The sequence below is a fragment of the Rhipicephalus microplus genome, chromosome 4, assembly GCF_043290135.1.
Source record: "Rhipicephalus microplus isolate Deutch F79 chromosome 4, USDA_Rmic, whole genome shotgun sequence".
NCBI classification, from domain to species: domain Eukaryota; kingdom Metazoa; phylum Arthropoda; class Arachnida; order Ixodida; family Ixodidae; genus Rhipicephalus; species Rhipicephalus microplus.
In genome coordinates, this window is record NC_134703.1 from 45812339 (window position 1) to 46389054 (window position 576716).

The 576716-nt window shown below is 44.5% G+C and overlaps 13 protein-coding genes and 2 long non-coding RNA genes across 26 annotated transcripts; 7 read left to right on the forward strand and 8 right to left on the reverse strand.

The window, feature by feature from the left end:
- Positions 1–4555: 4555 nt before the first annotated feature.
- Positions 4556–10318, reverse strand: LOC119172636 (endothelin-converting enzyme 1). The gene is made up of 3 exons (XM_075893048.1): positions 10298–10318; positions 5696–7381; positions 4556–5073 (listed from the first exon to the last, which is right to left on the reverse strand). The coding sequence occupies exons 1-3, from the start codon at positions 10316–10318 to the stop codon at positions 4612–4614; spliced, it is 2169 nt and encodes a 722-aa protein (XP_075749163.1). The 3' UTR covers positions 4556–4611.
- Positions 10319–22564: 12246 nt separating this feature from the next.
- On the reverse strand, positions 22565–25724 carry LOC119172637 (endothelin-converting enzyme 1). Its single transcript, XM_037423791.2, has 2 exons — positions 24030–25724; positions 22565–23023 (listed from the first exon to the last, which is right to left on the reverse strand). Exons 1-2 carry the CDS (start codon positions 25722–25724, stop codon positions 22565–22567), a joined length of 2154 nt encoding a protein of 717 aa, XP_037279688.2.
- An 18459-nt stretch (positions 25725–44183) lies between these two features.
- On the forward strand, positions 44184–52131 carry LOC119171393 (uncharacterized). The gene is made up of 5 exons (XM_075893049.1): positions 44184–44513; positions 45121–45402; positions 47033–47225; positions 47952–48340; positions 51622–52131. The coding sequence occupies exons 1-5, from the start codon at positions 44184–44186 to the stop codon at positions 51985–51987; spliced, it is 1560 nt and encodes a 519-aa protein (XP_075749164.1). The 3' UTR covers positions 51988–52131.
- Positions 52132–61556: 9425 nt separating this feature from the next.
- Positions 61557–64847, forward strand: LOC142814258 (uncharacterized). The gene is made up of 6 exons (XM_075892700.1): positions 61557–61995; positions 62117–62185; positions 63106–63326; positions 63421–63580; positions 64310–64438; positions 64723–64847. Exons 1-6 carry the CDS (start codon positions 61938–61940, stop codon positions 64770–64772), a joined length of 687 nt encoding a protein of 228 aa, XP_075748815.1. The 5' UTR covers positions 61557–61937; the 3' UTR covers positions 64773–64847.
- Positions 64848–65376: 529 nt separating this feature from the next.
- LOC119171945 (ATP-binding cassette sub-family G member 4-like) lies at positions 65377–120332 on the reverse strand. Of its 3 annotated transcripts, none has more exons than XM_037422854.2 (14): positions 120297–120332; positions 113028–113216; positions 93901–94161; positions 91938–92055; positions 89776–89962; positions 86518–86663; positions 86029–86152; positions 85560–85674; positions 84348–84493; positions 83561–83662; positions 82575–82743; positions 79795–79895; positions 77637–77792; positions 65377–73538 (listed from the first exon to the last, which is right to left on the reverse strand). In XM_037422854.2, the coding sequence occupies exons 2-14, from the start codon at positions 113170–113172 to the stop codon at positions 73191–73193; spliced, it is 2118 nt and encodes a 705-aa protein (XP_037278751.2). In that variant the 5' UTR covers positions 113173–113216; positions 120297–120332; the 3' UTR covers positions 65377–73190. The 3 variants fall into 3 exon arrangements, with proteins under 3 accessions (XP_037278751.2, XP_075748802.1, XP_075748801.1); XM_075892687.1 differs by lacking the exon at positions 120297–120332 and adding an exon at positions 114015–114173; XM_075892686.1 differs by lacking the exon at positions 120297–120332 and adding an exon at positions 113862–113969.
- Positions 85495–89592, forward strand: LOC142814259 (uncharacterized). The gene is made up of 2 exons (XR_012894891.1): positions 85495–85542; positions 86484–89592. It is a non-coding gene; the product is annotated as an uncharacterized LOC142814259 (long non-coding RNA).
- Positions 112186–180191, forward strand: LOC119172639 (ATP-binding cassette sub-family G member 4). The gene is made up of 14 exons (XM_075892688.1): positions 112186–112471; positions 141954–142113; positions 143956–144110; positions 146562–146679; positions 150465–150651; positions 152008–152153; positions 153119–153242; positions 155872–155995; positions 160885–161030; positions 163934–164035; positions 166209–166377; positions 168589–168689; positions 169762–169917; positions 170696–180191. The coding sequence occupies exons 1-14, from the start codon at positions 112417–112419 to the stop codon at positions 171053–171055; spliced, it is 2103 nt and encodes a 700-aa protein (XP_075748803.1). The 5' UTR covers positions 112186–112416; the 3' UTR covers positions 171056–180191.
- On the reverse strand, positions 171071–202681 carry LOC142814257 (ATP-binding cassette subfamily G member 4-like). The gene is made up of 13 exons (XM_075892690.1): positions 202096–202681; positions 198857–199081; positions 197711–197828; positions 196867–197053; positions 194837–194982; positions 189665–189788; positions 189067–189181; positions 182490–182641; positions 177789–177890; positions 176770–176938; positions 175487–175587; positions 172838–172993; positions 171071–171793 (listed from the first exon to the last, which is right to left on the reverse strand). Exons 1-13 carry the CDS (start codon positions 202118–202120, stop codon positions 171446–171448), a joined length of 1968 nt encoding a protein of 655 aa, XP_075748805.1. The 5' UTR covers positions 202121–202681; the 3' UTR covers positions 171071–171445.
- Positions 196952–292057, forward strand: LOC119171395 (uncharacterized). Of its 6 annotated transcripts, none has more exons than XM_075892694.1 (13): positions 196956–197091; positions 270272–270313; positions 270533–270562; positions 272766–272792; positions 275664–275696; positions 278001–278092; positions 278980–279003; positions 280370–280534; positions 281697–281875; positions 283389–283504; positions 286662–286779; positions 288708–289007; positions 291736–292057. In XM_075892694.1, exons 6-13 carry the CDS (start codon positions 278017–278019, stop codon positions 291886–291888), a joined length of 1131 nt encoding a protein of 376 aa, XP_075748809.1. In that variant the 5' UTR covers positions 196956–197091; positions 270272–270313; positions 270533–270562; positions 272766–272792; positions 275664–275696; positions 278001–278016; the 3' UTR covers positions 291889–292057. The 6 variants fall into 6 exon arrangements, with proteins under 6 accessions (XP_075748811.1, XP_075748812.1, XP_037278128.2 ...); XM_075892695.1 differs by having other exon boundaries at positions 278004–278092; XM_075892696.1 differs by lacking the exon at positions 270272–270313 and having other exon boundaries at positions 196952–197091.
- LOC119172640 (ATP-binding cassette sub-family G member 1) lies at positions 209822–239113 on the reverse strand. Of its 3 annotated transcripts, none has more exons than XM_075892692.1 (13): positions 238750–239112; positions 235385–235540; positions 232521–232638; positions 230496–230682; positions 228866–229011; positions 225066–225189; positions 224362–224476; positions 223234–223379; positions 218536–218637; positions 216866–217034; positions 216641–216741; positions 215476–215631; positions 209822–210234 (listed from the first exon to the last, which is right to left on the reverse strand). In XM_075892692.1, exons 2-13 carry the CDS (start codon positions 235536–235538, stop codon positions 209887–209889), a joined length of 1866 nt encoding a protein of 621 aa, XP_075748807.1. In that variant the 5' UTR covers positions 235539–235540; positions 238750–239112; the 3' UTR covers positions 209822–209886. The 3 variants fall into 3 exon arrangements, with proteins under 3 accessions (XP_075748807.1, XP_075748806.1, XP_075748808.1); XM_075892691.1 differs by having other exon boundaries at positions 235385–235558; positions 238750–239110; XM_075892693.1 differs by lacking the exon at positions 218536–218637 and having other exon boundaries at positions 235385–235558; positions 238750–239113.
- A 3753-nt stretch (positions 292058–295810) lies between the features above and the next one.
- LOC142814260 (uncharacterized) lies at positions 295811–355489 on the forward strand. The gene is made up of 12 exons (XM_075892701.1): positions 295811–295914; positions 296140–296172; positions 300394–300485; positions 302416–302439; positions 303051–303071; positions 303358–303519; positions 304099–304280; positions 306222–306428; positions 306922–307031; positions 346237–346539; positions 352920–353124; positions 354969–355489. The coding sequence occupies exons 3-12, from the start codon at positions 300410–300412 to the stop codon at positions 355458–355460; spliced, it is 1782 nt and encodes a 593-aa protein (XP_075748816.1). The 5' UTR covers positions 295811–295914; positions 296140–296172; positions 300394–300409; the 3' UTR covers positions 355461–355489.
- A 2933-nt stretch (positions 355490–358422) lies between these two features.
- Positions 358423–410689, forward strand: LOC142814261 (uncharacterized). 3 transcript variants are annotated; one of them, XM_075892702.1, is made up of 11 exons: positions 358423–358625; positions 363179–363229; positions 364637–364660; positions 366137–366228; positions 368556–368579; positions 370133–370666; positions 374937–375121; positions 379724–379848; positions 382821–382935; positions 386306–386608; positions 410508–410689. In XM_075892702.1, the coding sequence occupies exons 4-11, from the start codon at positions 366153–366155 to the stop codon at positions 410679–410681; spliced, it is 1536 nt and encodes a 511-aa protein (XP_075748817.1). In that variant the 5' UTR covers positions 358423–358625; positions 363179–363229; positions 364637–364660; positions 366137–366152; the 3' UTR covers positions 410682–410689. The 3 variants fall into 3 exon arrangements, with proteins under 3 accessions (XP_075748817.1, XP_075748820.1, XP_075748818.1); XM_075892703.1 differs by lacking the exon at positions 358423–358625 and adding an exon at positions 360454–360476; XM_075892705.1 differs by lacking the exon at positions 386306–386608.
- A 5809-nt stretch (positions 410690–416498) lies between these two features.
- Positions 416499–417819, reverse strand: LOC142813898 (uncharacterized). The gene is made up of 2 exons (XM_075891861.1): positions 417526–417819; positions 416499–416768 (listed from the first exon to the last, which is right to left on the reverse strand). The coding sequence occupies exons 1-2, from the start codon at positions 417742–417744 to the stop codon at positions 416631–416633; spliced, it is 357 nt and encodes a 118-aa protein (XP_075747976.1). The 5' UTR covers positions 417745–417819; the 3' UTR covers positions 416499–416630.
- A 40580-nt stretch (positions 417820–458399) lies between these two features.
- LOC142813899 (uncharacterized) lies at positions 458400–465367 on the reverse strand. The gene is made up of 4 exons (XM_075891862.1): positions 465165–465367; positions 464285–464400; positions 461579–461711; positions 458400–458656 (listed from the first exon to the last, which is right to left on the reverse strand). The coding sequence occupies exons 1-4, from the start codon at positions 465348–465350 to the stop codon at positions 458495–458497; spliced, it is 597 nt and encodes a 198-aa protein (XP_075747977.1). The 5' UTR covers positions 465351–465367; the 3' UTR covers positions 458400–458494.
- Positions 465368–475413: 10046 nt separating this feature from the next.
- On the reverse strand, positions 475414–477992 carry LOC142813900 (uncharacterized). Its single transcript, XR_012894722.1, has 3 exons — positions 477909–477992; positions 475562–475591; positions 475414–475444 (listed from the first exon to the last, which is right to left on the reverse strand). It is a non-coding gene; the product is annotated as an uncharacterized LOC142813900 (long non-coding RNA).
- Between the last annotated feature and the right edge of the window lie 98724 nt (positions 477993–576716).

Genomic DNA, 576716 nt, shown 5'->3' on the forward strand with positions numbered 1-576716 from the left:
CCTCGAACCATCCTCCGAGAGCTGTTTTCGCGAATATTTAATGCTATGCTTCATACGCGCTAGCAGCCGGCGCGGTTGTCGCGGTGCTCGGCTAGAGTCACCTTGGTCACTCTAACTTGGCTGCTGATCGGTAGAGGCCGCTTTAGGCCTCAGAAAAGTGTGAATTGGGCGCCAAAAATAGGCACGTAAGACAACGTTCTAGGCACGTAGAACAGCCAGGCAGAAACATGTTTCAGGACTCCATCGTCGTAAATATAGGCCCTTGAAAAGTTTTACAGAGATGCAAATAATTTCAACCTAAAGACGTGCGTCATATGTATCCACGACGAGAAAGCAAGATGAAAAAAAGGCGCCAACTATTTAACATAGCAGGGAAATTGTCAATTTCCTCACTTATTTTGCGTGAATTACGGTGCATTCTGCTTTCATTGACGCTACAGCATTAGAGAGTTCGTTTCGCATAAATGCTGGTGTCGTTACGGTTGGGTGGGGACAAATAATCGGCGTTTTAATTTAGGAAAAATTGAGATAGCTAAAAATAATTTAATAATAAAAATGTTTAGTGTGCTTGATAGTCGAACCCAGGCTTTCTGAGAAGTGAGGAGGTGCTCCACTACGGAGCCTTGGTGGTGCTTGGAAAATCTTCGTAAAAGAACGCTGCAAGAATGTGGTGTGGTGGAAGGAGAGTTCCGAACGTACGTTGTATCGCGTAGTACAATCGCGAAATCGCACCAGTCGACGAAACAAGCGAAAGGCTCAACGATAGGTGGTTGGAAGCTGCCAACCCGTTACGAAGTGTGCAGCTATGGGGTTGCGTGTGGTACCCGATTAGTATAACCTCCATGGCGGTACCTTGCGGACACCTATAGTCGCCATCAACCTAACGTCATCAACCTAACAAGTCGGCGTATGCACCCACTACAGGGCAAACGCTAGTACGCGCAGCGGGTGCTTCTCAAATTTGCGAAAGGAAAAATCATGACGTACGTTAAGCAACTGTAGATCCAGTATCCATACTATAGGATAGTTCGAAACTGCCAGTTGTTGTTGTTGTTGTTGTTGTTGTTTTTGTTTTTGTTGTTGTTGTTGTTGTTGTTGTTGTCGTCGTCGTCGTCGTCGTCGTCGTTGTTGTTGTTGTTGTTGTTGTTGTTGTTGTTGTTGTTGTTGTTCACCTATTGATCGCGGCGCCTACCCACTATGGGAGATTGGCCAATAATCGAGTGGTTTTTAAAATTATTATACAGATTTAGAATAATGGAGATATAATAGGAAGATTACCAATAACCTAGGAAAGTGTGGTGCTAGTTTTAATGCATATATTATTTAAATAAAGAAACGAATTTATTCTTAGAATAGAGCATTAATCTGATTTTTATACGTATATAATTTTGTAGACATGCTAGGAGAGTGAAACAGGTTAATTAGTCAACCTATTAGTTTCATCAATATAGTCTCGGATGGCCGCGCATACTGTCGCATTAGAGGACCCAGAAATGGAAGCTCCAAAAGACAAAATGACAGGCACAAATAAGTCTATACCAATACCACGCAAAGGTATTTCTAAAAGGGTTTTTCGTAATGTGTGAAACCGCCTGCAGGTCAAAAAGAAACTATCTATTGTTTCCAGTTCATCACAGAACGCGCACAGTGGCGAGGGTGCCTGATCAGACCCGTGTTTATAGAAATTTAGATTGGGTACCCGGCAAAGCAGCCTTGTGATAGCCACTTCTTGTTTACGAGTGCGGCAAAAGTCTCTTCTCCTGGGATATATTAAATGGCGATATTCTGTAAACTGCCAGTGTTACGCGCACAGCTGTGACCTTCCTCGCGGCGCGATTAAAGGCGGGGAGCACGGGGGACGATTGCACCACCGCGGCTACTGTTGCAGGTAAAGCTCAAGCGTGCAAGTTTTCCGAGGAGATTCACGAGTCCACAATCAAATTAACACACTCCTGGATCGCTTCTTTAAGGCATGGCTGATTAAAGCAGCGCAGGACCAACTAGCTAGCTAGAGCGCTAAAATGCCAGAAGAGAAGGATTCCTCGTTTTTGCCTAGTGTAACCACGTGGAGTTAATTTCTCGCCTGTCGGTGAACACGTCAAGATGTAGATTACAAGAAAATGAAAGCCACATGCACATCAGATTTCTCTTAATTTTGCTCTTCCATCTCCTTTCCGCTAGCTGCTTTCCAATGTTTCGCATTCGCCAACCGCTCGCACCATGTGAGAGCATCGGCGCTTAATGGACGGTGCGTCCCGTCGTTTCGGTCCTGCTATAGCTGCTGTTTTAGGAAGTTGATTGTACTAGATGACAAGGTTGAATCCTATAGAGTTGCAAACAGTAAGTTATGCCCGGTAACATGAATATTGTTCTCAAACGGCGCTCGAAAGCAAAAATCGATCTTATATAGGGCTCGTACAGGTACTGCTTCTAAAAGAAAACAAAACAAAACAAAACGGAACATATGGGCATTTATAAGGATTTAGGCACTGACGCCAAAAAAGTAGGCATTTATAGGCACTATACAAACACTACAGTGGCCCATTTTGACCTCTAATTCATTCTCATATGTCGAAATGGGGCAATAGAAATGCAAAAAAAAAAAGCATTGGCCTATAATCCGGGCTCTAGCAACTGATTAGCATAGGCGTGTTCAGGATTCCCTTTTATGTGGGGTGAAAGTTCATCGCAGTGCAGCCTCCTCCTTATTAAAGCCAACGTACGGAAAAGAGATTGCGCTTCCCCTCTCCCCTCTTAGGCGACCAAGGGGGTGACCACCCCCCTTGTCAGCCATATCACTCCTTCCCCATCCGCCTCTGTGCGCGCGCCTATGCTGATCAGAAAGCGTCCAGTCCAATCTCGGCCGCGGTGGTCGCATAACGAAGGGAACAAAATGCAGGGCTTTCACCGAAATGCGAAATTTTCGGGGCTCACTACTGCGGCGTATCATAACTTCCACGTACGTTCGCGTGGTAAGTGAATCCTGTGTGGGCGCCGAACGCGGCCAGCGAACTCAAGCTACAGCCAGCACATAGCCTCCGAGATAGCGGGCACGTGGCGCGCCCGCGCCCACCATCTCGGAAACCATGGCCAGCACCACAGCGTTTCCTGAATATACGCTAGAGGGAACACTGGCGCTAGTGTCTATGGGAGCTGCAACGCATGGCGCTTCAGCGAGCATGATAACTATGTGTATGACATAGATTTGCCTTGTCTTCGTACTTTACGTTCGCTCTGGCGTCGCGGGGCTTGAAGCTGCTTTGTCGCGAAACAACAATCGGCAAATGTTCGGCAGTTCGCTTCACCACCTTAATCTTTTAGGCTTATCACTTCAAATAGAGTCACGAGGTGAAAGCCTGTTTTTTCCTTCAAATCAAAAAATACCGCTATAAACGAAGCCGCAAGTGCAGTTCGCCGCCCGCAAGCACGAAGACTAGGCAAATCTATGTCATACCCATGATTCCCATGGTCACTGAACAATCGTAGCACCTGAGCCCCCTCTAGTTATTTGAATTAGGTAACTCTATGGCCGGCACACTTCTGACCTTGGCCGATCATGTCTGTTCAGCCGCAAAGTACGTGCCTTCTAGCAGTCTGCCCCAGTTTCGTCAGTCATTGTAAAGCATCCTCCAGCTTTCTCAATCCTGTTTCATTCCTCTCTACTGAGATCATGCTTGCTCGGGGAGAAAGCCCCACCGTGGTTGTCTAGTGGCTAAGGTACTCGGCTGCTGACCCGCAGGCTGCGGGATTAAATCCAGGCTGTGGCGGCTGCCTTTTCGATAGAGGCGAAAATGCTGTAGGCTCGTGTGCTCAGATTTGGGTGCACGTTAAAGAACCCAGGTGGTCAAAATTTTCGGAGTCTTCCACTACGGCGTCTCTCTTAATCATATGGTGGTTTTGGGGCAATAAACCTCGCATATCAATCAATCAATGCTTGGGTAGAAAATTCATTCCCGTGCTTTGCGTGGAGGACGAAATAAAGAAGCCACGCAGTCAGTCTCGGCATATAGAGCATTTTGAAGCCACATTCCTAGCACTTGTCCTCTCTGGCTGTATCAGCCTTACACGCGACATCCGGGATGCAGCGTGTTGACCAAGTATAATAGTTGCGCTGCGCTTACGCAACTTTGCCTGCATTTCATCTTGGTGTGGTAATCACATCATGGGTCCACCTTTTCAACACACCAGTCTATAAGCACTTTGGACCTTTGCCTTAATAGGCAAAGGTCCAACGATAGGACTTCTGGTATATGGCACCAGCGCCAGGTTTACCCAGAGTTCTTGGGCTCGCAGCGCCTTGGGTCAGCCACAAGCAGCGTGCGGTAGCACCAGATCAAGGTGTCCTTGATTTCCTTCTTGGACTGTTCGTCCACATACTTCTGGTAGTATGCAACATGATGGCGCGAACTTTCGTAGAAATTTCCACATCTTCGACAGTGACAGAGAAGCTGTAAGTATTCGCTACAGAAGCACTCTTCGAGTCTTAGATATCTACCCTGTCACCAAACCGCTGCTCAGGAGCCATCATCCATCTAAGTGAGGCGAAGTACAACTATTATTTATTAGATCAAAGCCGACAGTCAGAGTTTGTAAAGACGCGGCGAAGGTGAGCTAGTAAAATACGCTGCACTTCAGTCGGGGATTCATGGGCGCACCGCCCGGGCAACGGAAGGCACCCGGAAAGTGTCGGCTATGCCTCAGAGGCTCGTTGCACGTGAGTTCGGCCACTCCACTCTGGTATCCGGCACACAGCGGAAAGCAGGAGGCAATGAAAAACAATTGCTGCTCGGTGAAGGATGCGAGGCCGTGCAGGCGCCAATTATAGTCACGTCGTCGCAGTGGAGACCGAAACGCGTACCACAGAAAGGACTGAGCGATGGCGCGGTTGAAAGCTGCACGCTTGACAGGATCTCCGTGAAGACCGCGCAGTGTTCCAGCGGTTTCATAGCAGTGACTGCGCTGGTCCAGGAGGGAGTGGAAGCCGCTCTGCTCAGGCAAATGGTCCACGAAGAACTGAAACGTGGCCTCAGCGATCAGCGAGCCAAGACCGCCGTACTTGACGCTGTCCACCACCTGCGAAACAGTTTTGTTAAGACGATTGCCTCAGGTGCCCCATGAAACCACAAAAATTGACCATAGGAGTCAGGCGCGTAGCCAGAATAATTTTGGGAAAGGGGGGGGAGCTCTTTGATTTTTGCAAGGGCGCGCTTTCGCTCTCCATGTCATGGCGAAAAACATTGGGGGGGGGGGGGGGGCACGAGTTTGATGTGCCATCCCTTAGCTACACCCCTGGTCGGCGTCAACACCAGTAATGCAAAAAGTCATCATCACGTGATGATGCCACCGTATGACGTCATATGATGACTTGATCACATGACATTGCCGCTTGGTCAAATGTGTGCCGATCTTGGAGGCAGTGCAAAACCAGGTGACATGCAGTAAGTTTGCATCATCTAAGATCCTGGAGGCATGTAGTACAAGCTACGTTAGGCACCTAAAGTTCTCGAAAAAGTTTTTCTCTTTTTTGTGCGTTGGGGGGGGGGATACTAACACATGGATTGAGGAAAAAAAGAGCTGCTTGCACCTTCGAGTTATCTTGAGCGATTTCATATGGTACCCTGTTAGCTTTTTTTTATCTCAAGAAAGCAAAAGGTTCGTTGAACGCGCAAGGTGCTGCAAAATGTTAGATACTTACATTCGAATCGTACAGTGGCAGCAGGGTCAAGTAGGGTGCGAGTCCAAGCTCTCCCTTGCTGCCAGCCTTGTGGTTCGAGTAACCATTGGCTCCCCCCACGATGCTCGACAGGTACCAAGAGCTGATGGCTCTGCGCACGTCGGAGTTCATCCGACGCAGTCCCCTCTGTAGCTCCAGCCAATTGCGGGCGAATGAGCTGCGAGCCATAGACGGCACGTCGGTGAACAGCCTATCAAGTCGGTCCTTGTTGTCTAGAAACTCGAGCCTCGGAAGAAGCGTGCGCTCTAGCTGCCGCAAGTTAATCGACGTGTCGCGCATGTCCAGCTCCGGAATCACCTGAAGGTTGCTCAGAAGCGCCGAGTACACCACATTCACTATTTCGTGCAACTCAACCCGTATGTCTTGTCTGAAGTTCTCGGCTGCGTACCTCTGGTACATTACCACACCCACAGTTGTCTCTGTCAGTCGCAAGCAGTGAAGGGACGACTGGTACCGCGCTGACTTCTTGCTTCCGTAGCTGAGTACGGCCAGGCCGTAAGACATGAAGCGAGCCAAAGCCTGGACGACGGTCCAGCCATAGTAGAAGTGGAGCCGCTGCTCGCCGATAGCAAGTAATAGGTCATCCAAAGCGTGTAGGTATTGCACATCCCACACTGTTATCTGTTGAGAACATGGCAGGGACGCGAACGATAGGTTTTCCGATTTATTGAGTGGCGCGAACATCATTTGACCGAACAAGTCGGCCCAGCGTTTTGGCGATATAGACGGAGACACGTGATTTAATTTGCCGACATCATTGAATACAGTTTTCACAGCCGCTTTTCGTCCAGTGAGGTAGTGGAAAGCGATGTTTTCAATTTGGAGGAAATACTCCCAACGCGTCGACGTGCTGCCAGAGGTAGCCGCGTTTAGCAAAGAGCCACCCATTGACGCATTCCCATCATACCCTTCAAACACTTGGACAAAAGAGTCGTAGTAAACCTCATACTTGTCGTGGGATTCAAGTTCTTGGCGACGTCGCTTCAGGTGCTCCAGGACGTCCCCCTTCCATATCTGAATAAAGCACGTTCCCCTGTCATATTCGGCCACGAAAAAGGCGAGGGTGTAAACGTTCAAGGTGACGGCCATCTTGAGCATTGATGCCATGATGTTTGGTCTTTTGGAAACTTGTGGCCAGAGGATTCCGGCGTCAGTCATGATCGCTCGAAACTGGTCGAACTGGCTCACCCCCTCGGCGACAACAGCGACGCATGACTGGTAGAAGACGGCTGCCTTTTCGAAGGCGCTCTGAGCCGACTCCGGCGCGACGGCTGTGCGCAGAGAGCGTGCCACGAGGTTCGTGAAGGTGTCCATGTGGTCCCGGAACACCGAGCGTGACGAGTTGGCGTAGCCTTCGCAGACGAAGCGGTAGAAGTTGTGGCACGGGTTGACCGATCCCGACGTGCTTTGCGCCACCATGCGGGCGTACGAGGTGCACGCCGTGGTCTCGCACAGGCCGACGAGCTGGGCGGCGCGTCGGACGCGCCGTGCGATTGGGACAGCGACGGCGGACACGACGCAGACTGCGACTGCGAGTGCGAGAAGAGCGGCTACCGCAGCAGCCCTGCTGTCTCGTTTCAGACGCTCGGGAAGCGAAGGAGGGCTTAGCTTGATGCGGTTTGCAGGCTGGTACAGCCAGTCAACCTTCTACGAAAAACACAGAGAACGTTTTTAGAGAACTTTATGTTACGGCTATTTCAAAGACCCGTCAAATTGTTGTACACCACTGTTCGTGCGTTTGTATATTTACACTTCGTGGCATGACAAAGTTCAGAGAAATTTATGCTTCTAGTAACTGCTGTCTGACACGTGGCTATATGTACACAGTAAACATTCATGAAAGGGAACATGCAAGTGCGTGGCCTGCGTGCTCAAGCGGATGCTTGCCGCGCGTTCAAGCGAGAACGAGAGCAACCACAGTGAGGAGCCTACATGACCACAGTGGTCATGCAGGCTCCCTAAACCGCAAGCCTCCTCCCGCGTCATGCAGAGGCGAGAAAAACAGTCATTTGCGATTTGAAACTGGCGGCAAGATTGCAACAATTTCCTTCTTTCAGGTGATTGTGCAAGAGGCCAGGCCCGCACTATTGCGGGTATTGGGTCTAGCATAATCGTAGATGACGCGAAAAGAGGCTGTGGTTGCCCCGTTCTCGTTTGAACGTGCTGAAAGCAGCTGCGAGAGCGCGCAGGCCAGGTGCTCGCGTGTTCCCTTTCGTAAAAAGTGATAGTGTACGTACATATTTTGAATCACAGCTTATCAATAGGCACATGCTGAGACTACAGCGTAGACAAACCTAATGCCACATGAAATAATAATGATAATCTAAATTGTTCCTAATGGGTCATGAGACTCATGACTCTACAAGCCATTAAACCCCGTATGCGTATACAAATTCACGTGAACTGTTGAAAATGTCTAAAACAGTTCTTTCAACCATAGTTTTCTATAAGTACTCCAGAGGGAACTGTGGCGCTATAGAGTCTATGAGAGTAAAGCCCCTGTACCTTCGGGAAAGTACAGCATTCTCTTGATCTACGCCGCTTCCTCCTCTCTACGCCTCTGATAGGGCGGCTGCGGTCACATGGTAGCGCGCTCCCCATTTCTCTGTATTTTGTTTCCTTCGCCTCTCGGCGCCATGTTGAAGGTTCCAACGTGCCATTTGCTGTGTATTTGCCCGATGTGAAGTGCACGAATTGTGAAGCGCATGTGTGCGTCTCGCTCATTTTGTCGCGATGCCGGGTTGCTGTGCGTTTGGCTGCCATAACCGTGACACCCAAGGGAAAAAGTTTTTTGCCATTCCGCGCGGAAAAGAGAATGCCGGTCGTCGCTAAGTCAGGCTCCACAGAATAGGTCGAGTAAACTTCGAGCCGAGATCGGCGCAGCTTTGTGAGGTAAAGTGCTCGTGCGTTTTTACTCTTGACAGGTGCCTTGCTTTGCCGTGTGACATATGTGGTGTATTACTTATTCAGTGTCACGGAAAAGTTTGTGGAATTTGTCATGCACCAAGACAGTCACTTGCTCGAGCAAGGAATTGTCTTGAACACCAGATGGTCGAAATTTCCGGAGCCCCCCACTATGGCGTGCCTCATAATCATATCGCGGTTTTGGCCCGCATATTATTAACTCTGAAAGAACGAGTGTCATGCACTGCAACACTAGGTTGTGTTTCACACATTCTACCAACCTTTCACTGTGATATGCGGATGGAAGAGCGAATACAGAGCAAGTGTCAGAATGAAAATGCGATAGCAAAAAAAAAAAAAAACTGCGCGCAGAGTTCATCGAAGGCCGTGTATTTACGAGCAGCTCCTCCATCATACTTTGTAATTTCGCGAACCACTTCTGAGCGACAGTCAGAATTTTCTGCAAATTCATGGAATGTTTCATTCATGAACTGTTTCCCTGACTGCCACAACATTGAAGACAAGTTATTGAGGGTATTTTTTCGAACGAGAGTTCACATTTTTTTCCGCAAGAAGAATCAACTGAGTGCTGAAAATATCACTACAAAGTGTGGCAGTCGCAGCCTTGGCAAGCAAGCTGCTACTACTAATGTAAAATAATTCCAGGTAGAACGTGCTTAGGGAGAGGGCACATTCACTTTGTTGATGAACTGTGCTGGTCGTTATATGCGGCCTCAACTTAGCGGAATGAAAGTTTTATCATACTTTTGCTTCATCTGTTTTCACAGCATCACCAAAGTTAATCCTTCTTATATGACAGTGTCTAGCACCTAGTTTTTCTCGTGCATGTGCTTACATCAATATTTTGTGATATGTGGAGGCAATGTGGGAACATACGCATTTGCTTTTCCTTGCAATAACCGTCTGGTGCTTTCGCTGTCTAAAGCACAAATGTTCAGTGCAGGCTACCACTGTTTTATTGTCTGCCATTTCACCAAGTTCTTACTGCAAAAGAATGTCAGCCCACCGCATTTTATAACTCTGTGATATTCATTGTTAGTCCATGTTGCATATTTGATTTTTTGCTCTGTCTTTTTCTTTGTTGTTTCTGTTTCGCGGGGTAATTTTTAAGAATATGAAACTTTTGCGTAATTTTTTGTTTCATTTTTTTGTGTAATAAGCCTAACTGACATATATCACCTGTGCTGCACTTTTGCAAAACATTTCGTATTGCATAAAAGTACGGAAATAAAAAACATGTTTCAGAAAGGTATGCTCGTTAAGTGGAATTTTTATTCGAGCTGCAGCCGCTGAAGATGTCCGTTTGAAATTCGGCACTTCAATAGAACGAGGTGGTTAATGTCGTTGCTTTCAGCATATTGGTTTTAAATCTTTCTTGCCTCTTACTATTGGCAGAAAACATATGGTTTAATAACTTCATTTATTGTCAGTTAACATATAAGCGTTATGCATACGACAATGGGTGCAAGCTGTTCCGCACAGGCCAAACATCCCAGAACGGCGCATGCGCGCCATTGGGCAGGCAGGCAAATGAGTTAATACTGATATATTTTGTTTCACGAGTCCGCGATATGATTATGAGGCGCGCCGTAGTGTAGGGCTCTTTTGACCATCTGGTGTTTTTAAACGTGCACTGACATCGCACAGGGCCTTCAGCATTTCACCTCTATTGAATTGCCGGGACCGAACACGCGACCTTCGGGTCAACAGGCGAGCGCCGCTACATCACCGCAGCGGGCAGGAGAAATAACATATGTGAAACGTCATGAAGTTTTGATGAAACACATTCGTGGGAATCGCAGACATTGCTGCAGTTATATATGATAGAGATAGTTTACACGCACGGGAACTTCCCAAACGGCGTGGCTTGACATCACAGCTGCCACGTAAATATTTCTTACCGATGCAATAAATAGCGCGTCGTGTTTACAGTATTTTATCTCAACCTTTTTAAGTAAACCCAGTTACCCATATCCACGGCAGATATACAGGAAGACGCTATGCTTCGAAAAGGACCGTGAACGGCGTGCAGTTTGCTACAAATTGTACATCGTTTGCAGCTCTCCTGGCGCACTATAAGGGAGTTAGACGGTGCGCACACCCACACCAACTGCGAAAATGAACGCAGAAATAAAAAAATTGCCCGCAGCTTCCCTCGGGGGAACACTGAGGAGGATGCGGACCATATAATTGGTTAACGGGGTGTTAAAGTGCGACTTACTTGGGTCGATGGCTAAATTGGTTAACGTGGTTGTGAAATGGGGTGTTAAATTGCGACTTACTTGGGTCGATGGCTAAATTGGTTAACGTGGTTGTAGGAGGGGGTGTTAAATGAGTGAACACGTACACACGTATGCGAAAGGGCGGCGCTGGTCGAAGGGACGTCGATCATTGTGTTTGTGGATTCGTTGGAATTCATTTCACCGCGACCTTGGACGTCGACGCGCCGTACAAACCAACCGACGAGCGGCAACTGAGCGAGCGAGCGCCGACCTTGAGTATATATACAGCACGACGGCGCATGCACTGTCAGCTGCTGAATGTTCTCGAAGCGCGACGCCACATGCGCGTCCACTGGAGAATAAAGAGAATTGTAGATGTCGAACGCGGTGTGTAGAGGAGGAAGGGTGCACAGATGGTGGAGGAGTGAAGCGCGCGCGGTGTGTAGAGGAGGAAGGGATGCACAGATGGTGGAAGAGTGGGCGACGGCGCGACGGCGCATGCGCGCGCGTCAGCTGTCGAATGTTCGAGAAGCGGTGCGGACGGCGCGGACGGCGCGGACGGCGCACTACAAGGCGCGAGTATAAGATGCTCCGCATCTAAAAGATTAAATTCACGGTTCGACTGCTTCGACCGTGCGAAGCCGTGTGGGGCAGGTTTAGTAGAAGCATTTGTGTAAAACACATTGAGGCTCCAGACTAAGCATTCAACTCAGAAAGCAAGTGCTTTCCCACCCGTCAAATCACACGCTCTGGTAGTACCTAAGGACCTCTTATAAAATCTTTACGCCCTGCTTAGCATATTCAAACTAGTTTCCTTCTGCTTCGCTATTTTCCACCTTGAATACCACTTAGCCAGTGGCGCACACTTACTTCCTACTGTCATATTTAGGCGCGAATCAGCGGAAGCTCATTAATGAACGTTATTACAAAAAATCGCAGCATATCCACGGAGTGAATGATGCAGAGTGGGGCGAAGAATTCGTCCGTCCATTCGTTCTTGCTTCCGTCCGTCCATGCGTCCGCCAGTGTGACCGTCATTGCGTCCATCAGCCCGTCCGTGCGTGCGTCTGTTGGTGCGTCCGTCCCTGCGTTCGTCCATGCAGCCGCCCCTGCGTCCGTTCATGCGTCCATCCATGCATCTGTCTATGTGTCCGTTCGTCCATCTATTCAACACTCCAACTACCACCCTCTTGCATCTTTTCATCATATATTCACCATATAGAAGCACCGCCATCCAGCGGACATTCCAAGGACTAAACGAGAGGTGGCACACGCACACTTTCTTACGGCTTGCGCTTCGGGTCCACTTCCCACCTTTAACCACCTCGAGTTCATGGTATATACTATAGTTCACTGTATTCATGGCCCTGCGGCCGAACGCTCGCTAAACCTTTCGAAAACCAAGGAGGTTACGCCTAGCGAGTATCACGTAGCAAAATTTTAGGGGCGAGGCTCCTTATGGCGTGGCTTGTGCGTCCCTCGTAGTACGTAACCACCAGTGGCACATACCCGAAATAGGTATAACATTTGACCTCCATGGTGGTGCCGTTGAGAGATTTCTTCTGTGCGTTGTTTAACAATAAAAAATAGTGCTCAATGTACATGCCAATGGCTGCTAATGGGGAATGAGAGACAGGAGCATTCGGCTTTTAGTCAACGCGCATGCTGCGATCCCCATTAGCAGCCATTGGCATGTACATTGAGCACTATCGGACAAGAAAGGGTTGCTACATTATACTCGCTGGCTGTAACCTCTTTAGTTTTAGAAAGGTTTAGCGAGCGTTGAGCCGCAGGGCCATGAATACAATGAACTAGTATATACCATGAATGAATTCGAGGTGGTTAAAGGGGGGAAGCAGATACGAAGCGCAAGCCGTAAGAAATTAAAAGCTGAATCCTCCTGTCTCTCATTTCACATTAGCAGCCACTGGCATGTACATTGAGCACTATCTGACAGGAAAAGGTTGCTACGTTATACTCGCTGGGCGTAACCTCCTTGGTTTTAGAAAGGTTTAGCGAGCATTGGGCCGCAGTGCCATGAATACAGTGAACTAGTATATACCATAAACTCAAGGTGGTTGAAGATGGGAAGTAGACCCGAAGCGCAAGCCGTAAGAAAGTGTGCGTGTGCCACCTCTCGTTTAGTCCTTGGAATGTCCACTGAATGGCGGAGCTTCTATATGGGGAATATATGATAAAAAGATGCGAGATGGTGGGACTTGGAGTGTTGAATAGATGGACGAACGGACACATATATAGACAGATGCATGGATGGATGCATGAACGGACGCAGGGACGGGTGCACGAACAGACGCATGGACGGTCACACAGACGGACGCATGGACGGATGAATACTTCGCCCCACTCTCCATTATTCACTCCGTGGATATGCTGCCTTTTTTTTTTTCAGTCAGATAGTGCTCATTGTACATGCCAATGGCTGCTAATGGGAAATGAAAGGCGGAGAATTCGGCTTTTACTATCTTACGGCTTGCGCTTCGTATCTACTTCCCATTTTTAACCACCTCGAGTTTATTCATGGTATATACAAGTTCATTGTATTCATGGCACTGCGGCTCAACGCTCGCTAAACCTTTCTAAAGCTAAGGAGGTTACACCCAGCGAGTATAACGTAGCAACCCTTTCTTGTCAGATAGTGCTCAATGTACATGCCAATGGCTGCTAATGGTGATCGCAGCCTGCAGGTTAACTAAAAGCTAAATGCTCCTGTCTCTCATTCCCCATTAGCAGCCATTGACATGTACATTGAGCACTATTTTTTATTGTTCAACAACGCACAGAAGTCTCTCACCGGCACCACCTTGGAGGTCAAAATGCTATACTTGTTACATACTACGGGGGACGAACGGGTGCCGCTATAAGGAGTTTTGCCCCGAAAAGAATCATTACACACAGCCGTATGCGAGACATGGCACGCGGCCACGCCTGTGGCTTAAGCGGCAGCGCCATTGCGCAACCGGCCTGAAAGCTTCACGCATCCACATGGAGCGTTCGAGGGGGCGCAACCGTCGCTCGCGAAAGGCGCGCAGGAGAGGAGGCGGCGGAGGGGAGAGCAGTTGGCGCTACTTTTACGAAGTAGAGGGACTTTATATGAGAGCTGCAACGCACGGCGCTTCAGCCAGTATAGGAACGATAAATAGTACACACATTTGTTCAATCTTCGTACTTTCGCTGCGTTTAGATTCGCGTAGCTTGGAGCTGCTTTGTCCCGAAACGACAATTAGCAAATGTCCAGCAGTTGCATATCACCACCTTCACAATGCATGAAGTTCAAAACAGTTCGTTCTTTTATTCAAAACAAAACGAAAACGCAGCAGTAAACAAAGCTATACAAGCGTTCGAAGCCCGCAAACACAAAAGACCGGGCAAATTTGTTTATTAACAATCATTTCCATGTCGGCTGAGTGATTGCAGCACCAGACTTCCCTCTAGTTAACTTTAGGAAACTCTATGCTTTTAGCGACCAATAGGTGTTATACTAAATCACCTATCGTTGTTACTTGTGGTAACGTCAGCGGTGTTTCCAGAGCTGAATTATATGAGGACGCAGATTCCGACTCGCGGCACTCTGTAGTTCGTCCGCAACTAATGTGCCGAGTAGTGTGCTGGAAGTGACGGTATGCAGCAGGACTCTTGATGATGCACTGGGTGGTACGACAGCGTGCAACATCTAGTGAATTCGGTAACTCAATATAGTTCATGACAGACGGAGAAAGGTTCAGCACAATAGACTCACCATTGGTGGGCGAAGCCTTTTAGAGGCCTGATCTTGCTTGGCATTGCTTGGCTCCATTTCAAAGTAACCGTTTGCAGGGCCCACCAAAAAAGAACGGCAGGACGGCAAGCAGAGTATTCTTCTTCTGTTTCTTCTTCGTGCCATGTGCTGGTACCAACCCTGCCAGATGGACCGAATCTTTTAAAAAGCAAGTCCACGAAATATGGAAATGGTAGTCTGCCTAATTAAAAAACAAGTATAAACAAGTAATATTTATGCAAATGGTGAGAGAAAATACATGAAGCAGCCGAGTTGAAGTCGATTGAAAAGTATCATCAGAAAGGTACATTTATCGGGAGAACTGGTCGCAAACAATTAACGAGTGCCAGGACGGCTGATTGGCATTAACCAGGCGCTAGCCGTCTCGTGATACATTTTGAATACCTACTTCAATGGTGTAAATTTTATTAATGCGAAGTATTTCTGAAAGCACATCCGCATGATTTTGTCAAGTCTCAAAAGGCACTGTGGGGCCTATAGCTGTATACGTTATTGGATCTCGCCGAGTCTCACAAGTTCTCGCGATGTCTAAGGTTCTCAAAGAACCTTGAAAAACTTTTTTAAACATTTCCCTCTAATCAGTATACGATCCAAAACTGTAGCAGCGCGAAACTTTACTAAGCACAGATACAAAAGGGACAAGCGCGCTTATTGCAATTGAAAAGTTATTGCGAGATGCGCATACATATAGGAGGAAACAGGCCAGAAAACAAAAGAAGAAAAAAAAAACCCACGTGTCAAGCCATCTCCATGCAGCAGGATAGTGAAGTTCTTGAGTTTTTCTTTTCATTAGGTGAAATGAACGGCGCACTTATTTATTCTATGTGATTACGTTTGATTTCGGTTAATCGTTTCTTAGATAATCGTTTCTTAGGTTTATTCCGAGCAACCTCTAAAATACCTGCGTAGGTCTTCAGGGCCAGTATTCACCGAAACAACTTACGATGAAGGCTTTCGTAAGAAAACATTTCGGACAATCGTGATATGGGACGTATTAGAGAAGCCGAATGACCGATAGAAAAACGCACTCACAAAAAAGGAGTTTTGTGAATGAGACCCCTGGTTGGGCACTCAGTTATTCATCTGCACAACTTGGCAGTAAAACGGCGAACTATACCTAATTATTCTCAGCATATTTTAACATTCTCTTTATACAACAAACCTGCCTAAACACCATTTCTGGGTGCTTCTGGTTCGGTGCACCTGCTTGGTATTGGTGTCTCCAGCATTGCTTCCTTTTGCTCTATCCCCATCGTAAATTGTTCGCATATTATTATAAGGCTTCAGCACTGGTCACGCCGAAGCTTGTCATATATATGCAACTTTCTTCTTTTACGTTTGAAGCACTCTAGGGGCCGGTATGTCGAATGCTGTCGTCTTCTCTTGGTGTAACTCAGGTAAAAGCACATACAAAATAGCAATCTCTTGCATATTGAGCACGCACTCGCACCAAAGACAAGTCTGTTACCTCTTGTTCTTCGAGCGCGTTGATGATTAAACTTAGTGCGGACCCCCCCCCCCCCCCGCCCTTCCTTTTTTCCCCTTTTGGCCGTATAAGTCGCACTGTATGTATACCTGCAATAAAGCTGTACCAACTCATCGAATTTCCCATCGCCGCAAATTGGCCTTCTCCTGCGGCCACCTCAGACCGCCATTCCACGACCCGACAAACGTCTGCGCGCACTCGGGATTAAATATGACGCGATTGTACTGTAGTGACGTAACAACTTTTTACAGCGAAAGCTGTTATGAGACCACCACTCGGGTCACGCACAATTGTCCGCCGCCGCCCGTGTCCGTAATCACATCGCTCGAAACAAAAACAACAACAAAAAACATTCACCAATGGCACAGTCGGCCTCGAACCTGTGCCCGTTAAGTGCCAGCCCAGTATTCTACCGCTGAGTTACGTCGGTGCTTGTAACTTGCCTTAGTTAAGCTTGATTTAACACCAATGACACAGTGGAGTTCGAACCCGTGTCCGCTGGGTGCCAGCCCAGTATTCGACCACTGAGCTACACCGGAGCTCGTGACTTACTGTCAAACTTGCCTTAGGCAAGCTTGATGTCGGGAAAGCAATCACGTTAATACGACTTATAAAACGTTTTAAAACAGCAAAATAACAACCAGTCATCGCGCAATGCGAATAGCATAACGAGTGGGCCGTCCAATACTTTAACCAATCACAAAGGCTTGTTCTTGTTCCCCTTTTAACTGTGGCACATACCCACTTCAGCCATAATTCCTCATCATCGTCAGCCACTGCGAGAACAATTAACACAAACTTCCTTGCAAGTGTTTAGCGGAGAGCACGCTTTTCAGAAGAGTGACGAAATATAGCATAGCGAATGCTGCCATACTACCCAAATAAGTTTAATAATAATGACCTGGTGGGTATCAAGCAAGTGTGCTTGCAGTATATACCCAATGTGTACCAGGCGGGCCACCGCTTAATAAATCGGGATGATCCCACCTCACCTGGCCACCTTGAGAGAGGGCGCGCGCGCGGCGCGGCAGCCATCAATAAACAGTCCCTTGCTAGCTAGCGTCTCGTGTGGTTGTGTCTTTGCTGAGCGCGTAAAGCAGAACATGGTGTCAGAAGTGTAACAGTCGAACCCTGCGCTGAAGATGGACTGCCTACCACCACCCGAGCCACTTGTACTGACAAATACTCCGGCCGACAACTGGAAAAAGTTCCGCCAACGAATCGAACTCTACTTCAAAGCTACTGAGACCAACAAGAAACGGACGCCAGCACAGAAGGCTGCCATCTTTCTACACGTCGCGGGCCCAGAGGCAATTGAAGTGTTTAACACCCTACCTCTATCAGCAGAACAACGAGAGGACTATGACTCGATCGTCAAAGCCTTCGAAGACTACTGCACGCCTCGGTGCAACGAGACATTCGAGAGGTACGTTCTGCGCAGTCGGCAACAACAGGATGGTGAACCTTTCGAACAGTTTTTGCGCGATATTCAGTTGAAAGCACAGACTTGTAATTTTGGCGAACTTAGGGACTCGATGGTGAGGGACCAGATAGTGTGCGGTATCGTCGACAAGAAGCTACGTGCACGCCTGCTTCAGGAGAAGGACTTAACCCTAGAATCAGCTGTAGAAATCTGCAAAGCCGCGGAACTGGCAGCAACGCAGAACCGGGCTCTTGAAAGCGAAGCGAAAGTGCAGAGAGTCGAAAAAATTGCAAACGCTGCCGGACAGTCTCGTACGAGCGGACAACGTCGACGCTGTGGCTACTGTGGCAAGATTCACGGACCAAGACGCTGCCCAGCGTTTGGAAAAACGTGCACGCTGTGCAACAAAAGAAACCATTTTGCAGCTTGCTGCAGGAGTAGACGCGGCGTTCATGAGTTAGGCGTCGCTGCAACAGAAGATGCACTGGAGGAGTCCTCGGACGCTACCGATGAAGACATTCAAGTTCTCACGGTACAAATCAGAAACGTGTCCAAAAATCAGGATTGGACGGTGGCAGGGGACCTTGCCGGGCACCCGACAGAACTGAAAGTGGATACAGGAGCGCAAGCGAACATATTGCCGTACTCGTACTTTCGCAGGATGCGTTTGCCGACCATGGTGCGGCCATCGACCACAGTACTTACTAACTACGAAGGAAGCAAAATACATCATTTGGGCGTTATCAGTCTGCCACTACGTCTAGGAGAGCAGCAAGAGAATATCAGTTTTTTTGTGGTCAAGAGAGGCAAGCAAGTCCTACTCGGATTGAATGCAGCAGAACGTTTCGGGCTGATTTCCCGCGTTCACGATGTATCTTCAAGAAGTGACGTTAGCACCGACTGGGTCACCGAGTTCCCGGAGTTATTCCACGGTCTGGGCTGCATCCGTAGACCATATTCGCTGGCAATGAAGGATGATGCGCGCCCCACGATCATGCCGCCGAGGAAAGTGCCACACGCACTGCGAGCGCCACTTAAGCAGGAGTTGGCCCGGATGGTCTCGCAGGGCATCATATGCAAAATGGAAGAGCCGTCAGACTGGGTGAGTCCACTTGTTCTTATTATGAAGAAGAATGGCCGCATGCGAATATGCCTAGACCCGCGGTACATTAATCGAAGCCTTAAACGCGAGCATTATCAGCTACCCTCACGTGAAGAAATAGAAGCAGAGCTGGCAGGAGCGGTGATGTTCACCAAGCTTGATGCCAATAGCGGGTTTCACCAGATCCCCTTAGACGAAGACACTTCAAAGATCTGCACCTTTAGCACGCCGTTCGGAAGATACCGATTTTTGCGCCTGCCATTTGGTATCGCGTCCGCCCCCGAAGTATTTCAGAAGGCAATGACGGAAGTGTTTGAAAACCTGCCGGGCACACGCGTATATGTCGATGATATTTTAATTTGGGGTGCATCAAAAGAGCAGCATGATCAACGCCTGCGTGCAGCACTGATGGCAGCGAGAAAGGCTGGCCTGACACTGAACAAAGAAAAGTGTCTGTTCGCGAAGGCCGAAGTTAAATTCCTGGGAGATTGTATCAGCAAAGAAGGAATAAAACCCGATGCTAGTCTCATTGAATGCGTTGCCAACATGCAAAAGCCGTCGAGTAAACAGGAAGTTCAAAGGTTTTTAGGTATTATGAATTACTTTGGCAAATTCATACCTAATCTCTCAAAAAGAACTGACGCCCTTAGGTCATTGATAAAGAATGATGTTGAATTCATATGGGAAGTTCACCATGACAAAGAATGGAAAGATCTTATTAAGGCTTTGACATCGGCTCCAGTGATCGCAGTTTTTGACCCATTGAAGCAAACGAAACTCTCAGCTGATGCATCAAGCTTTGCAGTAGGTGCTGCTCTTCTTCAACTCCATGACCAAGATTGGCGCCCAGTGGGTTATGCTTCAAGGGTGCTCTCAAAGGCTGAAACAAAATATGCCCAAATTGAAAAGGAAGCGCTGGCCGTGACGTTTGCTTGTGAGCGTTTCCGGGAGTTCGTACTGGGGTTATCAGTGACAGTCGAAACAGACCACCGACCTTTGCTTGCTATTTCACAAAAGAACCTGAGTGAAATGCCGCCACGATTGCAGCGCTATTTCTTGAGGCTAATGCCTTTTGATATCAAATTGCAATATGTTCCTGGGAAGCATCTGCTAGTGGCGGACACACTGTCCCGAATTCCAGGAACCCAACCGAGTGACGGAGAAAGCGAACAAGACGTATGCATCCATGCGACTCGCGTGCTAGCCAGCATCGTAAGTGAGAACACGAAGACTGAACTGACCTCTGCAATCCTGGCGGACCCATACCTCAAGCAAGTGGTGGAGGCACTCCAGGAAGGACGACCAGTCTCAGGCGAACTAGCTCCATGTTTGTCAGAACTGTCATATGTTGATGGAGTGCTTTTGCGGGGCAGCAGGGTGGTAATCCCAAAGAGTCTGAGGCGATCCATGCTGCAACGTCTTCATGAAGGCCATTTGGGAATGAGCAAGTGCAAAGCCAGAGCACGCCTTCTGATGTACTGGCCTGGGATGAATGCTGACATCAAGTCACTCATTAGCAAGTGTGCCACATGTCAGCACTTTGCCTACCGGCAACCTTCAGAGCCACTGTTATCGAGGGAAATCCCAACGCGGCCGTGGCAGCGAATTGGTGTCGACCTATTTGACCATGGGGGCAAGCGTTACCTGGTTGCGTACTGTGCCTACTCCAACTACCCAGAAGTGGAACAGTTGCCTCAGTCAACAAGTCAGGTCGTAGTGGACACACTAGGGACCATGTTTGCTCGCCACGGTATACCCATTGAAGTCTGTACCGATGGAGGACCACAGTTCACATCGCGAGAGTTTAGACAGTTTGCAGTAAAATACGATTTTACTCATACCATATCCAGTCCACACTTCCCCAGGGCCAATGGTCTAGCTGAGAAAGGGGTACAGGTCGTAAAGCGCCTCTTGAAGAAAAGTGAGTACGCTGGCGAGGAGTTTTGGGTTGCACTGCTCAATTATCGAATCTCGCCCCTGATAGACGGACGCACACCAAGTCAGCTCCTTATGGGACGGATGCTTCGGGGACGACTTCCAGACTTCTCATCGGCTTCGACATCGTCAGTGCGGAAACATCCACAGGATCACGGCAAAGGCATACCTCTCACACCTCTCTCCGAAGGGGACGTCGTCAGAATAAGAAACGACAAGGGGTGGTTTCCGAAAGCCCGAGTAGAGAAACTTGCTGGCCCTAGATCTTACATAGTCTGTACAGATGAAGGCCGGCGTTATCGAAGGAATCGTCAGCATCTAAAAAGGACGCCCGAACACTTAGACCCACTGGATGACAAGGATGTCGCACCGATAATCCCGTCGCCTATACAGCATAGACAACATTCAACATCAGATACAGCGCCCGATTTGACAACAGCATCCGCATCACGAAAGGAACGACATCCGTCACAACAGGCGCCTGCATCGGATGCTCTACTGAACCAGTCGGCTGCACGTGCACCACCCATTGCAAGTCAACCATCAAGGGACCCCGACGTGGTCCCGTCCCAGCATAAGGTCACTTGCCAGGCACAAGAAGCAGCCGACTCGAGTCTCAGAAGATCAACTAGGCCACGTAGAGCACCGACGCGCTTTGCCGACTACATCACCTAAAGAAAAAGGAGGATGTACCAGGCGGGCCACCGCTTAATAAATCGGGATGATCCCACCTCACCTGGCCACCTTGAGAGAGGGCGCGCGCGCGGCGCGGCAGCCATCAATAAACAGTCCCTTGCTAGCTAGCGTCTCGTGTGGTTGTGTCTTTGCTGAGCGCGTAAAGCAGAACAGTGTTTTGAAAAGGCTCCGATAGGCCGCTCTTCTAGCTTTCGTTGGGACTGCAGTGCTGTGTTTTCCGCGCAGGCCGAAGTTTTTTTCTTACGTCTTAGACACAGTTGAAACTTTCGCGACGGATCGATCGGCCTCAACCATTGTACACGCGTAGTGGTGACAGGAGCCTCAGCGTTTATAGTCTTACTACTTAATATGCCTGGTACAGTGACAGCTCCCACATTTCGGCCGCTCTTCTATAGCAACACAAGCCTCGAGTGACAATCTACTTTCCAAGCACTTCTGATAGATCATCTTGTATTCCGAATATCCACGAAAGGTTTTTCTAAAAAAGAAAGAAATCTATTGTTCTTGTTATATTGGGTACATCGAGGCCCGTGTATACTGTGTTATGTCGGAGCGCGTCAAAGAACACCAGTTTCCCTTCACTACGGCGTCTCAATTATATCGGGGTTTTGGGATCTCAAAAAGGCCAAGAATTATTAGTAGGGCGCTTATACATTTATGAGCTTGTTTGTTAATCTGGAGTTTTCTGTCCGTGCCATATAGCATCCTTACTGACGGAAGTGTTACCTTTCAATCTGGAGGGTGTGAATTAAGATGACATAGAATGAACATACCATCGATGGTCAGCCTTCAGGACGGTCAAGTTCAAGAACTTTCAAATGTATAATTTTTTCCCGATAGGTTTTTCGGGAACAACAAAGTACTTAGTTTCATAGCAATAAGTAAAAAAATAATATCAAGTCTGCACAAAACATAAGTGCATACAAATGACCACGCGCATTTTCATGCGATAGCCAATAGAAACTATTCATCCAACATGTATTTTCTGTCCCGAGTAGTTAACGTCGAAAAATGATACAAAATTCGGTTGAACGATGCTATTGCAGAGAGTCGACGTAACAACAAAAACAAGTAATAAAGCGTCAATAGAAAACGACGGTTTCAAGAACGGCCTCAGTACGAGCAACTCGTAGATCAGAAAAAAGAACAGATACTTCGCAGCCCGAGTTGGTGGTGGAAACACATCGTCCGCGAATATACAGGAAAATACGAAGCAACGTCCGCGCAGCGTGGTGCGAGCGGACGTCAGTAGAAAGCGCTGCACTTGAGCCGCGGATTCATGGGCGCTCCTCCGGCACACTGGAAGGCGCCCGGGAAGTGTCGGCTGTGCCTGAGCGGCTCGTTGCACTGAACCTCGGCCACTGCCCTCTGGTATCCGGTGCACAGCGGGAAGCAAGTGGCCAAGAAGAAGAGCTGCTCCTCGGAGAAGGAATCGAGGCCGCGCAGCCGCCAGCGCGGGTCGTGGCGCCGCAGCGGAGACCGGAACGCCTGCCACAGGATGGACAGGGCAACTGCGCGTTCGAATGCCGCGTGCTTGGTGGGGTTCGTCTTGAGTCCGCGCAACCGACCGGTCTCGTAGCAGTTGGTGCGCTGCGCGAGCAGTGCGAGGAAGCGGCTGTGCTCGGGCAGGTGTTCTTGAAAGAACTGGAAAGTGGCCTCTGCGATCATGGAGCCCAGGCCGCCGTACTTGATGCTGTCTACCACCTGGCAAGAATGTTCCCCGACACATTAGCTGAAGCGCCGACGGTTCTGCTACATGCAGTCGTACACTTACACTGCATGCAGGCACATGTGAGATATCGACAAACCACAGGTTTGCAGCATGAAATCGCAAGGCGTTGGTCCAGGGTTAGATCAACGTAAAAGGACAATTCTTTGGGTGACAAGAAAGATATCCGGATGAATTTTCTTCTGGCTTCGTGCTACAAGCTGAACTTTCTTCTGGCTTCGTGCTACAAGCGGGTGGTCGTCAGTTTGTTGTTGCTAACCCTTCCACTACCTTGCGGGTCTTTGCAGAACCGATTTGCAGCGCCGCTAGCATACGCACCAACACAGGACCATGTACTGTGTGCACTCTCATGTGTTTTCCACGTCGGTAACTGCCTGCACTGTATGATTGCATAAAGTTTGCGAAACGTTTATCTGTATTTATCTTCGGAATATTGCTCACAAAACAGGTGTTGGGTCTTACCTGCGCGGTGCTTTTAAGGTTAAGTTATATCGACTCCTATAAACGTAAATTACATCCTTTTGTTTTTCAGTTGTCAAATCTATTATCTTGGACCTTAAGGCATATATCCGTTGTAACTTTTAGTGTGTTATTTAGGAAACTGTGCATGTTGATATACTTACATGCTACTTATATAAAAGAAACAAAAATACCAAAACCATCGTATTTGTATGTCATATTTGATAAAATCATATGAAACCTAAAGCAGTTGTGCATACTTTTATGTTCTATTTTAGCCTAGGTCCACAAGATGCACTTCTAAATTGCAGAGGTGCGTTCAGCAATTACTTTCCACTGATCTAAAAAATTCGCGCTGTTGCTTTCTTTCACCAAGTGTAGTGTTGATTCTGTACTGTTCAGCTGCACTGTACGTTCAATGCAGACGTACGCTCAAAAGTTATTTTCCACTGATCCAAAAGATCCCTGCTGTTTCTTTCTCTTTCACCAACTACTGTTTAACGTTTCGTTGTAGCGGCTCACCTGAGGGTCGTACAATGGTAGGAGCGACACATAGGGTGCTAGGCCAAGCTCCCTTCTGTCGCTTGTTCGATGAATCGAGTACCCACTGGCAGCTGCGACGGCAGATAGGTAGAACGATCGGATGGCCTTTCGTACTGCAGGGCTCATGCGCCGTAATGCCTGTTGGAGGTGCAGCCAGTTCTGAGCGAACGAGTCTTTCGCCATGGGTGGGACATCGGCGAACAGCATATCGAGCCTTCTATGGTCGTCGATTAGCTCGAACTTGGGAAGGAGCATGCTCTCGAGCTGTCGCAGATCTATCGACGTTTCGCGCACGTCCAGATCAGGGTTGGCCTGCAGCATGCGCAGAAGCGCAGCGTACACCACGTTCACCATCTCGTGCATCTCCAATCGTGTGTCTGCGTTGAAATCAGTGGCCGCGTAGCGCTGGTACACCACCAGTCCCATGGTGCTCTCGGTGAGGCGCAGGCAGTAAAGAGGCGAATCATCGCGCGCTCCTTTCACGCTTCCGTGGCTCATGACAGCGAGGCCGTAGGACATGAATCGAGCCAGTACTTGAACGACGGTCCATCCGTAGTAGAAATGAAGCCGGTGCCATCCCACTGCGAGCAGTACATCGTCTAGGGAGCGTAGATACTGCAAGTCCCAAACCGTGATCTCTTGCGAACATGGCAGGGTCAACGACGACGCATTGTCGGCACGTTCTGAGGGCATGCCCATCATTTGTCTGAAAACGTCTGCCCAGCGCCAGGCCGTGATTGATGGGGATACGCGATGCAGCCTCGCGATGTTGTCAAAGACAGCCTTCGCGGACTCTTTGCGGCCAGTCAGGTAGTGGAAGACGACGTTCTCGGTCTGCAGGAATTGCTCGAAGCTCAGTGACGTGTTTCTGGGTGCAGCCGAGGTGTCTCCACCCTCGCCTTCCTTGGGAATAGGGTCCTCATCGTCGCCACCGAAAACCCTGGAGAAAGATTCGTAGTACATATCATACTTGCCGACGGTCTCGAGTTCATGGCGACGTCGCTTCAGGTATTCCAGGACGTCTCCCTTCCAGATCTCGATGTGGCACTTCCCGTCAACCATATCGGCAGCGAAGAACACGATGGTGAAAATGTTCAAGGAAATGGCCATCTTGAGCATAGAGGCCATGAGTTCGGGTGGCTGTGCGATCCGGGGCCATTGGATACCGGCGTCTTCCATGATGACTCTGAACTGCTCGAACTGGTTTGTCCCTTCAGCGACGACAGCGACGCATGATTGGTAGAAGAGAGCGGCCTTTTCGAAGGCGCTCTGCGCCGACTTTGGTGCCACGGCTGTGCGCAGAGAGCGTGCCACGAGGTTCGTGAAGGTGTCCATGTGGTCCCGAAACACCGAGCGCGACGAGTTGGCGTAGCCTTCGCAGACGAAGCGGTAGAAGTTGTGGCACGGGTTGACCGATCCCGACGTGCTTTGCGCCACCATGCGAGCGTACGAGGTGCACGCCGTGGTCTCGCACAGGCCGACGAGCTGGGCGGCGCGTCGGAGGCGCCGTGCGATTGGGACAGCGACGACGGACACGACGCAGACTGCGACTGCGACTAGCAGCAGCGCGGCCACCACAGTCGCCTTCGTTCCCAGTTTAGGTCGCTCGGCAGGCGGTGGCGGACTCGAGATGATATGCCGCTGAGACTGGTACAGTGTACCAATCTTCTGCATCCGAAAAAAATTATTATTGACTTTGGGAAGACCGTGTCCCGTAAGGAACGTAGCTGATAATAGCAAACGTAGCTTATACAACTGAGCTGCGTTACAATAACACCCATCGTAAGCTATACTACTATCAACTGCCTTTACGAGTAACTGCTCTAAACACTGAATAAAATTTATTGTTTTGTCAAGTCGGCAGTAGCCCATCCCACTCGCGGCACAGTTTCAACTTCGCTAATCTTTCTTTGTACAAGTAATTTGTTAGATGTGTTCGTTGGCGTTATGAAATGCGTTTCTGTCGACTACGGTGCCATTAGCTGGCACGCTATCGGTGGCCGCCTCAGAGAGAAAGAATATGGAATGAACAGTGAGGAACCTGACGCTGTTCAAAATTCTGGCGACGAAGGTTCATCGCAGTCTATGTTCTACCGGCTAGACCCTCATCTGTGCGTTCATTTGCCTGTCATCCTGCAATGAGAGTCGGGGCTACAACTGCCACCTCCATTGTTAATGATGCATTAAGTAAAATACACGAAATAATAATTGGAGAGGCTATACTGCGTATTCACAATCACGCAACTATTGCGTTTCCCTTGTCCTATATTTTTTACCAGCAAACTTGAATTCTGCTACGAATTTAGTTAGCAAATTCTAAAACGCAATAACGTCACCCGGTCGCAATCAAGAATTTTTTTAAACCAACTTAAATCGCAACATTATTCCACCTCTTTTTGCAATATTGACTAGTTAGTTCAGAGAGTGGTACAAGGCCGGTCACCGAGATATCAGCTATGTAGCCAAGAAAAATATGCTTGCCAGTGGTAGCGGGCGCATAGTAGAGCTGCTCCGAAGAGATGTAAGCACCAGTTCGGGTGAACTGCGTTGAGTCTGCATCGGTAGCGGGCGCACAGTAGAGCTGCTCCGAAGAGGTGTTGACACCAGTTCGGGCGAACTGCGTTCAGTCTCCATCGAAAAAGACACGCAGAAGCGGCCGCGGACAGGAGCAGAGGCTCGTTCGTGTTCTTCTTGCTCTTCTTCTTTCTTCTTGCTCACGCATATTCTCACAGTTTTTGTCTTCTACGAATAGTGAGATGATTGAAAAGGTTGAAAAGAAGATAAAGGTGACGACAAAACACAAAGCACAATCCCACAATAATATTAATAATAATAAACTTGACTTACCAGTACAATATTTCATTTGTCTACAGGTGATCTTTTCAGCTTTTCCCCCCGAAAAGTTCCACTTCCGCACAATTCATGACCCACCACTCGTGGTGGATTGAGCCTTACCGCTAGCACTCAATCAACTAACCAAACGTGGATCGACGAAAGCTATAAAAAAACTGGAGAAGGCGAGTGAGAAGTACTGAAATTAATAATGGGAATAACAAAGCTAGCAGATGATATTCAATAAAGCTACAAGCTAATATTGCTAAAATACTGAGGGGACGAATGGAAGAAGAGGAGAACGAGGTTGGCACGAGGGTGATCTGCCAGATCCCTGGATTCTCGCATTCATCATCTCTTGTAAATAAAGGCATCTCACCGTAACAATATACTTATTATAATACTGACTTACTTTAAATTGCTTAATAACTTCAAATTAAACGAAACGGGCTGAATAACCACTATAATAAAGATGGAAATAATTCAGAACTTGAGAGAGAAATGGTACAGAAAAGAATTGAGAATGTAAAACTAACTTCACTTTTTCTTCTTTTTATTGGGAAATAATCTCACAAATGATTTCAAAATTATTCATTACTCACCATTTTGAAATTTTGAACAGATTTTTTTAGGTAGCAAGGCACCGCTCGTTTCGTGGCTGATCCCCCACTATGGGTTGCGCCAAGATAAAAGGGTAATGAATCAAACAATCAACGTCACTATGACTGAAAGAGAACTAAAGAAATAAATGGCAAGCGAAAAAAAAAATCAAAAGCGTGGACGTCAACGTAATTCACCAATACATATATTTTTTTTTCTTTTGGGAATCAAACTATAGAGTTCGCGTAAGGAACCTTGTTGGCACCCGAAAGTGTAAAGTTGATTGAAGTCAAGTCAATATCAATTTGCTTGTGTGGACTACCACACTATATATAATGATGGATGGATGTCTTTTTCTTTCGTACTGCGCAATCGAGGAATGAGTATCGTTGATTACGTCTAAACTTAGAGGGCAAGTGTACCAGGCGGGCCACCGCTTAATAAATCGGGATGATCCCACCTCACCTGGCCACCTTGAGAGAGGGCGCGCGCGCGGCGCGGCAGCCATCAATAAACAGTCCCTTGCTAGCTAGCGTCTCGTGTGGTTGTGTCATTGCTGAGCGCGTAAAGCAGAACATGGTGTCAGAAGTGTAACAGTCGAACCCTGCGCTGAAGATGGACTGCGCGGCGAAGAGAGCTGGGACCAGCATCATGCGACAATGGAGGTCTACGATGCGCAAGCGGACACATGGCTTGGCGTGTGGGAAATGCCCCTGAAAAGGAGTTGGCTCGGGTGTGCAACGTTAAGCATCCCAGTGCAAATGTTTGATGAGGAACACGAGTGGGTAGCTCCGGAAATGTGAATGCTGGTCTTGTTAACACCCTACCTCTATCAGCAGAACAACGAGAGGACTATGACTCGATCGTCAAAGCCTTCGAAGACTACTGCACGCCTCGGTGCAACGAGACATTCGAGAGGTACGTTCTGCGCAGTCGGCAACAACAGGATGGTGAACCTTTCGAACAGTTTTTGCGCGACATTCAGTTGAAAGCACAGACTTGTAATTTTGGCGAACTTAGGGACTCGATGGTGAGGGACCAGATAGTGTGCGGTATCGTCGACAAGAAGCTACGTGCACGCCTGCTTCAGGAGAAGGACTTAACCCTAGAATCAGCTGTAGAAATCTGCAAAGCCGCGGAACTGGCAGCAACGCAGAACCGGGCTCTTGAAAGCGAAGCGAAAGTGCAGAGAGTCGAAAAAATTGCAAACGCTGCCGGACAGTCTCGTACGAGCGGACAACGTCGACGCTGTGGCTACTGTGGCAAGATTCACGGACCAAGACGCTGCCCAGCGTTTGGAAAAACGTGCACGCTGTGCAACAAAAGAAACCATTTTGCAGCTTGCTGCAGGAGTAGACGCGGCGTTCATGAGTTAGGCGTCGCTGCAACAGAAGATGCACTGGAGGAGTCCTCGGACGCTACCGATGAAGACATTCAAGTTCTCACGGTACAAATCAGAAACGTGTCCAAAAATCAGGATTGGACGGTGGCAGGGGACCTTGCCGGGCACCCGACAGAACTGAAAGTGGATACAGGAGCGCAAGCGAACATATTGCCGTACTCGTACTTTCGCAGGATGCGTTTGCCGACCATGGTGCGGCCATCGACCACAGTACTTACTAACTACGAAGGAAGCAAAATACATCATTTGGGCGTTATCAGTCTGCCACTACGTCTAGGAGAGCAGCAAGAGAATATCAGTTTTTTTGTGGTCAAGAGAGGCAAGCAAGTCCTACTCGGATTGAATGCAGCAGAACGTTTCGGGCTGATTTCCCGCGTTCACGATGTATCTTCAAGAAGTGACGTTAGCACCGACTGGGTCACCGAGTTCCCGGAGTTATTCCACGGTCTGGGCTGCATCCGTAGACCATATTCGCTGGCAATGAAGGATGATGCGCGCCCCACGATCATGCCGCCGAGGAAAGTGCCACACGCACTGCGAGCGCCACTTAAGCAGGAGTTGGCCCGGATGGTCTCGCAGGGCATCATATGCAAAATGGAAGAGCCGTCAGACTGGGTGAGTCCACTTGTTCTTATTATGAAGAAGAATGGCCGCATGCGAATATGCCTAGACCCGCGGTACATTAATCGAAGCCTTAAACGCGAGCATTATCAGCTACCCTCACGTGAAGAAATAGAAGCAGAGCTGGCAGGAGCGGTGATGTTCACCAAGCTTGATGCCAATAGCGGGTTTCACCAGATCCCCTTAGACGAAGACACTTCAAAGATCTGCACCTTTAGCACGCCGTTCGGAAGATACCGATTTTTGCGCCTGCCATTTGGTATCGCGTCCGCCCCCGAAGTATTTCAGAAGGCAATGACGGAAGTGTTTGAAAACCTGCCGGGCACACGCGTATATGTCGATGATATTTTAATTTGGGGTGCATCAAAAGAGCAGCATGATCAACGCCTGCGTGCAGCACTGATGGCAGCGAGAAAGGCTGGCCTGACACTGAACAAAGAAAAGTGTCTGTTCGCGAAGGCCGAAGTTAAATTCCTGGGAGATTGTATCAGCAAAGAAGGAATAAAACCCGATGCTAGTCTCATTGAATGCGTTGCCAACATGCAAAAGCCGTCGAGTAAACAGGAAGTTCAAAGGTTTTTAGGTATTATGAATTACTTTGGCAAATTCATACCTAATCTCTCAAAAAGAACTGACGCCCTTAGGTCATTGATAAAGAATGATGTTGAATTCATATGGGAAGTTCACCATGACAAAGAATGGAAAGATCTTATTAAGGCTTTGACATCGGCTCCAGTGATCGCAGTTTTTGACCCATTGAAGCAAACGAAACTCTCAGCTGATGCATCAAGCTTTGCAGTAGGTGCTGCTCTTCTTCAACTCCATGACCAAGATTGGCGCCCAGTGGGTTATGCTTCAAGGGTGCTCTCAAAGGCTGAAACAAAATATGCCCAAATTGAAAAGGAAGCGCTGGCCGTGACGTTTGCTTGTGAGCGTTTCCGGGAGTTCGTACTGGGGTTATCAGTGACAGTCGAAACAGACCACCGACCTTTGCTTGCTATTTCACAAAAGAACCTGAGTGAAATGCCGCCACGATTGCAGCGCTATTTCTTGAGGCTAATGCCTTTTGATATCAAATTGCAATATGTTCCTGGGAAGCATCTGCTAGTGGCGGACACACTGTCCCGAATTCCAGGAACCCAACCGAGTGACGGAGAAAGCGAACAAGACGTATGCATCCATGCGACTCGCGTGCTAGCCAGCATCGTAAGTGAGAACACGAAGACTGAACTGACCTCTGCAATTCTGGCGGACCCATACCTCAAGCAAGTGGTGGAGGCACTCCAGGAAGGACGACCAGTCTCAGGCGAACTAGCTCCATGTTTGTCAGAACTGTCATATGTTGATGGAGTGCTTTTGCGGGGCAGCAGGGTGGTAATCCCAAAGAGTCTGAGGCGATCCATGCTGCAACGTCTTCATGAAGGCCATTTGGGAATGAGCAAGTGCAAAGCCAGAGCACGCCTTCTGATGTACTGGCCTGGGATGAATGCTGACATCAAGTCACTCATTAGCAAGTGTGCCACATGTCAGCACTTTGCCTACCGGCAACCTTCAGAGCCACTGTTATCGAGGGAAATCCCAACGCGGCCGTGGCAGCGAATTGGTGTCGACCTATTTGACCATGGGGGCAAGCGTTACCTGGTTGCGTACTGTGCCTACTCCAACTACCCAGAAGTGGAACAGTTGCCTCAGTCAACAAGTCAGGTCGTAGTGGACACACTAGGGACCATGTTTGCTCGCCACGGTATACCCATTGAAGTCTGTACCGATGGAGGACCACAGTTCACATCGCGAGAGTTTAGACAGTTTGCAGTAAAATACGATTTTACTCATACCATATCCAGTCCACACTTCCCCAGGGCCAATGGTCTAGCTGAGAAAGGGGTACAGGTCGTAAAGCGCCTCTTGAAGAAAAGTGAGTACGCTGGCGAGGAGTTCTGGGTTGCACTGCTCAATTATCGAATCTCGCCCCTGATAGACGGACGCACACCAAGTCAGCTCCTTATGGGACGGATGCTTCGGGGACGACTTCCAGACTTCTCATCGGCTTCGACATCGTCAGTGCGGAAACATCCACAGGATCACGGCAAAGGCATACCTCTCACACCTCTCTCCGAAGGGGACGTCGTCAGAATAAGAAACGACAAGGGGTGGTTTCCGAAAGCCCGAGTAGAGAAACTTGCTGGCCCTAGATCTTACATAGTCTGTACAGATGAAGGCCGGCGTTATCGAAGGAATCGTCAGCATCTAAAAAGGACGCCCGAACACTTAGACCCACTGGATGACAAGGATGTCGCACCGATAATCCCGTCGCCTATACAGCATAGACAACATTCAACATCAGATACAGCGCCCGATTTGACAACAGCATCCGCATCACGAAAGGAACGACATCCGTCACAACAGGCGCCTGCATCGGATGCTCTACTGAACCAGTCAGCTGCACGTGCACCACCCATTGCAAGTCAACCATCAAGGGACCCCGACGTGGTCCCGTCCCAGCATAAGGTCACTTGCCAGGCACAAGAAGCAGCCGACTCGAGTCTCAGAAGATCAACTAGGCCACGTAGAGCACCGACGCGCTTTGCCGACTACATCACCTAAAGAAAAAGGAGGATGTACCAGGCGGGCCACCGCTTAATAAATCGGGATGATCCCACCTCACCTGGCCACCTTGAGAGAGGGCGCGCGCGCGGCGCGGCAGCCATCAATAAACAGTCCCTTGCTAGCTAGCGTCTCGTGTGGTTGTGTCATTGCTGAGCGCGTAAAGCAGAACAGCAAGTAAACGTGTTCAATGCTCGATCACATTGCTAGCTTGCCGATAACCACAGGAGCTGACTAACTTTGCAGCAAAGTGAATATTTGGCCTTCTCATTCAACCACGTTTCTTCGCAAGTCTTGTGACGCAGGTTGCGAGGAATATTCTCGGGCTCTAGTTCGGCAAATTTGGCTGTAGGGGTTCGTTCGAAGGGGTTCTTTTGGTAGTCTTTTCCTCTGTATATTAAAATTTTGGCTCGTAAAAAAGAAGCGCCACAGAGATTCACTCTCATTACAGTAAAGACGTGGTTGTGGCGTATTGAGCGCCAACCACGCAACCATAATCACCATTAACGTCGTCGTGAATTTCAGAAGAAGACGAAAGTTCCATCGCCTGCCTTCGACTGAAAGCCCCGCTCAACATAATACAGCGGAAACACCTTGCCTATAGCGTACCCGCAAGAACTGCTTTTTTATAAGGTATGAAGACCAACGATGCACAGATGGGGCCTAGCGTAGAGCAGCCGGAAAAATTGGAAACGGTTGTTTCTGACTGCAAAAGTGACAATGCGGCCCGGCATCCCACGTCACCATCGTCCTCCGCCTCACAACGGGACAGGGAGTGCGTTGGGGCTAATGAAGCCAGGTCTCCTCATAGTCACAAGGATCGACAAAGCAAAGAGGTGGGAAAAGGCATCAAAACAGAACAAGAGAAAACTAAGACGCGCCAGCGCAGTACGAATATTCCGAGCAGTTCAGATGATGCTGGCCATGACCTCGTGTCACTCGCCGCAGTGCCGTCGGAACGAGGTGCGACAGGTAGGAAGAAGGCATCGGTGCTCGGCAAGTCAGGTGGTGTCGCTCAGGACGCCCAGGAGACACCTGCTGCGAGGGAGCCAGACACGTTCGAATTTTCGCCATGGACTGGACACACCGGTTCTACAGACAGCAACGAGACAAAAAAAGCCTCGCAAATAAGTCGTGCAGGCGTTGAAGGCGTCGCTGGGTTCCCCGTGTCCAACTGTGAACCCAAGCGGCCAGTCGAAACACCGCAATACGGTACGTCCTACGTACAGAACGACTCGGTGGCAGAAGTATCCCCGAACAAGCGTGAAAATTGCGGCACGGCGAAGCAAGGCAGCCCTATGAGACACTCCGCAGTGCCAGTGGCTGGTGTCAGCACTCCTACTTTGCCCAAACAAAGCGCGGTGCCATCGACGCCGCCGACTGCAACACCACGCTGGAACGCAATCCAACTCGGGAGTTATCCGACCATGAGTGAAACGGCTCCAGCCTCTCCTGAGCCGGTGCCTGAGTCGTCGGAGTCTGATAGTCGTGCTCCGTGGCGTGGACGAATTATGGAGATCATTAAGAGCGAAAGCGTCGGAGAGACCGGCACCTCCAAGAGGTGTGCTCCCGCTTCGGCCCACGTCAAGTCCAGGTACTCTGGAACGGCGGATTATCCAGGTATCGTGAACGCTGTACTTGGCGCTGCCTAAGAAATATTGCACGACGAGTACCGAGGAGTGTCCAAGAACTTGCATGTCAAGTTTCACCGTATACCGCCATAATCAGTCACGCTTACACTGGACGTTTTGCACGCCTAAACTTTGATGAAATGCAAATGTGAATTGCCCAAGTAAATAAAAAAACACATGACAGCTTACACATAGATGCCGCAATGAATGTCTCTGAAACTTGTCAATCCAATGAAAGGCTATTTGTGTATAATTTCGGAAGACAGCATGCCTCGTTTGATAAAGCTCTTGGTAACGTGGCCTTGTTAACGAGAGAAAACTATATTGACGTCCGTTTCCTGACACTACTATTTCGAAAGAGTCGACACACTCTGTTTTCCCATAATCTTGAATACAAACACGTGCGACTCCGCCATTCTCCGTAGTTTCACGTCTCCATAGTCACCACCAGATAAATGATTCCATAAGTGTGAAAGAGGGGGTCACCCATCTCGGGTTTCTTGATCCCCAACACTTGATGAATTTTGCATACACGCGAGGAAGCATATGGCTTTAAGCACTTTCTCTCACTCTCACTTCCTTTCTTTTTAAATACAGTGACGCTCAAAAGGCTCCGCATGGGCCTATTCGCCAACGAACAAGACGAACCCTCGGGTCCCAGTCGGGCGAGACGGATTCTGATCTTGGCGCCACTCGCTGTGCTCATAATCGCGCTGATATTCGTGCTCTTGGTGCGCCGGAGTCGCGTTCTCCACAAGATGAACTATGTGCCTGAGCAGGTGGGTGACCATATAACTCAAGAACTTTCATCTTCACTTGGTCTTGATATATGGTGCCTAGTAAACCAGATTGCTATGGTCTGGTAGAGAGAGAGAGAGACAGAGACAGAGACAGAGAGAGAGAGAGAGAGAGAGAGAGACAGAGAGACGTCTGATGTGATGGTAGCGGTGACGTAATATAATCACTACAAGTTCTGGGTGATTTCCTAGATCGTGTAGTGCTGTTGTGAGTGAAGTGCGCGAGTCAAGTGACTTTCAAATTTGGCGCGTAAGATGAACTACTGACAATGTGTGCAAGATGGCGTATTGCGCCAGTGCGGCGAACACTGGCGATTGGAAAAAGAAGAAAATTCAAGGAAATGGGAGAAAAATCCAGAGCCAGGGCATCGAAGAACGAGGAAGAGGAGATTCAGGCTCGTGCTTGGAAAAAGAAGGCTAGGGTGCGGCGTGCGACCTCGTCGGGTGCGAGTACCTCCTGGGCGTCAGGGCATCCACCTAGCGGGCGACTGTTTCCACGGGGCCCTGGTGACCATTCAACCGCAGCGGCTATTGGCGAATCCTTGGCAAGACCTTGGTCTGATGTTCGAGCGGAAGACAGCGCAGCAGATGACGTCTACCGAGAGCGGGAGCAAGCCGTCGGGCTACGGGCCCGAGCTTATGCACTCTCACCACGGCAGCTTCCCCAATGGACCATTGAAGGGCGTGAACCGCTGGTGAGCCGTATCCGTCTTCTTTCGCGTCCGGACTCAAACACGAGGACATTAACGAAAAGGACTGTTTAGACTCTTAGAGGTTTCCGCTCGCTAACGAAGCTGACAGTGCTAATTAGTTAACATTTTTCTGATCTTAGTATTTTCCTTTTTGTGTTTTTTTTGTGTGTTTGTGAAAGTACAATTTTTTTTTGCAAATCAAACGCTCACTTCCTTTTCTCGTGAGAGAATAACGTTTCACAGCTAGCTCGACTGGCTTTATTTACTGAACCTGTCACAAATTGGCGTCCGCTACGACAGGACGTGAGTGTTTGCCACTAAAAAGTAGATTTGAGTAAGGCTAACTAAAAAAGTAAAATGGGCTCGCGAGAGTTGATGGCGCTGGCAGAACGCATGGGGTTGGAGGGAGCAGAATTGCAGGCTTGGTTTGACGCACGAGAAGCGCGTGAGCGCGATGAACGAGCCGCGGAGAGAGACGCGAAGAAAGAACAGTTGGAGCTGGAAGGCCGCAATTTACAGCTACGTCTTGAAGTAGCAAAAACGGAGAACCAAACCCGAGAAGCAAGCCAGCGACACTTGGAAGTAGAAGAGAGGACGCTGCAACTGCGCCTGAGAGTAGCTGAGGCCGGTGTCGGTCAGCCTACGGTGGCTGACACGGGCAACCAAAGGAACGCGCCTATGGTAGTGAACCCGCATAACTTTATACCCGTTTTTAACGAGGACAGAGACGACCTTGACGCCTACCTGAAAAGGTTTGAGAGAGTGGCGACAGGTCAAGATTGGCCACGGGAAAAGTGGGCCACGGCTCTTAGTTTGTGCCTTGGCGGAGAGGCTCTGAAGGTATTTGGACGGTTGTCACCGAACGATTCCCTGTCATACGACGAAGTCAAATTGGCACTGCTCCAGCGTTTTCGCTTCACGGCTGATGGCTACCGTGAGAAATTCCGGAAAAGCAAGCCTGAAGACGGCGAAACTGGAAAACAGTATGCCACGAGACTCCAAAGTTTCTTTGACAGGTGGATAGAAATGTCTCAGACAGAGAGGAATTTCGATTCAGTCCGTGACTTGATTGTAGCCGAACAATTCATGGCGAACTGCAGTAGTCAACTGGCGCTCTTCTTACGGGAGAAGAACTGCAAGACTCTGGAAGCCATGGCAGAGGCAGCTGATATATATATAGAGGCAAAGAGATTGAAGAACTTATTAATAGTTCAGAATAAGAGTGAGGACACAACTGGGAAGGCTAAATTGATTTCAAGCCCAAGAGCAGAGATGCAATGTTTTGTTTGTGGCCGTAAGGGGCACAAGGCTTCTGACTGTCGAAGTAAACCTAAACAAGTATTTTGTACAAACTGCCGTAAGTGGGGGCATGATGTGAAGGGCTGTCAGAAAATGACTGGCACTTCGAAATCAACTACATCTTGTTTAATGCTACCCAAAGAAGAGACCGGTCCACAACAATCCATGATTGATGGCGACGACTCGGACCGAGACGACAATGTTATGGGCACGGTGAAGGCGCAAGCGCAATGTAAGAAACGTCCCATGCCAGTGTTACCAGGGGAAGTGAATGGACAAATTGTTCGAGTCCTAAGGGACACCGGAAGCAACACGTTGGTAGTACGCCGGTCATTAGTACCTGATGAAGCACTAACTGGCACTATCGCGACGTTGTGGTTGGCTGATGGCAGCACCATCGTAACCCCTGAGGCGGAGATACGTATCAGATCTCCATACTTTTCCGGCATGGCCATCGTCAAGTGTATGCCGTCGCCACTGTATGACGTCATAGTTGGGAACGTACCGGGGGCCCGTGACGCCAATAACCCCGACGTTTCGCGGAAACTTTCTCAAGATCAATTCATTAAGAAAAAAGTTCATTCTGCGGACGAAGGTAACCACCCAAATTCTCAACTGGTTGGTGCCGCACGTCTCAATAGTTCGCGAAGGGCCATCTCTGTTGGGCTCCCTGGCCAGATGTCTCGCAAAATGTTTCGCGAAGAACAAGAAAAAGACCAGACGCTTGACATCTGCAGAGCCAGAGTGGGTAAGAAGTTTGTTAGAAAGGGCTCGACATCTTTTTCTTTCGTAGCCAAGAATGGTATTCTTTACCGACAATACTTCCTGTCCCCTGGTAAGATCATCGAACAAGCCATAGTCCCGAAGTCCCTGAGAGGCCAAGTGTTACGTTTGGCTCATGAAAATGTCATGTCAGGTCATCAGGGTGTCAAAAAAACAATAGATCGAGTTCTGGACGCCTTCTACTGGCCCGGGGTACAAGAAGATATCCGCAGATATGTCCGATCATGTGACGCCTGTCAAAGGACTTTACCGAAAGGCAAGGTGGGCAAGGTGCCTCTAGGGCGTATGCCGTTGATCGACACCCCTTTTGAACGTGTGGCGGTCGACATCATTGGACCGATAACTCCAGCCTCGGCAAAAGGCCATCGGTATATTTTGACTCTTGTGGATTTCGCCACTCGCTACCCTGATGCAGTGCCTTTGACAGCAATTGACTCAGCTACAGTGGCCGAGGGACTTGTCGAGATGTTTTCTCGCATTGGTTTTCCACGAGAAGTCTTGGCTGATCAGGCATCGTGCTTTACCTCAGATCTAATGAAGGAGGTGAATGAACTACTGGCAGTCAAGCATCTTAGCTGCACTCCATACCATCCTATGTGCAACGGGATGGTAGAGAGGTTTAATGGAACACTCAAGCAAATGCTCCGCAAAATGGTTCAAGAACAGCCTAAATGTTGGGATCGCTTGCTAGCACCTCTTTTGTTTGCTTATCGTGAAGCCCCACAAGCAAGCTCCGGGTTCTCACCATTTGAACTTATTTATGGCCGACATATTCGAGGACCTCTGAGCATCCTGAAAGAGCTATGGACTCATGATCAGGAGAACGAAGAACTTAAGACGACGTACGGATATGTCCTGGATTTAAGAGAGCGAATTGAGAAGACACTGGAGCTGGTACGACAAAACCTGAGCCGAGCACAGGTGTCGCAGAAAAGGTATTACGACCGCCACAGCAAGCAACGGGACCTGAAAGCAGGTGACCGTGCATTGATCTTGCTTCCCACAAGCAACAACAAGTTATTGATGCATTGGAAAGGGCCGTTTCCAGTCGTAGAAAAGAAAAACGACTATGACTACTGGCTGGACCTTGGACACAGCAAAAAACTTTTCCACATAAACATGCTGAAAAAGTATGAAGAACGCCGTGAAGAACAGCTTCCTCAGACATCATCTTTTGTCGTTCTGGAGGAAGAGGAGTCTGAGAAACCACTACCAACTTTCAAAGTACAGGGTAGCTGCGGTGTTGACTCCATAAAGCTTGGAGATGAAATCGGGGAGCGACAGCGGGTGGAGATACGGGCCATCTTAAGTACCTACGAAGACGTATTCTCGGAGATCCCAGGTAAAACAAACCTTGTGGAGTGTCGGTTACAAACGACCAGTTCAGAACCAGTTAACACCCCACAATACCCATTGCCATTCTCTATGAAGGAAGTCGTTGAAAAGGAAGTGCAAGACATGTTGCAACTTGGCATTATAGAACCCTCAGAGTCACCATATAATTCTCCTTTGGTACTAGTCAAAAAGCCAGACAATGGCTACAGGGCCTGTATAGACTTTCGCCGTATAAACAATGTTCTGGTATCTGATGCAGAACCTATACCCAGAACTGATCACTTGTTTGCCGAAGTGGGAACAAAGAAATGGTTCTCGAAGTTTGATTTAACTAAAGGATATTGGCAGGTTCCTCTCGCAAAAGACTCGCAGCAAAAGACCGCCTTTTCAAGCCAATCAGGGCATTATCATTTCCTGTATATGCCTTTTGGCATCAAGACCGCATCCGCGGTCTTCACTCGTCTGATGAGAAAGTTATTGCTTGGAATACCCAACGTCGTTCATTACATAGACGACGTACTGGTGGCTACCACTACGTGGGAAGAACATCTAACAACTTTGAAGCAATTTTTTGCCAGGATACGACAAGCCGGACTAAGGATCAAGCCACAGAAATGTGAAGTGGCTATGAGCACAGTCACCTTTTTGGGACATCGATTGGGAGACGGCAACATACGGCCAGTCGAAAGCACGATACAGAAGATCACCTGTGCTTCTAAGCCTGAAACAAAGAAGCAACTCCGGTCATTCCTTGGACTGGCTGGCTATTACCGTGACCTGATACCTCGGTACGCCGAGAAAGCACAGCCGCTCACTGAGATGACGAGGAAGATGGAGAAAAACAAGATTACGTGGACCACGGATAGAGAAGAAGCGTTTGAATCACTCAAAAAGGCTTTGTCTTCTGGGCCAATCGTCAAAGCACCCGATCTGAAAAGAGAATTCGTGCTTCGGTCTGACGCCTCTGATTCTTGTATAGGCGCTATCCTTATGCAAGAGCATGATGGCATCCTCCACCCTGTGTCATATGCCAGTCGTCAACTTCAGCCTCGCGAAAAGAGATACTCAGCAATCGAGAGGGAATGCTTAGCGTTGGTCTGGGCGATAGAAAAGTATCATGTTTTTCTGTACGGAACGTCATTTGTCGTACAGACCGATCACCAACCACTGCAGTATCTCTTAAGGGCAAAACACCTGAACAGTAGGGTATTACGGTGGAGCCTCGCGTTACAAGAATATTCATTCCGAGTCGAGCACATTAGAGGCTCTGAAAATGTCGGCGCAGATTATATGAGCCGGTTGTGAATTTTTACGTTTTCTCGAGACAAGCGACTACTTCAAGTTGTTTGTTTGTTAAGGACATCTTGTGAATGGACGACGCGTGGTGACTTCTCGCGCACTGAACTGCAGTTTATTTTTCTTCGCAAAAGAAACTTTTCAAAGGGGGGACTCTTGTTGTGAGTGAAGTGCGCGAGTCAAGTGACTTTCAAATTTGGCGCGTAAGATGAACTACTGACAATGTGTGCAAGATGGCGTATTGCGCCAGTGCGGCGAACACTGGCGATTGGAAAAAGAAGAAAATTCAAGGAAATGGGAGAAAAATCCAGAGCCAGGGCATCGAAGAACGAGGAAGAGGAGATTCGGGCTCGTGCTTGGAAAAAGAAGGCTAGGGTGCGGCGTGCGACCTCGTCGGGTGCGAGTACCTCCTGGGCGTCAGGGCATCCACCTAGCGGGCGACTGTTTCCACGGGGCCCTGGTGACCATTCAACCGCAGCGGCTATTGGCGAATCCTTGGCAAGACCTTGGTCTGATGTTCGAGCGGAAGACAGCGCAGCAGATGACGTCTACCGAGAGCGGGAGCAAGCCGTCGGGCTACGGGCCCGAGCTTATGCACTCTCACCACGGCAGCTTCCCCAATGGACCATTGAAGGGCGTGAACCGCTGGTGAGCCGTATCCGTCTTCTTTCGCGTCCGGACTCAAACACGAGGACATTAACGAAAAGGACTGTTTAGACTCTTAGAGGTTTCCGCTCGCTAACGAAGCTGACAGTGCTAATTAGTTAACATTTTTCTGATCTTAGTATTTTCCTTTTTGTGTTTTTTTTGTGTGTTTGTGAAAGTACAATTTTTTTTTGCAAATCAAACGCTCACTTCCTTTTCTCGTGAGAGAATAACGTTTCACAGCTAGCTCGACTGGCTTTATTTACTGAACCTGTCACAAGTGCCCACAGTTGACGCATCTCACAAGCTGGTTTCAGTAGGGTGGAAGATACACGAGGTGTAAGCAAGCCGCATGCTTGCGCAGTAGAACAAATTTCTGTTTGTAATTGAATTATAATTGCCATAGTTACGACAACTGCATTCACTTGCCACGTGTTACATCACAGCGATACGTGATACACTAATTATGATTCGCAATAACATCATACGGCCTTAATTTTGTATTAGCAGCCACCAGTAATTCTGATGGCGAAGCCACATGATAGTACCAATACAGGTACGCGACCGCCCGCTTCGATCACATGTATATAACTCACACGTGGCATACTTTCGCGGGGACCGACAATAAAACCATGAAATCGGCTATCCGCGTTGGTGCTAAATCACACACTCAGGACGAGGTACGAGGTAGTATATGTTTCTTTTCTTACTATCGAAATCACCTGTATCTTTAACCACGCCTGCTAAGCCTTGTACCCGAGAACTTGAGAATGAACATTGGAAAGGTCGCAAAATAACTGAGAATACGTCACCGTCGTTGCGTCAGGATGCAGATGGAACGCAAACAAAAGCGTTGGTTTAGAATTTACTGGTCATATAGCCCACGACGACCTCTTCAGAAATTTGAGACAGAAGGAACAAGCTCCAACGTTGGCCCCCGAGCTTTTTTTTTTTGTCATTGTTGGCGCTCCTGCTGGTGTCAAGCGCAAACACCGTTGATTAATGACGTGTACTCACTCTCCGCGTCCAACGCGTGAGTCCAGACACTATGGGGACGCCGAGTAGACGACTGCGACACAGATGAATGGCCTGAACATTGCAGCGACCAGCTTGTAAGATGGAGTATAACTGTTAGGTTACATATCGTACGATTCCGCTGGAAATCCTTTGTCTGGTCCGCCAGCTTTTCGTGCTCATAGTAGCGTTTGCCAGTCGAAGTCTGATGCGTTTCTTCTACCAAAATGACGTGAAGGTCAAAGGCATACGCACTAGGGATGCAGAGAAGGTTGTCATTCCCCCCTCATTCACTTAAAAAGAGCACAAACTGAGGCCCATATAGTTACTTAGTCGGACCTGTCCTGCTATTGCTTGAAAAGCATAGTTATGCCCGCACGCAATTTAGAGGATGATGGCGGCCAAAGTCCCGTCGTGCTGAATTTCGAAACTTATTTACTTCCCATCTTTACTCCCTGAAGGTCACGGACAATAGGGCATTGTGAGAAGCAAGTCATCGTTGTAATTTCATTGTTTCGTTCATGGGGAAATATGTTTTGAACTTGACCAAGATGGGGGAGGTTTGCTCCGATGAAACTTAGCCCCCCCCCCCCACCTTCCCTACTGGCGATCCCCGCGCAATGTTATGGCTTTTGCAAGTTCCCATAATAAGAAAGAAAATGCAAAGGGGAAAGCCCCTTCCACATGTGTAATTTTGAATCTTTTAAACCCGCACCTTTGTGGATCTTTGTAATCTTACGTATGCATCTCCTTGAAGGGCTGACGAAACCAAACAAGGCTTGCACTACTAAACAAAACGAGCTTGCGTTTCAGATAGAAAATAAGAAGCCGTGATCGGCAAGGGACCACAAGATTGATATTAACGAGAGTAATGACCCTACCGTTCTCGGCTTGTGACAAAAAAGCCCATTGTAGGAAAAATGCGGCTCAGCAAAACATTTTCTTGGACTGTTCGGTTCTGATGACGTTTGAAGAAAAAACCGCAAAGCAAAACGACACCAGGACAGACAGGTATGCAGGAAGTTGCGCTAACTACGTCCTTGAAAACAGGTTTTCCTGTGGCCCATCATTTACTGAGGTTCTTGTTTGGCGTTATTAACTGTGGCCCCCGCGGCTCCTGGTGTTTCTGGTGCAGGAAGTGAGTGGCGTGTGTTCCAACGAGGAGTGTCGCCGTGTGGTAGCGTTCGCGACGGAAAACACGGACCTGGATTTCGACCCGTGCGTAGACTTCCACCGGCATGCCTGCGGACGGTGGTTCGCCGGCAGGTCTGCGCGTCGAAGCTACGTCGACGAGAACCGGTTCAACTTGAGCGCAGCTGCGCATGGAGCCTTGACCCGGTTGCTAAGCAGGGCGCAGCTAGGAGTCTTTGGCATGTGAGCCGTTCAATATGCGAACTGTAAAGAAATGATATTTTCCGCATGTTGGAACTGTACACTTCGTTGGCAGGGTGAAACACCATTGGTTTAAGTAATATAGCGTACAGAGACCAATAGATAACAATAATGAACAGTATGGGATATACGTTAGATCAGTGTACACTGTGTTGCTTCATTTGTTCTTGCTTCTGTCATTTTTTACACTAGATTAGTTAATTAGGAAACGTCTGCACTCAAAACGCGTACGCTTGCCTTTAACGACTTTCGCAAGGACGTTGCTGTCATGCATGCAGTTCGCCTGTTGCGACATCTGAGCAATGGGGCACGGACCTTGCGCAGTGTATAACTGCCGTGATACGTGGTTTAGTCGTGTCCAGTCAAAATGTACCCTATAAGGGTAGAAGGTAATTTTCACCGAAAAGAAAAGTACTTGTCTGGAAACTGCATTTTCGTAATCAATACGTGGTCGTCCCTCCCTTGAGAAGGGACACACTGATCATTGGCATAGCCGAGGGAGGTTACTCACTCCACCCAGTTTTTTTCCCCATTTTGCATGCGTATATATGCATGCACACGGGCATACAAAACCGCCTTACCCCAGTAATATTTCTGGCTACGCACCTAAAACTGACAAACCTTTCCCGCAAAACAAGTGACGCACTCTATACACCCTCCACCCTCTCCCAACATTTCTCACACGCACACTTCTAAATAATTACGTGGGCAAAACACATGGGAGCCAGCCGTAGCCTCCGTCGCAACATACATAAAAGGAGTATGTAAGCCTTCACATTTAAGTACGATAAAACGTATTGTTATGCTTACAGTATTTTAAGGGTAGCAGTATTGGAGTGTAATGCACTGTGGTAATAGCAATAGTGTAGAAAGTATACGACATGGTACACATGTTAGAACACCTGGTCGAACAGGAGCCTACATGCTGTGGTACTTGGTCTCGCTATATTCCGCGTAAACGAGGCACCATTAGAGGGAATGCCGACAATGTTACCTAGCAGGTTCAGCCTCTTCAAGATGTAATGTAAGACATAGTGAAATCAGAAGTGGTACGCTGGACGACCCGAACTAATGAGACCCGTCTGCGCTTCCGCAGACCACGCGACGTCGGAATGGCTCGCTTCTACTCCAGCTGCCTCTCTTACGCCCATAAACGTCCGAGAACCGATTCCACAGCATTGCTAGAGAGAATGGGCCTCAACAAGAGCTCGTGGACCGACTTAACGAGCATGCAACAGCTTTTAGACCACGTCGTGGCCGCCAATCTTCGCACGGGTCTCGCCGGGTTGGTTCGGGTGAGCAAGGGCGAAAGTGCGGGGCCTCTAGTCCTGGACCTAGGTGAGAGCCTTCAGTCCACTCTTGGAGACCGTGCCACGTCATTCGTCAATGTGATGCTCCGCGAGCTCGATTGGTCCAGGAATAGCTCATTGATTGCCGCTCTGCAGAGCCTGGACGCCAGAGTTGAACTGGCAAGGAACCAAGTAGACACCCTGCCGCTCAACACCACCAGCTTCGCAGTGGTATGTACCCGTGGCTGCATCAAAACGTTTCATATTGCCTCATCAGACGTAACGACTTCTCACATATGTTGATTGGAAGCATTTTACGGTGGATGTTAAAACGACCTAGTCGTTAGATTAGCATGCTCTTTATTTCCACCACTGATACTCGCTAAACGGCCTCTGGAGGCATACTGAACTACGCGTACAACGTCAATATCATGTGCAATGACACATAGCGCTTCTCAGAACGCAAGCTTGCATGAGATAACAGCATGCACGATGTACTTTTTATACTGTCGATTTAACCATACACCTGTCATTTGTGTCATGTATACGATGGTAGACCACAGGTTCGCCTGTGGTGAGATCTTACTTTTTAACCAACGGTCGTGCAAGTAATTATACTTTTTATCGCAACCTGCCGCAAGGACGGCGTCCAGACTTGTAATAAAATTACAAGTCAAACATTAAGCTATCGCACTACAATTTCTGCGACGATATCTGCAAAGTAGAATCGCATCAACTGTGACTGCATTCCTCTGCAATGTTGTGCCTTTTTGAACGGTGACTTCTGAATAGAACTTGTATATAGACTCACTCACTCCTTGAATTCTGATGAACATAGAACGCAGAGACTCCAACTCTGGACGTGTCCTGGGAGCACGTGATGGAAGACGTCCTGGAGCGTGCCTACTCCTCCTCCAATGAATCGACCGACCTAAAGAATGCGGTCGTGAGCGTCGGGGCTGTGGATGTCCTAAAACGGATGGTCGCAGCACTAACCACGACCGACCTGCGAGTCACGGGCATTTACTCACTGCTGCTGATGCTTGCGCAGGTCATGAAGTACCCTTACTTGTTGGCGACCAACTACGCTGGCTTTGAAGACATCACGTTGTGTTTACAGGTGCTAAGCCTTAATATGTAGTCCAAACTATATTTCAAGCTGAAGACGAAGTGGCCAGTGCGCTTATTAAGGCGATAGCGTTGAAGGGCTCGTTTTCGAAAATTCTGGTGTCGGCGTCTTTGGTTGTTACACAGAAAGCGGCGTTGACAATCAGTGAAAATTTGACATAGATGCTATAGTTAATAAGTAAACAATCTTGCGTTTGAGTGAGAGTCGAACCCTGACCTTCTGTGTGGCAAGCAAGTGTCGTATCATGGAGCCACGACAGTGCCTGAAAGACCGTGGTTAAACTATCTATAAGAATGCAATCTAGTTGATGATGTATCCGTATAACGCACGTTATATTGCTTGGCATAAGTGCAGAATAACACGAGGTGTAAAGTTATGTAAATTTCACAGCGGTTGGGTTGTTCAACCCATTTGTCACAAAGTGTGTGGCTATGCACGTGTGCGTGGCACACTACGAACGCGTATTGGGTATACTTCGTCAATTTGTGAACGGAAGAATTATGGCGTAGCGGGCAATTTGCTACTGTACATGCAGCAGACATTCAAGGGTATAGTTTGAAAGGTTCAATATCACGCGTACAAAAGTTCCCTTCCTTGCGGTGTGGTTGAAGGTGATGCATGCGCGTAAGGCCTGATTACGCTATCACACTCGACTCTTAAAGGTGAAAGTCGATCACACTTCCAATTTTTTTTATAGCGAAGGATAACTCGAACTCTGGAGGCTACTGAATTAAGCATTCGTGTCGGAACATTATAAACAGTTCACCTTCATGGTGCAGTGGTTTGGTGCTCTGTTCCTGATCCGAAGGTCACTGCATGATTCGCTCCTGGCCGTGGCGGTCGCATTTCGATAGCGGCGAAATGCCAGAGGCCCTTGTACTGTGCGTTATCTGTGAGGAGCACCAGATAGTAGAAATTTTCTGTGTCGTTTGTATATGGCGCGCCTCATAATCTTATCATTGTTTCACACGTAAGACCCAAGACGTTATTAGTATAACATTTTAAATACTCGAAGCAGAGCCCTTTGTTTGTGCACATCACTGTCATCCTCTCACTTCAATCATCTTCGTATGCTTCAGTGTCTAAACCGACTGTCTTGGCACGAGTATTCAGAAAGTCAGGTCTCCCGTATTTACAAAGAACGCATCTTCTGCGAAAACAAGCCTGGACGCCTGTGATTCACTTTCGTCGGTGAGGAAACGACATGCTCCTGGTGTAGTGGGGAATTCGCAAGGCAATGACTAGTGGGACCATCTCTGAGTGCGAAGCGCGAGCGTGGGCGCGAGCTGTAGAAGCTGGACTACAAGAAGGCTTGATGACTCCATGCTGTAGCACACCCAGCACCTCCACCACTTTGCAAGGGAGTTTAATAGCGACACCAGGCAGTAGGCAGACAGCCGGTACGTACACAAATGCTTGAGCAGTCCAGCGTCTACAGCTCGTGCGAACACTCGCGCTTCGCACTCAGAGATGGTTCCACTAGTCGTTGCCTCGCGAACTCCCCACTACACTGGTAACACTCGTACACATGACCATTCCACTTGCGACTTAACCTTTAAGAGCTAGAGCTGTACGTAGTGAATCTTTACTTGCTGTACGTATTTCCCTGCTCCCCCTGCAGGCCACTGGTGAGCACATGAGCGTACAGTTCGCCTCATGGCTGGCGCGTTCGCTGGAAGTAGCTGCAACACCGGCCTACCTCGGGAATATGGTGGCAGCGCTGAACCAGGGCATCAAAACGAGCACGTGGATCAAAGAAAGCTTTGCATTGAACATCGTTGATTTCCAACAGAAGATGGTGGTCAAGAGGGCAGGTAATCATCAGGTTACCTCACCGAGCAGATCATTTGTAGAAATACTATATATACATGTACGTTCAAGCATCTTAAATCAAGATACTCAAAAATATAGAAGTAGCGATGATTGTTTTCAAGATGGGGGAAGGGGGGAGGAGAGAGTACACGTTAACATGCTTTATAGTATGTTAGTTCATGAGTTTGTACGCGAGTGCGTGAAAATACGCGCGCAAAACTGAAAAAAAAAACTTCATCGCTGTCAGCAAGTTGCAACTTAAAGATCGCTAAAACATCACCCTGCTTTCATAATGGTCTAAGCTTTGAACAGATCCCGTGCACTGCAGTCCTGACGACGGTATAAAATCCTAAGTTCTTACATAAGCGCGTTGAACTGGAGCTGTTTGAAGCTTATGCGATAACGAGAAGACGTGGACGGGTATACTTGCTGATTGTGACGTGCAATATCTAGACGCAAGAGAGTGACGGCGGATTTTCTGGTGACTACAATCGAGCGGCCAATGAACTGATATCGTTATCTTTCACTGTATATGTGTCATCTTTTACTCGATAAAACTCCTTGGTGATTACGCGCACGCCCTTTTTTCTCTTATGCTATCCGTACTTCGGGCGCTGTAAGAAACTTTTTCAACGGTTAACTTCCACCAACTAGCCCAACTCTCAGCAAATTATTGTTCAGTCAGTAAAGGCACCTTATTATGATATCTGCCCTTCATCCACTATCAGGGAGCGTTATCACAGACGGCTGCGTCACCAGATCAACGGCGACCCGAAAGAAAGCGAGCTACGGTGACGATTTTGTAGCTAATATACTGCTGGCTCGCAAGACGGCTGCACCGGCTTGCGTTAGCGCCGAAGCTGCCGCTGCAGTTCACTGGCAGATAGAAGGACGCATCGAGCCCGATCTCGCCGGGGCTTTAGTGGCGCCAACAGCGTCGCTCACTCCAGACCTGCTTCACGCGGACGCCGGCGAGCCAAGTCTGGACTACTCGACGCTGGGCGTGATGCTGCTCGTAGAGTGGGCGCACACCGTCAGCGCCCGCAAGCCCGAGCTGAGAGCCCGCCTGAGCGAATATGGCCAGTGCGTGCGCACCGATGCCATGGATCTGCTTATGGTGAGTCAGCGGATACGCTGGTCGAATCTTTTCTTTTTTTTTTCGGATCGGGCTCGCCGCGTAGTTTTCCGGTCCTAAAGCGGCGAAGCGAGTGCATTTCTGAGACTTTTGCCATCCCCCCCCCCCCCCCCTCCAAAGAAAGTGTGAATGCGCCTTGAAGTACAGAAAATCGCGACTCGCTCGCTGGATTTCGTGCCGACCGGTTGTTCCCCCGCGATCTCCGACGACAGCACAGCTCTGGCCGACTGGGTCACCCTACGCCATCTCTTGACGCCGACAAGAACCCTCGCTGAGTGGTGGTCCTTTCTCAGACTCCTGCGACCGCGGCCATCTTTCGTATCTTCTTCTTATTTCCGTATGTGGGTCTCTCTGTCCCTGCCCTATCTCTATCCCTATTCCTTTAATCCTCCCTATCCCTCTTAACCCCTCCATACCCTTATCCCTCGTGAGCCACTGTCGCGGTGTCGCACTAAGACGCAGACAGTTACGGGGCTTACTTTTATCTTCTTTCCTCTCTTTTAAGAATCACTTGCACAGAAAATCACGCAAGGCTATATGGGTTAGAGAGGGCATTAGGGTTTTTTAATTGTGTTTCTTATGTTTTTGAGAGAGAGAGAAACAGAGCCAGTTCGACCACTGAGTACGACCAGGAGCGCGGGCCGTTGCTCTGCGCAGCGAAGCTCGAAAAAGATGTGTGGCAGCTTGGGCTAGTTGGTATGGCATGACGATAGTTATAGCGCGAGAACAAAACGACGACACAGAGACAACAAGGAAGAATAGCGCTCGTGTCTTTCGTGTCCTTCTTGTCTCTGTGTCGTCGTTTTGTTCTCGCGCTATAACTATCGTCGAAAAAGATGGCGCGCGCCCTTCCGTGCGAGTAATCAACACCATGCAGTTGTGAAGGATGGATGAGCTTATCACTTCGAGTGATCTGTGCCTCCTTGTCGGTTTTTACAACGCCGGCATGTGTAATGGCACGAAAAAGCCAGTTTCACATTGCATCTGCTTCTTTGAGACAGCTCGATGCTGCAACATTTTCTAAGGCAGCAGAAGTGAATAAACGACCGTTTAACCCTTACTAACGTTGCAGCTTCCGGTACCTCAAAGAAGCGAGAAGGAAAGTTGTGGTTTATCACTAACTTCTCTTCGAGCTGGCATTAAAATTACCTGCCACGGTGGTCTATAGCGGCTAAGGCACTCGGCCGCTGACCCGTAGGTCGCGGGGTCGAATCCCGGCCGCGGCAGCTGCATTTTCGATGGAGACGAAAATACTTGAGGCCCACGTGCTTAGATTTAGGTGCACGTTGAAGAACCCCAGCTGCTTGAAAATTCTGGAGCCCTCCACTATACGGTGTCTCATAAGCATATCGCGGTTTTGGGACCTTAAACCCCAAGATTTATGTTCATCAAGTTAGCGTTACGACATAGATCGCGCTTTCTTGTTAACGCATGGCACCATGCTCGATTAACTAAGCAAGTGATCATGGTAGTGTTTAGGTCAAATGCACGTGCTATCCGCACTGTTACACCGCAAGTGGCAGGACACCTGCTGCACGCAAGCGGGGGGTGAAAGAGCAAATTGGCGACATTCTTTGACCCTCCGCTTGCATGCGGCAGGTGTCCCACTACGTGCGGTGCGGTTAGCGCGTGGATGGGCCTTTATGGCCATAAAGCTATATACGAGCCTTATGTCGGATAGCTGCCTCATACATTGTTATAATATACAGGAGTCAAAACTTCGCCTTTCGAACGAAAGCGAAGTTCTTTTTAATGAAAAGCTGACCATGCCGGTATTAGAACACGGCTAAACAATTCGGGCTCAATACAATGAGTTGACGGACATGTTGTGAAACTAAAGTGACCCCCCTTTATTTAGCGCGCAACGACACAAGAAGAAAAAAAAAACGGGACAAGGCGCTTTGTAATGTCTTCTTTCTTATGGTGTATCGCACTAAAAAATAAATATAAAGATTCGCCTTATTGTCGATCACAGCCGTCAGTACTCTGCTGAAACGGTCTGTGTGCGTTCCAATAATTCCATATGCCATGCTTGAGCACGTTATGAAAATTAAGTGGCATTCACATGGATTCCGCACATTGTTCTCTAACTATACTTATTGAAATGAAGTACAATACGTTCCGATATGAAGGGCGAGCCGAGACAAGGCCGGTGGCTTGATGTGCTTTTTTCGTGGGCACACGCTATTGGAGATAGCGTTAGCCCACGATGCACAACGGACGTGCTAGAAGACATAGGCGCGTGCGCACAGCGGAGGAGGGGGGATAGCCAGTCCAGACCACTTTATCATCTAAGTGGGTGCCAGGTCTGCCGTATAACATTACTCAGCCAGACCTCTCCCGGCCGTCATGGTGTAAGGTGCAGGCTGACGGTCATTCCGGTACTGGCGATGACGTCGGCTGAGGACTAAATTAGAGTGCATTGCAAGAGCACCTCCCATGACCTGGCGACCGAATTGATTGATTGATATGTGGGGTTTAACGTCCCAAAACCACCATATGATTGTGAGAGACGCCTTAGTGGAGGGCTCCGGAAATTTCGACCTCCTGAGGTTCTTCAACGTGCACCCAAATCTGAGCACACGGGCCTACAACATTTCCGCCTCCATCGGAAATGCAGCCGCCGCAGCCGGGATTCAATCCCGCGACCTGCGGGTCAGCCGCTGAGTATCTTAGCCACTAGACCACCACGGCGGGACACCCGGCGACCAAAGGCGAGCCGTCGTGAAAAGAGCTTTGGTGTGGCGCGAAAGGACACAAGGGCACGAGAAGCTACCACATAAGCACATCACATTGTAAAAAGCACATCGTCACTTCATTTTCACGTTTGCGTCCATTGCAAGAACTTTACCAGTGCGAGGGGGCCGGGGGGGGGGAGATACCGCAGTAAAATATGGCACCCCCTCTTAATGAAGAATTCAACATGCCTAAGCTAGGTGATGCGAGTGCGTCTAGCTCCTCATGCCAGGTATAGCTGTAATATAAATGGAAACATTGATGGACGCTGACCAACATGAAAAATATGTGCTGAAGTTCTGGCTCCCACACAGGAGCCTTGTTCGCCATCTTGGACGAGGTACCTCGTAGGGGAGCCGAAATTCACCTTGGTCGGCGTTCATCGACGTTTCCCGCAATGTTCGTTCGCATCAGACGACATTCTGTCGGACCCTCTCCTTCGTAGCTGGCATCTCAGCCTTTCCTACTTTAACACGTCAAAGTTGGTCGTAACACTGCAAAATTTTCGCCGCGCGCGATGAGCGCAGGCTGACAATGTGAGCGACGCAAGCCTTCGGACAATGGTGTTCCTTCCCTGGGCCCTGGACCTGGCTCTGACCGCTGCCACTTCGCAGTGGCGCAAAGGCGACAGAAGAGAATCCAGTCAGGGCGTGCCTGTTGACGAGGATGCCGCAACCGAGAGGCTCAGGCTACAACTCTTCTTCCGGCGCTTCTGCCAAACCACTTGCGGGGATAAGGAAGCCGCCAAAGTGTGCCTTTACGGCATGTTCAGGTCGGGCCAGTTTGCCCGCACATTCCATTGCAAGTGGCCCGAGAGGGACGTGGACTGCTGCTACTCGGGAAATGGCATCCGCTTAAGAGCAGCGCCTACATTGCATGATCTTGTTGCGTAGTTTCGTTAATGAAGGGACTCGGGTCGGCGAATTTAAGCAGTTCCAAACTGTACATTTCGCAGCAATGCACACACTGTATCTGAGAGCTCTTCTGCTCACTGTTCATAATGTTTGAGCCAGTAATATATTATATTATTTACGAAAGCTTCGTTTGCCGAGTCGTATGCCGTTTGCATATAGGCGCAAAAGTATACCAAGTATATCTATCATTACAAAAAAAATAAATAAAACCTCTCCCCGCAATATCATTAAATTCTACTTCATCCTTGTCGCACAACGCAGGTCACGCATTAGTTAAGTTGCCCCGCAGTGGTGGTCTAGTGGCTAAGGTACTCGGCTGCTGACCCTCAGGTCGCGGGATCGAATCCTGGTTGTGGCGGCTGCATTTCCGATGGAGGCGGTAATGTTGTAGGCCCGTGCGCTCAGATTTGGGTGCATGTTGAAGAGCCCCTGGTGGTCTAAGTTTCCTGAGCCCTCCACTACGGCGTCTCTCATAATCATATGGTGGTTTTGGGACGTTAAACCCCACAAATCAATCAATCACTAGTTAAGTTGCTTTCCAAAGACACGATGAATGCTCATACTAGTTTGCAGGTATACAAGGAAACCTGAAAGATGCAACATTGAGTCTTTTGCGAGTGTTTTACCAGAATAGCTTCTAAAATCGATTCACTATCACGCGCGCTAGAAGATATTAACGTGACCCGTTATCATGCCTCCAGGAGACGCGTTTGACTCCCAGATACACCTCTTCGTCTTATAAAGACGATGGTCTTTCTTGGGGGCCCTTGACGCAAAAATTTTGGTCTGCCTGCCTGTACATTTCTGTTTGTCCACCCTTAACGTGAAATGGGTACATTAAGCAGCACCAGCCGATACCCCAAGCGGCCAACCTAGAGTTACTGTGTATGCTACTTTTAGGTAGCATATACAGTAACTCTAGGTAGGCCATTTATATACAGTAACATTAGGTAGGATATATAGTAACTCTAGTTACTGTATACGCTACCTAAAGGTAGCATATACAGTAACTCTAGGCTTACCTAAGGTCTCTAGATGAAACACGGAGGAAGGAAAAAGGTAAGGAGAGGGCATGCCCAGCCGGCGCAGGGCGTAAAAAATGTGTCGGAAATGACATCATGGCGGCCATATTCAGTAGGCACAATGGCGGCGTTGTTATGGTTACGTGTTGCGCAGTGAAGCTGGTCTAGCAGTGAGCGGCCGCGGCTGGCGGCGGAATGTGTGCCTCCCCAGGTCTCGTGCTGAGCCGTGGCGGACAATATCTGTGCTCTGCGCCGCGTTATTGGTTACGCAGTGTTCGTCTGGCTGTTACATTACTCCTAGCAACGTTTACAAATCTCTTTGTCCATCACGGGGTTTCAACAGTGCGTAGAACAAGTGCATATCCATGTGTCGTGCGGCGGATGACGCGGATGAAGCAGTTAGTGTTCAGTGAAATGGCGTTGGGCACCATGACGAAGCTGAATGACGACGAACGCCTTGCAGGTCAGTGACGATTGAGCAGTGCTCCTGCTTGTGACAACGGACGACGCTGTTGAGCCCAGCAAGACGCCGTGAGGACCATGTGCACATACGTAGTTTCGTGTTGTGTGTGTACAGTAACAACTTGCATGTGCGTATTAAAACACCTTTTCTGTTCCGCTTGGTACACTCTCCACCAGCATTGCATGTAATCTCAACGTAACAGCAACCACGTTCAACTGTCACTAGCACCGTGCTCAAAGTCACCACGGTCGCAGAATGCTGACGCAGGTGAGTTTCACGCGGAACACGGACACAGTGGCAGGACGCTGCGTCAGTCGCGTGGCGGAATGCAACCGTAGAAGGCGCACGACCGATCGTGTTGTCTGTACAGTTGCTGAATTAATGACGTGAAAGCACATCCGTTGTCAGTGCATCTAGCGCGCGTTCTTTCGTAGTTGCTTCGTTGTCAGCGAGCTGTTACTCTTTGTTATTACTCGGACGAAGCGATTTCGCTGAAGGTGTCCCGCTGGCTCAGAGTGATGAGCCCAGTTCCATTAGTTTTGGATCGTCACGACACACGCGCTGCGCAGCCCACGTGCTTTCCGAGCCGGAGAGGGAGTCGCGCCTTCTGCTTCGCATTCATATGTAAACAAGAGGGGAGAATTTGCCTACTCAATATGGCCGACTTCCGGCTTCATCGCGGCTTCACAACGAGTGACGCCAGGGCCTCTCCTTACCTTTTCCTTCCTCCGTGAGATGAAACAAGTTTCCAAGGTAGCGACACCCTCCCTTTTCCTCCTCGCTTATTTGCCTGAAGCGCCCCCTAGAAGGTTTAAAACGTTCACCCAAAAGCGAATGTTTGGGTTCTGTTGCTACGGCGAATAGATGTAAATGAAACAAAATGGAACGAAATAAGACGTAGAATAAACAGTTACCTTTATGAACATAAACGGCACAACACAAGAGCAAGCGGGATGTGCGTTACTCAACCGGCGACGTTGGGCAGTTCTATACTTAACACCACTAGCCATGGCGTCTCGCGTAGTACATTTTAGTTCCACGGCCGTGGTATTTCGTCCAGTTCTAACTAGTCCACTTCTCCGATTGTGTTTGTGATTGTGTTTGTGACACAGTGAACGTGCTTCTTGCTGGATCCTGTAAGTGGCCACAGGGCGTGATGTTGTGACGATTGATTACAACCGGCTTGTGCACACGCAAGAAAAAAAAAATACGACCAGACTGGTACGAACACTCGTCCAGCAGCACTGCGATGACGTTTTTTTTAATGTGCTCATTTGGACAATCGTGATGCCAAGTGATTCTGATGCGGTGCTGGGAACTTCCTGAAAAGTGAGAGTTCTACTGGTGAGGTGTCTCGAAGCAGCGCGTTTCGGCTCAAGCGGGAACTAATCAAGAGTGAAATGTTTCTGAAGGTGCGTTGATTACAACCTACAGCTGTTCTGTATACGTGCATACCCACATGTATTTGTACCAACTGGCATGCACTAGACACGCATTAGACGCGCGCCTGGCGTTTCAATAAAAACCGACAAGTGAACTCGCTTCGCAGATCCGCGTCGACATACGTTGACGGAGTTGCACGAAAGCATTCGCGTGAAATGGTTCATTGTTGCACTTCATGGTGCGCTTCATCTCGGAAAGCACGAGGTAAGTTGAAGAGAGCGAGACCATTTTCTGTTGTTTGCGGCAACGCAGCATTGCTAAAAAACGCAGATGTTGCATTGAACGAGCATGGCGAAACAATCTTGGTCGACTTAGCGCACACCGAAACGCTCCTCCTCTTCAGTTTATGTTCTGGCTACGATTTTGTCTTTGGTCACGGCGAGAATCCGGCTGGAGCCATATGCGCATGCGTACTCGTTTTGAACCTTTTGCATAATAATAAATAACACCACCAGCCATTTGCAAGATCACGTGCAAGTAATGCACCAATTACAGACGCGGATGACAGAGAAATAAGAGGAGTAATCGAAAGAGTGAGGAGGACGGCTCGAGAACAATGAGTGACGCTACCTTGTTTCATCTAGGGACCTTAGGCTTACCCCATCCACAGCGCCCACTAGTGTTGCTCAAGCTTCAGCGTTCATACTTGTTCGATTGTCAATCAAAAAACAATTATTATCAAAAAACCATAACAAGACGTATATATTCTGCATGTGCATCTTTTACTAGAAAAGGCACACATAGGTAATTCTAAGCGTTTATCGCGCTGCGCTGATTATGCAACGCTTGCACGAAAAGGCGAGCGTTTCCAACGCTTTGCTAAGACGACACGGTGGTGGCACCTACCAGTCACTTTGCGTTCTACACCTTATCACCTGTTCGTCTCAGTGCCTCGCGCTTCGTTTTCAAAAAAAAAAAAAAAACTGCCATATGGCGCTCATGTCTCACGTGTGACGTGACTTGATGCGCTCGTTCGCCTACCCTACACGCTTGAGGCACTCTAACGCAGCGCCTTCAGAATACCATTCACAGATTTTCTTGCGCAGAACATCAAATAAATGTTTTGTTCACTCACTCCACACGAAAGACTGTCGTGACGACATTTGTAGATTAACATGCAGATACGGGGCCAATTTTTTGTCCCCTACACCTTCCCACACGCAGGAGGCAAGAGCTAGGCCACTTGATGGCGACATTGCGAGCTTGTTTTGCTTCCAGCAAACTACTGCAAGAGCGTCACTTGACTCTGCTGCCTTGACTTCTCTAGGTTTAACGTGTTTGCCTCGGCCGGTTTTAAGATCAAGTATATTTTTTCACTTTCATTTCGGGGGCGTACTTTATGGCATCGAAATTTTAGACAACACGGTTACCTTCGGTTGATTGTCCTTTTGGCAAGCAGTTGTCACGTGGTTTTCACCGCGTTTTCCTTCATGTAATCTTTATGTTGTTTCGACGCATGCCTACAAAAAGGCCCGACGTTCGAAATAGTACATCAGTTGAGAGTTCAGTGATGGCTGTGTGTCCTTCATAAGAGTTCAGTCTTTTTTTTTTTGCGCTGGTAAATTTATTTTAATCGTGAACCTACTCACCCAAGCAGCAGTTTTAGAGAACCCAAAGGTAACGTTAATCCTCAAGCCCACAAAACAGGGAAGGGAGGTGACCCTGCTGAATAGCTCGGAACTAGAAGAACTAGCGAACTCCGCGCTCCAGGGCTGCCGTTGTTGGCTGCTGTGCGCCGAATTGGCTACTTTTCAACCCGTTTGGCTACGAAAATTTCCAGTTGGTGCTATGAGTATTTGCTGGCTACGTTTGAATTTCCCATATTTTACTTATTCAAATGGTATCATTTATTTATCAAGAGTAAGGACTCCATACACATCACTCTTGCTCCATTTTGCTACCCATTTGGCGGCATTATTAAATGACATGGCTACTTCGGCTACACTTCGGTTGAGTTCTGGCGCCTTTTCAATTGGCACCCAACGGCAACTATGCTTTGATCCTGCTGGCACGGGCGGTGCGGCTTCGAATAATGACGTCCCGCACTGGGGATGTCGACTATAGCCCAGCGTGGATAAGGAATATCTGGCATCGCCAATTTAAATAGAGGTTTTTCCTACTCCTCCACTATGGTGTGGCCTGAGAACAAGCAGAGAGATAGAGACGAAAAAAAAAAAAATCGCAGCATATCCACGAAACGAATGTTGAGTCGGGCAAAGCGGACAGACGCACGGAAGCATGGACGAACAGATGGACGTTTCGCCCCACTAGTCATCATTCCCTCCGTGGATATTCTGCGACGTTTTTGCAGTGCAGCCGACTACTACGGGGACTACAACGACACGGGACATGCGACCCACAGCATAAGGAGCTTCGCCCCTAAAAAAGAACTCGTTACCTAGGCGGGATTCGAACCCACGTTCCCTTTCGCCGAAGCTGAGCGTCTTAACCACACGGCAAGTTTTTTTTCTTATATCCGGTTGGACGTCACACACAAGGGGCGAAGAGAATTATGTCACACTACACGATAAACATGACACAACAAACGCTACCATGAAAGAGGAATAAACATCCGTTATTTAAATGACAAACATAGGTTTCCGTGGGTGGAGCCCATATTCCAGGGCACCACTGGCACGAGCGGCTCACTTGGCCTGGTCCAATGTTGCTGCTGCCTTCCCAGGTCCTGCCAGGTGAATCGCATCTCCCACAACCTTTCAATTTCCCTGCGTGTGATGAGGGGTGAGTTGCCCTCTGTTGGTCTTTGCCGGCAAATCCAAGTGATCTAAGCGAGTGTTGAGGTACTGCCGCACCAAGGCCGGCCGTCAGCATATAGGGATGGTCAAATTTTGCTGAGTATGTTGGAATTAGTGTTTGTCTATAATCGCCTTCAGTCTCTGGATTGCCAGCTGGTGGCACCATTGTCTGCTGGGCTCGTCTTTGGCTCCCGAGGATATCTCGTGGCAGCGTAGGTATGAAGTAATCCGCCCGGGTCGGCATGTCTGCAGCTCAGAAAATTAATGCTCGAGCCCAGACAACACTCGACGACCTGAGGTCGTCCTCATATGGTACAAACGTCCTCGGCAGTTTCAGGACGTCCTCATTTGGTCCTCTAGTCGACACTTGCAGGATTATCCCCAAAATGCCCCTTTGAGACCTTTTTAAGGACGAAGAATTGTCCTGATATCGTCTGCTCGAGGACGTTTTGAGGATATGCATGTTTCGTAGGTGCATGCAGCTTTCGCAATTCGTGTTTGGTTAATTTTCTGGCTGTTAACGAATAAGTCCACGGGATTTCGTATGCCTACTTTCGAGTCATAATAGTAAAGTACTTCTCGATCATTAAAATGAGATAGTTACACGAGGAAGCACTTCAAGCCAACACGAGAAAGACGTGTTCTTTTATTTATTATTTATTTATTTACTTTGTAAGTGATCGTAGGCCAAACTTTCTGCCTGCACGTTTTCGTTGGTCGTGATCTACCGCCGACGTGCATACGGAATTATATCGCACTGACTGTGGTCTGACCCGTTTCCCCAATGAACGCACGTGCGGCAGACCAAGTTTGGTGCGAGTATAAACGGTGTCGGCTCCAAAATGAATGCAGGCGTGAAAACTGTGAATAGCGAGCACGTTATTCTCGAGTGTCCAGTGTTGCAATGCCGCACGGTCCCATCGAGCAGACGACAACTGACCATGCTGACGACTGGGCTGGCCTAGGTTATCGTGAATAGAGCAGCATTGGAACTAGAACGCTGTGGGAAAACGAATGGGCGACTGAAGTTGTGGTGGTGCTAACAAAAAAAAAGCAGTACCTTAATGCGGTCACCATGCGCAGTCAAGGTGCTTTTAAATCTGGATGTCTACGACACTGTTTACCCATTTTAAAGTGACGCAACTATCATCATCATCATTATGGGCCTGCAGTAAGTCAAGTCGAGTCATTGGTCGAGTCAACATTCCAATACAACACTTCTCGCCATAGAGGAAGCTTCTCGCAGAAGCCCTCAAAGAATCGTAAGCATGCCAGGTGAGTGTCTTCTGTTAAATTTTCATATTGAAGTTGTAAGCCGCAAAGGTAAATAAATAAAAAAAGAGAGGACAGTTGATTTTCAGCCTCGCGCTGTATATCTTTACTGCTTATTCATGTATGTATGTACAAACCAACTGACTAGCCTAACAACGTGTTCTGGTGGTGGGTGTTCTTTGGTCTAGCCACCATTCTACTGTGCTCTGTGCTGTTCAAGATGGCTGAGAGCGCGGATCGCAAATTTCGGCGTGAAATTAATCGGCGCGTCAATGCTAGTTTTCAGCTTATTGACAGTGAGGCCGATGTCATAAATGACACGCGGTACGTTGACCGAGATTCCCGCAACGCCGAAAGAGAGAGCGACTTGCCCTCCGAGGCTTGTGCGGTCGACCTCGAAGACGGCCATCGTCGCCTTTGTGTTCATGACAGAGAACGGCCTTCGGCACACTCCTCGATCGTTCCAGAAACGGATGTGCCCCAAGGACACGTTTTGATTTCTGGCGACGCGTGCTACCCCAGCGGCTGCAGTGTTTCTGTGCCTCACGATCACACAGACTTCGAACGGCGTGCCTTCCATGACAGCAGCGCTGCGGCTTCGACTTCGGCGACCTCGCAGGTGAGGCAGAGGGATTCTTTCGAATTGGCACCGACTGGGAGTAACGAAGAGCAAGTTTGTGAACGCGGCAGTGTGGACAGCTTGCTGGCCTTTCGTGAGAGACTGCAAGCGTGGGCCTTACAATCTCGCGCATCGCACACTTCAGTTACATCGCTCTTGAGAGTACTACAGTCCCACGAATGCTTCAGCGCGCTCCCTTCAACTGCAAGGGCATTGTTACAGACGCCCAAGAAGTGCCTGGAAGTGTTGCAGCTGGCCGGCGGGAAATACCATCATTTCGGCCTCAGTGCAGGCCTACAGCGAGTGCTGCAAGATTGTGCAGAACTACCAAGAATTTTGAAGCTTAGCTTCAACATTGACGGTCTGCCGGTTTCAAAAAGTTCACGGGGCCAATTTTGGTGCATACTGGGACGCATAAGTAATTTGGAGGACAAAGCACCATTTATAGTGGGTGTTTTTTTCGGAAGCAGCAAGCCCAACAACGCGAATGATTTTTTGCGACCATTTGTTTGTGACATAAATGCTGCTATCACAACAGGGATTACCATTGGAGAAACTGCAATTCCTGTTAGCTTGTATGCCCTCATATGTGATGCACCAGCAAAGGCATTTGTATTATATGTCAGAAGCCACACAGGCTATTACAGCTGCACCAAATGTGACGTAAAAGGTGTCTACTGTGAGGGCAGGGTGTGCTTCCCAAACGTCAATGCTCGCAAGCGAACAGATGACAGCTTTCGCTTAAAAGTCCAGGAGGAGCATCACACAGGCGAAAGTATTCTTGAGGAACTTCCTTTTGACCTAGTGAAAGATATACCATTAGATTACATGCACCTTGTGTGCTTGGGTGTCATGAACAAGCTCTTGACACTGTGGGTACGTGGCCCAAAAGTGACCAGACTTGGAAGCAAAGTGCGTCTTGAGATGTCGGAAAAAAATTCTCAAATTGCACGGTGTGTTCCATGTGATTTTAGCCGAAAGCCGAGGAGCATTGCTGAACTTGATCGGTGGAAAGCGACTGAGTTTCGCTTTTTTCTTTTATATGGAGGACCCGTTGTTTTGTCATCACTGATTCCTGCACACATGTACAAGAACTTCTTAGCTTTACATGTGGGGATCTCTGTTCTTTCCACACCAGCTGCACCTGCAAGTGAGATAGAGTATGCCGGAAACATGCTCAAGTTTTTTATCCGGACATTCATAAGCATTTATGGCAAAGAGCATGTTTCACACAATGTGCATGGCCTGTGTCATTTGGCAGATGATGTTACACACCTTGGCCCCTTGGACTCATGGAGTGCCTTCCCATTTGAAAACCATATGTCCTCGTTAAAGAGAATGCTGAGAAAGCCAGACCTTCCCTTGGAGCAACTTTGCAACAGGCTTGCTGAGCAGGCACACCGTCCTCTGAGGCATAAGAAAACTGAAAGCCATGTCGTATTTGCTGCAGAGCATGCTGACGGGCCACTTGTTGCTCCATGCCGAGGCCCCGAGTTTAAAAAAGTAACATTGCCTGGCAATGTCATTCTTAGAGCTGAAAAGAGAAATGGGTGCTGTAGGCTAAGTGATGGGTCAATCGTCGTTATTGACAATTTTGCTCATCTCCCGTGCGGTGAGCCATGCATAATTGGAAGGAAGTTCCTCAAGTGTGAAGATTTTTATTCTCTGCCATGCCCTTCCTCCATACTGGGAATTTACTCAGTGTCTCAGCCTTCTAGTCTGCGGTATTGGCCTCTGAAGAACATCTCACAGAAATGCCTGAAAGTGTATTTGAAAAGGAAAAGCATTGTTTTCCCTCTTTTGCATGCTACAGTGCACATGTAATAAACTTTCACAACTGTGTCAGAATGTATACAGAATTTGAATTTGGCTTCTCTTTCTTTTGCAAGGTCAATACGTTGTCGTTCTCTTCCCAGAAGAGGATGATACATCTGGGATCATCCTCTACCTTTATATTCATTGTTTGGGGAATACAAAGTGTTTTTGCCTGTACGTTATAAAGGTTTGCAAGTGCTAAGCAACACGTTTCGTCTGATAGCTGCACCAGTGGTAAACAACATAGGGTGCTTATTTGCAATTTCGGAACAATGTACCAAATGTAGTTGCTTTATCAAGTGTAAATGCCTGTTGTCTCAGAAAAATTGAAGCTAAGGTGCCAGTAATTAAAGCTTTAATACATAAACAACTGTTATCACCTTTTTGGTGTACAGAACATGCCTCTTGATCGCAGTGGAAATGAGAAAACTGCGTGTCACTTCGATGGCAATGAGCACGCTTTTACCCCATAATCAAAAAAAAAATATTTTTTTTTCAGTAGACAGAAATGACAGTGGCATCACTTTGTAGCAAAAACAATGGCAACTGTCACTTGTAGGAACTGTCACTTACAGAGCATGCAGACAACCTTGAAAGGCAAGTGTTGCAGCAACATAACAGTAGTCAGCAAGGCCCTTCATGTAAGAATACTTTCGATGAAATGTTCAGAGCTAGTTTTTAGAAGTGCATCTTAAAACCTTCATCTATGCTTCTGTAGGGACTGCACACAATAATACCCATGGGTCTTCATTAGGCTTCCCCTCTAGCAATAGAAGCTCACCTCCTGGTAAGTAACATTAAAGCTTTCTTACCCGGGTGCCACTTCAGAGGTGAAGACAATCTTTGTATTTATTGTCTAGGGAATACAGTTTTTTTTCTCTTTAGATTAAAATCTTTGCAAGTGCTAAGCAAAACGTTTTGTCTTATAGCTGTGCCAGTCGTAAGCAGCATAATTGCTTATTTGCAATTTCGGAACAATGTACTAACTGTAGTTGCTTTATCAAGTGTAAATACCTGATGTCTCAGAAAAATTGAAGCGAAGGTGCCACAATTAATACTTTTAATTCATAAACAACTGTTGTCGCCTATTTAGTGTAGAGAACATGCCTCTTGATCACAGTGGAAATGAGGACTGTGTGTCACTTTGATGGCGATGAGCACGCTTTTACCCCATAAATGAAGAGTTATATTTTAAACATTTTTTTTTTGCTTTCGTTGGGAAAGTGATAGTGGCATCACTTTGCTGCAAAAACTATGGCAACTGTTATATGTATGGTCTGGTCACACATTGTTTCAGTGCTTAAAACATTAAAGTATCTGTTTCTGCTTATTCTATTTTTCACAAATTCACTTAATAACCTAACTTTCAACAATTTTTCTGAACTTATTCCAAGTTTTTGTTGAAAACTAGGTTGTAAATATATGGGTACACTGAATCACAGCACGCAATGAAGGTGCTTCATCTCAGTGTCAACTCTGCATGCGTATTCAGGTCCTAAAAAGGCATCACTGAGCATGCTAACAAAATAACTGAAGCCATGTAGGCACAAATTTCTAAAACCGACAATAATGTGCAGAGAAGCCATAAACAACTGTGTGCTTGTTTTGCTGTGTTTAGTAGCACTTCTCATTTTCAATGTTATCTCAGCTTTTGCCATTTTATATGTTGCAATTCAGCGCTATTACTTCATGAACACGTCTTTACAGAATACGTGCGTCAACTCATGCGAATTTCGCAAACTATCCTGATGAGGCTAGAGCAGCTGGGACGACAGGTTGATGCCATGCAGCAGCACCTTTTCAACACAACAGTGAGGCTTCAAGATGAGACAAATGATGATGTGGTTTTGACACCGGTCAAGGATATTGACCAATTTCTAAGTCTTGAGGGGAGACTTGCTGCTGATGGCAACATTAAGCTAAAGCTTGTACGTCATTCATTATATTTTTCTATAATTTTTTTTTCTAGTCACTGCATTAAGCTACTCTTCTAAAAAAAATAATGACCTCAAAACTTTACAGATACAGCAGCTTGCTGGCCTTGGTGGCTCAACTTTTGGGGCAGCAGCCAGGAGGATGCTGGAGCTTCTGCTAAGCCTTGAGGTTGCTGTGCAGTTCAGCTGGGCAGGCCAAAAAGGCAAAAGGAAGTTTGTGGATCTAGGTGTCACAGATGTCATTTGCAGTGAGTAATTTGTTTCACAACACCATGTGCTGCAAGAGCCGTGTTTGAGTACAGACATTTCTAAGTCTGTTATCCACATTATCTTTCATTTGAAGTCAATAGCAAAAGAACAATCTTTTCATGAAAGCATTAAATTTTTTAGGATGCTTGCTAATTAAAATTATGTGCTTAAACGTGGAAAATTTTTAGCATGAAATATCTGTTGTCAGTAAGAAACCCTGCAGCTTCTTCAAGCACACTAGTATACTTGCATGGCACACATACGCAAGCATTCACTACTTGCAGAAGTTATTATCAGGTAGCACTACTAGGCATTCTTAACTGTAGTGGAAATCTTATGTACAGATGAAAACTAACAGATGGAAGCTCATAGTGATCACTGAGGATCTCTAAACAGGAATAAGTACCTAAGACAAGCTGGTCAGCATTTTCATACATGGACGTATTTTCGTCAAAGGCGCCTCATCATTCTTTGCATGCTAGGTTTCAAAAAAGTTACAATGATGTCTTCTTCGTGGTGTTCTTCTTGTAATGCAACACATAGTGTCAATGTCAGTACTCTTGAAATTAACATGGGGAAGGATGGCAAGGACCTTTAATGATGATGTGCCCACCTATCAAAATGTCGATCATGCTGACTAGAGGTACTTCTTCAAACAACCTATGTAGCATTATATTAATGTATTATGTTTGTGTAATTCCTGTTTTATGAACTTTGTACTTTTTCAGAGGCCGTGAGGCGAAATTTTCCGGAAACAAAAAAAAATGACATCGAGTGTGTGATTAAAGTGTGGCTTCGGCATGCTGGGGAAAAGCTCCAGAAGCAGCGCTTAAGAACTTCTCGCACTCACCATGAGGGTGAGTTTTATTATCTGTGCTGTTGAAGCTATCATAACATATGATACTTTTGCTGTTATAGTTTAAATAATTTTCTTGCCTTACTCGAATTTTGATGTGTATGCAAGCATGAACTATATAAATCATTTTCACCATTATATAATGGCTAGTTCGTACCTGCACATTATGGTAATATAATTTTCATTTTATGCTTTCAAATCTGGCATGCTGTTATTGTCTTAATATTCTTATTGATACTCTAAATTCACTTGTGCTTCAAGATATGCTGCTTTCTATTACTACAGAATGTCTTCAAAGTGTCGCGTTGTCAAGCCCATCGGATGAAGACCTCTGAAGGCACAGGGCAAGAAGTCTCATCTAGTGAAAACTGCCAAGTTTCATTCCTGAAAATAAACATGTTTTCTGTGCATTGCTGTTTTTATTGCTATACTTGAAGAAATTGTTACTGAAACCTCACAGGCAGTGCTTTAAAGAGTGTGCATGTTCAGGCACTTTTGATTGATCAGTTGTCATTTCAGCGCTCCAAAAGAAGAATTAGAGCAACTTTTCGTAAGGTCTGATGAGTGCCTAGGTCTTGTATGCTTCGTCCTCAAAAAGTACTAGACTCATCATAATGTGCTCTTTTCTGGATGCCCTGAGGACGATCTGAGGCCGGACAAACGGACTGGTTTAGGACCACTTGAGGTTCATTTGAGGGCTTCCTCAGGTCATACTTTCGTACGGTGTAGGTCATCCTCAGGACAACCTCAGGTTGTCGGAGCGTTGTCTGGGAGCTAGGCGGTCCGCCCGTTTGTTTCCCCCTACACCTTTGTGAGCTGGGCACAATGCGATGCCGTGGTCTTCTCGGCTCCACTGTGAGACGTACGGCATGTGTGATTGTGATATTTCACTCTCTCGATGCGCGGCTTCCGGGAAATGAAGGACGCGAATTGAAACAATGCGATTCAATCCATGTTTAATGCAATGCTTCAAGTACTGATGTAAAATTGCTATAGGTACAAATACAACAGAAAATACCAGACCTATTCTCAGACAAGCTGGCTTCGTAACATACATCGCAACACATTCATTGTTACCATGGTCCAGCACAGCAACCTCCATGATCACAGCTACGAGAATGCCTACATTTATAGTAGACAAACACAATCGTAGAGAAATGAAAGACATAAAGAAAGGGCGAGTTTTGGCTATGTAGCTGTAAAATTTGACTACTTTGTGACGAAGTATTGCACCGGGATGAAATAAATTAATATCCCTCTCTGTCATGGATTCCATATGAAAAATTGTAATTTCGTTCTGCATATTTTTGATACCTTGATACGTCTGCATACTTTAAATTAATAAAATATTTAAGTTACAGAAGTAAACATTGAACATTTCAGCAGGATTAAGTGGCGATTCAGCCTGTGCATTCAGTGTGGTTCATCCAAGAAATTTGCAAACTCGTCTAGCGGCATTTCGAAAATTAAACCAAGCACTAACATCTTTGTCTAAGCAAGTCTGGTATTCCAGAAGCGTCTGGCTAGACGAAGAACAAAACACATGCTTTCACACTCGCTTGTTCAATCTCAGAGGAGTGCTAGAGCTCAATCAGCTGAATAAGTAAAATATTTATTACGCCCATGGCATCACTCCATCGTTGCAGCAAGCTGTCAAGCCCAATCCCACCTGTATGCCCTTTGCATGAAACCGTTTCAATTTTTAAATAGTATTAGTACACACACACAACACATGTGCACATTCCACATTTTTCAACTTCTCAGTATGAGAGCTGGGAACATAACATGACTGTACGGGTAGAGGCGCTGCATTTACATTACGATGGGAAAGACGTAATATTAGCCTTAGAAGGGAGAACAAACGTATGAATTACATCATGTAGCAATACATAAAAGAAAGGAGCAAGCACAGGGGTAAAACAATACCGAAAAAAAAAATGCAACGGCAATAGACAGATGTGTTGTGAAATCGAGGAGATTAAGCTTATGTACAGCACGTGGCTAACACCGTATGTTATGGCCAACAGTTTAGTGCAGGCCTGTGGGTTTATGCGGTTGTTTATATATTCATGCTAATATTACACCATTAGAAATAGCTTCTACACGTATTTAATGTCTTCAAAATGTCGAAGTATTCACACTCATAAACGAATTTCACAGCAGATAACCCACCCAAAAAGGTCGTTTCACTGCAATATAGAGTTGCTATGCCATGAAACTTAAAGTGATAAAAAAATTGCACAGCCGCGAAGCCACACCTCTCGTTTAAGTGTGCATATCAGTTGCACCTCTGCTAATAGTTCTTAAAGTTTAAAAAAGTGTTATGCACGCTTTCATGAGTCACGTAAAGCGGACTTTAATGTGTAACTTATTTCACCTTGTATATCTTGCACCCAACTACTATACAAGTCCTGTCCATTCACTTTGAAGTTCTTATACTAATTGTCACAACGTCTTCTCTTCCAACCAAGAAAGCGATATTCGCACAATCCTAGTTTAATGCTCTGCAGGACCACATGCAGTGTAGGGCTCAGGCAAAACAGTACTTCACACTTTAACAGCCTTCAACAGAAAGCCAAAGTATGTACAGTTTCTATCACATGTGCACGAAGGAAAGGCCAGAGTAAAAATGCCACTGCCCAACAAGAAAAAAAAAACATTGCAAAGTAAAGCTCAAAATCGCAAAGCTTGCCAGGCACTAAAGCAGCGCAGCTGGCCTCGGGTGTGGCGACTTAAACATCAACTGTAAATGCAGCAAATATAGTAAACGAACTGCGTCTTATTGCACTGCCACTGTGAAGATTGTACATTTTCACACAGCTGCGGCCATAAAAACATGTAAATAAAGACACAGCACCGGGATACTCATTGCCAAACATTATTGCTTCTCATCTACGAGCTGTACTACTATGTACACGTGTCCATAATGATTGTTTTTCACATGACAAAAGGCTAGGGGCCTTGCCTCAATGTGCCTCAGTTGCCTATTGTACGAAATGTGAACAACTGACTTCTGCACCATCAAATGAATTGGCTGGCAACCATTTTATGATAAAAAATAAATAAATAAATAAAAGACTTATGATCTTACTGCATCATCGTCATCATCAGCCTGACTGAGCAGGGTGAAGGCCTCTCTCATTTTCAAGCAATCAACTCAGTTCTGTGCTTGGTGCAGCCTTGTTGTACCCATGAAATTCTTTTATTCTCGTTAGCCCTTTTAACTTTGTCTTCCCATTGCGCATGATTACACGGCCTTACTGCAACACCTCGCAAATAGAGTTAACAGGTTATGGTACTCCTTTGCTTTTAGCTCTTTCAACAGTACTCTTAAGAAGATTCTGCATGTATTAACAAAGTCGGAGCTTGCAATAATCTTGTTGCCATAGGATGCGACTCTGGCACACACCGAAAATGCACAGTGAAATTACTATAAACTGGAAAGTGCAGAGTCCCTTCACTTCTCACGTGTAGCAATTACATGACACACTACCAGGACAGCCTTCTATGCATAGACAGGACAGTAGGAAGATTCAACAGCATGCTTGTTTCCATGGCAACTTAGACAGGCCAAACTATACCAGGCATTGCTGACACTTCGATAATCGTAGCTGATGCAGGCAATTGCGCTTAAGAAAACGAAAAAGCACTCGTGTTGAGTGGAAATACACTTTATGATCTGACACTTGACGCTTGAATGCTTGTGCTTCAATTACAGGCTGACGTGATATTCAAAGAACTAAGGCAAAAACACGAGCTTTAGCAAGTGTTTCATTGCGTTTTTTCAAAGTAAACTAACATCTAACAAACCATACTAACACAACAACATCAAGGGGCTTGCGCAGCAACAGCCCTTACAACTTGGCGTTGTGAAAGCAAGCCCAAATGTTCAGCACCTACACTGAGAGCAATAGCAACTGATTATTCGAAACAGGGACACGTGTGCACAGGATTCCGGCAGTAAAACCCCTGCAAAGCCAGCCAAAATGTGGAAGCCATTCAATCTGTGGCACTAAACTCCCAGGGTATAAAATCTACGGCTCTAACTTTACTGCTGCACTAGCACTTTTCGTGTAAAAATAGTGTTCATTGCTCCGAGCGGAATCAGTGCTTTGTGATGCGACAAGGGCTTACACTTACAGCTGTTGCAATGTTTTCATGCCTGCAAGTGAAAAAAACAAAAACAATTCATCTCTACTCTACTGTACAGGGAATGATTCCTAGAAATAATGGAAGGGCATTCGCTGCAGTGTTACCAGTGCCTAAATATTGACCAGTAATGTAGCTGTGTGGCTGTTTCATTTTAATAGTGAAAGTGTTGAAAAGAACAGCTTGAAAATAATACGGATAAACGAGATTGGCCTGCTAAATTGCCCCTTCAGTGTGAATTTAAAGATGAAATATTTAGAATTTACAAATGAGAGACCATAACAGACTAGAATTTGTGTTGCACATTATTCAGTACATAGCTAGTCTTAAGTATCTAGTATGCAGCTGCAGATGTACGGTTGTGGTGCCACCAGTAGAAAATGCATATAAATTAAGCTGTGGTACAAGTCCTTATTGACGACAAGGTTAAATATGGAGATGATAGTGTTAGCATTTGTAGTTGTCAAGCTCAACAGATTTATGTACTCTATGTAATGTTCCATTTATCCCAGCAATCGCTGGCTGTTCCGAATTGAGTCTGAAAAACTGCCAGGTTTGCCCCTGTACTATGAGAACAACTTTCACTCATGGAAAAAAATAGCCTTAGAGATATAGCAAGAAAGTGATAATGCCACCTAACACATGGTGGAGAAGTAGTCTGATGGTGTAGTGGATTCAGCACACATGACTCATGTAGAATTGCATCAGCTGCAGCACATTTTATGAAGAAGCAGTTTGAGTACGGGCAAAATTTATGCTGAATATTAAAGAATTCCAGTAACATTAAAAGATCAAGCTGGAAAAGATGATGTTGCGGATGAAATTTTCCTGGCAATACCGCGCTTAAACATTACTGCTTAGGAAGGCCTCCCAAATAAAACAAAATCATGAAACCATAAAACAAACTTTCAGGAATGATAAATAAAATTATGCCTGCAACTTTTTTGGCCAATTTATTTATTGCTTTGAAAAGATGCTAGCAAACTTTAGTGAATTGGAAGAACAAAGGAATACAGAAATAAAATAAATAAATTATTGATTGCAAATTTTGTTCCATTGTGCTATTTGTGATAATGAGAAATAGCTGTGGTAAGATACAAGGTTGCATTGAAAAGAGACAAAACTTTTGATGCTCCTGGTGTGGAGCTAAGATGAACTGGCATCTTGCGAGAAATTCAAGCAAACGGAGCAAGCAGATGGGGGTACCCTGTGTAGGATATTGTTTCTTTACAGACAAAGTACATAAACAGTGAAATCAGATCAAGAGAGTAAAACAAACATATGCTTGTGTATGAACAATTAGTGCAATATATTAGTATAACAAACTTAATAAAATTATCTATAGCAATTCATTTGTTACATAGATTTATCATCTCCAGTGGAGAAAAGAAGTCTCGAAGAAATCCATTTGTTGAATACAGAGCTGTACATAGCAAGCCACAAGTTTCAATGCTATACCTCAAGCCGTTCTTTGGCCTCAATAAAATGGCATCCTTGATGCATCAGTCAAGGGCCTGTCCTCTTTACTCAACAGCTCCTCAGTACTGCCACATTGCATCGAGAACTTAAGACATTAAATTAGATCAAGAGAGGTAAATCTTGACGTGGTACTGTTTTACTAAAGTTTTACGGCAGTTAGCACCTACACATACAGAAGTTGTTTTACATGACTACTGGTCAGTGAACTTCATGTGTTTCGAACAAAAAAAATGATCAAACTTGGAGATGTATACAAGTATTCATGATATCAAACTGTTTTAACGTCCCCTTTAAAATCCAACCAAAGGAGTAGCGAACTATCTGTACTGTAGTCCACAATTGATATATATAGAACACTGGCCACAAACTACAATCGCTGCTACCTTTATCACATTTTTGGTACAGCCTGTTTTCGACACATGCAAAAATGTGTATCTTCTATAAGTTATCAGGTTTCAAGGTTCTTGTTTTCTTGAAGCTTGTGAGGTCTATGTGTCCTGTTCACGAAAAATCCATCACATGAAATGTTCATGCCAAGGCCAATGAATGGAATGAGAAACTTGTTGCATTACATTACTTGTTGCATTACATGCATTCATTGTTCATGAAATAGGTGGTAAAAAAATCATTAAGGCTTCCATGTCAGCAATCATTTAGAGTGTGTACAGTGCAATGTTTAAAGCTGAGGAAAGGATCTCGGCCATTTTGTTAAAAAATGCTTCAGTCAAAACACTGCACCAAGAAACCTGATCCTAAAGCATATTCATTATCTGCTTTCAAAGTGGTATTACTAGTCCTGAAGTGAATTGACTAAGCAGCCTTAACTGTTTATATATCAATGATGTATGGTTATTGTGTTAGAGAAAACTGCATGACAATTGAGGTGCCAACACTATCTTCAGTCAGAAAAGCTAGAATGTACTGGAGCTTTTCTTTCTCATCCTCTACCAAGCTGGAAGCATTTGACACGACAGTTCGAGAAATGCTGTGATCAAATACTTCATGTTTAAGAAGCAGAACAACTCAACAACCAGGAAACTGGCTTTGCCTTGGTTTTAAATGAATGGAAGTTGGAATTATGACAAATATAATGCAATATTTACTAGTAACTATCCTGCCTAGTTGAAAATGTTGAAAAGACAAAGAGAGGAGAGTGTCCTTAGTGTTACCTTTCCCTGCAGTTCAATTGAGAAGCATCTACACAAATTCCCATGGTTTCATAAGATTTCTATAACTCACACACAAGTAATATGGATTTCCCTAGTGATACACTGTTTCCAGGACAACCGTGAATATTGGAGCTCATCCTGGACACTTCAGGAAGGATGACGGAACCAAGCATGGCATTCACTACAACTTCATGGCAACTGAGCTAAAGACTAAGAAGAAGCCGAGCTTGCCCATTGTTACTTAACAAGCACATGTTAAATTGGGGAAAGAGCCAGCTAAAATAGTGGCAGAGGAATGCAGGTACGCAGCAGGTACAGTTTGGGTACTGTGACCCAGTGTTTTCTGCACAAATGCCTCACATGACAATAAAACTGCGGCACATGTAAGAGAAGAGTGGAGTCCATTCAATGCAATGAACAACAAGAACCATGCAACAAGGCACTTCACACACAAAGCACTACATTTCTTGCAGCCCCAGTAAGACTTGCTGTTATTGCAGAGCTCAAACGAGGATGAGTCTGCACACTACACTCAAGAGAGATTAAGCCTGGTAAAATGGCTGCAAGATGAAAGCATTGGGAGATATACTGCCCTAGATATAAAAACGCATCAGAGATAGTCGCTCGCGTCATAGGGGAATGATCACTTTTGGGGATACAGTTTTGGTGTCAAGAGGCTGAATCGGACATTCTGGGAAATGCGATTTCGTATGCGCAGAAATTTGTGCTACGAGAGTTATTCACCTCCTGAATCATCAGCAGCTAGCTGCACTGAAGGAATACTGACAAAACCTATGAAATAAGGTTGAAGAAAATGTGATAAAGTATGCTAAGAAAACACGGTAAACATTACTACACTTCAGTATTGTGAAAGTGTCGCTAAGAGGAAGGTGAAAAAGAAAAGAACAAGTTAAGAAAGCTCAGTCGTGTTAATTTTAATAAAGCTGTGAAGTCTGCTCTGCATGGTATAGCACACTACTTCACAAGTATTTTTTAAATACAGAACAACAGAATTTTCCCACTGATTATATTGTGGGGCACCCCAAATCGCACCAATATTTATAGACAATTTCAGAGTCAAATAGAACATCTGCTGGACATTGAGGTTATACTATGAATATTGTATTTGAATGCTTTTGCAGTCTAAATGTGAATAGCGGCTCTCAAAGAAGCTTTGGCTTTCAACTATTCTTCCCAAATGCTTCTTCATATGATCGTTATAAGCTAAAGATATGTAGTCTAATGTCATAAACTCATGCTTAAGTTGGACTCCATAGCAGTCAGAGCATAGTGCCATTCCAGACTAATAAAGTGCCCAGAGATTGCCCTGATCAGCATATAATTTAGGATTTCATGGTACTTTCATTTTCTCCAGTGTACCGGTAGATACAGTCAACTGACGCAAATATTTGGACATTTCACACTCGTGCCACACTGTCAATCAAAAATGAGAGGCAGTACTTCAATAAACTTCAGACTAGAACGGGCTACCTTGGTGTTAATACTGTGAGCTGTCTGACGCACGTAAACACCTAATTTGTCTCATCTGTTCTTGACAGCTTGGCCGTATGAATGGTAAGACCGTACCATCAAAATTTTGCTAACACTTTTTGAGCATGAGCCACTGTAAAGTAATGCTACAAGAGAAGCACTGAGAATACTCTGCCAAAAGTGATCATTTAATACAGAGCCCACATGTAACGGCCAGTCCCTAGATGCGTCCAAATTTCCTTCTATGCACTAAGTCCAGAAAGTAATAAGTTACAATGATGCAGCTTCTGCCAAAACTGCAGAGGCAGAGAGAGATATAGCCACTGTGAAGCACAGCAGATGACGAACTGACCATGAAACAGCCTAGTCTCTCCGTGCTGAGCGCTTACAAAGAGAATGTGCTTAACGGGTAAGCCGATGAACAATGGTTACTATACGATACGATGAGTCAGCACAACCCTACTATTAGCGCTTCCTTCGCAGACGCCACTTGAGGATGAGAAAAGCGGCAAGACGGTAGAAGAGGTCCATGGCGAGGAGAATGAGGAACTTGTGGGAGATGTCGATGTTCTCAACATCTAGGTGCCTGAGAACCTCTTCGGGGTCACTGAGGAAGCAGAGCTCGTCCTCCTCGCAGTCGAGCTCCGCACGCCCACGGCCATACAAGGCTTCCAGAACTCCCTGCATGCCGTGGTATAGGTGCGAAGTCTCCATGATCCAGCGGAATGCCACTGGAATGTGCCGCGCTTGCACGAAGAAGCCCGAGAAAAGGAACGACGGTGATGCCACGGGCAGCACCAAAAACACTGCTGTCTGCAAGCAGAACGGAGAATGACAGATCAGAATGAACGTGACTGCAGCTCAATTGCGCTCAATAAAAAAACATTGTAATTAAGGGAAACACCTGTAACTTTGTTAAATGTATGTTCAACTACGCAATTACTGATTATCTTGAGCTCAGCCAAAGAACATGCAACACTATTGTGATAGTGTTAAAGACCTCGTTTTGCAGGAATCACAGTGTAGGCGTCATTGGTTGCGAGAGAAAAATCAGTGTTGACCGTCGGAGAAAAGTCAAACTAGATAAAAATTAACAATAAATATATTCAGTTCAAGAGGAACCGCAGAGTCGTGTTTGTGCCTGAAGCTGTGTCAGGAATAATGCCCTATACGAATGTCATGTAGTGTGATGAATAAATATATTCAGTTCAAGAGGAACCGCAGAGTCGTGTTTGTGCCTGAAGCTGTGTCAGGAATAATGCCCTATACGAATGTCATGTAGTGTGATGTCTCCTCAACAATAAAATTTGATAGAGCAGAAGCTTAGAATCGCAACAGGCGTCAAAACATGGGAGTTGTGCAACATGGCATAATTCAGTTTCAATGGCTGACTAATAGCAAAATGAATAAGCAAAATTAATTATCATTATCGGCAACAGCATCAGCTAAGGGAGGCAGATAAAAAGAAAGAATTGGCAGTTCTGTGTGCGAATACAACTGTTGAGCGAAGCTCCTTAAAAATGGGACGCAAGCGACGATGCGCCTGATCTCGCTCCTTGTTTTCATAAAGGCAGTGGGGAGTGGGTGGAAAGAGCGTCAGCTGCGCTCAGTGTAGGGAACAACTAAACTAGTGAGTGTGCAGCGCGTGCCATGTGCGCCATCTGCCGCAGCACTTGCACTCCTACTGCGATGGGAGCGTGCACCTGTTGTTTTGCTCGGCATGGTTGCCCAGTGCAGTGAGCTTTGCCAGTGATAGCAGTGATGGTGGGGTGTGAGCCTAGCGAACTTTGCTTCTCAAAAAAACCACTGCAGCCCTGCTCGGCCTCGCCGAGTGGGAGAGGAGTGGAAACTTTTGCACTGGCACCACTTGGCTCGCTTACTAGCCGCCACACGTTCGGCATGGCGTGTGCGATCGCTTCCTCATCGAGTGTGTTTTGAGCTTCCTGCTGGGAAAAGCAACGTCATTATCACGCTTGCTACTTCGTACTTAAATTTAAGCTTTATGGTTTTATGTTGCAAGCTTTTGTGCATGGACTTGCATTATCGTGGCGTGGACTTCTGTCATCGTTGATCTCCAGACTGCAAATTCAAATTTCATATCACGCACGCTGCTCAGATCAGTGCTTGAGTGTAATCTTTTCGATGCCTGATCTTCCATGTTGTCCTAAACAAACTTCCCGCAGCAACATATCAAATGAAAGGCTAGGACTGATGACTGATGAACTTTGTTCGTTTTTTTGTAGTGGTGACAAACCAGGAGCGTAGGCAGCAGATAAATTTTTGTGGGGGCAGGGTATCTTTTTGAAATGGTCATTTTTCGCTCTGAATGCCATGGCAGAAAAAAGTTTCCAGGGGGAGTAGGGTACGTTCCCGATGTGCCACGCCCTGCCTGTGCCACTGTCCCTAACTATCGAAGTTGTGGTTTGGTATGGAATGAACAAAACCCCTTGTGATGGCTGCATTTGATGGAGAGGGATATCCATATTTAAGGAAAACAATATGAGTGGCACGTATAACACTCAAATGGTGGTTCGGGACTCAATTACTATGTCTTGAAATTGACTGTGCATCCGCCAAATTGACGGATCGGTACCGTTCTCCACATGAAAGTTTGGTCATGCATAGTTTCTGTGAAATGCGGATAATCAAGGTGTTATGCAAGATAGTCGGCGGATTTCTGCAATGGTGCTTCCTTATGTTAGTCCCATTCTCCAGCAACCCCTCCATTGGCATTCATGTCATTGGCAACTTGGGTCTTCAGATGCTAATTTTTTAGCATTTAGAAATTTAAACGGTTCAAAATGTCGTGAATTGCATGCCTCGACTCGGACAGGTGACGCTGCATGCTCAAGATGTTTTGCCCAATGTTCTGCTCAAGAACAGCCTTTCGAAAAGGCTGTTTTTGGCTGTTTTGCTTATAGTGCGGTACCGCTTATAGTGCAGATATTTCCAACTCCCATGGCTTACGTTATAAGCAGTCTATGCTGTAATCAGGGGTGGAACAGGGTACATGGGTTTGGGAGTAGTCCTAGGAGCAGGAAAAAGTGCCTTTTGTAGCAGGCTTGGCGCAACAAAAAAGACGTCTTGGAGCACGCTTGGAGTGGCCAGAAGGGCCTTTTTAAGCAAGTTTGGAGCAGTCAGAGAGAACGCTCAGAGAAGATGTTGCCCCGTGACAAAGCGCTTGTAAAGCAAGATTTGCCCAATGCTGCCTTTTTAAAACTTTAACTAAAATGTGCGATACTTTTATTATTGAGATAGAAATCACTCTCAAGGGGTTTTCGTAGTTGCCGTCATGTCCCGTATAAAGTCCAAATTTATAACATATCCCAGTGCATTGTATGTTCTACACGCTGGGGTAAAGCACGCGAGGGGGGAAACAAGCGTGGCTGAAGCAGTGATCAAAAGAACCGGCCCTTCTCTATCACCCGGAGGGCTTGTACGGCAACACCACCTCGCTTGCGAGGCCTGCCGTCGGAGCAGAGAGGAAACACACTGCCCAGTTGAACGAGCATGAAATGAAAAGATGCGAGAGGAGGGTTAGAGGGAGGGGGTGTTGCTCGAGTAGTACATTCCAAGCTCGGGCAGCAACTGTGAACTTTGCTTTTAGTGGCGCGATTGCTGGCGAGCGTGCTAGCTCGACAGAAATCAGCGGGCAGCGCGCATACACTTTAGCATGCAGCGCTTTTATTGCGAAGAGGTTGTGCGAAGACTGTAGCTCACCTTCGAGTGGCCATGCTATTTTACACCAGCAGTTTGTACTACTCTTATGAGATTGGATCCAAAGTTCATTGCTATCAAATTTATTAGGTACTTTACTCTTGAGATTAAGCTGTAATTGTTTTAGCTATGTAAAGCTGCCCATAGTTAACTCTGACAGCATGAACATCAACCGGCTGAACAGCAGCAGAGTCAATAATCACTGCTTAACGGAGCACAGCGGCGAAATCAATGAGAATGCGCGTGTGCGCTCGACGAGCAGTCTTGTGCTTCTGTCTTCGCTATGTAGGAATCGAACTCCGCCGCCACTTCCTTTGAGCACTTTTTTTTTCTCTGAGTGCTGCCATCAAGTTATAAAAAAGCAAAGTTCCACTGCTACAGCACAGCAATGAATGCATAGCAACAAATTGTAATGTTATACAAAGTAGGACTGGCAGATAACTTTTTGGATCTGATATCGCGTAACTCTCCAAAACGCTGGTATACGATAATATGGCTGTGCCAAAGTGAGATGCTCTTTCCGTAGTATTTTCGCGTTAAGAAAGCAGCACGTCGAAGGGTCCATGAGCAATTCGTACTGATGTCTGCTGAATTAGCGTGCGAACAAGCGATCGCGACCACGCCTTCAAATCAAGGTGCACAGCTGTTGCTGCTCGAGCTATCAGTCTTGATGAAACTGAAACTGTAACAGTTTCGAAGATAACAAAAACAAAATGTTTTGGCTACGTTTTTTGGCATGGGACTTGATGGCTATTTCGTCTAGCGGCTAAATTCGGGTTCTACAGGGCAATACGGTGCAAGATGGCACAGGTGTCCAAGTTTGGCGCGCAATGGCCCAGCTATTCTACCCCTGTTGTATCACTCACGAGATGCCATTTTGATTTTTCTCCCAAGGGTAATTGTTGCTGCTGTGGTATCTTGGACTGTCTACTTCTGTTTTTAGTTTTATCATCTTTACACCTACAATTATTTTTCTTGTTGAGTAAGAAATTAAGGTGTTCAACTCTCTTCCTCTCTCAAGTAATGCATGCCCAAGCACTGCTACTCGTGCAATTCACTCATTAGTAGCAAAGTTTTCAAAGGTGCCATAATATGCTAAATCGGGATAGCTCTGTGAATAATGCCCGCAATCTGTCTTAAGCTTTTTTTGGCTAGTATGCATTACAACCTGGTATTATCGATGGTGTTCAGTACCTGTATGCTGCTCAATGCCGAGACCACAAGAGCCAGTCCCTGGGAGACAGATCCCACTTGTATGACAAACAAGATCACAGTTGCAGCACGCCACATCTCTTGTGGCTGTCCTGTTGTCCAGTACAGCAATGACATCATAGCAAGCGGGCCAAAGATCTGGAAGAAGTTAAGAAGTAAATGCTGCACTCAACGGGCAATCTGATTTCCGAGGTCATCATAGAAGTAAACTCTACTGAAGCCTTACAGCTACGTATTACAGAAACAGATTAAAAAGAAAAGTTCTTCAGAGATGTATTTCAGGAATCTGAGAACTAATGCACCAAAGAAACCCAGGGTGTTAAGTGAGCTATCAAAGAGTAGTACTAGGGTACTGTTAGCAAGCTTAGTCTCATTTGTACAGCTGTCCTAATGTGATTGGGCAGTACAGTTATCATGAGATTTTAAATGCCAGTTCATTTCTAAATGGCAGTGGGCATTCCAAATCGTCATAATATGAAAGGTTAGAGAACAAAATAATTTTTTAAAATGTAGTTTCTAATGCCCTGAATGCCCCATACTTGCACTAGTAAATGTTTGGAGACCCTCATTTAGACACACTTACTATCCTGTGGTCAAAGGTATAAACTAAGGCTTGTGTGAATAGTGATTTCAATCGAATAATTTTGAATCTAATTCGAATAGTATATATAGGGTATTAAAAAGGAATGGACATTTTGTCATGACCAAACTAACCTGCACAATACTTTTTAAAAGCTGAAATCGGGCCTGTGCAAATGCCATTATTTTTTATTTCAACGAAAGTAGCAATGCAACAAGATCTGACTTTCAGTAGAATGCAAGTGATAACCTGTAAAACATGTTACGTTTTAAAATTTACTATACTAAAAAAAAGCTTTTAAATTTTGAAAATGATGAATCGATGTGAGGGTAATATGTTCATTTGATCTTTAAGTAAGGCTATGTGGCGGAGCGGAATTCCCTTGGATAGGTGTTTTCACGGCTTAGTAATCTTCTACTGCAGTGAGACCACTTTTACAAGGATCACATGCTGACTAATGTATATTTTTATAGGTGCTTTCATGACTTAGCACACCTTCATGGCATAAAGAGAATTGTTACAGGTGAGTTACATGCCGATTATTTGCATCTATTAGATTAATTTGAATACTTCAAAATTTTCATCAATTCAAATTCGAATCGAAGTGAATTTGAATACACTACTATTCATTTTAATACTCAAGGTAATCGAATATTTGCTCAAGCCTAGTATAAATATACATTTATACATTTCATGCTGTGTAAACAAACAAACAAAGAAAAAAGCAGATAGAGGATTTGATGAAGCCGTATCATGGAAGATTTACCCTGTATTCAGGAACACTCCTTGACTTGAACGTGACTTGCCACCGCCTTCAACTCGGTGCGCTTGAAAAGCGTTCGTGCAGCCGTGGTGCCGCCTAAAGCCTTGCGTTTGAAATACTTTTGTGCAGCATTGAAGGTAATGGCTAGTCTAATTCAAGTTGAAGAAAGTTTCTAAGTACGAAGGTTAAGTTCCTTTCCCTAGTTGAAACTCTTTGACATACACACAAGACTGCATTTGCAAGTTCCCTCGTATCACATGCCCATGTACTGAATATGTGCTTGTGAATGCACTAAATCGATGAGGCACTAAAGAAATACACAAGACACTGTACTCATCGAATGACACTTTTGAGTGAAAGTGTGCAAGTTGCCAGAACGAGAATTTGGCAGGTTTGCACATTCGGCGATACTACTATAGCCAAGCTTATGTTACGTGCCATGTTGAATTGGTGGCTGTAATACCTTGCTGCTGAGCGTAAGGTGTTGGTAGAAGCCCAATTAGAATTACCATATTCCAATAGCAGTCAGAGTGCCCTAACATTCGTGTAGTTAGACTTAAAAGCACATTAAAGAACTGCAACTTTAGGCAGCTAAATGACTCCGAAGTCTCTCGCTATGTTGAGTCTCATTGACTAGGCATCGTATCTCATTGGCTAGGCATCGTAGAAGTTATTCTTATTTGTAAAATTGTCACTCAAAAACAATTTGCTTACCAGTGCAGCTCTGAATAAAATATGTGCTCTAGAAAACCGCCAGTAGACTAAAGCATATGACAGAGTGATTTCTCCCAACTTACCGTAAAAGGAAGTTCTGTAATTATCCTAGCTATGTAGTACATGAATGGGCTGTACCAACAGTTTCGGTGCTCTCTTAGCAGCACGGTTAACTCTGTGGGAACTGTGGATCAAGAAAAGAAAAGACAACAACAAAGTTTATGAAAAGGTATTATAGTATCCAAAAGTTAGAAGTGCGCTCAGAATGAGGAAAATGCGTCAAACAAAATTTCACACTTTAAACAAATGATAACGTTTACACAACTTTCTCTTACACGCTCGGCTCAAGACTATGCAGCCTCACTCTTGACTAACATTCCACCCCAAGTGGCTAGTAAAAGCCTTGCAGGGTTATAATTGTTATGGTCATATCTCGTGCAGTGCCCTTGTCTAGTCTTCATAACATGATGAAATATCAGTCTCCCTTCAACGCACACCCTTCTCAAAACTTTCTTGTTCTGCTTCAAAACTTTCATATGGTATTGTGATGTCAAAGCCACTATATCCCAAACATAACTTTTACTTTGTATTCAATCATTTCATCTCAGATGGTGGCAACCTAAGGACATTAAATAAAAACAAATCCTCGGCCTTTGCCAATAGTGTCACGATTCAATCACTGCCTTCATTTCAACATGAGGCGACAAGGCTTATGGACACTCGCTTGCCTCCTCCCACGGCATTGGCACATGAATTCACTCTTTCCTCTTAAAGATGTGCTTACTATAGGCAATATTATCACTTGAAATGCCACATAAAGTATACATCACTACTTACTGAAAGGTCGCATCGAAGCATTACATGCAGAGATTTATGTACCGGGTTTTCATAACTAAACTTTATGGCTTTCTCAAAATTCAGCTCTCGGAGGTAAGAGAAAACTAGTTTTGCAGACAAGTCTTGTACCCAAGCGGACACGAACTGAGACAATAGTTGTCGCTGTCAGCAGCCCAATTAGCTATTAAACACCGAACTCATTAGTGACTGCAGCATCCAGGCATGTTTGCACAGAAAAGTTGAATGCAGTCGTGTTCATACAGAATCCCACTTGAAAGAACTCTTCTAGTATGTCTGTGCACCGAGATACCTCACTGCAAAATTTCATTGTGGTTTGCATGGTTATGCATGCAAGGCAGTGAGGTTCAGTGTGCTGTGTCTCCCGGACGCGATAAGGAGCGATTCCTTTTTATTGGCACTTGATAATCGAGGGTAATTGTTATTAATCTTTGCCTATGCCTTCAATCCATTGCCAGATTAAATTTAGAAGGACCGACAACTTGGTGGCGCCACAAAAATGGCACTTGTGTTTCCTGGTCCTTGCTCGTGGTTTCATCTTACTTTGTGGTGCCGTTTCAGTAGCCAGATTAAATGCCACACATAACTGCCCCAGCACCGAAGGGAAGAGCTCTGTGCCAGCTCGTCACTGCCTTGCATGCGTGTATTCATCCGAACTGCAGTTCATATTTGCCGCAGGATACCTTGAAGCACAGACTGGCTTGAAGAATTCTTTCAAGTGGAACTGAGAATAAAAGCTCTGAGAAACTGAGATGAAAATTTTTTATGCAATTTTGCTTCAGATCTAATTCTTCCAAGTGGAACTGAGAATAAAAGCTCTGAGAAACTGAGATGAAAATTTTTTAATGCAATTTTGCTTCAGATCTAAAGTTTTCTTAACCAGCTTTTTATTTGACCTTTCCGCAGTGTTTCGAGTCCTCTGCAACAGTTAATCTGTGTTAATGTGGATGAAAATGCATTTCATATTTTTGACTAATGTGCTTAAACACGACTGCCAACAACTTTTCAATTCAGACATTCCCCCTAACTGCAGTCGCTAGAAAGCTCATAATTCAATCTTAGTTAGCCTGGCTGCTGATAGCAATAATTATAGCCTCATAGGCTTGTGCAAAGAGTGAATTTTAGGTTCGAAGCAAATTAAAAGCCAATAGTGATGTTGGTCGAATAATTTCGAATCCAATAGTATGTATGATATGTTATAAAGTAAAATGAACTTATTTTTCATAATCTTACCCACAAGATATATATAATTTTTAAATTTAAACAAGACCTCTACAAATGCCTTTTTATTTTGGTTCAAGGAAAATGGAAATAACTTTAAATTAAATAGTAGCAGGATTTAGCTTTTGGTAGAATGAAAATAATAACCTTAAAAATATGTTACATTTTATTATTTACTAAACTTAAGCATTTAAGCCGGAGCTTTTGAACGTCAAAAATCGTGAATCGATATAAGGGTGATATATTCATTTAGCCTTGAAGTGGGGCTTCGCGGCAGTGCAAATTTTTAATAGACAGATGTTTTCACTGCTTAGCACTTATTCACTGCAGCAAAACCACCTTTACAAAAAGTTGCATGCCGATTTGTATACATTTGAGAGAGTGTTTTCACGGTTTGGCCCACGTTTACCGTAGTGAAAACACCTTTACGGGTGTTACAACTGAATCAATATACACTTATTCATTCTTTACAAACACTTCAAAATTTTCAATAACTTAAATTCAAATTGAAGCAAATTCGAATACTGTACTATTCGTTGGAATGTTTGAAGCATTCAAATATTCGCACAAGCCTAATTGCCTCACTTTCTTGTATCCCTCGATACAAGGCTTATCTGTACAAATGGCTTTCATGTACCTCCAAGAACTGAATTTTATTAAAACTATAAAGCTTATTCTTGACGACTTCATAAAACTAGACATACACAGTTAACTACTACCTCTAGGCTCAAAGAAAGGTACTGCATTCAAAGAATTCAGCAGCGACACCAGTTGTTCAGAAACTCACAAATAAGAACTGTGGGCATGGCCGACTGGAACAGTGCCATGGTGAGGCAAAGCAGGAAAAGGGCAGAGTTGCTGATCACGCGCGTGGCACTGTTGCCCACATCGTAGAACAGCACTGTCATCATGCCCGCTATAAAAATGTATGCCACGAGGCGAAGTAGCGTGGCAACCTGCAAGGATGTCAAACATACAGAAACATGAATACAATAGGCAAGCTGCATCTTGGAATCCTCAAGTGATGTGACTATGACTTTGACTATTGCCATGAATAGCAAAAGAACATCTGGCTCATCTGAATGTACTGAAGAGACTCAAGTGCCTTGCCTCTTGCGTCTGCTTTTACAATATTGCTTTATTTTCACAAACAGTACTCCGATGCTAAGAACAAGCTTTTTTTTTTTTTACATACAGCATAGACTCCCTTTATGATAAACCTGCTTTACAACTCTTCTTTTCAATGAGAGAAACAGTGCTCTTTGCTCAAGGAATGATGCAATAGTCAAAGTATGAAGTGAACAATGTAGGGCGATTTTATTTTTCAGTTTACAGACGCCATTTGAGTTTTCCCAGCGAGAAAAAGGGCTTGTTTTTTTGGTTCCGCCGTCTCTATAAAAGGGTAGCTCTAATCTTATCTGAACCAAAGAAGCAAATACAACCTCTAAGTAAAGAGTCAAACTAATTGGACAGCGGACAGCTATCAACTGAGTAGAATGTGCGCACAAACAAGCTACGTAGTAATTCGTTAGTAATTTAGAGGGACAAATCGTTTGTGCCAGAGTCCATCAGAGATACAGATATTCGTGAGATCTATATCGTAAATATATATACACACAGAAGAGACTCTGCACCATAACTGCAATATTTCTCTGTGGATATCTCTCGGTTTGTACGAGGAAAGTGTGCCACCTGGTGTGCACGTAGGATACCATACTATTACTTCGATAATAGAAATGTGAAAGAAAAAACATGAAAAAGTGTTCATGATACCTTGTTTCTAATCACGCACAAGAAGCACCGCTTGACGAGCACGACAAATTGGTGAAAGTAGTTGACGTGCACTCGGTGCAATTCCATCTCCTCAGCTTTTTCCTGCAAGAAGAACAAAATGAGAGCTGGTTGCTACGGATAACTTCAGAAGCTTCAAGCTTACGTCAATCAACAGGCAACTGCAATGCCGCACAGTGCAGCAAGTGCAGCTTGAAACCATGAAACCATGAACCATGAAAGCACTGGCATGTTGTCAATGCAACTAATCTATCAGCACTTAACAGGCCACTGTTAAGAGGCACCCCAATGAAATGCTACTTATCAATCATGAATCTATCAATACAAAAATAGGCCAGCAATTGATCTGTTTGCTACACCTGAGTAGCCAACACTTTATATTTTGAGAATAAAAGCTCCTTTGTTTTGCTCGCTTCGGTCAGCTATCATTTTTTCGATTTCACTACAACGAAATTTTTTATGCGCCTCGTCAGTTTCGTTGTAGCGAGGTTCGACTGTACTCGGCAAAACGATGCATACAGCACCATTGTGAAAATGTGCTCTGTACACTAATAGTGACCGTGTAACCACTCTTTCGAAGTGACTTAATTAGTTCAGCAGCCACACTAAACTTCTTCAGACAATAATGTGACTGCCGTAGTTTACTGAATTAAAAAACACATTCAAACCAGTCAAGAAAGCTAGCTGCATGACTCGCCGATTTTAACATTTTTGATGCAGAAAGCTTGGCAGTGGAAGTGACAGCATCTGCAGATGAACCAATGCCTACCTTCTTGTTCATAGTCTTGCCCCCATATTCGGTAAGCACGGGATGGTCCAGCTTCTTTTCGTTGACCTCTTCTGAATAGTCTGGTGTGAAGGACTTTGCCAACTGCTTGTTTAGGTTGCCATACTCTCCAGACGCAATTTCTGTGACTGAAATACAGAACAAAAAGTTGCAGTAATGCAGACTGTTGAAAAGAGTAAAGCAAGGACAATGGCAGTTTTCAATATTATTTATCATAAAAGCCTGTAACATTGCCAGTGTGTACGGACTAGCACTTATCAAAAACATACTTTAATGTCACAGTTCCTTGACATCATTTTGCGTTTATTCTAAAAGGCAAATGCGGTAGCATTAAAGCGCTCATTTTGCGGAAATTCTAGTGGGTTGGTTGTGAGCAAAAAATTGAGAAAGACCCAGATAAAATAACTAAAAAAAATTCCGGGCGAGAGTGAGGATCGAACTTACGTTGTTCGCGTGGCAAGCAGGTGTTATACCAGACAGACATGCGTTTACTTGAAAATACTTAAAATAACTGCTTGAAAATGCAGTAAAAATAGCTTCCATGACTTACAAACACTTGCATCCTGTATATAGGCCTCGCAATACAACATGTGTAATATGGCAGCAGTACTACGTGGTACAACCGCACATTGTCGTCGAATGTCAGAGCAAGTGATTATCATAACAAGTGATTTTCACTAAGGTTGTGTCAAACAAAAAAGCGAGCCCTAAAAATTTCCTTATTTCAATTTTTCTCCCTTCGCAGTGTCTCTGACAATGACAGCAAGTCATTGTCAGAGTGTGCATGGGGAAACTTCTAGACATCGTCACTCAATGTTCATTCGTGCTCCTGCTGTTTTCACTGATTGTTATAAGTACAGCCTCTTTCCCAGAGGTATCAACGAATGGAATTTCTTGACTGAAGAAGGTGTATCATGATAATTTGTAGGTTTATTTTTGAACCACATCGCTCACATTCTCATTTATAGATAACTAAGCGTTATTTTGTGTGTATAAAATCTGGTGCATTTATTTTAACCTGGTTGCATTTTGCGAGTTCTACTTCATATTGATCCTTCTTTAGTAAGCTTCAGTTATACGTGTTAATTTAGCAGTGATTCTAGAATGATTGTTCTTGTTTTCCACTTCAGAGCTGCCAGTGTAAAGCTGTCTTTTCACTGTGAAAGGAGTCTGTCGGGTAAGAACCATACTCACTAAAGTCTGCTGGGTTGTGGTAAATGGGGCAGTGCAGGTTCTGGGTGGAGAGGAAGTTAAGCAGCTTGTCTACTGGTCCATTGTAGATGCACATACCTTCTGATATCATGTAGAGCTGTGAAGTGCAACAAGAGAGAATACAAGTTATGAGCAACGGGCGAGACACCACACACAATAACACATCTATGAAACTACCATAGGCTGAAAAATTTGTCTATATGCTGACGTTTTTTGCACTATTATATAGTCATATCCCATTTATGTAAGAGTAGTTTAAGCAGAGACATAGGATATGAAGGATGTGATAGATTTATTCACTAATAAGCTGACAGTCGGCAAAACAAGGGATGAGCGTATTTGTCTATAATTTAACATATTTGGTCAAGACAGACATCTCATCCTGTACCACAGGATTTTTTAACTGCATGCTGGGCATCAAATACTACCATGAAGTTATTTGTTTACCCACCCTATCAAAGTGTGAGAAGAGCTTTGCACTCGGGTTGTGTATAGAGCAGAGCACCGTGTGGCCAGCTGCAGCCAATGTTTTCATCACCTTCACACAGCGAAGTGCAGACATGCTGTCTAGGCCACTGAAATAAACAGATTTACACAAAAAGGTCAGTGGCCCTTGCAGTATCCAAATATAGCCAGGCTTGCTCGTTCAGTTGGCAACCATAGCGGTCAATAAACATGGCACTTAAGCTGGTTATATAGATTCGAACACGATGCAGTGTGATAACTGCATTGCGTTTGACTCGATCTAAATCCACACAATCCAGAACAATGCCATTGCTACGAGGCTAGTTGCAACCTTTATGGATGCTTTAGTGCACAGCATGTGAAGTTGCTCAGACATTCACAAAGCACAACAATTTTTTTTAGTCAAGGTTTGATGCAGTTCGACAAGCCACATTTTTTCAGTGCATGCAGAGTTGTAGTTGCCAGCAGACTCAACCTGGTGGGCTCATCAAGGAAGATGACTGGAGGGTTGCTGATCAGCTCCTGGGAGATCGCTAGCCTCTTGCGCTGACCGCCGGAGAGACAGCTGGTACGCGTGTGCTGGCATATGTCTAGACCCCATCGCGCCATTGCTTCGTCCACCTGCATTGTAAGGCAGGCTCCAGTTGTGTCAAGCCATTGAACAACTGACCAACCAAAAGTTTTGTCAGAAATGCTAACCATCTAAGTGGGACACTATGCATAAGGGAGCTAAGCTTACATGCATTTTGTGTTCCTGTACCAATGTCTCCAGTATATTTACAGTGCCTGCCAAGCTGCACTGAAGGGAGAATTGAATGAAAGACATTATTTTACTAAATGTTACTATTTTCAGTTATTGAATGCAAACAGCATTTCTTTAGCTAGCATGATGGATTCAGAATGGGTTGACAATCGAGCATTGTGTGATGCTAGCCGTGTATTCACTGCTGAAATGATACATCAGTTGAGTTGTAATCAGTAGGGCAATAAGACGCTTGCTATGTTTTCATGATGCTGATGTAGTGTTGTTGAAATGCTGTTATACTATATTCACATTGACAATCATAAAGGACGTCAGTCAATTACTGCTACAAAGGTGTGGGCACTGTTAATTTGCTGGCAGATTTTTTTAACACTTCTCATGGTTTTATAGATTTGCATGTGACAACAAAGAACAATGTAGTTAGAGTAGAATGTGACAAAAGTGGTCTGGGCTCTAGCATTAGAAGTTATAACCGTAGAAGTGCCCGCTGTTACGCTTCTCACTGCTGCTTTTTCCCAGCTGTTACGTCATTTTCTGTCAGCTCCAGCATAGCTTCACCATTGTTACTTCGTAACTGTAGAACTGTTGCCATATGATATGTGAGAAATTGTGCTCCAAGCTGTGGCCGAGTGACTACAGAGAGTGACTGTGTTGACTGTTCACACAGCTTAGCCTGGCTTGACTGTATAGGCAGCAATAGTGGTGTAAGTAACGTGGGTAACGTAGTTACGGTGGTCACATACAAAAGCATAGCTTTCAAAACTCATGCTGCAAAGATAACGTCTACGACATAATTTGTTTTAGGGTTGTGCTTAGCACTCGCAAAAGTGAAGCTTTCTAAACTGGCATTTGGTCCTACAGTCATATGTCGGCGTGGACTTATCGTCATTTACAGAGGAGTTTGCGCAGCTTGCAGTTGGACTTCTTGTGCTGGTCACGCTGTGTGGTTTTGGTTGTTTTACATTCACAACTGGTGGTGCCAGAAGAATCACACTGATTACAGTGAAACTTGGATTATACCTGCCCCGGTTTTACAACGACCCGCATTTTACGGCGAATACGTTTGGTCCCGGCAAAATCCCCATAAAAGTAATGTATTAAAACCTTGGTTATAAGGCACAGCTTTATGCCGACCCCACATCCTACGACTTTCAGATCCCGTCCGAAAGAAAAAACCACATTTACTCGAATTAAACGTGGACGAAATATTCAAGAGTAAACAATATGGACTTGCGCACCCCAAGGTTGACGACTGGAGAAGTAGAGAATGAGACGGGATGTCTTCTTAGAATAGGAAATTTATTTTCCCGGAAGTTCATGTGCTTCTACATATTCATGAATCGCGGGCTTAGGTATCCAGGGTCATTACCTAGTCAAGCTCTTTCCACACGGAGTAGCTTCAGCCGGTAATATTTTCACATTTTCGGTCCGTGGAAACTTTTCTGGTCGACATAGAGCTGCCTGCCTTTATCACACTTGCAGTCACATGCTCACACACGCGTAAAGGTGCGAGCCAGCTGTTTTCACCATGCAACAAAATTGCTTTCACTTGATGTGAATGTTGATAACAAGAGCGGGACACTTCACAAGGCAACAAATTACAACACGCACTGCTCAGGCAGTCTCGCAAACTCATGATTCGCCGGCATGACTCGATAGTGATGACACTGTGTCTGACTTTTTTGACAGGAGGCTGTTGGCAACGCGGTTTCGGTTTTCTTTTCATGCGCGGGCAATTTACAGACTCTATTTATCGGTGGAAAGACGCACGTTCAATTCTATTTTTTTTTTAAGTTCATTATGAAGATGCGCTTGCATTTTTTTCAACTGAGTAATGCCGCCATTAGCTACCACTGGCATAAATAATTTAATCTAGCTTCCTTGCAGAGGTACAATATCGTGCTGTGGGCTTATTCAGGCAGCCACTCTGTAACCGTTTTTTATCCAAGGCTGAATGTCACTGTCTATATTCCCAGTTTTTCGATTATACGCCACCCAGATTACACGATGGTATTTCGTGGTTCCCCTAAAGTCGTATAATCAGGGTTCTATCGCATATTTCTGTTTCATATGTTCAGTAGATTGTGGCTGAGAGTGCCACTGCATGCACCACTGACAAAGTTATGAGTTGGTGGAGCAGGGGTAATTTTTATCAACAATCACTATCGGGAGTCTTCTGCAACGTATTTGGCCATCGACTACGAGCTACGGTGGTCCAACATTGACAACAGCGAGATATCATAACATGGGCAGATGCCGACACATCTTTTGACAATTTCGCAAAAGTATTGCTGAAAGTGATCACCGGCCAGGAGTAGGCTATGATGGCACTAGATTTATTCAAGGAATATGATAGTGCAGATGTTCGAAAAACTTTTGGCCTAACGATCCGGTTGTGAGAACATATTATAATGCAGTACATTTGTTTCTTTGTTGAATATTATGAGAGGGTGAAATGATGCTTCACTATTCCGTTTGTCTTCACTGACGTAATCATAAGCTCACAACTAGCTTTATTATTTTATTTTGAAATTTTATTATGTGACTGACTCTGTCAGTGTGAACTTGGCTTAATAGCAGTATAGTTGCGCTACCCAAAAGAGCAGTGCAAGTTCAGTTGCTACCAAGCCAGCCATATTTCAATGAATTGAATACAAGTACATAAGAGTACATAGATCAAAGTGCATATAAAAAAATCCCAGGCGTTCAGTGTTGAGCAGTTTCATTACTGTGTCCATAGTGTCCAAAATGGCATTGTGAACATAATAAAACCGCATTTCGTCTAAAGTGTGAAACATGGCATTCCAGTATAAGAAATGTTGCTACAGATGATACGTATACAATGCTGAAGTTTGCCGTTAAACCAGTCTACCTGACAATCATCGAACAGTTTTGGCACTTAGAAAATTTGGAATTAAGGTAATCAAAAGAACAGCTAGCTGATGGAACAACATGTGCCTCTGCACCCACCAGCTGCTCGCGCTTTGAGCGGTTGAGGGACGGCATTCGCAGCTGGACACCCACAGTGAGTGCCTCACGCACTGTCAGTTCAGGTAGCAGGCAGTCGTCCTGCATGACATAGCAGCTCTGCTGGTTGAACAGCTCCGTGTCTCGTACCCAGCCGTTGACTTGCACCTCGCCTTGGTAGCCCTTGTCACTGCATAACAAAGAAGGCATGTTGGTTTTTAAGAGTGTCAAACAAACAAGATACAAGAGATAGACCACACAAACGAGTGCTCAGCACAAATGAGAGTCTCTTGTCCGTTTCGTGCTCTTAAATACCAACAAGGATTAGTAAGAACTCGCCCAGACATCTGTGTTTCTAAAGAAGGCATGACTATAGTCGATGCATTAACATCAATTGAAAGGACTGCAGATTGTAGCATGAATATGAACTAGTTCAGTAGAATGTGATTCATGAGAAAATGGCTGCTTACTGTTAAAAGATATCCTGCTCAAACATAAAATTGTTCACAAGCCTAGGTACAGGTGAATACTTTATAAGATACGCAAAGTGAGCAGTCCTTGTTTTTTAAACGAGGTGTCTCTTATAGTATGCAGGGTTCCATGTTCTCAATTTCTGATCATTCGCTATTTTTATATACCACACTGGCGTACCTTATGCCCAATTGTCTCTCTATAAAAGAGTTCAACTGTAACACATAAAGAGCATATGCCAATACAGTATATAGAATACCCCAAGAACAGTAATTCAGCTAGGTGTCCAAACAACTAGTTCTTTTGAGGTGATGACATTGGTGGCACTTGTAATGGGCGCCACCTACATAGGCCTACACTTGCAATCAGTAAGCCTGCTTTATTTCTTCAATGCTTACCCAATGTTCAATGTTGTTCAAAGCAAAAAACTGTTCATCATGAAGAGCCTTGCAGTGAATGAGTAGTCTAAGTGACAAACAGTACTCAGTTTCGGTTGCCAGACTTGTGTCGATTCTGCAGTCTGTGCACTTTCCTTACTTCTGTTATTGGTAACAAAAAACACCTGGCACCTCATAAACAATGCCCTTGCCATTGCATAAATTTAACAGCAGCTTTACAGCCACATCAGTGATTTCATAAGCCAATTAATGCCAGAAACACTTTGATTTGCTTTAGTGGTTCACTGTCATAAATGAGTTTACATTAACGTGAGCCCCCTCCCCTTGTTGCTTACACATCTGATCCTGGTGCTGTGGTGATGCCATCTCAGAGCACCAAACTAAATTTTTTAATGATGTGTCATGAAAAAAAACAAAGAATTCAGTCTTTCCTAAACATATTTACAGCATCTTGTTAGAATAGCAGATTAGGCAAGTTGGTGATTCACGATACAGTCAAACCCCTATCTATGAGAGACTGATGTAGCAACGATTGGGCATAAGAGACACAAATGAAATTAAATTAAAATAGGAGTACAATAGAAAATTCATGTGTGGTGCCCTGCTTATAAGACACACTTCATATAAAAGACAATTGCTTCCTGGTGCAAGTCTCTTGTAAAGAGGTTCAACTGTACTTAAAATACAAACACATATCTACACAGGGACACAATTTCAGGGACAAAATATTTATATATGCAATAATTTGACACAATGTCTCACTCTGAGATTAAAGCTTGCTACACATGCCGTCAAATATGACGAATGCTTAGATAAATGTAAAATGTACAATGGTGATGTTAGTATGTAAAAAAATATGTTACAGCATTTTTAAATTAGATGTGACTTCCAGTCAAGAGTGAGATTCAACTGTACGAATACATGCATGTCATTATCTGTAAGTGTCTGTTAGTTTTCTTGTTATACCATACATTAAATGTGAGTGCAATAATGATACAGTGGACTCTCAGTAAACGGAAATCTATCTGTTAAACGGAACTGTTGCTTAAATGGAACAACAGCCTCTAATATGATTGCTTTTATCTCTGCATACTACGCCCCAGTTCACCTCTCAGTAAATGAAACTTCTGTTAGGTGGAACGCATTTTCCCCGTCCCTTCAGGTTCCATTTATTGGGAGGCCACTGTATTTCGAATTTCGCGTGAAAGTCTTAATTTGTTGATTTGTGCTCTAACACATGTCCCAGCACTAAGCTAGAAATGATAAATTATGCAGAGTTAAGGAGTGTGAACTTACTAGTGGCCGGAGAGGACATTCATCAGCGTAGTCTTGCCAGCACCCGAGGGACCCATGATGGCTGTCAATGTGCCTGGTTCTGCCCGGCCGTACATGCGACTGATGAGGACTTTTTTTTCTGAGACAAAAGAACAATGTGCAGGCTAAAGTGATCCAGTTTTCATATCTTTATGACTGACTGTTGTACCATAACAGTCATCCCACTTTACGTTTCTCACAGTTCCTTGGCATTTTGAGCTCGTATCCCATATTGAAGACGTCTTGAATGCACTCCTCACAAAATACAAAGAAAAGCAACACACGAAGAAAGGGCCATGTTTGAAAGCTTTCATTTGCAATCACCAGTCAGTGTCACATGATCATTCCCGTACAATACTTGGCAGTGTGTGGTATATCTATAACATACAGAAACAAGATGAAGAATGTACAAAAAGCATAAGCACCAGCGTCTCACTTCTTTCATTATGTCAGTGTACACTGCAGATACCATAACATTATCGCCACGTTCACTTCTCTGCCACTAGAGGCAGTTTAATTTGCTCACTGCCTTTTATCTGTCACTCATGAAACATTGGTGATCAGTCCCATAAACCGTACTTACAAATTCAAAAGCCACATCCCATTTTCTAAAATAACGACCTGTACTATGCGATTGCTCGAGATAGCCACGTCATGTCGCGATCAGTCGACATGGTCTCTGAAGATAATGTTGGCTCTGATATACGTTTATAAGTTGAAATCACATTGCTGCAGCCTGAATTAAGTACAGCATAAACAAGAATATCAACATTACGTAGCTCTAAGTTGTCTCGTTTCAATTAGTGAATACTGTACAAATGCACTATGCTGCAACCTTGCAGTCCACTTCAGTGCATAGCACGTCTAAGTTGCCAGGTTTGGCTACTTTACGCCAATTCAGCAACTTTTTTGGGCCGGTGTTGGTAGAAAAAAATGTCTTAGCAACTTGGCTACTTTTTGGCTAGTTTCTTGTTTTCCCAATTTTAACCAAATTATTATTATTTTGTAATGTCTCACGCTCGTATAGGCGTTGCCAGAACATGGTGACCGAGGTTTCTTTCCAGCTCCCGAACTTGCGTTTGCGCTTGCATTACAGGAAGGAGGACTTTTGAAAATGTCACAAAGGGGATAACTGCGCTATACCCTCGTATAAACCAGACACACACACATAGGCGCAACGTGGCCGGGCCTTGGGGAAAACTATTTTATCGCGTCTCATTTCGCAGACCACTTATTTCTGAATGCGACTTCAAACGGCAACTGGAAGTGAACAGGACGAATTAAAGCGCTCTGCATCGAGGAATGTTTCCACTCAACAATAGAAAGTGGATATTTGACGAAGTGCTTGCATCGTTCATTATGATCACGTACGGGCAGCAGCAGCTGGGGAATATTGAAAGCTTGGACTTGGTCGTCACGTGAGAAACGGTAGCAGAAGTGACTGCAATTTATGGTTTTATCGCAGCGACTGTGATACTGGGCACACTTATGTAGTACTCGTTTTCATTGTTACTAGTACTTTTAGCGCTTTTCCAAAGACTCGCACAAGACGGGTGAATAATTCTTGCTACAGCACAAAGAATTTTATCATGCCAGGTGAAATGATTGCTAAAGTCAACAATTCATGCCTCAATATATTAAAAATGATAATTTTAAAGAGTTCTTACTGTACATACTTACATTTCCACAAAAATACTCTTGAAATGTCTTATTTAAACAAAAATGTTGCCAATGTTTTAATTCGCTTATGCCTGCTTTCGGCTACTTTTACTGCCCTTGGCTCAAGTAGGCTACTTTGTAGCTATTGTTTGCCTTTTCACCCTCTCAACTTTGGGTGTATTACTCATACATTTACAAAGCACAACTATTTTTTTTGTCGTGGTATTATCTGAAAAGGGAGAAATTCAGGGTTGTTTTGCTGTTTGCACGGAATGTGGCCACGCACCTTTCTTCTTGACAGGCACTGTGTATGTGATGTTCTTCCAGTCGAGGTACACGGCATTACACCGCGACTGCCGGAACACATCACTCGATCGTGCTGCACCATTTTCAATGTCAACCACAGGGCTTCCCCCGTTCTGGAAAGATACCACAAATTCTTGCGGTAACAGCTGTGACTCGTCGAGCGACTCCTTCTCCGATGCTGCCGCTGTGGTGCTCAGGGGCTTCTCGCCTTCAGACTTGTCTGAGAGGGCCAGCTTGGAGCCTGCAGGAAAGGCACAGTTGGAATGTTAAAATACCATACATGCAAATCAAAGGAAAAGTGTGACAGTCACAATTATTACATGCCAACGGATTAATAACAGTCTTGTAAAGAGACAAAAGAATACTGCAGCTCAAACTTGCACACACGTTGTTGAACTACATGGTTGTTAAGTGCCATTTATTTGCTGGTGACATCGTGAGCATATGGATACCAGCGAGACACATATAATACAAATTATTCAAGCACTTCTACGTGCTCCCATGTGGCCTCCAAAATATAGTCCAACGATCCTGTGCATAAGACGCCTTGCTTTCTCCTACCTTACAATGGGGAGAACATTTAATACATCCCCACCAAATTGTTACCTCACACGACATGACAAAAAGAAAAATGTTTAGTTGCATTGTCGTTGCTTCAAAAAAAAAAATCGCAACTGATCTTTCTTGCAACTGATATATTTGTTATTTTTGCAGTCCATAGAACTCTCAGTACTCTGCCAGCGACAAAGCTCAAAAGGATTTAGCTTTGTCCTGCATATTTTTGCAAGTTTCAAAGTTCACAAGTGTAAGTTATAAACCACTGGAAAAACCAGGGTGTTTACTCGATGAATTTTAGTTTTGAAGCTGACACCAATGTATTTCAAACTCTTTCAAAGTTTATATATTGCTTTCCTAAATATCTGTTGAGCTACCACTAGGATCCATTTTGAAATATAGGAAAACGGTGCTCTACAACAGGGGTCGACAACCTTTTGAGGCAGAGCACTAAGTTGCGTGAAGCCAATGCATCCATGGCCTGCACGGAATGTGAAATTAAGAGCAGCAAGTCTTTTGCAGGCAAAATGTAAAAATACGGATAAACTAATTTGTAAAACTGGATTAAAAGTCATGCTTATTTTCAGCATGCGTGTCACTAAGTTACAAAGAAACAACTAGGTTACAAGCGAAAATCCCATTTCGGGCCAAAACTGCCATGTCAGCCTTCATATAGGTAGTGTTAGAGGGAAAGGGGTATTCATGCTATGTCAGGGGCCACACAAATACTGCCAGGCCGGCTGCAGGTTCTCGACCACTACTCTACAACATACTATATCATTGTTTACCTGAATGCTCACAGGCTGATCACCCTGTTGTAATAAAAAAAAAATTTTTCTTCAGAATTATCTATACAGTCAAACTATACCCCAGATACTCTATTTACTTCTGAAGAAGTATAAGAATAAACATCACTTGCAGGATTGCTAAAAATTTTCAATTTAAGTCTGCAGGGATATTTATAGAAAAGCTTCATAGTCATTAAAATCAATAAAATCGTTATGTATTGCAGGTTCATTACTGTGTGTGTGAGGTGCCTGCATATTTAACTGCATTCTGTTATATATATATATATATATATATATATATATATATATATATATATATATATATATATATATATATATATATATATATATATATATATATATATATATATATATATGACAGCGGCAATTTGTACAAAAAAAAAAAACAAGTTCAGCAGACCATCACCAACATAGTTTTTTGGAGTGACATCGACGAGAGGTAGACATGATGGACTCACTTATCACGTAATTGGCAAGAGGCAAAACGTCCTATCTAGGCGTGTGCACATATAAGGCCGTTATTTACGGCTGGTAATGTCTGAACCGCGCGGCCCGCGGACGCAGCTGGCGAGAGAAAATCACCCGGTGACGCGGTTGTTGCAAGTGTCCTTAGTGCTCACCGAAGGTACGCGTTCGCAATACATATAGAACGACACACGTTTTTCTAGCACAACGCGGGCATGCACGTTAATATGACGCATTCGTGGCGGCGGTGCCAACAAAAATGATAGAGCTGTCGTCCTCCTGCCCCCATCACACATAGCAACAGCGAAAATTCCGCCGGAAGAAGGCACTGAATGTACACGGAGTCCACGATCACGACAAACGATCCGCACTGCTTCAAAGCTGCTCAACATCAGCGCATTCAGACAGGTGACGCGACGTGCGAAATCAACCCAACTGTTTTGATCACAACAATCCGAGTGCACAATTGCAAAAACCTACCTAAAACACAAAAGCGTAGCGAGCATCCCGCACTACCAAAACAAACACGTCGTAGCACAACAGGGCAAACAATGGATGACTTTCCTTAGACGTATGACGATGACTCATCGAGCACAGGCACGGGACTCGATCATTTTCGTCATCCAAAAATGAATGAAAAGCGCAGCGATGTAGCTTCACCGCACAGCTCTCTCCGTCGAAAGGTCGGGTGGCGCGCGCTCCACGACACAACGCTCCGTCACACAACCTTCGCAGGAATGCGGTGCAGAGACACGCATACACGCACACATGGCTATCTTAACAGAATACACGCACCGTCCTAAGGAAAACGAGCCACAAGCAAAACTCATTACCGTTACATCAGCTAGAGCAAGAGATTGGGCAGGTTGGTACGTGCGAATGGAACGGGTGGAGAGTTTTCGCGAGAAGCGAGCACGCCAGAGGCAAAACAAACCTTATAGTAGAGGCTCACTGCGACACAACGGAACGAAGAGGACGCTTGCGAAGTCCACGGATAACGAGCGCCGTTGCACCTGAGCGAATGTCGGGCAGCCGACATGTAAAGTCGCACGAGCCGCCCAGCAAATAAACGCACGCAAAGTGAGCAGATGCTGGCGAAGAGGAAAGGGGGAGAAGCGTTGAGGATGACGAAGGACGAAGGTAGAGTAACGAAAGGAGTCACAGAGGCGGTAAACACCAGAAACATGTGGAGAGCGCATGCGCTGTGTGCCTGCAGCGATGCGTGACGCGGGTGGAACCGTTTTTCTGTAGGACCAGTAGCGCCATCTCAAAGGCCCGCGTCAAAACCCGGGCTTCCAAGGTTGCAGGCGAAGCATCTGTTCCGGGGGTCGAAATCGAGCGAGCTTGCGAGCGCTAGTTTCAAAGCTTTCCGGTTATTGCGAACAAGGGTCCTCAATTGGATACCTTTCATATATGTATCCTTTCAGCCCAGCAGCTTTCCGACGAAAAATATGTGTCGACATTCAATTCGTGAAGACTGCAGTAGCTGGTTCCTTTATCAGAGTGATATACAGGAATCGAGAAAATTGTTAAATATTATGTTTCTTTAAAAATTGTTATCTTAATATGCATGCATCAAACTAAACATGTGGATGGACAGAAAAGATTTTAAATTGTTCGGCAAATTAATGCAGAAACATAAAAACATATGTCTTAATTGCTCTCCTTGTCCGAAACAACACAAAGTGAACGTATCGAACGCGTACACCAATGCCTGTAAGAAATAAATTTTAGTTTGAGTGCTTTCGATTCGAAATAACATTACGAATGACAGAGTGGCTTCATTATTTAGCAGCCCAGATGATCCAGCTCAGAGAGGAAAAAGAGGGGAAGGAGATCAACCAGGTGCGAAAATTCGATTTGCAACATTGCAGTCGGGTGGGAAAATGGCGAATACTGAACCAGTAATACGATCTCGGAAGAACCCAGCTGTTTCATTTCATATTTTCACAACGTCCGACTCGCCACCATACATCACCACGTCGAGGAAGACACCCAGGCTTACGACAACCGTGCAAATTTCAGGTTCGAGGCAAACACATTTGTATTTCTTAACGCCATATGTTCTCTACAGGAAAGCCAGATAATTAAATATCGTAGAGCTTTAACCGGATAGAAACGCGAGACGCCAAGCGAGGAAACAAAATATTGAGAAAGTGTCATTGAAACATTTTTACCATCGCTAATAGTAAAATTCACATGAACAGGTAATTATGCAATCATGCCATATGCTCATGATGCAGATGCAGCGAGATGACCTCTGGTAGATGACCTGTAGATGCATGGGCTTGTGTACACACCCCTAAAGTGTTTAGTTTCTAGAAAAGTTGATGAAAACATCAAACCAAGGCGTCTTAAATGTCACTGGTGCACAGTAGAAAAACGGGACGTGTTGGTACCTTGAAAACGATGCACGTACACTGAACTGTGCAGAGCAAAGTAATTCACCCCAGTTTTGCGTGAATGAATGAGTCACAATATTTGCGTTGCGGCAGTTTTGAGTTATGTTTACTGCACGGTACTATGGGCATGGATATGTTTATGTTTGCCCCAATCGCGATTGCTCAAGCCATCCACTCGACTCCATTTTTCTTTGCTTATCATGCCCGCCCGACGTTTTTTTCAAGGACGTCTGAAGAGGCGTGCGAGATATGTGACCCAACTCGAGACATCCTGTGTGACTCGTTACTTTTGTTTTGTTTGTTTGCGTATGCATGTACGTATACATGTACACAAGACCAACTTTGCGTAGTGCAATGCTCATACTAAGTATATGTTGCCTTTAGCAGCTTGGGCATCATCTCAAAAGTTTCAATATAGGGTCGAGCCAGTGCAGATTGCATCAATATATTGTGTGTTCTTTCACTGCTAAACAATCTTCATTATTAGCGAAGAAAACGGAGGTGGATAATTCAGGGCAGTCTTATCTGCAGGAGTTCATATACATGCCATATAAGCTGCACAATTTGTTAATGGATATGTGCAAAAGGTACACACGTTTATAAGTGTGTAGCATTATAAGGGGTATAAAATAAAGGCATTGCGAAGAGAGCCTGCACAGAGTAAGGTACGCCATGCTTTCACTACGCGTGGCGTACAACATTTTTCTTCATCTTCGTCACTCATTTCTTATCGAAATGGTTTACGAAATATTGGAGTTTGTTGCGATGCCACTCCCTTCTTTGTGGACCAGGTTGGAAGCGTCAAACTTGCACCGAGATATTTTACCACTGATCATAAGTTACGCAAAATACTAAGGTTGCACGGCGGGTTTGTTGGTTATTCATGTACCGTGTATGTGTTCTGTGTCTTCTTCTCTGTCCCGTCCTGGATGCGCTATACCTCGAACAGCAAAATACTGCTTGGTTCCGAAGAACAATAAAGACAGTTCATGAACTATCCGCGTCAAATGAAACCCAAATATCGGCAAGTCTTCGCGATGGTACTTCGCGCGCTGTCTCTTACCACCATGGACAGGAGGCACGCACATATGCGCAGAGCTGCCTAACAGGATGCGCGCGCCTATCAGTGGTGATAACTGGGCGGCGCGTACTATACCATCGCGAAGGCCTGCTGCTGTTCGGCTTTCATTTGACGCGGATAGTACGCCCTTTCGCACAGCCCATTATGGGCCTACAGTATCTTCCACTAAAGAAAAAGAAAGTAGCACGTGTTCTAACGGATTTATAACGGTTTTTGGAGTAGTGCGTGGCATCGTGACTTGCGCAACCGTTCAACGGCACATTCTAATGTTCTAATACTCTCAGTAGGGGCTCTCAAATCAGCTGCACCGGAACCTCGCCACTTGTGCACCGCCGCTTCATCGACCATGCACGTGTCATATCCTGTTCCCATTCCCCGCAATTCATTTTATAACGAGGCGTCGTGATCTGAACTCATCGAGTAATCTACTTAAACGATGTACCTTTTAGCAGAAGAAAACAAACAAACAAACAAACAAACAAACAAACAAAACGCCGCCACGCTGGACTGCGCGAGGGAGTAGAAAGAGTGACGTCATAGCCTCGCCAGGGAATTTTCGGGGTCCCTCGTATCTAGCATCGTCCAGAGAAAACTGTGAAGGCGCCCATGCAGTCTGTCTATAGCCAACTTGCTACATAGCCTCCAGGCTTGTCGAAGGAGGCTGAATGCCGTAGGTTCACGGGCAAACATATTTGAGATATATTGAGCAGCTGCTGGAATTACATGGTCTCTCCGGAATGCAGAGTGACGCGCACATTTTCGCAGCCGTACCTGGAAATTCGCTTTGTTTATTGTAATGTTAAGGTTTTCATATTACATTGGACAGTGCAGGCGGTGCAGGCGCTGTGCAATAAAAGGGCCACGTAATAAGAAGAATTAATGGGTGTAAAAGGAAAATTGATAGGGACAATTTCAGGACAGCTTAATAAAGTTCTTGAAACATTAGTTAAGGTCATCAAGTGGTCTCGAGCTTTGACGGGTGTAATTAAAGCAGCATGATTCATAACTGGCTTTTTCACGAGACACTCTGTATTAGAATATATGTTTTTAATTTGTTAACGGGCGTTGAATTCATCTCCGGCTGCTAAACGCTTAAAATTAGTAATCACTGCGTTAAGTGAATCCAGTAAAATAAAACAAAACGAATAACATACGGATACAGGCTAAAAGAATATCAAGTGGGATCGTAAGACAAATAAAGCAAATTATATTCATGTCTTCAGATCCAGTAATGAGTGGCATGAATGCTGTACACAATGAGGATATTCTATTAACAAGAATATCCGAGGTTATTGTCAACTTCTGAATGAGCCTCGAGAGATCACTCAAAAAAAAAAAAGATCACCAGAAAAAGCACCGGTGACTGCGTAAATAAAGTATACAACACCAGATTCTGGCGAAATAATTCTCTCAACATTTCGACTGTTGCATAAAGCATGCATTTTATTTACCTTTTTTATTCCTTTTTTTCCTTTCTGATTTTTTTATACAACGCTCAGTGGATAAATGACTCTCAAAAGACGCATAAAAAATGGCGGAATCTCCAAGTCGCGTAGTTCACAAACACGTCTTATAATCGAGTTTTAATGAAGTTCCTACAATACCCTAATTAAAAAAAACTTGCAAGGAAGTCTCAATCTAGCACAGTTTTAAATTCATTGCCTCACAGAGCCCGGCGGATGAAGTCAAAAGACATGTAACGCCATAGCAGTTCTGCATCAAAACGGCAAATAGAGTGAGGAACATACGTCAAAACATACCTAGCCTCAAATTGTTGAATAATCTAACTAGGCGCAAGCGTTCAACAAAAGACAACATTAGCGCAAAGAAAGATTGGCGGTGTTTTTTTCTGAAAGAAGTTTCGGAGCAACGCAACACCGTGTTCTGTCAAGATATAATGCGTCCGAATCCAAGTACTGGGATCCTTCAAACTGCAAGGGCCCTCAGAGAATTTCAAGTCTTTCTACAACAAAAACTGAAAGAATGATTTTTTTTTTCAAACTGTCTCATTTTGCCCACGCAGCGTCGCGTTTTGCCCCGAAGGTTGGGGCAGAATGAAACATCTGGAGCATTTTTTCTTTAACTGTAACATGATGTTTTAGATGGTGGCAACATCGAAATATTTATGTACACCACATACATTGTAGCCAAAAGACAGTTTCTGAAATACTATTTATTTGTAATGAGCGAAATAAAAATAATGATTAACTTTAAATTTTCTGTTGCATTTTACCTCTCCCTTCCCTACATTCAGGTGCACGTTGAAGAACACCCGAAGATAAAAAATTTCCGGAGCCCTCCACTACAGTGTCTTACATAATCAAATCGTGATTTTGGGACGTTAAACTCCAACAATAGTCGTCGTCGTCGTCATCGTCGTCGTCGTCATCATCATCATCATCATCATCATCAACTACAATAAGAACAACAACAACAAAACATTATTCAGCATCACCTGTGTGCCTTTGCGCTACACAGTTTCGCTGGTATTTCATCTTCAGACAGAGTGTTGTACGGATCTGTGACAAATACAATGATAAACACAGTTTCGCTGGTAATTCATCTTCAGAGAGTACGCCTCCGTGACAAATACAATGATTAACACAGTTTCACTGGTAATTAATCTTCAGAGAGTTGTATCGCTCTGTGACGAAATACAATGATAAGCCGGGACCGTTCCTTTCACCTTCGCTGGTAAACCATCTCTGAAGGGTCCTCGATTTTTCGTTTCCCGTCATTCTCCTCAACTGCTCGACAAACAGCGCAGAAACGTTATCTCTGGGGCACCAACGCTCTTCATTATTATCTCTATCTTTCTCTGTAAACTTCGACCATCCTCGCGTCACTGTTGTCTATACGGAGTCCGTCGCATGGCGCGAAAGCTATCGCGATACATAATAATGAAAAATGAAGTAGCGCCACTTACAATAAGTGGCTTCTGATAGCCAGAGATTTCCTCCAGGTGATGTTACTTTCAATGAGCCTTGGTTTTCGATAGCGACGCCTTTCGTTACGCTTTATGACACACGGTCGACAAACTACATAGTAACAATACTAGCTTTTTGCCGATCGCACTGATCACTGACGAAGTGAGGAAATAAGAAGGAATCGAGATTTTAGGCATCCATCAATAGCATATGAACATTAAACCACTCCTCCGCTGGCCACACGACAAGTACGCTCTTCTGTGTAGAAGAAAAAAAAAAGGGAGGGCGGGGGAAGCAAATGAAGGTATACGCGTTGGCCGTATACTGGTGTAGCACCTGACCTCGCAGACCTATACATTTAGAGTTACTATAGTGGAGATATAATGCGAACTGCTTCAGCGTCACTATATAAAATGCTTTCAAGGGCAGAAGTGCGCGGTGTACAGCGCTTGCGCAAGACGGAAGTGTCCGAGGCTGCCTACTATCGCGACATCTCTGGTCGCAAGGTTTTGCTGTGTTGCTTGAGCGGGGCAAACGTGAGCAGAATAAAATTGAGTGGTACTCTCAGCTGTTGCGTCATGAGAGCTATTTCAGTGTTCGTAGCCCGCCGGCATCAGTAAAAGCATCTACGAGGTCAGTGTGCAGTGTATACGGGATAATTGTTACCCTTTCGTGCTTCACTTCTGCAATTGAATGAAACGGGTTTTTCCGACTCCCGCTCGCAGTATCTGGACCACATCTTCACCGGCTGCTCGGACCTTACGGCCACGAGGTAACCGTACTCTGTCGCATTCTCACGAGTTTGGGCGTGGTCTGGGGTTTGTAGAGGATTATAACTTTAAGTGATTGTTACGAAACACGGTGTAGCTATGGCATGTGCGGGGTGGATGAGGAGGGGGTGTTGCAAGGTAGTGCTTGGAGGTGAAAAATCAATGGGCTCGGCATACGGCATACACAAACGCCTGCTCTTTCTTAATGCGGATGAGTGGAAGGGATGAATACATGTGCAGCTTCCAACTTTTGCGGCTGAGAGGATGCGACTGAGCACCTTCTGCGCCACTGCCATCTTTCGAAACTCAACAATTCGCTTGTAAAACTCGGCTAGCCCAACTAGCTTAGGAGTATGTTTTTATATGCACTAGCTCACAAAAGCACTGTCATGCTTCCTAAAGTCTAGCGGACTTTGCGGGCGCTTGTGCAGTGCATGGTTTCATATTAACTGTACATTCTTGTATTTCTTACATTCCCGTTTTATTACGTATTCTACCATTTTCTTTTCTCCATCCCCAAGTGTACGGTAGTGTTGCCAACCGCAGGGTAATTATCATATTTGTAGGGTATTTTTGGAATTTTGGGGGCAGCATGGTGTAGCAGGGCGCTAATACGATTTTTTTTATCAGATGTAGAGTAATTTTCACTCTTCGCTTGGCTATCGATGTTTGAAAAATTCAGACAATTTATGCAATATTCCTGAGGGTGACTATCCTTCAGGCTCGAAAAATAAAATTTTTGTTTGAATACAATTAGCACTTGTGCAATTGACATTTCACCACCATAGGCATGCAGAGATCAAATACAACAAGTCACATCGTCTTCACGCTCGCATTATTTTGTCACATGGTTGCAGCCCCGCCGCGGTGGTCTAGTGGCTAGGGTACTCGGCTGCTGACCCGCAGGTCGCTGGTACGAATCCCAGCTGCCGCGGCTGCATTTCCGATTGAGGCGGAAATATTGTAGGCCCGTGTGCTCAGATTTGAGTGCACGTTAAAGAACTCCAGATGGTCGAAATTTGCGGAGCCCGCCACTAAGGCGTCTCTCATAATCATATGGTGGTTTTGGGACGTTAAACTCCACATATCAATCGATTCACATGGATGTGTTTTTTTTCTCCTTTCCGTCGTCTCGGATTCAATCGTTTCATGCAGAGAAGTTTCTAAGTTTTGCGATAGAAGTCAGTTAGACTTACCGAGGCAAAAGCCTTAGATGTCTCACGAAACACGGAAACTGCTCGTCGGTGCCCAAGCGAACGATGAAAAAATCCATAGATCGTCACCTCACGACGTCATCGTGAGGTTATAGATTGCCAGGATTTCTGGCGTCATCATAAAGTGATGGAAACGTCGTTGCGAGCTCCCGTAATGTGACGTCTAATGATGACGTCACGTGACATCGTAACCTGGCCATAGATATGCTGATCCAAGAGGTGCGTAAAGTGCAGGAGGCATCCAACAACTCCGATATCGGATATCGGAGACAGAGCAAAACTTTGCTAATGTTCACATAAACGGATTATTGAGAAACAGATTTTCGTTATTATGTCTCTATCAGACTTTCATTTTTCTGAACCAAATCTAATTCTAACTTCCTTTGTAATGTTGTTTGTTCAAACTTCTACCTTTATGAACCTTTAGTTTGTTGTATAACTTAATTGCATATTGCATTCTTATGTCCGTGTTGCATCGCTATATTTACTAAGACATGCCCTTATGCGCGTTCTATGAAACATAGATTTATGCGCCACCAGACACTCCCTGCTATGGCCCCGACATGAGACTGGCAGTGCGCACGCACGCACGCACGCACGCACGCACGCACGCACGCACACACACGCACACACACACACACGCACACACACACACACACACACACACACACACACACACACACACACACACACACACACACACACACACACACACACACACACACACACACACACACACACACACACACACACACACACACACACACACACACACACACACACACACACACACACACACACACACATACACACACACACAAACAAACAAACACACACACACACACACACCAAACACGTTAGAACTACCTCTTTACTTATAATCATCAACGCTTTACTTCGTGGTTTTTCCGCCACACCGAGTTGATGAGGCATACTATAGCATCGATCAATCGGCGGAATAAGTTTTCAAGAATATACGCGGAAAGGTATACGTCCTTTGAACATGGATTTCGTGGTCCCGCTTCACGTAATTTTGCGCAAATGCTTTTTCCCCATTCCTTGATGAAGCAGGCTGCTCGCTGCAGGCATCACACATCACGAAGCACGCGATGCTTAGCGCTTGACTTACTCCAAGTACTGGTACGTATACATCCACGGGCAGGGTTCTTCTCGTGAACGGAAAAGCAGAGCAAGCACACGCGATTCTCTATATACGAGACAAAAGCAGACCACTTACTCGAGACATAAGTATTTTCCCAGAAATGCAATTGGTTTTGTGCCTAACAGCATTTTTCTATGGATAGATTGTTAGTTCTCGTAAGATGCAACTGTTTTAAATTATCAAGTTTCGTTCACTAAATTGTAGCTGTCGAGAGCATAAATTTTTACTTATAAAAGTTATCAAGCGGTGCCCGCGCTTTAGCTGCTGATTGAATACTAAGGCAAGAAATCAGCATAAAGTAAATTGAAAAATGTTCATCCCAATTTCGCATGCAACGTGCGAAATAGTGCCGTCAGCGTTCACTGTCATATTTTATAACACTTTTTTCCCGCAATCAGAAACAATTTTTTACAGTGAAGATGTACGTGACAGGGATTCAGATATTTCTCCACGTGCGTTGACAGGAAACCATTCCACGCATTGAAAGGCCGGTGTACGTCCGTTCAAGCTACGCTTAAGAATAAATTACGTAGCTCAACTCTTTCAAAGTCCTGGGAATTACAAATGAAAAAGCTGCATATCTCCGACGAAAGTATTCATTTTGGCTCAGTATTGGTTTTCCACAGAAATCAGTCATAACAGTCAAGGTATCATCTCAAAAGGAGGGACGCAGATGCCCATATATACTGTAGATATTGCTATACCTTGAAAAAGAAGGATATTCGGTCGACACATTGGTGAAATGGCAAAATAAACAGTTATTATGCTAAGATATATATATATATATATATATATATATATATATATATATATATATATATATATATATATATATATATATATATATATATATATATATATATATATATATATATATATATATATATATATACAGAGAGAGAGAGAGAGAGAGAGAGAGCTGCAACAAGCTTCCTTTTAAAGTGCGCGTAATTCACACACACACAAATAAAATAAGAGCGAAAAATTATAAGATCTCAATAATACTGTGTCAAAACACGGAAAAACGAGCCCTGAGGTATACAATTCTTCCGCATATATATATATATATATATATATATATATATATATATATATATATATATATATATATATATATATATATATATATATATATACCGTATGAAGCTAAGGGAAGGTGGTCTGTGGAGTATACAAATAGAATGCTGTGTGCGAATGACTCGAAGCGATGATGCAATGAAATTCTTGCAGTGCCTTCAAACTGTACGCAGACTGACATAACGCTATAGATAAAGGCCTCGTACTTGTAGACTTAATACGTGAGAGCGAGATAGTTTTTTTTTTTCGTATGACGTATTCATACTCACTGCATGCATCATTTCCGCAACGTTGCAGCACCACGGGAAGGTGCTGCCGTTGCGCCCGGAACTTACATCAGATTGGTGATTCATTGTTTGATATGTGGGGTTTTACGTCCCAAAACCAATATAGAGAGACGCCGTAGTGAAGGGCTTCGGAAATTTTGACCAACTGGGGTTCTCTAACGAGCACCCAAATCTGAGCACACAGGCCTACAGAATTTCCACCTCCATCTAAAATGCTGCCGCCACAGCCGGGATTCGATCCCGCGACCTGCGGGTCAGCAGCCGAGTACTTTAGCAACTAGACCACCACGGCGGGGGAAAGGAACTTACATCAGATGCAATGTCATGTTAAAAGGGATTGCAGCGCAAACACGAAAGTGCTGAAAGAAAGTCGTAACGGAAAGCAAAGAGAGACGACACGTTGCTGGCATTGCTTTTTGTTGCACCTTTCCTTCAGGCACTTTCGTGCTTGCGTTGCCATCCCTGTCAACATGCACTTCAACCAACTAGCCCGAATAGCCGTTCTTCTTGAATGAAAGGTCATCGCCAGGACGGTCGGCATTAGCATATATCGGAGGTCACGGGAAAGAAGCAATGACATACGCATAGGCGCGCGCAAACCCAGCGAACGCCCATAGACAAGTGTCAACATAAGAAAAATCAAACGCATAAGCTTGGATTTCTATCGCAATTTATTATTTAAATGGCGACTTCCGAACCAACATAGACGCGACGTTATAAGTTCGTGTAACCAGGCGCATGGCTTAGCGAAGGCTGCACTGATATTCAAGAGTGCGAAGCGTAGGGTAAGAGGCCTTCAACTCAGCATTAGTTCGACACGTACAGATATTTATCACAAGTTGCCTTGAAAAACGAACAAAAATATCTTTTAAGAGTTTGAAATTTCATAGCAAAGTGAGACAGGAACTGTTTACTTTGGGCTCAGTACCTATATATCTATAGCATGTATACACCAGCCATTATATCAGTATACAAACGTTTTCTGATTTCTTGTGGTGTGGCATCCTCTGGTGCGAGATATAGTTGTTTTTTTTTGCTAGACACACGGCTGCACATTCCGTCGTGCAATTTGTCGATGAGAAAATATTCCTGAACTACATGCATGAAGCATGCCTTTATCTCCGCGTATCGTTGTGGGGTGTGTTGCTTGAACGAACAGTAATGCATGTTTTTTGTGTGTTTTTCAAATCCGCATGGGCTGTATGAATATTGGTTATTGAGTTGCATAATAATAGCGCAATGGAACCAAGTTCTTAGAATTTACTTTGTGCATTCACGTTGGATATCGCTAAAATTGTTTTCTCAATTACCCGAATCACGCCTTATATAAATTTCCTGAAATTAGATAAGGCGAAAAGAATAATAATAAAAAAACTGCAAGAATAAAATTTTCTGACGAAAGTATTTCTAAAAAAAGATGCAAAACGAGGTATACACGGTTGATAATTTTTATATAGTGTTCTGAAGCACCGTGTTTCATTACATTTTAGTAAGTTTTACAAAATACCCCAATCTCGCACATATCAAATGCCTGAAATAAATAACAAAAAGGTTTTGTACAATGGCAATCTTATATATTCTGTAACAAAACAGCTCCGACGCGTTGAATTTGAGTACACCCAATGTTTGTCCCCTCCGCTGACACCAACTTTCGGACTGTCGTTAGTTCAGTGTCCCTGATGGTAGTGCACGTGTGTTTCGACGGCGGAAACACATTAGTGATCATGCTCATCTCGGCTCGTCGTAGTTATTTCCGATGGCGGGCTATAGTGTAAAGGATTTTACTGAAATGATTTTAACGCCAATAATTTACGCGAGGTCGACCAAGCACTCATTCATTTCTTTTCGAGAGCTTGACAATTACAGCAGCTAACGCTTCATTTGCAGTCAAACAATGTCACATCAGTGCCACCCTGATTCCTATAATAAGGTCCGTACAACGCTGACCTATAAGCATACCTGTTGGTAAACGCGTGGTTAGAGGCTTATACACAAGCTTTCACTGCTAAAGTGCTGATGCTTTAGCGAAATATACACCACCACTAGTGCAGGCAAACGCACGAGGGATAATCGCGCATTTTCGGCAGTTTGATGTAATTCCTTATGAATATTGTCACCATGAATGTAACCACGGGAAGAAGTAGATTCGATTAGGCTGTTTAAGTTCGCGTAATTACATGTATTTCTCGTTCAATGTGCTGCATGTATACATGCCATAAAAAGAAAATAAAAAAAATCGGCAGATCCCGCGCACCTGGGGATTGACATGACGATAGTTATAGCGCGAGAACAGAACGACGACACAGTGACAAGTAGGACACGAGCGCTAACTTCCAACTTCTTGTCTGTGTGTCGTCGTTCTGTTCTCGCGCTATAACTATCGTCATGTCATACCAACTAGCCCAAGCTGCCACACTTCTATGGGAATCGACGTTATGCGAAGCACGTGGAGGTAAGGTGACCGTGTTGCAATTGTATTGTGTGACACGTCATAAAATGACGTTAAATGTATGTGCAAACTTAGCACTCACAGACATATGCTGAATATTCGCAGATGTTTATATAACCAGTTATTTGCACTTGCTCAACGATGCCGACTGGAACATACGTATTAGCAACACCAGAAGCTGATATGAAGCGCTGATGCTCGTGAGGATGCTGACCCTGAACACTGCCACATAAATCAACTTGAGCACATGGCAACTAATTAACAACAATTGACGTTAACCCGACGTAACGGATATACGAAAGGAGCACATGCGTAATGTTTATAAAATTAGGTAGGCAGCACTGCGACCACTATTGACGTTTCACGAAGAATAACGTCTATTTGAAAAGTAGTTACGAGAACTGACGTAGCTCTGTGGTAAAATGCATAATTTCCACGCAGAATTCTTGGGTTTGATTCCAACTGGGAGCCTGACATTTATTCTTTGCATTCGTGGGGTCGACGCTACCAACTTCGGGCATTTCTTAACGCTCGCATGTTAAAATTGCCCGTGTGTGTTCTCGTCGTTCCCGGGTAGATCCTAAGTTTCAATCACCTGTGGCACATACCCGCATACCAGCTGCACATACCAGCCCGTGGGTATGTGCCACTGTCTGGCGGGACGTGTTCGACGACGTACTTGACGGAATTGTGACTTTATTGAGGTCTTGAGCAGCGCGTCTTATTCGTCAAACCATCTCACCCTCCCATGCTAATTTTGGCTCACGCCAAGTTAAGAGGGTGACCACGAGAGCACCCAAACGTATGCGGCTAGATAGATAGATAGATACGCTCAAAGTCGCCGAAGTTCGCTAAGAAATGCTTCGCATTTAAAATAAAGAAAATGCCGGGCACTGCATTCTTAGTTGCACTATCACATTTTACGTGTGTTGTGTATGTTAAGACTGGCGCATGAGAAAAACAGGTGCCAAGTGATGATTCAGTGTCGCTCCGCTTCTGCCTTTTTGTTTTCTTTTTCAAAAAGCTTCATGAAATTCTACCACACACACACACACACACACACACACACACACACACACACACACACACACACACACACACACACACACACACACACACACACACACACACACACACACACACACACACACACACACACACACACACACACACGCACACACACACACACACACACACACACACACACACACACGCACACACACGCACACACACACACACACACACACAGAGAGAGAGAGAGAGAGAGAGAGAGAGAGAGAGAGAGAGAGAGAAAACAGGCCGGCTCGACAACAAACAAAATGTGTGGGATGTTTGCCAAAGAGTTGTTTACGTAGCCGCAAGGCAATAGCAATTGGAACCTCACGGCGAACCCCACAGCTCTGCGACACATGCGCCCTGATTAGATATGAACGCCTCCTACGAGTTCTGTTCCAAACACTTATGTTGCGCAAAAAGTAAAAAAAAAATCATCAATGCCAATTATATTCAATATGCAAATGTCGTTAAGCCTGTGAACGTGTCGATAATGAACGAATTATTTACTGTTAATTATTTGTTATGGTCTTTACATCGAACACGCATCGCTATTAACCTTGTTAATGATGCATTCCATAAGCAATTTGTGCCGCAAGTCGTATACATACCTGGCATACAGACAATACTGAAACAAGGAAGTCGGCTATGTGAGAAAAAGTGCGCGCGTGGTGCGAACACGAGCTGCATTAAGAAATTTAATCTTTTCTGTCGATTTCACATACTCTGTGATACAATAAAAAAAATGAGTTTACATTTCGGAATTGGAGGCCTTTAGCGCAACCACACTGACAAGAAAGATGACGGTTCGAAAACACGTCTATAATAAAGAGAACCCTTATAATAAGGAGACAAGGCTTTTGTGACTATGGAGAGCTAAAAGCAAATAATTTTCACAAAAGGCACTCCAAAAATGCGATGCAACTTAAGCAAGGAAGCCGTAAATAAGCAGCAATTTAATAATTATCCACTGGTGAATGTATTTAAATATAACGAAAATGTCACACCAGTACGAAGATGACTTGACAAAATCACTTTAATTGTTTTGTACAGCGAAGGTAAGTGCAACAATGAACGAAAGTACACACATATATATATATATATATATATATATTTCAACAATTAGTCCAGGGTATAATCTCCATTCAGTTGAATGAACGTTTTTCAGTGCATGATTGTCGTTAGTTGAATTCCCCCACGTATGGTTAACGCACAACTACTCGAAGTTATCGATCGACAAAGGCACTTGAATGACATACGCCTGGTTGGTGAACGTGATGATCCTTGAAATAACTATATTCGCTCGAAAAATCCAAATGAGCCACCAAAACACCTCAAGCGACTGCAAGTTTATACAAGTGGCTCGGCGAAAAAATAATCCCAAATCCCTCAGTAAAACTTGTTGTTGCACTAGTTGGTTATTCGTCATAGCGTAAGAATTTAGCGCAACCTTGACTCTCGCAAACACTCACACAAGCACTCACACATCCACCCTAGTAACAAACATGACATGCAGCGCTCACTATCAACTGTTTATTGCTTTTATATGACCTTCTTATATACGTACAGATGAATGCGCAGAGGCAATAATTAACAAAGCTGCGCAAGTGGAAAGCCAACAGCACGTGAGGTATATAGCACCGCCACACCATAAGGAACAGGTTAAAAAAAGGTGAACACGAAAAGCAGATAAACCAGCTAGAATCACTGTATCCCTGCCTCGAGAAAAGATATTTCCTGTTGACGTAACGTCAAAGACGACTCACTGACACATATATCCTTATTTTTCTTTATAAATTGTGCTTCGAGCAGCAGACGTGCAGATATATTTACCCCCGTATTCACAAACGCTCCTCGACTCGACTTTCACCCTTCACTTGACAGAGTTGAGCACGGCGCCGCCGCTCGACTGAAAATGGCGCTGCGCTACTCAAGAATCGCAGCAGATTATCGCTGATGTGCAGTGACTTGTCGTGACTAGAGACGGCGCTCACATCGGCTGTCTCAAGTGAAGGTGAAGCGTTGAGTGAAGGGACGTTCTAGAATACGGGGGTTAGGCTTCTTCCCAGAACCTTCGTATCAGTGAATCGTGGCAACCCACATGCGGCAATATGTGACACACGATGTGCGTATTTACGTTCGTTTTCCTTGACCAAATCTGCTTATTACAAGCGGAACTGGTAACTGTGTTTCGGCTCCACGGTCGCTTTCGTATTTCACAACAACCGCAGTGGCCTAAACACCGATGAAGTTTACAGCGACGTCGGCGCTCGAAGCCCAACAGAGCACATGTCACCCAGGTAAGTGTATATGAGATGTACGGCTTACATTTTGCATTTAGGTAATATAGTTAAATTGAGTCCTAGAATTGACGCGTTGCCTTTTTATCAAAACAGGCGTGTTTCAATTGCCAACGGTCGCTTGCTTCAGATTAGCTGGTAATATTTGAACGAGCGCTCAACCGCGGAATAGATGGCCTGATATGAGTTCACCATGCAGTGCCGTGACCTTCCGGCGTATGATGCGTTGAGAAATCATCTGATCACATCTCTTCCATTTGAGCTGTGTTCGTCACACTGGCTAACGGGACAGCTTAATGCTCTCCAATAATAGAGTACATGGTACTTTAAATCATCGAACTATTATTTTTACTTCTCGTAACATTTATTTTAGGTGATTTCAGCGCAAAGAAAAACGTAGACAACCAGCGTTTGTTTGGCTACCTCCTTTCTTTTTTGTCTGTTCTGTGAGCGCTGAAAATCGTCTCGCAACGAATTGATACCAATTCAGTCTTCATAACCTTTACGGCACATTAAGTACCGTTCACGAAGTAAAGACAGAGGAAGTCGCACTCACCGACGAAGGGATCACCGGCGTCCGTCGACCTGGGCCTATGTCCACGTGCAGGCATCACCGACGGTGTAGACCTCCTCGCGTAACCGTTGAGGCCGTTGTCTGAATGAAGGAGCGGGATGGCGTTGTCTTCCCGCGTTCCCGGCATCACTGACGGCGGACGGCTGCACACGGCGTGGAGGAACGTTTTCCCTGCGGGAAGTCAACGTCGGACGACTTTGCTGGAATCACTTCTTGACCGCGCGCGCCCACGGCGACATCATAGTGGCCGGCCTCGGCGGGTAAGGGGAGCAGCGCTCTGGAACCCTCACCGAATGCAGGGCTCCTTTCTCCGTGACAAGAATGCCGATGCTATCGCATTATACACATGCAAGTAATACTTGGTACTGGAAGGTGAAGAATAGGAGAGGAAAACAAATAAACACACACAAAGAGAGAGAATAATCAGGCCTTGCAAAGTCTATTGTACACGGTCGCCGACAATTTCCACCCGGCTGGATCAGCGGTATGCAGAATTCCGTCTTTTTCTTCGAGATGCGACGGTCGTTTTCAGTAGCAGCGAAGAACCTTCGAGTGAACTTCACATTACAAACATCGGGTGCAGGTGTACTGTCGGGTAGCGACGACAAATGTCGAATACGTGACGCGCACGGGCGCGCACGTCAATCATACAGTCAGCGCGAGCTGTCATTTGATCCTTTCTAGCTCGGTTGTTCCGATCGCACCTCACTCCCGTCTTGCGAAAGCTGTCTGGAACATTTTTTTTATCGCGTTCCAGCAACAAGTTGCCGTCGCATCGGCCGCTACATGTAGCGCTCGATAACGTAAGGGACATACGTCGTCTGCCGCGTTGTTCTTGTTGCAGCGTCAGCGTCGCGTCGGGTATCAACAGCTGCTACACACAGCTCCGTCGACGTGCGCGTTCCGGACACCGGACGCGAATAAAAGTGAGGAACTCGGCTGGAAGAGGAGACCGAACTGTAAACCCACCCTTCTCTCTTTACTCCTCTCCACAAGTCCTCCTCGTTCTCGAGGCCGTCTGAGTACACGTGCACCCGCTGATGTCGTTCCCGGTGCAGGCGTACTCGAGCCGTTCCACCGAACAGCCGCAGGTCGTTCGCTTCGCGCTCCGTTTTTTTGTTACTGCTGCGCTTCACGACCCAGCGAGCAGCGCGCAGTGCGGATGGGGAGCAACTGGCTGCGCTCTCGCCGACTCACGAAGCAAGCGAGGCGGTGCTAGGGCACGCGATCGCGCCGCCACCACGGGCAGTTTTCTCCTCGCCGTCGCCGCTTGGACCACGTTCAAGCCTCAACGTGCCAGACAGCCCCCGCTGCCCTTGGAGATGGTGCGAAAAGCAACGCCAAACAAACAGATAAAGGAAACAGGGTAAAAAAAAAAGAAAAAGAAAGGTGGACAAAGGCGATGAATTTTGAAGCTGCGAGGAACTGGATCCCGCAGGCTGTCACTCGTTCTTTTGTCCGTCGTGTCTGGTTGACCATGCCGAACAGGAAGAAGGAAAGTCTCAGGTGACCTGTTGCCGATGGCAACCGCCAGTGCATTGTTCTCAACTCATTCCGGGCGGGATTCCAACGCCTCATATACCATGTGCTAGCGTTGCTGTGCGTCCGCGGAGCCTACGGAAAAGACAGCTCGCGCCCTTTGACTGAGAAGAGGAGGAGCAAAAAAAAGTCCTATTAACAATAGAAGAAAGTAAAACAATAAATAAAAGCTGTCTTGATTGCGCATCGAAGCACATGCTTCCCGTCCTACAGCTTTTAATTTCTTCAGTTAAAGCTGTAGATGTCACGGGCTCTAATGCATGAGTCAATGCACCATTGCATCATCATCAGCCTATCTTATGCGCCCTGTAGGATGAAGGCCTCTTAGAATGGTGCCCAATCCCACCTGTTTTGCATGATCTGATTTCTTATTTTTACTGCGGCAGATTTCTTAACTTGGTCGATATCTTTAAAGCTGCGCTTTCAATCTTTTGGTGTCTGTTTACTCTCTAAATGACCATCGCTTATCTGTCCGTGTCATATGAGTCATGACGTGACCTTCTAAGAAACTTTATTGTTCTTATGATCTACTAAGTATCTGCTACCTCTGCTTGTTTTTTGATGTATCTGACACGCCTATCATTCTTCGTTCATTGACGCGCTGGGTGGTCCTCAGCATATTCTCGAGTTTCTCGGTTGTTATTCTCTTCATTTCTGCCTCATATGTCAACCATGAAAAGTAAATAGGCTGCACACTCTCAACCTTAGTGACAGTGGCAAGCTGCCTGTCATTAGCTAGGGATGTCTACCGTAAGCGCAAAATCTCATTCTGATTGTTAGGTTAATTTCCTTTGAATAAGATTCTTTATATTATTCTCCCATGTTTAGTATTTGGTTTAGACAGAAATATTTTTATACCTATCCAAAAGTCCGGTTGTGAATCTCGAGCTCTAACTTCGTCACCGGACTATCTAGCATTGTTTTTGTGCTCTACGTATTTATCTTCAGCCCTACTTTGATGCTTTGTAAGTCATCAAAACTTTTTTTTAAATTCATTGCTGCCATTGCTGAAGATAACGATCTCATCTGAAAATACCTACTATCTAAGATATTATCCTTTTAAACTTATTCCCTTTTCTTCCTGCTTAGTTTTAAATAAAAAAATTCGGTAAAAATAGCTCAAAGAATGTGCGACGCCGAGCGTAGGAACAAAAACGTCTGAGTGATTTATTCTCATGCGTCAACCATTTGTCTGGGCAAGAAAAAAAACAGCTGCATAATAATTGGACCCTTTTGGTTGCAAAACGCATCGCGAGAACACATTGCGCAGGCGGCATTTTATTAAAATACCACTTCGACGCTGCCGTTACAGCCGGGTATCAAATAATCTCGACACGGGAACGTCATAACCACTTAAGCCTCAACAAAAAATCACTGACGAGTATGCTCTGCTGAATGCGCGTAAGTTTCTCTAAGTAAGACTTGATAAACTTAGCTATACAAGACGCTGTCGAAAACGTAATTCGTGCGTTTTCCAGGTGTACTAAAAAACGCTATCATTCTTCGTAATAACATATAGCAGTAATGCAAATGCGAAAAACGAACTGACGTTAAAGAACCCCAGGTGGTCGAAATTTCCGGAGCCCTCCACTACGGCGTCTTTCATAATCATATGGTGGTTTTGGGACGTTAAACCCCACAAATCCAAGAACGAACTGCTGAACTAAACTGTATACCTGATGAATGTTCGGTGGTAGTAAGAGGCTGGTTATGGGTTATCTGCTTACGCCATGTTCAAAAAGCGTGGGTTAAATAATGCGTTTGCTGTAAATTACGTATATCTCTTTATAGTTATGCATATTTTAGGAAACGGCATGGAATCCGAGTTGCTGCTTCTAAATAAATGAAACAGGCTCTCATATAACGTTTGTTCAACCTATGAGAAATATTATATGGTTCACGCCCGTGCAAATTAAATTTAATTTTGTGAAAAAAATTGACTTTTGTTAAGAAATGGAAGTGCTGAAAAACATAGCTTCGCTGGAAATTTGGTTGTTGCATTCAGCAAAACAGCTAAGGTACGCATTAAAAAAATCATTCAAATAGCACTTCTTTGCTGTTTTGAACAAGTAACGTTTATTCCTTCTCTTGTGTGTATGTATGGGCTATATGAAGAGGAATTTCATTCATTATATCCTCATGTACCCTAGGCCACTGCTTTATTATACGTTAACTTGACGGGATGACAAAAGTTGGTACAACGTGGCAGCAGAAAGCACAGGACCGAGTTTACAGGCGGAACGTGGAAGAGGATATTGTACTGGAGTGGATCAGGTAGGCTGATGACGATGTCGATGATGTTAGCTGGTGTGGTCGTGTTCGCATCTGCAACTTTGGCTCCCAGATAGGAGTGAACTTTGCATTTTCTCACAGCTTGTCCTTGACCTGAGAGAACATAATTGAAAAAATCGCCCCTCACTCATTCCTCCTCTCATCGTCGTCAAAATAGGTAATCGATCGTTCACCTCGTCAGCGGGACTGTCAAAACGTCCCCGCAGAAACCTTGTGGAAATGAGCAGTGAAAGATAGTTCCCGTGAATTCTGGCCGCATCGCTTTCGTAATCTGGGCAAGGTGAGGAATTTACTGTCAAGTATTGTGTCCAGTGCTGTACATTGATAAAAAGAGAGCTTGAATTCACTTTGCACAGAGCGGAAGGATATGTCATCTCATAAATCATTTCAAATAGGTCATCTCATCAAGGGAATCACGGATGTTAATGTAATCATTGTCGGGGTTTAACGCCATTGAAATTCTATATTATAAAGAGAGATGCTGTTGTGAAGGTCTCCGAAGTCTAAGCACACGAGCACCTAAGTCTATAAGTATTCATGCCTCAAACATTTCTGCCTTCATGTCAAGTCTAACTACACGCACATGGTCTAAGTACACGGGCCTTTTGCCTCCATTGAAAATGTGGTCTCCGCGGCCAGGATTCGATATCGCAACCTGCGAGTCAGAATTCGAGCACCGTGAGCACTGGACAACTACGGCGGGACACTCTACGGATGTTACGAAGAATATGAACAGATTATATGCACATGTCAGAAAGTTTTACTGCAGAAGAAGTATCCAGTTTGCTACCATTCACTCCGGAAACAGTTGGGAGGTAAGGAGTAGATTAAGATGAACGTTTTTCACAAATCAACCTGTTATTGCAGTTATTAATGTGTTTGACGTCCGACGCAAAACACATGCTCGCAGGCATATGACATAGTTGGCAGCTCCGAATTATTTGACGTACATTAAAGGCTTCGCATATTCGGCATGCAAATATTTTTTTCCCATACCGCATCCATTAGGATGATAAAAATTGTTGCTGAAATGCAGGTAGCATCGTTCATAATATTATACACCTTATCACCATTGGAAATGAGAGCAACAAACAACTTTGTGTTTGATGTATAGGGGTTTTAACATGGTGGCTTCACGAATATAGGAATGGTTTGATAGACTTTATTTAAGTCCAAAGTATTAACCCATAGGTTGGGGCAGGCCGACCTTACTTAGAGGGAGTAAGGTTTACCCTAACCACCGTGTCGTTCACTATCTGTACGTATGGCGTGTGCTTGATCTGAGAAAAAAAAAGTGTACCGTGAAGGACTATCAGCCACCAATCTATTTCCTTGTCACAGTCTGTGAAAGCCACAGGACGCTGCTAAAGCATACGTCCCAGTGTAATTACGTCGCCCCGCCGCGGTGGTTATGGCTAAGGTACTCGGCTGCTGACCCGCAGGCCGCGGGATCTAATCCCGACTGCGGTGGCTGCATTTCCGATGTAGGTGGGAATGTTGTAGACCCGTGTGCTCTGATTTGGGCGGCCGTTAAAGAAACCCAGGTGGTCGAAATTTCCGGAGCCCTCCTCTACGGCGTCTCTCATAATTAAATGGTGTTTTTTTTTGGGGGGGGGGGGGGGAGTGATTCTAAGTGAAAAGAAGAGAAAAGTGAGCCCCGTAACTGTCTCGCAGGGGGAGGACACGTCAACAGTAGCTCACGAGGGACGGGGGTAGAGAAGGGATGAAAAGGATAGGATTAAAAGGTAAAGAGATAAGGGGAGAGGAAGGAGAGAGCGAGGCGCAGGGACAGCGAACGACGGAAGTAAGGAGAAGACAGGAAAGATGGACACGGTTGCAGGAGTCCGAGGACGGGGCACCACTTGCGAGAGCTCTTGTCGGCGTCAGGAGATGGCGTAGGGCAAGTCCAGTAGGTCAGAGCTACGCTGTCGTCGGTGATCGGCGTCAGGAGATGACGTAGGGTGAGCCCAGTCGGCCAGAGCTACGCTGACGTCGGAGATCGCGAGGGCACAACCGGTCGGCATGAAATCCAGCGAGCGAGTCGATTGTGGTTTTGGGACGTTAAACCCCACATATCAATCAATCAGTCTAATGATGTCATTACACAAATCATAGTTAATTTGTAATTGTTTTTCTGGAAACGCCTTTCTAATATAATAATGTTTGGATTCGGGTAAGTGCTTGTCTGTAAAAAAAAAAATGGGTAGTAAGATATTTTTCTAGGCAGACGCAAAGCGGAAACGTGTTTAGCAGGGGCGTTGGCAAATTATTTTTTTTCAGGGATGAAGGGGGCTCATTTGAACTTTAATTGATTTGATTGATTGATATGTGAGGTTTAACGTCCCAAAACCACCATTTGATTATGAGAGACGCCGTAGTGGAGGGCTCCGGAAATTTTGACCACCTGGGGTTCTTTAACGTGCACCCAAATCTGAGTACACGGGCCTACAACATTTCCGCCTCCATGGGAAATGCAGCCGCCACAGCCGGGATACGAACCATTTGAACTTTAAAAACTTTACGGTATGTTGATGCGGGTGCTTGTATGCGCGTTTGCATAAACTCATGCAAAATTGAAAAATTGCAAGGGAGGGTGGAGCTGAGCGGGCATGAGCCTCCTTTTTCTTCTGACCTACGGGAACTGTGTTCACAGCATTGCGCAGGTTATGTCAACACGGAAAAGCAGAGTTGATTCAAATTAAACTTAGACATCACGTTAGTCAACCCTAATCAATCAATCAATCAATCAAGCAATCAATCAATCAATCAATCAATCAATCAATCAATCAATCAATCAATCAATCAATCAATCAATCAATCAATCAATCAATCAATCAATCAATCAATAAAAACGCGTTGCAGCACGCAAGCTCTATGCAAAGAGTTAGAGTTAGTTTAATGTAGGTGTGCAGCATAATAGCATTAAAGAAACACACAAAAATAGAATAAATACAAGAATTAAAATAACAAGAAAACAGAAAAATAATCAGAAGCACTAAGAGTCCTACGTATCGTATAAAGATTGACTACAGTTAAAAGGCATAGCCAAGTGCGGAGAGTGTGGTCACAGGATGGATGTAGAGCGCTCAGATTGTTTTGTATGCATTTACATGAATTGGGACCATGGAATATGTTTATTAATAACTCTATAAACTAAATACAACTAAAGAAAGTAATAATGACTACTATAAACAGTTCAATTAACTTCTAATCTTTAAAAGTTATCAATAGCGCTGACTGCCCGTCTTTGATTATCAGCCTATAGATATGTGTTTCTCATATTTGCTGCTTTATCTTTGCTTTCCTACCGTTATTGCTCTTCCGCTTAACCTTCCTCTCTCTTTAGCATTTGTTTACTTCGTTTTCTTTCTCATTCTCCGTGGGATGGGGAGGTGGAAGACTGATACACTGAGCACAGACCTGTTAGCCGCAAGGCCGGTGTCCTGGTAGAATGGCGACACCTGCGTAGATCACGATAAGTTAGTCGCTGCGATCGGTGGTAACCTCAGTGCCACAGCCGAAGCATTTAATGCTTTGACTTTGCATGTGGCCTTGCGTATTAGCACAACCGTTGTTTTGATGTAGTGTGGTTTTAATATACTAGAAAAGGAAAACGAAAGTGGGTGGACGTTTCACAATATGCACTCGAAATTCTTTAAAGTAGTTTAATAACGCCATTTGAATCGCTTTTATTTTTCCATCACAAGTACGTACACTTGATAACCGCAAAATGAACCCATAGCAGAAGACACGAGCGTGTCTATAAAATCACAATTTTTTCAGCTAGATGATACTAGTGATTTACCACATAGAATATAGGTACCTAAGCTATTTCAGCGTCTAGCGCAAAACACAAGACAAGGACGGAGCGACAACCAACCAATGCAGACCCTTTGTTGTGCGATACAAGCGCTGAAATAGAACACCAACACGCCCAAACTTATGTAATTTCAAGGTATCTGCTGCCAATTGAATTACTCAGGAACATTTTCAGTCAGTTAAACCCAGACACTCCTAAAATGTTCATCACAATGAATTGCGTCTCATGTATCACATATATAAAATCCACTTTCACACTCTCAGTAGACACCTATATGAATAACGTGCTTCTCTCTGTCTTCAGGTCGGTCTCGGAGCAACCATCCTTATAAACAAGAAACCTTATTTTGCGGAAGCAATCATTTGGGAAAGAATGACCAGAGGGACAATCATTCGCCCGTTTCCTTGTTTTCTTCCGGGGTATTTGACCTAATCTGAATATACGTACGTGCGTGCACTCTAGCAATGCAGCGTAACGTGATAAACGCCCACTGATAACAGCGCAACAAAGGACAAGGCATAAGAAGAACACAGACGAGCGCTGAAGTTTATTTCCGAAATGAAGCAGAAAAAAAAGAAAAAAAAAACGCACGTGGGTAAAACATCACAAACCAATATTAGCAAAAAAACCAAAAAGAGGAATCACCCTCAGTCATTCACGGCGGTCATGCACGCCGGACAAATCATGCGCTTTTTTTCCGTCAAAGCAATGAGCGGGACGCTCACGCCGTTATTCCCAAGTCTACCAATTTCTGCTGCCTGAATTATCTCGTGTTGATAATGCTAGTATTGGTTTGTAATCTTTTGTTCACGTGTCTTTTTTTTTACTTTATGTTCTGCACCTATGGTGTTGAAGCGTGATATCCTAACTACTATGGTTAGGCGAATGCCTCATAAGGTGGAATAGAGCCACCTTGAGAAGACGTTTGATGCGTTTTTTACAGCGCTGGAAGATTTAGCCTAGTAGTTTCTTGGTGAAAGTCAGTGCGTTTGCTCAACGTCGAGTCGTCATTATTCGCGTTGAGAACAATAACCAACACCAGTGAATTTCTGCCGTAATGTTTTTTTGTTAATTTATGTTATGGTTAACCTCCCGGTCTCTTCCTTTTAATTATTTCTCTTTATGTACTCCTTCCTTTCAGAAACTTTGGACAGAGATGATGTCTTACCGTGAGCCTTCGCGCCGCGTGGTCATTTTGGGAGAGTGAACGCTCGATTCCGCGCCGGCCGCGTTTTCTCGCTGGCGAGGTCCCGAGCCGAGGTGCGTTACGCTGTGACAGGAGTTGGGCCGTGGCTTTCATGCTCACCACGGTCGACACATTGCAACACGGAGCAGCGCGGCGCATTCTCAAGTGAGGTCCAAGGTTGACACGGGCGCGCACGCGGCCGGCTGCATCGTGTACGGGTTTCTGGGACAAGCGGGCCGCCTCCGAAAGCGGTTTGACGCGGTCGGGGTGTTGCGCTAGCCGCGTCATGCGTCTGTCGTGTTCTTGTTGTTCCGCACAGGGCGTTCAATTTTCGGACAAAGGAAGAGAGAGAGAGAGGCAAAGAATGAGATAGAGAGAGCTGACAACCCTTACTAAGGACGGTCAGCTACGCAGTATCTGCCTAGATGGCAATATGGAGAGAGAGAGAGAGAGAGAGAGAGAGAGAGAGAGAGAGAGAGAGAGAGAGTGAAAAGCGGCCATAGTGAGTGTACGAAAATGGTCATTCGACAATTTCATAAAACCTAAAATGTAGTTGGTATAATTAGAAGCTGGCTCCGCACACACTACTCTTACCTAAAACATACAATTTCACTTCGTACAATGTGCCATTCTTTTTTTGTCACTCAGCTCTTTACTTTTACATCGAACACCAAACCACCAGTGTCTTGACGATATCTTGGTTTGGGCGAGTTTGTCTATCATGAGACAAATTTTGAAAAGCGTGAAAAAAAGAAAAATCGAAGACGAAACATACGTGAAGCGCCAGTCCTGCTGTATGTGTTTCGTCTTCGTTTTTTGGGGCTTTTAAAATTGACTTTTGTCTTGACGACTTCCCCTTAATAAATAATGATAGTTATTAGATACTATAGTTCCTAAATAAAAAATTCAAGTAATAATGAACAGAATTGGACCATTGTTTGTAATCATAGACTGGTGAAATACTGCTGACTGACAGAATTCATATAGCAGCGCCATGAGCAGGAATGAGAGAGAGAGAGAGAGAACTCTGTTGACGAGGGCCTATTTACTGACGGTGGGATTTTAAGAAACTTGTTGCCTAGACCACCCGCCGATCAGTTGGCGCTGGTCTACCAAGTCGATCTTGGAGATAGAAGCCTCCCACACTTCAGTGACGAGGTTTTGGTCTGCATCTGTATTGGCTGTTTGTTTCGGTGGGATGCTTGCTTTGCTCTGTCGTATACTGTGTGCGAAAGTGTCTGCCGCATTGCAGTGTGGGCAGATGTAGCCACATGACGTTGTTTTCAAATGTTGCAACAAAATTACGTGAGTGAGCGTATTCCTTGAAAGTGGCCTGCAGTCCGTGCCTTGGTCTATCGTTAGTTTGGGTTCTGGAGGTTCCATCTGGTATGTAGTGTTCCAGCAGTGCATGATAATTTAAGGGTATTTATTCGGTTTCTTCTGCTGGTGTTGTGAGAACCCCCATAAGATCTCAGACCAGGGGCATTGGCGGAATTTGTTTTCCGAGGGGGTGGGGGGAGGAGGGGCACTTTCATGATCTTTAGTGGGGGCTTCTAAGGTAATGGTAATTTTGAACCCTGTATGCCACGGGGGGAAAAGTCCACGCATCCCCACAAAGTGAACCATGACGTGTGGGCGAGCTCTAGCTGGGTATCGTATGGGTGAGTAACCGTACGTTACCCGAGCGGTTCACATATAATGCAAATTTAGTTAAATAAGATGACATAACATGACATAAAGTGACCTAAATTGACATAAGGTGACGAAGAATCGAAGACAAAGGTAGGTCCCAAGATCATAGTATGTACGTTGAAGTCGCCGGCTAGTATCAAGGGCTCGTGCTTGTTCGTGTTTTATACTGTTCTGTCACAGTTATGATTGATATTAGTTTATTGTTAAACCTTTCTTTGTGTCTCACATATGTTTCAACTATACCGTAGCTTACCCGAGCGTCGCACATATAATGTGAATTGTGCGACATAAAATTACATAAAGTGATATAAGAGACATAAAGTGACATAAAGAGTGGATGACAAAACTAGGTCCCATGGCACGCGGGCCCTGTGTGCCACTCCTGGCTACGTTACTATTTTAGACTCCTTGGCTCAGACTCATTCACGGGCCATACCGTACGCCGTTTCGATTTCATCTAGAACCTCATAACCCTCCAAGTTGGAAGTCTAGGCGGGAGGATTGCCGTTACGTTTATATATACCTATATCGCTCTCGGGGAGAACCTGCCTTTCAGGTTGTTGCGTGCCACTGTTTTAGTCTATGACAGCCACCGTTGAATTCTCACTTGTTTGGGAGGCGAGTGCTGAACAGCCTCATAAGCTGTGTGCGCACGTAGTCGCCGACGCCGGTGCAGTCCCCTTGTAATCTGTTTCGATAATGGCGAAGACATTGCGCCCCGGGTAGTCAGACGAGAAGTACAGTGGTTGTTCCTGATGGCGTTTACGCCATGGGTGAGCAGTCTTTATTTATCATGTTCGGAAATGAATGTTGCGAAGATCCGCTGAACTTGCAGAAATACGCGACAGTGACGATAACAAGGGGTCCATCTTCTTTTCTTTTTTACCTGATTCTTCTAGGCTGTTCTGATAGCATTGCTCGCACGACATCGGTTGTCGAGTTCATTCTAGAGCTAACTCGAGCCTCATCGATAAAGTTGCAATTCGTGATCACTGGTTTATATACATAAAAAGAAAACGTTTTGCTGACGATCAGATTACACGACGAGCATCGACCACAATCGTTGCTATCGCTGCACTGTAAGCGCAATTATAGCGCTCCCTTGCAATGTTTTCAATTGTGTCTAACCCACAATACGATAGCTTCTAATATATGTGAAAAGCATTGTGATCAGCAATATGACCATCAGCGGGATACACGCTTTCTGAACACGTGATCGCATAGGTAAGGCGGCTGGTTAGTATGCATCTTTAAGCAAACTGCTTTGCAGACGACATCGTTTAAGAATTTTAATTACTTCTTGCCTACAGTAGGCGCTAACACGTCCATGCATGATCGCTCACTCGATATCAATAATAAAAAAAAACATGCGTGTACAGTGAGTGTGTTTCATTTTCTGAGAACAAGTTCGCCAAACAAAGAATTTCACCACGTGACAATATTGCTGTACGCACACTGTTGTGCAGCATAGGTGAGCGGATGGAACGGTGGGAAATTAGTGAATAGCCGTAGCAGATAATTACATCTCACCCTTTCTGGCTCACTTGAAGTTCACCGGCGCAAGTCTTCGACCATACGCATTGCGCTGAAGACTGCTATCGTCCACGCAGAGCAACTTTAGCCAGGTGTAGCTTAAAATTACCCATGCATGCCTTTTAACTGTTTACTGTTTCAGCATCGCTCACATTTCTAGGGCTGTACCAGCACCAAAAAAGAATATGCTCAAGGCTACTCCGCTCGTAAGATAAGGCGCAGTCATATTCCAGTTCAACAGCATTTTTTTTTTGCGCTGTTTGTCAGTGTCAAATGCATTTTCTGACTAATGCGCAGTTTTCCCTACAGTTGCACTACGCTGACATTCACTGGTGGCTGAATCTAGTGAGAGATAAGCAATCAGTTCTACCAAAAATTTCCATAATTCCTTGCCAAGGACGCCATCAGGGCATGTGGATGGCATAAGCATTGCCAAAGACAAGTTCGCTACGAGCTAGCGAAGTCCACGCTTAGCACGAAGAAAAGTGTCAAGATCGTTTCTCTTCCCAAGGTTTCAATGACCCAACTTGATGAGTGCCGTTGGATTTGCTTTGACGGGTGCGAAGCTATATAACTCAGTTTCACTGAGTTTCACTGAGTTTCACTGAGTTTCACTGAGTTTCACTGAGTTTCACAGAGCACGAAACTCGTGATGCATGTCTACTGCGAGGTTGTTTGCAGGAGCCACTTTTTGTTTCGATTGTGGGAGAACGTAAAACGTCACATATGAGTAGCTGACAACGTTGCCGGACAAGTTTTCCTCCTGCAATTTTTCGCTGTTATTTTATTTGTGTGAGTGTGTGTGTGAATTACGTGCACTTTCAAAGGAAGCTTGTTGCAGCCCTCTCTCTTCCTATATATATATATATATATATATATATATATATATATATATATATATAGGAAGAGAAAGAGAGAGAGAGAGAGAGAGAAGAGACACTACTTATAGGTTGTCTTACCTTTATTTCCGACGGTTTCGACCGGTGGACCGATCTTCGTCAGGGTTTGTGAATAAGTCTGTGAATTTAACTTATTCACAAACCATGACGTAAACTTGTCCACTGGTACAAACCGTTGGAAATAGAATTAAGACAACCGCTAAGTAGTGTCTCCTCTTTTCCTAAGTAGGTTTGGCCCTTTGGAAAAACACGAATATATATATATATATATATATATATATATATATATATATATATATATATATATATATATATATATATATATATATACAGCCGAGATGCCCGGATAGAAAGGAGGTAAGCGTAGATTGTGCGATAAGAAAAAGCAATGGCTTGGGCAGTAAATGTGCCATGAATTGGACGACTTTTCGATTCTCAAAGAGGGATAAGAAGAAAAGAACTGCTTCTTGCGCTCGGACAACTGCTTGCATATTTTTATATTTCTGATAACTCTCTATTAGAGCAAATCTTCACGGCTCGTATATTTCGCCCACCTGCTTTTCTCGATTCGTTTATCTTTTTTAACACTAGAGTGTTCTATGCTGGGCTCCACGTGACGCCAATGGATGACGAAGATATATGTGATTGGTGCAAGCATAATAATCATGAGATGCGTGTCATGTGACAACATGACTACATGCCACAGTCAAAGTGCCAATACACTTCGACGTGACGCGGTGTGCGCGCTCGCCGCCGTTCATTTCATCGCGTCACGCCGGCGTCGCCACGCCAGGTGCCGGTCCTGCCTTATACTCGCAGGCGCGCGCCGCGCTAGATTGCTTTGACGCATGAGCGTTTCAGCGCATCCGGCGTCCCTCCATCACAAAAAGAGGGATACGCAGTGTTGTCTGGGTAAAACATCAGCCCAAAATGCAGCATGTCGCATTTCACACCGGTTGCCGTCGGGCCGCGCCGATGGACGCTGGTCGCGCCTGCCGTCAGACTCTAGAGTGCTCGCGTTTTGCTAACGTAGCGGCGCTGAGCCAAGCGTGCGCGCGCGTCAACGCTACATTGGAGTGTATTGACCCTTCATGATGCGCTCGCGGCCGTTTTTCTAGCTCCACGTGTGCCAAGTTTGGTGTTACGGGACATCAATAGATGACGAAATATATGACTGGTGCAAACATGATAATCCTGACACGCGTCTTATGTAAGAACATGACAACATACCACGCTCATAGCATGCTCGAGGCCGTTTCGCTAGCTCCACATATACTAAATTTGGTATCACGTGATGTGAATAGATGACAAAGGTAAACGATACATTCAAACATGATAACCATGACACGCAAGTCATGTACGGCATCATTTACCTCGACCTGGTAAATTTGGGCTGATATTAAAGTGACATATCTACATTTCTCATTCGTGCTTCGCATATCATCGATTACCACTGTACGTGGGATCTGCCAATTGTCTTTTTACAAAGTCAATGACTGGTGTCCGTATTTTCGATGGAGGCGAAAATTACTTAATCATGCCCGTGTACTTACATTTAGGAGCATGTTTAACAACCTCAGGTGATGGAAAATTTTGTTGCCCTCAACTAGGGCGTCCCTCGCCTTATTACGATTTTATAATAATAATAATAATAATAATAATAGTAATAATAATAATAATAATAATAATAATAATAATAATAATAGTGCGGTGGTTTTAAGTACCAAAACCACGATATCATTATGAGAGACGCCGTAGTCAAGGGTTCCTGAAATTTCGACTATCTTGTGTTTTTTCCCGTGAACTGACATCGCACGGTACACGGACCTCTACAATTTAAGCTCCATCCCAATGCTACCACCACAGATGAAATCGAAGCCGTGACCTGCAGGCCAGCGGCGGTGCACCCCGTGGCCACGTTCCACCGAGGCGAACGTATCGTGACTTTGGGACATTAAACCCTTACAATTGTTAATATTAAAATTAGTGATAGTAGACACTGGGCGTAGAGCACTTTGTATCCCCTCAGATTAAACCAATAAATGAAAATGGATCGATCAAATTATAAGTTTGAGTGAAGGCTTACCTATTCTCCTGCACTGGCTGTTAAAAAGATCCCATTTGCTTGCATTCAGTGGAAGCAGCCGGGGCGAAAAACGTCTCGCCCAGATTTCTGTGCTTATCGGCGAAGCGCTTGACCCCTAGCGCATTGAGAGATATAATATTCAGCCATTTTTAATCGCTCGATTACCGTCGGTTCGTGTGCGGCAGATGTCGGTCAGAACAGCTGACAGAGACCAGTCGCCGAACAGATAAAGCGTGCACTTTTACAGCGGAAGCTGTTATGAGATCACAACTCGGGTCGCGCGTGGAGCCGTATATAGTTGTCGGCCGCCGCCATTGTTCGTAACCACTGTCACACGAAAAAGAGAACTATAGTACCAAGGGCACTGTGAGACTCGAACCCGGGTCCACTTCGTACTAGCACAGTGTTTTATCACTGAGCCACGCCGGTGCTTGAGTTGGCAAACTTGCCTTAGGCAGACTTGATATATATATATATATATATATATGAAAAATGGCGTTGTGAAATAGCAGCGTACTTCTGAGACAGGCCTAGAACGCTTCCACCTAACCACACAGTCCAGGTGCCGCTCCACTACTCTTCTTCTTCTTCCGCGCCCCGTAGGCTTGCGCATCTTCGTTTCATTTCCCCCGGCGGCAGACGAAGCTCGCCGAGCGAGTTAACCAGGCCTATGATGGTACTGCTTGAGGTGGGCTACGTGAACAATTTGCGTAGTGCGCGAACGCCGGTTATTGGCTGTGACTCGGGCGACAACGTAATTCACGTCACTGAGACGAGTGACTATCACGAATGGGCCGGAATAGTTTGCTAGAAACTTCCGGTACAATCCTTTTTTACGGACAGGAGTCCACAGCCACACGTAGTCACCAGGAGAAAACTCTACGGGGATATGCTTGGCATCGTAGCGACTCTTGCTGTGTTCTTGCGAAGACAGTGTTCGAAGGCGTGCTAGTTGACGTGCTTCTTCAGCGCGATACAACGTCTGAGCGATGGACAGATGTTCCTGATGCGAGAAAGGTAATAGAGTGTCCAGAAAACTCTGTGGATTTCGTGCGTAAAGCAGAAAGAAGGGCGAATGTCCAGTAACTTCATGCTTGGCGGTGTTATAGCGTAAGTAACAAACGGTAAGACGGCGTCCCAGTTCCTGTGGTCAGCATCAACGTATATCGATAGCATATTCGTGAGAGTTCGATTTGTTCTCTCAGTGAGACCGTTAGTTTGCGGATGGTAAGGGGTGGAGTGGCGATAAGAGGAGCCACAGAGGCGCAAAATTTCTTCAACCACATCGGCCATAAATTGTCGTCCACGGTCACTGATGACAACCCGTGGAGCACCGTGACGCAGTATGACCCGTTGTAACAGAAAAGAAGAAACAGCGGCTGCTGTGGCCGATGTCAGTGCGTCCGTTTCCGTATAACGCGTTAAGTAATCCACGCACACTATAACCTATCGGTGGCCCGATGGGGTCTTAGGAAGGGGTCCGAGCAAATCGATGCCGACTTTTTCAAAAGGGGATGTCGGTGGAGGGATGGGCTGCAAATAACCTGCCGGGGCAGTGGTGGATCGCTTGTAGCGCTGACATATAGCGCAGCTGGTTACGTACTGTTTTGTAGTCTTCCACATTTTCGGCCAGTAGAACCTCTCACGTAGTCGATGTAGCGTACGTGTGAAGCCGAGATGACCAGATGTTATGTCATCGTGCGCAGAACGAAGGACGACCTGGCGCAGGCTTTCCGGCACCACTAGAAGCAAGGGGAGGCCATCGGCTGAATAGTTTCTTTTATACAGCAAGCCATTTGAAATTTTAAAGTGCTTGTCGACGGAGTTATGTGCAGCTTCGAGCAAGGGTTTCAGGGTAGGGTCGCGCTGCTGCTCACGTTTGAAGCTGCTGGTATCTGTGAAGTCGGACTAGACAGAAACTAAATAGTCATCAATGTCATTGTCGTCAGCATTGGTGTGTACTGAAGGAAGGCGGGATAAGCAGTCGGCATCTGTGTGACACCGTCCGCTCTTATAGGTAACAGAAAAGCTGTACTCTTGGAGGCGCAACGCCCAACGAGCCAGCCGGCCAGACGGGTCACGAAGTCCCACAAGCCAGCATAGTGAGTGGTGATCGGTCACTATTGTGAACTCGCGGCCATGTAGATACGGTCGGAACTTCTGAATGGCGAAGACGACTGCTAAGCACTCGAGCTCGGTGACGGTGTAGTTCGTCTTTGCTCGGGTCAGTGTCCGACTGGCATATGCTACGACATGCTGGCGGCTGTTGCAGAGTTGGACCAGCACAGCACCAATACCTAGCCCACTAGCATCAGTATGAATTTCAGTCAAAGCATCAGGATCAAAATGCTTTAGGATGGGTCCTGAAGTCAATAAAAACTTTAGCTGTTGAAATGCAGCCTCACATTTATCATCCCACAAGTACGGTGTGTCTTTATGAAGAAGGGACGTCAGTGGTGAGGCAAGCTGTGCGAAGTTCTTAATAAATCGGCGGAAATATGAGCACAGACCCAGAAAACTTCGCAGGTCCTTCACTGTTCGTGGTGGTTCAAAGTTGCGAACCACTGCGGTCTTTTGTGGGTCTAGTCGCACGCCTTCTTTATCCACGAGAAAGCCTAATACGAGGGCTTGACGTTCTCCAAAATGACACTTCTTAGAGTTTAAAACAAGGCCAGCTTCGCGTAAGCATTCAAACATAAGCGACAAGCGGTGGTTATGCTCTTGAAAAGTCTTGCCGTAAATAATCACGTCATCTAAATAGCACATGCAAATTTCCCATTTTAGTCCACGAAGTACTGTATCCATAAATCTCTCGAATGTCGCTGGAGCATTGCACAAACCAAAGGGCATAACGTTGAACTCAAAGAGACCGTCTGGTGTTACGAAGGCCGTCTTCTCTTTATCTGCGGGATGCATAGGAATTTGCCAATACCCAGAACGCAAGTCAACAGAAGAAAAATAGGAGGCAGAATGCAGGCAGTCCACGGCGTCATCTATACGTGGCAAAGGGTAGACATCTTTTTTTGTAATGACATTTAGGCGATGATAGTCTACGCAGAATCTCCATGAATTATATTTTTCCTCACTAGAATGACAGGAGCTGCACATGGACTAAACGATTCTTGTATGACGCCCTTCTTTAGCATGTCTTCAACTTGCTCAGCGATGACTTTCCTTTCAGAAGGCGATACGCGATAGGGTTCTGGCGTATTGGTGGTGCTTGGCCTGTATAGATGCGGTGTTGAGTACGTGAAGACGGTGGCGTAACGGTAGACGTCTCGTCTTGGGCAAAGTCAAAGACTGAGGCGTAGCGTGCGATCACCTCCTGCATCAGCGAACGTTCAGTTGATGGAAGTGACTTGTTAATCATACGGTCAATGCTGGCAGAATAGTCGGGGTACGAGTTGGCGTGGGGTTTCTTTACATCCACCGACAGTTGGATTGACCGTATGGTAAGAGTACTTTGCTTTTGAAAGCTTGCCAATTTATGTCCTGCAGGCAGATATATGGGCTGCGCGGAAACGTTCACAGTCCACAAATCGGCACAACCATCGACGGTGAGCACGAGGCAACGAGGCACAATAACGTTTTTCTTAAGTGTGTTACTGAAGTTCGGCTCGGCTAAACCGTAGTAAGAACCCGCACAAGAACGCGAAGAGTTTACACGCACAAACATTGCGGTATGTGGGGCCAAGCAGAGGTCTTCAGACACGGAAAACACTTCCAAGCAGTCATCAACGGTATCTTTCGTCAATGGAGACGGCAACACGGGACGAAAAATAATCCCACCCCTACCACAATCTAGAGTTGCACCACATTCCCGCAAAAAATCTATACCTAGAATGACGTCATGGGTTGCTCGTGCAAGCACCGTTAGTTCAGCTCGAAACGTTTGATTTCCTACAGAAAGTAAAACAGAACAAACTCCAACCGGGCTCAACGTTTCTCCGCCTACGCCGCGGAACATAGCACTCCGATTCCAAGCAAACATTACTTTCGTCCCAAGGCGATTTTTAAAAGACATGCTCATTATGGAAGCGGCAGCACCGGTATCGACTAGTGCAACAGTACTCACATTGTCTACAAAAACACTCACTTTGTTCTCAACCATTACAACACAAGGGGGTCTTGTGGAAGATGATTTTGCGGCCTCGCCCCCTTCGGTCGCACCAGTTAGTTTCCCAGTGGTGGTGGCGTCCCCGAGCGGCGACGCGGAGACGGGGATCGCTGTTGGCGTGCGGGTGGTGGGGTAACGCTGCGGTCGGAGCAAGGCGAGTCAGCACGTGCTGTGTGTTGCTGTTGGAAAGAGCCCTGAAATGGTCGAGACTCGCCAGCAGGTACATAGGGCGTGTACACGTTGAATCGTGGAGCTCGCTGCTGGCGACGGTAGCAGTACCTAGCGATGTGTCCAGGTAGCCCGCAGTTGTAGCAAGTACGGGTGTCGCGTCTAGTCGTCCCCGGCGAAGTAAACCTCGTCGGTTGATAAAAGCCGGGCGATGGTGGTCGAGGAGTGAATCGCTGTGACGCAGCTTTCCTGCGTTCCTGGTTTTCGAGTGGTCGTTCACTCTGTCGTTCGAACCGATCGGTGTAATTCGGGCGAGGCTCAAAGCAGCTCTGTCACATCCGAGGTACCAGTGGTTCACGGGACCGTTGGTCGAATGCACACTGATGGCAGACACCAGCGGTGTCCATAGCTCGCAGTTGAACAAGTTCTTCCTTAACCACTCGTCTTATAAGAGAAGAGATGTCGTCCTGCGATGGAAGGTTGACACTTTCAATCGTGGGCACATTCTCAAGACGTCCAAATTTTGGTAGGATTCTCCTCCTCTTTAGCGCTTCAAACGCCCGGCAGTGTCTCCTTAGGTCGGAAGGTGTGCGTAAGTCTTCCTTAGTGATAGGGAAATTGTACACTTCTTCCGCGATTCCCTTGAGCAAATGACCTACCTTATCTTCGTCACACATGGTCGCACTCACGATTCCGCAAAGCTTCAAGACGGCCTCGACGTAGGTGGTGCATGTTTCGCCAGGTAACTGAGCTCTGCGTGAAAGTGTTTGCTCCGCCTGCTTGACCTTAGCTGTTGAGTCACCAAAACACCTCTTCAGCTCGTCCACGAAAATGTCCCATGTGGTCAATGCACTCTCATGGTTGTCGAACCAAAGAGACGCGGTGCCGACGAGAAAAAACACCACGTTCTCGAGCTGCTTAGCAGTGCTCCAGTGGTTGCTGCGACTCACTCTTTGGTAGTGCTTGAGCCAGTCGTCAATATCGTCATCCGGCTGCCCCAAAAAGGTCCTCGGCTGACGTTCCGGCATGCCGCAGCGATCTTGTCCTGGCGAGTGAGCGTGTTGCTCATCAGCAACGAGGTTGTTATGGCCTGCTCCCGCGTCCTCCATGTCTGGTAGCTGTGGTGGCAAGCCTGCCAAGCGTCTGCTCCGTCGCAAAATCGGTAGAGCTTGGTCTTCCAGATCGATGTACCCGGCACCCTCCACGAAACTGTTACGAGTGACTGTGTTTATTTACATATGAGGTGAAATGGCGTTGTGAAATAGCAGCGTACTTCTGAGACAGGCCTAGAACGCTTCCACCTAACCACACAGTCCAGGTGCCGCTCCACTACTCTTCTTCTTCTTCTTTCGCGCTCGTAGGCTTGCGCATCTTCGTTTCAATATATATATATATATATATATATATATATATATATATATATATATATATATATATATATATATATATATATATATATATATATATTGTAACAGCGAGCTGTGATAAGGTGGTTTTATTTACAGGAGGTGAAAGATGGTCGTTTGCGGCAGCACACTGCGATCGTGCCAAGACTCTTCGTCTTCCTCTGCTTCTCTTCTCTACCTTTTTCTAGTCTGTTACATTCCCCCGCAAGCAGACGAAGCCCGTAGGGCGAGTTATGATGCACAAGGAGGGTAGAAAGGTTTCAGGCGAGCAACGTGAGTTAGCTGCGTTCTGCTCGATCGTCGACCATTGGACAAAAGACGAGCTATTACGTAAGTGAGCTTACTTAGACGCTTCAAAACTACAAATGGGCCTGAATATCGTGACAGAAGCTTTTGGCACAATCCACGCTTGCGTTGCGGTGTCCAAAGTAACACCAAGTCACCTTTTTCGAATAAAACCGGTTCGTGACGGTCGTCGTATCGTTCCTTCGAACGACGTTGAGAGGCCAGAGTACGAAGACGAGCGATTCGACGGGCTTCTTCCACGAGGCACAGGGTGTTTGATACAGAGTCGTCATTGTGTAGAATAAAGGGTAAGAAAGTGTCTAGAGGGCTTAGTGGCAACCTGGCGTACAACAGATAAAATGGGCTGAAGTTCGTTGTTTCATGTTTTGCCGTGTTGTACGCATACGTGATAAAAGGCAGCACTTCATCCCAGTTCTTGTGATTGGAAGAAACGTACATGGCAAGCATGTTGGTCAGCGTTCTGTTTGTCCGTTCAACGAGGCCATTCGTCTGTGGGTGATGCGGTGTGGAATGACGGATCTGTGTCGTGCACATGCGTAGTAATTCTTCAACGGCATCGGCAGTGAACTGGCGGCCACGGTCACTGATAATAACACGCGGTGGGCCATGGCGAAAGACCACGGAGCGAAGCAAGAAGTCCGCCACGGATGCAGCGGTAGAAGAGGGAATAGCTGCGGTTTCGGCATACCGCGTAAGTAGATCTACGCAGACGATTATCCAACACTTCTTATTGTTAGATAACGGAAATGGACCCATAATGTCAATTCCTACTTGTTCAAAAGGTGTGCTGGGTGGTGTTAACGGCTGAAGGGGACCTGGTGTAGCGGTGGCCGGGCGCTTGTGACGTTGGCACTTCTCGCAGCTAGCGACGTAACGCTTCGTCGTTTCGTACATCTTGGGCCAGTAAAAGCGTTCCTGCGTGCGGTTCAGCGTTCTAATGAAGCCGAAGTGACCGGACGTCGCATCGTCATGCATGGCACGTAGAACATCGGAGCGAAGGCTCTCGGGGACAACTAGAAGAAAACGTGCTCCAGGTCTGGAGTAGTTAGTTTTATAGAGCAACTTGTCTCGGACAGTAAAGCGACCGCTGTGTTGGGAGGCACGTGTGGCGGCAAAAAGAGGATCCAACCAAGTTGAGATCGTTGCGTTGTTCTCTCTGGAAATCAGCCGCGTTGGGGAACGTGCTTGTAACAGCAGCAAAGCAGTCGTCAAAATTCTCAGCATCGCAGTCAGTAGCCACAAGAGGAATCCGGGAGAGGCAGTCTGCGTCAGCGTGACGTCGGCAACTTTTGTACGACACCGTAAAGTCGTATTCCTGAAGTCGCAGCGCCCAACGTGCGAGGCGGCCAGAGGGGTCACGCAAACCGACCAGCCAGCATAACGAATGGTGATCGGTAATTATTCTAAATGGCCTGCCGTAAAGATAACAACGAAACTTCTGTACAGCGAAAACAGCTGCCAGACATTCCTGTTCCGTAACTGTGTAATTGCGTTCTGATTTGCTCAGGCAACGGCTGGCATATGGCACGACATGCTCTGCGTCATTGTGACGTTGTACAAGCACCGCGCCTACACCGATAACACTAGCGTCCGTGTGGACCTCAGTCGGGCAAGATAGATCGAAGTGACGCAACAGTGGTGCTGACGTTAGTACAAACTTAAGTTGTGAGAATGCGGCGTCACACTCTGGTGTCCAGTTGAAGGTTGCATCCTGTCGCAAGGCGTTTGTCAGCGGATACACGATCTCCGCAAATCGTGGAACAAAACGACGAAAATATGAGCATAGGCCGACAAATGAGCGAAGTTCTCGTGCGGACTGCGGTGATTTAAAAGAGCTCACTGCTTCTATCTTGCGAGGATCGGGTCTGACGCCATCCTTGTCGACCAAGTGCCCCAGCACGAGAGTTTGACGTTCGTCAAAGCGACATTTTTTTGAATTCAGAACCAGCCCGGCTTTTTCGATGCAGTCGAGAACAAGACTGAGACGGTTGTTATGTTCCTCAAACGTACGGCCAAAGATCACAACATCGTCAAGGTAGCACATGCATATCTCCCATTTTAGACCACGTAATACTGTGTCCATAAATTTTTCAAAGGTGGCTGGAGCATTACAAAGGCCAAAAGGCATGACATTAAATTCAAATAAGCCATCCGGAGTTATGAAAGCAGTCTTTTCTTTGTCGTTGGGTTCCATAGGTATTTGCCAATAACCTGATTGCAAATCAAGCGTTGAAAAATAGGAAGCGGCATGCAAGCAATCTATCACGTCATCAATCCGTGGTAAGGGATATACATCTTTCTTCGTCACAGTGTTTAGACGCCTGTAATCTACGCAGAATCTCCAGGAACCATCCTTTTTCCTGACAAGAATTACCGGGGCTGCCTACGGGCTGGACGACTCTTGCACGACCCCTTTGTTCAGCATGTCCTTTACTTGTTCGGCGATAACTTTGCGCTCAGAGGATGACACTCGGTAGGGCTTTTGGCGGATGGGGTGTGCAGAGCCAGTGTCTATTCTGTGACGAGCGCGGGACGAGGGTAACTGAAGGGGTGCATCTCTGTGTTTGAAGTCGAAAGCAGCAACATGCCGGGAAAGGACCTTCACCAGCGCTTGCCGTTCCATCGTACTGAGAGTCTTGCTGATCATAGCGAGCACTAGATCTTCATTATGGCGAATATCACAAGCAGAGGAAGAGGTGGGGAGGTCCGTAGCTATTGCTGCTATCGAGTTGCATGAGGCTTTATCAAAGAGCCTTCATCCCGCGAGGAAGCACAACCGGCGTGGCAGAACAGTTCAGCGCCCACAATGTTGCTACTACTTTTGTCATGCACACTACAGAACAAGGCACAAGTATTTCCTTCTGAAAACAGTTCTTGCGTAGAGGCCCCACTACGAGGTCAACACAAGCGTCATCAACCGCTGTGGAAGAGACTCGAATGGGTGTCAGGCACCAAAATGGTGCTGTACGTCACTTCATCAATCCCACTAAGTGTGTTCCTGTCTTCGCCACGGTAGTCTTCTTCGGAAAGCGACGGTAGAAACAAATTGTTTAGTGATATTTCCCCACTACCACTGTCAAAGGAAGCACCGCATTGCTCCAGGAAATCGATACCAAGAATGACATCGTGCGAACAACGAGATAGAACCAGAAATTCCGATACAAATACTTTTCCAGCCAATGAAACACTGACAGCACATACACCAAGAAGATTAAGCCACTCGCCACCTATACCACGAAAGGTGATTGTATCGTCCCATGAAAACATAACTTTGCGACCTAAGCGGTTTCTGAAGGCGAGGCTCATCACAGACACAGTCGCCCCAGTGTCAACTAACGCCATCGTCGGTATTCAATCAATCAACACATTCACTTTGTTTTTGATCATAACAATAGGCAGAGGTATATCTTGAAAAGACCGTCCGGCGACCTCACCTCCATTGGCCGCGGATGCTAGTTTCCCGGCGGCGGAGAAGAACGACGCAGAGGAGACGGCGAGCGACGAGAACGGTTGGATGGTGGTGTCAAACTCCGCTCGGATGCTGGCGAATCACTGCGTCTGGTCTCGCGCGAAAAACGGTCCCTTGGAAACAAGTCGGTTGTCCGCAGGTCATATGAAGCACCGGGTCTTGGTGGCGAAGACATGGCTGGTGTCCTTCATGATTGGCGGCGTTGTTGGCGGCAATACCGAGCAATATGCCCAGTAAAACCACAGTTGTAGCACACGGGAGGGTCACGGTTTATACTATATTCAATGGAACAAATCCTCGGCCGCTGCTGTCAACGAGGGAGTTCGTTATCACGCGAAGAACGGGTTTCTGCCACTCTCTGGAATTCATTGTATTCGTCGTAAGTTACATCCTGGTAGTAGGGTTGGTAGTGTCCTTGCCGCAGCGGGACGTAGTTCGGCTGAGAGCCCCGAGTATAAGAATGTGGCTGTGCTCGTCGTGATCGTGCGTCATAGGCAGGGCCTCTATCGTATAGACGTGGCTGATACCGAGGTGTGGCATCAGAATCCTCAAAGCCCTCCGCCACTCGGTGCGAGGAGAATGAAGCAACGTTTCGCTCGAACTCTGGTGGCTGATAGGGGGAATGAGTGCTTGGCCGGTTTGCCACTTGCGCATACAGGCCGAGTTCTTCACGTACTATCTGCCGGATTGTTGTTGCAAGATCAAGCGGCTGGTTGCTGTCTATGCTCGCGATGGTCGTCACATTGGGTAGCCTGCCGAGCTTTGGCGTGATGCGCCTCGTCTTTAGTTGCTCAAAATTGCGGCAATGACGAATGACATCGGTGACAGATGTCAAGGTGTCTTTCGCGATGAGGAAACTGTAAACATCCTCGGCGATTCCTTTTAGAATGTGCCCGACTTTGTCTTCCTCAGACATTCCGGAGTCAATGGTCCTACATAGCTTTATGACTTCCTCTATGTAGGTCGTGCAAGTTTCACCTGGCACTTGAGCGCGTCATTAGCGTCTGTTCTGCTCTTTTCTTTATCGTTGTTGGGTCGCCAAAACGCTCTTTGATTTCAGAAACAAATCTGTCCCACGTCGTTAGCGTTTCCTCCCGATTCTCGTACCACAATAATGCAGTATCGGTCAGAAAGAACGCGACGTACAAAAGCTGAGAAGCGGCATCCCATTTGTTAGCGGCGCTCACCCGTTTGTAATGGATGAGCCAAGCCTCGACGTCTTCATCTGGTTTGCCGGCAAAGGGACGAGCATCTCTCAGTTGTGGAGCCGAACTGGTCGGCGCAGAAGTCGAGAGGGGTCGGTGTTCATTTGCGTTGTGGGACATGTCGAGCCCAGATGGATTCTGTGGAAGTCCAGCAATGCGACGGCTCCGTCGAAGAACTTGCGGTTCACCTTCCGTCTTCGGGTGTCGATTACCCAGCACGTCCACCACAACTGTAAGAGCGAGCTGTGATAAGATTGTTTTATTTACAGGAGGTGAACGATGGTCGTTTGTGGCAGCACACTGCGATCGTGCCACTCTTCGTCTTCCTCTGCTGCTCTTCATATATATATATATATATATATATATATATATATATATATATATATATATATATATATATATATATATATATATATATATATATATATATATATATATAATGAGTGGGCCGTCTGATGCTCCAACCCATTACAAAAGCTTGTTCTTGATCACCTATTAACTGTGGCGTATACCAACTTCCGCCATAATTCCTCGTTGTCGTCAGCCACTGCATGATCAATTGGCACAAAATTTATTGCAAGTGTTTAGCGTATACCATGCTTCTCAGAAGAATGATAAAGGATAGCATAGCGAATGCCGGCCTACAACTAAGAAATTAAGGCCGTAGTGGTTACCCAGCAAGTGTGATTGCAGCAGTAACCCAATGAGTGTTCAAAAAAGGCTCTCAAAGGCCGCTCTTCTAGCTTTTTATGTGACTGTGCTGCGCTTTCCGCACAGTCCTTGCGCTTTATTTTTACGACTGATCTATATATAGAACCATTATCCTTGGTTTCCTCTGATTATATTTATTTTTCGCCGAAAACGTGAACGGTTGTTAGTATACACATGCTTTTCGTCAGTTTAAACCCAAATAGTGCGGAGAGGCACCGCCCATGTGACCGAAGTGCGGCTGCGGATCGTTTCCGCGATTAAAGAAAGAGTCTTGCTCATGTACTCGCCAATGTTCTCGGCAAAGGAATATTAAAAAAATAAAAAAAAGAAGAAGCGTGAGTAGTGAGGGCGCTGTAGCCTCTACTTACACACACAGACAGACACAAACACACGCGGATGCACGCACGCACACACAGACACACACGCACAACATCCAATAAAAGTCTATTGAATTTCAGATGCGACGACACACTGTACTTACCGTTGTCTAGTCTTTGCGGTGCTCGACAGCTAACCATAAAGTAACGGTGTGGAATACCGGCAGTGGCGACCACATTTTATTCGACAGAGGCAAATTGCCAGGGGCCCCTGTATTTAGATTTAGGTACACGTTAAAGAACACTACTAGGTGGTCAAACTTTTCTGAGCATTCCGCTACGATTTTTCTCGTGATCATATCATGGCTCTGAGACGCAAAACCCCAACAATTAAAATATTATTCGAAGATGGTTTATTCGGGCATTGGCCTATTGTCAAGACAGGTCAACATGGTCGCGTGTGTCGCTTCTGAGCGCAGAACCGTGGATAGCGGTAAAAAACGTGTTCTATATTTTCTTTCAGTGCCGCAGCAGTTGCAATGAGCACTGTCCTCCATGCCGATATACCTAAAGCAAGAGACACCAAAGTAGCCCTCGTATTGAGAAGTGTGCCTTCACTCCAACGGGCCCGTGCTGTAACATGGAACACTATTTCGCATTGGTTCTGTGGGAGTCGCCCTTAAAAAAAAATGGCCCAAATTTATATGTTACACTGTAAATGTCGTCGAAAGACGATAGTCTTGCGTCTCGAGAGAGTGAACAAAACGTTTATTTGATGTTCTGTGCAGGAAAATCGGTGAATGGTATTCTGCGGGCGCTGCGTTAGAGTGCCTCGAGCGTGTAGCGGAGGCGAACGAGCGCATCTAGGCACGTTAGACACAAGTGCCATCTGGCAGTTATCTTCGAAAACGAAGGCGTGCAGCCCGCGGAGAAAGATGTGCGCCAGTCTCGGAGGTGATAGGGCGTAGAACGCAAAGCGACGTGCAGGTGCCACCACCATGACGTCGTCGCAAAGCGTTGGAAACCCCTTTTTGAGCATCGCGTTGCACTGTGACCGCAGCGCGATTAAACGCTACGTTCCTTAGAGTTACTTGTCTGTGCCTCTTCTAGTATAAAGGCAGACATCGAAAACATCGAAGCGTTGTCGTGGCGCCACAATCGCACAACTATGAATGCTAAACATTGAGCAATATTGGTGGGCGCTGCGGATGGTGTTGGCCGTTAGGTGCCGTTTGAGGTATCGTTAGGGCTCACAAACGGACAAATGTACAGACAGACAGACAGACAGACAGACAGACAGACAGACAGACAGACAGACAGACAGACAGACAGACAGGCAGACAGACAGACAAAATTTCTTTTGTCGAAGGTCACCAAGAAAGACTATCGTCTTTGAATAGTCAGGGACTGCACACGGGAAGTGCTGGCGGCGCGAAACGTGACACTCAGAATACAGCGAAGCAAACGAAGTAGTACTCTATATTACGCAATATACGGTCGGCTTGGTCAAGCAAGCACGGTCAAGCGACCACGTCGTAACGTCAAATATGAACGCCAGCAAGAACAAGCAGTCAGCCTTTTCGTCAGTCTGATGCGTGGCCGTGTAGCGGTTATGGTGAACGGCTGCTGAGCCGAAAGTCGCGGGTTCGATGCCGGTCGCAATGGTCGCATTTCAACGGAGGCAAAATACTGGAGGTCTTGGGTGATGTACGTAAAGAACACCAGATGCTCGAAATTTCCAGTGACTACGGCGTCGCTCATGATCATATCGTGGTTTTGAAGCGCGAAACACTAGATGTGAGCTTCTTGCGATATTTACACCACGCGTTGTCTCCGTGTGCTAAAGAATTATATGAAAAAAAAAGAGAAAACATGAGCAGGGTTGTGCGGCAAGACGCCTTTAATAGATTGTCACGTAATACTCTGGTTAAGTTTTCAAGTGTCCAAAGGGTTTCCAGATATGGTGCCTCATGTTGGAACTTGGGCAGGTGACGATTCTGTTATCGGCGGCCCCGGGGAAAAGTAGTTGAGCCAGCATGAAAGTGGGCTTGCGGGATCATCGTTTGGTGACGTTTGAACAGAGATAGCACTCGAAAACTGGAGATAAAAAAAAATGACGCACTCGTTCGTATCGATTTGCATTGTGACGCCCCTTCACGCAGGGTGGATAACTTGTGAAGAAGCTGTAGCGTTTGAAGAAGCCGCAGGTTCTGGGCTTGTGGCTGCTCCAACAACATATCAACAGAGTGGCACTGAAATAGTGAAGGCAACGCCTGGCGGGAAAAGCGGGCCACCAAACATAATGGCGGATATTTCCTTACCGTAAGTACGACGCTTGCAATCGCTTATTATCATTGTTTTTTCATGTCCATTAGACGTCACTTTACGATTACACTGGACACAAGTATGAAGGGACGTGCGCAAGTTGTAAAGAAATATGTCTACTTAAGACAGGTAGTAACCGCGGAGCCGAATCGTGAGAGTGAAATTACCAGAATAAGAAGAATGCGGCGGACCACATTTGGCAAGCATCCTAAAATTGTGAATGGTAGTCTACCACTATCCCTCAAGAGAAAGGTATCTAACAGCTACATCTTACCGGTACTTACCTATGTGGAGCAGAAACGTGGAGGCTTACAAAGAAGGTTCAGCTTAAATCGAGAATAACAAGCGAGCGATGGAAAGGAAAAAGATAGGTGAAACCTTAAGAGACAGAAAGAGAGCAGAGTTGGTCAGGGAACAAACGGGGGTAAAGAATATCATAGTTGAAATCAAGAAGAAGAAATAGAGATGGGCAGGGCACGTATATAGCATGTAGGCAGGATTACCGCTGGTCATTATAAGGGAAACTGACAGGATTCCAAGAGAAGGCCAACGCGTGAGAGGGAGGTAGGAAATTAGGCGGGGCGGATGAGATTAAGAAGTTTGCAGGTATAACGTGGCAGCAGAAAGCAAAGCACTGCGTTGATGGGGGAGAGGCCTTTGTCGTGCCGTTGGCGTACTTAGGCTGCTGCTACTCATGATGATGATGAAGGTGCACATGGCAACTTTCTAGCGTCGTCCTAGCATCTCTGTGTTATCTTTTGCTATAACGTAGTAAAGAACGAACATGTTTTCTACGCTTCTTTCGTACAATTATGTCTTTCTGGAACGTAACCACGTGCAAATTTTTTCACGGGGACGTAAATTTATGTCAAAGGTAAAATTGATACGTGAGAGACGACTCAATTTTTATGACACATCTATATACATTTCATACAATGCGATGTTCTCTGGAGTGTGTCAATATATTGACGAGTGCAATTTCTCGTTTTTATCCTGTTATATGCTTTCGTTCTGCTTAAGAGACAAGAAGAGAGCAGAGTGGATTAGGGAACAAATGGACATGGGCAGGGCATGTAGCGCGTAGACAGGATAACCGCTGGTCATTAAGGGTAACTGACTGGATTCCCACAGAAGGGAAGCGGGTTAGGGGGAGACAGAAGATTAGGTGGGCAGATGAGATTAAGAAGTTTGCGGATATAAATTGGCAGCAGCAAGCACAGGACCGGGTTAACTGGCGGAACATGGGAGAGGCCTTTGTCCTGCAGTGGACGTAGGTTGCTGCTGCTGATGATGATGATGCTTTAGTTAACCAAACGAATGATTATGTATATACACCTCGAGGTGCTACACTGACATTCAATTCATGTTTACTTGCCCAGAGGGCTACTGAAAAAAGCTGTTCTACTTTTTACGCTAATAAATGTCCAACCATCGCCAGAATTTGTGACCTCATCATAACGTCATCACGACGTCACATAGGACGGCTTCACGTCAGGACGCCATCACTCTGATTTGTGGATAAAGGATGGCGTCCTGACGTTATTTTTTTGTACAATTACCTTACAGTTACTAGCAATAACATTTCCTATCCTTGCCGTGGCGTCATTGTCTGTTATCATTAATATTGTGCCTGACAAATAAAACTAGCCCTTAAATTTACACTTCTTTCTTTCAAAAAGCGCAATGGTGTTGCACTGCCTTATGGGCAAATGAGAGATCGGGATGGCGTTCCAGTGGCACCTGCACAAAAGCTGTAGCCGAGCCACCGTAATGCTGTCCTGACTGACCAATGTTAACTAACACCAGCCAATATCCGCCATATCTTCTTTCTCTTTGCAGTTTGCAAGAAAGGGACAACCTTTACGACAAAGAGAAAATCAACTCTGCGCGCACGAAAGTGAGCGCTGCCACTGAGGCACTTATTCAAGACATAAGGTGTCCGCCTGTTACCCTCGAGTGGAAAAACATATCTTTCTTCGTGAAAAACAAAACAGGTACATGTGCATTTAATAGGCTTTAAAGGTTGTGATAATGGACATCGTTTTTTTTTCTGTTTAGTTACAAAACTTGCACCTATTTTTCAAGTTATGTGTTGTTTATTAGATGTTACAACGTGGCTACACCCTTACGCGGATAGCAGACCTTAGAAAAATCGCAGCAGTAAAAAAAAACATTACATAAAACAGCACCTATTAACAGTTCATGTCAGTGAGTCAAGCCATAAAACATCACCATGATGTCCACAAAGTAAATGATGTTAGAGGAGCTTGCGCGGATATGATCCGGCCACCCGCAAATCCTCCGTACACCTCTCCTACCAGTATATATAGACGTGACAATGTTTTTATATATACATTACACATTTTTTATTAATTTCCATTTGGATGCGCTATATATAATTTGATGAAGTGTATACATTTTATACATACAAGAGGTGATCTTTTGCAAAGTACAAAAAGGGCGTCGCTCGATGAGCTTTGGGACGCGTTTTTCTTTAAAGATGATTTCTTTATGATGTATACACTATATACATTATATATTAAGTCCAAAAACGACAAATTACAAGAAGGGCAACGCAGGGAGCATGGGTGGCTTTGGCCCCCCATGGACCCTGCGCCATAAAACCACACTAATAATCATCACGAAGAAAAAAAAAGCGTTCCTCAGTGAGCTTGAGGACTCGTTTACCTTTAAAGATTATTACTTTATGGTCACTAAAGTATGTTGCCAAGGAATCTTCAATAAGAGACACAATAGAAAGTTCGAGAAGGCAAACATCACTTCAGGTGCCCTGAGGTTAGTGGGACGTTTGCAGTCATATGATACGAATCAGAGAGCATAACGTGACATCATGTGTTGGACTAGCCGATTTCTTTGCTTGACGGCGAGCTCTGTTCACTGCTGCTTCGCTGGCCCGCAGCTCCGCGTTTGCTTGACGGCGAGCACTCTTCGCTCCGGCCTCCCAGGCTGTCATCGCAGGGTCTTCGCGGCGAGCCCGAGCTGCTGTGCATTTCGAGGTCGCTGCGCTGCTGCCTTGGCTTTTGGGTTGCTCAGCAGCCGAGCAGAAACGATGCGTGTTTTGCGTGATCTGCCGCCGAAGAGAAAGGAAGTGGACGCGTGCCGAGAGTGGTGTGCGCTGCCGCTCTCTCTAGTGAGCATTCTCGAAATTACTGGAAAACCGACGCCTTGGGTGGTGACGCGCCATCTAGTGAGCAATGTTGGAATCACCGGAGACGACGCCGTGAGCGGCGACCGTAGTAGCGTACACCGGAAACACTGGTGTGCCCACCGGTGGCCGGCCATCGCCGCCGAACAAGGCATGAGCATCAGAAATTTGCCGAGCAAAGCTCCTAAAATAACGCAGCACGAAGTCAATTCACGTATCGACACGAGTGAACACAAATTACGGTCCAGTTACATAACACCATCGTTCACATAAAATGCACTCAAACGAACACTGAGTGCGCTGAAAATAATGCTACTTATAATAACGTCCAGTCAGATAACACTAAAAGGCTCGTTAATAAACACCAGATGGTCGAAATTTTCGGGACCTCCTAATTACGGTGTTTCTCGAAATCACTTGTTGGCATGAGTCGCACGCAAATGATTTTGTGAAAGCGTTTTCCCGTTTTCTGAAGAATGAAGGACGCAGGCATGAGTGATAGCGACTTAGCTATTAAGTACGCTAAAATAATAGTACGCGATGTGCTTTTGGCGGTCTTATGATGGCCCGAATGGGTATTTTAAAATATATGTAGTTTTAAAGCGTACGCATTGATTGCCAGAGAATGGTTTGGAACCGGTAAGAGAGCGTGAATACGCGGTTACTCGGCGGATGACACGAAGGGTTAGTCATGGCCATGTAAAACCGAGATTTCCATAAACGCGTTCAATCGAATAGGGAGTGCTACAACTTGTTTAAACTTGCATTCCACGCTAGGTTGTTAAGGTGAGGTGCAGCGTTTGTGGAAACAATATATTTTTTGTTTCTTAGATGTTGGAGAAGAAACGTTGCCATAAATAAAGGTAGAAAAACGTATCAGGAAATTAAAGTTTGTCTATGGTGTTGTAATTGCTTAAAAAATGTCAGTTAAGTCAAGACGTATCAGCTTGATCGTGAAAAATAGCTTGATTCTATTCAAGATGAACGCTTTGCATAAAGTTATTTTCGAAATATGTGAACTGACGTGGACACGACGGGGCAAAACAGCGTTGCTACCAGAAGTGACTTTTGTTGCAAAGATGGAAAGTGGAAGACAGCGGTGTAGTGTCAATGTGTCGTTATCCATTGTATGTGAAAGTTGTTCTCTTTTGTTCACTCGCAAACACCTATTTAAAGCACGGTCCGACTTCGCGTTGTATTTGCTTTGCAAATGATATAGTTACACACTCTTTAATGGCACCATCGGCAATATTTCTTTTATGCTTCTACAAAACTTCAGGGAAGCGAGAGCTGCTGAGTCGGCTGTACGGAAAGGCCTCCCCCGGCACCCTCACCGCCGTAATGGGACCTTCGGGAGCTGGAAAGACCACGCTTCTCAACATACTGGCAGGTCACGTGTAAGTTATGCTGCATGGATAACAAAGAGGTTAAGTGCAGGACTGCGCTTTTTACTGTTTATTATCATTCAACTTTTAGCACATAAGAGAAAAATATATGCATGGGGGCTACGTTTCAACTGTTGATGTGATGGCGTAAAAGATTGTAGTAACCGTGCACAAAGGGGCAGTTATCTTATTGATCGTGGTGATCTGCACGTCTTCCGTGCGGTGTAGACGGGAATAATCGGGTTATCGAAATAGCTCCTTGTGAAATGGGGAGCTGGCAACGCTTGCGATCGTTACGCCGCTGTGCGTCTACAATTGTATTGCATAATTTCGACCCTAAAACAGTTTTCTTTGCGTCAGAGCGTGCGGCTTGACTTAACACTCAATACGACTGCTTGATTGTAAACAGCGGGGCTGATAAGTCGACCGTAATCGGTCCAAAGCAAAAAAAAAAAAAAGACTCTGCGTCACAATGACGTCATCGCGCGTTGTTTAGTGATTGGTTGCACAGCTGTACACGTGGTTTGCTAGGCAATACTCTGCTCCGCCACCAGTCTGCCTGCCTGGATATACTGCGCGCAGCCACTCGGTTGTGCTGCACAGACGGCTGTGCTGCACTCGCCCATGCCAATATTTCATACAACTTAGCATTACTCGGGAATACTTCGTATGATTACAACCAGGTAGGAAACGATGAGCTCTGTTGTGCCTTTTGGATTGCGCCACTAGTGCAAGCTACGCTCGGCATTTTTATTTTTATGCCAGGGTCCACCAAGACTTCAGTGGGGCATTTCCGTCATGGTAATTGGTTGGTTGGTAACAACTTTATTGGAAGTCCGGCAGAGATTTCGCCGACGGGGCCTTAGGTCTCCCACGTGGGGACGTCAAGACCTTGCTTGACCGCTGCCTCGGGGGCCTGCTGGACGGCCCAGAGTTGGTCACCGAGGCTGGGGCTGCACAAGGCAGCGGCCAACTGCGGCGGAAAGGTTCCTGATATAGCACCTTGCGGATTTCTGGCGCAGTCCCAGAGCATGTGATTTAATGTGGCAACCTCAATATGGCATATCTTGCCTTCATGAGAATGACGTCAAAAGTGTACATGATCCGATGACAAATGCGAAAAGTTGTGCCCACGAGATTTGAACCCTCGATCTCTTGGTCGGCAACAACAGATACCAACATGAAAGGCACTGTGCTACGGTCTTTTTTTAAAATCCATCTTCTTAGGCCTGTACAGCCACGAATTTTGAAAAGCTGAGGGTGCCAGCATTGATCGAAGAGTCTATAAGCGTCTGTTCCGGGCGTCCTGGTGTCCGGTTCTCGAAACAGCCTAAGGGGAGACAGCTGGGCAAGGCGGCTAATCGCAGGCATGCACGTATTCTCGTTCATTTTGCTGCTGTACTCCGTTAAACGCCGCTTATCGATCGGGCGGTCGACGCCCGCGCGTTCAGGTTAACCCATATATGCCCAGTGTCCTACATGTAGAATGGTGAAACTTTTCAGTGTAACTCGAATGTTTTTTATGTAAAAAAAGTAGAGCCACCTAAGGTGTGTTTATAATGCCCTGTCTTCATGACATGCAAGTCTAAATGATCGCTGGGCTACAAATAGCCGCGTGCTCGCAGTAACAAAATAGCTATTTCTCATGCATGTTACTGAGCGCCATACCGCGAAAAAAAGTAATATAGAGTCAAGTTGTTCTCGATGCTGCTGATATCTTTGTCAATTGTTCGTCAGTTATTGCGCGTGCTGTAACTTTCACATGACAGTAACAGGCGCTAATTTTTTTTGTTCTTGGTGTGTCAAACACAAGTGTCCTACATACAGGACGGCTCCAAAATCATTGTTTGAAAGATCTTTTAAAAAATAAAAGCTTTATTCTGTTTTTTTGAGGCCGTAGAAGCAATCACTTTGGGGAAATAAATTAATTTTGGTAATTTGACTAATTTTGGCCATATATGGGTTAAAACAGATGGGTGGCTGTACATAAAACAACAAGTACATAAAAGTAACGAGATGATGCATCTGGCAGTTTAGTGAACTGGTGAATGTGTCTGGGTTTCTGGTTTAAAGAATGTTGAAGACCAGACTACTTTGCCAATGTTAAGCAGGTAACCTCACCTGTAAGGATAGTGAGAACTACTGGCAAGAACAAGCGAAAGAAATTCAACTGAAAGTTAATAATCATCTGTCACTTGTAATCATCTGTCAGTGTCTTCGAAAGTGCTAGCAATCTGTTCTTTGCTTGAAAACTTTGGTATACAGGTGTTTAATTGCTCAAGAGCAAATATACCGAAGCTCCGTCGGGCCTTCGCAGTGTTCGTGTGGACCTCGAATTTCGAGAGATGCAGTCAAGCTAACCAGTTTAGACAAATGAAACAAGGCTAAAGTGTTCTACAACACTTTAACATGGTGGTTTGGATTTGTTTACGACTTTCCCATACGTCAAGTCGTAAACAGGTTCTTCTTTTCCGGCAACACAAGTGATTTTCTTTCTTGCGTACGGTATGCCAACTGAGACTGATACGGGCTTCCCCTGTATATGTGGTTGGTACGATGCACGTTTCCCAAGCATTGGCCTCACCCATTGCGTCTATCCGTACCAAAAATAGCTCTGCGACGGACGCCTGGCTGCCTCGCCTGGCTGTAAAGAAGAACTCGGTTGGGTAACAGGGAGAAACGAAGCGCATATCGTTTCCCTCTAGTCTGGCCGTGGAGTTCAATGTGGAATGGCGACCTTAGACAGATGGCGTTGCTTTTAGTTCAAGTGTTGTGTTCAACGTCAACATGCGCCAACATGCACAATTGTAGGCGACGTACAAACATGCAAACTCTCCCGGTTTGCGCGAGCGACTCCCGAATTTTCAGCGAGCTTACCGAAATTACGGGTACGGCCACAAGTGTCCTGAAGCGATTTCCCAGCACCACCGCAATAAGAAATCAATAAGAACAAAGAACAGTGGACCTAAAACTTTTCGCCCCTCATCTATCACGTACAAAGTGCTTGTTAAGTCACTTTCGCTGTGTAATGTCATTCAGGAAAGCGTGCAATGTTAGGAAGGGGATACTAGCTGTTGCTGGCCACAATGCATCTGGTTGATTAATTAACACATGCACACGCGTGATTTACGAGTACAAGTATGATTGTTAACAGTGATATTTACGAGTACAAGTATGCTCGTTAACATCTAGACATGTTACTCGCAATCATTCAGGGCTGTTTATGACATTGCTATGACCCAGAGAAATAATAAATGAAAATCCATGCCAGCTTTTTTCACAAAGTTTTTTTGTCACGTAGTAATTCTCCACGCTTTCTCGTTATACGAATTTTGGATCTTAGGAATATTTTTGGTGACCCCGCAAGATTCGTTACACGATCTTACTGTATATCGCATCGTTTGAAGGAGTTATCACCCATATATGTTCTTATTGTATGGAATGTAAAAAACTAAACGCAGAAAATAATTATTATTGTATTGTATTGCAACTCGTTTGGGCAAAATTTACAGTTCGCAGATGCAGTAGACACGTTGTAAGTGGAAGACGAAAAACATGTAGAAAGGGCGATATGCCCAAGCATGAATGTTTTAGTTTCACGACATGATGCTCATTTAACGGCGAAAAAGACCCATATATTCTTACGAAAACGACGCCAACAACAAGAATCATGAAAAGACAAAAAAGTGGTGGTTTCATAATGAGCTTGTATCTGGAGAAGACATTTGTTCTGTATTTTTTCTGTTATTACGAAAGTGAAACACAAGTGCTCTGATGTATTGCATTTTTTCCCCCAGCCACAAGGGTTACGAAGGTGAAGTACACGTGAATGGCTACCTCCGAAGCGTGGAACTGTTCAATATGCAGAGCTGCTACGTCATGCAAGACGACTGTTTGCTGCAAGAGCTGACTGTACGCGAAGCTATCGCCTTGAGCTTGGAGCTGAGGACCTCGACAATTCGAGGCGAGAACATTGACCTCCTCGTGAGTTCTTTATTGCGTAAGCAAACTCAAGCATACTCATTTCTACGCAAACTAAAGAAAAACAACTGTGTACGTTCGTCCGTTTCTGTGTCTTATTAGAGGAATAGTTAGGAACACATAAATGTATAAAACAGAACAAGTTTTCAGTGTGAAATACTCCGCCGACTATAGAATCAATCAATCAATCAATCAATCAATCAATCAATCAATCAATCAATCAATCAATCAATCAATCAATCAATCAATCAATCAATCAATCAATCAATCAATCAATCAATCAACCAATTTCGCCCCCGAAGTTATAAGAAACCTTCCCTGCTGATGAATTCGGAAAGTTCTAGACGAGTCGCAACGTATAAAATACAAATGTAGCAGAAAATCGAGTGACACACAAAAAAGATAAAGTACTAACGGAATTACTCATCCTGCTTTTTACGTTCAGTGCAGAACGAAAGTCTCTCCTATATACTATTCATTTAGGCAGATTGTATTTTCCCTAAAATACACACAAAAGTTATACGATGGGCTTCATTTGTTTGATGGCTAACATTGGGTCTTATTTGGCTGAGCGTGCGTACGTGATATAAATTGCGCCTGCGCTTTTGACCAGTCACACTTATCTGGCTTAGACACAGCTCTGTCACTCGATATGATCCTCTACCAAGATATATTGGTGATGGAGGACACAGATGAGGAGTCGGAGCCCCTGTGGTTGACATTGTCATTTCTTTCGAACAGATAAAAGCCTGTTTTTTTCACCTAGTGGGTCTCGCTTTTCACCTAATGGGTCTCGCTGCGTAGGAAGTACATATAACAAATTTAAGGGAACATAAGGTTTTGGTATGTTGAAGATTCTGCGCCCCACCCGTTTTGGTGCTGTAACAGACGTTTATCATCTGAACCATTAAAAAGATTATAAATACGTGGTGAGGGAAAGAGGATATTTCACTTTCCTGAAGTAGATGCGGCGGTGTTATTCTGTCAGTATTTTTCATCACATACATTAAGTATACTGTGCAAGAGTTTACCGAATGAACATCGTCTTTAAAAGACAAACTTTAATAACAGTTATACCGAGGCTACTAAAAGATTGTTCATTCATTCACATGAAAAATAAATTGTCCTTTTGTTCTGTATTGTCATCAAGGCTTCTTCTCAATCACACTTGGTTAAAAAGTGGCCTATAAGAGAGCATCAGTCACTAGTATTCGCAGCGGCTTCCTGTAAGCACCACCATCAGAGAAGGTTTTAGGGCTCATAACGTTAACAGTGAAGAAAAATTGAGTGCGCATTTACTGTGAATGATGAAGTAGATAATGAAAAAAAAAACCATTTTCTTGTTTTTCCGTGATACAGGTGACCGAAGTAATGGAGCAATGGGGCCTCGATGAATGCGCAGACACGTTGACTAGATCTCTTTCTGGCGGAGAGAGGAAGCGCCTGGCCATTTCACAAGAGCTTATCGGTAATTCACCGGTGATATTGCTCGATGAGCCGACAAGGTTAGTCGCACTCTATTTATGGTTTACGTTGTTTATAATTGGTTGAGTGGGTACCCATGGTGCAGCTGTAGTAGTTCTATCTACTTAGGCTTAGGTATCTCTGCGAAGAAGAGAATGAACTACGACATCCTGGGATACTGAGATAGCTAGAATGGTTAGAAGTAGAACGACTGGAGATAACGATAAAAATGGACTGTCTTCATGTGTTACTTTTTTCTGTGATTGGGTGCTGCCTTTTGGCACGAGTCGTATAATTACAACAATTAAGTCGACGGCGGTAAACGGACGTACTCAATAGCTGTCGTTATCTGACGTACATTTCCCCACGCGATATCTATTGCTGTTCACATAAGGAGGTGGTAAGAGTGCTATCGCTATCCTAATGTCGGTGCAGCTAGGCAGCTTCGGCTGATTCGTATGCTGAGCAATACCGTTACGGGCCTCTCAACTCTTTCCCTTCGTTATTCTCCTAGGACAGTCTCTGCGTCACCTTAGTATTAGGCACCCCGTCTGCACAAAGTAACAAAGTGGCATTCTAAATAGGGGCATCCTCTATACGCACTGTTCTGTGTGAGCCGATTCCATTTCATGCCTGCTCATTTCATCACCGTATACGTAGCGCTCTGCCGTCTTCGGATGCGTTTCCCATTCCTTTGTATTCATTTTGTCGATATCACTTACCATTGGTTGTGCGTTCGAAGTGTTACGTGTGAGTGCAATCACGTGCTCGTTTACTATTTGTCCACCTGATATCATTTATGTTTGCATAAGTACACATGTATGATATTGAAGTCTTCGTACATAACACATATTTATTTTATGTTGCTATACTTAACCATTTAATGCACGCGACCAAGTTAACGTTACCGGCGTAAAGTCAATTGAATAGATGAATGATTGATTGATTGAATGAATGAATGAATGAATACTTTTTTCTTGAAATAAGATCTCTGAAACGTTTGCAGTGGCCTTGACAGCAGCTCGGCGCTGCGCTGTGTTAAGGTGCTGAAATCACTCGCTGCGTCTGGACGCACCGTGCTGTGCTCGATACACAACCCGAGTGCCCGCCTGTTCTCTCAATTTGACAACGTGAGTAATAGTACGCTAATCCCTCCCCATATTTTGACTACTCGCATCAAAGGCTCACTACTCCTACCCTAATACATATCTATAGCGCGCAAAACCCTTTCTAATATGGAGCAGTAATGAGCTAAAGTTTAAGTGATATTTTTACGTACAGTTTTCTTTTCTCAGGGCTATTGAACTTCGGAATGCTTTGGTATGCCCGGTCCTTTGACCTAAGAAAGAAGTTGCGACTGTCACTCAGTGTGCCTTTAACCATGTTTTTACTTTTAAACATGTTTTTTATATTTTGCACGTACGGTATATTACATTATCCAAATCCTGCTATCGCCTTTTGAAGAGTTTTCGTACATGTTGATAAATAAATAAATAAATAAATAAATAAATAAATAAATAAATAAATAAATAAATAAATAAATAAAGCTAAGCCTGAGCAGACACCTATAGCTGCTAGGAATTAAGTCTGACTGGTAACCTAGGTGGCTTCGTACGCAATAAAATTACAAGTAAAATGTGCCCAAAAACTTCAATAAAATTTAAATTCAAGTATACCGTGTTTATTCATTTCAGTTGCTATGATTTATAAGAAAAAATTATAAAAAGCGATAGTGAACAGGGATATTGATCACAATTGGAGCAGGCATACCTGTGACGATCCGTATACTCTCGGTCGCAGCGAACATTCCAAGCGGCGTGTGAACGATTTGCGCATCACTGCCATGCTAAGTTCTCTTGAGAACCATCAGAATCAATTCACAAGCAAAATGTTTAATTTTATCAAGAAATGGGGCAAGATACTGATACAATACTGCAAACATACGCGTTATTGTCTCGAATAGCAATATGTAGTCATGTACGTTATGCTTACATTTCGTATATGCCAGGTATAGACACGGGTTCTTAAATTGTACAGTGTCAATTTTTATGAAAGGGAACACGGGAGCGCGTGGCCTGCGTGCTCCGGCGGCTGCTGGCAGCGCGTTCAAGCGGGAGCGAGAGCAACCACAGTCTCTTCTGGCGTCATCTCGCAGCGAGCAAAACAACCATTCGTTGCTGATATGGAACCAGAAACAAAATTGCGACCCCTCCCCCTTCAAGGCGATTACGCGAGAACTACTAATCGGCTTGAAAGGGGAGGGGTTGCAAGCTTGCCGTTCTATATCAGCAACAAATGGTTGTTTTGCTCACTGCGAGATAACGCGAAAAGAGACTCATCGCTATCGCTCCCGCTTGAACGCGCTGCCAGCAGCCGCCGGAGCGCGCAGGTGCCGTGTTCCCTTTCATAAAAATTGACACTGCACGTGCGTGAAGAACCCTTTGCATTATTTCCCCGCCATCCAACCGCCCATTGCCATAATAATTTCTATTTGTTTCAGTTTGGTGCATGTGTTTTTCTTGTTGATTTTTGTTTCTGGATAACTATATATTTTCTTTTTGCGCTGCAGATTTCATGTAAATGGAATATCGATAGCCTTTCCTAAACAAGTGACTTGCAACTGAAGATAACTTTGTTTTAACGCTGAAGCTCTTCTGTGGAATTCTCCAGGTTTTCATAAACATGCTGCTAGAGCTACACGCTAGCAGCTGCTATTGCCTAACCAAATGCAGATGACTTTATGAAGAATTGCAGCAGACCGAACGCGATGCTTACGTGCACCTTTCAGCGCGCACTGAAAACAGCGTTCAGAAACCTCCACATTTTCAACGAATGATCATCAAATAACAAAACACTTACCACCGCTTATGTTCAACACTTATTTCATACTAAATAATGCTTCCTCTTAAGAAAAAAATAAAAACAAACTGCCGGGCCTGCGTGAAACGCACACCACTGTCACAGCGAAAGCAGGAACAGCTGCCGTTCAGAGCCCCCTTTTTAGCAATATATGCGTAGCTGCTGCAAACACACTTGCAGGGTACCCACTACGCCATCAATCATTGCATAATAGGCGGGCATTGAATATGTCATCCTTCGCCATTCTTCGGAGAAGCGTGGTACCCACTGCACCCTTGCACGGAACATTGTGTGATTTGTGGGCTGTGGGAGACGACGATGAAGAAAAATGCCAGAAGCTTTTGTAATCCCCTCATTCCCCCCACAGTGGGTATGCGCCACACATAATAGGTGGACAAGATCAAGCTTTTGTTAATTGTTGGAGCATTCGATGACCTACTAGTTTCGCAATTCGCATTATGGAACACCTGGTTGTTCCTTCACTGTTCTAAAACTCTTTATTACTCACATTGACGCGATTCTTTTCCCGATATCAAGCCTGCCTAAGGCCATAAAGTTTGCAAAAGAGTTCGAAGTACCGGCGTGACTCAGTGGTAGAATACTGGGCTGGCACGCAAGGGACCCCGGTTTGAATCACATTGTGTCCTTGGTTTTTTTTATTTACTGAGGTTATTTCTCATTTCGTGCAACAGTGGTTATGTACACCGGCGGCGGCGGACAACTACGGTGCGCACGTGACCCATATTGTAATTTTATAACAGCTTTCGCTGTAAAAAAAAGTGTAGAATTACGGTACAGCTATGATGCCTTACTTTTCAGGAAATGTTTCAAAAAAATAAGCGCTCTATAATTGCAAACCGCCGAAGCTTCTGCATTTTTTTGACGATTAGGCCTTTTCAGCTCTACATGCTCTCCGAAGGGAAATGCATATACAATGGCTCAGTGGCGCAGCTGCCACCATTCTTGGAATCTTTGGAATCTCACAAGTTTCATTGCCCTGTGCACAGCAGTCCATCTGACTTGAGTAAGTGATTATTTGATTGTTTTACGACGGCGAATGCCCTGAAGTCACACAACGAGCCTGAAAGGTGCCTTGCGTGGAAATGAAGAGGGCGCTGGAATAATTTTGTTTAGCTAGGTGAGCTCATGCTGCATTGCAGGTTTGGTACGCGAAAGTGATTTGCATAGCTCAACTCTTTTCTCTCCTGTATGAGTGCATCTAAAGATGCCCTCTCCCCCACCATCATGTTTATTGTTGGCCCGAAAAGAAGAAAGAAGAACGTCTGCGCTGCGCCGAATACGGCCTCCGGTCTTGTATGGAAATGCATGTGGCAGCTACTGTTTCGTCGGAGTTCATTGTCTTCGTTTCTTTCTTTCGCCCACCTCCCTTTTAATGGTACCATACAACCATCGCTTAATGTCCATCGTAGTCACTGATAGCCTGTTTAAGTGACTTTCGTGCGTGAGAAGCCTTCGCAACGAACTCTTACCCCAACCACTATACATTTCCCATCGCATTGACCACCGTCACAAGGTTGGCATTAACTATTATCATACAAAATCTGCCACTCAGTCATTCTTGCCCCGTTCGTCCCGGGAATGGAACCACCTTCCCGCTGAAATTGCGGGTATCACCGATAACCAACTGTTCCGTGCTGCCTTAGCCAATATTGTATATTCAGAAATATCTGATGTTTAATCTGTGTTTGTGTGACCACATTGTTGCGATAATACTAATTTGTTTTGTCTTTCCTTTTCTTTTTTATGTACACAACGTTTTTTGTAACCATGCTACCTCATGTTATGCCTTTGTTCTGTACTACTCCCCTCTGTAATGCCTCTGGCCCTGAGGGTATAATAAATAAATAAATAAAAATAAATAATTCATTTAACTTATATTTCAGGGCACTCAAAGCGCTGCGCGTTAGGCGGCAATCACGTGGTATTTTTTTAAAATTTCGCGCACTTTAAACAAACCCTCGAAAAAAATTAACCAGCGTTGTTACCTTACCGTAACCCAAAAATTTGTTATTTCTGAATAAGAGCTACAAGTGTTGTATTGAATTTTTTTCTGTAGAGTCAGTATTTAAAAAGTTCATTAAGTAATCGTTGTTAATTATCGTGCTTGGAGGACCAAAAAATATTCTGACGTCCTACATACAGCTAAGGGCAATACTGCACTAGCTGGAGAGGCGTAGCACTCCTTTTTATTTTTTATTCTTTGGTGCTTTTTAGGTGAAAAACCCTCTATGTATATATGATTCTTGTTTATACGTTGAATGATGTTTTGTGTAGTATTTTTTGTACAACTCGTATCATTCGTATTTTATTTTTGTGCATGTATTTCTGTGTTATTCGTATTTTTTGTATAATCCTATATATTTGGACTACTTTTGTGGCTCTTACTCGAGTGATCACATTTACTCTACAGTTACGTTCATGCAATCTTCTAAAGTATTTTGAAATCATGTGCATGCATTATACCCTTTTATCCTGTTTGATAATACGTAATATTATCTATAATTATCAGTTTTATGCATTCCTAATCCAGTGGATCCCCGAGGCATGTACATAAATCAATAAATAAATGAAAGGAAAAAAGCGGTATACGCGTCAAGCTGCACTGCTTCATGTCATATTTGTATGTAAATAAACGGACATACTAGGTGCTTCAAGAAAATGTCAGAAATTTTCAGAAATCAGGAAATTCTGATATTTGTTCGATGCCTTCACAAATACATCTTCCATAGCCTAAGTCATCTTAAGAGAGAGAAAATAAGGATGAAAGAAAAGCAGGGAGGTTAACCATGACTGAGCCTGGTAGGCTACCTTGCACTGGGGAGGGGATAAGGGGAATAAAAGTTCTCGAGAGAGAGAGAGTGAGAGAGAGAGAGAGAAATGTCAATCATGCCGCCGACAAACTGCAAGTTATGTGCTTGACATCACAGATGGTGAGTCACATCCGTGTCCTAATCAATTGAGCACATTCGTTGCATTAACTTGTATGCGCGGTTTCATGCACCCAAAATCTTGCCGATGGAGAAGGCATGATGGTGGCGCTTGCGTTTTCAAGCAGCAGATTTCTGAAGGCTTGCGAGAACTAGAGCGATGGTGTCAAGCAGCTGCAACACGCTTTGAGCTGTCGGTGTCTGCATCTTGCTCAGCAGCACATGCACAGCACTGACCAGGGTGCTGACCATGCTGATAAGGTGTCCTTAGTCAAGTTATGAGGCACCGATGAAGTGCCCCTCACCGTCGAAGTCTGATGTCTCCCATCAGGCGCATGTATCTTAGGGAGTTCGGGCCAAGCGTCACCTGCATTGCTGGTAGAGGCATCATTTTCCTTTAAAACGGCTGCGTTCTGACTTGGTGATAAGGATGAAGCGTCAGATCCACTGCTTGCAGAAGCGCCTTTGTTCTTAGAACCGACAGCGCTTGGCCAGAGTGGGAGAGGTGGAGGTGGTTTTGGACGTGCTTCGCGAGGCGATGAGGTTTTGGTGGCTTTGGTGCAGTGCCAGTGACGGGACCGTTGTCGCGTAATGGATGCGGCTGCTTCTCGCTGTGAGATGTCATCTCTAGCCCTGTTCTTCAGTGTTGTCAACTCATTTCGCATAAAAGGACAGTCTTTCGAATAGGCATCATGTGGCCCATTGCAATTTCAGCACTTCAGAGTCGTGGCTTGGCACGTGTCCTTGTTGTGGTACCCAGGGCATCGGGAACAGACAGTAGAGTTCGTGAACACACCACTTACATGTTCTAACTTCATGCACTTTCGGCACTGAAGTGGTTTCGGTATAAAACGACAAACTACGTGTCGGAGGTGGCCCACTTTTACGTGTGATGGAAGTGATTTGCTCTTAAATGTAATTCTTACGCATCGTGATTTCCAGATACTACATATACTTGTAATAATGGCATCTTCCGAAGCCGGCTTAATCAAGACTGGTAGGTCCGAGTTGGTAATGGCTTCGACAACATCATATATCACCCCAGTAAATACTTTGCCCAGTGGTATATGAGAGCGGATTTCATCCCACTAAGTTCCGTTACTTCACGCAACCTGTTAAGTGCAGTCACTTGATTGACGTCAGTCACTAGAATGTTCTTGCTGCTATTCACTCTTACTTCCTTTACTTCATTCGGTACCAGTGCCTCCAGCTGTACAGACATGGCTTGCCGGTTAAGGCGTCTCATGTTTTAACAGCGAGAACTGGCTTGAAAAGGATGGTTAATACTTTGGTATTCTGCGACGATCGCATGGTGGGCTCACTCGAATTGGGTGACGTGCTCAGAAATCTTTCCCTCTTTCCCTTCCTTTCCCTTGTGGTTTCTCACAAGCTCGAAGTTGTCGTCCCTTGATTCATCAATGCTGGCGTAGTATAGGGTTTGGTGCCATCACTGTCAGTGCCACTCTCGGAGCTGTATTGCTTCCTGGAAGCAACACCCGCGGTCATTTCAGTGTCCGGAAGTCTTCCGCAGAGCTCTACCCCCATCGCACACAAGCAGGAGACTGCGTTGACAGGCGAAATGAAAATTATTCACCAAAAACCATGGAACTCAAACATTCGGCATTCTGCCGCACCGGCACTTTGTCGTCGTCCAAGTCATCTTATGATATCAAAAGGCATCACTGGGACAGTAATTAGCAAAGATAGACAATTGCATTTCTAGTTAGTGGAACTTATGCTCAATAGGAGAATCAAGGCTCTTCATGCTAAGAAACCATTGGAGGTTTGAGACATACAAGGAGCGGCCTCAAGGAATTTTCGTGGTGTGATGTAATTCAACGAAAATCACTGGCGTAAATAGAACTCGAGCACATGCCCCGCCGCGGTGGTCTAGTGGCTAAGGTACTCGGCTGCTGACCCGCAGGGCGCGGGTTCGTATCCCGGCTGCGGCGGCTGCATTTTCGATGGAGGCGGAAATGTTGTAGGCCCGTGTACTCAGATTTGGGTGCACGTTAAAGAACCCCAGGTGGTCTAAATTTCCGGAGCCCTCCACTACGGCGTCTCTCATAATCATATAGTGGTTTTGGGACGTTAAACCCCACAAATCAATCAATCAATTAATTAGAACTCGAGCACAGGTGAGCGGGGCAAGCAGACAACCAGAGTGACGTCACTCTTCAAGACAATGTTAACAGAGTTGTAAGTCTTCCGTGTTCGTTAACGTATGTGTGTCATCCGTGCTATCATTGCAAGCGCAGTCCACGCACCCACACAGCGGAGTCGGTTGAGAGTTTATATAACAACGCTAATTCATTCTGGACGTCTCAACAGAATACGACAGCCTCGCTTTTCCGAGCTTCCATTTCGTCTCTAAAATTTCGGGAATTTCATCACTTCACAATAATTAGTAGAAGCCGCTTCTTCGAAATCTCAAAACTGTGATGGGCTCTGCATGATGGGCTTGAATTTCCCCATTTTATAAAACCACGTGACTCCACTAGTTAAACAGTTCACTTTAATTTCCTAACTATTGTCCAAAATGATGTGTTGAGCCATATAAAGATGCCATGCGGTTACAAAAAAGGCAAATGGGAAGTCGTGGAAGAAATACCGGTATTCGCTGTATTCTGAGAATTTTCGACCAATTTTTTTGAAACACCCGGTATTATATATGTACGACGCGCATGTCTTCGTCGGAAAAGGAAGCCTTTGCGATGCTATAACCTACATATGTCTCTCGCATAAATTTTGTTGATAACCATGCCGACCAGTCCCGCAGCCTGTTCCAGTTGAGGTTACTGAAACTACAAAGCCTGCTTGTGGCTGTGCTGGGGATACAAACTCGTGATACGACCAAGAAGCAACTTGCAGAGCACAGGGTACAAAAAGCAGGACAGTGAATTTTAAACGATTTACTCGGTCGGTATGACACCGTCAGAAAATGTATTTCTTGCCCATTATACAGTTACAGAGATAGCTTTTGGTGAACACGGAGAGATGACGACCAAGTTATCAAACCTCTTCATTCCTGATGACATCCCCGTGAACAGCGAGAATAGGTCTGAATCAACGTCCCTCACCAGCTATGGCGGACGAATAATGAGTGATAAGGTAAGCATGTAAACAAGTTTATCAGTTCGTTTGAGTGGGTAAAGGCACAGTTAGATTAGTGGGATTTCGAGGAATTCCGTGAGTACATCGGTTGTTTTCCCGATGTCTTTTGAGCCACCTTAGTTTTTTAACCTGCACCTAATATTGGTTAAAGGGTGCTTATCGCATTTCGCACAAGCGCGCCAGTGCTGTTTTGGAGATCCTCTTACTTAATATACCCAAATTATCGCGTATATGCCACCCTAAACATTGCTCGGATGTTTCTTGCACACTTCTATAGCTTGACCACGTAGTTTTTCTGTATATGCTACGCTAACAAAGTTATGACGCATCCACGACGTTTCAAAGAAATGACACGTTAATACACGTCTTGGATGTGCTATACCTTTGAATGCTATCATTAACATCAAGTCATCTTCAACGTGTACACCTAGGATACATAATTTCATCATGCACACCAGTGGTAAGGGATTACGCATCGGCCTATACCCGAAATAAAAAGAGCTTAGATGAAATATACTTCTGTTATGACGTTGATTATAGTGTTTATTATCATTAGGGGCATGTGTATTATTCATCAGAAGTAAAACACACCACCCCGATACTATATTACTGGCCATCAACTGCATTATAATTCTGCCCCCTGGGACTAAGAAGCGGTTCATTGTAACGCAGCTGCCCTTTGATGGTTCCAAGGACAAGATACTTTTTTATAAAGAAAGCACTAATGCCCCATTTATGCGTTATACACAGCAGTATTACTAAGAAAAAAAATCACAGCTTCGCCACAAGGACGAGGCAATGAATGCGATAGCAACAACTTGGAGTGAATCGCTGAGAACGGCTGACAGTTTGAAACGTTCAGCACGCTACTCAAGCACAAAAGACGCACCAAAACAACACATAAAACGAGAGCTAACTAACATCGTTTGCAGCTCGACACTTAATGCGCTGTTTAAACAAAAATGACGCACTATATGTAATCACAGGTACAGATATGAGTGCGAACTAACAAGTGTCCCAGTTCTTACTTCGCTGTGTTTGAAAAGCGGGCTCTTTTCGCAAACGGGGCTCGCCTACCTAGTGAGCGAAGTGACCTCTCCGGGCCCAGGCAACTAACGCAATCGTTCCGGTGAAAGGCCAAAGCAGAAAATTCTACATGCGCGAGCATCGTATAAGACGCGCTTTGGTGCATCGCGACGAGCTGGGTGCCTAGCGCGGGCAGTTTTGTTCTTTCTTAAGTTTTCATATATATATATATATATATATATATATATATATATATATATATATATATATATATATATATATATATATATATATATATATATATATATATATATATATATATATATATATATGCGTGTAAATATACAGCGCATGACGGTGGCGGTGGCAGCGAGAGCAAAAACCAACCGAGACTGTATATAATTGCTATCGCAATAGCAACTGACAAGGAGTTGTATGACGTGCATCATTCGCTGCCGAAAAACCCTGGATGGATCCTCGTGCTGCCATGCTATGCAGTGAAGGTAAAACAAAAGCTGCTCTTACGAAGAGCAGCTTTTGTTTTAGAAGTTCTAAAACTTTCTACTGCTTTTACTGTTGAACTAGACTATGTAATAATATAAAAGCCATATTTTGTCTGTACCGCTACATCACGAAAATTAGGCTGCAATATTAGTCAAAATGTAGTTTTTCCTAACTTTGTCACATTGTTTTGAAAAGAGTTGATTGTTGGGTGAGTTGATGCTTTGACATAGAAACAATCGTATTTAGCAGTTCTCTCGCGGTGGTTTCTAAGATTCAATACTTTGACAACGTTTTTTATTCATTTATCCCAAGGTATTTATTCATTTACCATAGGAACATATAAAACGGGAAATGTAAGTATATTACTGGCGGAAAATATTTGTGGTTTTTATAAAAAAGGCTAAACATACAAAATATTGCAAATTTTCGCCAAAGTGAAACAGAAAAGAAAAGTAAAAGATAATAAATTGTGATATTCATGAAAGTGTAGGCCTGTAAGATCAACGACAAAAATGTTTCATATTGATTCCTCAAACCGTCATTGTTATATAAATTATTTACCATCACACGCTTTCACTGACGTGGCCAAAGTTTGAAGTGCCCTCTGGGCAACGCAAAATTTTTCTGCGAAATATAACGGCTCATAACTACTTCTAACATTCACATATATTCCCACAATCTTTTTCAACATGATGCGAGAGGTTCGATAATAGACGAAATAGACTTGATATGGAATGACCTATATATATAAAGAGTACTTTGCGATGCATTCATGGGTACCGAGCAGACCCAAGCATTTTTGCACGGCGTCATTGTTCTGTACTTACGATTTGCCTAAAGTGAACCAAGTCTACCTCTTTTGACTGTTGCAGTATATTAAGAACAATCAACTACTTCACTTTGTCTAACGATGCATACCACTTTCGAAAACAAATACACCCTATTTCTTAGACGCGCACAAACTATGGTAAACAAAAATTAATTTATCAGGTAACTGTGGCTATTAATAAAATGTGGACGAATGTTGATTTCAATGTTGCATGTGATTGTTCAAAAAGCAAACGTAGAAATGTCTACCCGATTCTGATTTCTTCTTTGCATAAGTTTGTATTTGTTATCAGTGCGTGCCTTTATAATGTGTTTTATCTTGCCTGCGCTGCATGCTTAAAATGCAGCTAGCTCTGCCATTATGTGTTTTCGTTTATTTATGTCAGGCTGTACAAGGGAGCAGAGGCCTTTGTCAGGCCCTCCAGCTTTTGGCCTCGGTTTCCCCTTTGTGTGAAACGAAAAAAAAATTCACTTCAATATGAATATAACTGATTCTACGATGTTACTCAGCACTATATACGTCTTTATTATCATTTTAATAGGAAAAAGAGGAAATGAAGCGGCAGTATGAAGTACGATTGGGCTACTGGAAGCAGTTCAAAATACTCATGAAAAGGTGCTTCTTGTGTGTCACACGAAGCAAGGTATGTTCATTATCGGAATAAAAGAAAATTTAGAAAAAATCGAGAATGAGCGAAATACTACTTATTGTGCAATGAAACGAAGAACGACGGGAGGCAGGAAGACGGCAGAGTTGATGAGAAAATGCAGAGGTGTAACCGATGTTTAGGCAGACATTGAGATAAGGAAAAAAATGTATACCTTGCAGGTCATGAGGAGGACAGCTAATCGATTTGCGCTACTCCGGTGTCAGACGGTCAGTTCTGATCGTGATTGAGTACGATCCAGATCGAACTTCTTGATTGTGCTCGACTTCCTTCACAAAAGCTGCAGAAGGGAGCCAATCTCTGTTTTGAGTCCAGTCGGACGTAATGTTATTGGCAAAGAGTCGTATGATATCGGTGTTAGAGTGGTTCAATGGATATCAAGAGATCGAAAGCACGGCTGAGAATGGCAAAAAGTTAGAGGGAGCGACGATATTAGCAAATTTGCCGCTGAAAATGGAATGAGCTCGCGCAGAAGAGATTACATTTGAAATCATTTGGTGGATATAAGATGGGTGGATGATAATGAGTATAATGGTGATGGTTATAAGTTGCCGTAAATATCATGCTATTAGAAGGAATCAGTGGTTCTTCAAATGTAGCTTCTAGGAAAACTAGTATGAATCGTATTACCACGAATAGGCTACATGGTTAAAATCGAGAAATCCGTGGTAGACCATTAGTATGCTTTATTGTGCTGCACAAATGTCTTGCAAACATTCTTTATCTCATTCGTACTTAAACAAATATAACGTCACCCACACGCCGGCGAATGTGAGTAAAGCATACAAATTGCACGTGTTCTATTTCGTACAGTTCCATCTCCTAGTAGTTAACAAAAGCCATAGTGAACTTACTATTATGTGCGTTCTTATGCCACAAGAACCGTAATCGTAGCTTGGAAACTCAGTCATTGGGATTAAGTGTTCTCACCATGTCTGTTAAGAGTCAGAATATAGCGCCCACAGCAACAACCAGAAATAACTGCTCACCTAAAGGCTTAAAGGGGCACTAATGGCAAATAACAATTTATGTCAGAGTGAAAACTCAATGTATGACGTCTTCTAAAACGGCAATATTATCAACAGCAGTGCTCTACTTACCGAGAAATTAAGCTAAGTGTACCACACGGTGGGCCCCAGGAGTGAGATGATTTGACAATGATCCAAATGACGTCAGTGCATGAGAGTACAATAATCACTACTAATCAAACTAGCTGCAATAAAAAAGAATCCTCCGTGCATCAAGAGGTGTGATAAAATGCTGCTTGTCCCTTTCTGTTCGATTTATAGGAATAAATTCTTGGCGTTACTATGGAGAATGGCTCGAGTGGTTCAAAATTTCATTTTGTCTGGTTAGGCTGAATTGGTGGCACCATCTAACGGGGCTGAACTGAACTAAACAAAACACGCCGCGCACCCAACATCTTGGAGGCCATGACAGGAAATTGTGCCGTTGTTGCTGCTGTAGCTCCCTATACTTTCGCTCGGCTCCTACTATAGTGTCGGCGGTCATGCAGAAACGCGGGCAACATTGATTACGGCAACTGTGACATGAAACGGACCGCTTTCAGGCGGGGATTTGAAGTTGGCTAACGTGATTCGAACCACTAAAATGTGATTTAATTTCAAAACAAGTACTGCCTTCGCACTAAAGTAGCACTACCAGGTTTCTGGAGTGCTGTTTTAGCAATCAACATCGACTTAACGTTTGCCTTCAGTGTCCTTTTAAAGTTCCTTTTAATGAGCATGAAGGAGTGTGAGTTATCAGATATTTTAAGGGAAATGAAACATTCAAGTTGTTACAAACTCGTAAATTTTCTTGAAGTGTTCGTAAAAGTATAAATCTGAAGAGTCTTTTTTATTTACCGTCAATTATTAGATGCTTATGATACGTAAGCGCCATCATAAAGCTACGGCTTCCCCTTGTTCTCCCCAAATTCAGAATAGTGATGAAAAAAGATATGACAAATAACGAACTGTTTTGATGGAATACTCCATCCTAAAGGTAAGCCTAAAAAAAATTATGTTCAGTCATAGAACTTTGTTTCAGTAGTGAACAGATAAACGGGAAGTGTGGTTGTATATGTATTTTGTTATTAGTTGTTTCAGTGAAACCGTTGTTATGATTACTCTCGTTCTTCCTAGCGCAGGCCACTTGCATCGGGCGCATGCTGGCTTGCATGTTCTTTGCCCTAATGCTCTCCGTTATATACTACGATTCCGGCAACAAGGCGTCGCAAATAAGGGAGACCATCATGATGTACATCGTGGCGATGCTGATGCTGCTCTTCGCATACGCCGGTGCAAATGTGTTGACATGTGAGCATCGCTTGTACCCATTTATTCTAGTGAGCTCTGGGAACGCTGACGCACATGTACTCTTAAAAAAAAATTGCCCGCAGCTTCCCTCGGGGGAACACTGAGGAGGATGCGGACCATATAATTGGTTAACGGGGTGTTAAAATGCGACTTACTTGGGTCGATGGCTAAATTGGTTAACGTGGTTGTGAAATGGGGTGTTAAATTGCGACTTACTTGGGTCGATGGCTAAATTGGTTAACGTGGTTGTAGGAGGGAGTGTTAAATGAGTGAACACGTACACACGTATGCGAAAGGGCGGCGCTGGTCGAAGGGACGTCGATCATTGTGTTTGTGGATTCGTTGGAATTCATTTCACCGCGACCTTGGACGTTGACGCGCCGTACAAACCAACCGACGTTCTCGAAGCGCGACGCCACATGCGCGTCCACTGGAGAATCAGGAGAATTGTAGATGTCGAACGCGGTGTGTAGAGGAGGAAGGGTGCACAGATGGTGGAGGAGTGAAGCGCGCGCGGTGTGTAGAGGAGGAAGGGATGCACAGATTGTGGAAGAGTGGGCGACGGCGCGACGGCGCATGCGCGCGCGTCAGCTGTCGAATGTTCGAGAAGCGGTGCGGACGGCGCACTACAAGGCGCGAGTATAAGATGCTCCGCATCTAAAAGTGACGCAGTAAAAAAAAAGTTGTAATTTTAACATTTACAATCTTCTTGACACACTTCAGCACATTTTGCTAATGTTTTCTCTTTTTTTAGAGGTTGTACATGTCTTTATTACTTTGGGAGTCCTAGTTGGTAGTGGTTACTACTTGTACGATATGGATTAGCAAACGTTGCTACATCTGTGCAGTGTATACGGTATGTTGGAATTTTGAGGTTAGGGCTTCGTGATGGCATACCTATATGCAAGCAGTATGGCATAAGAAACCACGTGTAAAACATAAAATATTAAATCGGAGTTCATGATTAGCTCACCTGTGGAACGTAGGCTATGCTAAAGTGTACAGGGCAATGTACATTCTTACGTTTGCTGTTTCAGTGTGTATTCCATAGAAGCGTTGACGTTCTGTATATGATTATGCGTGCGTGTTCTCGTAAACAGTTCTTCCGCTTATACAATGTTATATAAGGATGTAACTGTGGGGTCTATTTATCTTGGAAGTTCCTTGAAAAGGCATAACCACATGATCTCACTTTGTTATATTAGGCTTGTCATGGTATTAAGTTACTTTGTATTACCGCTTCACTACAATCAGTCTCTCTATGCACTAAGTGTCATGATATTCAAATAATTAACTTGACAGTTATTACCTTTGTTTACTACTGGGTAGCTTGGGTAGTAAATGTGAAGTTTAGCGCTTAGTATACTTGAAACTTAACAAATTCCGCGCGTTTTTTCAAAGAGTGCAGGGTGAGTTTGTCACGTTGCATTGTGGCAGAGCAGCACAGGAAATGGGACAAAGAGCACTCAGGACACAGGAATGTGTCCGCGGGGTTCATCATCCCATTGTATACGCTGTTTTTGCCACACTGTTCTAGAAACAACTAAGCCACCCAATAACTCTTGTTATCTTCGACCCATCTTCGGTGCTGTTCTGCCATAGTTGTAACGAACCAACTAGCCCACCTAAGATCCCTTGTCTTCTTTGTCTCGTATTTTGTGCTGTTCTGCTAAAATGTTCAAGAACCAACTAGTCCACCTAAGAACCCTTGTTCTCTTCGTCCCATCATGTGCACATAATGTTCATGAACCGACCAGCCCACCTAAGAACCATTGGTCTCTTCGTCACGTCTTGTGTGCTGTTCTGCCACAGTGTTCATGAAACAACTCGCCCACCTAAGATTTCTTGTCTTCCATGTCTCGTCTTCAGCGCTATTTTGCTACAGTGTTGAAGAATCAACTAGCCCTTATGAGAACTTATGGTTTCTTTGTTCTGTTTTCCACGCTGCTTTGCCACAGTGTACAGGAACCAATGAGCCCACCTAAAAAACCTTATCCTCTTCGTCCCGTTTTTCTGTGCTGTTCTGCCACAGTGATCATGAACCAACGAGCCCACAAATAACGCTTTGCATGGCAGGGTGCGTTTGAACATACAACTACATAGGGTGGGCTTCTTGAATGCCGCGCTTTTTAACCCTAGTGGAAGTTCTAAGCATTACTTGCCACGCCATCAAGTCGTTTCTTCATTTGTTGCTCCTTTGGTTGTTGTCAGATCCTCTGGAGATCAATGTTCTGCTAAGAGAGCAGAGAAACTGCTGGTATAGCCCAGGCCTCTATTTTGTGTCACGAGCACTTTCCGAACTGCCAATGACGGTGAGTGCAGCTGTAACCATTAAAATCCCGAAGACAATGATATCTGTAGTGATTATGAAGAGTCAAACACTTCAAATTAATAAATGATGCAAGAGTTTCTGGTACTCTGATAGTGCAATTAAAGGCACCAGCGAATTAAGTCCTATTATGCTGCAAGCTATGATCGATTTTACGGTTACACCGCCGTCACAGTTGTTGATTTTGATTCATGACACGAATAATCAGATGAATTAGCAAATTTTCTTGACGCATTAGTTGTTCTACAGACGGGTAAATAACGGCTTATGAATTTTACAAATGACCGATAAACGCCTTGGCATGCTTGAAGTTACTTGTCTCGTTCATGTAGTACAAGAACAATGCAAAATTAGCTTCTTATTTGACATGATTTTGTAACTCCATGCTTATAGCCGAAAAATGAACTTCAAACAAACAAACAAACAAACAAACAAACATACAAACAAACAAATGAAGGAACGAAAGAATGAACGAGTGAGTGAATGAATGAGTGTCAACTGGTAGCATCACGTGATAACGTCGTCATGTGACATCACGCTGCAGCGTCACGGTTACGTCAGAAACTCAGCATCTGCGACTTCGTAACGACGACTCATAGTGCCTTCCCAGTTTGACATCATTACTGCTGTAGGTCATGTGGCCTTTTTGTGCAATTTAGTTCGCCAGCTGTGTTTTTCTCAATGATTGATTGATTTGGGGGGTTTAACGTGCCAAAACCACCATATGATTATGAGAGACGCCGTAGTAAAGGGCTCCGGAAATTTAGGCCACCTGGGGCTCTTTAACGTGCACTCAAATCTGAGTACATGAACTTACAACAGTGTTTCTCTCAAAGGGCCGTGCAATGAGACTGTCAATGTTTTCGCCCTAAAGTGTCGTATTCGAGGGGGAAAAAACAAACAAATCGAAGGCTTAGTTTTTTCACAGCACTGAATAACATCTGTTTTTCAGCCATCAAGCTGAATACAACTACAATCTTGATCACATTTCAGTGTATCTCAGACAGGGAGACGTCATGTGGGCCTTGAAATAATTTCAATCATTCTGTTACTAGATCGTTGGCCCCGCCTTTATGATGCCCATCGTGCACTGGATGACATCTCAACCAATGGAGTTCAACCGCCTAGCTCTCGTCATCCTTTTCTCCATTCAGTACGCCTCCACGAGTGAAAGCATTGGATACGTCACATCCACTCCTTTTAGTCCTGAGGTAAACTTAGCGAAGCGAGAGCGTGTGTAACTGGCTCTACGTGTGTCTCTGTAATGCTGAACGCATGATATTTGCTTAAGTGAGCTTCATGCCTAATTGTGTGCTGTGTCTTCTTCTCTCGCCATCTTTCAATCTTCTCCATCCCGTTCCCACGTGTCGCGTAACAAACTAGTTATCTTGAACTGGTTAACCTCCTCTCCTTTCCTTTTATGTCTTCATTCTTAACGAAGCTTATTGAGACACACAAAAAGACCTGCTGTTACTTTTTGATAAGAAGATGTCACATGCCAGAAGTGATGAGCTAGCAAACTCATTTCATCAATATATTTACTGAAACTTTTAATGAGAAGACCAATTCAGATGACTGCTTTAATTTCGTACAAATTTACTTTTTTTCACAGAAAAACAAAAGTTTTTTCTCTTGATTTTAATGTATAACTGTGCATGGGAGCTACAGGGCTAACCTTGAGGTACATCCAGACAACTGGTTAGAACGTATAAGTAATATAATTAAGAAATAACTCTATCCCTCGGCAGGACTTGCTGCTGAACTGGTTGGTCACGAAATTTGACTTCCTCAAATAAACGCATGTAAATACAAACACGAAAAGGTGAGGTGGACAAGTACAGCTGCCGTTCTTGTCCGCCTCCAAAAAGACTGAATTGCAGCTTATGACATCTTAATTCAATCGCACCGGTGCGCGCAGGGGTGTCCAGGCGCGCCGCTTCGTCCACTCCCGATTAGATGTTTCTACAGGCCGGGCTTTTCGATGTGCAGGTCGCCGTGATGCTCTGCCTTCCAGCGGCGACGCCTTCGTTCTTGTTTTGTGGCTTCTTCGTGCGCCCCCGACATCTGTTCCCGGCCATCAGGTGGCTCACGTACACTTCGCACTTGTACTACGTGCACCGTGGCATCATGTACGCCCTGTACGGTAACGGACGCGGCGAACTGACGTGTGGTGAAGACGTGGACGCTGATGTCCTGTGTGTCCCCGTCGGGGGAGACACCGTTCTCGACATAATCGATGCGGCGGATGTGGACCTACTGGCTTGCGCGGCGGCTGTGCTGGGTATAGACATCTTGCTGAAGGTCGTTGCTTTCGCTCTACTAAAGTGGCGATTACGGCGCAAGCAGTGAACCCAGCTTCGCATAGAACCGGCTAAAGAAACATTTATTCAATAAGTATACCCAAAAACTACAGACACTTATACCCTGAACTCTTCGAAATCGCGTCATACGAACGCTAGAAGCAATTTCGGCCATAACAAGGATGGCCTAAGGTCGCTTGGCGTTTCTGTGTTTGCTATCGCATTCATTTTTTAATTTTTTTTGTAATCAGGCACACATTCATACAGCTTTCCACTTGGCACGCCAAACTACGTCAGGGATTGCAGTGTAAAGCCGATATAACACTAATGTGCAAGCATTCCGACACGTGCTGTCTGTTGAATTAGCCGTTCTGACTAGCTATACAGTGAAGACACGAGCTTATCTGACAGGAAGCACGAACGTCTATCGAGAGAAACGCTACTTCTTATCTCTCAGACGCCATCGGAGAATTAAGTAGGCAACGACCTTGTAGGAGACGTCCAAGGCGAGCAAAATGCCAAACTTCACAGATAGCCGGGCGTCCTCTGCGCCGGTCTCCACAAGTACCTGTTCAGGGTCGGCGAAGAAGCAGAACGTGTCTTCGTCGCAGTGCAATTCGGCACGACCGTTGCCGTATATCGCGTACAGAATGCCGTGAAGTGCGTGGTGGACTTGGGACAATTGTGTCACCCAGGACACCACTGGGTGAAGTAACTTCGGAGGCATGAAGTAACCGCTGAACAGGAATGGTGGCGATGCAGCAGGTAGCGCCGCAAAAAGGGCCGTCTGAAAGAGCAGGTTGATTGCTTGGTTCACACGAGAAAGAAAGAGTGATGATTTATTTGAAGGCGGAGAGAGGTCGGCCTGAGCTAGTTCACTTTAGCCCACTCATCTGAACAGGCGAAGAGGGACAGGGGAAAAAAAGAAGTGATGAATAGGGACGATAAAGACTGAAACAAGTTGTGTGTATATACGATAACAACGCAGCACCGTGGCTTCGCTAGAGTCTAGTGTCTAGTCCTGTACTGTTAGGAAACTTATTACAGCACTTACAGCAGTTATTGATCTTGTCTGATCACATGTATACATAGCTGGTAAAATGCCCCTTTCACTAAGCGTTGCCCCACTTATTACTGCCAGCGTTGAAGCGAGTGCATTTTGTTACGGCGCGTAAAGTAGGCAACCACTAAATATATGCGCAGTCGTTCCGCACAATTGGCAGTGTTTACAGTTCGGGCTGTCCGCACGGTGGATGAAGTGTGTGCAGCGTTCACACGAGTACACGCTCAAAGTTGTGCACGGTGGCTCTATCTGTTGCTGGATGATGCATTTACATAAGCCACCTCTATTTGGACAATTATAAGGCTGTGATAGAGTCGCCCTAGTGAAATCTGGCCTGCACTTCGCTTTTTAGGTGACTGTGTCTTTATCATTTGGAAGAAAATTACATCAGAAATGGAAATCACGTTCCAGGCCTTTACCCCGGAAAATCTAACGCATAGAATGTGTCTGGTTTCACAAGTGAGACAAATATGCACCTCAATCGTATGTCGAACGGGTGAAAGGAGTGCACACTGAATGAAGATCACACGTTTCTGCCTTATAAAGGTGCCCCTTGGATGAAGTGATCATATATTTCAAGTTACACGAGGTATTTGCCTCAAAAGCATACGTACAGGTACAGATTAATGAACATGCGCATTATTATCGGGTTTTCCAACCGACAAAAAACCGGAAGATAGATTTTTCGAACACCTAGTTTGTTCACTGAATGTAAATAAATAGAAGAAAATCATGTGGGCACTAGCAGGCAGCGTCCATTCAGCTCACCTGAGCATTGCATGAAGCGGACACTACAAGGGCTAAGCCTTGGCACACTGAGCACATTTGAAGACACAGTAGCACCACAGAAGCTAGCCTGTCCCATTCTGCCGGCTGTGACGTTGCCCAGTAGACGATCACAACCATTCCCGTTGGTCCAAGGAGCTACAGGAATGCAGGCGTATAGTGTTACACATTGACTAACGTTCACGCAGACATTATGCGCGTATGCTGCGAACGCAGAGTAAACAGCTTCTTTTTAGGAAAAAAAATGTCCTATTTTTTATATATTGTACAAGGAGATGTTAGCGCTCAAGTAAGGCGCCGGCTACTCCTTAGCCCTTGAGGGAATGTTGAACACTTATCTTTAAGCAAAAATAAAGGGCAGTACATGGAAAATAGATCACCCAACCACACATACGCAAAAACACTCATATGCATATGTCAACACCAACACAAAGATAAGGCAATGTTTGAAAGTCAATGAATAATATCGCTGATGATGTTTCCAGTTAACATTCAATCCAACAGGCACAAAATAGCAACGCACACGTCTGGTCTTTACAAGATGTATTCGCTCATGTGGACATAACAGCGGACACGTCGTGCACACACATATGATGGGTTTCATATATTACCGCGCATAAGTACGACATGTGTTTCACTAATGGAAGTTCGTTATTTCTTAGTACTTGTGAGAGTGATTTCACTGTCTTATATAAAAAAAAATGTTTTAAAAATGTTTATGGGCTGAAATACAAAGAGCCTGGTCCAAATAAAGCTCATTCATTCATTCATTCATTCATTCATTCATTCATTCATTCATGTCAAAGCGTACGTATGTAAAGCACCATTTGCTTACTTAGTTTATTCACAGTGTTTTTTAAATCAATGCAGATTTTTCTCTAAAAACTGCAATAGTTGGGCCCTTGTCGTCTTCAAAGCCTAGGCCGAAGCGGAAAGATTTTGCCGCTAGTTAGATCACTCAAAATAACTTATTAAAAAAACGAACTTCTTTATTACAATTTTAAGGCGGTTGTTTATATGCCAAAGACTTTCTACGTAAAAATTTATGGCAGGCCTAATTGTTAAAAATCGAAAATATAGCGCGTACTTTGGGAGATCCATCATCGAATTTACAGACCGCGATGCCGGCGATACTGAACGTGAACGCATCAGTTGCGCCATAAGAATGGTCCGTGCGCTGCGTCACGTCGAAAGTTTTCTTCGCGTAATTCGAATGATGGCTCCGAACTGCGAGAAACGATGTGTCATCCTAGCAGAGCCAGCGGCCGTGGCAGAGCATGCCGGAGTATTGGTGCTTGGCGCGTCTCCCTCATTGCATGATTGGGCACGCTGAACACAGTGACTACGCCAGAAAAATGCGAGTGGTGCGAGGTGTGACCGACAAGACCGGTGTCTGTTGGCGCTCCCACAGTTGGCACCGTTCCAGCACAGTGTAAAAAAACGATATTCTAGTAGACTCTAGTTACAGAGTCCTGAGAACGTCTGTCACCGCGAGGTTGAGAGATTAAAGGCTTTCACGTTAGAATTACAAAAAAGAAAGAAAGCAGACAACCACCTCACATGAGGTGCGAAGGACCATCGATGAGGTTCTCACGTGGTGCGCCATCATTCGTGCGTAGCGCGTCATCATTCTGAAGTTAGCACTTGTGTTCATTCTGTATTACTTCCCTGTCCTTGTTAGTTTCCGCGCTTTGCTACAAGCCAGTTTACGTAGTCAATTTTTACGCAAAAGTTATTATTTATGTGCTTCTGTAAGGCATGAAGTTTTCTGAGATCTTTGCTTTTAAGCCTTTCGGCCCTGGTGTCGTCAATTGACGACACCAACCGACATCTCTCATAGAACCTCGAAAACAACATCAAACCCGCTTGTTCTTGGAGAAGCGTTTCTTCAATGATCCCCACTGGGAAGGCAGAGGCGGGAAGGTGGCATTTTCGGGTTGGAGTCCCGAAGTTGATTTAAGAGCTTCCACACTTTCAAATACTACGTCGGTTCAGATTTTGTGCACTCTAGGGCATAAGAGGAATAAATTTGCCAGTTTTGTCATTTCATTACTACAGCTCCATGATTAACTAATTTGACGTCATGTCTGTAAATCCATAAATACTCACACTACTGACGGAATTTTTCGTTTTTCATCTTCTGGGACCCTCACTATTTGTAAAATACGTACTAAAATATCTCCGACAAAAATAAAATTCGAGGGTTTGTAGCAAAACAAGAATAGCAACCACAAAACAGAGGTGCGGAGGCATAATATTACTTGTTACCTGATTGAAAAAACTGGGCATAAATCAAAAATAAGTAGTGCTCGCTTGTTAGCATCTTACTCTGAATCGAGCTGAGCGAAACAGAAGTTGCCATAAAAAGCATATACTGTGTATGAAACTTCCGGCAGATGCGACACAATGTGGAAGTCAATTATGGCCATGCAAAGCAGCTAGCCAGTAGTCTATAATCCTTTTTTGTTTCATTGAGCTGGTACAAAATGGTGTAACTTTTTGGTGCATATAAAGGAGGCCACCATGGGCAGAATTTGTAGCCACGCCCTGGAAAGATCTTATCTGCTAAGCTGTTGCGTTTGTAGAATAATATGCTGTGAACTGGCTAACAATATTGCGAAACCGCCTTACCATGAACGGTGCCTCAGTCGCCAACCTGGCGATGTAATACATCACAGGTTTGTAACAACAGTTTCTGTGCTCGCGTAGCAATACGTTCAGCTCAGTCGGAACTGTAATGATAAAAGAAAATGAGAAAGCAAAATCATAAGTGAATTTCGTATGCGGAAGAGTCGTCATATGTTTTGCAAAATTTGATTTCCACAGCGTCATGAGTATGAGTTTTCAAAATGATCTCATATGTGCAAAGCATCTGACATAATTTTTGCATACCCATATGTCCTATTTATAGTTGTCACTAAGTACTTTCTTGCAAAAAAATGCTAAAATACAGCTTTTGGTACGTGTCGTAATGACTCCCACAGCAGTGACAACGTACGCTCGAAGGGGTACATTCAGCTGTTAATGGAACTATTGAAATCTAACTTAACGCTATACGTGGCGATGCCACGATTTAATTACGAGGCTTACCAGAAGCGGGAGGCTCTGGATTATTGAACTAGCTCGGATTCTGTTATGAACGCCTATGTCTAGACTGATTGTTCTTTGAACCCTTCTCTGTGTGGCTCTTTTTATAGAATGGTTGTTGAAATTTCTCTGAGGGAATTGGGAACGAGGAAAAAAATTGAAATGCACGTTGAATCAATTTATCACGGCCTACTTATTACTGGACATTTGTTTACTCTAGCTGCATGATATATCCACTGGTGTATCAGATTATTGGCCCAGATTCCCGAAAGGGTATGCTTAATGGCTGACAGACAGTTACATCTACATTTGTCACTCGAGTGCGTTGTGTGATGCAAAATGCATATATAAAAATGTCAGCCCCTGAACGCTCTGTTCTTGCCTTAATCAGCAGGCTCATTATCTTCAGTTGGAATTTAAAAGAAATTCTATAACAACAAATACTATAAAAGAGATCTTGTATTCTTTTATTATATGGCTATTTAAAGGCGCTTTTACTTACAATATTCAGCACGTTTCTAACTTGATTGACGTTTTGTCTTTTTGTAATTACTTTATCCAATCACAGTAGTTGTGTATTACTATGATTATCAATAGAAGTTTTGATATTACTGCTCGTGAAAAGTCCTCATTGTGTAGCATGCCATATTATCACTTTTTTGTGCGGTATTTGCGTATTCCTTCATTTTTGGCCACTCCTTCTTGCAGCTTTCTTAGGTGAGCAGTAGTTTACAAATAAATATACAAATAAAATGAACATCACTCACTGACTTGGTGAAATGCTTTGCTATCACTAAAATAAACACGAAAATACGTTTTATACTCACAGAGCATAGCTGTAGGCATCGTTGATTGGAACAGCAGTAGAGACAGTGTAAGTATAATGAAGGACAGATTGTTCATTACTCGAGACGCGTCATCCCCGATGCCGTAGAACATTGCTATTAGCATTGCCGCAAAGCAGAGGTAGGCAGCGAAGCGCAGATGTGTCGCCACCTGTCGTAAGTAAGATGGCAAGAAAAGCTTGTGCTAGACATGTTGCCGAGTTTTCAACTATAGTTGCTTAGGCGCTAGCGTAATTAGTCGCATTTAGCTATTGCAATCGTCAAAGACACATTTGCAAACGTTCCCACGTTGAAACGCCATTATTGCGGGGTATAAAAATAAATAAATAAATAAGTGAATAAATAATTAAATAAATAATGTTTTCTTGTGTATTATCTATGTAATGAGCGTGTACTGTGCAAGTAAGGCCCATGACGTTTTTGCTGTCGGGACAGGAGCGGTTAGTATGACACAATAAAACGAATAAATAAAAAATACAACTGTTAAAATAGCTTCGTTATTACATTGCTGGGCCAAACTTCAGGCAAATAGTTCGCACACCATTATTTATCCACGTCAAAAACCATCACCCTAAGGGTGAGACTGTGACATTTTTGAACACTAAACAAGAATTTGGTCGAGAAAAAACACACTCACATAGCACATGCCGTATTCTGGAGCCTTCATTACAGAGTAGAATAGATAAACTACTTGTGCTTAACACGTGTACTTGTAGTGCAATATATCTATAATTACCAAAGCGAGCAATGCGAATCTCAATGCAGCCAGGAAGCTCAGGAGAAAAACTTGAGCTGTTTGACGCATATTATGTGCTGCGCAGATTGCGCAGCCCATTAAAGTAATGACAGCGAGAGGGGCCATCATGTATTAAAGCTTATGAATTCGACATATGTTCTTTAGTATCAGAGGAAAAACCTTGTTACGAATCTAAAGAAAAGTAAGATTGAATATAGAAGGGTTTGAAGTTGAATTGGTGGGAGTAAAAACTCGTATAACTCACCCTGTTTCTGGCTATACAGAGAAAACATCTCCGCAGGAGCACCGTGAACTGAACAAAGTAGCTAACGTTTTCGTTGTGTTGTACCAGTGCGTCTTCCAGTTCCTGAAATATTCGATGAAAACTGAGTTTTTCTACTAGGCATCTACCGCCAAGTTATGTTGATTTATTGAGTAAGCGCTGCGAAAAATAATAAAAATGATATTTTTATTAACCGCTACTTGACTGGAAGGCAGGCGTGCTTTAAACTGAGGCCAAGTATAATTTAAGTGTATGGCTCTGACGTAGCTCTATTAGAAAATTTCTAACAAATTTATTCCCAGTAATAAGTCCAGTTACTCGAAACATTAGTAGGGTTAATGTAGTCGATATACATGACGCCGAACAATATGAAATAATACACTGCAACTACAGGGTCGTGAGAACACGCGCACTGTATGGCTGTGAGAAAGAAATTTATTTTGTCCGGCTAAGTTTTTCAGACGGGTCAGTCAACCGTGCGGCCTTTATGGCATGTTTTATTCGCAAAATAGCGCACACATCGAGCACGGAAACACACAACTACAAGATGGGCGGGTGGTTTCTTTGCTCTGTGTATTTGCTATTTCGCGGCTGAAATATGCCATAAAAGAAATACCAACTGGGTCAACAAACAGCTTTGTTAAAAGATTCTGCCTTTGCTTCGATTTTCAAAGGAAGCCTGCGTTATGCGAGCTCTTCATCGCTATGGTACGTCCATGAACAAATTATCCGTAGAAATATTTTTCCTTTGCTGCTAATGCGATATATCTTCCTGCGTCAATATATCCGCCAGTATGTTTTCGGGCCTCCTAGATAAATAACGTAATTCAGTGTCATAAGCGTCTTGGGACAGCGCGAGTTTAGTAGGTATATGCTGTGAAAAGGTATACTCACCCTTCTTAGATTTTACGGTGGCTACCAGTTATAAGATGGTACACGTTCCTACTTTTGCGTCTATATTATGTCTTCTAAGTAAGCTGCAATTTTGTGATGTTATTCTATTTATTCTAGGCAAATGTTCGAATTTCTTTCTTAATTTTCTTTCTTAATTTTCTTTCTTAAGCTATCTGCTCTACGACTTGATTCTTTAATATTAACCTGGATTCGAAACTTCATTTCTTTTCGACAGCAGTTCACTGTTGTTAACAATCTTGCGTCCCCTTTTTCTTCTGTTTGTTCGGGCGTACCGCAAGGCAGCGTCCTTGGGCCCTTACTATTTTTAATCTACATTAATGACTTACCTTCCGAGATTACTTCTTGCATGCGTCTATTTGCCGATGATTGTATAATATACCGTTCTATAAACTCCAGTAATGACCACTTAACCATTCAAGCAGATCTCAACCATATTTGTAACTGGTGCGACAAGTGGCTTATGAAACTGAACTTAACAAAATGCGAGGTAATGTCTTTCACCCGTAAACACATAAACTCTGAATTCTCCTATTACTTGAACAATACCATGCTTTCCCACACTTCTTCCTACAAATACCTAGGTGTTCTTCTCACAGAGAATCTTTCATGGGCCTCACATATCGAGTCTACCTGTGCCAAAGCATCACGTTCACTGGGCTACCTACGCCGCAACTTGAGAAATTCCCCTACTAATATTCGAAAACTAGCCTTTCTTACCTTTATTCTGCCAATATTAGAATTCGCCTCAGCAATTTGGTCTCCTCATCAAAACTACTTGATTATTATGGTAGAAAGAATTCAAAATAGAGGTGCCCGCTTCATATCACGAAACTACGACATCACGTCACACAAAACGCAAATTAAATCAGACCTTCAGCTGCCCTCATTGGATAGCCGTCGCAGTATTGCTCTTCTTTGTCTGTTCCAGAAATATATTACCTCTAATAAACGAACGCGGCTTCAGCTTCAAACACCTCACTCTTTTTCACGCAGATTGCATAATCAGTTCAGCTTCATGCGCATATACGGGTCAACTAATGCATTCAATTCATCACCACTGCCTCGGGCCGTTCGTCTTTGGAATGACCTCCCTGATTGCATAGCCTCCATATCTAATCCCGATACATTTCGCCGTCAGCTACTCACTCTGTTCACCATGTGACCCTGTTTTTGTATTCTGAGTGCATTGCGTAACGGTGCTTTATATTCCCCTTGTCTTTTATTTTAAAATGTATCCCTCTGTCGCCATGTTCATATCAACAAGTGCTGTATTCCCTCAAATTTACCTCGCCCTGTATAGCCTAAAATGTGATCTCATTTATATATATGTATAGTTTTTCGTTGTTTTTGCACTGATCCTGCCTGTAAACGTTACCTGTCTGTACCATTCCGATTCCTCCCCCCCTTACCCAATGCCCTGTTCTGGGGCCTGTAAGGCTTTTTTTGAATAAAGAAGAATAAAGAATTCAATTGTTGATGACCCAGTCAAATGTCTAAGGCTACATTACGCCAGTGATGTTCCGTACTACGCTGACGAATTCCCATTCAGAACCATGAAAATTTCTGATTTCGGCAATTTTCTCTGCAAACCTTTACGAAATTCCCGGCATATTTCCCTGTGCAACAGTACTAATTTCCGTCCCCATCCATGCACATGTATATTATAATTACACGTGTCTGACGTACTGACGACTTCTGAAATCACGACTGGCCTCTACAATGCCTCACAACAAAAGCATGACTTTATTATTTCATATACTGTTAGTACTCTGCACATTGTGATCTTAAAGTCAAACACCAATAGTGAACTAGAAATCCCTACGCGTATGTATCTGAAACAAATCTCAAAAGCTATGCTTGCGTGGTGCATGTGCAAGAACTGATTAGAGCATATGAAGGCGCACTGTGACCGCGAATCATTGGTCGTAATAGAAAAATTTAACCATTCCTGAAATTCCTTGCAATATATTCCCGGGAGCGAGACGGAATTCAACACGTCTGTCACTAAATATTCGAGGCCACTCAATTCGTTGTGCAACAAGTGTCCGTTTCCTGGGTATTACCATCGACAACAAGCTATTATGGCGACGTGCGGTTGATGGCATAGTCACTGCATCCGTGCAAAGGATCAACGCTCTTCGTCACATGGCAGGGGTACGTTGGGGCAACAATCCTATGTCCATGCTTAAATTGAGTGCTGCACTTATAACAAGCCACATTCTTCATCAGCTGCCCCTGATATCACCATCACCGAGCCAGTTCGAACGCCTAGAGGCAGTGCACAGAAAGGGTCTTCGCTTGGCGATGGGAGTTCCTCAGGCAGCTTCAAACACGAAGGTCACCAATGAAGCCGATTCTCTTCCACTCCGCATTTTGGCGTCTCAGGCCTTATTGACGCAGCTGTCAAGACTGGGCGAGTCCGTCGCAGGCATGGCGCTTCTGCGGCGGCTAAGAGCAAGAACTGGCTCACGTTTCAACGCGGCACTGAACACATTTCAATATTTAAGCTTGAAACTGCCTAAACGGCGCCCTATGGACCCGCCATGGTCTTTTGTGGATGTTGCGTGTAACTTCAGCGTACCCAAGCTACCAGCGAAGCTTGCCATTCCAGCCGCGGAAGCAAAATTTCTTGCGCTGGACCACTTGAGCACCATGTACCACAGCCACCTACAAGTGTACACCGACGGATCAGTGAGCACACAAACGGATAGCTGCGCAGCGGCTTTCTGCATGCCCTTTCTGACGTGTCTTGGTCGGGCCCCCTGGATCGCGTGGTTTCGTCCACAACGGTAGAAAGCGCTGCAATCACGATGGCTTTACGGAAATTGCGATCCTTTTCTGCGCGAGATGTTGTAGTGCTGACGGACTATAAATCGGCGCTACAGACTCCATCGTGGCCTACAAGTTCACCTGGCAATCTATGGCACTAATTAAACACCTAATTGGCAAGAGTTTTAATATAAAGTTTCAGTGGATCCAATTCCACGTTGGAAATGAAGGCAATAAGAAGGCTCATGCCCTTGCATGCGAAGCACGGACATCTGTTTCAAAAGTAAGAACTCCCAAGACTTACCAGAACAACAAAGATGTGATGCGCAATCATTTCAAGGCGATCTACAAGTTTCCACACCAAGCATGTGTCATTCATGGACTTTCTCGTGAACAAGCGACGCTGTTGTACCGCATAAGAACCGCCTCCACGTACGCCCCGGCCTGGTCATTCAAGACTGGGAGATACGCTTCCCCGTTCTGTGCCTTCTGCGGTGACATCCGAGATATTGAACATTTCATTTGGCTTTCTCCACAGTTTTGTTTGCAAAGACCAGCGATGATCCGCACCTCGCAAAAAGGCTGTCATAGGCACCGGACAGCTGATGATGTCATTTTCCCGAAGGACCCCAGAAACCAGGAGGAACGTGCAACAAATTTTGTTGGTCTTCCTGCGAGACACTGGGCTGTCTGACACGTGGTGACAATTTCCAAGTTCAGGAGATGCTCAGGCGGAACAATTGCCGGCCATGCAGGCCGGGATAACCCCGCCTGCTGCAATACTACCACCACCAACACCACCACCATTCCTTTTTTTCCCTTTGGCTCAAAATGACAGACGAAAATTCGCCGATAAAGGAAAAATTCCCTGCACGGAACATCACTGCATTATAAAGTTGTACACCTAATGTGATACGTACCACTCCACTTCTGATCATTTTAACCTTTTGCTCCCGTCCAAGCCATTATCAAACGTTAACAAAAGCCAAGTTCACTCACTTGCTCGGTCATAATACGACCTCCGTATCGTGTAATTCGGCGTTCTGAAGGAAGCACCACGTCCTCGATAACAGGTTCAATGCCGTATGGTGTGAAGTGCGCCCCAAGTCGTGCCTGAACGTCTCCATGTTCTCCGGAAGCGATCTCTGTGACTAAGGATAAAAAGAACCCTTTACAAACAGTGATGATGTAAAAAAAAAAGACCGCGTATTTGCCTGCTTTGCTGCAAACGTCGTCGAAAGATGATAGGCATTCATGTTTTGCCTTGCCTTAGATAGCACCTCTTCTATGTTGAATCAGCCGGATATAACTGAAATTGATAAAATAGAGGAGGAGATATGGACGCCATCTGGCAGTGCCGTCGGGAAACATGAGCTTCTGCAGAACCCAGGGTGAGTGCCAGGTGGCAGCAACTTAATATCTGCTGAGTGTTTTTTTTGTGTGTGTATAGTGTCACAATTTCAGCGCAGCGTAAAAAACATTAGGATCTTTAGATTTATGTATCTATATGTTTTCTAGTAAAAGAATACACTGCCTAATACTTACGTATTGATGCGGCGCCTCAGATGTACGCAATATTTGCCTTTTAATCAACAATGTTCACAAGTATGAAAGACGCCACCAGTTCAAGATGGCTGGGCGTTGAGCTATTGCTGGGTGGCCGAATTGTGTGACTGACAGACAGACCCAAATTTTCGATAAACAAAAGGGCGCGAAAATACGGTACAAGGCCTAAACAAGCACACCGACGACTCTCTACGGCTCTACTAGCCACTGAAAAACGACGCGCTACTAGCAAGCCTGCTTTTGATCCAACAACAGTAATCTTCAAGCACAACGGCCTTGTGCAAAGGGAGGGGCTAGATCGCATCAGCCACCCGTCTGTCGGTTTTCACCAGGACGGGATAACCTTTCCAGAACGTTACTTGACGTTGGCATGCTGAGCGCAAAGTTTCTGTTTTTTTGTTGACTCGTTGGGTTTGATAGAATTGAGTCGTGGTTTAAGTATGTATCTCCTGAATAAAGATATATAGGTTGCTAGTTTCATGCCGTCAGTGTCTTTATTTTTCCTTGTGTGCAATATTTTCTTGACATTCTGTTTATCATGAACTGATCGATTGATATGTGGGCTTTAACGTTTTATCATGAACTAATGCCAACTGATCCAACATAACGTTCTTCACCATTCAAACGGCAAGCTATTTATATCTACCACTTACCAGTGCTGTGTTTTCGGCATTACCACAAAGATGGCGCAATGAGCGCAAGTCGCCACATCGCGCAGCGGCGCCCACTCTAATCTCCTACGTGTACTTTGCCCGGCTTAGAGAAGGGGAGCGCCGCTCCCTCGCGCGGCCTTATCTCGCGGTGGCGAGGAGGGGAGGATCGTAGGCCTTGGCTGGCGTTGGGCTTTGCGTGGAACGATTCTGCTCTAGTTACTGGGCGCACAAACGTCACTGCAGTCATTGTAGTCTCCGTTTGCGAAGAGCGCGCGCTTTGCAGACTCCGTGAAGTAACAAATAAGACGCTTATTCGCGTGCATCCGTACCTGTGAGTAAGTTTTGTGCGTAATTTGTGCGCGAGAAATGTGGGGCACGTTTCGATCAGCTTTCCATTCTGCGCGTGACTTTTCAAATTGTGGTTATCACGTTCGTTGCTTCACATTTGCGGCAAAGCTGTGACTTTTTGGAATCTATTTTTGCGGATATTGCGGCAGTGAGTTTTTATCTAAGTTAGTATGTAGCGGCTTCCACATATCCTTATGACTTAGAAGAGTGAAACTTTGGGCTAGTTGGTATTGCATGATGAAGAACGTACAGCGCGAACACAAGACGGGAATACTAAAGATGGGACACAGACAAGCGCTGACTAGCAACTGAATTTTTATTAACACAGAAGCGGAAAATATATACGGAAAAAACAACAGAAACAAGAAAACTGAAAAAATTACAGCATGACAAAGATACTTCCATGTTATTGTTACACGCGCTCTTCTAGAAAAGATAATTCTTTGGCCGATAACCCGATGGAAGCCATGCTGATGCATAGCGACCCTTCTTTTGCGATATGAGCGGCTTCAATGATTTCACGAGTACGCATGTCCTGATGTCTGCCGATGATTGTTGTTTCTTCAAACAGGGGTGTGCAACCACAGGAACTGCAATGAATGGCCAAAAAACCTTCTTTGGCGTTGCGCACATTATTTTTGTGCTCTCGGAGGCGGTCATTTAGACACCTTCCAGTTTGGCCTATATAACAACACCCGCATGAAAGTGGAATGCGATAAATGACATTATGTGAACAATCTAGAAATTTCTTACGATGCTTGGTAGTGCACTGGCGTTTCCTTTTTTTGACGGGACAGGTGACACGTGAAAGATATGACAATTTGTGAGGTGCTGAAAAAACCACTCGAACGCCGCACTGTTGCCCTATTTTCCTGAGACGATGTGAAATATTATGCATGTATGGTATGACCGAAATCTTCTTGCCTCGACCGGTTTCCATGCTTGCCTGCTGAACATTTTCCTGGCAGCTTTTCTTCTTTTTTCTGTAAATTACTTCCGCTACCGATGTGAGCAGCTTATGTGGATAACCTGCTGCTTCGAGCCGACGAATCTGCGCCAAGAAACTTCTAGTGACAACGTGGTGACATGATTTATCTAATGCGTTAGAAAGACATGTTTGAACAATGCTTCGCTTGACTAATTTTGTGTGTGACGATGTGTACGGCAACAACGGTTTTTGTGCTCGTGGTTCGTACATCCAACATGAATGTTGATTGGCAAATGTTAGTCTGAGATCTAAAAAACGAATGCTGTTGTCTTCTGGCATTTCATGTGTGATACACAGCGGCGACAGGCACTCTTTAAATAATGATATGAGGTGACTTGTTGCAACTTGAAAGTTATCTGCATTGCGCTTGAGAATCACTAGATAATCATCTACAAAACGGAAGGTTTTCAGAACGCTGCTACCATTGAGCCGTGCGTTAAGAGCTCTGTCTAACTTTGCTAGATAGAGGTCACTCAACAGTGGGGCAATGCATGAGCCTATAGACACACCATTCTTTTGAAGAAAAATTTCATTGTTCCATTCAACATAGGTAGATTTAAGGTAAAACGAGACAAGGTCAAGGAAAGCACCGCCACTAATACAAGTCGTGTTCTGGAATGCTACGGATCCAAATTCATCGATGCATTCTTCGATACATGAAATTAGTTCTTTGGATGGCAGAGAATAATACAAGTCTTTCACATCGATTGAAAAGGCGGTGAGCTGTTCGTTCGGGTTTTGGTTGATGAAGCTTATGACCTCTTGCGAATTACGGATGAGGAAAGGATCATCAATTTTGAGCAGCTTCAAATTTTGTTGAATGAAACTCGCTAGTGCTTTCTGCCACGTTCCTTTTTCTGAAATTATTACGCGAAAAGGTGAGTCTTCTTTGTGGGTTTTGCATGAAAAAAACATATCTAGGGCTAAATTCTGACATTTACCTATCGTTAGTGCCAGCTTTTTTAGATCTAGTTGCGAGCAAAGTAAGATGGCTTTTTCCTTAACTTTTGCTAGGGATACATCAGGGCATCGTTTAAACACAGAGAGAACAGCGCCATGCGCTTTTTGAAGGTACACATCATTTGGTAGTACAGCAAAACCTCCCTCTTTATCTGCTGGTACGACACACAGTTCATTCCGGAGCAAGAACGTGGAGACTTTCTTTAGAGGCAAGTTGTGGCTTGTGGGCTTACCATGCATCAGAACGTCAACGCCCTCGGAAACGCACCTGTCGCATTCATTCGTCGGTGCGAGGCTTGAGACCTGTCGAACCACAGATAGCAGCTCCGCGGGAGTCTTTCTCTGTTCCACTGCAAACTTTGGGCCCAGCCCCAGGGTGCGGCGCACTTGTTCTGAAAGCTGGACGTCATCAGCGACGTGGACGACGCCTTCCTGACGCGGTCTAGTTGGCTGCACAATCCGTAGTTGCCTCAGTGCACATTGCCACATATGTCTAGACCGTGTCTAGACCGTGACCAACTAGACCGCGTCAGGAAGGCGTCGTCCACGTCGCTGATGACGTCCAGCTTTCAGAACAAGTGCGCCGCACCCTGGGGCTGGGCCCAAAGTTTGCAGTGGAACAGAGAAAGACTCCCGCGGAGCTGCTATCTGTGGTTCGACAGGTCTCAAGCCTCGCACCGACGAATGAATGCGACAGGTGCGTTTCCGAGGGCGTTGACGTTCTGATGCATGGTAAGCCCACAAGCCACAACTTGCCTCTAAAGAAAGTCTCCACGTTCTTGCTCCGGAATGAACTGTGTGTCGTACCAGCAGATAAAGAGGGAGGTTTTGCTGTACTACCAAATGATGTGTACCTTCAAAAAGCGCATGGCGCTGTTCTCTCTGTGTTTAAACGATGCCCTGATGTATCCCTAGCAAAAGTTAAGGAAAAAGCCATCTTACTTTGCTCGCAACTAGATCTAAAAAAGCTGGCACTAACGATAGGTAAATGTCAGAATTTAGCCCTAGATATGTTTTTTTTCATGCAAAACCCACAAAGAAGACTCACCTTTTCGCGTAATAATTTCAGAAAAAGGAACGTGGCAGAAAGCACTAGCGAGTTTCATTCAACAAAATTTGAAGCTGCTCAAAATTGATGATCCTTTCCTCATCCGTAATTCGCAAGAGGTCATAAGCTTCATCAACCAAAACCCGAACGAACAGCTCACCGCCTTTTCAATCGATGTGAAAGACTTGTATTATTCTCTGCCATCCAAAGAACTAATTTCATGTATCGAAGAATGCATCGATGAATTTGGATCCGTAGCATTCCAGAACACGACTTGTATTAGTGGCGGTGCTTTCCTTGACCTTGTCTCGTTTTACCTTAAATCTACCTATGTTGAATGGAACAATGAAATTTTTCTTCAAAAGAATGGTGTGTCTATAGGCTCATGCATTGCCCCACTGTTGAGTGACCTCTATCTAGCAAAGTTAGACAGAGCTCTTAACGCACGGCTCAATGGTAGCAGCGTTCTGAAAACCTTCCGTTTTGTAGATGATTATCTAGTGATTCTCAAGCGCAATGCAGATAACTTTCAAGTTGCAACAAGTCACCTCATATCATTATTTAAAGAGTGCCTGTCGCCGCTGTGTATCACACATGAAATGCCAGAAGACAACAGCATTCGTTTTTTAGATCTCAGACTAACATTTGCCAATCAACATTCATGTTGGATGTACGAACCACGAGCACAAAAACCGTTGTTGCCGTACACATCGTCACACACAAAATTAGTCAAGCGAAGCATTGTTCAAACATGTCTTTCTAACGCATTAGATAAATCATGTCACCACGTTGTCACTAGAAGTTTCTTGGCGCAGATTCGTCGGCTCGAAGCAGCAGGTTATCCACATAAGCTGCTCACATCGGTAGCGGAAGTAATTTACAGAAAAAAGAAGAAAAGCTGCCAGGAAAATGTTCAGCAGGCAAGCATGGAAACCGGTCGAGGCAAGAAGATTTCGGTCATACCATACATGCATAATATTTCACATCGTCTCAGGAAAATAGGGCAACAGTGCGGCGTTCGAGTGGTTTTTTCAGCACCTCACAAATTGTCATATCTTTCACGTGTCACCTGTCCCGTCAAAAAAAGGAAACGCCAGTGCACTACCAAGCATCGTAAGAAATTTCTAGATTGTTCACATAATGTCATTTATCGCATTCCACTTTCATGCGGGTGTTGTTATATAGGCCAAACTGGAAGGTGTCTAAATGACCGCCTCCGAGAGCACAAAAATAATGTGCGCAACGCCAAAGAAGGTTTTTTGGCCATTCATTGCAGTTCCTGTGGTTGCACACCCCTGTTTGAAGAAACAACAATCATCGGCAGACATCAGGACATGCGTACTCGTGAAATCATTGAAGCCGCTCATATCGCAAAAGAAGGGTCGCTATGCATCAGCATGGCTTCCATCGGGTTATCGGCCAAAGAATTATCTTTTCTAGAAGAGCGCGTGTAACAATAACATGGAAGTATCTTTGTCATGCTGTAATTTTTTCAGTTTTCTTGTTTCTGTTGTTTTTTCCGTATATATTTTCCGCTTCTGTGTTAATAAAAATTCAGTTGCTAGTCAGCGCTTGTCTGTGTCCCATCTTTAGTATTCCCGTCTTGTGTTCGCGCTGTACGTTCTTCATCCTTATGACCTTTGTTTGGTTAATTATTTTATAACTCTTGAACTACTCAGTGGACAACCTGCCACAGCAGCCTGATATCTGCGTAGAGGTGACATTATTCATGTTTCATTATATAATATTCAAGAAGTAGAACGAAGGTTGGAATTTTTCAGTGATATTAACAAAAATATTTGCTTAAATGATCGACGCTATTCACGAAACAAAAACATTAGCGGAAACTATAGTTTTTCCATATTTAAACTTGAAGCATTTGTGCCTACCATATTGGATCGTGCATTCAAAGCTAGTCGTGATCCCCTGCGGAACGCAGGTCTTTCCGTAAAGAGCACTATATTCAATATTTTGTTTTTTTATAGAGTGACTTCACGTTGTGTCCTTACTTACGGTAGTCGGCTGGGTTGTGATGCGCTGGACAGTTCAAACCTTGAGATTGAAGAAATGGCAGGAGTGCTTCCACTGAACCGTTATAGATACAAATTCCATTTGATATCATATACAACTGGAAAATGAAAACAATTCGTTAGGGCACGCAATAATTGTCAATAGCGGCAGCGCTTTGTTTCTTCTACGTTCGTAAGTTATTCTCAAATGCTTACTAGGGAGTTTCAGAATAGGGGCCCCAGTCGTTTTAGGGCACCCCTCCTCCCCCCCCCCCAAAAATAGCGCTCAGGCCACTGCGCATGCGTGAGACTGAAACAGAGTTTCAGTTTTGCGTCGGGAATGATATACTTTTTAATTTAGTGGGACCCCCAAAGCCTGCCTTAAAAGCTTTGAGTACGTCAGACAAACGGGACGGCGCCCACTGCAGTGACCAGTCTCGGTCAAGGCTTGAGTGACATTGGATAAGAGAAGGGTTTAAGGTGCCGCAGAACCTATTAGAAAATGCTCAGCTCCTGCTTGACCCAAAGCGAGCAGACGTTAAGTGCTTTGGGGCCCCTACAGAAAAACTCCCTATTGAGATGAATGGCGCGGCTTTGCTTACCGTATCGAAGTGGTGTAACAGCTTGGCACTGGGATTGTGGATAGAGCATATAACTGTATGTCCGGCTGTGGCGAGGCACTTCATCGCGAAAACGCAGCGAAGAGCGGAGCTTGAATCCAGGCCACTGTTGATAAGAAGTGTGTGTAAAAATATAGTCACAAAAATAACATCTGTTAGTACTTGTTAACCAAATGTATACGTCCTCGACTTTCGCTCGGCTGTATGGATACGATGACATCAAACGCTTTCCACAGATACTCTATCTCAGCGTTTTATCTCGACTCCTTCCTGAAGTTCCTTGCTCCACTTCAGTATGTTTTGTTGTGAGAAGAATGATGACTTAATCTCGAGGCATTAATGGGTTCTCACTATCACTTAAACTTCGTTGAAATACCAACCACTTATTTGAAGATAAAGGACATAAATGGAAACCTAAGGGCTCGTTCTTTTTTCTTAAACACAATGTTAATGACAACTAACAGGCATTGATCGCAAAAAAAAATGTAGGGGGATGTTATGAGTAGTAATTGTGTAAATGTGTAGAAAGAAAAGCAGACGCAAAGATAATTTGGCGCTCGCAGAGACTGAACATGAGACCTTCGAATAACACATACGACGATCTAGCTGAGCTACAGCAGCTATATTGTCTGTGTTTTGGGTTTATATGTGAATTTAAATTCACATATAAACCCAAAAAAGTGGATGGAGGGAAGGCCGCTGTGGTAGCTCAGTGGTTAGAGCATCGAACGCGTTATTCGAAGGTCGTAGGTTCGATTCCTGCTCACGGCTGGTTATTTTTTCATCCACTTTTCTTCTTATTTACATTCCATTAGTTCTAATAACTTCCCCTGTATATTCCTTGGCATTACTGTCTGTTAGATCTCATATATATATATATATATATATATATATATATATATATATATATATATATATATATATATATATATATATATATATATATATATATATATATATATATATATATATATATATATACTAATATGGTAGAAGGTATCAAGGCACAATGTTACCTGATTTAAATAACGAAACCTAACAGTCAGAATGAAAAAAAAAACATCGGGTATGAACCAGGCCCCGTCACCCAGTCATCATAGCGTCACACGAGTCGACAGGATGAAGACCTGGCGGCCACTTCATCAACCGGCCGCCATCTTCGATCGTCTCAGCAAGACGCAGTGACCGAACGTGGACCACAAAAGTACATCCCAACTCTACACCAAGACCAGCATCATGACAGCACCATCAGACGACCTTGACATCCCCAAGTACACCGGATCAGCGGACGGCGGATCCGTACAGGACTGGTTCAACCTTTTCGAGCTCCACGCTGCCGCTGCATCCTGGTCGGAACGGGAGATGATCACAAACTTCACTGACTGCATCTCAGGTGAGGCATTCAAATTTTACCTCACCCACATCTTCGAGAACTATGAGTCTTGGAAGAAGATCAAAGAAGAAATGATCATTCGTTTCGAAGAATACGATGAAGACCGGTCCCTACCTCATCAGCGGAAGGCATTTCAACTCACCCATCACAGTTACGCGAAGTCTTCCCGCAGTAACCCCATTGTCCAAACGAGACCTCAGAGAAAATATACCACAATTGTACCATCATATGACTCTTCCGAAAAAACATCACGCATTCGAACACTGACTGGTAACTTGCACGTCGCAACAGAAGAGGTAAAGCGTCCGTATACCGAAAGGAATCTAGACAATTTCGCCAAAAAACTGAACCTAAAGCCGCCTTTCCCAAGAGCAATGAAATCGGCATTTTCAACGTGTTCACTGCACCACAACACTTCAGATTTTACTGAACCACCCGAATACCTTGATGCTTCGTGTCACACACAAGGCCCAAACGGTTTCGAGCGTGTGACGGAATTTACGTGTGACGAGCTGGTGAATCCTCGCAATACCAGCCCACGCCCTGACGTTCCCGACCAGGGTCGTTCGACAGACATTCTCAGCCTAATCACGCTGCAAAAAGAAAAACATACGCCATCAGAACCACCTGAAGCCATGTCTGTTGTGCTCTCATCGTCAAGTGATAACACACATGTGAGTCAAAGCACTGCAGGAATTTCGAATCCACCAACGCCAGCGCATTGTCAACTGACAAAAGCATTTACAATCAAGGATGACTCACAACCATTTTGGGAGCTTTCTCAACAGCCTGTCACGCTGCTTTTATCGCAAGACAAGCCTAGAAGTACAGTGTCGACTACCGACAATCTACTGATCACATCACCATCTAAAGAAAAGCAGACTCGTGTTCCTGAAAGAGGTCCATCTGACGAACTTTCACAACAAGACGAGCAATTTCAACAAAAGCAACTCCACGAACCCCAAGAACTGCAACGGCTACTCGAACAAGAACAACTATCAAGTGAAACCTCCTCACGAGTACACTTGTGGCTGAAAGGTCATCATAGACAACATCAATTAAAGAAGCAAAGACAAAGTCGATGCCTATGCCATCTGTCACGAGGCTGTTTAATGGGCAAGCTCTCGTGTAGGTTCGTGTAAAGCAAAAACCACCGATGACATAACCATCATCGGGAAAAGAGCTGACGAGACCATTTGCTTCCACCCTAATTCCCAACACTCAATATATTTAGAAACCCCTAACAACAAATAGCAGACAAAGAACACAGCATACATAACTAGAAAGAGGTTAGTGAGAAGAACAAACGGCTAAAGACGTGAGCAGTGCATGGACATAAATGTTCGGTGTAAAATAAGCCTTGTCACAACATAGCGGGACGCGGTGCTTGCAGCGAAGGCTGTGCTACCAAGGAAGGCATGGACGCACTCACGTAAACGATGACAGTGGTGATGCGGGGCTTGCAACCGATGCGACTGAGTAATGGTGAACACGCACTCGTGCAACAGGGGAAAGACTGGCGATTAGCTTGAGACGCTCACGAGGTTGACTTGCACGGAAGGAAGCGTCGGGCTGGTTGAAGTCAGTGACCTTCCGGCGTTCGGCAGCCGCAGCTCACACACGAAGTCGGAGGCGTTTTCTTTTGGCCAACGCCAGAAGACCAGAACAAGCCTGGCCCACGTCAGGTGACGAGAAGAAGCTCTGTGTCCAGGTGGGAGCCTGCTGAGACCTTGATGCAGGAGCTCTGCTGGCCGCCACTCCCACGCCCTGGCCACCTTCTTCACTTCGTCCTGACTCGGCCACGTCTGCCTGACTTTAGGACTGTGGAACCGTCGGTGACGAGAGAACGCAGGCTGGTGGCGACGCGTCAGCGAACCAGGGTCCACCTGGCCAAGCAGCTGGGCGCACAGCTCAGGCCCGTAGCCCGACGGCTGTTGCTCGCCTGTTGAAACCAAAGTCCGCAGGTCCTAGGAAGGAGTTCAGGACCGGATGGCCACGGTCCTCTCGAGCGGGAACACGACGGCAGCCCGGCCGGTTGAAGTCCTGCAGGCTCGGGTCTGACGCCCGACGGCCCATCTTCAGCGCCCGGTCCGGTGACGACCTTCTGCTTGCCCCGTCTTCTTCAAACTCCCTTTCATCTCCTCTGCTCAGGCTTCTGCTGCCGCTCTGGCCCACTTGTCTCGTCCCGATTGGAGATTCCGTACTTTCGTGGTACCCAGCCATTGGGCATTGAAATCTCCGTGGAAGGACCTCATTGAAGAAAAATGTTCACGCCCACACGTGCCGCAGCCAAGCGTTATCTTCATCTTCTTCTGGCTGATGGAGTGGCGCACTTTTTAAACGCGCGCAATCACATCACACCATCTTCGCAGAAAGAAACGTCGACAAAATTTTCTGCACCAGTTCTCAACGCCATGTCTGCGATCCAACAAACTGAGAGAACGACACAGAAAGTTATGAAAGAGACATGAAGCTCCTACGTATACAACGGAGAAAAAAAGACATCGTCCCATCATCCTCGGTTCTCACGCGCGCCGACTAGAAGCAAAGCATCTATTGCCACGACGGCGCTGGATCCGATGCCAAAGACATCCGTCAATCCAATGCTACACAGATTTCAAGCCTTGTTCGTTCTTCACAAGACCTCAAGTCGTGTCATCATCAGTGGAGATGTGCATGGCAGGGTTATGCTATCCAGGGCACAACTCCCTCCTGAAATCGAACTACCGCGAATTTTGACATTCTTCACTTTATGCTTTTTGTTGTTTTGTTGATTGTAACTCGCACATTCTTTCAGTGGTAGGGGCAATCCTGTGACGCAGGAAGGCAGTGACTTGTAGTAGAAACCGAGGAGGAAGAAGTCAGAATGGAAAAAAACATCGGGTATGAGCCAGGCCACGTCGCCCATTAATAGCGTCACACACACACACACACACACACACACACACACACACACACACACACACACACACACACACACACACACACACACACACACACACACACACACACACACACACACACACACACACACACACACACACACACACACACACACACACACACACACACACACACACACACACACACACACACACACACACACACACACACACACACACACACACACACACACACACACACACACACACACACACACACACACACACACACACACACACACACACACACACACACACACACACACACACACACACACACACACACACACACACACACACACACACACACACACACACACACACACACACACACACACACACACACACACACACACACACGCACGCACGCACGCACGCACGCACGCACGCACGCACGCACGCACGCACGCACGCACGCACGCACGCACGCACGCACGCACGCACGCACACACACACACACACACACACACACACACACACACACACACACACACACACACACATATATATATATATATATATATATAAGGGAGACAAGTGTGCACCTAAGGGTCGTTTTTCGCGTTTTTATACAATATTAATGAGATGTAACAGACAATAATGCCAAGGAAGGTATAGGGGAAGTTATTAGGCCAATTGTATTGTAAATGAGAAGAGAGAAAAGTGAGGGAAAAGATAACTTGCCCACGGCAAGTTATCTTATATATATATATATATATATATATATATATATATAAACGTGTTACCCAACACGAAGAACAACACTTTGACAAGCAGCTGGAAACACATTATAAGTGGCAGAAATGGCAAGGCGCCAACCTCGTTGGTTCATCCAGGAAAATCACTGGAGGGTTGCCCACAACCTCTTGCGCAATCGAGAGCCTCTTTCGCTGCCCGCCGGAAAGCTGTCCGGCTCTAGTGTTCCCGCATTTCTCCAGGCCCCATCGACACAGCGCCTCGTTTACCTGCGTTAAGCGATTGCAAACGGAAGGCACAGGAGGTTGCATGCGAGACGTCAAGCTACACGCACCTTATAACTAGGCTGGCTTAGAAACAACAGCTTTACTTGTGTTCATTTTAACAGCAGAGCTCCATAAGACGACCATGAGTTCGTGTACAGCAAGATAAAAAAAGCAAAAGGAGAGAAAGATATAGAGTTAAAGATAGCCTAAATGAGAAAAAGGCAGAGCAAGAGAGGAAGAAAAAGAAACGAGAAAGAGAGAAAGAGAGAAAGAAAGGTAGGAAGAGTGAGAAGCAGAAAAAAATTCAATAGAGAGAGAAAGACAAAGGTTGAAAAAAAAAGCAGGGACAAAAGAGATAGAATAAACAGCGAGAAAAACAAAGGTAGAGAGGAGTAAAGAAAGAAAAAGATAAAGAGAAATGAGGCAAACCGCTCAGCCTTGACTTGTTACCACTGGTGCGAAGCCGTCTTATAATTTTTTTATAAGAAAAAGTAAAAAAAAATGCTCTACGAAAAATCAGCAACTCGAAATGTACACCCGGAATTCAGCATCTTATGCAAATGTTTCTTGCTAATTTTATAAACGTATAAACATATCTTTTCACTATATTGCAGCTGCAAGTTTTATTGAAGGTCAGTTCACGTGGATGAGGCATATGATATTGCTCTAGCAGGCTTCAATTCAGAAGGCGTTGGCTTTCATGTCGACAAGATAAGTGTAATAGTAAGTTGAAACAACAAAGCCAAACACCTGACAAAGCTTACACACCCCATTATACCAATATGTATGAGACCCGGGCCTAATACGGGCCTGTCTTGGGCTCGAGCCCAACCCGAGTTCGACGCTCACGTGCCCGGGCTCGGGCCCAATCCAAAAAAAGGGCCGGGCCGGGCCGTGGCTTTAGGGACGGCCCGGGTCCATGCAGTGCTCTAGTGTGTACCTTCGATGAAGGTGCACTCAGGCTACGCCATGAATGTGATAGCAAAGTAGATTAATGTCAGTGCTCTAGTGAGTACCTTCGAATGAAGGTGCGCTCAGGCTACGTCATGATCGCGATAGCAAAGTAGATTAATGTCAGTGCTCTAGTGAGTACCTTCGATGAAGGTGCACTCAGGCTTGCCATGATCGTGATAGAAAAGTAGATTAATCGATAAGGCAGTACGCATGAGCTGAATTTTGCGTTAATGCGGGTAGGTTTCGCTGAACACCCCGTGCGGCATGCACTCTCGAAATCCCGCTGAGAGTGTTCGCAACTGCGCATCATGACGAAGCATGCTGCGCTGTGCCCAGTTTCCATGGAGTGGAACGCTGCGGAAGGTATGCGACACTTGCGTTAGTGAAAACTTGTAAGCCCTCAACTGTCGCTCCTAGATTTCGTTGATGTGAACGAGGCCTCCACAATCGGCTTCGGCTTCGTGCTGCTGAACTGATCACGGAAGCCGCAATAGGAAACTAAACACGAGCGAACCGACGTAAAACAAGCGATATGACAGCCGTATAAGTAACGGCGTTTGTTTATTCCTAAGGCGCAAGACATCTTCATATGTTACTTGGTCTAAAAATAAGAATAAAAGGTTCGCAATTCATGAAGTAAAAATTATCGAGCTATTTATTGCTGAGAACGTGTCTACTGAAAGAAGTCTCGCTGCATTTCGTAGCGTGGTGCCTGACAGCCGAAGGCCGCCAGTGCCACTCGATAAGCCACTGGGTTATCGCATTATCGCTTCGACGACGAAGGAAAGCGCTGGAATACGCGCCTTGCTTGAGTCGCTGAACCCTATCCACATTTCGCTCTCCGGAGAACGTTGTTAGGTGCTGCAGCTGCGACCCGCGCTTACAATCCCACGGTGAGCAACGTACAGAATCAATGTGTCAAGTTTTGCGTACCAGGTGTGCTCTCTTGGCGGACGCTAGAGAAGGCTTACGCAGGCGCACGCTCATTTCCAGCGACTCCCTCACGGTCAACTCCGGGAGAAGGCAATCGTCCTGCATGACGTAGCAGCTCTGCCTGTTGAACAACTCCGTGTGCCGTACCCAGCCGTTGACCTGGACTTCGCCTTTGTAGCCTTTGCCACTGCACGCGAAGTCAAGGAGACCATCGGTATCAACAAGGTAATTTCAGATCACTTTGGATAACATTCGAACGACCGACTGCATTCGTTCGAGTAGAACAGACTCTGGTGCGCCCGGTTGCCACTGTGACGTATCAAAGCCTTTCGCGTACACGTCGGAAGTCTGCTTGCAGCTTCTTTTCGAACGGGAGGTTGCTATGTACGCACGTATGATGCGATTGTCAAGTACAACAGAAGGATGATCAAGCTTATAATTGTTAAACGAACTGGGAGCACGGGAGGAATACAGGCACGAAGCAAAAAGGAGGCACACAGCACGCCTCTTTGCTTCGTGTCTGTGTTCCTCCCACGCTCTCAGTTCGCTGAAAAATTATGAATTACCAACTAGCCTACCTTTCCATTCTATTGCATGATCAAGCTTGTTACAATTAAATCGATTCGCTTTCGAGGCACCCACTGCCAATGGCAGTTTCAGTGGCAAATTTTGGTTAGGTGCAATCATCGTTAACTGACGATTTGTTGGCACGTATGTGAAACACTGAATAATAATACGGTAGAAGGTATCAAGGCACAATGTCACCTGATTTAAATAACAAAACCTATTGTAAGACAACGTGAAGAAACAGGTACGATAGAGTTGTTTGCGCAGAGGTACTCACTAATGGCCAGAGAGCACGTTGAGCAACGTTGTTTTTCCAGCTCCAGAAGGTCCCATTATGGCTGTCATCGTTCCGGGTAGCGCTTTACCGTACATATTTGTGACAAGCGTCTTCTTTTCTGCGAGAAGTAGACCAATACACGTCGCGAAAACACAATGCATTCCTATGAAAGAGATCCAGGCACTCCAGAACGTTGTTTCGAAGCACTTGCCTGTTTTACGCTTAGGCCACATCCTGCCATGCTTAAAGCTTAAGCGTATGAAAACCAAAGATCAAAAGAATAGACAATGCCTGAAGACAATACAAAACTAAAAAAAACAAAGAAAAGTACTAGTGTTGGCCTTCAACAAACACTGGCGAATGCACGTACCTGAAAACTTCCTTAGATCAAGTTTGAAACAAACTTCAGCCTGATTTAATTATTAATCAGAGCGTCCCCATTCATAATTCAACGTAACCTAAGCCAAAATGCTCGCCATGGTAGTCTAGTGGTTAAGAGACTCTGCTGCTGACCCGCAAGTCGCGGGATTGAATCCTGGCGTCGGCGGCTGCATTTTAAATTGAGGAAAAAATGCTTGAGGCCCGTGGGCTTACAATTAGGTGCACGTTAAAGAACTCCAGCCTGTCGGAATTTCCGGAGCTCTTTACTACGGCGTCTCTCATACTTTTATGGCAGTTTTGGGACATTCCCGAAAAATGTATTTATATATTCAGCTAGGATAACTTAACGTTAGCAGCATAGAAAATGCAATTGCTTGCGCAAAGGGATACGAGTCTTCATAAGGCTGAAATTTCGGTCGTGACGTTTATCGGCAATACAAGCACCTTGACAGTGTCTTTGTTAAGAATATTACATCGCAGACTGCGGCTCTGTATTGCGCCACGGAATACGCCATGGTCGGCACTGCCCATGTGTGACGCATCTCGAAGTGGCCAATGAGGGAGCACCAGCAGGGAATAATACTCTGTGTTTCTGCACATGCCAATTGGACGAGAATATACTACAAGCGCGTGCTGAGTGGCTGCTCTAAATCTCTTCACATCATTTTAAAAGGTCATTTCTTTGAGAATGACCCTAATGAAACCAACAACGAAGTCAGAAGCTGACCGAGTGTAAGCTTGCCTTCGTAGAAATAAGTTTATCACCTTTTCCGTGAGTAACTGCGTACGAGACATTTTTCCACTCTAGTGTGACGCTGCTACGAGGGCCTTCAGGCTTCAGAGGGGCACTGTCGCCGTTTTCCAGTGCACTGGTTGTGGCACACCAGCGGGAAGGGTTGTTCTTGCCGGAAGCATTCTGACTCCGCTTCGATACGTAACCATTGAAGATGCCGGAGCCCTCTGTGAAGATCTGTGAAGTTTTATCGGCGCCTGGAAAGAGAGTAGGACGTCGACGTGTGTGCTCAAGCCGCGATTTTACAACAGAAGAACTATACAGGCCTGTTCGCGTGAACAGAATTACGATGGCGGACAACTGTATCTATAGTAACCGGCACGTAGTATATTAAGAAATAAAGGGAAGAAACGCAGTGCCTTCGAACCAGTTTACTGTAATAGTGTGTTGAGCTACAGCACTTGGCCCTCCTAGATGCCTCTGTCACACCGCACGAAGCTTGCAGTGACGTCAAAGAAAAGTGCTTTTATCGACACGTGATCATAAAAAAAACGAAAAAGTTCGGTGATTGAACCGAACGATAGAATCTCCGAGAAAAACGCGAGTCACAGTGCCGTTTTCACAGCTTGTTCTTTGATTGACCGGTGTTCACATGACTCAAAAGTTCACCTCCAAGCTATGCAAGGCCAGCTCACCTCGTGAGCGCTACGTGATGCCGTCGCCAAGTTGTGCAGCACCTTCGAGCTTTCCTCTGTGAATGGGGAGTGTTTGCCCCAGAGCAACAAACACCCTTTCACGTGAAGTAAGAAACGTGCATTTTTCGTCTGAGTCTTCTTCATAACATGCTGCGTTATTCATTACTGCGCACCGAACGTACCATGCACCGTAGTTTCCACTGCGCGCGCACGGAAAAGACAAGATCGAATGCATTTTCTGCCACAATAGCCTCTTTGGAGGGGCGATGCGCGTCAGGTTTGACCATTTTGCATTGTCTGTTGTCCAGCACAGCGCATGCAAAGTACCCCTGTACGCGATGACGATTCCAATGAAGAATACGCGCGTTAGCACATGACAGGTACCTGATGACGACGATGCTGCCATCACGACACAGCACATGCGAGGTACCCACCTTGTGGCTTGATGATGATGATGATGCTGCTGATGAAAGAATAAGAGCGCTAAAAGGTAGTGTTAAATAGTTTAATTTGCAGAAATTCTGGTGTCAGCGTCGGCATCGTTCGTTGTGAGTGAAAGATCGTCATCTTGTGCATGACCTCAAAATCGAGAAAGATGTAAATAAACTAACAATAGAAAATTCGAGGTCTAAGTGGAGATCGACCTCGGGTCATGCGCCTGGCAAGTTTGTGTTTTCACACACTGCCGTGCATCTGCTTGTGACAACATGAAAATTAACTTCTTCGGCTTGGAAATGCAGCGAAAGTAACTTTCATGTTTTACAAACGCAGATCTCCTGTATGCATGCTTCACAATACAAAATGAAGTATTACCGCGATAATGCGTGGTACAAGCGTACATTGCCTCCGGGTGTCAGAACATACGCTTATCTCAGTGACTTCGTGGTTTAAAGCTGGTAACCCATTACAAAAGGCACACCATTACTACGCCTATTCCCTTAAGGCCACGTAGTAGATGCACAACAAGTTCGACAAAATTTCATAGACGAAATGCTAAAGTACGCGATAGAACAGGATGCCGCTATTGCGTTCACCTCTTAAACGCGAAGCTTAAGGATCCCGCAATTTGTATTTTAATCGTCCGTGTTGTGAAGCGCGCATTGTATCTAAAAGCTTGTAATGACAGAAGTTGCGTCAAGAGTACCATGTACTTTCAGCAGGAGCGATCACTTAAAACTGGTGAATGCCTAGGGATTTTACTAAGCGCTAGTAAAAGCGAGAGCCTCCAGTGTTAGAGCGAATACGTGCGCTGAATGATATCAGAGTGGCGGAGAGCTCAACGAAGGCAGTGCATTCCTGAACGCTCGTTGAACATTTTTAGCCACAATGTTTCACAGCGGCTATCGCTAATACGTGCTTCCCGTGTTACTCAAGATGGCATTTTTAAAACTGTTCTCCCGCTGAAAGCAATTAAAAGAAGTATGTGTTCTACTACCTCTACAAGCTAAAATAAACAAAGCGAGACTGCACGGCATTGTTTTTTGTGCCATTATTCTGGTAAATAAACACCGCTTTAATATCCGATGCTAGGAATGCATCATAATAATGCACCCAACACAGACACGCACTTCTAAACAAGCCGGTATTCTTGCCACGTTCAAACTTAAGGCAGCTGCTGCCATTTCAACGTGTTTCAAGTTCAGAAAGGCACGTCACTAGGGAAGTTAAAACTTCCCTGAAAAACTGGCAAAGGGAATTGAGGGTAGCAAAGTGCAGCATTTACAAGTGTATTTAATGCACAACGTACAAGTCGGAATGCTTCCTAAGTGTGAGTGCTTAAAAGAAAGAAACCTGGCAAGAACATATCACTTGGTTCCTACAGGAAAAGCTGAAATGTTTTCTGTTTGAACATCCCTTTTTGATTCGAAATTAAGAAGTGATTGCTGAGTCAGCGCTCGTTTGTATCTTTGTGTTCATCCGTCATTTTCCGCGTGGTTATGTTACGATCATGCCCAACAGGGCTCCCTAGTGACATGCCCTCTAACAACGGCACAAAGGATATAAGTGAATATAGCCCTACATTGGGGTAGCACAAGTTGTACAGGTGATTCAATCAAGATCTCAAAATCTCATTTGATGTTTTCGACCCCGATTTTTACAACTCAATACTGGCATATACGTGTGTCATGACGTAGCCTAAAACTGTTATTTCCACATAATTAAAAATATATTGCCTGGCCTAACTTTTTTCATGACACTGTCTCAATCACAGCACACCACACCACTGCCGATAGAGGTAGTGGTACTAACTTGTCGCGTACTGGATATTTGCGCTAACCCATGCACTTTAAGTAGTAACGACAATAGTTACTACCTTTAAAGCAGAAAGCTTTGTCGAAGGGTAACAAGCGTGTCTGGTAGGGGGCAATGCCACAGTTACGTCATTTTTTACTTCTTTTTTTAAATAGTGTGCGCATGTCGCGCTCACCAGCGTCAACATTAGCGACTGTGAGTAGTTCCTTGGTCGCCACTAGCACACTATACTGCAGGTCACACTGGCTAATACCACCCAATAGTACAAAAAATTCGGCATCGGCAGCGACGTGAAAGAATGGTATAAACGAAGGCCTACTCACTCTGTCTGTGCACTGTCAGCTCCATAGCTTATTTTGGCACTGAGATCCGTTGGCAAGTGTTGCTGGTGCGCAACGAGTGCGGAGAGATAGTCAAGAAGAGAGAGAGACTCACAGAGTTGCGTAATGCGTCCAGATTATGCAGCCGCATTTTCCTTTCACGTTCGCGCTAATCTTCGTTTTAGTCGACGGGGACGAATGCATTTCGAATGATACCGATCTCTCAAGGCAGCGTATAGATTGGAGCTGATGCGACCCTTTTGGCGGCTTTACGCCACACATGTGGAAGTATGAATCTACAGTGGAAGCACATATGTGTTTTTTTTAACCAGCTATGGAAAACTTGCTACAGCACAACCCAAAGAAAAAAAAAAGCTACAGGTAAGAGATAAGCAGCGCGGCACGTAGAAAAGGCGCATGAAAGGACACACAGCGTTATCAACATCAAAAATAGAAACATAGAGAAGATGCAGTTATTACCCTAATGAGTGACCTTGAGTCACCCTGGGATATTTAAGTGTGACTCAAAAGAGTGCCAGAAAAAGGGACGAACCGTGAATTCACTTTATTCGTGTCCCTCATTATGTGTGATTTTTTTTAGAGTTTTCTAGGTAATCATATTTTACGCCATTCGCTGTCTCCATTGTGAATAAACAACTACTCAGAACTTTCACCTGGTAAGCACCAGTAAAACGCATAGAAACGGTGAATTCAACATTGAATGTTGCTAGTTTGATTTGGACTCTATGCATAAAGATAATTTCAAATTGTCGCAGGTATTTGAGACAAATTGACAAGAAATGAATCTTTTCTTTGTTATTTAAAGGAGAAATGAAGAACATAGAAGATGCGCTCTAGAAGTCATGGTGTACGATTCACGTCAGGACCACTTCCTTCATTATGCGGCCTCTGTTGAAATCGTGAGGAGCTTGCGTGTTTTTTTTGGCATAACACACGTATTTCCTGTGATGCTTATAGTGTAGACGAGAATCTATTTGTACCTCATCACCTTAACCACATGACCAAAGCATCAACGTCACGTATGAGGTCACACCACCACTTTGAATTTGAATGAAAGGTGGAATTCGACGAAGCGTCGCACAATTATCACTGCTTTCCTAAAGTAAATGGCTAATAATATTAACGATAGTATAATATAGATATGGTAGCTCTCGCTTTTACAGGACCGTGTTTGCGTTCGTCCGTAGCCATTATTCTCATCAGTGACCCCTACCTGGTTCTCACGCAAGAGGTTCACGTATGATAATCATGGTGAGCAAAACAATGTCTTGAAGTAGTGCCAAACTGATACCACCTCTGCCATAATATTGGAGCTCTATACTTCCGGCCAAAGTGTGTTATGGAAATTGCCTGTAACTAGGAACCGGTGCGAACTCTCAGAAGCTTGCCGAGTGTGTCTTGAAGAATAACGAGATACAAAAAAGAAATACATGTTATAAGGTAATGCATTCTACTGCAGTGTAATGAAGTTAACAAGTTATAGTGCGCGGGCATTCGTGACATTAGCACTGATTTATAAACGTTACAGAAAGAACTAGCCCTTACCAATTTGCAAGGTTTCCGGTACTTAGCCAAAAGAAATAACAGGTCCTAATTTTAGAATGTCTTCTAAATGCGACATAAAAAGACGTGCAAACACTATAATATTCAATTTATTTATTATTACGAAACGCACTTAACTGCAGGGTAAAGATTATTAACTCTTGAATTCATAGTTCTATTGTTAACGCGCCCAACAAGGAGTCCATATGCCTTGCTTTCCAGCATAAATACGCATACGTGTGTTATTTATGTTTTTATAGCACTTATTGTTTAAGCAAGGAGTCTAGAAAAAGAATCGAGAAACTCGCATTTCCTGCTGAGTAGCCTAACTGGCGCGCTCACCTCCGTCATATGTTTTTCAATTACATTTCTTATGTGTTGCGTCTGACACGAACGTTGATACTGTAAAGCTGATCTGCATTCTGGTGTGCTTGCTTACCTGCAATTGAATCACTGCGTTGAAGTGAGAAAAATATGACTGACTCTTCTCTTTAGGAATCGGTATGATGCGAAACTGAAATGGTTCTTCACAGACGTGGTTGAGAGTTTATGATACGTTGTTTTGCCACAAGGGAGTGGAAATGGATAATATGGTAACAAATTGCAATTTCACGCGAAGAACGGCAAGCAGTGAGAACTTTCCAGCGCCGTCCTAAAGCAGAAATAACCCACGAAATAAGCGCACACGGGACGAGCGCGGACAAACAATTGTCGCCACTCTGCACCTAAACCAGGCTGCTCAAACAGAAAAAAAAGGACGCACAAAGCGAATGCACAAATATACACCTGGACGAGCGCGAACAACTGTCACAATTCATTGGTGTTTGAGCAGTGCGTTCCTTTCGTAAACGCGGCTGCGGCAGCGAGCGAAGTGACCTTCGTGCTCTCTGTAACTACTGTACCTTCAAAGCAATGTTGCGGTGGAAGCACAAGAGGTAAGAAGTGCCCGAATCTTGAGAGAAGCGCGCACGAGAGTTAGTGACCACGCCTGAGAACATCTACGCGGACTTTGACCACGCCATGTGGAGGCGCGAACGCATCGCAACGTGTGGGGTGGCGCGGGGCTTCGACCTTTAGAGCGCGCGCGCCCAACGTGCGACCATCGCACCATCCCGCTTTCCTATTGCATTGGTGCAAGCCACTGCGATTGTTTCAAGCTAGCATAATATAAGGTATATAAGCGGGGCTGGTAAACTGGATACTTAATGTGCGAACTATTCTTAGCTCTTTAGACTCGGCCCACCTCAAACACAGTTTTATATATACGTCCTCGTCGACTCCCGGTTGCTGGGATATAGAGCAGCAGTGATTGAATTTGTTTTCTAAAAAATTATAGTGGTTTTTTTTAGGCGCGAAGACCACATGGACTATTCATACAGCGTTTCCTGTTTGGTATACACCTGAACTTACTGACCAGCGATATAAACTTCAGGTCATACAAAACCACAATGAAAGCACGACAAGTTGGTCTTACGTTCTGGAGCCTCTGCTGAGCGGTAGCTTCTCTTTCCATTTTTGAGTGCCCCGCCGCGGTGGTCTAGTGGCTAAGGTACTCGGCTGCTGACCCGCAGGTCGGGGGATTGAATCCCGGCGGCGGCGGCTGCATTTTCGATGGAGGCGAAAATGGTGAGGCCCGTGTGCTCAGGTTTGGGTGCACGTTCAAAAACCCCAGGTGGTCAAAATTTTCAGAGCCCTCCACTACGGCATCTCTCCTAATCATGTGGGGGTTTAGGGACGTTAAATCATACGTATAAATCTATCATCTATGTTTGAGCGCAAGGTGCGAAAGCATTGCATAAGCGGCCCGCAACGCAGAAAGATTACGGAGCACGGTCGCAAGACAAGGAAAAAAAAACCTCCGAACAAAAGTCAAGAATAAGTATGTTACGAAATATTATACGTAATTACGTGGCAGTTGCCCTGAATGAAAATTTCACCTCAGTTCGTATCTCAGTGGGCAGCCGTAAATCACCACTGCCGAAAGTGAGGGGGCTCAGCCCCCTTATTTCTCTTAGTGAAGAAAGAAACAGCGCCTCCCTTGCTGCTCCCCCTCCCCCGGGAGATACGCCTCTGCTTTCGAAATGGTTTATTCTGCGGTAAAATTGGTAGCAATCATGTCCAGCAATGACATTTTAGGTTCTGTAATACGCGTAGACATAGCAATGACATTTTTAAATGAGTTGCACTCAAGCACGGATAAAAAGCAATTTCTTCTGAGTTCTTCGAGGCATCTATCTAAAATAGAAATCCTTTTCTATAGTGAAAGTTCCTCAAGGTACCTATATTTACATTGCCACCTACCGCAAACATATAATTAATTACACAACTTTCCCTTGAATCATAGCACCTGTATGCGACAAAAGACGATCAAGAAAAGTTGGGAACTAGCAGCACAACCACCAAAACGGCCGTGCTGGAAAGCACATACATTTGCGCCCTTCTTTATGGATAGATGTTCGTAGTTTTTGGCACACGACTATATTATTTCATAATATCAAATTACTTAGGATGGCAACGACACCCCCTCTACACTCTCCAAGAGACTGAAGAAGTGATGCGTCCTCGTAGTATTCTATGATCTACCTTAGTATAGTACGTTTCTGTGCGCATTGAAATGTCAAAGCTTGTGCCACGGGATTCCAACAGCGAAGTGGCATCGTCTTCTTTCACTTGAGGCAATCAACCGTTTGAATGCATCACTTCCATTAGACTACTTCCGGCCTTTTTAGGCTTTACAATGTGATGAATATCCTCAGTGGTGCTATATCTAGCCGATATCATAGTATAAAACAGCAATTACACAACACATCAAATGCTTCATTTGACAAGTCCTGACAATTTTCTGAACATCATTTTCTCTCCAGATTGCCTGATAGGGGACATCTCCGTGTGACGGACTAACAAAAATATTTCCATTTCTTGTCCAAATGAAGTTCCCACCATGTTCACGCTTTCGTGAAATTGCCATATCCAGTAGGCTCATCATTTCTGGAAACAAGTGCCCTGTGACTATATTGGGGCGTAACTTTGCAAACCGATAGTAGCGTTCGTTACGTTCGAGTGGCATTGAGTACTCTGTCATGCTTTTCATAGCTTTGGAACTGAACAATGATGTTTGGTTTATCCTTTATCTTTACTCGACACTTGGTGACACACACGACGTCACAGGCTGATATGTGTTCTCCGATAGCGTGTCGAGTTTCCGTTAGAGGCTGTGCAAGGTTCTCATCAGCTGATTTTACTATTCTCTTCACTTAGGTGTACTGATTGTGCGAGTATTGCTCTGATTTTGGCATGCTCATCTGACTGGTAGAAAGACCCTCATCGAGAGTGAAGATTCTTAGTTTCAGAGCGTCATGTTCTTTCTTTCTTCTCGTGCAGAACAAGTTGGTAGTTAACATCATCAAGACCGTTGATAACGTGGCTTCAGCTAGATTTTATTCCTTCATATTCCACACACATTTTGCGATAGTCTCTGCGCATGCCTTGTTCGAGATCATCTTTCGTGATTTTCCACTCGGCTCTCGTTTGTTCTTTAAGATCTTGCAATAGCTTGGCAACCTCTTTGACACAATAAGTACAGCAGACTCACGGCAAACGCAACACAAATAAATCGCACGTGAAGGGACCTTTAAGAAGAAATTAAGAAAGGAGAAAGGCCGCATTCACATCGAAATTTACTTTCTTTTGATCCGCACTTGCCTTTCCCCTGACGGGTCTCCTCCGTTTGGCATTCGTTCTACACCTTCCCATGGCTGCGCAGAGAGACCTCCTGTTCGATTCCCACCAGTGCACCTAGTTGTTTAGAGAGCTTCTTCAGTTGCTTCGTGGCACAGGACAATAATCTGTAGAAGTCGCTGGCCGTGTCATCGGCCATGGACGCCAATATCTTTTCCTTTTCCCATCTTTATTTCCCTCTTGCCATTTTCATGCTGACACTGGGACATGCTCCCATGTAGGGCGACAGAAATGGCGTGCTTTCCCCTCCTCAACTTCTCCTTCTTCTCCAACCCCTCGCGCCAAGTCAGTGCTGTGGCGTATGACAATCGCCGCGTCTCATTTCATTGCTGCTATATAGCCGTTGTTTTTCGAAAACTACGTGAACTAGGTGACTTGGTTGAACGTCACGGAATTCGGGAAGGCTGGTGTTGCCTTGTGACATAAATAATAGTCTCAAACCATACACTAAAACGAAATTTGAGATTAAATAGTGTTTCTATAGGCACCGATTTTCAAAACAGGCATTTATAGGCACATAAATTTATTATACCACAAACGCCAAAAATAAAAACACTAAAAGCCCTTCTTAACCTCTATGTCGTGGTCATATATCAAAGTGGCACGAGAGGAACGCGAGGAACAAAATAAGCGTTTGCCTAAAATTCGATCTCTATCAGTCATGATCAGTAAAGTATTAAAGGACTGCAATCAAGTTCCTGCATGCAAGTCAAGTGGACGACTACGAGAGCATCCAAACGAAGATACATAGAAAGATAGATAGATAGATAGATAGATAGATAGATAGATAAAAATAAATGGCCAATGTGTTTTTGGTTCACTAAGAAATGCTTTGACTTGAATGAAGTATTTAAAAGGCAAGCTAATCATTGGCCACTGTGTCATGTAGAGGAAGATGCCAGCAAACATTACTATCACCAAATTGATGACAGATTTTCTTGGCGCAAAGGCCATGTTGGACCAAAAGAGTCAGACACATATTACTATCATCGAGTGATTATGCACTGATTGAAAGATTGACAACGACGAAGACAGACAAACAGAGTCTGTGATAGCTTCCAATGATTTGTTTTCAAGGACAAGTATTTACTTGTAATATCGGAAGAAGTCACCCCATATACCATTGGCGTTATCCGATGAATACATAGGTGTAAAGGAACCTTTTTTGGCTCGTATCGCAAATGGGGCCTTGTACATCTTGACACGCCACTTGACGCACGCTGTAGCACCTGTGACCTGGATTAGGAAAACACTTTACAAGGTGATAAGTAAAACTGGCCATAGCAGTGAAGAGAGCATCCCTGCTACAAAATCTTGCCATGATTTATCGTGGTTTCCTGATAACTTGTGGCTCAATGTTTCAGCTTCTTGACGCTGTTAGCATTCGGTCATTCAACTTTCCAAAATAGGAGTGACGTTCTCAAGACACAAGTGCCAAGGGGACTCTCAGCAGCACTCGGTTTGCGTGCGAGCGCTTTACGGCTATCTGACCGGTCTTCCATGATAACAGAAAAACCACGGACGAAGAAGCGCTGTCCACTGCATCATACAGAAAAATCAGCGACTGCATGTTGCCGCTTCGCATCCCCAACGAACCTGGTACCAACTTTGCACTCACCATTACCGCTGCAGATTAGCGGGTGGCGGCGGTGACGAGCAGTGACCTGAGAGATCAGAACTCGCTCGTCTGGAAGTCTGCGGATGCTGCTACAGATTACAAGGATTCAAAGGAGTGGGTTGGAAGAAGCCATCTTCCAGCTTTCAAGCCTTCTTTTACCCCATCAAAAACACAGTAAAAGTTGCTTCTATCTTTTTCTCTGGCGGAGTCGAAATATCAATCAATCAATCAATCAATCAATCAATCAATCAATCAATCAATCAATCAATCAATCAATCAATCAATCAATCAATCAATCAATCAATCAATCAATGAATAAATCAATCAATTATTCAATCAATCAATCAATCAATAAAGTATGAAGTGCACACTCGAATGAGCGCCTCAACTCCCCTGCTTATTGCCACCTCCAGAATAGTAGGAACTCCACAGTTTTCGCAAGTTAGAAATGAATAGGATTGGGAGAGGGAGCAGCAGTTTATGATGAAAGGTTGCTAGCGCGAGGACAAGAAAAGATGAAGGCTGAGCTATGTTGTGCTGGCCACCGGCTGTTTACAGAGCTTTTCGTAAGACGTTGAGTGTTGACTTGTGTGTCCTAGCTGCTAGAATCCCGCCCCGCCCCCCCCCCCCCCCTTCCCAAAAATATGACACAATGAAATTTCGTTTGCCTGATCAGTAAAACCACTTCGCTGTTTCTCTTGACTCTCTCCCTTTCTTGCTGGCATTTGAGATTTCATACTCTGTGCTTGTTTTCCACGTTGTGAGCAAATAACTCCAACAGTGGCTGTAATAAGTATGGAAGACTTTGAATAGGTTGAATTACAAAAGATGGTGTGTTTGTATTGTAAAAAAAGTAAATGATTGAAGTATTAAAATCATCGTTTTCGTCGCAGGCGCCACTTCAGAACGAAGAAGGCGACGACTTTGAGCAAGAAATCCATGCCCAACAGTATGGAAAATTTGACCGAGAGGTAGGCGTGTTCGGCGTCCAGCTTCGCGAGTATTTCGCGTGGGTCGCTCAGGAAGCAGAAGCTGTCTTCGTCACAATCGAGCTCTTCACGCCCGTGCCCGTAGATGGCGTACAATATTCCCTGGTGGGCGTGGTAGACATGCGACGTGTACGTGATCCAGGCGAAGGCCGGGTGCAGGTGGCGAACCTGTACGAAGTAGCCGCAGAAAAGGAACGAAGGCGCCGCTGCCGGCAGGGCCACGAACAAGGCAGTCTGCAAGATGACGATGCGGACAAGTGTGGTTAGGTTTAGAAGCATAACACCCAGCCAATTGTTAATAAAAATCAGCCGGATTATCTAGACTAGTGCTGAATCGATAACCGCTTATGCGTGTTTATTTGCCGATGAAGGGCGTAGGTGAGCACGGGGTTCCTCATTAAGAGTGGTTAGATTTTTATTACAGCGCCTCGTATCCCTTTGCTTGTGTCAAAAAGGCAACATTCTTAACGTTGAAAACATAAATATGAAGTGATTACGTGCTTTCACAATCGTCTGCCTCAAGTCCCAGGCCTTCCGGGAATGAAGTAAACAGTTCAAAACTCGCAATGACAGCGGCCTGCAGCTGCCGTTATTGTCGGAACACGGCGTGGCCATAATACAGTTTTTTTTAAACTGACTGCACAGGTCCGACTGATTAATGAGGCTTTTTCTGCTTCCCCTTCTGTGGGTGACTGTCGGGGGGTGGGGGTGGAATAGGTCGTGCCTTCTGCGCACGCCAGTGAAAAAGGAGACGGTGTGTGTGACAAAACGCAGTAACCTCCGTGTTAAGAAAGATTCCTTGACTTGACTTGCCACCATCTCAAAACAGCGCGTTTGAAAGGCATTTGTGCTGCCTTGGCCGCGCTGAAGACGGCACCTTCGCAACATGTTTGTGCTGCATTGAAGAATTGAAGGCGGTGGCAAGCCGAGCTCCAGTCAAGGAGCGTTTCTGCATATGGGGGTTAGACTGCACCGGGGACTGGGCTTCCACTTTTGTGTTTAGAAAATGTGGGTAATGAATCAGAGTACTTAATACACTACTGTGGAAGAGCGTAAAGCAGTCGTGTGGGCTTAACACTTCATGAGGCCCTCTTGACAAAAATTAAACCGTGAACGAGTTCACGACGAGTGGATCCACATTTGAGCGAGCAACGTAGTTTTTCCACCATCAGGTGAAAACGCCTTCAATGGAGTTCGCCTTAAAAAAAAGCCCACTGCTTGTGCTGCACAACTTGTCAACCTGGTAAAATTCATTGTTTTACACCTATCATGTGATCACAACATTAGATATTTAAGGCATGGTCGTCGACCGCTGCCTGTGCTGCGTGCCAATGCAATTAGTAACGCCATTCATATTTGGAGCGCAGTGGCATATGGTTCATTCGTGTTGTTATATCTTTACCTCCGTTTATTATCACCTCAGTATGTACTATACAAAATAGAGTACTAACAGGAAGTACTTTGAATTATGTGTTGTAAAATGTATACCACTCTTTTATTTTATGCAGCGAATTCAGTTGGCCTGTATTGGCCCCATAGAAAAACAATGCAATAATGGGACTAAGCTTCAACAATATTTTTCTCCAGTAAAGCAAAAAGTACTTCAATTGAAGCTTCTGTGGACGAAGTCGCTGTTATTCTCAATCGTGCAAGCTTTTCCCCTATTTTTTTTTATGAACCACCTGAGGTTGCTACAGACGTTTTAACTTGGGCCAAATTGGCGTTTTTGCTTAGTTCAACGTTTTATTTTAGAGCCTCTGCACCTCACACCGACCAAACAAAAATATTTGTAAATATTACATTTTAAAGACAATTTGCTAGATATAATTTGTGCATTTCATTAATGGTAGTGTTTTGTGAAAATATTTTAAAAAACACTACAATTTACCCAGTTTTGGCTGTACGCTCCAAAGAGTGAAAACATTCAAGCCATAACGATTACCTGTTTTAATATAAAAGCACGCTGCTTTACAACGCAGAAAAGAAAGAATTCAAAGAATGTGCTGAATGGTCAATTTATAGGAAATATTATCTTAGTACCTGGTTATCCATCATTTTCATGAATTTTAAATCACGCCCACGGCACAAACTTCGCCGCTCAAAATATCTTAGAAAACTACTTTTGAACTAATATCTATATGTATGTAATTTTCTTGTACTATTTGTTGAAATTGATTTTTGTCGAGTGCCCTGGTTTGGACGGCGTGTAATGACCCAAAGAAAGAAAAAAAAAGAAAAAAAAGTAAAAAAGAAATGAAAAAAAAAGATAGAAGGAAGATATATAAAAAGAAAAAAAGAGAGGAACAAAGAAAGAAAAAAAGGCCACCGCTTGGTGTACTGCACTCAGTAGAGTCGTTATGCTCTGTAAGTCTTTGATCCCACGCCTTTTTAGAGCAATCATATTTAACCCTGAACCTTGCTATCGGGTCTGTGAGTCTTGAGCCGATATTAAGGTTTAGGTTAGGTGACAGCTGACGGTGAGCGAACACTAGCGTTGAGCGCGTGATAAGGGCAGGCTAGATGCTAACTTGACTGCTGTTTCTACCCAAATTACAGCCCGGCAAAGATCACTGCGCTGCACAAACAATGGAAATTTTGGTTTACAGCTCACAAGTACTTCAGCTCAATTATCTACTATCAACAGCAAAAACTTGTGAGATGCGAAATGTTCGACGGAGCCGAATTCCAGCTTTGTCTCGGAATGTAATTTCAAAATAAATGTTCCATACTGCACTTGGAATTCGGACCTATACAGTCCCCAGTTTGATTACAAGCATTAAGCACTCATATAGTGTAAACTCGCATTCTTTGTGGACCCAACGTCCGGCAATCTTGTGCTGTTGATAGTACTTGTCCAGCATACACACATGAACATCAAAAAATAATTTTCTCTGCTGAATAATTTCGAAATAGGTAACTAACTAATAACTTGTGTTGGGTCCTTCACCTGACGCCAACATTGCAACTGTGGCCATAATGACGACCACAATATTCGAACCAGCTACTGGAATAGATGTCCAGCAATAGCATTACGTGAATTTGACGGGAATGTAAGCTTGCCTCCCTAATTTAAGATCATCCTTTGTTTTCCTTTTTTGTACTCGTTCCTCTCCCCCGGTGTAGAACAGCGGGCTAGAGCCTACTATCACTAAGGCCCATCTACCGGCCTTTCTGTAAATGAACCGCTCTAATGGCTTATAGTAACAGCGCCCTCTATTAAGATTTTTTTTGACAAATGTTAATGATATACTTTAAACCTAGGGGCGCGAAAATGCGGCACACACAAGAAAAAACGACATAGACGACGTGCGTCGTGTGTATTCATTTCCTTGTGTGCCATATTTTAGCGCCCCTCCGTTTATAATTATGGGCGCGAAATGCTTCCTCTTCCGCTTCCTCTATTCTTCAGTGTAGATTAGCAACCGGATCTCTTTTTGGTTAACCTTCCTGCCTTCTGCCTTTGTGTACATCTTTGCTTCTTTCCTTCCAGTTTATAATGAACCAAAACCAACTCTCCCAACTTTTTGCCATACATGATATGCTATGGTGGTGATCGTCTTCAGAAGAAGTGCGAGCATAGCCGGCCGGCTTTTCCCGATATATCTCCTTCGTTTGTTGACTGAACAGTGCTTTCCAGGCACGTACGCTGACGGATGTCTAATACTTAAATCGCACGAGCAGAAAATTATGGGTAACGATCGTCATCATTTCTGAGAAGCCAAGGAAATATCCATCATTCAGTGGAACGCCAGTGGACTAAAACCGCGTCTTTTAAGACTTTCCTCAGTTAGTGCGCATCAACATGTTTCAAGACATCAGCATTTGTGAGCCCAACGCGTGTGCGTGCTCTCCTCTCTTCTTTTTTCCATCTTTCAACCTCCGTCATGCCTATCCCCAGTGTAGGGTAGCATATATACATGTCGTTCCAGACTGGTTAACATCTCTGCCTTTCATTTCCCTCCTGTTCTGCCCCCTCCTTTCCCTCCATTTGTAGCGCTATATTGCTGTCGTTTGTACCGTCTCACGTTTATCCATCTTTATCTAAGAAGATATGCTTATAGTGATTTGTTAGTACGTCATTAAATTTCTTTTAGACGAAGCATGCTGGTGAGTGTCCTTGTGCCACACAATTTAGGGTAATGAATACGTGCAGAAGCTACTGGGAGACTTAGTGAAGCGAGTGATGTCGTAGGGCTCAGAGAAGTGACAATGTGCAGGTCTTCGCGTCGGGCACATGCTCAGATGTAAACAGCAAGCGTTTGTTGCTCGCACTCGCTAGTTTTGTTATAGTGACGCCACTGCAAGCGCTTGAGTGGGAACACCTGTCTGAACTGTCACTAGTCGTGGCTCATCACGCAGCAGCTAGCTTTCACAACAGACAGTTATGTGACAGGGCCTTTCCCTGACGCAAATGGAAACAGCCTCAAGGGCACCTCACGATTCATCGCGTTGTTTACACGCACGCGTATTTTGCCGCACTTTCACGCAGTTACTCAGCTTGTCTCTGTGGTAGGCGGTAAACAGTCAGAGGCTACGCCGGTGTTCTCGGGCTTTTATGTTGTTTACTTTCCTTGTTCTTCTATTTGTATAATATTCTGGCACATGAACTGCGATTATTTTAATGCGGAAACAATATGTTTTGTACGAACACCAAGAACACACGTGTGTGCAGGTCTTGTTCGAGTCCTTGTGCGTGCTCATCTATCAGCGTGTGACCGTGCGTGAACAAAGATGTGCTAGCACAGGTCCCAGAAAAGATTTATTTGCTTTAAGAGGACACACATAATATGTACAGCTTCCACACTAAGTAGTAATACGGTAAGTTAAGAGCGGCCAGCATTGATTCGCACTGTCTAAACTGGTTGACTTAGAAACTGAACTAGCAGGAAACTTCTGACCTACTAACGAAGCAGGACATTACAGGGAAGTAGTAGGGAACTACGCCATGTTGTTGACGCACAGAAACATCACAGCTCCGCCAAGTTTTCATAATACACTGTTAGCTGTTATCTCGATAGGTATAACTAGCTGGTAAAATAGTCTACAGCAAAGAAAACAGAAAAAACGCAACAACTTTATTTTGCGACAAAATAAATAACAGAATTCCCGAGAAAAAAGACTCGAACCATACACCATCATCGAAACGGTCGGATACAGATATGCGATTCTTGAGTAATCTTATAACATTGATGAATCACCTTGCCGATGGTGTCAAGAGGCGCAGATATTGGTTTTTATTCTGATAAATCACACAAGAGCCACCTGTGATTGATCGCCCGCGTACATGTTCGTGTCCTTGAGGCAGGCACGCAGGCAGCGAGCACGAGATGTATCTCGAGCTTTTGACTTACTTCCAGGGAGAGATATATTTCACTCTGGGCGCGAGACAGCTTCTGCCTTTGCGACTGAAACGACGCTGTGCGCCTGTAGGCGCAGCTGTGTCTACGCATTCTGTTGCTACGCGATCGAGCTCACCTGCATGCTACTGGCGGCTGAGACGACCAGCGCAATGGCCTGGCTTGTGGCACATGTCTGCACAGCCAACAGGACAACGGCAGCCACGCGATGGAAGTCGTATGGCTGTGAGGTGGACCAGTGTATGAGGCACATCATTAGAAAAGGTCCGCCAATCTGTGTGGAACAGACGAGAAACGTAAAATTAAAAAAAAAGAAAACAAAAGATCCTTACGTAAAACCAAGTCGTGTTTTCTTGTCTATATACATGTAGGAGCAACAATATAACGACTGTATTGTGATTGAAAGACTCGATGATCTTTTTCGCTTGCAACCTTCAGTGCTTTCTTAACTTTGTTACATCATGTTTTATATTACGGCTTCTGCCCCGCCACGGTGGTCTAGTGGATAAGCTACTCAGCTCCTCACCCGCAGGTCGCGGGATCGAATCCCAGCTGCGGCGGCTGCGTTTTCGATGGAGGCGAAAATGCGGTGGGCCCGTATGCTCAGATTTAGGTGCACGTTAAAGAACCCCAGGTGGTCGAAATTTCCGGAGCCCCCTACACTACGAAGTCTCTCATAATCATGTGGTGGTTTTAGAATGTTAAACCTCACATGTCAATCAATATATTACGGCTTCTCACTGTTTCAGACATTCATAGTAAGCCGATATAAACCTTCCGTAACCCATCAAACATTGCGCAGCCTTTATTGGGTACCTGCTTGTGCACTGATTCGATCGTTGCACTTATCAGTGAGAAGTAACCGTGAGTGTTCCGTACTAATAAAAAAAACACCAAAAACTGGATAATTATCCTGCGATGGCGGCCCACCTTCTAGCCGCTGGCTTCCTTTCTCGGACGCTTGGAAATCTTATTGCCCCACCACTTTCGAAAAGATACTGCGCACGACTCAGTGACGTAATATGGCAGGGCGCATATTATTGAAGTAACTAAGCGTCATGTAATATTGTACAAACATTGAAAGCTGCACAAGCTTTATTGCAGTAAAGTTTGCTGCTTCAAATCTTTTACATTTCATTTATATTATTCCCTCTGGATGTATCTCGCTGAGGTACAAGTTGGCTTGCATGTAACTTTTTATTAAGCGTTGCACGTGTCGGTATTGTTTAAATTAGTTATACAGCTTTATGACAACATGGTGTTTAAATATATTGTTTTCTTACCGTGAAAGGTAGCTCAGTGATGATTCTAGCAATGTAGTACATGCTTGGACTGTACCAACAGTTTCGATGTTCCCTCAGTAACACGTTGAGTTCTGTAGGAACTAAACATAATGAAACAACGTGGGAACGGGATTCAAGATTAAGTAGTGTCAGATTAAAAACAAGACGAACGCCATTACGCTATGCCGCGAAAACTCTGAGGACACCAGGTGGGTATATACTTACATATCAACACAGTTGGCATGATGGACTGGAAAAGTATGATTGCAAGCGCTACGATAAACATGGCAGCGTTGTTCATTACGCGGGTTGCTCTGTTGCCGATGCCGTAGTACATCATAGTTAGAAGCACAGAAAAGAACAAGTACGCAATCAGGCGGAGCTGCGAAGCAACCTAACGTGGAAAGAGAAAGAAAAACGATAACGTGTTATTACGTGACTTGTCAATGAAGGAAAAAAAAGTTTCAATTTAAGGGCTTGTTTACGTCGCTAGACACATAATTGTGGACTAACCATGTTCGATGTTGTCTGCTGGTTCTTAATAATATTGTGACTTGGCAATGTGTTATCTAATCAGCAAAAATAAAGTATCCTTGAATAAAAACCTCAAAAAGCTTTTTCGACTGGCATTGCCTGCTTGTTCAACATACGTCGCTTTTGAAAACCACACGTAGACTTTTGATTTTTTACGTTATATACGTGTACAGCCGCCAATTTTTAAAACCTGAACACACGAGCAACAACTTCCGAGTGTCTCTAGGCGCCTTTTTCTAGAACCAGGCACCAAGACGTTTGGAACAGGCGTCTACACAGACTCGGCAGTCAATGTTCTGAGCGTTCTGGTGCCCAGTTCCCGGAACTGCAGTCTAGCCGCAGACAGCTGCAGAGGACTGCTCCTCACAGGCATGCATGTATTCTCGATCATTTTGCCGCTCAGCTCCGTCAAACACCGCTTAAGAAATGGGCGATCGACACTCGTGCATTAGAGTTAAAAAAAAGGTAAGTATCGGCACATTCTTGCAAAAGTGCTCGGCAGTTTCCATGAGGTACGTTCTATAACTTGTATGACTACCTGTGCCCAGAGGTAATTTGGCCTTTTTTTTTGTTTTTCGGTGACTACTCACAGATGATGGTAGATATGATTAGTTGCACGTACGTATTGACATAATTAGGCATGCATAGTTCCACTAATTGTGTGTATAATGTGTGATTTTTTCTATACACTTCACTTCACACATTACCGTTTAACTGCAAACGATGTCCCAGTGTAGCTGTTGACATTGTCAAGTCGTTTAGTCGTATCGTTTTCTGTATTTCGTCGTTATGCACTTAATGGCTGTCTCCGTTAGCTAAGATCTCTCTATATACTCACGCGCATATTCCCATAGTCTGGTAATTTACCGCACTGTCACAGTCAATATGTATATACTATGAGCGCTGAGTAAACATCTCCACGTGTCCATCGTTTGCTATTTTTATATAACTGTATCATTACACGCATAACCTCTGCCTTGTGCAAGTCGCGTCCGAACGCCTGCTGACCTTCCAGATTATTTAGGAGTCTTCTGATAGGTTTGAGTGCGCGAACGCAAACAGTTGAGTTTGTTCACGAACTATCGCCGCCACCAGTGATAAGGCTGGAATGCTTGATACCGCATGCGTAAATGCCAACGCGCCTATAGCCACAGACCAGTTTACTCGACGGCCGATGGTGTTCTCGCCGCTATGAGCGTACAGCTTGAATGCTTCCACCTGACCTTCAATTTTCCCGGGACAATATCGCCCAACCAAAATTTTCCGTGCATCCGAGCCCCGTTGGCGCCTTCGTCACCGACACGGCCACGTGACGAAGTCATTTATTTAAAGGCGAAGAAAGCATGCGATGTTAAACTTACCTTATTCCTGATCTGACAAAGGAAGCAGCGCTTCAAAAGTACGCCAAACTGCAGAATAGCACTGGCGTTTATTTTGTACAAGCTGCGTTCGTGTTGCTTTTCCTGCAACAACAGCAATTGATGCAAGTTAAAAAAAAACCTCTTTGTTTGAAAAAAAAAACAATTACGCGAATCAATGTGCGCTTGACCGCGATTCCCCAATTATTTGCCCGGTGGACGGTTTCCAGAAGCAGTTGCAGTCACTATAATACTGTAACAGGGAGTATTTAATAAGTTAAAGCCGGTTGCCCCGCCACGGTGGTCTAGTGGCTAAGGTACTCGGCTGCTGACCCGCAGGGCGCGGGTTCGAATCCCGGCTGCGGCGGCTGCATTTCCGATGGAGGCGGAAATGCTGTAGGCCCGTGTGCTCAGATTTGGGTGCACGTTAAAGAACCCCAGGTGGTCTAAATTTCCGGAGCCCTCCACTACGGCGTCTCTCATAATCATATAGTGGTTTTGGGACGTTAAACCCCACATATCAATCAATCAATCCGGTTGGGCTAACACTGCACACAGTGTGCAAAGATGCAGGACAGCAGGGCAGTACAGACACGGCTCCGCCACAACATCGTCGTCTTCATTCCTTCTGCGTCATTTCTGCACCCGTGCCTGAGGTACCCTTCCCTACCCGTGACATTACCCCGGGCGGCACGAGTACAGAAAGGTACCTCAGGCATGCATGGGTGAGGAAATGACACTGAATGAATGAAGACGACGATGTTGTTGTCACTAATCCTGAGGTAGTATGATGTTCCGGGAATGGGTCAGGTCAATGAGTGGAGCTGCCAAGTAGTCGCTATCAGGAACAGGTGGGAACGGTGACACAGAAAGGTACACACAGCGGCCTGAGGCGGTAATCGTAGACGCTCCACGGACCGTAGCCGTGTGTGAGCTGCTGGAGGGACATCAGAGTACAAAGGCAACTCAAGCTGTAAAGTGCCGGTTGAACAATTGATGAGGGCTGAATGCACGGTCAAAAAGTCAATGCCGAGAACCACGTCGTGTGGGCAAGCGTCTAGAACAGCGAAGAGGACTGAAGTGTGAAGGCCGGCAACAGTGACGAGGGCAGTGCACATACCAAGAACTCATGTTCGGCTGCCGTCGGCTACTCGCACAGTCGAGGAGATGGCAGGGGTAAGACATTTTTTCAGGCGGAATCAAAGACGTGAACTCATAACGGATATCTGGGCACCAGTGTATATTATAGCTGTAATGGTCCGGCCATCAATAATAACACGAAGTAAATTTCGTCTGGAATTAGTGGTCAGTAGAGGTTTTTCGGTCCGAGTTGTCAATGCAGGGCCACCTCCAGGAGCTGCATCTGTTATTTTCCCGAGAGCTGCCCAGAATACGCCGGTGACGGGGAGCGACGGCGTTGATAGGAGCGCGGCTGGCGACCCTGAGGCGACGGCCAGCGACTGGACCGGGCTCTCTGGGCGATGACATCAGCGTATCATGGTTCGGAGCGTAGCGTAGAATGGCTAGGTGGAAAGTTCTGAAGGTGGTCATCGGCAAAACGAGGTGGCGAATACTGCCCACGATCCTGTTGGCGGTCATCTGGAAAACGCTGCTGGAAAGACCATCTGTTGCCGCAGTGGCGGGAAATGTGGCCAACGCGATGGCAAGCGAAAAATATCGGTCAATCAGCTTGTGTGCGCCACTCAGATGGATTTCGGTAGCGCGATGAGAACCGCGGGACCGACGCGGCATCAGCAGTAAGTGGGGTGGCGTGGTAGTGAGCGTTAGAATTTATGGGCTGTGGTGTGTGACTGCAGTTTTGGGGAACTAAGACGCCCATGTTGGCAAACTCTTGTCGCACAACAGCCTGAATAAGAGATATTGGGGCCAAGTTGTCAGGCACAGGCGGTTGATAAGCGGAAGAAGCCGTGGCTTCCAGCTCCTGGCGGACAATTCTTGTGATGTTTGGAGGATTCACGAATGGACGTGGTGCCACGGGATCCTCGCAGGATGAAGTCGCAGCGGTGTTCGGGAGTCAGGAAAAACGTTGAGTGATTCTCCTGCTTTTGGCTTTATCGAACCGCCGACATTCACTGACAATTGAGTCAATGGTAGTACAGTTCTTGCATATCAGAATGTGAAAGGCATCGTCGGCTATGCCCTTCAACACATTGCTGACCTTGTCTAGTTTGGTCATGTCTTTGTCGGCCTTCCGACACAAGGCGAGCACGTCTTGGGTATAGGTGACGTGCGACTCGGTGGAAGATTGAACTCGTGACACGAGTTCCTGCCTGGCTGCCATTTGTCGAGCAACTGACAGGCCGAACAAGTCACGGAGCTTCTGCTTCTGCTGAACAAGTCACGGAGCTTCAGGTCTTCCTCGTGCGTGTCGTACTAGGCGCGTGCAGTACCTCGCAGGTAAAATATGATGTTGGCCAGCATAAGCGTCTCATCCCACCTGTATTGCTTGCTGACGCGCTCGTATAAGGCGAACCACTCGTCAACATCAGTTGTGTCGGTGTCGCAAAATGTACCTGGATCGAGAAGATGGGAAGAGATCACAGGTGACGGAGCAGGCGTAGACGGAACGGACGGCGCACTGCCCTCAGGCATCGTGGCTGGACGAAGCTGACATCCGCTACGGAGATTCAGAGTCGGAATGTTACCCAGCACCTCCACCAAAAATATGTAACGGGGAGTATTTAATAAGTAAATGCCGGTTGGGCTAACACTGCACACAGTGTGCAAGGATGCAGGACAACAGGGCAGTCCACACACGACCCCACAACAACATCGTCGTCTTCATTCCTTCTGCGTCATTTGTGCACCCGTGCCTGAGGTACCTTTCTATACCCGTGACAATACATGGAAGTGACTTGTATACCAACTATAAAAATACATTTAGTTAATTTACTGCTGATGTTGGCGTCCTCTATATTGAAGGCCAGATAAATTGAATGACCCCACAAGGGGAAACTTACTAAAATAAAAAAAAATGAGACAACACCACTAAAAAATTACAGCATATTCATGGAGTGAATGATGATGAGTGGGGCGAAGCGTCCGTCCATCCTTCCATCTTTTTGTCTGTCTCCATGTGGATATGCTGTGCTGGCTACGCTAGAGGGATGAAGTGCCCCAGACAATAAGGAGCTTCGCCCCTAAAACAGGAAAACCGGGATATCTAACGCTTCTATTTAATTAGACTTTTGCATATTCACAATGCCAGGGCAGTTGTGAATGAGAATGACGGTAATAATTTGTGTTGTAATATAAAAATAATTATATAGTTGTCTGTACTTAGTCATTACCTACTTCTCATGCAGTCACGTAACTGTGTCACGTAGGTAACTCCTTCATTGTCTCTAAACATGTAAGCATTTACTCCTGAACTTCGTTCTAAATATAAATAAGGCAAGCCATTTAGTGTGTGGTGGTCACAGCGTGAGTTGCTCTACAGAGAAAAACTCAATAAAAATTGGCGGCATATCTGCGCGCTTCGCTAGCAAAGGTCGTCGAAGCGCGATAGTTTTCTTTCTGGAGATCGAGAGAATAAAAGGTCTTTGGACATTCTGCGCAAAAAGATCGATGAGTAGTTGTCGCGTGAGATATAGACTCTATCTAGCAGTAATGTTAAGCAACATAGCTTTTCTATAATGCAAAGCCACTGGTAGATGCCAGCACCATGAAGTTTTAGTGAAGCGTAGAAACAATTGTTTTTCCGTTCAAAGCGTTGCGTTGTGAGACGAGCGTAATAAGCACTGCTGTCTTCAGAATTGAGTAACTATGCATTTTAAAAAATAAAGTAACAAAAACATAATACTCACCTGTGGAGGTTGCACCCAGTTATGCGTAATGTTTGCTTTTTGTTTCAATAATGTTCACTATTATAAACACAACTAGGAGACCAAAATGGGTGGCCGCTCAGCAAGGGGTTAAACTTTCACTCTGTGATGTGAATCTAGTGATGATTCAAAAAGACAAACATACATAGAGCCAGCCAGGCAGACCGAAATTTCCTCGTGGGTGTATCCCAAAAAAGACTATGGTCCTTGAAAAATTTAGGAGGTGGCCCTAGTCCCTAACTTTGGTGTCTGGTAGCAGCACTCGCCCGTTGACGTTCGTGCACGACCTGGTGTTAGCTTTGTAACTTAGAGGTGTGACAGCTGTTCTCGCGCTATAACTATCGTCATGTTAGCTTTGTGTTTCGCGCACTGCTGCAAATGATCTTAGAGGCCACTTAGAGAGAAGTACGTGGTTGAGATTTCATCCACCAGGTGCGGCATTCGATCGCAGCTGCTCTCAATTCCTCAAATGTGCAAGTAATTTTTATTATTCTCGCAATTGTATTGCTCTTACCTTGAGTCTAGTTATGCTCCGACATCATATCTATAACTCTTAACCAGAACCATAGATTTGCAAGACTTTTCATGAGTATCCGGAAGGCGGAAAAAATGCTTGATGAGATTAGCTTTCGAGGAGGGAGGAGAATGTCACTCAGAACTCGTAACACTAAAAATACACGAAAGACATCTGTTCCGTCAAAAGAGCAGAAAACAAAAAAAGAAAGAAAAAGCGAGGAACTCTTAGCTCGTACTTGAGAACTTTGTAAACTACGAAAAAAAGTAATAGTTTACCACGTTGTGGTTGAATTTTCACATTTTGATACGAGACGTAATTACTCTTATTCAGTCAACTTACCTCTTCCGTCATCACTCTTCCTCCATATTGCGTCAGTTCTGGGTGGTGAAAACTGCTTACGCCATTGTGAATAAGGAAACCAGGTTTAAAGGACCTTGCCAATTGTTTGCTTAAATCCCCATGCTCTCCAGATGCGATCTCTGTAACTTAATATAGAAATCAAAACATGACTTTTAGGTTTTACGTGCTTGACGAAATAAGCCTAACAAACAATGTTTTGATAGAGGCATAAGTAGGTTACGTGCAAGAAAGCGCATTAAATGAACTAATTTTGAGGATTACTTAGGCGAGCAAGCAGGACAAGCTGAGTTCAGTTTAACCATGAACCCCAAGATATTGAAGAAATATATATATATATATATATATATATATATATATATATATATATATATATATATATATATATATAACACTGTTAAATTAGAGCATACATTGTAATGCTCCGACATCATATCTATAACTCTCAGCCAAAACCATATATCATATTGTTACATTGTTAACATCATGGCTGAAAGACACCTGATGTGGTCTATTTTACACTGTACTGTGGACACATAACTGTACAATGATATTCCAGTTTTGGTAGAACTTAGCGATCAGTCACACGAAATCACATTTTGTTTGCTTTTTGATTGCACTAAATGGGAAGCTTTCGTTCTAGTCTCTTTGATGTATAAGTTTGTCGATATACAATGAAGTCAGAAGCGCTACTGGGAACATTCACAATCCATGAATACATTTTCTATTGTCTGTATCAGTGCCTAACCCAAAGAAGGCACAATGTGCCGCTACTGAGGCATGGACAGGCAGACATGCTGAAACAGACTAAGTGCGTCGTATGTGTAATAATGTATTTCTTCTGTCCGTTGCTCTCTAGCGAAATTTTGCCCATTTTAATGGAAAAGCGACAGCGCGGAATTGCAACCGAACCAAATATTGTGGCTTAATCGGCGTTTCTCTCTTTATTTGTCCTGTCTACGTGCACATTGTCCATAAGAAAAGAAATGAGAACATTGCGCGTATCCGAGCTCGTATTTATTGGACCCACAGTGTGCGAGAAGCAAGTGCGAACGAGTCTGCACGAGGCAATAGAAGTGAAGCTTTTGTGCTGTCAGAAGTTTGACTCACTGAAATCAGACGGATTATGATGTATCGGACAGTTGAGATTCTGAGCGGCCAGAAACGGAAGCAATTTGTTGACGGGACCATTGTAAATGCACATTCCTTCCGAGATCATGTACAGCTGAAAGGTGAACGTGCGTAGTTACTAAATCTGACCTTTCCCACGAATACACGTCATGACGCGCTTATGAACACGTGCAATTTTTAATTATATTACAAGTATTACATGCCGTAATGACGCTAAGTATGCACCAGCAAATAACAGAAGCCACGGACACAATTAGTATTCGGTGAAATCAGTTTTTCTTGAAATGTTTCATTTGCTTTCGGGTAATGCAAGTGATGCTGTACGCCACAAGAATATGAGAAATTGCGGACAGTTGATTAGCCACAAATATATGACTTTCCTCGCACCCAGAGGGCAACGCAGTAAATGAGATGCTTTTGTATTACTGGAATACTTTATTTCTGCTTTTGTATTATTAATTCATTATTTGGCATACTTGGACGAATATAGATGTGCTTCTTTCAGACAAGACTGCAAGTTCATAAAACTTCTAAACATTTAGTTAACCCCTTAAAGTTGTCAACTACCTGTCATAACATCGTATTACATAACAGTACTTTCACCGTGTGATTATCTCATTACTTCCCGAAGCAGAGCTGGTATTCTTTTTTGCCACGAATTCAATTTATATGCACCAACTTGCCTTATCAAAATGAGAGAACAGTGTTGCACTCGGATTGTGAATGGAACACAGCACTGTGTGTCCGCATGCTGCTAGTGACCGCAGCACCAGGACACACTTCAGTGCTGAGCTGCTGTCCAGTCCACTGCATGTAAACCAAGAAAAATTAATCGCAGTATAGGCTAAGCTTTATTAAGCACTTCAAGATTTAAAACTAGAGTAAAAAACACCAACCATAGATATCTCAAATGAGTGTATGTTTTAAGCCATGAAACTATACGACAGTAAGCTTTGAAATAGTTTTTTTTGACAAGTAAGGTATAGGCCTTTCTGTGCCTTAAAAGGGCATGGTGAAACTGTAGCTTGAATGTAATTTGCGTGATAACAGCCTGCATATACTTTTTTGGGTAGTAACTCTACAATATAGACATAAAGCAATATAGAAAGAAGAGAGGACGCCGTCTCATAGTATTCCGTCCCGGAGGTTTAGGCTGCGTAGCTTTAAGAGCTTTCAAGTAAATTCGTTTTATTTTTCCCCATAGAATATGCAAGACCAACAGGAATCTAAAACAAAAGCGGTGAACTCGTTCTAGAAAAAAAATGGTATAGTCCCTTAAACATTGCGGAAAGAGGAAAACAGCTTTTGATCTATGGTTCCTAAAAACCGCCGAGAGAGTCTACCAGAATCAACTTGTTTAGTAGGTTTAATGACTAGACCACGTAGGCCTAACTAAAACCAAAGCAGGACTTCTTATCAAATAACGCTGGCCTGACTATTTAAAGGCAGTTAGCAGTTTGCAGATTGTTTGAAGTGTAATGCTATGGTTAACATATTTTGGACAAAGTGTGCAGGAGTGGACTACTGGCTTGAAACACGAAAAGAATGGGATGAATTTTGCAGACAGGAGTGAATTTTTCGTATACTACAGAAAGAATTCCTCCTAAAGATCCGCACACATTGTACTTGCATCGTCATGCTACAAACATGTGGATGACAACTTTCCTCTTCGATCAAACCCCGTGGGCCTTCCGCACTTCCGAATAAATAATTTGAAAAGTGTACACTGCCTAACTTTATCATACACAAGTTGGCTACAACGGGTGTCACTTTCAGCATGTTCCAGTAAGCAGCAGCATTCTGAAATAAACGATAAACGTAGCTTCGTAGAATGTGCGGAACATTTGTATTCTATTTCGTGGTCCTGCGGGAAAGCTTGATACGTAGACCAAACGGGAAGGTGTGTAAATGTAATGTTGAAGGAGCACGAGTCTACCATGCAAAAAGCCAATAGTGGCCCCCTTGGCATCCATTGAAGGGATTGTGGCTGTGCACCGAAGTTTTGAGAAACAAATATCCCGATAGAAAGAAAAGAGAACAAACGAAATAAGTGAAGCAAGTGAAATAGTATGCCCAAAAAATAAATGTCTTGGTATGGCGTCTACAATCCCCACCAGACAAAAATTGACGTTTTGCCTTTGAGGTGAACCAGGCCTGCTTGTGAAACAGAATAGTTATGTGGTGATGTTGATCGTCAGAAGTACAACAACATATTGTGGGTGTAGTCCCGCGTGTTTTGACTGCCATGGTATAATGTTTCCATATTCCAAACTAAACATCAATTGTAAATCAGCGCCTGTTGTCATCCTTCTCCCTTAGTGCTTGTAAAAATTTCAGCACTGTTTTTTTTCTTTTTTTGCCGAGTGTGCTTTTGACCATAGTCGTGCGCGGGGTTCCCCATCATAGGGGGGGGGGGGGGATGTTCATCGCAGCACCCTTCCTCCCTACTAGGTTGATGTATGGAGCACACTTTGCACCCACCCGTCTCTTAGGTTACCAGAGAGTTGGTGCGCGCACCAATTCTGAGGCCAACTGCGGCGTGTGACATACAGGTGTGGTTGGAACCCTCTCAGCTTGGACACCGAAATCAATAAATTCACACATCCATCAATAAATAAAGACAGCAAAACAGAACACTGCTCCCCGGGGACAGCCAAGTGCCTATATCCCCTCGATACGAAACCCACGCTGTTGCTTTCTTGCTCGGTGGAAAAAATAATGTTTTGAGATGCAGAAACAATGCGCACATGGTGTTTTCTTGACAACACCACCCTTATAACATCTAGTGCAACGGGTGGCACCCAGTCGTACATGACCAAGATATATCGAAAAAGCTGCATGATTTTATTGGGCCTCCATAAAACAACCCACGTGTAAAGTTTCCTATCACCTTGCTGTGTGACCACGACCACCATTGTGTGAAAATGGCACGGTGAATTCCATTGTGGGAACAGGGGTAGATGCTTCGAGCACTGAGGAGAAGAGAAGCACTCGAAATACGGCCTCTCAATCTGCCACTATAGTATGCGGCACGCGTCCGCAGGGAAGGTGAGAGGGTGATGAATGAGGAGAAATACATCGAGCAATCGGAACATTCCAAGCTGTGGCATTCTCAATAGGACAGTACCGCAATCCGCGTGAAACCTGTCGTTCACATGCGCGCCATTATCCTAATTTACAATTACGTACCACGCTTGCGCTACGATGCATCACTATCCAGTGAACATACTTGTGTACACTTGATCATCGCTGCTGGTATAAACGGCGACAATATGCAGTGAACATCAGTGCTGTCCAATTATACAAGCCGCGCTCGCCAGCCAAATGAAAAACAAACCAAACGAATGTGATGTTTTAAAGTCGTGTGACAATTTTCTTATTGCACCTGCGGCGCTTTGAAGCGAGAGCCCTTCGAACTGCTATTTGTAGCTCTCAGCACAGCAAAAGTACTCTTGCTCTACCACTGGATGACAGACAGTGCTCCTACTCCAGTTGGACCACACACGCTTGCTCTGAAGAGAGAACTTTCAGCGTGCTTTTGAGTGCCCCTGTTCTTTCTATAAAATTCGCCATAAGACGCCTGTGAGACTGCTCGCGATTTCCTGAGAAGGCGTTCGGGGAATGCACGCCCAAACTGACGATTCTCGTTCTCAGGCGTGCGCTAGGTTCGCCATCAGAGGGGTTGGGGGTAATGGCTTATCGTAGTACCCCCTCGCCCTACTTAGAGTATGAAGCAGACTGTGCGCTCCTATCCCCTTCTCAGTTGAACTGGTGATGCGGTAGCCGCTCCCCTGGCCTCCCCATGACCCAACCCCACACAACCCTGGGCGCACGCCTATGTCTCCAGGCGTGTTTATCTGCGCGAGGTTAAAGGCAACTGCTTTCGCTCAGGCAGTCATTGGCAATAAATTTTGATTTGTAAGAAATATGAAAGCAGGCACTCAAGACCGGCAACATCGGTATGGCAAAAAAAAAAAAACTAAAAAATGTTGCCGTCATTGCGTACGCATTACATTCTTAAAATGCCGAGCAATTGATTTTTGTTACTGGTCTGTGGTGGAGTCTGCGTTATCACCATAAAATAGTATGTTAGGTAGCTGAACAGAAACCTCGCACATGCCGTGTAACTGCTTTTGCGCCGATCGACAAAATTTTCTCAGCCTTAAGGATTTTGAAATATGTCAGAAATTTTTGTATCATCTTAGCCAGTTTAATCGCAGGTAATTGATTTTTGAAGAACACATTTTGTAAATATACAGTGTTGCTAGCAGTGAATAAGTATCGGTTCAAGGAGGCCACTATTCTTGCGTGTTTTTTTTGTATGTGACCGGGAAGAACTTCTGCAGAGAAAAGAATAATGAAATTATGTCAAACCATGAACATTTTGTCTCATGCATTTGACGTATAGAAATAAAAGTTGGTATTGTGTGTCAGTTGATCGCTAGTATAACAAACGCTGTTTTACTGAGAGTTACAGGCTTACCTAGTGGGTTCGTCCAAGAAGATTACAGGAGGGTTGCTAATGAGCTCTTGTGATATGGCGAGTCTTTTTCTTTGACCTCCAGATAGATAGCTGGCCCTGGTATTCTGGCATTCTGTCAAGCCCCATCGATGAACGGCGTCAGTCACCTTCGTTTTGCGAGACAAGTGGTACGTACTATTAGTTACTAGATTAAGGTATTGTCAGGGGTGTGGAGATACCTCTCCAGTACAGCCGCTGCAATGGAGCCTAATGAAAGAAGATGAACACGTTGGTGTTGTGGGGCTTAGCCTTGCATTTTGTGCACCCTATGCACTATGATCCCGCTCTCGTACCAACTCACGACCCCCAAATAAACACTCCCCGTAACAATATCTTTTTCGCATTACCTATGAAAGTTTACAGCGTGGATCGCTTTGGAGGGTACGGCTTGTCTTCCATCTGTGCTGCTCATGTGGCATGGTCGCGCTCAGAGTAAACTACTCAATAAAGACAAAAACAAGGCTAGCTGTGATAAAAGCTGGGTTATAAGGCACAAACAAGGGCTAAAATAATGTCAGCTGATATAACTAGAAAGTTACGATCATAATTAACTTAAAAGTGACATAATCGCTACTTTAACCCGCGCTTGACTCGTGTGCCGTGCTAGATATGGCACTACCACCTCTTCAAGAGCGCGATAGCTCTTTCCACCTGCACTTCAGCGACGCTTGATCGTACTGATTCGTACAAGGGGCAAACACCATTGCGGTACTCGCTGCAAACGACGCGTATCCAAAATATAACAAGCAGAAAGCCTGCAAAGAACGTCGAAGAGTACACTGCGTAAGTTACACACCAAGCTTGCGTATCGCCCAAACGAGACTCTACTCTTGCCGGGGAAACCGCACGTGCTTAAGTCAAACATTAACGTTATCGTCGTTGTAGTAAGCGGAGCAGGGGAAATTCGAGAAACAGGAATCGTTGCGTGACCGTGCTATGGACTCCCTCGGTGTTCGCAGGAGAGCAGCGTTTGCTTTTACATTACAGCATATGTAACAGCTCTCACTTCCTCAATTCAATCAAAATATGTGAAGCAATATCTTTTAATTGTGGTAATGTGTAAGCTCCTCTAGCGCATTTTGAAACGAATTCTAATCCTGTTTTAAGGATGTTTGATCTGTACTATTATTTATAGCAGCTAGTCTTCACCTACAGATCGAGTGTTTGGCGCATATCTTTTGCGCTTGTGTTCAAAGAAATTAGTGCCACGCACATAGCTAGCCGAAGTTCATGCTGTTATACTATGCGGTTAGAATCACAACGACTTCAGAGATGTTGCGTACCGAAACCACATTATGGTTATGAGTCAAGCCGTAGCAGAGGGCTCCAGAAATTTCCACCACCCGGTGTTCAATAACGTACACTGACATTACACAGTACAATGGCTTTGAGCAATTCTTCACCGTCGAAAAGGCTACGTCCGAATTTGGATAGAACCCGCGTCTTGCTGTGCAGCAGCCGAACACTGCTACCCCTCTACTACCACTGTGCACATGCGGTTACGAGAATGTGTGATTTGTAAGGAAACACAGCAGAATGGCTACCAAGGTGCCGAATGAGAAAGAATGGTAGAGATAAAGTCAAAACTTACAATTTCTTCTCTGGCAGAAGCTTTCATTGATGGCGTTCGTAGCTGGACACTCATGTTCAGCGCTTCTCGTACGGTCAGTTCTGGTAGCAAGCAGTCATCTTGCATGACGTAGCAACTTTGCATATTGAAAAGCTTCGTGTCCCTGACGCAGCCATTTACTTGTACTTCACCTTCGTAGCCCCTTTCACTGAGTTTGAAAAGAAAATGAGCATAAATTAAAGTCTTCTCTCAATATAACGCACATTTCAAAAATACCAAAGCGGTATTCGTAACATAATTGCCGCAAGATAGAGCCAAGAGAATTTAGTCTGGTTCATGTGCTTTCCTGCCTTTTTCTTATCACTTCTATATGACGCTTTCTTTATATCTTCAAAATTATTTCTAAATTCATGAATTTATCATAAGTGTCTGGGCTGACAACGACAGCTAACTAATTTGAACAAATAGTATTGAAGTTATCAAACTCATTTATAAAAAAAGAGCGCTATAACTCCCGTCCACTGCTGTGGTGGACAAGGTAATTTTGTAATATTTGCTCGCTTGTTTTGTGGTGTCGCTATTATCACTGTTAGGCAAAACGTGGGTGTCACTTTGTCGCGGGCATCACTGTTCATTCTAAGACGTCGTACTGAGAAGGTGTGTGAAAACTGACTTGTGGGTGGTATGCCGTTCTGTCAGAGTCCTAAGCAAATGAGCTACTCGTCCGCAAATTTGTGCGGATTGGAACAGTAAAACCTGCACCAATGTCCACTCTGTTCAGCATCAATGGCGGCTCTGACTTCATGCCTCGCGTGAGACAACATCGTGGCAGAAGCACTGAAGTGCACTTCAGATAGTTTGTTGTCCCAAGAACAAATATTTTTGAGAGCACAGCTATAGCCACATGCGTATATACTACCCCCCCGAAACCGATTCGAACATGCTTATGGGTCCTCGTTAGTCACAAATACTGCTACCCGTGTTCAGTGGATGACAGAACAAACACTGACACAAGCCCGAAGAAACAAATCCGGTTATTCTCACGAAGGAACCGTATCATGACATCCTGTCGAAATACAGCCCAATATGCGGCGCTTCAGCTACTGCGTGAATGTCATATCACAGCCACAACAAAACTTTCATGTTTGCTAGAGGGGCAGCGTGATATTGTAACGGTCGTTACGCAACTGATGAGTACGCGTAAACCTAATGATGTGTCCTTATAGAAGCTACTTTTTCAGGCTGCTATTAAATAGGCTAGATATTTAATAATTAGTTCATCTAAGCTGATGAACTTTAGATAGATCACGAATGGAGAAGTCATGTCATAGGTATTGCTTTTAGAAGTAGTAATCACGGAAAAACAAAGATTCTCAGGCGAAAGTATAACTCGACATTGACAGTGACCAAAAAGAATAGAGACGCAAGACTCTATACTTCTGAGGCTTACAAGAGCATAGGAAGAAAAACGACAAGGAAACCAGGAGAAACAGAGTCCAATTCCATCACTACGCTAAATTTATACGTAGAAAAAACAAGCAAAAAAAAAGCCATGAAGAGGTAGAGCGAGAGAGGAACGAAGAGAAGATGCAAAGAGATTAAGAAAGAGTTAACTTGGCCTCCCCCACCCCCCCAAGGGGGGTTAGGGGGGACAATACAAATAACTGCCAGATAGCGCTCATGTCTCACTTGTGACGTGCACTCTATAGCGCCTTCGGAATACCATTCACCGATTTTATTGCGCAGAACATCAAATAAACGTTTTGTTAACTCTCTCCAGACGCCAGACTATCGTATTTCGACGACATTTGCGGTGTAACATGCAGATACGGGGCCATTTTTTTTTGAAGTTGTCCTCACTATTGCTAGTGCATGGACGTTGTTATGACGCTTCTCGTCTCAACATCCTCAGTGTTTGCGACCCCACAACATCCAGTAGCGTTATGATATTCTCCTTAAAAAACTTTTTGCAAAACTCTAAGCTTGTTTCACTTGCAGTATGTTGGCTATACACATGCTATTCACTATTGGGAACTGAGAACTCACATATGACCCGAGAGGATGTTCATGAGCGTGGTTTTTCCGGCACCAGAGGGCCCCATAATTGCAGTCAGTGTTCCCGGAGCACACCTTCCATACATGTGATCGATTAGCATTTTTTTGCCTAGGATGGGAAAGAAACAAACATGGGCAACTGTGAAATTCTGACTTATCGTGGCGGCTAAATGAAATATGAGGAAGTGGCAAAAAAGAATTCGCAGATCCCACGTACCCGGGAATCGACGTTATGCGAAGCATGCGGAGGGAAGGAGACCGTGTTGCAATTGTTTTTATTGAGCTACATGTAATAAAATGACGCTAATATATGTACAAATGTTGTACTCACAGATATACACTCTTAACAAAATGGCATTGCTACTTACTAACTTTGAGGTAGTAAATTGTTGTCACAACATTCACTACAAAAAGTGCTCAAGCTCCTGAGCAACGCGGGACGTATCTCCTTCCCCCGTGCCGCTTCTCACTGCTTAGCCTACAGCCAACACCCCTTCAGCACTTTCGTTGGAACAAGAGAAGAGAGAAAGCAATGGAAGCGTTGGCGCTTAGCCTTTTTCGCTCATGTGCGGCAGAAATTAGCGCCTTTTTTTTTCTCTCTTTCTCTGAACCAATAGCAGTACAAGCAGCGTGCGACAAATCATTGTAACTCATATAATACTGAATGAATTTTTCAGAGTTTTGGGGCAGTTAATTCGTGGGGCAGTAAGCTCCTTCCACGATTCCATTCAATTGCTATTTAAAAAAAGTGTGGCAGGGCCTCTCTAAACATTTCTAAATTTGTTCTTGTCTTTCACCCCTGCGGAACGTTTAAAGTCAGTACTTGTATAAACGCCAACTCTCTGTACATGGAATGCACGTTGTTAGTGACTTTTATTTTACTGCAAGAATTACCAATTAAGGATCTCACTACTAAATATTTATTTATTTATTTATTTTTTTATTTATACATACTGCAGCCCCCAATTTGGGGCTATGGCAGGAGTGAGCATTTACAGAAAAAAAAATAACAAACAAACAGATCAACAGAGCAATAAAACAAAAGAACACTTAACGCAAATCCGCAAGGGCAAGTAAAAAATTTTCCAGCGGAAGGGAGCGAATGTCACCGGACAGTTGATTCCACTTTTCGGCAGTGAAAGGAAAAAAACTAAATTTGAATGTGTTAGTTCGACAATGGTAAGGCTTGATATTAAGGTGGTGATTACTTCTAGTTGTGGTCGGCGAGGCAAATGAGATGTAGGTATTGTGGGACATGCGATAGACCGAGTTAATAAAGCAGTAAAGCAGTTTCATAGAATCCTTTAGACGGCGCATGCGTAATGTGGTTAGTTCAAGAGAAGACAGGGCAAGGGAAGGTGAAAAGTAGCTATCATAGCGGTTACAAATAAATCTGATAGCTTTTTTTTGAATGGCCTCAATTCTATGGATTTCACACTGCTTGTGTGGATTCCATACGGGGCATGCGTAGTCAAGTATAGGACGAATCAGTGTTTTATACATTAGTAATTTAGTGCTTTTGGGGGATTGGGACAGTGTTCGTCTTAAATAACCTAACTTTTTTTAAAGATTTTGTGCAGATAAAGTTAATATGCTGAGACCAAGATAAATTGCTAGAAAGAACAACACCAAGATATTTGTATTCTGTTACTTTTTTTAAGGTGGATCCGTTAAACGAGTACGTGAAGCAGGAAGGGGACTTACTATTCGTGAAAGACATAAGCACAGGTTTGTTAAAATTTATACTCATTTGCCAGGTTGCACACCATTCACAAAATTTAGTAAATGAGTCATTTAGACGATAATGGGCTTCAGGAGAGTTGATGGGTTCATACAAAACACAATCATCCGCGTACAGAAGAATTTTACAGGTGACGTTATTAGGCAAATCGTTTATGTACAGTAGAAACAGCAACGGGCCAAGTACAGAACCTTGTGGAACGCCTGAATTAACACTAACAATGTCGGAGTCAGTTGAGTTATAACAAACGTATTGCGAGCGCTCAGAAAGAAAATTAGAAATCCAGGTAACTAGTTGCGGGTTGTTTAATATGGCATTTAATTTGCATAGTAATTTAGAGTAAAGTACAGTGTGGAACGCTGTCGAAAAGTCGATGAATAGTGCGTCAACCTGATTACCAATGTCCATATTACTAGAAATGTCGTGCACGAATTCGGTTATCTGCGTAACAGTACTATAACTTCGTCTGAATCCATGTTGGAAGCTAGACAACAAATTGTTAGATTCGAGAAATGCAATAATATGTTTGTATATAATATGCTCTAATAGCTTGCAGGAATGAGGGGTAAGAGAGATGGGCCTGTAATTGCTGAAAACTTGCTTGTCACCAGATTTATGTAAAGGTACTATTTTGCCGTTTTTCCAAGATCTGGGAACTGTTCCAGATTTTACGGATTTATTGAAAATTACTGTAAGGTATTAAGAGGTCCAAAGAGAGTAGCGAACGAGAAACATGCTGGGGATACCATCGGGTCCATTACACTTTTTAGTGTCCAAATTAAGTACGAGATTTAACACGCCCTCTTCAGTGATCACTACATCACTGATTGGAGACGTTGGATTCAAGGTGGAAAAAGAAGGAACAACCAGATTGTCGACTGTAAAGACAGACTGAAAGAACGAGTTAAAATTGTTCGAAATTTCCGCCGGATCATAAATAATTCTATCGTTTATTTTGAAAGAATTAGAAAGAATTACATTTGAAAGAATTTATTTTGAAAGAATTAAAGGTCATTTTGGTGGACTTGAAATTTCGCGGACACTCAAAGTAACAAATTTGGCAAGAAAAGGAGGATTTATCAACAGGCATTTTTTGCCTACTTTTGAAACTTACTTTTTCCGACTGGCACTTCGTAGTTTATGTTCTTCCATTCAAGAGAAACAGCATTGCAGCTGTGTGGGCGCAGAGCTTCGTTTTCCGCACAGTAGGAGTCAAGGCTGACGAAACCATTGGTGCCGCTTCGATCAAAGGTTATCGTCATTTTCATATCTGCTCGTGATAGAAGATCTAAGACAAAACGGGAATGAAAATTTCAGCATAACAAGTGATAAGAAGTTTATTACCAACATTTACCAAACTATTCAGCTTTAAGATTTAGTCCAATAGGACTATTTGAACTTTTCTGCGCGTCATGGTTGCTGTTCTGCAGTGGTCGAAGTAATGAGCTCAACAACAATCGCACACAATAAATATATCTGGGATTTTACGTCCCAAAACCACGATACTGTTACGAGAGATGGCCTAGTGGAGGGCTCCGAAAATTTTGACCATCCGGTGTTCTTTAACGTGCATTGACAATCGCACAGTACATGGGCCTGAACCGTTTCGCCTCCAGTGAATTCCGACAGCCGTGACCGGATTCGAACCCGTGACCTTAGCTCAGCAGTTGAGCACCGTAGCCGCTTATACACCATGGTAAGCCAGACACAATCTTGTCATTGTGCCGTGTTCAATAAACATTAATATGTCGAAACTCAGCTTTAAAGCAACCAAATAGTTGAAGTATCTGCAGTGGATTCATGGCAAATAATAATTGATCTTAGGTATTCACAGTTGTCTTGTACGGTGCTTGGTTGCTGCCTGAAAGGTCATGGGTTCAATTCCAGTTGCGGTGGTCAAGGGCCTGTATGGTGCGCGATGTCAGTGCACATTAAAAAAACAGCAGATGGTCTAAAGTTTTTTAGCCCTCCACCACGGCATTTCTAATAATCATATCGTAGTTTTGGGACGTAAAACGCCAGATAATAATAATGTTATTAGGTGACTTATAGTTTAGGTGCTTTGTAATAATAATAATAATAATAATAATAATAATAATAATAATAATAATAATAATAATAATAATAATAATAATAATAATAATAATAATAATAATAATAATAATAATAATAATAATAATAATAATAATAATAATATTAATAATAATAATAATAATGGTATTAGGTGCCTTATAGTTACAGTATGCACTGTTAAGTATTTTTGATGGGTTTCAAAACACACCTTGCGGTTTTGGTAACTTCAGAGAACACGCCGGCAATCACGAATTGCTCAAACAAAAGGAGGCTGTGATGTCCCATATACTTGTTTGCTTCACTCATTCGCATCAATGTTTTCAGCCCCACTTTAAATGGTAGTACATGCCCGGACGATCATGCTGTATTCAATAACCCGGGTGAAGACACTCGCGCACGCAGTGACTCGCAAACACTGACGACATGTTCGTTGTTATTGTCTTAGGTCGTTGACCACGAATGCGTCGGTTTTTACTGAATGTGTCAAGCCTGGCGGCCAACGCCGCTTGATGCTGGCGAGTCATCGTATCGTTGCTGGCGCTAGCGTGGCATTGGCTCAGAGCTGTATTCCGACATCGCGTTTATAGGAATTTTATGTAAGTGAGCAATACCTTGTGCGTATGAACTAAATTGACACAGTGCATGCGCTCTATGCATCAATATACGAATAAGGTCGACTGCACGTGCTTTGGTGTCACTCGTAAAACGTGCGGGTTGTCTGACACCTGGCAGTCAAAACAGAAGCGAGATGGTAAGAAAACGAGATTCATGTGATTGACTCGAACTGCTCCTCAATTCTCGACACGAATACTCTGAGAAAATTGCGCGTGAGGTACCAAAGTTATGCACTTTGTTGGCTCCTCGTGCCTTTTACCCCTGCGAGTGGCAGCGTTGGCGACACAGATCCTAGAATAGATGCTCCTAAATATAACGTACTTACGCACGGTGAGAAAAGCATGCGCCGAGCTATCAGAAAAAAAAAACAATAATATTATGTGGGGTTTTACGTGCCCAAAACCACGTTGTGATTATGAGAGACACCGCAGGAGAAGGCTCCAGAAATATTGACTATCTAGTGTTCGTTAAGGTGCACTGACATCGCACAATCACTACCTGGGCCTCTACCATAGTCTCTATCGAAATACAACCGCCGCTGCTGAGATCGAACCCGTGGCTTTCAGGTCAGTAGCCGAGCATCCTATCCACCGAGGCAGACACTATCAGAAAGGCAAAGACCGTCACTACAGCCACACTTGCCCGTTGTTTAGTGTTGGTACAAAATGCCTTTCTGCGACATATTTAAGCAAAGCAAACAAAAAAGCACAACGAGAGATACATAGCATTGAAAAGGCACACAATATCTATCGTGCATATCAGCCTATGACCAAATATGTGAAATAAACTTTGTCTGTATACAGCATTGTCGTTGCTGACTGTGGTGGCCTGATATATCACATCTTTTTATGTAATGCATTAAAAAAAGGACTGCGCAATATGTCTCTTTTTTTTTTCAGGTAAAGCCGACCCATTGTACGATGGTTGGCCAACTGCAAGCGAGTCGGGGCAATAACGATTTCGAAGGGAATGAATGGTGTAGTATGTCGGTGCAATGCCCACGTGACAGGAGCTGGCTCGCTGCCATGTAATCCTCGCTGACAGCACGTGAGGACCGAAGTCTACGTTCACGTCGGTTTCTTATGTTGCTTACCATGACATCGACCTCATGCCGAAATCTCGAGGTTAATTTTGGAGTAGCAGGAGTGGCTAAGCTGCATGACTGTGCTTGTTTGTCGACAGGACGCAGGTATTTAGCTCCATGTGACACATTTACAAATTGAATGCATTCCCGACACAATGTGGCTGAGAAATCAGAGATTATTTCAACTATAGCCAACTGCTTTCGAAGAGTGCACGTAGGAACGTTCACATTAGCAATTGAATTTTTAGTTAATGTTAGTCGGGACTAGGGAGTGCTCGCGCTGCTCCCGTAAGTGCCTCTTTTGAACGTTCATACTTCAGCTTCCCAGAATCGCATGAACGTTGTGCTGGGAGTATCGTTCATATCAATAGCCACACAGATTCAACTCCAGTAAATAACGCGACAAAGGTGAACGAAATAACGAATTGCAACAAACATCCTTCATTGCCCAAAATTTTCGTACATCATAAGAAAAATCAAAATAACAAAACCTTTAATTTTCTTTTCATTGAAAGCAGGCTAATAAACTTTTCTGTCTCCCCCACAAACAAACACAAAATGAACTGTGGCGAAGAATTTTATTCTTTTCAATAGAGAGAAATATAGTAAGTTTTGAAGTGTGCGAAAGTTTTTATGGGCACACTACACCAATGCGAGCTTCATGTGACAGAGAAGTAAATAAAACAAAACCTGATTATTAAACTTACCTCCGAATATCCGCTGTTCAAACCAATGTCTTGGAAACCAATCCGAACAGCCTGGAATTTTTCAGCCGGTTCTCCACGCCAAGGGAGAGCTTCCAGTTTTCAACGGTTGGGCATGGGCGTTCCTGAGGCTCGCCTCGACGTCCCTCGCAAAGCTACGGGGAGCTCCGACTCGGCGTTGGCATCATCGCCTCTGGCTTTCTTCCGTTTCTCCGCAAGGGCGATTGTTTGCTTTCCGACGAGCTCAACTGACTGCGAAGGCCGGCGCACAGCGGAAGAAGGCGAGAGGGTAACAGGAAGAGAGGAAGGAGACGTTGAAAGCAACAGAAATGATAGAAGCGACTTCGCACAGCTGCCGGCCTGAAGGCGAACAACGCAAGAAACACCGGTGGCATGCAAGCGCACGCCGGATGACGTAGACAGCCTCCGAGGTCTTGACGTCGCTATAGGGGTTCCCTTGCCGGCAGCTGTAACAACACATTTAGAGCCCGCGCCTGTCCGCAGCTGTACCGTCGGCACGGGCGCGGGAAGTCCGAATGCACTTGGACTATAGACATGCGCCGTATACTGCTCAAAGGCGTCGTTTGTCATTCGGAAAGATCTGGTGGGCGACAATCGTAATAGATGGAGGTTCTAACCCTCGCAGAGCAGGGTAAAAAAAAAAGTAAAAGCGACGACGTCATTCACTGTCCACATCGCTTGTCCTAAGTACGGCGTCATAATTCTCACTCTACTTGTGAATTGTCGGTTCGCAGGAATATATATAGTTACTCGTTGTACTTAGCTTTGTAATGTCAAGCGTGTCAAGGAATATACCAGATGCTTCGTGATATTCATTTTTTTTTCTTTTTCCGGCATGGAAAACGCATAGCCTCTATTACTATAGCCTGTCGAAAGTCAGCGATACGTAAAATTGCAGTTAGTTAAATGTTTCTATCACTGACGATTTTCTACGCTCTTCTCCCTTCCCTTTTTTTTATTGCGGCAAGTTCTGCTTAAAAATACGCACCATGTAAACACGTGAGCCAATCGTCCGTACTGGCTATGTGTCCAAATCGATATCAGGACTGAGATCGATTTCATACTGTGTTTGCCAAGACCCAGGATGTGCTATGGTACGGGACCATAGGAAGACGCATTTTAAAATGTTACTCATGAAGAGAAGCGCGTGGCACAGTGTGTGAAATACGACCACAGATCGCGATCGCAACAGAGCTAGTTTATCGTTCATCGCAAAAATATTCGTTCACTTCCTCACTTCTTGAGGTCCTGCGAACAGCTTGAAGCACTCGTCCATCTGCCGGCATTTAAATCTTCGAGATAAAACGCGAAACAGGCAATTTCACGCGCCAGTTGAACCATGCAGAATCCCTGTACAAATGTTTCAACTTCCCTACAGTTGCTTGCAACGTAAAAATAAACAGAAGCTCCACCCATAAAGCTGCACTGCACTTTTTTTTTTGTTGCCTTCGTGCTGCAAAGAAAGTAGTTCACAAAACATCTGTGGCGACATGGTTATGCACAGGTGCTATGCATACTGTATTCGAGTGACGAAAGGAATACGAACCGTATTGCAACTTGCAGCTGCTGAAAGGAGGTTATGCGATAAGCACTCCCAGTGCCTGCCGCTCCGGTGCGCTTCATAAGTGGCACAATCACAAACCTCTACTCCATCCAATGAAGGCTGACGAAAGTAACGAAGAGGTATTTACAAGTAACAGTGCGAAGGCCTTCTTCTGGGTGGGGGGGGGGGGGAGGGGATTAGCAAACGCGATAAGAAAACCGGAATGGCCGCTGCTGGTGCAGCGGTAGCTCACGTTTAGTCTGAGCAAACGACTTGATGTCGGAGTTTTCATTCGTTATTCTTAACCTATTAATAATAGAAAAGTGCGGCCACAAACATACGCGAATTTTACGCACAGACAGTGGTATACTTTAGCCTTTTACGCCTACGCTACCACTCATTACAGGAAAGCAAAGCATTTCCTGCCCCGAGAAAGGAATATTTGCTTGTAATGTGCTCAGTATACTGTTACCTATAACACCGAAAGTGGAAATGTCTTAATGGCTTGTTTCTGTGTCAGACTCAACATAATTAAACCAGCACACAATAGAACCAACAAGCCACAAGCAAAAGTATTTGCAATTTTACACTTCAGCAATGACGATATAAATAGAAAGGATTTAAAGTAGATCAGAAATATACTTGACGCACGTTGGCACGAACCTTCCGATGCTTAGAGCATCGGATGCATAAGGCATCCGATGCTCTAAGCTGCAGGAGCACTCGCTTTCCCATCCATTGTACCGGGTGCTCTTGTTTGTGAATTCAGGGGGTGCTAGTCAGGGCCACTTGCAGCCATAACGGTGAGTGTGGAACACTATTTTTCGCCTCCTGGCGTAACGCAGCGCGTAATACATTTTACGTACACATGCAGGTTCGGCCCGTATACCTGTCACACGAAAGTTTCGCATTCCCTTTAATTCCTTTACATTGTTGTCGTGATCACTACAATACAGTTAAATGTACAAATTTATAGTATGCTATGCTTTCCTTGGATTAATTGTATGTTAGAAAAATTATGTTGTGTATGTGTCGGTGCCCATGTGGAAACGCATTTGTTTTATACAGTCGAGAGCAGGTGTAGGCTAACCTTTTCATTTAAAATTAACTTTCTGAAGACTTTTCAAGTAGTGGCCGATGAAACTCTGAAGTTTCTCTTAACACGCCGTCGTAATGGGGGGCATGGTGCATGCACTTAGGCCGGTAAAGCATCAACAGAACAAGTGTTCTGCTGCAGCGGTTGGAATTCTTCGTTACGATCACCACTGTGCCCACGTTAAGAAGCTTTTCTGGGGAGAAGCACTATAGTTTGTCGGCGTGTTATGTTGTCGTTGCGTTAGTATTAACGGGGTATGAGCCACAAGAGTGGGGGAAATTGTACTACTCGTCACCAGTCCATACCAAGTACAAGCGTTACGAGTAATCGGTTCATCGTTACTGCTTAAAAATTGTTTGGCTTAGCAGCTGTATCAGAATACCCGATGACACTTGCCAAGGCGCTTAATTTTTTTAGCTAGAAGCAGAGACGAAAACTTACATATCTATCTCTAGGATAGAGCCGTCTATTTGAAATGCCGCTTTTTCAAACATATCTGCAATTTTATCGGACTTTACTGGCCACTGGTCTCCTGAAAAAAGGCAACAACGAGTCGAGAAGATTAAGAGAACAGAAACACCCATGCCTACATGTCGCAGGGAACTAAAACCGGGCATTTAAACAGCATTTGAACAAAACGATTCACCTTTGGGTTTGCAGCATTACGATGCCGTTTTCTGACGCAATTGACGGAGCATAAATATCCTTATGCCGGGTATCAGGCTTAGCACCACTTGTGCCCCAACAATGACATTTCTCTCAAGACAATAAGGGTGAATTACCTCAGTCACGCACTTCTTCTACTTCTGTCTCTCATCTTCTCTCTCATTGTCTTCTGTCTCTCAAAACCGGCGCACGCTGCTTGCCCCCCCCCCCCTCTCCCACTCCCCAAACACTTGTTTTCGTTAGTCTTCTTCCTGGCGCTCTTATATACTGTACTGTTTCTTTCTCACGTTCTACTGTGCAGCACCTTAGAGCTGATTTCTTTCTCTTGAAAGAAGTTGTATTTTGAATGAATGAAATCTTGAAGGAACACCAAAGGCAAATAACAATTTGTAGCAAAGTGGTAGGACATTGTTTGAGAACATCTAGAATGTCAACATTATGAACACAGGTGTTTGACTAATCGGGGAATCGGGAAAAATGTCGAACAGGATATGCGCCACCAGTGGCACGTTTAGAAATGAGCCAAATGACGTCAAGAGACCCAATCCCAAATAATCATTATAGTACTCATACTAATAATAACAAAAAATAAAATATTGTGCCTTACAAGACGTAATAAATGCTGCTTGTGCCCACCTCTTTGAATAAAAAAAATAACTTGGCATTACCATGGTGATTGGAGTGGGTAGTTCTTAAGTTCTGTTTTCGCTGGGATGCGCTGCGTCTAGGCGGTTTCGTCTCAGTGGTTTCCGCTATCGCTGTCACCATCTCGTGGCTATTTTTGCGGATAGTTCTCTTCGCCTTAAAACCAAGTGAGTCGTTGGGGCCTTCTGCACGACTCCTCGAAGGGAACGACGGAATGGGGTTGGTGCACCAGTCGCGCAAACATAGAGGCTCACCGAACAGCGCGAGCCGAAATACAAGCAAGCAGGTGGGGCCCACGTACCTGCACCTACGGCCGCACCGCATGTTGTTTCCTGACACTATACACAGGCACTGCGCCGTGCTCCCGACCGGGTTGCAGAAATTAGGTGCCTTTTCTCATCTTCTAACCACTACCACCACACTATAAACAGCAGTGTCAGGGTATACAAGCACTTCCGCGGTAAAGATCGCACTACATCAAGCAGCCGCGTATGGAAAAACAGGCATAAAACGAAATACTTTTGCAATGCGTTGTCGGCGGAGGCCCATTGTTGCTAGATAACAGACGGTGTTGGCGCAGTGCCCTATAAAAGCGGCGTTGGGGACTGCTCATGCCACCAGTACTTGAGAGGTGGGTGGTCTGAATGGCGCTAACAGCACGCGAATCAGTAAAGCGTGGATTTTCTCACACAAGGCATATGTTTGGCTTGAAACAACCACTGCGAGGCTTCTTGAATGACATTTCAAAAGTTCATGTGGCAATGTATCTAATGAATGGCCTTACAGCACGGCGAATGTGGCCTATCCTGACATTAGAGGGGAAAAATTCTTTGACAGCTCATTTTCACGTTTGATGAGGTGTCAAAGATTTTCGTCATGCCTTAAAGGATTCTGCTTGTCGTCTTTTACAATAAGAGCCTGCACCGCTATCACAAAAATACCTATCAAAAGAAACCTGAAGTGACGCTGACGATCCACGCATCTTATTCAGTAGCCTCCGGCTCTTCATTAGCAGCTGAAGCAACGACCTGCCGGGGCGTGCGATTCCAAGAGCGCAATGATGTGTAACATTTACAAACAATGTAAGCGAAGCGTGGCTCTGTTTACACCACTTGGCATTCGTATAAGTAAAAATACAGTGGCATGTAACTTAGGTCGACCCTGCCGACATCTGGGTCTACAATGGCAAACGAGAGGGGAAAATGGGCTCGATATGACGAGGTGGAAATCATCAATGTAGTAGGTGGTGTAATGTGCACTGTACGCAAGGGCATACGGTACACGTCTCCCTAACAATCAGTTAATTCAGAAAAATACAGAACGTCGTTGTAAACTAGGCATCAAGGGAAGGTAGAAGCAGTACATATATTTTTAATAATAGTAGTAGTCATATGTTCGGGCACCTTCAATGCAATGTTTTCCTGACTGTATGTGAAGAGTGTGGCTATATAGTGACCAGATAGTTTTTTTTTTGTGGTTGCTGTAGTAGTAGTTAGTAGTAGCAGCAACACCACCAGTAGTTGGAATAGTAGCTGTGAATATTTACTGCTTCTACTGCACCTATATGAGAAGCCGTGTTACAAGCCTATGTTTCGAAGATGTACTCATGTTTCCTTGTCGAAATGTTCCCAGCCACATTTCTTACTCTATTACTTCTCATTTCGTCAAGCTCCTATTTTTTACTACTACTATTTATACTACTTCTACTACTCATAGTACTAATAAAGACAACACACTTTATACCACTGAAGAGCGGGGCTTCTATCATTACTTAACAAAATTGCATCAGGGACTTGCAAACGGAAATGACATACTATGAAACGTAGAGTCAGTAACCTGGGAGAAACACAAAGGCGTTTGTTTTACTATTTAACAATACCACTTATTGATTCTTATCAAGCCTAACTTGTGTCGCGCTATAGTCAATTTTACAACTGGACAGACAAGCCTAATGTTGTTAATTGAAATTACATTACGCCAGAATAAATGACGATGGGAAGACTTGATAATTCAGAAAGAAGCATGTAATATCGCACAGCATATATATATATATATATATATATATATATATATATATATATATATATATATATATATATATATATATATATATATATATATATATATAATGAGATATAACAGACAGTAATGCCAAGGAATGTACAGGGGAAGTTATTAAAACCAATGGAATGTAAATAAGAAGAAAGAAAAGTGGATGAAAAAATTACCAACTGTGAGCAGGAATCGAACCTACGACCTTCGAATTACGCTTTCGATGCTCGAACGCGTAATTCGAAGGTCGTAGGTTCGATTCCTGCTCACAGTTGGTAATTTTTTCATCCACTTTTCTTTCTTCTTATTTACATTCCATTGGTTTTAATAACTTCCCCTGTACATTCCTTGGCATTACTGTCTGTTATATCTCATTTAATATTGTGTTAAAACACGGAAAAACGAGCCCTTAGGTATACACTTCTTTCCCTTATTTATATATATATATATATATATATATATATATATGCGGAAGAAGTGTATACCTCAGGGCTCGTTTTTCCGTGTTTTGACACAATATTATTGAGATCTAACAGACAATAATGGCAAGGAATGTATAGGGGAAAATATTAAAATCAATGTAATGTAAATAAGAAGAAAAAAAGAGGGTGTAAAAATAATGCCGTGAGCAGGCAAGTTATTATATATATATATATATATATATATATATATATATATATATATATATATATATATATATATAGATATATATATATAATTTAGGTAGGTCCTCAGTGAGAACGGTAACAAAGAAACACTTCCATTGTTACCGGTCTCACCGAAGATCTACTTGACTTATTGCAACGCTACAGCCACTTTCTCCGCCATATATAGGCATATAGCATCATGTGCAACGTTTAACCTAAGCAAGCAAAGCGTCAACACCTTTGTTGCCGTAGTACTCGAAGTGATAGCTGTATATTTTTGAGCACCTTACATATAGATCAAAACACACATCTATAAGTACACTCGGCTCATTGGCAGAAAATGGCAGCGGTTTCTGCCACGGTGAAAGCTTGACTTCTGCTGCCTCACGAACGTGCTTATAAAGCCAAGCTTTCTAAGTAGTTTTAGAAGAAATAAAGGGGCAGCTGTTGCCGCCATAATATTTGCGCCTGGTTTCCAAAGAGCACTGTGTCTTTGTTTGCTCAAGAAGAGGCCTCTATTCTTCCTAACATCACCGAAAATCATGAATTTTGTTTTACGAATGAGTGGTCGAAAGATTAACATCGAGAGAGTAGATATAGGAATTGCATGTTTTTGTGTCTTTAGAAATTCAGTCAAGGCGACTCCTTTCAAGTGAGTCAGGGTTCAAATATGCTGCGATAATGTCGTGTGATACCACACCGTGTCGTATTTGAGCCCAGTGACAGCTTGACAGGAACTCCATGGGCGGCAGTGCCCCGTACTATTTACGAAGACGATTTCGTAAGTGAGGATGACGTAAAGCATATATAGTTTGGCGCGAACGTAGCTCAACACAGCTTGCTTGCAAAGACTACTTTGTCTGCTTGGTTTCAAGCAAGCCGTTGTTTTTTTCGAAGTCGTGACAACACTATTCAACCTTGGTCTCAATGTTTAATTTTTCTTCCTTGCCCCCAAGTGTTCAATTTGTGCTACACTGACATTTTTCCAATCTTGCCAAGCCACGTTGCGTTGCATTTAAGCTGCACTGGGTAATGAAATGAATGGTCCAGTCAAAATGAAGCTTTCATTTGGTGGCTTGTGGACCAGAAAGCTACCTACCTAAAAACCCGTGGCTTGTGGAAATAGCGTTGTAGTGCTTCCAGTAAAACAGTTCATCTGTGATAACTTGACCCAGTATAGCCGGTTTAGAGAACTGATAATGAAACTTCGCAATTAAGACTTGGAAATGAAATAGCAAACATCGCAACGAAAAGCTAGTTTTGAGATACTGGCCATTTTTTAGAGGTTTCTAACGTACCGGTAATAACTCGGCGATTTCTTCATACTGCAAGAAAGATTAGAGTAGCAGTTAGTTGAAGACTTAGAGGACAGTTTGACTTGCGAAGTCCTTTGAAATGAGTGAAGGTGTGTTACACTTATCATCCCTTTGAAATGTTATTGTTGTCTCTGGTGCAGTTGCAATGCTGTATTTAGGCGTAAACGAGCGATTGAATATACTAAAAAATTCAGGGAATACACTGACTCTGGACTTAGTATGTACACATGCTTTCCACTTTTCTATTCAATGTTCTCAAGTTTATATATATTTTTGTATAGATATTATCAATAAGACAAGCCTTAAAACATACCTGAGCAAAAAATAGGATTAAATAAGTTCACATCGTGTGGAATTCACAGGCAAACCCGAAGGGTGCTAAGCACGGGGCACGAATATGCTTTCACGAAGGCGTCGCCTGCGTCCACTTCTGCCTTGCAGAGCATCTATACGAGCTCCCACTCCTCGAGCCAACCAAAGTTGGCCATGTGGCTCGACCACACTTCGATAACCTTGTGGGCAGAACATATTGCGGTAGTCAGTAAGACGCGATTAAGATAGCACGGACTATGCAAACACACTAACCAAGTGCACTTTCGATGAATACGCTAGAACTGCTCCTTAGCTAGCAGTGTTTAAATTAAAGCGGTAATGTTACGGGCTTATTATGTGTGCAGCATGTATTTAACACAAACCGTTAGAAACAACCCATATGACGCTTATATATAAATATATATTTTATGATCTAGAAATACTACGGAACTATAGCAGGGCTCCGACAATGTACCCTAAAATGACATTGTAGGCGCCACTAGTCTTTTTCGGGTTTCTCGATTGTAAATAAAAATAAAATAGGTTTAGCTTTTATCAGTGCTCTGAAGCGGCTTACTTTTTTCGATGCACGATCGTGAATGCAGGACATAAAGTACTGGAGTTGTTCTTCCGTGTACTACTGTAAAAAGGGAAATAAAACGAGCAAGCCAACTGGCATGCTTTTTGAGTACCAAATAAAAAAAATTCTACTTTTGACACTGTTAACGAGGTGCGTCTCTTGTCTGTCAAAATGAGATATACTCGTAGGCAGTCTGTATATGAACAGAGCTTTACGTCCAGCTGCTGAGCTAAATAACTTCTCAAAATCTTAAGTACAAGTGTTCAGTACCTTGCACACATTCATAGAAGAACATAAACCGACAGCATCGCTTACTGTGCAGTCCCTGTGACAATAAGTTAGGGCTGCAGTGAATGAACGTCTTAAATGCAAATATTAGCATCTGTACATTGCATTCAAACATTGTATCCCCCCCTTCCCCCCAAACTGACTTTAATGCGCAGAGATCCTGTATGAACCCAAATGAATGAATGAATAAATAAATAAATAAATAAAGTACAGCTGCTAAGTATCTACTATGATAGGATGGAAAGGTGGGCTAGTTGGTAATTCATGATGGTACAGCGAACTGTGAGCGCGGGGGTAAGCACAGACGCAAAGCTTTGTGTCTGTGTTCACCCCCGCGCTCCCAGTTTGCTGAACTATCTACTACGACACATTTCACCACTTCGCTAAGTGGTTAAGTAACTGGTATTCGTCTGTAAGTTAATGCAGGCACCAGTGGATCTGTCCACATGGCTTATACTATATCAGTTATGATGACGAGTTTTAGCTGAGCCTTTTGTAAAACGCGGATGCCTTTAAAGCGCTAAATTGTAGCGTGATTTACATGGTGTGACGCCCGGGGCAACTCTACGATTTAGCCACGCTGCATTACGTCTCTTCGCGTGGCTACTTTGGCTAGCATCACACCTGTTGTTTGTCTTTTTCCAAACTAGCTACAAATTTAGGCGGTGCTCTGCGGTAGAACGCTTGACTGCCAAGCAGAAAGTCTGTGTATGATTACATCTCGAACAATGACTTGTATTCTTTGCATCCATAGGGATTCTTCGATTGTAGGCGTCGCCCACGCCGGCATTGCTTTTTCTGCGACAGGAACTCTCTAACGCTGATTACATTCAAGTCGATAGTGTTAAGCTTCACAAACGCTTTACGAAAGTCTGGTTACTAGTTTATTTTCTACGTTGACAAAGTCGAAGTGATTCGTATTACTGTATAACTGGCTAAGAAACCTGAACTCTTCTTCATGACAGGCAGCAAGGTGACAGCCTAACCTTAGCCCTCCAACGCTTCAAAACATCGGTGCTGACCGCATCAATCCGTTGTGGCACTCGCCAGAACTACTGCGAGAGGATATGACGACGGAGGGCGCAGACCTAGGATTGGATACAGACGTCATCAAAAAAAGAAAGATCACTAAAGCTATCAAGATAGTACAGAAGAGTTCGCAACCTGCCTCCCCTTGCACATGCCGTTCACTCTTCAAGTACCACATTATTGGTTACCATCGCAACGGCGCCCCCAGTATGATGAAAATAATGGGAAATATGGCATGCACACCTCCTCTACGCTAGGGCTTTGAGTTCATTTGATTGGGCAGCCATCCGACTCTACAGGGGGAAGGAAGTATCGCCAGGTGAGCCCGTAAAAATCGAGTTGAGGGTAGGGATTCATTATGTAGTATTTTGTTATATCTACGCCGCATAACTTTGAACTGCATGTCCCTATCAATGCCTTTCTTGCGGCACCTACTTTTTGAGCCTTCAGTGTACGCAAGCAGTTAAAAAAAACATGCAAAACGTGAAAAGTGGAGGGTCCCTTTAATGAACTCAATACAAAAGCCGAAGTAGATAAACAACTCCAACAGGCGAAAACTGAAAGCCCACGTTGTTTCATTTTTCGGCAGCGTAAAGAAATATCTCCACCGACACATCAGAGCCGGTCACTGAAAATATAAAGGATAACACTATGAGTTTCGAGCACACTAAGAGCTTGATTATTGGCTAGTAGTTGGTTATGCAGTGGAGTATGATAGTTGTTAGTGGGCAGCTCAATGATGAAAACTAATTGTTGAAAACTCCTTAATGAAAACTAATTGATGAAGTGATGAGTATTCTGCGCTCGAGCATAAGGTGTGCAGCCTCTTTGTGCCCTACTGCACTTCTTTTCTGGTGACATCTCTGATTGCGCAGTCGCGTTTGAAAATGTTTTTTTTTTTTGGGGGGGGGGGGGGAGTGGGGTCGTCGTTCCGAGTAAAAATAAAACTAACATCGGCTTGCACCATGGCACAGAAAGCGAAACATATCTTCGAAGTATACTCTACATTTGGTAATTTGAACAGCTTGAATGCTGAAACGAAGACCATTCTCTGAAACCCGTTGTCATGGTTGTAACGCGACCAAAGACTGTCCCGAAAAAAGATTATCTTATGGCATATATTGAAGAACATACATTCTCGTGCTCGGCTGAAATAGGGAAAGAAGAGGAACCACGTCAAAATACAGATCTTTGCCATGTATAGCATACGTCTACGGTGCGAGCTGGATAGTTCTTTTAGGTTACTTTCGATCCAGTGTTTAGCAGAATAAATGCAGGGTTTGAGACGTTCTTTAGTGAAATGCGGCGAATGATAGGTGCACGATAGGTCATTTGCATGGGGATTTGCATATATCGATGTTGGGTCGCGTGCAGGTGAACTGCATATCAGTTACTTTGGGGCACGTGTCATTTTACAACATGGTTTAGTTTACAGCGTTTTGTTTCCGTACAGTTTACATGGGGGATTTCATTTGGCAAGTTTAACAAAACTGAGGAATTGAAGCTTATAGGCGAGATTCGTGAACTGTTTTTTGGATCATTCAGCACAGAATGTACCAAGGTAGTTTGTCTGAGCTTAGGTGCAATGATACAAAAAGATAAGAAAAATGCAAATTTCTACGTTCTGGCTTCATCAGGCAGTATATTTAAATGTAAATAAACGTGAGCGAGTGAGTGAGTGAAAGAGAAAATATAGGGAGAGAAAGAAAGACGGAAACTGAGGGAAGCAGGGTCAAAACAGATATGTAAATATGATGATGACTTTAATGGAAATCAGAGAGCTCGTCAGAATTGAGACACATTCACATGTGACCAAATATTTTGGCAGCCGCGCTTTATTCAAATCAGTTTCAGGCACAGACATAGAGAGAGCACTACCGTTACAAATGAGATTGAACGCAAGCCGGCTCCCCCAGCTGAATAAACAAAAGTCGAAGACCCCATAACGTAAGTGAGGGGCACTTGCGAATGAAACAAAATATTCCCAACACTTTTTCGCCATATGCTGCAATTCATACTGAGGAAATGAACAATGTTATCTAAATAAAGCGATAATCTCGTGTTATCGTCAATTTGAAAAAGGAATTTCTTTTTTTGCGGATGACAGAAGTAAAGCTTCATCATTAGTCTCGCGGTGCTGCCTTTTAAAGCTCTGCAGACACCTGAAAGAGAGAGGGTAAGAGAAAAAAGCAATGAAGCAAACGTTTATTGATGTAACCGCTATAGGACAGAGTAGTGTCTCGGCAGTAATGTATAATCCATGCCAGCCCTATGTGCGTGGTGTTCATGTAGTTCAGGAAACAACGGGTGATTACTGGCGACTGAAGTCTTATCAGGCTGCCGCTGCTTGCCGTATCCGCCTTGAAAATACAGGAAAGACTATATTGGTTCTCATTGAATTGACCATTCAATTGACCATTGGAAAGTGGGATAATTTTAGTAAGTCGTAACACTGTTTAATTAGCATACGTTTGCACCAATGTCGCCATGTGAAGAGTGTCGGAGTAACATACGCTCGTTTTGGTAGGGGACGAAACCTAAATAGGCTGCTAAGTTCTCTCCTATTTTTCGCTAATGAAACCTATCGGTAATTAAGTTAAATAAAGCAGATAGGATACTACTTGTGGTTTCATAAATGCAAAGAAATGGTTCCCGCTTAAGCTGAAAGCAATGAAAGTGGGTGAAAAAAAATCAACCTTCATCCAAACCACAATCATCCATACCCACAAATTTCAAAATAAGCGTCTGATGCTCCACTATTGTGAGCTACGACGAAGTTTGCTGGCACATACATTTTTTAGAGACTTTATGAGTGCCTAATGCATGGGAGTGTTAGCCAGCGCCGCTCATAGGTCGTGCGATCACCACCAAAGCTACAAGTGGCGCTGTCCAACCCCCCCCCCCCCCCCCCCCCCTTTGTTAGGTACACATAAATACCCTAAAAACAAATGAGGGAGCACCCTCTGTCGTAGCTCAAATGACAGAGCGAAATAGCTTCATGCGTTCGGAAGAAGAAAAACTGCGATTCGGCCTAGTTGGAACATATCCCTGTGTGCTTGCACAAAACTTTCAAGAAGAGTTGGAAAGAAAGAAGACCTCTCCCGGATCTCTCTGACGAGTAATTCTCTGTAGGTATTGGACGTGGTGATTCAAGAAATAAAGTGATGATACGGTTGTCTAGAACGGCTTAAGTGAACATTGATTATGACTTATACCCCTTTCGTTCCACATATATATTTCAATAAATGATGACCACATGGTGTGCATTATTACGGAAAAAAATAAATGCTTGAAATAATACCCCAAAAAATAATGCGAGTAGAATTCAAATAGGCTCATTCATCATGAACGTACATAATAAGACAGTATTACTACTGTAGAATGAAGTGAAATAAATGTGCATAACAAGTAAATAAAAATGAAAAAAAAAGTTGCACCAGCACTGTCAGATTGCAATACGCATTGTACTATAAAATTCGCTGGTCTCTAAGAGCTAAAATAGAAGTGATCGATGCCTGTACGCAGAATTTCAGGAAAAAGCAGCAGCACACATCCAGTGTAGCGTAAACACGAATTTAAACGAAACGCGAGATCGTGAAGCACCTTTCCGGATGAAAAGACATTACATACGCAAGTCTAGATGAAGAACTGTATCATTTGTATGATAAAACACCATCGGCCTACTTTCTTCCGCGCTGTAGTTATTCATTCCTACGAGCTCGCGTGCTTTGTAATGGCTGCATAATTACCAAGAAAGACAGGTCGCTCAGACGTCTACATTCTGTGCCTAATTGTGTTGAATACATTTGCCTAGTTAAGTGCATCTGGCTCAAGCTGCAAATGCTGTCAGCAAAGCGGAACACGCAGTAAAATTTTCGCCTGACAATTTCGAAGTCGGCGTGTGTGAGCCTGGCAGAAACCACTTTTAGTGCATCTCTGGTTGCCTGATAGTGTTCGACAAGAACTTTATATTGACGATGACACAGATCAGAATCGTTCTGGTGATTATGTACATCGTATCGCTTGTCTTCGGTGGCGAAGCACCCTTTAAGGTTTGTCGTAAGTACGAAAACCTATGGCACACGGGTATCAATATACTGCTGTGGCGCTGGTCAGTATAAGCATTCCTTCGGAACTTCGAAGCTGGGCTAAGCTGTATTGGAAGCGCGCTACGGTGACTTAGCGGTTTTGTGTCGCGCTACTATGCACGAGGGCACAGGTTCAACTCCCAGTCAAGGCGGCGACATTTCACTGGGAATGGAACGAAAGGGGTATTGCGTACTTCGGTTTTTTAAGTGAAGCTTGAAGAACACCCGGAGGTGAAAAATAATCCGGAGTTTCTCGATACGGCGTGTCTCATAGGAGTATCAATGTTTTGACACACAAGGCTTCAGAAAATTTTATTGTTTTTTAATGCTGCAAGTTATCTACATAGAAAAAGATTAACTTAGCTCTGTTTGGATTTATCAACATTCGACAACTTTGTTCTAGGAACAAATCAGGGCTTTCCAAGACTCGCTTCGCGGGTGGCCCTTTAGGTTTGGTAATATGCATTCAGAGTGCAAACCTGCTGCGCCACTAGAATACATAGTACTATTTTCTAAGGTAACTTTTTTGTGGCTCTCGGAAGAAGCGTTTACGAAAGGAGAAGAAAGTTAACTTTCTAAACCCTTCTGCCTTCTTGCGGGATTCCAGAGAACTGATTTGCAATAATAGAAGCCAGAATTTTCATCTAGTATAGAAAATAGAAAGCGCCTCGAAAGCGACAGCAACACTCAAAACTCATAGATGTGGCCAATATGCACGTCATTTTTTGTATTGAATGGTTCGGTAGCTCTTTTCGTTAGAAAAAAAGGACCTCTTGAAGCGCACACACATGGGCTCCAAAACGCTGCGAAAATGTGGCAGTGATCCTGGAGTCTATAGCAAAGTTACTCTACTTGCTACCAGGTGGCTCCTGCTGGCTGAGAATGCGGATCAATATTGGCGCGGGCCCCGGGAATACCTGTGTCATGTACACAAAAGCTTCCCAGTATATAGTTGAGAAGTTGGTTCAATGAATGTCGCTCACACGGCGCAAATCCTTTAGTAGTAGCTTATAAGTGCGCCCACTAATGAATTAAACGTACGATAAATAACGTAGTTTCAAAGAAGAGACTTTCCAGTGAGTGCGTACTCGACAGCCTGCTCCTCATAATCTGAACGATCATCTTAGTGTGCGAGTGACACAGTCCTAATAATAAACGAGTATGTGCCACACAAAATGGGTAAATTCAACTACTTCTCACTGGTCCACAACGCAGTAAGAAGGCAACAAACACAAACGTGCCACAACAATTTGCGCGTACATAAAAAAAAAAACTGCCATAATCATAACCGGCCAATTGCCGCATTATTGGGGTAAATCTGTTTACGCACAACTTCCATTAAAAATGTAGAATACCCGAATGATGCCTGCAAAGACACCGAGTATGTACAATAAGAGATTACGAACCCCGAAAGGCAAATGTGGCTGTGAGACGACCCCGAAGCGAAGGAAGGGCTACAAGAACGCTCCCGTAGATTTGAGTGCTGTGAATGCTTGGTGTCCGCGCACGTTTGTCTCCAAAGTTCGGACGACCGTGTCGGTGCATGGTTTAACTCGAATTTCTCTGCAAACAGAATCAACGTAGAAAAACAACGTAGCATCAACGAGCTAAATGTTTAGAAACAGCATAAACGGAAGCTAGAACTCGCATCCCTTAGCTACGGCCTAGCAAGAACCTATAGAAGGAGCCAGGTGAGTCTTCAGAATCGCGTAGTTTCGCTGTTTGAAAGATTGCGCTCTTTACTGCAAATGTCGTAATCTTTTTTTTATTTTATGACATTTGTAAAAACTTGAAACTTGACCCTTCAATTGGGAGACAAAGTGTTGTGCACATGACACGAAATGCTCTAGAGTGCCTGGAATTGCTTTATTACTAACCAATTCTCATAGACTTGCAGGCTACAAGAATTACTTGAATAATGAAACCAAACCGCACCTTATGGTCTCCTCCGAACTTCCCAGTTCGGAGGAGATGCATGCCTATGTAGAAAACACAGATCATCATAATATTTTCCCCGAAAGATAAACAAGATGCCATGGCGTAATAAATAAAAGTAATGTTCTTATCACATTCAACTTTCGATAAATGCTTTGAAATTTGGGTCAATCAAGAATAAATAAAACGTAGTTAGTGAAAAGACTAGCACATTGATCGATGAATTTCATTTATTTTGCTAATCAACACATACTGTATGAGTAATGTGGGGTAGGCCTCAGCTATCATAAAAAAAAGGAAGCGATGTGAAAGTAATGCACACCTGTTCGCAAAGTTATTTAAAACAGCCTTCAGTTCCAAGTGATTTAAAAGACATGTTCTGAATCGCAACATCGTTACTTAAATTATCCCATTCGCTGCCTAAAATGGGCCCATATAAAAACGAAGATGTGACAATTATGTGTGTTCATAGCGTTACAAGTAGTCAAGTAGATCCTCCGTCCATGAGAAGTCACAACGTGGTTTATTTCTTTTGACGTTTCAGCCAGAGTCTGGCCTTCATCAAGAAGCCTGATGACAACTAGACTGTACTTGTCATTCAACTGGGTCTATATTCTAGGCAAAAGAACGAAACAGCAGAGTAGTGACGACAACGGCTGAACGTGCGTTGTCGTAAGGTGCAATGATTTTTATTATTGCGAATCATAGAAACCGTTACCATGCATCTGCTTGCTTTTTTACCCTTGCTCTGCGTAGAGTGTGGTCAACACTAAGTAGCTCAAAGGGAAATAAAATTAGGGGAGAACACGCAAGACTAGGAAGACGATGAGACCTGTGTTCGGCAATCCATGCACCTATTTTTAGCCGAGTAGAGAAACCATGGGAGCTTCACATGATGACACAGAAAAACAGTTGCGTAACCATCACGTATTTACTAATAAGGAGAAGCTCTTTGTGTCATAACTGGCCATCGATAGACTAAGTAAGGGCGTCATGACCAGGATGGGTGGAATTGCAAAGGCGCCATAACTCAGGCCAAATGTAGCCAAAGTAACCATGTCATTTAATATTGTCGCCGAATCGGCATACGCGGGATGTTATGAACTCAGTCTTTACTATAATGAATAAGTAAAATCATTTTGAATAAGTATAACCGGAAATATAAAAGCAACCAGTAGATACACCATGGCACCATCTCGTAATTTTTGTCGCCAAACGGATCAAAAAGTAGTCACTTTGGCACAAAGGAGCCGCCAACGACAACCCTGGTCGAGCCCCAGGTAAGTCTGCGCATGTGCCACGAGGCTCGCTGATTTGTTTATGAAGGCCTCCAAGACACCCTTCTAAGTACCAGCTTGTGCAGTCGTTCCCCTCCATTTTTCTGTTGTGTTTTTTACTAGTAGTAAATTAGTATTAAATGCATGAAGTTTCCCCGAATACCCTCGAATTATGTAGGAATGACCTCGCGATGGTCAATAATTTCACCAACCCACAAATATTTTTCTTCTGTTCTTATTTATTCTATTTAAAGCAAGGAAGGAAGAATTCTTCGTCAGTGGGGTCATATTGCTACTACGAGCATATTTTCGACAATGGCAGCGTGTGAAACTAATAAAGAAAATAGTTGAGGGTACACCTGACTGAGGGTGTGTATTTTCACTTTTTTTTTGTTTCAGTGATGCACGCGGATGAGGTAGACAAACTGGTGTCTTGCTCGAAGAAGTATGCTGATATGCCCGGTAAGGTAAGTCGTTTTTATAATGTGGCGACGCATCAGCTCCAACAATTCATTAGTGTCGTGACGTATTCAGGCTCGTTAGTGGGCTAATTCGGCAAGATTTTCCCGTGTAGTTCCACTAGCGCAAGAACCCAGAAGAGAGAAGCATGCGTACACAGGTGTTCTACGACATTTTTTTGTATGTGTGTAGGAACAACAGATTATTCATCCATTCTTTTCGTAACAGGCAGGGGTCTATGACAGTGCTAGCGGAGAGTCACCCTTAGACTCTAAAAGCATGCTAATCAAGAGAAAATGCCACCCTCTCAATGCCACTCAATTAGCATTATTAGTATTGTTTGAAAGATTGTGCCTGCGATGAAAATGGTGAGTAATACTGTCTCGTCACAACGAAAAAAATTGCTATCGGAAGTAAGAACTTTAGCGTGAGCACCTTAAATTTCTCTCTGATGCCTCCTTGTAGAAATCATGTCACACGAAAAAAAAAATCACAGCATATCGACGAAGTGAATGAAGATGAGTGGAGCGAAGCGTCCGTCAGCCCGTCCGTGCTTCCGTTCATCCGTGTTTCTGTCCGCCCGTTCGTTCTTGCTTCCACCCGTCCGCGCGACCATCCGTGCGTCAATCCACGCGTTCGCCAGACTGTCCATGCGTTCGTCCATGAGTCGTCCATCCGTCTGTCCATCTGTTCGTGCGTCCATGCGTCCGTCTGTCCGTGCCTCAATCCGTCCGTCCGTCCATCGGTCTCCTAGTCTGTCTATCCGTCTGTCTGTGCGTCCATTCGTGCATCCATCAAGTGAGCCCTCCAAGTACCGCCATCTCCCATCTCGCAACCCGTGTGGCACATACCCGCTTTAGAGTGGGTATTGGCCACTGGTGGCTACATACATACATACATACATACATACATACATACATACATACATACATACATACATACATACATACATACATACATACGTACGTACATACATACATACATACATACATACATACATACATACATACATACATACATACATACATACATACATACGTACGTACATACATACATACATACATACATACATACATACATACATACATACATACATACATACATACATACATACATACATACATACATACATACATACATACATACATACATACATACATACATACATAAAAGGAATGGACAGACCCACGCCATAAGGAGCTTCGCCATTAAAAAAAGGCAAATATTTAACTGTCCCGCTCTCGAATTTTGTCAAGGGTTTCTCAACACACCGCTTCAGCCTACTGCAGCTGTGTCTTCTACGCACTTTAATCAATATGGGAGCGAGCATGCTTTGAGCGATACCATGACTATAGGCAGCTATACCTTTATCAAAGATAACGGGTGGACATACGCAAAGAAACATTCATGCTGTTTTAAAGAAATGTTTGAGAAACGTTGAACCACTTCTCGTCTAATTTTCACGCTGTTCTTCTGCGATGCGAGTGGTGAGCACGTGCAGGTAGTGCACTGCGTGATTGCCCTTGGTATCAACGCTGTGGTTGGGACAGAATTTATTCATGAGTGTCCCCCATCATACTCATTCAAGCTTTTTTTTTAAAAAATTTGGAGTGAACTTGAATACTATGGGGGTTGCGGTGCGCGTCTAACTGGACGCAAGGATATTCACATCAACAGCAGTACCAGCCTATAATACAGCACATTTCTCTTGAAGAAATATGTTGAAGCCTGAATAATCACATTTAAGGTTTAGGTAACATTTACTGGCCATCATCACTTCGTCGCTTAATCATAGCTAAAGTACAATACTGACAAGCCCAATCACTGCAAATATGAAATGCATACTCCTTGTCACGTGCCTTGTATCTGTTAAGACGTCACTGCACTTTTGCAGGTTCTGCGACACTGGAACGACCATATGGCTTTGTTTACGGGAATGAGCGATGTAGATGTCATTTTTTTTTGTCTGTAAGACTTCGTTCGACGCAGGAGAGGCACTGGTGAGTGTCGAGCATGCTTTGGGAATGAACTCTTGCTGGGCGCAATCTGCGCGTGTTACAGTTATGATCAATTTTAAATTACTAGTGTTAGCTCGAACTCCAGCGGCGGGCTTACGTGCATGACAAAAAAATTTGCCGCTTTATAGTTGATATCGAACCTCGTTGATACAAACTACGAAATAAACAACTTCTGTACACTAAAATCCCCTGCTACTCCCTCGACAGAGCTTAGAATGGCTTAGGCTGAACCCTATTTCGAACCCACTCACCAAGCTGCGGGTACGTTTCAATGAAGGAAGGGGCAGCATGGGCAATCGAAAGACGAGGTTTCCGGCAATAGGGTCATGCAGAGCTAATACAGCAACACTGTACGAGATAAGCAAGCCTATACCACATCACAGAATACAGAAAACCATTCCGTATTGGTCCTTCCTTATCGGTTAATTCTGCCCTCAGTAAAATAAGCGACCATCCCGGCATAACGACGGTGCGAGCTATTATGACGGGTATGAAGACGCAACATGGTTCTGTAATTAAGCACACGTAGCCGTGTCATCGCAGGCTCCCGGGCGCTGGTCACAGGTAAAATCTACATAGCAGCGAAGCTCGTCCCCGATATTTGTTATCAAAGCCAAGTCCAGCCGAATGTTGAAGAGTATTTATTTAGTCCCGTGTAACACATTGTCATGTACCTGAGGCGATGGCGTAGGGGTTAGAGCATCCGCCTCGCATGCAAGAGATCCGTGGCTCAAATCCCGGTGCCGCGCAGTTCCCAACCGGATTAAAAAAAAAAATCCGCGTGTTGATGGAACTGCATTAAGAGGCCTGGGGTGCGGCCTCACCGGTAACCACCGCCGGGAACGCACTCCCTCACCAGAGAAGGATTGGCCACCCTGCTGCAGTATCTGGCCACTACCTCCCACATGCATACGTCAAATAACTCATGGCCCTCAGTCCCCAGCAGCTGCGAAGCAACTGACCACGGCGGCGGTCAGATCTGCAACGCAGCAGAGGGTGCTAAGAATCTCTGGATCCGGACAGGCCGCCATTGGAACCTGAACTTGGCAACAATTAACGCTAGAACCTTATCTAGTGAGGGAAGTCTAGCTGTACTATTCGAGGAGCTAGAGGGTGTTAAATGGGATATAATAGGGCTCAGTGAAGTTAGGAGGACAGATGAGGCCTATACTGTGCTACAGAATGGGCACGTCCTTTGCTATCGGGGCTTGGCAGACAGAAGAGAACTGGGAGTGGGGTTCCTAATTCACAGAAACATAGCTGGCAACATAGAGGAATACTATAGCATTAATGAAAGGGTGGTAGGTATTGTAATTAAACTGAATAAAAGATACAAGATGAAGGTAGTACAGGCTTACGCGCCTACACCCAGCCATGATGACGCTTCAGTTGAAAGCTTCTATGAAGACGTGGAATCGGCAATGAGTAAGGTAAAAACACAGTATACTATAGTGATGGGCGACTTTAATGCAAATGTAGGGAAGAAGCAGGCTGGAGACCAGGCAGTAGGAGATTATGGCATCGGCACTAGAAACGCCAGAGGAGAGCTACTAGTAGAATTCGCAGAACGCAATAATTTGCGGATTTTGAATACCTTCTACCGAAAACGAGAAAACCGCAAGTGGACATGGAGGAGCCCTAATGGCGAAAATAAGAACGAAATAGACTTTATAATGACTGCACACCCAGGAATCGTGAAGGATGTGGAAGTGGTTGGCAAGGTACGATGCAGTGACCATAGAATGGTACGGTCTCGAATTCGCCTAGACTGGAAGAAGGAACGACAGAAACTGATACGCAAGAAGCCAATCAATGAGCTAGCACTGAGAGGGAAAGTACAGGAATTCAGAGTGTTGCTGCAGGTACTCGGCTCTTAGGTACTCGGCTCTTAGTGAGGAAACCAACCATAGCGGCTCTTAGTGAGGAAACCAACCATAGCGTAGATACAATGAATGATAATCTGACGAGTATCATTACGGAGTGTGCAGTGGAAGTTGGAGGCAGGGTAGTTAGACAGGACATTGGCAAGCTTTCCCAGGAAACGAAGAACCTAATTAAGAAGCGTCAAATCATGAAAGTCTCAAGTACAACAGACAAAATAGAACTGGCAGAGCTTTCGAAGTTGATTAATAGGCGTAAGGTATGCGATGTAAGAAGGTATAACATGGAGAGAATTGAACACGCTCTGAAAAACGGAGGAAGCGTCAAAGCCGTGAAGAGGAAACTTGGGATAGGCAAAAGTCGGATGTATGCACTAAGGGACAAAGAAGGCAAAAGAACTACCAATATGGATAGCATAGTTAAAATAGCGGAGGAGTTTTACAGAGATCTGTACAGTAGCCGAGACAACCACGACCTTAATACTATAAGAACTAGCAGTAACCCAGATGACACCCCACCAGTAATGATAGAAGAAGTCAGAAAAGCTTTGGAGAGCATGCATAGAGGCAAACCTGCTGGTGAGGATCAGGTAACATCAGACCTACTGAAAGATGGAGGACAGATTGTGTTAGAAAAACTAGCCACCCTGTTTACGAGGTGTCTCCTGACGGGAAGGGTACCAGAGTCTTGGAAGAACGCTAACATCATCTTAATACATAACAAAGGAGATGACAAGGACTTGAAGAATTACAGGCCGATCAGCTTGCTCTCTGTAGTGTACAAGCTATTTACAAAGGTAATTGCTAACAGAGTAAAGAAAACATTAGAATTCAATCAACCAAAGGAACAAGCAGGATTTAAAACAGGCTACTCAACAATTGACCACATTCATACTATCAATAAGGTAATGGAGAAATGCTCAGAGTATAACCAACCACTATACATAGCCTTCATAGATTACGAGAAGGCATTTGATTCAGTAGAAATATCAGCCGTCATGCAGACACTGCGAAATCAGGGCGTAGATGAAGTATATATAAACATTCTGGAAGAAATCTACAGAGATCAACTGATACCATAGTGCTTCATAAAGAAAGCAACAGAATACCAATCAAGAAAGGTGTAAGGCAGGGGGACACAATCTCACCAATGCTATTTACCGCGTGCTTACAGGAGGTTTTCAGAAGCCTAGAATGGGAACAGTTAGGGATAAGAGTTAATGGAGAATACCTTAGTAACTTGCGCTTCGCCGATGACATTGCATTGCTGAGTAACTCAGGGGACGAATTGCAACTCATGATTACGGAGTTAGACAAAAAGAGCAGAAAGGTGGGTCTTAAAGTTAATCTGCAGAAAACGAAAGTAATGTACAACAACCTCGGAAAGGAGCAGCGCTTCGAGATAGGTAATAGTGCACTTGAAGTTGTAAAAGACTATGTCTACTTAGGGCAGGTAATAACCGCAGAGCCTAACCACGAGATTGAAGTAACTAAAAGAATAAGAATGGGGTGGAGCACATTCGGCAAGCACTCTCAAATTATGACAGGTAGATTGCCACTATCCCTCAAGAGGAAGGTATATAACAGCTGTATCTTGCCGGTACTTAGCTACGGAGCAGAAACCTGGAGACTTACAAGGAGGGTTCAGCTTAAATTGAGGACGATGCAGCGAGCAATGGAAAGAAAAATGGTAGGTGTAACCTTAAGAGACAAGAACAGAGCAGAGTGGATTAGGGGACAAACGGGGGTTAAGGATATCATAGTTGAAATAAAGAAGAGGAAATGGACATGGGCCGGGCATGTAGCGCGTAGACAGGATAACCGCTGGTCATTAAGGGTAACTAACTGGATTCCCAGAGAAGGGAAGCGGGTTAGGGGGAGACAGAAGGTTAGGTGGGCAGATGAGATTAAGAAGTTTGCGTGTATAAATTGGCAGCAGCAAGCACAGGACCGGGTTAACTGGCGGAACATGGGAGAGGCCTTTGTCCTGCAGTGGACGTAGTCAGGCTGATGATGATGATGATGATGATGATGATGATGATGATGATGATGATGAACACATTGTATTTGTAAGTAAGTTGAAATTACATGCCTAGCTCTTTCAAACATGGAGATCTAAAGAGCAGCGAGCTGCGGAGATGACGTAGTTTAGTTCTTGTGTTTTTTTGACAGTAGCCTTTGATGACAACACAACAGTATTCACGGAGATGGCAGGGACTCGATGTTAGGCGTATACCAGGCGCAAAATGCGTCGTACTGGTGATGGCTTTGCGGTGTGCTGCAGTTCAAAACGCACGCTTTTCCTGAATTTACGATACCATACGAACAAATAGCCAAGAGCTGTTCAGCATGTGTAAGACGACCTAGGAACATGCGAGAAATACAACTAAAGCTATAGTTTTTCCAGTGCCGTCTGAAAATAAGCCTCATCAATATTGGATTCAGTGAAAGTGTTCCAGTGGAAAGCTGCCTGTAAAAAAATCTTTTCGAATACAATAGTTTAGGCTAATATCGCTTTCAACATGTGGTCGCGATTATGCAAGTGTTAATTGGTCTTTCAAGGTAATGATGAATGCCTTCATAATAATAAATGCAGAATACTAATGGCAACGTTGCTTTCTGGTTTTTCAGTACAAAGAATTTAGTGAAACGCACGTAAGTAAGCGTCTAGTTTTTTTTGACCTTCTTATTGCGCCACAGCCATTGGCTCAATCCCACTACTCTACATTGGCTGACCCAAATTGAAGAATACATATAACCCAACAAATGGCTTTGTGAAATGGGGTATATACCAAAACACTCAACACCCACTGAAATGACGAGTTGGCCCGAATAAACTGGTTGCCTGAAAAACCTTCAAAACATAGAAATATTTTAGCCTGACTAAGGGAACATCACCAAATTCACTGTTTCATCGGTGCCCACGATGCGGAACTAGTTGAATTCTTTTTAACAACCAAGATAAACTTCGTCAAAGTCTTCATGTGCGGGGACCGCCTTGAATCGTATCGGAATTTACCCAGATACAGTGGATAACTGTCACTAAGGATATGTGGCATTCCTCCCACCACGCCCTCTGCTCCTTACTCGCGCAACTCACCTCTACGCCCACTACTGCTACCCCTCCCTCTTATGTCACCCTCGTCATGCCACGCCATTTTCAAGTCATTCCTGCGTCATTCCCACGTCCATAATTGGAAAATTTGTTGAAGCACACTAAAAACAGAAGGACAGAAGAGGCTGACGAGGACAGCGCTTGCTCTCACAACTAAAGTTTTGTTAGTCAGAAAAAAAAGTGTTTAAAGCGGTTACATGGTTTTTCGCGCATGTTCAACAGGTTTCCACGACACCCAACTCCATTCAACACACTTCAGTCAATCTCATTTCATTCCACCAGCTTTGCTGCCTCATCAGTGTCCGCCAAGTAGAGCGGGCTGAGATTTTCGTTAGGCACAATCATGTCAATCGAATATATAATGAAGATGAGGAAAAAATAGGAATAGCCACTTGTACTTTTTGATTGAAGGGAGTGCAGTAATTACGTCATGGCGACAGCTGCCCAAGCTCTGTTGACAGAACATCCCACAAGTAATGCTAAGGTGTAACTCGCCTATGATCACTATCGTCAGCGGGCTACTGTTCATCCCCTGTCAAGAATCTTGCCTTTATATTATAGATATATGACACTTTCATTGAGCACTACTTTATAGCATCGCGAAATGATTTTCTTTGTACAATTATCAATTCATCTTACAGCAGGTGATGAACATTGCATAGCAGTGTATATATGCACACCGTGTTTATAATACGACAAAAAGTGCGAAATTAGACACACAGTGCCGAAGAAAACCCCGTTTTTATCTTTCAGCCGGAGTTCAAATCAACTGTAGATCCAATGACATCAGAGTGTTACGAGAAAGCAACAAGGCCGAAATATGGCTGAAGAGAGGAACATTGAATCCATCTTCAACTTTCGCCAACAAAGATGAACGCTTTTACCAATAAAGATTTGCAAATCAGTTATGCACTTGCTTAAATTTCTCAGGTTCGAAGTATTTCGAGTGTTTAGCTAGCTTACGATAGCAGAACTATTTCGGGAGGTTTATGCTTAATCGGACCTTGCGGTCGTACTGGAGTTGTTGTGCTCGGATGCCGACCCGGAAGTCGTGGGTTAGACATAAGGTGCTGCAGTCGCATTTAAATGTCGGTGAAATTAGAAACGCTCGTGTATTGTGCGACATAAATGCATATCAAAGAACACAAGCTGGTTAAAATTTCTGAAGCCTTCGGTGGGTACTGTGCACCTCATAGTCATATAATTGCTTCGGTGCAAAATAATCAACAGCAATTGTTGCTAGGCTCATGTTTTCAAGTAGTTATACCTATCAGAATTATCGTTATCACTGCCATGTGCGCACACTGTCAAGCGAATGTCTCTCCGAGTAGTCTTCGATTCTCCCCTCCGTATTTGACACAACAACAAAGAAAAAAGAATACTGTTCACTGGTGAAATCTTTTCTTGATTTTCTTATACTTGACAATATTCTTTGACGTCTCCTTCTATTTGAATGGATAACTGGTTGAAACAATTCTAAGCAAAAAAAGCACCCGTGAATAACATCAAGCTGTAAAAGGAAAGCTTTCAACGTACGCAAGATGAGGTGGAAGCTTTCATATGAAAGTGGCAGTTGATTTTCACCGAACACTAAAATTCTGCAACTCGCACCACCCACCTGGGATTATCCCTTTGACAAGGAATCAAATTGGCAGGATAGTACGTAGTGTATGGGCAAAACAACGATTACATTCAGTGGAGCAACGATCTCAGAGTCATCTAACCCAGCGGGCCGCCGTCAAGGAATTTCGTCCTGCAAGGGCCGGGGTACTGAAGAAGGTAGGAAGGGGGGTAATTGGCAATTTGCCAGCAACTATTGCTAATTGAAAGAAAAGTGCCGCATCTTACATAAAATTCATTTCTAAAGCAGGTTTGATGCCAGGATTACAAAATTATGCAGATAGCGGTCTCCAAAATGACTGAAATCTGGGCGCCTATTCCGAAATTTAAGTTTTGTTTCGCGGCTACGTTTATAAATGAGGTGAACATGTGGGATGCCTCACGAAACAATGTTTTAGACCAGTCATGCCTGTGTAGCCAATGAATATATTAATTTTAAAAATAGAAACAATGTGGGGGCGAAGACTATCATGTGTGGGCAGCAGGCCACGGGCCGCAACCGAGGGCCTTGCAGGCAGCGTGATTGAAAACCCTGGAGTAAGAAGTGTAAAAGTAAGTTCCAATGAACATACCGTGAAGCTTTCAGATATCGTTAGCATCTAATAAAATTCGGTTGCATCCACATGCGTGTTCACGAATTTCATTGTAGAAAGCGCATAACGGCGCGGGCACAGGCAGGACCCTTGCACATGACCAACTTCACTTGAAATTGAGCCACTGCATCGGCTACCTAGCATGCGTGTCTGACTATTTGCATTGTTTTCGATGCAACTATACGAACTACGTAGACTTTTCCCACTATTGATGTTCACGAAGTAAACAAAAGAACAGCCTGTGTGCGCTATGCGTGATTCCACGCTTTTCTCCGTGACAGTGCCGCAAGTAAATCGTGGAGGCATAGGCTGTGCCAATTACGCCATATTGGCTGCATTGGCTGCACATCTGGAGTGCCTAGTGTTCTCGTCTGGGCTCATATTGGCGTGCTGCACCGCAGGGCAGGGAAATAACAAGCGTCTGAAAGAACGGCAGGGAATAAGAATGTCCTCTAAAGGCATGCTCGGATCCCAGTGAGTGGCATTGTTAGGGTATTCGATAAAGGAGGCTGTTTGCCGAGTGTGCTAGCGCAAGCGAGTGGCATATATCGGGAATAAGCATATTATGAGGACGCGAAGTCGCATCGGGAGAGAAAGCCTGCAGGCGACATAAGCCTTGTGTCGTGTTGCGTTCGCGTGCCTCTACCCTTTCTACTTGCTGGATCCGTCTTCTACACAAAGGTGTTGTCTTATACAAAACAACGAATAAATTATAACGAAACACACGTCGGAGATATTTAGTGTAAAGAGTCCTTTTTCAAACATTACTTGAAGAACTACCAGTGTTCGTGGGTCGGCACCAATACTGTATTAGATTAGTTTAAGTGAGATAGATAGATAGATAGATAGATAGATAGATAGATAGATAGATAGCGCATTCAATAAGGCACCATTTCTTTTCGTGTATGGATGACACTCTGTGAAGTGATATACAGGAAGTATATCACTTAGCAGGATGTCATCCTATTTCAAAGCAGCTTTATTTATCGGGGGCAAGGCTTCCGTACATCTCTTGCTTATATAGTTTGGAACACCGAGTGAGGCACCACGAGCTAGTGTTAAGGCATCAATTGAAAACAGTTTAATATTGAAGTCAAGATAAAGACGTTCAGCTACTATAATTCCCAAGAACAAAAGATGCGCAGCTCGCAGTGATAAATAGGTAAGCCCAACCAAACCGCTTCGCTAGAAATCACATCACGAGAAATCAAGTAGAGCCTTCCCAGGGTGAATCCTTGGTCTCCCGTGCTGATGAAAGCGTGGACGAGACAAGGAGAAAGGAAGAACATAACACGAGCGCTCACACGAGTGAAATGGTCAATTTTCTCTCGACTGCTCCCTCCGATGTTCTCATTATATTGTGAGTATTGCTGTCTAAACTGTTGAATAAATTCTCTGTTAAAAGTTTTACTTTTGCTCATTGTACACAGAGTGCTCACACATTCGCGCAATATCTTCTACATTTACCTTCTATCATTCGATCTTCGGAGTCATCACCCGCCGCGGTGGTCTAGTGGTTATGGTATACACGGCTGCTGACCCGCAGGTTGTGGCATGCAATCGCGGCTGCAGCGGTTGTATTTTCGATGGAGGCGAAAATTTTGTGCCCGTGTGCTCAGATTTGGCTGCAAGTTAAAGAACACCAGGTGGTCGAAATTTCTGGAGCACTCCACTACGGCGTCTCTCGTAATCATATGGTGATTTTGAGACAGTAAACTTCACATATCAACCAAAAGTGATCTGTGGAACGTGAAGAATAAGAGCAGCAAACATGGTCCCTCTGATACTGTAATAAATTATCTAAAAATTGCTGGGCATTGTCTTTAGGATCTTCAGGAGTAAATCACAGATCTTTGCCCTTTGCTTGGACATACTTAGGACCTGGATGATAGACCCCACAAAGTTGACGAAATCGACAAACACCAACTATTGGCCGACGTATCTAAAAACAAGCCTTGCAATACCCTAGAAATCTTGCTCAAGGGTCCGGCCCACTTTTTCGAGAAATCGGTTAAATGGTAGGCCGAGTACTGAGCAATATATTTCTTGTGCGAATACCAATACGTGCTACCAGCAAAAAACATACGAGGACATATATCCACATCTGAAAAAGTTAATTTAGATTTGTCTCTGGCTCATTACTTCGTGTTTTTCATGTCTGTTCGACACTTGGCGGTCATATATTATTTTAAGCTATAAAATAGAAGTCCTGCTTGCCCGAAATCAGTACTTATAATAAGTTGATAAGCAGGTAAAAAAAATTGAATCAGGCCTACCTATTAGTTTGCTCTCGTAATAAACCTCTCTCTCTCTCTCTCTTTTTTTCTTTATATATATATATATATATATATATATATATATATATATATATATATATATATATATATATATATATATATATATATATATATTGTACTTCTAAAATGCCTAATTATCTTACCCAAAGGCTTCGCTCAATCTTTGAGCCTTTCTAACCCTGTCTCGATTCTTCATCCCAAGAACAGCTTCACGGTGGTTTAGTGGTTCCATGTGACTACTGACGTGAAATGATAATCTGCACATTTGTGCCATTATTGCGTTCGTTCTAAACATGTTTTTCTCATTCATAACAGATTCTTGAAGGTGGAAGTGTTTTGGGTAAACGGAATGCACTTATGACCAGAATAACTTGCATAAGCAGCACACCCACCTCGTCTCTTCTATCTCTCCTATCTCTATGTCTTTTTTAATAAAATGATTAGCCTTGCCTTGCCACCAATACATGACAGCATATCTGAAGATACCTCCCCCTTCCACTTCTATGCTTTAACTCAGTAATTTTGGGTAGAATGCTAAACGCTGTGTCCCCATAAGAAGGCCATAATAGCGGCTATAATTCGCAGTTATGGTGGCCCTTTCTTAGCCAATCAGGGAAAACATTGTGACCCTCTGGACCAATCAAAGTTGACAACATGACGCATTTGACAGTATCGGGAAGTTTGACACTGTGAAGATTAGCACGCCTGGCCTGTCGTGTTTGCTCGTATTATTCGGCTTATTATTGGTAAAAACGCGTAGTTTTTTCGCTGAGGTTTCGCTCTCGCATATGCACAGACGGCTTGGTTTTATTCGAATATTCATGGCGTCATACACCCTCTAACTTTTCGCCGGCTTTTTTACAATCCCCTGTAGTGGGTAAGCGCTATAACATAAGAAGGAAGCAAGCAAGAACACCTCGCGCCTCGTGAGCTGCGCGTGCTTGCTGGTTCTGTACGTAGACCTACCCCAACCGCTATTCGCTTTGCCGACGTTTTTTTACCGATTTCGAGCTCCATCTAAGACGATGGCTTACGGTGAGTGGAATTTTACGGCTGATTTGATTCGGAGCTCGTCCTGTGTACTATCCTACCTCAATGTTCTTTTTGTGCAACCAAAATATGTGTTTAAGAATGCACCAACTAGCCCGAACGAGAAGTTTACTTGATGTTATGGTGTGAACATCCCCTGTGCCAACGAATTGGCGATTTCAGTCGAACCATACGTTCAACGCGTATTGTATCCACGTAAGCACATGTACAACATGATATTAGGAATGTGGTGATTACTTTTCAATCGTATTGGTTATCGCTGTTACCTAAATTAGTGAATGCTAAAGCCGTCCCTGAATGTGTGGAGAAATCCATGGTCGTGTTTTGTTTATTCATCCATAAAACGCGAAACAGATATCCCGAGGCTTCTCGTATTTGCTAACATCAATTTGGAGGTTAATGTCCTGAAACTGCAAACTGTCAGGTATGTGCCACCATGAGGTATGTGAAAGGTGCAAATTTGAAAGTTGTTTTGTAAATGGGCCTTACTGGATGTAAGCAGCGATTTCGCTATAAAAGGGATATAGTAAATGAAAAGTTGTCTGAGTGGTGTGTTCGATAGTAATCTGGTATTGTAGTTATTAAGAATAATTCTACCTTCTCTATTAGCTTCGCGTTTGAAACTGGCATTGATAAAATATACCTCTCATTTAGCCGACTACTGGGCCGGCCGCGATCCCTTTGTGATTTCGCCTTTGTCGCTGCTGGAATAGTTAGGCGTGGTATATAGAATGACTTGTGCTGCATCTTCAAAATATTTAGGGACAATACAGTACACATTATAACCACCCCTACACCCGCTATTATTTGTCTGCAGATTATGGTAAGCGAGGCTTGTATACTTTAGATACTGGGTACGCTGGTTCTCCAATGCTTTCTCTGCTGACAACGTTGTAAGTCGCTAACGGAAGCAATTTAAGCGCTTTGCTTCTTTCATTCGACGCACATGATGGTATATTAAGCTACGATCAAAGGCTCCATTTTGCTTGCTCCTGCAGGTTACGGACAGTATGGACAGCCAGTGGCTTATCCAACTCCTGGTAAGAAGGCAGAGACTGAATTTCGCGATAGTCTCGAAGTGCGAGTTACGCTATATATGGGAAGTGCCTGTACAACAAACTGTAATGAAGTCTAGAGATTTCATCCGATTTTTTTCGAGAGAACTGTCCACAGCCCACAACTACCATCATGATTACTGCCTTGTACATTTTGACGTTAAAAAGGACTATTACGAATACCTGCTTATTTTTTTTTTTCAGATTACGGAATAGAAGCACCCTACGCAACAGGTGAGTTGCGTTTGACTGTTCTACACTGTCTCTACAGTAACGTGCAGCTGATTTGATTGTGTTACACACCTCCGGAATTTTATAGATTACGATGCGTATGACCAATCAAGCGCATCATATGGTGTGGGTAGGCCTTTCCCTTTTTTCTTTCTGATTGCCATCACAAAAATCTGCAGCTGCTCCGAAGATAATGTGAATGAAGACTGAAACGGCACCATAATTCACAGTGATCACGTCTAGTGTAGTGCGGAGTGTATTCATAACAATGAAAGAATGGATGAAAAAATAAAAAAAATGCTTTAATTTAGTGTAGTTTAGGACATCTTCATTTAATCGTAACTATAATATCCCATAATATCCATATCCGTAACTATAGTATCCCACTTGAAGAATTACAGGCCGATCAGCTTGCTCTCTGTAGTATACAAGCTATTTACAAAGGTAATTGCTAACAGAGTAAAGAAAACATTAGAATTCAATCAACCAAAGGAACAAGCAGGATTTCGAACAGGCTACTCAACAATTGACCACATTCATATTATCAATCAGGTAATAAAGAAATGCTCAGAGTATAACCAACCACTATACATAGCCTTCATAGATTACGAGAAGGCGTTTGATTCAGTAGAAATATCAGCCGTCATGCAGACACTGCGGAATCAGGGCGTAGATGAAGTATATATAAACATTCTGGAGGAAATCTACAGGGCATCAACTGCTACCATAGTGCTTCATAAAGAAAGCAACAGAATACCAATCAAGAAGGGTGTAAGGCAGGGGGACACAATCTCCCCAATGCTATTTACCGCGTGCTTACAGGAGGTTTTCAGAAGCCTAGAATGGGAACAGTTAGGGATAAGTGTTAATGGAGAATACCTTAGTAACTTGCGCTTCGCTGATGACATTGCATTGCTGAGTAACTCAGGGGACGAATTGCAACTCATGATTATGGAGTTAGACAAGGAGAGCAGAAAGGTGGGTCTTAAAATTAATCTGCAGAAAACGAAAGTAATGTACAACAACCTCGGAAAGGAGCAGTGCTTCGAGATAGGTAATAGTGCACTTGAAGTTGTAAAAGACTATGTCTACTTAGGGCAGGTAATAACCGTAGATCCTAACCACGAGATTGAAGTAACTAGAAGAATAAGAATGGGGTGGAGCACATTCGGCAAGCACTCTCAAATTATGACAGGTAGATTGCCACTATCCCTCAAGAGGAAGGTATATAACAGCTGTATCTTGCCGGTACTTAGCTACGGAGCAGAAACCTGGAGATTTACAAAGAGGGTTCAGCTTAAATTGAGGACGACGCAGCGAGCAATGGAAAGAAAAATTGTAGGTGTAACCTTAAGAGACAAGAAGAGAGCAGAGTGGATTAGGGGACAAACGGGGGTTAAGGATATCATAGTTGAAATAAAGAAGAGGAAATGGACATGGGCCGGGCTGGTAGAGCGTAGACAGGATAACCGCTGGTCATTAAGGGTAACTAACTGGATTCCCAGAGAAGGGAAGCGGGTTAGGGGGAGACAAGAGGTTAGGTGGGCAGATGAGATTAAGAAGTTTGCGGGTATAAATTGGCAGCAGCAAGCACAGGACCGGGTTAACTGGCGGAACATGGGAGAGGCCTTTGTCCTGCAGTGGACGTAGTCAGGCTGATGATGATAATAATATCTCATTGCTTACCATATATTTAGGATACGCAAATACCTCACGGTGACACAATTTTTTTGTCTGTTCTTAAAAATTGTGCCCTTGAAAACACTTCAGAAACTTGTTTGCTGCCAACATGACGCAAACGCTTATCCGCTTCATGATAGTCACGCTAACCATACCACTAGCTTTTTTTTTCTGCGGTCGAGGTTGCACATCGACCGACAAGCTTTCCGTACAATTACATTGCACGTAGAAACGCAGTACTTAGTATATGTGTCACTGCAGTAATACTATTGGGTATCGCGAGAGCAACACAGAGCACTTCATGAAATTTTTACCACAAAAATGACTGCGCAACGCAACATCCATGTGAGCCTGTATTTGTTTGTAAGTTTCTAATGTCAATATCAGGTCAACAAGATGCTGTTTCTGTGGGACACACTCACTCAACATACTTGCTATGCTCTGGTGGAGCATCGGGCCATAAAAGAATGCATTTTTCAATTCTTTCTGCGCTGATTTCAGTCCTTTTTGTCTTGCGCTTTTACAGGGCAGTCCGAGACGTCCCTTACGTCTGGTAAGACTCTGGTCTCCTTTCGTTCCGTGACAAAAACTGTCACGTTCTACGTATAAACAAACGACGGCGCTCTCTCCACGAGGCGCTTGCATGACTTACTTCACAAGACTTAAGTTACCCCTTAACTAACTTTCAACTAAGTTACACATTAACAAATACGCTTTTCAGCAAGTCCCGGCAAGTTTTCCTCGACGTAAAAGAGGTTGCTCTCGCGAAGACTTCAAAATGCACACGAATGTAGCATGCTTCGTGCTTCCAGTCAAGCACATTATAGTGTTACGGTTTTTCACAATGAACATCAGCACATCAGGGCTTTTATAATCAAGCCGGACACCACGGTGACTTCAGATACTAGGCCTGTCACAAGCATACTCTGCCTCTACAGACTTCAAAAGACGAAAAGTTACTAAAGAACAATAAGGAGAAAGTTATGTTAGTGGTATTAGTAAACATACACTTTCGCTAAAACGCCCCACTTTTGACGTGTACGTATGCAAGCCACAGGAGAAGCGCAAAGAAAACACAAGGGGCGCCGCAGCCATTGACAGTGATGAACAACTCCATGTGACGTAATACGCTTTGATTCAGTCGGCGGGGTATACATTATTCTCTGTCGGTAAAACTAGATTCCATCGTAAAGAATCTAATACGTCGCAAGTCAGGGCTTGTCCAAAACGAACGCGTGCTTTTTTACTTACAGTGTGCTTGGTTTAATGCTGGTATGAATTACAAATGAAGGAGCCTAATAAAGTGACGGCAGATATTTTATAAATATGTATCATCCATATTCCTTGGAAGAATGGGAAAAACGTAGGAAAATGAAATGAAAAAAGGCACCAAGTTTACATGTTTTACTTATCAAGGATTATAGACGCTCTGTTTACGTTCCGGTTGTGTGAGCATGTAAAATTACTATCGCAGGTAAGGGAGAGTCGGGAGGTTCTGGACATTTGGGGGAAGTTGATAGCGCGTCAATCTCTCCTGCAGTTACTTATTCAAAGGCGTTATCCAACGACTCATGCAATTTTTCTAAAAGACCCAACTTCATGGATGTAATGAAGGACGTATTCGGCGAAAGGAGGACTTTATAACGGAAAGTCGCCATTTTTACGTGCCAATAGTGTGTTTCGGCTATCTCACATGTAACGCTCTCAAATTTCAACCGCTTCGTGAGCGCTAATATAAACGTTTCTTCTACGGTACGCATCAGGGTTGTATATCTTCAAATAACAGTGTTTAGGCATGAAGGAAAATTTCAACCGCTACACGCCATTTACTCTGGGAAACGTAGTTTGGGACGAATCGAACAGTCGAGCTATGAAAGGAACGGGACTCTCTATCCTACTGCCTCAGCACGCTACAAAGCACAAAAAAAAGTTAACACAAAAAACCATAGGGTACACGCACATTTGAGAACCATAGGACTTGTCAGCGGCACTGAAGTTTACACAGCCAGATTCCCTGGCAGCGTCTTGGCGCCCGTACAAGAAACGCCACATCACGTAAACACGGCCGAATTCACCGGCAGCATCTCGGGGCTCGCACAAGAAACACTACACTACGTAAACGTGGACTCCGAGCCCTGAGCACGTCCGCTCGGCACGGTTGCCATGAGGCGTTGGTTCGACGAACATTCAAAAAGAACTACAGTGAGCTTGTGAGCCGGGAACGCATAGCAACGCATCGCCAGAAAGGAGAGCGAGCCGAGACACGAGTGGCGTCGGACGTAGCCGACCGAGCTCCAGCACGAAATCCTGTTTTTTCTACACGTAACCACTGCCGATTCACTTGTAACTTCAGTACACTACAGTTTTCTTCTTAAAAATTGAACCTTGCCTTAAGTCCATCATTCACCCATCGCAGACGACTGAACCAGAATACACAGATGTTAGCTCGACAGTATTAAAAGAGAAGTGCTGCATAGTCAAGACCGCCGTCACAGTCAATCCAAAATAAAAATGAAGTTTGCTGAAAGAGTACTGTTCTTCATGTGAACAAGACACGCTTGCCGTTGCCTTTTACGAGGCTCACATTGACATGTCACGTTTTGATAATGACAGGCATGACACTTGTGAAAGCCTTTGAAGAGTCTCACAGCGGTGTCACAGGTTTTGATACTGACTGCCATGAGATTTGTGACATCAAATGGCCTAATGAATATATTCAAGTGGGAAAGGTTATGTCCTTTTCGTCAGTTTTAGTAAAAAAAATTTGGCGTTTATTACATGGCTAGAGTCAAGAGCAGTAATAAAATGTTTGCGTCAGTGCGCAAGAACAAAGAGCACAGCTCAAAGTTCTGATTTGCACCTAAGATAGATATGGGATATTTAACAATGACTGACATTGTGATGACAGCTGCTATCGTCAAAAACTATCGATGCAGAAAAGTATGTACAATTCCGTTTATTGTTTGATGTTGAAGTATTCGCCTGTCATGGGCGCTCAAGACACTTTGACCATTTTGTTATATGCATCCCGCTGCTCCCAAGTGTTGCCCCGCTCCACCCACAGAGGCGGATGGAATAGAACAGACTTTAGCAATCTCAAACTACATCTTATTGCGACAACCAGTAGTCATAAAAACCAGTGCGTTTCGAAAGTTTGTGGCTTTTTTGGACCTGTATTATCATCAATCAAACATAGTTTTGCGTTTAAGTGCAACGATACAAAAAATGTAATTGTGAAAAGTGTCGCAATCTTCCCGACTCTCTCTTAAGCTTCTTTATCAACGGCTGCATTTACATCTTACGTTCTGCAAATGTTATGCATCTGCGAATATTGAAACAAATAAAAGAAATAATAAATTTGATTGATCTTGCAATTTTATCTGTTTGCGCGACATTTCTGTGACTTCTGTTCTTTTCAATATAGGCTCAGGGTATGAAACATCCTCAGCAGCCGATCGTAAGTGGCGAAATTGTTTATCTGTGGTAACAGCATAACTGCTTATATCTATAAAGCATATTGAGCGGTACGTTTATTGCAGTTCAAAAGCGCTGCCTGTACAGCACATATTTCATTTGAAATTGCCCCTGAAACGTTAAGCTGGGGCAAAACAGAGTTCTTTACTTAAAATATGCCAGTATCAGCCACAGAGTGAACTGTTCGCTTGCAGCTGCCACCTACTGACGTAAAGAATGCACAGAAAGTTCATCAGCAACGTCGACACCATAGGTGGCATGCGAAAACATGTGTGATGCGAGGCTTGGTATTGAAAGAAATTTGTACTACGATGCAGTTGAAGAGAACTCATGTTAGCTTCAGTTTAAGGAAAGCGTCCAAAAAAATACTTTTCAATATTCCTCCTGCTGTTAACTTTATTGAGTTCACGTCGACCGGTTGCTCTAATCTAAAAAAATTGCTGGTGGTAAATCACTCAACCAATTATTGATTTCAAATATGTAAAGGCAGATGCTTGTTGTACCCAACCTTAGTTATTAGAATTCTGAATTTTCATATACACTACTCCCAACATTTACCCCAAAAATCAAAGCACTAGCATGTTCTTGCACCCACTCTGTCGCAGTTGAGACCAAAACAAATCTTTTAAAAAGATGGTCATGTAGAATATTGAAGAAAAAGCAGTATTCTTTGAAATTGAACTATTTTGAATATGATATGCCAATGAATTGACAAAGTGTTTCTTTATACCATCGCTTCATATTTGTCTTACTCTTAGAAGTGTGGCATTGAAGTACAGAACACTTCATGGGGCGCATTTTCATGCTCCAAAACTGTATTTAACTTCGTGTTTTCATTGAAGACAATGGTAGAAATTTCCGTGGTCTTTGGTTTCCTTCCCAATTAGCTACATTATACCTAGAGCATACGAGTATAATGAACACATGTAAGCCCACTCCTTATGTAATGCCTGGCTTTCGAGGTAATAAAATAAAACTAAATGAAATATTGCTGTACGAAGTGTTCAAATTTTGTGAAAGGTCTTGCTGCCCTTTTCCAAAGCACAAATACGACGCCGGCTTCATTGATAGACCTCTTCTCGTGCCTACAATCTTCATAGCTTTTAAAGCGTCAGAAGCCCACTAATATAAAATAATATTATTTTAGCGATATGAATTATTCACGAAAAAAAGTATATACTATTTCACCTAAGACATGTAGGCGCCGCCTTCTTGGGCTGTTAACCTGATGTTGTCTTCTTTTTATGCATCGCAACATGCGTCAATAACGTCATAAAACGTCGTATGTGCGAACCAAACCGTTTTCATAGTTATGCGTTTAGTTGTTAGGTGTTAGACATACAACACATAAAGGTTAGCAGACCAATATGGCGGCACACACACCCATCCGTAAAACAGTCTATATACCAACATGTACATAGTAGAGATGGCCGTGTCGTAGTTCGGTATTATAAACATACAGCAGTGGCCATCATGTTCATCCCCTTCAGGGTATACGAAGGTTAATCACAGCACCCCTCCCCCCTCCCTTAGCCTCTATATTATGTCAATGTTAAGGCTGAATTATCTCCCCCTCCCACCCTCTTATGTGACTAGGGAAGGCAGCCGCCCCTTTGCCCTCTCCGTATGCATGATCATGTTCATGCTCTGTAATATATCTCAATCGGTAAAAAGGTCTCCTTGTAAGAGCATGCATGTGAGCTGACGCATTCTCTTGTTTCGTTTCAGAGCGAGACAGCTCGTAAGTTTTATATTTTATTGGCATAAACGTCTCGAGTTGCTTAATAGTACTGGTTTAAAATTCTTGCTGTCAATCTTAACAATTTTCATGCACATGGATCTATAGAACTTTTCCCTTACTAAACGTACAACCGGCCTGTATTTGTGCTGGTTAGAACTTAACTACTACTCTTCGTACAACTAAGTAAACATGAATGACGTCTACATAGACATATATGCTGTGCTTTTCGAAGGCTACTAAACGATCTAATGTAAGGGGTTTTAGAAGGTAGACCAAAACGTTTTCAAACATTTCCCTTCCCCTCCACCGGGGGGGGGGGAAGTCAGTGCTTGTTCGAGTCGTTTTCTTAACATTTGTTCCCGCTATATATATAAAAAAACGAGCTTTTGCGTTATTGATATAGATTCGCATTAAGGAATCTAAAATGTTCCTAACTGTGACCTTTCTACAATCCCATCATGGTTCTGGCTCGAAGAACACCAGAAACATTACTAGAATAGTTATCATTTTATCGCGTGCGGCTGATACTTTAATTTCGTTTTCCAGCAGTCGTCCAATAATAATGCTCGCATTGCTGGCCACGTTCGCCACCCTCGTGCTGGTTGTTTGCGTCGGAGTCGTGCTGGCCTTCAAGATGGGTGCGTGAACTTAGGAAATCATTTATGACCAACTGGTATATACCGCATAGCGTACGGTTTGATGGCAACGTTTTAAGAGGCCCTGCCACACTTTCCCCGGTAATCATCTGATGGCTCCATTAACAGAGGCTGTTGCCCCACGAACCACTGCTGCAAAGGTTTTTATAATTTTTTTTAGTACGAGGGAAGTTAGAGGGATTTATCAAATATTTTAAGCTCTATTTCGCCTATCGTACCGGCAGGCGATGTGAAGCTTGGCAGGGAAGGGGAAGGGGGCGTACTGAGGGGGCAAGACGTTTTGTGACATGCATCCGTTCGTCGGTGTGCATTGCGCCCTGGCGTAATTCTTTAGAGGCGAAGCTCTGCCAGACGTAGGCTTGTCTGCCATATATTTATCTGTCATAGCCAACTGCGAAGTGTTCACTAGGTAGCGGTCGCATCGCATGCATCGTTCGAGATGTTTCGATAGTCAGACAGACAGAAGGACGCACGCATGGCCACATGATGGCATTCCGCGCCTGTGTCGGTAACTATGGAGCGCGCGATGATGATTGGCCGTAAAAATTTGGTTTCGAGCAGATTTTGAGAATCGCATGTAAGTTCAGGGGCGTGTTCAGCGCTACAATATTTGAATCAAGTGTTCTTAAGAGCCTCGAATATACATACCAACTGGCAGTGGTTTGTGACCATGCGGATAATGGTTGCAGGGCTCTTGCATTAAGTTATTGAACGAGTCTTTTACATCATTTCTCAACATATTGTTTCTATCGATTCAATGTTTACCAATAGTTATTGCGCTCTGTTGCAGTAAATATACTAGCTTACAGTCACCATTTTCAAGAAGTGTGTGCTACACTAAGACGTCTTTAATTCTTTTCTATTTTCAGGGGACACTTACGGTCCTACTGACGGTAAGTATACAATTATTAGTTTCACGTGCAGCGGCCTAATATTCTGGAATAAAATAGACCGCAATTTACTTTCGGAACTTTTCCTAAATTTTTAATAGCAGAACGTGAGAGCGATTATCGGCCAATAAGAGTGTGTGAAATGCGTTTCTCCCTTTAGTATAGGAACTGTACACGCGATGGCGATTGGTTATTTTCAAACTTCACTTCTACAAGCCTTAGTGAAGTTGATTTTGAAGCATGGCGGACCTACAAGTGGGTAACAATAACTGAAAGCAGACATAAGCAAGAGCAATATGAATGTCCTTAACTAGGACTTATTGGGAACAGTTTTGGGAGCACAGATGTAGCAAACGAAAAAGTGACCAAATATGTCATGCGAGATATTTGCTGGAAACTTCTGCATAGTATACTGAATTGTGACTTTATTTACGGGTGAGGAGGAAGCATTTTCGGCTTTTCGGGCTTACAAGACAACGGGCTCAGGTAAATTTTGTGCATTTAATTTGTGTACGTTTAACAGCGCTTCTGCGGCCACTGCATCTGACAACTCGACAGTTTTTCGATTGAGCTTGAGTACTCATCGAGGGATACCTAGCCGAGGGATTTCTAGGAAACATCCGCCCCAGCCAACACGTCTTTTGCTCCTTGTATAGATCAGGCCCGTACTCACAAAAGTGTCTTACACTGGAAACCTTTGTGAGGTATTTCGGCCTGTCTCGATGAGGGACATATCATTTGCGAAGCCGGTTGACAAATGGAGATGCGTACTTACTAAAAAGGGGTTTGTGAATATTATGCCGCTTCTTCGCCACTGAGTGATGCACTACAACTATGCCTCATTTGATAGAAAGTTAAAAATGAAGGGAAACTTCTGGTGAGGCTTTTCGTGTATATTCGCATATAAGCAGCGATATTGTATAACTTTGGCTAGTACGTCGGCTAGGACACCACACATTGGACATGATGTTGATAAGAACGTCAGCCTGTACACATACAGAAATACCTAAGTGGAAGGAGAAGCACTTTCTGTCGCAGCTCAATTGGTAGAGCATAGAACGCGTATTTCAATATTTGTTGGTTGGGAGCTTACAAAGAGAAAGGGTGACTTTGCTTGCGTTGACTGATTTTAATTAACGTCTTTGTTACTAAGCTACAGTTAAAGACAATAATTAATGTCCGTAACGCTTATCCCGGCATTAATGTCTCTTGAAGTTGTTTGGTTGTGTTTGTGAAATGAACAAGCCCACAAAAAAAAAAAACTGCCCTTTCGTTCGTTGGCTCATTCTAGCTGGCATGTTAATTGAAGGCAATGCTAACGACATTTACCGCGCACCATCTGATTTTAATAAGCCACAACTTTTTTCAGCACCGGCTCCAGGAGGACGCGAAGAAAGTACCGTCGGCAAGGATAAGCCGGCGAGTGTCGCGATCGGACCGACTGACCCCTTGCCCCTGGAGACAACCGATATGCCGCCTATCCCGACATCAGAGCCTACACAGCAGTCGCAGGCTCCTACAGTACCAACGCCGCGTAAGTCGGGTGCACTTACCCGCATTATTATTCTGAGATTCGCAGTGACACCCTTGTAGCAGTTCAGATAGTATTGTGACGTTTCGGGATGCAGAGACAGGCGAAAGTATCTACGAAATGAAGTTGCAGGAGCACATTTGGTGACTAAAATGAAAACCGGATGAGGCTCTGAGGACGTATGTCCTACCGCATGTACTTTAAGGAGAAAGCCATGTATTCCTTGTCAAACGAAAAAAACTGACCTTCGGTGTCATTGAGATACGGCGAGTTCACATCGCGTGACCAGCGTTGGGGTCAGCAAGAATGACGCGAAAAACAACAAATTAAGAAAACGAAAAGTAATGTGGTTATCGAGTGAATGTGTGTGTAAAGCCGGCATACCGTGTCCCATGACATCAATGGAACATGAAATCAATAACGACACTAGGTGACTTTATGACGTCACATAATTTCAGAAACGTCTGACGTCGCAGATCCTCGTCGCTTGTTCAAAGGCGGGTGATAAGGAAGGCTGCGCAAAACAATGTAGTTTGTAAAAAACTGGTAGTGCCTCCGAACCTCAAGGCAGTGCAAAGTGAGGTCAGGCTCTGAAAACTCTCGAAAGTGAAGGCAGTGAAGGGGGATGAATACATTGAGTGAGAAGAGAAATGAAATAGCTTTGGGCGTCGATATGTCTTAGGCGATTGCATAAGGGACCCCATGACGTTTTGTCACGTAAGCTACACTGGCCAAGGTTGAGCAGTTTCGCGTGGCTTACAGTGAGCAGTTCTGCTCAAGTGCAAGGAGCAGTGACGTCACATGGCACACAGCTGGCACACCGAAGGCCTGGAAGCTCCAGGTGTCACTAGTGGGCTGGCGTTTGACACACGTGAGATCGATCGCTAGTCCGTCCATTCGTGGTTAGTCCATCCGTCCATCAATCCGTGGTCGTCCATTCGCGGTTCGTTCGCCATGAACCACTCACGCTCCGTCTATTCTGACATAGCCGAGCTAAGCCACTGAAAAATTTTTTGATCAATTATTCGACCTGTTTTTAAAGCACTAATTTAATCTCAACGCTAGCCCCGACGACAGAAGCACATTCAACATCAAAATCTTGCCCCACGTTTTTGCGCAGTAAAGGTGTGACCTAAGCACTTACAAGTCACATTTCCTTTTGTAGCGCCGACCACGACAACAAGACGGAGCGGCATGATGTTCTGCGTCGTTGGCGATGGTCTCGCATCCACGGAGCTCTTCAAGAATAATTTGTGCGACTACATTGTCTACCCGGACCTGGTGGCCGAATCAGGGCAATTCACTCCCCTGCTGGGAAGAGCCTCCTGGAGCATCTTTCAAGAGGTCAGTGGCACTGCACATGAATATCAGTCGTTCAGGAGCGAGAATTTTCGTAATCACCACAACAAGTGCAAATTCTGCAACGACATAACTGTCGCAATAAACGTTTTATGTTGGCCATAGAGGGGCGACACCTCAGGCTAGAACGAGTTTTATTATATGCTAAGTTACATTGCAAACAAAGTTCGTAGACACTAAACAAGTCCTAGGCGGCGACGCTTATAATTTAGTTATGGCCTTTGCATAGTTCTGCCATTTAAACGTCACTTCTAACCCTTGCTTCCATTTTTGCTGTGTGGCTCGACAACATGCTTCAGATATATGCACGCAGTTCCAGCTGCGTCCCAATTTTTGACAGCCGATTATATTACGTAATGTCTTCTGCATGGTAATATACTATGAACATAATTTCGTTGAATGTAGCGATACCAATAGAGATAAAAGCATAGTACTTTCACGCGTAATTAGAATGAATTGAACTGTGCCGTTCATGCGCAGGGCGCCAAGGCTAATCCCGATGTGGGGATCGGCTTGAGCTTCACATCCGTTGGAGTAGGGGAGGCAGGTAGCACGCTGGACTCCCTCCACAACTTGGCCTCCCCGCTTGCCAGTTTGGCGCATACGATGAACGTGACGGCAATGGGCGTCCTCAACTTTCCGCCCCATCTCGTCGCAAGTGCCACTTTACTGGCAGTGGCTTTCCAGGCACTATTACTTATATATCTTTTGTTACGATCTGACGTGGTGGTGCCCTTATAGTCACTTCAGCAAAATTCTTAGAACGACCTACTATGCAAACACTTTATCACGCGGAGCACCAGAAGCACCACAGTGGAGTCAGCGCAAGCTGAAGACATCGACTGATGGATATTAGATGTTTCAAAAGTTGTCGCAAAAGTTGAGAGTTGATGGTTTCTTTCCTTTCTTCAACCTATATTCCACCATTCATATTGGAACCATTCTCGCTTGCATAAATGCGTACAATGATGCATGCGTGCTTGCGTACATACATACATACATACATACATACATACATACATACATACATACATACATACATACATACATACATACATACATACATACATACATACATACATACATACATACATGCGTGTTTGTAATGTTACACGAAGTTTTAAACAGTGCAGGAATTAAAGGAACACTGCGTAACATGTCTAAATGTTCAAGGTCAGAGGAAAATCTCGTGTGTTTGCGCATACCAGGTAGACTTCATGAAATGTGAAGACCTCGGTACTCGAGCTGGTAAAACTAGAACGCCCATACTAGTTTGCGAGCGAAATGTTTGTTATATGACGACAAATCATGGTGGGCATCTACACAGTAATACTTTTACGAGATATGCACTGAACATCAGCTTCTATGTTGTCCTGAATATTAATGGGGCCTTCTCCTTGGATCCTGTACATATACATCTGTGTGAACCTTATAATGTGCACTTCTCAGCCAGCTCAGTGCGGGCTGTGTGATGAGGAGCACGATATCTCTGTCACAGGTTCTCGCCAGCGCGGTGTCGCTCCATGCTGGCAAGAAAGCTATGGTGTTCCTGGGCGTGTGGCTGCCTAAGGACGACGTCGCCCAGCGATTTGCGGCCGAAGTGTCCACCATTGCGTGAGCAACAGTTATGACTCATGACCATTGAGTGAACGCTTGTTTAGCTGTAAAAATACTGCAATGAAAAAAAATCATGATACCAATAGGAGTTGTTTAGTTTAGTGTTACTCAGTCAAGTTTTTTGCAAATGTAATTGACTTGGGGTGACAATATACTGGGTAATTTATGACAGTGATGCAACTGCAGTAGCTATTTTACGTTGATTAACGTGATGAATGTCCATAGTTAGCTGGTAATTTAGGAATGCTGCAATTAACAAAGTCACTTATACATTCGCAATTTAGTATGGCTAACATATGACTTTCACTTACCTTATTACGTAAAAATGTTGGACAAAACAGTAGGGAAAAATAACAAACACAAGTTAATCCTAGTGAAAAACTCAAACTGTGGGTACTAGACAGGCGCACAGAAAAGACGTGGAATTCGTACACAAAGCTTTGAATAACGTTGCTTGAACAACTTTTGTTAAAGCAATTTCAGATTTTTTTTCATTACTTTTCGAAATACGTTGTAATATAATTTTGTCATAAACTTTGTCACCAGCATAAACTTTCTCACTTCTGGTACTGCTAGCTTGTAGGCCCGTGTGCTCAGATTTGGGTGCACGTCAAAGAATGCCAGGTGGTCTGAATTTCCGGAGCCCTCCACTACGGCGTCTCTCATAATCAAATGGTGGTTTTGTACGTTAAACCACACATGTCAATCAATCAATCTGGTACTGCTAGTCCATCCAGTATGTATTGCTTCACTTACGTCTATGGTATGTTAGCCTCGACGAAACATCTGGGTGCAGCTTAACGAGCATGTATCTGCAGCAGTTGAGAACAAAATGTGCAGATCCACGGCACATGATATGCGAGCGACATGAGCATGGTCTGTGCTTTGGTTTACCTTACCTGTATCTGCAAACCAAACAGTTTTTCTTTGTTTCGACCTAAGTTCCTTGACCACGCATGGTTTTTCTCGTAACACTGGTTTGCAAATCTAGTGTAACACTGATTTATGATTAATATGTTGGGTTTAACGTCCCAAAACCACCATATGAATATGAAAGACACCGCAGTGGAGGATTTCGGAAATTTTGACCACCTGGGGTTCTTTAACGTGCGCCCACATCTGAGCACATGGGCCTACAGCATTTTCGCCTCCATCAAAAATGCAGCCGCCGCAGCCGGGATTGAATCGCGCGACCTGCGGGTCAGCAGCCGACTACCTCAGTCACTAGACCACCGCGGCGGGGCTAGTGTAACATGGTGTACCATGTTCTGCGCAATTTTCACCATTTTGTATTGTTTTGTCCCGTTCACTATCAGCGAGAAGAGTAGCAATTGTCACAATAAAAGCGACAATTTTTACTAATCAATTGTTCTGATCTATCAATGAAACATACAAAAAATCAATGGCAGATGATATTTTGCTGGCTCGGCTCATCCAGTTGTACCACGTATTCGCAGAATTTAGAAAGTGTCTATAATCTTTGGTACCCGCACGATTTAAGCAAAGTGTCAATGACGATAGCAATAACTTGTTGGTTTGAGTGAGTCTGTTCATCTTGCGCATAGCTTGAAGTGGTCTGAAAAAAAAAGAACGTAAGGAAATGCTGAAAACAAATTCAAAAGAACGGACACCCATTGAGACGAGCGCCTGGCACTCGTCCACGCATGCTAATTCTTAGTTTTCGTCCTTGTTTTTTTTTTTTAAATTATGATTCAACTTATCCTTAGTGGTTATTTTCTGTAAGCATGTATTACATCGTTTAAACGCTGAGTTTCTAACAACTTCTAATGCACATGTAAAGCCTTTCATATATCAAGGACGCTCCGTTTTGTGACTTCTCTCTAACGCGCTTATCTCTTGTACTGGGGGGACATTCGATTGAGCTAAACAATATGGTAATGCCGGCGCGCCGAGGCCTATCGCCAGCCGCCAGAGCCGACGACAGCTTACCATTCATCCACAGCAGTGGCCGAAAACGAAGATCGTTATGCCGTTACGGCCGTTTGTGCCAAAACGCTCTCGGACATCTGATAAGAGCGGCCGCTTCGGCATTGGGACTCTCCAATTCAATACAACGCCAAGGTTGGCCGGCAGCCTCGATAAGCTTCCATTACGCCAGTGCACCTTCTTTTATAGTTTTTGTACGAGCACTGATTGTCAACTGTCTAAATAGTATTCGAATGAAATACTTTGCAGATTGCCTAGTTAACGTTAATATTATGATGGCTAGGGAAAGAACGAAAAATGGGCATTTTGGTATTCGAACTTCTCTCTCACTCTCTCTCTCTCTCTCTGTGTGTGTGTGCATGTTTGTTTATGCAGCCTATACAGTGGGTTAAGTAAATTTTCGTGGTCGTAAAAGTTCCTTTCAATATCTAGGCCACATAGACACCCAAGGCCCCCGGTATGTATGTATGTATGTATGTATGTATGTATGTATGTATGTATGTATGTATGTATGTATGTATGTATGTATGTATGTATGTATGTATGTATGTATGTATGTATGTATGTATGTATGTATGTATGTATTGATTGATTTGTGGGGTTTAACGTCCCAAAACCATCATATAATTATGAGAGACGCCGTAGTGAAGGGCTCCGGAAATTTCGACCACCTGTGGTTTTTTAACGTGCTCCCAAATCTGAGCACACGGGCCTACAACATTTCCGCCTCCATCGGAAATACAGCCGCCGCAGCCGGGATTTGAACCAGCGACCTGCGGGTCAGCAGCCGAGTACCTTAGCCACTAGTCCACCGCGGCGGGGTTATGTATGTATGTATGTATGTATGTATGTATGTATGTATGTATGTATGTATGTATGTATGTATGTATGTATGTATGTATGTATGTATGTATGTATGTATGTATGTATGTATGTATGTATGTATGTATGTATGTATGTATGTATGTATGTATGTATGTATGTATGTATGTATGCATGTATGTATGTATGTATGTATGTATGTATGTATGTATGTATGTATGTATGTATGTATGTATGTATGTATGTATGTATGTGTGTGTGTGTGTGTGTATGTATGTATGTATGTATGTATGTATGTATGTATGTATGTATGTATGTATGTATGTATGTATGTAGTTGGTTATAGCATCTATCTAACCTGTCTTCTGCGTGTCTTCATTCGCAGCCACGTCAACACGATCATCATTCAGACCCACATATCGTTGCCGTTCGTCCTAGGGCACACGTTGTGCATATCTCGCCCTGTTAGTGTGGTGGCCGCTAACGACATCACCCCCAGCTTCGTGAGTTCTTTCATTTTTTTACGTTGAAGACGTGGAATGGATGTACAAGCAATAAATATTGAAGCCATGAAGGTTGCATATAAGAGGAAAACAACCTATAATTTGCATAAATCGCTATTGACCTCATTTTCCCATTTATGCGCATCTCAATAATCCCCATTGGACTGGTTTTATGCTTAAAAGACGTGGGAAAATATATTTTGAACTTTTATGCATACTTCATCTCCCTAGCGTTTTGATTAGCCTTTTGTGCGCGTTTAAGGAAACATCAATATTTCTTATGTGCAGACAGCGAAACGGATGTTGACAATATAAACAGTGTCGCAAAGAAATGCACAGTACTTATCAGGTAGCACATGAGTTCTAAGACTAGGTGATTGTGTATGCTTCAATTTAGTAAGTGATCATGCTACCAGGTATAGTTAACGAAAACATACGCGTCGTGATTGCTTCCCACTAATCGTGAGTGGGAAGAGTCCGAAAGGACTGTTCTTTAATGAAATTAGTAGATTAAAAAACGGTCGTATTGAAGCAAATTGCTATGCTTGTACTTTGATTTCTGTAGCGAACTTGGCGATGACGTTATGATAACCATGAAGTAAGGTCCCTTTTATTTGCTTGAAACTTGCAACAGCGTTTCACCTATACACTGTCCTCGCTTCAGAGCTTTTCTCTCGCCAGAATGTCAAGGTCACTTTGCTAAAATGAACTCAACAACCTAATGAAACTTCTCACGACTCAGCCACCCATTTTCTAGGCGGCTCGTTTAGTAATACGTGCAATGCATACCTAATTGCAAGAAATCCAGGTATACGAAAGCCAGTGCGTGTTACTCAACGAAAAAAATTGCCGGTGCTGAAATACTGACGGTGGATGGCTAAACAGACAATTGAGCTGAAATAGGTCATCTTAAAGTGGTACTGACACGAAAATTCGAAAATTCTCAGTTTTCGTCGTTCTTTTTGCGTAGACCATAGGAGTTCATAAAATGTCATGGTAAGCGTGAGATTTCTTGAATGAATATTTACAGTACGTTTTTAAAAGCCACTTTCGGTTCTTCAAGCACTCTGACGTCACAGCACGGCCCGACTGTCTCTTAATATGTTTTCTAGAAATAGCGTGACGCTTACATGACCACTCCATTCCTGGATACAATGGTGATGCAGAAGCGCTCACTGAATGTTTTTGGTGACGCGCAAATTCTGAATGTGTAAGGGCTTGATGTTATCATATATCGTCTCACCATACTGGTGCTCGTGCTCGAAGACACCAAAATTGACACTATAGCTTGTGGTCACGCTAGCGTTGAATCGTGTCAGTAAGTTTATCATGCGAAACTGGAAATCAAATACCTCATCAGCATTCACTAAGCGTGATAGCTTCGTGTGCTTCAAACTTGCACGGAGCTGTCTCAGTTTAGACGACATTTGTATGCCAGTAAACGCACTCTCAAAAAAATAATTGTTTGCACCTTATTACGCACCGTTCCTATTTTGACGAAGCCGGCAAACAGATAGCATGTCGCAACAGCCGCACTGAAGTAAAAAAATGACGCAAGTTATGTTACAGTCCGTGGAAGATGGCAGCTGAGCAGAAGGTCGTAAGCTCGTCGGCAGGGTATTGCGCTCAGATGAAAACGTTTTTTGCATAAATACTACAAGCTTGGTAGGCAATTTCATTTCTGGTAGACTCGAAAAAAAAAACATAAAGATGGTTTTGTGCTTTTGTTAGTTTTCTGTCGTGGGCACGGGGTGGCATCACGCAAGGCAGACTTCTTTGATACGCGTTCCATTACTTAGGTGGTTCGGGCTCTGCACTGCAGTCTTAGCTCTAAACATACACTGTCTACATTGCTGTCCTGAATCGAGGCGCATTCGTTGTACGCGTTTACGAAATGAACCACCAACAGACGTACCGATGAATCGCAGGAGGTCGCCCAACGAGCAGAAGCCCTCTTGCGGTCACGAGGCGACAAGTTCCGGATCATGTTCTCCTCCACCCTGGGGGTGATGGTTTACGTTGGAACGTCAGTTAGGAACGAGCCATCTGGGCCTAATCAAGGGTGCGACCAGTCGTACATGGCTGACTGGGACTTCTTGTGTAGTGGAGGTGCACCCTTAGGACCGGAGGTGCTCGACCGTGCAGAAATGTACGCCTACATTGTCTACAAGGACGGCGTCAAACAGCACTTTGTCACCTACGAGAATTCGCATTCGTTGCTAGACAAGGTGACTATATATACCCAGCATTTCATACTACTCTCTAGAATATTGTATGCTGTGAAAACAGTTATGTCATTCTGTAGGATGACTGTCCACGTGATCTCTGCCTGATTCATACTTTGAAAAAGAGTATCGGACTTTTGTAAGACAAGAAAGAGTTGTATATGCTTCACAGTACGGCGGTTGCAGTGACTCGGCTGTAGAACTGATGGTTTAGCGTGCGATTCTGGTAATGGTGGCTGCATTGAGATGGCCGCGAAATACTGTAGAGGCCCGTATACTGTGCGATGACTGTGCCCGTTATAGAACGCCAGGTGGTTGAAATTGCCGAAGCCCTTCACTACGGCGTGCTTCATTATCACATTGTCACGCGTGTTTTCTTAAATTCGAAGCATTTCTTTGCGAACTGCAAACACTTCTGGCGTCTATGTGCTTATCTATTTATATCTCTATCTATCTAGCCGCTTATGTCCGAGTACTCTCGTGATCGCGCCATTATCTTGGCATGAACTAAACTTTGTATGGGAGGGTAAACTGGTACGACCAATTTGACGCGCTGGTCAAGACATGACAGTTATGGTCAAGACATGACAGATGGGTAGGTTCCACTGGTATGCGGGTTTGTGCCACAGATGATGGACACTTGGTATCTACCTAGGAATGACGAGAACACATAATGGCAATTTTAACGCTTCAGAGTTAAGAAAAGAACAACCATACATGCGTGGAAATCAAGCACTCTACTACAGAGTCACGCCAGGTTGCGGAACTACGTCTTAAATAAATCCTAATGTTCGTGAAACATCACTCGCGGTTGCAGTGCTGCTATCCAATTTTATAAACATTACACATGTTCTCCTAGGATGCATATGTTCGTGCGTGCAACATTTACATATATGTTCAGCGTCATTTCATGTCGTGTCGTTCAATAAAAAATACAAAACGGTCACTTTCCCTCTGCAGGTTTCGTAAAACGTATATTCCGAAATTACGTGGGATGTGCCAAACTTTTTTTTACAGATTTGGATTTCAGCCGCAAAGACTAGGCAATGCTTGGAGCAGGCCGCGAAGCAATATTTCAGAAGCTTCGCGATAGCTTGAGGCTATTTTATTAAGAATGCGCCTACGACGTGAACTTACGCAGCCACTAGTGATAACGCAATAATGGTTGATAGCACATGTATAAAAGCCAACGCCCAGCATCGCTACGCAGATTTCTCGACGGCCGACAACTGTTCATGTCGCTATCCGGCTACACTGTGAATTGCTGGCTTCACATTTCATTTTTCAGGCACAAGTTCACCCAAATTAGTTTCGAACTTGTCGATTGCTGGTTTTGTCAACGTCACGACCGCGTGAAAATATTTTGGTTTTGGTGACTCCAGCTAAAATTAATATTTTAGAGGTATACTGAATAGTAGTGGGGGAAAAATTGGTTCCAAATGTGCATGTTACACCGCAAATGTAGTCGAAAGACGATAGTCTAGCGTCTGGGGAGAGTGAACAAAACGTTTATTTGATGTTCTGCGCCAGAAAATTGGTGAGTGCTATTCTGGAGGCGCTGCGTTAGAGTGGCTTGAGCGTGTAGCGGAAGCAAATGAGCGCATCGAGGCACGTTAGACACAAGCGCCATCTGGCAGTTATCTTCGAAAACGAAGGCGCGCAGCCCGCGGAGAAAGTTGCGCGCCCGTCTCAAAGATGATAAGGTGTAGAACGCAAAACGATAGGCAGGTGCCACAACCGTGACGTCATAGCATTGGAAGCGTTGGAAACGCCTTTTTAGGCATCGCGTTGCACTGTCAGCGCAGCGCGATAAACGCTACATTCCTTAGAGTTACTTGTGTGTGCCTCTTCTAGTATAAAGGCAGACGTACAAAACTTCGAAGTGTTGTTATGGTGCCTCAGATATGCGCAATATTTGCTTTTAAATTGACAATCACACAACTATGAACGCTAAACATTAAGCAATATTGGTGGGCGCGGCGAATGGGGTTGGCCGTTTGGTGCCGTTTGAGGTATCGTTAGGGCGGACAAGCAGACAAACGTACTGACAGACAGACAGACCAAAATGTTTTTGTCGAAGGTCCCCAAGAAAGACTATCCTCTTTAAAAACAATAATGCAGGGTAGTTGAATACAAACAGTCAATTTTATATGATTTAAAGGGACACTAAGGAAGAACACGAAATATGTTCACATTGACAATGATAGAAGAGCACAGATGTCGGTAATCTCGACAGAAAAAAAGAAAAGAAAGGTAGGTCACATATCATGAATTGCTCGCTCAAAACCCAAGGGCAGTATGCCTTCGTGACGTGAAATATGTACGTAGTTAAATTTTCATGTTTGGACCACGTTATCTAAACAATTGTTTCCGAAATTAACCATGTCATTTTTGGCTGGCTTGCAATCTAGTAAAATACCTATTTACTGCTACACAACGATAAACGCCGTAGATAATGTCATCGAAACTGATGATGTCATGACAGGCTAACACACGAACTTCAAGACGGCGTCATGGTAATCTTTTCGCGCATTTTCTAGCTTACAAACTTTTTCTGAAGGTGTTGTAAGCGCGTCATATATGTCGGTGAACATTATAAATAATTACACTTAGCGTCTCTTCAATAGGCATGCTTACCAGATGCACCATGCTCTAGCAAATAACCATGTAATTTACTTACTCTTTTCTCTTCTTCTCTGACGTAAAAAAAAACTGCGTTTTTCTACCGCAGATGGATTTATACGTAGAGAAGGCTTCCGATGGCTGGGCCATGTTCGAGGCGCATCGTGACAGCGCCAAGGACTGCGCCATTCAAGAACGCTTCCAGCGTCTGAAAAAGGTGCAGATGGCTGCACGCAATCGAATTCGTCGTGGAGGTTCGTGACTACGAAGGTTGACCACGTGATGGCCGTGGCACGTCGTCGTCACGGCTGCATACGTGTGTGGCGTTCTACTCGTGCCGCCATGCGCGGTGCTCTTTAAAGCGAGCGCATTTGTGGACACTCAGGGCTAATAAATGTAGCATTGCGGCAATAAACGATTGATCTTGCTTACGTGCATCGCTTTGGCAAATAATTAAAACCATTTTTTTAGACTAGTGAAGAGCCTAATAAAAACGTTCTGATGAAATTATACGTAATCGTGTAGATAGATGCGCCGGGAAGCATTGAAGCAATTGAAGTGTAGATGATTAAAGCCATTCCTTTTGGAGCATTGAAGAACATAATAAAATTGTTGTAATTGAATTATATTTCATTGTATAGATATATGCGTGTAGGAGAATCGGATCATGCAGTGCAAAGGCAACGTCAACTAGGTAAACTTTTCTGGCAATTTCAAGGTCACCTTAGTGTACGCCACTGAGCAAGAGGCGCTCTATACCTAATCTGGCATGCGGAAGATTTGAATTAGCAACTTCGTCGGTAGTGGCAGCACATTTGCTTTCTGAGCAGGGCGGGACGTGATACGCGTGGTAAGTGCTTATACTGCAAGTTGGTTGCGTTTGCGTCACATTCTTTAAAGCGAGGTATTGAAACAAGGAATACTTTTGCAATTCCCAACATTGACGTACTACATAAAGCTTGTTATGTGACAATCTGTGGCACGCGTCGTTGATGATGGTAATGTATAGACGAACCAACTAGGTCTCATACCTACAAAGGAAGATAGTGGAGGGATCGGGCGACTGGCACACATATAGATAAAAATTAAATTTTGACCTTTGTTTAGCTGGGTTGGACATAATGTTGCATACCCGTAAACTAGACGACAGGAGTCTAAGAGAGCATCGTATTATTACGTACAAGCTTGATAGTGTAATCTGGCCCCAATCGTGGCTTTCTCACTTGCTGATCTAGCTTCGCTACTCGGTTGAGCCTGAATCGTGTCGCGCATAAATGAGCCCCTGTGTGCGTAAGAATGAGTTCTTTAAACTATCGTATATTTTCTTGTGCAAGAACTGTGGCGAAGCGCCCACTACGTCGCAATGCTTCATTTTGCGAATCTGTGAAGGTCCCTCTGTACGTGTCCTTAAGGCTACGTGTGAACCTACGCAGCTGCTAACTTTGTTCGTGCGTTTCTTCTTAAGGACAGTTTATTATGACTGAGCACTTTGTGACTGGTGAGCCTTTGAAACGTCAACTTGATGTGCCATTCACATGCACTAACTCATAGTGCGGTTCCAGACTTCTCTAACGCTGTAAGACATACGTTAAGAAGACCCTTCTCACTACGTGACATTCGTGCAGCTTTTATTTTTTGAAAACAATTTCAACCGATGACGTGGCTCTGTGGTAAAACACTTGTATGCCATAGACAAGGTCTTTGATTCTCACTTGAACCAAACATTTCTATGATTTACTTCGATCTATCTCAATTTTTCACTCACTGGCAACGCCAATTTTGCGCTGACAACGCCCGACGGCGGCACCAGCATCGAACTTTTCGCGAAACAAGATTTTACGCTGTCGAGTCCGAATTACATTGTTGATAGTTGTTAAGATTACATTCTCGATAGTTGGTGGATTGGTTATTCCTCTGCAGCCGGTAGCAACGCCCCACGAAGGATCACCTATGAAAAGTTTCCTATTACGACGCTCCAGAGCTACACCCTCCCAATGTACGCCCCTCTCATGAATTTGCGAAATTAAAATACAAATAGGTGGTACCACTAAATTAAGCCGAGATCTGTGCGATACAATTTACTACCATCTTTCTTTGCGACTGCCTTATTATTTTCCAGGATTTTTTCTTACACTTTTTTGCTGAAACTGCCAACATAATTATTGGGCGTTGCGCCATTTCTTTCGCCTTGGTCTCTTTTTATTTACTTTTATTTTTTGTTCCTTTATATACCGCGTGACCTGCGGATCATCCCCTACAGTGGGTTCGAGACAATAATACATGGATCACACTTGTAATTGTCATCATCATCATTATGATTAAGAAGAAAGCACATCCCGTGGTCCGAGCGCACGAGACTCCGCACTTCCGGTTACCGAGGTCAAGTGTCGGATTTCTCGCGCGATTCTTCTGCGTTTCTGCGATACCAGTATCGCCCTTGAAGACAATGGCTGATGGTGAGTCAGGAAGACAATTTCGTTTACGTAATGATGTCGGGTCGTGGGAGAATCAATTGCAATAACTGCGAGAGCAATCACTGTAGATCTGAGCATTATCGATATGCCAATTTGGCACCGTAACAACAATAATGACAGTTGTGTCTTTTCGGCTTGGTTCTTCTCCCCTTTTTTAAAATAAATACTTTGCGTGATGATCTGTTTCGCGGAGCCGCCAGAGTTTCGGAAGCCAGTTTGCAACAGAAAAAAGACGACAAAAATGACTGCCTTTACAAAAGCCGCTGTCAAGGAAATACTTTTGACACAAATAATATTTTGAATAATTTACATTCGTGATATAGAAATTTTTTTTGTATGTGGCCTTCGTCAAAGCAGTTAGTTCTGGTTTTCTCGCATGTTTCAGAAGCCGTTTTCAGAAATCATGGCAGCTCCGCGCGACATCACATCGCGAAAAGTATAAATAGCAAAAAAAAATAAGAAAGCATTTTTAAGCTTCGCAAGCCGCGAATGTATTAGAATAATGAGGAGTTCAATCGCGAAAACGTACAGCAAAATACAGTGATTTGGGGTTGACCTGTAATCTGTGTTAGCTTAAAAGATGTATATTGAAATAGAAACGGTCATAAGTGGGCAATATTGGTGTTTGGCTGTAGATTCATGCGCTCAGTGTACTTCTGCCTGCTCATAAACTTAGTACGAGAGTTCTTCTACTCGTTTAAACGTGCACGCTAACAAAGGTTCGTTTAAACATAGCGTAGCTTTTGAAAATGCTTCCTGGGTGGAACGTTTTTAGGACTAGTGGAAATAAATAAATAGAAATCAGGAACATGATTTTTTTATGTGCTTTTATGAAAGTGTGCTTGGGCGAAGAGCATTGATGGTTGATTGACGTTCCTTCTTGTATACTATCATTTTGCTGCCGTATAAGACAATGAAATCTCGGAGTCTCGGACACTGCGAAGTTTAGCTGTTGCTTTGTACAATGATACGCCAGCACTACTCGGCAAACAGTGAACCTAAAAAAAATGAGGAAATGAATTTCATTAAGGTTTAATCAGAACAAGTTAGAAGAACCAACAAAGCAACTGCTGGGTATTAAATTTATAACAGTCGTTAAAAATGCGAATATACTTTGTGCTCGTGAGCTTTTTGGGCTCATAAGGTAGATCGCTTTTATTTACAGTGTTATTTACGAAAGATGGCAGATTGATTGATTGGCAGATTGACTGATTGATTGATTGTTTGACGTCGTCTCATTCTCATAGCAGATTTTATAAGCAGTTGTTTTCACACACACGCACACAAAATGGTTATTGTACTCCTTCAGGTTCGGTTAGACTTCTCTCAGTGTTTCTGGTCATATTTGAAATAAAATTGCATTAAGTATTATTAATACTGATATTTATTAGGAGCAAATTTATTTTCAAGCTACTCTTTTAAGTTCGTCTAAATGGATCAAGGTGGTCATGCTTGCGTCAATAAAGATTTTTATTTTGTGTCTTCCTTTACTAAACGCCTTGTTACCACTGGTTTCAGATGCTGGAAATTATGGACAAGCGGACCCGTACGCGTATCCTGGTGACGTTTCCTTATTTAAAGTGAACATTTCTTATATATTTGATTGAATTTGTTGTGCTTTGTCACAATGTAAGGTTTGAGCCCATTGGTTTTGTTTTAGCTGAGTGATCTGTGCAGTAATAACGATGGAGTGCGAGTTAATTATCGGAGATGTTATTATTACATGGTGCTTTTTTTACTTTGTGAGTTCACTCTTCTCGTTGCAGAAGTGGACAATTTGGCATATGGACAAACGGGCCTAAGCCCACTTTCTGGTAACGCATTTCTTTATATAAACAGAAAATTACGATTTCTTGTTAATTGCATTTGGAGCATCACGTCTTATGCATGAAAATGCTAGCGCAATAAAAATGCATAATATCCAACTTTAGAGATTTTAAGCAGCATATCTTCTGGAAAACATACATAATGTCTTTTTATCGTAGGCATATTGAAGGCTTTAGTTCGCATTTGTTGTTGTGTCTTATTTCTATCTCTAGCATCTGATGAGTCTGGGACGGCCTTGACAACCGGTAAGATGCATGTGTTCTTGTTGGTTATCATCACCGTAAATCTGTAAAATTGTACGACATCCGTATGAACATTGCATAATAAAACCGAATGTATCTAAGCTTGAAACATCGCGATTAATACTTGGACGATAACAAACTAAGCGCTGGTGCCAAACCAATGGTTTACTTCAGAACGAAAGAGTTGAACATCTACTCCAACAGACGTGCGTACGAAAAACGTACATGTTTCGGAGAAGTCACTATTTTTTATGGAACTTAGATTGTCCCTGTTTCTTACAAAGTATAACAGGGCACGCATAAATATATTTTTCTTTTCTTTCCAGCATACGTTGCTTCTGTAACTTATTTTTGCTTCTTGAGTATGCAAACCATTCATGAGTAATTGCTCTAACAATTACCAGGTGCGTCTTTATTTGAGACAAAAAGTTCCCTTGGAAAGAAATAAGCTCAAAAGAAAAGGGAAGTGATAGAAACATATTATATTTGAAAAGACGGAGTCAGGTGTGTGAGTGTTTTGTTTTGCTCCTTTTCGGAAAAATAATCTTGTTGCATGCAAAATTTGGGTTATACCATGTATGCATTACTGCCCTACGTATGACTACTTTAGCAAATGTATAAAAGGCTGGGTTAATTCGAGCAGATTAGCACTTGATGACCAACGCTGCTTCCTTTTGGCTTCATTCTGTCCTTTAAATACTGTTTCGACTCCAAGTTTATATGTCAACAGTGGTAGTCCTAGTCAAGTGCTGGTAATATCGTAACAGAAAACCCTCACGCATTTATTCTTCCTCGTTTAAAACTATTCTTCCTCGTCAGAGACGTTTTATCAGAACGCAATGTTTTCGCAGGCCTTCCTATGTTTTGTTTGACTTTAGTTTACCCCTATTGTGAGGGAAATTATAGCGCATCACTTGAACTATGTTCTGAAATTAATATATGGGTGGAAATTGTAGGGAATAGATTAGCGCTGCATTGTCGCAAACGTTCATTTTACAGCAGCCTACAATGATGAACTAATGAAATGTTGGATGCTGGGAATATGAGAGGTTGCATTCCGCACTCGTGATTCCACATTTGCACAGTGCTACGGAAAGTGGATTTTGTGACAGATTTAGATATCGGCATCTATAATCTCTTTTATAGGTACAGAAACGAGTAACGCGTAAGTATATCACTACAGTGCGATTTCCGTTGGCGTGTATGTGACCATTAGCCTATAAGTTTGTTATAGATTCATATATCCTCTAAATCATACACAGAAAAAAGAGCACTAAATGCCCTGGAATAGCCGTGCTTCAATGCTGCACAGTAATGTGGTAAATTAAGCTACATTACGAATAAAGTAAAAATTCAGCAGATCCCACGTACCTTGCGAATCGACGTTATGCGAAGCATGCGGAGAGAAGGTGACAGTGTTGTAGTTTTTTTACTGAGCCACAGGTCATGGAATGACGCTAAATGTATGTGTAAATGATCTACGCACAGATATTTGTTGATGAATTGCAGATGTTTATATAACCAGCTGTTTGCACTTGCGTAACAATGCCGACAGAAACATGAGTATTAGCAACACAAAAATCGATAAGCTGATACCAAGTGCTGGTGCTTGCGAGGATGGTAGCCCTGGACACTGCTACTTAAATCAAGTCCAGCGCACTGTGCCTAACTACAATTGACGTTAACCCGGCATGACGGCTCTATCATAGGAGTACATGAGTAAGCTTTATAAAATCAGATAGCCAGTACTGCAGCCCCAACTAACGTTTTATGAACATTAGGGTGTATTTGAAAAGCAGTTCCAAGTCCTGGCGTGGCCTTGTGGTAGAATGCTTGATTAAAACGCAGAATGCTTGGGCTCAGTTCCTGCGGCGGCCATGTAATTTATTAACGCGATAGCGTTAGAGAGCTCATGTCACAGAAATACCGCCGCCGGCGTCGGCCCCGTTCGTCGTGAGCGAGAAATTGTCTGTGCGTCTGTGACCAAAAAAGCAAGTTACAGAGATCACCGCGGGAGGCCGCTACTTGTGCACGCGCGCGCGCGCGACCACACTGAGAAAGCCGCGCATTCGAAGGAAAAAAAAAAAGTGCTCAAGGTCACGAGGCGTGGTAGTTTCTTTGCCCCTTCCGGGCTTGCCAACCCTCTCTGCTTAGCTTCCAGCCCTTTCGTCGGGACGAGAGAAGATATAATGCAATCGTAGCATGCGACAAACCTTTGTAACTCCACTCGCACTGAACGGATTCTTAAAATTTTGCGGTGTTGAATTCGTGAGGCAATAAGCTATTCTAGTGAATTCATTCAACTGTTTCTTGAAAAAGTGTTTCAGAGCCCCTCTAACGCATTTTGTTTGACAGGTCTCACGACGAAAACGAGCTCATTCGGCGATAATAGCGCGCGCTGATACAATCTACTGTGTGCATGTCTGTGTGTAAATGTAACAAAACATATTATAAGTATGCACTTACCGATTGAAGGGCGCACCAGGGGCCTGATTTCACTATCGCGTTCAACTCTTAAAGGCGAAGCTTAAGGGTTCCCCCAGTTTTTCTTTGCCTTCGTTGGGTCAACGCTGCTGATGTCAAATTTTCTTAATACTCGCGCGTTTAAACTGCACTTGTGTGTCCTCGTCGCTCCTGATTTCCTGGAGGGGGGGGGGGGGTTATCTCCTCACTTGTGGTAGACACCTCTATACCAGTGGCATATACCCGCCCCCGGATATGTGACACTGTCTGGCGGGAAGTGTTTGATGACGTACGGGATCGAATTGTGACATTATTGATGTGTTGAACATTGTGTCGGATTCATCTGACCATCATACACTCCTATACTAATTTTGATTCACGCTGAGTCAAGGGGGTGATCACGAGAGCACCCAGGCATAAGCGGCTAGATATATAAATCGATAGATACGCAGATGGAAGCCAGATTTAAGTGCTTACAGTATGCAAAGAAAGGCTTCGCATTTATTAACTATCAGTGCCTCTGTGTCATATTTTATTGTAGCATCGCACAGGTCCGACGCCCCGCTGTGGTGGTCTAGTGGCTAACGTACTCGGCTGCTGACCCGCAGGTCGCGGGATCAAATCCCGGCAGCGGCGGCTGCATTTCCGATGGAGGCGGAAGTGTTGTAGGCCCGTGTGCTCGCATTTGGGTGCACGTTAAAGAACCCCAGGTGGTCGTAATTTTTGAGCCCTCCACTACGGCATCTCTCATAATCATATGGTGGTTTCGGGACGTTAAACCCCACGTATCAATCAGCACAGCTGCGAACCACGAAATATACGCGTATCGCTATGTTATCTGCCTTATTTTCTTCCGTTATTGTCCTGTATTTTAGTGTAAACACGAGAAGGTTAAACTACGTCTATTGAATATCACATAGAAGTTTCAATACGGATTAGCTCGTTTCTCTATTTGATCAGTAAAAGTTCTTGTGTTTTTTTAGGTTGCTGCGTCAATTATATGGTACACAACACTGATTTCTCTCCAGCGAAAACGCAGTGACCGTTGTTATTAGTTTATAGTAGTGATCAGAATATCCCTTTTCAATTAGAAAAAAAGAAAAGAGGCCTTGTAACACAAAAATTAATTTTGTAGTTTTGTGCGCGAAAACCTCAACATTTCCAAATGCTAGAGAGCTGTGCACTGTACAATGCCCACGCACGTTGAAGTACACCAGATAGTCGAAATTTCCGGAGCTCTTCGCCACGGCATTTCTATAAAATCAAATCAAGATATTGAGGTATAAAGCACCACATAATGTTATTACCCGAAACTGAATAAACATGCCTGTACATTGATCTTGTTAATCGGTTTCAAACTGCCGGGTTTTCGCGAATACATTCTTAATTATGCACATGGTTCTTTTGCGTGTTTCTGTTGAGCTCAATAGTGTGGCTTTGATTCCCAGCCACGACAAGCAGCAGTTCGTTAGTTACTCTATCAAGAATAAGCATGAAAAAACCAGATGGCCATAAATGATTTAGAAGGTCAGAACAACGCTTCTTCTTTGAGGGGCGACTATGTTTCCACGAACTTCGGGAAAATGAAATGTAAAGTAATGAGTGAATCTCCGAGCTAACGTAATGGTAAATTATGTTGATGAACATTGTTACTAACACGTGGTAAGCTAGTGACTACCCTGAATTCTTATATTGTCGAAAGCTATTTCGATAGGCAAGTAGTGGTGATGTTGTTCACATAATGCATTATTTCCTCTACAGCGCACGCTCCGCCACGATGGTGGCCCTAGTGGTGACATTCTGTATTCTCGCCTTCGTCATCGTAGTTGGAGTGCTGCTGGCCTTTACCATGGGTAGGTCCATTTTTCAGCAGTTTTTTTGCGCAACGAACTGGTTTTACGCATAAATAGGCACTCACTTAATCAACTTTTTCTCAAATTTTACTTTCAAATTACTCGACGAATATTTAATGAATATTATCTGATAGAGGGTGCCACTGTAGCATTTGTTTTGAAAAGTGTATTGTATTGCTCAATGCACCAAGGTGCTGCTTTGAAGACCACTTATCAAGGCTATCATTAGGAAAGTTGGCTCCAGCGACACCCCATGCTCAAGAACATTCATATTTTCAAGCCTCAGTTTTCTCCTAAACTTCAGCATTGCTTAGACTTTCAGTGACTAATCAATTCGAAAACCACATTGCAAACAATTATCATACTAAGTATACGTTCCAAAGGGATTTAAGCGAAGTGCCTTGACATTGCTCGCAAAAGGTCAATGCTAAAAAGAGTCATCATCTACTTAAATTGGGGACTGCATTTTGACCTGAAGCGTGTTGTATAGAGCTAGTAGACTCATAGATTCAGCAGGCATGTTAAAACAGGGGTAGAAGATAACACGTTGTAAATATGCAACACGCACAAACACGAAGAACCACTTTCTGCGCTTCGCTTGTGAGCGTGTTAAGCGCGGTAATGTGCTGGTTTCTTCACGTTGCTTAAACTTGTCTGCTAAATTTCTACAGGATCACTTATGGGGACAGTGTACCTTTGGATGACGTAGGATATCGCATTATTGGGCATAATGTACTGCTTGCTGGGTTTTTTGCCAACTTCCTAATATCTTGCAATGAAAGGGACGTTGTTATGATAGGAACTTCTAAATGAGTTGTCTCCAAATGCTGCCCCGAGTTAGCAGCTGGAAGGTCGCATTTCTTTACACCAATGTCAAGTATGACTGCATAGAAAGAGCAATGGTATTATTGAAAGAAATGATATTGCGCACCGCAAAGTGGAATGCATTTAGACTGAGACATACATGTCAGCGTGTGAAAAAAAGTCACAGCTTTGCCGCTAAGGCGAAGCAATGAACGTGATAGCAGTGAATTGGAAGGTCACGAGCAGAATGGCAAGCAGATTGAAGCGTGCCGCGAGTTTCTCACGCACAAATGACGCGCGAAACGTACTTAAAGGTACAGAGAAACGCCAATAAGCGTCGCAGTTGTTACTTTGCTGTGTCTGAAAATCGCGCCCTTTTCGCAAACGGAGACTGTGCAGCGATCATGGTGTAACTACAACAGAATCATTCCCTTGAAAGCTCAAGGCCAGCCAAGACGTACGGTCTTTCCCACCACGATGAAAGGGTGCGCGAGTGAGCGTAGCCTCTTTCCTCTCGTACGCGTGGGAGATGAGAGCGTGCGCCGCCGCGTCGTTAGGATGCGGTGACGCACGTTGCTCAGTAATTGACGCCTCGCACTCACGACTCAGAGGTCACGATTTCGCGCGCCAGAGTCCTTTTCTGGATTATTTTTTGTTCTCTCGTTTATATATATATAGATACGTATACACATACGGTGAGTGACGATGACACCGATGCCGTCGACGACGCAGACGCCAGCGGCAAAATCCAATCGGTAGTGTCCCTATAATTGCTATCGTAATGAAGAGATGATGTGAGATGAATCACGTTAAATTACATGCGTCATCACGCTAAAATAGAAGGCATTGAATACCAGAAAAGTGAAGCAATTTTGAGTAAAAAGAACATTAAAGCTTCCGTTGCTATTTGGGTTTCATACACGTAGTACAAAATTGAAGTGTCTTTCCATGTATACCCGTGATGTATGCGACAAATTTGTGTCGCGCAATGGGATGCCATCGTTTTATATGCTCCAAATGTCATAATGACTTAAGATGATGAAACAAAACGCCAGAAACACGGCATATCTTTCAAAATATACTCATAGCTTGAACGATACAATCTGGCATCGTCTTTTGCTTTCAGGTGACTCGGATGGTCAAACTGAGGGTGAGTGAAGCTTTTAACAGAGTGATTATCAGTTATAAAGTTCGATAAAGTGATCTTAATATGAAAACCACATTGACAGCATTTTATACTTCTGTCTTGGCCCTCTATTCTATTTTTACCGCTTTCCATTGGACGCAGTGGTTGCGTCAGTGCCCCGCATAGTACGCTAGTCATTAAATCAACGTCTACGTTCCTATCAGTATTATAAAATGGTTCCACAATCCACAAGATTGCCAGGCTGAGTATCGCTGCCTTGTTTCACAGGGGACACCAGTAAAACTAATAATCGCCATTGGTGTTGGGGTGACACAAATATGGGAGCTATGTTCAGACAACGACGTTCGCGCGTGATCGATATGTATCTTCACAGTACGTACCTTACAGGTGGGCTGGTAGCAGACTCTCTTTTCTGGCCAACTACTCAGTGAAACAAGTAGCGCTTAATAAACTGATTGCAGAGAGATTACATAATTAGCAGGGCTTATTTCGGCAAAAAAAATGCTGCTTTATGCCTTCTAGTGATTCTCGTCTGGTGTGCCTGCTTCGTCAGTCTCGCCAGTTTTCTTCAGTTGTGAAATACATGTCTGCTGCATTTATTATTGAATTTCCAGGCGTCGAAAGTGACAAGAAAGGTGAGTAATTTCAACCGCATTTCCTCTACCCTCTACCTCCCCCCATCCCATTTCTTTGTCTTTGTCTGTTCCTTCATGCATTTAATCCAGTTTTGCGCCACCTCCGGGATTCGTTCATCTTTGTGCAAACCATGATCTCTCATGATGACAACACGGTATCATATTCACTGATTGAGTTATCTATATCGTTGATGGATTCACTAAGCATTTGCTCCTGCATGCGTCCATTCAAGCGTGCATGTGTGAAGAGTCATATATATATGCGCGGTGTAAATATGCGTTTAAGGGGACGTTGAAAAGCGCTCCAGTACAGAAGGCAGTGGAACCGAACCGGTCGTCATGGCTGATCTACCTGCCGCACAGATCAGAATTGATGTCCCACCCACGATTATACCGACTCCGGCATCGACAGCATCGGTGACTAAGTTCCCTCCAGCCTCAACTCCATGTGAGTTCTCAGGCCGAAGTCACTAAACACGTGCGCTTAAAGAGAGCGATCAGTGATCAATATTAAAAAAGCGATCATAAAAAATTTCACGAAAAGGGGAATGAAGACTTCTCGCCCTGAAAGATTTACAATTTGTAACATTAGGTGTGCATGCACATACATAAAAACACGTGAAAATATATTGAAAGAGTGCTAGTTCAACATCACAGAGCTTGAAAGCTTGTTTTTAATTAAAATCCTCATTTTATTTTTTTATTTTTTATTTTGTGCATTAAAATTTTGATTTATTTTAGGAACTATCTATTGCTAAATATTTTGAGATTATAAACAAGTTCACTTATATAACAAAGCTCCGCTCATTTCGTCGCAGATTCGCAATGGTGGGTTGCACCAGTAAAAAATCAATCAATCGATCAATCAATCTATCAATCAATAAATCAATTAAATGCGGCAAATATCACAGAACAAGCTCAGTGGCACTGTGATATAAGCAACGTTAAGATTGGCAATTACGCATAGCATAACATGTACACTGTCAGAGTTCAAGTTCCGTGAAGATGTTGCACTATACGTTTGCAGCACCTACGACTGGGGCTCCACGGAAGAGCGGCATATTATTCTGCGTCGTCGGCGAGTCATTCGCTAATCCAGATCTATTTAATAGGCAGCTCTGCAACTACATTGTTTACCCAGACCTTGTCGCTGCTGGGTCAACTATCGTTCCCATCCATGGAAAAACTTCGTGGGAAGCCTTCCGAGCGGTCAGTACACATAGAGGTCGTTCGACGCACCATGCGAATGTTTTTTCTCATTGATTTTTTCTTCTTTGTGGTAAGGTCACATCGCAGTGTTTTGCCTTACTATAATTCAGCAAGTTATATTTGCAACCCCGGAGGAATGTGCTAGCCTTTTAACACTTTTCCGCATCAGCGTATTGAGCGTGTACCTTTCGTATTTAGTTCACTGTAAGGCCGATACGACATAGTTCATGTGGCTCATCAGAAATGTGGGGTGGGCTCTAAGTAGGTTGTCCTCCCCTCTGGTATGCCTGCTTGGTCAGAATCACCAGTTTTCTTCAGTATTGAAATACATGTCTGCTGCATTTATTATTGAACTTCATCACGTGCGCTCGTGAAAATCGTGTAGGGTAAACACAAATGAGTGTAGGGGTGACACAAATGATTTTTCTATAATGAGTGAAACCTTTTTATTATAATAAACCTCCCTTGTACGCGTCGATGTGTAGCTCCTCTTCTGTAGAAGAAGCTAGTCATTCCTGATTGATTCTGTTTACGCTGCACTATGATAAACAGAACGTCATAGATAATAAGGAAATCTCGGTTCATAAACACATTGATTGCAATCTTCTGACTGTGATACAGCATGAAACTATTTTTTTTTGTAAATCAAGCTCCATACGGTACATATATATAGCTCGTTTAAGAATTGTGGCTTATTACAAGAGTACATGGGCTTACTGCATTGCTTTCAGTATAGGCAAAGTCATATTGTTGAGTGAGACTGTTTTCTATATAAATCTGGACATTCAATGATTCCCCAAAATATTGTAGCGTATAATGAAAGAACTCGCTAAGATGAAACAGGATGCCACGAACGAGCACAACATAAGCTTCGCATGCGCTGCTAGCACATTTTTGCCGGCCGCAAGCCTGAACGAAACATTCTATATAGTGTATAGTTCACTTGTGTGGCTGTATGTGTGATGTATTTACCATAATATATGCCATAGAGTTCACCCAGTTTCTGGAGTAGCATGTCAGAGGAAAAGCCAGACAAACATCTCCAGTTCTCCATTAAAATAACTCTCTCTCTCTCTCTCTCTCTCAGTATTGGAGTTCGTAGCTTCACGAAGTGATTCTCACGAAAATATCCCCATCCGTTGAGCACGAGTGTAGTTGCAAGAGTTTATCACTCACTTTATGCGCTTTCGTATATTCCCAACAAGCACACAAAGCTACGGTAAGAGGTGGCATCATGCTGGCATCATGAAGTTGAGCGCGCGTAATGAAACACGACCACTCTATCCCATTTTAATCCCTGTACGTGGGTTTGGCTCACTGCGTAATGTTAGCAGAATATATGCAGCCCGGCTCCGGCACGTGACAGCACCCCGTGGCGACACCCCGTTACAAGAAGCACACCTCACCTAAAAGCCACTCTTAATTTATTTGGCAGTAACATGCCATTTGCTGTTCAAATTCACACAGCAGGTGCCATCAGCTAAACAGAGATTCAGTGCAGACCTCGGCTTAAAAAGAGGGGGCACAAGAAAATGGCATCTTCGCGCTAGGCTCCCACAGTCTGTTTGCCGTGAACGGTTGTAAGATTCGGCTGATATGTTCACGGTGATGCCTTCTATTCACAGGACGTTTTTTTTTTATCAAGGCTGAAGCGTGGTTCATGACCAGTTCCACCTGTGCAGGCCGAAGTGTGGTTCACGACCAGTTCCACTTGTGCAGGCTGAAGTGTGGTTTATGAGCAGTTACACCTGTGCAGGCCGAACTGTGGTTCATGAGCAGTTCCACCTGTGCAGGCCGAAGTGTGGTTCATGACTAGTTCCACCTGTGCAGGCCGAAGTGTGGTTCATGACCAGTTCCACCTGTGCAGGCCGAAGTGGGGTTCATGACCAGTTACACCTGTGCAGGCCGAAATGTGGTTCATGAGCAGTTTCACCTGTGCAGGGAGCAGTGGCGAACACCAACACGCGTGCCGGAGTGAGCTTCTACGCTGGCAAAACTGGGGCCGACAACAACACCCTGGATCTGCTCTCCACGTTGAGAGCTCAACTTACCGATATTGTACGGAGGCTCGAGTTGTCAGCCTTGGGAGTGCTAGACTTTCCATACCGTCAAGGATCATCCGTAAAAAGCCTGGAGGTGCCATTCAAGGTAATATACTATCACATATCTCAGTATGTGTGATGTGCTGAATGAATAACCGTACAGTGCGACATTATAATCAGTGCTAAGGGTTGCAGTAGCATTCGCCTTTGTGTTTCTTCTAGGGGTTACCATGTTGCGTTACGTACCTAGAAGGTGCGTTTTAAATAGTGATTAAGGCACTGTGGTGGAGAAAAATTGAAAAAAAAAAGAAAGGGAAGTAATGTGCACTATGACCTAATTATGCGGCTCAAAACCATTAATATACACAAATGATTGCAGTTTTGTCACGTGACACACCAGTGTATTTATATGTGAACGAAACTCAAAATACAGAAAAGACAGCCACCAACATTAGTGCGATAGTCAAGCTCGTTAGTGAAGCTGTGAGTTGTCATGTACAGCCGCACCGTATTGCAAGCTTTTAGTTGACCATGATACCGCTTTAGTTGCTCGTTGCAATTCGTTGAATTACGTTTGCTTGCGATTTCGCCATGCACAGGTTTTTGAAGAGGAATTGGTTCAACAGGTCAAGCCCATGGTCTTCTTGGGCGTGGGGTTGATCAGTTCTTTATTGGCGAATGACTTTGTATCTCAAGTCGTAACTATGAAGTAAGTAGAAAAGACGAAGTTTATTAGGTAGTCTTTTTTAGCTTTGAGTGAGCTGTAAATAGTCATATAAAAGGGTGGCATCACAGCCTGAGTGTTGCAGCTAACTTTTTCAGAACATGAAGTCATGGGCACAAGGGTTCAAGAATCAACAACAAATTAGTATTTTTCCTTTTGCTTACTACAGTCCCTTCATAACTACATGCAATCTAGGCAAGCGCACCAGCTATTTTGCATCTTAAAAACAGGCATAAGAGTTTCATACAGTCCCACTGTATCCTTCGATATTGTTCAATGAGTGTTCACATTCTTTAACACTATTTGTAAGCTTAGCAGCCACGAGTCAGTTTGTTTGGATATCGATTATTTAAAAACAGTTCTTAGTGGGTGCATAACCATGTCACCATGGTCGTTATGAGTACTGATACATTTTTAGGGGTGGCATGCCACTCAGCCACAGTAAATTGTATTATATACTCTGATTGATTTATTAATAGATATGTGGGGTTTTACGTCCCAAAACCACCATATGATTATGAGAGACGCCGTGGTGGAGGGCTCCGAAAATTTCGACCATCTGGGGTTCTTTAACGTGCACCCAAATGTGAGTACATGGGCCTACAACATTTCCGCTTCCATCGGAAATTCAGCCGCCGCAGCCAAGATTCGATCGCGCTACCTGCGGGTGTATTACATACTCCAAACTGTAGCACTGACGCTTTCTTTTTGTTCGCCGCGGCGCTGCAGTGGTTATGGTGCGTAGCTGCTGACTGAAGGTCGCGGGTCTCATTTCAATCAAGGCAAATGCTAGAAATTCGTGCATATACTTTGCGATGCGAGTGCGCGTTAAAGAACACTGGATGATTCCTAATTTCGCAGCCCTTTTCTACGGCGTTCCTTATAAATATATTAAGATCTAGGGTGTGAAACACCAAGAATTGTTAAGATGGTTGCATCTTTCTTACAGCAAAGCTACACATATCTAGGTCTTTGTCGATTACCTCGGCGGGAAAACGACACATATACAGAGCCGTGTTGGCGAGTAGGAGAGAAGACGAAAGCCACAGCCAGTGCCTCTTTCACAACTGTCGCGATACTCGGTGGCGGCACTTTGCGCCAATTGTTGGGCCCCTATGTATCGCGACTTGATCGTGCTAGCACCGTTCGTTGACAGCAGTTGACCTATGAACTCGCTATTGAACGAACGTTAAGGACGAAGGGCGGCAACTGAAGAAGTCACAAAGCGTGCACGAGTGCTCGATAACAACGTGAAGCCACTGTCACAAAACGTACCCCCGCAGGTCACGGGATCAAATCCCGGCTGCGGTGGCTGCATTTCCGATGGAGGCGGAAACGCTGTAGGCCCGTGTGCTCAGATTTGGGTGAACGTTAAAGAACTCCAGGTGGTCGAAATTTTCGAAGCCCTCCACTACAGCGTCACTCGTAATCATATGGGGGTTTTTGGACTTTAAACCACACAAATCAATCAATAAGCCACAGAACGTGGTGCCGGAGCCACTGTGGGTGCTTCGACATAGCAGGAATTTACTTTCATGTGTTTCCTGAAACATTCAGTTGCTAGTCAGCGTTGAGGTCGGTCCCCTTTTCTCTTGATCCACATCTTGGTTGCGCAGCGTTTCAATATATACAAGAAGTACCACCAACTCGCCGAGTTTTCAATTCTTATTCTCTTCAACATCCCATACTACGCTGGTATTCAAGTCCTAATATGCTCATTAGTAACTAGCTCACCTTTCAGCCTTAACTGGTTCGAGTTCCACCACGTAGAGTCAGAGTTGGCGTAGAGTAGGTTGCGACCTCCGTCCACACGAAGAGGTAACTTGCCCGACTGGAACTTCTTTATGAATACTACCGGCGGGTGAATACTACCGGTGGGGAGTCCACCTCGGTGTTTTAATGACTAGGATGCTCGGCTGCTGACCTGAAGGTCACAGGTTTGATACCGGCCACGGTGGTCGGATTTAGATTGAGGTGAAACGGTAGACGCCCAAGTACTGTGCGATGTCAAGGCATATTAAAGACCATTAGATGGTCAAAATTTTTAGAGGCTTGCACTGAGGTGTCTCTCATAATCATATAGTGATTTAGGAATGTAATACTCCACATGTTATGATTGCGACCACCGAGAATCAGCTACGCAAGCGCAATGCAAGCCGCCGTGACAGCACATCGGAACGTTTTACCAGGGCAACGACGGAGTTTCAACTCACTTTACGAATGCCAGTTATAGCTTGGCCACCATACTTACCGCTTCTCTGGCCTCCACAAACATAGCGGAAGAGTCTATCTTTTTGTGATGCATCATATTCGTTGTGTTTTTCAAGGTATTTTGGAAAGGCTTGTGCTCTTTTGTAGTAGACCGCTAAGTGCTCATAATCGATTTCCACCTGCGCGGGCATCTTTCTAAACCCTTGCCGTTTCATTGACGTAAACTAATTCGGACACCTTCTGTTTGACTCTATGCGTGTGAGAAATGGTACTTAGCAATGTCTTGATTTCTTTTTGCCAGGTACGTTACGATGATCATACTACAGACTCACGTGTCCCCGCTGCACGTAGCGGGAGACGTATGCTTTTCTCAGCCGATCAGCTGGATTAATGCCACTGCCGAATTTTCTAGCTTCGTGAGTACATATCGTCATCATTGTGCGCTGTTAAGCTTTGACCATTCTAATCGCGGTATACGAGAACCGAGTTTGCATGATTTATCATTTATTTATCGTCAAAAAGTGCTGTCCGATGCAGGGCTATCGCAGTGGTGCGGTGCCTAAACACAGCAGAAAATAATAACAGTTGTAGCACTTGTTGCAGCAAAAAATATCGTCACCTCCTAAGAACAACCTGGTACACAATGTGAGAAAATACATTAACATCATTCAAATGGCTCCAACAATGCTATACACTCATTTCATGAATCGAACCAGGAAGATCGTTCCAGTAAACGATAGTGCTTGGGGAAAAATTGCATCTCAACATGTTAGTACGTGCAAAAAATAGCTTTATGTCAAGTTTGTGACCACGTCTTGTTGACAGAGCACTAGCATACATGATGAACTTGTTATCAGATTGCCGGCATGACGCGTACTTATTTTTTATTTGCTTATCCCAAGGTGCTTAATGATTACTTTCAGTCACGGCGTTTTGTACCACCGAAGGCCTAAGCCCTAGGGTATTATAAAGGGAGGGGGAAGGGTATTGCACATTTTTTTTACTTAGAACATAAATTTCTCAATATTAGAGTTAAAGAGCATGCAGTGAGAGGCTGGTATGTGTGGCCCAGTGCTCGAGATTCGTTACCAATTCCTGAAATGGGTCGGGAGGTTCGCTGTCGACTTACCTTTAGTAGGCTTCGCATTCCTGCGTCTATCACCGAGCAAGCATTTCGTCCAACAATAAACACAGTTTTTCTTACTGCTCACGTGGAAACACTTTATTGTTTCCGTTGTCTATAGATATGATATTAATGAAGAAAGAATATATAACCACGGCGCTGAATGATTGGCGGACCTTTTGACACACCGACCAACACGGATTTGATATCGATGCAAAGCTGATTGATTGATACGTGGGGTTTAACGTCCCAAAACCACTATATGATTATGAGAGACGCCGTAGTGGAGGGCTCCGGAAATTTAGACCACCTGGGGTTCTTTAACGTGCACCCAAATCTGAGCACACGGGCCTGCAACATTTCCGCCTCCATCGGAAATGCAGCCGCCGCAGCCGGGATTTGAACCCGCGCCCTGCGGGTTAGCAGCCGAGTACCTTAGCCACTAGACCACCGCGGCGGGGCTCGATGCAAAGCGAAGGTAATTAACAATGCCCATGACTAAGTTCAACGAGTCCCATTTTATCATAGCATAAACTTTGTGTTCTTTCCTGGATGCATGATGGATGTAAAACTTACAGGTTGCCTTCGGCATTGCCCTAGCACGACTCGAAGACGAAAGCCATTTTATTTATTTTCTTCTCACTTGATCCGGGCATTCTACGGAAGCGTTCTGCACCTAATGCAGGCGCGTAGCCAGAAAATTGTTTCGGGGGGGGGGGGGGGGGCAACAGCTTATTTCGGGAGGGGCACTCACTTAAAATGGCCATTTTTCGCTTTCTTGCCATGGTAAAAACATTAGTCCCGAATCTGCATGTTACACTGCATATGTCGTCGAAAGACGATAGTCTTGCGTCTGGAGAGAGGGAACAGAATGTTTATTTGATGTTCTGCGCAAGAAAATTGGTGAATAGTATTCTGGGGGCGCTGCGTTAGTGCCTCGAGGGTGTAGCGGAGGTGAATGAGCACATCGAGGCACGCTAGACACGAGCGTCATCTGGCAGTTCGGGAACGAAGGAAAGCGTGTGCACCCGCAGAGAAAGATGCGCACTTGTCTCGGAAGTGATGAGGTGTAGAACGCATAGCGACGGGCAGGTGCCACCACCGCGTCGTCTTAGCAAAGTGTTGGAAGCACTCACCTTTTTGAGCATCGCGTTGCACTGCAAGCGCAGCGTGATAAACACTACGTTCCTTTAAATTAGCTGTGTGTGCCTTCTATAGTATAAAGGCACACATACAAAACATCGACGTGTTGTTATGGTGCCTCAGATATGCGCAATAATTGCTTTTTAATTACGTGTTATTATGGTGCCTCAGATATGCGCAATAATTGCTTTTTAATTGACAATCTCACAAGTGTGAACGCTGAACCTTGAGCAATATTGGTGGGCGCTGCGGATTTGGTTGGCCGTTTGGTGCCGTTTGAGGTATCGGTAAGAGCGGACAAACAGAGAAATGTACAGACAGACAGACAGACAGACAGACAGACAGACAGACAGACAGACAGACAGACAGACAGACAGACAGACAGACAGACAGACAGACAGACAGACAGACAGACAGATCAAAATTTTTTTGTCGAAGGTCCTCCCCAAAAAAACTATCGTCTTTAAAAATCGCACCATATCCACGAAGTGAATGATGATGAGTGGGGCTAAGCGTCCATCAGCCCATCCATGCTTCCGTTCATCCGCATCACCATCCATTCTTCCACCTATCCATCCGTCCGTGCGTCGATCTAGCGAACACTCCAAGTAGCGTCATCTCCTATCTCGCACCCCATGTTGCACATGCCCGCTCTGGAGCAGGAATGTGCCGGCGGCTGCTACCTTCTACGACTACTAAGACATTGGAGGATGTACAGACCCACGTCTTAAGTAGCTTCGCCCCTAAAAGATTCCGGGGATGGGGAACAGGCCCGGTGTGCCACCCACTCACAACGCCCTTGACCTAATGTGAGTTTGAATGGCCTCCTGGAGTGGAGGCTTCGTAAAATGCCTGAACCCCGCCTGTTTTCGCATTGCCTCCGCGATCATGCCCACCTTTGACCAAGCGACGATGCCATGTGGTGACGTCACCATGTGACGTTAAAATAACGCCATGATGTCACAAGTCTTGATGATAACTTGACGTCTTTATATGGCGACGTCATCAGATGACGATTTCTTGAACCACTCGTGTTAACGCCGCCCCCGTATTAACGAACATGAAAAGATGCGAGTGGTGGGGTTATTGGAGCAGCAGCAGCGAACTTTCAGTTCAAGGGTGTGGCCACCGTTGCTGGCGCTTGCTATTTCGTTATCTCGGCAGCCATCAGCGGCCGGCTTGTGTACCCTTGTGCGTGCTGCTCTCCCAACGTGAAGAGACTTCACGAAAGGTTTCCCTTGAGCGACCATGTTCTCTAACACCAACGTTTTGTACAACGATGTAAGATGGGATCCAAAAGAGTAAGCGGCCAGCCTTACTCCGTACAACACTTGAATTCGTTCCTATCGGATTGATTGATTCACCCTTGCAGTGAAGCTAAACTTTTTTTTTACTGATTACCGTCTTTCATTATGTGTTCTAAATAGGTTTCTGGAACAATAACACCTGCTAAATGTTAACTCAGTGCATGCGAAATTGGCGGTGGGGCGTTTATGAGTGCAGGAAGTGGCCTTGCAAGCCGTGTCTTCATTGAGGTCGCAAGGTTACAAGCTGCGGGTCGTCTTGTCTTCAACGCTCGGAGTCATGGTGTACCGCGGTAAGCGGGGTTCATCACAACCGACCAACGTAAGGCAAGAATGCGACTATTCCTGGATGTCCGACAGCGACTTCACTTGCACGGCGGGCCTTTCTAGCACGGACGAGTCCTACGACAACGTGGGACTCTACGCTTACGCCGCTTATCACAACATAGATCGTGAATACTTCCTCACCTGGGAGAGCGAGCAGTCGCTGAAAGCGAAGGTGATTAGCTTGAAAGCCTTCACAACCCACGGATAGACACACTGGCATATTGAGGGGGGCTCTGTGGTGTAGTTACGTTTTTAATCGTCTTGTAGGCGGTCTAGTTATAGGCATGTGAGTCTTGAGACAAATCAAACTATTGTGATACGGTATCCATGGCACCCTAACGTTTTGTGGTGTTGCTAGGTACAGCGAAAAAATGAAAAACGATCTGTGCTTTATATATCTTCTAAAGGCTGTGTACCTGCACCTTTAGTTCATAATACAATAGTAATCAGCCGTTGAGTGGCCCATCTGAAGCACTTCAGCCGTAAGAGGGCAAATGAGAGGCACCTTGTTAATTTCGGAGTATTATCGGAGACAAACTTTGTGTTAATATAGCTGGTAGCCAACAGAAGCCAGTATTAGTCTTTTACAGCACAACAGATTTTTAGTCTAATTGACTATTCATAATAATAGGAGAATACAGCGTAAGAACGACAGACACAGAAAAAGAGGGAAGGGCATGTACAACGGACGAAACGCCAGTCTGGTGTCGTTGCACTGTACAGCTAGTTACCAAGTCAGTATTTACGGTGACATAAGTATAGCTGTAATTCAACAATAGCTAGAATTGTGAATTATTCAGTGAATATTAGCCAGCCCTATTAATTATTAAGCTGAAAGAAGCCAACATCCGCTAGTGTTATGAAGTGCTGCTGGTACGTAAGTGAATACGGTAATTGAAGTGGCCTGACTGCACTGCCTTTGAGGTAGACCAAGAACTTTTAGTTAGAAATATAACGTCGCCGTATCCGCTCGCAACATGCGGGCAGAAAAGAACTGCGGAGACAAGGTCTTCAATAATTGATTATCACTGTTACAGCTCGATTTGTTCAAGGACTCTTCTGACGGTTGGGCATTGTTCGAAGCTCATCGCGATGTATGGCGCAGCTGTGGCGAAGATGATGACTACCTACGTATTACCCTGATCCAACAGAATGCCCGTCTTATGGGCAGCGGATGACGCCTACAGCTAGGGTCGCCTGACGGCATGAGCTATGATCATCCATTGGACGTTTTAGAACAATAAATATCGAAGGTTTGCCACGTCGGCCATAAACGATTGGACATAACCACCTACCATGCTGTTGCATCGTTCTGTCTTCTTGTTGAAAAGGTTGACGACACGTCTGTACGTAATCATAGATGTGCGCACAGGGGCGGGGTGGGAGGGGGGAGAGCGGCGCTTTTCCCTTTTACCTAGGAGGGGCGGAAGCATGAATCCTACCCCATACATTGGCACTTAATAGATAGGGGGAAGACGCTGCTACGAACGTTTGCCCCCCCCCCTTTCTTTTGAAGAACCCTTCGCTCTCTTATGTAAATTTGCGCAATCAAATCCCTCAATTACGACATCGCTAGAAAAGTGATTCTTGTTTGATCTATAGGGATAAGTTTGTTATAAACGTAGAAAAATGCACTCACAAAAACGAGATGCTGAGCTCCTAGGCAATGTCGGCTAGTGTTCCGCTTGTCGCCATTTCGGCGATGATCCTGGACTACTTGACATGCATCGCAACTTATCGTTTGAAAAGTAGGGCATCTTTTCGAAAGGTCAAACAACACTACCCATTATACAAACGTGGGTGATATCTGCATGCACAGGAAGCTACGAGTGATTCTGAATGCCTGTTGGTACGACCACACTATCGGAAGTGTTGTCGTGCCACTTCAAATGTCATGTGCCCACTTTGTCGCCAACAGAAGCGCCAGCAAGAAGCTGTTCTGAGCAAAAAAAAAAAAAGAAAATTGTTGCTTTCTTCGTCATCTGAATGTAAACACCAATGGCAGGTAGTGATAGCCCCGATGCTTCTGTGCCCGCCTTGTCTAATGAGCGGTGCTTTAATTTTTGGCTTGTGGGACCTCAAACTTTCGTTAGCACAGGAAAATTGGGGGACCCTTAAGCTTTGCTTTTAAGAGTTGAATGCGATAGCGAAATCTGGCCGCTATTGCACTCTTGAACCGCTAAGTGCGTACACACACACACACACACACACACACACACACACACACACACACACACACACACACACACACACACACACACACACACACACACACACACACACACACACACACACACACACACACGCACACACACACACACACACACACACACACATACACACGCACACACACACACACACACACACACACACACAAATGATACAGGTTTTTGATCTAAAGGAAGAATCGCATGGCCTTCAAGATATACGTCACGTGCTCGCCATCAAGAGTCTCACATTGCCTCACAGATGGCAGCACATTATCTAGCGTTTGCTGTTTGCTTGATCAACGTCTCTAGAAAGGCATGATATGTTTTCCGCTAGAGGAACATAGTCGTCCATTTTCAAAGCTGTTTGGAAGTTTCTGTGCGTTTTTAGCAGCGATGGCTGCACTATCCCGCCCTTTTTCGACGTAGCTTTATGGCCTCCTAAATGCACCGAAAAATCGCCGAATTGGCTCATTTTCATTGTGACACCTGTCGAACAAAATGTGTTAAGGAGACTCCTTCCACTACACGGCATTTATGTAGTGTTTTTCCGCGAAGCGTTTGCAAGTAACATCGTGGCTTTTTGGTAGGACACCCTCTTGCCACGCGAACTGCCCGGGTTCAATTCTCAATGGGACCGAAAATTTTATTATTCATTTTATTTACTGCCTTTTCAATTTTTCGCTTACGGACAATTTTTCGCTCACAACCAATGGTGCCGACCCCGATGGAGGAATATCTGAAACACGAGCTCTCTAACGCTATCGCATTAAAACTTTCTACAATGTCCTGGCGCTCCAGGAGGCGCTAATGCATCGAACATGGAGCATGCTCACCCATGACACCAGATTTCTTCACTGCCGGGCGAGTTTTGTTATTGAGGAGTTCCTTTGAAAAGAGGTTCAACGGTACTCGGATATGTGATAGTCTTGCAGATTTCTTGTGCGAGATAAATTGTTTTTGTCAACACTCTTTGGTGTAGGCAGTAGAAATATTAGCGTTAATGCGCCGTCGTCATGTGTTGCGCATTATTTTGCGTAATATTTCATACTGACAATGAAAATTAGCTTCGGGACAGGCGTTTTTATAATATTTTTCCGAGCTGTTTCTTATCATTTGCTTGGATATTTAAGCTTGAAATTCAACCGTGCACGGCAAACAGGAGCTTTAACGCCGTGACACGTACTGGAGATGTTTTTATTTAGAAGAAAATGAGATCGCTGTTGTGGCTGATTCGACCTCTCAAATCACACTGGTCGTCTAAAGCCGTAAAGCAATTACCCATGAAGAAGATGCATACAACAAAACATGTTTATTTGTTATATATAGTTGAAAATCTGTGGCATGAATAGATTGTTTAGTGTTCAGGCTGAATATTTTTTGAAACGTCTGGGAGCTCTACTTTGCATATGGGAGCCCCGCCGTGGTGGTCTAGTGGCTAAGGCACTCGGCTGCTGACCCGCATGGCGCGGGTTCGAATCCCGGCTGCGGCGGCTGCATTTCCGATGGAGGCGGAAATGTTGTAGGCCCGTGTGCTCAGATTTGGGTGCACGTTAAAGAACCCCAGGTGGTCGAAATTTCCGGAGCCCTCCACTACGGCGTCTCTCATAATCATGAAGTGGTTTTGGGACGTTAAACCCCACGTATCAATCAATACTTTGCATATGGGAAACCAAACCAGATATCGGAAAGTGACTTATACGATTGGTTCTCCTGGTTAGGGGACAATGAAATAAAACAAGTTACTACAAAATAAATAATATTTTCGCGACACATTTTATTGTAGCTAATAATGCTCGCGGCGCGGAATGCCACTGACAGTGGGCGTTTATCGTTATCTCTGACCTCGTGCTCGCAAGGCGAATTCCCAAGATGCATGGCTAGTCAATATAGCAGATGGCTTGCGCCTATAGCCACCGCAAGACCTGAAAATCTAATAGCTATGCGCAAGCTCCAAGTCTGTGAGGCTGATGAGGCGTCTAAATACGCTATATTTCAGAAACACTGCGTCAGACGATATTTAAAACCCAGGACTATCACATTGCCTTTGACGATTGCGTGTGTATCACATCTCCTAACCTCAGACAGGCCGGTAGTGCCATCCTTCTTTCAATCAAAGACGACCGGTAAGACGCGTATACTTATTTACTTGTACTATTGGTTCCTAACCCCGTCAATATATTCACCGAAAATTTCATATGATTGTGTGATCATTGCTCGTTTAGGAAATATTTTACCGCCCGGTTCTTGGCCTATTCCCCTTTGTGGGTCAGTGCCATCTGAATAAGGACATTGTTCCTCACCCGGAACATCTCGTAGCCATTGCGGTACTGCTTCAAGTACTAGACCACTGTAGGCGAAACGCGATAAACATACGGGAATAGGTAAAACAAGGTATTTGCGTGTTACCTCTGTCTGGTGAATGTGGCGTGATTGTGGTGTAAAAGACTCGCTCCTTCGCTTTTTGCTACGGGAGCTTGTGTTCGATGTCCTGTATTAACACTTTTGCACAATTTCTGCGCAAGTCGAGATCTTATACGTTTGAATTATGCCCACTACCCGGTTTCTGACATGACTCCCGCGTTGTTAGAGCGTCCAATTTATGCCATTTAGGGCTGAATCAGAGCTCCCGATTTCGACAACGAGTGCTAGCTATCTGATACTAGGTAGCTACCTAGTCACTTCTACGCTCGCTGAAAATCAAGATGGTGTGAAACCGGCTCAACTCCTTACCCGCGGCAACATAAAACGGGGCGTGATGCTGCGTTCTTGTTTTGTCTATGTTTCTTGAAGCTCCCATGTTATTGTCGTTATAATATTATTAAGATTACTCAGCACAAGCTCTCTTTCTTAAGACGTGGTTTATTTCTTGTGACAAACATGAAAACATGACGCTTACGGGCCCTAACAGAACGCCTGACGGGCTGGTGTGGGCTTCTGGCCTGTCGTGCATTGTACACGTCCCGCCATCCATTAAATCACACACTTGTATGCATACGAAAATCTACATTTTCTTGCGAGACAAACAAGATGACATCCATCACGGAATTGATGCCAAAATTGTTAATTTACATCAATCATCAATCCAGTTATTGATAGTTCACATACTGCGTTATGAACGCACTACATGGGTCAACATGAAGGCTTAGATGAAGACCAGCCAGTATAATCAAGTGCTGAATAACTTGCTTCAGTGGTAAAGGAAGGTGCATATTTAGGGGCCATCTCTCTTTGTTAGACGCAATATTAATGAGAACTAACAGAAAATAATGCTGGGAAAAGTATAGAAGTTGCTACTTTAAGTAAATGTAATAAAAATGTGAAGAAAAGTAGATGAAAAGATAACTTGCCACCGGAGCTCACTGACGCTACCATGTTCAATGCACATATGTGCCCTATAAAGAGAACGGGGTGATGACCGCCACCGTAGCTCAGTAGTAGAGCATTGGACGCGTTATTCGAAGGTCGCAGGTTCGGATCCTGCCGGTGGTAAGTTATCTTTTCGTCCAGTTTTAGACGCGAAGCAGCTCTTTGACTAGCCTGTGTAACGCTGTACATCCGTGTCTCCGTGCCGACGCTCTCCTCACAGTTGCTGGAACGATGCCAATCGGTAAAGTTGCAGGTGCGCGTTGACATCTCTCTCTCCCTCACTCGCAGCAGATGCTGTTTCCTCCACCAGCTCGCAACACCCTTCTCTCTCGCTTCACCTTCTCCACCACCCGCAATTCTAGACCGCGCATCAAGTGGAAACTTTAGACAGATTTATAGCCGGTTACAACCTCAGAATAAATACAAGCTCCACCTACAGCCATGCCTCTGCCACCTCGAGAAAATGCGCCTTTATAAAAAGTGGTTAACGATTTAGAGACTCTACTATTGAAGAGCTACGTCACTCTTAGGATAGTTCTATTACTCGCCTCTACTGACAATCTTGGCCAAGAGGCTGAGAAAAACAGGGAAGTTTATTGCAAACTGGTAACAACATTTTAGGTGAGTACTACTGTCTGGTGTAACAAAATCGCTTCACTGGCGTGTACAAACAAGAGAACATAGACAGGATGTAACACACGGCACTTCAATATTCTCACAGATCACGAATCACTAAATAAACACAGAGAAACAGAAACGTAAAAAGCACAGAGTTGGAACAGATTCACATATTACGTGCAACAAGGAGCAATTTTCTTTTTTTTAAGTTAAAACGGCAGTAAAGCGATTTCGCCATCAAATCACATTTGTTTATTTGTGTGACGCTAAGTATACCGTTGGCGCATTTCAAATCTGCGATTTCCTTATGAAGACACAAGTAGGTGCCACTGGTTATTGGTAAAAAAAATTGACTTCCTTCGCAATTTCCGCAAAGATTTCGACATCACTCGCTGCCAAACACAGTTATTCAAGCAAGGACGTCGAACTTTTTGTTATTACTGAGTGTATGATTTGTGTTAGCAGTCAAAAAGTATTTATGGTTGCAACGGAAGCCAAGTAGCAAGACTCTCTCACACGGATATATGGCTGGTGACCCGCAGTTTATGGGGTGGTGCTTGTTCTTTTATTTGTGTTTTGATTTTTTATTCTTAGGTTGCCACCAACTATCGTTGCGTGTCCGCAGCAGCCGAGCACGGTCTGTCATATCGAATTGTCAGCAGACTGCGTCCGTACGGCTGCAGCAGACACGCGATGAAATGTTTCTACTCTTTCGGCTGGTTTATCAGCGGTGAAACTTACACAAGACACTCAACCCGCCTCCCATGCCTTTGTGTTTCAAACAAACGCTTACTCGAGTAAATGCTACACCGAGTTTCGCTTCAAACCGTTCTTCCAGTACCAGCATCGATGCCAGTTTCCACGGTGTCAACGCCACGCGCACCGATGCTGCTTCGCATACCATCGGGGTTTCCTTCTGAAAAATGGTCTATAACTTTTGTTCTTTCTTCACACTTAAACTACAATTATTTCAAATAAGATCACCTATACTTCCCCTGTAATAATTGTCAGTTAGTTCTCGTTAATATTGCTTCAGCTTTACAGCAACGTCTCTGAAACGTTATTGGGACACGGTGTCCTGATAACTAAAGAACCAGTAGTGCAATGTTCTGAAAATTCTAGCGGAACAATACGAAGTCTGCGTCTCACCCCGTTGGTGCACCAACGTGGCTGTTTCAGTTGCTTCAGTGCAGGTCATCTGTAGTTCGCCTCTTTAACCACCCCGCCGAGGGGGTCTAGTGGCTAAGGTACTCGAGTGCTCACCCGCAGGTCGCGGGATCGAATTACGGCTGCGGTGGCTGCATTTTCTATGCAGGCAGGAATGTTGTAGGCCCATGTGCTCAGATTTGGGTGCACGTTAAAGAACCCCAGGTGGTCGAATTTTTCAGAGCCCTCCACTACGGCATCTCTCATAATCATATGGTTGTTTTGGGATGTTAAACCCTACGTATAAATGAAATAAAATCGCCTCTTTTACCTGATAAGCCCTAATATCTAAAACAATTGGCCAAGTACTTCTAAAGATTACACTTCTTGAAAGTTAGTTCAGCTATAATGCCCCTTTTTGTATTTTTGTTGACCTGGATACTAAAGCTACCATTTCAACATTGCCATCCTAGCGTTACAGAACGGGTTCGAGTATTCAAGTTAGGTCGGTGTATGGTTGTAGTAAATGCATACATTAGAGAGGCATAGTGCCCTTTTAAACTACATCAATTGTGTATGTTGCGCTATTTTCTCAGAGTCCGTTCACAGTCGAGTGTTATCTGCCGTACTACAACTCTCACATAGCTTTGCGCAGGCTTGAGAGCCCTAGTGTCACACGCTGTGAATACAAAGCCAACTGAATAGCTTTCTCACTGAGGAAACAGCTGTGATGTTGTTGTGATGATAATTTAAGCAACCAAATTTATCGCTGTGCCGCTTCGTTCGGAAGTTCCTGTGACTAGGAAAGAAACAATTGGGTGTCGCGTTGATGGATGCATCTCACGCAGTCCTCAGACCCAGAAGCTGTTGTGATTGGCAATAAAGTGTCCAAGCCTCTGCCTTGATGGATGCGTTCCGCCCTGTCCTTCGACACGGAGCACCGCTTGCCTTGCGCGGTAAGAACCCCGCAGCGCGCCACGGGCACGCGCATCACAATTAATGAAAGGCTGGGATAACGTCGACGTGATTGATTGCAGTGTAACCCGAACGGTGGCTGGGGTCGGGACCCGATTTTCTTGTGGCTGTCGTCAGGCGCAGCGCTAAATTGCCTACACATGGAAGGTTCGATAGTATGTATATACGTTTAACTAACGGCCTGCATAATGTTGTCCTACAATAAATTTTGCACTGAGTCCAAAATACAAAATAATAATGTTGAATTCATTTATTCTTTTCACTCTGATGCTCGCCGAGATGAAGAATGACATTTTTTTTCTTCTCTGGGTGTACTTTCTTGCACTTTGTGCACATATTTCAATTGAATGTGCATCATCCAAAACACTTTAACATCTTTTATCATCATCGTCAGCCTGACTACGCCCACTGCATGGCAAAGGACTCTATCAGGATCCGCCAATCAGCCTGGTCTTGTGCATTCTGCTGCCACGTTATACCTGCGAACTTTTTATTCTCATCGGCCCAATTAACTTTTGTCCCCCTTCATGCGTTTGCCTTCTCTGGGACTCCAGTCAGTTATACCCTTAATGACCGGTGGTTATCCTGCATGCCCATGTGCTACATGCCCGGCCCATGTATATTTTTTCTTGATTTCAGCTGTGATATCCTTAACTCCGGTTTGTTCCCTGATCCACTCTGTTCTCTTCTTGTCTCTCAAGGTTAAACATATCACATTCCGTCTCATTGCTCGCTGCGTCATCCTCAATTTAAGCACAGCCCTCTTTGTAAGCCTGCAAGTTTCTGCTCCGTAGTTACTTGAAATACCGCATGTTTTACACCATTGTTTAGTGGTATTCTGTCGCTTTATTTATAGTGCTTCTTGGTGGTAGTTGATCTGTAGATTTCTTCCGGGGTGTAGATTTCTTCCGAAATCAAGGCATTGATGCCCTGATTCCGTAGTGTCTGCATGACGGCTGTTATCTCTACTGAATCAAATGCCTTGTCGTAATATATGAAGGCTCTTTGTACAGGTTGGTTGTATTCGGAGCGTTTCAGAGCAGTCCTTGATAGAGTGGCAGATGCCAGCTGTGGTCCCGTACGTGCACAAGGTTACACACAGGCTTAAAAAAAAGTGGCTAGTCGGTTAAACGTGGCGCTGGTTTTCTCGACCCTGAAGATGCTCGCTCAGCTGAGCCGGTGCACCACATGTGTGGAGCAAAAGGCGGCCTGCCTAAAAAAACCATGACAATCGTATTGTGAAGTGTGTCAACAACGCATCGTATGAGATTTCGCTGTCCTGCGGCAGTGTCTACATCGGGCGAACAGGGCGTGGCCTCAACAACTGACTCGAGAAACACGGAATGGAATGAAATGAAAAATCTTTATTTTCGTCCTGCAGGAAGCGCTTAGCGCGTAGCAGGCGCCTCCCACGTAGGGACCGACAGGGAGTAACTGGCAGCCGCTTCATGGGCCGGCTGGATGGCCCATTGCTCGTCGGCGAGGAGGGAGCTCCTGGGGAACCTCTCCTACTTGTTTGAGGTAGAGTAGTTGTTCTACAGTCCCAGAGCATGTGTGCGAGTGTCGCTGTGTGTCCACATGATGGGCATTTGTCGCTGGGGTATGCATCGGGATAATAAACGTGAAGCGTGGCAAGGTGGTTTGGGTACGTGTGTGTCTGTAATAGGCGTAGGGTTAATGCTTGTGGTCTGTTAAGTTTCGGATGAGGGGGGGTGGTGGAAAAATGTGGTGTTCCAGGTAAAAGTGCTTTGTTACGTCATTGTACGTAATGGGTGCATCCCGATTGGTCTCTAACTCAGCAAGATGAGGTTGCCCTGTGGCGGTGTGGTTGGTAAGTGCGCGCGCTGCATCATGGGTGATCTCGTTGCGGTTGGATAGGGCGGCCGGCACGTGGCCGAGATGGTCGGGGAGCCAGATGACAGTTTGCGCTGCAGGGCACTCGGGTGCGCTCTGCGCAGGATACGTAACGCCTGGTCGGAGATGACTCCGTGTTCGAAGGCTTTGATGGGCGGTCTGGAGTTGCTGTAGATGAGTTCCTGTTTGCTGTCGAGCATAGCTATAGCTATAGCTACTTGCTCCACTACTTCGGGGTTTAGGGTGAGGATTGTGGCAGAATTAAGAGTCTGCTGCGCGGATGATACCACGACCGCGGTGAAGGCTCGGTTACTGCGATAGGCAGTGGCGTCCACGAACGACACGCTGTCCGCTTCCATATCTTTGTGCTTGAGAATGGTGGTCGCCCGCGCAAGGCGCCTGCCTCTGTTGAATTCGGGGTGTACATTTGGTGAAATGGGAGCGATCGTGATAAGGTCACGGATTTTACGGGGAATTAGAGTCAACTCTGGGGTGTCCCTGGCTCTCGAGGAGAAGAACCCGCGCTCGCGCAGAATATGGTGGCCCGCCTTGGTTGTAGTGAGTCGGGTCAATTGCACGAGTTCCTGAGCTTCGGCGATCTTTTCTAGCGTGTTATGTGCGCCAAGCTCGAGGAGTTTGTGCGTTGGAGTGGTGATAGGGGGGCCAAGGGCTCGTTTGACCACCTTGCGAATAAGCGCATTGAGTTGATCGCGCTCAGCACGTAGCCATTTGTGTATAGCGGCAACGTAGGTAAAATGGCACAAAACAAACGCGTGTACGAGACGCAGCAGATTGTCTTCTTAGAGGCCATGGTGCCTGTTGGCTACTCTACGTATGAGTCATATGGCATTCTCAGTCTTAGTCCTGAGCTAGTGTACTGTTTGGGTGTTGGTTCCGCGGGACTCGATGATCATGCCGAGAACCTTGATGGTGTCCACCTTGGGTAGAGTACGACCATCTCTGGTGTGGAGGGTGATATTGCGTTCCGCCGGAGGTTTCCACCCTTTGGGCTTGGCACCCCGGCGTTTGGGCAAATATATCAACTGCTCCGACTTCGCGGGTGAGCACCTGAGACCGGTGTCGTCGAGGAACACGGAAGAAATCGTAATAGTAAGGAGAAAAGCTACCTTGTTGACCACTGCTTGGCTTGCCCACATATTGAACCCCGATATTGTTGTGCAAAAATTCTAGGCAGAAGGGGAGATAAAACGATTCGCAAAATGCTAAAAGTTTTTTCATTAAAACAGCAGGTGACGAGTGCGTGAGTGAGGCTTCCATTGCGCTGTACAATGCTTAACTTCAATTTCTTTGTCGCCTGTTTTGAATTTTTTTGGTGCTTGTAGCGGTGCCACGGTGCAGGATGTTGATGTATAAAGGTGTGCATCTTCCTTGAAAGAAGCTGGTTGGTAGTGATGATAATGATGATGGCCCAAAAGCATGCTTCACACCAACTCTGGCGGATTGGCCAAGAAACGAGTAATTAAATAGAGGGGATTGCATAGTACCTTTAAATCTAATGAATTATAAAATGGTTAGAAGAAATGAAACTTTACTATTTGAAAGATTTCCAGCAAAAAAAAAATCGCCGTTCTGCGTTTGTTTCTGCTTTCGTTGTGTTTAGTTGCGCTTTCAGAATGGTTTCTCTACATGGTGTCCCACATATCTTGAGCCATGAATTTGAGAGTAAAAGACACTTAAGAAGTGAATTGAACCATACGCATACTACTCACACTAGCCTGTAGTTACTCAAGCTATTTTTATTTCTCCCAGTACTAAATAATTATTCAATATTAACTGCCTAATTTCTTTATTTATGGGCTGAAAACCTAAAATATGAACACTGAGATGCAGATCACTTTCAGAAACCACCGACTAAATTGTTTCCTGCACGATACGTCTCGCACTGGTTTTTTTTCCACGTGGTAAGGAATGCCCTCAAAATGTGAAAAGAAGCCGTGACGGACCCCGAGCGCACTGCTATAGTGCTGCTATAGGCTTTCCTTACAGTGCTGAAAAAATAACAGCGCTAGACGTATCGTACAGAAAACAGTTTAGCCGGTGGTTTCTGAAAGTGCTTTACATCTCGGTGTTCCTATTTTGGGTTTCCAGCCCATAATTTAAAACTTAGGTAATTAGGAAGTATTAATTATTGTGGGAGAAATAAAAAAAATAGCCTCAGTACCTACAGGCTTGTGCGAGTAGTACACGTTTATTTCGATTCGCCATTGAAGCGTCTTTCATTTTCAAATTACTGGCTCAAGATGTGTGGGACACCCTGTATACTGGACACTCCGTAACGATAATCGCCAGAATATCATTTATTGCTAACACCATTATGGGCGTATAAGTGGAGGTAAATTGCACTACTGGAGACAAGAACAGCAGAAGCACCTATTACTGACTGAAATTTTTGTTGAAAACACGACGAATATGAAGAAAAAAAACACCAAAACCACACGTACGTGTTCAAACATTAGGCAACAAGCAATCTCTATTTGGTGTAATGGCCATAGAGTTTCTCAAAATTAACTAGAGGGCACTCTGGCGCTGCGATGGTTCAGCGACCATGGGAATGATGGGTAGTACACACATTTGCCTAGTCTTTGTACTTGCGGGCGGCGAATCGTACTTGCGGCTTCGTTTATTGTTGCGTTTCGATTTTGTTTTGAAAGAAAGATTCAACCCTTTTGAACTTCGTGACCCAATTTAGGAAGGTAATTAAAAAAAAATAGAGCGGTGAAGCGCAATTGCTAAACATTTGCTGATTTTTGTTTCGTGAGAAAACAGCTTTAAGCCACACAAACACACATGGAGCCAAAAGCAGGCCAGAAGTACGAAGTTTAGACAAATGTGTGTACTACCCATCATTCCCATGCTCACTGAAGCGTCGTGCGTTGCAGCTCCCATAGACACTATCGCCAGAGTTCCCTCTACTGTATATTGGGAAACTCTATGGTAATGGCTATCTTGACGCGCAATTGTAGATGTCTGGCTTTTGAGCACATGCATGTGGTTTTGGGCTCTTTCCCAGGGGTTTGTGTGAACTTCTTCTTCGAGCCCATCACGCAATAAAAAAATGCTATAGATTGCATCTTTGGGCATTGAGTATATGACAAAGTGTTCTATAGTACACATGTTTTTTTTTGTTTTAGTTGCTAAACCTACTGATCACATTTTACTGCTGACGTCGTCTATATTTTTCACCTTATTGTTTTGTTAAGACCAACTGGAAATCGTCAGTAAATCAAAGCGCATAAGCCGGTCATAGTTATATGACGTACGTTTTTCTTGGAGCTGAAGCGGCAGCTGTTCATAATTATGCGTGATTTGCGCTTCAGAGAATCAGCGCTAAATTTTCTCCAATTATTCGTAGAGCGTTTCGGAGGCGACAGCTAACAAAACACTCCGGAAAGGAAATATTCAGTGCCCCACAGCACTTACTCCCCAAGTGGCTTTCAGCGCAGCAGTCACATTGGGTGTTGTTGCTGCAGAGACAAGCGTTCATTATTTTCACTGCCATACTCATTGAACGAAGCGGGAATGTTAGGGCATCGCCATTGTTTTTGTTGCTGCCGCTGCACGTAGCTAATGAAGTTCCTCGGGTCTTCACGCAGGAAAAAGGAGAAAGAAAGAAAAAAAATTAAGCGCATCTGGAGAAGTCACTGATTGAATATTTTGCGAGTTCACAGCCCTAGTAACTGATTGCGTCTTCCGAGGGCTTCTTGTCCACTAACTTCGTTTTCTTTGAGCATCAGTGTTGACAAATCCCACTGTCACTGTCAATGTGTGACAGTATAGCTTAAGTAAGGTCCTATTACTATAGATTGAAGTTGGGAATAGATGGCTTGCCCCGCCGCGGTTGTCTAGTGGCTAAGGTATTCGGCTGCTGACCCGCAGGTCGCGGGATCGAATCGCGGCTGCAGCGGCTGCATTTCCAATGAAGGTGTAAATGTTGTAAGCCCGTGTGCTCAGATTTGGGTGCACGTTAAAGAACCCCAGATGGTCGAAATCTTCGGATCCCTCTACTACGGCGTCTCTCATAGTCATATTGTGATTTTGGGACGTTAAACTACACAAATCAATTAATGAATAGATGGGTTGCACTGACATCACTGCGACCGCTATGTTGGTGAAGTGCATAATACACACGAGGTTTGTGACGTCACGCTTTCATGCTACCGCTATATCACTTGCAAGTTATTTAGTTATCGACGGATAGAAGCCAATAAAATTTTGGTCACATCGTTACCGTATTGAGGCATTTAAAACGCAATGTGATTATCAAGTCTCTATGTCATGAACTACTGGCATGTTGGTGAGCCAGTTCATTGTAGAGCGGCGACCATGACGTCACACGCAAGCTACCTATATACATTAACGTAAGCAAATAACAGAATCCCTTACGCCTCTGCTAAGGTGACTCGACGCCGAAAGCCATGTTATTTTTTTTTCTCAGTCAATTGCCCCATCACCCACTTAAACCTTTCCGCACTTAAAGGGGCCCTGCAAACCTTTTCGAGCATGATCAGAAAACGCTGTCGATCAGCAGCGGAGGCTTCCGAGAACACGCGAGCCAAATGGTATAGAGCAGCACGCGGCCTGGATTTCACAATAAATGATCAAGGTCAGCTAAAATTGCTTTCTCTTCTCTCGAAAATTGACGGACGACGCTCAAAAATCTCCAGTAGAATGCCCATGAATCAGTCACTAGCTTATTTAAACATGACGCGATCGATCGTGACAGAGATCGCCGCAAGAGGACGCCCCTTGTCCACACTTGCGTGCACGATCGCACTGAGAAAGCCGCGTATTCAAAAAAAAAAAAAAAAAGCGCTCAAGGTCACGAGGCATAGGTGACGTATTTTTTTTTTTTTTGACCCCTGCCAGAATTCCTCCCAGCTTAGCTTCCAGCGCTTTCATCGGTACAAGAGAAGAGAGAATGCAATTGCAACATGCGACAAATCTTTGTAACTACACTCGCACCGAATGAATTTTGAAAAATTTTTCCGGCGTTGAATTTGTGAGGCAATAAGCTTTTCCAGTGAATTAATTTTATGGTTACTCAAAAATGTTTTCGGGGCTCTTTAACAAGGTCTTGCATTGCCTCAAGGATAGGGGGCGTTGCAAAGTTTCTGCCCCTTACCTGGTTTCAGACTGCTTCCGTGGTTCGCAAAATGCGACCAAGCGACGATGTCACGTGATAGCATTGTCACTTGTCATGTAACGTCCCGTAACACGTCTTCATAATCACGTCATGATGGCTGTCTCTGGCAATATGGTGACATCATCACGAGCTGATTTTTGTACAACTTGTGTTGGCGCACACCCCGAGGGACTCTAGTCAATTTTTGAGTTTGATGCAGAATCGTAGGAGTTCGCTTTTATAAACAAGCCCTCTAATAGTCTATCATTGTTAGCATTGAAGCGAGGTCTTTGCCAGCCACATACTAGTGGTTTTTACACAGTTGTAATCTTTAAACGCTACGCATTTTTTAGAAAACGAAAGGTATTTTGAGTGTATGCCTATCTATCTATCTACGTCTGGGCTAGGTAATGAAAATAATAGTTGGTGTTTAACGCCAAAAAAGCACCACATAATGATGAGAGACACCGTAGTGAAAGGTCTGGAAATTTAGGCCACTCGAGGTTCTTTAATGTGCACCAAAATCGAAACACACGACCCTCAAGCATTCTCGCCTCCATCGAGGATACGGCAGCCGCAACCGGGATTTTATCCCGCGACCTGTCGGTCAGCAGCCGAGTGCCTTAGCCACTAGACCACCGCGGTGGTTCGGCTGGGCTAGGTGTAGAACTAGATTTGTATATGAGGGTTATAACAGGGTCGCATTTGTCTTGATAAGCTTTCCAGCAGTCATGCGTGGCACATGCCCGCATACCATGCTTTGCAGGTATGCGCCGCAGGTGATTGACAGTTTATATCTACCCAGTGATGGCGGGAAGAGGCACTAATAATTGAAATGCGAAAGCCATAAGAAAAATTGAAACCGGCAGCATTGACCCGACGAATACAAAGAATAGAAAAGTGGATGACAGCAGGAATCGAATGCAAGCCATCTTCGTGACAGTCAGGTATTCTGCCACAAAGCCATGCCAGGTTTCGAAGGTGCATAAAAAAAAACCTGTGCAAGCGTAACGCCAGTGTAACTGCAATTGGGATTTCAAGGCTGGGTTTTGTATTTATAATAAAATAATTACCATTACTTAAGTGCTCGTAATGCACATGTGTCAAGTTGGATGAACTCCAATAGTGGTTCCAGTGTTGACTCCTATTTTATGGTAGTTCTGACGTCACATCCGACAATGAGTAACCATTTCTATGATAGTCTAGTCAGCCTTCTTTTCAAGCCTATGGCGTACGCTCCCCTGCGGTACCCACAGGCTTGACCCAAAGCCATATATGCATGATGAACAATTACTTGCAGACTGCTCCCCATGAACGCGGTTCCCCCCAAAAGTGGGATCAAGACAAAATTTCAGGGGCGAAGCTTTTTATGGCATGGGTCTGTCGCTCCTCCTCCTCCTCCTCCTCCTCCTCCTCCTCCTCTGTATGTATGTATGTATGTATGTATGTATGTATGTATGTATGTATGTATGTATGTATGTATGTATGTATGTATGTATGTATGTATGTATGTATGTATGTATGTATGTATGTAGCCACTAGTGGCACATACCCGCTCTAGAGCGGGTATGTGCCATAGGGGTTGCAAGACGGCGGTATTTGGAGTGTTCCCTGGATGGACGCACGGACGGACGCATGGACAGACGGACATTCAGTCTAGCAGACGGACGAACGAACAGACGAACGGAAGGACTCACGGACGGACGGACACATGGATTGACGCGCGAATGGTCACGCGGACGGACGGAAGGATGAACGGACGGAGGAAAGTACGGACGGGCTGCTGGAGGCTTCGCCCAATTCATCATCATTTACTCAGTGGATATGAAGTGATTTTTTTAAGCAACTCAAGATATGACGACTCCGACCCGTTTTCTTATGGCTCCTCCTTGCTTGTACATATTTCCTTCCTGTTTACAGCAAAGTAAGGTGAAAAAACATATGGCTTTTTGTGGTAGAAGCTAATTAGCGTTATTGTAAAGTGTGTACGAAAATATTGCTCTGAATTAGATATTGAACGCTTCTAGGTGCTGGTATTATTGATAAAGAACAAAGTTGTGATAATTTTAAAAGTATTATGAATAGTAAAGGTCATGAATATATTGGATGAGTGAAGAGACTTGGATCAACTAAGGGGATTAGTGGTCTTTTAATGTAAATAAAGCTAGCTCACTACAGACATTTTAAGTTGAGATCAAGTTAGCTGACAACAAGCAATGCCTAAATAAGATAGTAGTAAGAGGCTCTTGTGCTCTATGATGCATTTTTAATGTTTTGATCATGTCGTTTATATCAAGGATTTATGACTTCAATTTATGAACTAATTTAGAGAAACATATTTCTTCGAATGGTTGCTTTGTTTGCATATCTAAGGAATCGCGATTCCATTATATTCTCATACATGCTCAGTTAGTTTCTCATCCAGATGTACGCTGTATTCAGATCACATTTTTCGTTTGATCGCGAACCCCGCGAGGCCCTCATTCTACGCGAGCAGCCAGGCTCCCTCCACGCTCGCTTCTTGCTCGTTCTACCCGGAGCATGCCTCGCATAAGAACTGTCAGCTGCAGGCGCTCCCTTGTAACCACAAAACCGGCGATTCCGAAGTTACCCTTTCGTTATTCTGATGAGCCACTCCTTTTCACGTCCGCTATTATTGCGCGAGCTTATTTCAAACCGAAATGCCACGCCTTCCCTCTGTTTTCCTTTGTCCGCGTGTTTCCTTTCATCCACAGACTTCTCTCAATGTAAGCACGTTTTTTTAAATAAAAATTATGAAAAAACAACCAAAAAAAAACTTATCGAAATCAAACTGGAAGCAACATTTGGTGAAAATAGAAGGCAACAGCGAAAAACACCACGGAACTGAAAACTGACACCGCTTTCTTCAAACAAAGCATTTCCGTCCTTCAACTAAGCGCTAAAAGAATTTCAACACACGGGTGACCACATGAGTGTCACGCACGACCAGCGCCTTTTCATTGGGGCCATAAATCGGCAATGTGAGGGTGCCGTGTGCATACTAAGAAACCGTCGACGTGATGGACCTATATGAGCGCATTTATTTTGTTGGTACGTGTCATTCATATATAACAAGAAAAAGTTAAACCCTTTGCGATGAAGTAAAAATTTATTAAATATTGTTTAATCAATTTGGCAATCAGGGGGGAAAAGCTGCTTTTGCCTTTTGTTGCCTCTTTTTTTGAATAGGTTGATTCGTGCATTGTTTTTCTTGGTCTTGGTGGGGCGGCGCATCGTATTTAGGGGGTGGGCTGTAAATCGGGTGGCAGTAGGAGGGGAGAAAAAAAAAAAACACTTCATAACCTTATCCGCACACATCCTACATTCTTTACATCATTCCTTTGTATCTTTGATTAGGAGATGTAATTTCTGGGTATGCAAATGCGAGATCACGGAGTACGCTTTGAATCTTATTGAGAGAGGTCTTAGTAAGGCATCTAGTGTTCACATGGGCGTAACAGTGCCTAGTTGTTAGTATAATTTCCGAAATGTGTTTAAATGTGCATTGAACAAAGCGTGTAGTACCACCGAATTGGCTTACACATTTGAATTATTGTTCATGTTACAATCACCACCATTGAGGAACTTCTAGTTTTTACCCGTCTTCATATCGTTTCTTGTTGCCAAGTGAAACCAGCGCACAGAACATAACTGTAGAGGACCGAAAACGATGACACATGTACATATCGGCTTCACCCTCCTGCCTTTTCCCCACATGAATACCCTACTAACATGACCAACCTAATTCCCTTCAAACAACCATTTCTTGCTTTGTTCGATTGTTCCCTCCTCATTTTACCTTGAAGCAAGCGCTGCACCCACTTTCTCTTATATTTTCGCTCTTCTGCGCTGAATATACCTCTCGCAACATTCTTCGTCCACAACAACAAGCTATGCGCGTAGCCTGCAAAGCAATCTACGGCAAGTTCCCCGCTGTGCTCAATTTATTTTCATTTTCTTCGACTCTAATAAACCACGCCGATGCCCTGCGTGCTTCTCCGCACCACTTTGTGTCAAAAGGCTAAGCCGCCTTTTTGTGTGGGATGCCAGCACTGGCAGCATTGTCCTGCTCCTTTTGTTGCGTCCTTACTCTGTGCCACGTGTGATGTGCGACCCACGTCACACAGGGCCCTAATGGGCACCTCTGGGATCCATAACAACACGTCACGGCTAGAGCATTTCACCGGAATGCTTGCCGGTTGCTTTCGCTCTCACCTTGTGATAAGTCTTTGCGGGTCTACGCTGGTCTTTTTACGCTGGACCTACGAACTGCGATACTGTCAAACTATACCACGCTTCTCCTCAAGGTAGAGATGTTTAATGGGAAACGTAAAGACGAAGATGATGCCTTGCATGCATGTCCTACTTTCTTTATGTGGGCACCAGTACACAAGTACATCTCGACCCGCCCAGGCAGTCTGGCGGCTAAAGCATAGCTTTGCTAACCGCGTGGACGCGGGAGATGTTCGGTGCCACAGCAGCGGCATTTTGATGGGACAACACCCATGTGTTTATACTGTGGAGCACGCTTAAGAATATTTGGTGGTCAAAATGTACAGAGAAAAATTAGCCATTTCAAGATGGGGAGCAGGCTAGGTGGTGAGGCTATTTATGTGCCCAAGCCACTGAGAACATTTCCCCGCACGGAAAAACTGATAACGCACGTCCTCAGCCAATGGTTCATATGTGGGGTTTAACGTCCCAAAACCACCACATGATGATGAGAGACGCCGTAGTGGAGGGCTCCAGAAATTTCGACCACCTAGGGTTTTTTAACGTGCACCCAAAGCTGAGCACACGGGCCTACTACATATCTGCCTCCGTCGGAACATCTAATGGTCAAAGATATAGCTTTTTTGTATATTTTTTATTCTATCTTTAATCTCAATATGCTGTCGTTTTTCTATCTCTCTCTCGCTATCTCTACTTTCTTTCAATCACCAATCCCCTTACCCTCGCAGAGTACCAAGTCAGCGATTCGAATATGCTGGCTAAGTTCTATGCTTTTCAATAAAGAGTTCTGTTTCTCTCGCGCTTTGCTCTCCTAAATGGACAGCACAGGTGCTTCAATATGGTGAAAAGTAACACTGTATGCTGTACTTCTGCAGTTACACATCGTGTGTGATTTACATATCTGTGTGTAGTGAAGTAATAAATGCGTCTTTTGCCTCTTGTTGATTAACGTATGCAAAAAATTAAGTTTTCGCTACGCGCATAAAATTTTTGTAAACGGGCCTTTTAATAAATACTCCTTAAACATCTGTCTGTAAACTTAACCGGAATGAAAAGTTCAAGAAGTGATCAGAATGTAGGCTGCTCGTAGTGGCACATAAGACCCATAAAAAGCACGCAAAAAGAGGGAAAAAAAAGAGAACTCGATCTCCTTCATTTTCAAGGAACAACACCAATGCGACCCCCCTCCTCCACCCCCCCCCCCCCCCCCTGGAATTTTCTGCCTCCTACTCTTCTAGTTTTTTCTGGCCTGTTCGACGACGTGAGGAGAATTCGATTAGGCTGAATGCCATCGCCTTCAATGATGACGCCTTCGGTAAACAAAACGGACAAAGAAATCAAGCTCGGCATTTCTCCCGAAGGAGCTCGGTAGTTGAAGAGCGTTCCCCTGATTCGTGCGCGCGTGCTTGCGGCAGATAAAGACGGCTCCCCGGATTCCTGGTGGCGAGTTCATGATCACGTTCACACGTATAAATGAATTCGGGGATCCGCAGCAACTACTGTCAGCAAGGACTCTCCCCACGCCAGACTCCCCTGTCTGCCAACCCCTGGATATATTGTCGCTTCGTCCAACATCCCTGGACTTCGGCAAGCAACAACGCACACGAGCGTGTATTTTCTTGCAGCGCAACTCTGTTGCTTCTTTATTGAGAAAGTATGGAACAGGACATTCTTCACGGCGTAAAAGAATACGCTTTCAAGTCCGCGTTGGTGCTTCTTTAGCGGGAATGTTATGGCAGGCCAATATTCTTTTCATTTTGTAGCAGTACCGGTGTCTGAGGAAACGTTGATCGCGTAAGCTCGCATGTTGCAGTACCGTGACCCGGGAATGAGCTTGCTATTGCCTCCGAAGTACATTCAAGTGTGTTTTGTCGAGTACTTTCTCTACGTATTGCAAGCTATGTGAAGAGAAACGCGAGAAAAGTGAATGTAATGAATAGCATCTGCGATTAAGGATGACTGGATAATCACGAGTGACCAACCATCACTCATTCATTATATGTAGTGAGAATTTCACTCAAACCAGTGTTGTACGGAACTGTGTTCCAAGGAATGACGTTAGCAAAACTATACTCGGCGACAACTTTTCTTGGCACTGAACAGAAAGCTACGGAGGGGGAAGCTTCCGCACATGTAGCTCTACACGAAGTAGTCCCTTTTGGCGCGTGTCTCGTAACACTGTGGAAAGTGACGGGAGTGCACCATCAGCGTTCCATGTAGACGCAGACGCCGCTTAACGTTTAGGGTGCAGGTAAGAAGGCGGTACTTTGTCGCGCGTTCAATAACGCGAAGTCACAAGGAATAAATAAATGAATTGCAAATATCCTAATGGTGTGAGCTGCGTCCTGTCTCGAATAGGTTCACGTAGAAAATACAGGAGGACTTTTTATGTTTCTCGTTGAAAATACGTGTTCACTGGCAGTAGGATTCACGCAATTTGGCTCTGTAATTTTTGCTTTAATGCCAAGAACGCAGTCGTAGAGTATTGTTGCTTTTGGGAGGAACGGTGGAACACCGCCGTTCCATTCAGGATCAGCGGAACTGTAACGGTAAAGCGTTATGTTTACGACTGAATGGGAGGGGGGGGGGGGCCGCTCATTCCTTCTGCAAACATTCCACGACATTCAACAGGTGCGTACACGCATGCAGCACGTTGTGCAAAACAGGCTTCGTCATGCACGTGACAATGCTGCATCCTGGTTTTCAATTTAAGGCGCCAGGCGGAGGCCCATAGGAAATGCGCGACGCCAAGACCAGCCACGTGCGAAAGAGGCAGCTAATTTTTTTTTTCAGCAGAGATGCTATGCTCAAGGTTTGTTTTCTGTCGTACAATAAACAAAATAATATAATCCTGAACCAGAACACACCCTCTTCACCCTCCTCATTTTCTGCTTTGTTCTCAAAACACGTTCACTGATTTCTGCGTTGCGTTAAAAGCTTCGCACGAAGCTCCGGAATGAACACATGGTGAACAGTTTTCATCTTCGTGTTATCCTTTGTGTTTTCTCTCTCACTCTGCAATCGCTACGCGGACAGTTTCATTTTACGCAATAAATAATCAATAAAGCCAATGACGTCTTATTTCACGCCTTCAAACTTTTGTTGTATGAGCACATCTTACCAGTTACGAATGGTCAAACACTAAATGAAACGATGACACATGCTTGCACCAGCAAAAGAATAGTAAGTGGTTCGGTTAGCGTAGTGATTTATGCCCACACATAGGATAACGCAAAAAGCAAGTAGATGGGGGTAATGACCTCAAGACAAAAAGAACATGCAATGTTTTGAAAGTAAGCGGCACTGTCTGAGCCGAAAATTGAAAATTCCTAACAAGGAGAAGGGATGCAACAGCGCGTAGCAAACCTTTTTGGAAAATCGCGTGGGCTAGCTAGAGCGCTGTAAAATAACCTCGCTTGTTATATGCTTGCAAACACACCTAACGCAATGCTGATAAATGTCTTGTTTTCCGAGTCTGAAGTATATACAGAGGTAGGTAATGTTCCAACGAAGGCACTGGGGTTTTTTTTAAGGCAAATAATAGCTGACAGAAAAAACACCTGGCATCGAGGTAGCAACAGCCACGACAGTGAATGTGTTTATGTGTTGCAATCCAGTCTTTACACACACTCTGACCAGGGTCTGGTATTCACTCTCATGTCGAAACGCGAGAAAGAAATGATTTGGGAACGCTGAAAGCTACAATCCCAAAGGTATTCTAACCGCGTGGGGTTCGAAAGAAGTACGCAATGAAAGACCGAACAAGAAAAGCTCGCGTTCGCTCTTTTAAGATTTTTGAGACGGTCCTTCTGACAAAAAACCCACCACAGAAAAAGAGCCTGTGAGAGAAAAGAGAACGTAAAAGACACGGTGCACGGGAATCGAGTGACTTCTTCCCCAGAGCTTCGGATGCTTCGCAACTATACGTTCCAGACATTGTAATACATCCTGACAGGGGTGCGTTGTGCAAAAGGGGAGGCATACGTTGCGTGTGACATTTCTCTCTGCGCCGCATTGTGTGCCTTCCTTTGTGTTCCGATGTCTAGCCTTAGGGTTGGCTTGCTCCGGAACCCTTACGGCTTCCATTGGACATTATATTTACGAGCCGCTATAAATTGCCTGTGCTCTCCGAGCGTTCACAGACCCCGCGTGGCGCAAGGCGCATTGCGTAAGTGAAGGGTGCAGGTCGGATCTTACAAGACGCGAAGACAGGTCTTTTCGAGGGGCTTGTGTTATCGAGTAATGAGCACCGTTGGGTATGTACAATAGTTAGGTGAGAACAATGGTACTACTGCAACGCCCCAATCTTGTGAACGCACCGATCGGCATGTGGAAGGAAAAACCTAAGTAACTTGATCATTCGCCCAGGATAATTCGTAGAAAAAGAAAAAAAGAAGGTGATGGTGATGTCTTGTTGCGGTCTTACGTTATCGTTATTGTGATATAATCTAAGGAATAAGTTCCTTACCATTTGGTAAGTAGTGGAAACTATCCACTACTTACCATTTCGAAATTATGGACAAATTATTTCATGCAGCAAGGCACCGCTCGTTTCATGACCGATCCCCCATGGCGGGTTGCGCCGGGATAGAGGGCTAATCAATCAATCAATCAATTCTTGCTGTTGGTGCTTACCTAAAAAAAGGTGAGCTTAATTCTTCAGTTAAATACATATGACGCTAAAAACACGCTGTAAATTAAGACTGAAAGAAAACACCATCACTAAGAGAAAACCCTAAAGATCAAGCAGTCAGACTATTAAATGGGGTATTGCATAGATATAACAATAGGTTGTATTTAAGCGAAAGCGATATTTTTATACTGAGTTTCAATGTGTCGATTTTTGAGTTGGTGAATGAAATAGTCACGCTACATGATGTCATAGCGATGTCATGCTGACGCCTGAGGTTTTGTGATCTGTGGCAAAATCACCAGATGGTTCTCTCCATTCACTAGTGTTGACGCCGCCGATACCGACGCTGTAGGTCGTTTCGCGTTTGAAGAGGTGTCTAAGGCTGCTGCCTTAACAAGGACAGGAAATCAGTAAATCTTTTTTATGATGTACATTGTGTCTGTGGACTTATAAGAAGTCGGCAGATTCCGCGTACCTAGAGAATTGACGTTATGCAAACACGGGAAAGGAAGTGACAAAGTTATAACTTTTTTGTGGAGTGACACATTATGAAATGACGATAAATGTATGTACAATGGTTGACGCACAGCCATGTTCAACATGCGCAAATCTTTATAGAACAATATGTTTGCACTTGCGCAATGACGCCAACAGGAACATGAGTATTAGCAACACCGGAAGCGATAAGCTGACATGAAGTGCTTGTGTTTGCCAGGATGATAGCCCTGGACACTTCTAAATAAATTAACTTCAGTGAATGGCACCGAGATACAATTGGCGTTAAGCCTACGGGATGGCTGTATCATAGGGGTACATATCAATCTACGGGATGGCTGTATCATAGGGGTACATATCTAATGTTTAAAATTGGATAGGTTCGAGCGCTTTAACCACAATTGCCGTTTGACGAAAAGTACTCTAATTAAAAGGGCTTTCCGAGACCTCGCATGACTCCGTGGTTGAATGCTTCATTGCCACGCAGGAGGCGGGGGTTCAATTCTTGCTGGTATTTTGACATTGATTCTTTGCATTCGTCGAGACAACGCTACCGATATCGGGTATTTCTTAACGCTCGCACGTTAAACTTGCCCATGTGTGTTTTCACTGTTCTTGGGTCAAATACCTGTGTTCAAATACCTGTGACACATACCCGTATACCAGTAGCACATACACGCCTGCGGGTATGTGCTACTGTTTGACAGGAAGTTTTAGACGACATACGCGACGGGATTGTGTGCAGTCATCCTGTCATGGCCGGCGAGTCGTATTGTATTCGTCAAACCATCTTACCTCCCCGTACTAATTTTGGTTCATCCCAAGCCAAGGGAGTGATCATGGGACCATCCATACGTAAGCGGCTACATAGATAGATATATACGTCGATATACGCCAGAAGTGTTGTATTACGCAACGAAAGGATTCGCATTAAAAAGCTGCGCTGTAGCTTTGACAGTTCAAGCCGTGTGCACGTCATTTACTCTAGTGTGAATCAACTCTCAAACTTGTTGGAAAAAGCCCAAGTAAGCATATGAGCAGCCAATATGGAAAGTCGCCTGCGCCTCCTGTGGGCCTCCGATGTGCGCTCTTGCACCTAAGCATGCGATGACAAAAGCTTTCGAGATTTGATTCACAAGTTATAAAAATTTTGTTGCTTACAAGCATATACACACGAGTCCTGCGCTCAATTGCAGCGGAGCTGCATGCCGTGTCAGATCGGATCAGGAGCTTCCGCTTGCGGTTCACTTCCTTTCACTATCAGTGAGCATAGTAATCTTTGTGAGTCCAAGTTGCTGAGGTATACAAACAAAAACACACGCTGTAACAGCAATAGGATAGTGCCGGGTATAGGCCGGAAGTTATGTCAAAAGATCGTGAGCCGACAAGAAGTGTGCTCCTGCATGGGAAATTAGCAGCGTTCAAGGCGAATCATGCGAGAGCTGAATATTTAAACAAACAGGTGCAGGCCGTATTGGCCAGATGCAGGTATCTACAGCGCCCGTTGATTGTGTCGAGTGAGAAGGCTAGTGTTCAGGAATTCGTGTTGGTATGGCCCGAGGGGACGAGTAGGCTTGCTTTTTGTATTTTGTGACTCAACCATTGGAGATGCTCGAGAAAGCCTTCCCAGGGCTACTGCCTTATTCATAGACGGAGTGCCCGCGCGTTAAGCAGACTCGGTAATGAGATCTTCCTATTCGCCTATGGTTCCTGGCTGCGACTATGGGTTGCAAGCGCCCAGGATTCATCTGGTACGGTTCGTAAAAGTTTCTCCGCGTAACAGTAAACATTCGACGACGAATAAAAGAAGTCAGTAGCGTGTGATGCCTGTAATAAGTGCAGTTCTTGTTTGTTCTACTGTACAGCAAAAGGCTTATTATGACAGCATCACGCTAAACTTCGTTAGTGTGTAGTCAGCGCGCGAATACATGACCAAAAGGGTCTCTATGAGCAAGAAGCTATACTATGCGCCCCGTCAAAACACCGTGCTATCACCGGAACTCGCTGCCTCCTGGTAAAACTAAGTTATGTTGATAAGTACAGTTACCTTACCCTCTGCTTTGACTTCGGGCTGATGTTTGATCCCCTGAGTGATATTCGCTTGTGTCTTCATGGTAAGAAAATGAAAACCGGACGAACTTTTTTCTTTCGCATGTTTTCACAAAGCTTCTCTGTAGGCTTTTGGTCTTAGTGCTGAAAGCGGCTACATTATGAAACATTACGGCAACGTAAAAAAAAGTCGCTGTGAGCGTGGCGGCTGAAACTGGCAGTGCGTGAGGCCGGAAACCTTAGTCTAGGGTCAGAAACTGACTGAAAAAAATGTCTTTTTGTTTTGTGATTTTCAAGCATACCCAAAAAGGCGTCAGTTGCGTCAAATAATAAAATCAAAGAGCACAATTGAAATATGTGGGTAATATACAGGAATGTTGTTTTTCTTTTGTTCCACGTGTCGTATTCGGTAAGGCGGGCTATATGAAGAGCAGCTCGTGGTGCGGGATAAAATATGGTATTTATTGTCCTGTCTAAGACGCGCTCTTGTCGAACTAGCAAGCAAAAAGCAGCAATAACAGCAGTACGTTCTTTCAAGGCCTTCTATTCCACGTGCAGTTGAACTTGGTGCGAAGCATCGCTTCCCCGAATACGACATCTTCAGTTCCACATCCATCACGTTGTCGTGTTTGGCTTTCGTTTTTATTATCCGGGAACGCTACACGTAAGACATTCCGCGTTTTTTTAGCACGAAAACGAGAAATGTAAGATTCTTACTTATTTTCTCAGCCACTTCTAACCTAGCTTGAACGCAGCGGAAGATGCCGCTGTCGCATTAAACTGAAACACTATGCAAAGCAGGCCTATTTCCTTTCATTTCCGACAGTAATTCTCTCAGAAGTCGGGGAAAGATGTCGTGCATGAAAACTTTGGCGTGACTTTGGTCGTAACGTCAAACCCAAACCTTCGACACCGGAAATTGGCAAGGGTTGAAATTTCCGATGTCTCCAGGAAATGAAAGTCACTCCGAGTACGATGCTACTGGCTTTCGCATACAGGTAAACTCGGTAAGCACAACAGCTCCAACCAGATGTTCAACTATACAAAATACTTCCTTAACATCGATGTTGTGGCTTCGCATGCCATATTACGGACAGTTTCGGGATAACATAGTGGTGCGCAGCAAACGGCTAAGAAAGTGAAGGATCAAGAAAGCAAGATATTGTCGGTTGTTCCATGATGAACCAAACAAGCTCGTAGCTCGGAATGTTTTTTTTTTTTCACGTATGGGAGAAACATATTAGGAATGCCCATCTATTCACGTTTTCTCCTCATGCTTCATCGGTGAAACGCTTGACCTTTACAATTGGGATTCATCCAATATTTGGGACATTATAAAAAGAATAAAAAATCCTGCAAAGGGACATCGCAAAATAATTACATTCTAAGGACGCATTAATCTTCTAGTGTTACTATTACTTTAAAAATGAAGAATCCTAAAAGTTTTGAGTTGGGTGTACGTGATAATTTCAGGCCAACTGGGAGAAATTATTATCATACAACATCAAGACAGAGTAAACCTGCGGTAAAGAACATTCAGAGTGTGTGACCACAGTCAAGGTTGAAAAAGACTGCTGAGACCTACGCGCAGGAACAAAACAACCTTCCATCATCTTAAAAAGGACAATATTGGTATATATAAGACAAATTTATGCACATAGAGACCTGAAAAAAGCAAGAAAAGGATAAGACTGATTGAGACTAGCTATCTGTTTTAACGAGCAAAATTCTCAAGATTAGTTTCAAGTTTCAAACTAATATCAAGATTAGTTTCAAACTTGCGGTTAAATGCCGCAGAAGCAGCTTAGAAATATGAGAGATGCTGTAGTGGAAAGCTCCGGAAATTCCCACCAGCAGAGGCATTTAACGTGCACCTAAATCTAAATACACAGACTTCAAGTGTTTTCGCATCTATCGAAAGTGTAGTAGCCGCGGCCGAGATTCACTCCCACGGCCTGCGGGTCAGCAGTGGAGCATTGTAACCAGTAGACTACCGTGGTAGGCTGATTTCTCGCTGTCGCTATAGATGTTCAAGACGATGACATTTCAAATGAAACAGGTGTTAGAAAAATATCTGAACATGGTGTGCTTCCTCGTAGTGAATTGATTTTTGAATATGATCACAAACTTTGCAGATATTAGTGCTTCCTAGTGGGAACCAGCAATTGTTTGAACTAACTAGGAACTTCAGTTCTAGTATAATAGCGATGTGATAGCTGAGGATTGATTGATTGATATGTGGGATTTAACGTCCCAAAACCACCATATGATAATGAGAAACGCCATAGTGGAGGACTCCGGAAATTTAGACCACCTGAGGTTCTTCAACGTGCCCCCAAATCTGAGCACACATGCCTACAACATTTCCGCCTCCACCGGAAATGCAGCCGCCGCGGCCGGGATTTGATTCCGCGAATTGCGGGTCAGCAGCCGAGTACGTTATCCACTAGACCACCGTGGAGGGTCAATAGCTCAATATATATATTTAGAACTCGAACAGCTGTTATGGAGAGTCCAGCAGGATCCCGGCGCAGCAGACTTAGTTTTCCTATTAGCACGTGGGAGCGTCTCGTAACGTGCTAAATTTTGTTTTGAAGGACCGCAATAAATTTTATCCGTCCATTTCAAGTCATTTTCCGCTATAGTCTAACACACACACACACACACACACACACACACACACACACACACACACACACACACACACACACACACACACACACACACACACACACACACACACACACACACACACACACACACACACACACACACACACGCACACGCACGCACACACGCACACACGCACACACGCACAACACACACGCACAAAAAAAGGGCAGCACATCCACGGGGTGAATGATGGAGAGTGGGGCGAAGCATCCGTCCGCCCATTCGTTCTTGCTTCTATGCGTCCGTCTGTGTGACCGTCCATGCGTCCATCCGCCGGTGCGTGCGTGCGTCTGTTCGTGCATCTGCACGTTCATCCGTGCACCCATCCCTGCGTTCGTCCATGCGTTCGCCCCTGCGTCCGTCCATGCGTCCATTCGTCCGTGCAGCCATCCGTGTGTCCGTCCATGCACGTGTCTGTGGGTCCGTTCATCCATCTAGTCAACACTCCAAGTGCCACCATCTCACATCTTTTCATCATATATTCCGCATATAGAAGCACCGTCATCCAGCAGACATTCGAAGCAATAAGCGAGAGGTGGCACACGCACACTTTCTTACGGCTTGCGCTTCGAGTCTTCTTCCCACCTTTAACCACCTCGAGTTCATGGTATATACTAGTTCACTGTATTCATGGCACTGCGGCTCAACGCTCGCTAAACCTTTTTAAAACCAAGGAGGTTACGCCCAGCGAGTATAACCTAGCAACCCTTTCTTGTCAGATAGTGCTCAATGTAGGCGCCAATGGCTGCTAATGGGGAATGAGAGACAGGAGAAATTAACGCGCACGCTGCAAATTTTTTATTGTTCAACAACGCACAGGCGAAATCTCCCACCAGCACCACCTTGCGGGTCAAAGCTTAAGACATGTTACGCGCTACTACGAGGGACGAACGGGTGCCGCTTTAAGGAGCTTCGCACCTAAAACCAAGCAGGACAAAAAAAAAATCTTTGCATAAAGTACATCAGGCTGTTAAAGTACTTAGTGGCGGGGGCGTAGATAAAAATTTATTTTACCACCATAAAGCTCTATTTGATGCATGGATGTATGCGAGACCATCTTTTAAGATGTTTTAGGTGAATGGATGGATGCAAGAAACTTTACTTCATCAGAGAACAAGTGCGACGATTCTATGTTATCTAGACATCAACACCAAGGTTGACGGCGAATTGGATGTCCCACTTCATGACCATTGTCTGTACGGTTGATACTAAGTGTGGTCTATCTATGAAGCAGAGAGATGGCATTTTGGCCAGCTCAGATTTCTTTGGTTCAAGATGCATTCTGAAGAAAGAAGAAAAACGAAGATGACTTGAGCCCTCGTGCATCACGATCACAAGCACCTGCAGCTGCCATAAAAAGAAAGAGAAAGAAGGTTTCGAGCACCCTTCGCCGGAATCGCTGAGTCTTCAGAAACGCCGACGCGTACTACTGCTCATCCTGTTTTCTTGTGAATTGCTGCTTCTGACCAACAATGAAGTGAGTTGAAGTTTTACGTAAGCGATCAAGAACAATTGAGCGTAGGAGTTCCTATCTCTTATTATTGGTTCCCTCCTATTTGTTCACAGTTAAGCCTTCGATCATAGGTGTCACTTCCTGGTCTGCTTGCGTTCATGAAATAAGAAGTTACTGTATATTAAAGCAGACTAGTTCCGATGAGCCCAGATAGCAAACAAATGGAATTTTTTTGTTTGATTTAGATTCACTTGGTACTATCCCCACCAAAAACATATATAGCGAATTTCTTTAGTATATGTGTTGTATACAACATCTATGGCATATATTTGCGCTAACTTTTAGGAGTATTACTGCTTTTTATGTGAAAAATTGTATTTTTGTGAACGCTAGCACTGTGCGTAGTCGCTGTCGATAGTTACAGATAATGAACTTCTCGTAAAGATGCGCTCAGGGTACGTGTAAACACTTCGAATATGCATTGGTTTGTGTTCAATTGACTGACTATCCAAAGCCTATTTTCATTTTGATGTAAATCCTGGAATGAATACGAATCCTTGGATACTGCACTTTTTAAATGCCGTGACTGAAAATCATAGGTAAGCTTTCGCAGACAACATGATATAACGCAACGACTAGCAGATGTAGGAAATATTGAAATAGCGCGAAATTTCATGGAAATCGGTTATTTTTCTTCCATTGTGTAATGTGTCCAAAGTATTGAGTTTGTGTATTTAGATGCTACGAAAACGATTTTTGAAATCTCAAACCTGACGTTGTCGGCGCACGCAGTTAGTGCAGTGCGGAAAGCGCCGATTGAGCATTGTAGAAAAGTGAATTGAGTGCTGTACATGGATATATTTTTTTCATTCTATACTTAAACACCTAAATAGATTATGTTGTGAAAACTAAAGTTTGGCTTTTAGGAAGGACACAAGTGCAAGGGAAGATATAAGGAGGAAAGAGGTTGGTGCACAGAGAGAACCTTTTCGTACGCACAAGCTTATTCTCTTCTACGCTCTCTCTCGCCCACCTTCGGAAGCATCGCGCAGTTCACCTGACTGGAATGTATGATTGGCCTGCTTTGCAAGCGATGATGTCAAGTGGTCGGTGGTGACTGTGAGATGCTCAGTGATCCAGAGCCCAAACAGAACGCGTTGAACGCTGACAACAAAATGGATGGATGAAAAACATTATTATACATATTACTGAATGGGTGGAATCCCTAGTCCGGGATCCGATTGGCTTGCACCCCAGTCCTTGCGCGAGCCACCAGGGCCTCTGACGTTTGTTCAAGGAGCTTCTATCCGAGGAAGCGAGAGGGCGCTCGTAGAAGAGAGGTTGCTGACCCACGCAGCAATGCCACAGCTACAATGACGTCACGTGAAGTGGCACCATGATGACGTCATGGTAACCTTACATATTTTGCTTAGCTCTCAGTTCATGATGACGTTACCAGTGACGTCACGCTCGGTGGAATCATGGTAACGTTACAGATTTTGCTGAACTCTAACTTCACGATGACGTTACACGATGGAGTCATCACGTGATCATTTTTTACACCACTTGTGCTGACACCGACGCCGCGTGACGCTGACGGTCAATATTTAAGTGTGGCGAGGCATCTAAGACGGCCGCATTCATAAGAGATTTGCAGTTGCCATCTGTGGAAGCATTACGTGCGCCTGTACCACAGTCTATATGTTATCTTGTCGCGTCGCACATGTCTGAAAATTTTAAAGGGCTCCTAAACGGCCTCTGAGAAAAAGAGCGCTTTATTTTCTCCTGGCATTTCCCGTTCTCACTGCACAACTCATGACGTAGGGAGTTTATTCACGTGACATCATGATGAAACAAGCTTTCCATTAGCCAGTATAAAAGAGATATAGTTTGTGAACTGTTTCATACTCCGCTTTACCATGCAGCCGCGTGGTTGTTTTGCTTAGTATTGCGGGACTATCGGGTGCGAAAATGTGATTGCAAATTTTTTCTACGTTTGCGACTGCACAGGGGTAGATAGCAGCGTTTACTCGAAAAGCGCGAAATCTTAACAGGCTCAACGCGAAGTGCGGACATTCAACATTTTTCACCAAGAAATAAGTGACAAAGGGGAGACAACGCTTATTGGAAGGCGAGGCAGAAGCAACTGTCTCGCCTTTGAACTTGGTGTGCTTTAGGGGCACGTTAAGAACTGTCCCTTGTTCACATTTCAGGGTCCTGTTTTGTGTGAAGCGCTTCTGCCGCTCGCCCTTGGCTCTGGTCTCCATCTGCTTGCTGTGCGTGGTTGGACTCAGCCTCACATCCCGAGCGCGGCATGCGGAGCCGGTTTTCTCGCACTACCCCAGCTCGCTGTGTGCCGGCAACAACACGCAAGTGGTGCTGGTAATCCGCACGTGGCCAGGACACGGCACCGTACGCGACGCGATCCGAGACACTGTAGCACACAGCGCAGTCCGCTCAGCCCTGCCTTCGTGGACTTTCCTTTTCTACACGGGCTTCGTGAAAAACTCGACGAGGTTGGTCGCGTTTCACCTTATACGTGGTAACCACCTCTCACCCAGGGTAGCGATTCAGACGATAAACCAGGTTTATATTTTTAAAGATGCGATTAGGTGTTTTAAATGCGAATGCATTTCCTAGTCAGGCTATGTCAGGCGCTCATCATGATCCGTACACCACCCTCTCCCATAGCAACAGCTGCAGGCGTGCGCTTTTCCTCGCTCCTAGCAACCGGAGCATGTGGTGCGAGAGAGTCTGGAAGAGGGTAGGTCACTTTAAAGTGACATATCAACATTCCTCACTCGTGCTTCGCATATCATCGATTCCCGCTGTACGTGGGATCTGCCTTTTTTTTTTAACCTTGCACGCACGCTAGCTACCAGAGCCGCGTTTCTCGGGACAGAAAAACGTTACGTGCAGTGAACAGCGCTATTGGCTGCACGGTGTAAGAAAAAAAAAACTATTTTTTTTCTAACGCTGGATTCTCACTTGTGAAACGCCGTTATGGACACCACGCAATGCATTCGCATTTGCTCACGATTCCTGTCGAGGAGGTGGGAATTTTTTTTTTGTCTATCTCTCTATGTCGAGCGGCTTACGAAAGACGATAGCTTATTAATATTACTGCAGAACGGCAGTGCGACAAACACGGACGAAGAAGGCTCATGTATACACGATGGGCGCAGATGAGTACATGTGCTTCCTTCATTATTTCTTGTGCTGCTATTCAAGAGTAAAAGTGTGAACCAATTGACCCAAAGAAAAGTTCTATTGCAGGTTCATAATAAGTCTCCAAAAGTAGTGCGGTGCACCACTGAAGTAACAAGAATATCCACGGACAATATTTTTTGCATTTTGTCTTTATATAATGCAACGTTTAGGTTGAGGCATGTAGCGCGTGTAAGTGTAATGATCCATGGCTGTGCTAACGTAGGTTTTTGTTTCTAACAATTGACGGTGATTCTTGTGTGCTTACTGTCCAGATCAGCCAGAAGTTCGTACCAGACCATTTGCCCGCACGGATGATGTAGGGCTCTGAGATAACGTTAGTGTGCGTTGTTGTAGGTGCGCCAATATGCCATTTACACTTACTAGGTCTTTCATCTCTCGAACTTAAGGCGAAACCAAAGTACGAATGTTTCTGTATGGTATCATAAAAGTAAAAAAGTGTGAAGTTTCATTATGATGGTTATTGTAAGTAAAAGCATTCCCTAGTGCACAAGACATAATGGTACTTTTAATGCATAAAGTATATTCTAAACGAGAGGCTTATAGATATGCGTAAATGTTCTTACAGTGTGTGTGAGTGTCGTTAGGTAATATAAATAACTTAGGATAATACCTTGAAAATGAGTGTCAATCGTTAATTTTTATTCAAAATGACTGAGACAACTGACACGAATGTAACACAAACATGGCACCAGCTCAGGGGTCGATGCAGGCTCGGATTCATAAGATATCTTCAAAGAAGAACTGTTAATGGTGCCAGAGTTCTACTAAATTTCTGCAATGGCCCTCGTCATTTCTAAGGTGGCTGTGTACCTTTTTGGCTTTAGTTATACAATTCCACAGAGAACTTATTTAAACATTGATGACGGCAAGGATGCTTGTCAAGACGTTGGCTTTGTCGACATTTTTTTAGTAAATGATCAAATGATCTCTGACGCAGCAAAGGTAGCTTCTTTTGAACAGTCGGGGTTGTTACGTTGACCCGAAGCTGAAAGCGTGGCCACAGTTATTAAAACCACTTCAGGCCACCTAGCAGTAAATAATGTGTGCCTTGCAGTGGTACAATGTGGATGTGATATCAATTAGAAATATCCCACGCGAATGGTGCAAGAAAAAAAAAAACAGGTTCTCTTATGCGTTTGCCTAAGACGTATTTACCTTTTTTATTCTCAATTAATATAAGGGTCCTCAATCTACCTCCTCCGATATTTATAACGTGACTTTGCATCGCCTTCAGGATTGGAGGCATTGCAAGCTTTCTGCGTTTCGGTTGAATTGTTGTGGCCCCCATGATCGGCCTGACCGCGACCAAGCGAAGATGCCATGGGACGAAGCCGTAATATTATGTAAGGTTCTGTGATGATGTCACGAATACGTCATATTTTGATATATGTGTGACGTCCCGATGACGTCAAATTATGGTGTCATGGCGTGTTGATATCGTGCATCCCTCGTGTTCACGCCGACAACCAGAGACTACGGTCGACACGGACGGCCTATTTGATCATATGGTGGTTTGGGGACGTTAAACCTCACATATCAATGAATATGTCAATCACTGATGGCATATTTTCGCGTTCGATGAAGTATCTAAGGTTTTCGCCTTAATGTATGACGCCTCATCACAATAACGGGAATTGCGTCATGTTGGGGCTTTTCAACACGAAAGGGTTTAATGCGGTGCTTCTGCCAAAATTCACTAACATCTTGTGTGCCATGCAAGTGAGATCGGATAAAAATCTATTTGGCATGTAACGTTTACTACGCAAAGCCTTGCATACTGTACGACGGGAAAGTCGTACGCAACTGTCACTACAAATGGCCCCAACATGCTTTAGGATGAGCGGGAACAAATTTTATACTATTTGGAATATGATAAAGTCTCTTATGGTAGCGCATTGCATTGTCGTAAAAGGAATTTTATTTGCACTACATGAATACATCCGATGGTTCACTTTTCATTTCCACAGGTTCCACAGAATATATTAACAATCACTGATTGACATCTTTATGACATTCAACAAAGGAAACATTCACGCTGCGCGTCGGCCTTGTTTCGGACCACGCAACAGTCGAACTTCAATATTAAAAACTTGAACAAAAGCACAAGACCACTTTTTCAAAAACTTCTCCTTCCCTATAGCGAGAAAAACTCTGTTTTAAAGTGGTATACTACAACGTTATGCATTCGGGTCAAGATTGGCCACTGGTTTCTGCGCGCCCTAGCTTGGTTCACTGCTAGGCCTCTGTTTTCCCACAATGCAAAAAGGTCTGGTGGTCTGTACCTGACGTCCTAGCACACTGTTTGGGCACCGACTCTTCTTGGAGAACCTTTCTTCCTCTAGTCGGTGGTACACTCTGTCTACGAGGGACGAGAATGTTGTGGCCCCGTTGCACGACAGCAATGCATGCTCGCTGTCTTTGTGTTTTCGGCAGCGCACATCCTGCTTAGATTTGATATAATGGCACTTGAACATCCGGTCCAACGTGGATAGAACACCCTACCGAAGCACCAAACCACGTCTTCAATGTTTCCCGATAACGATTGATTGATTGATTGATTGGTTGATTGTTTGATATGTGGGGTTTAACGTCCCAAAACCACTATTTGATTATGAGAGACGCCGTAGTGGAGGGCTCCGGAAATTTCGACCACCTGGGGTTCTTTAACGTGCACCCAAATCTGAACACACGGGCCTACAACATTTCCGACTTCCTTGAAAATTCAGCCGCCGCAGCCGGGATTTGAACCCGCGACCTGTGGGTCAGCAGCCGAGTACCTTAGCCACTAGACCACCGCGGCGGGGCTGTTTCCCGATAACCAGCTGGGCGTTATTAGTCCCCAGGGAAAGATCGGGTTTTTAACTTCACAACCATGGTGCACATTGTCACTATTGCTCATATGGCCCTACGTATTTGCACCATTTTCTTTTTAAATATTACTGTGATTTCATCACTGTTTGCTGACTAAAAAACTAATCCTCTTTTTACTTTTTGTTGGGAGGTCCCCCAGACAGTTTTTACTTTGGGACCTCCGATTTTTCATTCGACATGCAGAAAATGTATTCATAAAATATGTATCTAGTTTTGAATAAACAACAACAACAACAACAACAACAACAACAACAACAACAACAACAACAACAACAACAACAACAACAACAACAACAACAACAACAACAACAACAGAATTTTTATGCGAGTTCCGTATTTCGGGTCTTTAGTAGGAGAGCCTCAAGGCGTAGTGCGGCCACCTGTTTATAAATGCCGATGACATGCCTATAGGCACCCGACAGTGGATCAGAGGGCATGACGGAGATTTTTGAGCCTCGTCAGCATTGTTGGTACCGACTGCCAGGGATACTAAGAAAAAGAAACGCTCGCTGAACACAGTGACACGCTGAAGTGTCAGTGTCCTTTATGGCAGGTTTTCAAAAAATGCTTCCTGGGCGCTTTCATAATCAGCCGTGACCCACCTGCTCACAACTAAAGAAGGGAATGATATGCACGTGCAAGTCAGATTTTGCTGCGTCTACTCGCTAGGCTACGCTTAGGAGGACTCGGTTTTGCTGCGCCTACTATAGGCTGTGTGTTCTGGCGCTACCATCAGATCTCGTAAATTTTATTGCCGGATGCCTATAGAAGAGAATTGGGTTCACTGCCTTCGGCCCCAGTGGGAGAGCCTGCAGATACAGGAGGCTCTGGACCAAGGAGGTCTCAGAAACTTCAAACCTCTTTGCTCCGGTCCTTTAGAAAACAAGACGCAAGTTGCGTCGAAAGATGAACCTCCTGTAATTGTAAGACTAATACCTCTGTCACACGGCCACGACCAAACTCCGTTAAACTCCGTCAATGTAAAGCTCCGCTAGGTAGTTCGACGGAGATGGAGTTGTATCAGTATCACACGGCAACGACAAGGTTGCAATAGCTGCCGTTAGGGGGCTCAGCCGGCACTGTTTGAGTTTCACACAAGTATCTCGATTTCATCTCTAGGTGTTTTTTTGTGAATATTCGTTATGCTGTTTTTACGAAAACACAATATTAAGTACGTCTGAAGGCAACAAACCATTAAAATTATTTCAGATGGAAACACATTCACTAATTGTAGCAATGCTGGCAGGGACGCTGGCTACCTTGTGCCTAATGCTATGTTTGTTTACGATTGCGCTGTGCTCGGCGACTAGTTGGTTTTGTAGCCCTTGTACCAAAGTTCTTGTGTTTCCTTCTCTCGTAAGCACATCCCAAGTCACCCTTGAATTAGGTCTGGTACCATTACCCATTCCTGCAGTCGTCGAAGCAGGTGACAATGATGCAGCGCTTTCATCATTCCTCTCCCGGGCCCACGCAAACACGGCGACGACAAGAACCGCATGCATGGACGATGCCCTCCACACCACGCCAAAGAAACGTTATGAATGAGTACTGCAACAAAAGAACGTTTAATATTGCCAAAATGTATTTATTGTTGTCACTGCGGCAATTTAGTGCTCGGATTTTTTTTTCTGACCTGCCGGTACTGGGAACGAGAGTACCTCGTTCCGCTGCAAAGGGAGATCGTCGAACGTCCTTTGCGAAATGCTCCGTTTACCTTCGTTTGCGTAAGGGTTGCCGTGTGACACGGGCCACATCTCCCTTGTTGTAAGGACGAAGAAGCTAAACGGTGCTCCCGGGTGCCCGTGTGACAGGGGTATAACCCCCGTATTCAGAAGCGCTTCTTGACTTGAACTTGAAACCGCCTTCAATGAAACGCAGTTGAAACGCGTCAGTGCGTTTGTGCTACCTTGGCACCACCTAAAGTCAGCGCGTTCGAAACACATTTGTGCTGCATTGAAGTCGGTGGCAAGTCAAGTTCAAGTCAAGCAGTGCTTCTGAATACGGGGATAAGGTTCGTCATTTAAAGCACAGATGTCTGCTGTGTTTGGAACAAATGTTAGATGATTTAGAGTACGCCGTACTGCAGAAGAGCATTCAGCTGTTCCAGTGTAAGTGGAGGGAATGACACGAGTACATGCATATTCATTTTACAGTGAGCGAGACCAGGTAGCCACGTAAAATATTTTTGTAAAACAATTTATACGCGCGCATCTTAAAGATTCGACTCCACATATCCCTCAGAAAGGAGCTAGACAAAGTGTCTCATTTTTCGAGCATGTTTCGTCTAATCATAATTCAGTTTGAAAGCCGTAAAAACAGTTCAGCAGTGTTTATACGGAAGCATATTGCTTTTTTTCTGACACAGCGCAACATTCGATAGATAATCATTTACTTATGAACTTCGGCAAACTACTCAACGACTATGCATCAGGACACGAGGGCTTCCAGGTAGACTTTACGGATGAGTAGTTGATAAAGCAAATCTTTTAAGCATTTAGGTGGTGCTTTCAAAGCTACTCAATAAAAAAAAAAGGTATCGAGAAACAATTATATTGCAAAGTTTGCAGACTTACGCGCTTGTGTCTTGCACTTGGTAATGTTAAATAAAGAAATTAATTATGTGAAGACACCTTTGGCACTCGTGTTATGACTGATTTCCAATGAAAGAAGTGTCAGTTTTCTTTTTTTTGTTTACTGGTTGAACCACGGGTATGACAGTAGAATGAGTGGGGTCACCGAGGCTAATCCGTTCTCATTTGTGGCCACTTGTTCCACCCCGTTTCGGAATATTCAGGATGAACTCCGTGTTCCGCGAGATAAAAGCCCACGGTGACTTGCTCATCTCACCATTCGAGGCGGTGGCCAACAACTCGGTGGAGATCGTTCTGGACGTGATGCGCTGGGTGGAGCAACAGTGCGGCAAGCGGCGCCAGCTGCGCCTATTCGTCCACGTCAACGACAGCGTGTTTGCCGACCCGGTAGCTCTCGAGGGATACTCGGTGAGTGACGGAATACTTTCGCGCTGAATTTGGTGATATAATGTGGAACTATATGAACACGCAATGTAGATGGAAGGCAGGAAGCGCTTCACAGGATCAGCGTCTTTCCAGTGAAGTGCTTCCTTCCTTCTACCTTGTGCTCTCATGTATTTCCACATCCTGTTGCTTCAACTGCCCCAACATTCCACGTATTTGAATTTAGTGATAGTAATGAACCAAATTTACGTAGCTGCGAGCTTGTTGAACAATGGAGAACCAGCCGTTTTTTTACCAAAGCGGAGAGTATTACGCTGTCGCGTTTTAATGCGCATATATTTGTTATAGAGTGGAGAGGGGGAGGGGGATGTCCGCTACTGTAACTCAGTGTTGAGCAACGGACCAGTTATTCGAAGGTCACAGATTCGGTTCCTGCAGGTGAGAAGTTATTCTTTTGTCAAGTTTTCTTTTTCACATTTACATTGATATTACTTCTAATGACAACACCTATACTTTCCTTGAAATCATTGTCTGTTGGTTCTGATTATTGCGAGCAATACAGCGAAAGCTGTTTGTTATGGGATCACAACAAGGGTCACCTGCGCCATGGTGTCCGTAACCACCATCGAATGAAATAAGAAAAAAAAGCTATGTAAATAAAAAAAAAACGTCGATGACACAATGAGATTCGAACCCAGCTCCCTTATCGCCAGCCTAGTATTGTACCACTGAGAAATACGGGTATACTTGAAACTCCATTACAAACTGATCCTAGACATGCTTCTTGTCAGGAAAGGAATACCATTAATACGTGCAATAAAATATTTTAGAACAGCAAAGAAACAATGAGGCGTCAAATAATTCGAATCGGGTGATGAGTGGGCCGTAGAATGCTCCAATTCATTACAAAAACTTCAGCTATAATTCTTCAACGTCGTCAGCCACAGCAAAAAAAAAAAAAGGACAAAATTTATTGCACGTGTGTGAGAGGCACCACGCTTCTCCAAAAAAAAAAAGAAAACTACAAAGAATTGCATGGTCAATGCTTCTCTACAACACAAAGGTATGACTAAACTCATAGTGGGTACCCTGCAAGTGCTTCTGTAGCAGTTACCAGAAGAGTGTTTAAAAAGGTCCTAGAAAAGCCGCTCTTCCAGCTTTCGATGTGACTGTGTGGCGCGTTCCGCACAGGTGTGGTGCTTTAAAGGAGCTTTCTCTTTTTGCTGGGGGGTCCTCTCATCATCTCACCAGTAGGCTTATATTTCAGTGATCAATGACGTCTGAATATCATCTACAAAGTCAACAATAGTAAAACTCACTAAGTCGGCCTACTGAAAAAAATACTAAAAATTCGTATACGTAGATTTCAAAGGCGAATAGGAAAAAGGCGGGGGGGGGGGGGCATGTATGCTGATCTCTGTATTTTTCTTGCTTATCACTTTCCTTGAGATAGAAATTGTTCTACAAATATTGAAAAAAAAAGAAGTCACCATTCCTTATGTATTTGCATAATGTTCTGTGTGATGAGTGAAATGATAAAGGTGAATTTTTTTCACAGAAAACGTTCTGATTACCACTCTGCATGCTTCTCCGCCACCTCTTTGTAATTATAAAGCCGTCTTTCCAGGATCGGCATAATTTGGCGAAGCGGCAATGCGATATACCATTACGACGTTATAACGTCTCCACGTGAAGATTTTTATTTTACCGCTAGTGTTGCCACCGCCCTCGTTAGTCACATCTCTTGCTTATGAAGCGTTCACTTTACTACCCTCCCCCGCCTCTAAACATTGTCACGCAAATAAATGTGCAAGTCTCGAAAGCATTCTTGGCGCATTAGCGTTCACGATGCTCTATCTTCCCCGTAGCGTCAAATGGACGACATGGCAACGCGGCCCTCGTTCTACTGCAAACCGGTGAAAGGAGTCGACGTGGGCCGTGACCCGAATGGCGTCAACTTCGTGCCCCGAGACCTGTTCCGGGGCCCCGTGTTTCCACCTTACTGCGAAGGGGACGCCTTCTTCATTAACGGATCACACCTCGGGCCGCTGTACGCGGCGTCCCTGTATGCGCTGCACTACGCTCTTCTGCCGCAGTACGTCACAGGTCACATGGCCGTCATCGCCAACATGGGTCACGTGGACGTCGCGAAGCGCATGCATCTGACAGCCAACCCGGAAGTTGACAAGAAGCGTAGCGGAAGGAAATCGCGCGAGGCACAACTCTTCGTCACCGGCGTGTGGTCGAGCACGTGGAAAGACGTTTGGCTCTACTCGCTTTACAACCAGACACGAGAGACGCCGCTTGAAAAAAAACTGACGGAAGTAATTGTTGAAACGCTCCAAGCTGCCTCAAAGTGACATGGGGTAGTGTTTTCCTTTGACTTGGAGTGAGAATAAGAAAATAAATGTTTTGCTCTTTTTTCAGCAGTTCTTTCTTTCTTTCTTTCTTTCTTTCTTTCTTTCTTTCTTTCTTTCTTTCTTTCTTTCTTTCTTTTTTTGTGCGTGTGTGCGTGTGTGTGTGTGTGTGTGTGTGTGTGTGTGTGTGTGTGTGTGTGTGTGTGTGCGTGCGTGAGTGCGTGCGTGCGTTGAAAGTGAGTTGAAAGTGTGAATTGAAAGTGTCAAAGCATTTGGGCTGAAAAGTGCTTTAACATTTCTGAAATGTAATGAGTGTCATAAGTAATGATTCCCGAAATGCAATAGGTGCCATAAGTAATGTCATGTGCACTTTTGTAGTGCCACCTGTGAAATGTGAAGTTTCTTTCTTCCTTTCTTTCTTTCTTTCTTTCTTTCTTTCTTTCTTTCTTTCTTTCTTTCTTTCTTTCTTTCTTTCTTTCTTTCTTTCTTTCTTTCTTTCTTTCTTTCTTTCTTTCCTTCTTTCTTTCTTTCTTGCACGCTAGCAGAAATTATACGCAAAGGAGCATCTGTAGTTCGACGTGCACCAATTTATAGTTCCTTTACTTCCCCACTTCTCCTTCTTATGGCTCGACATTAGATGCACTGCGCTTTGTATACAGTTGTGCACGGGTGCTTGGGTAAGAATTCGTAAGGCGGTTTAGAAATGTGCTCGAGCGCGACACGCACTGTGGAAGTTTCAGCCGCAGGCCGTGTCTGCTACAGGGCCCATAAAGATCAGCATTCCTTTGTTGCATGGTATGTCTGTATGGTTCATTTCCCTTATCGCTCGCGGAAAACGTTGTGAACTAGTGCAGCCTCTGAGAGCGTTATGTCATAAGAAGAAAAAAAGAAGCACGCTAAACTGCCGCATTAAAATATATAGTGGTCTAAATTTTCATTTTTTTGAGGGTGGGGGGGTTAAAATAACTCGGTATCAACTTGGACCCCGCGGAAAAAATGTTTCGCTTAGAGCGACTCGATTTCACAGCGTCGTCTCGCTGATTGTATTTAGGAGCGCTTAACCCATTTATAAAATTTAGTACTTGTTCTTAACGTCAGACGGCTACTATGAATTGCACTGAGTTTTTTGTTAGCTTTAGCACATCGGGAGTCGACCAAAGTAACAGCAATACCTGTTAATACCGCACAACAAGACGGTATTGTCAGGAATGAGGCTGTGGAGCTGTGAAATTTCGGTTCACGAGAGAAGAAGATTGGCCCCAAGTGTGTCTCAAAATTGCCCTTGAGAGAAATGTTACTAGACATGTGTATAGTTAATGGTAGAAGTTGTGAAGGTGCCACGGGAACTGACAACTACTTGGCGTTAAGAACAGCTGGCTTGGTAGAAGTGCCCATGTTGCTTCTCATAACATATTTTGAGAATGAAAACACGACAGTAAACGACAGGAGTTACTGTCTTCGAGTGTGAAACAATTAAATATACGCCGACGTACTAAATTAGCTGTTACAGACACTGCTTCATGTTGTTAAAAAGATAGTACCAATTTCCGCTCACATAACATATTGTGTTCAATACTTCTGTATTAGTGGCTATGTTCATTGTTAGACCCAAGTTCAAGCGTGTACTTCATTGAAATGAATAAAAAAGCCGTCTAATAAAATCGTGCAGCTCTAAGTATCAACAAGTGGCAACCACATAAGGAGCACTACTTTACTTTTGCTCTCATAAATACTAATTGGCAGTGGGCTAAATATTAGGGGAGCACTGTTTCCAATTTGCCTCAAACTAATGGGGCCTTCCGGCAGATGCCTCGTGCGCTGGCTGCAAGATATCGCATTCACTCCTAGTCCTATCAATTACCTCTGCTTCTGTTGCAACTAGACGGGATGTAATTACATTGTCTTCCCCTAATCAGGAAGGACACCATAAAAGACGGGGACAGGGGATCTACCCAAGATTGAACGGTTGGACTAATGATCTTCCAGCCTCCTTTTGCTAGATTCAAGGACAAAGGAACACTGGCGTCCCGCACAAAGACACAAGCTTCCACAAATAGAGTGCGCCGCCAATTACAGAGCGTGAAGTATAGAAAGGTTTGAATGATTCATTGCAGGGCGCTCGAGCCGCAACAAATGTAGTGGCTAATGTCAGCAACATCGAAAGCAGAGTTTGTTACTTATTATCTTATCAGTTGCATTGGCTTCCCTACCAGTCTTATTTATTATGACTTAGTCGACTGTTGCTTCACCCACTGCTTGGTCTTTAGAGCTCATTAATTCTTTTATGGCGAGCTTGTTTGAGTTGTTATAGCACGTAGAAAAAAAAGCTCTTACGGCTTGATGCGCGGGCACTCTTCTATCGGACAATTTTAACGCGTGGCTCTGTTTCACTACAGTGCGGCTTGCACGGCCCCATAAAGCGTCGACAATTCGACTAGTTGTCGATCGTGTGGTCATTTGAAGCTCTGTAAGCATGGTAATCTCATTGCACTGAAAAAAGCTGTTGTAGCGGAAACATTTGGAGAACTTCACCTTCAGGAGCATGCCGCGATAGTGTAATCTGGTCTTGTGCGCACAACTTTCTGAACTATTTGCCTGCTTCGGTTGTTGGTGCACGGCTCAATCATGTCGAAAGGAAACGAACTACGTGTGCGTAATATTGGCCATTTGAAAATATTATTGAAGACCTATTGCAAGCGCAGTTCTTAAGTGCCCACAAGGCCACATTGTTTTCCGTAAGCGAATCAGTGACAGATCCACTACGTGAGGCGCGAACCTACACAGCTGTTAAATTTGGCACTGAAATTTTTAAAGTCCCCAGTTCGGCCAATCCCTCTCGTGGGCATGTACTAGTTTGTTGGTTTCGCCAGGACGATTAAACAATTACTAGTGTCTTTAAACTATTACGTGACAGTTCAGCAACAGGACTTCTAGTTCATACCATCTGGAATGCACTGCAGGAGCGTGCCACGTGCTTGTGGAAGTCATCATCACCATCAGCAGCGGAGGGCGTGCTCCTGTCGCTACCCCGTGCTGCACCCTGTATGCCCGTGCTGCATTATCGTCTCGTGCGTCACGGCCAACGGTCAGCTAGCAACCCCTGCTGCGAAAACCTTCTGGTAGACCTTTAGCATCGCTCCTCTCCTGTACAGAAAACAATGCCTGAAGGTAAGTCAAGCAGCTCCTTGAGTTTAAGGTTGGCTGTTCCAAGAATGTCCGCTGAAACGTTGCCCAGTGGTCGCACGGCACTTGCGGTGACGTGTCTCAAAAGCGTTCTATAAATCAAAGTTCAGAGGAGGATCACGCCGATTCGTTTAATTTACCCCAACGTTTAGGCCGTACAATCTTGATCTCGGTCATGAGCGTGTTGGCGTGGCCGCGGGATTTTGTTTCGACAGGGCTCGCGGCGAGTGAGCAATGTTGGCAAGAGTGCGATGAGATACGTCGAATGCAGTAGCCACCGTCTCTTCCATCTGACTACAGCCGCCGGGCAAAGATCCGCGCTGGATGCCCGCCTCGGTGCAAAACTTGTTAGAGTGCCCGGCTTCTGACCCGAAAGTTACGGGTTTTGTTGCGGCCACGGACATCGCATTTCGATGGTGGTGTAATTCTACGCAGTGTCTATTCTCCCGGCAACCGGAATAATGGTTCAAAAAATTTTTTCCCGGCTGTCGCCTTCCATTGACTTTTATATATCACGTGACTAACTGCAGTGGGAAGAAGAGAAAAAAACTGGCTGTTGTGGGACAGACAGGGCATACGTAGCTTAGCATGCGTTAGATCAGGTCAGGTTAGGCTGCGAGACAGACTGGGCAGACGTGGCCCAGCGTGCGTTGGGTTAGGTTAGGTTACGTTAGGTTATGTTGAATAGGTTGAGTTCTACCGGTAGCCGGGAGAATCATTCAAAAAATTTATCTCGGCAATTAGTCACGTGACTTATGAGAGCCAATGGGAGGCTACTGCCGTGGGAAATTTTTTTGACCATTTATTCCGGTTGCCGGGAAAATAGACACACCAGTGATTCTACTGTGCCATGTCAGTAGACGTCAACCAGATGGTCCAAGTTTGCGGAGCCCATCACTACGGCATCTCTTGTAGCCACGTTGGCATTTCGATACGTAATATACTCCAGATATTATTGCAATAAAGATGTCTGGCCCCCGCAAGTAACGGTGTGCTCGCGCACATATATCAGAATACTAATCGCTTGTAGGTGCCACCCATCTCGTCCCGCGTGTACGGGTTGTACGGAACGAGCGTCACAGTAGCGTACGACCAATCGCATCACGTTTTCTGCCTGCTCGTACTCACCATCCACTATTATCTAAAAAAAAAGTGCAGCTACCTTACAAACTGCACCAATAAATGATAACGTGGTTCAAGATTACGCTTGCATGTTCAAACACGACTGCAAGAGAGAAGCATTTCTGCATTTGCTTATTCTTTATTCATGACATAATGCAGGCTCGAGTAAGGGCTCAAGCATGAAGGGCTAGGGAAAAATTGTATGATATAAGAGAACACAGTAAAAGGAAAGCAACATTGTAAGTATGAAACGAATTAAGAGGAGCAATACTAACCTTGGCTCATATACGTGGAATATACAAGTTCAGAACAAGAAAGAAAAAAAGAGACAATGTACTTCGCCTCTTAATTGTGCCACAGCATAACTATTAGACCAACTTACTTAGGCAATTTCGTGGACCAACACTACGACACAACTATGAGGCAAGACGCTAGTTCACCCGTATTTAAACGCACTCACCCTCATCGAAACGTAACTGCCACGTCCAGCAACCAAAGTCGCCTCCTCGAGTTTAGCAGCGCGACACGTAAACCGCCGAGCGACGACAAAAAGTAGATCGGCATCTCATGGCTGTAGAGAAAACGCACCTGATGGGTTATCAAAATATTTCGCGGAAAGTTTTTATTTGTACAGAAGCTGTCTGTCCAGATACTTATTACTTCTCTTTCTTTATGTGTGCACTTATTTATTTGCAGATTCGACGTTCGTTAGTGGTAAGATATGACAGCGCTCATTTGCATTGTTCGCGAAGTCAATGATTAGGTAACTAGAACATTTTGTGTCACTTTCTGATGGGCCACTGTGTGGGCTTGAGTCCGAAAGTGTTCAAGCTTGGCCGAATGACTCGGTTTAACATTTGTTTGGCCAGTACCCGACTCGGACGTGAAACATACCTTTCAAACATGACACTTCGGGGCCCACCTAATTTAAAGCAGTAAGTCCTCGCTCGCAAAGGAAGCATGACCGACTTCGCAGTCGTTTTGAAAACATGTGTCTATTTAGAAAGGCGCAGATGAAACCGCAAGATCTAATTCCACTGTTGTCTTCTGTTTTTCTCTGAGACCTCACAGTAATAATATCATTGGCATTACTGTGGCTCTTGTGATACATATACGGCGTATATTTACAACAGCAGTACTCTCAATTTTACTGATAATAAGTGGTGGGTCAATCCACACCAACTGCCCCAACCTGGGTGCTCGCCAAAAGTCAATGTCTATGAAATAGTCGTACAAAAATACACGCATATACACATCAGTTTTAAAGTATTTTCCTAAAATATTTCGAGCGGCAAAAATGTTTGGTGCCCGTGACCACTCTATGAAATTTATTATGCGGTGAAAAACCAGGTACGAAAGGAATTCGCTATAAATTGATCGTTTCGCGCATTCTTTCAATACTCGCTTTTATGAGCTTTTAGAGCAACGTGCTTTCATTTTAAGGCAGTTACGTATGATAATTTGGAAATTTTACCATTTAATTAAAGTGTTTAAAGAAGTTTTCTGCCAGTCACGACCATTGATAGAATGCATGAAGTGCTTCTATCAAACTCTCTATAACGCGTACAATTTACATCTTTTGGCCTGTGTGGGGCGCGTACGTAATGAAATAAAATCCTGAACTTGCAAAACGCCACTTTTGTCCAAAATGAAATGTCTGTAGCATCATAAGGAGTTACAATAAAAAAACTGGAGAAAAGCCATATACGATTGAGAATCATAAAATTTTTTCTCACAAGAGGTTCCATCGAATTCATTTTGTTTTATTCGAGAAAAACATTTTTGAAGTTTATTTCCATCGCTGCACTGTTTCGCTATAGGGGCAATACAAGCCAACTGAGCTGGCTAGATAAAAAAGAGTGGTAGCGTTCTTACAACACATGGTTAGCTGTCCTTTTTAGTACTGTATTTTCTATACTACATATAGAGATGATAATAAACATAGGTAAATGTATAACAATGCGAATGAATTTTATGGCACTGCGATCTAAATAATGATCGCGTTGCATTTATTGTATTGGTGCACATCGCAGGCGGTGGCCGATGACAACGCCATAAAATTCTGATGTGATCTCATAAAAGCTGCAAAACGGTGCATGTTACCTGACTTACAAATCCTACTTTAAGCTAAATCTGTGGTCTGCAACCACCCAAACAAGCTGTGAAAAACCGCTTGGCATATTCCTCCCGTAGTGACGCGGGCGAGTTACGCTAGGCGTGAATGCGCATGGCATCGTAACGGCCACATCGCGCGCCGTTTGCAAAATACATAGATAATCTTTATGCGGATCCACTGTAAATGAACGTGCTCACAGCTCTTTCTTACAATCTACATGAACGTTCCTACATGTTATTGGAGACAATGGGCTCTCATAGCCATATGCAATAAATGTAAGGCAGCAATATTGGGTGCACAGGGACAAATAATTCGTTCGCATTGTTACATTTTAATTATGTTTATTGTCACCACAATATGTAGTACACAAAATAGGTTACTAACAAGAAGGTATTTGAACCACGTGTTGTAAATGCACTGTCGCTCTTTTATATTCACCCAATATAGGTGGCCTGTATTGGCCCCATAGCAAAACTATGCAATGGTGGAAATAAACTTAAAATTTTTTTCGTCACTAAATAAAGTTACTTCGATTGAACTTTTTTTGAACGAACTTGCTATGATTCTTAATTGTGTGCGCTTTTCTCGTAATTTTTTCTAGTACCACCTTGGGGTGCAACAGATATCTCAGCTTAGATCAAAGTAGCGTCTCTGTAAAGTTCAAGATTTTAGTTCAGAGCCTACTCACCTCACCCAGGCAAAAAAAAAAATATTTGTAAATAACACGTTTTACGGACAGTTCGATATCAGTGATTTCCGCATTTTATTGATGGTGGTGTTTTGTGAAAAATTATCGAAAACACTTTTATTACACTACAAGTTATCTACGCTCCAAAGAGTGAACATTTTGGAGCTATTGTGACTAACTGTCTTATAACAAAAGCATGCTGCCTAAAAACTAAGAAAAAGCAAGCATAGAGAGGCTGTGCAAAACGATCAATTCACAAGGTAGTTTTGCCGTACCTGCTTTTTAACTACATCATGACTTTTTTGTGATCGTCACGGGCGCAAAAAGTTTTGTCGCTGAAAATATCTTGGGAAAGTACTTCAGACCTGATGTCTGTATGTTTGTAAATTTATCAAAACATTCGATAGAAAGTGATTTTAGGTGAGCACCCTGGCTGGGACAGTTGGCGTGGAACGGCCCACGCAACGAATAGAGGTATGTGAATGATTGATAATTTGTTGCCAAGAAAGCCTCCTGTACTGCGTATCATGCTTTTGACAAAAAAAGCACTTTTTAAAATGTTTGGCTGGTTAGGCAGTCGCTTACTTGGTCACGTGTTTTTTTCGTTTTTAGGAGTCGATGGACCGTCAACGCTGTCCAGCTTCAGTGGGTCCAGCTTTAGTGGTAAGACTTTACCCTGCATTATTTGTCTCTCGTATGGTACATTCGACTGGTCATTGCCGAGTGCTCCAGAAGCTCTAAAATATGCACCTAAAATAGCAACCAATACTGCCACTAAAATAATCGGGCAAATAAATGCATGATCAGGAAGGAAGGACATGACCTGCACACCTCCATGTTCTTGTTGTAGAGCCTTGAAGCTACTGACTTCACGCTTTCAAACATGGTCAGAGTGCCTACAAACAACCACCCCAGTTTGCCGATAGTGAATAATGATCCTAGGAACAGAGAAATATATAAACTTAGCTTTGAGCAAACTTGAGTGATAATGCGGTACAGAGAGACTACAGTAGTAGCTATAGTGCTCGATCTGTGCCCGACCACAGATGCAATATTATTGTTCGTGCATAGTCTATCAAAAAGAATGAGAGCAGTCTACCATTAGTCATCTTTTTGCTAATCTAAGCCACTATGTTATTGCCAGAGAGTGAAAGCCAAACATGTTGTACTTGAAAATGTTTACTTTAACAGCGGACCCGTTTGTACATGCTAGCTTCTTTGCACTACTGTAACAAGTTGAACTATGGGACTTCGTTTGTGCCCCTACCCCCTCAGGTGACCAGGGTAGCCTACCCTATATGCAGTCTTCACGTCGGGTGAGGATTCGCAGGTCAACATGTGTAATAAGTAGTTTTAGAACAGTAAAGTAACAACCTGGCGCCAGACAATTCCAAAGACGTAACAAGTCGGCCGTTTAGTGTTCCAACCCATTACAAGAACCTCGGACATACTTCCTCATCGTCGTCAGCCACAGCATCCACAAAGTGCTCTTAATACCCTACAAGTTTGTATCAGGTACCACCAATCTCCAAAGAATGACGAATAATGGCATAGTGGACGCTTCCTCACTACGCTAAAATTACGTTGTTTGATGGCGTGGTGAGTACCATGCAAGTGGCCTTGTAGCATTTGCCCCAATATTATCTAAAAAAGGCCCTGAAAGGGCCACTATTCCAGCGTCCCCTGTCACTGTGCTATTTTCAGTTAAGTTATGCAAACAAATTTTATTTCTTATCCTGAATATAATTTGGTCGATAACTTATGCTTAGATGTCACATATATCTAATACAGCTTTTAATTTGAACCAGAACTATTGATTTCGTAACTAGTTTACTATTAGATCGCCTTTTGTATATTCGCAATACCAGAGGTGCAGATAAGAGAAACAAGATCGAGATCACTCTTTGCTCGCGCCAATAAAAAAAAAAAACTATCGGTGAGAGCTGCTTTCTTTTTCTCTAGATTAAACAAAACTCATGTTAACGAGCTTCACGTTTTAAATATAGCTGGATTCCGCTATGCCATTTAATCTTACACCTGAATTATCTTCTTTTCGTTTTTCGAACGTAGCGTTTTCTCAGACATCCAGTGGGGGTGAGTACATAACTTTGACAACGTATTTTTCTTTTTTACACATTGCTATACACGAAATGAACTCGCTTTTTACTACAAAGTAGTGCCATCAATAAAATGCCGTAATCCCGGTTCCTGCTACTAGAACGCCATTTTGTATTACTGGTGCCAACACATGCGAGCACTTCTTTTCTTTGTACAGATAAAACTGCTGTGATGGGGTCAACTAGATGAATAAAAACTATTGTATGCTGATTGTTGCTGTTATTGTCTTGTACAAGGCTGGTAAATTACTGTAAACGTTCATACTGTGTCCGGACAGCAGTTCGGTGATTGTAGTCAACGGTGTGACACACAGGGTTGATTTAAGGGTTTTTCAAAGATTAGCCTTTGAAACTAAGGCAGTAGCTATGTCTGCAGCTGCGTAAACCAAATAAAGTGCAGTTCGGTATACTTCTACATGCGGACAGCCACACACATGATCGTTCGTAACAAACAGGCACTCCTCAAGAGTGCCTGTGCGTAGAATAACCGAATGCTTGTCCGTGTCAATGTCTGTAGAGCGAATTGCACTATCTGTCTAGATGAGCTACTAGAGGCAACTCTTTTCTGTGTTACAGATCGCGCTGCTGCAATGAAGACCGCACTATAAAACGTACCTTGAGGCGCTGTTTTGTAGCGAGAAAGAGAGCACACATTGTGACATATACGAGGAGCGCGCAATGTTGCAACTCAGCATCAATGGTTCACTAAATATTAACAAGTGTATGTAATTGTTGATAATAGGTGAAGGAACTACTTTGTAATTTGTATTTTGAACTCGCACAAGGAAATGACGTGTTACTATCAGTCTAGTAAAAATTATGTCGTACAAGTAGTATTGTGGGTTATAGAAAAGCTTGTTGCTGTACATCCATTCAAGTCGTCAAACTGTTCAGCGGATTCTTAGCATGGCTTATTAAGTAGTACCTTAGTTGCTTTGGAACATTACTTTTTTGTATCAATGAAACACTAATTGTTTACATCAAGTAGTACTTATCTCATAAAATGAAGGGACTTTCCTTGTGGGCATGCAATCAAACAGCATGGATTGTCTTTCAAAAAATGTCATGCCGTTTGTAGGATGGTCGTTTTGTAGGATGATAATGCTGCTATAAAATGGTACAACAGTACACTATAGTGCCACGTTCTTACAGCTCTAGTATCGACTGTCTACTCGCGGAGCCAAAGGTGCAGCCGTGCGTGAACACACGTAACACGCATTCAAAAATTCCGGAGTGATAGAATGAGCCTTTACGCGGCCACAAGTGTGGAAACGCGCACTTTTAAAAACGTTTGCGCTCATCTTCTGAGCACCTTCAATTTACTTACTCTCCGATAACATGCAGATCAGCGCGAGTAAGTATGAGATTCAAAATACCCACCCATAATTATTCTTTCACTCGCAGAGTAATGTTAATTATTGTTTCTCTCGTTCTTTTTTCGTTGTGAACGTAGGGAGGACTCTGGACTTATGAGCATGATGTTAACCGGGTTTTGTATCGTGATTGTGCTTCTCCTCATAAGCGTCATACTGGTGTTCGTGACAGGTACGTCATTTTTCGGATAACATGTGAGACATTGCATCAGAAAACTGATTACGAGGAGGGCTGTAGTGGAGGGCTCCAGATAAATCGGCCAGCTGATTTTATTTAATGTGCAGTGACATGGTACAGTACAGGGGCATCCTATACATCGCTTCCGTCGAAAAATTGACAGTGACAGCCAGCACGAAACCCGTAATCTTAGGCGCAGCAGCTGAGACCGTAACCACAGGTCTACCGAGGCATTCGGACATTTTACTAAGCAATGCGTTTAGTAATATCTATGAGTCCATGAAGTATTTCATGGTGGCTTACATACATACATAATACATAGATGCATACATGCATGCTTACATACATGTATATATACATGCATACACACATGCATGCATACATACATACATACATACATACATACATACATACATACATACATACATACATACATACATACATACATACATACATACATACATACATACATACATACATACATACATACATACATACATACACGCACACACATACGCGAAATTGCGATTATAGTAAACAACGTTGTGACATATCGTTCGTGCGCGTGGGGTGTGACAAGGAAAGTGTAATGATAAAAAATATGATACATATTTTATTCAGATTAGGGCTGACTTTGGCGCCAGAGAAAACTCAACTTTTTTGCGTCCATGGCAGATGTAGTGCCCTTCCACCGGAGCAGGTGATAATCCTGAGACTAGGAGCTGGGGAGTTGAAAAGCGATTGCGATATTCTGTTCCTTGTGCATGCTTCAAGCACCTAGTGTATGACATCTTTTCGAACTTGCTATGCACCAATTACGTGGCCTTATGGGTGCAGTGGCGTGTGTGCCTTTTGTAGTAGGTCACGGACTATAAGCTATAAGTCATGATAATTCCGTGTTCTGACGCTCGATGGCATGGCACACTTGTCCAACGCATTATTAATTGTAAAACATGTACACAGGATGCGTGCATTTGTAAAGCATGAAAGTTAATTTCACTGCATGTACAAGCAGAAATTATTTTCACTGCATTCACAAGCGGAGGCATGGCTGTATGGTAGAACATCCGCTCGCCACACAAACGACCCGGTTTAGATTACCACTCAGACCCAGAATTTTTATTATTTATTTTATTTGCATATTTCTTAATCTTTTGGTCACGCGAAGATGATGATTTCTCACTCGCAACCACGATGCCGAGTTCTTTACCGCCATCGCGTTAATACAGAAATGTGAGAGCTATACGCATTCCTAAAATTCCCTTGCACAAACGCAACAATGGCATATACACGGGAGTCGACCCAAAGGGGAGGTCACGAGGTGGTACACAGTCCTGATACCTCAACTACTTGAGGTCTACCTCATCATCTCCAACCTCTCCTCCATGCACCTTCCTATCTCGGAAGGCACCCCTAGGCTGATTTGTCCCCATGCTCTCATTTTGAAATGACACGCCTTCGGCGCTTCCTCAAGTATTATTATTCTGGAGAGACTAAAGAGGTCACCGCTCCTGGTATCTTTCAGAAGCTCGCCCTTAGCCGAACCCATGAAGTATACATTGACAAAGTACTTGCAAACGTAGCCACTACCCCTCACATCACTCATAGATGGCAGACTCTTGTGGACCGGAATAGGAAACTGGACACTCATATCCCCTGCATATGTACCTTTTACCACTCTTCATGCATGACACACATTGGAGCGCGTCATTATACAATGTCCTGCCCTACATCATTAACGGAAACACTACGATACTTTCCTACATCCCGATTTGGAAGCGGTACAACATCTAGAACCCTCATGAGCTTGTCACATTAGCCCATTTTGGAGTTAGCAGCGACTTAACGCGCGTGATACAGTGTGTGCCTATTACCCCTCATCCAGTCTTCCATCAGTGACCTTAGGTTCTCTTTTTCCTAATAAAAATTTATCAATCATTCAATTCCGAGAACTCAGCTGTTTGTTTTATGAAAAGAATATGGCCCTTTTCCCAGTGGTTTCGCAGTTGCCGAGTCATAACTCTAGTTAAAAAGCCATATTCGAAAACTGGTGCAAAATGATAGAACGCAAGAAGAACAGGCAGTGAGCGTAAGACAAAGAACGGCCACCTTTACTTCTACCCCAAGCTCTTGTTGATTTTGTTTGTTTATTTGCAAATCACACCTGAGTAGCACCTGAGTGCACCTGAGTGCAAATCACACCTGAGTAGCAAACATGGATAGGTGGTATATGATCGATTACAAAAACAAAACTTAAGGTTCTACACTGGTCTTGTTTTTGACATTCCACCTCCACCACTGATTTGTTTTTGTTTTTTCAGGTGAAGCGACAGAACACTCAACAGGTCAGCACGTTCAGAACTTCTGTTTTGTTTGCACATTGGATGCTATTTATGCTCAATTCAGCTTTGATGATCTCTTTTGTAATTTACGAGCTTGCACTGTAATTTTCCCTTCGTGTAGAGCGTGATGTTTTATGTGGGTCAGAGATCAGCCTTTTCAAAACAAAACAAAAACGCCACACAAAGCTTCTACACTACAATGGAAACGTTAAGGCAAAACACTTCGTTTGGCTGCATTGTAGAACTGTTTGCACAAGAGGAGCACCAAAACTTATTAAGGGTGAATTTTCTGAAAATGCAGGCAGGGAATGCAGATTCCACAGGCTTCGTTGAGTATTTTTGTTAAGCCCTTTTTGGCTCAGCAGTGTGCCCAGTGATTTCAGGTAACCAATCACGATGAATTTCGAAAGAAGAAACGACAGCTGTTGAAAATTAAAACAACATGATTAAAAGTTATTTTCAAATGGTCATCACAACCGTGGCTGGAAGGCGGACTTTTTAGGGCATGCTTAGAAAAAGCGAATCTTCAATCTGTGGCACTCTGTTGATTGCGGCAATGGGAGTCTATTGACGTCCACAAAATTATTGATTTGCTAGAAATACAGTACATAGGCATTGCTAAAGCAGTTAAATTTGCAAATAGGCAATAAGGGGAAATCTTGCATGAGGCCAAAGTGTTTGTTTTGGCAAATAATTAAATCTCTTAGGTTTTAATGTCACAAAACCAGTTTCTAACAATTAGGAATGCCATAAAGAAGTGCTCCAGAAATGTTGACCGCCTGGGGCTCTAAAATTTATTATTGAAAGTAGGGCTACTTGGTACGGATGAGTTTTTGGTTACGGCACCAGATCGAAGAAGACTGGGGACTGTAGGAACACTGACAGGCGGTGACTCCCAACTGAAAGTTTTATGTGAAGAACACAAGAATGTCAAAAAATCATAAAAAAGGAAGCGTATGAACATTGCGCAGAAGTGTAAAAAAGTAATACAAAATCTACGTGCGAGATACATTGATGCCTCACTGTCGCATGGTCTCAAGAATTTTCGAAGGTATCAGATATTTGACGGCTGCGGCCGGCACTTGATAGAGTGATTTTCGCGCCAGCAGTCGAGCGCCATAACCACTAGACTACCGCAGCGGGTGTGTTGAAATAAGCAGTAGGTCAATTCCACCAAGAGAGACATGTTTCATTTCAGTAAGAGTGAGTATTACTGAAAGACATCATAAGCGAGAAATGAAGTTTTGGCTTTATGTCCTTGTGCGCAGGAAGCCAAGGCTCAAGCACGGAGAATTAGATGAAGTGATCAATATACTAATAGAGTGTACCATTTAAATGGCTGAACCATAAAGAGCTCAGCCTTAAGTTAACGTTTAACCAAGAGAGTACTTACCACGACCAAACATGTTGCCGAGTAATATGAAGCCTTTGGGATGGCGTAGACGTACGGTAGTTAAAGAATATGTTCAATAGCCAAGTGTTTTGGTATAGCGAGCTAAAGAAACTTTTTATGTCTGAGGGAAATGTCCCTTTTTGTGATCCTCCGTTCAACGTAGAGGACAACAGTTACGGGGTCTCCAGTGGTGGTTCCGGTGGAGGCTCTAGTGTAACTCCGCGTAGCCTTCCTCGTCCTTTGCCTCCTGTCACCTCTCGTCCCAGCCCTGGTGGTGTCCCTCGTAGCAGTCCTTCTGGAAGACGTCCCTCTGGCAGTAGTCATTCGACTGGTGGCCCTACTGCACGTCCTCCAGCCAGCTCTACCAGCGTTTCTGGTGGCCTTACTGTCACTACACCGCCGGTAATCCCCCTCAGTCCTGTCACACAAGTGCCTGTAGTGCCTACGACTCGGTCAACAGCTGCGGTGCCCTCGACTCAGTCAATAAAAACTGTGGCACCTTCGACTCAGTTAACGAGAACTGTGAGGCCTACTACCCGGTCAACGACAACTATGCCGACTACGACTCGGTCAACGACAACTATGCGGACCACGACTCGGTCAACGACAACTATGCGGACCACGACTCGGTCAACGACAACTATGCGGACCACGACTCGGTCAACGACAACTATGCGGACCACGACTCGGTCAACAAGTAAGATAGTAACGTTGAGTGTTGGGTGATTTGGTGATAGCTCTTGCTTACTTATGAAGCTGCGCACTGAGACAAGCACACAAGGAACGAAAGTGATACCGCTGCACTCGCAACAAGTTTATTTCGCAGAAAAAACATGGTAATAGACAACAAGATAGTGTACCACGTGTTACAACCACGATGAGGTTACAGCGAATTTCAATTCAAAATCGCTTAAACTATAGATTTTGGTTCTCCATAAACATGGTTCTATGTTTTTAGAGTGTAGAGCTGTGGTGATACATTCTGTGCTCTTGTCATGTGGAAAGATGTACATCGGCCAAACTGGCCGGTGTGGGAATACAAGGCTTTCAGAGCAGAATGGGGTATTAGCAAGTAACGCCAACTCTTACATTAGGCGGCATTGCTTAGAATGTGACTGCGCTCCGCTGTTACCTGAGAATAAAATACTTTCCAGTCGCAGATATCAGGTGACCAGGGAAGTTATAAAGGCGTTGCACATCGAAAAAAGAAAAGATAAGTGCATTAGCGGATATCAGGTGACCAGGGAAGTTATAGAGGCATTGCACATCGAAAAAAGAAAAGATAGGTGTATTAGCCAAGTATTGGTTAGTTTAAGCCATTGCGAATTGTTCTTTTCGGAAAGTATGCTATTACCTGATTATCATTGTAACAAGTGGTACACTATCGCTTTGTATTTTACCGTGCTTTTCTGCGAAATAAACTAGTTGTGAGTGCAGCAGTGTCTCTTTCGTTCCTGTGCTCGTCTCTGTGCGCTGCTTCATGAGTAAACATGAAGTAAGATGGAAGGGAAGTAAATAAAAAATTGGGTAGAGTTCGCGACGAGTGAATGCAGCGCGTCATAGAGAAATAAGAACAGATAGAATGCAGCACTTATGCTGTGTGTACTCTTCTCTATTCAGTATCTCTAGTTCTGTTTTATTACCTTAGAGAGATGGTATTGTGCGCGCTTTGCATTGGTACTTAATCGTTCCTTATTGCATTCTATAACACAAACGTGTTTTCTGGCGGGGTCAACCTAGATTCGGAGACATGTTGCCGTCACGCAGAACGGTGAAAAAACTCTCCCGATCAGAGGACACAGTTCCGTAGTGTAGAGTCGGACACGCCATGCCTCGGCCAGTGACAGCAGACGTAGGGCAAGATATCTACGGCAACATGGTCACACAACATAGACTGCATACTTTGAAAACAGGCCTTTATAATACCTCGCGCTTTCGTCGCACACGTTTGTTTGCAAGAGCGAAGTTTTGTCAGTGCCTTAACACATCGGGAGCTGGTGATTTTTGCTTAAGCGTTGGCCTCGTTCATAAGCATCCACCCATACCAAAAATAGGGGTGCGATTAGCACCTAAATTGAACTAGAAGCACTTTAATACACTCTAGCACACCTACCTTGCGCAGCTTCGAGGTTGCTTTCCTTACTTACGCTGGCTCCGAGGCGGCGGACGTAAAAAAGAAAAAAGAAAAAAAAAGAAAAAAAGAAAAAAAAGGTAATGGAGAAGAGATGAGGAGAGGATGATACACTCGGTAGTCTTCCGCAACCCTCTCTGCCCAACCCAGAACGGCCTCCTGGACGTCGGGTTTCAAGCTGCACAAGGCTGCCTCCCACTGCTCCTCATTACTGAGTACTTGTTGGAGAGACGGGGGAGGGACGTACTTAGGACCCCCCACTTAGTACGGTTAAGATTTGCTTTCCTTGCGGAGCAATAGTTACAGGATGAGGACGGGCAAAGGAAAGGGTACGTAAGGAAAATTGCAGTTGGGCTACGGAGGAGACACGACGCGCGGTGCGTTTCCCTCTATCCCGGCCGTGGTGTTTTGCCGCGGGATGGCGAACTTAGTCGTAGCTTTGCAAGTCAAGAGCGACGCTCTTTTCGCTCTCATGCCGCTTTCTCTAATTACTTTCTCACCGTTAACTATTTCAAGTACAACAAGGGCTTGTTTAATCAGTGATCACGGACGATTGTCATCGGGACGGAGATGTAGCATCTACATGGGTGCATTCACGTAAAACGCGAAGACACACAGTGCTTGTTCTCTTTTATCAAGAGAAGGAATGAAGAGTATTCGAGTACGTCTGTTAAGGAAAAGTTTCACTTTCGCGTTATACCAGTTTCTGTGACGAATGCAGCTACTATACGTTAAATTTTTTTTTGTTTGCCTATCCACTTACATATTTGTGCCGATGGTTCTGCCGCAACTAAAGCCTAATGTTGGCATAACAAGTAGCTCTGCACAATGAAAAGTGTTATTCCTTTAAGCCTTTTCTAGAAGATGGGTGAGCGCCTTCTTAGCGCCCAGCACATTGCTGCGTAATGTCTCTATTATATGCTAACGAAGACAGAGTGGTAGTAATAACAGGACTCTATTTGAAGCTTGTCTAATTGCCACGGAATAAAATGGACATCTTGAGCTATTATCACAGGCCTCTTATAAAGCAATTTTAATAATTTGCAGGAATATGATAGTAGCTTTATACTGGTTCTAAATCGCTGATTTTTTGTATAGTTTTGAAATGATGGCATAGAATGAGCAAGCAAAAAAAATTTACCCTACCAAGATGCATTGTTTCATGCCAGATGTCTCCACGTTGGCGTTAAAGATATTTTGAGGCCTCTCAACGTAATACGTAAATGTTTTTTTTTGTTCACAAAACTGTTCTTGCGTTTTTTTTTCTTGTGTGTGCCGGTACAAGCCCTACATAGCCTTAATCGCAATACACGTAGCTTATCACAAGGAAGTACACGTATCGTACATTAATGGAAATGTTTTATGTAAATTATATAAGGGAGCGGGACATTGCTGTGAGTTTAGCGAAATGCAGCACGAGCGTTTGTGAATCCCGATATTGTATTTAGATATGCCTGAGCCTTTCATTGATATATTTCACACTTGCCATAAAGGCTGTGGTGGACTCGATACAAGAAAATAAAGGCGAGTATACAAGTCTGACTTGTTTGAGAAAAATATGAATGGTTAGACAGCATTCAACATGTTCTCAGAATCGGCGTGTCAAGTTCCTACACTCGTGGACAACTTTTGTTTTTTTTTTGGCAATAAAGGGAACGCTACGGGGGAACGGAACGCTAGTACGCCACTTAGCACTACGCGAAGTAGTCCGGTATTGCATGCGTTCCGCACCGCTGTGAAAAGTGGTGGCTGCGTGCGATCAGAATTTCATATGATGTTTCTTAGTAAACGGAAAACGCGCAGCTTTCTCAGGCTTGCAAAAACGCCATGCGACGGACGACGTATTACTTGAAATAAATACGAATACTGTACTGGTATGAGTTGCGTTCTTTCTCAAAGAGCTACATGCAAAAAACTCCCAAGCATTTCCCCGAGGGTGAACATTAAGTGCACGGGGTGATGCTATTAGGGGGAGTAAATTTAAGATCTGTTGGCATTCGCCAGTGAGTTAATGTAAACTCCCCCGTGTGATCACATTGCGATTCCCAGGAACCGGCGCGGGCGCGCGCAGCCATGGAGCGGAGGCCGAAGCGCGAGCAATGACGTGGTGTATGACGTCGCTGCGCCGTTGCTACAGACGCTCCTTTCCGCTTCTCGCGCCGTTGCTAGGGGAGAGGAGGAGGCGCACTGCGGACGGCGCATTCAGGGTCGTTTAATCGCACTTAAAAATGAAAGCATTATTTTTCTAATTTCACGCAGAAAATACAGACTCAATCTTGGGACTACGTTCGGTAGCGGCAAGATTCGTGGGAACTGGCTCTATAGCCTTCCCTGCATTGCCAAGAGAAGTTGACCACGAGTGTAGCCAGTAATAACACCTGCAACGCACCAACTTGCTAAGACTATTATTAATTAAATGGTCCCATATGTTACAGCTACCTCGGGATTCTCTTCTGTGATCCTTCACGTTGATATCGCACTATGCGATGAATAAATTCAAAAATTCTTCCCAAAATCAAATGCAACCTTTAAAAAACATCTTCGAAGCTCAACTGTCCAAGAATTTTTAAATTCAGACAATTTTTTGGCATTTCATAACCTCGGGGGTTTTCTCAGCGAAAGGAGACAGCCAAAAAACAAAGAGAAAAAAAAACAAACCATGGAAACAAAGCGTTTTGTATTTTTGCCCCAGGGTAATTTGATTAGTAAAGTGTGTCGTGTTCATTTTATGCAATGGAAAAAAAACAGCGTGCTTCTGTTTCTCGTCTGTGCGCAATTTACCTTGAGTGTTCAATGCGCGTAAATTAACTCGAAGCCTTCGTCCACGTGCCTTCAGCGCCGTCGACGACGGTGGCCACTCCTCGAAGTGGTATCATGTTCTGTGTCGTTGGCGCTACCTTCCGGGACACAAATCTTTTCACCAAGAATTTCTGCGACTATGCCGTCTTCCCGGATCTCATTGCAAGGAATGGAACATTCAAGCCTATATATGGGCTAACCAACTGGAACACCTTCAAGGAGGTCAGTGGTCATGCTCTTTTTATAAGTGCATTGAAACCTATAGAGCAGAATCTCGCTGACACGTTTATTTATAATAGGTCTATCTGCCCGATAGGTTTTAGGGGTGAGGCTTGTTCGTTGTGTGTTGTTGTCCGTGCTCCAGGCACATCGTATGCAAGGTAAAGAAGGTACCGAAAGCATGCCCACCGTAACTCCCGTAAAGTAGGGAAGCACAAACTATGCGTACCACAACAAGATCGCAACACCATAAAAAGCACCGATATTTAAGAACCCATCAATTCAAACATAACGAATAAAAGTTGTAACAATACACTAGTACCTAGCTGCAAGCAAAATTCTCTCATACTAGCTGGCGACTTCAATTTAGACATTATGGACCTTAGGGTATAGCTCTGTCATCGACTGTATGTCAATTTATGTCACTCAGTAAAAATTTCCAGCTGGTCGAATTCTTTCATATTGCAAGGAAAACTGGTGCGTGAGAGTGAAGACAAATGTACAGAAACACCGGACAGGGAAAGGCGCGATCTTTTAACTCACTTTGATTAGATGCGTCGCTCCGTATGAATGCGCCGAGCGCCACAGGTGTTGGCGCAGTGCCAAGTAGGTCACGCCACTGCTGCGCGTGGACCTCATGCTCCCGTCGCCGTGCGCGCGAACGTCACTCTCTCGCTGGCCTGCCGCACACCAAGTTCAAGTTTTTTTTTCTTTTTTTACAAGGCAGAATATCTTCAAGACGTTCAAAAGAAAGCGCCACTCGACTCATTCATTAGATTAAAGTTGAATAAAAATGCGTGATTCACTGAGAAGGGAATGTTTTTCTCCTCTTGCTAGTATCTTTGGTTAATACGATTTTTTCATAATTGGTTGTGTATTCTTGTTCCCGTGAAAAAAAAAAGAACGTATTGACGAGATTACACTGTACTTTTGCATTTTAAGTATATGTTTGTTCCATTTTCCAGAGTACTTCACTCGCTAAAAATGTAGAGGTTGGCCTCGGCTTCACACCCAGTGGCATGGGGAAACCTGGCAGCACGATTGATCTCATTCCGTCCATGGGTTCAGAGCTTTCCCGCCTTGTGCGCGCCCTGAACGCATCGGCATTGGGTGTGTTCAACTTCGAGTACAGGTTCAATGTGCCTCTACGAACACTGCAGGCAGCGTTCCAGGCAAGGGAACTGGCGATTCCTTTCTTAAAGAGCCAAGTTCCGTCACGTAAAGAATTGTAGGCGCCATCGATATACTAAGGCGCTTGCTGCAGTGGAGAGACTTCGCCCCGCCTAAAGCTCGCCACCACCCTCTAGTGCAAAGGTCACCACGTGCTGTTCTCGGAGGAAGCTTTGTAGCTGTTGTGCCAGGTGTGACGTGATATTAAGTGGCGGCTGTGTTCGTTGGGCTGGGCGGAGCCTACATGTCGTGATGTTGCTACAAGCAGCTCAGTATACCGATGGTATCTACATCCGCTTACAAACACGAAATTAGTTTAGAGGGACGTAAAGAGAACAAAAATATTCTCTCGTACTGGTAAGTCACGCTTTCACGATGCCAAAGACGCCAAGCTTGCTGCAGGAAGACTCTTGACAAGCGAGAAAAGCGGAGAGGAGAAAATGCTAACGGCGACATGACATCGAAATTTTTGCAGCATTCGCCATGAGGTCATAGATTTGGACGGACTCTTTGGTAGCCTTCGTCGTTCCCCGCCAGCAAAAAAAAAAAAAAGAGAGAGAGAGAGAGAGAGAGAGAGAGAGAGAGCAAATTCTCTTCAAAAAGAGCTAGATCTTAAATATAAGAAATTTGGGAAAATTTTGTTGAGCAAGTGCAGTGGAAAGGGGAAAAAATTCCATTGAACTTTTCGACGTCTGCACAGGAAAATGCGTGGCAAATTTAAAAGTCGAACTTTCACGTCCCGAGATTGCTGAACAAACGTATGAGAGAAAATTTAACGATATTAGAGTTTTTATGACATGATTACCAGTCTGTACTGATCAATTGTTTTCATTGGTCATTTAAAAGCCTTTTTCTTCTGTGGCTACACTGTAGACGAATTCTGTTGTAGTTACAAGTTCACCTATTTTACACATACCTCTACACTTGTACTCCATGGTCAGGAAACACTGCCAATCGGAAGTCGAAGCTATAGAGAACACGTGAATAAAACACAGCGCAACATGCAGCCTGGAACTTCGATTTTTTTCAAAGTACAGAAATTGTTGCTTGTTTTTCCGGCAAACGATATCGTGTATGACTGAATGATCGTACCATATAGCGAAATGTTAGGCCATTTTAATATTTGAGCATCGTGACCTACATAGTTACCGCTACTGCCACAAGCTGCCGCCACTTGCAAGCTCGCTTGCTCACCGTCACAATAAAACTAAGCTACGCGCTCGATTTAAAAGAAAGAAAGAAAATGTGGTGAAGTTTCTGACGCGTGTGAGAAGTATGTTCGTTTCCCTGCGCGATTTTTACCTGCTTAGCTTCCAGCGTGCTTGTCTGTACGAGATACGAGAGAAAGCAATTACAGCGCGTGACGAATCTCAGCAAGTTCACTCGTAGCTGACGGCCTTAAAAAAACAAAAAACAGACTTTGTTGTTGTGATTTGTGGAGCAAGGAAATGATTTAAGTAAGCCGTTTGATGGCACATGAAAAAAAAAAATGTGGAGCCCCTCGAAGCTACCGCGTCATATCTATAAGACTTTCCTAGATAATTCGAAAGAGAGGTGCGCTTCTCTGTCATATCGTTTCTATGCTTCACTTGACTACGTAGTGAATTTCTGTCTAGCATAGCGTCCATTCGTAGCTCTTTTTCCCCTAAGGGTGAGCTTAGTTAATGTTTTAGTGAGTATAGTAGATATATTTTTGTCGTGACGATACTTGTGATAATAATACTCCGGTACAAATAAAATTATGGTAATAATACCTTCAATGTGAATATGCTGAAATCACTTTGTCGCTGACATCATAATGTTAAATAGTTGCGTATGTGGCGTCACGCAAACATCACTGAAAAAAATTTACAAGAATATTTTTTTTTCGTGCGGTTCAGGTATTCTCATACAAGCAATTGAATTCACTCAGTTGACTTGCTTGTGCAATTCCATAAAATTTTTAAATTGAAAACCGGTGTTTTAAGGCACATTTTTAAGGCGTAAATAACGTGTGAGGCCTCCTTGTTTAGGAACAAGATTTACACAAGTTGTATGAGGCGTATATTGCGCAGTAATACACAATTGCGTTTGGCCGCTCAGCCTTTTGCTTTTAGTTCTCTTCGCGTCAAAGAGGTTGCTTCGAAGTACTCAATTTAGGCCACCGAATATGCAACCTAGAGTTTTTTTTTGTTGAGCAACACACCGACCTCCGTTCATTCACCGACCTCGTAGACAAAACCGCATCCTGAATTTAGCCTTTCTTTTAACGATGCTAATGGCATGAGCTGTTTTACGGTTATCTTTGGTAATTACAGGCCCAACATTAGTTTTGGGCATGCGTGGTTTCAATACGTGTGGTTCGAGCTAAGGTGTCTTAAATAGCGGAGTAGTTTCAACCACAGGGAATTCATTAGTTGCGTAAAAGAAATTCTCATGATGAACGCAATAAGTGGGCCAGCACTCACTCTCTTCATTCTCTACTTCATCAATTCCACCACTCCTAGTTCACGTTCACCAATCTGTCCGGTGGAGGGTGCAATAACTCAAATTGGCGAAAAAACGCTTACGAAGAAAAACGCACTAGTAGAGGGAAAGACAAAAGGGATAGAAAAGGAAAGAGACTAAAGAGAGAGAGAGAAAAAGATAGAAATAGCTTTGCAAAAAAAAACACTTCAAAGAAATAGGAAAAAAAGGAGAAAAAAGAAAGAGAGATAATGAGACCGAAAGAAACAGGAAGACACACACACACACACACACACACACACACACACACACACACACACACACACACACACACACACACACACACACACACACACACGCGCACACGCACACGCACACGCACACGCGCACACACACACACACACACACACACACATACACACACAGAGAGAGAGAGAGAGAGAGAGAGAGAGAGAGAGAGAGAGAGAGAGAAAGAGCAAAGGAACGAGCGAGAAAAGAAGCACATGGACAAGGAGAGAGAAATGAACAGATACGAGAAAAAATTGGCAAACTTATCTAGAGTAAGAAAAACAAAGAGGAACCGAAAAAGAATCGATGATGATGATATGCGGGGTTTAACGTCCCAACACCACCATATGATTATAAAAGACGTCGTAGAGAAGGGCTCCGGAAATTTCGACCATCTGGTGTTCGTTAACGTGCACCCAAGTCTGAGAACACGGGCCTACAACATTTTCGCCTTCATGGAAAGTGCAGCCGCCCCAGCCGAGATTCGACCCTGCGACCTGCGGGTCAGCAGTCGAGTCACTAGACTACCGCGGCGGGGCAACCGAGAAGGATCAGACACAAAGAATATCACACAGCTTGGCTGTTCCTACAGGCTTGCAACACTGCTATGAAGCTGAAAAATACTTCGAAAAATATCTGAAATTTGAAATATCATTTGAAAAACAGCAGGACCTTTATACATTAGAGTGCATCTCCACGCAGGCATTCGCAACAGTGGTCAGCGTGGCGCGGACGGCGCGCAATAAGGAACCCATGACTTTTCTGGGAGTGTGGATGGCGAGCTCGGACGACCGCACAAAATTCGTTGCGGAAGTCCTAAACATGAGGTAAGCCTCTGTGCTTGAAACTTTGACATACTAGTAAATAGAGCAGGAATCAATGGCTGATTCTTTACTCATATAAGTGAGTTCTAACAAGGAAGTGATACATGCTTTCACGAAAGCAATGCGCCTGAACTCGGGTGCGCATTGATGAAAACCAGAGGTAGTCAAGATTAATTCGAATGCCACCATTAATAACTGTATAGTGGGTTGTAATGGGTCATCATGCTGTGTCACATTATCATTTCGCGGGTCTGGCATGGCCAATCGCAAGAATCATTCTTAATGGCAAAGGCTAATTTATTACTGCGCACGAAGTGTTTGTAATAGATTTGCTTACGTAACAGCGCCGCGCTATGCGCGAAGAACTACAACTCACGCACACTACATAAATGCAGCAATCCTGCGCACGCAAAGCCATTATGCAGGCCCAAATGCCGCGCTGTTATGTTATATGATTTTATATTATTATTGTGATAGCAATTATAAGGGCACACTTGGCTGGATTTTGCAGCCGGCGTCAGCGTCATTCACTGTATATGTGTACGTATCTATATGTATGAAAACGCAAGAAAGAAGAAGAATAAAGAAAGCGCTCTGGCCCGCGGAATCGAACGTGGGACCTCTGCGTCGTGAAAGTGAGGCGTGAACCACTGAGCCATCCTGGAGAACGCTGTTTACTGTTAAACGGCAAGCTATTTATATCTACCACTTACCGCTGCTGTGTTTATGGCATTACCAGAAAGATGGTGCAATGAGCGCACGTCACCACATCACACAGCGGCGCCTGCTCTAATCTTCTAGGCGTACTTATCCCGGCTAAGCGAAGGGGAGCTAAACTCCCTCGCGTGCCCTTATCTCCTGGTGGCGGGGATGGGAGGGTCGTACGCCTTGGCTGGCCTCGGGCTTTACGTGGAACGATTCTGCTGTAGTTACCGGACGCACAAAAGTCACTGCAATCATTGCAGTCTCCATTCGTGATAAGCGCTCGCTTTTGAGACTCAGCGAAGTAACAATTGAGACACTTTTTCACGTGCATCCGTACCTGTGAGTACGTTTAATGCATAATTTGTGCGCGAGAAACGCGGGGCACGTTTCGATCTGCTTACCATTCTGCGCGTAACCTTTCAAATTGTTGCTATCGCGTTTATTGCTTCGCTTTTGCTGCGAAGCTGTGAGTTTTTATGAATAACATTATTATTATTATTATTATTATTATTATTATTATTGTTATTATTATTATTATTATTATGATTATTATTATTATTATTATAATTAGTTGCAGTTTTGTTTTGTTGGACGCTTACACAAGCAAGCGAAGCACGCTTGAGAGATTTTAATAGGATGTAGTTGTCTATACTAATTTAGTAGCATTGGCAGTGAATGAAAGCCTTAGCGAGTATCCCACACATTTTCATTACTTCTCTACTGTACTCAGGAACCTCTAAAAATGTACGATTTCCCCGTCGGTGCTTCGAGTGATCATTGTAGCGACCGAAAATTTCTTGAGTGCACATTACGCGCTTCTGCTATCGAAATCTTCAAACCTACTAAAATGTTTGCGTACACTGGTTCAAGAAACTTTTCCTTGTGCTTATCACTTATTTTTATAAAGAGGACCGTATACTGCCCATTGTATTTTCAACTAATTATTTATTTTTTCTCAACATACTAAGAAAAACAAGCGCTTTTTTACTCACGTCATCTTCGTTAAGTTTACGGCAGTCGATTTTGATAGAACCTATTGTAAAGGAGTTTCGCATTAAGAAGTTCTTGCATGGGGATGCTTCAGAAGTACGTTGCTAGTTTTGTCTCGTGATATAGAAGGAATTAGCTACGGCCACAATTATGGTTTATCAACTGGGGTGTTTCGCCAGCGAATTGAACTTGAGCGCTTCATAGAATAAGGCACCATGATCCGCAAGGGTGGATCCAGTGATTATGGGGCTCGGCTGCTGCCTTGAAGGCCTTGGTTTTGATCCTTGCCTTGGCGGTCGCGTACCAGTATTGACAGATATTGTAGCAGGCTTTTCATCGTATCTTACTGCGTTGTCCCGTCTACACTTGCTTAGCTTATTAACCAGGTGCAGAAAGTTCCAAACAGATCACATTCACATATTTTTGAACGTCAAGGCAATAGTTACTTTGCGCAGCAATTGTCTCGGCTCCTCCAGCATGAATACCAGTCTGTGTTATCAAATGTGTTCAGTTTTACACAAGCACGATGTTCAGTATATACCAGCCCGAGTTTTAAACCACACGGGGGATCGCAGAGGTCTTTCATATCCACATCAAACAATCATCTTGCATGAGACACCCGTCAGTAACTAATTCTGAAAAAGAAGTGTCGCTGCTGAAAGGAACAACGACTACAGCAGATATGGCGCGATATCCCCAGGCTTTTCACCTACAATGGTGCGCATGGGCAGTGAAAAACAGCATCGGTATATATCTTCTGCTTTTTTACTAGAGCTTTAAGTTGATAATAGCGCTAGTGTCGCTCCCTGTCTTCGTCTGTGCAGTGTGCCAGTCTGTGCCAGGAAAATGTTATTCTGATATAATTTCAAATAACCAAACACCTAGAATGTAGATAAGTTTCTGTCTTCTTGTTTTAAGCCGCAGGTAAGTTACTTCCTGCAGCGGTGCACTGCCACCTTGCGTGTCTATTGGAGATAAGAGCTCGTTGCAGAGAAAGAAATTTCGAGAAATTGCGGCCAACAAATCAGTACGAGCGATAAACGTCAAGCAAAGCTTGAGGAACAGCATTTGCATATGCAAATGAGAGGCGGCCGCAGAGTTTAGACCTGCTGTCAAGGGACGGCTGTCCAACTGAAAAGCTTAGAGTTTTAACCAATAGTTGTATAATATATGAATAACCCACCCAAGTGCCATTGACACCACCAGTCACTTACAGATTTGGTTTCCAGAAGCTAGTACGCTTACGAATACCTGTTTTCTGATTTTTTTTATCCCCCTAGAAACGTAACCACGCTGATCCTCCAGACGCACATCGCGAGGGCGGTCACCCGCCACCAAGACTGCGTATCCGTGCCCGTGAGTTTGATGACCAGCAGAGGCGAGTACCCTACCTATGTAAGTAAACGCGTTTTTCATCCAAAGCTAATGTGGGCTCATGATGACGTCTTCGAAGCTTTAGTCATAGTCTCCGCGGTGGCCTATTAGTATTCGGTGCTAGACTGCTGATCCGCAGATCCCTGGATCGAATGCCGGTAGCAGGGGCCGCATTTTCGGTGTAAGCGAAAATGCTTGACGCCCGTTGGTTCTTCACCTTGCTTCACTGGTAGTGTAACCGCCACCGAAGGAGTCGAAAACGGGAAGTTTCATCTACTGGAACATTAAAAAGATGACAGTTTTGACGCCACTACATCAAGATGTTTAAACCATTTCTCATCCTCTCCTTTACAATCTATGTACACATAATTTTATAGCCTTATCTAAAGAGAAGCACTGTTATAGCCCAATCGGGAGGCCGAGACGAGCTCTCCTTAGCACCGGTATAGGCTGGCGTCGACAATGTTCTTCCTTGAATTCTCCTAGCCAATCCCTAGATACATCACTACACCTCTCCGACATCGATGTTTCGTCAACATTGCTCACGCCCCTGCTTGATTTGTGGGGTTTAACGTCCCAAAACCACGATATGATTATGAGAGACGCCGTAGTGGAGGGCTCCGGAAATTTTGACCACCTGGGGTTCTTTAACGTGCACCCAAATCTGAGCACACGGGCCTACAACATTTCCGCCTCCATCGGAAATGCAGCCGCCGCAGCCGGGACTCGAACCCGCGACCTGCGGGTCAGTCTCACGCCCCTGCTGCCTTGGACCTTGGGATACTCGGCGTCAGGTGACGACCGGTTGTGGAAAGGTGCTTCAGAGTCTGTCTAAAGTGCTGTACCGACAACTCGGCAACACACGTGACACGTACAGAAATGAAAACGCTGCCACTGGTTTAGTTGTCTCAGAGGATGTGGAAGTTGCCGCCCTCTTGAAGGTTTGCTGCTGTGAATCTTCAGAAGGCACCGTCCTTGGGCTTTGTTGGTGAAATGTTATCCATTTACGACTGGCAGCGATTCGCCGAAGCCGATGCCAGCAGTCGTCACTCCGCCGGCTGTGGGTGCTGGTTTCACCAGGTCACTGTGCACCCATTATTCTTTCTTTTACGTGATGGCTGGCGTGATGTCGGCGACCTGGGGGACGGATCACAATTGGGGTAGGGCGAATTTCTAGAGATCTTTATTATGGCATCTCTCATATTCATATCGTGTGTTAAGACGTTGAACCTCACCACGCAATCAAGCTTCAGCCGTAAATGAAAGTGGGAAGGCGATAGAAGGGGTTGTAACCTGTAGGTTATGGCATTCAGTTTAGGAAACTGGGCATGCGAACACGTACGGAACACAGAAATCAGGACGGCACGAACCTTGCGTTTCCGGTTTCTGGACTTGTCTTTTGTGTTCGCATTTGCGCACCCTACCAAGTAGCTCAGCTCTGTTATTCTGGGTTATGGCCTTGTGTGTATGGCCTTGTCGATCGATATTGAGTAGCAGCACTAGCTTTATGAATAAATATTAGATTTTGAGCTGAGCAACTCTATTGAGAATAGATGCAGATGGGGGTACGGTATTAAGAATAGAGAGCCCCCATCAGCAAACTTTACTAGTTATTTAGTGGTATTTTGTGCAGAACCGTGCTGTACGTTTTATTTTTTTCTGATTATTCACGTCACAGCAGCGTCACTTCATTTAAACTCGTGCCGAACTAGAACTCTTTATCACGTCGCCATAAAATTGCTCGTTTATCACTACTTCATAAGCTCTACCATCACACACCACTTCACAAGGACTTCTTTAGACCACCCCCAGCTATCTTTCCACGCCGCGATCATCCATTTAAAATCGAACGCTTCCCTTGTCGCACATTTCGGTATGCTAGATCCTTCATACCGCCCACAATAACCGAGTGGAATGACTTACCATCGAACATTGCAACCGTCGCCGATATCGCTGCATTTCAGAACCTACTAAACGTGAGTGCAAACGTGTGAACCTTTTGCGGTATTCCCCCCCCCCCCCCTTCTTTCTTATGCATACCACGTGTGCTTGTAGTAAGCTAGATTGCGTTTTATTGTACTCTTGTGACTCTATTTCCTTCCTTGTGTCGATAAATTTAAAATTTTTTTATAGTTTCAATATTGTTTGACTCATACTATTTATTCTGATTATTTAAGACTATGCGGTAAGAATATTGACCTTTTATTTACTCTAATCTATTGAGCAGCTGTATAGTGTTTAGTTAGCGTGTTTTCTGGCCCTATTAATCATTTCATGTACCTGTATACGTTATAGCCCACCCCCCACCCTATGTAATACCATCCTGTGAGAGGGGCCCTTAAGGGTATCCTGAATAAATAAATAAAAAAAAATACACACTACTCATCATCACCACTTCATGTGATGATTAGCCGTTAATACATAGCGCTAGTGGAGATTGAGCAGTGATCGTGAGTACTGTTAGAATGCTAGCAAATACTTCAGTAAACTTCTGCGACTGAAGGATACACTTTAAAACAGCACGATCGTCATTACTAACCCATTTTTTGTTGTTTTTTATTTTTTGACGGAAATACAATTGCTTATGTTCTTATAGATTGCGGTATAAAAATACCACTGCGCTGTCTCGCAAAACAAAATAATCTCGCGTACTTTGTTGGGTACCATTGCCAGCGTAGTGCCTTAAAAGTACTTTTCCGGGTAAGCATGGCCACAGCCATGAGTGCGTGCCAGGTACCTTTCGGAGATGGCCATGATAATAGCCGAAGGTTCATGCAGCGTTCCTTTTTCCTCTTTGTTGTCTATGTATGGGCAGGCTTTGTGGCCTACCCCTTTCTTACGTGACTAGGGGGGCTGCGCCCTCCTTCTCCTACGATCCCTTAAGGCCACAATTGTTTGAAAATCTCCGAAGCCTCGACAGATGAACAATGCGCACGACTGAAAAAAAAAGAAAGTAATCAAAATTGTTGCAAAGTCTGCGTAACTACAATAAAAGGATGCAGCAAAGGCAGCAACGCGGCGTAATCGAAATCTGAGATGTTCTTGTCAGCCCAGCCGGCTCACCTAACTGACGAGTAGTTACGGTTCAAGGGACATAGCTAGCTCCATGTTCTCTTCTGCTAAAGCGGCCGTGCGCATCTTCTCAAACCTACGTAAAGCCCGAATGACCGTTCATCGTCAGACAAGAAACATTCTGCATAGAAAATTCGATACTGTTTCTCTTTTGTTAAAACACGAAAGAAGGTTACGAATTGAAGTGGCTAACAAGCGCTAGAATTTGCACGTAAAATTTTTATATAGAGCGTAAGTTTGCTATAGGGCAACTTCGCGTAATCGTAAGCGGCCACGCCGAGCGCAACCGCTCATTGCTTTGGGAAAATGTCTGTCGCAGGAAATTGCAGTGGCAGCCGCCACAAACCTGCGCGCGAAAGGAGACCGTTTCCGGATCATGTTTTCTTCGACGCTGGGCGTCATGGTCTTCGTCGGCCTCAAGAGTTCTGGCTCTCCCAAAGGCCCGAACCAGGCTTGCGAGCAAGCATTTATGATGGGCATCGACCTAACTTGCAACATGGCCCATCCGGCCGTATCTATGCAGGGCTACGACCAGCGCCAGCAATATTCTTACTTAAGCTATGAGTCTGGCAACAACATACATTATGCCTCCTACGAAAGCGAAAAGAGCTTGGCAGAAAAGGTAAGATCTCTTCGTGGTATTGTTATATGCCCTTCAGGCACTCATTATAACGCGATGCCCAGGAGTGCGTTAATTTTACATAGCGCAATTCTAACATGCTCAATGCTGCTTTTTAAGATAGAAAATAAATGAATGTGCTGTTTTGTGTGAGGTTCAATGACGTATCTTGTTAGTATGTAATCAAATATTTTTTTACGTTTGCAGGTAGTCACGTTCCGTTAGAATGTATTACTTTTGACTTTTGTTCTGAAGCGTGCCACGTCAAACGATCCATTCTACACCACTGTACCAAAGTGACTGATCACAGCCTTACACCGTACACTGAGGTTAGGTCAGGAAATTTTGTATAGGAAAGGCTGCGTTCATCCAATGATTAGTGTATCCTGCCCTGTTTTCACCCCAAGTATACACGACTATAGCATAAATGGGTTGCCTACAGAGACGTGGTTTCAACCACTGAAGGCGACATAAGAAAGGGAAGTTTATTGTACTGTAGCGAAGCCTCCGAACTCTGAAATGGGTCGAACTCTTGAGTTTCATACGAAATTTTGCCACGATCATATCACCGCTGACGAAGCTCCTTGGAAGTAACGGGCCCTTCAATTCGTGGTCATCCGAGTGCAACGACGCGTTCGCGAAGCTCCGCCATTTGTTGACGTCGCCTCCCATTCTACGCCACTACGACCCCACAGTCCCAACGGAGCTGCACACGGACGCCAGCGGTGTAGGCCTCGGCGCTGTCCTGGCGCAGCGAAAACCCGGATTCCCTGAATATGTCGTAGCATATGCAAGCCGTACGCTCACGAGAGCCGAGAAAAACTACACCGTCACGGAGAAAGAGTGCCTGGCGATCGTCTGGGCCCTTACAAAGTTTCTACCTTATTTGTATGGCCGCCCATTCGATGTTGTCACCGACCATCATGCACTATGCTGGCTTTCATCATTGAAGGATCCCTCAGGCCGTCTCGCCCGTTGGGCTCTTCGCTTACAAGACTACGACATCCGCGTGCTGTACCGCAACGAACGCCAGCATGCTGACGCCGACGCTCTCTCGCGCTCCCCTCTGCCTGAAGGTGATGTGCTCTGCTCAGTATCCTCGACTGCTGTTTCTGACATTGATGTTGACATCATCGCTACCGAACAGCGAAAGGATAATTGGATTGGCCCGCTCATCGACATGCTCTCTGATCCATCCGCAACGCTATCCACGCGTGCCTTGCGTCGTCAAGCTCGCCATTTCGCCATTCGTGACGGCCTCCTACACCGACGCAATTACGACGCCGACGGCCGGCAGTGGTTACTCGTGATACCCCGCAGTCTGTGGTCAGAGATATGTGAATCCTTCCATTCTGATCCGCAATGCGCGCACTCTGGGGTATTCAAAACCAACCTTCGCATTCGACAACGCTACTTCTGGCGCAGGATGTACCATTATGTGCAGCAGTTCGTTCGCTCTTGCCTCAGTTGCCAACGCCGTAAACCGTCAGCCCACATGTCGCACGCCGGTCTGCAACCGTTACCTTGCCCTGACCGTCCCTTTGGGCGTGTAGGTATCGATTTGTATGGACCACTTCCTCTGAAGTCGGCTGGTAACCGCTGGGCCATCGTTGCCGTTGACCATTTAACGCGATACGCCGTAACCGCCGCTCTCCCTGCGGCTACTGCGCGCTATGTTGCGTCCTTCCTGCTGCATCAATTTATACTGCGCCACGGACCCCCCCAAGAGCTTCTCAGCGATCGAGGCCGTGCCTTCTTGTCGGAAGTCGTCGAAGCCATTCTGACGAAGTGCCATTCTGTCCACCGCAAAACTACTGCTTACCACCCACAGACGAATGGCCTCACCGAACGCTTTAACCACACCCTCGGCGACATGCTTTCTATGTACGTCGCTGCCAACCACACTAATTGGGATAATATACTGCCCTTCGTCACCTACGCCTACAACACCGCCCCTCAGAGCACGACTGGTTTTTCACCTTTCTACTTGCTAGAGCGGTTGACTGGGCTAGTTGGTATGGCATACTTGGGTTTTAGCAGCGCGAAAAATGCACGAAAGACAAGAAAGGGACGAGACAAGCACTGCTTGTCTCGTCCCTTTCTTGTCTTTTGTGCATTTTTCGCGCTGCTAAAACCCAAGTATTCTACTTGCTGTACGGAAGGCACCCGTCGCACACCATGGACACGATACTCCCGTACACGCCGGATCCATCTGAGTGTACACCTATTTCCAAGACAGCCAGGCTTGCTGAAGAGTGTCGCGAGCTTACCAAGACTTTTACGACGCAAGAGCAAGAGCGGCAGAAGAGTATTCGTGATGGATCCACCACTTCTGAGCCCACGTTCCTTCCTGGTGCGCTTGTATGGCTCTCGATCACGACCTCTGCAGCTGGCCTCTCTTCCAAACTACGCCCTAAATACGAAGGCCCCTACCGTGTCATCGAGCGCACCTCACCCGTCAACTATCTGATCGAACCCGTTGAACAATCTTCGGACATGCGCCGCCGTGGGCGAGACATCGTCAACGTGGAGCACCTGAAGGCTTATTATGACCCGCTCATAGTAACAAGCTGTTAGGTCGCCAGGCAGCTCCCTCTTCGACCCCGGGGTAATTGTAGCGAAGCCTCCGAACTCTGAAATGGGTCGAACTCTCGAGTACCTTCTAGTGAAGTTACCCAACAAGGACGCCGCTCGCGCTGAGAGCCCGTGCTTGGCTGTGACTGTCGCCATTGCATATTCTCGCTCGTTACCGGCTAATAAACGCCTTAACAGTACTTTTAACTTGTGAGCTTTTATAACGAGCCTGTTTTGGTAGCTGAATCGAATGCTCAATACCCAGCGTTGGCGAGCGTACAGATATGTGGACCTCGAAGCTGCCTCCGTTACACGTATATTTGCATGTGCTGTTCTTCCAATAACTGGTGCCCTCTCGTTTGTTTGGCACGTCGGTAATCAGACCTTCCCGATATCGCACTCTAACATATTTCTAATGGTGTTACTCGTTAATTCATGTCGCTACATGTAATTGTTTCGCGAATATGAATACACCATCGTCCTTGTTGTCAGTGAAGGAAAAAAAAAGCATGCTTTTCCGGGCATGATGGAAGAAAAAGTAGGATGGAGCATAGCACAAAGAGAAAAAAACTAACATAGAAAAACAGAGAAGGAAAAAAAATGGGCGCCATATTAGCATGTTAATCTGCAAATGTCGTCGAAAGACGATAGTCTTGCGTTTGGAGAGAGTGAACAAAACGTTTATTTGATGTACTGTGCAAGAAAATCGGTGAATGGTATTCTGGAGGCGCTGCGTTAGAGTGCCTCGAGCGTACAGCGGAGGTGAACGAGCGCATGAAATCACTCGTGAGACATGAGCGCTATCTGGTAGTTATCCTGGAAAACGAAGCGGGTGGTGTGCGCGCTTGTCTCTGAGGTGATAATGTCTAGAACGCAAGTTGACGGGTAGGGGCCGCCAACGTGTCGTCTAGCGAAGCGGTGGAAACACTCGCCTTTTCGGACAAGCGTTGCATGGTCAGCGCAGCGTGATAAATGCTACGGTACTTAGAATTACTTATGTATGCCTTTTCTAGTAAAAACTACACATACATAATATTGACGTGTTGTTATGGCGCCTCAGACATGTGCAATAATTGCTTTTTAATTGACAATCGCACAAGCATGAACGCTGAACCTTGAGCAGTATTTCTGAGCGCTGCGGATGGGGTAGACCATTAGGAGTATCGTTTAGTCACTTTGGCGCCTTTTAGAGTACCGTTAAAGGTGAACAAACAGATAACTGTACAGACAGATAGACCAAAAGTTTTCGCCGAAGGTCCCCAAGAAAGACTATCGTCTTTAAAAAGTACTGAAAAGGACAAAAGAATGAAAGAGAAAAAGAGTGTAAGAGAAAGAAAGAACAAAGGTTGTTAGACCAGGCACGTGCACGCTCATCTTTGCTATATATATATATATATATATATATATATATATATATATATATATATATATATATATATATATATATATATATATATATATAATCATATATATATATATATATATATATATATATATATATATATATATATATATATATATATATATATATATTCGCAGTGATGACGCACGTACAATGTGATTTTATTGACGTTTCGGCGGCGGGTTCGGTCTTCATCAGAATACAGAGTATGGCATGTGTGCTATTTATATACATGCGCCTATCAATAGGATAAAAAATTGGCCCCTTATCTGTATGTTTTGCAAATGTCGTTTAAAGACGATAGACTTGCATATGGAGACAGTAACCAAGACATTTATTTGATGTTCTGCGCAAGAAAATTGGTGAGTGGTTCTGGATGCGCTGCGTTAGAGTGCCTCGAGCATGCAGCGGATGCGAACGAGTGCATCAAGTCACGTCACACGTGAGACATGAGCGCCATCTGGCAGTTTTCTTAGGAAACAAAGCGCGATGTTTTGAGACGGGTGTGCGCGCCCTTCTCAGAGGTGATAAGGTGTAGAACGCATGGTTACGAGTAGGTGCCACCACCATCTCATCTTAGCAAAGCGTGGGAAACACTCGCCGTTCCGTGCAAGCGTTGCATGGTTAGCACTGCGTGATAAGTGCTATGGTCCTTAAAATTGTATTTGCGTGTTCTAGTAACAGACGCACATGCAGAATATTTACGTGTTGTTATAATGCCCCAGACATGCGCAATAATTGCTTTTTAATTGAAAATTGCACAAGCATGAACGCTCAATCTTGAGCAGCAATTGGTGGGTGCTGCGTATGGGGTCGGCCGTATCAAGTACCCGATGTTGTTAAGAGTGGACAAACAGACAAATGCAAAGGCAGGCAGACAAACAGAAAGACAGACAGACAGACAGACAGACAGACAGACAGAGAGACCAAATTTTTTTCGTCGAAGGTCCCCAAAAAAGACTATCGTCTTTAAAATATGAAAACCGACATGAAAGGCGATGTATGGACATATATAAATGATGCAAGTGGCACGATTTGAAGGGCACCAGATACACGTGTAAAAAGATATCATTTCAATGAGAGAGCGCGTGGTGAGCACGTTGTTTACAAATAAAAAATAAAACGCATAGAAGATAAAACGCATAACATGAAGAGTAGTTCGACCGGTAATAGCAAGGTGAAAAAAAAATGAAGAAGAAATAAAATAAGACAAGAAACAAAGAGCTATATAAAAGATGTTACAAAGGTGCTACGTAATCAACCGATACACCTGTCTTGAAATGGACAAGTGGGGCAAGGTATTAGCATGTATTAGCTTTTCTCTCTTTTTTGTTTCCGCCGAAGGAAGATCCGGTGCGAACAGAGAGAGAGAGAGAGAGAGAGAGAGAGAGAGAGAAAAGCAACTTTATTTAGGTGAAAAAAAAATTCACAGAGGAATGGCAATCAGGCCGTGCCTGACCGCCACCTCCTCAGCTCGCTGTATCGCCCGGAGCTGTACTTCTAGGCTCGTATCTCGGAGTACTCTTTTCCATGCCTCGGACGAGGGAGGGGTCAGGAGATCAGGTGGGGGTAGATACTCGCTGCAGTTCCATAGTATATGGGAGAGGGAGGCGACAGAGCCACATTTTGAGCAATGCGGACTGAACAGATCGGGTACATGTGTGCGTTGTTATGAATTTTGCCCTGTCGCGATGGTAGCGGTGGCCAAGAGCGGCGAGCCGTCGAGCGGACTTCGCTGAAGCCTTAGCCCGAAGGAGAAACAGGGAGGCGATCCGTTTTGAAAACAGCAACAAAAGGTAGCGTTTACTGTAGCAGGTTGTCGTTTGTACAGAGACGGCCAGCACGACAACGTCGGCTGGGGCAAAATCTCCTAACATGGGGCCGGCACGGCCTTAAATAGCGTTTTGGGACTCTTCTGCGAGACCAGTTCCCCGGAACGGCACAGTGGCTCGGCTGAGGAGACGCAGCCCTACCCGGAACTGCAAAGTGGTTCGGCGGAGGAAGCGACGTTATCCCCGGAACTGCACGGTTCTTCTGCACGGAAGGCGGCGCTGCGAGGGGGGGGGGAGACAATTCGTCGGAACAGGGCTCGATCTCGTGAGACGTGCTCCCGAACGAGGAACATGTCTGTGGCACAACAGCGTATACCCGCAGGCACGGGAACGAGTTCGTTTGGAGCCGGCGCCTAGTGATTTCTTGTGGTTTCGTGAGTTTGGGATGCGGTGGTCATTTTGTTCGACGTTCGAGGCGTTAGTGCTGAGGAATCTTGTGATAACATATGAGGGGCTCGCCGGTGTTCACTGGGTTCGTGGCGGGGCTCACCGCTTGGTTGACGAATTTTCAGGCTTCTCGGTGGGCAGCCTCGTTCCCCAGGTTTCCTGCGTGCGCCGTACCCAAATAAGAGATGTGGGAGGCGGATCCTCGTCCTCGAGGTAAGCGAGGGATTCAAGGGCGCGCACGGAATGCTGTGTGAGGCTGCATGTCCGATATTAAAGATGATAGTCTTTCTTGGGGACCTTCGAGTGAGTGAGTGAAACAACTTTATTCGGTCCACAATAGACGCGAGTAAACTCAGCGTCGCCTGGCTAGGCCCACTCGGGGACCATCAGGTTAAACCTGACGGCCCTCGCGCGGGCCCTCTGGACGGCCAGGATTTGAGAGGTCTGGTCCTGGGCCTTAATGAGTCGCTTCATTTTCTCTTGGGTGAAAGGGGGACCGGCAGAGGCGCAGCCCCACAGTACATGCTCGAAGTCCGCATAACCACCACACAGGGGGCAGTCCGGGCTTGGAAACCGTTCAGGGTACATTGTGTGCAGTGCCGCAGGGCTCGGGTAAGTGTTTGTTTGTAGCAGTCAGAGAGTAACAGCTTGGGCCCTGCATAGCGAGGAGTGTGGTAGAGGCAGCAGTCTTCTTGACAGATAGTGGTGCTTGCATATCTCGTTGTACGAGCAGAGAGGCTCAGGTCGCCCAGGAGATGACGCGTTACCCGGCACACGGTCAGTCAAACCTCGTGCAGCCGAGTGCGCCTCCTCGTTAGGATTGAGCGAGGCACCCTCAATGGTTCCAAGGTGCGCAGGAAACCAGACCAATGATTGATTTTTGATGTCTTTGACTTTTTGAATAATCTGTAGGACCTGGGGAGCCACCATGCCCATCTGGAAGGCCTTGATAGCGGCCTTAGAGTCTGAATAAATTGTGTCATGTACACCGTCCGTCAATGCAAGAGCAATGGCAACCTGCTCTGCAACGCTGGAACTAGAAGTGCGGATGGTAGCGCAGCTGATGACTCTGCAATCACAGTCGACGACCACTGAGGAGAAGGCTTCTTCTTGAATGTACGAAGCAGCATCGACGAAGCAGGCTCGATCCTTGTCCAAGCGGGCACTGGCGAGCAGAGATTTACCCCTGACTCGTCTTCGTGCTTCGTTGTAGGTTGGATGCATATTGCGCGGCATCCGCGCAATCTGGATCTTGGATCTTACGTCGTTGGGCAGCTTCACAGCGTCAGGACCGACAACCGTGGCGTTTCGTCCCAGCATGCCGAGTATGGCTCTACCCGTTGGGGTGCCAGACAGTCTGACAAACTGTGCAAACTCTTGGGCTTCGACAATTTCTTCGAACGTGTTGTGGATTCCCAACTTCAGGAGGTCTTCCGTGTGCGTTCGAACGGGAATGCCAAGGGCCAGCTTGAAGACTCTTCTGATTAGGGCATTGATTTTGTTGCGCTCCGACACGAGCCAGTTGTGCATAGCCGCCGAATAAGCGAGGTGGCATAGCACGAATGCGTGGATAATCCGGATCAGATTGTCCTCCCTGATTCCGCGGTGCCTGTTAGTGATTCTTCGAATCAGTCCGAGGGCGCTTTCGGTCTTGGAACAAATGCGTTTGACGGCGGCTCCATTGGCTCCGTTAGACTCGATAAACATTCCAAGGACCCTGATAGTGTCCACCCGCGGAACTGGGGAGCCGTTACCGGTGAATAACGTAATGTGGCTCTCCATTGCTGGCTTCCAGGACCGGTGAGAACCGCCTCTGGGCCTCTTCTTATACAGTAAGAGCTCGGACTTAGCGGGCGAGCACCTTAGCCCGGTGGGGATGAGATAGCGCTCCGTCACATCGATGGCCTCTTGCAAAGCACTCTCGACCTGACCCTCACATCCACTGAGGCACCAGATGGTGATGTCGTCTGCGTAGATCGTGTGGTTAATGTTCGGGATTTTGTTCAAGGCCCTCGACAGGTTGATCATGCAGATATTGAACAGCGTCGGGGAGATCACCGCCCCCTGAGGTGTCCCTTTTGGCCCAAGGGTAATTTCGTGGGTAAAAAAATCGTCAATCTTCAGTCTTGTGGACCACGACGAAAGGAAGGAGCGCACAAAATTGTACGCCCGCTTGCCGACGTGAAACTCAGACAAGCTCTTGAGAATAAAGACGTGTGATATGTTGTCAAAAGCCTTTTCCAAATCCAATCCAAGAATCGCCTTGGTGTCGGCGGAGCCGGAGTCAATGACCTGGTGCTTGATCAGCTTCATGGCGTCCTGAGTCGAGAGCCCCGACCGAAAGCCAATCATGTTGTGGGTATAGCATTCGTTAGACTCGAAGTGGTCAGTGAGGCGGTTGAGCATGGCGTGCTCGGCCACCTTCCCGACGCACGACGTCAACGAGATTGGCCTAAGATTCTCGATGCTCGGTGCCTTACCCGGCTTGGGTATCAGTACTGTGCAGGCCGCTTTCCAGCTCTTGGGAATGAGACCGCTGCGCCAGATTTCGTTGATCTTGTCTGTAAGAAACTCGATCGAGTCGTCGTCGAGGTGCTTGAGCATTTTGTTGGCTACCCCATCTGGCCCAGGGGCGGATCTGCTATTGAGGGATGCGAGAACCCGCTTGACCTCAGCCACGGTGAAGTCCTCGTCCATCGATGGCTCGTCGCGCCCCTCGTAGTCGGGAAACTGGGGAGGTACCGGATCGTCCGTGGCCGCCAGGTACTTGTCTATGAGCTTCTCCGTGATCGCCTCATCTGGAGTTGAGTCGGTGGCCAAATGGACAGCTTTCGTCAAAGTTCTCTTCTGATTGGACTTGGTGTTGCCGTCGTGCAGTAGGTGTTTGAGGAGTCTCCAGCTTTTAACGGTCTTGAGTTGGCCCTCCATAGAATCACAGAGCTCATCCCATTGCTGCTTGCATAAGACCTTGCAATGATCTCCTACCGTTTTGTTAATTTCGGACATTTTCTTGCGAAGTCTTCTGTTATGGCACTGAGTCTTCCATCTCGCGAGCAGTGCCTGCTTGGCTTCCAACAGATGCGCGAGCCTACTGTCCATCCTGTCCACCTCCAGATCGGTTGTTATCTCTTTGGTGGCGCTGGCCACATCTTCTTTTAACTCGTCGCACCAAGAGTCTAGGTCCGCATCCGGGGAAAGGGCGCGCTCGGAGCGGTTGGCTCGGAACAAGTCCCAGTCGATGAACTTAAAGGTCCTCGTCTTGTTGCGGGCAACCTCTATGAGCACTTCGATGATGCAATGATCGCTACCGAGGTCGATAGCTGTGTTGGTCCATTTGAAGTTTTCCAGACTCTTGACAAAGGTGAGATCCGGGGTTGTATCTCGGCACACCGAGTTCCCTCTCCTGGTCGGGAAGTCCTTATTGGTTACCAGTGTCAGATCTTCCTCCGTTGCCGTGAGCCATATGTCTCTACCCTTCTTCGTATTGGTGAGGTAACCCCACGCCTGATGCTGGGCATTGAAGTCCCCCATGACGACAAGAGGTTGACAGCCGGCAAAATGCACGGCCTTCTTCAGAAGACCACCAGCCCTGGCTCTGTGTACGCTGGGCCTGCAGTAGACATTTAATATGAAAATACTGTGCCTTCGTAAGCACCGCTTAGGGGGGTCGACTAGGAGTTCCGTCATGACGTACTCGACCCCATTGTCCGCTGGACCGAGGTCTCGCTGAATGCACGTCAACCTTTTACTGACCAGAGTGGCCACCCCCCTTCCCCCTTCAGTGGAAGCCACAGTGACGAAACCAGGGAGCCTGATGTGTGATGATGTGATCGTTTCTTGCAAGGTGATAACTTGGGGTTTATCCTTTATGCCTTTTAGGTATTGTCGCAGGGTCGCCCGTTTGCTGACGAACCCTGCGCAATTCCACTGCCACATTGTTATGACGTTAGTTTCGTTATCCATGTTTGGGCTTGGGGATGGGTTTCGAGAGGGCCGCCTGCAGGATGGCACCCTCTGTCGGCGGGGCAATGACACTGTTCAAGTTTGGGACTGGTGTTGTCGATGTGCTTGGCGAAAATCCGTGGTGGGTCCCCTCCAGTCTAAGTATTCTCTCGCTGAGGGCGACCAGACCCAGCGGGGGGTGCGCGATCATTTCTTGTACTTGAGAGAGGCCTGACTGTATGTTGGAGATGGCCTTCTTGAGTTCGAGTCTCGTCTTCCCTTGAGCTATCCAGGGCGCGACGCTTCACTGCACCCGCCTTGGGGGGAGCCTCCGCCGTGTCCATGGCCGACGAACTCGTGGCGGCCGGAGGAGCCGGCGGTTTGAGCGCCAATTTTCGTATTTCGGCTATCTCGGTGGCTAGCCGACTGATTTCCTGCTTGAACTGGGCGTTTTCTTTCCTAAGACTATCATTGGAACGCCTAAGCTCTTTGAGCTCGTTCGTGAGACACGGGTCGTGCGAGTCCTGGGAGTTGGACGCCTGCGCTTGGTTGCCACGGGCCCTATCGGCCCACGTTAGATAGGACTTGCCTTTACCACCGGAGGGGGTGTTGGATCTTCGCCTGTTGGACGAGCCGCTCCGGGTGCGGCACGTGGAGTGGCCTCTGGAGCCGGAGCGTGCTGGAGAAGGCGATGATGGTCGTGATCTTGGGGCAGAGCGGCTTTTGGAGCCCCGTCGGCTCATGGAGCGACCTCGCGAGCGCGAGCGTCGTTTTCCCCTAGGGCTAGGGCTACATGAGGCTTGAGAATAGGAGGATCGAAGGATCGACTGCGGGGGGAGCTCTTCTTGCTGTCTGGCGCGCTCGAAGCGTCATCGGCGAACAATGTACGGAGTCTTGAATCTATGCGCACATTCTTTACTGGCAGTAAGGTGCGGACCGCCACAGAACTTGCATATTGGGGTGCATTGGTGCTGCTCATCAGGGTTTGGAAGGCCGCATCCCCGACAGACGACGTCGCTAGGTGTTGGACAGACATCGGCGCGATGCCCGAGTCTTCCGCAGGCGTGGCATACGTCCACTTGCTTTGTATATAGGGAACATTTCAACAGGAGCGTTCCGTACCTGACAAAATTCGGTACCCGGTGCCCGTCAAAAAAGGCGATGATCACAGTCTCCGTCTGAGCAATTCTCTTAGCTGCCAGTGCGAGCGGGTTTTTCTGGTTAACGATCTTGCCATCCAGCGTCGCAGGGTCGTCTTGCAACGGTATGCCACGTATGACCCCCTTGCACGTGGAGTGTGGGGCAGTCTCGTACGCGCAGAGTTCGTGGATGTTGCCCGAGATGCGGATTTGCTTGTGGCGGGAGTATCGATCGGCATTTTCCCGTCTAGGAGTGCTGGCCACCATAATGTTTTGCTGTAAGTTAGGGCACAGAGTGTCTTGTGAGAGCTCCTCGGGTCTGATGCCGGCGGCTGCAAGTATAGCGTCAGCCACCGCAGCCGCTCCAATTTTGGAGATATTCAGTCCACCTCTTGGTCGAATGACGATTTTGGTGTCTTCTTTGGGAAGAACCGGCATTCGGCCTGCCCTAATAATCTTGGACTTCAGCGCTGCGCCGCTATGCTTGTCGCCACGGGACGCCGAAAGCGTTGCCGCGGCGTTCGGGCCACCTCCCCGCGATTTGGCGTTAACTCTTCTGGCGCCCGCAGTTTGCCATCCCTGGTCTTGAGTGACTTCCTCCGGGGAAATGTTTTCTCCCTCTACTCGATATTCCATCATGGTAACGGGCGAGTGGCGCCGAGGCACCCCTGAGGCCGGCTGGGTGGCCTAGCTGAGCTAGGCCTAGGCCTGGTCTCCGAAGTGCTCGTTAGGTGAGACGCCGCCGACGGAGGCACACAAATGTCCGTAAAATGGTGAAAAATCACTCACTGTGGCAAAAGAGGGTGTCCGCGTGGTCCTTAGAACTTCGCGGAAAAGATTTGCACAAATAAACATGGATACTCGACGACAAAATGCTAGAAAAGTTGGCAAAATCCGGGAGCCGACGCGAGCACGTCTTGACTCGCCGCCGCCAGCGTCTCAACCCGCTCTGGGGACCTTCGACGCAAAAATTTTGCCTGTCTGTCTTTACATTTGCCTGTTTGTCCACTCTTACCGGCATCGAGTACTTGAAACGGCCGACCCCATCCGCAGCGACCACCAATGTTGCTCAAGGTTGAGCGTTCATGCTTGTGAAATTGTCAATTAAAAGGCAATTATTGCGCATGTCTGGGGCACCGTAACAACACGCATATATTCTGCCTATGCATCTCTTACTAGAAAACGCATACATAAGTAATTCTAAGGACCGCAATCAAGGACCGAATTTAAGGACCGCAGCGCTTACCATGCAACGCTTGCACTGAACGGGAAGTGTTTCCAACGCTTTGCTAAGACGAGATGGTGGTGGCACCTACCCGTCGCCTCGCGTTCTACACCTTATCACCTCTGAGACAGGCGCGCATGGCCACGTGCTTTGTTTTCTAAAAGAAACTGCCAGATGGCGCTCATGGCTCACGTGTGATAGAGTTACTATATATTGCCACGTTCTATTTCCTAAGCTTTTGTTATCGTCCTAAAACACCACACGATTCTCAGCGCAAACCGCGCCTGCAGTTTTCGAGAAGGTTCCAGACTGTAGTAGATCATTCAGATGTCACGGGGTCGTGACGTGGCCGAAGACAGGAGACTTCGTGTTGGGATTTAACTGTTTATTTGGGCGAACCTGTGCCCGGTAAACAGAAAGTCCAATTACAGCAGCAGTCTCGCACAGATAGCAGTCTCGGACTGATAGCGGCGAACGGAGCGTCGGCCTTCGATCAACAACTGACAAGCGGCAAAGCGCGTCGGCATTTTGTACTCTTGCCGTCGAATGTTCTAGCGTTATCACTGGCGGTGGCGTAGGTTCCAGAACAATCTGTACCGTTCGCACAGTGGGCGTGATCTTATCGAAATGATCTACTACAGTCTGGAACCTTCTCGAAAACTGCAGGCGCGGTTTGCGCTGAGAATCGTGTGGTGTTTCAGGACGATAACAAAAGCTTAGGAAATGGAACGTGGCAATATGCTACCTTTTTTAGGTAGCAGAGTTGCGCCAAGGTACGCCATCTTGACTTCAAAAGTCTTGCGGGAAAGCCACTCGCACCCACATAGGCGCAACGCTCACGCTTCAGAGCGCTACATTGTCCCTCAATATTAAGAGACTGTGGTATTTAGCGGGGCTTTATTTATTTTCTCGCTTTCTTCCTATTTTTTAAAGGTATGAGTAAAACTCGGTTGCTCCGGTCATGCCTAGAAGCCCTGATTTGATGCTTACGTTCCTGTTACGTTATAATAAAACAGTGTGTCGGCTCGTTTAACCAGTAAGATGGTTGGTTTATACAAGCTTTTTGTTTATGGTTGGTTATGCTAGCTTCGTCTACTTTTCCGCTGTTTTTTCAATTTACAAATATGAAATTATTTTTGCACTTTTGATAGTGATCGAACCAGTTAGGGATGAATTTTTTTTCATCGTGTTGGACTCTTTCGTTAACTGTGTGAGCGAGCGAGGTGTAGTTTTATTGCCTTCAACTGAATCGAACTGGATAGCGATCGAGAGCATCCGTGTGACGCCCATATTACGCGCGCCTCTCTATTACGCTCCTATTACAATCGTGGCTCACGACAACTGATGCGAATCGTTGTTCAACAGCCCTGTCGCGCCCAACATTCCTTCCGCGTAAGGTTTCAAAGCTGCATTGAATTCACGTAATTTACGCGCTAGTTGCAACACCTTGCCGATTTGAATAAGCCTAGTTTAACTTATTCTTCCTCTATTTGTAGTGTTCTACCAGTCAGACCAATTGGGACGTATGCAGCCGACACATGCTGACCGACTCTGCATGTAAAACGTAATCACTGCGTCTGTGGGTAATACAAATTTAGCAAGTTTGCAGTGCTATTGACAAATAAAAAGAAGTCAAACATTTATTCCTTCCTCACCGAACACATTATCTTTCTCTAGCAACACCCGCTGTACCCGTGTCTAATCACATGGGCTGTAAGTAGTACAATTTACCAGAGAATGCACTTGATACCACATCCCTCTTGACCAACATGACTACAGTACCGAAGAAGTGCTACGAGAATAACAATAGCCGATGCCAAACAAGCTTGATCTGCCCAGAATCCTCGTAGGGTTGGCTTCTCCGCAGTGCAGTTTAACCACTTATGAACACGTGATGGCGCTCGGCGAATAGGGGCACTGAACTCCTGCAGGCAGAGCGAGCGGCACCCGGAAAACAGTGGCGCAACTCTGCTACCTAAAGGTAGCATATACAGTAACTCAAACGTGTGGCATGACTTGATGCGCTCGTGAGCCTCCGCTGCCCGCTCGAGGCACTCTGACGCAGCGTCTCCGCTCTACCATTCACCAATTTTCTTGCGCAGAACATCAACTAAATGTTTTGTCCACTCTCTCCACACGCAAGACTATCGTCTTTCGAAGATATTTGCAGAGAACATGGAGATACGGGGCAAATTTTTGAAGATGCCACGTTCTTGTTCTGACGATGCAGTCTGAACACTGCCTCGGCGCTGTATGTGGGACTACGTTTTGCTGCGCAAGCGTGTGGTTTTATTACACGCCGTAGCTTTGATATTGCTGAATCAAAGTGGGGAAACACAGTATAGTATATTCGTGCCACATACAGTGTCCTTGTGCTATATTTCAATCATGACCAGAAGCTTCTAGCTAAAATGATGTAGCAGCTGCGAACAACGTCTATGTCCACGTGCTCCACCACTCTATAGACAAGTGATTCTATCTATACGACGCAAAATGCATTGGCTAAGGATCAGATTTATACCCATTGGATTAAGTCTCGATTCTTAATTAGCATTCACCGTTCATGTAAGACCATTGTCTTGCGCCCTTTTAACACGAGAGTGTTTTATGCCGGTGTCCACCAAGACATCAGTGACGCATTTCCGTCCCCGAAAAAAATACTGATGATTAGAAGACGAAGAAAAAAAATTGGCAGATCCCACGTACAGGGGGAATCGATGATATGCGAAGCACGAATGAGAAATGTTGATATGCCAATTTAAACTCAGCACAAAATTACGAGGTGTTGAGGTAAATGATGCCGTACATCACTTCCGTGTCATGGATGTGTCGTTTACCTTCGTCATCTATTCACGTCACGTGATACCAAATTTAGTATATGTGGAGCTAGCGAAACGACTGCGAGCACGCCATAAGCGTGGTATGTTGTCATGTTCTTACATGACACGCATGTCAGGATTATCATGTTTGCACCAGTCATATACTTTTGTCATCCATTGACGTCACGTAACACCAAGTTTGGTATATGTGGAGCTAGCAAAACGGCCACGAGCGCATCATGAAGGGCCCAATATACTCCAATGTAGTGTTGACACGCGCACACGCTGGGCGCAGCGACGGAACATAGCAAAACGCGAGCACTCTATAGTCTGAGGCCAGGTGCGACCGACGCGACCAGCATCCGTCGGCGCGGCCCAACGGCAACCGGCGTGAAATGCGACATGCTGCGTTTCGCGCCGATGCGTTACCCAGACAACACTGCACCTCCCTCTTTTCGTGAAGGAGGGACGCTGGACGCGCTGAAAGGCGCATGTGTCAAAGCAACGCAGCGCGGCGCGCACCTGCGAGCACATGGCAGGACCGGTGCCTGGCGTGGTGATGGTGGTGGTGAAAATGTATTTATTTATTTATTTACATGAAATTTTCTGCGGAGAAGCTCCGAGTAGTTGGAGATGCTTGGCTTGTGGTGGGGGGGGGGGGGTCCTTAGTCCAGGGCTCCGCTTGTAGCAGCCGCTCTGCGGGCCTGGTTGATCAGACTCAACTGATCTCCCAAGTTCTCGCTGGCCAGCAGCTCCTCCCATCGCTCCGCTGTTGGATTTTGTACTGGTTGTAAGGCTGTAATGGCCTGACACTCCCACGTGACGTGGTACAGAGTGGCTTTAGCTGAACACCATGGGCAGAGAGGAGAATATGCTGAGGGGTGCATTTTACTCAGGATGTGCAAACTTGGAAACGTGCCGGTTTGAATTTGCCTCCAGCTGACCGATTCCTCTTTATATAGTGTTCGGTGTGGTAGCGAATAAGCTTTCCTAAGTCCTCTGTAATGGTTTAGGATGGCCGAATAGTCGCAAGGGATCGGAACGAGTTCCTCAGGGGCGGAGTTGGAAGGTGCTCGGCTCGCATACCCTCGAGCTACCCTATCCGCTGCCTAATTCCCCTCCAGTCCCATGTGGCCCGGAGTCCATATAATCCGATGCCAAATTCTGAGTGGATGTGTAATGGAATGCTCGCCAGTGTCTGTAACGCTCATGATGACGTTGAGAGTGGGTTGGCTGATGCGCCCCTGTAGGTAGTTGCGGCAAGCTGCTTGAGAGTCCGTGAGAACTGTCAGCGACCTTCGTTGTCTGTAGCCGAGGGCGAGATCGAGCGTGATGGCAGTTTCTTCAGCATCGGTGATGTTGCGGCACCGCACGGAAGCACTGGTACGTTCTGTGAGTGTGTGGTCCACGACTGTGGCTACAACCTTATTGTTTGCATGGTCGTAGTTGGCGGCGTTAACATAGTACGTAGTGTTTTTGTGTGCATAAGTTCGCTCGAGGGCTTCCACTTAGGCTTCCCTCCGGCCCTGATGTAGTCGGGGATCCATATTGCGGGGGATGGGAGCGACCTTATAAGTGGCACGAAGTTGGTCCGGAATGGGCTTGCGACGAGCTGCGTCGTGAAACTGGCTGATGTAGCCAAGGCGTAGGAGCAGGTCACGACCTGTAGGTGTTTGCGTGAGCCGTAGCAGTTGTGTGGCGAGTTGCGCTTCACAAAGATCTTCAAAGGTGTTGTGTAGGCCCTATGCGAGGAGCTTCCTAGAAGGAGTACCCGGTGGTAGCTTGAGTGCCGCTTTGTAGGCCTTGCGGAGCATTGCGTCTACTTGGCCCTGTTCGCTCTTCGTGAGGCGTTGGTAGGGCAAACTGTATGTCACCCTACTGACCACGAGGCTACGTATGAGTTTCAGGGTGTCCTCCTCGCGCATGCCATGACGACGAGTGGCTACCCGAGATATCATTCGGGCCATTTGCAGTGTAGTGGTGCGGAGAAGGGAAAGTGTGTGATCCACATGGCGGTTTGACTGTACCCACATGCCTAATATTCGAATGGCAGATTTCTCTGGGATTTGTTTGCCAGCAAGGACGACCTGGAGGCGGGAGCCTTGGTTGTTCTGCATCGATGGTGGGAGCTTGCGCCGATAAATTCGTAGAAGCTCAGATTTTTCTGTTGCACAGGCCAGGCCTCGTGCCTGCGCGTATTGTTCGACACATGAGGCTGCCTGCTGCAGGTTATATTCTTTTTCTCCAAGGGACCCCCGCGAGGCCCAGACGGTGATATCGTCCGCATACATTGCGTGATGGATGCCATCGATGCGGTGGAGTTCATGTGCCAGGCCAACCATAGCTACATTAAAGAGTAGCGGGGAAATCACTGAGCCCTGCGGGGTGCCCTTGTTTGGAACCCTGATAACATGTGATCGAATGGAGCCGAGACCGACTGTGGCAGTGCGGTCCGACAAGAAGGCGTGAACATAACTGTAGACGCATTGCCCACAATGAAGGGCCTCGAGGCCCTCAAGTATGGCCTGGTGGCTAACGTTATCAAATGCGCCCCTAATGTCTAAAGTCAAGATAATGTTTCCCCTTGCTGGGGGGCGTTATCAATGACTTCTTTTATTTGTAGCAGTACATCCTGCGTTGAAAGATGTGCCCGGAACCCGTACATTGAGTGCGGGAAAAGGTCATTGTCCTCGAAGTAATCTTGCACGCGATTAGTGATGACGCGCTCGAAGAGCTTACCATGGTAGGAAGTGAGGGATATTGGTCGGAGGTTTTCGATCTGAAGTTTTTTGCCCGGCTTCGGTATCATTATGACCTCCGCGTGCTTCCATTCAGGAGGAAGCGCGCCACGTTGCCAATGATCATTGAAAAACGCCGTGATTTCTTGTACGGCGCTGTCGTTGAGGTTCCTGATAAGGGAGTACGTGATTCCGTCTGCCCCAGCAGCTGTGTTGCGATTGCTGCTGCGAATGGCTGCGTAAACTTCGTCCACCGTTATTGGTCGGTCGAGAGTGTCATTGGCACGTACACAATACGCAGCTTGAGATGCGGGTGGGTAGAAATCGCCAAAGCATTTTCGCCGGACTTGATCCAGCAGATCATCGTCACTACCCTCAAAGGCGTGTATGAGGTGCATGACTGACTTATTCGTCTCATTTTTTGTTCGAGTGGGGTCCATCAAAGCGCGCAAAATGTGCCACGTGCGGGCCGTGCCCAATGAGCCTCGAAGAGAGTCACTAAACTGGGCCCAATTGAGTCGCGCCAGTTCTGTAGCGTACTGCTCTGCCTGAGTGGCGAGTGTGGCGATCTTTAGCTTGAGGCGTCGGTTATGTTTTTGCATCCTCCATCTGCGGATGAGGCTCCTTCGGACTTCCCACAGATGTAGCAGATGGCCGTCCACTTCCGGCAGTGCAGGTGTTCTGTTAATGGTGGTGGTCCAACGCTCTCGAATTTCTTTAAGTTGGGTGCACCAGTCGGTGAGGCTTGTGAGGCTGTCGAGTGAATATTCGCTCTCACGACGAAAGGCGTCCCAGTTTGTGATGCGTGCTTCTCCAATAGACCGACGCGCTGCGCTCTCTGTAACTTTTGTGCGGAGAATGAAGTGGTCGTTGCCCAAGGGTTCCTGCAGGTTGTCACAGTTATAGTTTGCACGGCCACGGGTGAAGGTGAGATCGGGGCAAGTGTCCCTGCACACACTGTTGCCGATCCGGGTAGGCAACGCGGGATGCGTATGCAGTTCAAGCTGAAATTTTTCAGTGGCAGCCGCAAGCTGTTTGCCTTTGACATCCGAACGGTTGTAACCCCAGCGTTCGTCGAAAGCGTTGAAGTCACCGAGCAGTAAGAGTTCTTTTCCCTGGGCCAATCGGCCGGCACCTTGGACGAGGGCATGAAAATCAGTGGTTTTTTGCTTTGGGGCGCTATATACGTTGACAATGATGATACTTCACTTTTCTCCTTTCTTTTTTCGCCTGAGAACTAGCTTCACAATCACATGTTCTATGTTGGTGTCTGGGATATTGTCTAAGCCAACTGCGGTTAGTGCTTTGTCAATCAGGATGGCCGCTTTGGCCTTTGTTTGACTATTATAGGACTCACAACCTGAAAATATGGGTGGCGTTCCGGCCTCCTGAAGCGCTATGACATCTGGCCGAGCAAGGTGTGTGTTAATGTACTGTTGGAGGAGGCTCCGCTTTCTGCGGAAGCCGCGGCAGTTCCATTGCCAGACTTCTAAATGTTCGCCAATGAGTGGGGCTGTGCTGCCCATGGTTAATTCGTTGAGTGGAAAGGCGTGGGTATCGAAATCTCGGCTTGCGACGCCGATGTAAGAGTGAGGGTGAGGGCGCTGGGTGTCAATGCGGGGGTAGCGAGGATTTTGGATTCATGTGATTCCAATCCTAGTCTATGGTAACCTTGATCTGTCGTGGCGTGCGAGCTACGAGTGGCCCTCTTCCTGCGTATGTTTTCGCCTGTTTCAGCAATTTGCGCCTCGAAGCGTCTCTCGAGAGAGGCGAGGCGTTCTCCGAACTGCGTGAATATGGCACTGAATTGTTGCGATAGCTGCTGCGCGAGCGTTGAGAACATTTCGCGTAACTCTTCGCGTATGACTGTGGTGCCCGACGCAGCAGGAATTGATAGCGCCGTTTTAGGGGTCTTCTGTCTCTTGGGGGAGGTTGGGGGATTTTTTTCGGGGGAGTCGGGCGGCGATCCAAGACGCTCCATTAGGGCATGAAGTTGAGAACTGTCCTTTGCTTGACATGCCCTGACGGCCGCCAGCTCCTGTTTGAGTTTTATGTTTTCCGCGAGAAGGTGTTCGTATGCGGTGGACAGGGTATTGAGTGGAGCGATGGGAGGATCTACATTTGCTGACCAGCTCACCTTAATGTCGGCACCGGCTGATGGAAAGGGATTGGGCTTCTCATTATGTTTGCTGGAGGCGTGCTGGGACTGTTGACAGGTGGGTTGCTGCTGCTGCTGCTGCCCCTTGGTCATCTGGTTCTTCGAATGCTGTCGCTGCTGCTGTTGGCCAGGTTCCACAGAAGGGAGGGGCGGGAAGGACTGTGACCTCGAGCGTGAGCGGGAGTGGCTGCATGAGGTCTCGTTTTCCTTGCTGAACCACCTGCGTTTTGGAGTGGGTGGGTTACGATGGGGGTTGCGGCCCCTGGCTGGTGCTGCTGGTTGAGGAGGTGGCCGTGGGCGCGGGGCCTTCAGTCTCTGAGAGCACTCTTTGGCGCCCGTTAAGTGGGCATCTCCACACAAGTAACATTTGGGAGCACAGGGGTGACCGCCAACGGGGTTGAGGATACCACACTGCCGACACACGGGAGTGTTTGGCGTGGGGCATACGTCTGAGCGGTGCCCCGGTTGTAAGCAGACTTGGCAGGCTTGTCGCGTCGGCTTGTACGGATGGCAGGCCACCTCCCCACCGTAATACAGTACATATCGGGGCAGAAGGGGGCCTTCGAAAGTGATCACGGCAGATTTGGTAGCACCAAGCATTCGTGCACTGTGCACTGTCACTCCCTGCGTGCGCACGCGGAGGTTGGCGGTGAGGTCTTCCGGAGTTGTGCCAGGGTCTATCGCATGAATAACTCCCCGCAAGGTGCCCTCAGGGGCCGCCACATAGGTATTGAATTCGTAGGTCTTCCTCTCAAGCGTGAGGGTGGTGATCCGACGAAGAATTTCGGCCGTCTCAACATGTGGCGTGCTGGCAATGATGATGTTCGACCCGGGGCGAGTACGTATGAAGAAATGATCACCAGTACATTGTTGTCGAGAATTGCCCGCCAGTGCTACGGCTCGGGAGATTTGATCCATAGTGACGTTCCGAATGGCCAGGCCCTTTTTCGGGCGCATGATGATCTTTATGTCCGTGTGTGGAAGCGGTGGCAGCTTCCGTCGTAGCTGGCGCGGCTTCGTTACGGGTGGTGGTGTTCGCGCCGGTGCGACGCCGGCCGCTTCTGCCTGCGCAGCAGGAGCGCTCGCAGCCGCAGCTGCCCCGGCGTTGACGTGGCTGGGCGGAGTGCTTGCAGGACCGGCCGGCTGCATCAACTCCGCTCGGGCTTTGTCGAATTTTTTCTGGCGTTGACGCTGGCGACGGGAAATCGCCAGTTTCCAGTTGGCGTCGGTGTCGCTCGCCGGTCCCAGCGATGCTGACGATGTAGGATGGTGCACGGCAACTTCATCTTCGCTTGCCGAGGTGAGCTCGTCGAGGTCGAGAGATTCCGTGTTAACATGGGTGTCGTTGGGGCTGAATGCAGGTTGAACGCATCCGGTAGTAGTCACGTCAGCAGTTGGCGTAGTGCTAGCGTCCATATTGTTGTGGAAGGGGTCCCGCCGTTAGGCCTAGTGACCCGTACTCGCACAGGCGAGCTGGGTCGACGCTTAGGCCCAGCACTCACATGGGTTCTTCTGAAGGCGATAGAGAAAAATGGAGATGCTCTACAGCCTTGGGAAGGGTGTGCGGTTCCCAGGACAGTTAAAACTTGATGATCCGATACAGTGCCGGCGACGATATCGGAGTAATCCGGTCAACCTGCCTGGCGTGGCGACGCCGGCGTCACCCGACGAAATGAACGCTGGTGCGCACACGCACTACGTCACGCCGAAATCTATTGGCGCCTTGACTGTGGCATGCAGTCATAGTCTCACATGACACGCATCTCATGATTATCATGTTTGCACTAGTCACATACCTTTGTTATCCAGTGACGTCACGTAATACCCAATTTGGTATATGTAAAGCTAGCGAAACGGCCGCGAGCGCATCATGAGTGTGGTTTGTAGTTATCTTGGTATATGATACGCGTGTCGTGATTATCATGTTTGAATGTGTCATTTACCAATGCCATCCTTTCACGTCGCGTAATATCGAGTTAGGTACATGTGAAGCTTTCAGAACGGCCGCAAGCGCATCATGAGCGTGGCATGTAGTCATGTTATTACATGACACACATCTCATGATTATCATGTTTGCACCAGTCACATACCTTCGTCATTCATTCACAAACCGTAATACCAAATCTGGTATATGTGACGCTAGCGAAACGCCCGTGAGCGCATCATGAGCTTGGCATGTAGTCATGTTGTTACATGACACGCATGTCATGATTTTCATGTTAGGGTCTGTCGCTTGTGTTCACCTTGCAATCATGTCATACCACACCAATTTTGCAACATGGCACGTGGACAAAACCACCGCAAGAGCTGCAGGACCATAAAATTAACTCATAACATTCACGACATACATGTCATGATTTTCATGATATGACAAGCCAGATATGTTCTTCATACAGTCATGTTACGTCATACAAAGTTTGGTATCGATACTATTATCGAAACTGCCAGGAGAGCCATAGGGGCGGCTAGATAGATAGATAGATAGATAGATAGATAGATAGATAGATAGATAGATAGATAGATAGATAGATAAATAGATATATATATAGATAGATAGATAGATAGATAGTTAGATAGATAGATAGACAGATACGCGCAGTCGCCGAAATTTGTTTAGAAATGCTTAGCATTTAAAATTCGTCAACGGAAATCGATCCAATTACCTCTCGGTCCACGACCTTAAAGGGGTGCTGACACAAAATTTTGGGGCCGAAATAGCCGGCGGGGTCGATTCTCGTGAACATCCGTATGTCATGTGCAAGATATCAACAGCAAATATAGCTTGGTAGGTATTTCAAACTAATTTTGAAGTTTGCGTGAGCAACCAACTTCGTAGTGCTATAGACACCCTTGGAGGTGACCCCGAGGTGACCCTCGTGTCAGTACCCCTTTAAAGGCCGGGCACGCTATCCACTACACCACCTTCAGGTACTTTATATGCTTTTGAAAATGTGGTTTTATATCTACCACTGTCCTAAGTGTTTTTCGGTAAACTGCAGTAATGCATCATCACCATGGCATCCGCCATAAGTCCCTTCAACGCGTCGTTTCTAAGCACCAATCTAAATTGGCGCGTTTCTGACAGGGGGCGATGCAACTTTTCATTAACACACCCTCAGGTGGCGAAATTACCCCAAACATTGGCGTGGATCGTAGCACGCATTCATACCAAAGTTCTTAAAACCTTCTTTCTTTTGAAATCCATACCAAACATAGCTCTGCGACGCCCGCCGGCTTCGAACTCCGCGTTCCTTACTTACGCTTGCACCACGAATCATTGAGGTCGTTCAAAGGGAAGACACGACGCGCACTGCGTTTCTTTCTGGTCGGGAAGTGGTGTTGGTTAACTCAAACGTGCTGAAAATATCATTTGAAACTCCGTGCTCCTGCCAAGCTCTTGTGGCTGTCCTATTATTTTCTTTGGTTTCGCTCTCACCGCAAACTACTGCAGCCACCACAACCATCTATTAGCGCAAGGGTTTGTTTATTCATTAATGATGGACGTTAGTCATCGTAATAAAGACGTATGACTAAGCGTCAATGCGGATGCATCCACGTTAGGTGGCGTTACAGCTGTCTAACACCAATCGACATTGTGAAAGCTTTAATTATTATATCAATGCCCAGTAAACATTGAGACCATGCATTTTTTTCTTACGCAATATTTTACGCTAACCACTTTTCAGATGAACATGTTCGTCGTGAACATGTCGGACGGCTGGGCGCTGTTCGAGGTAGACCGTGACACCTGGAGGCCGTGTGGACGCCCATTTATGTATGATTATCCTCGTTTGACAAGGGCCCAACAGCAAGCGCGTCATCGTGAGGTGGTAGACACTCGTTTTCTACCAAGTGTATAAAAAATAAAAAGAGGTGTTTTTAATTTTCATGTCCTTGTAAGATTTACATTAGAATTAAAATGTTATCTGCTGCGTGATCTGCTATCATGGGAGCGCCTCAAAGATAGGTGCTAGTGAGTGCTGCCAAGCCTTCGTTATACCGAATGTTTTGTTGCATTTAACATCTTGATTTTGGCGCTATGACGAACACGTGAGAGAAGCAAATATAGACGCTACTAATTAAATTTAATTTAAAGAGCTTGTAGAGGACAGTACTAGAAATCAAGGCGCGGGAAGGCAAACTTTGCTCAAGTTCGGCGTCTAATCAGTCTTGCTTATCTAGCTGTCACATTGCTTTCTTCGGTTCCACTCTCGCCGTTAACTACTACAGCTACCCTAAGCATCTATGACCACAATGAAGGGTTTGTTATTAAACATAGACGTTAGTCGTCGGGATGAAGATGCATGACTATGTCAACGAGGATGCAACCACGTTAAGTGGTGAAATAGGTGTAAAAACACCATTAGACACATCGCAAGCTCTGTTACATCAGTGTGCAGTAAACATTGAACTACTTCTCTTAGGACACAAATAATAAAAATCACAGCATGTCCTTGCAGTGAACGATGAGTGGGGCGAAGCATTCGTAAGTCCGTCCGCGCTTCCGCTCATCCGTTCGTTCTTGCTTTCGTCCATCGATTCATCTGTGCGTCCGTCCATGCGTCCGTCCACGCGTCCGTCTATCCGTCCATCCGTCCGTCTGTCCCCGCTTCGTCCATGCGTCCATCCACCCATCCGTTGTCCACCTGTTCATCCTTGCGTCCGTCCTTGCGCCCGCTCATGCATCCGTCCATCCGTCCGTCCGTACATGCGTCAAACAAAGACAGACGATGGACGGACGTGGCTAGCGGATGATTCACGGTTTGCTGATGAAACCCTCCGAAGCTTCGCGCTACTCATCTTTACTGCGTGGATATGCTGTTATTTTTTTACAGCAGCTTTTAGCATAAAGTTTCCCAATGTATACACTAGAAGGAACTCGGGCGCTAGTATATATGGGAGCTGCAACGCAAGGCGCTTCAGCGAGCCTGGGAATGATAGGTAATACACACATTTGTCTAATATTCGTACTTCTGGCCTGCTTTTGACCCCGTGTTTGTTCATGTGGCTTGAAGCTGTTTTCTCCCGAATCAAAAATCAGCAAATGTTCAGTGGTTGCGCTTCACCACCTTATTTTTTTTAGACTTTCTAAATTGGGTCACGAAGTCCAAAAGGGATAAATTTTTATTTGAAAGCAATTTGAAACACAGCATTAAACGAAGCCGCAAGTACGATTCGCCGCCCGCAAGTACAAAGACTAGGCAAATGTGTGTACAACCCATCCTTCCCATGGTCGCTGAATGATCGCAGCGACAGAGTCCCCTCTAGTTAATTTTAGGAACCTCTATGGTTTTTAAGCCCCCGTTCCAACATTGGCCATTGACGTTGTTGACGCTGGCAGTGTGTACAGTGCGTAGCACTCCAAACCGGAAACTTTTTGTGGATATGTGTGACGAATGTTAGATTGCTACATCTTGAGATAACCAACACTTCACAGATCTCCATAATTTAACTTAGATTGTCATCAGTGCCAAACTAAGAAAAGATGATCATATGCAGTGTTGCAGTGGCCCTTGCATTCAGTACGGCACTAAAATTTGTCAGAGTTCCACTTGTCCTTTAGTCTGACTCTCTGTAGGCGAGAGGCGGTGAATTTGAGAGTTTATTAAGAATCTATACGGGCATCTTTTTTTACCGTGATAGCGTTCGAGAGCTCCTTCCGCAGAAATTCCACCGTCAGCGTCGTCACCGTTGGTTGCCAGCGAAAAATCGTCCGTGAGAGAGAAATCGAGAAAGAAGCAAATAAAATAAACAATAAAATTTCTGGTGCCATTAGTATTGAACTCGGGTCGCTTGTTTGGCAAGCAGGTGTCCTAATACAAAGCCAAAATGTTATTTTTTTGCGTGGTATTCAATGAACTATTTGCGTGATAAAGACCAAATCAAGCAAACAAAAGTACAATATCAAATGGAAACAATAAGCTCCAGTGTTACTTATAAACACTCAATGGCTAACAGAGCGTGAGTAAGCTATGCAAACAAGAAGCAGTGAGGTCGAACTGCTCTCCGAGATGGAGTACCAGTCCGTTCTAAAGTCTAGGTCGTCATAAATGTATTTGAGGGGAAAAGCCGCAATGTTACTTGCAGCGGCTTTGAAAAATAAAACACTTTCAAACAGCTCTAAAAATGGACAACTATGTTCATCTAGCGAAAAACATATCATGCCTTTCCAGAGGCGTTGATAAGAAAAAAAGCAAACGCCAGATAATGTGCTGCCATCTGTGAGGCATTGTAAGACTGTTTATGCCCTTTCAAAAAATTGCAATTTCAGCAAACTAGAACATTTGCATAGATTTAGCTTTTCATTCTCACGACACCATTAAAGAAGCGAAGTACTGCAGTGTCCATTTCACCGACCATAAGGCGATGCTTGTTGCGGCTGGCCGGCAGAGGTCTCCAGAAAAACAAGTTGAACAACTGCCATATAAGTAACGCCAGACGGACAACCATAGGCCCATGTGCTTTCATTGTGGCGAAGCAGGCCACATTGTTCGGTATTGCCCATATCGCATCGCAGGGTACCAAAGATTTCCTTCCACTATCCCTAGGCGCCATTTCAACGAAACGCCTGACGTTTACACGAGTGTCATGACCCCGCGGGATGTTCCTCCTGGGTTTCAGTTGCGCTCACCCTTTCCTGGGCGTTATTCTCCATCCTCTAGACGGAGCACCGATGACATGCTGAGAGGAAGATCTCCCAGTCCACGCCGGGGAAACCAAAAGCAGCGACTTCATGGGGAAGGTTGCGAATCGTCGGAGTGTTGAAAATCCCTCAATACTGCCGAGCGAAGAGACGCAGATTTTCAATTATTCGACGAAAGATAGGGTTGTTACTGCCGAAGTTGCACTTATGATTGACGGACACGACGTCACGGCGTTGGTCGACACTGGCGCGGACTTCTCAATAATGAGTGAGAGTCTGACAGACAAGCTCAGGAAGGTTAGAACGGAATGAACGGGACCGCAGATTAGAGGAGCTGAGGGGCAGCTACTCACACCTACCGGTAAGTGCACCGCAAGAATGAAGATAGGGGATGCATCCTTCGTCACAACTTTCTTAATTCTTTCCTGGTGTTGCAAACAGGTAATCTTAGGGATGGATTTCTTGCGTGAATACAGGGCCATCATCAATATACCGGACGGTGTACTGACCTTTTCAGCGGATCAAAGCGCAGTGCTACACCGAAAATCCCTGCGCGTCATTGACGACGTGACCGTACCTCCGTTATCGTGCCGCCTTGTTTCGGTCACGTGCAGTGCGCGGCATACTGGCGAAGGAATTGCTGAACAAGTATTGACGCTTCTACTCTCTCTCAGTGTTGCCATTGCCAGAAGTATCGTCAATGTTGTGTGCGGTGAAGCGGAGGTTCTGTTGACGAATGTTACCAACGAGCGACGACACATTTCACAAAGCACTACAGTTGCCTACTTAGACGATAGTTCAACAGGACGAGTCGCAAGCCACGTCAGCCTCACCACCTATTGACGTAAGCACGTATTTATCACCAGCGCAGAGACAGCGTCTAGTATACTTTCTTCACCAGTTCAAAGACTGTTTTTCATTGACTTCGCGGGTCAGTCAAACGTCACTGACGAAGCACCGGATAGTAACAGAGGAGACAGCAAGGCCAATATGACAGAGCTCATATCGCGTAGCACCGAAAGAGCGTGAAGCAATCCAGGAACAATTAAAGGAAATGCTCGATGATGACGTCATCCAGCCATCAAGAAGCCCTTGAGCATCGCCGATATAGTGCTGGTTAAAAAGAAAAGGCGGAAGCTTGCGATTTTGTGTAGACTACCGCAACCTGAGGCATGTGACAAAGAAAAACGTATACCCATTACCACGCATCGATGATTCACTCTACAGGTTGAGGTATGCACGCTACTTCTCGTCAGTGGATGTCGACGAGCGAGATAGAGAAAAAAACGACTTTTGTAACACCTCACGGGCTTCATGAATTTAAACTCTTGCCCTTCCGATTGTGCTCAGCCCCCACAACATTTCAGAGACCAATGGATACCGTTTTGTCAGGCCTTAAGTGGCAGACATGTCTGGTCTATCTGGACGACGTCATTGTTTTTTCAAAAACGCTTCAGGAACACTTGAGCAGGCTGCTATCGGTATTCAGGGCAATAAGGTCTGCCAGCCTGACACTGAAACCCGAGAAGTGTCATTTCGGTTTCAAGGAGCTCCAATTTTTAGGCCATGTGGTTAGCCATGAAGGTGTTCGACCTGATCCCGATAAGCTTGCGGCCGTCAAAAAATTTCCGGTGCCAACAGATAAGAAAGCAGTCAGGCGTTCCCTTGGCCTATGCGCATACTACCGAAGGTTTATTGCCAATTTCTCAGACATAGCCTCGCCGTTAACACGACTTACAACAGAAGACGTTTCGTTTATATGGGGCGACGATCAACAAGCGGCATTTGACAATCTCCCACAATGCCTGCAGGCACCGTTTGTGCTTGCGCACTTTGATGAGGACGCTCCTACGATGGTCCACACAGATGCCAGCAACGTGGGTTTAGGCGCTGTACTTGTCCAGTGGCAAGGCTAAGCCGAGCATGTGATCGCATATGCTAGTAGGACGCTTTCCCGCGCCGAGTCCAACTACTCCAAAGCGGAAAAAGAGTGTCTTGTTGTCATATGGGTGGTTATGAAGTTTCGTCCGTACCTCTACGGTCGTTACTTCCACGTAGTCAGCGACCATCATTCCCTTTGCTGGCTGACCAACTTGAAAGACCCGTCTAGTCGGCTCGCATGGCGGAGCTTACGCCTTCAAGAATTTGATATGATGGTCGTGTATAAATCCAGACGGCAGCACGCCGACGCCGATTGCTTATCAAGGTCACCGATGAAGCGTGACGATGACACAGAAGATGACAAAATGGCGTTTGTAGGAGTCGTTGACACCACAAAGATTTTGTGCAAGCAGAAGGAAGACAGCGAGTTGCTTCCCCTTATTGAATTTTTGAATGGCCGAACAACAACCATTCCTAGAAGATTTGCAAGGAGCCTGTTATCATTCTACTTACGTAGTGGTGTTCTCTATAAGAAGAACTTTTCTCCCAGAGGAAGCACCCACCTACTTGTCGTCCCGACGTCAATACGTCAGGAGATGCTTAGTGCTTGCCACGATGAACCAACGTCTGGTCATCATAGATACACATGCACATTGGCCAGAATCCAACATAAATACTACCAGCAAAGACTTCTAGCTATTGTGAAACATTACGTGCGCACGTGCCTCGATTGCCAACGACGAAAATTGCCACCATTAAGACCAGCTGGAATATTACAACCAATTCATGTGCCCGCGGTACCCAAGAAAGAGCCTTGTCTTTAATAGGTGTAACCATACATACACCACGCTTTTCTTAGCAGTTCTTTTGTCCGAGTCTTCCATAAGGTGCAGCTGCACTAACTTGGTTAAGTGGCACCAGGTGTATAGGCACTGTTTCGGCGCATTATTACCTCCAAATGTTATGTTATGGGCAGCAAGCTTTCAGAGAGTTGCGGGACAGGATAAATTGAATCAATTAAGAAGAAAGTTTATTTTTCCAGTTGTCCTGGATGAGAGCATATTTTGAGCAACGTGCTCTAGAATTCTTTATTATTTCATTTATTGACCAGTAATGTGCAGGTCAACTACATAGATACGCCCACATTGGGCTCTTAAGTCATGCGCATGGTCTATAGCAAGCCGGCAAAGCGGCTATAACGGATCGCTGCGGAGATCGTATGTACATTTTGTGCACGATCGTAGGACGCCCGAATGCGCACGCTGCGCATCAGGCTGCTTCATCGTCACCGTTTGCCTAGCATCCGAGCTGTCGCCTGTATCGCCGCCAGGCGGAAGTAGTTGTCCTGCTTGCAGACCTTCCACATGTCTCGCTGAGTCTCGAACAGCGCCCAGCCGTTTGAGTAGTCCTGGTACGCGTTCATCTGCAATAACATCAGGAAAGAAACATGACAAAATAACCCTCACAGACAGGAACTCTAAATATCAGAAGTAGAGCATATCATGCGTGTCGTCACTAAGTACTGTTTCTGATCAGCCGGCCGCCTTCTCTAATATGCCGAACTTGATGGTTTGCGGAAAGCTGTAGCAAACCAGCGTAGATATCATCGTGAATACAAGCGCAGGAACAGTAATGGCATCAACATTCTTAATAAAAGGCGAGTAATGTGAAACAGTGAACTAACTTGAATTAACAAATATGTATTTGAAATGCTAAGTAGCGCCAACTTCAGAGACGAGAGACAAGAGATGAGTACGCGAGCACCAAAGCTTGTGTGCCCCTTTCTCTTGTGTTTCATTCCTGAACTCAGCAGTTCAATGAAGCACATACTATCACAAACAAACACATTGTCTTTGAAAAGTTTACTTTTGTTATTTAATCTTCACGTGCTCGTTAACCGAAAAAAAAGAGTGGATCTGCTGAATTGCCTAGATTGTGTGTAACAATCTAATTAATCCCTCAGAAAATTTCTCCTTGGTTCTGTGCTCGAGTAGGTTATATCCCAATTTTAACAGCTGTCGTTACTTAAGGTCAGTATAGCAACTGATGCAAGAAGTAAACTTCCAGCATTTTGTTTTGTCTTGCAAAGGCTGCACCGTTGTGTAGCCCTGGTATGTTAGCTGTCGCTACTAGAGGTCAGTTTAACAACTGATGCAAGTTGCTAACTTCTAGCACTTCACCTTGTCTTGCAAGGACTGCACCGTTTCGTAGGTAAGAAAGAACCGCCGTTTTGAGCCCTGGTACGTTGCGTAGGCGTACATGTCCGCTTGGTTGTACGACTCTAGCATGGGGCCGGTATTGAACGTACAGGTGGATTCACCGTCTGCCATGTAGGAATAGTCACATTCTTGCTCTGTGGTCATCGGTCTATCCGATCCCTCTTTTCCGACGTACACCATGATGCCAAGAGTGGAAGATAGCAAGACTGTAAAGTTGCCGCCTCCCAACTGCAGGTATGATGAGGCTTTCTCAGCAACTTCCTGCATTTATTGCATGACAAATGAACATTGAGGAAAAATTCACGTGGGTGCGAATGTCTCTCGCCATATGGAGTAAGGTGCTCTGCAGCGCGTCTCCTAGAAAACTCAACCTTCACTATTGTTCGTTCAACTTTTCCGCCAGTCGTGCACAAATTTCTACGCTGGTGTGTTTTCTCGCGAATATGGCAGTCTTACACATTTTCCCTTTTTTTACCTCCTCCACGGCTTTCGTCCATGCAGTTACCCTCTTGAAGATCCTCTGTCTCTTCTATAAGTGATGTCATGTGCGTGTTAGATGACGATGACAACGATGACGATGGTTTATAATCTCTATGCATGATGGCTAAAACACACTCTGGTGGATTGGCCAAGAAACGAATAATTCATATGTAAACGGGATCACATAAGATTTACATGACTAATAGATTATAGAATAGTTGTACTGAATAATTATGCCAGCTTAGTAACTCGATATCAAAACCACCCAGCTTCATTTATTCGTCTACGTTTTCTATTCTGTCCTCTTTTTCTGCAAAAACACAGAATAAAGAAGCATTCCCAATATGGCCTGAGAAGCTAGAAGAGGCCTGCATTTAGTTCCTCTCAGCCCCCCCCCCCATGCCATCCCCCTTCCTATTTAAACAAAGACAAAGTTCAGTGATTGATGGACTGATTGATTCATGCACTCATTCGTCAAGGGGAAACCAAAGCCACCTCTGTTACTGGGGACATAATTATTGATCATACTCCTGTATAGTAAAATGAGCCTTATGATCAGATATATTTCTGAATTAGACCTTAGGCACTGCAACCACATGGTAAGCTATGAGCAGAGCTAATAAAAATTAGTATTGTTTTAGTGTTTATTTGTAATTTCGCGTATTATCAAAAAATTGTCAGAAAATGGGTGTAAAATTTTCGGCCAACAGTGTCTTGTTTCACTGCCACTAATGCACATTGTTTTTCTGCTAGTGTCGATTGAATACATGTGCCGTGTTACAAGACTCGAACGCTTCTGTGCAGCATTTTCGCAGGTTAGTCGACTCATATACCTCGTATACCCGTGGACGGTGAAAAGTTACCCCTTACCATTTCCATTTAGTTATAGCGCAGCAGTATCAACGGTAATGTTTGAAATGATATGCGGGAATGTGTGCAGAAATGTCGGTAAAGATCGCAATGGCACAGTGCCGGGCATAAGGAGATATATCAGATTCATTCAATAAGAATATGTTATCCGATACTTGCTATAGAACTTAGTCACTTTTCCAGCTGTTGCACGGTGATCAATTGCAAGTTCAAAAGCGGGATCCATTGGCGGTATGGTAAGCCAATATATATGTATATACAATGAGATTTTAACCAGTTTATTCTATTGGGTGTTTTATTTTAATCAACAAGTGGGTGCTGCTGACGCACAGAGAAGAGATGAAACGAAAACGGCCGGGTTATCCACTCACAAAGCTTGGAAGTATGTAAGTGGAATTCCTCTTGCATATCGGTTGAGTAGAGCAGAGGTCTCCCACATTGTATGTCTTGGATATGTGCGTCTGTAGAATAATCATCTTCATGTTTCTGCGTAAGACAAATAAAAAATTTACAAAATTTACGATGTCGGGGAATCAACTGCGGGCTGTCTAGAGGGCCCACGATGGGGCAGTCGGGCTTCGCCTGACCTGTTCCAACATGGGAGCGGCCCACTGCGCGTTGAGTCGTGCACCTCAGGACTTCAAATCAAATTTTGCACCTATGCATCAATTACACCTTATCTCACTAAATGGAACCATGACTAATATGCGAAACAGCGCATGGGTTGACTTCTACTTCCATTCGTCACGGGCACCTTGCCCGTTACGAATAGAATGGAATGGAAGACGAATGGAATGGGCACCTTGCCCAATGTTAACGTGCCCTTTCAAGTGGAGCAAACCATGAATTCACCAATGTTTCTGTTGCTGTTACTCGTCCCGAACTATTGTTGGAACATGCCACGCGGGTTCATCGCCACGCCACGTGGAAGCACGTGACCTCGTCGCGCGTGTGCATATTCTCTTTCCCCAATGCCATCACGTGATTGCTGAGAGAGTGAAAGAGGGAGAGGCTGCAGCCTCTTACAGAGCAACTTTTACGCAGGCCCAAGCACGCTGGTGCGTGAGCGTGTTGTGGCAGTGCTTGGGCCAGCTGTTGCGCATGCGCGTGAAGGGTGGTTACGCCGCGCACCACCGAATTAAACTCCGCCATAAGCTGTTCCGCACTTAAAGAAACTGGTGTGCTACACGGAAGTAGAACTTCGATCTTGGTATTGTGAGCTTCAAGTTATTACGCTTTTATTCACAGGTGTCTTTGACAACATCTTTCTTAGTGTATCATAGCTGCATTACCACAGAACGTATTTGCAGTGATTATATCACGTGTAATGATGGTGATACATTATACCGACTTTTTGCAGAGGCAAACATTTTTTTCATAAGCAAAATTTCACGTCGAAAGTGCTCAATAGTAAGGGTGGCCACAAGGTATGAATCACAACAAAAGGAAAGGTCAGGAATTCGATTTACAAAACTCACTATTCTGAACATGGCTGTGGAAACGGTCAGACATTGTATATAAGCAAGGGGAAATGTACGCCAGCTTCTCGCCACGGGCACAGTGAAAATTTTAATCTGTAGAAGCACCCTGTGTTGTCGCTTTTTCTCAGTGTCCATTTTGGTATGTAGCAGCAATAACATTATTACTTGGCCATATCTTCAGACCACTATACACGGCGTCCACCCAGAGCAAGGAGAAAAGCTTGGTGATAGCAGACGTTATGTAGACCAGGCACTTGCACACTTTGCAATTAGCCCAAATGTACAATCTTCAGCAAGCTTAACACGAATGCTCCAACGCGTGAACTGAACCATCTCGACTGATGCCAGCCGCAAAGACAATACGTCGGTTTGCTTTGACAGTGTGCCGGCCCACATAGACATCACCTCGGCAACAGAACCGAAAGCTACGCTGTCGAGCGTTCGTGTTGAGTTTGCTGGCGTCCGTAAATTTGATGCTATAAGTTGTGTTATGGCGCGAAAATGGTTCTTTCGCCTAAAGAAAAAAAAAGAGGCGGCTAAGATGTCTTGCACGTAAGAATACGCACGGTATAGTTGCCACCTCAGTCGCAAAATCTTGCGTTGCGAAAGGCTCGTACAGCCATGCACCCATGAATGTCGTAGGTTCCACTTGATGTTGTAATCTCAAAGCATCCGCCATAGCCTGCGACGGTAAAAAAAACTATTGCGGTACGTGTTATGCGGCCACAACTATAACGAGAATACGCTGTTGATGCTATTGTTATTAAGATAAAGTGGTTAATGTTAGCGAAAATTGATTGCTGTTGCACGACAATTTTATTGTAACAAACAGGGACCGATGCCATGGCTGCCTTTTTCTTCCTTTAGTGCCATACACTCAACCTTATGATGGTTGCAGCAGTACATCGCGAGATAACCATCGTCTTCCGTTTCCAACAACAGTAATTTTATATTGCAACCAGAACTATATATTAGCCTTTAGTTTACCAAGCCAATGTGGTGTTTCCATAGAGACGTGCGACTAACGGTAGGCCAGGTGGATTCAACTGACGCGCCACGGTGGTATAGTGGCTAAAGCACTCGGCAAGTCGCGGGATCGAATCCCTCGGTGGCCGCATTTTTTGATGGAGGCGAAAATGCTCGAGACCCTTGAGCTTAGATTTTGGTGCACGTTAATGCACCCTAGGTGGTCGAAATTTTCAGAGTCCTCCACTGCGGCATCTCATTTTATTACGGTGGTCTTGGGGCGCTAAACTCTGACGGACAACAACAACAACAATAATAATAATAATAATAATAATAATAATAATAATAATAATAATAATAATAATAATAATAATAATAATAATAATAATAATAATAATAATAATAATAATAATAATAATAATAATAATAATAATAATAATAATAATAATAATAATAATAATAATAATAATAGTAATAGTAATAATAATAATAATAGTAATAGTAATAATAATAATAATAATAATAATAATAATAATAATAATAATAATAATAATAATAATAATAATAATATTATTATTATTATTATTACTATAATGGCATTGGAGACATGAAATGACAGGACGCTGACCAAAAGGGCGTCAAAGCTATCCAGAGAACGAGCAACACGCTAGACCGCAACGCCGGCAATCTACATCTGACGTATGCAAGTTGTCCCAAGCGATCATTTTAGTGAATTTAAGCTGGAAGCTTCGGCCTGCCAGCTTAGTGAACAAGGCTTCCGCGTGGAAGCCGAAACGTCTCCTATTACATTTTTGACACCCTCTTGGTCAGCGTCCTGTGTTTTTATGTCTACAATGCCATTACTTCCCGACCATACGAGATTTCGTCCAATTCCACACAGAGAGAAGTTTATATTACAACGATCACAGTGAATGTGAAAGGCTTGGACCGCCTTTCAACCTTAGTGATTGCATCAGTGTTGAACGATGCCAAAGCATAAAAAAATTGGGAGAATTGCCTTGTACGCCGCTGTCAGACTGTTGGCACGGACGCCTGAAAAACGCGGGAAATCGAGCACGCCCATGGTTGAGAGGTACAAACTCCGCACGAGATGCACGAGCTGGGCGCCCATGTTTGCGACGACGCTCAGCGTGCTCTCCGGCTGTCCAACGCCAGCGGCTGAGAAGCTAACACCAGCGGCCGACCCAGCATTAGCCAGTGCACCCTGCGTACAGGAACGTACAGTGATCAGAACAGAGTAGCGAATGCCTTTGCGCAGAGCACGAGCCTGTCCTAAGCACCGCCTTTAGAGCACACGTTTCTTTCCAGCATATAGCTGTATTTTAGATGCAAAGCAGCTTAAGGCAAAGCTCGATTCTGTGTGCATAACCATCCTTGCTGAGCACGTGCAACAGCTGACCGTCCAAGCACTGCCAGAACTCGCTACGTGCTAGCGCGTTCCAGCCTATTCATGTAAGAGACTGTGGCCACTCCCCCTTACACTCTCCCAGCAATCGCGTGATCACGTCGTGGAACAAGATTCTGCAGATGCGCTATGAATCTACGATCTGCAGCGTAGCCTGGTGATGAGATGAATCCGCGTGGTGTGCTCTCACAACAGTTGGAAGTAACAGCTACACAAACTATGAATCAATGATGTATATATACTCCACTTACAAGGGTGCGTTAACATCGGGCAAGGTGCCCGTGATGAACGTAACTTCAAGTCGACCCATGCGCTACTTCGCATACAAGTACTCGTGGTTGCCTCTAGTGCGAGATAACGTAACATTTTAATGTGACCTGCGGCTGGTGGTTCCAAGTTTTGCTGTTTCATCGAATGGATTATACTTCTTGGAACTGCAACCTTTCAATAAAATGCGCTAATGCCTTACTTCTGTTATGCGAATGCCGGCTGGGTAAGTGACTTCATGCACTTCCACTCTTACGTTGGCTTTAGACTTCGATTTCTTTTAGATTTCAATCAATCAATTAATCAGTGTTTATTCAATGAACTGAATACATAAGTGGTTACAAAATATTTGAACCATTAGCCTGTGTGGCTAGTGAGTGGTCCAATGTAATACATGTATATTTTTTACATGTCTGGAGCACATGATATGATTATAAGGCTTTATACAAGTTTACTAATTGAGTAGCTTCAAAGGTACATTATATATAATGAAACGCCCATGACAATAAATAGGAAATTGCTGCTTAGTCCTAAGTACAAAAGTAATAAAAAAGAACCAATGGCATACATTGTGTAAGAAGTACAAAAGACGGGGCACCCGAAAAGAATGCAAAGAATTTTCGCGTAAGGCTGCGCTGAAGAATAACAGTCGTACTTGAATCAGAACCAAGAAGAAAAAAAAAACAATGGGGAGATATGTGCGAGGTGAGACTTAACAAATTATGGACGTGATCTTCACTGTAATCAAGAACACGACTGATTGACTAAGTATATTTTACAAGTCAAATTATATTTGTGGGCAAGTTTAACTTCAATTGGAATTGTGTTCCAGATTTTAGCACCAGTGAACTGAATTGACCGTTCGCCATATACATTTCTACAATTGGGAAGGTTAAAGTTGCCATTGCCTGCATGCCTTGTGTAGCTGGTAGGTGCAGAAAACGTACTCACGTGTAGTGGAAAGTTGGTGTTAATGATTGAATTTATTAATGCCGCGGTTTTATAATTTAGCTGAGACGTGAAAGGCAGTATCCGAGTACAGGGAAACATATCCGAGCTTGTGGTAGAAGAAGACGTAATGATACGTAAGACGTAATGATACGTAGGGCATCTTTAGTTATGACGTATAGTCTCTTAAAAGAAATCTGAACCACCCCGAGTTCAATGATGAGGAGTGATTTCTTTCTCACTCTCCAGTCTTACTGTTTTCATTTATCGCTTGGGGCGCTATTTGTTTCTCGCCACTTCTGTGCTTTCTCCACTACTCTCGCCCATTATTGTTATCATAAGACACGTCGACAATTTTAGCACTGCCTTGAGCCTGTCACGACTTCGCACTTTCCGGCACCATACTTTCACCTTCTGTTGCGTAGCAAAATGCTCTGAGCGAACTGATATTGACAGATTGCGTACGAATGTCAGCAAGACGAGGGCGCACTGGTGAGGGATGGTATCGCAAAGCAGAGTAGCAAGAAAATGTATAAATAATATATCTCGTATACGGTGCATTAGAATGGCCTTCCGCTGGGCTAGTAGATGACAATAAAATAATAGTGGTTACTCTTTTGAATCCTATACCTCTTCATAACCTTACCTGTAAAACATCTTTTTTATTCTTGTTAAGCTTTGTAAACTTTCACCACTAGTTTTCAACAGCAGATTTCCGCACATATACAGGGTGTATTTTTCCAAGTGAAATAGGTTCCTCCTTAAAGCACTATAATGGGGAGGCACTTGTCCTCTTAGCGCCCATTTCTAGGCTAACCATCAAGACTCCGCAATGATTAATTGACAAAAATACTTGAATTGCATTTTCTATTATCAGATTTAGTGGTTGTTTAAATGGGAAAGTTTTTCTACGTCACATATTATGGCAAGCGAGTCTTTAAAAATTGAAGATATCACGCGTGGGTCCCGAGATTTGTGGTCGAATATCCAGACCACACTGCCGGAGAACATGAAACTAACGCACCGAGTGCGTTAATTTGGACGTACTCGGTTATAGTTGCGGCTCATTGGGTACGTTATTGGTCCCTTTCTTGTGTTCTTTATTTAGTGACGTTCTTATTTAGGTGCCTAATGCTCTCTCTCAGCGCTACTACTACCTTAGTAGTAGCGCTTTATATTAAACATTATAACTGATAGGGGAGTAAGATAAAAAGTGCCGCCATATCCACGAAGTGAATGATGATGAGTGGGCGAAGCTCCGGAGGTAAATCTGGTAAACCATGAATCCTCTGTACATTTTGCCCACTCGATTTTATTACATCGCTCCCCCTAGCGTACGTCGCCGCACTAAATCGAATGATTGCCTTCAACCAATGACACGCGCCATATGTGACATCATTCCTATTTTATAAGATCTCGCGTCTTTCATCAACTACAAGTACCGCTTTCTAGTTTATAACATCTTGCATCTTTTCATCATCAGCTACAAGTACCACCATCTAGTAAACACTACAAGAACTAAACGAGAGGTGGCTACATGCAGGAGACGGTACCGCCATCTAGTGAACACTGCAAGAACTAAACTAGAGGTGGCTACATACAGGGGACGGTACCACCATCTAGTGAACACTGCAAGAACTAAACTAGAGGTGGCTACATACAGGGGACGCACAGCCCACGCCCTAAGGAGCTTCGCCCCTAAAAGGAACTCCAGAGAACAACTAAACACACACGTAAACTGACGCTGACCTGTTAGCTATATGTTGTTATTTTGTGAACTTTTCTCTCGGCGCTAAGCCATCATATTACGCATCAAAGGGTTTTACTTATGGGCCTGTGCGGAGTTAATCTCACATCAGTTCATTTTACAGCACACGTCCACTTTGCTTGTTGGCCCGCGTTGTTCGTTATCGCACAATGGGTTTTGATGTACCAATATGTAACAGTACCGTTAGTCCTGAGACAACGTTTCTCTTTTTATTTCGAAGTAAATTTATATGAAGTATAGTGCACGTGTCGAGACCTATCAGTATGCGTGATCGCCACAATTGACATGTCTTGACCAAGTAACTACGACAGCATGTATAACATTTTAATTTCAACTTTCTTGTTTACCAAGTTGCGATCACCTCCTGCAAGCTTCTTTATTCTTGGCGGGTGGTATTTCGGAAATATGTTTTGCAGGATGCAGAAAGAGGTTAAGAAGCATATCGGGCGATACAGGAAAATTATTCTAATGAACCATATATGCTGTGAATTTCTTCTTGTGCGGTGCGATTCACACGTTGGGTTAAATTGACTGAAAACGTCCATACATCACTTGTCAAAATAGCTGATGGGGTGAGTTGGTGATTCATAATGGTTTGAAAAGCGAAAGTAATGCGTAGAAAGAGCCTGTCCGGGTCCTTGCTGTATACCTGTCTACGTATCGCGCTTGTATTTCAATCCACGCATCACGAATACGAAATTCATACTAACCTCACTGAAGGCTTCCCAGGAGGTAGCACTGTGGAGTGGCATGAATCCATTCACATTGGGTGTCACAGTGGTAACAAGATCAGCGTATATGATGTAATCGCAAAGCCGCCGATGAAACAAATCCGGGTTGGTCAGGCTATCGCCGACCACGCAAAAGATCACGCCGGTTCTTCGAGGAGAGGGCGCTGCAAATGTATAGTCGCAGTTTTGTATAGATGACATAAAGGTAATATTATCGTTGGTTATATGTGTGAAAACCAAGATATGATTATGAAGTTTGTCATAGTGGAGGTCTCCAGAAATTTTGATTATGTGGTCTATAGTGTTATGAACCGACATCGCACAGCTCACAGGGCTTTAGCATCGGACCTACATAAAAAATGTGATCACCATGGCTGGGACCTATCCCGCGACACTCGGATCAACAAAGTACCAATGAGACAATTTTTCCATTAGGCGGGCTGTGTTTATTATGATAATTTTAATTTACTAACAACTTTAGTCATGTTTCGTCATTGAAATTCACACTTCTTACACTTGAAGTTGAGGACACTCTTGACCCTTTCAGCCCTGGATTTTTTTATTTTGGTCAAATACACTTTTTGTGCGCGTTTTTCTCGTAGTTAAGACCTCAGAAGACCATAAACAAAACATATAGCCACCAGTACAAGCATTCTTGGATTAAATAACGTAGCATTGAATTAAGTGATTAGGGCCCACTGATTGAAAAATGAAAAAAAAAATGACTTCTTCTTTCCTGTCAATCAGTCAATCAGTGGTGTACACAAAATGAAAACCAACGTTTTACTTTTCAGCCTAATACTCACTGAAACAGCTTCGGTACCTCTTTGGGTGCACGTTAAAGAACCCCAGGTGGTCTAAATTTCCGGAGCCCTCCACTACGGCGTCTCTCATAATCATATAGTGGTTTTGGGACGTTAAACCCCACATATCAATCAATCAACCAGCTTCGGTACCTCGTTCCGAAAATGGCGCTTACTCGCGTCAACTTCCGCGCCTCGGCTTCACGGAAGGCCTCGCTTGCGCTTCTTCTTCTTTGTGGCTGCTACCTCCACAAACGTGTCACAGTAACAATGTCAATTGCAGTGGGGATCATTGAAGAACTATGCCCCCAAGAATGAGCAGTATTGGTTACGTTTCCGAGATACTATGGGAAATGTGCGGTGGTGTCAATTGACACCGGCAGGGCCGAAAGGGTTAAGGCGCGTTCACATTCGGCCTCGAAGTGAGCGAAACCGGCGAAACTCTCCAGAAAATGGCTCGTTTTGCCGCCCAAGCGGCCGGAAAACCACGCCGCACGGCCGGCGCACGAAAATCGGTCCGAGCGCGATTTTCCTGCCACGCGAAACCGGATCCGGCGTCCACTTCACAGCCTTTGCTGCGCTCGATCAAACCACGGGACCTAACCAGCCGGCCGCATATTCAACATAGCAGCACAGGCGTCGGCGGTGGCTCGCATCGACTCAAATCGCAAACTACCCGTGCAGCACGACGAAGCTTGATGATCTCAACGGCTCATCGGGAGCCTGACTTGGATTACAATCGCCGAGAACTCTAGAAATAGATGGTGCAGCGGAAGCGAGTCGGCATGTCTTAACGTGTCTCGCGTTGGTGTGCAGCCAGCTGATATCGCCACCACCGCTGCCGGAGCGTTCGCTCGTGTCGTTTCTGCTGGCTTATCTCCCAAAACAACGTTTGAAAAGGTGCGAGCTGTTTTTTCCCAGTAATTTGCGTGAATAACTAACATTTGGTACGAGCTTTACTTCACAAAAAGCTGTAGAAATGAAATTATTTGTCAAGTTATTGACGGCAGCGGCGGTGGGATGGGGCAGAACTAATGTGAACTTCTTCGACGCGTGCGGTCGGGGTTTTCCGGCCACTCTGGCGTTTTCGTTTTTCTTCAACTCTCAAGTGTGAACGCAACCATAGGAAAATACGAGTGCCCGGCAAACATGTCAGTGGGTCACGTATCTCCATGACGGACGAGATGCGGCTTTTAATCATATAAAGCACTTGCACAGAGTGCCTCAGAAATTCCTCTCACGTCATCAATTAGGATTATGCTCTTGTCACGATAAAGCACTAAATGTGAGTGAAATGGTAGAGGTAACTGGCAAAGCGTCCCACTGTAAGCTCACGGGAGGTGGGAGCCGTCGGAGGAGCAACAGTAGCTGGACTGGGGACCACAGGCGTCGGTGTAGATTTCGGTGCAGATTTCGGTGCAAGTGTCGGAGGTATCTCTTCTTTTGAAACCGAGGTGGTGCTGACTGGTGCATTGTTTCCAGCATTCGAGGCATGTGATCGGTCATCATTTCCTGCACAACGAATGCTACAACAGCTTTCAATCGGTGTCTGTACTACTTATCGAGTGAAAAACGTGTATTATATATATGTGAATAACTTGGTTATTTAAATCTATTTTGTTGAATTACTTACGACAGACTACGCGAAATGGCTACAGTACAAAGCATAATCAAACCACCCATATGAAGTGACATGAGCGAAATGGTCATCAATAGATTCCTGTACTTTTTTACGTACTTCGGCGGAATACATGAACATTTTCATTCGTTAGAACTGATTTTTTTGACCGGTCTGCACTGAAGGTATCTACACTAAAATAATTAACGTTTCTCTTGCGAACCACTTTAGCAAAAGAAGTTATTCGCAAAAAAAAACAAGCGAATGTTCCTCAGTGAATATAAACGTACGTAACAATCTTTCTTAATTGAGCTACTTAGGCTCATGACAAAAAAAAAAAGAACCTTAGAGTTTGTTTCTTTCCAAAATATTTTAGGTTTATTCACGTTACTTTTTGTACGCTGCCTATATATTACGTAAACGCAGAAAGAAAAAGAAAACAATAAGATCTATGTACGGGCCTTACGGGTTTATCCCATAGCAAATATAAAGGGCAGAAAATATAGGTTTTAAACACGTACATGAAAGGGAAAGAAAAATATGCTTACCTTCGGTGGCACCTTGGGTGTCCACTGAATGCAAAAAAAAAAAGAATGAGTAAACACTGGCTTGAGATAGAATGAAGACAAGTTTTGTTGCCATAACAGCACATGGCACCTATTCAGAGATATTACTCAACAAGTACTGCACAGCAATATCCAGAAGTTGAAGTATATACGTAGATTCGATCATTTCACCGAAAGTACCCGCTGGTGCACATTGATGTCAGCGTCTCGTTGACTAAAATATAAAATAAAATGTGATGAACAACGCTAACGTAAACGGATTAATGTGAATTTGAATTCAGAAACAGAATGTCAAAAATCAACTAAGCGAATTCCCGTCAAAAACAACGAAGTGCTAATGTACAGCGCTGCACGCTTACCGAAAGAGATCAACAGGACTCCAAGGAGCATCACAGAGAGGACCAAGAACGCCGCTAGAATCGAGAGCTTCAACAAGTTGTTGTCTCTATAAGAAAGCGAAACAACAAAGTCTAGCTTTGTAAAAAATGAAAAAAAAAAGACATTGGTTGATGAGGTATGATGTGTGTGCACCCAGTACATTTAACTTAACTATCGTAAATCAGGGGTGGGGTGGGGGTGGGGGGCAGGGGAATCATTTTATATACGTGTGAAAGTGTGCGCACACGTGCTTGTGTGTGTGTGTGTCAAATCTTGAAGGGGGGTCACACTCCTCATGCCTTCCCAATCTGTATCAATCTGTGATGGTGCTCAAGAAATAATGTCTACTTTGGCACCCGGGAAACATATTATGACACATTTTTTTTCTCGCATTGGATGTCGACTATGCCAATCGCAGGTTAAGTAAGTCATTGAATGTATGAATTCACGATAAAAAGGTGAAGTTCTTGGTGTTTGCGTGCAAAAACCACAGCATTGTCACGTGGCCCCACGTATAGAATATATAAAATTAAAACAGCTATAATTCTTTGTTTTACATTCTTGCACAAAACACATAGTTGTTTTACAGTTAGTCGGCTTCAAACCACATTCATTGCGGCTATAAAATTAAACGCTTCTACTCAGGTTCAGGCTTTATTAAATGACGTACTAATTGTCTAAATAAATTAGTTTGCTGTTAGGTCTTGCAAAGTACTTTATTTGAGCTCATTATTGCTTGCTGGTAAAAAAAGAGTCACAGCTTAGCCGCAATGGCGAAGCAATGAATGCGATAGCAACAAATTGGAAGGGCATGCGCAGAATGGCTAGCAGATATAATCGTTCCCCGCGTTTCTCCCGCACAAATGACGCACGAAACGTGCTGACAAGTGCAGATGAACACGAACAAGCGTGTCAGTTGTAACTTTGCTGTGTTTAAGAAGCGCGTGCTTCTCGCAAACGGAGGCTGTACAACGATTGCAGTGACCTTCGTGCGCCCGGTTACTACAACAGAATCATTTCTGGTAAAGCCCAAGCCAGCTAAGACGTATGATACTCCCCTCCTCCTCACCACGAGATAAGGGCGCGCGCGAGATCATCCACTCCTCTCCGCGAGTCAAAGTACGCGTGAGAGATGGGGGCCGCCGCGCGTTCACTGCGCCATCTTGCTGATAGTGCTGAAAACCCGATATATCCCCCCTCCCCCCGAGATGCCCGCCAGCAGCGGTAAGTGGTAGGGGGTAAGTAGCTTGGCGTATGTGCGCCGGTAAAGGTACTTCTTGGTAGCTCGATGGTGAACGCCTCGCGTTCGCGACGCGGAGGTCTCACGTTCGATTTCGCGCGCCCACGTCTTTTTCTGGATTTTTTCTTTCTTGCGTTTTCATAAATAGATACGTATACATATGCGGCGCATGACGCGGACGCCGGTGGCGAAATCCAGCTGAGAGTGTCCCTATAATCACTAGCGCAATAAAAGTATCGCATCACTTTCTAGGCACTTTAATTTGTTAGATTCTACAAGGGCCCGCCACAAGTTTGGCGGTCCCCATACACATTCGCGGAATAGAAACGTGTCTTTATTATTGTTCAAAGCAAGGCTTCAAATAAAATTTGCGCCTTAAATGATGATTAGATGTAATATCCATCCTTGAAATTGTAGCGTCCTTGGCATATCTTCGAAGCTCAATAGGCAAAGGCAGCGCACACGAACTGCAACGCAGTGCTTTACTTACGCTCGTTCCGCTATAAATAGAAAAGAAAACGCATAATGTTAGTGAAAGCAATATGAGGATGTAGGAAACAGCTGACCTTCATAATAAATACATACAAAAGACAACAAACCTTAGCCGTGAGCATAACTTTAACAAAATATGTTAATGCTTCTTCCCCACAACAATATTTTCCTATGAACGCTGCTTCAAATTCTAGTGCTATCTTTGCCCGCAAATTCACGTCATTCTGAAGCTGTCTGTGTATCTGCTGGTCGCTATAAGAAGAGCGTCTCTGAAAGGCCCGTAAGCTACTTCAATTTCAAAGACGAGCTAACAGTTCCCTTCTACATTTTTCTAGCCTTCATATGGACGTTCTCCCCTCTTCGCCACTTCTGTCGTCACAAAAGACGTATACAATGTCAGCAGTATAGCTAAGAGACCAGGCACAACTGGCACGCCATTGTACACAAAAGCGCAATTATAGACAATTCTTAACCGGTAAGCCTCTTATATATGTGAAACGATCACGAACTTATTTCCTCATGAAGTCACGCGAGCCGACATCTGCCGTCATGAACTGTGCCGAAAAGTCGGCAAACACCCGGAAAGAGTAACTTGCCCGTTTTTGTATTTTTGTATTTTGTACAGGGCCTTTTCCACGTTCCGCGCCTGAACCCAGTCCTGTATTTCTTCTGCCACGTTATATTAGCTAGCTATCTGCCCTCCTAAGTTTGTGTCTCCCCCTCCCACTTTTGCGTTCTTTTGTAGTCCAGTGTGCCACTAGTAATGGACAACGGTTTTCGGTTCCTACGCACTACATTCTTTATTCATGACTATCTAATTGATTCAACTTTGTTGATTTCAACTAAGATGACATATTGAATATGCTCTACCCCATTCTTGCTCTTCTAGTTACTTCAGTTTGACGGCCGAGCAGAATGTGTTTAGGGTCCCCTTGACGCCTATATTTTAAGGCAAAATAGCTTGCACACTTTTTAAAAACATATGAACCATGGATCACAATATTCTTATGAAACGACAGACGTGGGGCTACACTACGGAACATATGGAAACTGCATAGTACTCACCACGGTCGATTGATAGAAGGGAAGTTTTGCTACCTGCGTGAAGAAAGCAATTTGAAATTGTGCATGCACACAGGCCAATTATTTATGCCATGACCAAATATAATTATTCATGCCACCAACAAAAAGAAATGTAATTGGCTTTTGCGCAGCTTTTCCCTTTACGTGAAAAAGGTGCGAGAAATCGATACTCGCAGAATTTATATGTTACTACTTCCCAGTATAGGTTACTGCAGCGTTGAAATGTTAATTCATAAAAAAACAACCTTTGAACGAAATGATAAACGCACCGAATTTTCGTACCAAATAGTTTAAACCAAACATTTTTAATTACCATAACCAAACATTGCCCCTTCAGCCTTCATTTAGGCAACACTGGTCGATGTCAACGAGTGCTAAGCTTTGCTGCTTATGTAGGAGTAATTCAATAGTACAGAGATCAGTAATCTGTGAGTAATTACGAAAGCTCACGACACTTGTCATCATTGAGCATTCTGTATTGTCTTCGCAATCTGCACACTTCCTAGTGTGCTAAAAGATGTGTGGGCCGCAAGAAGCCCATCAACGTTTACACACAAAGTATCTTCAGCATAGAAATTGATGCAAAGTTTTTTTAAGAGGTTTGTTTGTTGTTGCCGTTCTGAGCTAACTATACACAAATGTCGTTACCGTAGACTATATTCATGCAATACGGAATAGCTGCAGTCCCATGAAAATGAATATGTAATGACGTCTCACATTACCAGTGAGTGTCGCCTGGCTACTGTAGTCAAAACCTGCAAAAGAAAAAAAATGATTAAAATATAGCTTAGTGAATACTACGCTAACGTGGCTGAAACATGATGTCTGTTGTACTGAAGCGATTATGTGTGCAAACGAGCATGCAACCACTGAACAAGGTGTATCGTACCAGAGGCCGTCGTTCCGTATGGGTTGTATTCTGGAAAAGAAGTGCGGAATAAAAACACGGTGTGGATATTTCTGGACCACCAAGTCAAAAGTCGAAACACACCAATGCTCAGTGTTTACCACTTAAGAAAGATATTTTTTCGTACTGCTGCAGGACGTCACTACACAATAATGAAAGAGAGCGGTGAATGATAACACAGCATATCGCTTTTAGCTTGCGCCTAGGGTTTTATCATTACCAACGCAAGTTATATTTCAAGTTTTTACTTTCTCTGTTTAAAATGACAGTGCAGTCGCCCATATTTTCGGTTCCACGCAATTTTTGGAAAAAGTTCTGTAGAACAGAGACGTCTGACACATTTTTCAAAAGCCCGAAATTTAAGCACATACAAGTTTTTGTGCGCCTTTTAAAAACAGCTGTATAGGTCTCTTATTTTGTGCTTACTTCTGCAAGCTTCTAAAAACATGCTCTTTTTCCTATGTGTGTAGCTGTGATTGTTGTTTGGGTCGTAATGCCCCGAAAATGTAATATGATTATGATGGAAGCCGTAGTTGATGACTTTAGAACTTTCGACTACTACTGGGGCTCTTTAACGTGCACTTGAATGAAATTTTCGGCTATCCTGAAATTGCGGCGCCACGTGCGGCCGGAGTGCAATCACGCAGTCTAAGGTCATCAGTCGGGTTCTAAAGCCACTAGGCTACCATGGCTAGTCTAATAAGCTTCGGTTGAAAATATTTTATGGTAATTTAATTATTAGCAGTATTAAATATAAGGGGCCCCCAAGGCGGACTAGGATATGTGCACTAAAATTGCGTGGAATGGTTTAGATGTGAAGTTTAAATCCGCCAACAGGATTGCCTACTCTCAACCAACGATTTATTCTCTAAACAGGATTGTCTACTCTAAACCAACTGGAGTTATTCCGTGACTCGACTGGTCGTCGAGCTAGAAACAGACCCCCCCTGCCCCCACTTCACCAAAGTTTCTTCCGTCTCTTTAAGCAACTATTCAAGACAAACAGAAAATAAATCTCTATGCCTATTTTAGAACGTTGAATGGAGACGTAGTTTATATTAATTCAGTCTCTCAGAGCACACTGTGTCTGTGGCTGTTCTGGTTGGTGCTCTCATGCTCATATATCGAAACTGAGGTTATCCGAAGAAATATGGCTTGTATGTAAAACCACACATATTCCTCAAGTACACAAGTACTTTGAAGATTCTGTTTGCACTAAAAGTTTATCAATAGTGATTTTGCTTGTTTTGTTAGGCTCTATCTCGAGCTGAGCGCTGTCGCGTTAGACGACTATGAGACCTGTGAAAATGAGAGCAACATGCGGCGAGAAACTGCAAGATGACTGTAGTCGTCTAAATCAGGAAGAGAAATTGGCTTACCAGAAGCAGTCGAGACATAAGACTCATAATCTGTTAAAAAGTATATATAAAAAGATTAAACAAAGATGCTTATTGTGCTGAGAATCATATAGTGCTACTTTTATATAAATAAATAAATAGCTATTTTACCATAAGCAGAGGTGAACTGGCTGTCGTAACCTCCTGGAAAAACGAATAGAACAGTAAGCGATTCCTTGCATCATTGAATTTCGCATGAGTAGCTGTGTTTAATGAACGGACAATAACGACTATACCAAAAGCATCGGAGCCTGGAGACTGGTAACCTGCGGTGGCGGCCTGAGCTTCAATACCTGAAAAAGCAGAGGAATTGGTTTTGGAGGGATTTGGTCACTGGAGCCGACCGGAGCAGCCAGATTGTGTGCAAGTGGAAATAGCCTTCATTTGAAATATCAGACGTGATATATTAAAGGGTGTGTCCCAAATTGATTTCCAAAAGTAACGCTTGCGTTTCTTTATTCATAAGAAAATGAGATTTAAGGAACGATACGGTCACAAATACCAGAAATAGATATTTTGAACAAGAAAGTGGATATCCGCTACATGCTAAGGAAAAAAAAAAGCTGTGGTACTCTTTACGTGGCTTACCACATGTGACTCCTTAAAGAGACACATTAGTTGTCTTTCGGGTCCCATGGCATCTCAAAGATAATGTAATTATTGGCATGATCTGCTAAGTGAGTTGTGTCATCTAACAGATGACACAACTCCCCATCTCCCCATCTCCAACCCCCTCCTCACAAAAACTCCCCATCTCCAACCCCCTCCTCACAAAAAAGAAAAAGGTCATAGGACCGTTTTTTTCAGTCATGACCATAGAGTCAAGGATATCGACGCCGAAAGACAAAAAAAATCAGAGATTTATTAAATGCAGTTCGCAGTTTTCAGGCTAATGAAAATAAAGTTGCATTTAGAAAGATGATTTGATTGGGTTGTACCTTATACTACACTGAAAACTCGATGTAACGAAGCTGGATATAACAATTTATTGGTGTCAACAAAAATAAATAAAATATATTCCGCAGTGCCATTTATTGATATACATTTAGAACAATTTTTCGGATATAAAGAGCTTATATTCGAGTAAGGGGCAAATTTATTATGAGGTTCAAGTCCTTTACAAACTTCGTTTAACTAAAGCCTTGTTGAAGTGCTCTCGTGGGGTCGAAAACGTCATGGAAATTTTATGGTGCATCCCAACGAATGAACAGCAGTAACCTTACCATAAGCAGCCGCTGCAGGAGCTCCTAAACCTGCGTGAAGTAAAAAAGCGTTGCAAGATTCTGCTTGTTCGAGAACGTCTAAGACTTCGTGCGTAGACCGCATAGCGTAAGGTGATGGTTGTTTAGCAGTCGGATAAAAACGTTTGACCTACCTGCAGTAGCCGACACTAGACCTTTGTAGCCTGCCAACCGAATACCTTCGTAGACTGCCAACCGTAGCCAACTGAATACGCTATTCACTCTCGTTTTGTGTGTGTTGTTTGTGTGCGTCATTTGTGCCTGATCAGCGCGCAACACGTGTCGATCTGCTATAAGTTCTCACCGTTACATTTCAAGTTGTTGTTATTGCATTCACTGCTTCACCCTTGCGACAAAACTGTGACATTTTTCTAAAAATTCTACTGCCGCTTTCATTTTCATCTACTACAGCTGCAATGGTAAGCCTAAAGATGCATGTTAACATAGTGGGAGGTATTTTGAGAAGAAAAACATGGAAGAAATATGTAAGTGAAAGTTTGCACGAGAAATAAGTAATACCTTAAAGATAGAAATCTAAAAATAAATTCAACTAGTCTGACTGTTTCGTTCACAAAACAAAAAAAACATTACTGGAATTGCTCAATATTTGTAATCCCTATTAAGTAGACCAAGTGCGAAAATGGGAAAAGATGTGTTTGTATAAAAGCATGCCATACTTTTAGCTGTAGACTTCTCCGACTCTGCAGGCTTTTCAGGACCTACAATAGGAAATGCGTGGACAATGTAAGCTAAGTCATATTCAAACATAAGCATTTACAAAGCGGGAGGAAGAGAGCGAGTGACATCACAACTGACAACTTGCAAAGGGAAACAAAGTCGAGAATAAAATAAAAGAAGCAGAACAAAGGTACGTAAAACACATCGATTCACGAATCGACAGGGGTAAACTGTAAACTTACCTATAAAAATAAACAAATAATCAACAAAAAGATGATAATCACGATGTGATAATCACATTGTGGTTTTCGCATGAAAAAAAAAACAAATGATCTTTGCAGTATTATTTCAAATGAAAATCACAAAAGTTTGAAAGGGGAAGTCAAATGTTCAGTTCAGTATGGAAGACAAAATTGCTCTCTGTGATAACAGCTGGGTAACATCGTTTCATGCTGAACAGCGCACAGTGTTCTAAGCAGCTTAAGGTACGAAAACATCTTGAAAGTTTCAGAAAAACTGTTCGCACGATAAAAATACAAAATAGATCTCAGAGGTTCAGATGAATTATTCACTGCCATTGCAGAAGTAAGATAAAATACGCGAAATTGTGCGAGAAAGAAAAAAATGTAGAAAAAACTTCATACTTTCAGTTGTGGACTTCTTGTGCAATTTCAAATATACAGAGAGTATAAGCTGCATCACATTGTTAACCAAGGCATTTGTGAAAAAAAAATAAAACAGGAACGTCTCGTCAACACTTCCAAGAAAAAAAAAGGTCAATGTGAAAGAAAAAAATGTCGATGATTACGATGCCGCCAAACGCGTATTCTAAGCGCAGCTTCTTGTTGGTGTGACGCCATTTGTGTTTGAAGTTCTGTCTACTCAGAGTTGCATCAGTGTAACGTTCATTGTATACTGCCACAACCTTTCAGTGCTCGAGTGCTACGCATATCATTTTGTGCGTTGCAGGAGCTAACCAAGCCAAACACCGACAACCCCGTTGCGACAGGCAAAGCCAGTCATAGTGCACGTGCCAGCCTTGCATGTGTACGAGACTGAGGGGCTGGCGAGCGTGACGGAGGTCTAAAGCAACGTTGGAGGCCCTTTGAGTCATGACATCGACTAATTCTGCATGTGTTTTCTTTTGTCCTGGCTCGCTTTATGAGTTACATAAGTTACGCCAACGCCGGCCAACGGTGATGCCGTTCAATACAGGTGCTAGCGCCTAATGGCTGTGCTCTGATATATAGAATATAGGGCCTTAAGAAATGCGAGCTTATCAATGAACGTTGTTTAACGTTCAGCTAACAGACAAAGAAGAAGCAAATGAACAGCAATAAAGCAACAATAATCCTGATGTAATCATAACCACATTGTGGTTTTGGCATGTCAAACTCCATATATGCTTATCATTATTACGAATATTTTTATTTTTAATATTAGTGGAAAATAATGAATTGACCGATGCGTCACTCAGTTCCGCATGCAGGACTATACCTTGCTTTGTATGATACCACGAAGATAGCGTCGTTTAATATTCAGTACCTTACAGTTGTCCTGACAGAAAGGCATTGAAAACGTAACAAAGCATTAAAAAAGAAAAAAAATAGCAAAATAAAGCAGAATGCGTTTCAAGTGTCTGCAAGAGATATGCCCCGCCTTTGCAGAACTAATGATAATATATATAAAAAAACAGATCTTCAAAAACACGTGTCGCACGTTTAGGTGGAAACTTCTCTGACTTTATTTCAATTTGTATTGCATAGAAATTTTACGGTTCGTCATATTTGAACAAGAATATTTATAAAGAAAACAAATGTGAGAGATATACCCTGACACTGTCATGAAACTCGAAAAGGAACAACTCGAGGCGAAAAAGAGCATAACGAAGGTTCTGAAGCATGCCTGCTGGACCGCATCCTATAATACTAAGGAGCGTACAGCGATCCAAGTAATTTAAACTGAGGAAAATCTCTAAAGCATATGAAAAAAAGCATTCAAAACAAACAAACAAGCAAAAAAGAATACAAGTCTTAAGTTTGAGTGACCTCTCACCCGCCTTTGCAGATCCTAAGAGTGAACTGTCAAAGGCAAAGTCAGCAGCATCCGGTGAGGTCGGTGAGGCCCTCTCTGGTTCTGGTGTTCGCATACCATCTGCAATGTTAAATTGACGGACATTTTTTTGGTTGCCCGTCCCCTTCAGTGGCGACATTTTTTAAGGTGCCCGTTCCTTTCAGTGCAACATACGGTCTATAAGAGTCGAATCGTGGTATGGTGATGAAAAAAAAAAGCCGGGGAGTATTTATTATCTTTATATAAAGAGGGGCGGACCTGCAATGACTGAATTCACACACAGCACACGTTGAAAGCAGCCTAAGTGCAACACAGGTTCATATTTTTCAGTGGTGGTTTGCTACGTAGGCATACGTGTGCCACTGCTCGGCCCAGCATTTTTTGCAAAGCCAGCGCGCCACTTCTGGGCATCTGCTGTTCATACCTCGTATGCAGCAGAGTAGAGCGGGGATGAATAATATATGTACAGCCGCAGCCACGTCTGTGTATTATAGCACGCGAGGAGCCGGTTTTGGCTCCGCGGGACGAAACATCGAGGTAGTTTTGGGCTCTAATGTGGTCAGCCTGACAAATAGGGCGCACACGCTTCTGGTACAGCAATTCATAGCTCGAAATTGTCTCGATGTTTTGTGCTTAAATGCCTTTAAATGCAGATTCAATGTAAAGTATGGGTATTAAAATTCAGAAGCTGCACTACGTAGTGTCGCTCAAGACAATTCATCACGTCGCAATGACCTTGAACCGCTGAAGCACGGGCCACCCGAGTAAAACTACGGCAGGCGCGGCATCATACCGCGTAATCCGCTGCAGCCAAGCGTTGCAGCAGCACTCACTCGGAGCCCGACTTCTGCGCTACCACGTTAGTAGATGATTTTAAACCATCATCGCACGTTTGCGGGCTTCTCTTCGCGCCTTTCCGATAATTCAACAGGCCATAACGACGTCACCTTCTCAAACGGTTCATGTCACTAGCACTCGGAGGCGTGGAGAGATGAGCCGATGAAATGAGTATTAGCAATAGTCTACTAATCTGCGTTGTATTTTCAACTTCCTTGGCTTGGCTAAAGAAAATGTTAACAAAAAGCGTTTTTGGTACGCCCTCGTGAAAACATTTGTTAAAATCCTACACTATTACAATTTTTTGCGCTCAAATCAGCACGTTCTATCATTACGTTACCGTAAGAGTGCACTGTAGTTAGCATGCTCGCTCCACCTTAAATTTCCTCAGCGGCAAACACAGATGCATGCTGACAGCCCACGGCTCTTATGGAAAACGAGTGCTTCAATCGCGACCAGCCATTCTTCTGCCACCAAAGCGGCAGAAATGCATCATACGTTTTACTCACCAGTGGATGAGGGAATGAAATATTCCATAACAGACTGTCCAATACCTGAAAAATTTATAATAAACTCAGATAAAAAGTTTTATATTAAAAATATCCACAGTTTTCACAGAAAAAAAATATTTTCTCCAGACACTTATACGATTTCTATTGTCCACATTTGTAGATGAAGCAGTGAAGTTTGTGACACATCTTTACGTGTAGTCGTCTAATGACCTCAGTATTGTAGTTTGTGTATTTTAGAATTGACTACCGCTAAATGTCTGTGTGCATCAAAAACGAATGGTGTTGAAAATGATGGGTCGCAAGCTCTGAGTGCTCTCTCGTTCTTTTCGTGCCAGCCAGCGCACTGAGTGAGTAATGAACAAGAGGAGAGGAGAAATAGGGAGGGTAACAAGAAGTGGTCAAGAGCTATGTTTGCACTTATACGAGCGTCGTGGCATCTCACACTTTCAATCTTTGTTTTCTTTGAACGCGAGCGTCGGCAACGCCTAAACGCTTCACACGACTTACTCGTCGCGACACACCATGGCGGCCACGGTAACTATGTAGCCTGCGTTGTGCAATTCAGCCAATGACCGTTTTTGGTATATGTGAGGTGGTTGATTTCGGGTGCAAGGCATCACTTGTCGAGAGAGCAGCGAAATATTTCTTGCGAACTGCGAAACTTAATTCTTAATTCCCTGCTGCATGCCATGCTATGTTACGCTCTTATGTTCGCACGAGCCTCCCCTAACAATCAACAGCATTTTTTGACAATTTTAATCAAGTAATGCAGGGACTCTTCAACAACACGACAGTAACAACTAAGTAAGAAAAGAGTATGCATTAAAAGAAAATTCTAGCATTGAATTTGGTTTTCACAGAGACAATGCTGGCGTCGCAGCAAAGCATATACGAACATATGAAATCCCCCAGCCATCATTTCTTCTACGTTAACGACAAGTGCCAAGATTAGTAATTAGTTAGCCAGTATTAGAAACTATGAATGATTGCTGGTAGTATGCATATAAGTGGGGTAATTGAAGTCACGTGATACAGCGAAATTCCATGTTAGACTGCGCTGTTTTTCGGGATCAGTCCGTTTTCTTTTTCATTCAATGAAAAAAAAACCTTATAATTTTTTAGACGAATAAATTTGAAAAAGAGTAAACTTCGCAATAACAACAGACTTCATGATTTTTATACAAAGAAATTTGAAACAGAGTAAATTTCATAATAATACAGAACACATACATTTTTAGACGAAGAAATTTGAAAAAGAATAAATTTATTCTTCGAAATATCACGAGGCTTCCTTAATTTATTTTTAGATCAATTTCGTGAAAGTAGACGAACACGTTTTGATCTCAGGTTCAGTTCATTGTATTAAACAGTTTTACTATTTATAGGATTTGATGTATTTGAGCTCGTAGAACATGGAAGACCTCAAGTATATTGCCAACACAATAATAACATGCCAGTTTCTATAAACACACAAGAAACGTCGCCTCAACTTACCATACGCTGAAGAAAATGAAGATAGAGCAGAATCAGTTATTGTGATGTTCTGCGTATCCTATGAATGAGCACTTTACTTTTTTTTTCAATGAAAATTTTTCTGTGCTGTGTAAATTAGTGCTGCTGAAGTGGTTTTAATGTGCGCAAAGCGCAAGCTTGGCGTTGATTAGCAGGCTATAAACGAAATTTTCGCACTCACATTATATGTGCGCCTAATCCACATCTAGAACACACCACAAAAAGCGTTCATTCACTCGTTAAACTTCCTCAAACTGATACTTTCTTGGATGTCATCCTACAGAGTATGTACAGTGCTGTGCTGGTTTTAATTAAACTGTGATTTTTTGGTGATGTGTCGTAATGCCATCGGTTAAAGCTATTTGCATTAATCCGCCAGGTATTCGCTAGAATGTGTATAAACAGCCTTAATACCGCATAGAACTCACCACTTGCAACGTGCAAGGCAATTGGGGAATAGTGTCCAAGACGTTCAATAGAACAACAATTTGAATGATCAATAAAAATGAGTGTTATGGTGCAAGAAAATGAGAAATCATAGCAAGGTACCTTGACCAGATGCCGACACGTTAAAAAAATGATGACCTATAATAGTGCTCTACGTAAATGCGGCAACAAACTAATGAAATGTGACATTGCTCTGAACATAAGTTGCGCTAGTTTCGAAGAACGCCAGCCGTGGTGGTCTAGTGGCAAAGATACTCGGCTGCTGACCCGCAGGTTGCGGGATCGAATCGCGGCTGCGGTGGCTGCTTTTTCAATGGAGGCAAAAATGCCGTGGGCCCGTGTGCTCAGATTTGGGTGCACTTTAAAGAAACCTAGATGGTCGAAATTTTCGGTGCCTTCCACTGCGGTGTCTTTCATAATCATATGGTGGTTTTGGGACGTTTAACCCCACATATCAATCATCAGTTCCGAAGAACAATTTCTTTGACTGCATATTTTGTGACAGTTACCATGGCCAAAAAGTACGCTAACTTTTTCAAGAAGCAATTTCTCCGATGGAGGTAAAACAATTGCATGTCATCATTACATATCGCAGTGAATTGCAATTTGGCGCTGAATACTGGAACATTTATCGGATAACTTGCGGTATACCTTTGCGCCAAAGTTCCCTATGTGTGACATACAGGACGTAGCGAACAAAAACACAAGAGCATGAAAACGGCCCCAAACAGCCGCATGTGGTATAATGGCTATGACTTTCGGCTGCCGACACGGAAGACGCAGGATAGAGCCTTGGCTGCAACGGTCGCATTTCGATGGAAACGAAGGGCGAAGCCCGTATGCTTATAATAATGTGCACGGCAAGTTACCGGAGGTCGTTGAAATTTCCCAAACCATCGACAACGATGCACCACGTAATCCTGCCGTGGTTTAAGGACGCAAAGCCCCCTGACAATGACAATGACATCAGCGGCGGTCCCAATTAGTCATCATGGGCGAGAAGCACTTAATTTTCACGTCCCTAGATAGAATAGTAGACATGTATGCGCGAGTGCAGAGTAAGGATTTCATCTTACCGTCAGCCATTTTCGAGCGATGAGTGCTCGCGATTTGCGAGTATACGCTGGTAGCCAGGAAGAACAAGCACCGGGCGCAGTGTGAAAGCAGGAAGCTCGTCGATGCTCGTGGGCACGCGTGAAAGCAGGGCACGTGGTCAACTTCTTTTGTCCAGTTCACGAGTGCTGCTTACTGTCGTCTGACGAGCCTTAGAGAAAAAATGCCATTTCAAAATTTTATTCTAAAAATTAACACTTACACTTACTCTTCATACATTTTTTTTCCGTGGGGCTTGTTTTCTGGGCCGCACCTATAGAACGTCTTCATTGGTGCTCTTAGTTTCTTAGAGACACGAGAAGAATAATTGTTATTTCTAGTAAAAAAAATTTGGACACTAATTTGATAGCATTAAATACCAGAACTGGATACATATATAATATTTAAACGACGCATCGATTCATCTTTCTTCATCTAAACTTTAACATTTTTTCTTATATTAACCGACCGTTCAAATGGCAAATCCCCTATAGTGGGTATAAATAGTAGGGCCCACTTGTAAAGGGTCAAGCAAGCAAAGAAGGAAGAACATGCCTGCCATTACCGCGAAATAACAAAATTAGCAATTTCGAACTCTTATTTATGCATAGAAGTGCACTTAAAATGCTTCGCGAACCATGGAGTCAAGTTGAAAAGTAGTACTAAGACCTGGCATGGCAGTGTGGTAGAATGCTTGATGAATGGATGGATAGATGGATAATTATTTGGTGCATCGGAACGTGTGGGCCGCTCCCACGTCTGAACAGAAAGACGTGATGCTTGATCGCCACGCAGAATGCTCGTGTTCGATTCCTGCTGGTTTTCTGACACTTGTTCTTTGCATTCATTCAGTGAGCGCCACCGATGTCAGGTTTTTCTTAACGCTAACGCGTTAAAATTGCTCAAGTGTGTCCTCGTCGTTCTCATTGTGCCACGGAGTCATTCACTTATGGAACATACCTGCATATACTTGGGCATATAGCCGATCACGGATATGTGCCACTGTCTGGCGGAAAGCGTCTGACGACGCACGCGACGAGATTGTTACGTTAATAACGTCTTTACCAGTGCGTGATATTCATCAAACCATCTTACTCTCCCACACTACTTTTGGTTCACGCCAACTGTAGAGTGTGATCACGAGAGAATGCCAGCGTAATCGGCTATACATTTAAGTAGATAGGTGCCAAAAGTGTTTGTAGTACGCGAATAAAGGCTTCGCATTTAATTATACGACTGACCATCGCCATGTCTATAAAGAAAATAAAAGAGGCTAATTCACAAACATTTGTCAAAGATGACAATTCGAACACGTAAGTTATCACGCACTGCGTTCTTGACAGCGTAACTGCGTACGCAATCGACATGAAATACCATATAAATCTGCGAAGAAACGAAAGACAAAGCTAGCGCTAAGTTTGGCAAACTTCCATTAAAACAGTGAGACTGGACGGTTGTGAAGTATTATCTGGTTGTTGTTAGGTGTTGGGAGATGCTAGATAGCCTCTAAGTTGCTTTCAGCGCAAAGAGGCTCGGGTGAAACCACATATAATCACAGATACGACCCGCGCATGTCGTCATTCACCTGAGGATTTCCTAGATGCGGAGTCCTGTCGCAGTGGCCGTTCCTTTCCCCCTAGTATTCTTTCGTCTTAAGTACCGCTCAAGCACTCCGTACAGATGCTTCAGCGAAGCTAGAACATTCGGCCAAGCTGTATATCACTCCGGTAATTGCGATGGCTTATTAGAGTTTTCAAGGGCTAGACCCACGTCGGCGTTGTATATAGCCACTGCTAGTACCCAGAGCGCTCACTAGAAGCGCTGTGGGGCCGGCGCCACTAGTAGAATTACGGGTAGAATTAACTAGAAAAAAGATTATCTGATTGGTGGCTAAAGTCAAGACACGAGTGAAAATTAAACCCTTCACGGCAAAGTACGAGTCCTCAACATCACTGTTTAAAGGGGAAAAAATCTAGTTTTTGGTTCACTAAGTATTACGGCTTGGTGGCGTTAGCCACCACCTGATCTAAAGGGTACAGCCTTATCAATCCATCCATCCATCCATCTATCCATCCATCCATCCATCCATCCATCCATCCATCCATCCATCCATCCATCCATCCATCCATCCATCCATCCATCCATCCATCCATTCATCCATCCATCCATCCATCCATCCATCCATCCATCCATCCATCCATCCATCCATCCATCCATCCATCCATCCATCCATCCATCCATCCATCCATCCATCCATCCATCCACTAATACTCTGTTTGCTCACTATATGGTGCTGCGACACGTGCTCCGCCCCGATGTGGGCTCTCGTGTACATGAAGCGTGGAAACTTGGGCAAGTTGATAGGACACAACTGAATGTAGGAACAGCGCAACCTTGAAGTAGTTACTTCGTAACTACGGAAGCGAAAAAACGAGAACAGAAAATGTTGAAAGTCAGCGCTCTTTTCTGTCCTTCTTTATTCACTTCCGTAGTAACGAAGTACCTACTTCTAGCTTGTGCTGTTCCTACATTCAGTTATGTCACTCGTGCACATGTTCGTTGTTGCGTTAAAATGCGTTCGCTCTTTCGCGCTTCCTTTTTTGCTGGCAGTCGGTGTGCTTCGAGTATGAGCGACGAAGGCAAGATGGCGGAGGGCTCGGCCAACGGCTGCAGTGTGTGCTCGGCGTCTTTACATGATGATCGACTAGGCTACATCAACGGAAGATTCCCGGTTTACCAGTGCACCACTGGAGATTCGCCCACTCATTATCATTCACTTCATGGATATGCTTTGATTTTTTTTTCAACTACTGGGCATGTTCGTCTATTAATCTTAATTGGTGCTTGCCACGCATATGTCGTCTTCTTAATTTTGTGAAACAGCCGTGAATTATAAAATATATGGCAGACAGGTCAGTCAAGACTGACTCAAGAACTCGCGCTGACGTACATTAACGACCGCATCAGCTCCGAATTTATTATGGCCCCTTATTCCTGGTAAAACCAGCTCCCACGCTCTTGCTTAGTTTTGTATCGTCGCCAAGAAAAACACAAGGTGTATGGGCCACACTGTACCTTATATAGAAACATTAAATGCAATGCAAAAAAAACAGAAATCAGAGTTCTTGTTCACCTCCTTCTGTGCCTCACAACTACCAGGGGTATTGACCAAAAAATAGTGGTTCCGAGATATATAAAATTTTGAAATAAGAAAAAAGTTGCTGAGATGAAAAAAATACAGATTGCATATAGTACACTATGGTGCTTGATCTGAACTATATATCTATCAAAACGACACCAAACAAAGCTCTGTTATTTTTAATAACATTTTATAAAAAATCCCAGCTTATCCACGGAGTGCATGATGATGACTGGAGCGAAGCATCCGTCAGTCCATCTGTAATGCCGTCCGTCTATTCATTCTTGCTTCCGTCTGTCCGGGCGTCTACCTGTGCGACCATCCATCCATGCGTCCGTCTGTCTGTGCCTCCATCCGTTCACGCGCGCACTTTTTTACGGCCAGCGCTTTGTGTCTAGTTCCCACTTTGCGCCATTTCTAGTTCATGGAACTGCGGCCCATTACTCGCTAAACCTTGCTAAAACCAAGGAGCTTACTCCCAGCGAGTTCAACGTGGCAAAAAGATAGTGCTCAGAGTGCGTCCTTTTGATACTTTTTCAGTAAGCATCAAATTCAAGGCAAACTTTATTGCAGATTTCGTCACCGATACTCTTCTTTGTAGGTTATTTATTCAGAAGCAACTATTTTTTTATTTATGATCAATGTGTGCGGGTTTTCTCCTCAATTCAAATGAGTGCGTGCGTGCCACTCCTTTAGTACTGCTGTAGAGGTGGCTACGTACTACTACGACGTACTACTACTACTACTACTACTACTACTACTACTACTACTACTACTACTACTACTACTACTACTACTACTACTACTTGCTACTACTACATATGTCACGCATGCATGATCCACGGCTTAGGGGGCTTTGCACCTAAAGCTATGGACCATCTCCCGAAAGGGAAGCGTGATGGGATGCGAAGCAGCAACAGTGCGTACGGCATTCACCCGGTTGAAGCGGGCGTTGACACAGGTGCTGGAAGAACAGTTTGAAGCGAAACTGGTGTAGCGTTTACTCGAGTAGAGGTTTGTTCGAAACGCAAATACACGGAAAGCGGGACGCATTGAAGACGCTTGCGCTCGGCTTCCTTGGCTCAGCTTTCGTCGGGATTACCCGCACTCTGTCTGCATTCTCGATCGCGATCGGTGTTCTTGACTCACACCCAAGGAGGTTCTATACTATGTCTTCTGGAATGGAGGTGCGCCCTGTTATGCCTTCGAGTCCGCAGCGAAGGTCCATGCCTCGGAAAAAGGAAATCTGTGTCAAGGCCAGCACGCGAGCCCGCCTGACGCGATCAACAACTCAACGGCGTCATCACGCGACGGCGCCTTTCTGGCGCGCACGTGTAGTGAGTCACCTTAGTCCGCGAGCCCGTCGAGTAAACAACCGGCGCCTTCCTGTCTGGCGGGTCTGACGCAATGCCGGGCGACGTCACTCGTCCTTGGGTGCAGCCACCTGCAGCGCAGCCTCTCCAGATTCGATGAGAAAGAATGACGCGGCCCAGCGGCGACCCCATTGGAGGAGTCTGACCTCATGACCAGCGGCGCTTCTGGTTGGACATTTTGTTATTCAAAAAATCCACCCGGTGCATATAAAAGAAGCCCTGCAGCACGTCGCGAGCAGCAGATCTGTTGGAGAGCAGATATGTGTGTCGCAGTTGAGCTGTGTGTCCGAGAAGAGAGCGATGTGATAGAGAGTTGAGCTGTGTGTCAGAGAAGAGAGCTATGTGATAGAGAGTTGAGCTATGTGTTAGCAGTCCTATGAGAGAGCAGACCCCTTTAACAGCAGACCTGTTGGACAGCAGACATGTGTGTCAGAGCAGACCTATTTGAGAGCAGACCTATGTGTTAGAGAGGAGAGCTCGGCTCTTCGGGTCTCTAAGCTGTCGGCCCCGGTGCCGAATTTGTAACGCCTCTGTGTATATGCTGTACATAAACCTTGTTCAACTCACCGTCGTCTCGTCCGCTCGTCTATCAGCTCTGCGCAGAAGCAGTCACGAGCTGATAAACCTACGCTACCAAACGGCTAGTGACCTTCCCGGCGGAGTTAGAAGCAGTGGCGCCTTCGGGACCGGGTTGGCGTCGCCGTCTTTCGAAACAGTGGTTGCAGCGGTGAGATTTCGTGGCGCCCTTCGTAACGTCGTCGGAGGCGCGCTTCGCAACAGTGGTTGACAGCTGCGGGATCGGCCGGCGTCAGCGACATCGATGCGGTGAGTGCCTGATGTTTTTCCCTCAGTTCACCAGACTACTCTAGCTCAGGTTGTAGTAGTTTAGAGAAGGGCTGTGTGAAGCATTGAAGTGAGCTTTGATCGTTTCAAGCAAAGTCGAAGTGCTTTGAAACCAAAGTTGATGCGGAGGGTGTAAACACGGGAGTGTGAAAAATAGCTTGCGCGTCTTGCTAGTTGACTTATAGTGGGTACGCCAAGTAGATTCTTAACAGGGGCAAACAGCAAGTGGCTAGTGTGAACGATGGAGAACCTTAAAATGAAGGAACTCATCGAAATTTGTGCGGAACTCGGCATTACTTTGGGCCGTGCGAAACGAAAGCAAGCGATCCTTTAAATCATGAGAGATGAAGGAGTTTCGGGTGAGGAAGTCGATAAGGCCTGGGAGGATATCAAAGCACGCCGCGAAGAAGCTGAAAGGCGAGAAGTTCGCGAACGTGAAGAAGCTGAAAGGCGAGAACGCCGTGAGGAGGCCGAGAGGCAGGAGCGCCTTGAGTTGAAACGAATAGAATTGGCAATACTACAGTGTTCACAGGCACCTAACGTAGCTTCTCCAACAGTTCAGGTCAGCGGTTAAAGAACTTGGGACCAACTGCCACCGTTCGTAGTAGGCGAGGACTTGGCCCTCACACGATCGCAAGTGCGGAAGCTTTCGCGGGAGCTTGATCTTGTTCTGTGTGGTAAAACAAGTTCAAAAGTAGCAGATCTGTGTGACCTTGGCGGCGAGTCGACGGAACCTCAGACACAAGATTCTCTGTGTGAGTCATTTGAGCCGTCACTCGTGTGGCCCGTCGCCGAAGCGACTGGCGCGGTTTCCGTAGCAGGGGGAGACGACGTGGCGCCATTGAGTCAGAGTGAAAGGGGTAAAACGCTCTCGCCTGTAGCGGAAAGTTGAGCTAAGCTGTCGAGGGTTGATCGAGAGACGCTCATTCGAGAGCAACGTGAGGACCTCTCGATTAAAGCGCTAGTGGAAAGCCACATGAAAGCTTCACAAATGTTGTCGAAGGTGTACTACGACAAATCGGCAAAGAAGCACGCTTTTGAAGTTGGTAGTCAGGTAATGCTGCTGCGGCCGTCCAAAAAGAACAAGCCTGAGGTCCATTGGGAAGGGCCCGCCAAAGTAATATCGAATCTTTCTGATATCAATTATGAAGTGAAATTAGGAAGGCGGCCGAACGAAATTTACAACTTGATGAAACCATACGTTTAACGTCAAGCGGTCGTAAATCAGCTGTTGAATGCTTCAGAGGAAAAGGGAGCAGAAATTTTGAGTTCTAGTGAGGTAATCGAAAGGGAATCGGAGGTAATCTTGGAGCAGTTGAACCTAGAGCCTAGGTTAAGGGAAGTCCAGAAGGAGCTGAGAAGGAATGTTTCTTTTCATGAGAAATCTGGACTCCAGTATTGTAGTTACACAGCTGTGCAACGTCGCAAGTATGAGCAGCTGTGGGTACCGCATAGGTATCGTCACCTAAAAGTGGCCGGTTACTGAGATGGAGCATGATGCTCCAACAGCACAACTTCGACGTTCGCTAAAAAAAGGAAAGCTAAACGCTAATGCAGGCGCATTGAGCCGTGCGTTTAGTTAGTACCTTCTCTACCTTTCGGTTTCTCGCTGGCGATTCAGGGCAAAATTTTGACCTCATCACGACATGGGCTGAGCGGTCTCGCCCAGAGTGAGCTCAACGAGCCAACATTATCTTATATTCTAATTGATTGATTGATTGATTGATTGATATGTGGGGTTGAACGTCCCAAAACCACTATACGATTTTGAGAGACGCCGTAGTAGAGGGCTCCGGAAATTTAGACCACCTGGGGTTCCTTAACCTTATATTCTAATTCGTTACGTTGTTGTACGTGTAAAAAATTGAGTTGTCATTTTAAGAGTCTTGTGTCGCACATGTGCCTCTTGATGTAGAGGGAACGAAATTCCGATAGACTAGGTATATGTTGTACTATACTTTGTCTGGTGTTCTGTCGGGTGACTGAGGGCACTTGTATAGACACGTAGCTAGGTATATGTTGTACTATACTTTGTCTGGTGTTCTGTCGGGTGACCGAGGGCACTTGCTTGTGTCGTGTGTTGTCTGTTGTCGATCTGTTCTTGACAAGTTGTGGAACCATCGACAAGTGCTGAAACCAAGGATCGTCAGAAGAGACGAGCGAAGCGGGTCGACACGTTGTGGCGACAAGCCAGTGGAGCTGGGATCTGTTCTCAAGAATGAGATGTGTTTCCGGAACAAAGTCTGGAGCTGCATTCTCCCCGTGGCCCTGGAGGCAAACCTGGAGGGACCTGGCGAACGGGCGCGCCTGACATCCGAGCCACGTGGAAGCAGCTCGTCTTTCCGGCGCATTGTCTGGCGGCGGGGGTGCTGTTATGCCTGCGAGTACGCTGCGAACGTCCATGCCTCGGAAAAAGGAAATCTGTGTCAAGGCCAGCACGCGAGTCCGCCTGACGCGATCAACAACTCAACGGCGTCATCACGCGACGGCGCCTTTCTGGCGCGTACATGCAGTGAGTCACCTCAGCCCGCGAGCCCGTTGAGTAAACGACCGGCGACTTTTTGTCTGGCGGGTCTGACGCAATGCCGGGCGACGTCACTCGTCCTTGGGTGCAGCCACCTGCAGCGCAACCTCTCCAGATTCGATGAGAAAGAATGACGTGGCCCAGCGGCGACCCCAATGGAGGAGTCTGACCTCATGACCAGTGGCGCTTCTGGTTGGACATTTTGTTATTGAAAGAATTCACCCGGTGCATATAAAAGAAGCCCTGCAGCGCGTTGCGAGCAGCAGATCTGTTGGAGAGCAGACATGTGTGTCGCAGTTGAGCTGTGTGTCCTAGAAGAGAGCTATGTGATAGAGAGTTGAGCTGTGTGTCAGAGAAGAGAGCTATGTGATAGAGAGTTGAGCTATGTGTTTGCAGTCCTATGTGAGAGCAGATCCCTTTGACAGCAGACCTGTTGGAGAGCAGACATGTGTGTCAGAGCAGACCTACTTGATAGCAGACCTATGTGTTAGAGAGGAGAGCTCGGCTTTTCGGGTCTTTAAGCTGTCGGTCCCAGTGCCGAATTTGTAACGCCTCTGTGTATATGCTGTACACAAACCTTGTTTAACTCACCATCGTCTCGTCCGCTCGTCTATCAGCTCTGCGCAGAAGCAGTCGCGAGCTGAGAAACGTACGCTACCAAACGGCTAGTGACCTTCCCGGCGGAGTTCGAAGCAGTGGCGCCTTCGGGACCGGGTTGGCGTCGCCGTCTTTCGAAACAGTGGTTGCAGCGGTGAGATTCGTGGCGCCCTTCGTAACGTCGTCGGAGGCGCGCTTCGCAACAGCCCCGATAAGTGACGCTGGTCGCCGCCTTATTGGAAAAGGAAAGACTCGGAAGCAGACGACGAAGTGCGCTTCGTTGCCCCGCCCTCGCTGTGGCGTTTGGAGACTGTGACATGCTTTTGTAAAGCAGTTAAAGATTTTTCAAGGTCATGGTAATTTCGTGCGTCGCTTATGGCTGCACAAATCGCATCAAGAATACGCCTGGGATCAATTTTCACGTGAAAGTACTCTCGCTTCGTTTCGCGCGTATTTTGTTAAATTAGAAACAATATCAAAGGTGCGCACGCGTCTAATACATGTGTATAGCTGTATGGAAGGTAACTTGAAGCTTTAAATGCTCGCTGACACGACGTTGTCTCTGAGTTTTAAGTTTATAGACGAAGGACTTGCGGTCTGTGGCTGCACCTATCAAACATTGGAACGAGTAGAACGTCTGAATGCCCTTTGAATTCCAAGTTTTCTGGTGTTGTTTTACAAGGCAAGACTGACAGCGTGCATGCATATTTTTTTGGTGAGTGAATATCGAATTTGGTGTATGCTTTTCGAGGAATTCACAAACGTAGAGAGCAAATCATTGCCATGATTTTCCGTGTTACAGGTTTCCGAAAGACAGTGCACTGCGTTCTGCCTGGGAACGTGCTGTTCGGAAAAATAGTTGGAGGGCTACGGACGGTGATCATCTCTGTTCTATTCACTTCGAAGAACTTGCTTCGACAGTACGGTGCAGACGACCAGACTGGGTCTGGCATTGCTCCTTCGATTTTTCCTGCTTTCCAAGCCCATCTGTAAAAACCTGTTAGTTTCTACCTCCTTGACGTAGCTTCAATTGATGTAGTCACAAAAATAAGCAATTACGTCTAAAACATGATAACACACCTTTGAAATCCTTTTTATCTTGCCGATGAAACCGAAAACAAAACGCCGATAGACTAAGTTGCCAAAATGAGTGAGTGGGTTATATCAAACATTGAGCTACTTCGTTTTTAGGCTCTGAAGGCTGCGCTTGCCATGGCAACACACGTCGCCAATGAAAGGTGATAAAAATTATGCATAAATAACGCCACTGAAATTGTTCTTATAAACAGTTTATTTGGGGTACGCCTCCTGGAGTTAGTCGGTTGCACGCGACATCGGGGCTGCGGTTTTGGTTGCGCCTGTAAATTGGTTAAATTTCAGTAAGTCTAGAAGAATTACTGGTGACTCCTAGTTTACCTAATTACCTCTCTTTTCTAACTTTAGCTTTCATTATTTCCACTTCCTTATATATTCCCTGGTAATCTGCTGACAGACACACAAGCACATATATGGAAGAGGCGAGGAAATGTCGCGCTTCCCTTGATCTTGAGTATATGCAGGCCATTTATTAAAACACCCAATATACACTACAACCTTTTTGTACCGCAATAGTACGCCAGCAAGCTCGGTATGCGAAGCATCCCTCGACAACAGATTGATCTGAAAGCGTGCAGCTCACAAATGGTGCATGAAATGATTTGTTTAATAAACAAGAAGAGGCATTTATTCGTTTGTGTAACCTAAAAGTGGGTTCCATCTCATTGTTTATTCTTAGAACTGCAAACCAACGCGCGCAACGCGCGTATTCCATTGCTGTCTATGGTGGTTCCGCCCTGTTTTTCCTCTAGAAGTATGGCCGCCGGCGGCTTGATTTGCTCCCGTTGGCAGCGGCCGGGATCGCCACTCCAGAGGTTCTAAAGAACCTCCTTGCTCGCATCTCGTTGGTGTCGCTGGTCTTCCAATGCCGACGCTTGCGTTCGGCTTCCCTGGCTCGCGCTTCGTCGGTGTTGACGTCGCTATTCGCGAACGCGATCGGCTCGCAACGCCGGGGATAGCCGGGAAAGGTATGCGCACACTACAGGAAAGTATGCTGGGACGGTGTCTCACCCGTCGGTATGATCGCGCGGCAAGAATGGGTGCACTTTCCACCTTGGCGGCGCCGCGAGATTCTCGAGGCGCTTGCAGCGTGCGTGCCCGCCAGCACGTGGCTTTTTCTCGCAGACAGATGCAGAGAAGTGGCACAGGTCACATGATGCCCACGTGCGGAGTGTCTAGCGTGGCGAGTGGTGGAAAGGGTGAAGCGAGAAAAAGCTGACACGTATTGAGCGCTGGCAGGCGAGAGAGAGAGACGTCCCCGCACTGCTATGAGGGCATGACCTATGTGGCACTGCTCCAACTCCTGCAGCGAAGAGAGTGGTGCGCACGAAGGGACAACGTCACGCAGGATAGTCAAAGAGCTGCTTCACATGTAATAAAGCAATACCCTCATTTTTTGCTCGCACTAAGCTCGTCGTCTTCTTCTCGTGCAGTGAACGCCGGAAAATTAGCAGAGTAGGTGTTTGCCCGCTTTCTGTGAGATATGTTCGTTGGCGATGATGATAGCTGTTTGCATACCTTTGTACACCCAAATTTTTATGACCTGCTTAAAAGGCTTCCCTGTTAAAACGCGAGAAAATAATAAGTTGTTATTCTTGTGTGGCAATCACATGGCGGATAACAATAAACTTAAACATAGTTTTTCAGTCCTCACCAGACGCGGTGGCAAGGTATCAAAGGGGAGGACAGCTGATGTATATGGCAATGTATAGGGCATTCTTTTTATTCAACATATAACTTTCTCGATATGCTATTAGAAATGTGGGGAGTAGAAAATACAGGGACGGCAATATGACACATGATTCAATAAAGGTTAATCATTAGCCAATAAATTCAGCAAGGAATGAATATCGAACATGATTGATATGTGGGGTTTAACGTCCCGAAACCACCATTTATTATGAGAGGCGCCGTAATGGAGGACTCCGGAATTTTCGACCACCTGGGGTTCTTTAACGTGCACGAAAATCTGAGCACACGGGCCTTCAACATTCCCGCCTCCATCGGAAATGCAGCCGCCACAGCCGGGATTTGATCCCGCGACCTGCGTGTCAGCAGCCGAGTACCTTAGCCACTAGACCGCTGCAGTGGGGCGTCGAACATGATCAGGTAAACCATTACACTGTTCTAAGGCGTGAACAAGAATCCGCATTTAAGCGCCCTTGAGTACTTATGAAAAGAAGGAATATTCGAAATTTGGAAAGCCTGCCCTCCGATATGGTAGACAGGGGCATCAAAATACGCATGCAAATTTGCTTGGTGAAAACGTCTGATAATGATCGGTCATAAAGTCCGCGGATCCACCAGTTGAGGTCAGGTGGTCAGTGAGTTCAATTCGGCCCGAAGCATGGAGGTGGCGAAGGTGGCTTAGTTGCAGGTCAATGCAAGTCCACTGCAAGTGCGGGAGTCACATAGTAGATTAGGGGGTCTCACGCAATTGGCATGACGTACCGTATAGGCCGCGTTAATGCTGCTCCCTACGTGGCCTGCCCATGATCACTTCTCGGTTTCAAATGTGATGTCATTTAATACCCGTCTGTTCCCTGATACAGTCAGATATCTACTTGTCCGTTAGTGCTACACATATCATTTTCCGTTTGATTGTTCACTGCGTCGTCCTCAACTTAAGTTGAACCCTCTTTGTAAGCCTCCAAGTTTCTGCTCCGTAGGCAAGTACCGGTAAGATACAGCTGTTATATATCGGTTAATTTGTGACGGAAAGGTAACCACTGGTCATTACGGACCACAGACTGTTTTCCAAGAGTAGGCAAGCGGGTGAAGGGGAGATGGAAAATTAGGTGGGCAGATGAGATTAGAACTGTGTTGACTGGCGGAAAATAGGAGATGCCTTTGTCCTGCAGAGGGCGTAGTCAAGCTGATGATGATGATGAATGTTGCACTGAAAGGGTTGTCACCGTAGAAGAATATTCAACTCACGATAGGCTTCGGTGGATTCATAAAGGGCCTGATATAACCACCGAGTAGAAGAAATAGGGAGATGTTCAGACGAAAGAGGAACTTTCAGTATTTGATGTGACCACATTAAGAGCAAGCATAAACGTCCGCACGAGGGGGGCAAAGGAGGGGGGTCGCCCTGCTGATCACCTAAGAAGGGGGCGCAAAGTGTGCCCCATAAAATGCTTTCATGGGGAAGGGGGGCGCTGCGACTAGCCGTCACTCTCCCTGAAGGAGAACCGTACGCACGCCATTAGAGCAAGGCGTTGACGATGGAAACAAAGTTAATCATGCCGCTTGTAGCGACAATAATGGATCGAGCTGTACAGCTTTCTCCTTGACATACTCAGTTTCTGGCATGAAGTTTTCGATTTCATTCTATAAATCAGAGAGAGAAAACAATATATTTTAATGGAGAAGTTTGCCTGCTAAAACCCTGTCCTGATGGCTGCGCACATTTGGAGGGTTCGCGCATAAGTGCCCTTCACAAATTTCCCAGCAGGCCTCTACTGCTGGGCTGTACAAATTCTAAATATTGTTGATCTGTTGTTGTAGTGAATTCTAAGTTGTATGTATAGCGTATTTGTCCATAAATCGAATTCATTATCAACTATGGGACAAGTCGGTATTTTATGAGCGAAGAGCGTTTAGTTAACAGCGGCCGATTGTGAAGTATGTTTTTTGTGGGTTACCTTGTATTAGGATACGAAGCGGTGGTGGACAGGAACATGTTCTATATTACATAACAGTGTGCACCAGCTAGTACACTTAAGAACCATCGCGAATACTACGTTTCTTTATTGAAAAACAAATATATTTTGATGATATAAGCTCGAAGAATCGCAATAATACTCATCACTCGTCTTTTTCACGACTCACTTCAATGTCGAGAGTTTGACCCCCATTCTGTTCATCTGTCCGTCTGTTTTTCCTTCCGTCCGCCCGTGCTTACGTCCGTCGGCCTGTCCCTGCTTCCATCTGTCCATCCGTCCTTCTGTCCGACCTCCGTGCATCTGTTCGTCCTTGTGTCTGTCCGTCAGTTCATACTTCAAATGGTCCATGCGTCCATCTGTTTATCCGTCCGTGCATAAGTATCACTGTCACACACACTCGGATGGACATTTGGACGCTTCTCCTCTCTAGTTATCATTCGTTGCGTGCATATGCTGTGATTATTTTGACGTTGGTGTGGCCGTCATGCTCCGAATAAAGTCCAAATCAACAAAATTCCTTTCACGTCGTATGTTCTACTCGCGGGTAATAGCACGAGAGGTTTGGGGGTGACAAACATGGTTGAAGTACAAATAAAACGAGCCGGCCCATCTCCATCACATGGAGGGCACGTGTCATAAGATCCCTGCACCTGTTAGACAGACCGTAGAATGCTCAAGCTGAGAGGAAACGTCCCGCCCGTTTTTAACAAGCATGAAAAGGCGTGATTGGGCGAGGGTTGTGTGAGCGGCAACTGTGAATTTTGGTTTTATAGGCGCGGGCACCATGGCTGGCACGTGCTATCTCGGCAGTCATCAGGGGGAAGCTCATATGCTTTTCTACGTGTGGCACACCCAATATGAACAGCCTGTGCGAAAAGTGTCCCCGTAGCCGTGGTATCCTCTAATACCCGCGTTATGTAGAGTTGCGCGAGATCGGATTCGAAAAGCTCAGCTGCCACTTCACTGTTTGTAACATTACAATTTCTTGCTATGACATTCATTCGTTTTCTTTTGCGGTGAAGGTGAGACTTTTTGCGGAATGCTTGTCAATTTTTCTTACCATATTCTGCTTCGGCGCGTCTTGTTTAAATTATTGTCACTTCCCTATAGCGGGCAGTTCCGATCTTATGCACCGGGGTTGTTGCGCTTCGTGCGCACCTTGCACGATCAGCCTCAAGTTCGCCCTTGATATTTGATTAATATAATAATAACATCTATGTGCAACTCTCGATGTTTCTAACAAGGGTGATGATATCTATCATTATAAATTATAACTCTTTAGTAAACTGAAGAGTCATAGAATGTTTGTTAATAAGTTACGTCAACAACATTTTAGCCGCGAGAAATTATTGCCGTCATGCCATGTGCAAAAACGACAGGAGGATGACAGACATAAAACTTTTATCAAAAATCTGCAATGTCTAAAAGAAAAGCCGGGCCTGCGCGGAAGGCGCAGCACAGTCACAGCAAAAGCTAGAAGAGCGGTCTTTCAGAGCCTTTTCTAAACACTCATTGGGTAACCGCTGCAAGCATACTTGCTTTATGCCGACTACGGCAAATGTGCCACTGCAGAAGGAACTTATTCGACGGAGATTGCCGGTCTGAGATGAGATCATTATCGATCACAATACTTTAAAGAGGAAAGCTAATCTAATGGCAACATAACGAAGTAGGCGTACTTTCAGCCATAGAAACACACGTGCGGTAGTAGTGCGTCTATTTTATTATTTAGTCAGCGCTTCGGTGCCTCACCAATAGTACAATAAATTTATCTTATAATCACATGACCAAGATCAATGTCTTTAGAAATAGCAGGTCTGAGTTCAGAGTTTTCCATCCCGAAACGTGCTGTCCTTCAAGATTTTAAGAATCGCTGGTTTATTTGCTGTGACTTGGCGCAAATGAGGAGCCATTATAGCGGGCACCTAGCGCAACCAGTTCAAGGCGAATGTAGTCATTTGTACGGCACGCCTTCCATAAATCACGTTGCACCTCGAACATCGCCCAGCCATCTGAGTACGTCCGGAGGTACATGCTCAGCTGCAAAAAAAGAGTTAAGCAAAAATGAAGTGATAGTCACATTGACCAACTGGCGACGTACGTTCACACACGCAGAAGAAAATGCTAGCTTTATGAAGCATATAAAAAGCCCTGCCACAGTGGTCTAGTGGCTAAGGTACTCGGCTGCTGACCCACTGGTCGCGGGTTTGAATCGCAGCTGTGGCGGCTGCATTTCTGATGGAGGCGGAAATGTTGTAGGCCCGTGTACTCAGATTTGGGTGCACGTTAAAGAACCCCAGGTAGTCAAAATTTCCGGAGCCCTCCACTACGGCGTCTCTCATAATCATATGGTGGTTTTGGGACGTTAAACCCCACAAATCAATCAATCAAGCATATAAAAACACTCATCAGATTTATTCGAACTTTATTAGGGGGCCTAATAATTCAGTTAGTACACTTGGAAAATAATTTATCGAAAACCTTGTTGCAACCAATTATGATGTTGAACAGGTTGAACTATTGTTTCTCGCAACAAACATCTCAAGGATTGATTGATTGATATGTGGGGTTTAACGTCCTAAAACCACCATATGATTATGAGAGACGCCGTAGTGGAGGACTCCGGAAATTTTGACCACCTGGGGTTCTTTAATGTGCACCCAAATCTGAGCACACGGGCCTACAACATTTCCGCCTCCATCGGAAATGCAGCCGCCGCAGCCGGGATTCGAAACCGCGACCTGCTGGTCAGCAGCCGAGTACCTTAGCCACTAGACCACCACGGCGGGGCGAAACATCTCAAGGAGTTACGCAGCATATGGACATCAGAATTTTAAGAAAAATGAGAACTTTTATATTCAATAGTGCACGTTCTTTCGTTTTCACCGTTTTTAGTTCGTGTAATATTGGCAAAATTTTTATTTGAACACTTGCGCAAGAGCCAACATCCCCTTCAGCGGCCGCATTATTGGACATGACGTGGTTATGTAGGGAAATAGCGCGTACTCGTTGTAACACTGAATGTCTTGATACCGCTTTTAAATCCGTAATCACTGTACGCACAACGCGAAAATTCGTTTATTAATGCTGTTAATTTTCTGAAGGATAATACGTGACCTTTCAGATGCCCAACGGGAATGTAAAACGTGGAAACGTCTTTAGGGTTCGTTTAAGGCTGTTTGAGATTCCCAAAGTGATGACAAACGTGATGTACGCAGCCAACCATACACACCCTGTAGACGCCTTGACATTAAAATATTCGTCAGCTACCGGGGTGGACTAGTGTTGCTGATGCTGAACTGCTGACTCAATTATGACAGGATTGAACTGCGCCCATTGTAACCACTTTTTGATGGGAGCGATATGCCAGAGGCGGGTGTACTTTAACTTAGTCACCCGTAAAAAAACTCCAGTTGGTCAAAATTTTCTGCATCTCTCTCGCCTCCCATAATTATATCAGGCTTTCCGGACATAAAGAGTGAACAATTATCCTGTTATGATCTTCGTTTCGGCCCTCACCTTGTCTGCTAGTGACTCTTCCGACTCGTACGTTGCGAAGTATCTGTGACCGCCGTAGCGGAAAGTGGCGAATGCATATTTGTTCGTTTGGTCATAATTGTTTTGTCGGCCGGTAAGCGTGTCGTTGCACGTGACATCCAGGTCCATCATGAAAGCGCGCTCGCAGGCGTCGTTGGTCTTCATCGGCTCATCAGACTCGCCGTCACCGACGAACACCACGACGGCCATGGTCGACGAGAACAAGAGGCGGAACTTGTCACCTCGCATCCGCAAAGAGTACGCAGCCTCCGCCGCACCAGCCTGCGTTTGCGCCAAATAGCGAAGCTTGAAATCGGAAGCTAGGCGTGAAAGAACTGGACATATAAACTTTCTACAGCACTCAGGTGCGTAATAAGACAAAATACAAATTTTAAACGTGATGTTCCTCATCTATAGGAGAACATTAATATGGATAGGACTGGCAGCACAGAGGATGGGAAAAATACAACTCTCGCTAACAAAACTAGGATTCGAAATTGCGTGTTTCGATCTTTTTTTTTTTACACTTATATGGTCGGCCTCTTCCTCCATTCACAAAGTTGGCTGTGCAATTTCTTTCTTTCAGTTATTATAAATCTGTTTTGCGCACTTAAGCCTGGGCTTGTCCACGTTGTTTTGTGTTATATATGCATGATTCACCAAACAAACATCATGTGATACTAGGCGCCGTGTCGTATCCTTCTGGTCTGTATTTATAGCTTTGAAGACAATGAATGTTGAACGTGTTGACTTAAGAAAGTCTCCAGTGCAACTCGTGCATGTAATGACAGTCGTGACAGAAACATACGTTCGGCATGTCATGCGAGTGTGTCTCTGTTTTGTTGCGCCTTCTTGCCACGTTTAATAGTCCCGACAATACAACCAATTACTGAAATAATCAACTGTTGTACAGATTGCAGGTGCCATTCTATCGTAATAAATAATGCTAATGGTCATCAATTATCCTACTCTACGCAACAGTTTTGTCTTTTTTCATATTCATCAATAGCACCTTTACGACAATCTGTTCAATATGGGGACATAAATGGCGCTGGCACCACAGTTTCGAGTCTTCACAATTTATTTCATTTTTTGGGACTGTACTGATGGCTTCGCGTCATCGCAACGTGTGATTGGCTAATATGGGCATTCGAAAAGAGAAATTAAAGAAAAGAGACAAAATGAAAGGGGAAAGTTCTTAAAGAAATTTGAGCCCCCAGGATGGATTCGTGAACTAACCTTTTCTTACGTATGTTGCCCGTATTTGCATAAGTAAACGATGTTGAAATGATCTTCGGCAATGCCACCTACATTGATAATTAACTTCATTCAAGGCCTCCCATTTTTTTCTTGCGATAAACCCTGATGACTGCGAGACAATTGTATGAAATTGCGCAGGTTGAGCTGCAGGCTGGAATAACTTACGAAATCTTGGTGTTGCAATTGCGCATTGATCGCTGATACGGGTAAAACGTGGCACCGGTCTTTCGACGATTCGTTTAGCGGAAGTTCAGGGTCACCGTGCACATGGGTCTGAAGAATGATCGTGGTAAGATGCCTGCAAGAAGATTTATTAAGTGGTATGTCAATGCAAAATCTCTTTGATGTTAATGATCATGGGAGATTCCACTGTCATTTCAAGCTTACAAAGCCGTTGCTGATTTGACTAGATCGTGCGCAAACGTTAGGTTAGGCTTAACAGGTTCAACAGTTTTTGGAAGCTTTGGTATTGCGTAGGTTAATTGCATACGGTGCATACTAAAATACAGCGTAGTCAGGCGCAGTCCAGAACAGAATTACTATTTTTTACAAAGCTTGCCTCAGCTTTATCACGAGATGCCTAGAGGCCAATTGACGACCTCATTGATTGATATGTTGGGTTTAACGTCCCGAAACAAACATATTATTATGAGAGACGCCTTAGTGAAGGGCTCCGGAAATTTCGACCACCTGGGGTTCTTTAACGTGCACCCAAATCTGAGAAAACGGGCCTACAACATTTCCGCCTCCATCGGAAATGCAGCCGCCGCAGTCAGGATTCGATCCGGCGACCTTCAGCTCAGCAGCCGAGTACCTTAGCCACGAGACCACCGTGGCGTGGTGTCAAATAACGACCTCTGAAAATACTATAGGACACGTTATTTTATAATAGTGTTTGCCATCATTTTGACGCAATTTGGCGATGATCTTCTCACGTGGCAGTATGACTAAACCCCCCCCCCCCCCCCCCGAATGCTTCCTATACGAAAAGCAAGTATCAATTGTGAATGGCTATGAGTTGTTTCTTGATAACTTGCCCTAACGTCACTGAAACAGCCCCGTCAGAGCAAGAGCATAATGGGACGCAAGCGTCGGGATGTCAAGTTTATGTTATACGTAGATCGCATGCTGGTTCCTTCATTGCACAGAGGCCTAATAACGTTCTGGCGACGTCGTCATATCGTACTGAAGCCAGTCAGTTGCCACGTGATCATAGTATTTTGATGTCTTTACATAATTTATACCACCAAGTTGAAGTCGTGTTGTGCATCTGTCGCGCCACGTGCAAGCAACATAATTACAAGGCTCGCTTTACAATGAAATCGCATGCCCATTCTGCCTTGTCCCTGAAAACTAGCATGAAATGATCTCACTTTCCACACGCTTTCGAATGCGCAAGCATAGGTAACAGTTTGTAGCCAGAAATCGTGAAATCTTGATGGGCTCAGCGCTTAGTTTAGATATTGTACACTTACATATAAAGAAATAAAGTGGCGGACAAGTGAGAAAGAAACCACCTCTTTTTAACTTTTATTGAATGACCTCATTTTAAGCCCTTAATTGCCCCGCCGCGGTGGTCTAGTGGCTAAGGTACTCGGCTGCTGACCCGCAGGTCGCGGGTTCGTATCCCGGCTGCGGCGGCTGCATTTCCGATGGAGGCGGAAATGTTGTAGGCCCGTGTGCTCAGATTTGGGTGCACGTTAAAGAACCCCAGGTGGTCGAAATTTCCGGAGCCCTCCACTACGGCGTCTCTCATAATCATATGGTGGTTTTGGGACGTTAAACCCTACATATCAATCAAATGAATTAAGCCCTTAATCTCCGATTTGTTAAGGAGCCAATTAAGCAACAGTTAGAGGACGCCTGGAAAATTTGCGCTAGATAAAAATGAACGCGGCATCCACACGTATCGTGAACACGCTTACGCAAACACCAGGGAACGTTGTGCATGGTAATTGCGCACTCAGACCCGGCGCCTGCGCAGTGGGTAGGTAGTGAGACTATCGATGCAGTATTTCAATCGCGCACACGTCACCTGGGGGCTTCTTCGTCAACGGTTATCGCCGATTTCGCGGTGTGTGTGATAGTAATCATGATGTTAGTGCAGTGCGCATGCACGCAGTTTCGCCCTGGCGCAAGTCGGCGCCGCTGAAAGCGCCGCGTGCCATGCGCTGTCGTGTTTAGTCTAAGTGTGCTCACAACTGTACGATAAAAGCAACAAAAAAACGTGTCAGTCGTCTCTTTTTTGTTAACACATTTTGTTTTTCCTAAAGAAGTTGTGATGCAGTTGTGTTACAGTGAAATGCTGTTCAAGTTCGAGGTGAGCTTCAGTGGTCTGACGCGATGAAGCAACAAGTTTCTGCAAGCATGCTTCTTGAAGCATTTTTTAAGATGACGCGCGAGACCCAGTTTCAAATGTACTACGTTTCGGTGAGGGTTGTGCGCTGCATAGTTTGTCCCCGCAACGTACATTTTCTGCCGGTAAGTGTACTTATTCACTTCCAACGTACGCTTATGCGGGGTTCCTGATCAGGAGGGCGGGGGGAGAAGGTTTACCATTCCACTCCCCCCTCCATATTAAGTCAATGTATGCAGCTGACGTTGCGCAGCCCCCCCTCCCCCCTATAAAACGACTTAGAGGTGGGGGTAGCCCTCTTGCCTTCTGCCCCCACCTCCCCCCGTGTGCACACGCTCATAGATTTTAATGCCTTAGGAAACATTTAGGTGGTTTGACCTTTCGGTGACGGAGAATTCACATGTGGCGAAAGAAGAGTCGCTTAAACGTCTTGGCCGATTAGTGACTGTTTTTAGGTCTGCTATGGTTGCTGGCCGATTATAACGAAGGTACGACGGGAATGCGTGTGTTCTTACTCCATATTGTACACCTCGTTAACAAAGTCGGTTCTCGATTGCTTGTTCACCAGCACTGCCCCAAGAAAAACCATGTGCTCAGTGTAGCTCTGTTGTTTCAAGGCGGCGTCCATGACCTGCACGGCAAGAAAGCGAAGGTCATAAAGATTGAATTGATGAGTCGAAAAGTGGATGCACGAAATACAGAAAGCTAGTAGGAAACAAGTTATCAGAGTAGGCATGCATGAAATAAAAACATGTATTGTGATTTTCTAAAGCAGATTCTGATTGAGGCATGCCTCCAACGACGGCATGTCTCAATTAAGATGCGCATTTGTAAATCACACTACATCGTTTTCTTTCCATGTATTTTGCAATTCTGTCATTGGACTGTGGCTATTGGGAAAAAAAGTGATGTGCGGCCAATGTCACTGATATTATTTGCCTTTCTTTAGAAAGACACTTCAATGAGTGCTTAGGGCGCTCGCAAGACAATCGAAGGAGAAAGCGGGGATGATGATTATTCGATTTCTGATGATGATCATACATTTGTTGATGAAGTATTCGTACACTTCATGCGCATGGAAGGAAGCAACTGTCAATTTCGTTATTTTGTTTCAGTGTACACAGTGGTACGTTGTTCAAGAGAATATTGAAGTGCGAAGCTGGAGTATGTGTTTATGGCTCACTTAGCAGCCACATACAGTAACATTACGCACGACGATCACTTTGCGACCGCATGAACGATTCACTTGCTAACAATTGGAAGCAGTGCTGCATACAATTGCAGGCGGTGGGGGCACCAAGCGTTCATCCGCCCTCCGATGGTCTCTTTTTTCAACCGTGCATCATTATGTACCCATGATTTACAACCCTATACTAAACGTATGTGAAGACGTACCCTAAACGCTGCAGATAGCGTATTTGAGCTCACACCCAGATGTCGCTGGAAGTTGAGCACACCCATGGCAGAGAGATTCATTGTTCGCACAAGCTGGGCAAGCTTGGGGCTCAAGCCGGGCAGGGAAGCCAGTGTGCTGACAGCATCACCGAAGTTCCGTAGCGAGAAGCTCACGCCGGTTCCCATAATAGGTTGAAGCGCAATGGCCTGCAGCCGAAAATAAGCGAATATTATTTTGACCAGTTCAATGCGTTGTCGCCTTTCTGTCATATAAAGCGTAAGAAACATTGCTTCTCATGCGACGGTCATTTTTCATCACCGGGATGCTTAAAGGTCACCTGTTTAGAAGCTGCAAAAATAGCTGAGAAATCGTGTTTTGTAACAGGTATCACCGGAACGTGTTTAAAAAAAAAATAACATCAGTCTAACGGTAGGTATCGCAAAAGAAATGATTGTTAGCTGTTCAGCATACGACATATTGAGATAATCTGGTGCAATCATTTATAAGACACAACTACAAATATGATTTTGGAAACTAATGAGATTACACATTGGGAACTTTGTGTTCATTTCATTAGTTGTATTTCTTTATTTATGCAAAAACATACCGAGCGAATAGGTTGTCATCGGTTGCCTTCAATAGGCTTCGTCTGCCAAGTGTGCCCGTTACCAGTCAACACTTCACTACTCAGGTCAAAATTAACCAGCTATTTTTGCACTTTTCGATGTACGCGATAGAAAGCTTACTGTTACGTCCATGCAATCATCGTTTCTATAATATGATGGGCATAGGGTGACTTTGGTGAACTGCACGAAAAAAAAATGCCTTCCAACGGTACGTAAGAGGACTTTCACACTCGTGAGAATGCTGCAACACTAACGTCAGCTACGCTGTCCTTGTCCTAACCTTTCTGAAGGCCTTCCACGATGACTGACCATGCCGAGGAGCGAAGTCAGAGGCGATGACTTCGAGCTCCGCATAAATAGCGTAGTCGCACCAGCCGCCACTAAAGAGCGATTCACTGGAAAAGGTCACGCCGACCACGCATATCGTAATGCCGGACCGGTGAGTGAGCCCCGTTGGCGCCGCTGTAATTAGTAGAATGATGATTTTCCCAAGATGCATTCAGGTTTACCACATAACCTAAAAATTCAGTTAGTATTTCAATCTTGCAACACAAAGCGAAGGGCTGGTTGCACTCAAATATACGGCGAATGAGCACCGATGAGCAAGTACTATGCATGGCACCAATCGCTCCGTTGAACGCCCTGTGCGAGTGCTGCGAAATTTGCGGAGGCTGTGGCTGATATGTATGATGGTGGTGATCATGATAATTGATGACTGGGCCCCTTGAATCGGGTACAAACCTTTACCCCAGTAAGTCGTTACGCAATTTATATAATGTAACGAACAGTGTGAAACTGCGCTTCTGCCACACAATTTTACACCTTTTCACGTGACTCCTCGCTGCACATAGCGTGCGTGGAAGGCCTTTTTCCAAAGTAGTTCAGAGCAGTGACGTGACACTGGCGAAGAAAAGTTGACTGTCATGTACAATTTCTAGATTGATTCCGGGTTGTTCCCCCCCTTCTTCTAAGAATAGTGTGGTTTTCACAAGGCTGTCGTCAAGGTAATCACCAACATATATTGACACCTACAGCAATTGTCTGAATGAAATATACAAGCACTATTCCATGTCAATGCCACAAAGAATCTTAAAAATGAAACTAAAAGAGACGTACGGATGGAAAATATCAAAATGCACAACCCACGTTCGAGTTTCATCATTATGGCATTTTATGGCCACTTTCAAACTACGGTTCACTGAAAGCTTCAGTCATCGGCAAAAGAAATTTACTGTTTTTAGGATGATGCTTATCGCTAGCTATAGCAGTGCCTCAGTGCATCTGTCAAAAGCCAGGCTCTATATCCATCAGTAGCTGTATTGCTGTAATCTGTATCGCTCATATTTAGATTGTCATTTCAAAGGTGCGATAGCCTAAACTTAGACATTCGAGAAGCCTTTTCGTTAAGTGCTGTTCAATTTTCTGTTTTCCGACTCGTTGTAGCACGTGCTTGTAAACAACTCACGTGGGGCGACGGTGCCAGGAATACCACCAGATCTTCCTCGTCGCATATCCTCTGAACCAGGGCTACCAAATGAATCTACGTCAAAGACCAGATAAGGTAAAGTGAACGGCACGCTTTCATATAAAAAAAAAAGCGCGATAATGTTATTGAGCTCCTTTATTGAACGTAAGACGTGAGCAGTTTCTCACTACCATCGGTGCACTCGCAAGTAAGGTGTCTCGCTGCTATATAAAAGGTCGCGGGATAGAATCGCGGTTGCGGCGGCCGAAATTTTAATGACTGAGGCCCGTTCGCTTAGATGAAGGTGCATGTTAAAGAACCCAAGGTGGTAGAGATTTCTGGAGCCCCCTACCACGGCGTGTATCCTAATAATATGGTAGTTTTGGGACATTAAACCCTGAACAATTACGTATAATACTATCGGTGCTACAATGAAGGGTGCAAGTTCAATTGTTCGTCCCTGCAGTCGCATTTAAATGGCGCCAAAACGTGATCATGACCACGTAATGAGGCTCAGTTAATGAACGACCAGTAGTCGGAAGCACTCCCGAGTCACCCACTGCGGCACGCCTCCTAATTACGTCACTGTTTGGGCACTTGAAAATTTCCGTTTGTTCCATACCATGAAAACTATAAAAACGGTGGGGCAGGGCTGAGAATTCACCTGTCTCTGTTGACGCTTGACTTGAGTTTGAGCCGAAGCTGTGGGTCGAAAATTAGGTAAGGTTTTTTTTTTTTTACGAAAAGAAAAAAGAGCTGTTTTTTTGTCTGCCTCGGTGATGACACTGTTAAGCTCCTTGTAGAATATTGGGTAAGGGGGTAAAAAAGAATAGTATAGAAAGAGAAAGACATAGGAGACGGAGCACTCAACGAACATGCGTGAAAAAAGGGAAGAGAAGAGGGGGGAAATACTTAGGGGTAATTCTAGACGCCTAAAGCACCACAAGAAGAAATAATCACAGAGGTGCTTTAGGCATCTAGAATCACCCCTCAGTATGACGAACCAACTAGCCCAACAACAAGTACTTCTAAGAGGTGGGAAAGATGGGGCACATGGTCGAAGGAGCCCGAAGAAGGGGCACTGATTGGCGAGATCTAAGCTGGCGTCGGACATCACGGACGACAAAACCATCCAGCACGGAATCCACCAAGCGAGTTTAGAGTTCGCCAGTCTTTGTTGGCTTTCAGCCTGCACTTTGCGTCTTCCGAAGGTGAGGGTTACCACCAGTTCGCTGAAGCTTCGACTCGTTTCTGTGTTGCGTCTGCGTCTAACGATCGAAGCTATCGTTTCGCTATATAAAAAAGAATGACCCTTTCGGTGATTCTGGCATTCACAGGTCACTGCGCTGAAGTGGTTCTAAGAGGGAAAAGAAGAGAAAAGTGAGCCCCGTAACTGTCTGCATCAGGGTGCGCCACCTCAACAGTAGCTCACAAGGGATGGGGGTGACGAGGGATTAAAAGAATAGGATTAAAGGTATATATAGAGAGAAAGATGCGCTAGGACAGCGAGTGAGGACATATCGAGGGATAGGAAAGATAGGAAGGATGGAAAGATTGTCACAGGAGTCCGGGGATGGGGCACCACTTGCGAGAGCTCTTGTCGGCGTCAGGAGATGGCGTAGGGCAAGTCCAGTAGGTCAGAGCTACGCTGTCGTCGGAGATCCGCGTCAGGAGAAGACGTAAGGACAGCCCAGTCGGCCAGAGCTACGCTGACGTCGGAGATCGCGAGGGCACAACCGGTCGGCCCGGAATCCAGTGAGCTACTACCACAGGTCACTGCGCTGGCATTGCGAACATGCAGCTTGCTCGGCGTCATAATTAAAAAGCAAACCTTGATTTGCTGCGCAGTGGCACCCTTTCAAGAGCTATTAAATGGGAAGCATTTCTTGACGAACTTCGGCGACATTGAGCGTATCTATCTATCTATCTATCTATCTATCTATCTATCTATCTATCTATCTATCTATCTATCTATCTATCTATCTATCTATCTATCTATCTATCTATCTATCTATCTATCTATCTATCTATCTATCTATCTATCTATCTATCTATCTATCTATCTATCTATCTATCTATCTATCTATCTATCTATCTATCTATCTATCTATCTATCTATCTATCTATCTATCTATCTATCTATCTATCTATCTATCTATCTATCTATCTATCTATCTATCTGTCTGTCTGTCTGTCTGTCTGTCTGTCTGTCTGTCTGTCTGTCTGTCTGTCTGTCTGTCTGTCTGTCTGTCTGTCTGTCTGTCTGTCTGTCTGTCTGTCTGTCTGTCTGTCTGTCTGTCTGTCTGTCTGTCTGTCTGTCTGTCTGTCTGTCTGTCTGTCTGTCTGTCTGTCTGTCTGTCTGTCTGTCTGTCTGTCTGTCTGTCTGTCTGTCTGTCTGTCTGTCTGTCTGTCTGTCTGTCTGTCTGTCTGTCTGTCTGTCTGTCTGTCTGTCTGTCTGTCTGTCTGTCTGTCTGTCTGTCTGTCTGTCTGTCTGTCTGTCTGTCTAGCCACCTATAACTTCTAGCTCGCCTGGCCGTTTCAATCATGGTATCGACACCAAGCTTCGTTTGGCATAACATGACTGTACGAAGAACATATTTGACCTGTCATAGCATGAAAATCATGACATGTCAAGAATGTCATGATTTACATTCCATAGTCCTGCAGCTCTTGCGGTGGTTTCATTCACATGCAATGTTGCAAAACTGCTATGGTATGGCATGATTGCATGGCGAACACAAGTGACTGACCGTAACATGAAAATTATGACATGCGTGTCATGTAACAAGACTACATGCCACGCTCTTGGTGCGCGCGCGGCCGTTTCGCTTGCGTCACATATACCCAATTTGGTATTACAGTACGTGAATGAATGACGAAGGTATGTGACTGGTGCAAACATGATATTCATGAGATGCGTGTCATGTAACAACATGACTACATGCCATGCTCATGATGTGCTGGCGGTCGTTTCAGTAGCTTAATTTATACCAATTTTGGTATTATGGGACGTGAATGGATAATTAGGGTATGTTGCTGGTGCAAACATGATAAAGATGAGATGCGTGTCATGTTAAAACATGACTACATGCTACGTTCATGATGCGCTCGCGGCCGTTGCACTAGCTTCACATGTATCAAACACGGTATTACGCGATGCGAACGGACGACATAGGTAAAATGCACATGTGAACATGATAATCACGACATGCGTGTCATGTGACGTGACTACACGTCACACTGATGATGCGCTCGCGGCCGTATTGCTAGCTTCACATATGCCAAATTTAGTATTACGTGATGCGAATGGATGACGAAGGTATGTGACTGGTGCAAACATAATAGTCATGAGATTCATGTCGTATGAGAACACGACTACATGGCACAGTCAAGGCGCCAGTACATTTCCAGGTAATGTGGTGCGCGTGCTCGCCGGCGTTCATTTCGTCGCGTCACGCCGGCGTTGTCATGCCAGGCGCCGGTCCTGCCATATACTTGCCGGTGCGAGCCGCGCTGCGTTGCTTGGACGCATGCGCGTTTCAGCGCATCCGGCGTCCCTCCGTCATGTAAAGAGGAGGGAGACGCAGTGTTGTCTGGGAACGCATCAGTGCGAAATGCAGTATGTCGCATTTCGCGCTGGTTGCCACCGGGCCGTGCCGACGGACGCTAGTCGCGCCTGGCATCACACTATAGAGTGCTCGCGTTTTGTTAATGTAGGGTCGCTGTGCCCAGCATGCGCGCCCGTCAACGCTATACTGGAGAATATTGGGCCTTTCAGGATGTGCTCGCGGCCGTTTTGCTAGCTCCACATATACCAAATATGGTGTTACGTCAAGTCAATGGATGACGAAATATATGACTGGTGCAAACATGATAATTCTTACACGCGTGTCATGTAAGAACGTGACAACATACCACGCTCATAGCGTGCTGGCGGCCGTTTCGCTAGCTCCACATATATCAAATTTTGTATCACGTGACGTGAATAGATGACGAAGGTAAATGACACATACAAATATGATAATAATGACACTGAAGTCATGTACAGCATCATTTTCCTTCGCCTCGTAACGTTGTGCTGATTTTAAAATGACATATATCTACATTTCGCATTCGTGCTTCGCATATGATCAATTCCTACTGTACGTGGGATCTGCCAATTTTTTTTATTGTTGGCTTGACCAGTTGGGCCCTCTTCTAGCCTATTTTGAAAATTTGAGCGTAACGTTTGAGCGTAACGCCAATCGACGACAGCCCGGGACCCTAAAAAGACCTTTGCCCGAAACTTCAATGTGTAATTTGTTTACAGGTGACTATAAGACACGTGAAGTCAGTATGCTTTACTAGTAGGAAGAAATCACTCACCCTCGTCCGCGCCAGCCCGCGGCTGAGGCATCGGACCACTATGCTCGTCAAATGCTGGGTGGCCAGACAGCTCGGATGAAGGTCCGGTTGGCTGCTGCGACGCTGGCACACTAAGTATCGCCGGAACATTAACGAGTGCTGGTCTAGCACCTCCTTTGTCGTTCTTGACATCACTTTGACCCTCACCTGCATCTTTTGTCAGAGAAAGTAGCCGAATGACGCTATCGTGCGGTAGTATATTGGGCTCATTCAGTCGGTTCCGTATGCGCTGAGATCTTTTTCAATACGAGCTCATGGTTCTTACCGTTAAATGGCTCGATGGCGTCTCCTGCACATAAAAAAGGCAAAAAAAGCGATTTTTGGCACATTCTCACAGTTGTTTGATACTTCAAATTATTGCGGGTGCTAGGTGACTAAAAAAAAGAGAAGCAGCTTGCAGAAACGAATGTTAACATTGATTGAGAATAATATACATAATATAATTTTATGTTGGTGTTTCTCGGAAGTCAGGAGTGCTGTGTTGTTGGTCGATGAGAAGGAAGAAAGCTCATTATAGGAATATTACTACAATTCCAGGAAAGTGTACTGCTATAATGTGTGAACTGGTCTGCAAAGGAGCGTTGCAAAGCAGAAAAAAAAGAAATAACAGCACACATTTTCAGATATATATCTGGGATCGCTTATGTTGAAGCTCTCTGACATCGTTAAGCTCAGCCTGCGCTACATGGGAATTACAACTAAATAGAAAAATATGAGCACTGGATAAATTGAAAAAAAAAATCTTTTCTGCTTTTTTTTTCGCTTTACTGCGAACTGCTTAACGTAGTTAATTATATTATTATATTTCGCTTGGGGACTACTTCTGGGAACTTTGAACAAACAAACAACTGATTGATTGATTTGATATTTGGTTTATGAATGAATTTCCTTATGTTGAATACTTACTGCAACATTGTTGCTAATAATTGAACACTTCAACGGCACCCAAAGATCAACTCTAAAAAGTCCCTTCTCAGCGCTCAAAGAGGCCGCTCTATAGACATTGTGCAGATACTTTTGAACACTGAATTTAAATGTAAATATGCTAATTGGTGAGTTATTTGGTTCACGTACAGTTACAAAGTTTAGTGTCTCGAGTGTTATCTAAGTATATGTGCGTGCGAGTACAGTGTTGCAGTAGGGTCAGTTAGGAGCAACGCACCGGTAAGGAAAGCAAGCATAGCTCCGACGAAGACGACCATCATGATCAGGCCAACGAGGCCGAACATCATCACCGCTGTTGACATTGTTTCTCTGGAACAAGGAAAAAAATACAGAAAGATAAAGCACAAAGTTGTACGCGTAACTTGGAATATGGTCGTCACATATTCTGATTTCACAACCGTGATAGCGCCATGCCACTGCTTCCTAGGCAATCGGGGTGTTCGCTTATGATCAGAAGAACATTCGCAGCTCCTCCAACAGGTACGTCTCTAGCATTGCTATACAACTCATTTGGCGAAGGTTCCCACAGAAATTCTGTGTGGCATCATAGCTTCTAGGTTGGTGCGACTTTACGCGTTATAGAAGCTGTCTAGTATCTATTTTTTAAATGAGGTTACTGATATCAAGCGGACATATTCTCATAGTGTTAATTCGATGTCTTTTATTTGAAGAATGTATATAAAGCGGTTTTCCCCATGTGAGTTTTTTCTACCGGAGAGAGCTCTAAGGCTTTGCGAAAAAACAATTTCCCGAAAACTACTGAGGAATGATTATTTTATGCTGTCCTTTGAAACTCATTTTGCTTGCCTGCCGTTCATTATAGTTCTGAAGCCGAGGCTACCTAACGTGCAGTGACATTAAAAACCAACTATAAAACCAAGTTTGATGCCTTAGATTGTTGATTTGGTCAGTTTAGTTAGGGCAAGTGATATTTTAATGACGGCTAAACTTGGCCTGGAAAATCTTGAAAAAGGCATGCTTGATTATTTACTTACGTGCCTCCCTCTTACAAAGTAGATAAAAATATATGTAAGCTTTGGTCCTAAAGGATGTACAGAGTCACTTGTAGCCGAACAAAAGCGTGTGCCTATCTGGTTGCTTACCTTTTAATAAACTTATTTGCATAACCTTCTCTATACTTTATCAAGTTGTTATTGCACAAGCCAAATGCGGAACACGTGGTTTCCTTACCGGAGGTGGGCGTTTCACTCGTCCCTGCAGGCAAATAATTCACGGGACTCATGAGTCAGGAAGAATGAGATTATGTTTTTTGATAAACTGCGTGAATATTTCTTAAGACTTGGGTTTGTTTTAGCGTGTACGTTTTTCTATTAACACACCACATATGCTTAGAGCAACAACTGTTGGTATTGTATGTTTGCGTGTTTTAGTAGAGTATTCAATCATGTTTGTTTGCTTTGTCAAAATGAGTGCTTTAAGAAAATGGCAAACTGTTCTTTCGGGTGCTTTTTGTATGAGAATAACAAGTAATTGTTTAAGACCAGGCTTAACAGCAAGTTTTTGTCCCGTAACAGATGAGAATATGTTTGATAAGTTCGACTAAACGTGGTTTCCTAGGCAGACAATTAGCTGACCAAGATGTATTACATTTACATATTATTACGTTGTAATAACCAGCAGTAGATCATAGAAGTTGCGTAATAGACACACAATAAACACTTAGCACCTTGTTTCTGAGAAATAAACATTACGTTCATGCTGTCTAGGTGTAATTCTTGAACTACTCACATAAAAAATTGCTCGCACAGACTGCATTGCTCTTAAAAGCCAGCCTCGTATGAATAATATCAAGTTAATTGTATTTGCAGGTGCCTCACATTTTTGGCCCACACACAAAAGGTTTCAGTCAAGATTAATCATTCCTCCCGAACAACGCTTCGTGTATATTTCACGTATATTTGGAATGAAATAGGGTATAGTTAGAATAAACATATTTGTCACAAACGCTGTGTTTTCAGTGTAACCAACCTTCAGAAAAGTTCTTAAAAGACGTTTAACACCATTACACAGCACTGCTTAGAAAATGTATGGCACAGTACTTTCAGTAACATTTCAGGAGCATTTCAATTTACCTTACTTAGAGGGGCCTTGCAACACTTTTCGTGCATGGTGAGAAAATTCTTCCAATCGGCAGTAGCGGCTGCCCATACACGAGCCAAATATTACTGCGCAGCACGCGGCCTGGATTTCACAATAACTTATCAAATTCAGCTAAAAATTGCTTCCTCCTCTTTCGACAAATCACGGAATAAGCCCGGAAATCGCTCGTAGTAAGCCCATTTATAGGCCATTGGCTGATTTGAACAGGGCGCGCTCGGTCATTGCAGAGATCGCCGTGGAAAGCCTCTACTTGTCCACGCGTGCGCGTGCAATCACACTGAAAAACCCGCGCATTAGAAGAAAGAAAAAAGGAAAAAAGTTCTGAAGGTCAAGAGGCGCGCGTGACGTTTTTTGTTTGCCCCTTCCACCCCTCTCTTCTTAGCTTCCAGCGCTTTCGTCGGGACGAGAGAAGAAAGAATGCGATTGCAGCGTGTCACAAATCTTTGTAACTCCACTCGTACTGGACAGATTCCTGAAAGTTTTGCGGCCTTGATTTTTTGAGGCAATACGCTTTTCCAGTGAATTAATTTTATGGTTACTCAAAAAAAGTGTTCCAGGGCCTCTTTAAAGGAAGCGCTCTTTAAGCATAAGTTGATTGATGCTGATGTTAACTGAGATTTGCATGTTCGCCGTGGTCTGGCCGTTTCTTCAATAGTATGTCCTGGTAACAAGAAAGCTCGTGACTTACGGAAAATCGTCGCATCAGATCGCCCGTAAGCTGGAACGAAGAAAAAGGTGAGAAATAGTAAAAGCCAACTTATTCTGGGGCTCAATGAGAAAACACACACAAAGTGCTTTTCTGTCGCTCTAATATTTGTGCAAAAAAAAGACTTACACAGAGCCGAGGGAGTTGACTGTCCATAACCTGTAAAAAATTGCAAGAAACCTACCGTGTGAAATCAGACACACTCTAGAGTGAATTTTCATACCACTGAAAATGAATGTGATGAAGAGAAGAGATCCGAGCCGAGCGTCAAAAGTGGATAATTTTTTATATTACCGGATGCTGGAATGTTCATTAGGTGAATGACGATTCTGGAAGGTAGAGACGAGGAACAAAGTATAGGCTTTGACGGGCCACATTTTCGAGCCCGATTCCGGCACGAGCCCGCTGACTGCGTGGAAGGCTCGTCCGAATCCGACGCTGTAAAGCTAAAAGCCCACCCGGCTCTTCCCGACGTAAAAAAACAATACCCCAAGCCCCTGCCCTGCCCCTTGGCCCGGCCCAGCCCGATATTATGAACGCTTTCTGCGGGGACAAGACATCGTTTTCCGATAATATCATTTTGTATTAAACACTGAAGTCAGATATAAGCAAACGATACATCATGATTAATATATGCACAGATTACAATTTGCCGTGTAAAAATGACAAAGTGTCCAATGGTTCGAGCTCTAGCGTAGATACTGCATCATATATTGCACCAAAGTAACTTTCGTTCGTAGCTCGCACTGGTAGCCGGAATCCCCAATATATTTTTCACGAGCATAGCAAGCATGAGATTTTTCATGTGCTTGTTCCTCCAGAAGTTTAGTAATTGAGATGGAAGACAGGAGGGTGGTTCTGTAGTTAGAGGATGTCTAAACTCATTTTGTGTAGTTATTGCTACGCTGTAGAAAACGATTTTGACACAACGTCGATATTTTGGGCTTGATTCAGTCTTTGTACATGGCCTGGCCCGCTTGATAAAAATAAGTTAGCGCGGGTATTGCCCACGTCCGAAATAAGACGATGTTGGCCTACCCGAGCCTGGCCCGCGGCCCAGCAGGGCTCAAAATTTCCGGCTTCCCGGAACCCGAGCACACCTCTAAAAAAAATGAGCTCTTACTTCCTCTGATAGTCCCCTTCGCATCATGCGGCACGAATCCGCATTTAAACATTACAAATTATAACATTAAATCTTAGCAGGTTGTCTTTTTTTCCGCGAGCAGGCCTCAGTTATCGAAAACAGCAACGTGTAGAACGGACGCGAAGAGGCCAAGAGATTGTTTATATTCTACTTTTGCATATCATTTGATTCACAGTTATGCCTCGCCGCGGTGGCATAGTGGCTAAGGAACTCGGCTGCTCACCCGCAGGTCACGGGATCAAATCCCGGCTGCGGTGGCTGCATTTGCGATGAAGGCGGAAATGTTGTATGCCCGTGTGCTCAGATTTGGGTGCACGAGAAAGAACTCCCGGTGGTCTAAATTTCCGGAGCCCTCCACTACGGCGTCTCTCATAAATATATGGTGGTTTTGGGACGTCAACCCCCCTCCCCCCCATATCAACCTATCAATCATGATTCAGTTATTTGTTCGGCTAGACCACCGCCAGGGTGTAGTTTTGTCGCTTCGTGTCCAGTCTTTATGAAACTTTGTTCATTTGGAATAATAAAGAATTAGTACCGAATAATTCAATTTCCCGTTCACTTAAATACAGTACCGTAACCTGTACGGGTAAGTTTAAATTTAAAGCTGAAAGTCATGAACACCTCAAGAAATGCAAGATTTGGCCATCGGTATCACGCGTGACCAAGAAGGACGCAAAAAATTATCATGCGATGACGCCACAGGCGGCAAACATTTTTGACGTCATTATGATGCCGTGGTTACGTCACGTTACTTCCCCACGACACATTACTTGGTTGCAGGTGAGCCGATCACGGAGGCCACACGAAACAACGCCAGGTGCTAAAAGCCATCGGAGTGAGGAGCGGCAGGATCGCTACATCGACGCGTCCTTCTCGGTGTATCAGTGGCTAAGGTATCCGACCGTGTCAGTAGCGGTTCGGTGGAGGCAAAATTTTAGAAACCCGTGTACTGCGCGATGTAAGTGCACGTTAAATAACACCAAATGGTCAAAATTACCGTAGCCCTAACACTACGATGTTCTCGCATAATCATATGGTGGATTTGGGATGTTAAGCACCGCATATCATCATCACTACATCGATGCAAAACCAAAGACCGCTTTCGCCTTCGAACTGCCTTATGTGAATGCATAAGGAAACGTGTGATTTCTTTTGTTAATCACTGGTATTAAGCTATTCGTGTCATCCGACACCGTCATTTATAACGTGCCGACTACGAGTTTTCTCGACTATTACTATGCTGATTACGAACAGCGGAAGTGCGCGATCTGAAGCATGCAGTATCCCACTTGAAAGCCGTGTGAATGCTAGTGGCGGTTGTTCACTCACTTGCAAGCATTGTCTTCCTCAAATCTCGCCAGTAGAGCAGGAGGAACGTTAAGCAGACGTCTGACCGAGCTTTGTCGTACGACGGGCTGGTTAGTGGCTTCCTTGCTTGCGGTTTGGCACGACCCACTATGGCGCCCTGGCCGTATATTGCATGGCAACAGGAGGAAAGAGGATAAAAGCTAACGGAGAATCTTCGTAAGTGAGAAGAATATACTAGTAATGATTGTGATCCTTTTCGAACAGTCGTACTGAGTGAACATAATTGTTGAGGCTCTGGTAATGAGAAGCTGAGGGACGGTCAACCACCTGGACTGGAGGGCTTGATGATGATGACTGTGTCGGCCTCAAAAGAAAAAAAAATTGGCGATGATCGCTTCATTTCTACAAAATAATTAAAGTGAGAAAGTGTTGTGCTATTACGAATAATATTATTATTTTACCGCGGCAGTGAGGCCTTTGCCGTGGCGGTCGCATTTCAGAGGAGGCCAAATGGGAGAGGCTCATGTGCTATGGGATGTAACACCAGATGGCCGAAATTCCCGGAGCCCTCAACTACGACGTTTTCATTAATCATATCATGATTTAAAAATGTAAAATGCCAGTGATTACTTTTCTTATAATATAAAGCACAAACAATTTACTCTGACAGGTTAGTTCTACAGTAATGCGCCGCAGAGCTGGTTAACAGCCTGGTTGCCTACACAATTCCACACTAGGGAAATGAAGACCATCCGCTGATTGCAGAAAATATGTGCATCCAAAAACATCAGTTATCTCTGAAAATGGGCATGACTTTCAAAATCAGTGGGTTTAATGCTTACGCTGACAATCTTCATCGCTGCTTTCTGCGCAAAATTTTCCGCTTCGTTTGAGGCTACACCCTGAACAAACTTGCATCGTCTATCATTCGTACATACTTCGCTAGCTTTTACTGACACCTAAGTTAAACAAAACCCGCTGTTCTGCCACGTCGCTCCTGCTTTATTTTATGCTAGATAGATAAACAAAACAATACCAAAAGACATGCTCCTTCCCACTTATTTTGAAAGCCTGTTCATAGAAATAGCTATTCGCGGTCACATAAATACTGTAGCGCAACACGTGGAAATGTCAGGCCTGCATAGCAGTAGCATGAAGATCGTCGAACTGCGCATGGACGCAAACCTCTTCATTTTATACCTATAAAATGGGTGCAGCTGTGTGCATAACATAACACGCACGCCACTGTGTTACATCTGCAGCACGAGCTATCTTTGTTTTTTTTTTTTTGGTTCAGACTTTCTACACGTGCCTTCTTTTATCTGTAACTCTGCCACCGTTATGTAGTTTACTGCGCTCCTGTATGCAGTTCTATGGATGGATGATGCAACTTTATTTATAGTCCTATGACTTTTTTAGTTTTCCTGAAAGCATCACGTATTTTCAATTCTGCTGCGCCTGGCATTGAAAGGCACACTTCTTTGAAATGAATCTGCCATTGCTTTTCGCGGATAAATTTTAACGTAGCATGTTCCCTAACCGGCGCAGTATTGAATTTGCGGTCGCCGTCACACGAGAGATGATCACGCGACTTTTGCATAAATTTCACGCATGACGTGGCACTTAGGCCAACATTTGAATGAAAGCGATATGTTTTGTCATACATTCCTAATATTATTACAATAGTTGTGGCAAATTTGTGTGGAAAAACCCCGATATGGTCATCAGCCACGCCGTAGTTGTAGGTGCCGACAAGTTTTTTATCCCATAGGGTACTTTAGCGAATGATTAAACTGAACTACGCAGGTGTTTGCAATTCACTCCAACCAAAAGACCATCCCGGCAGGGGATCAAACCCACGCACTCAATCTTAGCGATGCGACGCCAAATGTGCAAATTTACGACGTGCCTGGTATCTCATATGTGCAACTATGTTGTCAGAGTCAGTCGCTGGGCCGTATCACTCTGTAGGAGGGTGAGAGGGAAGAAGAAACAGCAATCTATGCCATGCAGTTTCGTAGCACTCGCCGTAGTGCTAGTATCACTTATGCCTAAACCCGGCTTGGACGGGCTGGCGTGCCATGTTCGCGCTCGAAGCGAGATGCACGGCAAGGGACATTTGAAGCGTAACTTAAATTGTACCTAAATTTTGACAGAAACAGAGATCCTAGAATTTATTAACTAAATATAATGAACGAACATCAAACTCAGAGAAGAAGCGTTAAAAGGTCAATAAACAATTGTATCGGGCCAGTTGGTAAGGATCCATCTTGCTAGGAAGCGCAGCCACTATTACAAAGAACACACAACACAAGCGCTTATGTTAAGCGCTTGGGTTGTGTGTTCTTTGTAATAGTGGCTGCGCTTCCTGGCAAGATGGTTAAAAGGTCACTATAGTAATATATTGACTTGATTTAAATTCATAAATGTCGCTGGTAAAACTTGAACGTCTGCCATATCACCATCATTGCTTTATAAATAGAGGAAAAATCAATGTCAGCGTCCTCAAATTTCGCACCGAGAGCCTAACGTCACAAATTTCAAACCACATTATTCCTGGTTGAGTGACATTGGCTCGAAAGAATTGGACCTGTGGCCCCCTCAGAGAAAATGGGGTTTGATTTTCTTGATTAAAGACTACTTAGGATAGCTGATGGCGCCAAAGTCTAAGAGGTCGTGATGTGGAAATTTCAAGGTGGCTTCGCCACCCGCTTTGATTGCTTTGCGCCTTTTCCCGCTTACCAAACGACTAATGCCAGGAAGATTGTTTTCCTTTCGTGTCTCTTTGAAGCAAGTAAACATTGCCGTGTTGAAGTAAGCAGCAAAACAAGGCTATCTTAAATTATATATATATATATATATATATATATATACACACAGTCAAGTAGATCCTCCGTGAGCGGTCACAACGCGGCTTAATTCGACGTTTTGGCCTAGAGCAGGATGGCCTTCATCCTGATGAAGGCCAGACTCTAGGCCGAAACGTCGAAATAAACCACGTTGTGACCGCTCACACGGAGAATCTACTTGACTATATGGAACGCTACGGCCACTCAACCACCATGCCTGCCCATATATATATATATATATATAAATATATATATATATATATATATATATATATATATATATATATATATATATATATATATATATATATATATATATATATATATATATATATATATATATATGAGATCTAACAGACAGTAATGCTAAAGAATGTACAGGGGAAGTTATTAGAACCAATGGAATGTAAATAAGAAGAAAGAAAAGTGGATAAAAAAAATAACCAGCCGTTTCCTGCTCACGGCTGGTTATTTTTTCATCCACTTTTCTTTCTTCTTATTTACGTTCCATTGGTTCTAATATATTCCCCTGTACATTCTTTACCATTACTGTCTGTTAGATCTCATTGATGTGTTAAAACACGGAAAAACGAGCCCTCAGGTATACATTTCTTTCCCTTATATATATATATATATATATATATATATATATATATATATATATATATATATATATATATATATATATATATATATGTATATATATATATATATATATATATATATATATATATATGTGTGTGTGTGTGTGTGTGTGTGTGTGTGTGTGTGTGTGTGTGTGTGTGTGTGCGTGTGTGTGTGTGTGTGGGCGTGAGGGTGTCAAAACGGGCCTTCTGCAAAATCAAAGCAAAAGAGGAAACGCGGTTCGCATTTTGCGGTGTCACCGGTGCAGCTGTTTGTATTGGCAAGCAAAGCTATCTGTTAAATGTGTAGTAGTGTACCGTTGAAAAGGTTTTTACTCTGCAGAATAGGCTACGTAGTTATCATGGCACCGTGGTTAGCCTAGTCGGATCTAAACAGTGACGAGGTAAGGTACAACTGTTCCTAACTTATTTTATTGGTTCTGCAAGGAGACATGCTGTGTTTTCTCGACTCTGCAACCACTACGTTTGGTTCTTGTTTGTACAACGTATGTTCAGCTGTTTTTAGGGCAGGATGTGCAGACAAAATCGTGAAATATAGGGACTTTTTCTACCAATACGTTTCGCAGCAACAACAACAATATTGGGAGATCTCACGTACAGTGGCAGTCGATGGTATGATTTAATTTCTAGTGTGTTTACATCTGCAGCACGTGTTCCCTTTCTTCCCTCTTTTTATTGCAGGGTAGTAAACAGAACGCTGCAATTCTGGTTGATTCTGCTGGCTTTCTCGCCATTTATTCTCTCGCTTTATGTCTCACTCGCTGAATCATAGAGCAAGTGCACAAAAGGAGAAAAAGAAAACAATGATGATTCGTTGACGCTGCTGAAGAACACCATAAAGCACATTAAAAGAAAGCTGGATAAAAAAAACACATTTAGGGTTGCTGAAATTTCCTGAAAAAAAATCACTGAATTGCACTGTGTTCATGATGCAGGTCATCGTAGTGTAGGTACATCAGTAATCATTGCACAAACCATCGAACAAGTATGAACCAGTGAAAAAGGATGGTACATGTGCTGGCAGACACTAGCTAGACACATCTGCTTCTACATGAGCAAGGCCACTCTGCGTGCTCCTTAAATTAAGTTGTGGCAAAGTTATGCAGTTGGACGTGAGCTGCGTGCCTTGGCCCATTGAAAGCCGTTCGTGTGCATGTGACAGCGTCTTGTAAGAGTGTGTCCGAGTAGAAACTGCAGCGTGACAGTATTTTACAGTAATTCAATGTGCACAATGGGATGAGTATCGTTTATCTCGATGGCTGTGGATCTTTGTGTATTCTCTTCGTGCTTTGACAATAAGCAATTGCATTGCGGGTCCCTACTGAAATTAATAACGTAGATGATGATGAGGATCGGAACTTGATTACTCCCAAGAGTGGAGACCGGCCATTTTTAGAGACTTCCTGGCCACGTGGTGGTGCTAATATGTGAAGTTTTAATTGCAGGGGACTGAAATACGAAACTGACATCATGAATGAACAGTCATATTCTCCTGAAATTGTTCTTGACTGCCGAAAGCTGCAGGAGCAGTGTCAAAACAAGAGACATTCGGTACGCCTCACGGCGCGCGTGAAACGGGGCTACCAACACCGACATGGCATGATTGGCTGGTCTTACGTGTTCGTCGCTGTTGGAACCTGTTTCCTCATCGGCGGAGGTGTCATGCTGGTACTCTCACTGACAATCGAGGTCCACATGGAGAGCCTCGCTGACCACTACAACATGCGCACAACCGTTCAAGGGGCCGCAATCATCTGCTTGGGCACCGCTTTTATTCTTGCGGCCTTCATCAAGGCATACTACCACGGTCATGCATGATGCTAAGGCTGGTGTTACCAAACTATTTGTGCGCAGTTATCTAGTTGAGATTTGATAGTCACAGCTATGTCTTGGCATTTGAACAGCCTGGATGCGCCACAGTGAACAATTGGAACGGATTCTATGCGCGATTACAACATCATACCCGCCTTTTAAATCAAACAGTACCTTTTTGCCTTTTTCGAAACGTTTTTGCTTTGGAAGCTACGTGAGAGGTTATGAGAACCTGAATCATCATTGATTGCTTGCTATACTTGGCGAGTAGTGCTGAAGAAACGCAAAATCTGAGCAAACGAAGTTGCGCTTTTTCTAAAAACCCCACGCCAAGCAGTCAATTTCAATACTTTAGGCTTTTTAAGGCTGACGAATGCAAAAACACAAACAAAGCTCGTGGTGTTTCACTCAATCGACATGATTTTTAACTGATTCTTGAAAGCGCAGACTGATTGAGGAATAAACTCTCGTTACTGAAGAAATAGCGGAAAACGACGATATGTGCCGTGCTGGGGCGTGTGCACTCCGTGATAGGGCAACGAAGATTTAGTAATTTTTTTTTTCAAGTTAAGTGTGTATTATGTGCAATCGTTACGTATAAATGGTTGAGAAACCTAATCGCCTGCTATTTGTCTCGTTTTGACATACTTTGGTCGATATATTGTCTAAAATACTTCTTACAACTATTCCAGCCCATTTTCTTACGCAGTGAGTACCCAAATTTTCCCAACGAAAGCCAAATAGCCTTCGGTGCATTTTTTCGTCAATCTGTGGGGTTCTCCTTCTTTTCTTGACTTTGACACATGGATTTGTAAGGCACAGCCAACTGTATGTGCAGCGAATATCTCTAGGATATTTTACTATCCAGGCATGAGCTTACACCTGAGTTACCCAACAAGAGATGATACAAGTTGGATGAAAGGTGGTCTCAACAAATTACGCATAGTGTCATACATTCGAAGATGTTGGTCGCATAAGCAAATGACATCCACTCTTGTGCCATAGTTGGTTTTCTTGCAGTTAGAAAGTGTCATTTGCAAACATTGTCATCGAAAAACATGCTGAATTTGATGCTCGTCACTTTATTATTTCTTTAATTCATTGCCAGTGTTTATAACATGTGCATACGTTTTTAGTTTGATAAAGACAATGGAGAATCAAAGTGAATTATTCATGCACTATTCTTTTCGTGTAGCTTTAGATTCGATCTTTCAGACGTCATTTGTAGCAGTCGGCTCGAGAAAGTTCTATAGCAAATGTCGCCTTAAAAAGTTAGCAGTCATGAGCTTCATAAAACGAAAGAATAAAATCGTAATACTGTTTTCTATTCCTGACATCCCTTCAGAGTTGTTCGGTTCGCGAGGAGCTCTTAAGGTCGTTATGGCGGCATATCAAAGAGGGGTCGACGCATAAGGCAGCGCATTACTGTAATGCGATTGTGACAAAGAAGTTCTGTTTTTGCAAGTAACTTTGTTTATTTAAAGGAAGTTTAAGACCCGTTCTATGGCTCAACGCCGTTCGGCTATGTCAATTCGATTTCCATCGCTACGAATTTAAGGGGATGTCATCTGAAATATTGGCAAAAACTTGCCGTTGGGGTTCGTGCTTTCCATGAATGCCTAAACATCATGAGCCTCGAGGTCTGACTCCGCACAGACTCAGCGTTATCACACTAGAACATCAGCCACCCTATGAAAAATCAACGGAGAAAATATTGTGAACCTCATAGATCCAGGCATTAGGCTATATTACTCGACATTGCAAATGTGACCAGTAAGAACGTAGCTCATTGAGTGTCTCTGTTCATGAAGGCGGAAGATAGCTGCAGCCATGCAAAATAGGCAGTACCTCAAACAGAGAAATAGTTTTTACACGGATTCTTCCTAAATCTGTGACCTGAATGGCTGACCTTCGAGAACGCAGCGCCCTATGATAGCTTCTACCTACCTAATATCAAATGGCTTTCAACCGGGCTATGCAATGGCGTGCGTGCCCTGCATTAAATGCCTCCCGCATCACAAAATATCCTAAAGGGACCTTGATGGGTTCCGTCGGATGCACTCTTATCTTTTAAAAAGCTGCGTCTTTCGAGTTGCAATGACAATGTGAGAGAGAAAGGGAGACAACGATTTATAGCTCATGTAGACATGTGGCAAACGCCTACCGTGCTACTCCAAATACCCGCTTGGATTAATAAGACAAGAATAATAGTCGGTGGGGTTTAACGCACTAAAATCACCACGCGACTATGAGAGACTCCTGAGTGGAGGGCTCCGGAAACTTCGACTACGTGGGCATCTTTACCTTCGACCTAAATCTAAGTGCGCGAGCCTCGGGCACGTCCACCTCCAACTGAAATGCGGCCGCTGTAGCCGATATTCGCTTCCGCAACCTGTGGGTCAGAAGTGGAGCACCTTAAACAGTACATTTCCGAGGTGGGTGGATGAGTGATGTGATGCATTCACTTGAACAAAATATCACCAACGTTGCCATCCAAAAGAACGCCTTTCGCATATACCATATGAGAGCCCTTTCTGGTTTAACGTCAAGTTTCGAGAAACATACCGAAAGTGATTTCTACAAAGACTGAAATCTGGATGCAAATTCTGCCCGAGCTTTTGTTCCCTGGCGATGTGTAGTCTCATAGAGGCCGCATGGGATGCTTCATGAAACAAACATGCTTCAACTCAGTGCCGTCTTTGTAGCTTACCCGAAAAAAAAAAGCGCGATTAATTCCGATAGGTGAGGAAATGATGCGAGCACCATTTCTCGAAGCCACTAAACTTTGTTTCGAGTGAAGTTGTGACCTCCGTGTTTGAGACACCTTTTCTAGGTTCTAGTTTTAACGCGAGAACGTTAAACAGATATTTTGCACGAATTCCACTGTCAACGTGGGCGTCATTAGTTGTTAGCGAAAAATCATCTAGTCCATGACCGAGAGATCGAGAAAGATGCGAATAAACTAAAAATCAAGTCATATACATGCAGTGAACAATTATTGAGGAGTTGGCTCGTACAGGATCAGGAAAACTTGTGAATACTCCTTGCAAATTCCTGTACGGTGATATAATGAAGTGGCCACGTTTCAAATATATATATATATATATATATATATATATATATATGCTGAAGAAGTTTTTTCAATGAGCCAAACGTACTTGGGAAGAGAAGGGACACAACATAGCGGTTGTCTTAATTTTATTTCCAATGGTTTTAACCGGTGGACAGGGGTCTTCGTCAGGGTTTGCGAACAACTTTCACATATATAAAAGTATATGCACTTTCACACAGCAACTGTTAATTAAACCGACATTTCGACGGGAGCCCCATCTTTTTAAAGTCATTTCAAGCCTTTTCCAGGTCTTCAAGCCTTATGACATAAAAAGACGGGGCTCCCGTCGAAACGTCGCCTGAATAAACAGTTGTCATGCGAAAGCGCATCTACTTTCGTACTTATAACCCTGCGGCAACCGAAGTTATTCATGTACATTTACACTGGTTAGTCATTGACAATTTGATGCACTGTATATGTGACCCTATATTACCATATACCTTATTATCACTTGGCATCACGTCATATAGCCCCCATCCATCCGTCCGTTTCCCGGCGAAGAGGAAGGAACTGTGCCAAAAGCGAGGGCTTTATATAGGCACGCCATCTATTCAGCACTCTTCAAAACAGAGTAACGGCTACGCCTGTAGTGGTCGCCTCTAGAATTAAGGTTACGGCGCAGGACTTCGCATCAGCTTAAACACGTGGTGGGCGAGCCCCTAGTATTAACGTTTCCTTGGTCCGAGCGAGGATCGAACCCAGGCTTGTTAGCGTGGCTAGCAGGCGTTCTACAGCGCAGCTATTCGTCGGCTAAGAAATACAGTTAAGATACCGTTCATGCTTTACAAACGTATACAGGCATAAAGCATGTAACATCGCAGTAATGTTGCGTGGTACAAGAATGAAAATCCATCGGGCTTCAGAGCACGAGATTATTAATATGACTTCACGGTTTAAAGCCAGCCGCCCATTACAAAAGCCACAAATTTTACTACTGCACGTATTTCTTGAGACCACGCAGTGGAGACATATCAAGTTCGAAAATTTTCACGCTTATAATTGCCCGTGGTCTAAACCACGCAACCCATTACAAAGAATGCAGCTGTATGCAAAAGGCTTCCTTACACAAGTTACTTTCAACTTCGTCAATTGCATCGCAGTTATCTATAATTTAAGCTTCTCGAGTTACATCATGCAAGAAAAAGTATGCGCCATAAGTGGTTAATGTTGGCTACTAGGAACACGATATTGCTGTAACGTCGAACTTTTGAAGGTGAAGCGTATAAGGATATCACAATATTTAGATATGGGTAAGAGCGCTCGTGACATGTTATTCATCGATTGATTGATATGTGGGGTTTAACATCCCAAAACCACCATATGATCATGACAGTGGAGGGCTCCGGAAATTTTGACCACCTGGGGTTCTTTAACGTGCACTCAAATCTGAGCACATGGGCCTACAACGTTTCCCCCTCCATCAGAAATGCAGCCGCCGCAGCCGGGATTCGATCCCGTGACCTGCGGGTCAGCAGCCGAGTACCTTAGCCATTAGACCACCGCAGCTGGGCAACATGCTAAGCAGATATCTGTGCGATTACAACGCCTGCCGAGTTGTTGTTTCTTTCACTTCCCCAAAAAGATCGTAATGGGTTCAGTGCTAAATTAGAAACCCTTATTTGAATTCCATTAATTATTCATTGAGCCCTTTCATATTTCACTGTCATCAAAACCCTTGATGCGGAAAGCGAAGGTACGGTGGGTCATCGGAGCTCACCGAAGGTCTTTAGCTTTTATTGCTGGTGCGTTAGTGCTGGAACGAGTAAAAGTTCACGGAACTCTCAACTATACGCAGTGTAAGGTGAGCTGCTAATCTGAGAAACGTACCTATGGCTTTGCAGCCAGCGGCCTCTGCGCACTCGCTGACTCGCTCTTTTCACTTTCATAAACACCGATGGCACAGACGGGGTCTGTTTGCCACAACAGGCTTAGGGTGTATTGTTGAAGTGCGCACATATCCATTAAGGCAAGCATGAAAACTCAATGCTGCATATAGAGCAAGCCTACACAGGACGAAAAACGCAATACTACGTTGGGTCTATTTCAATGACGCAAATGGCAAACGATACGTTAGGAAGACATAATATATATATATATATATATATATATATATATATATATATATATATATATATATATATATATATATACACGTCATACCGGAACAAAGTAAGATAAAACGAAACGAAACAAAGAGCAAACTTACGCTATGCTTTCAAGCAGCCGAGCAATTTAGGCATGGTCCACACATTCACCGGTGTCCGCGCTTTTCAAGGATAATGTTGATATTTGGAGTATAGGTTAATTTTTGTCGTTTACCTTTCCAATCTCTAAGGAACGATGCATCTGTCAAGGTGTGCCATCTGTGTACGTAACTAGTTGCCAGTTCTATTCAACCAAGTTAAACAAAAACAGTTGGGGCATTTTGGCTTTTTTATACAACCTAAAGTAAACTTTGCAATCCAAATTGCACGCTCGTATTTCTAAAATGAAGGTAACTGTTGGAATAGGTAATTTCACTACAGGTGTCAGTATTTCATCAAATGTCTACAACAGCGCAACTCTTCGAGAATCAGAATGAGATATCAACGTGAAGACGACCGTGGATGCTATTCTGAGCTTCTGAGTCACTCGCTGTTTGGAACCAGTTAACTTTTAATGCACTGAGTAGGTATTTTTTTTTAATTGATCGAAAATGTTTTGTAGGCTCACGGCAGGGCAGTCTAAAATGTTGAAACCCTTGGCATAATAATTTTTGTAAACTTTTTTTTTACCAATTTAACATTCTTGATCCAAGTTTCTTGCTCTTTATTCTGTTGACGTTGCTACAGTATCGCTGATAGCGCAATAAAGTCTGCACAGCGAAGGCTTCTTCCTTAGAGTCAGCATGGAAGCCTGTGCAGACCCACATCATTAACCCCACCTCAGTTCGAGAGGCAGGAAATGGACATTTCTCAGCTATCCTCATCCTTTCGATCACATCTCTGCATCCATTTCCTAAAGTTATTAGTCATGTTACCGTCTTGGGCTTGGGGTCAAATCTTTTCTTTAAGTCTCGCTACCCGAAAGAAATAAAAAAAGGGAAAAAAACTATAGCATGCTATGTCTTCTCTGGGTTTTTTTTTTCTTGTTCACTTCTTGTGCCTCTTTGAGCTTTTGAAATGAATGAAACTTCGCCACACGCACAAAAAAGCATCATTGGACATGGGTACATCTTACAAAACTTGTGCAAAAAATTGTTACCATAATAATAATTACTTATTTAGCTACACTTTTTCTCTTTGCGGCAATATCTTGGAATATTTGTTAAATCATTCCAAACATTTAGCAACAGCACCAGCTGCACTGTCCCACCATCTAAATTCATGTCTACAAGAGAAAACTCTGGGAAAGTGGGGCACCAGAGTTAACAGCATCATTGTAAAGGCAGGGCTCTATTAAGGCTGGTAATTTGCCCAATGAAGTAAAGCTCATCGTTGCAAGCCCAGATATTGGTCGAGATGCGTCAGTATGGAGATCACAACAGAGGATCCCAGTAAAATAGAAAATATTGTCAAGGTGGACTCTGAATTTCTCTCGCAGGTTGTCCTTCGGAGGTATTCGAGACAGCTGCCGTAAGGGTGATGGCACAGCAGTCGTTGCGTACGGCACAGCAGTCGTTGCGCAGAGATCAATATAACTGGTGAAATAATATCAAAACTACACACACACGCATCCTTTACACAGGACACGTGTGGGTGTCTCCGACAATCAGCAGCCACCATGTCGCCTTGCGCTATCGGTAGTATGAACAGAAAAAGCCATTGGAGCACCCAGACCACACCGCAGTTCGCGGTAGCTTTGTGGTGAGGGCTCGTAGTGTTTTCCGAGAGAATCATTTCACTCCTATCCACGTTTCCTTGGTGAAAGCGAACTTGTTTGTCGCTCCGTCAATACATTCTTGCGCGCGATCGTCATGCCGCTCAGGTTCATTCTCGCTCCATTTTGTTTTGTTTGCGGTGAAATTTAGGTCCACACCGTCATTCGGGTCCCGTCCCCGCCAGATTTGTTTCAGTAGAACCCACATACACTGTCCGGGATGCTGAGTAGTCGACTCACGTTTCTTCTGCGCTCCCTTCAATCGGGAGCTGGGTGTCAAGATGGGAAGGCGCCGTTTGTACTTTGTTGCATCGTTCACAGCTTCAATCTGCAGTTTGATCACAGGAAGGCATAGTGGGTATGAAAACTGAAAGAAAATGAAAAAAAAAAACCTGTGCTGTTCATTTTATTTCAAGACTCAAATATCGGTTCGTCAACTAACTCTCAAATCCAAATCAAAAACTGTATTTCACGATGGGCTATTTATTGACCTACCAAAACTGATGACATATACCCCAGTAAAAAAACAACTGTTTAGCAGTCAGTGACATGGTGCTCTGACGGTGTAATTGGTGTTTATTTTTTTAGCTTAAACTTCAGTATTTTATTTTCATATAGGGGAGAGAAACGAGAAAAAAGGAAGGCAGGGAGATATATGTTTGCGAAATGGTGCTTGGCTATGTCCTCCGACATGGCATAATAATTACTACAAATAATAAATTTATCTTTAGTTTAACAGTAACATTGCTACAGGGGTGGTATCATAATCCCAACTGTTGATTTGAAGCTGCAGTTATTCATTCAGTTTCAATATTTATTTCAACAAAAACGCCAGCCTAATTGCGCTTGCGCAGTATGTCTGTCTTTACAAATTACCTAGGGATGTATTTTTAAGCAATATTTTGTATGCATGGAGAACAATACGTCTATTTGGCTTATAGTTTGTACTCAGCGTGACCATAAAGCCGCCTCTAACTGTCAAGGAAGTGGGGGCGTATTTAGTACATGTTATATAGGGGCGAAGCACCTTATAGCGGCACCCGTTCGTTCCTCGTAGTCGTAGTAGTAGTGTGTAACCAGTCTTACATTTTGACCTCCAAGGTGGTGCCAGTGGGAGATTTCTACTGTGTGTTGTCGAACAACAAAAAATTCGCAGCGTGCGCGTTAACTAAAAGCCGAATTCTCCTCATTTCATTTCATTCTATTTCCTTAAAGACCCGCGAGGGGGTATTACTTAAGGGGTGGGTAATTATAAACACAAAACATAGAAGCCAAAGATTTAACTTAAAAAGTGCTCATTGATATTTTCTATGAACGATGATGGGCTGAGAATGGTTGCAATTTCACTGGGAAGGCCGTTCCAGTCTGGTGCGGTACGTGGAAAAAACGAGGCAGAAAAAGTAGAAGTCCGGGAGCGTGGGCGAGCAACTTGAAGCAAATGGCTCGTGCGGTGAGATATGCGTGTTGCGGGAACGATATAAGGTGGGGCATGCGAGGGACTATGAAAAAGTTTGTGGAACAATGACAGGCTGGCAATACGACGGCGAAGTTATAGATCTGGTAAACCAGATTCTGCTTTAACCCAGATACGCTGACAGTTGAAAAGTATGAACAGTCAATAAATCTAGCGGCCCGGTTTTGAAGTGATTCGATGGCATGTGTAAGATAAGATTGTCGAGAGTCCCAAATTGTCGATGCGTATTCTAGTTTAGGTCGAACGATGGACTTGTATGCTTGTAATTTTACGTGTTGTTGAGCGAGGCGTAAATGGCGTTTAAGGAAACCCAGTGTTTTATTTGCAGATGAAATGATATTAGTGACGTGTATGTTCCATGAAAGATCGCTACAAAGAGTGACGCCCAAATACTTGTAGGACGGAACATTTTATAGCGGTATGGAATTAACTGCGTACGAATACACAAGCGGCATGTGGCGGCGATGGAATGAAACTTTACATTTACTCGGGTTAAGTTCCATGAGCCAGCGCTCACACCTTTCCTGGAGGCAGTTTAGGTTGGCTTGTAAGGATGACTGTTTTGAAGTGTCAGTAACAGTGTCATATATAACGCAGTCATCAGCAAACAGGCTGGTTTTACAGGTTAGGTTTGAAGGCAAGCCATTTATGTATATAAGGAGTAAAAGGGGACCAAGAACTGAACCCTGGGGTACTCCGGATGTTACTGAAAGAGGATTAGAAGTACGGTTGTTGATATTAACAGACTGGGAGCGGTTTGTAAGGAATTCTCTGATCCAATTTATAGTATGTTCGGGTGAAGACTGGGAAAGTTTTAGTAACAGTCGAAAATGGGGTACTTCGTCGAACGCTTTGGAAAAATCTAAGAATACGGCATCGGTTTGTAAGTTACAGTCCAGGTTAGTATGCAAATCATCAACAAATAAGGCCAGTTGCGTTTCACAAGAGAAACCTCTGCGGAACCCATGTTGTGCTGGATGAAAAAAGCTGTTTGAATCAAGAAAGTCTACGATATGCGTGTAGATGACGTGTTCCATGATGTTACAGAGTACGCTGGTTAAAGATATGGGACGATAGCTTAATGGCGAGTTTTTGCTACCCGATTTGAAAACTGGAACGACCTTCCCGTTCTTCCAGTCATCTGGTAGGCGTTCTGTTAAAAGTGACTGTGAGAAGAGCAAGCATAGAAAAGATGCACAAATATATTTTGTGTTATTAAGGAATTTGGAGTCGATTTCGTCAATACCAGAAGAGGAGGAAAGTTTTAATTTGTCGATTTAGCACATAATTCCATTAGCAGTGAACGATACCGGTGGCATAGCACATTTTATAATAGTGGGTGGTATTGTAAATGACACGTTACTTCCTTTGGTAAACACGGATGAGAAAGCGGTGTTGAAGATGTTAGCGCATTGATCGTCGGTGAATACGTGACCCGATTCACTGGTAAGAATAATTGGGACAGTATGCGGGGGGTTCAAAACCTGCCAAAAGTTTTTTTGGTTGTTAGTCAGCATGCTTGGTAAGTCAACGTTGAAAAAACAATTCTTTGCGTCTTGAACTGCGCATATATGAGCTTTTTCAGCTGCGTAGTATTTCTGCCACTTTTGCGAGTCTTCTAGTCTTTTTGCTAATCTAAACAGGCGTTTTTTCTTGTTTTCTAATCTTTTCAGAGTTTTAGAGAACCATGGCTTTTGACAGTTTGCGCGGAAGCGGGATTTCGGAATAAACCTGTCAGTCAATTCATTGACCCTGTCCTTAAACAGTGTCCAGTTTTCTTCGACGGACCGGGAAAAAAAAAGTAGTTTCCAAACTGTCTCTCATTCCCCCTTAGCAGCCATTAGCATGTACATTGAGCACTATCTGACAAGAAAGGGTTGCTACGTTATACTCGCTGGGCGTAACCTTCTTGATTTTATAAAAGTTTAGCGAGCGTTGGGCCGCAGGGTCATGAATATAGTGAACTAGTATATACCATGAACTCGAGGTAGTTTAAGGTGGGAAGTATACACGAAGCGCAAGCCGTAAGAAAGTGTGTGTTTGCCTCCTCTCGTTCAGTCCTTGGAATGTCCGCTGGATGGCGGTGCTTCTATATGAGGAATATATGATGAAAGGGTGCGAGATGGTTGTACTTGGAGTGTTGAATAGGTGGACGAACGGACACACAGACAGATGCATGGACGGACGCACGGATGGCTGCACGTACGGATGGACGCATGGACGGACACAGGAGCGGATGCATGGACGAACGCAGGGACGGACGCACAGACGGACATGCAGACGCACGAACAGACGCATGCACGGACGGGTGGATTGACGCACGGGCGGTCACACAGACGCGCGCATGGACGGACGAAAGCAAGAACGAATGGACGGACGGATGCTTTGCTCCACTCTCCATCATTCACTCCGTAGATATGCTGTCATTTTTCCCCTGCGTACTTTTTATGCATTTCGCATGATAAGATGTGCAAAAAGCAATGACTTTTGATTTCGTTCCTCTACTGTCTTGCCTGAAGCGCATAGACGTTGTGCTTAAATAAGCGCTGTAGAAGGTAGTTCCATCTTTTGTTTTTCTTTTTCAACCACCATCATTCCTCCCCTCTTCTCTTCACCTATTTCTTGGCGAGCTTTGCTTTTAAATTTTCTTTTTTGTATATTCCCCTCACCAGCTCTATTTATCTTATGCAAGGCTTTTTTCTGGATGCGTCTTTATGTAATACTGGAAACGTGTGAACTGCTTGTTTGTTTAGGCAAGCCAGGCATCCCAGTTTAGTTTAGCTCAGATGAGCAAAGAAGCTACCTCTTCCTTGTCACCTTTATACTGCTTGACTACAACGAGAAACCAGCACACGCGGCAACGCAAAGCACTGATTTATAAACAAGTTTGCCAGCTTCTAACTGCTTCTTTTACTTCGGTTCACGTCCACATGTTTTATATTCATTGTTTTCAGGATGAAGTGCTGCAGACTGCAAAGCACATGTTGCCCACTGTGCACTGCAGTAACTCCGGAATCTAGGCTGGGGGGGGGGGAGGAGAAGGGGATGCCTAAGTGCCAAGACTGCGAAATGATTAAGAGGTATGCAGCTGTCGAAGGCTCCGAATATTTTTGACCACATGAGGATGTTCTGCGGGCTCTGACGTCCTACAAAACACAAGTCGCATGGTTTTCAGCTCCATCGAAACTCGAACTCAGCGGGCCAGATCAAATCCGTGTTGATTGGGCTAACAACCAAGCATCATATATTCTCTGTGCCACTGCAGTGCTCCTATACACCTCTATAGTCTGTACATATTGCGAAGCTTCATATGTTACACATCTCTACCTTAGGCATTAATTAGTTAAATTGAGCTGCTTCTGGTAGAAGCAGCACGCTAAAGATGTGAAAAAAATATTTGTTACTCTTTATAGCGCACATTGTTTTGTTGATGTACAAAGATACACTAACTTCCTTGTGAAGATCAGCATACTATCATTAGGCTTGTGCGAGGGGTGACCCTTGAATACAGAGTTGACGTGTATCCTCTATTAGTGATATATGTGGCAAGAGAAAACTCGCAAGTGAGTAGCAGGTAATTTTTTCTGAAGAGTTATATGCGTAGCTTTCATTTCTGGGTGCTTACGCAAAAGAGCAGTCGTTATTACGGCTCAGTAGGCTGTGAAAGTGATCACCGCGAAAATGTGCCTACGCTGTCACCTCTCTCGTGAGAAAATGCAGGTCTCCCGAGTGTTGTAATGCGGGAGAGAATGAGAGACCGTATACGCGAGGAAAAAATATCCGCGTTCCTCCACTCCGCATAATGGGGTTCCGCAAACGAATTTAACTTCACCACCTCTTCGTCGTTCCCTACCTGACTCGCTTCTAATAATCCCCTTGTCGAAAGCGGCACGCCGCACTCAGTGTCGGCGGCATGCACTCAGCTGCCAGTGCGAACTAACGGCCCTCAACCGGGACGAACGCTATACGGCGGCGCAACGCTTCATTAATCCGGCGGGCGCGCCTGCAACGCTGACGACGAGAGGCTAGAGCGCAAAAATGGAATCAGCACTTTTACTCTTTCTTTACTGCTGCTAGTGTAGAGACATGTTAAGCTAGCGCCGTCACCCATGTGCCACGCTTGCGCTTGATTGCGCGTTTCGTACTGCGCACAGTCGATCAGTGCGTGCCTGGGTGCACGCGAAGTTGCAGGGAACTTGCAAGTCAATGATCCAAACTAAACCTCGCACCAAGAGGAAAATTCAAGCGTTTTTATGTTACTTTACGCAATGAGGTAACTAGAGGGTTTAAAATGCGAAGCGCACACCACCCAAATGCTAATTGAATATACCTGCGATAGTAATGAAGAAAGTACCGCACTCACACTAGCCCACATATAGAGCTTTAGTACTGGTTTAATATATTAGTACTTCTTCACGGTAAGCTTTATCGAATGGTACTTAAAGCCAGTTTTGGGTGGCTACAGGCTTGTACACACGCACGCACGCATTATTTAGTAGAAATAATTTACCGTTGCAGTGGTCTATTGCTGTCTTGATGATTGATATGTGGGGTTTAACGTCCCAAAACCACTATATGATTATGTGCTGTCTTGATGGTAATGCTTACAACTTAGCTTGAGCAGTCCAGCAAAAACCACTCATTAACCACAAAAATATCTTTTAGCACACTCTTGCACACACAACTAAGCAATGTCTTGAGATGAGTTTTCTTATACACTCACTGTGAACGTAATTCATAGGGTGCAGCAGTTTGACTTTACGACATATGAACAGCAGCTGGTATGCTTACAAATTTTGGTCCTACCTACAGTATGCTTCCTCTATTTTACCGTCTATTTGTTTGACTGCTCACCAAGAATATTCTATGTGTCAATTCGTATTGCCAATTTTATTTGTTTTTGCTTCATAATTATGAACTGTTTTCACCGAGTGCACAGCTGTTTTCGGCCTCCAAATGTTGAGAATCGAGAAATGTACGCCGTTTTACAACCTCGGTATACATGACTCTGCAGTTAACGCCCTCTGGAAGGAGTGGTTGCCGCGCAAGGCCTCCCAATCTGCCCTTTAACGCCGACGTGTACGAGCCATGCGTAGCTGGGCTTCTATATCGGTGGAGGCCGCGTCGTGTAGAATTCGCGAGGGGTGCCATTCTTTGTCTGGCCTTCCGCGCCCTCTACTTCGTGTGGCGGCAACCCCTAAGCCTATCCCTTATTTGCATACCATCCTTCAGCTATAGAGAACGATAGGGGAGTACGCAGTACCGACACCCACTTGGGGCACGCGTTATGCCTATGCTGGGAGATCGATCGCGCGCACCACCTCGCACTTTGCCCTTGCATCCGACCCGATCCACGCATCCAGGGTGCATCCACGTCTTTTCAACGAACGAATGAAAATGAATCCATATGCGTGGCAGCCGAAGTTACGCCATGAAATCTGAGAGTATGGCAATAAAAAAACTATCAACTGATGCACCGGCTTGCACGTACGCTGCTTTAGTGGATAGGGAGTAGCATTAAATTTTTTTTTTCGAATTCTTTGTGTTCACTAATAATATATCATTATATGTTGATTCGATTACTGGCGTCATTTTTCGTCGTATACAGTAATTATGATAAATAACACACAAATGTGCGGGGAGTTTGGTGAATAGAGGTGCTTTGGTTAGTGCGTGTGTTTTAGATAGAAGCCACAAGCTTGCTGCAGGAATAACTACGATCTGCTAAAACAGCTTCTTGATGTGACCAACGCACTAACTTCTTATAGTCCTGAGAAACGAAAAACAACTTCATGTAAATTTATTTTCTTTCAATGATGAAAACAAGTGCATGTTTTTTTTTTACTGAGAAAGAAAAGCAAATAATTATATTATCGGGGTATTTACGCCCTAAAACAGCGGTATGATTATGACAGACGTCGTAGTAAAGGGCTGTGCAAATTTCGACCATCTGTTTTTTTTTAACTGGCACTGACATCGCACACACTCCAACTGCGGAGGTTATCACAGGAGCAAAAGGGCCAAGATACTCTTCAGTGTGTTGTTACTATTTGGATGGAAATGCGTTTTCATTGTTCATGAAATGGGAGAACAAAACTGCTTATACTCTGTTTCTCTCGGAGAGAGTGGAATGTCCCTGTACTCTTCAGAGCATGGCCGAGTAAAACACAGTTATACTCCTGAGCCTGATTGATGCGTTAGTTGATAGATGCACGAATGGGCCAGCACACCACGAGTGATTACCACTAGTTAATAATCACTCATATATAATGTAAAATGTACTGAATTTGTTTGTTGTCGTGTTGCAGGCGAGTAATAAAAAAACGGTGTTTCCAGCGCCTCCCAGCCAATTCAAGTGCACTAGAATACACTTGAAACCTAATATCAGCGTTTTTAGCTCATATTTGTGTAGTAAATAAGCAAATGTGATCTCATTAAGTTGGAAACGATCGAAACTAAATTGAAACTGCTATTGCCTTGTCAAATCCCGGCTGCGGCAGCTGCATTTCCGATGGAGGCAGAAATGTTGTAGTCCCGTGTGCTCAGATTTGGGAGGACGTTAAGGTACCCCAGGTGGTTGAAATTTCCGGAGCCCTCCACCACGGCGTCTCTCGTAGTCATATGGTGGCTTTAAGACGTTAAACACCACATATCTATTTATCTATTGCTTTCTTGTTATACTATTATTTATGTTTCTCTCTTAGACTCGCTGCGAAGGTCACGCACAGAAAATGTTGTTTTGCGCCTAATGTACGGTACAGCTACAGCAAATATTATGGATGTAGTCGCAGGATACGAAGAAGAATAACCAAGATTATATTGCCACGTTCCATTTCCCAAGTTTTTGTTATCGTTCCGAAACACCACACGATTCTCGGCGCAAACCGCGCCTGCAGGTTTCGAGAAGGTTCCGGACTGTAGTAGATCATTTCGATAAGATCACGCCCACTGTGCGAACGGCACAGATTGTTCTGGAACCTACGCCACCGCCAACGATAACGCTAGAACATTCGACGGCAAGGGTATAAATGCCGACGCGCTTCGCCGCTTGTCAGTTGTTGATCGAAGGCCGACGCTCCGTTCGCCGCTATCAGTCCGAGACTGCTATCTGGGCGAGACTGCTGCTGTAATTAGACTTTCCGTTTACCGGGCACAGGTTCGCCCAAATAAACAGTTAAATCCCAACACGAAGTCTCCTGTCTTCGGCCACGTCACGACCCCGTGACATCTGGTGGAGGTGCTGCTTCGTTCATGTACCGGACGCCCCCGTCAAGCCGTGAACCCAGCCCACGTCGCGGAGAAGACACCGACGCCAACCAGGAGCAGCGAACAAGCCGCCGACAGCAAGGGCTACCACCGGAGTACGGGATTCTAGAAGACAAGGCGCGGAAGACCAAGACCATGACGGCGACTGCAGCGACAATGACAACCGCCGCATCCCAGCCCACGATGGTCATGCATCAACCCAGGGAACCACCACTTTTCCATGGGTCATCGTTCGAAGACCCGGAGTCCTGGCTAAAAACATACGACCGTGTGGCCGCCCTCAACCACTGGGACAACGAAGAAAAGCTCCGTCGTGTGTACTTCTACCTGGAAGACACCGCAAGGACCTGGCTAGAGAATCGTGAGTCCACGCTCCGAACGTGAGATGTCTTCTGCGGCGCATTTCTGCAAACGTTCGCGAGCGTCGCTCGCAAAGAAAGGGCCGCTGCTCAACTAGAGACCCGGGTTCAGCTACCAAATGAGAAGGCTGGAATTTTCACAGAGGAGATGACCCGCCTATTTCGTCACGCTGACCCAGACATGCCTGAGGAGAAGAAAGTTCGCTTCCTCATGCGAGGGGTCAAACAGGAGCTCTTCGCGGGACTAATGAGGAATCCACCGAACACCGTCCAAGAATTTGTATCCGAGGCGACCACCATCGAAAAAACCCTTGACATGCGCACCAGACAGTATAATCGTCGCCTGACTCCAGAATGCGCTGCTGCTCAAACCAGTGACTCCGAAAACCTGCGTGAAACGATCCGAGCGATCGTGCGGGAAGAGCTGCGGAAACTGTTGCCTTCGGCGCACCCTCAAGTGGATTCGATCGCCGACATTGTGCAAGAAGAAGTTCGGCAATCGCTTCTAATTCCCCAAACATCCTTGCCCGAGCCAGAAACTATGAGCTACGCCGCTGCAGTGCGCCACAACGCTCCTCCCCGTCCACGCCAAAACGCCGCCCCGTCGCACTTCCGTCGCCGGACACCACCGCCGCCACCACCCCCACCGACGACCTACCGTTCGCCAGCGGGCCAGCGCAGTGCGCCGAGGAAAACCGACGTTTGGCGCACCCCTGACCACCACCCACTGTGCTACCACTGCGGCGAGGCCGGGCACACTTACCGCCGTTGCCAGTACCGACAGATGGGACTGCGTGGCTTCGCCGTCGATGCACCACGTCCGCAGCCAGGGGAACGGCCACGTGACATCGCCGACTACCTGACAGGAACTCAATGGACACCCCGAAGTCCTTCCCGTTCGCCGTCGCCCAGCCGCCGCATGCCACCGCACCCCCGGCAGTACTCCGGCCCAACGCGGGGCCGGTCTCCTAGCCCGTATCCGGGAAACTAAGGGCAGCAACCGGTGGAGGTGCGGTTGCTGTGCGACGAACTACCGAAGATCCTCCGACGACGACGACGCCGCGACGGAGCTTTCCGAACACATTGCCAACCAGGCAAAGCCCTGACGGCGAAAGCTCACTTACCGGAGGTGGCCTGACGACGCAACATGGAAGCAGCGAATCAAGCCGACGCAGCCGTGACCCGACGCAACAACCCAATTGTAATGCGAGACGGCGAACTAGCGACATCGACGTTCTTATTGACGGCCACAGTGCGACCGCTCTCGTCGATACTGGAGCCGACTATTCTGTCATCAGTGGGTCGTTCGCCGCGAAGTTAAAGAAAGTTAGGACAGCTTGGAAAGGCCCAGAAATCCGCACAGCCGGAGGTCATCTTGTAACGCCTGCAGGAATCTGCACAGCGAGAGTCACCATTAACGACCGTATTTATCCTACAGACTTCGTAGTCCTACAGCGTTGCTCGAGAGATGTCATCCTTGGCATGGACTTCTTATGCCTCCATGGTGCTGTCATCAACCTAAAAACAAAGTCGATAACGTTATCCACAGAAGAAGCACTACCACCGCGCACGCCGTCAGGACACCATGCCTTGAATGTGCTGGAAGAACAAGTCACCATTCCGCCTCGCTCAAGCGTCATTATTTCAGTCGGCGCCCCTAAATCACCTGACTTGGAAGGCGTCGTTGAAGGCAGTGAGCATCTGTTGGTCACCCGAAATATTTGCGTCGCAAGAGGAATAGCAGAGCTGCGGGGAGGCAAAGCAACGGTTATGCTCAAGAATTTCAGCAATGAGTACAAACACTTGAACAAAGGAACAACGGTCGCATACATCGAAGAAATTGTAGAAGCCACCAGTGCTTTCGCCCTCGCCGATTCGGCGGAACCTTCTCAGAGGAACCAAGCCCCTCCCATAGCTTTCGACGTCAATCCCAGACTACCGAGCGATAAGCAAGAACAGCTCAAGGCCCTGCTCCTGCAATACGAAGATTGCTTTTCGTCGTCATCGAAAATTCGGCAGACCCCAATCACGAAACATCGTATCATAACCGAAGAAAATGCCAGACCACTCCGTCAGAGTCCGTACAGGGTTTCGACGCGAGAACGTGAGCCCATGAAGAGACAAGTTGATGAAATGCTGCGGGATGACATTGTCCAGCCATCTAAGAGTCCATGGGCATCCCCCGTGGTGTTAGTGAAGAAAAAGGATGGGACCCTGCGTTTCTGCGTCGATTATCGCCGCCTGAACAAAATCACAAGAAAGGACGTGTATCCTCTCCCACGAATAGACGACGCACTTGATCGGCTCCATAACGCCAAGTACTTTTTGTCAATGGACCTCAAGACTGGCTATTGGCAAATCGAAGTCGACGAAAGAGACCTAGAGAAGACGGCGTTTATAACACCGGACGGCCTCTTCGAGTTTAAGGTGATGCCCTTCGGCCTTTGCTCAGCGCCTGCAACTTTTCAACGCGTTATGGATACAGTACTGGCAGGATTGAAGTGGCAAACTTGCCTTGTTACTTGGACGACGTCGTCGTGATTTCTTCGAGTTTCGACGAGCATCTTCGGCGCCTTGAAGCTGTACTTCAAGCCATCAAGACGTCCGGACTGACACTGAAGCCAGAAAAGTGCAGATTTGCGTATGAGGAGCTCTTGTTTCTGGGACACGTTATCAGCAAGTCTGGAGTTCGTCCCAATCCACGGAAAACAGCCGCCATCGCCGACTCCCGCCGCCCACTGACAAGAAGGCCGTGCGCCGATTTCTGGGCCTGTGTGCCTATTATAGGCGGTTCGTGAAAAACTTCGCCCGCATCGCCGATTCTCTCACTAACCTTACCAAGGCCGACGTGGAGTTCAAGTGGGAAACGCCACAGGAACACGCTTTCCAGGAGCTTAAACATCGCCTCCAGACGCCTCCGTTACTTGCCCATTTCGACGAATTCGCCGAGACAGAAATACATACTGACGCAAGCAGCGTAGGTCTTGGCGCCGTTCTTGTACAGAGGGCTGACGGACTTGAAAGGGTTATTAGTTACGCCAGCCGATCGCTATCCAAAGCAGAAGCAAATTATTCCACAACAGAAAAGGAGTGCCTCGCCATCATCTGGGCTACGTCGAAATTTCGCCCCTACCTCTACGGCAGGCCCTTCAAAGTTGTGAGCGACCACCACGCCTTGTGTTGGCTAGCCACCTTGAAGGACCCTTCAGGTCGCCTCGCACGATGGAGCCTGAGACTTCAAGAGTATGACATTACTGTCATTTACAAGTCCGGCAAAAAACACTCTGACGCCGACTGTCTCTCTCGTGCGCCTGTCGACCAACCGCTACCTGACGACCCGGACGACGAGTACTTCTTGGGTACGATAACTACCGACGACTTCGCTGAACGACAGCGGGCCGACCCAGAACTTAAGGCCCTAATAGAATACCTCGAAGGCAGGACCGCCGAAGTCCCGAAGGTATTCAAGCGCGCACTTGCGTCGTTCTTTCTACGAAACGGTCTTCTACAAAAGAAAAACTTTTCACTGCTTCGAGCTAAGTACCTCCTTGTGGTGCCTTCAGCTCGGCGACCAGAACTCCTGCAGGCCCTGCACGACGATCCGACGGCAGGGCACCTCGGTGTTTTTCGCACGCTCGCGAGGATACAAGAAAGGTACTACTGGCCACGTCTTACCACCGACGTCACTCGTTATGTGAGGACATGCCAGGACTGTCAGCGACGCAAGACACCGCCGACAAGGCCAGCGGGACTTCTGCCGCCAATTGATCCACCTTGCCGACCTTTCCAGCAGATTGGTATGGACCTACTGGGGCCGTTCCCGACGTCGACTTTCGGAAACAAGTGGATCGTGGTAGCTACCGACTACCTCACCCGCTGCGCCGAGACAAAAGCCCTGCCAAAAGGCAGTGCATCCGAGGTAGCTAAGTTCTTCGTCGAAAATATCGTCCTACGTCACGGCGCCCCGGAGGTCCTTATCACCGACAGAGGAACGGCATTCACTGCCGACTTAACTCAAGCGATCTTGGCATACAGCCAAACAAACCACCGCCGGACGACAGCGTACCACCCACAGACCAACGGCCTCACCGAGCGGCTTAACAAGACGATCGCCGACATGCTCTCAATGTACGTCGATGTCGAACACAAGACGTGGGACGCCATTCTTCCGTATGTGACCTTCGCATACAACACGGCGGTGCAGGAGACGACGCAGATATCTCCATACAAATTGGTCTACGGAAGGAGCCCAGCAACGACGCTTGATGCCATGTTACCCAACGTCACCGACGAAGAAAACCTCGATGTGAGCGAGTACCTTCAACGCGCTGAAGAAGCCCGCCAACTTGCGCGTCTCCGTATCAAGAATCAACACACGACCGACAGCCACCGTTACAACCTTCGACGACGCTTCGTGGAAAAGCATCCCGGTGAACGTGTTTGGGTGTGGACGCCGGTACGCCGACGTGGACTAAGTGAAAAGCTTCTGCGACGGTACTTCGGACCGTACAAGGTGGTTCGACGTCTCGGCCCACTTGATTACGAGGTTGTCCCCGACGGCATCACGAACTCTCAACGACGCCGATCGCGACCTGAAGTCGTCCATGTCGCGCGCCTCAAGCCGTTTCATGCACGTTAACAAACTGAAACAGTGTTTTTTGTATTATTGTTGTATTGTAATTTATTCACTGTACTTTCTTGCATTATTATTGTACCTTCATCTTCAGTTAAAGCATCGGGACGATGCCTTTTTTCAGAGGGGGGCAATGCCACGTTCCATTTCCCAAGTTTTTTGTTTTCATTCCGAAACACCACACGATTCTCGGCGCAAACCGCGCCTGCAGGTTTCGAGAAGGTTCCGGACTGTAGTAGATCATTTCGATAAGATCACGCCCACTGTGCGAACAGCACAGATTGTTCTGGAACCTACGCCACCGCCAACGATAACGCTAGAACATTCGACGGCAAGGGTATAAATGCCGACGCGCTTCGCCGCTTGTCAGTTGTTGATCGAAGGCCGACGCTCCGTTCGCCGCTATCAGTCCGAGACTGCTATCTGGGCGAGACTGCTGCTGTAATTGGACTTTCCGTTTACCGGGCACAGGTTCGCCCAAATAAACAGTTAAATCCCAACACGAAGTCTCCTGTCTTCGGCGACGTCACGACCCCGTGACAATATATGCAAGTAGGGGAAGAAAACCGACATCTTTCATTGTGAAGTTCACAAGTGCAATGTTTCCCTTACAGAAATGACTATACGCTAGCAAGTCAATGCGAGTGCCACACACGCCTTTGACTACGCTAATCTTTTTTTTTTACTGCAGCATGAGTCATATTGACGTTCTGATCTCACGAGGCACAAAACGAACTTGTGATATTCAGTATGTGTGGTTGTTGCACGTGCTACTTGTCCAAGTCTTCGTCATTTTTCCTTTACTTTCTTCTCTTCTTTCCTCTTTCTCCCCTCTTATCTTTGTTTCCTCTATTTCGTCCCTCGTCCCGAAAAAGTGAGCAGGCGCTGTTCCCCTCCAGGTGGCAGTTGCCAACTTGCTCTCTCCCTCTTACCTCTGTGTCCCTGTGTTTCCGTGTATGCAAATCAAATAAATAAATAAATAAATCGATAAATAAATAAATAAATAAAACAATCAGATGTTTGTGTATAAAAATAAGGAAATGTAAAAGAAAGATCATGGGCATTAGTCACATTACTTACGCCATGAAGAAATAAGCACCTAACTGCTGTGTGCTGCCATGGGGTAGCAAAAAAAATGATAAAGCCGACGTGGTGTAGCGGTAGCGTGTTGGGCGCGTAATGTGATGTGCTTCTAGAGGTCATGGGTTCGAGCCTCGCTCAGCAATTTTTTCACTGTTTTTTTTTTTGTCTTAATGCTCGTATTTTGCCATCATTATGGTCTGCGCGCGAGGAAAGCTGTCCAAACCAATTCAAAGGCACAATTTTTGGCCAGAGTTTTGTTATTTTTTTCGGGAGGTTTACAACTACGCCTGTGGTGGGGTCAAGCTACTCTGCTTCGGGCAGCGTTATGTTACTATGTTGAGATGGAGTTAGATTGAACCTTTCTTGGGGAATCACTATACTCTACCTCAAAACGAGGTGATTTACTCTAGAAAAGAGAGTGAAATATGGAACAAGAAAGTACTCACCCAAAGAGGGTGCTTAGCACTCTCTCAGTTCTTAGAATGCAGTACAAAGACCTCTATCATTTCGCTTCCTCTTTAGACGTAACCATTGCGGCCGTGATCAAACCCATGGCCTACCGGTGAACACCCGAGCACTGTATTCATTCCACCAAGGCGAAAATTTAAGGTTTAAACCACTACGGTGCCCAAAGCTTCGTACTCAGCTGCTGACTAAAAAATTGCATGTTCGATACCGATCACAAGGGTTCAATTTCGATGGAGCAATATTTCTATATGCCTGCAGGTGGACGAGTTTTAAGGGTCAAAATTATCCTGAAACCTATTGTATAGCGTGCCTTATAATCATGTCGTTGGTTTGTCCCTTATTATGCTATAAAGTTTTCTAATTTTTTTACGTCTTCAGAAGCCGCCAATCAGATTGAAAGCAACCAACGAGACGTCTCGTTTGCAGGTAGCAACACCAGAATGGCGACAAGGTTTCTCGAACGTCGAGTCTCAGGAAAGTCTCATACTAGGACCTCCCCGCATAGACGAGCTCCCCGTAAACGCCACAAAGTTTAGGAGAATGCTATGGCGCCACTATATATGTGGCTGGTTCCGGAGATCATTGGAGGGTTCTCAGAGGTTCCTGTATAACACTGACGTTGATACTTTTTTTCTGAACTGAAGAAGATGAGTCAACAAAAGCGGATCAGAATCATCGGCATGAGGGAAAACTGTAGGCGATGGGACAGGCGGCCCTGTTACGTTAACAGCTGCTACCGTGACAATATTTGGGCAGGAAAGTTGGTGGGAAAACTTCGCTTTGGGTAAATATTATGAGAAGCGGGGCTTCTGGATCTAGAGTGGGCCTATAGTAGCTACAGTTTGTGTGTTAGTACTGGATATATTGATCTATGCTCTTCGGGGTGCATTATACAAATTTATATGGGAGAAAAGTGATTAATAGCTGTCTCATTTCTAACTATAATTGGTGTACCAGACAAAAATCATCATTGGCGAAGAATGTTTAGAGCTTAACTTCAGCACGGATCCCATTTGTGCATGAAAGACCGGAGACTTCCTCACTACTCTTGTGTGGAGGTCTTCCCCAACGTGCCTTCCCAAAATTATTTACCAACGAATGCCGTTCACTGAGCCACACTATTTGCTTGTCGAATAACTTCCCGAAGCTTACGGTTTGTTATAGAAATCATAAATGTTATTTAGTATGCAGCAAGTGTCTAAAGGGGATTCAGGTTAATCGCTTAATATTTAGATCTCAAAGAGTATAAATTTAACAGCGCAGACTTTTCAAGAGGAACTCATTGTCTATAGATTCAACCCCAAGCAACATGACTTCAGTATGTAAGAGAGAGAGAGAAAGAGGAAAAACACAAATGTGCCTAAAAATATAGGTGCTCGTTATGAGCCTCAAGATAATCAAAATTCATAGTGGGCTCTCCACTACTCCGCCTTTCGTTGTTTTATTGTTTCTGTGCGACTCAAAGCCTACAAAGCTATCAACGGAAACTTCAATTCAACCGGCATCCTTCGGCATAGAACGAAGTGATTGATTTTCTTAGAAGTTCGTGTCTCGGCTCATATACGTATAAACCATTTTTGATTATCATACGTTCACAGCAACTTCATTAACCTCACTACGCTATTAGCGCGGCCCCATGCAACTAATTGCTCATTAGCCGTCTTCCACGAAACATTGAAGAATAAAACGTTCACATGAGTCTCAGTACTGAGAAGACTGCTTCGGACGTGTTCGTTACCTCTGCGTACAGGAAAGCCCGACGGCCAACCCAAACACACCTGATGAGGGAGGTAATTTTGGACCCCGGTTCACCGGGGTCGCGATGAGGAGCCAGAACCTAGGGGCGCACATTTCGAGACGTGAGCTGACACTGTTTCTGGCGCCGCAACACCGCATTTTGGCAAATTACCATAATCGCTGTGCCCTTGGACTCGGCCACTCTCGGCTGCGCGAGGATCACGTTCAATTAGCCAGGTCAGCAAGTCAAAGGAGGTAGGGGAAAAGCATGTTTTTATGCGGGCTGATGTGTAAATCGAGTGGCAGGAGCTTCCCCAGCATCCAAGTCGCCATCTTCTTGTCTTGTCTTTTGCGCTGCTTTAAATAATGCGGAACCAAACCAACTAGCCCATCTGTCGACCTTGACTCAAACAATGGTGTAGGTGTCATAATTGCAATACCCAAAACTCTTCGCAAGACATTCTGTCTTCTTTATAGTAGGCGTAGAAAAAGTAAGCGGAGTTTACTTTTTAAGCGGAATATGCAGGTACGAACATAAGTATCCTAGACTGCAGACAACGTGCAAAAGATGAAGAGTTGGTTAGTGAGGTTAGTAGATGGTATCGTAGTCTTTCGCACTACCTCAAAACTGTATTCCATTGGTATTTTTTAATGTGTTGTGCAAAGCTCATTACATCATTGACGCTTAAGGTCAGTAACAATTCGATACAACAATATCGAGCTATAAACACGTGTGGGACTCATAAAACAAACTTCAGCTGTGTGGAAATAACTACACAAGGATTATCAATATACATGACGTAGTGGGTACCTAGCAATTTCACTTGTAGCAGTTACCCAAAGAGTGATTAGAAAAGGCTCTGAAAGGCCGCTCTTCCAGCTTTCGCGGTGACTGTACTGCGTGTTCTGCGTGGGCCTGCTGTCTTTTGTATCCTGCCTAGTTGAGACGTGTAAACTTATACTCCTGTCACACGAGAAGGTTTGATGTCATTTGCACCCAATGATATTTACATTTATTGTCATCATTTGGCTGTCACACGGGGACGTCTAACGCCATTAAAAGAAAATTACTTCAGAAAACGAGTGAGCTACCGAACTCATTCGAATGAGTTTTCGTCGCAAAGATGTACTCTCGCCGGAAGAGGGCCGTCAACAGTTTATATATGAAAGCGTTAACAAATCATAACAAGTATTATTATGGTTTTATTTTTAAGTATTGTATATTTATTTACATACAATTCAGCTGAGTCGGTAGAAAAAAGTTTGAATATCCTCGTTCACAGCGACATTCCCAAAGCGTCGCCAGGCATGTTGGCCATGTCAGCCATGTGCTCAGTGTTTATGCTACGAGCTTTTCTTTGGATAATAAAAAACTGCATATTAACTTAGAAGTGCGGCAGCTTGGGCTAGTTGGTATGGCATGACGATAGTTATAGCGCGAGAACAAAACGATGACACAGACACATGTCTTTCGTGTCCTTCTTGTGTCTGTGTCGTCGTTTTGTTCTCGCGCTATAACTATCGTCATTCATATTAACACTTTATCCTCAATTTATTCTACGTGGAAAATTTTTTAGAACCTTTATTATACATAATAAATTTCTTACACACGCTGCGACTGTTTTTTTTGTTCAGCCCCGTCTTAGCAACATCGCGATTGCCATGATTTACAAAAGATATTATACCTTTTCGTGTAGCAGCACACGTCTCCTAATGTCATTCAATGTGTCGGATGTCATTAGACTAAAATGACATTATACTTTCTCGTGTGACAGTGGTATTATTCGCCAAACAGACAGACTGCCCAAAGCGCTTTTGAATTAATTGTCCAACACCGCTTTTATGTGGCATTTGGAAGGTTCAGTGTTCAACACAAAAAATTATACTAGAAATGGTATCAAGGTGTGCGTAGTACCTCATGCGCCAACGTGATAGCGTTAACAAACTCATTTCACCGAAATTCCAAAATCGTTGTCCCTGGTGGTGCCCGTGTCGGTGTCACTAGTTGTGAGCGAAAAACCAGCGTTGTCCCCGACCTACAAATTTAATTGATTGATATGTAGAGTGTACCGTTCCAAAACCAGCATATAATTATGACAGACGCCTTAGTGAAGGGCTCCGGTAATTCGATCACCTGGAGTTCTTTAACGGGCACCCATATCTGAGACCTACAAATTTAAAAAGATGCCAAAGAAATAAATAATGAATATGTTCGAATGGAGTGACAATCGAACGCAGGCCTTCTGTCAGACAAGCAGATATTCTACCACAAAGCCAAGCTGTTGCTTTTAACTGCTTCGGTAGAGAAAGAAAAAAAAAACACTTTATGAATGTTATGTGAACGAAGTCTCTGTAACTAATGTAGTATAGAGTGGTCCAATTGTAAAATTACGTCAGACGCAAAAACACGGTACAAAGAGAGGGGGTTTTAAAGGCCCACCCACTACAGAAGGCTGGAAAAATTCAATCATCAAGTGCACGAGTGGTTTATAAAATAATATAGTGCTTGGGGAAAAGGAAGTTTATAAAATCTTTCACTCTAACGTTGCCTTCGTTCTTCTCGGCCATGTTCCTTTTATCATTTTTATTTCGAAAGCATTGAACATACAAGTTTGTGAAAAAACCTGTTGAACCCGTTGGCGACGTTCTATTCACAGTATGAAGTTACCAGTGGGAATGCTCTTGTCAGCTTGTAGGAAAAAAGAGCTTTGTTACCTATAACAGTCGACGCACTAAGCTTATTTTACGTGCAAAGTTGGTAAAAAGAGAGCCTACTTTCCCATACGACATTGCATATCCGACCACTCTTTTTTTTTTTTGCCAACACACTATATAATCATGCTTCCCTGTCGCAACTCTCTCTCTAGATGCAAGCTTCCATGGGTGCGCGCCATATTTAGTCATTTGACTTACGCGTGTGATGCCAACTTGAAATTGTATTAAGTAAAAAAAAAACTGGGCCTTCATGCATTCGACTAAGACGAGTAGAAGAGAAAAGTCATGCATTTTGTCTTATTTATTGTCTATTTTGTCGCAGGAGTGCCAATTTTCAATTATTCACGTCAAAGCCTTCAAGAAATAATAACACTCTGCTCGGGTGGTCACATATCTTTTCCTTCATTTTTGTCACATTGCAATACCCACCTTATAAAAGTTCCCGTGTGCTAAATATACCAGATGTGAGTAAATTAAACGCCCCTTTAGGGAGTTTTCACGTTTTCTTTATAAAATACTGTATAGGCAAATGCAAAAATTAGGCGACATAAATCATCTACATTCCGAACGAATCAACTTGCCTTACCTCACTTACGCAACGCAACTGCCCGTTAACTAAAGTCTAGGTTCTTTCAGGCTTTTGTTCTTCAGCTTGTCTCGCATGCCACTGATAATACCGCAGCGATCATGATCATGCATCGGTGTTCCCATTCGACATCTGAATGCATCGCCGAAGGGAGCGAAGCTTTTTAGGAGAGCGTTGCAGGGATATGTCATCTTCTTGTCACAGATGGTGAGGCAGTAGATTACGAAGAAGACCTGCTCGTCACTGAAGTAGTGTTCGCCGACGTTCAGCAGGTAGCCCGTGTCCTTGGCGGACACGGGGACTGATTGTCTAAACGCGTGCCACGCGGTCTGTAAGGCTACGCTGTCGCTTAGGTAACCGTCGAAGCTTGTGGCGCACTCCCACGATTTCAGGGTCAGATCTATGATGTCGAGGCCGACTCGCCGACCGCGGTCATTCGTTCTGTCTGCCAAAATAATCTGAAAAAAAAAACAAGGAAAACACGTTGATCATCTGCGTAGGCGCCATTTCATAATACTACGTTGAAGGCGGTTTTTGTTATCTTCGGGATTTGAGTGCCATTGTAGCGTGTTCCACGTAATTAGAGAGAACAAGATCAGTGCCAGCGGCTTGGTTTCAAACGCGTAGCGCGAGAACTGTGCTGGCCGATAACGCTGGCTGCTGCTGAGCATGTTTTTTGATGCATGAAAGAGGACTACGCCAAAACTCGTTCATTATGATAGCAAAAGAGACTGCGAGATCGCTCTAATGACATTAGTGCATAGGGCTGCAATTTTTCTAAGTTGGCGTCTTTGAAATAACACAAAATCGAACTTTTAAAGAAAAGACATGGCTTCCGTCTAGCAATACTTCGTATAGATGTTTGGGTATAGAAGTACTCACTATGTGAATTAAATAAAACTTAGTATAGTTAAGGATTAGTCACCTTTTCTCATGAGATTGGAGCGACACTGAATAGAAAAAAAGTTCAACCAGCTCCGCTTCGTGGCTACAGATGAAACTAATTCGGTGGCCGTCCCTTCATCAGGCTCACATATTTTGTAAGTTTTTACATTTGCTGTTTCACTGTTCTTTATTAAAAGCAGCAGGTAACCTCTTTATAGAACAACACACTTTATTAATCTTTGAGATGGTAGTACAGTTTTACTGGATCATGACCATACCAATCCTAAACACAGGATTGAAAATAAGCAGCCTTCCCTAAAGGTGCACTTCAATGGCACCGTCATCGGTAATGATTTTGTAAATGCAATTTAGAGTTGTATTAACATCAATCAGCACATTTCCCACCCGTCCTTCAATCTCATACTGGCCACTGCCATTTCATAACCTTTGCCTGCGTTAGCGCTCGCTGACTGACTCTGGGTAGTCTCTTCGGCAAAACGTTCAAGCTTCACCACCCTTAACGTTAAAGTCTCGCAGAAACGAGATCAGACAACTGCGTTCAATGCGAATGATAACTAGGTTTTTGTTATTCTTATTACTACTGCGCACACCTTTGGTGCACGCAGTTTTTTTTTACGCCTGTTGCCTACCATGAGATAAAACAGCCACTGGCCTGAGGCAATAGCTTTCTTCATTTTTTAGGAGACCAGTGGCGCGTGGTAGGATTTACCGAAGTCCTGTGTCACATGCTCGTAAAATGAATGTTATTAGCGTTACAACATTGGACAGAAAAACTTTACTAAAGAACAGTTTCTGAGGTAAAACAGCCCCGCCGTGGTGGTATAGTGGCTAAGGTACATGGCTGCTGACCCACAGGTTGCGGGATCGAATCCCAACTGCGGCGGCTGCATTTTAGATAAAAGTAAAATTGCTGTAGACCCGTGTTGATCGATTCAGGTGCAGGTTAAAGAACCCCAGGTGGTCGGAATTTCCAGAGTCCTCGACTATGGCATCGCTCATAACCATATGGTGCTTTTGGGAGGTTACGCCACAGATATTAATCGATAAATAAATAAATAAATAAATAAATAAATAAATAAATAAATAAATAAATAAATAAATAAATAAATAAATAAATAAATAAATCAACTATCTGCTCAAACAGTTTTTGTCCTCCGCAGTGGAGCAGTGGTGACAGGGCGCGACACTGCCCTGAATGTCGTGGGTTTGATCCCAGTCACAGTGGACACATTTCAAAGGATGTGAAATGCTGGAAGCATGAGTATTCGGGATGTGCGTGCACTTTAAAGAACACCAAGTTGTCGAAATTTACGGAGCCCTCCACTGCTACGTCCCTGGCAATCATATCGTCGTTTATGGATGTAAAACTTTGGGTATTATTAAGCGCGTTGAACTTACTACTTTGAGGTGATGACATGTTTCGCTTTGGTGTCCCTTTAAGAGCCTTGTCTTCTTGATCATTACTGGGATAATTGTCAAATGGCAGAGGCTTATTTTCTGCCACAAATGAACGCACTGTGAAACGGAATCATTCATTACAGACATGTGTAAACCTGAATTAACCCCTAAAAATTGGTTCTAAGATGAACGGCTTTGTTTTTCTTATTAGGAAAAACGGACACCATTACTTACTGAAGGATTCATAATTCCCAGAATGCGTGACAAGTACAAGGATCCAACACCTCCCATTGTAGCAGCACGAAGCACAGCCGCATTGCTTTCACTGAACAGCGGCAGTTCTAATGCACCGTGCGACACACGAAGCTGTTTGCGATTGAAAAAAAAAACAACAAAAAACGGCAGAATTAGAAGGTCTTTTAGGTTGTGCTCATTTGTCATTAAAAAGTGGGCGCGCTCCAAAATAAAATAAGTTGAAAGTGCCGAGCACGACATATGCATGGCGCACAACCAGGACTATATCTCGATCGCAATAGGCATTAGCTTAAAATACAATTGGTCACAAATTCAGACAAACTACACGAGTTCGACACTATTACCAGTGTCACCCGGTGAGTTACCGATCCTGATCGTGCCCGATCAGGAGCAAGTTGAGATCTCAACAGTTATTGACTCTTATTTGCAGCTTGCGAAAGAGCCAGTTGCGGTCGAGAAATTCAATTTGTATCTGGCACGATTGTGATAGAAATTGTCCTTGTGACAGCGGCATACGAACAGCTTTACAGTCAGCTACAGAAGATTGTACTAATGAGATGTTGATAAAAGGGAATGATATCACATCACAATTTTCTGTTTCGTATTAGGTAAGCTGCGATTTTAAACATGCATTGATGAAATCAAGTGAACCCGTACACCCTAAAAAAATTGGAACCATGTTTACAGGTGATGAAATTTTCTATGAATAAATAGCGCATTATTCAGTCATTTATTTTGCTTCATAGATAAGCGCGAAGTGCACTATCATGTTTCTTTCCTTCATGCTTCCATTTTACAAACTCCTTGCATGCATCGCAGAATCGTGGTTAATAAATAATAATAATAATAATAATAATAATAATAATAATAATAATAATAATAATAATAATAATAATAATAATAATAATAATAATAATAATAATAATAATAATAACTTTATGTCCACCAATACAATGTTGAAGAAGGGAGTGGAAAAAAATGACAAGCCACTCGACTGTATTCACATTCCCCAATTACATCAGGCAGAGGGAGTGGTGAGGACAGAATATATAGAATATTCGCAGTAACTCACTTTCGTTACAATTATATATTAACACACATGCAATGAAGACACTTTCCATGGAGGCAGTGCAGGTAGCGTACACTTGATATAAAAAAAAAGCATGGGTGAACATGGTTGCAAAAGCTTTGTGAAAATCTGAAAAAATATTACGCGCGAAGATTCCCATAGCTAAATATACATGCAGCTACATTACACCACATGTAATATTATAGTGAACTTGAATTTACCTGCACAAACTGCACACCGGTTGAACAAAAATATCAGGAAATAAACAATGTCTGACAGTACCATGTGTTGCTATGTATTACCATGCACTTCTACATGAAGTCAGGCTGGAATGAGCTACCAGCTTCTTCATCAGCGTTATCTTTCTTGCTTTTAATCAAGCGTGGCCGTTCACCAGCCTAGGCCAGGATGTGTTGCGACATTATAGAAAGATAAGATTGCCGCATCCACTCCCTCCCTCCCTCCCTCCCTCCCTCCCCTCCCTAGTCACTCTGACTCCCACCATTCGGCCACATGGTTGCTAGATCGTCCTTCATTTCTTCGTTATTTTACGGGATCAGTTCGCCTAATCTGACAAGGTGCCCGCGGGTGAGGCATAGACCAGCTTATCGTCACGTATACGTGGCAATATCACCTTTTCATTGTGGTAACAGTTGTTAAGACCGTGTGCACAGATTTGAGGTCACGTTAAAAAAAAACCAAGGCGGTTGAAATTACTGGAGCCCTCTACTACGGTGTCTCTCACAATCATATTGTGGTTTTGTGAAGTTAAACCCCACATATCAATCAATAAACACTTGTAAAGAAAACAAACTTAAACATGGTCGTCAGCATCACCGTGATGACTACGTAGCTTATGTATGCAATGGCTTGATATGAACCAGAGACCTAGAAATATGGAAACGTGATGCACTAACTACCAAGCAACAGCCTCGTGCACTAAGTAGATTAGTATGTAACAATTTTTGTGATCTATGCTTTATAATGCAATTATAAACTTGTGAAGGCTTCCCCTTCTCTAGGTCTCATGCATGCATTTACCAAAGGAAGTAGTTAAACCTGATTCGTAAGGCAGAAAAAAAAAATCGCAGCTTTGCTGCAAAGGCGAAGCAATGAATGCGATAGCAACAAATTGGAAGGTCACGCGCAGAGTGGGAAGAAGGTCGTAACGTGCCCGCACCTCTCTCGCACAAATGACGCATGAAACGTGCTCACAGGTATAGATGAACGCGAATAAGCGTCTCAGTTGTTACTTCGCTGTGTCTGAAAAGCGCGCCTTTCCGCAAACGGAGGCTGTGCAACGATTGCAGTGACCTTTGTGTGCCCGGTAACTACAACAGAATCGTTCCGACGAAACTGCAAGTCTAGCCAAGACGGATGATCCTCCCCATCGTAAGATAAGGGCACGTGATCGAGCGTACACCGGCCTGTTCTCTGCGTGGGCCAAAGTACGGGTGGGAGACGAGAGCCGCCGCGCGTTCACTGCGCCATCTCGCTGATAATTCTGAAAACACCATAGTCATCCCCCCCCCCCCCCCCCCCCCGAGATGCCTGCCAACAGCGGTAAGTGGTAGATATAAATAGCTTGCCGATTAAACGTTCAAGGAGGTACTCCACGGTGGCTCAGTGATTAACTCACGACGCGGAGGTCCCACGTTAGATTAGCGCGCCAGAGTCTTTTTTTTCTGATTTTCTTTTTTCTTGCATTTTCAGATATATAGATACATATACATATACGGTGCATGACATCGACGCCCATGCCGACGCCGGAGGCGAAATCCAGCCGAGAGTGTCCATATAATTTCTATCGCAATAAAACATTTCGGATGCTCTGTACGTTTATTTATGTCGTTAGACTTCCTGCAAGCAATATATTCTATACTGACAATGATGCCACGTAAGATATACGGGATGTTATTACAAGTGATTGTTCTGAAAACGTGAAGGAATAAAAGTGGATGGAAAAATAGGTTGCCACAGCAGGAACTCAACCTGTAACCTTCAAATACGCAGGTTTCTAGGTCCCAGCTTTGATCACTGACGGCGGCGATATTGATGCTTTCGTCCACTTTTTTTTTTCTGCGCATTCAAGATTACCATTACTTCTAATAACGTGTATCATTTCCTTGGCATTATTGTCTTCTAATTCTCATTGATATCATGTATAACAAAGTAAATGAGTCCTTAAAGTTACATTTCTCTCCTGGATAATGAAAAAAGTTTGACATTTTATTTAGTCAATATTCTGGCAAAACAGAGTATTGAATGAGGTCCCGATGAAAGATAGGTGATTTGCTTCCTGACGTGGTGTTGCTCGTATTGAGCTAACAGCAGCACTGCTTACTAGGCATATATACAAATACCAAAATACAAATGCGCAAAGTATACAAAATGATAAAATAAATTGTTGGCTCGGTCTACAAACAATATTGACTTGCACGTTATGTGACACAGCAACTAGCACATGAATTGACTGTTTTGCGCCGTATGCATGAATCCAACAAGGGTCTTTCGTTAGTCTGCAGTTTGGAACCAACGGAAAACATGAGACACTGTTAATCCCATTACTTGCCTGGTTTGTCCAGTAGTCGTAGTCGACCAACTCCAGGTGGTATGTACGCCACCGGTACTGCATGAACTCGTAATCGCTGTCATTGAGGCCGTACAGCCTTTTCGAGGCCGTGACCCAGTAGTGTAACATAGAGCCATTTGATTCCAGGAAGGTGCTGTACTTGTCCGACAGGTACGCGTCCAGGTTTTCTAAGTTTTCCGGAAATGTTACAACTTGCAGACGGGCGATTTTAGACGCCACGTAGCGCCTGCTCTTCTCGCTCCACGGCAGGAGGCTGACCATTTCGATGACCAGTTCCTTGAGACGCATCAGCAGGCTGTTCAGGTGATGCCTTTCAGGGGCCGTGAAGAGGCTGATGGCGCTCTCAGCGGCGAGGAGGAGTCCCAGCTTCTCCGAAATCATGTCATAGCAATCTACAGCCATGAGCTTCGCAGCGTTCTCCAAGTTTCCCGCGAAAATGACGTGCCCACTTGCGGAACCGAGAACGGTATGCATCTGAACAAACCACCATGCCAAGTGCGCCATAAGATCTGCCTGCTTGTACATGTAGAACATCTTATCCAAGGCAATTAAGAGCATTTTATTGCCGAAATAGAAAGGAAACCGGAGCGGGTTTTGGTATTCACGCACGTAAACGATCACCAAGTGCGTCCATTCTGTGACCGATACGTTGCGAATGAGAGCCTCCAACGTTTTAGGTCTAACTCGGGCGATATTATTGCGCCCGCGACTTACGGCATCGCTTAGAAGGGACAGCACAGATTCTTCAATTTCGAATAGCCGCTGAAGTTCAGCGCCACTCTGGCACTTAACCTTGTAAAGGCGGCAAAAATCTTCGTAGTATCTTTCGCGGGCATTGTTGAGCTTCAACGTGCGCAAAACATTGAGGCTACCCGTGGGGTTGTGGCCAGTTTTAATGTAGAAGGCACGCCCTGGACGCGCTTCACTTTCGAATGCGCGCAGAACGACGTCGAACCAGGTGTGGACGCCCCATCTTACGCTTAGGTCAAAAACAACCTGCAAGGGGTGCCTGACACTAACTGAATCAGCCTCGTTCTCATGATAGGGCCAAGGGATACCGATATGTTTCGCAAAGGCACTCAGTAACTTGAGGTATGCCGGGTTCTCGGTTTGATCCGTGCATTTCTGCATAAATCTTGTGGAGATGGTCGACTCACTGAAATGGGGCTTTCCGGTGAGCAGGAGATTGGCCATGCGTTGCATATGTTTTTGATTCATTTCGACTTCGAAGGTGGAGATGAACCCGCTTTGGAGGTTCCATTTGGAGCAGACGAACGAGTTGAAGTCGAGGCAAGGGTCTACGCTGAAGTTGAGTGACTTGCCGAGGAACTTCGCGACAAAGTAGCACTCGTCAGTGACGCATGCACCAACTCTACTGCGAACAGATGCGTGGCGTCCCCAGAGCGACGAGAGAAAGAACATGACAGCGATCGAGACCACAAGTGCCACCAGTACCACACACCTCCAGTGAAATAGCGGAGGCCTGAATTGCAACTCGCGAAGACTGCGCCGTGGTGAACCACCTGGGTCTCGCTGATGGGATGACGCCTGAAAGAAAGTATAACGGTCAGTCAGCTAGGTCGAGCTCATGGAAGAGCTAGCTCGAGAACTTATGAGATGATTGCGATGTTTTAAATAAATACTGTGTGCAAAATACAATATAAAATGCAGCATTGATGTCCGTATACGTACATTTGCAGCATTATAGCTAACCCAAATATTAAGATGCTAAATAAAAGAAAATCACAGCATATCGAAGCAGTGAATGATGATGAGTGGGATGAAGCGTCCATCAGTCCGTCCGTGCTTCTGTTCGTCCGTTCGTTCTTGCTTCCGTTCGTCTGTGCGTCCATCCATGCTACCATCCGTGCGACCGTCCTTGTGGCGGTTCATCTGTGTGACCATTCATCCGTCCGTCTATACGTCCATCCATGCGTCCGTTAATCCGTCCGTGCATCTATTCACCTGGCCGTGCACCCACTCGTCCGTCCGTGCGTCCTTCCGGAATCCGTCCATCTAGTGAACACTCCAAGGACCGCCATCTTGCATCTTTTCATCATATATTCATCATATACAAGTACTGCCATCCAGCGGACATTCTAAGGACTTATCGAAAGGTGGCTACTACTACATACTACATACACGGGACGCACAGCCCACGGCGTAAGGAGCTTTGTCCCTAAAATTTTTATAATGGTACACTAGCAAAGAATGAGCTAGAATAAAAGCGACCGTTTACTTTAAGCAGGGGCTAAAACTAAAAAAAAAATGCACGAATCTCCACGACTGGGTGGTTCATGATGTCTACGTTGATGTCACCGACTGGTATAAAGGATGGATGACAAATGAATGAGCGGATGGACGAACGGTCGGTGAAAGACAACATGTGTTGTGATGTCTTGCGCTTGATCGATGTAGACATAAAGTAGGTTTCTTTACGCGGATGTATTCTTTTATTTTGGAGGTGTTATGTTTCAGTTTCGGTTTTGTTTTGCGTCACTGGTGTCGACAAGGCCAGACGCTAGGGAGCTCCGACCCTAAAAAAAAGAAAAAGTACTGGTGCTTAAAATACACAGTTATTTTTGACATATACTTGATACGCACCGTATTTTTAGGTTCCAGTAAGCGCTAGAGGTCGAGTAAAGAGAGCAAGTGTGGTAGCCAATTGAGAGGTGGTGCAGTTGAGCACGCAATTTTCGAGTTGGCTTCAGCGAAGTGAATTCAATTCGACCTATACATAACTCTGTGCGTAGGCCAACCCTATTGACATAGAGGGCGGGTAGTGTGCGGTCGATGGGCAAGCTCAGCGTGGATGACGTGGCTGGTGCTTTCGAGTGTAAGTCCTGGCCTGGGCATAATGTTGCAGGTTCATGTTACCTTGATGTTTTAATTACACCGGCTCAGCAGACAGTCACTGCTCACAGTCAGCAAATGATACCAGTTTATTTTTAAATTTGATCACGTGATACCCCGCTTATTTAGGAGACAATCTACAGCCGAATGAACTTCTAACTTGCTATTTGCTAGCGTTTTTCGTTCCAGAAAAGGAAAACGATGGTGATATTATGAAGTCCATGGTGAGGAGACTGGATTTATTTCGACTTCATGGGTTTTGTTTTACGTGCCCTTATATAAAATAAAACGGGTCATCTTTGCATTTCGTCCCCAACAAAATGGGGGCGTCACGGCCAGGAAGCGAATGTGTGCCTTCTAGTCTTCCTTGCTAAGTTACCATAGCAGGTACTATTCTAAATTCCCGATAGATTCTAATTACTTTAGTTGTCAAGCCTTGAAAGTTGTAGTGAAATATTGGGTAATATATACAAGTGGAAGCACAATTTACATGAGCCAGATAAGTAAATAATTCATTTGATCAAAATATTGTTCCTCGTCGCTTTAAAGTAAGCTATCGGCTTGTCCATGCTAACTTATGTGAGCTCTATTTTCTTGGGAAATTGTGAAACCGGTAATAATAATGGAAATGTGAATTGCTTCGCTGGGCAAACGTCCCACATCTCCACCACATCGCCACTCTACCCAGGGCAAGATATCCCGAGACCGGCCCCCTGTTACTTACCAGGTCTTGCATCATCACGTAGTAGCTCGGTTGAGTCTGGGGAGAACTTGAGGACGCCTTGGTGGCTGCATGAGGACCAGTCGTTTGTGGAGATTTTTTCGCTCCTGGTCGCAAGAGAGCTTTACAAACACGGTCGACCACAGACGCTGTTTTTGTCCTTGGAGGCTCATCTTTGGGCTTGGCTTCCATGAACGAAAGTGACCGTGGCTTGTCGGCGTGCAATGGTGTTAGTTGAGGCTCATGACTCGACTTATCATTGCTTGGACCATCACAATACGCATGCGCGGTAGATCCTTCCCGTGCGTCTTTGTTGGCCCCAGTAACGGTGTCCGCTTTCTCCGCAACGCCGGTGCTTTCTGATGGCTGTATCTGGGTCAAGGTGGTGCTCCTCAGGTCTCTCACTTGTCGACCTGGAGTTCCTGAAAAGGAAAAAGATATAATGGTGCAATTCAATTTTACCAGTGACCAGAACTTGCGTGCTAAGCCTGCTACATGCGATATCGCATGGGGCAAGCCACACAAGAATGTATGAGAATCTTCTATACTCTTTTTTATTGTGGTAATCGGATTGTGTGCACAGCACTGAGGCAGTGCACGGTGTGTGAATTTTGTATGAAACATGTTCATATACCGATCAAAGCTAATTTTCTGCACGATTTACGACAGCCCTGAAAAAGGAACATCTATACCATGCACTCATGTGGTGACGTAAGTGACACACTCACTGTTCGATACAATGCGTTAACAATGTATTCTTGTCTTCCTGCTATTACTGTTATTGAGGTTCAGTTATCAAAAATAACCAAATCGAGTAAGCAGTGCGCTCTCTTTTCTGTGGATCAGGTTTTACAGTTAACTCGAAAAAAGCGTCATAGTAAAGTCGGCCTTACCATCGTACGGCGTCGATTCGCTTTCATTTCCACTGGCAGGCAAGCGTTCCTCCGCGTAAGCTTCCCGTTCCTGGTTAACACTCGAGCCATCCTGCTTTGTCGCAGCCTCTCTACTTACACCTGCCGATGTCGATGAAGATGATCGGGACCGCAACTTCTTTCCGCGTGTAACGATGGTTCCTCTGTCTAGCGATCTGGCCGGGATTGGAGTGGACGTACCATCTGACAGTCGGTTTGGGATCGTCTTGTTACGAACGGCATGGAACTCACGGATGGCTGTAATTCCTCGAGGGCCACTTGATGACCGACCAGCCTCATCTGGGACGTTACCACGGGAAGGACTACGATTGCCTGGAGTTGGTGGTCGGTACTCACGATTTCTTCGTCTTCCTGGGGAAGCACGACTCCCGCTGGAGGCACGCTGGGTTCGATCATGTGAGGCACCACCCTCAGGGCTTCTCCGTCCAGGAGTTGGGCATCGATAAGATAGGCGACTCTTCTTTCGCCGGGTTTTCTTCGCTCCCTTCTTGCTTGGAGAATCAGCCGTGCCTGGTTGTGATGCTGGTTCGTCATTCATCGCAGGCTTTGAAGCAGCGGAATAGGAACTGAAACAGCCCTAATGTTTCAATGTTTAAAAGCTCTGTGGAATAGCGAGACAAAGCTTTTTTCAGTGAAACAGTGGGCTGCAGATGGCCTAAGGTTAGACAGTTGAATGGTTAAACGACGCCTACTCGATCTTGAATGCAACGAGCTGCCTTGCCTCGTGCTTTACTTCTTCTTCTTTGTCTTACGGGGATGGTCATATGAAGCTTAAAACTATGGCATATACAAACTCCCTCGAAACGCCAATCGGAGGCGGCAGGAGCAGCGTAGGTATGTATCCTCTACCGGTACGGCGGTGTGATAACAAATACCTCTTGGGTAAAATTAGTTTAAATGATTCATATTACTAGTTGCCTTTGTTTAAGTGGTACAATATCAAAGCCCATAAGCTATCTCAGGTGGTGAACACAATCAGTACGTCTGGTACACTTATACTCATTTAGGGTGGACAAGCCAGTTCGTGGCTGGGCCCAGTGAAGCGCCGCCACCTCCATTCTGACCACGCAGGGAAACACAGTCATACAAACGGTGCTTAGACACACGACTCGTTATTGTTTGCTATTGCTACATGCTTACTGTCAGATGTCGCAGGACACCCTGCGATATTTTGGGACGCTTTGCGATCGCTCGAGCTCATCTCGATAAAATTACATGCAGTACGCGAACTCTAAGGTTTATTCCAGATCTTACACAAACACCAGTGGTAAAGGACAAATCAGAGCCTCCTCTATTTTTTTTCAATTCCAGTCAGATGCGCCCAATGCAGCTTTTCTTTTCAAGGCCTTTCCTGCTCTCGCTCATGGCCTAGCCTTCGCGTGTGCTTTGCGTTCATTGAGGAGAGAACCCACCATGCAGTGCCTCATGACGCAAATCATATTAAGTGTTTTTCAGTTCTACACAGATCCGTGGGACGTCGTCTTGCACATATCGTGTTCACAATGTTGGCGATCGTGCTAGCCTTGTAATATATGTGGTGTTTTGAGCCAACGGGCCATAGTTCATGGCGCTATACGGGAAACTATTGGAGAAGCGTCACTGTGACACATCTGCTTGCGCTCACTTTAGAAGTGCTGTGCGGCGACTTCATTGTTTGAAGCCACAAAGAAGGAGCGCGACAGAATAAATCTGACAGGCGTAGAATATTGGAAAAGAAATCTATCTCCGCAAGAAAGCACTCGGACGCACTTGTGATGCAAGCAGTCCTATCCAACATGTGGTGTTGCATCACGACCCCTCCTTGAACTAAGGCGGACCGACGGCTCCCATTGAGGAACGTGCGTTTCAACTGGCCTTGAAAGAAATAAACGAGGCGTTGCTCAAATGTTCAGTGCCACATGTATGATTCCAACGCATCTTAGCACGGATCAGAATATAGAAAGGTGACGTTCTGTCCACCGCTATCAATGTGCAGCGTGTATTGATGCAGTTCGATATTTCGTTTCCCGGGCACATGATTGCCCAAATAAAGAGTTTCATCTTGAATAAGCCAAATCCGGCCATCGTCAACGTCTCGACCACGTGACACTATTTTATATGAGCATGCTCATATCTTTCAACTACTTGCCTCAATTTATTTTTCTGCTCTGTTTAATGTTTTGCCAATACAATTCTCTCACTTGACATTTTTGTTGCAGAATTACTTAAGGTGTGGCAGCATGTCACGGCTCCAAACTACCTTGTAATTCGAGCTCCTTCGAATTTCAGCCACACTGATTCGTTCACCACGTTGGGTAAGAACCGTTCTGCCGCGCTGTGTAGAAACACCATTGTATTTTTAATTAAGTTACCCGCTTATACGTGGTTGCTTGGACAGCGCTGTCTTGGACGCTGTCGGGAACACCAGATTCCTTAAGTAAGCGAAACGTGCGATTTCGACACTCTAGATTTCCCTCCAGCGTGACACGCTTAATGCGAATGTACGAACCTCATTAAGGCGGCAGAACATTCGTCTGAACTGTTTTATGGGCAGGAAAGGTTGCTAAGACCCTGCCAGTCGTGGAAGGTGAATTGATTCATTAAGGATCTCTTCAGATGGAAACGCCGCAACTATCGATGTTCGGCCTGTGCCTTGAAGCGTCCGCGGACCTTAAGTCGGTGAAATTGACGTTATTTTACTTTGTGCCACTCACACTTACGCAACGACCCCGTTGAGACGACGTGAAAATTAATCACCCTTGCTGTTAAGTGCCCCCGTGGACTTTCTTAGTGAAGATAGCTTGAGGGATGCATTTGGGGATTTAAAAGTTTCCTTGGGTGTTGCTTATTTCTTACAGAAGAGAAGTCAAGCGCGTAGAGTGAACAGCTTTGTTCTCCCGTAGCTGAATCGACTCCTTCACCTCGATGAAAATCGTTGGCAACAAGAGCTCACTGCACTTTGCAGCCATACTGATTAATTAGGACGCGAAAGCTCATGCCTGGAGAATTCCCCAGTATGCCACTTTATTTATTTATTAAGGTTTGTATTCATGAAAGTTCAACATTCAGAATGTGCACTACCGAATAATAAACATTATTAGTATTTTTACGAAGGATTAAGGACCCACGTATTCTGAGTCGTTGCTTTGTCGCTGTTTTATTTAGTTCTTCGGTCTTGTGGGAACCAACTAGTTGTGCGAATTCAAGCAGGTGCAACGGGTTTTGAAAACGAAAGTATGTGCTTTACTAGGCAGCAAATTTTTGCCCTTTCGTCCGTGAGTGTATCCTGCGCCGAAATTTAGTTGCTTTTGAGAGCGGAGCTTTTTAAAATTGTCGCACCAAGTACCGTGCGAATAGGGATTATCATCACCATGAACTGGCACGTGCTCGCTTTGTTTGTTTGTTTGTTTGTTTGTATACGCTAATCCATAGCTCATACCCACTCTGGGGGATTGGCCAAGAGAACATATAGTCTCATATGGACGATAACTGCATTATTGCTTACAACGAAAAAAAAAAGTGGGGGGGGTTGGGGAGCTCGCTTTGCACTCTCGATCTTCTACTTCTTTCCACAACACGCGGGCCTATTCAGCCCACGTGGGATAAAAGTATGGCGGGCGAGTCCCCTACATAACTAACAAGAACGTAACATCATGCGACAGCTATAGCCATGGTACTATATAAGAGCACGCACCATAGCGTAACAAGTAGTCACGGGAATGAAAATAAATTATGTATCAACGTAACAAGCAGTCATGTGACTAAAGTCACGTAAAAGTATGTAACTCCTCACGTGACTAATCACTTATAGCGTCCAACTCGGTACAGCAGTGGCTGCGATGCTCGGCTGCTGACACGAATGTCGCGCGTTCAATCTCGGCAGTGGTGCAAATTTATAATTGAGCGAGTCCAGGAAAAATTCATAAGCGTATACAGTGATTCTTTTGCGAGAAGTAACGCTGGATCTCGTTTCAGCACTGCCAGGTTATTATATTTGCCATCACATCACTGTCGACGAAATCGCGCTGACCTAGTATTTCTTTCCAAACCAGTTCACGGTATGATATCCTGCCTTTTAGTTCTCAGTTGCGCATATTTCCGGATTCCGCGTAATTTGCCCAGAAAGACTAGACCGTTTCATGTAGCTGCCTACTTCTTTAAACAGTCTACCTTTCATGGAAAACAAAGTCTCTATAATGCTAACTTTCATGATATTGACGTTTTTCACTGTCCACCTTCATTGTTTTTGTCTCAGCTCTGCACTGTTTTAAAATAGTTTTTCGCAATGTACATATTCTTCCTTTTCTGTCTTTCAGGATGGTTTCTGCATAGTTGTTTGCAATACTCTTTATTTTTCACTACGTTTATATGGTTCTAATCTTGCGTTTTCATTCTTCCCATTTTGCACTGATCTTTTCTTCTGTGTATTTTCACTCTTGATTTTTCTGAAGAGTTGCATTATTTATTGCTATTTATATTGCTTTGTTTTTGTCTGTGCCTGCACAAAGACCTCATGGTTGTTTCAGGGCACGATAAATAAATTATATATTGATGAATTGATTGATCACTTATCACGCAGCATTACGTAACAAGTAACACGCAAAGGGTTCTCACCAAAACCGCATGACACGTGCCTTGTGTGGGCAACCGACCGAACACAGAAAATAGTAGTGAAGCCTAACCTTCCCTTCAACAAGAGAAAAGTAAGCCTTGCTAGCGAAAGCTAAGCTTTGCTAAGAAAACTTTGCTAGCTCGAACCCTATGGCTCCACGTCAGCTCACTCTACTAATTTACCGGCGCATTTTTTCTATTTGTCCGATCAATGCGTTCCTAGAAACAGCGTTTGCTGCAAGGAAGTAGTTTTCTTGATTTTGTAATAGATATATTTTCTTCTCGCGATCCACAAAAGAAACTGTGACATGTGAAAAGAAAGTAATTTAGTGCACCTTCAACCTGGTGCTCCGTATTCTTTTCTGTAGTATTTGTGCTTATTGAAACCCCAGGGGAAATTATTGGGGTGTTGTAAGCCAATGTTTCTAAATACAAGCGTAGAAAAAAAAGGAAATGAAAAAAAAACGATGTTGCGCAATTCAGAAGAGCTGGTGCTCGGAAGTTTTTCGACCTAATTAATAGCCCCTGCTTCTTATGTTCCCTATGGCACGTATTTGAATTCTTCATAGGCCTCGTACTTCATTTATACACCTGTTACTTTTCACAGACAATAAATATTTTTGGTATATATTATTGATAATCCCTTTGTATTTCACGCAGATCACGTAAGCTTAAGTCGAAAGGTGCTCATAGAACATCAAAACTATCTTTCCTAATAACTCATAACCTTGTTTCGGAAGCCCAGCTCGGAGGGCACTAACGACTAAGTAAAGCATCATAGATTGTCTACACGTGAGATGGAACTCTCTCTATTTTCGTTTTCTAGCTTAACTTTGTTTTTTAAGCACTTTGCTAACTCTTAAGGAGCTAAAGCGTACGCGTGTGTGCTCAACCTTCCTGCATTTTCCTTTTCTGTACCTTGGTCCGACAAATTGGTCTTGTCTGACTCAGAAGCGCAGTGAGTTAGGCCTGTTGGTACTAGTTCATGATGCGCTGCGCCAAAAAAAAAAAAAATGGAGGGGACTATATGTGAATCTTTATGCCGAAAAGCAAGAGAACTCGTTTGAATCCTTTAAAAAAAAGAAAAAGTGATGAAACCCCATAAAAAAAGTCGTTGCACTGTGGACAATCGCTGTCCATTGTCTTTTTCATTTCAGCATGGTAGCGACGAAGGTTCAAAGTTAGCTAGTGGGAGCTTTCTCTCGTGCGAACAGGCCTCAATACTTTCGATTTATATACCGTAAACATAGAGGCTCCATGTTTCACTTTGTGCAATGAATATGCTTACAGCCTGCGAGATCACGACAAGTGGTTCTAAACACGCATTTTCCAAAATAAAATACTTTTAACTTTATTTTTTTTTCATTTTGGATGGCAATCGGTATTACGCGATAGCGAAACGTGCCTTCGCATAGGTAGCTGAGCGTTTATTGCGCATTGGTTTGCACTAATGGCGAATAAAGCAAGGCTGTAGCAACACATTGTACTGCCGCGCGTTCAACGGCAAACAGCTGCAAACATGCAACGCTCTGCTGAATAAGAAAATACGCGCGGAAAGACCATGCACAGGATAAGCATGAACTGTGAAGTTCGCCGTTTAAAGCCCAACACAAAAAAAAAGAAAAACCAAATCAACGCACAAGTATACACACGACGAGCGCGAACTAAAAGTGGTCGCAGTTGTGACTTTATGTGTAAGCGGCGCGCTCCTTTCGCAGAAGCAGCCATGGCAGTGAACAAAGTGAGTGATCTTTGCACGGTGAGAGCACAAGACTCCTTTCGCAGAAGCAGTCACTGCCGTGAGTGAAGTGACCTTTGCGCTCTCGACACCTGGTGGTGAGAGCACAAGACGTTCAAACCGCTACATCACGAGGTAACCGCACGCACATCGCGAAGAGCAGTGCAACAACCTTTAACGACATCTAACTAGTGATAACGAAAACACACCAAAGCCAATGAGCTCTGAGTACCGCCAATGGAAAATGAGGTATATAAAAAGCCCGCTGTTAGAATGCTGGGGAACGTATATATTTTGTGGCCAAGTCGATTCAAGTTGTGCGATAAGGAGCGATGGTTTGTAGGTTAGCCTCCAGGCACAATGATACTTTATTGCAGTTTTTTCTGTGTCGCTTGTTAGTGGGTAATCTACAACATCATATCCGCAACCAAAATACGTCAGTAAAGCCGTGGTAAAACTCGTCATAAAACACTTTACTGTTAAAAGTAAAGAGACGAAAAAGGGGTGGAATGAAGGGACATCTGTAGTGCAACTATTTCAAGCACATTACCGTTTGTGCGTATCAGTAGATGTGTCATACGATGTCATACCATTCACTGGATAAAATGGTAAGTTTTCAAGAAAAAGGTACGTTATTCATTGGGAAATGAGCTGGTTTCCTAATTCTTGGAAACGTCTAGGAGAGGAGTTCATTCATGGTATATACTAGTTCATTGTATTCATGGAACTGCGGCTCAACGCTCGCTAAACCTTTTTAATGCTAAGGAGGTTACACCCAGCGAGTATAACGTAGCAACCCTTTCTTGTCAGATAGTGCTCAATGTACATGCATATGGCTGCTAATGGGGATCCCAGCGTGCGCGTTAAGCGAAAGCCGAACGCTCCTGTCTCTCATTCCACATTAGCAGCCATTGGCATGCACATTAAGCACTATTTTTTATTGTTCAACAACTCACAGAAGAAATCTCTCACCGGCACCACCTTGGAGGCCAAAATGTTATACTTCTTACATACTACAACAGCTACGATGGACGAACGGGTGCCGCTATAAGGAGCTTCACCCCTAAAAGGAAGCGAAGGGACTGACCCATTATGCACGTGTTTCTTCTTCCTCCTCGCCATTTCGGTCACCATTAAAGCGTTCGTAGTTGTGCCCAGTACGCTCTGAGTTCTTATTGCCGTGTGCTCCCCACCCCGGTGGTCTAGTGGCTAAGGCACTCGGCTGCTGACCCGCAGGTCGCTGGATCAAATCCCGGCTGCGGTGGTTGCATTTACGATGGAGGCGGCAATGTTGTAGGCCCGTGTGCTCAGATTTGGGTGTGCTCAGATTTGGGTAGGCCCGTGTGCTCAGATTTGGGTGCACGTTAAAGTACCCCAGGTGGTCGAAATTTCCGGAGGCCTCCTCTACAGCGTCTCTCATAATCATATGGTGGTTTTGAGACGTTAAACCCCACATATCAATATTGCTGTGTGCTACAATCGGCTATGTCGTGTCATAATATATGGTGCCGAAACCCGCGATCTGAGGCTAATCGGTGACATTTACGGCAGCATCCACATGAACAATTTCGGTGCTTGGTAAGCCTTTTCGGTGGCAGCACTCAGCAACGTCAACGAGTGGATGCAAGTCCAAGGCTTCCTGGGAGTGTACTGCAGCAACAGCAACGGATCGTTTCTTTTCCGTACCAGCACCGTATGAATGAAGTCACACTTCGAACATTGGTTGCTACAAACAAAGGAACAGTGTTATCGTGTCAACAGTCTGATAGCTTGCAACAGTTCACTGACATTGAAATTGAAAGCCGAGAGCGATCCGTGACACAACAATTGTCAGAGCGCACTCACAATGGCAAACATGTTTCATCGACATTTGTGGTGCATGTCACGCATACTGAAAAGCAGAAATATGGTGAGGGCTTGTTCTGCAGATCAATTAGGAATAAAATGCAGGTATGCGGTGGTTCTCTAAAGCTCTAAGAAAAGAAAATTGGACTATGCACAAACATTAGACGCTATAAATGCACTATACCACAGGACACCTAGCCAGAAAATGTCGCAGAAGTCGTCTGAATTCATTCATCAATTCGCTCGGGATTCATTACGTGGAGTGCAACGAGTAGGCTCATGACGTCAGCGTGGGGATCCGCAGAGTGAATTTCAGGGGCTTCAACGGGAAAATCTGAAGGGAAAAGATTCATTCTCTCTGTCTTATTTTCCATCACGCTCTATCTCGTTTCACGCCTAAGATTGGGGTGAAATGAGACATCTGATTCATATTTATTTAATTTTTAAAACATCCTTTTTAACTGTGAAAACATGTGGATATTTATGCAGCACATACCTTGTATCTGAACAAAACGTTCTGCATTAACATTTACTGGTAAAGAGTGAAATGAGAAATGATTTTGATTATTTCAAATATTTGTCGAATTTCACCCTAGCTTACACTATAAAGTTTTCTTGGAAAAATATTTCTTTTATTGAATGGGTCATTACTTTATGTTTTACAGAAGTTTCTACAGCTTTAAATGAATGACTAAAAGCCTTATTGAATATGTCTCGTAGTATTGACGGGGTGGGGTTCACTAGCACCCTCAAATAGGTATGGCCTCGAATCCTTGGACACGGGCGGCTGCATCTATGTACCGGATGGGACACAGTTGATTGGCGGGGACATGGCTGAGCAGAGTCTCTGAAAAAGTTTGGCAGATTTTATAGAAAACTTAGACAAAGTGGCAGTGACACATTACACTCTAAATTTTGATAAGTAAAGAGAATGTCAAACCAATATCAAGGATGAGATAGGTGACGCTTCAATTGATTATAGCACTTCTCTTCTTGGACTCTACATACACGTCTGTTTCTATGACACCCCTTGAAAATGATGGGGTCGATCTGCAGATAGAGTAGAGCTCCGCAAAATAGCAACCTGTTCACAAATTCTATATATAATAGCCCGCCAGAATCTTCAGCTGGGGCACGTAAGAATGTAATGGCTCAATAGCACGAAATCTTGCACTTCCACATCGTCAGGGAACCAATACGTATGGTCGAAATGGGCCGATACTCTGAAACAAATTTGTCATTCTTCCACATCTAGAACAGATGCCGGCCTGTATATTTATATAACGTTTGTACATTTGCGTCATGTATGACGTAAAGTTGTGGGCATCGCCCTGTGATAAAATGCTATATGTCTGTGGTAATCATTGGTGGGGTTCTGAATGAAAAGTGTTTGTTTGCACGTTTCCTTTCTCACTGGTGGGCGGGCCACTTACACTATATATTTATAACGTTTTTACTGGGTTGGAGTGCTCACAGAAATTTGTGCCGTGTGGGAGGATTCCGCCCAGGCTATGTTGTTGAGAACATTGTGTTAGACCCTACACAAAAGTTGCGTCCATACATCTGGTCCGCTCTCCATTCTGTACACGCTTAACGAATATAAAGAAGGCTAACCTTTGTGTCACGCGTTCGCAATTAGATTTTTTACAGAAACAATAAAGTAAGTGGGAACGATGTTTTTGTAAAGACGGACGAAGACAATACCATTTTAATAATTTGTGGCCTTAGCAGCTTTTGTCATTTCTTCAACCTACTCGCATGAATAATAACTCTGCAGCTTTATTTCGCAAGCTTCAATGTACATGCATTCTGCTAATTTATTTCTTTTTATTGATTCGATTTCAAAGCTTAAGCTTTGAAGGTGGACTTATTTGGAAAACACATATGCTGCAGCTAGAGCTGCTGCCAAGCGAGTCAAAACGAAGCAGCAGGATGGAAATTCAAGCAAAATGTTTGTGTGCCTGTTTAACAAAACAGTCGCCTTACTGTGCTCGATGATTTGGATTGTGCGTAATATTTACCAATACATGTGGTGCAAAAACAACAACTAATGCGTTGGATAGAAAAAACAGGCCAATAGCTTCGCGTTATGGAGAAACTCATGTATTGGTTATGAGTGACTTATGAGTACTTACGAAGCTTCCGCCGGGGTTGTTGGGTGAAAAGGTTTTGAGAGTCTCTCCAGCTAGGGGCTTTTAAAGACGTTCCTGTGAATGTATCGATAGCCTCTGTTAAGCCACACTGCATCGATTAGCCTGGCCACTATTGGCACTCGGTAAAATGTAATTACCCTGTTTTCTTTTAATTAGGGTGGCTGACAAACAGATAAATTAATAAAGAAACAGGAGAACAAATTGTACAAGTACTGGCACACACGAGTCTTAATTAGTTCTTCTATTTTTCGCTCGTTCAACAGAGGATCTGGACCCGGGAAAAAAGACAAAAAGACCCATTTTGGTTTCATCTTTTCTTTTATATCTCTGTACTGTTTTGGTGACAGAGTGAATTTGTCTATGGGCGGAAATGGAAAGCGCAGAGATAAGCTGATGTTTTATATTCCACTGAAACATGATTAGTGCGTTTTTCTTATACACAGACTAAGCACAAGCCATATTCACCCAGTAAACGGAACATTCTGCCATGTGTATGCCACTACCCAATTAAAATACACGGCTATGTATTGACGCCATATGTATCTGACACGCACACAGGCACCAGAAAAGCCTGCCAAAAGAAAGGTCCCGCTGTCGTAGCTATCGCTGGCCCAGTCATGGCATAATTTTGACAATATAAGTTGTTAAAATGCTCCAGAGGTGTTACATTGGGTTATAGGAACACTTAACGCAGATAACCATTTACGACAGAAGAAAAAATCAATGCTGAAGAACGTGAGTACTATCAACAGCAGTGTAATATACAGACCGACAAATTCAGGTAGAAGTCTGCATAAGTCGGAAAAAAATAGGCCCACTCCGACTCACGTATGACATAATTTTGTGCTAAGTACTCACTTAGACTAAGACTCACCAAAATTTTGCTCAGCCGAAGTCATCCAGATGCAGGCTAACAATAAATTTTCTGAACTGTATTCACTCAGACTCATGGCTTGACCAGAGTCCGACTGAGTGAACTCCAGTGTTACTTAGTATATACTTCTTCAAGGGTACTACTGTCAATGCTCTCTTACACCAATAGCTCGCGCAACCGTTGCTCTACTAGGCGCCATTCCATCTCGCACCTGAAAGTATAATAACTAAATTCTTGCCATTCAGTGAGGACTTATTTCTTGAAACAATGTCTTTGTGAATGATTTTCCATGAAAGAGCTTGAACGGGAGATGTCGACCTCCCACACTCCATCCTCAGATCAATATCATTGAGCACGCGCATGAAAGTGAGTTCATTAATATATGTGTAAATATACATAAGCGAGTGTAAACGTGAGCCGGAATACTGATAATTATAACGCTGAATAGAGTATAGCTAACACCATTGTTGAATACAAATTGTAGCATTCACACAGGCTTACTCTAAAAATATATATTTCACGCCTAGGGCTGACTGGCACTAAGACTCATCAAATATTTCTCAACGAGTCAGTCGAACTTACACCTACAAATTTTTCTGAACTGGACTCGCTGAAGCTCACCTGAAAATTACTCCGCCGGACTAACTTGGACTCGGGGCTTCATCTGATACTGAGCAAGTCGACCCATAAGTGAGTTTGTCGTCCTGTGAATGTGAAACAGCGTATGCGCATCGAGTGGGTTGATTGCAATGATGTGAGGAATCCCGAGTACAGATAATAACTAGCAGTCGAACCAGTTGCAATAACGAGATGAATTTTCCATGCATTAAAACACGGAACAAAATGCTGCTTGTGCGTTTCTGTATGATTCACAGAAAAGAGAACCCCGCTTGGTTCTGGTTCGCCATGGGGAACGACGTGAGGGGGTCAAATGATTTGTTTTCGCCGAGTGGCGCTTCACTGCCGTGGTCACGTCTCAGAGGTATTTTCGGTATCATGTATACTGCTACGTGTGCTTTGATTGCTCGCCTTGGTCACTGTGACGTTATAAGTTCGACAAAGTATACCGCGGGCATGTGATGTTGACGGATATCTGAATGGTGTACGCTGCTTGAACTGCACCAAAGAAACTTGCGTAACTTTTACTGGGTGCCGCAAAACAAACGCTAAAGCTCGAAGTGGCGGAGTACTGTGCCTCCGCGCCAGCGTCGCGAACCATCTCTCATTATCAGATTCACCGACGGCACACATCGCGGCAAGCTTCAATGACTGTTGTAGCGACGGTGTATCCTGCTGCTTTCACTCTGCTGCTATTATAGTGTCGGCGGCCAAGGAGTAAAGGTGGGCGAGGTGGGGTGAGGACTATGTCGGAATGCCCATTTTTAGGCGGGTAACTTGAAGTGCGCTAACGCCATTTGGAAAACTAAAACACGATCTTATCTTAAGATAAACATTTGCTTGGCATAGATATAGCACTGCGGCGTTTCTGGACCACTATTTCAGCAACCAACGTTCACACAAAATTTTCCTCTGAGTGCCGGTGTAATCATTCATAGTACTTAATGGATTAATTGCACACAGTGCTAACTCAAATGATAATCCATTGCTTGCCTTGTGTGAAGGCTCCGCAAAACTCGCTACATCCTACCATTTTGTTTGACATGGCGCTGAATAAGTGTAACTTAGGTATATCTAGATCAATTACTCATGCGTATAATGGCTTTATTGATCATTCAAGGATATACGATCAAACAAAACTAAATGTATTTTTTTGTAATTTTGCTCACTATCCCCAATTCTGTAAGTTTATTATTTTAACGACAGTCACATGGTCTTATATGCGCAAAACACTGTCCGTATCGTTCATAGCCTACGTGCCACTGCGCAACTATAGTTCACACAGTACGCATTCAAACAAATTTTTTTGGTGGAGACGTGTGTTTTTGATAGAAAGTAGAACCTACGAAGGAAAAGCTAGCTTTTTTGCCCCAGTCTTATAATAGCACTACAAAATTTACAGCAGCTTAGAACAAAATCCATGTATCGAAATGTTACGTCAGCTTCTATTCCATCTTATTGCATTGCGAAATACACATCAGGACTGAAAGAACCGTTGAAAGCTTTTTAACTCACAAACAGCGTCGCCGCACGCAAAGAATGGGAAGAACCCAAAAAACGTTACAACGTTCGTTCGCGCCTTAAGTGGTTTTACGGTTGCCTTTGTTACGTATGCTGATCACCTTTGTGCGCAAAAGACGGTGAGTGACGCGTCTAAGATGCGCAATTCAAAGCTCCTCAAACGCATTCTCGTCGAATTCTCGTATTGTATGCCCCTTCAGTCCTACTTAGCACAGTGGGACGAAGGTGAAGGACTGAGTAATTTAGCATTCCTTGAGGGGAAGTGCGCACTTAACGTTCCCCAACCTGCGCGAACACTTGGGCTCTTTGTCCACGTTCGAAAAACACCTGTCTCATTCGATTACAAACGCACCAAGTACATTGGCTTGTGCATATAGGTGCGAATTCACAGTGAACTTTTGGATAAGAGGAAAGATGGCGTCTGTGCTGCGTGCATATACATTCAGGTTTATTTCAGAGATGCCTACACAAATCGCGTGTTATTGCTTGTAGGCTTAAATTTATGTAATTTTTTGTTATTCAGGAAGGTCACAAACACACTTTGTTTATAAGTGGATTGATTTGAATGTTAAATAGAGATATTCGCCTGTATGCTATTGCTAGAACAGGCAAATAGAGAAGACAAATTTTAGACTCTAGTGAGAACTGAAGAAATTGTTATAAATAAATAAATAAATAAATAAATAAATAAATAAATAAATAAATAAATAAATAAATAAATAAATAAATAAATGAATGAATGAATAAATAAATAAATAAATAAATAAATAAATAAATAAATAAATTTTCCCTGCGCCTCGGCCCCTTTGAACAGTTCATAACTATTTGTCGAGATTGGTGCAGCGTCGAAGTGCATACTAGCGTAAAGTGCTGCTCTGTTCTTCACACAACACGGGACTCAGCTAGAGCATGTGATCTAAGTTTGCCTATTCATTAAATAGTTCACGTGCATTCACTAATTCAATGACTTTAAAAGGACACTAAATAGCAAAACCCTTTTCTGCGTTTTAGTAAAGTGTATTTTTACAAACCCGGAAACACCGCTCTTATTGCTACACGACGCTTTGTGTAAACGAGAAAACACACGAAAAAAAATTCAGGTCATGACGCCACTTTGAGATTCCAACGCCAAACATCATGACGTAAGACACTTTAAAGGTGTCTACTGAATCTTACGTACCTTCAAATCGACAAAGATTAAGTACATTGTCCTGTATGGGTGCCATAGACTTAGCATACGAATTTTCAGATAATTTCATCAAGCCAATGCCAAAAAAAATCACAGATACATTATAAAAGTTCTGATGTCAAGCAGAAATATTTTGGTACAAAATTTAAAAATAAAACTTGAAATTGATTTTCTCCGCTAATAAAGAACCTCTGAAAGTGAAACATATGGCATTATAGTTTATAGAGTGCAGTTTGTCAACATAAACCGAGTATTTGTTCTTTACTGTCCTTCGAAAGAAAGAAAAAAAAACATTTCATGGTAATTCCCTGTTTCATCTGCTGCTCAGATATGCATGTTCAGGGCTGCTTAATTGTGAGCTTTAATTATTGGAAATGCACACTAATATTCGCACTATTAGGCTACAATATTAGCCAGAGATTACGCCCACACACACCTCGAGAACGTGATCTATTGAATGGTGCGGTGCCTTGAAGCTGTCGCGTCTTGTTTCTTCATTTCATCGAAATCTTTTCATGCTTGAAGTGCGGTTACTGCACAGTCCAGAAGCGATAGACCGAAAAAACGGCTAATGCTCCCACTGCTGACTTCATTATCGAGATGATTAACGGGAAGAGGACTGTCGCTTCGCGTTTATTGTAGCTTATAGTCTATAGTGCAACCAGAGCAACAGAAGTAGCGCTGGTGGGGAGTTGGTAGTCCTCTCTAAGTAATAGGCTTCGGGGCAACGAATTTAACTCGGACCACTCCGCATCGTGAGACTCGCTTCCAACAATGTTCGAGGACGCAGGCACAGCTTGGTGCGTTGAATGGCGCGCGCGCTACTGCTATGGGCCAGCAGCAGCTTTCGAGCGAGTGGGCAGGATGCATCGACGCACCGCCGCTTCATTAAGCGGGGCCGACCAGCCGCCCTCTTTTGGAAGGAGCACTCGTACTCACAAATTCAATCACCTTCTTTTTACCGTCGGAAACCCGTGGGCGCTTTGGGCTTCGGTCGGCATCCACTTTCGCGCTATTGCGCCAGTGCATGCTCAATCACGGAAGCCTTTCTGCTTGCGTAATACGCTGCACAAGCCAAGGCGAGAGTTCACGAGCCATTGACTCATGTGAGAACGAAAAAAAATATAAAAGAATCAAAACGAGGCATGGTTTTTCATTTCTTTATGTAATAGGAAAGTGGCGTTCACGGACCCTTACCGAAGTGCATTAGGAATGGTGCTAAGAGCGTGTTAATATGGACGTTGTGGAAGCAATGACTCAGACGGTGTAGAAGAAAAGCAGACTGAGTAAACCATAACTGTTTGAGACCATCCGGTTAGAATAATCTAGAGATAACAGCGCTATTTCGACAGGTGTACATCCCTCAGAAATATCGTGCCGGAAGTTTTAGACTTTAGCAGTATGTTCTATTCTAAGCAACAAAAAATTATTTCTTACTTTTTTACCTGTCCTCCTTTGATACGTATGCAGCTGCCTTAAAAGATTTCTATTAACTCTATTTTCACGTCGACCTCGGTCTTCAAGGACGCCCGCTACCTCCTCGATGCGTTTGCCAGCTCCCACATTATTACCACCTCCTTTACCTCCCAGACCACATGCTGTGGGAAGGACTGTAAAGGACAAGGCCAGTGAGCATACCCTAACTGCGACAGAGTGGCCTGCACTTCAAAGGAAAGCAGCATCAAGGGGAACGAAGGAGTTTCATGACGGCCAGCCCGGGATCCAAGTTCGAGATCATTCCAACCAAGACAGGCAAGTGACTGCAATCGGGCATTCATTATTCGCCATGATTCGCACGCTACTGAGCAGCATACAATCTCCGTCCGCTAAGAGTGCACTGCAAATACTGGATGCACTAGATCCAGTGCTTGCTAACATCGTATAAGCACAATGGCTCAACAAAACCTCTTCTTCCGCACTGAAGTTAAAAGTGCGTCGATTTTACAATGGAATGCCAGAGGCACGAAGTCGCGTATCTCGGACTTTCGTCAATTCGTTCGGGCCAATCAATTCTCTATACTTGTAATATGTGAACCAAACGTATCAACGCCCTATAGATTGTCCGGTTATGAAGATTTTTGTTCAGCCACTTGCGAAGAAGGAAGCAAAATAATTGTTTACATCCGCACAGACTTGACTAATGTTTCAAACCGAATAAGTTGAAGTGACGACAATCAGTACGTGTGTGTTCGTGTAAAGGAGAATGCTGTTTTGTTCGCACTTATTGGTGGATATATATATATATATATATATATATATATATATATATATATATATATATATATATATATATATATTTATACCCGTCAGCGCGATTTGACTGCGATGAATTTAAAGATATTCTAATGAGGACCGATGGGACTTGAATCTTCACCGGTGACTTCAACGCCGATCACATGCTTTGGGGGAGCACTAGGATGAATGCGAGGGGCAGGAATATTGTCACATTCGCTTCCGACTATATACAACCTTTCCATCATGAATGATGGTACCCCAACATATTTGCGGGGTCTCTCGTATGGCAGTTGCTTTCACCTGACATCGGTGTCACGGTTCTTCTCTCACAAAGTTAAATGGTTTTGCGATATTGAGACTCATGGAAGTGATCACATACCCACCTACGTGAAGATTGATGGAATCTGAAAAAAAGTTCTCTTCGGGTGTTGTAATTGGCACTGACTGGTCGATGTTTACACCGCGAGTTGAAGACGCTTGCCAAGAAGGCCTTGCCTGCAGCCTGGAAAATACCATCGTGGAAGCTATCCAAGCGTCCAAATGTAAATTATCATTCTCGTCTAAAATACTAGAGTTCGACATCAAACTGGAAAGATTACGAGCTATACGAAGGCGTGCTGAACGACGATACATACGCACAAAATCAATTTACGACCTGAGGGAAGCAAGACGGCTCTAGAAAAATATTCAACGACGCATTGACAAGCTGGAGAGCGAATGCTAGAAAGCATTCTGTGAATCTCTAGACCCTCATAAACCGCTGTCATATATCTGTAGAACAGTTCGTGGTCTTCGCTCCTCTCCACCACAACGGCACCCTTTTAAAGCTTTGGCACTTAATCATGAAAAAACATAACTTGAGGTGGCTGAAGAATTTTGCACGAGAGTTGCCGGGAATATTATGAACGAGAGCATCGACGCCGTGATCGTTCCTGAGACGCGATTACCAGAAATGGACATTCCATTCACCATGGAAGAACTGGAAGGTGCGTTAGTCGCTTCTAAGTGCACGTCATCACCATGTCCTGATGGTATTACTTATAGTGCGTTGGGACATCTTGGACAAAAAGCCAGAAGAGAACTTTTAACATGCTTCAACAACTCCTGGGTCAGCGGCAGTGTTCCCCAAGAATGGAAAATAAGTCGATTAATACCACTTTTGAAATCGGGAAAATCACCATTGGACTTGAAAGCGTATCACGCTGTTGCCCTCGCAAGCTGCCTCGGAAAAGTGATGGAAAGAATGGTTCTATTTCGTCTCGAGTAGTACTTGAACGATGCACCAACTACCCTTCCTGCATGGCAGGCTTCCGTCGGGGCCGCTCCTCCATCGACTGTGTCCTTGATTTATCGACATTTGTTTAGCAAGAAAAAGTTGCAAGCGGATATCAGCGGCACTCTTTCTTGACGTGAAGGGTGCATATGACAATGTAGGTCACGATGCCATCCTCACTTCTCTCGCAGCAATGTGCATTGGTGGACGAATGTTTCAATGGATAAAAGATTATATAAATGGCAGGAGTTTTCTTGTGAAAACAGATGAGGGTAAAACTACTGAACATTACACCTACTGCGGAGTACCTCAGGGAAATGTTTTAAGCCCCATATTCAATGTGGCCCTCATTGGTCTGGTGGAGTTTCTGCCAAAGTCGGTGTGCCTATCCATATACGCCCATGATATTTGCCTCTGGAGTGCTGCAGTTACTCGCCCTCAGGTGTGTGCACGAATACAGCGGGCAGCAACCCTCACAACAGCCTACCTTCAGAAACAAGGCCTGACTATATCAACTGTGCAGTGCGCGTTCATTGCGTGTACATGCAAACCAATGACGCCCTACCCTGTTTACATCAATAGGCAGAGTGTCAAGTATGCACGGACGCATCGTTTCCTGGGCATAATAATCGACAGAAGTCTTTCGTGGAGCCCGCATTGTGCGTACTTGAAGAAGAGACTGCTATCTATTGTGCATATAATGAAATTCATGTGCGGAAAAGCATGGGGAACCTCTGTGGCCTCCATGCTACAACTGTACAGGGCCCTGCTTCTGGGTCTATTGCGCTACAGCTTGCCGGTACTGACTAACACTTGCAAATCCAATACTCATTCATTGGAGAGTTTGCAGGGTCAGGCGCTGCGTATCTGCCTAGGACTGCCCCGATGCTCTTCTACTTATGCCGCAATCGTGCTTGCCAAAGACCATCCGGTCAGGACATATATGGTAGAGGATTGCCTCAGAGCGCACATTTGACATGCTAGCCATGTCCCCGACCACCACTCGGCCCTTCTACACTCTGAAAGACCACGTGCTACGTTTTCAGACGTCATAGCCAGACACCTAAACAACATTCCATCAGGATATACGCCAGCTACGAGAATCGCATGCCCTTTGTGGTGCCTCAACCAGCCGCAAGTACGTCTAGAAATTCCGAGTATCAAAAAGAAAATCAATCACTCAAGAGTAGCATTGAAGCAAGCAACACTGCTAATATTATATGAGGTGTGCTTAAACCGAACGCAGATATACACTGATGGTCCGTCTGGTCCAACAGCTCATCAGGTGCCGCTGTAATTCCGGCTGCAGCAATGACAATCAAATTTAAGTTGTCGCATATGACTACGTCTGGGGCATCAGAGCTTGCTGCTATACGAGCGGCTTTACAGTATCTTGTTCAAAGCGTCCAGGAAATTGGGTCATATTCTGTGATTCGAAGTCAGCACTTCAGAGTTTTCAGTTTACCATGTGTAGGAGGAATCATGAACAATTGGTACATAAAATAAGACATTGCCATCATTAAGCTCTAGCACGAGGGCATGATATTATATATCAATGGCTGCCTGGACATATCGGTATACGAGAAATCAATTAGCCGATTATGCAGCCCGTTCAGCCCATGAAGAAACCTCTGTGGTCCCGATTCCTTTATCAAGGACTGATGCAGCAAGACAACTTTACTTGCTGGCTCGAGATCTTACACGCACGTTCTGGTCGTCTACCAGCTTCCAAAGGTATCAGTTATATGAACTGGATCCTTCGCTCAAGATACAGCTACCATCACAACTTTCCCGCTCCGATGCGACAATGTTATGCCGCCTTTGGTTGGCTGTTGCATTGACAAAGGTGTAGTCCTTTCGCATTGGTATGGCAGACACCTCTACATGGGACACCTGCAGAGCTGAAGAGACCATTGAACATGTCCTGTGCAGCTGCGCTTGCTACGACACACAGCGATGCCAGCTCCGGATGGTTTTAAATCAGCTTGACTCTAGACCATTCTGTGTGCAAAATATTCTGGGACCTTGGGCATCTGCCTCAATTGCGCAGAGACTAAAGCACTGCCACTTTATCTAAAGACAACAAACCTGAGCGACCGCCTGTAGACTGTGTGTGCTCCCCCGAGTGTGCTCGTGATTCTGTGTACCTTCCTATTTCTCTGCAACTTCTTTTCTCCCCTTCATTCTTTCCCCAGTGCAGGGTAGCGAACCGGATGTGCGTCTGGTTAACCTCCCTGACTTTCCTTGCATCTTCATCTCCTCTCTCTCTCTTTTTCTATTTTGAAGATCACAACTCTCAAATTAAGAAATTCATGGAAGGAGCACCTCCCCGAAAGGGAGTTGAGATGCATCTGTACAGAGAGGTATATATGTCACAACCGATTACTTATAAAAAAGAGGGCAAGGGGCTTTTTAGGGGCAAAGCTTCATACTCCGTGGGTCGGATGTTCCGTGTCGTCGTAGTAGTAGCCACCTCTCGCTTAGTTCTTATAATATCCGCTGGATGGCGGTACTTGTATATGATGAATATATGATCTAAAGGTGGGATACGGTGGTACTTGGAGTGTTCAGTAGATGGGCGGATGGACGGACAGACAGACGGACAGACAGACAGACAGACAGACAGACAGACAGACAGACAGACAGACAGACAGACAGACAGACAGACAGACAGGCAGGCAGGCAGGCAGGCAGACAGGCAGGCAGGCAGATAAACAAACAGACAGACTGACTCACGGACGGATGGATGGGTGGGAGGACGTATGAACGGATGCACGGATGGACGGATGTTTCGCCTCACTTATCATCATTCACTTTGTGAATATGTTGTTATTTCGTTCTTAGATTATGAGAACAACTCTGGCTCATTTCATTCGGTCGTCCAGAAATATGTTTAGGCCCATGTCGCTGTTCTGATATATTGCGCAATGGCTTCTCGTAAAGATAAAAAGCTGTTCATTGCAATAAGCGAAACGCTTCACCAAGTCCAAGAACAATACAGCTGAAACAGCTTCAGAGAAAAATTCAGGAAAGAAAAAATAGAGGCCATAAATTTAAAGTGTGGCCGTATCCTGCCTGTAAACTTCATTCACTAATCATTAAGTTCTTAAGAATATCTTATATATATTTTTTAAATGGAGGCAAATAAAGTTATGGCTTCTTGTTACTCTAATGAAAATATTGTCAAAAAGCGGGGCAAAATGTTTGTCAGAGGGTAATTTCATATTAAGGAGTAGCACATTTGTTACTTGTGTTCGTCCTGAGACGAGCAATTTGTCAACTAAAGAACATCATGCGCTTCCACTGAACTCATTGAGATAAACAAGGAAGTCACACCTCTTTTTTGCTTGAATCTATACAATAAACATAAAAAATACAAAAAGCCAGAGCCAAGGGAAGATAGTGGAGCCTCAGAAAACATCCATGAGCCAGTCTTCCGAATATAGCATCCTGGGATACTCGCCGAAGCACGCTCGAAAAATGATTGCAGCAAGCTTTCATTGGACACTCTCGAATCCCAGAAAATTAGGAGTTCGTGAAAGAAGCCACGTTTATTTCGAAGTCTTCTTTTTTTTGTCCACTGCGACAAGAAAGCAGTCCCATCGTCTGCCGGCCGATTGAGCCACAACGGCGTGAAGTCGTGGCAAAGAAAAGATGTAGTTGGGTCGGGAGCACCATTGGCTGTGAAATGGGGACGATTTCTTGTGATAGAGCTGCGGCAAGCAGGCTGTATATCCTAAACCCAACTTCAGCGCAGTATTTCGCAAGTGCAGAATCAAAACAATGACAGGCGTCTTTTCAATCAGCTGTAAGACTTAGAGAATCGATCACCATACACAACACCGAAATTTGTTGTCCGTTGGTTGCGATGCTGCAGAGAAACTTACCGTGGTTTTGGTTTACCAAGGCTTTCAATTTTTACGCTGTTTTTGAAAAAAAAAAAGAGTTGCGCCAGAAGGATGTTTCTGTTTTGAAAGCAATCTATGGAAAGGGCACACTGTTCTTACCATTTTGTGAGCTTTGTCTTTTTTTTTTCGAGGCAAGTACATCGATATTAAGTATACTATTGACTTAGTTGCTAAATATCTAATTAATTCTGCACATATTACCATTTAACGTTCTTGAATTCTCCTTCAGCGGTTTTTGTAGAATTGAAAAAGCAAGACATTCAGGAGTTCACACTTCTTCCTAGAAAATAATTATTTCTGATTTATAAGATAAAACTAAAATAATTATTACACAATAAGTGCATGAATACCATAACTGCATGAATTCATTGTATGAAGTGATAAAATAATGGAACCTTCATAACATCTCCTTTCTCGTTGTGAAATTTCGCGCATGCATGTAGAATAATATTATACATGAACTAAAGTTTTCCAACAATAAAGTTTTGCAACCAACGAACTAAATTTTTCTAAAACTTTAATATTTCATGTTCCTGCTATTATAACTACAATTACTCATAAGCATCAAAACGTCCAACCTTTCTCACCAGTACAAGTGCTGTTTTCCAAAAAAAAGTGGCATACCGAAGATATATCTGGCCAAAGAGCAATTTAAAAGCAATGTCTTCTTTCGCTGCTAGTGTCACGTCAGAGAAGACAAAGCAAGCAATATTTTCCAAGCATTATATGAGACTGGAATTGTGCGATGCCTTAGTCAAAATCGGTGCTCATACAAATTGTACGCACAGCATGTTTAGACCATCACGCGCAGAGCAAGATGCTCTTTGTTTCCCTTGAGCAGAAAGTTTCAACGGTATTGGTATTATTTCCTTTCTTTTGTTGTTTTAAAAAAAGAGAACAAAAAGCAAACTGCTGGGATAGAATTCAATGTGGCGCCATTGCAAAGCAATCTGAATGGACACTGTCCAGGGAAATTCTCGAATAGCTGGCCTCACCGACGCCTGTCACGTCTGCGTCTCAATGCCGCAATAACGTTTTTCAGGGGCGTCACGAAGGAGACAGAGACAGATTGGTTTTTTTCAAGAGGGCGGGCTCCCATCGAGTAGGGAGGAATTTCTTTCCCTGGAGATCCAACTGACTCCTTCATGGCTGTACGGCAGAAATGACAGTCATATAAAACTATTGTACAAGAATAGAGTTTGATGCTGGTTGCAATGACATTTCCTGAAGTGACTTTTAAGGACACATTGAGAATAGAACAGGAGCAATAAGTAAGTTTTTTCGCCTGTGCCTTTTTCATAAAATCTTCCATAACAGCCCCCACCTTCGCGCTAATCTTTTTCTTTCACCGTCCTACGTGTCCTCTCGCATCGATCATGCGCACAAAGTTGGTATACCGATATGCCAAACAAGAACGTGTTCAGAATCTTTTGTCCCACGCACCAGCAAAGACTGGAACCAGCTTCCTGGAGCGACTGCTGCGATTACTGATTATCAGCTGTTTCGCGCTGCACTAACAAACATTGTAAACTGAGGTTACTTATGACATGTGCCTTTTTCGTTTTTTTTAATGTTCTTGCGTGTTCTGATGTGTTTTGTAGCTAGAATTGTATACTAAGATAATTTAAAATATGTACACTAGATCTCTTTTGTTCTGCTTTTGTGTCCTAACTTTGTTATCAGCTAAAATTGATTATTCAGTAAACGTTGAATCCTGTACTCCCCTTTACTCACCTTCTGAATCCGTTTTTTGTAAACCCACTCCCCTCTTCAATGCCTCTGGCCCTGAGGGTACAATAAATAAATAAATAAATAAATCACAAGAGGAGGACATTAAAATATTTCCTGAAAAAAAAAATTCTGTTGGCTGACCCGAACTCGACAATGTGTGAACTGATGCTCTATTATAAATCATATAGAGTCGTTATTGTAGTATTTCAATGCCCCTCCCCCCCGCACACGCACACGTACAGACGCACACGCTAGAGCGCGCACACGTGCGCATGCACACACACACACACACACACACACACACACACACACACACACACACACACACACACACACACACACACATACACACAGATATATATATATATATATATATATATATATATATATATATATATATATATATATATATATATATATATATATATATATATATGCGTGGTTGTGCAGACTTACGGGAAGTAAAATGATTGATTGATTGATTTGTGGGGTTTAACGTCCCAAAACCACCATATGATTATGAGAGACGCCGTAGTGGAGGGCTCAGGAAATTTCGACCACCTGGGGTTTACGGGAAGTAAAAAAAAAACAGGAAATATAATAGCATGAGTAATAGCATACTGTGGTAATCTCACTTTGAGAATATTTACGAGTGGGAAGATCCGATAGCTAAGGAATACGAAAGAAGGATAGCACTTTTTTTTGGCTGCACTGCAACTTGATTTCAGCTGTATTCTTCAAGCTGTTTATAAATACATATTGTGAACGAATATTGAATGAAGAAGAGGGCCGATGCCGGTGTAAACTCCATGTATATATTTTTTTGTTTCTTTACTAAGAAACTCGAATTAAGATACAAATCTTGTTTGCTAGGCATGAGAAATATGCACTGGTAATGCGATTACTTTCTCTCAAATAGCAGAGACTTGGGAGCGAGAGGAAATGCAATTACAAACAACTGACGATCAAGAAATTGAAGTAAAGAAAGTTTACTGACTGTAAGCGTTTATTTGAGATTTTTTAAATAAGACTGTCGCTGCTAAAAAAATATCTTATACAAACCAGACGGCGTGCTGGTCCGCAATTTCTTTAAGTAATGAGATGAAATTGTAGAGCAGTAGTTGCAGTAGTCTAGCGTAATACTTATTTACTTTGAACAGACTGTTGTTCTTTCTTTCTTTTTTATTTGTTTCTTTCTGTGCCAGTACAGAAAATAGAGCGGAAGCAAAAGGCTAAAAGCCTGACTAAGGGCCTTTGCTCCAAATGCAGTGAGGCAGACAGGTTGTCATGAGAATTTTGCAAGATACAAAAAAAAAACAAAAATATACAAACATACAAAAGGTACTTGTGCAAATACTGTAACACATACAACAGTAGTAAAGTGTTATTTCTGGTAAAGAAATATATACATAACAATCGTAATGTTTTACATACCAATTAGATATTAGTTGCTATTGCTCATCGCTATTGCAAAAGATATACAAAAATAACAACATACACAGGGAAGCATAGGAAAAAGAACACACACATAAAAAGCATCAGATACTACTTAGGCAATAAGAAAGCTTAGAACCATAGTCAAGAAAATTTAATGTTGTTTTCAATCAGTACCATCCTGATAGAATGCTTAGAAACTGTGCACTTTATATCTAGGAGGCTGTCGGTTTTGTTTAAAAACGTGGGTATCTGAAAAGATGAGTTTTGTCGTCCGTAGATCGTTTGAGTCTTTGGAGTCCTTCTAGCGTAAGTACGAAAATCGTTCAGAGAACCACGAGAATCCAGCGAATGATAGAGTCTATTGCGTTTTGTGTACTTAAATAAATTAAAATAGTAAATCTGCCTTGCTTTGAGTATGATATCTTGCGAAAATAGCAGTTCGGTCTGCAAATCACGTATAGGGTCACGAAAATATTCAAAAATTCTGAGAACCCTCTTTTGTAGAATAACTAATTTAGAATAGTTCGTTAGTGATGTAGTCCCCCACACAAGCGCGCAGTAAGAAAGTTGTGAGTAGAAGAGAGTATAAGAAAGGATGTTATTTAGCCAAAGTGGTATAAAAGAATTTAACCTGTATAAGCAGCTAATACTTTTACTTAGTTCTGACTTTAACTTTGCTATATGCTCATTCCAAGATAAGTCTTCTTGAAACCAGACACCTAGGAACGTCTGGCTGTTAACTTGTTCTAATATGTGGCCCTGATAGGTAATAGTCATATTAAAATTTATTGGTTTATTCACGGGGGCAAACAGCATGTACTTGGTCTTATTTGCGTTTAAGCACAATTTATTAAGTTTTAACCATGACGAGAGTCGATTCAGAAATTCCTTCACGTTCCCTTCAAGGTCGACAAGTGAAGAATCCTGAAAAAAATGTCTGTGTCATCCGCGTACATTACTAGCTTGGGGCAATCTGGAATGTGGCAAAGATCATTGATATAAATTATAAATAGGAGGTGACCCAGAATGGATCCCTGTGGCATTCCTTTCTCTACAACGACGTAATCTGATTGCACGTTATTTATGCTCACAAATTGGTATCGATTTGCTAAATAGCTTTTCAATAGGTCGTGTGAAATTCCTTGTATACCACATGAGCTTAAGTTATGCAAGAGGATGTCATCACAGACGGTATAAAACACTTTACGCCGATCTATGAATAGCCCAACTGTGTATAATTTTTTTCTCGAATTTCCCTATTATGTGATCTTTTGTTTGAAGTAATGCAAGCTCTGCAGACTTGTTTTTTTTTGGAACCGAAATTGCGCATTTTCTTCTAAAACTGTATTTATAAAAAGAAAAAAACTTGAACCGCTTGTTCAATGCACTTTCGTAAACTTTCAATAGAACAGGTAGCACTGATATGGGCCGATAGTTGGTCATGTGTTTCGGATTGCCGCCTTTAAAGATAGGACATACACGAGCAATTTTCAGCTTGTCTGGGGAATTGCCCGTGGGGAAAGAAAGATTGATAATATACGTTAAGGGAGCAGATAACACATCGGTATTGAATAGGCCGAGAAAAAGCAAAATTGTTTAAGCTTTGCGAAAAGCACAGCTTAAGGAGTAGGAAGTATAGATGAAACGTTAGCTCGTTTGTAGTGATCCTGAACTTTTTTGTTGTCAGGAGAATACGAGAACTATTACTGATTTCTTGAACCTGAATCAGAGGCGTAGGAAGAATTTTTTTTTCGGTGGGAAGGGGGGGGGGGGGGCTCCTCGTTGATTTCAGGGGGTGCACCCCCTTGATATGGTAACTCATCGCTCTCTATGCCATGGTGAAAAAAAAAGTTATGGGGGAGGGGGTGGCATTGGTTCAGTGTGCCACCACCTGGCTATGCCCTTGACGTGAAATGGGCAGTGACATAAATGAATAGCTCTGTTGATGCTGCCACTCTCAAAGTCTTCCTATCATGACCTGAAATGTGAAAGCATCTAATCTTTGGATTAGCACTATATAACAGCAAGGCATGTTGACCCCTTTTCGTATGCAGCTCTCATCTATTGTGATTACCGCTTAGAATATGCAAAATAGTACGTTAGGTTGTCTAATCTGAGTTGCTAAGAGATGGACAGAAAGAAAAAAAGAGACTGTTGATTTTTTTTTTGTCTGTGATTCTTGACCAGCCCATATACGACTCTTGAAAGAGATATGTCAACACTTTTCGAAGCTCACTATACTGTCTTGGGCAGCTTGGGAGAGAGAGCGCAAATATAGAAAAAAAAGCCACGGAGTTTCACCAGGTTGGAGCCCAGTTGGGTATCCTGAACTGGGAAAGGTGTAGGGAGCAGGAAAGTTAGGGAGGAGGAAAAATAGTCACTGTAGCCGTTTATGTAGCAGCCGTTCCACACGCGACAATAACATACAGCAACATATCACATATCGCACATACCACATAAATCACATTACTTCGAAACGGCCACTGATCTGACACCTGATCTAAGAGGATGGCAACGCCATAAATAAAGGAATGTATCTGGAGGGTCTCTGTCAGCTTTCAACCTTCTGTGCCATGTGCAGCATTACCTCGGCCGGTGCTGTCTGGATAAATAATCCTCAAGCATTACTCTGTTTAGAGAGTCATGTGATAGTGATATCCGAAAACCTCATAGTTTTGATGAAATTGCGAAGCCACAAATGCGACAGCAAGAAATTTGAATGTGATGCGAAAAATGGCAGCCAGATCGAAACGTGGATCACTCAACTTGAGAAGAAATAACGCACCAAAAGAACACACCCAGAACGAGCACGGCTAAGAACGTTCAAAGGTCAGTACTCAACGTGCTTCTCTAGCATAAAGGACGCACGCAACGTATACCCACAGGTGTAGGCGGGATGAGTGCGACGCAACTAGTGTCAAAGTTGTTACTTCTCTGTGTTTTGAACGCAAGCCCTTTTCGCGAATTGAAATAACACAAAGAGCGAAGTGATTACAATGAAACCATTCCAGGGAAAGCCCAAAAAGTACAATTTTGTTCCGCCACGAGATGAGCGTTCGCAAACACGCGGGCGATCGTGCACCGGAGGGAAAAGTACACGGGCGGGCCACCGAGAGCGCCATTCGCGCCATTTCGCTGCAAAAGTTGAGAACACGCCGATATCCCCACCCCCCGAGATTGGCTTTCCACCAGTTCTAAGGGGTGTATATAAAAAACTCACTCTTACAACTCGCTAGCTAACGCCATGCGCAGCGAAGCGTCTCAATTTTTTTGTTGCTTTTCATTTATATAGGCTATACACACACACACACACACACACACACACACACACACACACACACACACACACACACACATATATGTATATATATATATATATATATATATATATATATATATATATATATATATATATATATATATATATATATATATATAGAGAGAGAGAGAGAGAGAGAGAGAGAGAGAGAAAGAGAAAGAGAGAGAGAGATGAGAGAGAGAGAGATGAAACATGACAGCGTCGATGAACAGCGATGCCAACGCAGGTGGCAAAAATTAGCCAAGAGTGTGTATAATATTGCTGTCAGAATAAAAAAGTTAAGGTGCCCTTCAAGGACAGTCATATGCGCAGCAAATCAGGACGAGTAGAAAGAAAAAAAAACATATGCTGTTTTTTTTTTTACTTTTAGTGTGCAGAACTTCAATTTAGCTCAAAACCACCTTTCTTGCATATTTCATGCTTACGTGATTCGCATGACTATAACGTCTTCATAACTTAATATTTATGGTGTTTCGCTGCTAACCGAAGTAAGTGGGCTCAAGTGAAGGAAACAGCTACTCGGAAGGAATACATGCGAAACCACCCGGGTAGTTTTGTTAAAGCACATGTAAAAACTCCGGTGATGTGAATGATTCAGTGTGTCCCATTACGGCGCACGTTGAAATCTTACCACGGTTTTGCCACGTTCAAGTTACTCAGGAATCATTCGCGTGGGTTGCGTTACAATATATCGTCGTTGTGGAGAGCGTATGAGAGGCAGTTGCTCTAAAGACTAGGCTGTTTACTGGTGGAAGCTCAGCGCGTGTGGTTGCAATAACGTGAACTCGAGATGCACACACTGTCCATGTGACGCCCATGCAATTAATTGCCCGAGACGCCGAGGCAGTCTTGAGACCATTCTGCAGCTAATGCAATGCATTGGGCTAAGCAACGCAAAATATTTCATGGTCAATTGGATTAAAAGGCTGTTAGAAGAATGAGCAGAAAACATCATGCTCACATTTCTTAGCGTTTTCAATATAGTTCAAGGAGTGGTGTAGCGATTCCAGGGACATCTTGATGTATTGAGTAGCCGCAAAAATAGGTCGGCGAACTCATTCATAAGTCGACTCACTCGGACTCACTAAGACTAAGATCGAGCTGTGAGTTTGAGGCTAACTGAGTCTGGGTGAGTAATATATTGATGAGTGAGTCTGGTTAACGATTGATTGATAAGAGGAATTTAACGTCCCAAAACCACGCTATGATTATGAGAGACGCCGTAGTGGAGGGCTCCGGACCACCTGGGGTTCTTTAACGTGCACCCAAATCTGAGCACATGGGCCTGCAGCATTTTCGCCTCCATCGAATATGCAGCCGCCGCCGCCTAGTGAGTCAGGTAGAAGAAACTTTTAGTGAGTGTGAGTCGGACGTCATGGTGTATTAGTAGCTCTTTTCCTATGTCATAACTTTCGTTATGATATAGGAAAACAACAGTGTTGAGAGAGAGAAAAAGCAAAATAAAGGCAGGGAAGTTAACCAGCTTCCATCTCGTTGGATACCCTGCGTGTGGAAAGAGAGAAGGGAAGAATAGAGAAGGAAAGCGAGGACAAGTTATACGCTTGCACGCATAGCAGCATTGCTCTACGCATGCTCGGGAGAGAAAGAATAAATTGTGAGAAAGGTAGAGAGGTCAACCAGAATTATAGTATCTGGTTTGCTACCCTCCTTCAAAGCGAGGGTTAAAAAAGACAAGAAAAAAAAATGCAGGGAAAAGTACATGCGTCGAAATTTCAAATACAGTGTTGTGTCACTTTCGTATCCCAATTTTTTCTCAGAAGGAAATTGCGATGGCGCTATAACGAAATGCGAAAACACTACACAAATCTTTAGATTACAAGGCGGCAGTGGTTTCTTCTGCGGCTGAGAAGGATTAAAATAAAAGAATAGTTCTTGCTGGAGAATTTCGCGGGGTACCGTATTGGTATCATTGTATATAGGAAGTGTCAATGTATACTTTTTCAAAGGATGTTTCATTGTGACGTAGCAAAAATGGCAGGAGGCGTTGCTGCCTTGAGTTGTGTTTCAATATATTTTCTTCATTTTATCTATAGTATGTAGTGGTGTGCATGATGATATACTCATGAAAATGTGTTTTAAATTATGTTTTATATTTCAACTGAGTCAACTCATCTTCCATTGTGCTTCATGCTGTCTATTGTACCTTTTTCATTTTGTGTCAAAGACGCGTGGAAACACCCACTAATATTCATTTCTTTATTTCAATTTTTGAAACCTCTACGTTATTATAGTAATCTAAAAATACACACACACCAAGTCATAACCCTTTATAGTGTCAGTGTTTGCTAGTTTTCTTATGTATACGTACTCAACTGAATATAGCTGATCGTTCTTATTGCAGAACGGCATCGATGACAAACACATACAGGAGATTGTGCGAGAGGTCTCATTCTAAGAAATTAAGCTAAGCAGTTGGATTGGCAACCATAGTATCAAAGGTTGACCTGCTAGTAGTGATAATCTGTATGGTTTTTCGGGCTTAAGCCACCACGCAAGTGGTGGGCTCCAGAAATACCAACCACCGGCCGTAACATTGCAGAACACATGGGCCCCCATAGCTTTTCGCCTCTATTGAAATACGACCGCCGCGACAGGGATCGTATCCGCGACTTTCAAGTGAGCAGCCGAGCACCGTAAGCGGTGTAACACGGCGGTGAACCATATTTGCCTGTCCTACGTTCATAAATCTGTGAATGGGCACTGCTGCCACAGAAAAGCTATAGCAATTCAAGATCTGACTTTACCCATGAAAGCAAAACATTTGGCTCTCCAGTACGGTGGATAGTTTGTCTGGCAGCTTACTTAGGTCGATAGCTTTGTGTGAACAGTGGAAAAAGGAGTTATTACCGCGCGAATAAAAAAAATGTCTTGTAGACTTCATTTGGTGGAAGCAACACTTGCAGTTACTGGCACTCATTCGTGAGAGTTGCGGTATGTGTATATTTTTTTTGCTCTGACGTCATTACTTTCATGTTCGATTCATTCATGAAATGCTCAGAAGAAAGGCTAAAGTATTTGGTTCAACTGAGTTCTAGTAACCATATTGCAATATGGAGGACCTCGAAATAAAGTGAACACTCGGAATGAATTGTTGATGAGTGAGGCATAGACAAGACAGGGCGACGTCGATTCACCCATCGTATAGGTTCAAGCATGTAACGGAAGAAGAACGCAGCACGCAAAGAGACACAAATTCGTGATCTCTGATCATCAGGCGCAGACTCTGCTATACACTATGTGAGGATTTTGGTGCTGCTGTTTCTACGCCGACGCATCAATTATTTCAGCCTACGTCAGCGGTACGAATACCCCTCCTTGCTTTCCGTGTGCTTGTAAAAACACAGTCTTCCTTGACTTTACTGATCTCGATGCAATACGACAAACGTTCTTAGAAATTCAGGGATGGTAATGATGATAACGATGACATCATACAATTGGCACTCACTCACAAAAGAAGATGGGCCAAGCACCGGGTGGCAGAATGTTAAAAATTAGTTTAGAAGTAAAACAGAAAATAAATAAAAATGGTAACTGAGCAAACGTTCAAACCACTTCCGTTTCCTTATTGAAGTAACTACACATTCAGAGAAAAATCAGAACCGGAACCGGACACGCTTTTTATTTCTCGTCAATAGTCCGCCATTCTCACAAAGGCTGCTGCTACTAGAGAGCAAAAATATTATTCCTTGTATTATTACACAATCTGTTCTTGTTTGTGCCATGCTTGCTCACTGAAATGTATGATATACACAAAAAACTTTGATGAGTGCTTAGAAAAAGCAGGTTTCACATTTAGCTTTCTGTTAACTAATGTTCTTCCTTTCCCCCCTCGTTGAAAGGGAAAGTGTTCAAATTTTGCCACTGGTTTATTATTAACACGCAGAAGTGCTCGCTCAATTCTGCCTACGCGTAGCTGTTATAATGATACACAACGTTGAAAATTCAATCTTTGTTTGATTATGACAAAACTGTATTTTGTTTTCAACGTGCTTTGCGAACAGCTATTTTGCTAAGACATGACGTAAACCAGTGTTGCCTTATAGGCAATTTCAGGCTAACATCACAGGATTCAGCTAACATCGCAGGATTCAAAAAACCGAAATGACTCTCAGTTATTTCTTTATTTTTACTGAAAATTTCGATTGAATGAATGAGTGAATGGTTCTCGTAATATTACTTTGCCTGAAACTGCCCTGTTTTGGATTTACTGAATTATTTTAAGGAATATACAGTTGAGACTCAAGCAAGCATATTATGTTTTAACACTTTCGCTTTTTATTTCACGTGAAGACCGCAGAAATAAATCGAAGCTATGCTAAGGTAGCAGCATAATAACTATGATTGCTTTTCACGTTTTTTTTCCTGGTCCGATTTCCTTTTTGTTGCTACTCATGCGCAATCTTCCAATAGAGTTGATTTCGTGTGAAATGCTATGTGGGTTCAGGAAGACGTGGCACTGCATCGAAAATACTGCCTTAGTGGTACGGAAATGCCCTTGATTAAATCCTCACTAGCTTGACTGTAAGTGCAGCTTGCGCTGGATACTATAGTACTAAAGAGAGTGAATGTCACTGTTGAATATTGTTGAGAGCGCGTGTGAAGGAAGAAGAAAAGGAAGTGTGATCACGTCAGAAGAGCACGCACGTGGGTTCCGAAACGAGCGTTTGCCTAGCATGAAACTGTTGTTATCTCTTTCACCCGTTAAGACTTTTGTTTTGCTCCCCTCTACCGGCAATGACACCTTTCTTCAGGAGTCGTATCGAACCTTTTAGACAAAAAGGTGCACTATTGTTGTGCATAAAGTCTCTCACAGCTCTTTGGTGATGGCTAAATGTTAAGAAATGACACATTGCGCTACTTTTGTAGCTTCGTATTCGATTTCTTAACTCCGCACAAACAATTTCCGCGCAGGTCTTTCTGATGCCTTGTGTAGCCATTGACTATAAAACAATCATATGAGTATGACTCCTCTTGTGTCATATTTATCCAGGCAAGCATCTCCCACATCTATAGAAAATCTTTAGTTTATATTGCGGACGTCAGCCGCTTCTCAGGCCCAGCTCACATAAATCAAACGCTTTCTTAACGGTCCCCGTTCGCATCGCTTGCGCTGGGACTGCGTTTAACTATGTCTAGTGCGAAAAAACTGCGCCGACGAGCGTTTAGCGATCCTACGCTAAACGAGGCGCCTGTAACTCGTGGCCGTTGGCGGCCATAAAACCAGGATTGCCTACCTTTGCCTTACCTCCATTCCATTTAATGGATGCCCCGCATGCCATAGCACGTGCGCGAGGTGGCCTGGTGCCATTACGACGCCGGCGATTCTGCAGCGTATACAGTAAACAACCTTCTAGCGGCCAAGCTTGGCCAAGCACATTTCCGCACACACTTTCCCCGAGGCTATTTGCGACGAAGCATGTAGGATGCGAGAAGCACCCCCTATCTATGCTCAGCTTAGCTTTAGCGCAACTAAAGAACCTGCACAGTTTTCTCGAGGGGCCGCTAATACCAAAGAATGTGTTGCTAATACTTAAGGGCCAGGAACATTGCCGTTATGAAGGCCGCCAACTTAACCTGTGCTTCCCTTCTTGCCATGGTGCAATATGTTGAGATCAATTCAGTGGCCCTCTTGAATGTTACGAAAAATCATTTTTGATTTCACTCTCTTTTAAATCAGACTACGAAAACCTGTACCCTGTGTTAAATATGTGTGTTGTAAAGGCTCAGCTGAGAGCAAAGTGAAAAAAAAAACAGTTGCCTGCAAGCTTGCAAGTGGAAAGCTCCCATTTACTACTGTAAACTGGTCTCCTCTACATTATAGTGTTTTGGCTTTCTATGATCACTGGTGCATGATAAGAGACCACAAAACTTTGTATGTACTTTTACAGTACCACAAAAGAATACACGTGAAAACGGCGGTTTATGAGGCATATTTTCTAGAGAGTGGTAGTTGTGACGATGGCTAACCTATTCCTATTTACAAAGTTTTTACTCCCCGATGACGCGGGTCGTCAACAGCCTTGCCAATCATGAAAGTCATGGCCAATAAGCTTGTCTTTACAACATTTTGTTCAATAAAACTATGTTGGAACCTGCACCCCGATGGAAGTTGTTTACTCTTGCTTGCAGTCACTTGAAATGTTTGAAAAGTTTTGAAGTTCTTCTTGTCTTTCGGTGCACGCTGTGAAATATTAAAAAAAAATATTCATCAACGAGCAAAACTAGTCATGCAAGAAGGGCACTCTGTGAAGAGTGCAAGCAAGGAGTGTAGACAAGAAGCTACGGAGCGCCCCGTCATCCATCAGAGACAGAGGCTGCCGTCAGCGTCACAAGTGTGCACTGCTATGGTTTTCAAGAAATCACTGAGGCAGGGCGCTGTTCTTCACGCTCGACAAACTGCGAATAATGAGCGCCTTCAAAAGTAGCGTGACGCTTGCCCTAGGAGGGAGCTTTAGGGACCCAGACAGCATCGAAGACAATGCACAAAGCGTCAAGATAAAAGAAAGGATAGTCACTTCATAGAGCTTATTGTAGTAAGGCAATCAAAGCTTACACTATTTTGAAGCTATTACTGCTATTTCTTCAGCAGCAGCAAGGAAGTATAAGCTGTCTGGAGATGCCGCGCTGCCCACTTTCCTGTATTTGGTTTTTCAAAAGGCTGCATTTTAATCACTCCATGAGAGATAGAAAATATAAGTACATTCTAGGTTTAACCGAGGAGGAATATGAATGATATGAATAAGTGAATCCCAGGGCAGGTTTCCAACATTAAGGAATCATAAGTGATAAAGTGTACTCTTGTTGTTACTTTAGTTGAACAATAGTGTCTGGTATTTTTGGATGACGCTATGAGAGTACATTTACATATCACAGGAAAGGTCATTAGAAGTGGTAAACTTTGTATTGATTTTTTTCCATATACTGACCTTGAGTCGAAAAAACTTTTGCAGAATTGTAAGAACTTCGGACTTTCAAAGATATCAGGAAGATCTTGTGGTCTTTCAGTCAAAATCCGTCTCTTGTGTGAACGATGCACAGGGTACCACGAGTCATGTTGGTGGAGTTCATGACAAAAAACCTTCGCTTTACAGCGACGCCTGCTACAGTGTTTCTAAAGAACGCGAAGGCTTGTTTACATTGCGACCTTCGTGCGCTCTGCAACTCTTTAACTCAAATGTAGACTTAGCTAAGAGAGAATGCCTCGAAGGATGTTTGAGTTTCCCGTTAAGCTATTCGTTGAAGGCGTCCGTATAGAACCCCCTCGGAGAATATCCTCCAACGCAAAAAGGAACTAAGTTGCAAGTCGGGACAACGTAAACAGCCAATGAAGTGACAACTTTTCAACTGAGGTCATTGTAAAAGCTTATCTGCTTGAGCCGCGTATACGGCACTGGCGGTTATTGTAAGCGTGTATAAACGTGAGGAGTGCGTGCTTCGTCACATAAGTATTTCATTGAACAGTTTTGTTCGCTGACCTTTTGAATTCAGGAAAGACCTACTCGTTAACTCCCTACAATAAACTCTGTAAATAAGCTCGAGAAACGCGGAAAGAAAATTATAAAGAAAAACAAGCAAATGAGCAACAGAAACAGAGAGAAAAATGTTAATTGAGGGAAGCGGCATCGGGCTTATATAGCCGAGCATTATTCAGCGCTTCAGTGTTAAATGCATCCTCATGTAATTCGCCTACTGTGGCAAAACTACAATTGAGCGCGGTTTCTCAAACAGGCTCGGCCAATGTGTATTGCAATAGCGGTTAGTTGACAGGAAGGCTGCAAAGCAAACAGTGTAAGTGAGTCGTTCACAGGAAAAGCCCTCAGGTTCATAGGCTTACAAGCTCAAAAGAGGGCATGGCTGGTACAGCCGCATCAATAAAGTAACAATAAATGGTGCGTCGCAGCAATGTCAAGCAAGAACACGCGATTCAGTACTTAGTAAAGAAACGAGTGTTCATCGACCTGTTATCTCCACGAGCCACTCGGAGTCACCTCCCTTAAATTGCAACATTTATGGCGCAAGATAAATGCTTCGTGTTTGCTTCACCACACACTGCGCCCCCCCCCCTTTTTTTTAGAAAAAAGCAGCTAAGTGCCGAGAAGAAAGTAACAGAAAAATATAGTTGTATTCCCTTCAATGTTTTTGAATAGTTACTCATGCTTCTGCTCACATGAAACGCAAACCAAATATCACTTTACAGCATCAGCTACACAATGTTTTTTATCGGGCCAGTTTTTTTTTTCGAGAAGCTGTGAATCGTGGGTCACAAAGAAAGGATGCTAAAAAAGAATGAGTGCGTCGCTTTGAGAAAAAAAAAACAGGTTCGAAATAATTCTCAACAGCGTTTACGAACGCTCACTGCCAGCTGACAGACAACTTTACCATGATAAATATTTGGCAGAGCGGTGCACAATGAGAACACGCCTATTACTGACAGAGTGTTGTCCTACTTTTTTTTTCCGCACATAAAGTGACCCACTTCACCTACAAACGGCTTATGGACAGCGACAAAAGAGAATCATTTCTGTTTTACCCTCCTCTTCTCGCAACAGGAGAGGGGGGATGATGCTAGACATACAAGCGGCTAAGTCTATTGTGGCGGTGTAGCCGTTAAAATGCCCAGCTGCTCACCAGAAGATTATGAGCTTGATCCCGGCCTTGCAGTCCCATTTTCGTGGAGGAGAAATGCTGAAGACCCACGTACTGTTTCATGTCCGAACATCAGACGATTGAAATTCCCGGAGCTCTTCGCTATGATGTCACTCATAAGAACATCACGATTAAAGCACCTAAAAGCATGTGTGTAATATTATGCGGTGCTAAATAAAGCACTTGCTGCCTTCACAATGCTTCAATCTGCCCAACAAAAGATTTGTTCGAAGATTTTTTTGTTTTTTTTTTTTTCAATGTGGGCACATCGAGTCCAATATGAATGACAAAGGCAAGGTAAATTCAAGCTTCGTCAGTGCAGACATACGTTGAATGAGCAACAAATTAATCTCTTTAAATAAACGCTGCATGTCGAGTTTTACAAAATATACCCTCTACCAAACTCTAATATGAGCAGAATTTTTTATAATTCTCATATCTTGACCCAAAAAAGTTAACTAAGTACAGTGCACTCTCATTATGGTGAAGTAGCATCATGGCAATAAATTCGTGTCCTATATCTGATGTTCGTTGCAGCAAGAAAGGTAAAAAGCGGCTCTTACGATTCAGAATTGTGGATCGCAAAAGTTCATAAATACAAAACGCACTATTCAAAGTTTTGAACCCTCAGTTATCGAGATAATTATTACTTGCTTCCTAAGGCAATTTTAACTTAGCCGTGTTCTGCGGCGTAGCTATCAAACACACTTTTCACAGCAAAAACTGCTATGAGATCAAAACTCGGGTCATGCGTAGCGCCGTGGTAGTCCGCCACCGCCGCCGCTGGTGTCCGTAACCACTATCCCCAAGTGAAAAAAAAAAAAAAACCTAGCACCAAGCACACAGTGGGGCTCAAACCCGAGTCTGCTGCGTACCAGCCCAGTATCACACCACTGAGCCACTCCGGCGCTTGGAACTTGTTCGCAAACTTGCCTTAGGCAGGCTTAATGTCGGGAAAGGAATGACGTTAATATGAGTAATGAAGCGTCTTAGAACAGCAAATTAACAACGAGGCATCACACAAGGCGAATAGCGTAACGAGTGGGTCATCCAATGCTCCAACCCATTACAAAAGCTTGTTTTTGATCACCTATCAACTATGGCGCATACCCACTTTAGGGATAATTCATCGTCATCCTCAGCCACTGCATGAACAATTGGCACAAAATTCCTAGCAAGTGTTTAGCTAATACAACGCTTTTCCGAAGAACGACAAAAAAATTTCGTAGCGAATACTGCTCTACTCCCTAGACATTAATATTATTAATGCCGTAGTGGGTACTCAACAAGTGTGCTTGTAGCAGTTGCCTAATGAGTGTTTAGGAAAGGCCCTGAAAGGCCGCTCTTCTAGGTTTCGCTGTGTGCTGCGCCTACCACGTGGGCCTGGCGTCTATTTTTTTTTTGCTATGCACGAGCGACATTTCCGAAAAGTATCAGAGAACTAAATGATGAAGGTGTGACTAATCTTTATATAATTGTTCCACCCGTTATGGCACCTTTCGAATTCTCAGCTTCACTCGGACAAACTATTTCTTCATGCAGCTGATATCACGGTGGCTCTCGCGTTATCGATCTCGTTATCAAGTTAATGAAAGTCACTGAAATGAAGCGGGACTAAACAAAGTTCATATTTTGTTCATTATAATTGATGATTTGCTGTTACAGTGTTGCTTGAAGCGAGGTTAAGTTGCATTTTTGTAGGAGCGTTTCACATGCATTTTGCGATAAGTGTGCGAACATGATCTCGAGGCGTGAACAAACAAGGCTCTGCAGTGAGACGATCTGTCCTTGGGGCTATATGAATGTTGCTTGGGCGGGCGTAAGTGCGGGTTGATGTATGGCCCTGCGATCACACGTCTCTACGGGCGTATTCTCAGCTGAGTGTTGACGTGCCCGAGTGAAACGAAATGGTAAGATACAGAAAGGGAAACTTTTGTTACGGGCGTGTCGTTAATCTTTCGTGCCATCTGATAGCGCATTTCTTGTTTTTATTACGAAAAAAAGGGCAGCAAAAAGAAAGAAATACTTTGAACCAAAGCGGCGACTTGCCGCAAAAATGGTACACCTTGTTAAAGTGTCCACGCTAACCACATTTGCAGGAATGTGCCCACGTTTGGAGTTTCCGGGAAGACGAAATTTCTGTTTTTTTTTTAACTTGAGTTTCGCACAAACAACTACAAAATGCGCATTAACAAGCAAAACAATGAATTCTCAAAATGAAGGCTTTAGAACTTGTATGTTCAACGCGGAGTATATTAATGACCGAGTTGGTTGCGAATAAGTACACCTTATTTAACTTAGTGAGGAAGGTTCGCTGAGGTTCACTTTTGACAGAAAAAGTTGTATATTCTTATCTTTTTTGATGGAAATGTGAAACACACAAAAAAAATTGGCAGCATATTCTCGAAGTGAATGATAGAGAGTGGGGCGAAGCATTCGTCCGTCAATTCGTTCTTGCTTCCGTCCGTCCATGCATCCGTCTGTGGGACGGTCCATGCGTCCATCCGCCCGTCTGTGCGTGCGTCTGTTCGTGCGTCCGTCCCTGCGTTCGTCCATGCATCCGCCCCTGCGTCCGTTCAAGCGTCTATCCATGCATCTGTATGCGTGTCCGTTCGTCTATCTATTCAACACTCCTTTACCACCATCTCGCATCTTTTTATCACATATTCCACCTATAGAAGCACCGCCATCCAGCGGACATTCCAAGGACTAAAGGAGAGGTGGCACACGCACACTTTCTTACGGCTTGCGCTTCGGGTCTACTTCCCACCTTTAACCACCTCGTGTTCATGGTATATACTAGTTCACTGTATTCATGGCACTGCGGCCCAACGCTCGCTAAACCTTTCTAAAACCAAGGAGGTTACGCCCAGCGAGTATATCGTAGCAACCTTTTCCTGTCAGATAGTGCTCAGTGTACATGCGAATGGCTGCTAATGGGAAATGAGAGACAGGAGAATTTGGCTTTTACTTTCTTACGGCTTGCGCTTCGTATCTACTTCCCACCTTTAACCACCTCGAGTTCATGGTATATACTACTTCATTGTATTCATGGTACTGCAGCTCAACGCTCGGTAAACCTTTCTAAAACTAAGGAGGTTACACCCAGCGAGTATAACGAAGCAACCCTTTCTTGTCAGATAGTGCTCAATGTACATGCCAATGGCTGCTAATGGGGATCGCAGCGTGCGCGTTAACTAAAAGCCGAATGCTCCTGTCTCTCATTCCCCATTAGCAGCCATGGGCATGTACATTTAGCACTATTTTTCATTGTTCAACAATGCACAGAAGAAATCTCTCACCGGCACCTTCTTGGAGGTCAGAATGTTATACTTGTTACACACCACAACGACTACGAGGGACGAACTGGTGCCGCTATAAGGAGCTCCGCCCTAAAAAGCTTTCTTGCTATATGCTCTATATCCACTGTAACCGCCCTATGTTCACAATGCGCGGTTAATAGTGCATCGTGAACGTCACATGAATTAAGTACTGCACACTAATTATAGTAGTTATACTTGAACTTGCAATGTGAGCTCAACGTGCTCGACCGCCACAGTAAGTATTCCCATTTGTGGACTATAACTCTTTGCCTTACATCTAACACAACGGTTATATTTAATTATTTATCGCACATCTCTCATGACACAGACTGTCTAGCTGTAAGCCATTACAGCTTCCCCAAAAATAGGTTCTACGATAATCCTTAGGACGTTAGTAAGTAGTATTCGATCGACAATCTCTTTATACAGCGTGCTTGCCAAGCAACAGATTTTTTTAGATGCGGAGCATCTTATACTCGCGCCTTGTAGTGCGCCGTCCGCACCGCTTCTCGAACATTCGACAGCTGACGCGCGCGCATGCGCCGTCGCGCCGTCGCCCACTCTTCCACCATCTGTGCATCCCTTCCTCCTCTACACACCGCGCGCGCTTCACTCCTCCACCATCTGTGCACCCTTCCTCCTCTACACACCGCGTTCGACATCTACAATTCTCCTGATTCTCCAGTGGACGCGCATGTGGCGTCGCGCTTCGAGAACATTCAACAGCTGACAGTGCATGCGCCGTCGTGCTGTATATATACTCAAGGTCGGCGCTCGCTCGCTCAGTTGCCGCTCGTCGGTTGGTTTGTACGGCGCGTCGACGTCCAAGGTCGCGGTGAAATGAATTCCAACGAATCCACAAACACAATGATCGACGTCCCTTCGACCAGCGCCGCCCTTTCGCATACGTGTGTACGTGTTCACCCATTTAACACCCCCTCCTACAACCACGTTAACCAATTTAGCCATCGACCCAAGTAAGTCGCAATTTAACACCCCATTTCACAACCACGTTAACCAATTTAGCCATCGACCCAAGTAAGTCGCACTTTAACACCCCGTTAACCAATTATATGGTCCGCATCCTCCTCAGTGTTCCCCCGAGGGAAGCTGCGGGCAATTTTTTTTATGAGGGAGCAAAGATCACAACGATATCCAATTTTTTTCTGCATGCGATATTCACCATTTAAAACTACCACTCTTTGTCATAGCTATCGCCATACGGTCAGCAAGCTTGGAACAAATAAACGAATGTCTCGAACTTCAAAATTTCCGCCCGAGCTGTGTGCGAATAAGTGCGTTACCCTGCATTCATTCTACCCCCAAAATAAAGCAGCAATAGTTGATATTGAACCAGCTGTTTATACCCTCGCAAAAGATCCATAAAAAATCATTAGGCTGCATTGTCTCTTACGTAAAAAAATATCTGCTGGGGCCCTCAATAGAGCAATTCCGATTCTCCGCAATCATACGAAACGTATATAGATTTTTCCTTCAACAGTGGTCTAGGACGACTTGCTGCTAAGATGCCTATTATGGGTAATTTCAAGACAACAACCACTGAATGGAAGACGAAGTAATGAGACAGTGTTCTAGGACTCTTCAACTGACTGGCAGTAATCACATCGTACTTGAATAATATTTTCTTACCATAATAAGTGTTGCATATTTACAGCCGTGTTCTATTTTTCCTCGATCCACGCACATTCAATTATTTTCTTGAAGCATTATGAAAAGAAAAAGTATTCATTCACCCTTTTTCACTACACGCGTAAAGCCAAACTTCTCGTCGAAGAGTGAATTTACAGGAACATTTCAAAATATGTTTACCTACAGCTGAATAAGGCATGCTTTCTTTTTTGCCAATGCTTGAAAACATTCACAAGTACTAATCACAAGGGCAGATGCATACAGACTGAGGGAACTTGAGGTACACATTACCTTTCCAGAATTAAACGGAAGCACATGTCAATTTCAGCTGAATGCTCGAAGTCTTGCGCAATCAATTGAAGAAAAGCATTCATACAATGTAGTGCGCCTATTTCGAAAACCAATATCTGTTCCGCTGTTGGTGTGATTGTTTTCTCATATTCTTTGATCGCTTTTTCCTCGACTAAAGTTGTGATGTCGTTATCCCCTCTCCCTTAGACTGAAAAAAAAAGATATTACGCACACAAAATAAAGCCCTAGGGGCGCTATAGGGATGCTTGAAACTAAAGCCAAGTTTGCGAAGGCTTCCTGAATTCTTCCTACCCGCGTAAGCTAGATACATTTGAGTACGCTTCCGAAAATCTCCTTACCGAATAATTTCAGAGTGCCCCGGTGTTTAGATAGGTGGCAGAGACAACGGGATGCATTCAAACGGGAAATCTTTCCTCTAAATGCAAAAATAAACTCTGGGTTGAGTAAGTTGCTCCCGAGCGGATTGGCACGATAAATGGGAGAGAAGCACTGGATATAATGGGCCCCTACGTGATGCGCCTCCACACACTGCACCCACACGCAGAATACATATGTGCTCCCAGGGCTCTCCACTGTTCAGGCATTTCAATCTGTTCCGGCATTATAACAAGACACAGTCGCAGGTGGAACCGGGTACCGAGGAAACGAATTTCTGTTCCATCAGTATGTTTTGGTTTCTTGACAACACAAAGAAAGATGCTTAGGCAAAAGTATCACCTTGGCCCACGTTTTGCTCACTTCCCCCTGAGGACAGAGAACCTGCGGCGATCCAGAAAGAGCACTTGAGACCCCGGTTGCTATCTTCTGCGAAATGAGGTAGTTGCGCGGTTCGCATGCTTTGTGCTATGAGCGCGTTGCTTGGAAATGTACGGATTGCAGAAACTTTTCAAAGAACTTCGACAGACGTAGAATTTGTATTGGAAACGGCAAGAAATGAGAGGCGAACCACCAGAAAAACATGGTTTGTCATTTCCCGCAAGCAGTGTGCCACTTTTAGTCCAGAGAGAAAGAGAAAAGGCTCTATTCAATTATATGGTTGACGACTAACTTATGACCGTGAGGGGAGAATCGTCGTGATGCGGCCACACATCGGCCACAACATGAGATAAATTTTTTGTGTCGGTTCTATAATGAAATATTTTTACGCATTTATTCTGTAGTGGGTGTTTTTTCAGGCATAGTTGTCTATTTGCCGTTACATTTTTCGCTTCACTTGGTAACTTTAGCATGCAGTTAATCTGAAATATCATAACTTTAGCAAAAAACAAAACAAAAAATACTTATCCACTGATTTTTGTGTGAAATCAAATAGTAACCACTCATTACAGCTATAGAATTTTATGTAGCAAAAAAAAACAGTTCTAGAAGATGGGATCCACCTCAAAAGGTGTCTGTAATTGATTGGAACTGTATTCATACTGCCGCTTTTAGCACAAAGGAACCGGTAGGGTTGCAATCATCAGGTCTTCCGACCGTCAAAGCTTCGGTTCCAACTGAATTATGGTTCGGGATTCCAGCTCAACACACGTAAAGCCTCCTCGCCTTGGCCAGTAAAGGGCCTCAGTAATGAAGCCCTCTTGAAGTGTTTTCATTAGGCGCTAACACAGTTCATTCTACAGTAAATGGGGAGAACTAACGAAGCTCTTCGACTCAAGCCTTCTTCAAGTACATTAGGTTAATGTGTTTAAGAGCAGACCGAATGTTTTTCGGGGAGAGGACTAGATCTGGCCGGGAGGTCAGTGGTTTATTTCCTGTCGATCTTAATTTTACACCAAGTTCAGTGGGTGTAAAAGAAGGAAGAGGTACTCTTGGAACCGTTTGGAAGACTGAAAAATTGTGACAGCTTGATATAACCCTCCAATCAAGCTAATAACAGCCCCTAACAGGGTCTCGTATGAAATAACGGTACTAAATAATGTTAGAGTAAACACAGAAAGTTATGGTTTGTCAGTTCTACATGTGAAAATACTATTGTAATCGTCGTAGAAGAAAGCTATATCTTCTACTTTGGCAACGGCAGTTTTTCCAGCCATTCAGAAAGAACACCGACAGCCCTGTGGTCCAATGAGAACTAACAAGATAGTGAATTCGAGCACATGGCGAAGTTCGCTTATGTACAAAGTACCCCCGAATGAACTCAGCCCTCCGCCTAAAAAGATCGCCGACTCCTGGCTTAGTCAATTCATTTAATGACCACCCCGATAAGCGACAGGTTTCTACTTTGGCTTTAATGTTTCAGTTGAATTTTCGGGCTGGGGCACAAGTACATTTTCATTATAAATGGCAATTAAGCTTAGTTGAAACAGGTACGAAAACGTCAGCGAAGAAACCACAGTTTGACAAAAAAAGTGCAAGCTAACAACAGTTTATTTTGCTAAATCTCGACGGCAATGTACACAAAGAAATAGAGAAAACAAATATCACAAACTCTCGAGCAATCCTTCAAAAGCAAGTAAGTCTACATAAACACTCACGTGTCTCAACTTTGCGTCTGTCTTTTTTGTAGGTTTCTTAGCAGCACACTGGAAATTTTAATTATGTACAAATAACGAGTCCCTACCTTGGCTATTCTTGATTAAAGTGTCGCGAGAATTGATTCAGTTCTCCTGCGGTAAACTTTCGTTGTGCCCAGTAAGCTTCACTAGCTTTAAAATACTTGTTTGCTCCAAGAAACATTTAGTTCAGAGTAGGCAGTTAGGTTGTCCATAATTTTTCACTATACTCATTATTTCGGGCTGCCTTCTCTTTGCCGTGTGTTCAAACCAGCTTCTGAAAATGTAAACCTCACATCAGGAGTTTCAAGTAGCTCAGAAAAATCAAGTGTCATTCCATCTTATTTTGATAAGTAATAAATTATTTTTGGACAAAGAAGGTTTCCTTGCGTATACCCAAGCTGCAAGGTTGTGTGATGAAGACGTGCAGAAGAAAGCCACCTGATTAATGCTCCCGTCATCGTGAATGGCCACCTCTCGTCGACACGTGAACTTTTGTCTTCGCAGCAAAGCTTTCTCAGTGACTGTTTACTTTGGTGAGTCGAGGTCATATTTCCCCCTACCAGCTTATTCACCAAGTCGTCGCATCTGAGATTAATGGTGTTCTCTTCCACCACCACTGAACTTAGGCGTGAAGATGGTCATATTCTCACAAGAAATGAATACATTCTCGGTTGCCTTATCAACAAGCTCCTTATTATTGCATGATCACTGCCTTCTTAAGCTGCATCCAGCAAATCAATTAATTTGATATATAGTATTTGCTATCTCTCAAGTATTCATGACTGTTTCCTTTTTGCTGACAAAGAAAGCTGCGCCACAACGCTGAAAGTTGTCAAATGTAATGTGCTGTGAATACACATTAGGGGGAAAAAAGAGAGAAAGAAATGTTTTCATTAATAACGAGAGATATTTGGCTGACTTTTTGCCTGGAATGCTACTCGAGGTGCACCGTGATGATTATGATAGTTACGCTGATAGACACATAGCATAGACAGCCACATACACATACAGTGCACACTATTTACGAAGTCTCGCACATTCTCGTGGCCCACAAAAAGAAGGCTAGAATAAAATAATAATAAACGCGTATGGCTCCATTGTACGTGGCCAAACACGGGAACGACGGCGAATGGAAACCGGACACAAGAACGTCAAGGCGGCCACACTGATCACTGGGAACAAACCGAAAATAGAGAGCCGAGTCGCAGACCGCATTGTGGTCGTCACGGGGAGTCACTCGGTGCGGCACGGCAGCGCACAGCGGCATTGCTTCAGCGCTGCCGCTTGCAATATCCCCTCGAGAGCCATCGCAACGGGACAGTGGGAGATTGGACTGGAGCCGCTTTGCGGTCACGAGGCACGGCGCTGGTCCACCCTTGTCCGTAAACAAAGGCGGCGGGTGCGGCCTCTCAAAGTCGGCGGGACGCACTGCGCTGTAGCTTTCCTTCAAATTGGTGCTCTCCTCTTACTGTCAACGCCGTAGCGAGGCTTCAGCTCTTCAGGAGTGCTTCCATTTGATGTAAGCTTTGACAACACGGCAGTTTTTCCAGTAATGCCTGTGAAAACATCCTCCTGCGCTTCTCCCACTTTGTCGTGCTGTATTGAGCTCTTTTCAGAAATGTGTTTACAAGGCGTTTGAGACGCATTACTGTCAACCATTCATTGGGAAAACGTCTGTCGAAACCAAACGTAGAAAGTCGTGTGGACTATGTTCTTTTCAAATAAGCGTATCATTACTGAAAAAAAGAGAAAGCTCATCACACAAAGCTTTTTTCTTTTATGAAGGCTGCGCGGTAGCTAAAATTATTAGAAAAACAGGGGGCCATGGTAGGATGGATAGCATTGTGAAATTTGCACGCATACTCAAACGGTGTTTTGATCCAAGACAGAGAAAACTGCAAACCAGCGAGAAAAGATGCCTTCGTCTTGCATAAACGTTTAGTATGAAGATGTATTGCAGTAGAAATTATGACTAAATCAGCGATAGGGACGGCATATTTGAATGCACAGGACGTGATGGTATGGTGCGTAGCAATCGAAATTTCGCTATTTACGAATGAAACTCGGACGTTGACATGAAATATTGAAGTGTACGCCCGGAGAGGCTGTATACACACTTCGGCAAAACTCAGAAACCTATTTAACGCTTCGTTTTATTTCATTGCATTATGCGCCAAAAAAGTTGTTTTTAGCACCGCGTTGCATTATGTCAAAGTACGAATTTACTGAATGAAAGGAATTGAATGACAGTGCATGGCAAAAGACCTTAAAAAGTTTAAAGTTCCAGCATAATTACACCGTGATTCTCTAACTATTCCAAATGAAAGCTAAATCACGGAAGTTTGTGTGTGACTGGGCAAAATTGTATAGAATCCTTTGAACTAAGTATAGAACAGTCACTTACTATAACATTGCACCATCAGTGGATTTATAACAGGACATTTAGTTTTAACTCACTTTAATCCTATACAAGTTACCAAATATGCTGTATTTGATTGCAAACCCATGAAGTTGCGAGCACATCAAAAATAAGGGCTTTTTTATACCATTATTCCAGACAATATAAGTCCCGTATGACACCATTATATGGAAGCTTGTTATGCAGGCTAATGTCGAACCACTCCCGTGTTTCTCGGGTATATATTGTCTTTAAATCAGCATGATATGAATAACAACGTTTTTTGTGTGTGCATATTGCAATACTCAGAAAGGAAATATAGGCTGTGTGTTGAACTACTAGTTTATGTATTCAAATCCAGATTATATAGCGAAGCGCACGTTGGGTCGGTTGTGCATTCAAGCATTTCCATTTGTCGAGACAACAAACATATAATTACCACAACGCATGTAAGGTGTGCACAAAGAATATCCTATTTCACCTGTTGCCAGTAAACAAGAAAGCACGAAAAACATAAGAATAATTGTGCAAGATGTAGGCCTCTGCCATGAACCAGGCATAACCTACGCACAAAATTTTCGGTGTTTCGTTATTATTTTACGCATATATAGGAGAGCCCCGACTCTTTACAAACGGAAACGAGTTTCTTTCATCTCGTCGGCGAATGGATTCCTCTTCCACTTAACTGCAAGACAGGACCTTCACCTAAAACACTCGAAAAAGTGATGGTGTCCTATTTCTGGTGAAGGCGCTGGTATACATCGCTAGCATCCCCCGTGTTTGTTTCGTTCTGCTCGCGTTGCCTCTGAAGGAATGGTCTTGGTGGCGCTTGCAATGGAATCTGCCAGAAATACGCATTCTTCCGCCCAAAGAAAAACGTAGCAGTTTGCTTGAAAGTTACATCGAATAGCGCCCCACAAATGGTCATAAGAGAGAAAAACATGGCACATGACGTGACGCAAGCTTCCAGCCTTACAATGCAATATATATATATATATAGTTGTGTTAGAAACGGGCAGAAAAGCGCAGCCAGAGGAAAACCGGAGGAGGCAAGAGGCGACGAGAATTCCACGGGAGGTGCAGCGAAACGAAGGAGCCACAAGTGCATCACCGTCGGTTACTTGGGTAGATGCGACAGCTATCACGTGTTCGTGACCAGGGTGCAGGACGCAGTCTTCAACAATGACCAAGTTGGAGATCGAGGGTGATGAAACTGGAATGGGCGCATCCGTTGTATCCGTTATGTGAATGACGTTCTCTTTAAAGGATATAACAGCGGAAGCAGAATGCAGAAAGTCCCAACCAAGGATAAGTTCATGAATGCACGTGGGCAACACAATCATCTCGATGTGGTGACGTATACCATCAATAGAAACACGAGCCGTACACTGTCCGTCAGGTTGAATCAGCACGTTATTTGCCCCACGCAACACAGGTCCCACATAGGGCGTTCTGACTTTACGGAGGCGCGAGCACAAGTCACTACGCAAAACAGAAGTGGTTGCACCGGTGTCAACGAGAGCTTGCACAGGAATACCTTCAATAATCACTGACAACATATTAGCTGGGCGAACAGGAGGTATTTTTGTTGGTCGACGGGACGCAGTTTTCCCTCCAAAAACTGCAATCCTTAGTTTTCCGAAGATTGGTCAACAGGACGGGAGATGATTGGACGAAGCGGCGATGCGGAGCGGCGATAGGGCGATGGAGAGCGTCGTCTGGAGGAGCGGTATTCCTGATGTTGACGAGGGGACACTGGAGGAGACGGAGACCGGTACTGCGCGGACGGGTAGGTGTCTGGAGCATAAAGATCTGGTCTTCGGAACCGGTCTCGTTCGAACTCAGCATAGCCTCGTCGTTCCTCTTGCTGGCGGCGACGGCAGTAACGAGAAATGTGGCCTCGTATACCGCAGTAAAAGCAAACAGGACGGGATTGACGCCACTGAGGATACAAGGGTGCAGCAGTCATTCCACCTCGCATAGCAGCCAAATGGCTACTAGCAGTATCCGTAGAGCTAGATGCCCCGGGAGCAGGCGGAATCGCAGCGATCTCCGCATATGTGGGCATTACCGTTTGAACAACCGGTGCTGCCGGTGTCGACCTGGGCGTCACATCGGCGTATGTGGGCATCGGGCGTGCTGGCGGAGCGACCGGGGATGTCGGTGTCGCCATTGCCGCTAACTCCTGCTTAACAAGATTCCGCAGGTCGAATGGTGGAGACGGAGCGGAGGCGACAGTGGACCGCTGCTGTTCAAGGTCTCGAAGTTCTTCCCGGATGATTGTGCGGATAAGGGTTTTTAATTCAGAGGGAGGCATCAGGCGTGGATCACTGTCTTGTTGAAGCCGAAGGGACTGCAACTGGTCAAGGCGTTGGCATGTCGAAATGACGTCGTTAACCGTAGCGGGATTGCCAACAGCCAAGGCGTTGAATGCGATTGGGCCGATTCCTTTAAGGATGTGGCGAACGCGCTCATCTTCCGTCATGTCTTTATTCGCACGGCGACAGAGGGCCAAAACATCCTCGATATACGAAGTGTACGACTCATGTGCCAGTTGTAGACGCACAGCCAGCTTCTGTTTCGCGGCTTCGGAACGACCCGATGAGCATCCGAATATTTGTCGCAGTTTGTTGGCAAAGGTCGACCAATCAACGAAGTCAGTTTCGTGATTAAAATACCAGGTTTTGGCTACGCTGGTCAAATAGAAAGGAAGGTAGCTCAGTTTCTCTGCTTCGGTCCATCGATTGGCTGAACCCACACGGTTGTAAAGGTCAAGCCATTCCTCGACGTCGTCACCGCGAAGACCCGCGAACACGGGCGGTTCGCGCTGAGGGCTGGTGACAGTAGATGAAGAGCGGGCAGCCGCCGGCGTAGGGGCTGTAGCGTTAGGGCTAGGCGTTAGGTCCGATGTCTGCATACCTGTGTGGGTGGCTGGGTGCAATCGGCGACCAGATCGGAGCTCCAGGTGGGAAATGAACGTAGGAGGACGTCGGGATCTTACCCAGCACCTCCACCACTCTGAAAGACGCAGGCAGACTAGGTACGGCGAGCAGGCAGGGCGAGCAGAAGCGTTTATTCTGCGATGTCTGGCTCCGCTCAGAACCACACCAAGAGAGCGGACGATGATGATGGGTATGTGCAAGTGAGAACGATGATGATGGGTATGTGCAAGTGAGAACGATCAAATGCTTGGAATGTGCTTACAATATATATATATATATATATATATATATATATATATATATATATATGTTTATAATATGAGTATATGAGGAATACCTTTAATCGAGACGAGCTCGAGCTAGCACACACCGATGATGGTATCTACAGATGAGAAAATTATACAAATGATGATGACACGTCCAGTTGATAAAGAAGAGTGGGTGACTGGGCTCACACTAATTCCCCGTCACGCTGGAATCGGCCTTAGGCCGTGCGAGAGACAATACCATTAATTGCTTCGGGTATAGAGCTTCAGTCGAGAAACATGCACAATTTCTGTCCCACCGCAACAGTGGTCGGCCATATAAGGTCTTATAAAACGACTGAGGAATTTTTCACATAAGCCGGGCAAACGCACGGGAGTCAAGAGAAGAACTTCGTCTCCTGGAGAAAAGGTGACAGCACGGTAGGTTGAGTCGTGGCGAGACTTGCGAGCTTCCTGTGAGATGCCGATGTTAATTTGGGCCAGATGACGGCAGTTCTCGAGGCGAGACAAAAATTGTGCGGATAAAGGGCCTGCTGAGGTAGCAGGATCCGAAAGGAAGGAGACGTCCAGAGTTACACTTCGAGAGCGGCCATGGACCAGGAAATAGGGAGAGAAGCCGGTGGTGCGTTGCGTAGCCGCATAGTGGGCGAACGTTACGAATGGCAAAATGGCGTCTCAGTTCGTGTGGTCAGGGTTGACGTACATGGCAATGATGTCCGAGAGGGTACGATGAAAGTGTTCCGTCAAGCCATTTGTTTGTGGATGATAAGTAGAAGTTGTCTTGTGGATGGTGTTTGCGGTGCGTAGAACCTCTGCAACAACAGAGGAAAGAAAGACCTTGCCGTGGTCGCTGAGCAGAAGAGGTGGAGCTCCATGGCGTAAAAATAAGTTACGCCGAAAAAAATTGGCTACTTCAGGGGCTGTACCTGCGCGCAGCGAGGCTGTTGCTGCGTAACGAGTGAGGTGGTCAACAGCCGTCACAATCCAACGATTTCCGTTGGAGGTCACGGGAAGGGGGCCGTACAAGTATATCCCGACGACTTCGAATGGCAAAGCGGGACAAAGAAGAGGTTGGAGAAGGCCAGAAGGAGCGGTAGTTGGTCGTTTCCGCTGTTTTCATAAGGCATACGAAGAAACATATTTAGCAATGGCGGATTAGAGGCCAGACCAGGTGTACCGACTGCGTATTTTGTCGTACGTTTTGTAATAGTCTAGATGCCCAGCAGCAGGATCATCGTGGAATGTCTCAAAAACCTGACGTTGTATACAACGCGGTGTAACAGGGACCCATTTGTTTCCTTCAACGTGGTAAATATAGCGATGTAAAACACCACGTGAAGCTTGAATTGTTTCAGTTGTCGACGAAGTCGGGCTTTCGGAGGAGCGGATGTGACTTCTAAGCGTGCTATTATGGAGCGGCAGTAGGCGTAAACGCGTTGATGCGACACAAGGGTAGATGGGTGGCCGGATCTTAGCCAACTGAGACCTGCGATGGGTGATGCCGTGGTCAAATTCCATGGTCAAAGATACGCTCGAAATTGCCGAAGTTCGCTAAGAAATGCTTCGCATTAAAAATAAGCTCGTGTACCAGCACATTCGCAAGTAATTTTTGTTTGGTCCACACGAGTTTAGATATTTTCATAAGTGCCATGTCTACTTTCCGATTTAAAAAAGAATGGGAAAAGTGGCACAGTTGTGCGCTTTAACCATGATGTTAGCCAAGGCTTTGTATCAGCTGCGTTTATATTTCTTGTTAGATTGTCGAATCAGGAGATAATTACGCAAGTATCTAAAAGCAAGAGCTTTGTTTTTGTTGCAGTATTGTCAATTTCAAATACAGGCGGCTCATCAGACACGTCAACTTAAAGGCATACAGATACCGTACTGTTCGTTTAGTTATTTCTGCGCCCTCTAGCGACCACTTTTTCAATAAGATTCTATTTCCACAACTTCCGACATCACTCTAAAAGTAGGAAAAAAAGGTGCTTAGATTTTTTTCCATTGTAATCTGAGAGTGCTGGCTTTTCATGTAGATGACTCTCTTTAAAAAGAAATATTAACTGTCTTACGAGATCGTTAAATTTTTAGAACAGTCAAGTGACCCACAAGTGTGTTAACTTGTCCCTTTAAACAGAGTGATATACGTGTCCAGTCAGGATTGATCACAAGAAGCCGCACATACACTTTGTTCCTCAGCACAAAAGTGTTTCATGCCGGGGTCTCCCAAGATGAGATTCCGTTAGAGAAAGAACGTTGAAAACACGCACACGATCAAATTGTGAAAAAAAAAAACGCTTTGTCAATGGTAGCCGAACCCTTGACCTTTCAGCCCGTGTCAAGAGCGACTGAGCACGCTAACCGCAGCGCCGCAGTTGAACCACCTAATACTTACGTACTAATATTGCGCCTCAGATGTGCGTGCATTCGCCTTTTAATTGAGTTTTCAAAAGTACAAAACAGCCACCAGTTCAAGATGGCTGGGCGTTCGGCAAGTGCTTCTTCCTTGGTCGGGTGACTGAAAGGCTTGGCAGACAGACAGACATTAGATCTCCGCTAAAGTTGCTGATGGAAGAAAAGCGTTACTTAGGAATATGCTTACAGGGGGTTGAAAGAAAGAAGGAAGATTTCAATTAACCCTTTCAGCCCTAGTTTTTTTATTTTGGTCGGATACACTTTTTGTGTGCGTTTTTCTTGTAGTTAGGGTTTCAGAAGACAACAGAAAAATTGAGCCACTGGTACAAGCATTTTTGGATTAATTAACGTGGCATCAAATTAGGTGATTAGAGCCCAGTGATTGGAAAATGAAAAAAATGGCTTCTTTTTTCCTGTCAATCAATGGTGTACACGAAATGGAAACCAACGTCTTACTTTTCAGCCTAATACTCACTGAAAGAGCTTTGGTACGTTGTCCCGAAAATGGCGCCTACCCGCCTCAACTTACGCGCCTCGGCTTCACGGAAGACCTCGGTCGCGCTTTTTCTTCTTTGTGGCTGCTACCTCCACAAACGTGCCGCAATATTGGTGTAAATTGCAGTGGGGATCATTGAAGAACTATGCTTCCAAGAATGAGCAGCATTGGTTGCGTTTCCGAGATACTAGAGGAAATGTTGCGCGGTGGTGTCAATTGACACCGCCAAGACTGAAAGGGTTAAGAGACATATAGAAGTTTCCGTTCACGAAAAATGTCCATGTTTCACTAATGAGCGCATTTGCGTCTCTCTCTGACTATTTGTATTCGCTGAAGCTTTGTTAACAACATTCCAACTTAAAAAAGCCTGAATTTCTGGTGTTTTTCCTGTGTATCCGATACTTCAAAAAGATTTTCAATGACTCGATGATTCCTGACGGCCTTTACAGGTATCACCACGCGAATGTTCTTCGAAAGTCCTTTTTAGTATTTTGTAGCTTATGTGATAGTTATGTCTGCTTGAAAATTTCGGTTCGTTAGAAATAAACGAAAGACTAACTATACGAACCTTACAATGGGCTTCCTCACACCTTGCCTGCCCAAAATTTTGAATAGTGTAATGATCGAGTAAACTTACCCCCCCCCCCCCCCCCCCAATAACCCGTCTCGTCTTTCAGGACAGCAGCCCTGTTGAGTTTCTTAATTTAAAAATCCAGCACCTCAAAGCCGATGATTTGTTCTCATAAAAATGAACGTACAATAAAGCAATCAAAGGACGACGTATTCATTACCTCCGACGAAGCAGTCAAATGTAAAACTAAACCTATTGTAATTTGACAATAACTTGACAGTTAAGTAAATGGCAAATGTTTTTTTTTTGTAGCGTACAGGTAAAGCTGGTGAGTTTTTTTTTTAGGAATTTTCGTTATTTTAGTGTCCAAAATTTGTGAAAACGCCAGCGAGAATACCTCTATAACGTGTTCTTTTGTCACTTTCAGAAGTAGAGAATGTACTTTCCAATTACTTCCGGCTTGCTCCGGGTGTTTAGTTTCCACTAAGATGAACTCCTTGAAAAAAGATGTGCTGCGGTGTTCTAACATGACTCTCCGAACCATGCTTTAAGCTTGAAAAGGTGTTCGCGAATGTTTGATCTTCCTAAAAGAAAACGCTGCTTTGATGTTGGCGGAATTTTTTGAAAGGAAACTCATCATCTGAGGCTCGCCAGGCAGAAAAACTGCCGCTGAAGGGTATTTAGGTGTGAAACTATACTCCCACTTTCGGCAGATGTTGGTTTAGCAACCCAGCTTTTTAGGAAAGGGAACGTAAAAAAAATGATATCAACGTTGTGCTTTGGGTACCTATGATATAGTGCTGTTCATGCTTATTTTTGTTTCAAAGTCCTATTTCGTCCAAAACTCGCATGACGGTCTACACCGGGAAATGCATTCTTTTTTCTGTGCCATTGCTCGGTAGAGCAACAGCCGAGTACCTTCCTTTTTCTGAATTTCCGAAATTATAATCCACCTACTGCATTTTAGTTGAAGTGACTAATGTCGCACTCTCATTACACGATTGTTGAGTTTACTTCTGTCATATTCTCTATTGTATTCTCTATCGTATGCTGAAACACGTTCTGAGTACAAACGAATAAAATCAACTCTCCAGATAGTTAGAGCCCATTGTTTCAAAACCTAAAATGTCATAACTTTAAACTTATTTGACGTTTCGAGACCGAGTCGGTCTTTTCTTCAGGAGTGGCCATTCGGCCAACTCCGAAGCTAGCGACTTTTTTTTTTTTGGCGGATTCCTACCATCAAAAATTTTAGCTACGAATATGTCAGTATTGTCCGATCTATGTATGTGCGTATCGTCTCAGGGTGAAGGTGTGCAATCAGTACTGGCACTTGTTGCCTTAAATTCACGTATGCTGCATATCACAAGAAGGACATGTTTACCTAAACATTTCGAATTGATCAATCCTTGGGCGTTGTTGCTATAGAATGCGCAAAGGGACCGAAAGTTCGCGTATAGCTGCAGTTAACGCATGAAATGAGTACTGCCATATTTCGTGATCACATATCGAACGTGAAAGCTTTCAGTTTGCACTGCGTAAT

Bases quoted from the DNA above. Each gene is read 5' to 3' on its own strand.
- LOC142814260 (XM_075892701.1), top strand. From the start codon at position 300,410: ATGGTGGCCCTAGTGGTGACATTCTGTATTCTCGCCTTCGTCATCGTA. The intron at 303,520-304,098 runs GTGAGTTCTCAG...ATACGTTTGCAG, and splicing joins CCCTCCAGCCTCAACTCCAT to CACCTACGACTGGGGCTCCA. The intron at 346,540-352,919 runs GTTGGTCGCGTT...CGGAATATTCAG, and splicing joins TTCGTGAAAAACTCGACGAG to GATGAACTCCGTGTTCCGCG.
- LOC142813899 (XM_075891862.1), bottom strand. From the start codon at position 465,350: ATGGGAACCGGCGTGAGCTTCTCGCTACGGAACTTCGGTGATGCTGTC. The intron at 464,401-465,164 runs GTACGTCTTCAC...CTTGCCGTGCAG, and splicing joins CGCTATCTGCAGCGTTTAGG to GTCATGGACGCCGCCTTGAA. The intron at 461,712-464,284 runs GTAAGAACACAC...ATCTTCTTGCAG, and splicing joins AACGAGGTGTACAATATGGA to GCATCTTACCACGATCATTC.
- LOC142814261 (XM_075892702.1), top strand. From the start codon at position 366,153: ATGAGCATGATGTTAACCGGGTTTTGTATCGTGATTGTGCTTCTCCTC. The intron at 370,667-374,936 runs GTAAGATAGTAA...ACGTGCCTTCAG, and splicing joins GACCACGACTCGGTCAACAA to CGCCGTCGACGACGGTGGCC. The intron at 379,849-382,820 runs GTAAGCCTCTGT...TTATCCCCCTAG, and splicing joins GCGGAAGTCCTAAACATGAG to AAACGTAACCACGCTGATCC.
- LOC119172636 (XM_075893048.1), bottom strand. From the start codon at position 10,318: ATGCTGAAGGCCCTGTGCGAT. The intron at 7,382-10,297 runs GTCAGTGCACGT...TGTTTTTCGTAG, and splicing joins TGCTGAAGGCCCTGTGCGAT to AAGGTTGACTGGCTGTACCA. The intron at 5,074-5,695 runs GTAAGTATCTAA...ACTGTTTCGCAG, and splicing joins TGCCACTGTACGATTCGAAT to GTGGTGGACAGCGTCAAGTA.
- LOC142814258 (XM_075892700.1), top strand. From the start codon at position 61,938: ATGGCAACTGTCACTTGTAGGAACTGTCACTTACAGAGCATGCAGACA. The intron at 61,996-62,116 runs GCAAGTGTTGCA...ATGCTTCTGTAG, and splicing joins CATGCAGACAACCTTGAAAG to GGACTGCACACAATAATACC. The intron at 63,327-63,420 runs GTACGTCATTCA...AAAACTTTACAG, and splicing joins GCAACATTAAGCTAAAGCTT to ATACAGCAGCTTGCTGGCCT.
- LOC119172640 (XM_075892692.1), bottom strand. From the start codon at position 235,538: ATGAAAATGACGATAACCTTTGATCGAAGCGGCACCAATGGTTTCGTC. The intron at 225,190-228,865 runs GTAAGCCTGTAA...GTTTACATGCAG, and splicing joins TTCTTGGACGAACCCACTAG to TGGACTGGACAGCAGCTCAG. The intron at 216,742-216,865 runs GTAAGTATATAC...CATTATGTTTAG, and splicing joins CATGCCAACTGTGTTGATAT to TTCCTACAGAACTCAACGTG.
- LOC119172639 (XM_075892688.1), top strand. From the start codon at position 112,417: ATGAAGTTTACAGCGACGTCGGCGCTCGAAGCCCAACAGAGCACATGT. The intron at 146,680-150,464 runs GTAAGTTATGCT...TTTTTCCCCCAG, and splicing joins AACATACTGGCAGGTCACGT to CCACAAGGGTTACGAAGGTG. The intron at 152,154-153,118 runs GTTAGTCGCACT...AAACGTTTGCAG, and splicing joins TTGCTCGATGAGCCGACAAG to TGGCCTTGACAGCAGCTCGG.
- LOC142814257 (XM_075892690.1), bottom strand. From the start codon at position 202,120: ATGGAGCTGACAGTGCACAGACAGA. The intron at 182,642-189,066 runs GTAAGTAAGGAC...TTTTATCCTTAG, and splicing joins TCACAACCCAGCCGACTACC to TCACAGAGATCGCTTCCGGA. The intron at 171,794-172,837 runs GTGAGCTGAATG...CTGCTCTTTCAG, and splicing joins CCGCTTCATGCAATGCTCAG to ACGGCCCTTTTTGCGGCGCT.
- LOC119171395 (XM_075892696.1), top strand. From the start codon at position 278,017: ATGCTCGCATTGCTGGCCACGTTCGCCACCCTCGTGCTGGTTGTTTGC. The intron at 283,505-286,661 runs GTGAGCAACAGT...CTTCATTCGCAG, and splicing joins GCCGAAGTGTCCACCATTGC to CCACGTCAACACGATCATCA. The intron at 289,008-291,735 runs GTGACTATATAT...TTTCTACCGCAG, and splicing joins CGCATTCGTTGCTAGACAAG to ATGGATTTATACGTAGAGAA.
- LOC119171393 (XM_075893049.1), top strand. From the start codon at position 44,184: ATGGGCCTCAACAAGAGCTCGTGGACCGACTTAACGAGCATGCAACAG. The intron at 45,403-47,032 runs GTGCTAAGCCTT...CTCCCCCTGCAG, and splicing joins ACATCACGTTGTGTTTACAG to GCCACTGGTGAGCACATGAG. The intron at 48,341-51,621 runs GTGAGTCAGCGG...CGATGAGCGCAG, and splicing joins ATGCCATGGATCTGCTTATG to GCTGACAATGTGAGCGACGC.
- LOC142813898 (XM_075891861.1), bottom strand. From the start codon at position 417,744: ATGGTGTACGTCGGAAAAGAGGGATCGGATAGACCGATGACCACAGAG. The intron at 416,769-417,525 runs GTGAAGTGCTAG...ATGTTATTGCAG, and splicing joins TGCAGTCCTTGCAAGACAAG to ATGAACGCGTACCAGGACTA.
- LOC119172637 (XM_037423791.2), bottom strand. From the start codon at position 25,724: ATGCAGAAGATTGGTACACTGTACCAGTCTCAGCGGCATATCATCTCG. The intron at 23,024-24,029 runs GTGAGCCGCTAC...CATTCTTGCCAG, and splicing joins TACCATTGTACGACCCTCAG to GTGGTAGACAGCATCAAGTA.
- LOC119171945 (XM_037422854.2), bottom strand. From the start codon at position 113,172: ATGCCGGGAACGCGGGAAGACAACGCCATCCCGCTCCTTCATTCAGAC. The intron at 83,663-84,347 runs GTAGGCATTGGT...TTCTTCTTGCAG, and splicing joins GCAAGACTATGAACAAGAAG to GAAAAAGCTGAGGAGATGGA. The intron at 73,539-77,636 runs GTACTGAACACC...TTCTGCTTGCAG, and splicing joins CGGCATTGAGCAGCATACAG to ACAGCAGTGTTTTTGGTGCT.